The sequence below is a fragment of the Pelodiscus sinensis genome, chromosome 14 (genome assembly GCF_049634645.1).
Source record: "Pelodiscus sinensis isolate JC-2024 chromosome 14, ASM4963464v1, whole genome shotgun sequence".
NCBI lineage: Eukaryota > Metazoa > Chordata > Testudines > Trionychidae > Pelodiscus > Pelodiscus sinensis.
Genome location: NC_134724.1, coordinates 12,858,572 through 13,320,000, shown reverse-complemented (window position 1 = coordinate 13,320,000; position 461,429 = coordinate 12,858,572). Strand labels below are relative to the sequence as shown.

At 44.8% G+C, this 461,429-nt stretch overlaps 1 protein-coding gene across 3 annotated transcripts; it reads left to right on the top strand.

Moving 5' to 3' along the window:
- The first annotated feature begins 189,247 nt into the window (after positions 1–189,247).
- SLCO3A1 (solute carrier organic anion transporter family member 3A1) lies at positions 189,248–461,176 on the top strand. 3 transcript variants are annotated; one of them, XM_075897022.1, is made up of 10 exons: positions 189,248–189,616; positions 224,933–225,026; positions 391,153–391,251; positions 395,723–395,986; positions 418,448–418,612; positions 428,843–429,041; positions 430,350–430,488; positions 437,295–437,470; positions 442,296–442,360; positions 450,764–461,176. In XM_075897022.1, exons 1-10 carry the CDS (start codon positions 189,443–189,445, stop codon positions 451,141–451,143), a joined length of 1,755 nt encoding a protein of 584 aa, XP_075753137.1. In that variant the 5' UTR covers positions 189,248–189,442; the 3' UTR covers positions 451,144–461,176. The 3 variants fall into 3 exon arrangements, with proteins under 3 accessions (XP_075753137.1, XP_075753134.1, XP_075753135.1); XM_075897019.1 differs by having other exon boundaries at positions 189,254–189,616; positions 224,561–225,026; XM_075897020.1 differs by lacking the exon at positions 450,764–461,176 and adding an exon at positions 447,760–448,053 and having other exon boundaries at positions 189,255–189,616; positions 224,561–225,026.
- The last annotated feature ends 253 nt before the right edge of the window (positions 461,177–461,429 follow it).

Genomic DNA, 461,429 nt, shown 5'->3' with positions numbered 1-461,429 from the left:
GGGCAGCTAATCCATGCCATACTTGCTGCAACCCAGGCTACTAAGATGACTAGCCCAATAAGACTGGTGTATACAAGTGTATAACAGCCGTACCTGCAGGGGCAGACATAGCTTTCTACAGCCTTATCACATGGGAGCAGCCTGGCAAAGAAAATTATATAACATGCCTTTCTCGTTTTTTTTTTATTTATGTGAGCTGCCAATATGTTGTTACATTTTCACAGCCAAAGAACTCTTTGTTACTGGGCATCACATCCTGAGCAGGGAAGCTGTCACCTACATTTGCATGGTTTAATTTCAATGGCTTAATTTAAAAAAAAAAAAACCAAACTCTTATTCTCTGTGAATTTTGAAAATTAACTTTGCCCCTATATTTGGAAGAGGTGGATTTATTTTTTTTATAGCTCCTGAAAATAATATTGACCCTACAAACAACATGGTTCTTCTTCTTTCTTTTTCTTCAAAGTTTATTCGTTGTGTGAGCACCTGGTTTAAAAAAAGGGCTTGTTAGTTAACTTGCTCTCTGATACCTGGCTACCTCTGCTATGCAGCAGGAGTGCAGGTCTAACATGAATACGTTCCTTCCCTCACCATTTTTGGGGCCAAAAGAGGATTTTTTCCAGAGTATGTTCCTCATCAGATTATAATTATTAAATTAAAGAAGGACTTAATTACTTGGGTGTGTTGCCTTTCAAATCAGGTGCAGAATCAGGTGGTTGGACTTTGTCTTCATTAATTGACTGAATGTAATGAAACATCAGCTGCATATGCTAACCATGACATCAATGTTACATTATAGCTAAGTAGCATAACACAGGTTGGACCTCCCTGGTCAAGCACCCTCGGGACCTGAGTGGTCCTTAACGAGGGATTTTGCCAGACCAGGAAAAGTAATTTCTGTCCCCGCTGCCAAATGGCCCCTCAGCCTGGCTTTGCTCCTGGATGGCCTCCTGGATGGCTCCCCAGCTGCCACCAGCTCCACTGCCCTGCCATGGCAGCCCATGGTCACAGGTCCCAGCTCTGCTGTGGTGGACCACTGCCCAGCCACCAGTGCTCCTGGCCCTACCAGCCCTGCTGCAGCAGCAGCGGCCCTGCCAACCCTTGGTCCTGCTGCCAGGGCTCCCGGCCCCACCAAGGCAGACCACTAACCTGCCGGAACCCACTGGCGTTCCAGTTGCCCCGCTGCTGGCTCAGCTGGACTCCTGTAACAGGGCTCCCAGCCATTGGCCCCCTGCAGTCAGCCTGGCTGGGTTCCCAGCCCCTGCAGGGGTCCTGTCTCTAGCACTTCACCAGGACTCTGGTCCAGCAACGTTTGTGGTCCTCCCAGACCACAGATGTTGTCGGATCAGAGAGTCCCAGTTGAGAGAGGTTCAACCTGTAGTGAAATACAGCAGCAAATGATGGATAGCCTCTATTGTGGGTTCTGAAGCTGGGATACTGGCTATCCAGGGTATCCTTTTGGCCTATGCCTTGGATGACATAACAAACAAGAGAGGCATCCTGCATATCCAGCATCCAGAATGCGTGACCCCAACAGTAGAGGGTGCACATAAGACTGGGCTCAGACAAACTGGCTCATTCCCCTTCCAGTGTTCCAGTGCCACCAGACCTGCAAAGGCCTCTTCACTAAAAACCTTGCTCTTATCACTACAGTTATACGCTTTGCTCTTACTGCATGAACCTCTCTGTCCTCACCCCCCTCCAACCCTATTCATACTGCTACTGCAAAGAAGCATTTGGCTAACCACCTCCTTTTGTCGTGTCAAACTAAAAACATTGGTTCTTTCAGCCAATCTGTCCGTTAAAACAACCCCTCCCCTCAACAATCACTGGCTGTTTTTTTTCTTTGTTTTTTTTTGCTCTATGTGTGTCAAATTCATTCTTAAAACAGCAACAAATCCCTCCCTCCCCAGCTCCCAGTGCCTCAAACTGGCAGAACATTGTTAATTAATTCTAATGAACATAAGACAGGCCAGAGCTCCTCTCATGTTACAGGGGGCCAGAGGTTACTTTTATCTCCATTATTTCCCTTCCTTGATCAGATTTTCCCCAAGCTAAATTAAATCTGTTTTATGTCTCAATCGATTTTTTTTCTCCTCTTGTTCTCTTTTCTTTTAACTGAAATAAGTTTACATAAATGCAAAAGGAACAAGACAAGGTCTCTGAACAGCCATGTTCACAATCTAATGTGACCCTGTAGCAGTAAATCAATAACAGTGAGGCTTAATTTACATTTCCATAACTCATTCAATTCTTCCTGGCCCTTGGTGCATACTAGCATTTGTTTTTAATATTGCCTATCACCATCGCTCTGGCTGGCCAGACATGCTGGGGGACCCATAATTCATCTGATGTAAGAGATGAGAAAGCCTGGATTCTCCATGTTAACTGTTGATGCGTTTATGCAGTTTTCCTTTCACAATAATATTAAAATCTATAATGGAACTGAGGGACTGTCAGTGAGATGCGGACTGTCATGGAACACAGGACATAGGCAAAACTAAAATCAAAGAGACGAAATGAATACAGTATTTGTGATGCTTGCAGGCACAATCTCTGTGCTCTGTGTCTCTTGGTTCTTGTTACAAAGTGATTGGGGTCTGTGTATGTATGTGAGTACATATTTTATATGTGTACGCACACATAAATATGGCTGTGACACCAGTGCTTTTTTTGGGGGGGGGGAAGGTGCCAATACTCCAGGGGAAAAGTAGTTGAGCAAAAAAATAATAAAAAAAAACCCCGGTGGTGGGGCCCCAGCATTGCCCTTTTAAGAGATGTGGCCCCCTTTAAGAAATACTGCCCAGCCGACTCTCGACCATTTTCATTACAGAGGTGCCGGTACACTCCGTTCTTTCCAGGTAAGCTCTGACTGGGCAGTACCGTCACAAAAAAATCGCTAGCTGGGACTCATGACATTGGGGCAGGAACATCTATAAGAACAGCTGTGCACCTGACTCCAGTATTAGCAGAGACCTTTGGGATAAAACAGGAACTGGTTTGAAAGGTGGTGACCCTTTTTCCTATGAAAAACATGTCTCTGTGCATCTGAAAACCCAAAAAGAATTTGCTCACTTGGAGATGAGCAAGAAGGAAGCAAATTGCAAAATGATTCGATTATACATAGAGATTTGTGTTTAGTGACGAAGGGCGTGGTGAGGCAGAATAGGTTGTTGGGTTGCTCTGCATTCTGCTACCACAGCGAGTGGGGGACAAGCAACTCCGGCTGCTGCAGCCCTAAGCCAGACCCCTATCATTCCACGGGTTCCTCCTGTCCATAGGACAGTTGAGGTGGCAGCCACAGGGCCCCCAAAGTGCAGGGCCTATAGCAGTCACCCCAAATTGTCCTATGGACGGAACGGCTTTGTATGTAATTCTCCATGCTTCCAGTGGAGACCCCTAACTTCTGATGGTAAACATCATCTGTTTCACCATGAGTGAATGGGACTACTTCTAACAGCCAGTCCTCACTCCATAAGCCTCTGCTGAAGGTCTTATAATCTTGCAAAGCCAAGCCAGGAGGACAGACTAACATACTGTCCTCCGGCCATAACAATTCTGAATCTGCTGTCTATAACCAATAATTCTAACACTTACGGAGCTATTTTATACCGTGCACTAAAATTAGTGCCCACAAAATTCCTGTTTAATAAACCCAAAGGTAATAGAAGAACTCGGGTCACCGTTGGTGAAGGGGAAGTAGACCATTCAGAAGTAGGCAAGATGGCCAGTGATGGAATGATACTGGGCGATTAATACAACATATCTAGTTATACAAAGTTGGCTCTGTGTACTGAAGAGGAAACATTGTAAGATATAACCAGAGATCACTTTGTAAAGACCATTAGAAACTCTTCATATCAAAACAAAACAGAAAAACAAAAAGACCAAGAGGGGAAGTTTGTTACAAAGAGAAGGGTGGAAAAATATTCTTTTTAACATTTGAAGATAGGACAAGAAGCAATAGGTATAAATTGCAGCAAGGGAGGTTTAGGTTGGATTTTAGGAAAAACTTCCTGTCAGGGTGGTTAAGCACTGGAATAAATTGGGGTGGAACGAGGTGTACCAGTAGTTCGGAATAGGAAGCCTAATCCGAACTACCTAGTTCGTGCCGCGTGTAGCCGCGGACACGGAGTCCGAACTAGCGGACATTTAAAAATGGCGACGCCTGGCAATATGCAAATGAAGCCCGGGAAATTCAAATCCTGGGCTTCATTTGCAACTCCGGTTGCCTACATTAACCACCCTAGTTCGAACTAGGGTGGCAGTGTAGACATACCCTTGCTTAGGGAGGTTGTGGAATCTCTGTCATTAGAGACATTTAAGAGCAGGTTGGAAAAAAACCCTATCAGGAATGGTGCTTGTTCTGCCATGAGGGCAGGGGGCTGGACTTGATGTCCTATAGATGTCCCTTCCAGTTCTATCATTCTATGATTCTATGAAATCAAAGTTGTTAATCTCTCCCAAAGTAAGTCCCCTTATGAACACACAAAAAATTTCACTCCCATATTTGTTTGCATTAAATTAGAAAATTCATTCTCAACTCATTTTATTAAACTGAAAATATAAATCCATCACTTATTGCTGCTCCACTTCAAAAAGTACAAAATTACACTTAGGCATAATGAAATGAATGTGAAAATCAAGGGGCCTGGTAAACAACAAAGAGAGGGTGTGAATGCCATGGTACAAATATAGCTGCATCATGCTGTGTTTGATGGGAAATAATCAATGGGATTTTGATGACAACACACACCCCTCATTATTTTCCTAGCCATATACGCATTCATAGTCAGAATGCAGGGGAGTTATCCTAGGGCTAGGAACAAGGTCAGATGAAGCAATAACCTCTCTTCCCTGCCCATACACACCCCAAGGTCAGGATATTTTTGTAAATTTCAAGCAGCTTGATCAATGTTGCCTGGCTCGGCAGTAAAGATTGCTCTGGGAATGGTACTTCACATGGTGCTTGTCCACTAGGAACAAGCTTGAGAACCACAGATTCACTTCACATGGATCACTGAACATTCATCACACAATATAAACCTTTGTTTGCCAGACCATTATTTGTGGAAATCTACCCATTTGCTAGCATTATACCTGAGACCAACATAAAACCTGCCTCTTCCACTGGCAAGTTGCCAGGGTGATGCATAAGGCTGGATTTGAACCAGTTGCTTGTGTTGAAGGGTTTAGTCATCCAAACCCTCTCTAACAAGGCCTATAATTTTAATAAATCTAATCATTAAAAAATTGAGACAATAAGATGAGCAGCTTGACATTTTTACAGAAATGTTTTATTTCCTCTTTTCCACAGACTTTCCCATAGCTGGACCTAATTACTTCTGGATTGCATTTTTTGGATTTAATAAAAAATGGTCTCTCTGCTATAGAACTCTATAGGATGGTTAAAAAAAGAGGAAACAACATTTTCTATTACATTCTGCTAATGTTCTACCCCGTAAAAAAATAAACACTCTCTCATCATATGCAAGATGAAAGCAGATAGGAAAGAATTCATCAAGAACTATGTGGATATGAAATTAATGTGATGGGATAGACCAAGCACACAAACACATTACATCACGGTTGGTCTGTCATTTCCTTACCAGCTCAGGGCAAAACAAATCATTCATGAAAAATCTTTTCAATGGAGGGTGATCAAGAAACAGCAGTCTTGTCTAGCACCCAGATTAATTCTCAAGCTCTCCCAACCTGCGGGTTTTCCCTGTGTGGCACACCCTGGGCATTAAAGAGTCCAGGTGATGACGAGTCCATTTGTACTTGTTTTAAAGGCTTTCCAATAGACTTTATATGGACAATAAAAACTAGGAACTAGTATTTTCAAAGCATCCAAATTCCAGTGACTGGATCAAGAGCAAGAGGAATAGACAGGGGAATATTTCACACTAAATTCCGATTTAACATGCTACAAACCAATATGTAGTGAATGTGTGAGTGATCTGATCTGGCACAGAAAGAAGCCCTAATCACTACTCCATAATGTACAATTTTGTTTGTTAGTTTGTTTAGCCTTCCCAGACTGCCAATCCGGCCCCACCCGCACGCCACCCCGATGCCCTTTCAATGCATCTTCCCAGGTCTCTGGGAGTTTTCTGGGCTTCAGCCCCACCAAGCCTGGGGCCATTGCCACAAGTCTTTCTAGGACTGGGGTGTAAGGACTGCCTGTGGTCTGGGGGCAGGGGAAGGCTGGAGACATAGACCATATCCCTTCCCCAGTCTGTACTCTGTCCAGGGGAGGGGCTGGGGAAGGCTGGGGCTGTGTGCTGCTGCCCTCCCCCCATGCTTCTTCCAGGGCCACCAAAGGTAGGGCCAGGTGCTGCCTGCCTTCCCTCTACTCTGTGCTCCCAGGCTGAGGAAGGAGAGGAAGGCTGGGCCTGCATGCTGCCCACTGGGGAGGCGTAGCCTGCCCCTACAATGCAGGGGAGGACACTTGGCTCCCACAGAGGCCTCAGGCAGCAATAAGAGGGGCTGGAGGCTTGGCTCCTCCAGCCTTAGTTTCACCCACCATCCATGTACTCGAGACTTTTCCCTCTGGTATGGCCCCTTCAGTAGCAATGTGTAGATCTGCTTTGCAGAATGAGCCAACTCAAACCAACCCTGTTCAGGTTCAAATAATTCTGGCTAACTCTGCATATGTATTTTTATGATTGATCTTTCTTTGTTGAAGATCAGGTCAGATCTGAAGTGTTTGGGGACACGTCTTTTACCTGAGCACTTTAGCCACGGGCCAGCCCAGGGATAAGAATCTGAACCTAAGGCAACACGATATTGTAAGTGAGTCACATCCAAGAGAGAGCCATAACCCTGAGACACATTCTATTATCCTGGTATAGTTCACAGAGCAAAACGGTTTGGCTGCCTCTACTCTAAGCTCTTTGTGCAGCAAGCAGTAATAAAGGAGGAGTGCAAGGAAGAAGATGAAGGATCTTAAGCATATGCAATTAGTTATGCAGTTACTTTAGATTTACTTGAATGATAATTGCATCTTAAATAAATAACGATTGATTACCAAGACCATATTTGGGGTCGGGAAGGAATTTTCCTCCCGGGTAGATTGGCAGAGGCCCTGGAGGTTTTTCGCCGTCCTCTGTAGCATGGGGTACAGATCACAGCTGGAGGATTCTCTGCATCTTGGGGTCTTCAAAGTATTTGAAGGCTTCAATATCTGAGATATAGGTGAGAGGATTATTCTAGGAGGGGTGGGTGAGATTCTGTGGCCTGCACTGTGCAGGGGGTCAGACTAGATGATCATAATGGTCCCTTCTGACCTTAAAGTCTATGAGTCTATGAGTCATCAAGTTTGATAGCAATGGGACTGATATTTATTTTACAGCCTGATAGTTCCAGCTCTTCCATTTTGTATCTAGTAATTTGATGGTGTTTAAAGGGAATTGGGACTTTTGGGTCCTAAAATCATAATTACTGTAGTGGCATGGCTGCTGCCAAGTGGGGTAAAGAAGGCAGTTGCCCTCGGGCCTGGCAATTTTTAAATGGCATCAGAGTACAATGTGGTGCAGTCTGAGCACTGTTGATCGCTGGCTGAACGAGACTAGTCCCTAGTCCCGCCCCTTCTGCCCGAGGCCCCACCCCTTCAGGGGGGCCCCAGAGCTAAGCTCCCACTACAGTGCCAAGAGCCCAGAAAAGTCTGTTGCCAGCCATATGCAGTGGTGACTGGCTTAGGAAGACACAAGTGTGACTTTTTCTGTACCCTGTAATAAAACTGGACACACTCATTACAAGAGAGACAGAAAGGACTCCAGGGCATAAGAAGGGAACTCTGAGGGATTGAGCGGTTATGCCCATAGAAATGTAATTTAGTGCTCATGGAAGGAAATGGCTCGACAACTGTGGAAAACAAAGTTCTCTGATTAGTCTTCTGGTGAACAACAGCAGGCCTCTCAGACAGACTGCCCTTGCTTAGATCCTCATCTTGTGCTCAGTCCATGGTATGTTCAGACTTACAGAAGTGAACTCACTCGTGGGAGCTGTAGTGGTTTCTGTCATGCAGACATGTGGCCTAAGAATCACTAAATCATTTCACATTGGTCACTCAGGAGCCAATAGAGTGTGGCAACAATTTCTGGACATTTTTGACCTTGCAGGGGAAAAAAAAATCAAAACCCTCATTCTTGTCCAAGAGCATTGCAATGTTCCCAGTCATTCAGGCCCCTAATGCAGAGATCATCTTTGACTCCTCTCCTTCTCTCTTGCTTGCTCTACTCACTGAAGCAGAGCTGCCCACAGAATTGCCAGGACCCTGGGCATGGTGGGGGAGCCTGGCTCTGGGCTCCCAGAAGGGGCAGGACTGGGGACTAGCATCCCCCAACCAGCCCTGCTGCACTGCCTGCAGGGGGGTCCAGTAGCAATTTAAAAGGCCCATGGCTCCTGTCACTGCCATTGCTGTGGTACTAGCAACCGGGAGCCCCAGGCCCTTTTAAATTGCTGTTCCTTGGGGCAGCTGCTCCTGCTCAAATTCCAGCCCTGCACAAAAGCTGTATCCAAATCCTACCAGTCCCTCCTCCAAGACCTTGGGTGATCCAACATTTTCTCTGTCCTTAAAGCTACACCTCCTCTTCAGACCCTTGTCATATTTGCTCAAACCTCCTCTTCTCAGGCCTCCCTGCCACATACCTCACTCCCTTCCTAGCTCTGTAAAAAAGCAACTGGCCGCTGTGAACTTTTTGCAATTTGCTCTGAGTACATGATGCCCTTTGCTAGTCCATCTCCTCCCCAACTCCTCCTTCGCTTTTGTGAGAGCGGTTTGGAATTTTGGTTTAACTTTTCTATAACTACTGTTCATTGACAGCACAGTTCTGAATCCAGGCTTCTTGCTACTCTCCCGGAGAGGATATTGACTTGGTAGAAGTTTGGTAAATGTATCAGTTCTATTTTTGTCCCCTTCAGAAAGGCCTGGGCATTTTGGACTCAGACTGAAACGAAAAGTAGGCATCTGTTTGATTCTCATTGGCAGGTTCACACGAGGGATTTTCCATACAAAACTGCATGCTCGCTTTTCTAAATCTGAGCCTCAGTAATGAGGGCACATGGCTTTACTGGTAAAGGATCTGAAAAATAGTCCTGATAAAAAATATGGAGGTCCTCTAAAATAGCTCTTTCGCAGAGTGTGCGATAAACTGCATAATTCACTCATATCTTCATTATCCAGGAGTATCTTACCCTCAAGCTGGTAAACTCTTTTACCCCACCTTCAAGAAAGAGAGAAATGGCCTCAACTTCTGGTTCAAGGTGCCTTCGTTTTCATCAGGTGAGTACTCAACACATCATAAAAATTAGGACACAATTTGGACAACTCAGAAGTTGAGGCATCCCAAACCATTATCCACACTTCAGCCACTCGTACTCTGTCCCCAAACCGTTCTTCCAAAGTACATTGATCCTGATTTGCAGCACCATCTGCTGGGCCAGTCCTTGGCCCTATGCTACTTTTCCAGAATGCTTCTCTTTCTTATTGGCAGTCTTCCCTTGTCCATAAGTATGGGAACTAATGGTGCAGGGAGTGCTCCCGGCCTCCTCTCCATGCTCCGTGGGCTTTGCTGCTGGCCCCACACCTGGGAACCCACCTGCTGGCTCTGAATTCGAGGTCCTGGCTGCTGCCCCACTCGCCCAGGGTGTACAACGTAACGGGGGTTTGTCAGCAGCCCTACTCTTAAAAATGTCCCCCTGCCACTACCCTTTTATGGAATGAAAGGGGACATTTGTGACTGTATGATGGGTCCAAACTCATTTCCATCAATGCTTAAATAGCATGGAGGGTTTGATTCCCATGGAGAATGGGAAATCCAACCATAGAAGAAAGAACCAACCCAATGGTGGTGCACATTCACACATGCCTCAATGCATATTAAAACATTTATTCCACATATGGATGGAAAAAATCCGCACATAGACAGAAAAAATTAGAGGGAACATTGGTTAGATTCCCTGCTCAATAATGTCAATGCATTAGTCTTAGAGTTCTCATTGCTTGGTATTACAAGAAATGGAATCAGCCACCAATGGGAACCTTTTCATCTCTGTGTCCAAGTTACAAAATCCCTGACTTCACACAGAGTAATAATTCATCAGCCTATGAAAGGGAAATGTAGACACTGTTAATATTTGTCTACCTGTAAAATGAAATAGTAATCAAATAGTCTGTTTAACTTTCAGATGGCTTAGGATCTTTGCACCAAACATTTTCAAGGCTCTGAACAAATATTAGCTAATTAATTCTTATAACAGCCCTGTGTGCGAGGACTGAGGAAACTGAGGTAGAAAGATTAAGTGACTTACCTGAAGCCACCAAGAAAGGTCAATGGTAGAGCTGAGGTTAGAAATCAGGAAACCTATCTGATTCTCAGTCCACTCTATCTTTCTGTCTCTTAATACTTGTTTTGATGGGTGAACTCTATGGAGAGGGGGGAATGTTGGCCAAAATGGCAAAAGTTAATCATTCATCATTTTGAAAAGTACAATGGGAACATTAACTTTCACTTGCATATTCCCTACAGACGGGGCAGAAGAGACCTCAGCATAACCTCTCATCTAACTCTTGATTTTTCACCTATAACTAGGATGACCAGAGATCCTTTCATTAGGGGCTTTGTCTTATATAGACAACTATACCCATCCTGCCTCCCACAAAAAAAAAGTGTCCCGATTTTTCACACTTGCTATCTGGTCACCCTACCCATAGCAACATAGCACCCCCAGGCATGTACAGAACTGTACTGAAGTGTCAGTGTCATCTATGAGTTTCAGTCCAATGTAGGACATTAATTCATGACCTCCTGAGCCCCCAGGCAACAGTGTATTTAATGCTGTGCATGGCACAAAATGAAAGGAGTCTAATAATTAACATTTATGCTGCAGTCTATCCTGTTACTCTTCATAATGAGGTGGGGATTCAAAGCTCTGGTAATCCATTTAACAAGGAAGTGTTTTTATTGTTTCAAGAAAAAGCTTAAATGTTCAACACTTTGGGGCAAATTTTATCCAGTGGCTCCCACTGAGTTAATAGGAAGTCCCCCAATCCATGCTTGCATGTAGGCCTGGCACAATTCATCTTTTTTTTCTTTTTATCCATTTAAATGTTTGCTATTGTGCAAAAATTATGAGTCTTCAGCATTTTTGTTCAACTTTTATCGATTTAAATTTTCACAGGGAGTGGGAAGTTCTGGGGAAGAGTTCAGACAAAGGGCGATGAGACAATAATTATTTAATGACAGTAGACTTCAAGAAGTTAACACTTCCTAAATATTAAAACAAATTGTCAAAGTTCTGTCAAAATAATCAAAGTATTAAATCAAACTCCCATAAATTCTCAAGTAGCATCTTTCTCACTTTGCCAATCTGTGAATTTCAATCATCAGTGAAAATATTATTTCATTGGCTTGTGCATGTATATCGTAAAATCACTGTTCATCGATATTTACAAATAAAAAAATAATGCTTCCAAGACTATTTGTATCCAAGGGAAAAATTTGGTTCTGTGTAGCTGGAATCAAAGAGTGACAGCTACTAATCATGTTGAGGAAGTCTAATAGATGTCTACTAAGTAACCAGCTATATCAAGCAACAAGCAAGCAGTCAATCAATTAAAGCAAAACAGGTTAAAACATGGAGGAGAAGAAATCCATGGTGTATGCTGCTTCTGAAAGACACAAAACATTTAGCATTACAGGTATTGATGATGGAATTTACTGTCACAAACATTTTCAGATTTGATCTGAGGCAAGATGAAGGTTCACTGTTTCCAAAGATAATATTTTTTTTCACTCCAAATTAATTCCACTTCTTTTTTCTGGCTTTTTCATAATGCAATGCTATTTCTTCCCCAGGAGCATGCCTATATATCTCTGCGTGATGGAGGAGTCTTTTTCATTAGTCCAGGACACTCGTGTTATGTATTGAATATTATGCATTTATTGAATGTGCATCTCATTTTCATTTCAGTTAGATTTGAGGGCCAATTTCATTCATGGCTATTGATTCCTTCCAAGCCATTTGCATTTCATTCCATTCATTATAATGTATGAGTTTCATTCTTTCATTCTTTCAGAATAATTTAAAGCTCCCACTCACATATGATCCTATTTCCATGGAGTTTGGAACAATTTTTCCATCGTGGGATGAGGGCTATTTATGCAGCCACAGTCACGAGCTCCCTTGAGAGTTTTCCAGAGGAGGAATAAGTTTGATACTCAATTCCTATTGCTAATTTTTCATTATTATATCCTTATGCTTATGCATGGGGTCATCATCATGTCTGTGGTCTGCAAACAAACTGGTAGCTGAGTGACAAACATCCTCTCATCCGCTGGAAAATCCAGACAGCATGGAGCATTGTCATTAACTAATAAATAAGGATAGCCATCACTGCCTTTCAATGTAGACCAACCAGAATAAGGCCAGGTCTACACTACAAGAGGAAGTCGACCTAAGATATGCAACTCCAGCTATGAGAATAGGGTAGCTGGAGTCGACGTACCTTATGCTGAATTTCTGTGGCATCCCCACTGCAGGAAATCAATGGGAGAAACTCTCCCATCGATTTTCCTTATTCCTCACAACCTGGTGGAATGCTGGGGTTGATAGGGGTGCCATCAGCAGTGAATTTAGTGGATCCTTAGACCCACTAAATTGAACCCCGGGAGATCAGTCTCAAGTATGTCAATCTTAGGGTAAGAGATGATAAGCTCTTCCCATCTGAGTAACAGCATGGTAATAGCCATATCAGAATAAGCCAATCATTCTTCTCCCCTCTCCCATTACTCTAGGAAGGCATCATCATCTAAAGGGGGAGTAGAGGCCCTTCAACTTTAGAGAGATATTTTAGTTCCAGGATTAAATCATAGAATCTTAGATCTGTAAGGGACATCAAGAGGTCATTAAGTCCAGTCCCTTGCCCAAGGCAGGACCAATCCAACTAAATCAACCTAGCCAGGGCTTTGTCAAGCCAAGACTTAAAAAAAAAATGGATTGATTTATAGCAGATTCTTATATCAAATCTCTAAGGGTATGTCTACACTACAAACTAACTACAGACGTTAGTTTGGATTAACTTTGATAGGCGCTACACATGCAAACCACTAGTTCGAACTTAATTCGAACTAGCGGTGCACTTAATTCGAACTAGGTAAACCTCATTCTACGAGGACTAACGCCTAGTTCGAATTAACTAGTTTGAATTAAGGGCTGTGTAGCCACTTAATTCGAACTAGTGGGAGGCTAGCCCTCCCCAGCTTTCCCTGGTGGCCACTCTGGGCACCACCAGGGAAACTCTTCTGTCCCCCTCCCGGTCCCGGACCTCTTAAAGGGGCACGGTCTGGCTACGGTGCCCGTGCCAGGTGCAAGCCTGCCAGCACCCAGCCAGCAGACCCTGCACGTGGCACGGCTCGAGCCGGCCACCCGTTGCCACCCAGCCCTCCACCTCTTCCCGGGACCAGGCTGGCAGCTACTGGGAGCATGCCCAGGTCCGCAAGAGGCGGGCACCTGCCTGGTCTAGTGCAGACATCGTGGACCTCATCCACGACCTCCGCACTAGGCACAGGAAAGTGGCCATCTAGGGCAGGAGAGCTGCCAGCCTGGCCCCCCAGGAGCAGGTTGGCATGAAAATCAAGGTGGTCCACTGAGACCCCCGACCCTGAGCCCTGAGCTTACAATGGCCGTACTGGGTCAGACCAAAGGTCCATCTAGCCCAGTGGCCTGTCTGCCGACAGCGGCCAACACTAGATACCCTGGAGGGGATGGACCGAAGACAATGACCAAGCCATTTGTCTCGTGCCAGCCCTCTCCAGCCTTCCACAAACAGAGGCCAGGGACACCATTCCTACCCCCTGGCTAATAGCACTCCATGGACCCAACCTCCATGACTTTATCTCACTTCTCTTTAAACTCTGTTCTAGTTCTAGCCTTCACAGCCTCCTGCAGCAAGGAGTTCCACAGGTTGACTATTTGCTTTGTGAAGAAGAACTTTCTGTTGTTAGTTTGAAGCCTGCTACCCATTCATTTCATTTGGTGTCCTCTAGTCCTTCTATTATGGGAACTAATGAAGAACTTTTCTTTATGCACCCTCTCCACACCACTCGTGCTTTTATAGACCTCTATCATATACCTCTGTGGGCTCCTTGGGGTGGAAACTCTCCTGAAGCCCCTTGATTGACCCCCCCTCCGGATGGCAGCCTGCGGCAAGTGTAGCCGGGCTGATGGCCGAGTGCTGTGATGTGCCAAGTGTGGGCACTCAGGGCACTCCAAGCCAGGACTGCTTTGCAAGCGGGGAACCCCTGAGAACTGTCTGTCCGGGGTGGGGGTCGGGTCCCTTTAAGCACAGCCCTCGGCTAGCCTGAGGCAGCAGCTCCACACTCTAAGTCCTAATCTGATGCCCTGCTAGCACTGCTTCCGGCCATCCTTAACCTCAGTTCAGGGTTCACTCAGTGTGGACATGCTAGTTCGAATTAGCAAACTGCTAATTCGAACTAGTTTTTAAGTCTAGATGCACTAATTCGAATTAGCTTAGTTCGAATTAACTAATTAACTAAGTTAGTTTGAATTAGTGCTGTAGTGTAGACATATCCTAACTTAATTGACTTCCATGGAGTTACTCTTGACTTAAAATGAAATGAGACACAAATTGGGACTGTCATTCTTACAGATCTAATAGATAGTCATGTTCCACCAGGTCTTCTGATGATTCAGTAGATGCTACACTGAACACAGAATGTACAACCTTTGTCTTAAAAATCAGTGATTGGTGAGCTTCAAAAATTTAGCATTTGCAACAAGCAGTGTTATGTTTGGTGGCTTCTCTGAAGCTTATCCATATATATATATATTTGGCTCTGCAAAGTATGGCTGAAAACCTCACAAGAAAATGTTTTCCTTGCAGTATTTTGGCATTTCCAGCTATAACTGAAAGACCCAGGGGTTCATAAAAGTTCTGGATAATAAAATAGAAGCCAACTGAATATTTTTTAGAAATGTGGCAAGTTCTCTAAGGATAGAAAATTTAAGTTCTTATTTCTCCTGAACTGGTTCATCCATCTGGCCTCTGTCCTATGAGCTAAGGAAGCAGACACATTGTTCACCTAGCAAGGGACACCCACACATGCAAAGTCTGCATGGAAAGAAAATATTATCCAAAGGTGGCATATGGAAATGAGACACCTGCTGCCATTTCTTCTATTATAACTAGTAGCAGCTTCTTTTTCAAATGACACAGAACTGGAAATTCTGCATTCTAGTCTAGTTTAATAATAAGTGCAAGTTGTTCTTATAACAGATTTAGCTAATGAGAAATTGTTAAATAATTTCTGAAATACATGTGAGCTTATATTTCATAACCTTGCCAGAACTTCCAAGGTCAGACTGAGCAATTGTTGTTTTGGTGAGAGCAGGTTGTGATGTTCAGAGCTCGGGTCTGAAATCAGAAATTTTGCCTCTGTGAACCAGCACCTATTCCATCCTGCGTTTTGTGCAGCCGCTTCTTTTGACTGTCTGAAAAGCAAGCACCTATCAGGAATCTAGATGAGCATTATCCTGTACCAAGTGGATGCTCGGAGGAAGACTTGAACATTCACCTTTAACACAATTCACAGCTGAGACGCAGAGCAGAAAGCCCACTCAGTATAGTAACCATAATATTTTCTTTAATGGTTTTCTCCTTGTGTGTATTGTCTGACTTTATCTAAGCTTCAGTAGATAGTAGTAGTAGTACTCAGAGGTACTTCTACAAGTACCTTAACTGGCAAAACCTAAAAGGGCAGGATGTTCTCCAAAGATTTTCCATTCACCTCTGCGTGCATGTGTGTGTGTGTGTCTCTCTCTCTATATATATAGTGATAGAAATGTAGCCGTGTTAGTCTGGTGTAGCTGAATCAAAAAACAGGACTATGTAGCACTTGAAAGACTAACAAGATGGTTTATTAGGTGATGAGCTTTCGTGGGCCAGACCCACTTCCTCAGATCAAGTAGTGGAAGAAAATTGTCAATTTTCTTCCACTACTTGATCTGAGGAAGTGGGTCTGGCCCACGAAAGCTCATCACCTAATAAACCATCTTGTTAGTCTCTCTCTCTCTCTCTATATATACATATACAAATGCACAGTCATATGTACTCAATGTACTTAATGTATACTCAAAAGACTGAATTGAATGTACTGAAAATCTCAAATATACTTATCATGAATTCAGACACTAACATTTATTTCACCACTACAAGGGGATATATCGGCAACAAAACTTATTTGATATAGTCCAGTGGCCGAGCTGAACTTCTCCAAACTTTACACCTGGGGCTGAGCTCTTTAATGGGATTAAACCTGAAACTGAAGAAGATGGGCATTAAACTCTGGGAAAGTTCATGATCAGCATTAAAACCCCACTGCTGCAATGAATTCCTGGCAGGCCCCTAAAGTTAATGGGACTCGGTCCACACAGTGCTCACTTCAGAAAGAGGGTATGTCTACACTACCACCCTAGTTCGAACTAGGGTGGTTAATGTAGGCAATCAGAGTTGCAAATGAAGCCCGGGATTTGAATTTCCCGGGCTTCATTTGCATATTGCCGGGTGCCGCCATTTTTAAATGTCCGCTAATTCGGACTCCGGGCCCGTGGCTACACGCGGCATGAACTAGGTAGTTCGGATTAGGCTTCCTTTTCCGAACTACCGTTACTCCTCGTGGAACGAGGTGTACCGGTAGTTCGGAATAGGAAGCCTAATCCGAACTACCTAGTTGGTGCCACGTGTAGTCGCGGGCACGGAGTCTGAACGAGCGGACATTTAAAAATGGCGGCACCCGGCAATATGCAAATGAAGCCCGGGAAATTCAAATCCTGGGCTTCATTTGCAACTCCGGTTGCCTACATTAACCACCCTAGTTCGAACTAGGGTGGTAGTGTAGACATACCCAGAGAGTCCAGTCTAGATGTGGACTCCCCAGCCCAGGTTCATCTCTTAAATATTTGGTCAGGGTGCTTTATGTTAACTTTAAAGGCTATTGTTTGTATTGCTTTCTTTGCATTTGCACCTAGACGTGATCTAAGCATCTTTCATACTGTAGGTTGAAATGACTGGAGTTGAAGTATATAAACTCTTGGCTCTAGCTACCTGCTTCTTGCCTAGGCAAAAGTGAGACACTTGTATATTGATGCTCTCAGGTATCCAAAAAACCTCTCAAACAGGGCAGTACATTGGGGGGAATTTGGCAGAAAAAGGAGCTACTGCAGTTCACTGAAAATTAGGTTTGTTCTCAGAGTATCAAGTCAAGGAGAGTTAATCTCAAGAATGATCAGAAACAATTGTCAGACATGACCTACTCTGAAATCCAGGCCAAATTTCAGGTCCTATCTGTGAACAAATCCATCACCTTACCTGGGACTTCAGATCCCTTCTGACCTAGGGTACTCAGCCTTAATTATAAGCCTCTGCTATAACAGCTATTACAGAAACCTTAACAGACAGCAATATTTACCTGACCGCTATCCAAACAAACTATATTCATCATCTTCATACACATAAACTTGTTATTGTGGAGAAGGTCATTTTTATTTCACCTTCTGTTGGGATGAGCCCACTAGGAGCTCCTAAAAAAAAATCACTGATATATTTCCCTACTTCTTTGGGAGAAAGTAAAACCCCTTCTAGTTCCATTTAGAAAATTCCCTGTAAGACAGAAATCATACAGTTCTACATGCACCCTAAAAGAACCAAAATAGGGTCAAATCACTGTACAATGTAAACATTAATTTACTGTGGCACAATGCTAGAAAATGGCCAGTAAATGCCACACAGTTTATCAAAGGATGCTGTCCAGGCCACTGAAGATGAGTGGCAAGTGCATTCTTTCTTAAAAATAGATTGTTCTACTATTTCTCTCCCCACCCTGAGCCTCTGTCCTAGCCTCAGTCTACAAAGGCAAAGCTGTGGGCTGCATGGTAGAGATAAGAGACAGTGTTGAAGCACTTGCAGATGGCAGTTGCTATAAACCAGCACAAAGGACTCTTTAATTAAGTCTTTCTTTCCCCCTCATTAAAATTCAGGAAAGATTACCATGGAATTTGTACTGTATCTGCAAAACAAATCATAACAATTACACTAGACTGCCCCAGGCTGGCTGGATCGTAGCTTATTATCTCACAAAGACTTGATAAATGTGTACATTTATATGTAAGGCTTCTGCACACCGCTATAGCCAGCTAAACAAAGATGTCCTGCTTTCCAAACTGCATTTTAGCTGGTTAGACTCCCTTCAATAGCTGGATGTTGATGCTGAAGTGTTAAAAAAACATAAATTCTCTTTCCCATCTACAGTTTACCTCGTCTGTTGAACTGGGATAAATTCATGTTCTTTTGGTGATTCCTGAAACCCCATCAAAAAGCCCACTTAACCCTCTAGGGCAATATGCATAAAAGATTAAGAAGCAGCTATGGAATGCAAAGTTCGAATGTTCAGAGCTAAATGCCAGAGGCTTTTCCGCTGAATAAAGAAGTCCCATAGGCAGCATACAGGCCTGTCTAGTAGACATATGCATTTCTAATGCTGACCTGGACTTTCTACAGTAAAATGGATATAACGGTGACCCAAGAAAGCAACTCACACAAAGCAACTGCTAAGATAAATCCCATTTAAAAGGTGTCTTCAAATGAAGATGACAGTCCACCATTGGGATGTATATGACCCTTCATTTTCGGCATAGTTCCTATGTTATGCTGCGATGAATGCCTTAGAAATTTAGTTGATGGAGTAAGTATTAGATATTTCAATAGAGGATAGTGGTGAGTAAACACACAAATCTCCACAGCAGCGCACAAGTGCATGTCACATTGCATTATTAATACCCATGTGTTGATGGGATTTTGTTTTCTTGCTCACTGAACAAGCAAAGGACTGATTCAGATGTCACTTGCCCACTGCCACTCAAGAGTAATTCATACAATTCTATGTAGTTTCACCAGTGTAAAATTGGTGTGAGATGAGTGCAGACGTCTAGACCCCAAGAGTTCTGGCTGTCATGTTTCCAGGGAGGATGGCAGATTTATGCAGGAAGAGGAAATGTCAGAAACATATAAATAGTTTAAAAAGCCACCGTTGTCAGCTATTTTTAGGCCCAACATTTAGACGTTGAGTAAAAGAAGCGTTTATGAAAAAATCCTAACAAGAATAGAAAAGTTTGCATCAGATTTATTAACACATTTCAGTGACATCTGTGTTTAACTCAACAATTGCTATTGCAATGGTCTTAGTTGGATTCAGGTACATTGAATTCCCCTCATTTTACGAGGTTTCATACATTTAAATTAAGTTCAAAAATACCCTCCCCACCATTCCCTGAAGAGTCCAAGCGCCATAGAGACACTTAATTCCTAGAGTCTGAGGTTTTTATCCCCCTCTTGCCACGTGCTCTGCCCTGCAAATTAAGTTGATGGGGGAAGTTCACTTGCATGACTCTTCTTCAGGGGAGGACATCAATAAGAGTTTTTAGCAGATGGTTTCTCGATCCAGATGTAGGGAGTCTCCAGTTGTAATATGCAACCAGCACCCACCTGGTATTCATGGGTCTCCTTCTTCAGGTAGAGTGATCCAAAGGCTCACAATGCAGTCATTCAAATATTACATTACAATACGGAATGCACAGCTATTGCAAGTATGGTTAATACAAGCAACATCTCCCAAGCAGTTAATGAACGGCCAAGACTACACACATTCGTATCAGTCTCATGTCCACTCTATGGAAATGAACCAGTCAGATTCCAATCGTGCATTTATCAGTGTTCAGATGAGACAGGGGAATCTTAGCGTCAGCTAGCACCATCATCACACTAACTAAAGCCTTGTTTTCCGTGTAAAAAAAAGGGTGTTCAAAGGGGTGTTCTTAACTCGAATTAATTTAAAGTAAAACCCCAGTGAAGACAAGGCAGTTTGCCTAACAGATGGGTTCCCACTAGACTTTAGCTCAACCTGCTAACCTGTGTGAAAACAAATGCGACAGCTGCTCTCCAGCAGGTCTCTCCTCCACACATCATCATGTGCAGCAAGACAACAGCCTCCTGGATAAGCAGAGGGGGAGATTTCCTCTTTCTGGGTCCTGTTGTTACCCTCTTCCTCTCACTGAAAGTGAAGTGTAAATTAATCTTTCATTTACAATTACCACCAACAGCTGTAAAATGTGATGAGATGTTGGGCAGAAGGCCAAATCTGCTTTTTATGGAGCTTTGATTCCCCTCTGTCTGCTTAAGGCTAGTGAAAGGGCAGGGCAAGCAGAGAAACACGTGCAGGGTGAAACCCAGAGCAGGAAACACTCTGTTTTGGGAAATACCATTTATCAGCTGAAAATTGCATTTGTAAAAGACCATTGTGGTGAAAGGCCAACGTCTTTACTGCTAATTTATCTTGACAGCACAAGGCAACCACCTCTAGAGCCCCATCATCTCTCTCACCACCATCGCATGGGCATTTCTAGGAGGAAAAATCAGCGTACACGAGGTCAATCGCCAACTGACCCTTCTTAAAATGTTGATGTGCAATTGGCAGAATGAACATTTTAAAACACAGCTTCAATCACCCCGCTGGAGGTTAATAAGTTCCAATCAACAATATTCCATGACCCTACGCAATATGGGAATGAGGCAGGTACTGTCAATGTCCGTCTCATATTTAAAGTCTAAGGACCAGCTCCTCAGTACATGTGAATCAGGGTAGGAATTATCAGAATGGATCAGAGCAGCAGTCCATTTTGTTTAGCATCCTATTACTGACAGTGGCCAGTAGCAGTTCATTCAGAAAAAGGTGCCAGAAACCCTGCAATATATAATTCCTTCTGGGATATAAAACCTTCCTATTCCCAACAGTTAATGGCTCATTTGTGCCCAGAAGTATGGGGTTTATAGCCCACTAGCAGATTTACCAGGCATTTTTCGGATGCTTAACTCAATTATATTTTTTGGGTTTGGAAAATAAAAGGAAAATGTACATCCTTATTTAAGAACATAAGAACGGCTGTACTGGGTCAGACCAAAAGATCATCTATCCCAGTATCCGGTCTTCCGGCAGTGCAAAGCCAAATGCCCCAGAGGGAGTGAACAGAACTGGTAATCATCTAGTGACCCCTCTCCTGTCATCCATTTCCAGCCTCTGACAAACAGAGGCTAGGGACACCAGTCCTACCCATCCTGGCTAAAAAGTATTTAAATGACTATTTTTGAAAAATACACTGTTATTTTATGAAGTTAATTTTTATTTTAGATGTATTTAAAAAGGGACCGTTAAAATTTTTCCATTTAATAATTTGTAGCACGTTTTTTTAAATGGGAATTCCATCAAGTGTAGTTTTTTCTTCAGCCCTATAAACTCGTGTTTTTCAAAGTGGTCCATGATCCACTCTGAGAAACCTGCTAACTGGCTGCTCCTACTTGTTTATCTCCAGCTTTTTTGAATTGCTGGGCCCTGGAGCAATTGCTTCTCCCCTCAGCAGACCTGACTACAGTATTCATCACCAGTGTTCCCTCTAATCTTTCCCATCCATGTGCGGATTTTTTCCATCCATGTGTGGAATAATTTTATGTGGACCGAGGCATGTGCAAATATGCACCACCAAGAGAAACACAAAACCTAGCTGCAGGCACCTTGCAAATCACCTGGGTGGCATTTTGAATCTCTCCTGAGTGGCTGTACAAGTGCACAGCTTACAGGGAACACTTCTCAACAGTAGATATGGCAGATCACAAGTGCAAGGTGTATTATTAGCAAGGATCCACAGGTTGTGCTGTGCCTCTGTTATACTGTCTTTCAGGAAGAGCATCTCTTCTCTGGATCTGGGGCCTCTTCTTACCCAGCGCTGCAACTCTGAGAATGGGTCCTGATTTAAATACCTGTTTCTCACTGTGAGATTCCAGAGGAACTTGGTCCCCTGTTGGAGACTTATCCTCTAGGGAGCCATACAACTAGCAGATATTTGCAGCAAAACAGCACAACCTTTCCCAAACAAAGCATTCTTTGCTTGCGAACTGGAATGCAGTATTTAGGGCCATAGGGTAAAAATGATAAAGCAAAGTCTGCCTTGAATGGTGCCTTATAATATGTGCTGATAACTAATGTATTTTGCTGCAATGCTGGGAGAATCTTCCCCAGACCTAAAGAGGAGCTGGGTGTGGCAGGAAAGCTTGTCTCTTGCAGAATTTGGTCCAATGAAAGATATCACCGGACCCATCTTGTCTCTCTAAGCAAAGGCTCCACACATATCTCTCATCTCTCTTGCCAACTTCTCCTTGTTTAGTAGGCAAGCAGGCCCTGCTTTGCCTGGGTCTGGTAGGACAACTGCATGCTGCCAGCAAAACCTCCCTTACTTTCCTCAGCTACCCCGGATTGAATTCCATGCTGTGTAACAGGATTCTGCTGTCTGTCGTCTAACCTGTCAGCCCTTTGTCTCAAGTACTGGCCAGGTGGTTTCATGTATGATGCCCCTCTTTCCTCCGGATTTCAGGTGGAGAAGAGTTGTGGTGAGACAACCCCCTGGAGGGTCTTCCATTGTATCCCCAAGCTAGCTGCATTCACCTCTTGACTGTTCTGGAAAACACCTCCATTCCGGGGGTAGCCCTTGTCTCTGAAAAGAGATGAACACCATCATACCAAATGGGGGGCATAATACAGCAGTGAATAGGGAAAGTGAATTGCACACACTTTCCATAAAAATAATAACGAATTTTATCACATTCTCTGCATCTGCTTTGGATCATTATGGTTGGTTGCTGTAGTATATGTGTGTGTGTATATATATATATATTATATGATACCCTAGGTAGTCATAATTTGACTTAGATCACCTTCTGCCCAACCAAAGAAGAAACACAGTTTCAGTCAAGGATTCTCAGTGGAACTCTTTAAAATTGTCTACCCTCTACTAAGAAATGCTTGGTCTGGTGTTAATTGTCCTCATGGTTTGATGGTAGGGGCAGCAGCAGCAACACAGCAGTTGGAAGGAGAAGAGTATCAATTGTGGATTTAGCTAAGAAAAATGCTTTCCATTCCCCACTCCCCACACTGAAGTTATTTTCTTTGGCTTGTGCTGCAATTTCTGTGGTGCTGGGTTTTTAAAGCTGATATACATACACATTTTTTGACAGTAGTTTTGTTTCTGGATTCATTTTAATGGGTCAGAGAGAGAGAAACTGATGTACACTGAAGATTTAATTAGCAAGAGTTTGAATTGTGGTTTATAAAAAATCCTCTGGCTGGCTCATTTGCTCTCTTTTCATCTCATTTCTTAGGGACTAAACATTGCTTGAAATCGAGGTTTAACAATTTGACAGTGCTGTGCTCTCAGTATAGAAACATACGAAGACCCAGAATATTTCCTTATGACTTCCACAGATTCCTATCTGATTGGGGTTTAGTCCTAGAGTATGTACCACCAATTCAGCAGGATATATTTTCTGGGAGCTGGAAACACAATAAATCTCTTACCGCGAGCAGGACAGCATGATGCACTGTTGTGAAACCTGAAAGACTCTTCCTCTAAGACTTCAAAACCTTCTGTCAATCTAAAGCATGGTAGAAGCCGATTTTCTGCAACATGATTGACTAATGGGCTTCAGATGGGCTGATGTGTTTAATCAATAATTAATGGTAAACACAATGGCTCTGTATAATTGGCATCAAATTGAGAAGCTGATTCATGGGGAAGAATGAAGAGCTAAGTCTAGAGAAGATGGAGAGGAATGGCACTGACTTCTAGCCAATGCCCAGAGATCTGAGTTAGAGGCCTAGCAGTGGGGATGATGGAGAGATTCAGGAGGGTGGGAGAGAATTTCAAGGGCACCATGGAGCGGGGAGTGGAGTAGAAGCCCGTGATGTGGGTCAGGAGCAGGGAGGGGAAAACAGAAGCAGATTTGGGGCTCAGCTTCTGATTTGGAACACAAACTGGAGACATGGGGACAGTTATTTTCTAGACATAATTTGCTTATTTACCTAACGTGCCCAAGGCCTGTTTCCTTCAACAACCATGGTAGCAAACCGCATGCAAGAGCCTTCTAATAGCACACAAGCAGTGAGCCAAGATAGCTCAGGCTGCAAAACCATGCTCTGAAGTGTTCCTAGCTTCTTTTTGCCAGAAGCTGAGAGTGGACATCAAATAATGGATCACTCATGTTCCTTTCACTGCTTTGTCCTAAGCAGCAGCCTCCTTGCGTCTCTCTCACAGACTCACAACACAATCAGATCAAACTGTTTAAACGTGCTCTGGGCTCATTCTTCACCCTCAGTCCCTGCCTGCACTTTACTCCTGGGAATGTCCTACTTCAGAGGTGGGGAATGTATTTTGGATCAGGGGCTGCTGACCCACAGAAAAATCGGCCATACATGAGTGAAAAAAAACCACACTGATGTGGCTCTCACTGAGAAGGAGAAACGTTTCAGAGGGGTAGCCGTGTTAGTCTGTAACTGGACAAACTTAAAAAACAACAAATAGTTTTGCAGCACCTTAGAGACTAACTATAGATGCTATCAATTCACTTTGATTCTTATCTGCTACATTTTAACTACCCAATCTTCAGATACTCACTGATTCCCTTAACCCCCCTATTTTCTATGCCCTCTGCTCCCTGTCTCCCAAACCCCTTCCTTTTTTCCTCCCCGCCCCCCTTTCTCTCCTATTTATTTTGAGTCTGCACATCCTAAACTCAGAACTCCAGTCATCTGAAGAAGTGGGTTGTGCCCACGAAAGCTCCTGATACCATCTACATGTTTTGTTAGTCTATAAAGTGCTACCAGACCATTTTTTCTGTTGTTTTTTTCTGTACAGACTAACTTGGCTACCCCCTGAAGCTAAGTCTTTAAGGTTAGTCTCTAAGGTGCTGCAAGACTATCTGTTGCTTTTTGCAAAGGAGAAAGACACTCCTCACATTCTCCTCATGCAGCAGAGCCTTGGGGGCAAGGGGCAGGCTAATAGAATTTGTGAGCTCCAGCCCATGGGAGGGGGAGGGGGGAGGGTGTGGGGAACAGCTGGAGCACCAGGATAGGTTCTCCACTACTGGAGGGGAGCCCTGAGCCTCAGGGGCTGGATCCAGGCAAGCCAGGGGCCACATCCAGCCCCTGGGCCTGAAGTTCTCCACCCCTGTCCTACTTCAAAGCCCCCCTAAGACCAAAAGGTCTGAAAATTAGCCCTCCTTTTGCACAATTCAGTAAGGTCTCAGAGGCCAGACAAATAAATAAATAAGAGGCCACACAATAACCTGAACTATGAGGCCAGGTGCCTTATAGCAACTGTAATGCTTTCTCTGGAGAGCTGCATCCTGGTTACTGGAACATCCATGTGTGTATACAAGTCATTAGCACTTTTCTCCATACAAATATGAGGAGGAAACTGAATTAAAGAGGAAAGATGAGAAATAGGTAAGGATTAAAAACCGGACTGGAAAGAGCAGTGAGCAGAGGAGGAGTGATATTGAGGTGGGGGAACAGAAGAAGGGGTTACAGAAGAGATAAATCAGTGTATGGCCTGGTTTAAGATTAAAATGGTGCTGTAGCTATGCTACTGTAGTGCCCTAGTGTAGGCATGGCCTGATCGTGTGTGTGAAAGGTTTAGAGAGGAAGATAAAGCAGAAAAATGAGAACACCACAAAAGGAAGAGGAATGGGGCCTTGTCTACACTGGCACATTTTGTCACCAAAACCCCCTTTTTGGCACCAAAACCCACAGAATGTTCACATTGTAATGTGAATGTTCTCTGGGTGTGGTCACCAAAAAGGATTTTTTTGGCATCAAAACTTGCCAGTGTAGACAAGGCTGAAGGCATGCCAAAGAGCAATGGAATAAATGAATACTTCTGTTTCCTTTCCTGGAAGGGCTATCCTACCACTGCACTGGCCTGGGATTGCTGTGTGCACCCTAAAAGGCTGCACAAACCTTTGGATCTCTCTGCTTTTCATGATGGGCCTCAGCATGCTACCTTTATGTTTGTGTTATGGATCTTCAGACTGCATGTGCATGTTAGAAGGTGAGGGAGGGGGTAAGATCCTTCGACTTCATTTTCCTTTCTGTCCATTCACATAGTGCAGGGATGATACAAGGATTTTTTGCATAAACTTATAGAACTTGAAAAAATCCCGTAACCCTGGTCTACATCTTATTTCGAAATAACAAATGGAGCATCCACACTACCAAGCCCATTATTTCGAAATAATGGGCTAGTTATTTCGAAATAATAACTCCTGCTTTCCACAAGGAATAACACTTATTTTGAAATAATTATTTCGAAATAGTGGTAGTGTAGGCTCTCCTCTGCTGCTATTTCGAAATAACTACTCCCCAGAGTCATTCAAAGTAATTACTCCTCAGTGCATCCTGGGGCTCAGAGGGTATGTCTAGGCCACAGAGAAGATTGAAGCTTCTGCTGTCGATTGTGCAGGGTTCGAATTAGTGGGTCTAGTGAAGACATGCTAATTCAAACTGAGAGGGACACTCCGGTCAATGCCGGTGGTCCTGCTTCCATGAGGAATAAGAGAAGTTGAAGGGAGAGTGTTCTCCCTTTCGTTTCCTACAGTGTGGACAGCAGCAAAAGTTGAGTTTAAGGTACTTCGACTTCAGCTACATAATTAATGCAGCTGAGGTTGCGTATCTGAATTCGACCTTATCCCATAGTGTAGACGTACCCTAAGTCGAGATAGCGCATCCACATTAAAGGAGCCTGCCCTGGACTAATTTCAAGACTTTCCTGTAGCGTGTACATGCTATTTCAAAGTAGTGATTTGGGGAGTTGTTATTAGAAATAAGTTATTTTGAAATAATTTCCTGGTGTAGGTATGCACATAGAGTAACAGCTCCTGTAAATACATTTGTGTCTGCAAATATTTCTCAAGGAAGGATGCTCAGGGGGTTATGTGAAATTAGTTATTTGTCACACTCTTGTTCCTAGTGGAACTCTGTCCCCATCACAGAACTACCATCAAAAAGCATTGTGAGGCATAACATAATGGAAAGGGGATAAGATTGCACTGCAGTGCCCCGTAAATTTCAGTAGTGCCCCATCAGCTTCAACCAAGATCAGGGTATCATGGAACCAGAGAGTCTGCTTGCTCTCTGATCTTTAATTCAACTCTCTAGGAGTATGTCCCCTTAAGGTTATAGCCCAGGGCCAATGTTTTCTCCATGGGGAACCCCGAGACTCTGTTCCCCAGAGACTGGGTTCTTGGCTTCAGCACCTTTGGTTCTCCCTGTTGCTCCTTCAACAGACCATAGGATCCTGGACCCCTGCTGGAGACACACTTTTGGAGACAATGCAACCATCAGAAACTTGCAGCAACACAGCACAGCCATTTCAAAACATGAGATTATTTACTCATTCCTCAAAGATGGGCAGCATGCAGGACAATAGGCAAGAACAATAAAAAGCCTTCATGCTTCAGTATTATGTGCAGCTTTGTGAGTTTCCCCTCAGCCAGCCTTGCTATGCTAAGTTTCTTCACCTCTGGCAGGGAACAAACAGACTGCCCAGGATCATAGCATCTGCCTGTCGTGCAGGAGCGGCCCTAGACGAGCTGCTGGCAACTGGTGCCCTAGGCAAAACATGTGATTGGTGCCCCCGCCTCTAAACCCCTCAACGGCCATTTAATTTGGCGCCCTAGGCGACTGCCTAGTCTGTGCCTATGGATGGGCCTCCACTGCTCTTGTGCATTCTTCAACCCCTCAGCTTCTCATTGACTCAGTCTGGGCTGCCTCTTTAGCTCATTCAACGCTTCTCCCTTGTCCCAGGTCTTCAAGGTTTTTTTTAGATCTCCTTTGATCCCAAGTTTGGCCCTGAAGGGAGCCAGGTCAGTTGTTTATTTCCTACTGATGGCCTAGCCATTTTTCTCTTACCTGTTTTGAAAATGTGTATCTGTCACTGCCATCTCTTTCATTTCTTGTGGGCTTTCCCACATACCGCTTCCTTTAACACCATAATGCAGGGGTGGGAACCATTTTTAGGTCAAGAGGTCATTGACCCACAGAAAAATCAGTCAGGGAGCCACACAAAATGAGACGTTTAAAAAAAAGTCACTGATGTGACCCCTGACTGAGAAGTAGAAAAACACACTCCACATTCCCCTCGCACACAAGAACCTAGCGGGGCCCAGCCTAGTAGATTCCATACACACCCCCTCAGGCTCTGGCATGAGGTAAAAAATGAGAGGTTCAGTGTGTGGGAGGGGCTGCAGGAAACTTGGGGTGTGGGGTCTGGGCAAGAGGGAAGGTGCAGGAGCTTCAGGGTCTGGATCCAGGCAAGCCAGGGGCCTAATCCAGCCCCTGGGCCATATGTTCTCCACCCCTGCCATAATGAATAACTCACCACTACTAAACACACCTGGTATGTTTATATTTGAGCTGGGAGATGTAATTCCTATCTTGGGCTAGCCAACCTTAGTACAATCCTGCTTGACTCCCTGGGTATATGCCCAGGTGGCTGGCTAGCCTGAGTTGAGATACACTGCTATTTTTAGGCTCCTGTTTGAGCACAGTTAGAGCCAGGAAACACCCCTCCCAGCACCAATGTAGATGTGGCCCCAGAGGCCTGCATCACATTCATACAAATAATACAAATGTTTCCCAGGTCCTTACAGAGGGCTCCATTGTGCTAGGTACATTCACATAGCAAGAGACACACCCTGAGCTTACAATCTAAATTGATAAAACGAACAATGGGGAGGCAGTGTGAGTGTGAGGCATCATTACTGGAAATAGTAATATGAGAGCGCATTACTGTGAGAGATATGTATATTTTACTTGTTTGTGAGGCAGTTTGTTACACGAAAGGCCCAGGAAGAATTCAAAGCCATTTTGACTGAATTCTGTCTTCTAAAAATGTCTCTCTGTGTTTCTTCCAGCTGATGAATGTGCCATGCTCTCTTCCCTTCCTGAATGGGGGAGCTGGCAGACACAAATTAATCATGTCTATGGGGTGTTTAGCTCTTGGCTACCAAATATTTCCTGTCATTTGTTCAGGAAGAAACTTTCCACTAGGCTGCAAAGCCTAATCCAATAATACAAGACACTGCAATGAATTCCATCTTGTTCACTCAACAAGATATTAGCCAGAAACAGGATTTCAATCAGAATCCTCATTCACTTACCCAAACAGCAACGCTGCTTTCCTCATCAGGACAAGAGAGCCAATATGTTGTGGGTAATGATGTTTTCCTATGGTCTGTCTAGTCTCTGAATTCTGATTTTCAGTGCCTAACTTCCAGATGTGTCCAATGGTACATGAAAGATAGAGATCCGTCTGAAATTCCTTGAGACAATCCTGATTCTTGGCAAGTTTTGTGTGTTTCCTGTCTGCTGGGGGGAAAAAAAAGTCCCAATTTATTTTTGCTTCATGATGCAGCAGCTTCACTTCCTAACATAATTTTCTTATCCCACAGGGGATAAACAGCAAAGTGATGACCCCAATTTTTGCGAAGTTTCCACTCAGCCTGCTTTAAAAAAAAGTGTCCTGATTCTCAAAGCTAGATCCCAATTCCTGCAAATGACATTTGCAAACCTATGAAGGGCAACATTCCCATATTTAAAATCTCCCATATTTAAAAGAGGGGAAGCTGAGTGGTGAAACTTCATGCAATTTGATGCACTTACTCCTGCTTTATGCTCCAGCCTGCAAGAGAAGAATCAAACTCAAAGACTTAGAGAATACTCAGATACTACATTTAGACACATTTTCTCCAGAATCCACAGACCTGTCATGAAAAAGAAAGCTTCAGAGAGGAAGCTGAGTTAATCTGTAACTAGAAAAACTTAAATAACAATGAATAGTCTAGTAGCACCTTAAAGACTAACAAAACATGTAGATGGTATTATGAGCTTTTGTGGGCTTTTGTTAGTCTTTAAGGTGCTACTAGACTATTCATTGTTATTTAAGTTTTTAAAGTTACAGACTAACTCAGCTTTCCCTCTGAAGCTTTCTTTTTCATGATAGGTCTGTGGATTCTGGAGAAAATGTGACCAAATGCAGTGTCTGAGGATTCTCTAAGTCTTTGAGTTTGATTCTTCTCTTGCAGGCTGGAGCATAAAGCAGGAATAAGTGCATCAAATTGCATGAAGTTTCACCACTCTAAATCTGGTGCCAAATTTGAAATCTGGCATGATGCTGAGTGTGCTCAAGATGTCTTATCAATTCCTTGAAGTTAAAAAACAGCAAAGAGTCCTGCAACACCTTAAAGACTAACAAAAAATGTACATGGTTTCATGAGCTTTCTTGGGCACAACCCACTTCTTCAGATGAATGGAATTAAGGGGTCCGGGTACAAATAAATAGCAGAGAAAGAGAGAGGTTGGAGAAAGAAAGAGAAGGGAAAAAATGGAGAAAAAAATATTGTCAATTAGAGTGTCCATGCTAGATGAGGCTAATAGAGTGGGCTCTAAGTATTCTAGCTTTTCATGTTGTTAGACTGTGGAATATAGCGGCTCATCCAGGTCAGGTCTTTGTTTAAACCTCTATTCAAGGTATCAGACTTGTAAATGAAACCAAGTTCCGCAGCTTCTCTCTCAAGCTGGCTTTTGAAATTGCTTTGTAATAATATAGACACTTTTAGATCCATTAGTGAGTGCCCGCGCAAGTTGAAATGTTCCCCAACAGGTTTCTGTGTTTTACCATTTTGAATATCTAATTTGTGTCCATTAATCCTTTGTCGTAGAGACTGTACAGTTTGGCCAATATACATGGCATTGCTGGCACTTGATGACATAGATCACATTACTGGATGTTCAGTTAAATGAGCCTCTGATGTGTGTGGCATATGCTTTTATGTCCTGTGATGATGTCGCTTGTATAGATGTGTCAACAGAGTTGGCACTGGAGTATATTGCAGGTGTGGATGAGTTTGAGGAAGGGTTGTTGTGTGATTGCTGGAAAGATTTTGTTTGAGGTTAGGGGCTTGTGGAAGCAAGGATTGGCCTGTACCCCAAAGCCTGTGGGAGTGAGGGGTCATTTTCCAGGATAGGTTGTAGGTTGTTAATAATGTGCTGGAGGAGTTTAAGTTGGGAGTAGTAGGGGTGTATCTAGACTACAGGGTTTTGTCAACAAAAGTGGACTTTTGTCAACAAAACTATACCTGCGTCTACACTACCGCCGAGTTCTGTTGACAGTAAGTAGACAGAACGCGGCAGTTTTGTTGATGGCGATAAACCTCATTCTATGAGGAATAACACCTTTTTTCGACGGAGTTATGTCGAAAAAGGCGCTATTGCATCCACACTGTGCTTTTTCAAAAGAGAGCATCTAGACTCTCTGTTGAAAAAGCAGCTTGCTTTGTCAACAGAACTGGCTGAAAAGATGCTCTTTTTCGACAGAGGCTTTGTCGACAGTATCTATCCAAAAAGCCTCTGTCGAAAAAAGCCTGTAGTCTAGACATACCCTCGGTGATGACCAGTGGTGTTCTGTTGTTTTCTTTATTGGGCTTATCTTGAAGAATCTGATATCTAGATGCTTGTCTGGTTTTGTCAATGTGTTTTTTCACTTCTCCGGGTGGTAATTACATTTTAGGAATGCTTCATATAGATCCTGTAGGTGTTTGTCACTGTCCGTAGAATTGGAACAAACCCAGTTGTATTTTAGGGCCTGACTGTAAACTATTAATTGGGAAATGTGTCCTGGATAGAAGCTAGAGGCATGTAGGTAAGTGTAATGGTTGGTAGGTTTCCAGTATAAGGTGGTAGAAATGTGGCCATCATGTAATTGTACGGTAGTGTCAAGGAAATGGATCTCTTGTGTGGACTGGGCCAGGCTGAGGTTGATGGTAGGGTGGAAGTTATTGAAATCCCTGTGGAATTCTTCAATGGTCTTCTTCCTGTGGGTCCACATGATAAAAATGTCATCAATGTAGCATAAATAGAGTAAGGATGCTAGGGGACGAGAGCTGAGGAAACGTTGTTCAAGGTCAGCCATAAAGATGTTGGCATATTGTGGGGCCATGCGGGTGCCCATAGCTATGCCACTGACTTGAAGATATAAATTGCCCCCAAACTGGAAATAGCTGTGGGTGAGAACAAAGTAACACAGCTCTGTAACCAGATGTGCAGTGGCATCATCGGGGATAGTGTTCCTGATGGCCAGTCCATATGGAATGTTGGTGTAAAGATCTTCTACATCTATCAGGACGGTGTTTTCAGGAAGATTCCTTGAACACAGAGACAATCAAGAATCTTGCCCATCTTCAATCTGGCACTGAGCAGCTATAAAACTGGCCCCCTCCCTCTTCCTTTGTGGCTCAAGGACTGAAACTTTGGCATAGGGAAACAGAAATTTGCATCCACATAAAAATTCTGTTGGGAAAAGGAAAGACCAGAAACCCCCAAAATGTTCTTTACAGAATATCAAGAGAACAGAAATGCCTTTAATGAACTAAAACCAAACTGAATTCCATACTATGCCATGCGCTTACAAATATACTGCTCCAAGTAACGGGGTCATTGTCATTATAGTGGATCAAAACTCCACCACACTTCGTAGCATTCCAAATCCCTGGACATATGATGAAGCTTGGTTGTTGGAGAAAATGAATTCCTGGGCACACCAATGTTCCTTTCATCTCCATCTCTTCCCTCCCAGCTCTTCTTTACTGACTATGGGCTTGTTTGCAGGGTTCTATAACTGCTTCAGCTACCAGGTCTTCTTTGCCAAAAGTCTGATCTGTCAACCTGGCAGCTAAAGTTCCAGTCGGTTGGAGGGTAACCACCATCTTCTGGGTGGTGGCAAAGGGTCTTTGCTTACTAGGCCAGAGGAACTTCCTTAAGCCACACTGGACTCTTTTCCTCAGCTGTCCGTTGTATTTCCTTTCACCAATAAATGAGGCAGCCAAGAATTCCAAACTCACTTCTGGGAGTGATCTGTGAGCTGAGAAATGTTGAACAAGACATTTCTCTCCTGGAAGGGACAGCAGTCAGTTTCAATCTATTCTGGAACATCCTCTCACGTTAAATGTAGTTTATAGGCTCTAATCTGTGAGGCTCTTTGACGTCATTAAAATTCAAGTGAAAGGAAGCTGAAGAAACCAAAGGTGAGGATGGAGCCCTGTCCTTCTGCAAGGTTCCATTCAGTTCTCAGAAATGGAATCAAGCAAGAAATGTTTCAACAGTGGCCTCACGTCATACAAGCCATTCCTTTGGAATCCTGAAAGAAGGGTGGTCATGACCTTTTGCTCCATTACCTGGTGCATGCCCCTGGCTTTCACATGGACCCATGCCGTAAGTGAACAAATAAAAGGCAAAATTAGTCCGTGTCAAAGCACAATAGCAGGCCTGCAATAATCCATTTCCACATGAACAGGCTAAATGGTGCAGAGGCATCTCTAACGAGAAGGAGGTGAGTTATTCTGAAACATTAATAGTCAGTGCCAGCACAGCTGTTTTGGTAAGAGTTGTGACGCCACTGCTTCTGCTGTCAGCTTGGTACCTGTCAGGTGGAGACAAAAGTCGGGGGTTTGTTTGTAATATAGCAGCTGTGCAGTGAATACCTCAAGCAATGCCAGGTCAGGATTAAGAGCGTTCCACTCCACTATGCTGATCTGATCTTGTGCAGGAGAAGAAATGGCTGCAGGAATTTAATTCTACCAACAGCTGTGATTAGGTCAGCTCGCTGGTACAGCTCTCAGTTCCACATCAGTGAATCAATGCACCAGATCAGTAGAGTCATCTTATATTTGGGGGGAGGGAGTTGAGAATTTGTTTTGTGCAAACTGATCATTCAGATTTTAATTTCTTTTTGCATTGTGTTCCAGAGGGGAGGAAAGAGGTTAGTTTTCAGTGGGAGATGTATGGCTACTGATAATAATAGGATACTTTGTTTTCAGTGGGAGACACACTACTGCTATTCGTAAGGAGTTGGTTTTGAATGTGAAATGCACACTTGCTCTTATTACTGGGAGTTTTGGGACCAGTGTACCTAATTTTTGAAGAGTATTTTTTGTGATACTGGACACCTATGCAAATATGAAGTACACAAAGACCAACAATTCATTTCCCACAAGCTGCCACGCAGCAATGGCTTTGAGCCACTGTAAGTACAGTTTGTTTTTAGGGTTGCCAGGTGTCTGGTATTGAACCGGACTGTTCAATAAAAAAATTCAGAAAATACCAGACTCCTAAAATGTCCGGTACTTTTTGATTTTTTCCCGGCCAGGAGATGAAAATCCCGGGCTGTTCGGCTCAATACGGAGGCAGCCTGACAACTCTAGTGCTTATCGGGGAACTGTCTGGCCCAGCACAGGGAGGCAAGATGGCCGGTGGCTGCTGGCAGCTTGTTCGGGCCAAAAAGCCTCACCACACATTTCTTGAAGGGGCCACGCTGGTTTTTTTTTTCCACTTAACAACGCTTGGGGTCCTTTTTTTTATTCAGTATTTTTTATGAAACCATCTGGCAACCCTAGCTGTTTTTGAGGCTTATGTTTGTTTCCCATTACCAATCTTTTGTGCTACCTAGTCCCCTATCTCATGTGGCAGTTTGAAATTGTAGTTGATGGATGGTACCCAATAATTACTTATTTTCCAGTCTTCAAATGAGAGTGACAGACAGACCATGATTGTTAGTCATGAAATGTTCTCTGCTTAGTGCCTAGTGACAGCAATTTTTCATGATCTGCAATAATGATTGAAAAGAAAAGAAAAAAATGTGATTTACTTCTATGGGAATGTTTCTTTCCCCATCAAATTAGCACTATGGTCTTTTAATAACAATCTCAATGAATCATCTTCATTTAATGGCAATGTTACAGGCCTAGAAAGATGGAGTGGTCACACATGCAGTCCCCAATGCTCTTGATATATTTCCTTGACTGCTCTGGAATTCAAGAGTTCCAAATGGACTTTCAGACATGCGTGCGCGTGCGCGCGCACACACACACACACACACACACACACACACACACATTTTTAATTTTCATAATGTGTTTCATCTGAGCATGGAAAAGTACTTTGTAAACATTTCCTTAAGCCTCACCACACTTATGTGAAGCTGATATTTTAGACCCATTCTGAAGAAGGGAAAAAATTAGATTCAGAAAATCTGAGTGCAGAACTGTTAAAAAAAAATGTTGGAAGCTTGCAATTTTAGCTATATTTTCATGGAAATCTTAATAAAAAACTGTCACGTCTTTTTCAAGTGGTTCTTGTTAGGAGATTTACTCAGTATATTGTTTGCAGTGTCTCATAACTTTAGACACTAAAAAATAGTCTTTATAAAGATTTATACTTTCAAGTTTCATTTTGGGAATGATTGATACCTTCAAGTCAGCAGCACTGCTGTACGTACCTGGACAGCCCCACAATATACCAACTTTTTTATGAGTGACTTATAACAACACGACCTCCTCCTCAACTTGCATTACATTGGTGACATTCTCAAGTGGGCTCATGGGAAGGAGGCTCTTGAAACATTCCACTGGGATTTCAACTATTTCCATCCTACCATCAATCTTAGCTTGGACCAGTCTACACAAGGGATCCATTTCCTGGACACTACACTATACATAAGTGATGGTCACATAAAATGCCACCCTACTGGGTCTATTTTTCACTATATTTTCCTACATCCTCCAGCTTTCATCCAGAACTAACCAGCAACTACACACGACACAACAGAAACAGTAACCCAGAAATCAACCCCTGCAACAAATCCCATTGCCAAAACTGTCTGCATATCTGTTCAGGTGACATCATCATGGGACCTAACTACATCAGCAACACTACCAAGGACTCACTCATCTGCACATCTACTAATGTGACATATGCCATCATGTGCCAGCAATGCCCCTCCGCCGTGTACATTGGCCAAACTGGACTGTCTCTATGCAAAAGAATAAATGGATACAAATCAGACATCAAGTACGGTAACATTGAAAACCCAGTAGGAGAGCACTTCAGTCTTCCTGGACATCCAGTAACAGATTTGAAAGTTGCCATGCTTGAGCAAAAAAACTTCAAAACCAGACTTCAGGGTAAAACTGCAGAACTGGAATTCATACGGAAACTTGACACGGTCAGACTGAGACTGAATAGAGACTGGGAGTGACTAGCTCACTACAAAAAATAATTTCCCTCTTTTGGTATTCACATCTTCTCATCAACTCTTGGGAGTGGGCCACTTCCACCCTGATTGAATTGACCTGGTTAGCACTCATCTTACGCACTGTAGTATCACATTCCTGTCCTTGCATGTATATGTATACCTGCCAAACTGACCTTTCTACTTCATGCATCTGACAAAGTGGGCTCCGGACCATGAAAGCTTATGCCCAAATACATGTTTTAGTCTTTAAGGGGCTACAGGGCTCCTCATTGTTTTTGCTGTAACAGACTGACACTGCTACCCCTCTGAAACTTTGGAGTGGATTCTCAGAGCCTCCAGCAGAGACATAATCAGGGGATATGTTCAGAGTTGAATGTAAGAAAGTCAACACTGGTGTAATCTGCACCTTGTTTGGCCCTTCAGCAATTAAGCTATTATTCTTATTTATAACAAGTGGAGTAATAACATAATTCATCAGATTTCAAGAACATAGGCCTGGATCCTGCAGTGAATCAATGAGACTTTTCCCATGCTTGAGGTTAAGCACATGCTTACTCACTTTGCTGGATAGGTATTTTAGTTTATCTTGCATCCACTGAGATCTACCGCATGGCATATAAATGATACCCCCCAGGACACTAGCTGACCCACAGTCCTCCTAGATGCCTAATGTTAACTGTCCTGATGTTGCTTCCACATTCCCAGTAAATGGCATCAGGCACTTTGACTGCTAAGGTGCTATGAGAACGCCTAACACATTCTTGATAGTTAATGGAAAACTAATGAAAGAACAGCTGCTGATCCTTCGCCCACCCACTTCACATGCACAAAACTCCTCTCACTGCCTTCTTCTCCTTTAGGTTTTAATAGAGGCCCTTGAATGTCAAAGTCAGTGATTATACTAGTAAGTTTTTTGGAGTCTTAAGTGGGCACCTGTCACATGAAAGATAAAAGACCTTCAGCCAATTTTGTCTCTGCCTTCTAATCATATTATTTAACACAAATGGATTTTTCAAGCTGCCTTGTACAGTTTGTGTGGCAATTACCTAGAAGAATATGAAAGAGAGAGAGAAACAAGCTGAGAGCTGTCAGCTTGTTTTAAACAAGCCTGTGGATCAGAAGGAGATTTATAGGTGGAATAAGCAAACAGTGATTAATGTGAGATTTAAAAATGAATGTTGGTTTACTGCTTGCTCTACATCCTTTTCTTTTTCTTGCATCCCAACTTCAAAACTATAAGCTGCAGTTCCATAATATGTTCAAAGACCAAGAGAAGAACAGTTGTATAGTTGTGAATTAGTGGCCAGAGTGCTCACATTTTACTCTGAAGGAACAGAATTCAAGTCATGTTGGATAAAATGGGATTTAAAGGGGATGAGTCTGTTCCTCCTCCCTCCACCTCTTATACACACACACACTCAGTTCTCAGGGAACATATTAGCCAGCATTATTATGATGATTTTTTTCTGCTCAGGAAATGTCCAGAGCTGAGCTGGTACTTTGTCTACATCACAGTTGTCCTACTGTACCTAACTAATGACATGGTTTCTAAGCATGCATGTCACAGAGTTTGTCTACATGGGGAAGTTATATTAGTGGAAGCTAGTGCGAGAATTTAAATTATTGTAGTTGTACAAATGTCACTTCCTCTGTGAACACACTTATTCTGATAGGAGTGCCTTTCTCTTCTTTAGTTGAGGTGGCTTGGAAACAGTTTAGAAGTTTAACTCTATGGCTGCATCTAGACTGGCATGATTTTGCGGAAATGCTTTTAATGGAAAAGTTTTTCCGTTAAAAGTATTTCTGCAAAAGCGCGTCTAGATTGGCACGGATGCTTTTGCGCCAAAGCATCCGTGGCCAGTCTAGACGTGATTTGGCGCAAGAAAGCCCCGATCGCCATTTTAGCCATCGGGGCTTTTTTTGCGCAAAACAGTTCTTCCCTGTATTCTTGCGCAAGAGGGCTTTTTCCTGAGTGGGAGCATGAAAGCATTTGCGCAAGAAGCACTGATTTTGTACATTACAAAGTCAGTGCTCTTGCACAAATTCAAGCGGCCAGTGTAGACAGCTGGCAAGTTTTTGCGCAAAAGCAGCCGGTTTTGTGCAAAATCTTGCCAGTCTAGAAGCACCCTACTAGTATAAATCTCCCCTTATAGATGGAACAATCTCCTATGTAGACAAGCCCTTACACTTTCCTGTACGTAAGTATCCTCTTCTGAAAATAAATGTTTAGAATTCTTTTTTAAATAAGACGACTGACCTGAAAGTAAATCTTTGCTGTTCGGTGGTGATTGGTGTCCACAGTAATATCAGGGACGATTGGCCTCACATCTCATCACTCCAACACTGTATTCCAGCACTGGCCAGAGAACCATAATATAGATGTATCCTAGGCCAAAAGCACGACTTTCTCTGGTCACACAAGGTATCTGAAATGAAATTGACTATTCCCCTATGACAGGGAACGTCTACTAATCAGTTCCATCCCACCAGGTAAAGGTGAAGCAGTGCGCACTTTGATCTCCAATACTTTTGTTGGATACATACTTACCTATATGATGTACTAGTGTCTGTATCCCTTCAATCGGAATCGCTCTGAGTACTTGAACTGCCCTGGCTCTTTGAGACATAAAAGATCCAGTTTAATAATCTACCATCTTGCTTAGCTGAGGACAGAAATATTTCCCTGGGAAAATCTTACATTATCCAGAGAAGGTGGGAGGAGAACTGCAGTGGCAGTGGATACATTGCAGCTGGCTTGTGGTTAAAAGAAATAATTTATTTTTTATTCAGTCTTAACGTTTGCCACAGAATCTAGACCAGGGGTCTCAGACTCCTGGCTCATGAGCAATTGAGCAATCCAGCCTATGACTTTCTGTCTGTCACTTGCCCCCAAGGCTTATCCCTTAAAGGCTCATCATGGTCCCCATGATGCTATGGCATCATGTCCCCGACGATGCAGCTTTGGAGGATCAGTGGGAGAGGCTGTCAGCCTGGGCCGCACGGCAGCAGCAGGCACAACCTCCCATGGCTCCTGCACTCCTGTGCCTCCTGCCCAGTGCACTCCACTTCCCTGTGACTCCTGCTGCCATGGGGAGTGCCTGGGGGCTCCACCACGACTGCTGCCACCATATGGTGCAAGGGCCCCCCATGATTCCCAAAGTGCTGGGGAATGAGGTGCCATGGAGAGAGAGAGCAGGGTAATTGCAGGAAGGAAGGGGGTTTGGAGGCGGGTAACCAACTGCCCCCTCTTGCCTGCCAGGAGTCCCAGGTCAGATTGTGCAATGGCTCTAGATGGGGATGGACCATGCAGGCCAGGAATTTGAGACCTCTGATCTAGACCTTCACATTAGTAGTGCTACTTTTATCACTAGTGCCACAGAGTCATCACTAGTGTCACACTCACTTCTACCCAGAACTTTTGTGCACAAACAGATGATATGGGCTTTGTGGAAGGCATCTGGTTTGCATTATAATTCGTGGGTGCATCTTTCAAAGAGAGGGTCATGCCTCTGAATTCCATGCCCTATAGATTGACTCTGCCTCTGAAAATGGTGAGCAGGACTGGGAGAAGTAAATTTTGCCTAATTTAGAACCCAGCAGAACATGATGTATTCCAGATTCCTGAAACAACTCAAAGCATTTGAGCTTGATGTCTCATTTAGCTCTGCCAAAATGTGATTTCTAAGGCTGTGTCTACACTGCATCCCTCTGTTGACAGAGGGATGCAAATGAAGCACATCGAAATTGCTAATGAAGCTGGGATTTAAATATCCTGTGCTTCATTACCATAAAATGGCCACTGCTTTTTTTCGACATGGAGTTTTGTTAACAAAAAACATCAGTCTAGACGTGGATCTGTTAACAATAAACCCTTTTTCGACAGTTCCTATATTCCTTAAAAAATGAGGTTTACAGGATCTGTCGAAAAAGGGTTTATTGTTGACAGATCCGCTTGTAGACTGCTGTTTTTTGTCGACAAAACTCCATGTTGAAAAAAGCAGTGGCCATGTTTATGCTAATGAAGTATGAGATATTTAAATCCCAGCTTCATTAGCAATTTCGATGTGCTTCATTTGCATCCCTCTGTTGACAGAGGGATGCAGCCTAGACGTAGCCTATCTGTTATTTCCCTTCTGGGCATAGAAGCAGGGAAATAATTACTCTGAAACAAGAATATGTGTTCTTTGCGTAACACAACTTTCCATTTTATTTGGACTTAGGATGTTTTTCAGGTGTAGGTTAATTAAGGTCTTGTGCATATTTTAAACATTGCTGTGTTGCAACAGCTCTAATTGGTGTAGGTATTATACCTCTCTAAAGCCTAGCCTACACTAATGCAGACCGTCGATCTAAGTTACACATCTTTAGCTATGTGAATAGTCTAGCTCAAGGGTAGGCAAATCTGACCCACAAGATTAGTCCCTAGCAGGCTCCCACTGCAATGTTTACTTGTGCTTTTGCAGGTATCAGATGATCACAGCTCTTGTGGACTGCAAATCGCTGTTCACAGCCAATGCAAGTGGCAGAAAGTGACGTCCCAGCCTATGCTTCTTCCCATCACTTGCATTGGCTGCGAACAGCAATCTGCAGTCAATGAGAGCTGTGATCGTCTGATACCTGCAAAAGCGCAGGTAAACATACCAGTGGGGGCCAACCAGGGACTAACCCTGTGGACTGCCACTTTTTTATTGACCACTCTGATGTAGCTGAAGTTCTTAGATCTACCGACCACGGTATGGTTATGGTAAGTACACGGGAGAGCATCAGCTGTTGACTTACCATCAACTCCACCTACGCTTTTCATTCTGGTGGAGTACCAGATTTGATAGAAGAGAACTCAGCAATCGATTTATCGTGTCTATGCTAGTCACAATAAATTGACCCCTGCTGGATCAATCACTGCCCGTCGATCCAGCGGGCATTAAAGACATGCCCTAAGAGGCAGCAACTAGGTCAACTGGAGAATTCTCCCATTGTCTTAGCACTGTCTATGCTGGGGTTTAGGTTAATTTAACTGCGTTGCTAGCAGTGTGGATTTTTCACTCCCCGAGTGACACAGTTATACTACCCTAATTTCCTACGGTTGTCCAGGCCTAAGTCAGCCTTTAGGGTATTCCCTCTTCATGCATGGATCCCTCTTGCCCTTTCAATTAGATTCTTAGTAAACCTTGATTAAGGAAGGATAGATCGTAACTGTATCAATTATTGTAGCTATGCTTCCGGCATTATACTCTGTAAGCTTTGTAAAGGATTAGCCATGCTATTGCTTACTCTCCTAAGAACATAACCTAAGAGTGGTTACACTGGAACTGACAAGCCCAGTCTAGCCCAGTATCCTGCCTTCTGACAGTGGCCAATGCCTAGTGCTTCAGAGGGTGTAAACGGTAATGGACAACCTTCATCCATTTATCGGTTAGTTTCTCTGGGATAAGTCATAAGTAGCATGTTAATTCCTTCATAGTGAAATTCTCAATTAAAAAGTTTCTTTCTTTTGTTGGTGACCCTGCCTAATGTCCACAAATGCTCTGAAGAGAAACTGTAACAACTTACTTCATGCGGTCTCAATCCATTCTTCGGATGCCACACAAAAGGCTTTTTTCAGAGTATTTATTGCTGGTAAAAGGCTCCAGGATAAGCCAGCCAACTGATGGTACTTATCCAAATTGAACAAAACCTCAAAAACTTTCAGCTCCTTTCTTATAGCTAAATCTGTCCCCATTGAAATACCTGGCAAAATTCACACTGACTTCAATGGGTTTTGGTAATTTAGTTGCCATGTCTCCAGTAATTGCTTTACAGCCTGAAAACTTTCTGTTGTTCATAATGAATCGGCTCTTGTTCAGGGTAGAGACGATTCTAACACCAAGCATGTCAGAGGATAAAGGACAAGATGCAAGGTCAATTGTAGTGAGCAGCTCTGCTGAGCTAACCCTTTTTTTTTTTTTTTTTTTTTTTTGTTCCCTTCCTAAATACTCAGCTCTCTTGGATCTGTAAATTAGGTGAAATGATAGAAGAGCAATCTTGCTCATGAGATTTTCCATTGTTCCCTTTTTCCAGTCAGTTAGGCAGCAGTGTTCCCTGTAAGGTGAGCACTTGGGCAGCCACCCAGAAGAGATTCAAATGCCACCCAGCTGATTAACAGAGTATACACAGCTGGCAGAATAAGCTGTAATTGATGGTGCACATTTGCACATTCCTCAGTGCACGTAACAAAATTTATTCCTCACATGAATGGAAAAATGAGAGGGCACTGGTAGACAGTACCTTTTCCTAAAAATGTCCAGTCCTGCCTTTATCCTAGAAATGCACAGAAATATGGAACAAAGGCAATTATCAAAACTTAAGAAAAACATTACAGGCAGTCCCCGGGTTACGTACAAGATAGGGACCGTAGGTTTGTTCTTAAGTTGAATTTGTATGTAAGTCGGAACTGGTACATATTGTAGGGGAAACTCTAGCCAAACATTTCTCCAGAGCTCAGTTTTATTCTCCCACACCTCACTTCCCTCAGTCCTTTATTCTCAAGCTGAGGTGTCTGCTGAGAAAAGCCGCTCTGCGTCTCCCTGGTCTGCTGGGGGGAAGCAGCTAGTGCGGGGTTGCCTCACCCCGTTTGTAAGTAGGGATCTGATGTAAGTCAGATCCATGTAACCCGGGGACTGCCTGTAATTTGATTTTCCTATGAAGTTTTAGCTAACTCTTTCATCATTTTTGTTATTTATTAAAATATTATTATTTCTATTGGAGGAGTAGTGGCTAGAAACCAAAAAAAGCTCCTATTATTACTGTACAGAGGATGCCTTCCCCAGAGTGCTTACAGTCTAGGATTTAGACAACGTGCAGCTGGTGAATAAATACTTAGGAGGGCACACTACCATGAGAAAAAGACATAATTGCACGAGGCAGTGGGTATTGGGATCTCACAGTCACCTGCTACATCAATGCCAGACTATCCTATTCTTTATCAGAACTTACTCATCCACCATTTAGTCCATCGTGACACTCTCAGGATCTTCCCATGCAAGTCAATGGGCCTGACTCAATGCCGCTCTGTTGTTTCTTTATGCTGGCTATGCAGGTGTATGACCCCTTTGAGGAGTGCCTCCTCCAGCTTAATTGACCACTCTGGCAGAACTAGTTCTGCTAGTACCCTCCCATGCAGGAGCCTCACCCACAGGCAATGTGCCAGAGGATCTGCCCTGGGTATTTCCTAGGCTTACAAAGCCACAAGTTAGAACTGATAGCACTGCCTTAGACTGCACCATGGATCAAACCAGCTTCTGGCATCTCCCACATAGGAGACACACAAGCCAGCTCCTTCTTAGGGATGAACTGGATCCAGTGAATTTTCTCTAATCTGTAAAGCCTGGTCTACGCTACATGGGAAGGTCAGAACGAGACACACAACTCCAGCTACATAAATTACGTAGCTAGAGTTGATGTAATTTAGATCCCCATCCGTACAGTGGGAGGTCAACGGGAGCAAACGCTCCTGTCAGCTTCCCTTACACCTTGCAAGGAGTAATATACACGCTTTGAGTTCAATCTAGTGGGTCTATACACACCTGCTAAATTGAACCCCGAAAGATCAACACTGTATAGACGTGCCCTTAGTGTTCTCTTTGCAGCTGCCTGGACCAAGCATCCATTCACTGTAACAACTGTATAGGTGCTAGTGAAAAGGGGAAAGTGAAATATCAAAAGAAGAAAAAGATCCCAGACAAACAGGGGAGAGAATTTGGGGGGGGGGGAGCATCTGTTTCTAAACATTGAGGAGAAGAGATTTAAGCAATGAGAGCACAAGCCTGCCTGCAGCAAAAAGGTCACTAGAAGGATCATCCGTGACAAGAAAATCTAGGGCATCCTACGCTGAAAACTCTTCATTTGATCTCCTCCTTCCATAGTGTGCAGTGTTCCAGGCATATTGTGTGCCAGTAGAAAAACAGTCCTTTATTAGAGACACAAATCCCACACTTCCAAGAAGTGCTGCCACAGGACTTTATCTAGAGACAGCAGCTTGGAACTTTGCTGTTTTCAAAATTCTTACAAAGTTAGTCAAAAAATAAATACTCTTCTATAATATGAAGGCGCACAGAAATGTACCATGTGGCAAGAGCTTGCAAATGGATTTACAGGTCCGTACAGTATATAAGATTAGCACAACTGAAATTGCTTTTACATTTTGACTTTTTATTAACCCTTATATTACATCCCAATAGTCAGAGCTTCAGTCTTTGCACTGAGTGCGCAGGGGCTGTAATGATCTTTAATGATTCAGTTGAGACCTTAAATCCTGATATGTTGTCTGCTCTGAGTATACAGTATAGATCCCCTGTTTCTTTTCCAAAGGTTAAGGGTTTACTCTATTGTCTTAGAACAAAAACCTCTTCTGAATACTGTTGTGTAGTGTATTGCTTCTCAACCTGTGGAACTCCTTGCCAGAGGATGTTGAGAAGACCAGGACTTTAGCAGGTTCAAAAAAATTAGATAAATTCATGGAGGACAGGTCTATCAATGGTTATTAACCAGGAAGGGTAGGAATGGTGTCCCTAACCTCTGTTTGTTAGAGGCTGGGAATGGGTGACGGGGTGGGATCACTTGATGTTCTGTTCATTGCCTGTGGGGTACCTGGCATTGGCCACTGTCAGAAGACAGGATACTGGGCTAGATGGACCTTTGGTCTGACCCAGTATAGACGTTCTTACATTCTTATGACCTCCACCACTGATATGGCTGCATTTCTGTGGTACTGTATAAAGATCTAGACAAGAAGTCCTTTGCAAATATTATTGTAGAATACACCAACATGATATTCAATGGATATTCTTTGGCTAGTTTAGCATATCCTTTGGCTCAGCATTGAATTCTCGACATGAAAGACATCACTGGAGCCCTAATCATTGGCCAGGACTCCCTATGTCAGTCACTAAAAAAATGCAGAACAAAAAGATTGTCACTGCCCAGAGGACTTATATTTGTATTAGCTATGTTGGATTCTATGAGTGGCATTGTGGTAGTGCACATAATTCCAATTACGATCCATGTTGTGGTAATATGTTCACTGCCCAGAGGACTTATATTTGTATTAGCTGTGTTGGATTCTATGAGTGGCATTGTGGTAGTGCACATAATTCCAATTAAGATCCGTGTTGTGGTAATATGTTCAATGATAGACAATGACTTCACTAAAAAGCTTACATTCTGAATTGACAGGACAGGCAAAGAAGAACAGCAAGGCTATGTCTACACTCGTGGCTTCTTGCACAAAAAATATGCAAATGATGCTAAGCATGGACTATCGCTGAGCCTCATTTGCATACCTAATGAGCCACCATTTTTGCAGAAGAAGCTCTTGCACCAGAAGGAACTGTCTACACTACCCCTTCTTGCGCAAGAAAAGCCCTCTTGCACAATGCTGCTACGCAGATTATTTTCAGGAATAACGGCATTGCGCAAGAGGGTTTTTCTTGCACAAGAAGGGGCAGCGTAGATAGTTCCTTCTGGTGCAAGAGACTCTTCTGCAAAAATGGCAGCTCATTGGGTATGCAAATGAGGCTCAGCAATATTCCACACTTAGCCTCATTTGCATATTTCTCACACAAGAAGCCACGAGTGTAGACATAGTTCAAGAGAGTTCTGGTAACCCCATTTTATAAATGGGAGATGGAGGCACAAAGCAATTAGGTGATTTGCCCAAGATAACATAGGAAATCAAGGGCAAAGAGTGAAAAGGAACCCAGACTGGAGCTTCACTACAAAACCATCCTTCCTTTTTGGGAGAATTATTTGGTTACTAATTGTTTTTGAAGGGAGCATTGGACTCACAGCAGGAGAAGTCTTGACTTATTTACTATTAGTCTATACATTCCACTCTCGTCTTATTGCTCGTAAGGACCCTGGTTTGCTGGATAGAACCCTTAATTTTCATACCTGCAGGCAGCCACAGTGCACTCAGGGCCTAACTCAGAAACCTGTTCTCCTGCTAATTTTGTTTCATGTGTTTTATCACTTCAGCTCACAGAAAGAGTTTAAAAATAAAACAATATTCAGTACAACTCAGTGGCTGTCATCATATGTACAGGGTTCAACTGATAGCAGAAGCAAATGAAATGAAAAACACCCATCACAGATGCAAGAGCCTTTTTTTTTTTTAACTGCAAAAAAAGTTTCAGGGCCTGTTTCCATGTTGGCTGGAGGCAGCTGGATTATGTTGTTGCCTTACCCTTTACAGACAGCCACTGACTAAAAAGGTACAAAAAGGTTTGAGAGTCATTCACGCTCTTTGGAGCTACATGCTCTTAGCCACTTTTCAAGTGGGAGGATAGATTGGGGATATGGACTTGGGGACCTCTCCAAGTCCCTTCTAATCCTATGGCTCTGATTCTGCTGTTACTTAGGATGCAAAAAGGAGATGTTCAGAGAGATAAAAGAGGCTACAAGGTGGGAAAGAAACATTCAGGAAAGAGTAAGAGTTACAAAAATGAAGACCTCCCTTTCATATTCTATTACATAGCAGAGGGCTAAGTGTTAAAGTCCTCATCAACTAAAGTACAAATCTATTACCCAGCTCTTTTCCATCACCCCAGCTATGATTTCAGCTTCTCAGAACTAAGTAGTACTAGTGCAAGTATTCCTTAAGAGATTAAGCTACCATATTATAGAACCCTTTTCTTGAATCCCTGAAGAACAGAACATCCCACCCCAGAACAGCTCCACTACTGAACTACCTGTTACCTTATAAAATTGCTAGTAGCTTGAGTGGCTTATTTAAGGTTAACAAGATCACCTGAGAGCAGCCCCACTGGACTCAGGTGTTTTCCCTGATCTCCCACAGCTGAAGGAGGAGAAAAGCTGTCTCCACATTACACTCCCCAACAGTGTGCTTTGAGGCACTCACAAACTCCAGCTAAGATCCATTTCAGAATCAGGATTCAATAAAAATTCTCCCAGCTCTCTGTAAACAGGTGCTAATTTCCTACATTACTGTTTGTGGTCTTCAAAAATCCTGATTTACCTTACAAGGAGGAATGACTGTTTCTTGAGACAGAAATAAAAGAAAGGGTGTATTTCACTCCAGATGAGTTTCTTCTATTGATTCTCAGAGCACCTTTACAATACAGTGAATATGATGGTTTTTTCTTATTTGAGCAGTTAGCCCCATTGTGGTTAAGAGCTTACTACTTCCATAAAGCTGTGAAGGAGCTACTCCCTTAGCTCAAGCAGTAAGGATTTTTGGTGCTGACAGAACTATATTTAATTTACACCAATGACCTTGGTATCTGCGAATATGGTAGAACTTAGTGTTAACTTGAAAGGTGCTAATGGCCACCATCTTCTAGGTCTCAGATCCAAAACCATCACAGACCTCATTAAAACCAATAGATGTGCTAAACACTCTCTTTCAGGTTTAACATTACATTTCTTGTTTGGTACATTTGTTCTTTCTTCCAGGGATCTTCAAAATAGAGCACAATGTTGTAATAGTTACCAGGATCAACTCAATGTTAGAAGCATTGTATTTCTGTACATCTTACTCTCCAACACTGCTGTGACACACTTTTCTTCAAATAATAAGGGAATGAGCAAACATGGTTCTAGCAGTTTTCCTATGAGGAGAGACTAAAAAGATTAGGGCTTTTCAGTTTAGAAAAGAGAGAACTCTGAGAGGGTATGTTCTGAGTAGGGTTGCCAGGCATCCGGTTTTGAACCAGACAGTCCAACATTTGAGATTTCTGTTAGGGAAACAAATTGAGGAAAATATAAATGTCTGGTATTTTCTAAATAAGATGTTATGTAGATTGTGATGTAATGTCAAGTGTGTCCGGTATTTTTGTTGAAACCATCTGGCAACCCTAGTTCTAAGATCTAGACAATCATTAATGGTGTAGAGAAATTGAACAGAGAAATGTTCTTTATCCTTTTTACATAATACAAAATCCAGAGGTCACCTGATGAAATTAATAGACAGCAGGTGTAATACAAATAAGAGGAAAAATGTTTTCACACAACACACAGCTAATCAGAAGAACTCATTACTGAAGGATGTTGTGATGGCCAAAAGTATAGTTGGGTCTGAAATAACTAGATAAATTCCTGGAGAAGAGAGCCTCAATTGTTATTAGCTGAGATTTTCAGGGAAGCAATCCTGTGCATGGGGCAACACTAAATCTGTGCCTATCAAAAGCTGGGAGTGAAAGATAGGGATAGATCAATCTAAAATTGACCTGTTCTGTATACTAACTCAGAAGCTCTAAAACAGGCCATAGGATACTGTGCAAGATAGGCCCTGGTTTGACCCACTGTGGCCACTCTTATGTTCGAGCACAAATGCTCCCTTTAGAATACAAAGTATGCCAGGAAAGTTATGATAGTAACTGACATTCCAGGATGCTAGCCCCCAAAACTGCATGAAGCTATTGCAAGTTCTGGTGTTTCAGGGGATGTAATTGTGAAATGTTTTTAATATGAAAAGGGTAGTTTAACAGAAAAGTTTTCTGTTAAAAGCATTTTCGGAAAAGCACGTCTACATTGGCAGGACACTTTTCCGGAAAAGCACTTTTTACGGAAAAGCATCCGTGGCCAATCTAGACGCGCTTTTCCGCAAAAAAGCTTAATCGTTATTTTCGCGATCGGGGCTTTTTTTGCGGAAAACACTACTGTGCTGTCTACACTGGCCCTTTTCTGGAACAGTTTTCCGGAAAAAGACTTTTGCCCGAACAGGAGCAGCATAGTTTTTCCGGAAAAGCACTGACGATCTTACATGAGATCGTCAGTGCTTTTCCAGAAATTCAAGCGGCCAGTGTAGACAGCTAGCAAGTTTTTCCGGAAAAGCGCTCGTGTCTTATATGTAAAAGGATTCTTAATGTGATATTCAATGAGATACTTAGCTGTTCATACTCTGAACACCTGAGTGGGAATGGAAATGGGCTAGTCAGAGAATGACCACTCGGATGGTGCTGGTTTGGCAGATGGGGTCTGTACTTTTGATGACATTTTAGTTCTCAAATCCAGAATTTGCATATTCTGACATTTTCCTTGAGAAAATATGGAGATGAAACTGTAGCCTAGTGTGTGGTCTAATTGTTTATCCTGGACAGCCTGTTATCATAATCAATTGGTCACAGTGAGGACAAATGACATATCCCTTCCCTCCTTTTTTGTTGTTGCCTGTAATAAACCATAAAGTCACATCAAATATGATGTATGTCACATCAGGCTGTTGTAAAAAGCTGAGATGCTGTCAAAACGAATACTGCTGCCATTAAACAGAAGGTGCTGTCGATTTATTATATTGCTGTTCAACACAGCCATCTTCAAGAACAAAATCAGCTGATGTTCTCCTTCTTCTATGATGGTTTGTATGTTTTGCCCTGTTTATGACATTACAAATCTCATTGAACAGTACGGTCAGAAATTGACTGGGAGACCTTCAAGGAGAACCCACTGAATCTGTAATGAATCAGTTTCCCAAGACGTAGTTAAGGGATAGTTTGACACTGAAGACACCACCATTCAGATGAGATCTAAATCCATGTCCTGACTATTTCATTAGCAACAGGCTATGCAGCAGACAGACACGGTTATAAGGAATAGAACTTTATTAACCATGCGGAAAGGCCAATGGTTCTGAGGTTTTTTAGTGAGCTGTAATTAGAGTGTAATCCTTCAGAGTGCAGAGTACCCTGTACAAAATGTCAAGTGTCATCACTTCTTTTCCACTTCAGGGGAATTGTGGATGCCCAGAGGTCCTGATTCAGGAAAGCCCTTAACCACATGCTTAACATTAGCCATTGGTTTCCACCCAATTTAGGCACATTTTTAAGTGCTTTCCTGAAATATGGTCAGAATCAGCATCTTCTGATTGGCTGTGTCTAGACTGGCAAATTTTTCCGGAAAATCATCTGCTTTTCCGGAAAAACTTGCCAGCTGTCTACACTGGCCGCTTGAATTTCTGGAAAAGCACTGATGATCTCATGTAAAATCATCAGTGCTTTTCCGGAAAAACTATGCTGCTCCCGTTTGGGCAAAAGTCTTTTTCTGAAAGACTTTTGCGCAAAAGGGCCAGTGTAGACAGCATAGTATTGTTTTCCGCAAAAAAGCCCGGATCGTGAAAAAGGCGATCGGGGCTATTTTGCGGAAAACCGCGTCTAGATTAGCCACGGATGATTTTCCGCAAAAAGTGCTTTTGAGGAAAAGCATCCTGCCAATCTAGATGCGCTTTTCCGAAAATGCTTTTAATGGAAAACTTTTCAGTTAAAAGCATTTTCGGAATTCATGCCAGTGTAGACGTAGCCGTGGTGTATTGTTAAACAGCTGTCATGCTCCTTATTAGAGGTGGCAGCCTTTGTGTGGTAGGTGCCTATAGCAAAGGAAAGTCTGAGCCATAGCACTAAAGTTGAACATCTCACACAAACTTTGAAGAAGTTGGGATTAATATCTCCATTCAGATGCCAATCCAGAACGCTGATGGACACACCTCTGATCTTCGGGCGGTTCAGCTTTGGATCAAAATCCACATGTGATGTTTGAAGCGTGGGCTAGACCAACGTGCACATATATAGAAAGCAGAATTTTCTGGACTGGCCGAGGAGTACTTGACATGGGACAGGACAGTTTTGCATTCCTTTGATATTAGGGCCATGCGGCATGGGTTTGTTCCTGGGTGCATATTTGAATGCCCTGAAGGCTATTCTGTCTTTCATAAGCTTCCAGTCATTCCAAAAAGGTAGGGAGGAGCAAAAATCGGGAGTATCTTGGCCACTTCCCATTTTCCACAGCCACATCTCCGACACCAGTAGCTCTGCGCCACTCCAAGATCATCCTAGGTAAGGGAAATTGTCAAGTGACCAAACTTAGAGGTGCTTTGTGCTGCCAGACCAGTATTTGGTGGTCATAGTGTTCCAGAGAACTGGAGCCAGTGCATGGAATGTATTTTGGGTTGCAAGATGCTATGGAAATGTAATTTTTCTCTGTATCATTCTGAGGTCTTGCTTGGTAACATTAGCAGCAGCCCTTCCAATCCTGCTGACCCTAGTTTTTGAAGAAGAAGTGGGTGCTTTTCTTTTGCTTCTGAGAGTCTGATGGCTGGGCTAATCTATCAGGAATAATTAAGAAAAATGATAATATATGTCCCAGCTGAAGGAATAAATCAGTGCAATGGAAAAATCCTAATTAAAAAAAAAAACCTTTGCCAATGATGCACCTTGTATACTGTAGCTCATTAAGCATAAATATTTCCTTTTGGGAGGTCAACATTTCCTGAGGATAAAGACAAGAAGAGAAAATCCCTGAAGGGCTCTTTGGTAAATAATGTGCCTGGCTGTCTGTTTTCCCAGTATTCATGAGGTTTCTTCCTAATGAAAGGAAATGAAAATCCCTGTCTTATGTCAGCTCCAGGATTTAACCAGCCTTTGTATAGCACAATATGCTATCCTAGAGTTTGTATATTCTCCAACACATGGATTTAGTAACTTTCATTGCACTCGTGGAATGAGGAGTAATGGTAGTTCGAACTAGGAAGCCTAGTTCGAACTACCTAGTTCGTGCTGCGTGTAGCCGCGCGGCACGGGGTTCGAACCAGCCGGGATTTAAAAATGGCGGTGCCCGGCTTATGCAAATGAAGCCCGGGAAATTCAAATCCCGGGCTTCATTTGCAAGTGCGGTATGCCTACATTACCCCGCTAGTTCGAACTAGCGGGGTAGTGTAGACATACCCTGAGGGAATCCTTCCATTTTATTCTGTCTATCCAGGTTCTTTTACCCCCCTCATCACTATGGTAGTTGAGCACCGTCCAAACAGTGCATTAAACACTGTGGCTGTGTCTACACTGGACCCCTTTTCTGGAAAAGGGATGCAGATGAGACAAGTCGGAATTGCAAATGGAGCGGGGATTTAAATTTTCCCCGCTTCATTTGTATAAACATGGCTGCCGCTTTTTTCCGGCTCGGGGCTTTGCCGGAGAAAAGCGCCAGTCTAGACGGGGATCTTTCGGAAAATAAAGCCTTTTCTGAAAGGTCCCTTATTCCTGATTTTAAGAGGAATAAGGGATCTTTCAGAAAAGGCTTTATTTTCCAAAAGATCCCCGTCTAGACTGGCGCTTTTTTCCGGCAAAGCCCCGAGCCAGAAAAAAGCGGCAGCCATGTTTATACAAATGAAGCGGGGGAGATTTAAATCCCCACTTCATTTGCAATAATGATGTGTCTAATCTGCATCCCTTTTCCGGAAAAGGGGTGCAGTGGAGACACAGCCAGTGACTAAAAGCAGGTGATTTGTTTGGTCACTCGTCCTCTCCCCAAGAGGAGAAGTGTTTGAATCATGTACTCTGTTATTTTGATAGGGTTGTTGTTTCATTTTTTTTAAAGATTGTTTTAAATGTCCACATTGCTCTGTATTTAGTGTAGAGAAAGCAGGTTGAGGGGAAAAACCTGGCATTTGGAGCTGAGGTGATGAGGTTTGTGATGCTCCTTAATTCCTGTAGAAGTAATTTTATATTCAGGTTGCAGCAGTAGGCTCTTCTCTGATCTATGGATAAGACAGTGGAGAGAGACAAGTCTCACTTAGCCAGTGGCATACACTTGGAAGGTGTCTACCTTGGCTATATTTGGTGACCAGCATGTTTTGTGATACACTGCCATTACCTCTGGCAAATCTCCAATCGATGTACTGTGTATGCCTGAGCAGACCCATAGTAGAACCACCTTTTTCAGATTTTCCATTTAAAACACAAGAAAAATGATAGCCCTTTTCCCTTCTCTTCCAGGTGGTAGATAGGCCTCCACAGCTGGATCTAAATACAGAAGGCACATAAACACCAGTTGTTTATTATAGATAAATAAAGATTTGCCAGCTATTTAGCACTTGCTCAGGCAAAATGACCCTGTTGTCAGTGCGTCCCCAAGATTTGAGGAAGCCATGTCCCTGTAACTCAAAAATTCCTAGGGAACTGCCCGAGATGACAGCCTGCAAAAGGAGGAATGAGCTGTAGGTATCAAGAGGAGGGAAGTTCTAGTAATGAAGGCATTGTCCTGCTACTCCAAAGATCAGTACTGTGTCTCTGGCATTGCTGCTGCTGCACTCTGTGTCCTCAGTCAAGGCAGGTGAATCTCTCAGTGCTTCGGTCCCTTGTCTGGAAAATGAAAATACTGTCATGTCTCTACTTCTCAGGGAAGAAGTGAGGCTAAGTCTATTTATGTCAATGAGGAGCATGGATATGTCCTTGGTGAGTGCCACAAGCCAGTCTGGAACCAGAGGTGGAGACATTTAAATTTGGCCCTTACTTTCCAATATTTTCCAATATTTTCCAATATTTAGTTGGGAGATGCTTTATAAATTGAAAGCTCACTTCTTATTATTCCCAGGACCAGCCTAGCCTGGGATAATGGGAAGAGAAAAAGACAGTGTCGCAAGAATGCACAGTCAATCTGTGGAACTCCTTGCCAGAGGATGTTGTGAAGACCAGCACTTTAACAGAATTTAAAAAGAACTAGATACATTCATGTAGGATAGGTTACCATCAATGTTTATTAGCCAGGATGGGCAGGCATAGTGTCCCTAGCCTCTGTTTTTCAGAGGCTTGGAATGAGTGACAGGGGAGGGATCACTTGATGATTGCCTGTTCTGTTCAGTCCCTCTGGGGGACCTGGCATTGGCCACTGTCAGAAGACAGGATACTGGGCTAGACTGATCTTTGGTCTGAGCCAATATGGCCGTTCTTACGTTCTTAAGGAACTGTCCCATGTGTAGAAAATTGATCTGTTTGCTTAGGAGTATTGACAAGAGTTTTATCTAAATATCTGTGCTTTGGGCTAATTGATCTATCTATCTGCCACCAGGGTTCCCATACCAGGCCCCCCTTACATCTTGGACCAGGACCAACCACTCACTTGGTCCTCTGCTATGCCTTGTCTCAGTGGTTTAGCATTCCCGTCCAGTCTTAGGGCATGTCTACACTAGGGATGTAATAGCGTCGACGATTAACTGATTAACCAATAAACAAAAACTTATAGGTTAATGCTATAGACTACATGCATTTCCCTCCTCCACCCTTGCCAGTACATTTTTGAGCGGGCTGGCCAGCAGCCCGCCTCAGTCCTGGCTTGTGATGTGTCCAGGAACTCAGACTCCATCTTAGACAGGGGCTGCTGCCACCCCCGCGCTGTTGCCTCTTTATCAGAGGCAGCAGCACAGGGCAATAGGAAGCCGGTCTCGAAGGGGAGCTGGTTTTTAAACTCCAGCATGGAGTGGTAGGGTGCTCCTCGGGAGTGAAGCCAGAGCACACGGGCTGCCAGCCCCACTCTTGGGAACTATAGAATAGTCGACTAACAGATAAGACTTCATGAGGTTACTTGACTATTCAGTGAACTGATATTTAACCTCCCTAGTCTACACTGGGGAGTCATTTGTAAAGAACTCCCCTTATTTTGAAATAACAAGGTGAGTGTCCGCACTACCAAGCCCGTTATTTCAAAATAAGGGGCTTGGTATTTCCTCCTGCTTGTAAAGAGGAATAAGCTTATTTTGAAATAGTTATTCTGGGAGTTGTTATTTCGACATAACCTGGTAGTGTAGACATAGCCTTAAAAGGCTCAGCTCATTGACTCTCCCTGCTAGTTTGGTCCTTGTGCGGTTTGTCAGTAAATACAAATTGTCCCAGAGACGTGTTAAGGCTTTCTTCCCTCAGAGGGCTTCTGCAAACCTAACAGGCCACACTGGCTAGTGTAAAAGACCCATCTGATCACAAGTGGATCTGCAAGAGGACCTCCCTTCCTTGAGGAAGGACTTGCTGAGCAGATATCCCCTGAGGAGTTCTCGCCTCTAACCAGCCCGTGGTCCAGGAGCTGAGAACTAGAGACTGACTCTCCGTACTGGTCTTCCACTGATGGAGCTGGGATTCTGTCTTGTAAGCTCCTCTCTCTACATCTGACATCTCTTACAGGGGCAGCAGGGCAAGATGACTCAAGGCCACGTTAGCATAGTAAATCCTGAAGATTCATACAGTAGAGGCAGGGCAGCTGACCCAGCATGTTGCCTAGGAACAGCCAAAAGATAGTATAAGCACAAAAACAAACAAAAAGATGCTCAGAGACAGTTCTTTAACTCTGCCCTGTTCTTCAGTCCTGACAAAGGCTCCTCAGCTACAGCTACAGGGCCGGGTAGTATCCTTTAGCAAGCTGATCTCTTTAGTGAATGTCAGCTTGTTATTTGTCAGGCATAGATGCGAGGCAAGAAAGGGAAGCTGGAATAATGGTGTGTGCATTATTAAAAGGGATTGATTTGGACACATTTGGAATGATGCAACCCAACCCAACAACTGAAGACACCCCAAAAGATGCTGCTTTCTGAAAATAAAACAATTGCATTAAGGCATTCGGGGAGAACATGTGTCCCTGATGTATAACTGCAAAACTAGCAAGCTGCAGCCGGCCATAGGCAACTGTGCCTGTGAAGGGAAAGGGAGTAGGGAGAGCCACCCATAGGGACAGGGAAGGGGCATGAAAAGGCACCCCATTTAGCAATTAAAATGGTGGTGGAGATGCAGGGGTGTGGTGCACCTCCCGAGTGCTACCATGAGTCACCTATCCTGCTGGCAGTGACCTTCTGAAAGTCTTCCTCAAAAGCATCAGGAATAGGCCACTGCCTGAGGCTACCAGGCTGCATGGAGCAATGGTGTAACATACTGTCCCGTACTGTCCCGGGCTGCTCTTAACATAACAAAGTCTGGTGGCCATGGCCAACATTTTCAACCCTAAGGTGAGGCGTTCAATCCATCGCTTTGCACCAAGGGTTGTGCTTCATTTGTGCTCAACTTCTGCTTGTCACTGCAATGGTGGTGGGTGCCATGGAGGTTCTGAAGTATCTTTCTGGTCTGGATATTGACCTGGCAGTGCACTGGTCTTTGGTACGGGTTTAGAGCAGCCACAGTGGTGCTCTATCTTACCCACCTGGAAAGGTCTCCTATGGTGCCCCTGTTTAGCTGCTGGGGACCATTAGATCTCAGGGCACTCCGGCCCCACCTTCCAGATCTCATCCTATTTCCTGCAGCATCCTGGGAGATGGATGGTGTTGAGCTGCCCACACTAGCTTTGTTCAGTGAGGGATTCCTGTATGCCAGGAGCTCTTCAGTTGCCCTCTTATGTTTGCTTTAGATAACGTAGCTTGGACACAGATCTAACCCCTAAATCTGATTCAGGTGGCTAGCTAGGCACAGACTTATGTTAGTTTGCAGTCAAACACAGCTGCATCTCTATCACTAAAACAAAAAACAAGACTGTGTAGACCTTTAAAGACTAACAAGATGGTTCAATAGGTGATGAGCTTTCGTGGGCCAGACCCACTTCCTTATGACCTATTAAACCATCTTGTTAGTCTTTAAAGTGCTACACAGTCCTGTTTTTTGTTTCAGCTGCACCAGACTAACACGGCTACATTTCTACCTCTATCTCTATCACTAGTCTGTGTTGTTTTCCCTTAGTTTGGTCTAATTGGTTTTCCTTTCTCCTTTAGCAGGTGATTACCAACCCCTGCTGTAAATTTTTATATTTCCTGAAAGGCGCAGAGATCAAACAAAAGCACTCTCATGAGGAATGGAGAATTCAGGCTGTGTGTAAAATTTTGTTGTGGGATTGTGCTGTGGGGGTTTTTTTTTCTGTATCTATATCAAATACTTCTGGCACACAAAGAAAATCAGCCTTTGCTCCGGGTAAGTCTGAATGATACAAAAGGCGGATTAGGCTTGGAGTCACAAATAATGAAAGGCCTAGGTTGTTATTGCTCCCCGCTTTGTCTATTCCCTTTCTTTAGTATGTAAATATGCAAATAACCCAAGGACAGAAGAGGATTTTTCTGGATGTGCTGCAAAAACAATAAATAAAGAAAGAAAAGTTACAGTCTGGCGTAAAAACAGCTGCCTCGGGGTCAGGAAAAAGGTGCATTGCTACAGCCGTATGTGTTGAAGACTAAAGAGACTAATGTAGTTTATGGTATTGCAGGACTGAGGGACAGTGATAGAACTGTGTGAGAGGAGCACTGGACTATGAGCATGGAGGAGCATTGGCAGAACTTTGGAACACCAGGACAGTACAGAAAACTCCCCCATCTTCTCCAGTATATTGCACAGACTCTAGGCTGGAGGGTGCATTGAAAAAGCTAGTGACAATCAGGGATGATTATAGCTGGGAGGGGAACTAAGGCTGTATCCAACAAGTCTTGGCAGTAATAGAAAAACATCAATGGGAATATTTAAAAAAAGGGAGTTAGATAAGGCCCTAGAAAAACTCCCATCCCACTCATCTTCCCCAGCCTGAAAAATTCAACACAAAATTATTTTTTAGCCGCTCTGTTGTTTTCCCCACTGATACAGCTATGCATTATGTTGTCACATAATATCATTCATGATGGTAAATCTGGAGGAATCTCTCCCTGCCCTCCATAAAACCAAATATGGTTAATAAGAGAAGAATTAAGGTTGCTACGGTTAGTGGTGGATGAACCTGGTTGGATGAAATAAATTACCCTCCCTCTCCCACAGTCCCTGAACAAATCAAGTTGAATCTGAACTGAGCCTTTCATTCTTAGACAGGAAATGTGGGCTTAACATTTTTATTTATTTGTTCAGCTCTGCACTGCCTACTTCTAGTCAGAAGCAGGAGCACAAGCCCTGAAATAATGTAAGAGAAGCTGATCCAGCTGTATTTTTCTGCTCTGATTTGCAGATCAAAGGGGTCTGGTTAGTGTATTTGGACAAGTTTTGTATAAGCCTCCAAACTTTCTGGGTGCTTATCTACTGGCTGCTAACTTCCAGTGAGAGCAGAGGCTGCTCAGAATTCCAGGCAATGAATTGCTCATAATCTCCAGCTGAGCAAGTGTGCCTCACAACTTCCATTTCTGATCTGAAGAGCTGCGCAGAGGGGCACGCAGCTTTCCTTTGAAATCTGGAAATGGAAATGAACATAGAAACATAAGAGATTCATTCCAATTCAAGGAATGGAAGGGGTGGGGGGAGGAAACAAGTTGTTTTCTTCTCTTTCCTTTATTCAGCTATTAGTGCTATTCCTTCAGCTGTCGGGTCCTATCCAATAGGCTCATCCGGAAGTTCCAAAGAGGATTTTCATGCTTTTGATGTTATAGCACATGAAAAAGCTGGAATTATAGATTCCATTTTTTTTATTTGTGAGTCAACAGTTAAAAAGAATCCTTGCTAGGGCTTCTTTTAAAGATCATTGATATCAGTCTGATCAAACGATTATACATTATTTCCACATCAAACGGCAAAAACTATACCATTGTCTCAGTATTTTTTGTAGCTGACTGGGTGAGGGTTGGCTGGGGGTGGGGAGGGAAGGTTTTATTTTAAATATAATCAATACCCTTTACTGAATTGTTATACTTTCCATTTTTAAAAAATAAACTAAATACTTGATTTAGGAGGATGAGGCTGCTGTAGATTCTGCTGAAGAGCATCCACCCATGCAGCCTGTCAGAAATCAGTCCTTCATCAACTTGTGTACTATTTGGTAATGAGACTGGGTGTTTTGTAGGACAAGTCTCTGCAAATCCCTTTGTGTTGCCTCTAAAGGGAAGTCAGAATGCAACTGTTTGGATCTGACCATGCTTTCACTCTGAGATGGGGGAGTCTGTTGGATCTGGACCCACACTTCCTGGCTCAGGCCCATCTGTGAGCTGGCTTTATTGTGACTGACACATTGCAAGAAAATGCTTCCTGAAGTAACCATCAATGAAAGAGAAGAAGGAAGGTGCAGAGTGGGGGCCAATCCGACAATGGTGGGCTAGGGGAGGGACGGTGTAGTGGACAATCATTCCATAGAGCTGAGGTGACCGAATGGAGCAGAGAAAGCACCCAGGGCAAAATTCATCCTAGTCGAACTTGGCCCTTGGGAAGGGGGACAAATCTATACTGCCTGGACCCTAACAACATTCCAGTGACCTGTGGGGGGCAATGCAGAGCTGCGAATGGCTGGGGTACTGGCACACCATGACCGTGCCTCCTCCTTCTTCTCTGGCAATCCTGTAGGGGGAGGAAGAACCAGCTATACCAGTCTTAGGCCTATGACGGTCTCCTTCACTCATGGCATACCTCAGTAGCCCTTGCAGGATCCTGATTGCTTCTTTTTGCTGGCTGAGGAGACATTCATCAACCAAAGGGCACCCAAGAATTGGGGTCCAAAGCTGCAGGAGGAGAGTGACGGGGAACATAGGCTGAGATGAAAAAGGTGGAGTGGGAGGTGCTACCCCAGTCCCATCTGTTGTCCGAGGCAATAAGGAGCAAAAGCCCCATCTTCCATCTTGTCAACCAAGCCCATGGCTCTTTATAATCCATTCACGTCTGCATTTCTCCAAGAAGCCAAGGCAGTTCATATCCAGCAACATTGGAATATTCGTCAGGGTTTTTTTTTTCTTTATTTCTTTAAATAAAAAGCAATTTTGACAGGCAAAGCAGAGAAATTAACACCACTGGGCTAGCCAGGATCCAGGGTGCAGCTTCAATGAGCCAGCTCCCCACACAACCTGACGCCTTACCTCTGCCAACAGCTACGCTCCTTTCCGTTGCTATTCTGTAGGATTGCACACCTGTCTGGGGATCAGTGAAGCACCGATGGAAGTGAGAGGAAGACAACTCACATTGCTGTTACTCCATTGGACGAAGGATAAAGCAGGGTACATCTTGATTATAATTTCTTCTTTTAATACTTAATGAGGATTACTAATGGAGCGGCATTTTCCCAGAGCCCAGGCACTGAACATCTTTCCTGCAGCCTGTTGTGCCTCTCTTATTGTAGATGTGCTATCTATTAGTTCCGCTGTAGCGCGAGCTGAGCTTTGAATGCTAAATATTCTCATTAGGGCTAATAATGATGATGGAGGAAGGTGTCTCCAGCATTCCGTGCTGATGGTCTTCTCTGAGTAGGAGAGAGAGAGAGATTACGCCATCTCCTTCCACGCTGATATATTACCTTTCCATAAGCTGGACTTTCTGCCTTTGAGTCCATGTCAGCAAGTCCAAGAGAGAATCTCTGACTGTACATGGCAGGCTCAGCACGGGGGAAAGTTTAGTGGAGTCTGACCAGCATGGCGAACACGTCAGACCCTTGTTCACCTATTCAGGCCAAGCAGAGATAATGAGGCATTTTCCTGCTTTGGGGACTTTTCTCCCGCTTCCCTGCCAACTTATCCACTCTCCAGCTGGCTTTCTCCCTGCACCTTGATGAGATCAGTTCTCCATCACTCTGTTCCTCTCCCTCCCTGTCAAACACAAGGGAGGTGAGTGCTAATTAGAGCATCTTTTTGGCTCTGTTTAAAGGATCAAATCCCAGTTCCTGCACTGGCAGGGGTAGCCTGTCCATATAGGTGAACTAGGCGGTTGCCTAAGGCGCCAAGTTAAACGGAGCACTGAATGGTGGCGCAATATCATTGAGGGATTTGGAGGTGGGGGAGCTGATTGCATGGTTCACCTAGGGTACCAGTTGCTGGCAGCTAGTCTAGGGCCACCCCTGTGCACTGGCCATGAGTGTCAGGCAGAGCTGGGAGTGGTAATGCTTGCACAGACTCATGGGGACCAAATCTACTCTTTGCAGGTTTGCAGCATCTTCCCATGATTGGCAGACTCAGGGGAGTTGAGGAACAAGGGGAGATGAGTTGGTCCTTTGGGACCAAAGAAAAATGGGAGGTAAGAACAGAAGAGGAACAGTTTTGTAACTTCCTTCTGGGAAATTTCCTTCAAGCCAGGTGTCAGAATTAGCACCTTTGGCACAAGGGCAAAATTCCAGTCAAGACTTGTCATTCCAACAGGCAGGAACAGTGGTGAAAGAGAAGACCTTTGCTCTGGCCTGGCCTGGGACTGATTGATACAAGTATTCAATATGCTTACTAAGGAAGACATCGCCATGTACTATCTGGTTTAGGGGCCGTGGCTAGTTAATGAATGCACCTTTACCTGACTGCTGGCTAGTGGTCTGCATTTCCTGTCTCACTCCCTTCCCTGCAGAAATCATTGAAAGCAGAGTTCAGCTTGTCTGCACTGACTTCATGCCTCTGAACAAACTAGTCAGTGTTCTATGGGCATTTGCTGTTTTCCAGCAGAATGGTGGGTTGCCTTCAAAGTTCCCTGTAAGATTTCTGAACTAGATTCTTGTTTCACCAGGTTCCCCTTCAATGAGGCAAATGACAGGTTCAGGACAAAGAGAGATAATAAAAGTTCTAAAAGTTCCTGAAATGAACACCTTGTTCATTCCCTTTTTTGTCATGGTTCATTGCTATTTTTTTTCTTGCAGCGGATACTTATATGAACGTTGATGCCTGATGTATGTTTTGGGGGGGCCTAATTCAGAGCCAGAGTATGTGGGTAGCAGCCACACCAAAGTGCATTGAATGGTATCTGGTCCCCTTATCGACATACTCAAAAGGAACAAGCCTGATCATTAAAAAATCAGTGAAGTGTTTCTGCACCTTATCTGCCATTTCACAGCCAATTATTTTGCAAACTGGTATTGCAGTTAAGAGCACTGGAATCTCATTCAAATTCCACATCACTAAAATATTCACTAAATTCCTTATCATAATAGGGCAAAGAAGAAAAACTCTCAGCAGGAGAAGTTACCATGCAGAAGGATCGGACATCCTGAGACACCTAACTTCCTTGACTCTGGCGTGTTCCACGTATAAACCCCTCGGTGTTAAATAAAAGTGACTTTGAATCTGTAGTGAATGTGACAACAGTGTCCTCTTACTGTATTACAGTAACTGGCACTTTCAAGAGAAGGCAAAAAATATGGCAACAACTGATCCACATGGGCCTGCATGGATGCAGAATAATGCCCGTTATTTAACAAAATTGGCTTGATTTGCTAATGCTGGAGCAATGAGGTGTAAATTACATCTTCTTCAACCAGAAAGGAATGCATAGGAAAAATTCATCCCAAAGAAGGGCACATTTCTCTTTAGGTTTCTCCCGGGAGATGGGACTGCAGCTTTAGTGTACAGCTAGGACTGCATGCAAATCATGTTGGCTAGGTGAAGGTTGTGGAGGGAAGGATGGACTGACAGTGTCTTCTAAACTTACTTGTTTCCTCATTAGCAGGTGTGCACTGTTTCTTGTCACAGCTCCATTAGTAGCTGACTCTGTAACACTGCTGCCTTACTCCTGTCAATCTGTGGGATTTTAGGATGAAAAATTCATGGGCCCTGTGCCCACCATCACAGAATGGTGCCATTTTAGAAAACAATTCCTTTATGCTCACAAATGTCTGGACAGTCCTATTTTCCAGCATGACATTCTAGGCTTTTTAAAGGGAACTAGGATTGATACAAGGTGGCAGATTTAGGCCCTGACCTGGGCCATACCTGCTTCTACAATGGCCACTCTCTTGAATGACAGTCTGGAGACCTCCGAAGCTAAATATATGAGCTGCTACAGGTTGACCTAAAACTCCCTGCTGGGGTTGTTAGAGACCCCTAACCCCAGTGGATCAGCTGAGAAGGGACCCATAGCACCCATTCATCAATGGATTACCACTTGCCAAGCTGTCTGAAAGGGCTAATGTTCAGCCTTCCACAAGTGGCATCACTTAATACTGACCTCCTGCCCACTAATCCCTGAATTTCAGGTCGTCTTCTAAGGGAGAATCTTCTTTAACCATGAAGGTGATGGCTGAATAGCAACATGGGACAGAATGGGAATTGTTTTAGTATCTTCAAGGACCTGACATAGCACAGAGATAGTGTTAGATGCTATGATGGGTGAGCATCCTTAGTTCTAATCCTGGGATTCACCGTTTAGCTGCTCTGGATGCTGTTAACTCAGAGTTGATGCAGAGCCCCTACCATGTTGCTGCTTCTTCCTAGAGCCAAGGGAAAGGAGGTAGAGTAATTCCACTCTGCAAGGACCAGCTGAAAGGAAACTTCAGGTTCTATGGTTTATTCACCTCTTAACCACTCTCTTGACACTACTAGCCAAGGTGCCAGTTAATAGCAAGTGTGAGAGAGCTTTTAAAACTGGTTGGAACAAGTCAGTGAAAATAAAATTTGAACCCACAAAAAATGGAAATGAAATGTGTGGTTTTGTAATGCTGCTGTATGGGACATTGACCTCTCAGTGTCAAGGCGGCAGCATCTTTCTGAAGTTTGACTTGGGTGGGTGAGGTGTCTCAACTGCAGTACTGCCCGTTGTTTTCAGCTCTCTAACATTAAGTATCTCTAGTCTCTCTAATTCCCCAGTGGGAGAGAGTCCAGCGTTGGCATTAGGAACTGGGCTGAGACCACCACAAACTTCATATAACTCCAATCAGCTGTTATCTGATAATAACAGTCGAGCTTTGGGCTTGACGTGGTCAGGCCTGGTGGTTGGGGCAGTGGTTGAGAATAGGGACCAAGAGTCGAAGCCAGACATAGAGTTGGGACCAGGTCAAGGACTGTGCCGAAACTTGTGTCTGGAGACAGGCCATGGGTAGCTCTGGGATCTGAGTCCACAAGCCAAATAAGGATCCTAGTAGGAGTCTGGAAGCAGGCCAAAAGTTGAAGCTGGGTTCAGGCCAAGGATCTGGGGCAATGTTCTAATTTTTTCCATCCATGTGTGGAATAAATGTTTGTTATGTGCACCAAGGCATGTGTGACTATGCTCTCCCAGTTGAAACACATGCTGCTGGTTGTGGTCTCTGTGGCCACTCTGCTTATCAGCCAGGCAGCATTTGAATCTCTCCTGAGTGGCTGCCCAAGTGCTCATCTTACAGGGAGCACCGGAACTCTGGGAGTCAGGAAGTGGGTGCAGGTCTGGAGTGGGTCAGGATGACGGCTGGAGCAGAATGGAACATAGGCTTGGCCACAGGGTGCTGGGACAAGGCTTGGGCAGGACCAGAGAAAAGATTGTGGGCAGGCTGGAAGCCTAGGGAGTCTGTAACACAGTGAGGCAGCAAGAGGATGAGCGGGACTCTGCATCGACTAACTTGTGGCTTGCAGCTGTGGTGCTGAGAGGGAAATGTCTGTGCCTCAGGGTATATCTAGATTACATGCCTGTGCCGATAGAGGCATGTAAAATAGGCTACCCGACATAGTCAATGAAGCCGGGATTTAAATATCCCCGGCTTCATTAAAATAAAAATGGCCGCCACACTGTGCCAGCTCAGCTGATCATTGGCACAGTGCGCGAGTCAAGACGTGGATCAGTCAACAAGGGAAGCCTTTGTAGATTGCTCCTGTAAATCTCATTCTGTCGGCAGAGGCATGTAGTCTAGACATACCCTCAGTGTCATCTGGAATGGGCTCTGCCCAGCGATAGGGTGGTGCAGCATGTTTGAGAGATGAGGCACTGCTGGCTCTGCTGAAGGGGTGAGTTGTACCTATTGAGGGTATGTGCAAGCACCCACTTCTAAAGGCCTCTCCTCTCATGCCCAAAGGGAAGAGCTCCTGGACCCAGAGCTGAGTTCGGGGAACAACGAATGAAAAACAGGGATGGGAGGGAGGGTCACAGGGCCAAAAGTGGGGATCCAGAGGGAAACACCAAGCAAAGGACCCTGGGGTGACTCATTCTAGCTGAGAGAGCAGCCCTGGCCTGGCAGTGAGTTTGCCTCCCAGCTCTGAACCAAACCCTCCATCTGACCGCCCCTCTCCTCCACCTACCCAACTTCAGGTCTAAATTGAAACTTTGCAGCTGGCCTGTATTTGTATCATGGGCCAGAAAAAAAATGGTCCACAAAATCCTGGATCCAAACTGCAGGCAGATCCAGACTTTGTGGCCATTGACCACTGCTGAGAACTGCATTCAGACCCATGTCATGGAGATAAAAGGCTCTAACCCATAACAACCCCTGACGCTGACTATACCCACATTTTGAAACCGATGAACACCTAAGTGAAGACACAATTTGTTTGTGCCTCACCCAAGAGTGCAAATTGCCAGTGATAAATCTTTCTACCTCTAATTTCTTGAGGATAAGAATTGTTGGAAGAGGGTCAGTGTGTGATCTTAAGAGGCCAATGGGTTAATAATACATTTATTAAAACGTTCCATCACTGCTAAAAGCTATATTCTTATCTTTGAAAGCAACACATTCCATTATCTTGGAAATTACTGATTGGCCCTAATGAAGCTTCATGGGGAGAATATACAGTATCAAGATGGCTGGCACTGGTTACCTTAGCAACCCTCTCCCTGGGAATTCAGAGGCTAAATTTATTTAAAGTTAGAGATCTAAAAACATCTGACACTATTCCAACTGAGACACTCTTTACCCATCTAAATTAACTCTGATTAAGAAGGATGATGTTGCTTTAATTGTCTGTGTGGGACTCCAAGGGAAAGGCTTTGTATGCATGTTGTTATTGTAATGAACATATGCTTTGAGGCTGGATTTTCAAAGGGGCCTAAAGGAGCGTACGATGAAAGTGAATGGGAGCTGGGCACCCTAAACCCCTTAAGTCCAGCCTGTGCCTATCGGCTATACTCAGAGATGAGTCGATGGGAGTCTGTGTTAATTTAACTTACGATTTTTCAGATGCCTCAGCATGTGGACTCACACTCTCTTACTGAAGTGTAACTTATGTCCCCTTGCAAAGAAAAGTCTACGGCAGCAAGACTCAGAGCCTGAGTCAATTAATTTGGGCTTGCAGGGCTAACAACAGCAATGGGGTATGTCTACACTACCCTCCTAGTTCGAACTAGGAGGGTAATGTAGGCATACTGCACTTGCAAATGAAGCCCGGGATTTGAATTTCCCGGGCTTCATTTGCATAAACTGGGCGCCGCCATTTTAAAATCCCTGCTCGTTCGAACCCCGTGCCGCGCGGCTACACGCGGCACGAACTAGGTAGTTCGGACTAGGCTTCCTAGTCCGAACTACCGTTACTCCTCGTGGAATGAGGAGATGTGCTTCCCTAATGTAGATGTGCTATATCAATTTAGAGCCCCAGGAGGCACTGGGGAAGAATAACTTAGAATGGCCTTGGTGAGGGGCTATTTAAGAAAAACAGAAGTGGAGCATCTACACATACCTTATTTCAAATTAGCTATTTCGGAATAGGCCTTGTTCCTTGTAGAATGAGGTTTACAGATTTTGGAATAAGCTATCCATTATTTCAAAATTATTTTGACTGTGTAGACGCTTACATTGTTATTTCAAAATAATGCTAATTATCTCGAAATAACGGTGCAGCGTAGATGCACTCATACTTTAGCAGACTGTCTGAATCTGAGAAGGACTAAGTTGGTATAACTTGCATGCCAGAATCCCCTTCTAACTGCCTCATCCTAGACATGCTGAACTTTCTATCTTCTGCAGAGAAGAGGAAAGAGCCAAGATGAAGAGGAGTCTGACAACCACAGCTGCAGAAGGAACTTATAATGCTTTGCTGTTGGAAAAATGGTGGATCAACTTCACCCCTGATGTAATTCCAATGCAGCAACTGTACTATATGTGTTTGTCCAATCTGGATAACTTTCAGAGTTATTGATCTTCACTGCCCAGTTTGCTGGTCAGTGCTGAACTGGCAGAACTGTCTTTGGGCATACGCAACATACAAAGATATGTAGGCCACTTGAACATTTGGGGCACCACTAGGACAGCAGGTAAGAGCGGGTCAGCTCCCACACACCCAGTGTGTGCTACAGTATTCTTAAGCAGGGACCGTATTCATGGAGCAGAATGTGCCAGCGTGGTGCATTCTGCATGAGGGAGAGAGTACAGGGGTGTCTGTGGAGAATTGTGACTCTCCACCACCGTGAGGCAGGCCGGGCGCCTCTGTATCCTTTGCTGCCTTGTCCCTCCTCCTCCAGGCTCCTAATCTTGCTTGCTGCAACATTTCCTGTGTGAAGTTTGGTGTGTATCAACAATGGGTAGGGGGTCTTCTGGGGGGCATCAATTTATTAATACTGCATAAGGTCCTGAAAATCCTAAGGATGGACCTGTGTGCTGGATTTCAGGTGTCAGAAAGAGCTGGAACTGCTTTAACTTCATGAGAGATTTCATGGCTCCTTCTTGAACTGCTAGGTCATTGTTCTAATATAATTTCAGAGCGCAATTCTATGAGTAGCCAGCCTTGCCTGTCTGGCTGTGAGAAGACACCTGTGAGAAGACAGAGAAAGGCCAGGATCTTGGTCATCTACATTCATGTGCCCAGCTCTGAGTCTTATGTATCTAGAACCTCTCTATGTCTTTATATTATAAGTGAATGATGTGGTCACATTCATTCTGCAGACTCTATTCATTCTGCAAACTTAGAACCCAATGTCCTGGTTTAAGGCAGAATTTGAAAAGTAAGAAAGTAAGCATTAAAAATGCATGAGCAAAAAAAGTTTGGCTCTCCCTTGCCACCCAATCAGGAATTAAAATAAATGTATAAAGTAGAACCAGAGTGAAGATTTTATCTAAAGTAGTACAATCTAGGTCTTCTTCCTAGGGATGCTAATTTCCTCCTGCGTGACTCCGAGGCTCAGTAATTTGAACCACGTGAATATATTAAGTACAGTAAGCACAATATTTGGATACTTTCCTTTGGATATGGGCCAAACCTTTTCTGCCCAGCAGCTCATGTGTGAAATGAGTTCAGTGGACTCCGTCAGAGCACCCAGTATACAAGTGTCTCCCTCACAGTGACCACCCTCACAACTGGCACTAATAAGTGTCCCTTTGGCTGTCCCTCTGGCTGAAAGGATGATGGGGAGGGGGTTATCAGACCCACACATTTCTGGAGGTGAACCTGTCAAGCTATGCATGAGGCATGCAAGGTGAGGACCATGCAGTGTGGAGAAGATGGTACTGGAATTCTCCAGTCTCCTTCACCCGCATGAAAAACCACATGTTCAGCTAAGAAAAGGATGAGCTAAAGCAGCGAGATTAGACAATGCACAGGCTCAGCCGAGCCTCCCTGGTTCCATTTTTCTCTCACTTGAAGCAGGGCAGCTCCATTGTTATTTATGAGGTTACCACAGTGTGAGCCGGAGCAACACAGTGAGGAATCAGGTCAGATGTATAGTAGCCATCATGCCACTGGAGACTCTTCCATCTGCAAGTGCTTCCAGCCTTTCTCTCTTCCTTTGAGGAACTTAATACAGCTGTAAGAAAGAAGGTAAATTCAGTCCTATGCCACCTGATATGTGCAGGGTGCACCCCTAGGTAGCAGAGAATCTGGGAGTGCAGACACCCAGTGGGAAGGAAGACTCGTCATCTAAGGGAGCTGTGAGGGTAATTTAGATTAACATTCTAAAAAGGGCCCACTAGTGGTAGGCAGAAGATGACTTTCTGTGGGGGTTAACACCAGCAGGCTGTGTCCATTGTTAATCTGTGCAGCTCCATGAGCTTATTCCTTTTTCCATCCATCTTCCTCCCGTTGTTTCATTTTAACTTTAGATTTCTCAGCAAATGAGAGGTGGAGGGTCAGGTACAGTGGTTGGAGGAGCGGCAGGCAGGCCTAGTGATCTGTATGGTAGCAGCCAGGGCAAGAACCAGAGTCAGCGACAGTAGCTAGACTCAGGAGTCAAGGGTAGGTTTGCAAGAGTAGGGCTGGGAGCTAAGCTGGTGCAAGGGCAGGGCAGGAGTGGGGTGTGGCATTTGTCACCATTACCAGGCAGAGGGGAGGCTTGTGCCTTGAAGTGACATTGAGCAGAGTGAGTTGGAGTGTCTCCTGTGAGGTTTATATACCTGCTCTGGGGGCCACCAGACCAGCTCCTCGCTTGTGGATTGGCTGGTGCGTAGCACAGGAATGACTCATCACCTCGTAAGATGGTAAACTCATCAGAGTAGGACCATGTCTTCTGTGTCTATGTAAACACCCAGTACAACTGGGCCTTAACTCTGACTGGGACCTTTGGGCACCGGCAACACTGCATACAAATCACTGGGCAGATCCTCAGCAGTGCACATTGTCGTAGCTCCATTAATGTCAACGCAGCAAGGACAAGTCACGCCACCAGCCGAGGGTCTGCCTCAATATCTTTTCTTATTCCCTGGACAGGCCAATGTTAATGTTGCTCTGACTGCTTTGTTCCCAGATTGCTTGGGGCCTGGAGTTTATACATGATGTGCCAGGTGAGTATCTTGGCATAATGTACAAACAGTAGCTCTTCAGAAAGGAAGGTAGGTGTTTTTAGCCTAGATGGAGTTCAGTCTTGAACACATAATGGGGGCCTGTGTTTGAGTCCAGGGGTGTAAGGTACAGTGGTTAACATGGTCTGGGGAAAATTCATGGCCACTCTAGGTGAAATACAAACATTAACTGGTCCTTTGGAGACTGGGAGTACTAAGTTAGAAACAGAAGTTAATTATGCTCATGGAATTCACTGCTACAGGAGGTCACTCAGTCGGATGGGCTAGCCAGATTTGTAATAGGGCTAGGTAATTTCATGGCCCTTAACAACATTTGTCAGCTTGGCTTCCAAAGTGGCAAGAGTAATCACATCTCATGCTTCAGGAAGCCACTTTGCCATTCCTATTTGCAGATGTTGGCTTCTGCCAGGCTATGTCTACACTACAAGGTTTTTGCGCAAAAACAATGGGTTTTGCGCAAAAATCGGTGGAGCATCCACACCTCAAGCGCATTTTTGTGCAAAAAAAAAAATACAGTAAATCAACAGGATAAAGGGCTTTTGCCGGTAGTTATTCCTCTCCCCACAAGGAATAACTCCTTTTTGTGCTACAGCTATTGATCAAAAAGCCATGTGTGGATGCTCCACAGGAGTTTCTTGCACAAAAAGAGCCTATCCGAAAAAGCACAGGTACTCTGATGGCCATTCTGTGAACCGCAATTAGAGCTTTCTTGAGCAAGAGCATCCATACAGTGTGAACACTCTCTTATGCAACAGCACATCACTTTTGTGATGTGCTTTTGAAGTGTGGACACACTTTTGCGCAAGAAGTTTTTGCGGAAGATCTCTTCCTCAAAAAGCTTCTTGCACAAAAACCCTGCAGTGTAGACAAAGCGTCAGTTAGTCTAGAATAATCAAAGAGATGATCTGCTATGCACAGTCCTGGGTTCTAGTCACTTCCGCAATATTGCAACACTACCCTCTCGTACAAGAAGCCAGAACATATGTGTGTAACCACAAATCAGCTGAAGTTAGGAGTTCCACTTGCTTGCTCTGTGGTCAATAAGGGCTCTTAGCAGCAAAGGTCTCCCACTAGATGTAATTTAAACATCCCCTTCTTCCTGCATGCAGCACTTGCCCCTTTTGGTGTTAGCTTGTGTTTCTGAGGTTTACAGGATCTTTTGAAAAAGCATGCCATTTTCAAAAGAACCACGTCTAGACTGTGGTTTCAATTTCGAAATAGCACTTTTTCGAAAGAGTGCCATTATGTGATTATGCAAATAAAGCACGGGATATTTAAATCCCTGATTCATTTGCACTTTCAAAGTGCTTCATTTACATCCCTCTGCCGACAGAGGGATGTAGTCTAGACTTAGCCTGAGAGTTTAATCGTGAAATGGGATTTGCACTACAGAAGAAGGTAGAGCAGGAGATTTTGTCCTCTTCCTCATTACTCATTTCAACACTGACAGAGTCATTTCAATAAAATGCTCGCCCCTCTAGCAGCTGGCAAGTATACTTGCAGAGCTATGGTCCTGATTAACAGAATTCTACATAGATCATTCAGACTATGGGGTTGCTTTTGGGGTGAAACAAGTTGGCTCCCTCATGTTGAAAGAGTTGGAATTAAGCTCTTCAGCAGTACTGGGTACCACAGTTCAGGACAGATGTGGAGAAATTGGAGAAGGTCCAGAGAAGAGCAACAAAATGATTAAAGGTTTAGAAACATGAGCTATAAGAAATGACTGAACAAATTGGGTTTGTTTAGTTTGGAAAAGGGAAGAGTGAGAGGGGACATGATAGCACCTATCAAGTATCTAAAAGGGTGTTACAAGGAAGAGAGAGAAAAATTATTCTCCTAAACATCTGATGATAGGACAAGAATGGGCTTAAATACTGACAGCACTTCTCTGCCCTGTCCTGATTGGCTGTTTTCTCCAGCCCTTCTCCTCCTAGTCTCTTCATCTCAGCGTCACTTCACACCTGCATCGTGGCCCCTAGTGCCAAAGTCAGACAGAGCCATAGAGAGAGAGTTGGGTATTGGAATTGGGTGCGTGGTATGGAACCTCTAGCAGTTCATGGTCCTAGGTGACTCTGTAGGCCTTTGATTGCTGTTGCAACAGAACTTTAAAGTGACTCCGCAGATCACTTAACTTTTCTGTGCCTCAGTCTCCTTTTCTATAAAACGGGGATAATACTCCCTTACCTTACTAGGCAGAGAGATGGTAGAGAGATAGTGTGAGACTTCATTCATTAATGTTTGCAAAGTGCTTTGTGATCCCTCAAAAGAAAGACCCAACAAAATGTGGTCTTATTACTGTAAACAAGAAGAATTAGTCTAGCTGAAAAGTAAAGACCCTGAAATTCTATGGCTATATTTCACAATGAGGAATAGTTGCAAAAATTCCCTAGAGATGCCGCAGGTTCAGAATAATTTCGGTGGCATGTTAGTAAAGGAATGAAGATACCACTTCCACCTGTCATGCCCCCCCTGTGCCATGTTCTCTAGGATATTCCATCTGTCTCTGTTTAAACAATAAAGCCCTTGGACTTGCGCTATCTCCATGGAGGTATTATCTGAAGCATATCAGATACAGCACAACACTGTCGGCAAACATAAATCAAGAGGCAGCAGGGAAAGGGAGAATTCCTTTCAGCAGAGCTCGGGGAGAGGAACAAAGAACTTTGTTCTCAGCTGTGCAATGAAAGGACTCTTGAGAGGGATAAACCAAATAAATAAAACCCAGCAACCCTTTGATATGCAGTCGGCCAAATTATATCCACAGCATGGCAAAATGCCCTTCCTGTGCCAAATTTGTGAGTGCCATGCACACAGGCTTTAGAAGCTGTTTGTTCAGTGATGTTTAAAATTCACCGATGAAGAAGGAAATGTACATTGTGTCCAAGGTTTCAAGCAGCTGTAAACACCTGCAATTTGAAAGTGACTCACATGGTGATCTGATTTTAACAAGGCCTTTGTTCTGTGCCCTCCATCTCTGTAAAATGGCAGGAAAGGGTCAGTTTCTGCTTCTTTTTTTTCACAGATATAAATCTGGAGTAATAGCTCTCCTGAGATGAGTTTGAATCTTTTGCATTGGTATAATGATTTCTTCTGGTTAAACCAAAAGTAGAATTTGACTTAATATATTTTGTTTCCCTCTCTGCCTGCCCCAAGTCCCAGGTAGGGGACTTGTCAAAGAGTGGCCAAACATTAGAGTTGAAAAGCCAATTAGGAGAGTTTGGACAGATGACAACTTTTTTGGGGTATGTCTACACTGCAGGGCAAAACTTGAATTCAGCTACTGTACTTCAGCTACGACAATTGTGTAGCTGAAGTTGAAATAGCTTAATTCATCTTTTGGCGCTGTGTACACAGCAGGAAGTCAGAGGAAGAACACTCTTCCTTCAATTTCCCTTTCTCCTTGTAAAGTGAGGGTTACAAGAGTCGGAGTAAGAAGTCCTCCAGCTCGACATTATTTCGAAATGATGGCTTGCTGTGTAGACGCGCACCTTGTTATTTCAAAATAACATCAGCTATTCCGAAATAACGCTGCTGTGTAGATGAACCCTTTGTGGCATCTGTTTGCACAGTCAAGACTCAAACTGGGATCTTTGTAAGGCACTAGATGGGAACTCTCGGTGGCTGAGACGGTTGGGTCCATACTAAGCTTGTTCCTGCAAGTTGTTCTTTGCAAATGACCATGAGCTGCAGGAAGAATGGAGCTGTGAAGCAGGACCCATTCCTGTATAGTTGGATGATGATGCCTTGCACCTTGTATCTTCTAATGTAATCAGCAAGTCTATGGCTAGTGGCTGAGAGCTGGACTGAAGTCGTAGGTAGAGGAGATTGGGGAAAAGGTCAACAAATCATAAATATTTTTTTAATGAAAAGTTTATTTCGGATTTTTCTTGGCTTGCTTTTTTTTTGGTCACAAATTTTAATTTGATTTTTTTTAGTCAAGGAACCACATCTTAAAACCCTGAAATCTTCATTGACACCAATACACCATATCCAGAAAGGGCCTAAGCACCAATGGACAGTGTTAACAGTAAAGGAAACTGTTTATAAACGCTTTTGTGAGTCTTTTAAAAAGTTAGTGGCTTTCTCAGAGTTAACAGAATGGAGCTGGCTGATACTGTTCCAAGTGAAGCACCCACCTCAGATCAGTAGGGTTGTATTATTCATTAGATGCAAGTATTTGGACAACAGCCAAGTATACAGGAAAAATATCATCAGCTTTTAGCTCCCGTGTCCATTCATTAAAAGGTTCCAACTGAAAAATGCATTACTTGGTGTTTGTACTTGTGTCCGCCATCCAGTCAGGATGTAGAAACACTTCCATGTGACATGAATGACTAACTGCATATGATTAATAAAGGGCAATGAATCAAAACAAACCATGTGCTACTGTAGTCTGGAAGTAATTCATTTAATCTGCAAATGTTTACAAAAGCCAAAATACCTTCAAAGAAAATCAGGATCTATTCACACATGAAGCATGTCTACCCTGGGGAGTTATTTCAGAATAACCCCCTTATTTCAAAATAACTAAGGGTATGTCTACACTACCCTCCTAGTTCGAACTAGCGGGGTAATGTAGGCATACCACACTTGCAAATGAAGCCCGGGATTTGAATTTCCCGGGCTTCATTTGCATAAGCGGGGAGCCGCCATTTTTAAAACCCCGCTGGTTCGAACCCCGTGCAGCGCGGCTACACGGGGCTCGAACTAGGTAGTTCGAACTAGGATTCCTATTCCGAACTACCGGTACACCTCGTTATATGAGGTGTACCGTTATACGAGGTGTACCGGTAATTCGGAATAGGAATCCTAGTTCGAACTACCTAGTTCGAGCCCCGTGTAGCCGTGCTGCACGGGGTTCGAACCAGCGGGGTTTTAAAAATGGCGGCTCCCCGCTTATGCAAATGAAGCCCGGGAAATTCAAATCCCGGGCTTCATTTGCAAGTGCGGTATGCCTACATTACCCCACTAGTTCGAACTAGCGGGGTAGTGTAGACATACCCTAAGCAAGCATCCACACTACCAAGCCTGTAATTTTGAAATAATAGTCTTGTTATTTCAAAATAATAACTCATTCGTGTGAAGAGGAATAAGATTACTTTGAAATTGTTATTTTGGGAGTTATTATTTCAAAATAACTTATTTTGAAATAACCTGGTGGTGTTGACATAGCCATAATGTATTGCCCTAAAATGGGTCTAAATTTCTGACTAGAATGTGTTGGGTCAGCCTGCTGTTCTGGAACCTGATCCTGCAGTAGTAAAGCTTCCATGGTGTAATATAGGCCCCTAATGAAACTACCAATCTCTGTTTCAGTTTATCACCAATATATATTTTCTCCAGAAACTATAAGATACTGGAGCAACCAAACATAAACCCTGAAAATGAGTAAAAGTACAAACCTTAAACCAAGGTCCCTATTTCTCATCAATAAATTACTTCACACTGTGAAATTCATGAGGAACAAATATATGTTCAAAGTGAAAACAAATAAATTAATGAGAACAACCATGTGGGTAAGGGAAATCTGAGTTTGCATGAATTGAGATGAATGAAAAAGGCAGTGTAAGTTTTGGGCGGCAGATGCTCCCAATATATTATGCACATTAGTGCCTTACAAATTTAATTATTGTTGAAATGTAAATTAATAGGTATAATGCATTTTGTGTTAATAGAAAATGTAATGTGATTATAAATTCCTTTAGCATATATGTACTTACATATAACCCATACAAAATACTTTTCGGGAATTTAATTAGTAAGAAGAGGGGGTAAACAATTCCTTTTCAAGTCATTATTTCACCATTGGAGGTAGTAGAAATAGTTCATGAAGTTGAACTCTGGCTGACTTTAACCAAGTGAAAAATGCAATAATCACTCTGAAATGCAGAACAAGGAATGACCTACTCCTAGTATGCAAAGAGATTTTTATATAAAGCCTAATAATTGCCAGGCAAAATTAGACCATCTGGTGCATCCAATTCATTATTCTCTCTCCAGCAGTAGCCAGTACCAGATGCATCAGAGAAAGGTGAAAGAACAGACTGTTGCAGACTAATTTGACTAGGGACATTTCTTCCTAGCCCTGGGTAGTTATTGGTTAGCTTGTGAAGTGTGAGGGTTTATACCCCTTCTAAAATATATGTATGTTATCTAACATAACCATGGCTATTCCACTAGAGCAGAGGTAAGGAACTTTTTTCTATCAAGGACCATTGACCCACAGAAAAAAACCACTCGTGGACCACACTCATGGACCACACTCGTAGACCACCTTTGTGGAGGGTTGGGGCAGATGCTCAGGGCTTCCCTTAGGTTTTGGGGTAGAGCCAGAAAAGAGGGGTTCAGGGTATGGGAGGGGGCTCTGGACTGAGGCTGAGAAGTATGGATGGTGGGAGAGGGCTTAGGATGTGGCACTGGGTTAGAGTGTGGGAGGGGGTTCCAGATCTGGGGCAGCACGTAAGGGTGCAGATGGAGGGCCTAGGAAGGATTTAAGGTGCAGGAGGAGTCCCATCCTGGGGCATGGGGTGTGGGGTGCGGGAGTGGTCTCTTGGAGGGAGTTTGGGTGCAGAGATGGGCTCATAGCTGGGGCAGAGGTTTCAGAGTGGGAAGGCAGGCTTTGGGGAGGGGTTTGAGGTGCAGGTGCGGGCTGTGGGAAGAGAATGGGGTGCAGTAAAGAGTTTAGGGCTGGGGTTTGGAGTTTGGGAGAGGATGAGAGGTGCAGGTTTTGGCCAGGAGCCACTTACCTCAGACAGCTCCCAGTTGATGGGGGTGGTACAGCAGTGCTAAGACAGTCTTCCCCTATATGGGTCCCATGCTGCTCCCAGAACATGCAATAATCTGACCAGCTGACCGTGGCACCACCCCCACAACTCCCATTGGCCACAGTTCCCAGCCAATGGGAGCTGTCAAGGCAGGCAGATGTGGATGGAACTTCCCTGATCATGTCCATGCGGCATGATGCCTAGGTGCTCTGCAGACAACTGACCAACTTTGTACCCTCACTTCCCCCGACAGAAGGACGAACTAGTGCTCATGGTTCCAGCCCCATGAAAGCAGTTGCCAATGCTCAGACCTGCTAGCATGCAGTGCAAGGACTTGCTGTGGGCCAAATGAAATTAAGCAGGGGGCCAGATCTGGCCTGTGGACCAGAGGTTCCTCACGCCACTTAAGAAATATGTTTGTAGAAGATTATAATTTAGAAATGCTCCCTCATAAGAGATAGTATTATGAAAAGGGGGTGGGTTAGGTACACAACATGGCTGTGAGCAGCAGCTCACTACAGAACACCCAGTTTGTTTTATTCCTTCATTCACTAGTTTGTTATTTAATGAACCCCAAGATTTAAGAGTAGGTTAGACAAACACCTGTCAGAAATGGTCTAGATGGTTCTTGATCCTGCCATGAGTGCAGGGAAATGGACTTGATGACCTCTCAAGGTTACTTCCAGTTCTATTCTATTCTATTCTATTCTATTCTATTCTGAAAGAAAATCAGACGTGGAAGCAGAAATACTGTTTTGACATAAGGGCCTGTGATCTATTAACTCAGGTGGACCGAGTGTGCTTGAGGAATCAAAACTCTAATAGCTGAGTACCAAAGAGGAACAATTATAGAACAGCTGCATCCAACATCTTCTGTAGTCCAGACAGAGCTGGAGGACAGATTTCAACATAACTGAGTAGAAGGACAGATTTGAACACTAATCCCTGAGAGTTCCAATGCATTGGTAGTACATGTGGACTCTGGCATTTCCCATATGACCGATCCTTTATCATCAATGCACAAAGGAGAAACAGTCAAGGAATAAAAGAACAACTCAGATTCTTAACAAAAGCCTGATGCTGAGAAGATCAAAGCAGGAGATTAAATGTCCTGAAAGACTAAGAGAGACTTGCTAACCTGCCTAGAGAAGGGCTATTTGAGGAAACTGAATGGTAAAGGCTCACTTGAGAGCGATGTACTGATAACCTCTCCTCTCCAGGTAGCTGACACATAGGATTTATGGAAATGTACTATGTGGATTGAGAATGTAATGCATGTTTTATTAGATATAGGTTGTACCTTCCTAAACTGGGACTCTCTGGTCTGGTAGCATCTATGGTCTGGCAGGACCACAGATATTCCTGGACCAGAGAGTCCAGGGGCAGAGAGGACCAGTGGTGTGGCCGGAGAACCCAGCAGGAGGTGTTGGTGATATCACTGGAACCTTCAGCTGGGAATCCCACCGGGCCAGCAACAGCAGGACTGGTGGCAGCTGGAGAGTTCCAGCAGTGGGGCCGCCAGCAGACAGAAAACTCCAGCCACAGGGAGCCCAGCCCAAGGCCAAGCCTGTAGGTAGCAGCTGGGGCCTGTTGGCAGCAGAGCCGGGGTATAGGCCAGAAGGAGCCAACAGCAGGGAGGGATGGTGGGCAGGGACCTCTCATGGTCCAGCAAATTCCCTTGTTCGGGACCAGTCAGATCCCAAGGGTGCCAGACTAGGAGGTCTAAGCTGTACTTATTAGCTGTTTATATATGAGTTAATTTGTTTCTCTTCAAAAGGGAGAAGATGTGACATTATGTTCCTATGTATGTTATGAAATGCTCCTTCAAAAGGGCCATAGGAATTTGGAGATGTTCCCTGCTCCAGGGTTTGTGTGTGGGGGGAGGGGAGGACAGGTAGCACAGCCGGGATTTCTGGGCCCAGTGGCAGCTGTGAAGCTCCAGCCCAAGGAGCGTCCAGGGATCTCTGGCTGTGCAGCTCCAACTCCAGCCACAGTGCCTGGCAACTGTGGAGCTCTGTTCCAGCTGCGGAGCTACAACCATGGTGCTCCGGCCCCGGCTTCAGTGGGGCTAGTAGCATTGAGAGCGCCCCGGGGGGCTGAGGCAGCAGTGGGGACAAGCTGGCACCCTAATGTGGCGGCAGCCTGGGTCAGGAGAGGAGGGACCTCCCCTGGTCTGGAAAATCCCCTCGTTCAGGACCAGTCAGGTCTTGAGGGTGCCGGACCAGCGAGGTCCAACCTGTACTGATCCCAGGTCCAGTTGTAAGGGTTTATTGCACTGTAATCATGTGAACTTTTCAATTTTTGCCAAAGAAACAGAAGAAATCAGTTGACTTCATTTCATTTCAGTATAGAACAGAATCTTAGAACTGGAAGGAATCTCGAGAGGCAGGACCAAGCACTGTCTAGATCATCCCTGATAGATGTTTATCTAACCTGCTCTTAAATATCTCCAGTGCTGGAGATTCAACAACCACCCTGGGCAATTTATTCCAGTTTTTAACCACCCTGACAGTTAGGAAGCTTTTCCTAATGTCCAACCTAAACCTCCCTTGCTGCAGTTGAAGCCCATTGCTTCTTGTCCTATCCTCAGAGGCCTATCCTCTCCTTCTTGAGAGGAATTTCCTGATTTTGATCAACAGTTTTTCATTACTTCTGGTGGTACTGGGTCCTGCTTCACAGGGTCATACCTGAGACATGCCCATTCAGAACATCCAGTACACGTGCCTTCAGACTATAACATCCCTCTTCTAAACCTGCATAGAGGCTGACAGCAGCATCTCCCTTGATGTGTTAGTCTCTTAGGGTATGTCTACACTAGCTCATTAGTTCGAGCTAGGTAGGATAATTAGGGCAACTGGAGTTGCAAATGAAGCCCGGGATTTAAATATTCTGGGCTTCATTTGCATGTTCCCAGGTGCCGCCATTTTTAAATCCCCCTTAGTCCGAATTCCATGCCCGCGGCTACACGCGGCACAGAGTAGGTAGTTCGAATTAGAGATCCTAATTTGAACTACTGCTACCCTTTGTGGAATGAGGAGTAATGGTACTTCGAATTAGGATCTCTAATTCGAACTACCTACTCTGTGCCACATGTAGCCACGGGCACGGAGTTCGGACTAAGGGAAATTTAAAAATGGTGGCGCCTGGGAACATGCAAATGAAGCCCGGGATATTTAAATCCCAGGCTTCATTTGCAACTCCAGTTGCCCTAATTACCCTACTTAGCTCGAACTAACGAGCTAGTGTAGACATACCCTTAGTTAAAAGACTGGGACTTTTCAGCTTAGAAAAGAGGAGGCTAAGGGGGATATTGTCACCTTGTTTCATTGGAGACCAATCCAGGGTTACACTTTTATTGATTTATTCAGTGCCGCTATTGGATCAAGTGAAAGAGGAATGGAACTCCTTCACACACATTCAGACACACTGACACTCATACACTTAGGCATATGAGAAGTTGCAGAGAGAGCTGAAGAAGCCAAGCATGGTGGGTCTGGTGGGTCTGCCTGCAGTCACCAATTTGGGCTAGTGAGCTGAACGTACAACCCATGGTCTGTGTGCTCTCTTCTCCTTATTGAGCTGGGTGGCCCCTGTCATGTACACTGAATTCTTTCTCTGTGTCCGTCACCGTTAGGTCCGCCCAGTCCTCATGCATATTCATTTCTTCTTCTCATTTTCACTAAACCTCCTTTTCTTGCCTTCCTCATATGCAAGCAAAGATTATATCAGACCCCACCTAGCCCCTGGCTCTTCTCTGTAGCCTCATGGCTCCTTTCCATAAAGGCACAGACATTACCTTATTCACACCATTTATATACACCCTATTCACACCATTTACACAGGATAGAACGTTACATGGCTTAAAGATTGTACAAGGAAGAGCTGGAAGTTACAAAGCTTGCAAAAATTGAACTCTTACACGAAAGTTACATGGCTTACAGTAACAGAAAGTTATGTGGCTCACAATGACTGAAACTTACATGACTTAGAACACAAGAAGTTACATGTCTTACATCCATATACTGGACTGGGTGGATGTTGTACAAAACAGATGTGATAGAGGTCTATAAAATCATGACAACTATGGAGCAAGTGAATAATGAAAAGTTATTTACTTATTCCCATAACATAAGAACTAGGGGTCACCAAATGAAATTAATAGGTAGCAGGTTTAAAACAACCAAAAGGAAGTTTTTCTTCATATAGCAGAGTCAACCTGTTGAACTCCTTACCATAGGATGTTGTGAAGACCAGGACTTTAACAGGGTTCAAAAAAGAGCTAGATAAATTCACAGAGGATAGTTCCATCAATACTTATTAGCCAGGATGGGTAGGAATGGTGTTCCTAATCTCTATTTGTCAGAGGCTGGAAACGGGTGACAGGAGAGGGATTACTTCATGATTACCTGTTCTGTTCATTCCCTCTGGGGCATCTGACATTGACCACTGTCAGAAAACAGGATACTGGGCTAGTTGAACCTTTGGTCTGACTCATTATGGCTGTTCTTATGTTCTTAATACCGATGGTGTGCATGTTGTTCATCTGACCCCTCACAAGGTGCTCAGCCAAACTTATTGCTTTATTCCAGAAGGGGTGGAGCAGCGTGAGCAGATGGAACCTTGGATAACAGAAAGCAAATTGAAAATGAAATTCACTGCCATTTGGAATTAAGAAATTAAGCAGGAGTTAGTTGCCTCATTTCCTCCAGGGAAAATGACCTGCTTCTTAGAGCCCTCACTGTAAAGAAGCTTACAATAGAATATGCATTCCATTATACTCTGTTGAGAGGAAGCAAGGCAAATGAAATAGCCAGAGATGAGAGTGGATGGAGAGTGGAGCAAACACTGTACTTTCCATTATGTATCATTCGTCAAGCCGGTTTAGTCCTGCTGCAGAAATAATCACAGATTCTGTTGCTTTTTTCCTTCAGACACCTGCTGCCCTTAAACTGTGGGGTTTTTTTTCCCTTTTGTCCTCTCAGTGAGATAAAAACAGAATGAACAGGCACAGGAACTGCACTCCCTCCCCCACACTGACCCCTTTGGGGAGTCCTCTCACAGGTCTAATGTGAGGAGGGTGTGAAGGTTTGGGCAGGTGAGCCAATAAACTCACAGGCCAAGAAGGGGGCGAGGGGCTGGCTCCATGCTCCCAGATTGAGCGGGGCCTCAAGCAAAGCCAGGGCAGCCCTCTCGGTGCTACCCAGACTGCGTCCCCTTCCCCCACTCTCAGCACAAAGAGTGCCACCCAGGCTTTGGCAGCGATTTAAAGGGCCAAGAGCTCCAGCCACTGCCGCTGCCACAAGAAATGGCCAGGAGCCCCAGGCCCCTTTCAATCATCAGGTCCTGGGGGAGTTGTCCCCTTTGTCCCTCCCTCCCCCCACAGGTTTGGGGGCAGCGTGAGTCCTAAACCCTGTCTGTTCCTGTGGCGTATGTCTACACTAGCCCCCTGATTCGAACTAGGGAGGCTAATGTAGGTATTCGAAGTTGCAAATCAAGCCTGGGATTTAAATATCCTGGGCTTTATTTGCATCTTCCCGTCCAGGCGCCATTTTTAAATCCCCTTAGTCCGAACTAACTGCTCGCAGCTACACACAGCAGTCAAACGTTAACTCGAATTAAGTCCTGAGGACAATAATCCCCTGGATTGTTGAGTCAGAACCTCTTAGCTGCACTGCAGTTACTTTGAGACCGTATGTTCCATCCATCCAGGCATACTTCAAATGCACCGAGGATGGGTCAGAGGATGCTCAGAGCAGTGGCAGGGAAATCTCCAAAGTTTGGGGATAACTTCCAAAAGCTCACACATATTTGACATGTCTGAACCTTCTGCTTTATGAACATGGAAAATATGCCGCTTTTCTTTATGCGATCTTATGAAACCATTGGCCTGAAACTGTTCTAACTTCTTTTCTGATGGCGCTGTTCAGTTCTCTGTTCTCAAGTACTATTTATGGTAGGTTCACTGCAGTTGTGATCAGTTACTGGTGAATAACCTTTAGTCACTGCCGGGTGCACTGTTATACATTACCCAGAATAAAAATCAAAGCAGCTCCCATTACTCAACAATGTATGTTAATGAACTAGCTGCACTGTTGAGAAATGCTGCAATGCTGTTTTATAGGCAATAGCTACAAAGATGGATGATTCTGTATAGCCCTGAAGCATACACAATAGTTGTGCTAGATTCTCTGCAGGGCCCACTTTGCAGGCCAATGAAAGCATTACAAATCCTTAGCATGAATCTCGCAAGGATCCTCTTGGCCCTCTAAATTGGTATCTGTGTAGTTCGCCAGCTGAAACGTGTGAAGATAAAACAATCAGATTGTCACAGAACATGCGTTTCCCTTCAACTCTCTGAAAAGTTAATGGGCTCCCATTTCGTTCCTCTGCGTGTGAATGCTCAGCGTGACGGAACAGGCTTGTGTCTTATATAACTCAGATGACATTTTTACCCTCTTGTTATTTTGCAGAGAAAATTTAAACTACTCAGTAAGAGCAATGTTATGTTGGGGAAAATATTAATGGGCCATAAAGTGTCATCACCCTGCAGTACGGCCGTTAAGGGAAAGTGAGATCATAATTTACCGAAAGAGGCAGCATCTCATAATTGCCCACTCTAGAGCTGATGACCAAGTGAGGGGGTGGCGCTGAGTGAGCTTTCCTAGTGCTTCCAGTTCTAAAGGAGGACAACAGGAGCTCCTGTCTCCTTGCTATTCGGTTGGCTCCAGGCCACTTGTGAAAGACACCCTGTGATTCTCACAGTCACAGCATCAATCAACATGGAAATTTTGCTGGAGCTGGGTGATTTGTTGCAGGAGAAGGAGAGCTTTTAGGGGATCTGAGCCTGCTTTGTGATGGTCCTTTGCCCCAAATGAAGAAAGGAGGAGACTTCACTTGATTTCCAGACCTTAGCTTGAGTTTCTTTCTAAGATTTTTCTCTGAACATTTCAAATTCACAGAAGAAATATCACTGACCAAGTAGTGCTTTTTCCTATTGATTCATGTGGAAAGCCAGGATTAAATCAAACTCTGGCCTTGCAAGCAGCAGTGAAAGTAACTTAAAATTTCTTACAAGTCCTATTGCATCCTGGGTCCCTGCCAGCTCTTTAAATAGCTCCCTCTGCCTTTTGCCGCAGCTCAGCCAGCTCTTGGCGGAACTGTGCACCAGGGAGCAGCTGTTTACTGTCATCTGGCTTCATCCGGGACTACTGAGCACTCATCACTTCTGAAAATCAGAATCTTCTTTAGGTGCCTTAGGCCTTGATTTTGTAGTCAAACCTCATTCTGCAAAGCACTTAACATGTTCTTAACAGAATATGCTTTAGTGCTTGGCTGAATAGGGATGGACATGTGCAGGCACTTACATGTTTTGCTGAACTAGAACCTATGTCAGGATTTAGGAACCAAACAATTGGCACCATCTTTGAAATTGTGGTGTTGTGCATCAGTTTTCCCATCTCTACAATGGGAATAATACAGGCCTATCTATAGGATTCATTGACTAGTATTTATGAAGATTTGTGAGATACATGGGCTTAGATATTCAAAGGTTGCCTAAAGATGCAGATAGGTGCTTCATGGGGTTTTCTAAAGCACGCTGATACCAAACTCACATGTATTTCAATGGGAGTTGGAAGTTAGGGGTCTAGGCAATTTTTGTCACTGGGTGCCTATCTGCATATTTAAAAATCTGGCCCCAGATACTATAAAATAAATGTAAAGCAGCATTAGAACTGGCTATACAACCAAAAGATTAAATACCTTTTACCCTACCACTATCACTTTTCAGAAAGTATGAACTTGATGCTAAAACAAAACAGAAAGTGCATGAGTGTTACCTGTGGTTACAAACAGTCAACATGAACTGGAAATAAGAAACAAACGATTTTTTTCAAATACTTATTTTCCCACGTTGCAGGTGTGTACTCACATCAGATCTGTAAAAATCCAAATCAGTTCTAAAGTATAGGGGTTAAAGGCCACAGCTGCAACTAAAAGAGAATAGATCATTTGCTAATCTCATTTATCACATGCTTCTTTTTAAGAAAAATTAGCCACCATTCTATGAATTGTTTGCAGGGTGGTCTCCTGAAGAGCCTTACCAGCCTTAGTCACTCACCACAAAAACTCAAGGTATTCTTAACCCCCTCTGTGCCTCATTCCAATCTTCTGTGGGTTCACTGATTTTACTGTACAATACATATTTGAAATTACAAGCAGGCTTGGGAGTGAATTGCAGCCCTTCATCCTATAGTGAACTGTATATGCCCATTTGGTACGTACCACCTCATCAGAACAGAAGAATGGCCATAATGGATCAGACCAAAGGTCCATCAATCCAGTCTTCAAATATCCTGTATCCTGTCTTCTGACAGCAGAAAATGCCAGATGCTTCAGAGGGAATGAACAGAACAGGTAATCATCACGTGAGCCATCTCATGTTGCCCATTCCCAGCTTCTGATGAACAGAAGCTATGGACACCATTCCTGCCCATCCTGGCTAATAGCCATTGATGCATCTGTCCTCCATGAATTTATCTAGCTCTTTTTTTAGTCCTGTTACATCCTTGGCCTTCACAATATCCTCTGGCAAGGAGTTCCACAGGTTGACCGAGCACCGTGTAAAGAAATATTTCTTTTTGTTTTACAACTGCTGCCTATCAATTTCATTTGGTAACCCCTAGTTCTTGTGTTATGAGAAGGAGTAAATACCATTTCCTTATTTATTGTCCCTACACCAGTCATGTTTTTATAGTTCTCCATCATATCCCTTACCTGGAGGGAAAGACGACAAGCAACATACTAGTTCTGCAAAGATAGAGCAGAGAACATTGCTGAAGTAGGACCATGATGAAGCTCACCTTCTTGTATTTGGCACTAAGACCTCAAGAGGTAGGTTGGATTGGATTAGATCAGTACTCTCTAACCTTTTTATGCATGAGATCACTTTTTGAATTTAAGTGCAAACCAAGATCTACCTGAAACCCAAATACCCTGCCCCGCCTCCTTTTCATCCCTTCTCCGAGGCCCTGCCCCTGCTCACTCCATCCTCCCTCCCTCCCTTTCACTAGGCTGGGCCAGAGGGTTGGGGTGCAAGCTCTGGCCTCGAATTAAGGGATTTGGAGAGAGAGAGGCTCTGAGCTGCAGGCAGTTGGAGTGTCAGGGGGGTTCTAGGTGCAGGCTCTGGGAGGCCGTTTGGATGCAGGGGTGCTCAGGGCTAGGAGTGCAGGAGAAGGTTTGACTGGGGTAGGGTTTTGGGATGTGGGCTCCAGCTGGGCACTGTTTACCTCAGATGGTGTCTGGGTGGTGGTGCAGTGGGGCTAAGGCAGGCTCACCCCTGTCGTGGCCCTGCATCACTCCCAAAAGCAGCCAGCAAACTTCCTCCCAAGTCCTGTTGTCCCCTCTCTACTCTGTGGAGATAGGAGATGAAGTGGGAGAGGAGGCACCCTGACCTCAGCACCCCTTCTCTGCCTCCCCTGCCCTGCACAGCAAGCAGGATGCTCCTGATGGGACATCTCCAAGACAAAGGGCAAGAGATGCACAGCAATGCAGGGGAGGGGCAGCTGAAATGCCGGCCCTTGATAATAGTCACTTGGCCAAACCAGTCAGGATCACCTGTCAGAGGCTCCAAGATCTACCAGTAGATCCTGATCTGTTGGTTGGTGACCACTGGACTAGATAGTGTGAGTGATGGGAATATGATGGGGAGGAGATAAGGCGATATATGAAGGGTAAAGTGGCATGAGTAGTAAGGAAAGGATTTACTAGTAGAGTTAGAGGCAACTTTCATTATCTCCAATACTTCACCAACAGAGATATAAGAAGAGAGAATAGGATGTTATTTCACAGGAGCATGACAGTAGAGTTTCAATGAATTAGGAATTGCATAGCATCTATTCCAATTCGTCCCAGAAACTGTCGTGTGTGTGTGTGTGTATTCCATTACCAGGGATAACCCAATGAGTTGATCATTCAGTTGGCTGGCTTCCGTTCAGCATCCCCGTCCTGCTGGACAAATACTACCTCTGAGAGGTGTGATCACCAGAACTCCGTGACAGTCTGCAGTCCTGAAATCACCCGTATTTCTCCACCGCCTCAGCTGACAAATTGCTGCAATTAGAATCGCATTAAGAATCCAAAGTGATCTAGCAATGTCACGGCTTATGAGCTACCCTATCCATCATAAGGCACAGATGTTACAAGACTTAGGCCCGGAATGTCAAGGGATGAAGAGACTCCGGGGTTTTTCTGTCTACACTTCTTATGGCAAAGACACCACTTATACACGGAGAGTGACTTTCAAGCTTTGGGAAACACTCACACTGTATGCAAATTTTGTGCTTCTGCCTTTTTGGTGTGCTTCATGAGAAGTACACTCTGCACCATCCTCTGAGGAAAAATTTGCCCTGGCTGCTGGTCATGATCATGCCTTTTATGGCAGTGGGGGATTGCTGGAGTATAGCAGTAATTACGACTGCCTCATCACGATCTGCCCCTTCCCCACACAATATGAACTAACACTGGAGGCTGCAGGTAGCGGTGATAGAGGTGTAGGAAAGAACCTGTGGTTTTGTCGACATGAATGTGATGGAGCTGGCCTGCCCCGCACTGAACAGAGGGGAGGAGAGCCCGACTATTGGGTAGAATATGCCCCTCCCCCGCTGCCCTGCTGGGCATTCTCGCAGTGCTGCCTCAGTATAAAAGGCTGCCGGGCTGCTCAGTTGGGGCTGACCTCCGGGGAGGAAGGCGCTCTGGCCCAAACCCCAGAGCCACAGCCGGACCTGCTGCTGGAACCAGAGCCGTTGGGACTGCCACCGTTGCTGCTACCGTCCCCGGGTTGAGCACGCCTGCAACGCCGACTCCGGGGGGCCTCCTGCCCCACTGCAGTGGACAACCCCTTTGCTGCTGCCCCAGACATGGGACCTGCTGAAATTGCCACCGCCGGCGGCCCAGCTTTGCCAGGTGGGGTCTCTGTCGGCCACAGGGCGGGGGTAGGAAGCAACCCAGGGCAAGGGGCAGGGAACCCCTCAGTGGGCTCGGTGCGTTTCAGGGAGAACTCCCCACCGAGCCGGTGGTGGGAATCACCCACCACTAATAGGGCCCTGGGTTGGGGTCCGGTGGAGAGGGAGGGCCCGGACCCTCATACCCCATCCCCTCAGGGCATGGACTAGGCCTCAGGGCCTGCGAATTGGGCTGTACTAGGCCTCAGGGCCTGCTTTAACCTTGTGGAGAAGAGGGCAGGGCTGGGGACCCCACCACAATGAAGTATGAATGGTCCCCTTCTAGGTCTAGACTACACCAAAGTTCAGCGGGAATTTGCATATCTTCTTCCGATCTCACTTTTGAAAGCGGAGCTTTCGAAAGTGAAAGTAGTCAGGACACTTTTTTTCGGCAACTCCCTCCCCCCCATTTTTTTGAAAAGGCATGTAAACCTCAATTTTGAGGAGGAGCGGCTTTTCGAAAAAGGAGTTGATTGAAAAAAAGCATCCCAACTACTTTCACTTTCGAAAGCTCTGCTTTCAAAAGTTAGATCAGAAGAAGATATGCACATTGCCGCAGAATGTGCATATCCTCTTTCAGAACTTCGGCGTAGTTTAGACATAGAGTGTGCAAGCAGACCCAGGCAAACCATTTTGGGTATATTTCTTCTATTTTATTATTTTGCAAGGATAAATTCAATCTGTTGGACACATGCATTTGAAAGTGTTATTTATCTGTGGAACACATACCTGCTCCTCTAAATTACCCTGCAGTACAAAACTAACACATTTAGCCATAAAAACTTAATATTCCTCAGCCAAGCTATTCCAGGTAGGTTACAGCCCTTTAAATAGTATCCCCTCCTCCTCCAACCCCCATGTTTCAGCTTGTTTATCTCAGGCAAGGAATTTAACATTCATACAAGTAAGGTAAGGTAGATCAAAGCATGTAAGGCCTAGGGATTCCCAATACTGAGCTCCAAATAGGTATTATTAAAGCTGAGAAAGAAATTGTTTTCTCATCCTGTGAAAAATGTCTAGGTATCAGAAAAAAAAATCCAATCCCAATCTGGGATGAAAAACCAAAGTCTCAAAATCTGACAAATAAAATCTTTCTCTTGATCTCTCGATTTCTCATGCGCGCGCGCGCGCGCACACACACACACACACACACACACACACACACACGTTCACTAACCTCAATTGAAATCAAAGAGAGTTCAGTGTCTAGGTAGTTTTGAAAATCCATTGAGGTGTCTCTCTGCCTAAACATTAAACATCTGGCTGTAACTGATTTGCCCAGGTCTCACAGGACCTATCTGGCAGTCTTAAATCCACATTTGTCAAGTCCTCGCCAACCATTGTTAAAGAATGTACCAATATTGAGCCTAATCTAACCAATGGAACTGGTTGAAATGTTTTGCAAGAGGAACCTTTCATAAAAAATTGTCCCTTTCTTAAACAATAACAAAAGCTGCTACCATTGGTGATATTTTTTAAGATTTCAGTGATTTATTTATCAACATCTTGATTAAAATCATTTTCAAAGCTTCCGTAGAAAAGTTTCACTAGTCAAAAACTGGCTTATCAGTAAGAAAACACCATTTTCAGAAAATGAAAAAAAAAAATCAAGTTAATTATCTTGATAAAAATGCTGATAAGATTTTCACCAATGAATGAATGAAAACCTGGGAAAAGAACATTTCAGTTTTGACATTTCAATTTATTTTTCCATTATTATTATTGTTTTATTTTGTTTGTTTTTGTATTTGCATTACCTTAGCACCTAGCATCCCCAGTCAGGTTAAGCACTGGTATAAACACAGAGTGAAATGACAGTCAATGCCCCAACGAATTTAAAATGAAAATGTAAAACAAGAAACAACAGATGGATACAGACCAATGGGGCAGCACAACAAAACATAGAGACCTTGGTCAGCACAATAGGCTGTAGCCTCAGTGACCCAAACATTTTCAGTATTTTGTAGGCATCATGGCAAAGGAGTTTTAAGGTGGGGTTTGAAGGAGGATAATGAGGTAATTGTGTGGGCATTTAGAGGGAGTTTTTCCCAAGCCTATGGGGCAGCAAGGCAGAAAGCACAAATGTGCTTGTTCGGAAATTTAACAAGTGGGTGATGGAGGCTGATCGCATGGGCCACCTGGAGGCACGAGTTGGCCTCTTGAAACTGAATAAGAAATGATCCTGTTCCTGTTTTTTTTGCCTACCTGTTCTATTTGCGAATGTTTTTTTAAGCCTTGCCAAAGGTCTCAAACTCAAACTGACAGAATAAGCATGAAAATTACCTTCTTGTATTTCATTCTGTAGCTCTGATCTCCAATTTGTGTTTCTAACTGCCTCTCTCCCCTCCCCCGCCTGACAGCAATGCTCAGTTCCACCTGGGAAGGGCAGGACACCTGCTCCAGAGCCTGAAAGGTCTCTACAAACCCTCCACAGCTCTCATTCACTCTCTGGGGCACAGCAGGGATGTTCTAGCTTGCAAGGTAATTATTAATCTTCTCCCCTATTTAATTGGTACACAAAGCAATTCTGCCAGTGATCTTCCAGACAGTTAGTGCCAAAATAATCTGGGGAGAGGAGAGGGAATTGTTGTGGCTTGGGGAAGATAAATTGTGGTGCCAACTTCCTGGCAGCAGCTGTCACTATTCAGCCGAAAAATGCAAATAGAGATATACTGAAGTACATTCCCATTTATAGACTCACTCTCTCTGTGCTTGGCAAAGTTTCATCCATCAGCTGAGGGCTGAATCTGCTTCAGGAAGATGATATTTCAGATTGGAAGGAAGCCTTGTAGCCCATAGACTGGGTACCATATGTATCTGTGATCTGTCCCGTCAATGGACAAACCTCCACTAAGACCCAGACTCACACATTTTTGTCACCAAAGCAGTCAGGGCAGAGAACAACACTGGTTATGTCATGAGGAAAAATCTTCCAGAGCAAGGTTTTCTCGATTTCCTATGGCTATGCTGGAAGTACCAATATCCCCACCCTTTCATATCTCCATCCTGCTTCACTGACTTCAATGGGAGCTTTTCCATTCATTTCATTGGCAGTCCTTACTTCAGTGCTACTGCTGTCCTCGAAAGCATAGCAGCATCACTATCATAAGCTGCAGGGCTTCGTACCACTCCTGTAGAAAACTGTAGTATATTTTGTAAAGCTCTAAGTTCCTGTCTCTTTTCTTTTCAAAACATATTTGCATTTATGGTTTCCATTGCTGCCTCTGTCAGATCTTGCCCTGTGTTAATCACCTGGGCATTTTACTAGTGCTGCCCAGAAGCCTGTACTCTGTGTAGCCATTTATACTTGTGCAAAATGGGGGGTAGCATGTCAGTGTTTTGCATGAGTGTTAATGATAATTCGCACGGGTGTCAATGAGAAGGTATGCACCACTGGAGAATCAGATCCCATGGAATTGTAAATGCTTTGTACTGGTAATTCTAAGTCCTTATGGTAGTGATTGGTGCAGCAAATACTGTTTGGACTATACCACCCAGGAGCCTTAACAGAAAATAGGTTGTGCCTGTGGAAGGGAAAATAAAGCATGGTGAATTGTTCTTAGCAAACCTTCACCAGGCCTCTGTCTTTTCTTACCACTTCCATCCACCTCCCTGCCCCCAAATAGATGGGTGCTGCATGACAAGATTTCTGCAGTCCTTGACCAGGGGACGCATCATGGGAGTGGGCAATAAGGGTGCCAGTGTTGCCTGCTCTCAGAGTTTTATCACAACTCTTGTGATAGTTGATGTTTTTCTTCCTGTTCCAGCTCCTGGACTCACAGGCTTAGTGGAGAATCACAGCGTTCATGTAACAAGTAATTATCTAGCCCTCATAACTTCAGTGAACACTTGACAACGTGACCCTAAGGAGACCAAAAGAGACACGAACCATAAAGGTCAAAGGAAAGGAACCGCATGGTTTTTGAAATCGCATGATTTTGGCCAACTGATTTTAACGCATGGGTTTGGCAATGCTAAGTGCACAGGCAGCAGTTTCAGTGACTATCCTAAAAAGGTACATTAAGTCATCCCTCCCTATCACAAATTCCCTGCTTCTGACAGACAGAGGTTATGGACATCATTCCTGCTCATCCTGGCTAAACCCATTCTCCATGAATTTATCTAGCTCTTTTTGGAACCCTGTTATAGACTTGGACTTCACAACATTCTCTGGCAAGGAGTTCCACAGATTGGCTGTGCTTTGCATGAAGAAAAACTTCCTTTTGTTTGTTTTAAATCTGCTATCTTGTAATTTCATTTGGTGACCCCCAGTTTTTGTATTATGAAAAGAAGTAAATAATTCTATATTATTCACTTTCTTCACACCAGTCATGATTTTACAGACCTCTAACATATCCTCCCCTAGTCATCTCTTGTCTAAGCTGAAAAGTCCCAGTCTTATTAATTTTTCCTCATATGGCAGCTGTTCCATACCCCTAATCACTTTTGTTGCCCTTTTCTGAACTTTTTCCAATGCCAAGATATCTCTTTTGAGATGAGGCAACCATACCTACATGCAGTATTCAAGATGTGAGTGAACCATGACTTTATATAGAGACAATAAAATATTCTGTCCTATACTCTATCCCATTCTTAATTATGTCCAGTATTCTGTTTGCTATTTTGACTGCTTCTGTACATTGAGTGGATGTTTCCAGAGACTCCTCGATGTCTCCACAATGTATTTCTTGAGTTGTAACAGCTAATTTAATCCCCAGTATGTTATAAATATAGTTGGGATTATGTTTAACTATTCATTACTTTGCCTTTATCAACATTAAACTAATACAGGGGATGCTTCTAGGAGGTGAATGGAGGACATGAGGCCCTGGTCTACACTAGGAGGTTATTTTGAAATAACTCCCCTTATTTCAAAATAACAAACAGAGCGTCCACACTTCCAAGCCCGTTATTTCAAAATAAGGGGCTGGTTATTTTTAAAATAACTCCTTCTTCCTGTGAGGAATCACACTTATTTCGAAATAATTATTTCCAAATAGCAGTAGTGTGGTGGCTCCAGTGCTATTTTGAAATAACTACTCCCCAGAGTCATTCAAAGTAATTGCTCCCCATTATTTCCTGGGGCTCTAAGTTGAGAGTGCATCCACATTAAGGGAGCCTGCCTCGGACCAATTTTGAGGCTTCCTTGTAGTGTGGATACGCTATTTCAAAATAATTATTGTTGATTTATTATTTCTGAATAAGTTATTTTGAAATAATTTCCTAGTATAGACATGCCCGAGGAGTCTGACTGCAAAATCTGTACATCTGTACATCTGACTGGACATCTGTCTTGCTAGGGAGGGGCCTTAGGAATATACAATGATAAGGAAGCCTGGCCTCAAATTCACTGGCTTGGCTCCTTTTGGTGGCCAGTGTGCAGATGTTTGCAAAACCCAGGAGAAAACCATGGGATAACATGGACATGAAGATTGGGACATGCCCTGAAAGCAGGGGCATTCCTTTCCAGGCACTCATGACTACCCTCATTGAACACTATAACCACAACCCTCTGTGTGAGAAGAGTTTTTCCCAGACTCCAAAGTGTCTGATGCATCAATTCCAGGATTGAGAGCAGATTTCCAAGTAACGTAGCCCGATTAGCATACATCTTCCAGAACTCGCCAGCTCATCGGAAATGCCTAGCAAGGAGTCTTTACTGTTTCTAAAACTGTTCATAAATGCAAGAAGGCAGATGACACTGCAGTGGCCCTCAAGTAAAACTGCATTTCCAATCAATTTAAGTGTGGAGGATCTGTTTTTTTCCTTGTTTAATCAATGCTGGGTGACTGGTCTTCACCCCTGTATTTTGCTGACAGCTAAGACCAGGTTAAAAAAGCCCAAAAAACAAAAATGCAAGATCCAAATCGGACCAGTGAATTATCCACTGCTATTTTTATTCTGTACTATTTCTCTCCTTGTTCCATGTAGTGGGCAGGCGTGTTGTACAGAGACCAACTCTGCAATACTAAATATCTTGTCAGGCACTGTGGGAAATAGTGTTGCAACAAAAGAAACGCCTAAAGCACATATAATTGCTCTGATAATAATTTAGGCATGGTGATAACAAATATGGATATTTGTCCCCCCAAAATGACATCTTGGGGGAGGGTAGATTTAATAGGCTGGATCCTGCAAAGGATGAATTTAGAAAGGTTTTTTTTTTCAAGTCTCTCATTTTTAAGCTTGTTAATAACAGGTTACTGAGTAGTTCAGCTTCATTTGTAATAGCACATAGTAAGAGACAATCTTATTAACAAATTACCACCTAAACAGACAAGAGAGGCATTGGGTGGGAGTCAGATAGTAATTATCCTCTCTTTATGGGTGAGGAAATGAGGCCCAGGTGAGAGAGTTTGTGGCAGAGTTGGGAACTCAGTTCAGGTTGCCCAAGTCTTAATTTACAAGATCATCTTTCCTCTTGACGGTTGGTCTTGCATGAATTTCTTTCCATTGATTTCAAAGCCAATTTCCCAAGGTGTTTGCTAATTAAAACCTATGAGATTCCTCATGCACATAAAGCTGCAAATGCTTAAATCTTTGCAGCATTGGACCATAGAGCTTTACAGCTATCTCTTAGCTTTTCAAATCAGAGGGAAAATATTCTAGGAGTGCACCAGTAGGATAACAGTCCCTGATGTTACTTTTCTAATGTCCAGCAATATTTAAACTTAAGCAGATAAGCATCTTAATGCACTGAATGTAAGATCATACTAACCAATGCTAATAAGTCGTCAGAATCTTGTTTGGTCTCTAACCAGTTCCTAGTTACTTACAGCAGGAACAGGTCTCAGAACAGTGCAAATAAGTCATCATTGAGAGGAGTCAAACATTGAATGCTAGCCTCCATTTCCAAACATGCAGTCAATTCCACTTGCAATAGAAGGGTGTGTGGACAGACTGGGCAATGGAACAAACTCTGACCAATTCGCATTTGCAAAATGCAACTAAAAAAAGGCAATATGAGTCTTTTGCGTCCACTGCAGGGACCTCCTTCCCTACCCAGCCTTTGAAAATACTACAGGGCAGCAAAATGCTGTCCAGATGTGAAACCTATCTGCAGGCAAGGCTGTCCTTACTAATATGCAGAATGTACATCTATGAAGGACACCCAAAAATTTGGTGCACTACTGGGTCTCAGTGTCCACCCACTCACCTCTTCCTATCCCTGTTCCCTGGCTCTGCTTACTCTGGAGAGCATCCAGTTAACTTAGAAGTGACAAAGCCTGCGAGACTTATTAGCAGAACATTGAACCTGTGAAAGAGCCATGCAAGTGGTAATGAAGCCATTTAACAGGCACTTGCCAACCCCAGGGATATCCTGTCAGTTTGGGAATTTACTGTGTTAGTTGACAGAACCTTAGTTTAAAATTTGCTTTAAAATATTTCATTGGTGTGTTGCTGCAGATTACGAAATCACATCTCCAAAAAAATCACACACACCACAGTTGCCATTAGGCATATGAGCACTAATTTAATAGTACTGCATAGGGTCCCATAAATTCTAAGGCTGGCCCTGCCAGCATTGGAGCAATTGCCTACAATTGCAGCACAGTGAATATAATATAACACTTGGATATTTACCTACCAGCTAGAGTGCCCACCCTATGCATAAGGGAAGGCACATTCACTTAATCAGGGCTTATGTTCTTCTACTCCCCCACTAAGCATACACAAGTGGAATTTAAGCAAGCCGCAGGCATCCTTCCTTTGAAAATTTTAGCCCCCAAGGTCACTGGCAGGAGCACAGGAGACTCCCATCCTTTCTGTGCTATTTTCTTCCTTCGTCTCACAATGTGCCGTGAGAATAAGTTGCTGCTGTTGTGTTGAATGGTAGCATTGCTTGCGCAGGAAGGGAGGAGATTTTCCAAACAATTGATTCACTTCTGATATTATTGCCTTTAGTAAAATTCCACTTCTCAACGGCCGCCATGAAAAGCAGCTCTGATTATTGTATAAACACTCAGGCATTTCCTAATTGGCTGTGAGAGCTTCTGAAGGCAGCAGAACAGCGAGAGAGGAGAGTTGCATTTATAGGCACAATGCTGCTGTGCCACCAGTTTCTCCCAGCAAGAGTCAGGCCGCTAGCTATCTCCCTCCTATAAAAAGGGTAAGGTAGCAAAGCAATGGAGGGGGCTAAGGAAAGCAAAATTGCCATGAGAAGATCAGCAGGAAGAGGAGGAAAAGAGCTGTGCAATTGATAGGCTTTTCATTGAATGAAATTCAATCTGATTAATTATCTATTAATTAATTAGCAATCTACCCCTCCCCCAGGGGAAATGGGAGGAGAGGATGGGATTGTAGTCACTGGCCCTGATCCTGCAATAAGCTCTATTCCAGCAGATCTCTGCCCCGTGTGGCACACCATTCTCATCAATGGGGATCTGTGTGAGTACAGGGGTCTCTCTGAACACAGCTCCTTGCAGGATCAGGGCCTTCTTGAGCATGCTCAGTGTACTTCTATATTGGTGCATGGTGCTAGAAGGCATTCCTACAGGTGGCTCAAAAATCCATATATATGGGTGGTTAGGCCCCTCAGTGAATGATTCCACAGCTAGCACAAAATCCTGACTTTCACTTTAGTTTTTGCCCCTGACAGATTTTAGATTTTTTTTCCCTTCAGCATTTTTGAACCTAGACAATCAGCTCAGCTGTTTGCAGAACAGGCAACGAAACAGAGCGTGACTTTTCCAAACTGATTCCCCACCGACAAGGCACCAGTTCAATGAACCTGCTGTTAGTGCACTGCAGGCCCACAGCTGTCCTCTCGCCATGGCCCAGAGTGGGAAAAATGCCCCAAATGAAGGGGCCATTCACCAGACACTGATGTGTTTCTTGCTCAGCAAAGTTGATGCACTGACAATGTTGGACCCAAAACCCTCTCTCTTCAGACCAAGTTCAAGATAAAGGGGCAGCAGCGGTGCCAAATCCCCTACTGCACCCCCAATTCATGGACAAATTTGCCCCTTGGAAGTCAATCTGTGTTTTACCACTTTATGTGAATGCTACCTAGTGCTGACCCCCACGGACTTTCTCTAGAGGTAGGAGAGAGAGATTGTCAGGGCTCCACCGTGGCAACCAGCTCGCGCAAGTCATGCTGGTGGGTTTCCTGACACCGAGGGAAAAACCCAACCAAGAGAGCAACTCATTTCACAGGAGGCCACAGAACTGCTGTGATGGCAACATCATCTGGCTTGGTCTCAGCTGCTCTGCTGATACTGATGTGGCTAGCTTTGCATCCCATCCCCAGTGACCTATCAGCCCTACCCATTTTAACAAGGTCATGACCATCCATTAATAGTCATCAGAAATTAATAGTCATCAGAAAACAAAATGTTTTTTAAGTACATTAGAAGCAGGAAGCCTGCTAAAAAACCTGTGGGTCCCCTAGATGATCAAGCTATAAAAGGAGCAATTAAGGACGATAAAGCCATTGCGGAGAAACTAAATGATTTCTTTGCTTCAGTCTTCACGGCTGAGGACGTTGGGGAGAATCCCGAATCTGCACCATCTTTGTGGGTGATGAATCTGAGGAACTGTCCCAGATTGAAGTGTCATTAGAGCAGGTTTTGGAACAAATAGAAAAACTTAATGTTAACAAATCTCCAGGACCGGATGGCATTCATCCAAGGGTTCTAAAAGAACTCAAATGGGAAATTGCTGAGCTATTATCTGTGGTTTGTAACCTATCCTTAAAATCGGCTTCCGTACCTAATGACTGGAAGGTAGCCAACGTGACACCAATATTTTAAAAGGGCTCTAGAGGCGATCCTGGCAATTACAGACCGGTAAGTCTAACTTTAGTACCGGGCAAATTAATCAAAACAATAGTAAAGAATAAAAATGTGAAGCATGTAGAAGAACATAATTTGTTGGACAAAAGTCAACATGGTTTCTGTAAAGGGAAATCCTGTCTTACCAATCTATTAGAGTTCTTTGAAGGGGTTAACAAGCATGTGGATAAGGGGGATCCAGTAGATATAGTATACTTGGATTTTCAGAAAGCCTTTGACAAGGTCCCTCACCAAAGGCTCTTGTGTAAATTACATGGCCATGGGATAAGAGGGAAGGTCCTTTCTTGGATTGCGAACTGGTTAAAAGACAGGAAACAAAGGGTAGGAATAAATGGTAAATTTTCAGATTGGAGAGGGGTAACTAGTGGTGTACCCGAAGGGTGAGTCCTGGGACCAATCCTTTTCAACTTATTCATAAATGATCTGGAGAAAGGGGTAAGCAGTGAGGTAGTAAAGTTTGCGGATGATACCTGTTTAGGATAGTCAAGACAGAAGCAGACTGTGAGGGACTCCAAGAAGATCTCACCAAACTCAGTGACTGGGCAGCAAAATGGTAAATGAAATTTAATGTGGATAAGTGTAAAGTAATGCACATTGGTAAAAATAACCCCAACTATATGTACAGTATGATGGGGGCTAATTTGGCTACGACAAATCAGGAAAGGGATCTTGGAGTTATCGTGGACAGTTCTCTAAAAACTTCCACGCAGTGTGCAGCGGCGGTCAAAAAGGCAAATAGGTTGCTAGGAATTATTAGGAAAGGGATAGAAAATAAGACACAGACTATCTTACTGCCCCTGTATAAAACTATGGTACGCCCACATCTTGAATACTGTGTACAGATGTGGTCTCCTCACCTCAGAAAAGATACTTTGGCCTTGGAAAGGGTTCAGAAAAGGGCAACTAAAATGATTAGGGGTTTGGAACAGGTCCCATATGAGAAGAGGTTAAAGCGACTGGGACTTTTCAGTTTAGAAAAGAGGAGACTGAGGGGGGATATGATAGAGATCTATAAAATCATGAGTGGTGTGGAGAGGGCAGATAAAGAAAAGTTATTTATTAGTTCCCTAAATAGAAGAACTAGAGGACACCAAATGAAATTAATGGGTAGCAGGTTTAAAACGAATAAAAGAAAGTTCTTCTTCACACAGCGTGTAGTCAACCTGTGGAACTCCTTGCCAGAGGAGGCTGTGAAGGCTAGGACTATAATAGAGTTTAAAGAGAAGCTAGATAATTTCATGGAGGTTAGGTCCATAAAAGGCTATTAGCCCGGGAATAAAATGGTGTCCTTGGCCTCTGTTTTTCAGAGGCTGGAGAGAGATGGCAGGAGACAAATCACTTGATCATTGTCTTCGGTCCACCCTCTCTGGGGCACCTGGTGTTGGCCACTGTCGGTAGACAGGATACTGGGCTAGAAGGACCTTTGGTCTGACCCAGTACGGCCATTCTTATGTTCTTATCAGGAAGGGGTCGGAGTGAGGCATGCAGGTAAAAGTCATATTTTGGGTTGGTTCCACCTGGAAGAGCCTTTACTGGTCCAGGTAACTCACTGTGGGGTAGGAGAAGGTGCCCCTTACTGTTTCAGAATGGCTGTTCAAACCTTTCTGTGCTTCGCATCCATAGTGCTTCTGAGATGACCCCCATGGACTTTCTGAGATGACACCCTACTGTCTCTAGTGAGAGCTTTTACCACATTTATCACTAGGTCTTCCACTCCCCTCAGTCTGTCAAGACTTGTAAACCAGAAGGTATCAAAGAATGTTGCCCACTGCTCTAAGAGTGACACCAGAAGTTAGGAGATCTAGTGCTGACTCCAATTTCTGCCACTAATTCAGTGTGACCTCGAACGGTCATCCTGCCTCTCCAGGCCTCCATCTCCCCATATATAAAATTACGTTAACAATACCTACTTAATCTCCAGGAGTGCTGGGGACTGTACATTTTGATTGAAAAGTGCTTTGAGTTCCTTGCTTGAAAGGTGCAATGTGTTTATTATTATTTTACTTTATTTTATACTACCCTGTTATTTGCCCAGAGAAGGGTCTTATTAAAGAATGGGTTCCTGAAGTCAAACATTCAGAATGAATTTTCTCAAGATGGCCTTTAGAAATGCTTTAATTACTCACAAATGCAGTGGCTGTCCCTTTTTCTTCTCCTATTTGGAGATGGGAGCTGCCTAATTTTCATGGGTTTTCCCAAAAGCTAGTAACCCAAATGCAGCCTTTCATCTTTGGCCTTGAATTAAATGAGTTATCTCTCTCCAAAATATTAGGTGGATACTTTATAAAGGAATGACTCGCACACCCTCTAGTGAACCAAATTGCTCTTATAAGAACTGATTCCCATTTATCCAAAAGCCCTCTTACCTCACTGAGGCAATGTAAAGAGGCCTCAAAAGATGTCAGAGACCTTTACACTGCCTGACCTGTGTGGATTTTCACGGTGTCAATGAAAATAAGGCCTAAGATATGATCTACTTTCTCACACATCCCCAGCCATAGCTACTATTGCTATAAATTATTGATCACTTGCTAAGGTGCAGCTCTGAGAAGTACCTCAACTTCAAGGGATTTTGGAGGAGCACTGTCTTAAATAGACATTAATAATGGTGGACCTTAAATCTGTGCAATTTGTTAAAATTTACATTGCCATGGTAACATTGGCAGGTAACAAACTAATCCTCAATTCATCATGGAATTCCAGCTACTATTCCTAAACCATCATCCCTTTCTAATCCCACAGCCGTTGCCATAGAAATAATTAGATAAGATGCAGGCCTTTAGGCAGATGGGTTCACATAGGATACTTAATCTTGGTCAGTATAAATCTATGGAAATATGAAGGCTTTCTTTTTTGTTTAAATAACAAAAATTGCTGCCACCGTCTTTGAAAAGATTCAGTAGGCATGCAGTAGAAAAGGGGTTATTTGTGAGTTACTTCCCAGAAAAGCAGAACAAAAATGGCTCAAGTGAATGCAGAGTTCTGGAAGCTCAAAATTTGGGGATCTGAGGTAATATGGTTACCTATTTGGACTCAAGCAGTTAGCCCATATCAGGGGTCTTGTGGTTTGTTTCCTTTACATTGTTGATGTAGTCAGGAATTTCTTTGACATAAATGGAGTTACAAATAGGAGTTTAGTAGGAGTCAAACAGCAGGAGAGAGTTTCCTTGCTCACAGCTCTAAGCCTCTTTCAATCAGCACTCTGCCTAAAATGCTCTCTAGGCCTTTTTGCAAGGACCTGCTCCAAGAGCTTGCTCTGGCTGCCTCCATGGCTTTCTGCTGCTTCTCTGGTTTCTCTCCACACACGTTAAACTCCCCCAAAACAAATAACCAGCCCTGCTGCATTTGCTTTCAGCCCAGGGCTTAGTTAGTAACAAAAAAGGTGCCAGGGCTCAAATTAGGTGCTGGGTCTAAAGCAATTTCTTTACTTCCATAACTGATGGGGCAAGCCCAGCGGTGCTGAACAATGAACTGCTCACCCCAGGGGCCCTGGCACAAATGAAGTACTGATTTAGCACATGGAGAAACTTTTCTGCCCACATAGCCCAGATTCCTGACTAGCATTACATGTTGCCTGTGTTTTGGGCAGACGCCCCTGGAAGTCAATTGACTGCTGAGAACAAAGGAAAAAGAGGCAAATCCAGCAGCAGAGGTACAGGAAGGAAAGGGAAGGGAGGAGGAGGCAGCAGCAGGAACCAGAAGATCTGAGGGATAATCTGAGGGAAAGGAAGGAGTGACTGGGAAGCTGGTAGGAACTTGGGATTGTAAGAGGAAGAGAGATGGCCTGGAGGACTTCTGCTTACATACCTGGATGGTAATTAGCACAGCATTAGATGGGAAAACCCCACAATTATCAGCGGATAAACCCCTTGCAGCTAACATATAAATCCATCCAATAGGGTAGTGAATAGTACATGCATATGCACGCCACAATACACACCCAGATTTCACTTCCAGGGACAAGGGGCACCATCACAGCCTTTCCTGTGATCATAGCCACATTGCTCTGCCCACAGCAAAAAGGACTCTAGAGAGTCTAGATCAGGGCTACTCAGCATGCAGCCTGTTTGTTTGCGGTCCGCAGTGCGGTTTGGGTTTATGTGGGTTTATGCGGCCCACAGGTGGGATCCTTTGAACATGGCTTCCACTGGGAACACACTCAACAGCGAGGCGTTTCCCAAGTGGGGTGAGCATTGAAAGACAAAAGCAAATGAGCTGGCTGGAACAGACGGATACAGGGTGCCAGGAGCACTGGGGCCCTGTGGGAAGTGCTTTGCGTTCATGTCCATCGGTGTGAAAGAAGCTATTTGCATATATTTGCATGTATATGCAACCACACTTAAGTTGCAGCCCTCGGTATGTGCTGTGAGTATCATTGTGGCCCCCGGGGCTTCCAAAGTTGAGTATCCCTGGTCTATGGATGGTTTGATTAAAGCATCCCATGAAACCCACAGACAGCGTCTCACTCTCTGTCATTTTGCTCAAGCCAGCTGTGATGTCAGTAAGACTTAATAGCTCCCAAAAATATCCCATCATCTGGCCGATAGCATAATCGCCGTGATTTTCAGATGTGCAAAAACAGATGAAAAGACAAGCACAAGCCAGGCCTCCTGTTCAAGTTAAAGGACAGTGAAACCATGGAGTGTTTCTCTGGCTTCATCCCCACTCCTTCCTTTTAAAGAGGCTTATCTGTTCATTGCATACCAGCTTAAATGCCATGACCTACTAGTGTGTGCAAAAGGGTGGCACCAAGAGGGTAGTAGATAGATATTTGCAGTCACTCATGTGGTGAAGGAACCAGACACTTTTCTTCCCAGTGCTCCAGAGAAAAGAATGAATTTCTGATTTTCACCTTTTCATAATCTGTCAATGCAAAAATGTATCTGTGACTTTCAGGAAGGTTTATAGCTTCATCTCTATCTGGTTGCCGGTGTCAGTGTCTTTGTATTTCAGGGGGACTAAAAAGAGCTATTCGTTCCCTTTAAAGTCCTTACCACAAAGAGAGGGAGGTGTCACATCACACTGAGTCATTCACCTAAAGGTGAAAAGCCTGTTTGCACTGACCTGTTGCAGTTCTCGTCTCCCAAGACTGAAAGATATTTCTTGTCTTCTGCCAACTGACGGGTAGGGATTCCTGTCAGCTGTACACTTGTATAGCAGCTCAGAAGGGATTCCAATGCTGTTCAGCTGATTAGCAAAGCACCCACAGCAAGGTTTATTGTTTTTATTGGTGGTGCACATTCACACATACTTTGGTGCACATAAAATTATTCTGCACATGGATGGAAAAGATTAGAAGGAACGCTGTCCACGGGACATTTGGTGTTCTGAGTGCACACGGGGCGTCAAATCATCTTTAGCTCAGAAGTATTGATTTTTCAGCCTGGTAAATAGTCATGACCAAACCTAATCGTTCCTAATCAAATATCAGAGGTCCCATTGAACCAGGAGAGTCTTATTTATTAATTGTGTTACTATGGTGCCTAGAAGCCCTCGTCAAAGAACAAGATCCCATTGGGCTGAGTGAAATACAAACACAGAACAAAATGATAACTTTGTTCTTCCTAAGTTATGGAATGAAAGGAGCATTGTGGGCACAGCCCCTGGATCCCTACAGGAATGTGGGCTGGTGATTAGAGTATGGGGTGAGGGGAAAACCCTCTTCCCCTGCCCAATGTGCCCTCTAATCTTTTCCACCCATGTGTGGATTTTTTCCATCCATGTGTGGAATAAATGTTATGTGCACCAAGGCAAATGGTTCTGTAAAAGGTACTCAGGACAAACAACTGCAAAGAGGATCCTGCTCCTGAGTTTTCTCATTGGCTTTAGAGACTGCAGGATCAAACCCTGAGAGGCTTAAAACAGCTCTAAGGCTTGTCTATACTTCCAGTTAAATTGGCACTGCTGCAATCAATGCAGCAAGGTCAATTTAGTGGGTCTGGAGAAGACAAGCTAAGTTGATGGCAGAGCACTCTCCCCTCAATGTCTGTACTTCATCTCCCTGAAAGGCGCAACCTAAATCAGTGGGAGAGTGTTTACCATGGACACAGCATGGTGTAGACACCTCTATAAATTGACCTAAGTTATGTTGCCTTCAATTATGTAACTTTTGTAACTGAAGTAGCATAACTTAGGTCAATTTACAGCTTTAGTGTAGTCTGATCCTGAGGCTTTAGAATGGTTTAAATAACTCTAAAAGGTTATTAGGAGTAGGGAAGGAGCCAATAGGGAATGGAAAAAGGGTTGAACAGAAAAGAAAGATACATCATGGAGGTTAGAAAATGTAGATATAAAGTGAAAATTGCTTTAAAAAAAAACAAGCAAAAATTGCTCTTGCCAAGAAAATGAAAATAAGAGACTTTTTAGTCGTATAATTAGAAAGAGAAAAGGCATAGATGAAGTTGAGTCACTATGCAGTATGGATTAGAAGATTAAAGTAATCCAGGTACGGCCCATAAAATAAAGAATTCTTTGCTTGGGTTTTCAGTAAGGATGATAACATGGAACATGTGTATGAAGGCAGGATGGCTGAGGGAAATTAGTGACCAGAAATGGAAATGACCACATCTGAGGTGAAACCAAAAAACTTGAAGAGTCTGATATGATCAAATCAGGGACCAGATAATTTCCATCTTGGAATACTGGCATATGAGATTGTTAGTCCAGCAGTAAGGGTGTTTAATAAATACCTCTGTATGGAAGAAATACTGTCTGATTGGAGAATAGCTAATGGTGTGCTTATGTTAAGAGACATAAGAAAAGTGATCCAGGCAATTACAGAGCTGTTAGTTTGACCTTAGTGTTATGCAAGGTTTTAGAAGAAATTGTGAAGGATAGAATAATTAAATTCATGGAGGTAAATGGAGTATGATACAATGTGAGTGCAGGTCTACACTATGGATAAAAATCAGTCTAAGCCTCACAATTTGAATTACATTAGTAGCATACCTCAAATTGACATAGCTTAGACCTACCTACTCCTGGATCCACACCACACTGGGTCAACGGAGAAACTCTTCCAGCAACTCTCCTTACTCATCATGTTCTAGTGGCATACCGGAGTCAATAGAGCCACTGACGGTCAACTTAGTGGGTCTTCACTAGACTCACTAAATTGGCCCCTAGTGGACTGATCACTGCAGCATCAATACCACTGGTAATAGAGACAACCCGTGAGTTCACTAGGTGATTCCAGACTAACTTGACTTCCTTTTTTGAGAAAATAACTGATTTTTTTTTAGGTAAGAGAAATGCAGTAGATTTATCATAGCTGAACTCTAATCCTATGGTACCACATGGGAAATTCTTAGTTATATTAGGGGAAATGAGAAATCAGTTCAAAACCACTAAGGTGGATAAGGAACTGGCTAACCAAGAGAAGACAACTGGTTGTGCTGAAAAAATCAGTTATTGAGGAGGTGTCATCAATACAGAAGAGGACTGGACAACTTACAGGAAGTTTTGGATGGCTTTAAAGACTGGAATGACAGAAATGGGATGAAATTCAATAGTGCAAAGTGAAAGGTCATGCATTTAAAGTCTAATAAGAGTTTCTGCTACAAGCTGAGGGCTCATCGGTTGGAAGCAACAGAAGAGGAGAGAGAAGCCTGGGAACATCAGTTGATCACAAGACAAATATGAGCGACCAATGTGATGCCACTGTGAAACAGATAAATGTGATCCTTGGCTATATCAGGTAAGGCATTTCCAGTACAGATACAGAAGCACTAATGCCATTGTAGAAGACACTAGCAAGACCAGAACCATTCATGCCAGTATCACACCCTATTTCATTTCACTCTGACAGCAAGAACATAAGAACATAAAAATGGCCCTACTGGGTCAGACCAAAGGTCCATCTAGCCTAGTATCCTGTTGGCCAACAGTGGCCAATACCAGATGCCCCAGAGGGAGGGAACACAAAAGGAAATCATCACATGATCCCTGTCCTATCATCCATTTCCAGACAAACAAAGGCTAGGGACACCATTCCTACCCATCCTGCATCATAGCCATTGATGGACCTAACCTCCATGAACCTAGCTCTATTTTGAACCCTGTTAAAGTCCTAGTCTTCACCACATCCTTTGGCAAGGAGTTCAGGAGGCTGACTGTGCGTGGAGTGAAGAAAAACTTCCTTCTGTTTGTTTTAAACCTGCTGCCTATTAATTTCATTTGGTGACCCCTAGTTCTTATATTGTGGGAATAAGTAAATAACTTTTCCTTATTCACTTTTTCCACACCACTCATGATTTTATAGACCTCTATCATATTCCCCCTTAGTCTCCTCTTTTCTAAGTTGAAAAGTCCAAGTCTTTTTAATCTCTCTTCATAGGAGTCCCGTTCCAAAACCCTAATAATTTTTGTTGTCCTTTTCTAAATCCTTTTCAATGCCAGTATATATCTTTTTTTAGATGAGGTGACCACATCTGTACATAGTATTCAAGATGTGGGTGTACTATGGTTTAATATAGAAGCAATAAGATATTCTGTCTTATTCTCTATCCCTGTTTAAATGATTCTGAACATTCTATTTGATTGCTACTGCAAACGGAGTGGATGTTTTCAGAGAATTATCTACAATAATGCCAACCTCTCTCTCTTGAGTAGTTGTAGCTAAATTAGTCCCCATCATATTGTATGTATAGTTGGGATTGTTTTTTCCAGTGTGCGTTACTTTACATTTATCAACATTAAATTTCATTTGCCATATTGTTGCCCAATCATTTGGTTTAGTGAAATATTTGGAAGCTCTCAAGGGCTCAGGCTCACTCCCACTGCTATCAAGACCAGGTTATTAATATTCATTATTTGTACATGTAGCAGCCCCAGTCATGGCCAAGGACCCCAGTGAGCCAGGTGGTGTACAAAGACAGAACCGAAAAGGCTGTCTCTGCCCCAGTGGTTCACAGTAGGACTCTGAAACCATAGATTTCAAGGGATGCTGAGTTGTTCCTCATTTAGTATTTGCTGAATCAGAACCTCAGTTTTGCTATTGATGTAAAAAGGTGCAGAATCAGGCTCCAGTTTGCAGTTTAATCCCTTGCTGCTTTTGGCTTTCTCCTCATAAGTCTCTACTAGTTGTACGTGAAATAATAATCCCTTTGTAGATTCTCAGCTTCCTCCCCACATCTTCATTCAGACGTATCACTGTCATTTAGGAACAGGTTCAATATTGATTCTTTCCTTGGTGGCTGAAGTGCATATTGATGTGCACATATTTTTTTATATGAAGAAGTCGGCTGTGCCCATGAAAGCTCATGATACCATCTACTACATGTTTTGTTAGTCTTTAAAGTGCTACCAGACTATGCGTTGCTTTTTTAAGTTTATCCTGTACAGACTAACTCGGCTACCCCCTGAAGCATATTATTTTATGATATTAATTAAGCACTGGACATTATTCTATAAGATGCAGCTGCTTAAAATAACACACTGAATTTTAATAGGAATAAGGACAGAGAGAAGGAAAATGTAAATGTAAACTCCTCCTTTAATATTATGGGTCAGATTCTTGAATTGAATCCTATCTATTTTCTGTTTTTCTCAGTCCTCTTTCTTAATGACTGTCTTATTCCTGAGGAAGGAGGCAGTCTCAGCTGCTATGTCTGAGAGGTTTACAGGAGGCTCTATGAATTGTCACAGAGCCATCTGATTATCTGCTGTTCCACAGCCCCAGTAGACATACGCAGGAAAACACAATTCCTCTTGTTCAGCAGGAAGTCTATAGGCTGGTCTGGGACAGCCCCATTTTCAGCTGAGTAAGAAGTGCTGCCTTTTTATCAGGATCCAATTAAGCCCTAGCAGCCCACTGCACAGAACAGACTTTGAATGGACACTGGGTTTTGTGCTGGCAAGTACATATCCAGGGCTTGACACCAAAGCCCTCTGCATAGAGCTGAGCAAGTAAAAGAACGGCAATGAAATGGCAGCCTCCCTGGCAACAGGTCTCAGTCTCACTGAGAAACTCCACCTCTGGAAATGCTGCTTGATCTCCATGTGCCTTCCACTAACGCTTCTGCTGAAATTCCTTCCTACAATAAGGAGCAGTGCAAGGTCTAGGGGTCACTGGCACTGGAGGAGCTCCCCTCCAATGTAAAGCCTTCATCTGGCAATGAGATTTGTATGGAAGGAGAGTCATCCTATACAAATGTATGGAGTTCTTGGCAGGATACCTTCAATGGTAATTTCTCCAGGATAGGGAAGGCAGAGTTTAATTTTTGCCAGGGCTGAGTCCCGACACCTCTAGACATGGCAATTCATAGCCCTGGCACCTCCAAGCTTGCCACATCAGTGACAAATGTAAAAAATTACTTGAGCCCCAGCCACTCTTTCATTGCAAATTAATCATGGAAGGAAGATCTTTCTACCTGTATCATGCAGCACCGAGCACACAGTGGGCCCTTAACTAATAATAAAATCATTGAGATTGTTTCTCTTTTGTAACTGTAAAGCAATTCAGATAAGACTACTTCAGTCTGCATTGAGCCATAGAGTCCATTGGCTTTTTGTTTACTGCACGCCTGTTCTTAGTAAATATTGGCCAATCTGCTGCTAACTAATATTAATTAATTTAATTAGCAACATAAGTCTGCAAATGTGAAAAAGCTACAGGCATGCCCAGGGCTCATTAAGCTTCTCAGCAGCTTTACAAAAAATGGACTTAACAGTATGTTCCATTTCTTGGGGGTGGGAGAGCAGGCAAAGGAGGAAGGTTTTCCATATGAATGAAATATGTCAGCTATTCTGTTTGGATTTTATCAAAACAACATTGAAGGAATATTTGCATACTCTATGCTGGAAAAACCCTTTAAAGGGGAACTGAAAAGAAAGAAAGAAAGAAAGAAAGAAAGAAAGAAAGAAAGAAAGAAAGAAAGAAAGAAAGAAAGAAAGAAAGAAAGAAAGAAAGAAAGAAAGAAAGAAAGAAAGAAAGAAAACTCATGAGATGGGCAAGGGGTTTGGCTTCCAGAAATCCAAAGATCCTTGAAGTCCACACAGATCTACAGAAGCCAGGGACATCCAAAGGGAAGCCCTATAGTTCAGTAGCTGTGTCTGTAAGTATAAGTCTGCTAGGGCTTAATCCAGACTGGGTCTTAGGACAAGTTAAGGAAAACAGTTGCCTTGGGCCCTATGCCTTCAGGGCCCTATGCTGTAATTGACACAACTATTTGGCCAGACCTGGAGCTGTAGGTTTGTGTTTTGTTGCAGTCTCTATGAGGACTAGCCAAGGGCTTGGGAGCCTCCTCTGCCTCGAGCCAGCACATCACAGAGAGGAGGAGCCAGGGTCCTGTGGGCAGGCTCCCCACTGGTAGATGGGGACAGCTGAGCTGGTGCCTTGACTTCCGGACGGGATCGGGCTGCCTGACCAGTAATAGCAATGTCTTAAATGGCAGCTTGGGGGAGGCTACTCCCAGGAACACACCAGACCGGGCCTGGCACCCACCTGGCTGGGCAGAGGCTGTGGGCCAGTGTGGGGTCAGGGTGCCCCAGCTGTGTGGACCGAGGAACACCCTGGACAAAGCTGGTGCGGTGCTTATGTCAGTGCTAAGCACGTGCAGGCTGGTAGGCACATCACACAACTCGGTGGGCCAGGGTGCGCTGAGACCCTGGAAGCAGGGGGTGAATGGGAGTCTCCACACAGAGCTGCCCCAGTGAATTGCCGCAGGAGGATAAATCCCTGCCCTGCATCCACCAGCTAGGCCCCAAGGTCAGCGTGCCGCCTTGGGCCCCACAAACTCTTTGGGCAGGCCTGGCTTGATCCAAAGCATGTTGAAATTTGTGGGAGTTTGGATCAGGCTGCCTCATAAGCATCCCCACCAGGGAGGTTTCCTCAGACATAGGAATTGGTATCAAGTAGTGCAGACAGGGACAACTTTAATTTGCATCCCAAATCTCCATGGGGCCAAAGGGGACCAAGGCTGCAGCGAGTGCCTTTACCCTACCCGCTTCCCACCTGCCAGGCAAAATCTGACACTGATTAGGTCCCAGGGAGGATTTTCCACATGGTCAGAGAGAAGAGGAAGTGTTTGTGTTACCCACTTGCCCATCACTTATCCCCAGCCCACTGATTATTGTCCATCCACTTGTGGGAGCAGAAAATAACATATGGCCCTGAGCCAGGGGCAGAATCGCCAATAGACACAGTTTAAACCAAAGGTTTGGCAATCAGAAGGGTTCCTTTCTCTCTCTCTCTCTCTGCCCTCTCTTCCTCCCAGTTTTGGGTTCTTGCTCCTATTTCCTAGGTCCAATCTCTACTCTTGCAGTAGTGAAGAGAGATTTTACACGGCTTCCTTGGAACAGCAGAAATTGCCAGCAGAGGGCCACCACAAGGCAACAGCGTTTGGTAGATTTCTCAGTGTGAATCATCCAGCTCCCTGCAGAACACAGGACATGGGGTGTCTACAGCTGACCTTATAAAAAATGTAAAATAAGAAAACAGTGGAGCTTGTTGTGGGTGAGGAATAGTCCTAAATTCTGTAACGCCCATGGGTGTGCTAAGGATGTGCCAAGGGTCACCACAACTTCCCCTTTGCAGCCAGGAATAGAGCTGTCTCTGCAGGATATCCTAAGGGAAAACCCTCCTGCAATTAACCTAGTTGATGTCCTCCTGCTCTGCACAAATGGAGCTGACAGAGCGTTTTGGTTGCAGGAAGAAAAGCATGACCTTTTTCATAAGCAGCTTGGCTATGACCGTGCTGGGCCGCCCCGCCTATCCCTAGCGCAGCATCAATCAAGGCCAAACGTTAGATTGGTGATTGTCCTGTGTATTAGCATTATGGCATGCCAAGATTTGAGTCAGTGCTATAATGTCCATGTTCCACTGCACTGTAGATTTAAGGTAGCACTTCCATTGTCATTTTTCCAAAGCAATGCCTAGGATGTAATGCCAACTCGAGGCCCACCCTTAAATCCCCTGCACTGCTTTGAAATGTCCCCCTTCCACCAATTCCCTTACCTGAGGCCTAACACTCCTGCTCCATGGGACACCTCTCCTGTACCTGGTCCATCCTTAGCAACTGGAGTTGCAGCTTTCAAGTAAAGGCACAAAGTCACAGGCAGTGCCAGACGCAACGGAGTTAAGTGCTGAAGATTTGCCAGGCCTGAAAAGCTTGCAGTGGAAGAAGCTATTGCCAAAGCGCAGAGATGTTCATAAATGCTTTGGTATCTTCCTGATGCTGTATTAGCTGGAGCAGTCATAGGGAGTTGTATGAGGAGGCCCTGTTTCCAGGTCTGATGAGGACAGTGCGAATTAGGTCTGACATGATTCTTCCCCACAACACCCAGTGTCCCACTCATGCAAATTCCACTCCTTATTTATTACCAGCTGGGGATGCTCCCCAGAAATCTCTGAAGTCACAGAAGGGCCCCTATCTATGGGCCTGATCCAAAACCTGCTGCAGTCAATGCAATTCTGGACCTCAATGGACCAAAATCTGGCTCGAGTCCTGGTGATATGTGAAACTCTTGGAAGGATAGGCAGGAACTGCTCACAAACCGAGATTGCCCTCTCTTGTACCTTACACTGCCACACGTTCTCTTTTATGAACTGGTGTCATTATCATGCGGCTGAAACACAACAATTCTGTGAGCTGGAAAAAAAAAAAGATGCCCCTCCCCCGTTTCCAAGCAAAAATGCCTTGTGTCAAAACCATGCAGGAATTCCATGAATGTTGAGGTTACTAAACCGGGTAAATAGCACCTTCACCTCACATCAAGGTGAGAGCAGAACCACAAGAAACCAAGTGGCACATGCACTGGTGAGCAATTCCAGGAGTTGGAAAATGATGCATTCTCCACAGTACTGCCCGCCACTCCAGGGAACCTGCGCCAGCAGCAGGGATACACAGGAATAACCAAGAGGATTATCTGCCTTCTCTAAACTACCTGATCTGATTATTTTCATGTTTATATTTTTCACTGAGGCTTTTTTAGGGACAGCCCGTGCTAAGGGGTACTGCAGCAGAATTGTGCATGTGCTCTACTGCTCCCTGGTGGAGAAGGCCTGTGTGTAAAGGGGAAGCCCCAAGGCCCTTCCTCTTTCCACTCAGTGGAGGGCAATGTGACCCTGGAGGAATACGCAGAAGTGACCCTGTAACTCTTGAGCTCACTGGCACTGCCATTTTACCTGATCCTTCTCTGGTCACCGCTAGGTTCCTGGAGAGGCTCCTTAGGGACCAGGCCATTCCTCCTGCACCACACACACACCATGAATGCATAAAGGTCACTTCTATGATAGTAAAACATCAGCTTGCTGAAGGAAAAAAAAAATCTTATTCTCCCTCTGTCAAATCATAGGAAGCTTTGGGTAGTTTTTAAACCTTGGGAAAGCTAGATACAAAATCAGGGAATGTTGTTTAATGCAGTGTTTCTCAACCTTTTTTTTTATAAAGTACCCCTTTTCCCCCCAAAAAATTATAAGTACCCTCTTTCTCAAAAAAAAATTTTAAGTACCCCCACTACCTACCGTTTTCAGACACACAATTTTTTTTTCTACTATTGCAACACATTTGTTTAAACAATTTAATCATAGCCGGGTGGGCAATGCAATTTTTGTGTGTAAAAAGGACAAAAATAATAAAGCGCAATAACTCTTAAAACAAAAATTCAGTTTTCTCCAAGTTTCAGGTGTGTTGATGTACCCCCCCAGACTTCTCTCGAGTACCCCTAAGGGTACTCATACCACTGGTTGAGAAACACTGGTTTAATGGTTAGAGTAGGAAACTGAACTCAGGTCTCAGGCTATGTCTACACTGCCATTTTTTATCGGCAGAAGATATGCATATCGTGCCCTCATTTGCATATCTTCTGCTGATCCTTTTTGTGCAAGAGATTTTGCCGCTAAAAAGCCCAGTGTAGATGGGACCATTTGTCAGAAGAAAACCCTGTTTCTCAAGATTCTGTAAACCTCATTTTTTTGAGGAATAAGGAATCTTGTGAAAAAAGTTTTTTTTTCCAACAAATGGTCCTGTCTACACGGGGCTTTTTAGCAGCAAAACCTCTTGCTCAAAAAGGATCGGCAGAAGATATGCAAATGGAGCATGATTTGCATATCTTTTGCCGATAAAAACGGCAGTGTAGACATAGCCTTAGTTTACCTTGCTGGGAAAATGGTTCTAATAATATGAACATTTTTCCCTATTCTCCCATAGCAGGGGTATATTCTGGTCTGGGGAAAGCTGCGAATTAAAGAAGAACAGGCAGGTGACAGAGACTTCTCAAGGTTTCATTTTCATTTTAGATGAACTGCTTTCATTCTGAATGGCAAGGGAGGGGTGGCGCAGTTTGAAACAGGTCACAGTAAGCTTGACAGATGGAGTAACAGCAACTTGCCTTCTTTGGTTCCTGCCCATTAAAATCCCAGAGAAAGGAAAGTTACCATTAAATTAGGACTGCTGGTGCTTTCTCATGAGTGTCTTAAAGTCCCTCTCAAATTCAGGGTGTGAGATCTTACCGATGGCTGTAAACTGTGTATCTTTCTCCTTTGCAGCTTGCAATTTAAAAAGCAGTGAGATTTACTTGCAGCTGCCCTGCAGTTTGGCTTTCCCTCAACTGCAGCCTGAGTTGGATGTTTCAATAAATTCCTTCAAAATCAGGGGTCAGGGTGCTGCTAATAGCTGTGTTATCTAACCCCCAGCTTTTACTCCAGGTGCTGCACTAATATAATAGCCAGTAAAGAGGAGTGAGACTTGATTTCCCAGAGAGCATGCCTCTTTAAATAGAAACCTAATCAAATGTATTCAGCATTATCACTGGATGCCAGAGCCTATTTTCCAGTGCTTGGTCTTTCTGTGCTAGAGCATTAAGTCCAGTAAACTGGAAAAATAGAAATTCTGTTGAAAATTGAAGGCAGTTTATTGTGGCAGCAATCACTCAACAGTCCCCCCATGCAAAACTTAGTAATGCCACATAGGGTGACAGCGAACCCCAAGATTTCTCTGGCAATTAAATGGAACACCAGAGGGTGCTAAGCTCCCAACATGACTCTGGTGGCAGATTCTGAGAAGATGGCTTTGTATTTCATATGCGTCTTGTTGATATACAATGATGTAAAGTGCACATGGGCAAGTCATCTCTTCCCCTGGAGAATTTGGGGCTCAACCCTGCAAACAAACATGCCACATTGGGAAACCAATTTTGAATGTGAATGAATCTGCCCTAGACACTTGAATCTAGGGTTCTCCACCAACCAGGGGATGGATACAGTACCATGTGATCTAGTTACTTAACTCCATGACTCAGTTTCCAGACAGTTGTAGTGAATTTTCTCAGAAATTATCTACAGATCAAGAATTCCTCAAAGAATTATTTAGGTGATCAGCCATTTAGGAGGTTCATAAGGGGCTTACAAAATAGAGAAAGTGGGTATATAAGAACAGCAATTTGTGCACTATGAACTTGTCACCCAGTTCAATGTACTAGAGGCCAAATCCTTGTCCCACATGATTGTTGCCGTGGGATATTGTGAAGGCCAGAAGTATAACTGAATTCAGAAAGGAATTAGGTAAGTTCATGGGGGGAGCAGATAAGTCCAACAGCTGCTGTTAGACAAAATGGTCACAGTCACAGCTCTGTGAAGAAGCTGACATTGAAGAGGTTGTGATGATAGAATTTTATCTACAAATATGCAGCACAGATGCATATTTCATCAAACGTCAAACTATCAAACACTAGAAGATTTACCTGGCATTTCTTGGGTCCTTAATTCAATTAAGATTTTTTTTTGTTAAAAAATTAAAGAAAACTGTACATGCTTTATTGTATTTGTCAAAAACACTTTTATTTTTATTAAGTTAATTTTTACTTCAGATTTCTTAAAAAGGAGATTAACTTTTTTCCATTTTATTTTTAGTATTTTTTTAAATGGGAATTCTATGAAGTATATATTTTTTCTTCATCTCTTATCATATGTTATGTTTTAACAAAAAAGGGCTATAGTCAATTTGGTTTCCAATAACATTTTCTTCTAGTTTTCTAACATTGAACATTGATTTAGCTGTGCCAAAACAGAGCACTGCTCCAACTTTCTCCATTTTATCTTTTTTCTGTAAGGTTTATTGAGAAGCAGTCCTATTCTGGCTCATCTTGGTTCAGTTTCTTTCAAAATTTGCTCAGTTATGTCAATCGTGAGGACTGTGCCAAAATTTGGTGATGCTGTCTCTTTTTGCTTTTATGAGAGAAGCAATCCCATTCCAGGCACATCCCATTTTCCTGGAACAACCAAACCCTTACGTTGCTTTGAGTTATGATAAGAAGAAGCTTTGTACTGAATTTGGTAGTCCTAGCTTTTACCATTTCGGAGGATTTCTTGATCAAACACACAAACAGATAAACTTTCTAAAATATATAGTAGATTATGGTAAATGTCACATCATCAAATGAGCCATGTGGCAACATAACAATGCCTAATATTTCATTCCCCATATTTCAGCATACTTCATTCCCATTTGGCAAGCAGTGATTTCTCAACACACTCAGTCCAACTTCTTCCCTGGTGTAACTCCACTTAAGTCAATGTCAAGGGCATTGAAGATGCACCAGGATGAATTTGGTCATGCATGTTGCTTTTGCGACATAAATCAACTTGGCTCCACTTGCTTCATTCCCCGATCATGCACCAGATAATCAGTGATGGCTCTGAATTACTTTTGGAGTATATATTGCTGCTGACTTTGTTATTCTTAATATCCTCTTATCTGTGTTTGCAGTTACAGCGCTGGCGGTAGTTGGATTTAACGATGGTGTAATCAGAAAGTTGTAGGGTCTTTGCTGAATCCCTTGTGACAATACAGTCCAGTTGATAGAACGTTCTTGATATTTTTCTGCTTATATTCTTAGTCTGCATGGCACATAGATGAAAGGAACACTGTCAAGCCTGTTTGACCACCTCTAAAATTTCTATTTGCAATCAGAAGAGATTATATTAAAGGAGCTGTGCTTGGGCTAAAGGTCCTTTTAAGATGTACTGCCATGACAAAAAGCATTACCAACATGGAGATACAATCACTTTACATGGCAGATTAGCTTCCAGGTATGACTGATTGCTTTAGTGCAACAGTATTGAGAGGATTTGTGGCTTTTATCAGCCATTTGGAAAGTTCCTTTATTTAGTTTTCAGGCCCATATGCAGAGGTGTTGTTCGAGGGATGTCAAAGCACCCTCCATGGTCCCCCAAGTAAGCATGCTGTGGCTGGCCAAGGAATGGCACAAGTGATGGGCTGCCCAAGTCTCCTTCTCCCATGCTCTGGCCAGCGGGGGGAAGGATGAGGCTGATTTCCTTGCTTACTTGGGGGACCACAGGAGCGTGATCCACGTGATCAAGCCTCTGATCAACGAGTCAATGACTTATACAAACCGCAAGAAGGTTGCATTTGAAGGGCCTAGATCAGCAGTTCTCCAACTGTGGGTTGGCACCCCAGAGAGGGTCATGACCCCATTTTAATGGGGTCACCAATGTTGGCATGAGACTGACTGGGGCCCGGGGACAAAGCTGGAGTACCACTGCCTGAGGCCCAAGCCCTACTTTCCAGTCTCAGAGTTCAGCCTCAGCCCTGCATAGTGGGGGTCAGGTTATTGGCCTCCATACCAAGGATGAACTCTTGGACTTTGCCTTTGGCCCCCATGCCTGGGATGTGGGCCCTTTGCCCTAGGATGGGGGCTCCGGCTTTGGGCAGGCTCAGCTTCAGTCCCTCCTCCTGAGTTTGTGTAGTAATTTTTGTTGTCAGAAGAGGTTGTAGTGCAATGAAGTTTGAGAGCCCCTGACCTATATGCAGCTCTCATTGTTGGGAAGTGAGCATGTTGGAAGGGTGAGCACTTTAAACTGAACAAACTTCTGGTGCCTGCTGCAGGAGACTGACAACACGACTCTTCTGAATCTAGTACAGGTCAACAATGGGCAAAAGTCACTTCAGAACAGTGCCCTGTAGGAAATTACTTTCTGATCTCGAACCAGAGTGGAGCTGGTAAGTACACACCAACATACACACACAAACAGCTTCACATTTTGATAGGTTTGTTGATGGTCTCAGAAGAGAGGCCCATTGCTGAATGGACATGAAGGTTGAACTAGCCTATTGTACCTATCGTGGCTCTTCCAGATTAGGATGAGGACTAGTGATGGAAAGTTTGCACTGTTGCTGTCTAGCCTCCTTTGACTAGGAAGATAATTAGAGGACTTTATTCTGAAGCTTCAGAGGGATAGCTGAGTTAGTCTGTAACTGGAAAAACTTAAAAAACAACAAATAGTCTTGCAGCACCTGAGGGGATGTCTACACTCGCACCCTCTTTCGAGAGAGGGATGCAAATGAAGACATTGGAAATTGCAAATGAAGCTGGGATTTAAATATCCTGCACTTCATTTGCATACTCGCGTTATGGCACTATTTCGAAATAACAGATGCTGTTAAGATGCGGCATCTGGAATAACCCTTCTCTTGAAATAACGCTTATTTCTCATACAATGAGGTTTACCAGTTATTTCGAGAGAAGGGTTTTCTCATCTCAAAAGCATCTGTTATTTCGAAATAGCGCCATAACACAATTATGCAAATGAAGCACGGCTTCATTTGCAATTTCAAATGTCTTCATTTGCATCCCTCTCTCGAAAGAGGGTGCAAGTGTAGACATACCATTAGAGACTAACAAAACATGTAGATGGTATCATGAGATTTCATGGGCACAACCTGCTTCTTCAGATGAATGCAGTTATTAAAGATCCAGTTTATAAATAAATAGGGGATGGCAGGGAAGAAAGAAGGAAAAAGAAGGGGAAATAGTCTAATTGACTATTTCTTTCTCCTTGTGGCGGGGTGTCTAGCCCCGCACAGCTCGGACCTGGGGTCGAGCCCTTTAAACACAGGCCCTAAAGCATAGTCCTTTACACATAGGCCCAGCAGCCTAGTCCTTTATAGTATCCGCGCTTAATCCGGGGTCTGGGAAGAAGGGGTAGGGGGGCCCGGGGCCCTGTCAGTGGTGGGTGATTCCCAACACTGGCTCGGCAGGGAATTCTCCCTGAAACACGCCGAGCCCACTGGGGCTTTTCCTGCTCCCCTCCCTGGGTTGCTTCCTACCTCCACCCCCTGACTGGTGGAGGTCCCACCTGGAGGTGGGGTCTACCTGCGACAGTGGCATTGGTAGGTACGGTGCCTGGTGCATCCATGGCTGCTGCGGTGACAGCGGATAGGTGGGCTGTACGGCGTGGCTGGTGTTGCAGATGCGCCTGGCCCAGGGATGGTAGTGGTGGGGGCCGCTGGCCCGCGGCTCTTGCTCCAGCAGCGGCGGTGGCGGCTGTGGCTCCGGTGGCAGCAGTGGCTCTGGCTCCGGTGCTCGTGCAGCAGCTCCTTCCACTCCAGAGGTCAGCCCACACTGAGCTGCTTTGTGGGCTTTTATACCTAGGCTTCCCTGGGAGCATGCCCAGTAGCTCCACCCAATAGGCAAACTTGCCCCCTCCCCCGGGCAGTGCGGGGTGGGCCGACCCCATCACACCCTTTTTTTCCCCTTCTTTTTTCTTCTCTCCCCCCCCCCATCCCCTATTTATTTAGAAACTGGACCTTTAATAACTGCATTCATTTGAAGAAGTGGGCCGTGCCCACAAAAGCTCATGATACCATCTACATGTTCTGCTAGTCTTTAAAGCACTGCAAGACTATTCAGTGTTTCTAAGGTTTTCATTCTGAAGGGCGATGATTTTGGCAACATTCACAACAACTCATTTCCATAGCATCATAGAATACTAGACTTGGAAGGGACCTGGAGAGGTCATCAAGTCCTGTCCCCTGCCCTCACGGCAGGACCAAGCAGCATCTCAATCATCCCTGACAGATGTCTATCTAACCTGTTCTTAAAAATTTCCAGTGATGGAGATTCTACAACCTCCCTAGGCAAAGATTTTGTTTCTGGCTACACTTTCCCTTGCACCTCTTTATTTATTCACATCTGATCCGTGAGCCCACAAGTTCAGAGACCTCCTCCTCAACAACCTCCTTTTGGCATGGGCCATATTAGCGCCCGTCAAACCAGGAGGTGGGGCTGTTTGTTTGTTTGGGGGGAGGACTCTCTGTGATGTGGGTCCTTTTTCCTTGCATGTTTATATTCATGTATTCAGGCAGCATTCCTCCAGGGGATATCCACTGGCTCTACTGATTCTTTCTCAGAGCTGTAGGTAATGTCTGCTATTCTCTGCTTACTGTCTACTTTTGGTTACTTTGTTTAATCCTATGACCTGGACCTCTGCTTGGTTTGCATCCTTTGTCCTCTGCATTTAATTGAGCTTGTTGTTTTTGTTGTTGTTAAGGGGTGGTTATTTATGTCTCTTTTGGATGGTGCCCCTTTGTGGGTTCTTGCCATCCCTACAGGGATCAACCCAGCTGTCAGCATTCACCAGCACTAACATTCACACTACATAGGGGAAAAACAATACATAATGACTGAATAACATGGCCCAGGATGAGTTCCGAGACCTACAAATCACATGAGGCCAGGATAAAAGGCTGGGTGAAGATGAGAGTAATTTGATTCATGCATTTAATTGTGTGTGTGAACTGAAGTAAATTGGTGACCCCAGAAGACAACTGGGATCTAGCATCAAAAAAACCTTCAAAGTTTCAAAAACAAACATCTGTCCTCATACAATTAGATACACTCTGTTGGCATGTTGCCTCTCTCCATTTCAAAGGGGTACAGGCCTCCTTGGAGATCAAATAAAATATTGGACAGAGGGCATTAGGTGATGGAATGTGGGTTCAGTTACTGAACTAGTAATAGTATCTTATGTATATATCCTGAAGATAAAAATACTTCTTACAGAGCCATTTTCATCTAGCTCTCATAGCATTTTATGTGGGAGGCAAGGATTAGTGTCATACTGAGCTGGTGGTGATGCTTATAGTAAAGTTTACCTAACACTTTCCATTATAAGACTCTGACTGTGGAAGGGATCCTGTGGAAAAAAATAGCATATGATCAGGTGACTATATTATAAGGTGTATGACCAAGCAGCTTGCTTGTGCAGCCTTAATTCCATCTGACATATTCTAAGTTTTGAATTATTGTCTCTGCAACCTTAACGTTCCTTTCATGTCATTTTTGTGGATTCCATTTCACAGATGGGGAAACAGGAACACAGAGAAGTGACTCACTCAGGTTCACAAAGGAGAGAGAGATAGAAGCCTAGATCTCCCGCAGACCAGTTCCAAACCTGTTTAGTTTGTGAGCTCTGATAAAGTCAGAGCCTGAGATATACAGCCGGCTGACGTGTTACACTGTTTTTAAATCTGGCTACAGAGAACATAGCGTTTTTATTTTTAAAAAACCAACCCACTTTCTGGTATTTATTAAGGCTTGGGAGGATTCGATTTTTATCAGTAAATGTAGATTTCGCCTTTCACACACTAATGAATGAAAAATATTTCCATTGTTAATCATCACAATTTTAATGGGCAAAGCAAGAAAAATGCTATTTGATAATGTATTTGTTTGATATAAGGATATTTGTATATACAAATATCCTTTGTATATTTTGACATGTGATGTCGACAATTTGTGTTTTAATCTCATTATCTACTGTCATTAAATAACTGGCTGGCATCCCCCTTTACACAACTGTGAAAATTTAAATAGATGAAAATAAAAAAAAAAAAAAGATTGAAAATAAACATTGATACTAGCCATTGAAATGATATAAAAATTAAATTCTTCCAGGCTTATCTATATTTCACTTTGCCTACTGGCAATGTTGCACAAATTTCCATAGACTCATTATTTTTTGTTTTTTTCAGAATCTTGCATTTTGGAGACTGCTTATTTGGGGAAAAAAGAGACCTGCCACTTTCACATTCATGTGAAATTTTAAGGGAAGAGAAGGGGGAATTTGCTTTCTTTTGTTCCACAGATACTGTTTATTTAGAAGTGCCTCCTTTCCCTATCGTGGCTAACAATCAAGAAAGTAAAAACCAAAAAAAACACAATAGTTTTAAAATAATAGGAATAGTCCTGCAGCACCTTGGAGACCAACAAAACATGTAGAAGGTATCATGAGCTTTCGTGGGCACAACCCACTTCTTCAGATGAATGGAGTTTAAGGGGTCCAGGTTCCAAATAAATAGCAGAGAAAGAGAGAAGGGATGGGGAGGGAAAGGAAAGAAGAAAACAATGAGAAAAGAATAGTCAGAGTTTCCATGATAAATGAAGCTGATAGAGTGGGTTCTATGTACTGGTGTTTGTTTTTTTATGTCATTAGGATGTGGAATGCAGCAGGTAATTCAGTTAAGGTCTTTGTTTAAACCTCTATTATAGGAATCAAAGTTGTAAATGAAATTAAGCTCTGCAGCTTCCCTTTCAAGCTGGTTTTTGAAATATGGAAACTTTGAGATCCATTAATGAGTGCCTGGGCAAGTTAAATGTAACCCAACAGGTTTCTGTGTGTTACTATTTCGAATATCTGATTTGTGTCCATTATTCCTTTATCATAGAGACCAACCAGTTTGGCCAATATACATGGCAGAGGGGCATTGCTGGCACTTGATGTCATAGATCATATTGGTGGATGTGCAGTTATGTGACCCTCTGGTGTGGTGGCTTATGTGGTTTGATGCTGTCGCTTATATAGATGTGTGGACAGAGTTGGCACCAGAGTTGATTGCAGGGGTGGCTTCCTGGATGAGTATGACGGAGGTGTGCTGTGTGGTTGCTGGAAATAATTTGTTTGAGGTTAGGGGGTAAGTAGATGCTTAAAATGTGGTTTATAGCTCTAACAGACACTCCAAACAGGGAAAGATTGACTTTGCTCCAGGATTGTTGTTCTGAAGCTTGATTACATAATAGTGAATTATAGATGTTATTCTAAATGAAATGGTCCATTCCATGCTTAATATCATGCACTGTAAAATTCCCAAATAAAATTAATTAAAGAATAAATCATCTAATGAATTTGAGTTACGGACTGGAATAGTAATAGCCATGCAGTCCTCCCCTCCCTCATTGTTCTATTTCATAAGTTACATGACTCCCTCCCTCCCCCCATCGTGAAAGTGAATTTTAATGCTGATGTGAACGGTTCTAGATCAACAAATAACGGAAACAACCTGTTTATCCCTGGAATAGATACAACACTAGACACAACAGTGAGCATGTGAGCTCACTGCTAAAAACAAAAGGCCCACTAGCTTCCAGTAAGCTTCTGAGCGGAATTCAGTGCAATGGTTTTGATGTAGAAAGAGTAAGTTGAGAGGAAGGCTTGTCTAAGAGGAAGAATGATCCAGTGGCTAGAGTATTAACTTGGCAGATTTAGCTTCAGTTCCCTACTCTGCCATTCTTTCTGTGTGACATTGACCCAGCTGCCTGGACCTGGTCTACATTAAAAATATAGATCAACCTAGCTACATCATTCGGGACTTAGATTTTTGTGCACTGAGCACCTTAGTAAGGTTGACTTAATCCCCTGAAGACAGAGAGGTAGTTGACAGATTTCTTCTGCTGAGCTAGCTACCTGCTGATGGAGAGGTGGATTAGCTACACTGAGGCTACATCAGACTGTAGAGTTAAATTGGAAAAAGATATGCAATTTGGATATTGCAAATTGAGTATCTTTTTCCGATTTACTTTTGAAAGAGGCTTTTCTGAAATTTGGCATGTCTACACGGCACCAAATTTCAGAAAAAAGAGCTCTTTCGACACATCCCTTATGCCTCGTAGAACAAGGTTTACAGGGATGGCAAAAAAGCATATCTGCTTTTTCGAAAAAAAGTTTGGAAAAGAGGACGCATTCCTTTGACGTGACATTGCTTTTCCGGGATACCTCTGGTGTCAAGGAAAAGCAATGAAGTCTAACCGTAGCATAACAAAAAATCTTCTTCCATTTGCTACAGTGGCAGAGCTATGCTGAGTAGCAGCTGTAATGGAGACATACTTTCATAGTCACTCTGTGCTTCAGTTCCCATTTGGCAAGTAGGACTACTACCCCCTACCTTGCAAGAGTTGTGTGAGGATAAATACATTGTGAAGTTTTCACATACTTGGGTATTAGGCTGCAGACAAGAATTGCAGATATATAAAGTCATGAATAGTTTGGGACCTAAGAGTCTGTCTGGCTCTCTGTGAGCTAGTCCAACATTTGAGATCTGCCGAGGGCTGGAGTTCCCTCCATATAAATAAGAGGCTGCTGCTCAGAGGGTATTCTCACTGAGGGGCCTTGATTTTAGAACTTCCTTCCTTCTCTTGGTCTGTCAAAACCTAATTTGTTAACCTTTCAAGTGTGTGACAAAGTCCATCTTTTTTCTCTTTTTAATAAGGCTCTTGAGGAGAGACTGTGTTGAAGTGTGTATAGCTTTGAATAATCCTTAGATATTTAATATGTGGTGTGGGGATTCTGAATGCTCAAAGGGTACTTTTAGCTGTTAGAACAGATCCACAAAGTGTGCTTTTCTCTGAGTTTTACCCTATACCTCTGGAAGCGTCCCCTTTTGTAACAGTAGGCCCTGGGCCTCCAGTTTGTGAGATCTCTGCAGCTCCATTTCTCCCTGACTTCAACTCTGTTTCTCACCATGGATCCTTCAGCAGGCCCAAATGAGCTTGGACCCTCATGGAATCTTTGCTGCTTGGGAGCTATTTAACCAGCAGATGTTTGCAGAGACACGGGACAGCCTTTGTACAACATTTATTAGTCAATTGGAATGCAGCGTTTAGAGTCTTCAGAATGGAACAGCCAAGCTTCTACACATATGCATGTGTCAGCACAGTCTACCTGCCTTGCCCAAAATCCAGGGTTCAAAAAACACACATACTCTTCCCTCCACCCCCAACACACATGCACCGGACAGGGACATTCCTATTCCAGCCTATTAACTCCTCAGTTCTTTGTTTCAAGTTCCAGTCATGCTTTTTGTACATGTTCTACCCCTCCATGCCCCCATCTGTGATAGTCATTAAAAGCTAATGGCCCTTTCTTGGACTTCCCTTGTCTCTCCAAGGAAACCCCATTCACAGACCAGCCTTTGCATGCTTACCCACACCCAGTCCTTGCAGAATTTATCCTCTATTCCAGGAAAGCCTTCACACCCCATGGAAACAATAGAAAAGGCAGTAGGGACAATGAATCATGTTTATGTTGCATAAAAATAGCACAGAAATCTCCCACGTTCTTCACAGATGTTTTTTAAAAGTTTGAAAACATAAATACACACAAGTAGCCACAAAACCAGGTTCTCATACCCATCAGTGGGATTCTATTCTGTTCTTCATGGGAGGGTGCTGAATTATTAGGGAAAGTTCATTCCTCTTTCCTATTCAGTCATTGCCTTTCCTACTGAGGTACATTCAGAGGAAGATTTTAACTAACCTTACAACCACTGTAGAGCAGAGAAGATGAATGCTGGAAAGGTGTCTGCTAGTGACAAAGGAGAAAATGGACATGCTGGTTAAATCTAAAGCAAGTGGTAAATATGTAAGCAGCACTTCAAATTATCTTCTCCATTACGCTTGAGAAAGGCCATTGATTTCAGGGGAGTTGCATGAACATAACTTACCTATGCCACTTTCTACTCTGGATGGAAGATGGAAAAAGCTCTGGAAACAAGCACAATTGCTTTAAAGTGGTATGATGCAGTGGTTTGGCTTTTGCCCATGTGAGTGAATTCCCAGGGAACTACACTGGAGTTACTTAATTGGGGTGAACTGCAAATGCTAGAGGATATTCCAATATTTAGATTTACCGAGCCAGCACAAAACAGCTTCTGTATTACTTTGCTGGTTTCCCAGAAGCCAACTGTTACCTTTTAAAGCAACCCTGCTTTAGGCCTCCACCCAGATACCCAAATCAAATACAATGATAATTACTGAAAATCTTATAATAAAGTTCTACCAGTCCCAAAGGACTGGATGCATTACATCCCAGGCAGTGTTCCCTGTAAGCTGGGTACCTATTCAGCTGCTTTGGAGAGATTCAAATGCTGCCCAGCTTATTAGCAGCACAGCCACAGCTAGGTCTGTGTCTCTATGTATTGGTGCACATAAAAATTATTCCACACATGAATAGAAAAGATTAGAGGGAACATCGCTCCCTCTAATTAATGAATATTTCAGCTCTTACCCAGATACACACAGCCAGCAGTGAAAGTAACTTAATATTTCTTACCGGTACAGTCCTATTTCAACCCTGGTCCCTGCCAACTTTTTAAATAGCTCCCTGCTGGCTTTTACTGCAACTCAGCCAATTCTTGCTGGAGCTGTGCACCAGGGTGCACCCACTTACTTTCACCTCTGCTTACAGCCAATTCTTATTAACTAACCTAAAATTTATTTTAAAGGGAGAGAGAGTTTGTTGGTGAAAAGATCAGCACACATGCAGACATGAGTAAAATACTAAGATCAAATTCACAGTAGCGATGCTGAGCTTTGTAGTTGAAGAGTTCTTTCAGAAATGGTCCATAGGTTGTAGTTCAATGTTTGGTTCATGGTAAATGGAGGCTGATGAACCTTAAGCAGATTTGAGATAAAGGATCAGGACCCAGTTCCAGAGCCTCTTGTGATAAGTCAGATTCCTCAGGTTAACAATAGACAATCCTGGAGGCTTCCAAAAAGACCTGTGTCCCAAGTGTAACTGGTAATTAGCTATACAGATTCATATAAGATAATTGCCCATTTTCCACCGTTCACAAGTAATTTGCTACACATTTCAAAGAGAGATGAACACAGTGATATTACTATGTTTACATTCATTTAAATGCTAATATTTCCTTTGGATCTTTGAATATAGTGACAGACAGGAACTTTCTATTTACATGGCTAACATCTAACAAAGTATATGTGCACACATACAATTAGTAGTACATCCAATTCTCCAACAATACAGGTTTTATTTAAAAGTTCTAGCCTATCTATTATGAATGGCTTACCATTTACATACTTTTCTCTAACATGTCTACCATTTCAGAGGGGTAGCTGTGTTAGTATGTACCTGGAAAAACTTAAAAAACAACTAATAGTCTTGCAGCACCTTAGAGACTAACATAAAATGTTAACTCTGGGTCAGTTAGCTGGCAGAATGCTTAACCCAGTGGTCACCAACCAGTAGATCGGGATCTACTGGTAGATCTTGGAGCCTCTGACAGGTGATCCTGACAGGTTTGGCCAGGAGGCGATCTAAGGCCAGCACTGCAGCTGCCTGTCCCTGCACTGCTGCGCAGCTCCCGCCCTCTTGGAGCGATCCCCTCAGGAGCTTCCTGCTTGCTGGGCAGGGGAGAGACAGGAGAGTGCTGATGTCAGGGTGCCCCCCCCCTCCACTATGTATCCCATCTCCACAGAGTAGAGAGGGGACACAATAGGGCTTGGGATGGAGGGAGTTTGCTGGCTGCTTTTGGGAGTGATGCAGGGCCAGGGCAGGAGTGAGCCTGCCTTAGCCCCACTGCACCACCACCTGGGAGCCACCTGAGGTAAGCAGGGCCCAGCCGGAGCCCACATCCCAAAACCCTACCCTAGTCATGAACCCTCTCCAGCACTCCAAGCCCCTGCCCTAGCTCTGAGCACCCCTGCATCCTAACACCTTCCCAGAGCCTGCACCTAGAATACCCTCCAACACCCCAACTGCCTGCCCCAAGCTCAGCTCAGAGCCTCTCTCACACTCCAGATCTCTTAATCCAAGACCAGAGTCTGCACCCCAACCCACAGCCCCAGCCTGGTGAAAGTGGGGGAGGGAGGGAGGATGGAGTGAGCAGGGGCGGGGCCTCAGAGAAGGGGCACACTGGAGGTGGGGCAAAGGTATTTGGCTGTGAGGTAGATCTTTGACTGCACTTAAATTCAAAAAGTGATCTCATGCTTAAAAAGGTTGGAGACCACTGGCTTAACCCTTTCTGGCAACGTGTCATAATTTGTATAAGATTTGTTGCAATTGTATTGCCGTGGTTGCAACAATGGTTTTTATTATCATATTTAAATCAGATAACATCCCGATCTCCTTGTTTTCCTTTCTGAGTAGGAGTTGGGGATACTTGTAGCATTTCATTATAGCAAACATGAATTGCCCCAGTTCTATTCCTTTAAAAAAAACCCAAAACTTCTGCTCCACAAACACATCATCCTAAGAAAAAACATAAAGGGCTCTGACCTAACAAGGTGCTCTGGTGCTCTGCAGCTTTTAAAATCTTTATTATACATTTAATAAATAATATATAACATCAACAGCATGAACTCTATCACGTCTCCATTACTGAATAAAACAAAGGTGCAAAATTTAAATTATGTAGGCAGAGATGAGATTTGGCACATGAAATTTCAAAGGGGGATTGACATATTTTGGAGGAAGGAGGCTTGCAAATCAGACTCATAAAGGAAAGCTAGCTTCAATGTTAACTATGAGTACCTCCCTGTAATGGCCCATAGCCTGCCTGAGGTATCAATCATAGAATCATAGAATCATAGAATAATAGGACTGGAAGGGACCTCGAGAGGTCATCGAGTCCAGCCCCCCGCCCTCAAGGCAGGATCAAGCTCCGTCTACACCATCCCTGACAGATGTCTATCTAACCTGTTCTTAAATATCTCCAGAGAGGGAGATTCCACCGCCTCCCTTGGCAATTTATTCCAATATTTGACCACCCTGACAGTTAGGAATTTTTTCCTAATGTCCAATCTAAACCTCCCCTGCTGCACTTTAAGCCCATTACTCCTTGTCCTGTCCTCAGAAACCAAGAGGAACAAATTTTCGCCTTCCTCCTTGTGACACCCTTTTAGATATTTGAAAACCGCTATCATGTCCCCCCTTAATCTTCTTTTTTCCAAACTAAACAAGCCCAGTTCATGAAGCCTGGCTTCATAGGTCATGTTCTCTAGACCTTTAATCATTCTTGTCGCTCTTCTCTGTACCCTTTCCAATTTCTCCACATCTTTCTTGAAATGTGGCGCCCAGAACTGGACACAGTACTCCAGCTGAGGCCTAACTAGTGCAGAGTAGAGCGGCAGAATGACTTCACGAGTTTTGCTTACAACACACCTGTTGATACAACCTAGAATCATATTTGCTTTTTTTGCAACAGCATCACACTGTTGACTCATATTCAACTTGTGGTCCACTATGACCCCTAGATCCCTTTCCGCCATGCTCCTTCCTAGACAGTCGCTTCCCATCTTGTATGTATGGAACTGATTGTTCCTTCCTAAGTGGAGCACTTTGCATTTTTCTTTATTAAACCTCATCCTGTTTACCTCTGACCATTTCTCTAACTTGCTAAGGTCATTTTGAATTATGTCCCTATCCTCCAAAGAAGTCGCAACCCCACCCAGTTTGGTATCATCTGCAAACTTAATAAGAGTACTCTCTATCCCAATATCTACATCATTGATGAAGATATTGAATAGTACGGGTCCCAAAACAGACCCTTGAGGAACTCCACTTGTTATCCCTTTCCAGCAGGATTTAGAACCGTTAACAACAACTCTCTGACTACGGTTATCCAGCCAATTATGCACCCACCTTATCGTGGCCCTATCTAAGTTATATTTGCCTAGTTTATCAATAAGAATATCATGCGAGACCGTATCAAATGCCTTACTAAAGTCTAGGTATATGACATCCACCGCTTCTCCCTTATCCACAAGGCTCGTTATCTTATCAAAGAATAAGAATGATTGAACCAGTGTGCTCCAGAATTGAGAACTCTATAATACACTGTCATCCACCATGACTCCATAACTTGTAGGTCTATCACTGCCTACCTACCTATGTGGCGAAGTTCTGAAGACTTTACTCAGTAGCGTTTCCATTGAAATGCATGGGAAAAATCTGCTGAACTCAGGGCTTCAGGGTATGTATGTGTGGGCGAGAGAATGGATATAAAAATCAAAGAGGTACAGATAAGCCGGAGAGGACTGCAATTTATACCAGATCTGTGGGAAGATTTATGATGGTTTGGAGATTGCATCTGTTAGCGAGTATACACATTTTAATAGTCTAGTGACTACAATTAATGTACAATTTCTACAGTCTGTGCTTTTGCTGATGTTCTTAGTTTTTAGGATTATGTCTAGAATACTTAATCATCACTGTTCTTAATGCTTCCATCCTGCCCTAACACCTGACACCAGACTTAGATGAACAGTTATCAGTATAAATCATTGCAGGGAACCAGTTGCTGCTTTATACATTTGCCTGAAAAATTGCTGTCTGTGTGGAACCTTTTAATGGATTTCTCGAGCCTTTCCCTGGCATGACACACAAAGCCTGTAAATCAATGGAGACAACAAATGGAAGTGACAAAAACAGATATGGAAGCATAATTACTGTGTATCAAAATAGTGTTCTGGTAACCGAAACTCACAGGTTAGGAAGCAACAGTGTAACATTTCCAGTCTTCTGGTTTTAAACAGACTTCCTCCATCTACCCACTGCCACCCTGCAGTTCCTACCGCAAACCTAATTACCTTGCAATTAACAGATGGGGGGAAAGAAACCTGTGGTCACTAGAGTTGAATTGCATCTCTTCCAAATGCCTGTCTCTGAAGCTGACAGGAAGAATGAGCTCAGGGCACCTCTGCTGGAGAACTGCGCTGGTGAAGGAGTACTACTGGGGGAAGTAATGAATAGGACATTGGCCTAGGGGTTGACTTACACTGCCCCTTCACAGTTCCTGGTACAGGGGAAATGCTAGGGACGGAAGTGGGATGGGACAGACTGGGGATATGAGAGCAGGTGCTTTTAGTGCTGAGTACTATGGGGTTTCTAGTCTACAGAGTGGAGAATAAGCAATTCAGGAAAGGCTATTAAATTAGTCTCTGGGGGTACTTTAGCTTACATCAGGGGCTGTAACTGGCTCCAACACAAAGGTGGTAGGAACAGGGCATAAGTCATCCACCCTACTGCATTGCCAACAGGTGTCAATATAGTCTGTTTCTGTTGTTCAGCTTGTAGAGCTCAAAAGGCATGTCTACATTGCAGAGCAAAAGTTGAATTATGATACGTAGCTTCAGCTACATCAATTGCGTAGCTGAAGTCAAAATAGCTTAATTTGGCTTTTGGCGCTGTCTACACAGCAGGAAGTCGAAGGAAGAACAGTCTTCCTTCAGCTTGTCTTACTTCTTGTGAAATGAGGGTTAGAGGAGTTGGAGTAAGAAGGCCTTCATTGCAACATTATTCCAAAATAACACTGCTGTGTAGACATACCCATAGAGACTTTGGAGGAAAATATAAACTAATTGGAATGGTAACGCATAAACCTTCAGGGGAACATTTTTACCTTCCTGGACACTTAATAAGGGATTTAAAAGTAGCCATTCTTCTACAAAGGAATTTTACCAACCAATTACAGAGCGAGACTGCTGAACTGGAATTCATTTACAAATTTGATGATGTCAGTCTGGGATTAAACAAAGATATTAACTGGTTAACACACTAGAAAGCTAATTTCCTCTGCCTTTGGCATTTGCATATCCATATCAAGTGCTACAAATGGGGCACATCCAGCCTACTTAATTAGCTTCATTAACACAAGACCCTACAACTGACTTTTGGTATTACATATATCTTGGATTCTGTTATTTCTACTCCAACTCATCTGATGAAGTGGGTTTTACCCGTGATTGCTCATGAGCCTATATATTTGTTAGTCTCTAAGGTGCCACAGAACTGCTCATAGTTTTAAAATTTACGGACTAACACAACGACTCCCCTGAGACTTTATACACAGAGGCTGTGTCTAGACTGGCCAGTTTTTCCGGAAAATCAGCCGCTTTTCCGGAAAAATTTGCCAGCTGTCTACACTGGCCGCTTGAATTTCCACAAAAGCACTGACTTCCTACTGTAAGAAATCAGTGCTTTTTGCGGAAATACTATGCTGCTCCCGTTTGGGCAAAAGTCCTTTTTGCGCAAAACTTTTGCGCAAAAGGGCCAGTGTAGACAGCTGAGATTTGTTTTGCGCAAAAAAGCCCCGATCGCGAAAATGGCAATCAGGGCTTTTTTGCTCAAAAGCACGTCTAGATTGGCCACGGATGCTTTTCTGCAAAAAGTGCTTTTGTGGAAAAGCATCTGTGCCAATCTAGACGCGCTTTTCCGAAAATGCTTTTAACGGAAAACTTTTCCGTTAAAAGCATTTCCGGAAAATCATGCCAGTCTAGATGTAGCCAGAGGCATTATCTCATGCACTGCAGAAATGCAGCCACTTCTGGGATGCAATGTTGCAGTTATTTAGTGGCTACCTGGCAGTATGAGTAGAACATGAACAACATATTCCCCATGTGAAAATGGTGCAAGAGCCATAAGGAGCCAGAATGCAATTACCCAGCTGGAGTTTGAGAGGAATGCTATTTTATTATATGTGTGGTTCAGCAATTACCACAAATGGTCAGGACCTTGCAAATTGCAAACCTCTCAGCAGCACAGAGTTTTCTAACATGGTGGAAGACTGGCTCAAAGAGAAGTGCACTGCCTTCTGAGTCACTGGCACCACTTTCTGTGGGTGTCATCCTAATACAAACCTGTTGCTATTACTATGTATTCTCTGTAGTGCCACGCAGCCCCAGCCATAGTGGCTCATCCCCATTGTGCTGGGTGCTGTACAAACACTGAACAAAAAGATTGTTCATGCCCCAGACAGCTGACACTTTAAATATTTTACCATCCAGGCTTTAAGGACTGTAAACAATCCAGGCTTAATGCACAGTAATCATGTCATAAATTAATCCATTCTTTTGCTCTGCCTTGAAATTTATATACTCCCACTCCAAAGATGCCGCTGCCAAAAGGGTTATTAAGCCAAGTCTGTAGCTACGGCTGGGATAGCACATCTTTCCTATACACCTGCTGCTTTATCAGTGTGATATCTGTCTGGGAATGTAATCCTCTAGAGCAACAGCAGGCAAATACCTACCCATGGGCCAAATCCAATTTGCCAGGGTTGCCGCTTAGCAGGCTGCTGCCACTGTATTTACTTGCACCTCTACAGGTTTGGCAGACTGCAGCTTCCATTGGCTGCAGATTGCCATTCCTGGCCAATGGGATCTGTGGGAAACAGTTCTCCAGTCTGCATCACTTCCTGCAGCTTCCATTGGCTGGGAACAGCACTCTGCAGCCAATTGGAGCTGCAAGCACCCATACCTGCCGAGGTGTAGATAAATATAGTCCCTGGCCACTGCCACTAAACCTGGTGAACTGGATCCGGCCTACAGCCCCCAGGGAGTGGCAAGTGCATTGGAGATGGCAGCTAGCCAACAGGTCTGGAAAGCCTGTGAATTCCCTAAGAGAGGAGTTTAGTGACTTGGCCAGAGGGCCCCACCACAAAAAGGAGACTGTAGAGTCAGGAGTGAGCTGGGGCCAGACAGCAAGACAAGATGGGAGAACACAATACCGGAGGGAGCATGTAAGCTGGCAGAGCTAATCCCCAGACTCACGCTGAGTGGCACTGGCTCCCATGACAGAGGTACTGGATCGGGTTGCTTTGGGACGTGAGAGTTGAGGCTAGCTGGTATGTTCAAGCTGAGAGGCTTCTACTCTCACGTTCTCAAGGTTTCTTCCAACCCATAAAAATTCTGCATGACCTTCTGCCTTAATGTTTCATGCATGTGGCCACCTCCAATGCACCTGCCACTCCCCAGGGCTGGTAGGGGAACCCAAACCTGCCCTCTCCACTGTGTCCACAGACTCTATAAAAAGCAGCCATTGTGCTAGTACAGTCCTACTGCTAGCTGCTGTTTCCCTGGCCTTATTACATATCTGGCTTCCTTCCTCTTTGCATTTGCCAGCCTCCAACTCACTCCACTCAGGGAGTGACTGCATCCAGCTTTCCTGTAGCCATTCCCAGTAATAGACCCTATGCTGCAGCCAACTATCTGGCTTTATATAGGCCCCACCTGTTCCTGCACAGGCAACCCTAATCTCTACTTAAACCTTTCCCTTTAGTGTTTGATTGACTAGGTTAATTGACTCCTCTGGCCCTATTAACCCTTTCCATTCCTGTGTGAGGCCCCATCAGACACACAATGCCTGGACAAGCCCAGAATGTATGCGCATAGCTCCCCAAATGCTATTACAGCTCCATTATTCAAAATTTATTGATTTTTTTCCTTTTGGTTTCCTGCAAGGGGAAAAACAACTTCCGTTGATTCTGAGTTAGTTCACATTATGAGGTGGCTTTCGGCAGAGTGCTATTAATCTTCCACCTAAACTGTAGTCCTGTATGATGTTACTGGAATGTCTTGCCTGCTTTGTTTCAAATACTGTCTCTTTTCTAGGAATGGTATTGATTCCTGGAAAATTAATAAATCAGATCAAATACAATCAACCCACAATCCCACAGGCCAGATGGGGGAAGGAGAGGGGGGAAAGGGAAGCTTCATTAATGCCTCATAAAAGCATTCAGAACGTGATTCCAAGAGCATGGTTGGTAAATGAACACTGTAGAACATGTACATCGTGGATACATGGAGCTTAGTAGGAAATGGCTTCGGAATGTCTTAGGCCTTTCCTGTATACAAATCTTGCACTGGTTTCATTAAACTGGTGCATTTACACTGAGAAGAAAACCCCTCGGGGCACTTTAACTTAAACTGAAAAGTGATTTATTTCATTGTAGTTTTGAATAGTGGCAGAGGCAGGTTTTGCAGCCTGGAGGGGGTGGGGAGGATTGGCAATGGGCATGGACGTTGGGTATAAGAGACAAGGGAAGGCAATGCCTTCCCAAACTGCCAGCCCAGCCCCACTCACACTCTGCTCCCAGTCCCTCACCTCCTTCAGTGTGTCTGGGATTCAGCCCGGCTGGGGCTGTGCCACCAGCTTTCTGGAGGGCGGGGAGTACTGGGTGCCACTCTCCCTCCCTCTCCCCCAGACTCCATCTGGGACCAAGGAAGGCTGGAGCTGTGCGCAGCCTGCTCTGCCCCTGAATATGCACCGTCTGGGGCTGGAGCTGTGCACCACCTGCTCTCCCCCTGCTCCTGAGCTCAGGCTAGGACCACATGGCACCCCCCCCCCTCCCCGCATGCTCTCAAGTGCGAGAGGTTGGGAAAGGTTGGGGCTGTGCACTGCCCACTGGGGGTTAGTGGCCTGCCCCTACAGTATGGGGGTATTTGGCTCCCATGGGGCCCTGGTCTGCAGTGGCGGGGCCTTAGGCTGAAGGGGTGGGGCTGGGGGCTGGAGGCTGGTCTCCCCTAGCCCTAGGTTCACCTGCCACCCATGGCTATGGGGCAGTTGTTGGTGGGATGGAAAGCACACACCCACCCAGCAATGGCAACTGTGAGGTGGACCCGGCTTTTTACTCAGGGCATTGCAGTAACCTGGTGCATTGGGTCACTGCACCATTGAGGTTTGGCCTGGCCACCATCTGTAAGGACAGAGGGACTGCTGAGCCACATTTGAGTGAATGCCATTGCAACATGATGCACAGGATGACAGTCCCTTGCCTCCCTGTGCACTACATTGCAGTGCTTAGCGTGGAGCCAGCAGGAATAACCACTGGTGGGTGACTGAGGGGCTATCTTGCTCTGTAGCCATGTGTGAGAATGTATGTACTACATCTCCATGGTCAGCTGCATCATAGGTTTGAAAAAGCATCATATTAAAGGGAGTATGTGTGGGGTGATCACCCTTGTACCCCTCCCTTAGCTCTGCCAATGGCTGAAACCCATAATCCTGGCTGAAACCAAAATTAGTATCCATACAGCTTTTTTGCATCAGTTTCACTAGATCAGTTTTAGATGACACCTTAAGTTAAACAGGCAAAACTCCTCAGACTAAACCATTATACTGCAGATTGTGGCAAAGACCACAACATGGCACAGCAGAGCCTGATGCTCATGAAGGCCTTTAGATGTGACCTTAACATAAATATTCAATAGGAGTACTCTGGATACAACAACAATGCCCAGTGAGTACCCAGGGCTGGATGCTTCTCTTGTGTATACTTAGGGTATGTCTACACAGCAACATTATTTTGAAATAACTAGCATTATTTCGAATAACTTAGCCCACATCTACACAGCCAGCAGTTATTTTGAAATGTCAAAATACTTTCAAGCTGGAGGACTTCTTATTATGACTCCTATAGCCCTCATTGTATGAGGAGGAAGAGTGCTCTATTTTGAAATAAGTGCTGTGTAGACGTTCCCAATTTCAATTTCAAAATAAGCTACACATGGCTCAGTTTGTGTAGCTTATTTCGAGTTAAGCCCTGCAGTGTAGATACACTCTTGGTAATTAGCTGTGTTGACAAAGGGCTTAGGGTGCATCTACACAGCATCCTAAACTCAAAATAATATGTGCAATTTGACCTAGACAAATTGCATATCTTATCTTGAATCTATTTTGAAATAGCTTATTTTGACATTTGGCACATCTACACAGTGCCAAATTTTGAAATAATGTGCTATTTTGAGCCATCCTTTAACCCTCATGCAACGAGGTTAACTGGGATGGTGAAATAGCCTGCCTGTCATTTCAAAAAATATTTCAAAATAACAGGTGGCTTGCGTAGACTCAATCTATGTAACTGGAGGTATGTTGTTCAGAGCTTCTAGAAAAGAAAAGAAAAGAAAAGAAAAGAAAAGAAAAGAAAAGAAAAGAAAAGAAAAGAAAAGATCATTTTGGGTTTTGAGCTGGAACACAGAAAGGATTGACAAGCAAATTAATTGTTTTTCCACTGAAAAATGCCCTGTTTTGTACATCTTCTCCTGGTATTTGAGATTCTGAAGAGTTAAGCTGCTTGAAATGACAGATAATATAGTGGTTTTGGCTGGTATCTGGGTCTCCGAGTCCTGCCAACTTATGAATAAAGATAGACTGATTTACATATTTATTAGATACATTTTTACAAGGATGCAGCCATCATGGGTCTTTCACAGACTGTGGTCCAAGTGCTAGGTAAAGTCATTGAAAGAAAAGCGCCATTACACATTCACACTTAATGCTGTTCCCAGGCATCGAAATGCATCAATTCAGAAGAAGGCAAAGCTTGGGAGCCTGTTATGAATATAAGTGGAGGGGATTTGAAGGACCTGTGTGGCTGTGTTACCTTGTTAACAGGCAGAGCAGTGATTGATACCCCTTTGTTCTCATCACTGGAACAATGTGACCTATATTAGCTCATGGGGAGGAAGTCTGAATGATAGTGTTCCACAGAGACTTAGATGACCCTGCAGAAAATGCCACTTGCCTCCAAGGAAATGGAGCATGTTGTGGGAGGGATGTCTGCCTTTGTGGAACAGGCACAGTACTGACAGCAATGTGGCACTTGTTTTTAATGGTCACCTCTCAGCCCTGACAGGTGCCAAGTTCCTCCTGCAAACAGCTAAGCACCTTGAATAGAATCTAAGGGCATTCCTTTTCCTACAGCAGGCACTCAGGGCTAGAATTTTAAAGGTATTTGGCCCACTAAAAGAGCAGATGGGAACCCAGTCAGATTTGCTAAGGTGCTTAGGTGGCTAACTTTCTTTGATTTCAGTGGTGTCCAGGAACCTTAGACACACCCATTAGGTGCCTAAGTGCCTTTGAAATCTGGCCATCAGCCCTTTGCAATACTGGGTCTAATGAAGCTTAGGTGCCATGGTGAACGACTGATGAGCAATTTTTTTTTCTGATACTTCGCTCATATGTTCAGTTTTATTACAGCATTGCAACACAGAATTGAAGTGAGAAACATGCCACTCACTAAGGGGATAAATGACCCCCTCTCCACTCCTCCCCACCCCCGAGCAAGAATGAATAAATAAGCAAGACACAGAACCAACAAGCAGATCATTATGGTGTTTATAGAATGTCATCATGTTCTGATTCTAGTGCTTGACATCTTTAATGTCATAGCATTCATGTCATTAGCAACACGAAACTGTCTCTGAATTAAACTCTTGTGTTATGGAATTAAAACACTGATACATGACAGCTGGTTTGATAAAAATTGGCATGTGTAAGTTTTCTCGTCCAGATCCTAGAGGTTTCAGAATGTACAGAAGTCTTGGAGGATTGTGCAAAATGTGCCTGATGGTACATTTATTCATTCTAAAAAGAGGGTGGCTGCATGAACTGCACACTGCCATCCTGAATCAGCTGGAAGCAGAATTTGGAAAATGAAGTGCTGAAGATTTACTACCATCAGTGATAGTCTCTGAAACCTGCTCACCTCCTTCACATAAGTAGCTCCTCTGAAATCAATGGGACAGCCCACATTAGGAAATGAACAGGACATGTGGAAGATCAAGGCAAACTGCCCAGTGATCAGACAAGCAACTCCTTTGGTAACTGCAATGCCCACCTAAACTGGCCTTTCATTAAGTAGCATCTCCTTTACCCAATTCTATCAAACTAGATATGTTAGCTAGTCTATTTGATGAGATAAATGATTGGCAGCATTGGGTGGCTGGCACTTTAACAGTGACACTCCAATGAGTACATAGGGTGCCTTCCACTGTATCATATTTACAATAGCCCTCATACATGGAACCCAATAGGGACCCAACAGGGGACCCAATCGGTGCATAACACTATTACTCTCACACCATCTCATTCTGATGAGACAGGCACCAGGAAGAAAAATAAATTGAATCCAAATCGAAATGAGTAAGACTTACATAACTTGAGAGCGTGAGCGAGAAACTAGAATTGGAAGCTCTTCTCAAGGTTTCCAAGGTAGCGAGTAGCAGCTCCTTATAAAGCATGTCCTATCGCTGCATTTCAATTTGTATTAGTTTCCTTTCTGCTCCTGATGAAATAAAAAATCTTTCTGGTAAATAGATTAAAATAACAGGGAGAGGATCAGTGACATGGCTTGGGACCTTTGGCCTCGGATGACTGGTTGTTCTGACATCTTGACATCTATTTCATCTCATCTTATACTATGCCATTTCATTTTACAGAGTTCAATTACAGGCAGGTCATCTGTAATTTTGTGTGTAAAGGAAGGGGTGAAAGTCACGATTTTTAAGTCCTGGCGCCTGGTCTAAAGCTGCAGATCCCCTGCCTATCACAAGACTGGCTGAAGGAAATTTCTCTCCAACACCACAATGTGAAGGACATGGGGCTACACGGTAATGCTTCTGGAATGCTTGTCTGATTGTGGCAAGGGACATTTACTGTTTGAATATGTTGGTTTAGTTTAATAGCAGGCTGTTGGAAAAACCAGCAGGGAGGCAAACAATAACTGGCGATAAGGCATGTCTCAGCAAACACTTGTGGAGCTGTTGCAATGGAACGGCAGTTGGCTCAAAGAGATTAGCCGGACTGGTTTTGTCAGCAGAGTCCGCACCTGGAACACTGAAAGGCAAAGAATGTCTGCCAGGTTCAGAAAGATTCTTCGGCCAAATATCACAAACTTTTGACGGACGAACAACATTTTATTTGCATACTTGCATATTCATTATGCAAATAATGAATATGCAAATATACAACTAAAATGTCGCTGGTCCGCCAAAATATATGCCCCGGGCCCCTCATACTCCAACCCTGACCCCTGCACTCCCCCCTCATCTTATGTTATTCAGCCACGGCCACTAGAGCAGTCACCCGCTGGGTGGCCTTGGCCTCAGCCTTGGCTACTGGAGCAGGCTCAGGCCCCCCACCATGCAGCCACAGCAGTTCCTAGCCCCCTGGCTGGAGCAGGCCCCGGACACCCACCACACGGCCTCAGTTGCCCCGCCCCAGTGCCATAGCTGCTCTCCACGTGGCCCCGCCAGCTGGGCCACCTTGTGGCTGCCGGAGCTGGAACCAGGACCACAGCGAGGCTGCCCCAGTAGAAACAGCCTCACTGTGGCCCCGACTCCAGCCGCAACACACCCAGCCGCCAGTCACCTCACTCACCCTGCTGCTGGGTGCGGAAGCAGGCAGCAAGAGAATTCTCTTATGGGAAACCCCAGCGGGTGGGGCTAATTAAAAGCTGAGAGTGCGACCTGGCAATGTGCCACGGCCCAGCAGGCAGGGCTTTGTGGCCCACTGCCTGTCCATGGACTGGCAGTTTGGAATCACTGGCATAGACAATATACAGACCACTGAAGCCCAGGGCCAGGTCTGACGGGGAGGAATTGTGGGATTCCACCCCAATGAAAGTAAAGGTATGAGGCTCAACCCTAGTGGAGGAGCCCTCAAAGAGAACAGAGAAGGGTCAGAGATGCAGCTAGCCTTTACCCGGGACAGACAGAATAGAAAGATACCCTTTAAGATGGAAAATTCCTTTCGTAGGGTAGGCTTCCTGCCAATCTCTTCCCTATCTAACCAACATGAGATTGGTCCCCCTAGTACACTTGCAATGCTTTCTCTGGTTTTAAATAGGTCCAAAAATGGCCTCCCTCACTTCCTTTAGCACCATTTTAGGGGCTAACAAATATGTTGCATTTAACAGTTATCTATTTGTGGTCTAGGTGAGAAAATGGGCTGTCACGTTAACTCATGGGCAGCAAATGGTGCACACATTTCCCCTCCATAAAATGGCAATGCGTGCAATGTACATGAGTCCCGATGCCATCTTCCGTACTCTGCTTGTGCCCTTTCGTTGCTAGGAGTGATGTCATAAACAGAGAATGATCTTTTCCTTCAGGGAACATGCGACCTAGGAGCGGTCTGTGATGGCCCAAAGAGCAGTGCTCCTGACCTGAGAGCATGTGACACCTCCTCCTGCTACAATATGGAGATTCCTGTTAAGGGATCATAGGCCTTTGTATTAGGGCCTATCCTAGGAACACAGAATAGACTGTGATAGGGAACTCTGTAAGTTTGTACTGAATCGAGAGCCAGTGTAGCCTACTGCTGAGCTGACTGGAGGGACTGGAACACTGTTAGATCTATGTCCCCATGAGACAGTTTTCTCACCCATTAAGCTTGCTGGCTTTCTAGGGAGCCCCTCTGCCTGGGGCTATGTCTAGACTATGGGGTTTTTCCAGAATACCTCGGATATCCCGGAACAACTCCGCCGCATCCAGGGAACGCGTCCGCTCTTCTACTTTTTTGTGTGGAAGAGCAGACATGTTCTTTCAGAAGCCTTGTCTTTCTCCTCCCATGAGGAAGAAGGGATCTTCTGAAAGAGGAGGATTTTCTGAAATTTGGCCCAGTGTAGACGGGCCAAATTTCAGAAAAGCCTCTTCCGAAAAAACTGTCGGAAAAAGGTACACAAATTGTGGAGCGCAATTTGCGGACCTTTTTCTGATAAAGCCTTGTAGTGTAGACGTAGCCTGAAGCGGGCTCTTTTTCTCCTGTTAGCAGAACCCAGAGAGGATGAATGCTGATGAAAACCCCTTCCCATTGACTTCCATGGGCCATGGATCAGGCTGCAAGTTACTCACGGTCCCACTTCTATAAAAATGAATCACAATCAATGCACTGATGCTTTGTGGTAGCAAAATGCATCATTTTACACAGGTCCAACAAACCCATAAACCATTTGGTTTGCTAAACTTAATTTCCCAGCCCTCTGGAGGCATACCAATGAATTCCTCAATGGATTTTTGTTAGCGAGCTTAACTTGATCTTGTCAGCCATTCTAAAGATTTTTTTTTCAGTTATTTTATTGTTTTGTGAATAAATCCCATTTCCCCCCGCCATCCAGTCTCCCAGATAATACACTCTAGACATGTCTACACTAGGAAATTATTTCAAAATAACTCAGTTCTAAATAATAACTCCTGACATAACTATTTCAAAATAAGCTTATTCCCCGAGAAAAGCAGGAGTACAGACTTTGAAATAATCAGCTTGCTATTTTGAAATAATGGGTTTGGAAGTGTGGACGTTCCACTTATTATTTTGAAATAGGGGGGTTATTTTGAAATAACTCCCTAGTATAGACCAGGGCTCTGTAGGCTGGCTTCCCCTCAAGGAGCTCCCCTCTAGAAGCTATTTTCTGTACCTAGATGAGCTGGTTGGAGCAGGAAAGGATTTTGCACATAGGCAGAATTCAGGCATCTTTGTGGTTGATTTTATGGCAAAGGAAACCCTAGCTCTTAAATGACCAAATGCAACCACGACAGGGCTTTCCTCAGTGCCCAAAATAAGCTGATGGTGAATACCTGGCTTCAGCCATGGTCAAAGCAAATGGCTAACTCATGACTTCGGTCAGCCAAGAATCCGAGAATTCTACCATTACCGTCCCATTGGTTCCGCCAAGCACACCACCTCAAGGCTCCTCTCAGATCCAGCCCTACAAATCCTTTTTTCCTGACTGAGGACCTAACTCACCCTTCTTATTGCTACTGTGAGAAGGAAGATGAGATTAATTTTTTCCAGCTAGCCCAACCCTTTTACACTGCAAAACCTGGCACTCAGAACATGCTGTTATGATCTTTTCATGAAACATTGGGAAAGGTTAACCTCTTCCCTGCCATCCTCTATGAGACTAGACAAATGGGCTTCTCACAGACATATGAGGGAGGAATCTGGCCCCTGGCTTCTGACTTCATATGTTAGCTAAAGTTTCCACACCATACTGCAAGTGCTGAGCAGTGTTGATAGGGCTGGTGGCTGGTCACAGTGGCTTGTCACAATGTGAGAGCTGGAAAATGCAAAAGCTCAGAGGCTCTTCCTCGTACTTATGAAAACCATTTGAGCTGAGAGATCACATTTACCTCGCAGTCTAAAGCCATTTCCAACTGCTTTCTTGGTTCTCAACAGGTTGTAGAGAGACATTTTATCACTCTGGTGACTTATTATTTCTCTATGTTGCACTAGTATGTAGGAGCCCTTGTCATGTACTAGGGCCTCCTTGAGCTCAGTATTGCACAGATGTAGAAACATGCCTCAAGGAGCTGACAATCTAAGAATAAGACAAGAGATACAGACAGACAGATGGGGGAACACAAGGAGATGGAATGACAGTACCGTCCAACTCATGGGCACCAGTATCAGTGCACTAGCAAATATTTTGTAGGCATCACCAGGGCTGGTGACAGACTTCGTTGGGCCCAGGGCAATATGGCGGGAAGGTTCAGCCCTGGACCTTGGGTGAGAGAGGCAGGGCTAGGGGCTAGCTTTCCCCAGCCAGCCTTTAGTGGTATCCAGACCACAACATGTGGGACTCTGGCAGCAATTTAAATGTCCTGGGGCTCCAACTGCTGGGCCTTTTTAAACCACCAAGCAATGGAGCTACTGCTGCTTTTTTCCTTTTGACTCCCCCACCCCCAGGAGCAGCATCACAACAGAGGAGAGTTTTAAGGACAACAGTGAGGTAAGTTGGCAGCCATTTGTGGAGAGCTCCTCCCAAGCGTTGACACTTTGCTGCCAGGACAGTGTATTGATTGACATCATGACTGTGCTCACTCCTTATGAAACTCCTGCTATGGTTATGCTTCCAGCTCCTAGCAGGGACTGGCATGTGGGAGCTGAGCAGACACAGCCATGCTTCCCAATCTGAAATGTGTCGAGCGGCAAAATAAAAATCAAAGGAAGATGGGGAAAGGCCCATCCTGAAAAATGCCGAGTGGCCCTGGCAATGTACCATGTGTCCTCCTCTTCCATTCAAGCTAAGAGCAGGCGAGGGGCCTGGCACCTCACAAGAAGGGCATGAAACCCAGCAAGATCAGGCCTAAAAAGTCTATTGATACTGGTGAGTTCTCCGACTGAGATTTTCAGAACAGCTCACCCCTTCCCTCTCCCCCCAATATTTGTGACTTTGGAATTAGGCTGATGCTGAGAGAGAACAGATAGAGCCTTCATTTGCACTCAGACCATCTCTGCCAGGAACTTCCTCCCTCAGATATTTTATTTTAAAATAGGCTGCTTTTTTTTTCTGTCCGCTCTTTCATTTTTGGAGCCTGATCCCTACAGTCCTTCATTAATAATGAATTAGTCCCACTCCTAAAGGAACCGTTTCTGTTCCATCCTTCCTCAGGCAAAATGTTCTTGAGCTATAACAGTCCTGACTCATTTTTTCCCTCAAACTGCACTCCGATTAAAGTGCAGGAGTGTTTTGCCTGAGGAAGGAATGAGACCCTCAGGACTGCTGGGCAGGATGGAGGTCTGAGTTAGCCCTTCAAGATTAGGCCCATTAACTCTTCTGATAATTAAGCATGAAATAATGGCAGATTTCCAGCACCTTCTGTGGAGAGGAGACTGCTTGATCCAATGGTTTTAATGCAAGAAGCCTTTAATATCTGATCTAGCCTGGCTAACAAACCAGTGGCTTTTTCATTGGTTTATAAATATCTGCTTTAAGTGCAACAGTCTAGCCCTTTAGTCTTGGCCTTAAATGTGCTATTTCTGGACTGCGCTGGTGACTGACATATTCCTGCTCTATGAGTTATCTCACATCCTCATAAGACGGGGGCTCTGATTTATAGGCTCCTAGCCTGGGAAATATACACATTTCTTTTTTGAAGCCAGACTGCATGGGATGTTACATGGGAACGGTAACCTGGCAATGGGGGAGAGGAGTGAGAATGAGAGCTGGGTACTGCGCAGCTTTAATGCATGTTAAACAAAAGGCTGATATGAAAGAATTATTTGATCAGCTGGCATCTCAAATATTGGTCTAGAAGAGATGAGTATTTATAGACCCAGGCTGCACCAGCCCTGCTTAAAAATACTGTCAGAAGACAGTGGGAGAGCTTGGATTACAACATACAATATGAAATAGGTAATCAACTTTGTAACCTTCTAGACTGCAAGCTGTTCAGGGCAGGAAACACAATATTCCCCTCTAATTAGGGAGCATATGCTCATTTTTCCTCACAGTGATCCAACCAAAGGCAGAATTACCAATCAGGAGACTATCTGCCAGGATACTGATAGTATGTGTGTATGTTTAGACAAAGCAATATTGAGAAAACTTAAGGACCTCAACTTGTTTTCCTTGCTGTAAGTAGTGCAATACTGGCGCTTTCCATTTTATTCATCCAAAACCAGGATTTCAGAATACTTTTGGGAATAATTTTTTAACCTTTGTGAAAGCTACTTCATCCCACGAATTTTACTGGTACATAATATACCTGTCAACACTTAGAAATATCTGTTGTATCTATTTCAGGCACAGGGGTGCTGGAACAATTTTTTATAGTGGAGGGGAAATTTGTTGAACCCTACTGGAAACCCTGTAGCTAATGGAAATCGCTTTCAAATCAGGGGGTTCTGGAGCACTCCCACCCCCACAAGCTCAGTATTAGCACTTACGTTCAGAGATGGGTGTAGATTAATCTAATGCACACTGTATGCTTCATGCATCAATGTGATATAGGTGCTGCATCAATATTTATCACTTAATAAATAGTTCATGTTTTTCAAAGTGCCTCACAGCAATATACAGCATAGAGCAGGGGTGGGGAAACTAAGGCCCGGGGGCCGGATGTGGCCCCCGGCTTGCCTGGATCTGGCCTCCAAGGCTCAGGACCCCTCCCCAGCATTGGGGAGCCTGCGCTGGAACTCCAGCCCCCCTGCCTCCACCATGGGGCTGGAGCACACACAATCTATGAGGCTGGGTCTCCGTAGGTTCTGGTGTGTGAGGGAAATGTGGGGAGTGTCCTTCTCCTTCTTGGTCAGCAGTCATGTCAGTGAGGGTTTGTTTATTCATTTGGCTTCTCATTTGTGAGGGACCCAACTGATTTTTCTGCGGGTCAGCAGCCCCCAACCCAAAAAAGGTTCCCCACCCGTGGCATAGAGTATTGGAAAGACATGTGAATTTGATAAATATTTCACTGATTCACTGACACAGGATTCACTGGATAATGATCCTTCCTTCTGCAACATGAACAGACATGGCAATGCCAAGAAGTCCTCTGTGATCGCTAGGGCAGTAACTGCAGATGTGGTGCAGGACAAAATTCAGCATCTGGGAAAGGGAGTTCACTGGTGGCTGTTTGAGAAACAACAAAGATGGATTTTGTTTTGAGAAAATGTTAAAACAATAGCACCAATTTTTGGCTCAAATTTCAAAAATTTTATCCTAAAAAAATGCCATGAGAAGTATTTGCATTGATTTCACAGACTGTAGCATTTAGCACTTTTTTCTGTCATTTCATATGCATGTTTTTGTTGTTGTTTACAGACTATGAACAATAATTCCCCTTAGCCAGCCAGAGAAGCTGGGTTACTTTACATAATTGGAATGGTGCATAGCAGCCAGAACATACCAGTTCATCTGGCTCACCCACCGTGAAATGTCATGCAGCAATTCTGCAGAAAACTTTCAAACAAAACCTAGTAAATACAAATCAATTAACACTCGGTTTCAGCCCTCCGCTCATAGTGTGGAAGAAGTTGAGCATATTTCTGGTAACTCATGGGAAAACCTCATTGAAGACCTTTCGTGTTTGCTGCAAATAATGTCATCCAAAACTATTAGCCAAGCTAATACAGGTACTGGTTGTATATTACCCATTTGTATATTACCCATAGTCTGTGCTTATGTGCAGCTTATTGTATTAAGTGTGTCTGTTTATCAACAAATAGATTTTACCCTTAATACTTAACTGTCTGATGTTGGAAAAAATAGCTCAGACAGTACAGTATTAATTTAAACTCAGATTGCAAAGCATTACTCTTAACCAGGAGAAAGATACTTTAATCACTTCTTTTTTTAAATAGACAGCAATTTAACAAGGTATTATTGTCTGTACCTTAGAATAAACAATATTGTTTGGAATTGTGCATTGTCTCTTTAAATACTGACCACATTTCTTACAGTGAGAAAAAAGAGAGGATGATATATATTTCTAATTATAACCAGCTTGGATCTTCCATATTTGACTTGGCTTCCTGCTGGCTAGAGGGTTGTGCCAACAGTTTTTGCATTAAAAGCAAAGGAAATAAATGTATGTCAAATGGAACTAACTCTCATAGGACAACTCGTATGGTTACTGTTTGTAAAACACTGTGAAGATGTGAAACATTTTATAAATTATAAGTGTTATTATTAATGATGATCAGCTCAGGTAGGTAACATTTGTATAGCTATGATATGAGTTGCGGGGAGCTGTTGCCTGGATTATGTAAAATAACCATCAACCCAGCTTCTCTGGATGGCTAAGGGCGATTATTGCTCATGACTTGTAAAACAAAACAAAAAATGCAAGTGAATTTACATCAAAAAAGCAAAGTGATTAGAGTATCAACTTATATAAAGGGAAATGAGAATTAAGAACAGTCCTAGTACTCCAGATTTCTGGGTGTGACACACTGGCTACATCTGGACAGGCATGATTTTCCGCAAATGCTTTTAACGGAAAAGTTTCTCTGTTCAAAGCATTTGTGGAAAAGAGAGTCTAGATTGGCACGGACGCTTTTGCGCAAAAGCACTTTTTGTGGAAAAGCGTCCGTGCCAATCTAGACGCGGTTTTGCGCAAGAAAGCCCCGATTGCCATTTTCGCTATCGGGGCGTTTTTGCACAAAACGGTTCTCAGCTGTCTACACTGGCCCTCTTGCGCAAAAGCATTTGCGCAAGAGGACTTTTTCCCGAACGGGAGAGTCATTGTATTTGCAGAAGAACATTGACAATCTTACATTAGATCGTCAGTGTTCTTGTGCAAATTCAAAGCAGCCAGTGTAGACAGCTGGCAAGTTTTTCTGCAAAAGCAGCCACGGAAAAACTTGCCAGTCTAGACGCAGCCACTGTGCTTATATGTATTTTATTACACAAGTTGAACATAAGAACATAACAATGGCCGTACTGGGTCAGACTAAAGGTCCATCTAGCCCAGTGGCCTGTCTGCCGACAGTGGCCAGCACCAGGTGCTCCAGAGGGGGTGGACCGAAGACAATGATCAAGCGATTTGTCTCCTGCCATCCATCTCCAGCCTCTGACAAACTGAGGCCAGGGACACCATTTCTATCCCCTGGCTAATAGCCTTTTATGGATCTAACCTCCATGAAATTATCTAGCTTCTCTTTAAACTCTGTTATAGTTCTAGCCTTCACAGCCTCCTCTGGCAAGGAGTTCCACAGGTTGATTATGTGCTGTGTGAAGAACTTTCTTTTATTAGTTTTAAACCTGCTACCCATTAATTTCATTTGGTGCCCTCTAGTTCTTATATTATGGGAACTAGTAAATAACTTTTCTTTATTCACCCTCTACGCACCACTCATGATTTTTTATACTTCTGTCATATCCCCCCTCAGTCTCCTAAGTTGCATCCATTAAGCAAGTGAGCAGTTGAGACTTCCCTTTATTTTAAGTTAAATCTATTCATATTGTTATACCTTCCACTTTCAACTAAGAATTTTACAAAAAGGAATGAACTGTGCCAATAGCACTATGAAGTAGGTTAATATTATCATTTTCCTAGTACAGACTGGTAAACTGAGTTACAGACTTATCACATGACTTTTCCAAGGTCATGTAGGGAATGAATGGCCAAGTCAGAATTACTGCTCAAGTTTCTTGACACATCCTAGGCCCCTATTCTAACTAGACCCTGTTTCCGCTGGGCTCCAGGAAACATTCTGATACTGCGTCACTTGCATTTAATGAGTTAGAAAAAACAGCAGGATTTCATGGTTCAGTGGGACTCTTGATAGTTGATCAGGGCACGTCAAGTTTAATTGTTATATTGGACATGACAAAAATTAGGCTGCGTCTAGACTGGCAAGTTTTTCCGCAAAAGCACCTGCTTTTGCGGAAATACTTGCCAGCTGTCTACACTGGCCACTTTGAATTTGCACAAGAACACCGACGATCTAATGTAAGGTTGTCAGTGTTCTTCCACAAATACTCTGATGCTCCAGCTCAGGTACAAGCCCTCTTGCGCAAATGCTTTTGCGCAAGAGGGCCAGTGTAGACAGGTAAAAAACTGTTTGCGCAAAAAAGCCCCGATGGCGAAAATGGCGATCGGGGCTTTCTTGCGCAAAACCGCGTCTAGATTGGCATGGACGCTTTTCCGCACAAAGTGCTTTTGTGCAAAAGCATCCATACCAATGTAGGCGCATATGCTTTTAATGGATTTTGTGGAAAATCATGCCAGTCTAGACGCAGCTTTAGTGTTTTCATACTAAATATGCTCAAGCTCAGGTACGATATGATCTGTCCTTGATTTTTTCCCCCCTCTTTCATTTTGTCTTTATAGTGTTTGCATCTAATGGGTGTGATCCCCCTCTGTGTTACCCTAGTTTTACGCTGTTGTAAATCCATGTAGACAAGAATTACACTGGCTTTAAACTAGGTGCAAAGGTGAGTCAGGGCCCCTTAAATGTGTGCTCTAAGCCCTGGGATCCTAATGAGACCATATCACCATCAAGACAGCACAATAACATCAGATATAATGACCTTCACAAACAAGCAAAGACCATCCATGCTTGATATGTTCTATTTTATTTTAGTTTATCCCATATTCCAGCCCCCCCCCCCCCCCGAGGCTAATCTAGTTCAAATAAACAGCTGTTAATTTTTCATTAAAATGATTGTATTTTATTGCCCTTCAGATGAAATAGTTTAGCCAATGTTTCTCACCAAGTTCCACTGACTTTTCAGTATTGTCCCCTTGTTTTAGATGTGTGCCAGGGTAATGAATCTAATCTCTCGTTGCAGCTTTTCTATAACTGTGAAAATGTCTCTAAAATCCCACATGCCTCTTTGTTTTCCAATGAGAATCAACCCAGTTCCACGGCTTTTTCCTGCTCAAGAGTATAGATTCCTCCATGCACCTCCCCCAGGGTAATCATCTCCTGCTTGGATGCTAGTACCACTCACAGGGAGCCAAAATATGCCTTACACGCTATCAGTTTCACCTCTTCAACTTTGTTTCTCGCCCTCTGCTGATACCAACTATTTTTCCCTTCTTTTGCAGCATCTGTGCACCAGGCTCCAGTGACTTTTCACAATAACATTAAATGTTTTTCCTGATCCTCATTCAACTTGACATACACCCCACTTCAGTTTCTTGTGCCCAGGCTAATTATTTTATATTTTTTCTACACTGAATCACATTTGCCATCTGTTGGCCCGATTGCCTTAAATGATCCAAACTCTTTAGAGTCTAATTGCCCTATTGCTCATTATTTGCTTGCTTGCTTTCTCTTGCCTGTTTTCATCAGATCAGCAAATAATAATACTTCAGGTTTTTACATTGCACCCGTCGCCTTGGTTTCTGGTGCCTCAAACACTGAAGCTATCGACTTCAGAAGATGGCTATCATCCCTGAGCCTGTGGCTACATATTCATGCTTAACACAGTGTCACTGATTCAGGGATTTCCCTTCACCTCCCATGGGGGTGTATATCCCCCCAAATTTCCCCAACACCCCCCCCAGTTTTGTGAACTATGGTGCCATACAGCCCACCTTCACCCTCACAGTCTCACCCCTAATTGGCCCTGACACCCTCCCCTGTAAATTCGACCCCCCCTCCAATTTCAATTCCTGGGGAGGCTACTGCGCTGATTGCTGGTTTGGGACCATAGTATACAAAATAAGCCCTAAACTCAAAGTGATGCTGATGCTCTAGTGCACTGTTAAAACGATGCCTCAGAGAAGAATTTCAAGGCAGAGACTCTGGCTTTGATTTTATACAGCTGCTTTCATGAAAAATATCCCAAGCCCCAGCTCATGATGGTTTCGTCTCTGGATAGCTAATTCACTTTTGTGAAGAGCAGGGCGGGATTAAAAGGGAACTGGAAAAATTAAAAGGTGGCTGAATATTCTGACTGATTAATGTTTCTTTTCTCTCTCTCCAGGATCAGAGACTGCATAAAATCAGCTTCAACTTGGAAAGCTAGGGACCTAGGTGCTTGAGTCCCTAGTGGGATGAAAAATGATGTCCATATTTCTGAACTAAAGGTGGTCAAATAGAGGCCAGTCTGGTCAAGACTCAGTGTAGTTAGAGCTCACCAGTATTCTAAGTGATGGTAGTGACGCTCAGTTGAAGTGAGTCTACACAGCACAGTTATTTTGAAATAACGGCCATTGTTTCGAAATAACGAGAGCATCTACACAACAATTCCGTTATTTTGAAATAATTTCAAAATAACATACAGGTTATTTCAAAATCGGTAAATGTTATTTCACAAGGAATAACGCTTATTCCAAAACAGCTATTTCAGAATAGCAGTAGTGTGGACACTCCACTGCTGCTATTTCGAAATAGCTCCTCCCTAGAGCCATTCAAAGTAATTACTCCCTAGCGCTTCCTGGGGCTCTAAATTGAGGTAGTGCGTCTGCATTAGGGAATCCTGCCTCAGACTAATTTTGAGGCTTCTCAGTAGTGTAGACATGATATTTTGAAATAAGCTATTTTGGAAAAAAAATCCAAAATAGCTTATTTCTCAATAAGCGTGCTGTGTAGGCATACCCTTATACGCCAAGCTAGTGGGCTCATTTTCAAAGGCGTGGAGGCACTTAGGCCCCTTTGAGTTCGATGGGATTGTGAGCATGCAGTTCTTCTGAAAATCTGGTCTGAAATGTAGCCTTTGGACTCCTCGCAAATTTTTTGTGTGGCTTTGAAGTTAGCAAAGTTGCCTTAAAGTTTTGGATCTATGGGACCTGTCAGCTTTAGCCACTGCTGTTCAAAAGACGAGAAGGATTTTCATAAACCATCATAATGCGAAAGGAATTCACAGTTGGTTTCTTTCTTTCATTTGAACTTGAAGAAGTCGAAAAAGATCAATTGTAGGCAATCTGAAACATAATTATCCTCCTGGGAAAGCCTTCTGTCTTTCTGATATCTGGCACTGTGAAATCAGCTGAGAGAGGCAGCAATGTGGTGTCTAAGGTTAGTTAAAGTTTGTAAAAGACACAGACTAGTATTGACAGTACAATCACCAGACTAGAGAAATTCATGTTGTTCACTTCCAGAGGCAGAGCCTATTAATAAGCGAGGAGAAGGATGAGCGTAGCAGGTCGGATTTCACATTTGTGCTGGTGTAACGCTATTGCAGTGGTTCCTAACCTTATTGAGCATACGGACCCCTTTTCAATCTATTAAAATTTCACAGACTTCCCCCGCTTCTTGGGGTAGGAAAAAATAAGGAAAAGAAAAGTAAGTGATGGGCCCGACCCTTATTTTTAAACTTTCCACCAACCCTCTGCAGTACCGTCATGGACCATCAGGGGTCCCTGAACCACAGGTTGGGTACCACAACTCTACTGGATTCACTTGACTTATTCTTTATTTACAATGGGCTATCTAAGGGCAGAATCTGTCTCAGTGCATGAGATGGGACATAGCTATCATACCGCCGCCTCCTTCATGAACACAGAGCACTCTGAGTTGTAAACACCAGGGTGTACTTTATTGAATGTGTCTCGATCTCTCCACCAAATCCATCCTTTGCACCGTTTTCCAGCTTTCTAGCCTCTTTTCCCAGGAAAGGGAGTTGAGTTGTCTCTCCTCAACATATTCCTCACCTCCACTCCTACCCCTGTTCCTTTTCTGCCACTCTCTCTTCTTGACCACTTCCTTTCTGTACTCTTTTAAAATCACTTGCCTGTTAATGGGCTAACTGACCCCATAACATCTTAACGACAGTCTGGGCTAATTATCAAACACACCCGGATCAATCAGGCCTTCGGCAGAAAGGGAAGCACCTAACTGGCTCAAGCACCATCTCTAAGCACGCTGCCACTATGGGAATAACAGATGGGTTGGCTATCTGCAGGTTCGTGGGAAGACTCTTCAAGACCCCCTCCCCATTCACTTGCACAATCTATCCATTCCTCACTAACATGCAAATGAATCCATTGTGACTAAGGCTTTCCTTGCAATGAAAACTGGAGTGGGGAAAACCAACAGCCATCTGCAGTGAAATGTAGGCCTGATTTTCCCATACAGTCCCTGTTCATTAATCTGGTCTTTCTTGGTGAGGTCAGGTCCAATGCCCAGGGTCCCAGTGTCATTTGCCCTCGGTCTAGTGGTAATACTTTCCTCCAGAGCTGATAAAAATGGGAATTTCTGTTCTGTGGAAAATTGAAACATTTCAACATTTTCGTTCTGAAGCTGAACTATCCAAAAAAAATTTCAGCATGAAAAGTTCTGGAAATTTTGTATTCAGAAATCTCAAAATATGTTAGATGTTTTCTATCAAAACATAATCTTTTAACATTCACAAATCAAAACGCTTTGTTTTGGGTCTATTCAGCATTGAGTTGCCACAGTGTCTGATGGGAGGTGTAGTTCAGATGCCCTTTGTTCCCATTCCCCACAATGGACTAGACTCCCCAGCTGGCCTTATGCACTGTGGAAGTGGGAAGAGACCAGATTACATCATGGGAGGTGTGGTCCAGCTAAAGAATTTGGTCCACTGGGGAGAACAGGAGCATGAGGCACCAGAAATTGAGGTCCCATGAGGCACTATGGCAGCTCACGTGAACACTGGGACCCTGGGCATTGGACTGACCTCACCGAGAAAGACTTTCACTTTCTTTTCCCACAAGATTTTCTTTTCTACCTCACTTCACAAATGCAATAAGTAGAAGCCTGAGAAAAATTAAAATCCTGTTCAAATGGTACCCACCAGTTTAAATGTGATGCTACTGGCACTTACAAAGCAGATAGTCTATGGTCTTCCTCATCTTGATAGCACTGCGCTGTAATCTCTTTGTGGAAGTTAACAGTTCTCAAATAATTTCTCCAAAGTATGAAGCACAAGGAGGCTTTCCTTCCACCTGAGCCAATGTATGTCCCTTTTCCTCTTCACTTAGTAAGAACATTAATTAGGGTCAGTGGGACAACCCCCCCCCCCCATCTTTCCTCCCTTTGTTTGGGGTCCCCAGAGATCCTATTACACTTTCCTAGGATACTGCTGCAGTACTGGGGGTTCTATTGTTATTCCCATCCTTCTCTGTTCCTAGGACTTCAACACATCAGCTATACAGGGAATCTTTAATGTCCTCCTGCCTCCATTCTTTATATCTTTTAAATACAGGAATCTATTCTTCTCCCATGGATTGGCAACATGTGTGTCTCCAAGGGCAGAATTTAGTCTTTGGGGTGTAATATGCAGGGTACCTTGTGTTAAATATTTGTGTGTGTGTGTGTGTGTGTGTGTGTGCAAGAGAGAGAGAGAGAGAGAGAAAGAGAGAGAGAGAGATGGCACAAACAGAAGATGCAGTGATGAGGACAGCAGCAATTTTCAAATGGTGATAAGTTCATCTCAAAGAGATTCAGAGGTTCTGATAGGATGTTTAACTTAAGGAACTGAATGGACATCTTAACAAGATCAGGCAGGCATCCTGGTTCTGAATGAATTGGAAACACATGCATAAAATCCCTTTTACAACACATTTCAATAATTCCTAAAACTCAGCTGCCTCTGACATGACTCTTTGCACTTCTTCCCCAGTCTTCATCTTGTGTCCCAGAGCCTTGAATAACTAAATCCTTCATCCATCACACAGCCTCTAACCTGAAGTTTGGTGATGATTCCATATTGTTCCTGCATGAGCAAAAACACTGGGGCATTCTTGCTTCCAGTCAGATCTTTCCCCAAGAACCATTGTATGTTGTACCCATCCATGCACAAAGCCAATTTCTCCCCATCTTCAGAGGACCAGGCCTGACTTTTTTCTCCCCTATAGTAACAATGAGTAGTCTTGCCCTTAGAGACCTTAGAAACTAACACATACACATACACACATATGCTTTCGTGGGCAAAACCTACCTCCTCAGATGAGCAAAGTAGAAAGAAAAGGGGGGACTCTGATAAATTGTGAGGGTCCCCCCTTTTCTCTAAGGGTACATCTACACAGCAGGGCAAAAGTCGAATTAAGCTGTGCAACTTCAGATACATCAGTTGCGCAGCTGAAGGTGAAATAGCTTAATTCGGCTTTTGGCGCTGTCTACACAGCAGGAAGTCGAAGGAAGAACACTCTTCCTTTGACTTCCCTTACTCCTTGTGAAATGAGGGTTACAGGAGTTGGAGTAAGAAGTCCTCCAGCTCACCATTATTTTGAAATAATGGCTTGCTGTGTAAATGCGCTCCTTGTTATTTCGGAATAATGTCAGTTATTCTGAAATAATACTGCTGTGAAGGCATATTCTAAGGTGCTACAGGACTAGGCAGCAAATGAAGTCAATAATACCTGGGCTGCATACACAAGTGTCTCATATAATAGATGGTGGTGTGATGGCCCTTTGTTCTATAGCTCTGGTAGGACTCCATAGCTACGTCTACACTGGCATGATTTTCCGGAAATGCTTTTACCGGAAAAGTTTTCCGTTAAAAGCATTTTCAGAAAAGAGCTTCTAGATTGGCAGGATGCTTTTCTGCAAAAGCACTTTTTGCGGAAAAGCGTCCGTGCCAATCTAGACGTGCTTTTGCACAAAAAAGCCCCGATCGCCATTTTAGCCATCGGGGCTTTTTTGCGCAAAACAGTACTGTGCTGTCTACACTGGCCCTCTTGCGCAAATGATTTGCGCAAGAGGGCTTTTGCCTGAACGGGAGCAGCATGAGATCTTACATGAGATCATCAGTGTTCTTGAGGAAATTCAAGCGGACGGTGTAGACAGCTGGCAAGTTTTTCCGCAAAAGCAGATGATTTTGCAGAAAAACTTGCCAGTCTAGACATAGCCCATCTAAGTACTGTGTTGGGTACCCCAATATCAGGAAATGCCAGAGAATGGGAAGTCAATCTGAGGTAAGAGACAAATGTGTGGAAAACTGACTTATGAGGCCAGAGCATATGATTAAACATGTCTAGTCTGCCTAAACGAGAATGACAGGGAAAGATGAGAACCATGTGCCTATGTCTGAAGGGTGTAAATATCAAGGAGGGGAGAAGCACTGAGTAGAGTGGTTGCAGGGGGAAAAACAGGCCTCCAGCATATCCAGAATGGGAAGCGACTGTTTAGGAAGGAGTACGGCAGAAAGGGATCTAGGGGTTATAGTGGACCACAAGCTGAATATGAGTCAGCAGTGTGATGCTGTTGCAAAAAAAGCAAACGTGACTCTGGGATGCATTAACAGGTGTGTTGTGAGCAAGACACGAGAAGTCATTCTTCCACTCTATTCTGCGCTGGTTAGGTCTCAGTTGGAGTATTGTGTCCAGTTCTGGGCACCGCATTTCAAGAAAGATGTGGAGAAATTGGAGAGGGTCCAGAGAAGAGCAACAAGAATGATTAAAGGTCTAGAGAACACGATCTATGAAGGAAGGCTGAAAGAATTGGGTTTGTTTAGTTTAGAAAAGAGAAGACTGAGGGGGGACATGATAGCCGTTTTCAGATATCTAAAAGGGTGTCACAAGGAGGAAGGAGAAAACTTGTTCATCTTGGCCTCTGAGGATAGAACAAGCAGCAATGGGCTTAAACTGCAGCAAGGGAGGTTTAGGTTGGACATTAGGAAAAAGTTCCTAACTATCAGGGTAGTCAAACACTGGAATAAATTGCCCAGAGAGGTTGTGGAATCCCCATCTCTGGAGATATTTAAGAGTAGGTTAGATAAATGTCTATCAGGGATGGTCTAGACAGTATTTGGTCCTGCCATGGGGGCAGGGGACTGGACTCGATGACCTCTCGAGGTCCCTTCCAGTCCTAGTATTCTATGATTCTATGATACCCTATGTCAATTGATAACAGAACTATAAAATATATGGGAATGGAAATTGAAAGCATGCTCAGAAGATTTAACACCAGCTAAGTCAACTCTGCTGGGATCCCTTCGCCCCAATCCTGCACTGAGAACCAAGCAAGGGCACTCCAACACTATTCCCAATCCATAGGCAGGGTCTGGGCTTGCATTTGTATCTCTGGGATTTGCAACAGAGAGGCATCACAACAGAATGGGGGAGGGAGGGGCAGTATTTCTGAGAAATAACAGAAGCCTATGCTCTGAAGCAATACATTCCACTCTACACACATCTCCTGATGGAGCAGCTTATGCAGAGATAAATAAGACATGTAATTTCTTGTCAAGCTGTTGCATTTCCCACTGCTCACTCTAACAATTACCCTCTCTCTGCCTTGTATTTTTATTAAACAACTGAAAGGAATTGAATCTCGTAACCTAGCTAGGAAAATTGCTGGGAGACATGAAGAATATCCAGATTTAATTTTCTCTCGTGTCCTTTTTAAGGTGTTTGTGATTAATGCATTTTCATTACAGTAATAAGAGTTGTGGGGTCTGGTGGTTCTTTCCCTGCCTCTCTCACCTTTCAGCAAATAATCTCCTTAGAATCTCCTCCAGGTGGAAACAATTTTGGAATAACAGGGTTAGCTGTGTGCTTATGGATATTCACTCCAATAGTTGTTGGCAAAGAGCAGGCCCAACTTGTTTTCATTGAAGCCAATGGGAATATTGCCATTAACTACAATTTATTTTATAGGTGAGTTTTTTAGATTCTTATTTTTAAAGCAATTCTAGAAATGAACAATTGCTCCCCTGGTTCACAGTGTCCCTATGTGAATTAGAACCACTGTTTCTTCAGCATGTTTCTCTTTTCTCCGGAGTCTGAGTCACCTGAGGATTCATTTATAAAGAGGCTACATACCTATGACTCTAGTTAGCATTATTACTCATTTCTCTGGCAAGGCCCCTTTCATGGGTATAACTGGCCTGGAGTGTCAGAGCAAGAATATTCATTGCAAAGAGGTATGTTCCTTCTCTTTAAAAATAAATGGGAAAATGCCTACACAAAGTTAACATTTGCTGAATGCTTCAGTATTTCTCTCCACTTCCAAGGCCATAAATAAAATGGACTTAAAAATTCATGACTAAAACTTCAGTGGATTTGGAAATGGGGCATTTCTGATCTCAGGATCAACCTATTATTAAGTGCAGATAATAAAATCAGCCTTCGGCATCACTGGCCTGTTCTGTCTAGGAGTCAGGATACCTCAGAATTTTAAAAAGCCAGCTGCATTCTCAGGGTAGATAGAGAAAAATGCATCTGAAAAACCTACAGAGACAGATGTCAACCTACCCTTATAAATATCAACATTTATATCAGATTCAAAAAGCTATGACATGGTCTCATTATCAGGGATTATTAAGTCCCCAGTGGTACATTTTTCATATATTTTATTACCATGCACGTATAAAGGAAAGATCTATTAAAGCTTCATCTTGAAGCATGGCTACTGTTAAGGTTGTGTCAACAACATATTTTTAGTAAACCATCTCTTCTGGCAGGTTTATAATTCAGCAGGTTGGAAATAAAAGGAGAAAAAAGACTGTTGTACAGCACCATGAAAATTAATGTAATTCAAAATGTATAAGGCTGTGTCCGCAGATACTTCTCTTGAAAGGAGTGGAAATACAATGCTTTAGGAAAAATCAAAAGGTTCCTTTACAATTAAAAACGACCAGACCTTTTACCAACACAAGTAATTCTAGAGTCATAGGGTGTGTCTACACTGCAAGACTTAACTCGAAATAAGCTATGCAAATTGAGCTACATCAATTGCATATCTTATTTCAAAATAGGGAGCGGCTACACAGCACTTATCTTGAAATAGAGCACTCTTCCTCAGACGTCCCTTATTCCTCATGCAATGAGGGTTACAGGAGTCAGAGTAAGAAGTCCTCCAGCTTGACAGTATTCTGACGCTATTTTGAAATAACTGCCTGCTCTGTGGAGGCAGACTAAATTATTTTGGAATCGTGCTAGTTATTTTAAAATAGTGTTGCAGTATATAGACGTACCCTCAGAGGGGTAGCCAGGTCTTTTAACTTTAAAAACCATGAGCAGTTCTGTGGCACTTAAGGGCATGTCTACACTGGGGCATTATTTCAAAATAACAAGGCAAGCATCCATACTACCAAGCCTCTTATTTCGAAATAATTGGCTTGTTATTTTCAAATAATAGCTCCTGCTTGTCAAGCAGAATAAGCTTATTTCAAAATAGTTATTTCAGGAGTTATTATTTCAAAATAACTTATTTTGAAATAACCTGGTGGTGCAGACGTAGTCTAAGGGTGCATCTACAGAGAACTCTAACTCGAAATAAGATAAGCAATTTGCACTATGCAAAATGGCATATCTTATTTCAAATCTATTTCGAAATAGTTTATTTTGAAGACTGGCACATCTACACATTGCCAAATTTTGAAATAACACACTATTTCAAGACATTCCTTAGCCCTCGTGGAACGAGGGTTACCGGGATGCCGAAATAGCGCGCCAGTTATTTAAAAAAAAATTTCAAAATGATGGGCAACTTGTTAAGACATGGGATAGCTATTTTGGGATACCTGTGGTATCCTGAAATAGCTGTGCAGTGTATATGTACCCTTATGGTGCATCTACACATCAGAGCTTAACTCGAAATAAGCTATGCAAATTGAGCTACGTCAATTATGTAACTTACTTTGAAATAGCTTATTTCGAAATTGAGAGCATCTACACAGCACTTATTTCAAAATAGAGCACTCTTCCTCCAACTTTCCTTACTCCTCGTACAATGAGGGTTACATGAGTTGGAGTAAAAAGTCCTCCAGCTTGACAGTATTTCAACATTATTTTGAAATAACTGCCTGCTGTGTAGACATGGACTAAGTCATTTTGAAATAACACTAGCTATTTCAAAATAATGTTTCTGTGTACACATCCCCTTAGAGTCTAACAAATTTATTAGGTTGAGTTCAATGAGACAACTGCAGTTGCATAACTGTGGATTACTCATGTGAGGGGGGAGTTTACCAAGGGCTGTGGTGGATTCTCCATCACCGGAAATTTTGAGGGGTTTGAAGTGTAGGAGGGGGCTCCAGGCCAGGAGGTTGGGGTGGGAATGTGGAATCTGGGAAGAAGTTAGGGTGTGGTAGGGGGCTCAGGGATGGGGCCTGGGGCTTGGTGCGGGGCATTTACCTGGGGCAGCTCCCCTTTGATGGCAGAGAACCTAGGGAGGGAGGGAGAGGGCAGGTGGCTCTGAATGCTGCCCTGTGTTCATCTTCAGGTACAACCACTACAGTTCCTATTGGCCATGATTCCCAGCCAATGGGAGCTGCGGGAGTACAGAGCCTGCAAGTGAGAAGGTGAGAGATGCGTGCAGATGGATTATCCCAGCGCTTGTAGCTTCAGTTCGATATGTGTGTGTGCGTGTGGGGGGGAGGAGGATGGCAGCTCGTGGAACTATTTTTACCTCTCCTTCCCACTGCCATGCAGGGCCAGAATTCAGGAGCATTAGTATCTGCGCCTAGAAGCCACAAACTAAGAGGGTCCCGCAAAAAAAATCTGCACTTTTGGCAGTCCACAGATTTTTTTTGTGGGGAGTCCCTTAACCCAGGACCCTAGCCTTCAGCCCATTAAAACCTTTTTTTAATCCAGTTCTGTGAACAAGGCTGTATACTGTGATGTTGTTGCTATGTTGGTCCCAGGATATTAGAGAGGAAAGGTAGGGGAGGCCTCACCAACTGAAGCTAATCCAATCAATGCAATTACCTTCCCCACCTTGTCTCTCTGGAAAAGGCAGAGCAGACGAAGGCTACACAATCAGGTTTCTCTCTCACTCATGGGCCATTTCTCTCATTAGGCTAGCTATTGACTGAACTGCAGTCACATTTCTAAAACATTAGTTACACTAGCCATAGCTGCTCATAGTTCGTACATAGTCCATTGTATCATGACCTTTATGTCTGGCCTAGAGACATATTTGAAGAGTAGTAGTATTATTACCATTATTTTTAGCTCCAGCCAGTTGTAGTAGTTGAATAGCAAGGTATACAGCTTCCCAAACTGAGTGACTTATCTTGCCCCATAGCTGAAGGCTGCAGTTTGTTATTTTATGTTATTAAAGAGGACAGTGCTTCCAGGGCAGAAAATGGATACATTTTAGCATTTCATGGATGCTTTTCTTTTATAGTTATCATTATAGTAATGATTTCTGGTAGCAACTGTCCAGTTACAATATAGATCCCAGTGCCCAGAATGACACTTAGGCAAAGCATTCGGAGTCCAAGGGATCCAGCTGTGGAACAAATGGCCAAAAAAGGTTCAAGGTGAAATCCTGCCCTCACCACAGCCAATGGAAATTTTGCCATTTACTACAATGGGGTTAGATTTCTCACTAGATATATCCTGCCTACCAGCCTTTCCCTAATGACCAGAATAACATTCATAACATCATCTTCCTTTCCCAGTGCCCCACACTATAAGAAATTTCCCAAAGCAAAACTCTGGATAACTCAAAATGGGAGAAAAGTTAATGACACCATGAATGCTACTAGAGACATCACAATTGCCAAGCTAATGTGGAAGGCATTCATTGCTACAGTGGGAAGTGCGGTAATACACCCCAAGATGAATCGTCAGCATGCTATCTGACAGGTGATTTCCAAGCATAAAGGAGAACAAGACCTCAGTCCTTGAAGAGCTTGCCATTGACGGTGCTGAACTTACAAATAATTATGCCCTTGAGAGTGAATTGAGGTCCTCCGAGATCTGTACTTGGCCCTGTGCTGTTCAACATGTTCATAAATGATCTGGAGAACGGGATGCACAGTGAGGTGGAAAAATTTGCAGCATATTCAAAATTACAGAAGATACACAAATCCAAAGCTGACTGCTAAGAATTATAAAGGGATCTCACTAAACTGGGTGACTGGGCAACAAAATAGCAAATATCAGACGGGTAGCTGTGTTAGTCTGAATCTGCAAAAGCGGCAAGGAGTCCTGTGGCACCTTATAGACTAACTGAAGTGTAGGGGCATACGCTTTCGTGGGCAAAGACCCACTTCGTCAGATACATGTCATCTGTCAAAGTGGGTCTTTGCCCACGAAAGCGTATGCTCCTACACTTCGGTTAGTCTATAAAATAGCAAATGAAATTAAATGTCGTCAAGTGCAAAGTAATGCACATTAGAAAACATAATCACAGCCGTACATACAAAATGATTAGGTTTAAATGACCTGTTACCATTCAAAAAAAAGGTCTTGGAGTCACTGCGGGTAGTTCTCTGAAAATGCCTGCTCAATGTGAAGCAACAGTCACAAAAGCTAACAATGTTAGGAACCATTAGGAAAGGGATAGATAATAGAAAAAGATAATAATGCCACCATATAAATGCACAGTACACTCACCCCTTGCATATTGCAGGCAATTCAGGTCATTCGATCTCAGAAAAGATGTGTTAGAATTGGAAACGTTACAGAGAAGGGCAACAAAAATGATTGGGGGAATGGAACAGCTTCCACAAGAGGAGAGATTAAAAAGACTGGCACCGTTCAGCTTCTAAAAGAGGTGACGAAGGGAAGATATGATAGAGGTCTATGAAATCATGAATAGTGTGGAGAAAGCTAATAGAGAAATATTATTTACTGCTTCATGTAACACAAGAAATAGGGCTCACGTGATTAAATTAATAGGACTTAAAACAAAGAAAAAAGGAAGTAATTCTGCACACAGTGGATAGTCAATTTGTGGAGCTCATTACCAGTCAGAAGACAGGATATTGGACTAGCTGGACCATTGATCTGACTCAGTATGGGTTCCTGTGTTCTTAAGAGGAAGTCTGCTTCCTCAAGGAACCATTAAGGAAAATCATATTCCTTATGTATGTAAATGTTTTCAGGATCGGAATCAATAGACAAATCCACCTATCAATAAACAGACAAACAAAATATTTGGTGTCGGTTCTTTTTCAGTTTTGTCAGTGGCTTGTCCTTGGTTCCTAACCACATTTTGGTCTCTCTCTCTCCATCGTCCCAATTTTATTGCCTCTCTACTTTCGCAGAATATGTCCAAAACCTTATGCAGAGTTATGTTCTCCGCCTCCCAGAAAGTTCCCACTCGCACACTTCGAAGTGAAATGCTCACTGCACATTATGGCAAGATTCCAAACAGTCCAGATTGGTGGAAATATGCTGCCTCTGTTTCCTTTTTAAAGGCTGTCCTTTTAACAGCGTGAGAAGGGACTAGAGCTTGGGAACAGTAGCTATTTGTGAAATTGAATAGATTGATTTTTCTCCCATACATCAATATTTTACGTATAAAAACGGGGGAAATCTTGACTGAGATTTTACTGCATCCTTTTGTAGGCAAATCTCTTGTTGATGACAATAAGATTTTTCCCATTGGGATAAACACTTCAGGAACTAGCCCACTTCAAGGTGAAATTAAAATATTTCTTCTACTTCAATAATAATTTGTGTTCACCCTAGTACATAGGGTTAGCATGAAGCTTATATACCACTTAAGATCTTATCCTGGTCTTTGTCATGGGGATGAATTTCACTGTCAGTGAAAATTAATAGCTCGTGTCATTTAATATTCTCCTTTGGTGTATTGCCAACCAATGTTCCCGCTAATCGTTTACATTCATGTGCGGAATAAATTTTATATGCACCAAGGCATGTGTGAAAGTACACCATTGGCAGAAACAAAACATTTGGCTGTGGGTGCTCTGTTAATCAGCTGAGTGGCACTTAAACCTCTCCTGAATGGCTGCACAAGATCACAGATTATAGGGAATACTGTTGCCAATTCCATTCCATCTTTATTCAGATAGATCAGTTGTTACCTAAAGCACCATGTTCCTTCCTCTCATTTTGTTTTTTAGGAAACCTATGTTTATAGTTCCTGGTTGTTCTTCCAACCAGAAAAGGGCATTTGCTCACTGACAGTTATTATTTTATGGGTTTATTTTGTTAAAAAGCGCTTCCTTTATTCCTGTGCTTTTTAATAAAGATGCCGTGTTATATCATAGACAGAACTTCAAGGCACACAGAAGGTTCTTCATATTCTGCACATTGACCTTTCTGGGATGATGATTAATGACTATGGGTATGTCTACACTACAACGTTAATTCGAACTAACTTAGTTCGAATTAGTTAATTCGAACTAAGCTAATTCGAACTAACTCGTCCAGACTAAAAAACTAGTTCGAATTAGCGTTTTGCTAATTCGAACTAGCATGTCCACATTAAGTGGACCCTGAACCGGGCTTAAGGATGGCCGGAAGCAGTGCCGGCAGGGCATCACAGGAGGACTTAGAGCGTGGAGATGCTGTCTCAGGCTAGCCGAGGGCTGTGCTTAAAGGGTCCCGACCCCCACCCCGGACAGACAGTTCTCAGGGGTGCCCTGCTTGCAAAGCAGTCCTGGCTTGGAGTGCCCGGACTACCCACACTGGGCACATCACACCACTCGGCCATCAGACCGGCTGCACTTGCCGCAGGCTGCCATCTGGGGAGAGGGGGCAATTGGGGGGCTGCAGGAGAGCTTCCACCCCCAGAAGCCCGCAGAGCCAGCCAAGTCCTCCCCATCGGGGGCTCGTGCCCCATTCCTCCCTCACCTCCTTCCACTTACCCTTCCCTAACCCCTCTTCTTGATGTACAAAATAAAGATAATGTGTCTTCCAAAATGGAATCTGTCTTTATTGAACAAAACTGGGAGAGACTGGGAAAAGGAGGTAGGAGAGGGGAAGAGAGAGGCTGGGAAAGGGGAGGGCAACACTAAAATGATCAGAGGTTGGGAACAGGTCCCATATGAAGATAGGCTAAAGAAACTGGGACTTTTCAGCTTAGAAAAGAGGAGACTGAGGGGGGATAGGATAGAGGTCTGTAAAAGCATGAGTGGGGTGGAGAGGGTGCATACAGAAAAGTTCTTCATTAGTTCCCATAAAGAAGGACTAGAGGACACCAAAGGAAAGGAATGGGTAGCAGGCTTCAAACTAGTAACAGAAAGTTGTTCTTATAGACTCATAGACTTTAAGGTCAGAAGGGACCATTATGATCATCTAGTCTGACCCCCTGCACAGTGCAGGCCACAGAATCTCACCCACCCCTCCTAGAATAATCCTCTCACCTATATCTCAGATATTGAAGCCTTCAAATACTTTGAAGACCCCAAGATGCAGAGAATCCTCCAGCTGTGATCTGTACCCCATGCTACAGAGGAAGGCGAAAAACCTCCAGGGCCTCTGCCAATCTACCCTGGAGGAAAATTCCTTCCCGACCCCAACTATGCGATCAGCTAAACCCTGAGCATGTGGGCAAGACTCACCAGCCAGACACCCAGAAAGTTCTCTATAGTAACTCCTATCATCCCTCCATTGACCTATTTATCACTGAATGAATGGTCAATTAGTTACCAAGATCATGTTATCTCATCAAACCATCCCCTTCATAAACCCATCTAGTTTAATCTTGAAACCAGATAGATCTTTTGCCCCCACTACTTCCCTTGGAAGGCCATTCCAGAACTTCACTCCTCTAATGGTTAGAAACCTTCGTCTAATCTCAAGTCTAAACTTCCTACTAGCCAGCTTATATCCATTTGTTCTTGTGTCCACATTGGTATTAAACTTAAATAATTCCTCTCCCTCCCTGGTATTTATCCCTCTAATATATTTAAAAAGTGCAATCATGTCCCCCCTCAGCCTTCTTTTGGTTAAAGTAAACAAGCCAAGCTCCTTGAGTCTCCTTTCATAAGACAGGTTTTCCATTCCTCGGATCATCCTAGTGGCCCTTCTTTGTACCTGTTCCAGTTTGAATTCATCCTTCTTAAACATGGGAGACCAGAACTGCACACAGTATTCCAAATGGGGTCTCACCAATGCCTTGTATAATGGCACTAACACCTCCTTATCCCTACTGGAAATACCTCGCCTAATACATCCCAAGATCGTATTAGCCTTTTTCACGGCCATGTCACAATGGCGGCTCAGAGTCATTCTATAATCAACCAGAACTCCGAGGTCCTTCTCCTCCTCCGTTACTTCCAACTGATGTGTCCCCAGCTTATAACTAAAATTCTTGTTATTAATCCCTAAATGCATAACCTACACAAAGCAAAGAGTCAACCTGTGGAACTCCTTGCTGCAGGAGGCTGTGAAGGCTAGAACTAGAACAGAGTTTAAAGAGAAGTGAGATAAAGTCATGGAGGTTGGGTCCATGGAGTGCTATTAGCCAGGGGGTAGGAGTGGTGTCCCTGCCCAAAGTTTGTGGAAGGCTGGAGAGGGATGGCACGAGACAAATGGCTTGGTCACTGTCTTCGGTCCATCCCCTCCAGGGTCCCTAGGGTTGGCCGCTGTCGGCAGACAGGCTACTGGGCTAGATGGACCTTTGGTCTGACCCAGGACGGCCATTGTAAGTTCAGGGCTCAGGGTCGGGGGTCTCACTGGACCCCCTTGATTCTCTTGCACACCTGCTCCTGGGTGGCCAGGCTGGCAGCTCTCCTGCCCTAGACGGCCACTTTCCTGTGCCTAGTGCGGAGATCGTGGACGAGGTCCACAATGTCCGCACTAGCCCAGGCGGGCGCCCGCCTCTTGCGGTCCCGGGCAAGCTCCCGGGAGCCGCCAGCCTGGTCCCGGGAAGAGGGGGAGGGCTGGGGGGGCATCGGGTGGGTGGCTCAATCCGTGCCAGGTGCAGGGTCTGCTGGCTGGGTGCTGGCAGGCTTGCACCTGGCACGGGCACCGTAGCCAGCCCGTGCCCCTTTAAGGGGTCCGAGGCCGGGAGGGGGGCAGAAGAGTTTCCCTGGTGTTGGCCAGAGTGGCCACCAGGGAAACCTGGGGAGGGCTAGCCTCCCACTAGTTCGAATTAAGTGGCTACACACCCCTTAATTCGAACTAGCTAGTTTGAACTAGGCTTAATCCTCGTAAAATGAGGTTTTCCTAGTTCGAACTAAGCGCTCTGTTAGTTCGAATTAAATTCAAACTAACGGAGCGCTAGTGTAGCGCCTATGAAAGTTAGTTCGAACTAACGTCCGTTAATTCGAACTAACTTTGTAGAGTAGACATACCCTCTTACAGTAGTGCCTAGGGATTAATTAAGAACCGGGCCCCATTGTCCCAGGCACCATACATACACAACATAGACAGTCCCTGTCCGTGAGAGTTTACCATCTAAATAGACAAGACTAACACATGGCTGAGGAAAAAGATGTAACATACAGGCCCATAAGTACCTCTCCTGTTCACAGCACACAACAACCCATGTTTTTGGACATGGGCTTTCCCATTTTCCCCTTTGTAGAGTATTAGGAAAAATTCATTGCAACCAAAAAGCCCATGACTGGGAACAAGGCATTCACTGAATTTTATGTATGATCATTATTATTTTATTACCATGACACTGAGGAGCCTCAGGCAAGGATCAGGAGCCCAGCATACTAGGTGCTGTACAAACACAGAACAAAAAAAGACAGCTCTTGCCCCCAAAGACTAACCATCTTATGTAGAATATTGTACTAATAAGGCGCAGGAGGCACTGGGCAGTATGTTCTTATGGGAGCTATTGTGTATTCTAGGTCATGGTACAAAGACAGAACTACTTCAGCTGCAGAAATGCGTGCTGGATCTTCTTCTAGTAATGGAAGTTCTGTATCCAAGTGTGACAGGGTGTGCCTGCCCCATGCAGCCCCTCAAGGGTTAACTGCTGTGCAGGCTGTACAAGCCCTGCCTCTCCGACTCTGCTGGACATGCTCAGCCTGGAGGCAGAGTGTCAAAGCAAGCAGCCCAATTCAGTCAGGGCAGGCTGCAAACTGCAGCCTCTTTCAAGGGCCCCAGCTTGAAAGCCTCATCATGCAGAGCTCCTGACAGACTCCAGGCTTCCTGACGAGCCCAGAGAAGAGACCCCTGAGGCCGTTTGAGGACCTCAGAGATTAGTGGGAACAGTAGCCCAGGGCCTTTGGATGTTTCTCCAGTGAGTGAACCATGGAAGCAGTTGGCATGTTTTGGGAAGATCCCAGCTGACTCAGTGGTGAGCATCACTGCAAAGGGTCTGGGGTGAGGGTGAGGAGCAGGGAGTCCCCTAGGTGATGCATCACTTCCGCAACAAGCCAATATTCCACACAATACCCCAGACGTGGACACACTCATTGACTCTGGCCATGGAGTCATGCTGCCCTGAGCAAAAGGGCCACCCTATTGACTCTGGCCATCAGATCACACTGCCACATTTTACAGTCAAAGTTCCAAACACAGAACCTACCAGGCTGCTATAAAGTTATTCCCCTTCTTCTCGCCCTATGTGACCCAGTACAGGTGTGCCTGCCCCACAACACCAAGTGAGAGGGAAAGGTCATGTGCCATTGTGATGGGGTGTCTAAGCCTTGCACCAGCAGATAAGTACTAAGGAGCTGCTCTGGGCTGGAGTGGCTCTGACCCAGCACAATTGCAAGTCATGCCAAGAATGGAGGAGGAATTCAAAGGGAAGAAGCTCAGCTCTGTTGTGGGCAGGTAAGGGAAGAGATCAAAGTGCTGCACTACCCAGCGAGAGGCCTGGTGGATGGCAAAGCCTCCTCCCATGCTTAAAAGAAAACCTAAGGCCCTTCGTACCATTCACCTCTGCTGGTGGATCAGCAGACTTTGAGCCAGAAGGCAGCCTGTTCAAGATCCCTCTGAAGGAAGACAGGCCAGATGCCTGGCTGGGACTGACTGTAGAAGAGCTCTGTTCAAGCTCAAAAGTTTGTCTCTCTCACCTCCAGAAGCTGGTCCACTAAAAGATAACACCTCACCCACCTTGTCTTTATTTTTCTTATTTGGGGGCTCCACCAGAACACTGCAACACTGGAAAGAATAAGCTTCCCCAGCAACTCAGCCGATGGGCAAAGACTCTGCCCCCTTCTGCTTGCCCCTGAGAGCCCATCCTTGACCAACTGGACCTAGAACAAGACATAACCCCGGCAACACTCTAATTTGGTACTTTTGAGAAACCAGAGCCCTGACAGCCATATCCAATAGAGTTTGCTGTTTTACTTCAGGTAAGAAGCTGGTTCCCATCTGGGCATTTCGTGGGTTACATGGTAGTGTCAGCACATGGAGTTAATCAAAATGTGCCAATTATTCACAGAATTCCTAGGCATGTGTACTCACATTCAGTATTATTTGCCATGCATGACATTCATTTAGAACAGATGCATCTGCCATAACCATAGCAGCTTGAGATGAAAAAGAGACATTGGGAGGCTCCCATCCTTCTAGTTAATGCTAAAAGGGACTTGAGCTCTACAAGGGTCTATTATCATTATTATTTAATAGCCCTCCCTCCACATGCCTCCCAGGTGTGCTACACACCTCACTAAATGCGAACACGGACCCTTGCCTCAAAGAACTTCACATCGAAACGATGGACTTGACAGATGAGCCAACATCCATCAGGAAGGGAAGGGACAAGATTACGGTAAACTGTAGGGAGGAGTGGCTCTTCCCCTGCTGTCAGTCTCCAAAGGAGGCCACACCCCTTTGGTATGGTTGCTTCTGAATTGGGCGATGTAAACATAGGGGAATTAGCAGTTTGAGGTACTCAGGCAAGGGGGCGGGTTGAGTAGTCAGCAGGCAGGCCTTTGAGCACCCCTGAAGTGTGTGGTGGAAGGGGGATGCAGGCCTGCCCAACTCTACTGCCTCCCAGCCTAGGGTCCCAACAGAGGTATGTGGAAGCAGGACTAAGGGAAAGGGGATTTGGGTGGCCATTTTAGGGTTTGTCAGTTTATCTTCCACAGGTATGTCACTGCGTCAGCGGGGATCACACTGCAGCACATTGACTGTGTCTCTGGCAACACACCAGCTTCATGGCAGTCTGACTCCCGTAGTTTACTTCCCTTCTTCGCACCTGCATGGATGGACCATTTCCTCCAGATACACGGCGAGTCGCAGTCCCAGCAATTCCTCCATGTCAGGCGCATCTCACTGTCCTGGTACCAAGATGAGCCCCCTTGGAGTGGTCGCAATCCTCTATGGCTTCCAACTCCTGCAACGGGCTGGAAGCTTGTGGCCACTCTTTAGTTCCACAGAGGGCTGCCACAGTCTCCCTCTAGCAGCTGCAGCTCAAATGAGTAGCAAGGCTTGCCTCTTTATACTTCCTGTTCCTGTTTTGGCCTCGTCCTTCCACTTCCGGTGGACTAGCTGAATCCTTCCAGGTGCCTCACACCATGGGGCATCTGGCTTTCCCCCACTGTTAGTTTCCAAGGGAGGCCATGCCCCTTTCTTCACTTAGCCTGCATGATTGCAAGTTTATTTGGTTCAGGCAGACCAATGGGGCGTTTTGTTTGCTATTTGAGAATAAATCCAATAGAGCTGGGCAAGAAATGTGAAAGTTTTTGGCAGTTTGAATTTTGTCCCCATCCTCAATCAGGAAGAAAGGTCAAACTATTAAAAATGTTCACGCGTCAACAATGTTTCCTACCAAAAAATTCTGTTTGGGTCACTTGCAATATATTTTTTGATCATTTAAAAATGTTTCATTTTTGCTTAAAAAAAAAGATTTGAGCATAAATTAAGTGCAATTTCAAAATCAAAATTATTTTGAACCCAAAATGAAAAACTTCTCACTTGAAAAACGTCCAAACCGGACATTTCAGCAATTTTGAAACTTTTTTCAATCAATTTTCAAGTGAAGAGATTTATCGGAATTAATCCTTTCCCCAGGACCAATTTTGGTGTCAGTGACTTGGAGTTCTCTGATTAGAAAAACATTTTGCTGGAAAGTTCCTGGCTAGTTCGAAAACACACTCATTTTTTGCAGGCAACTGAATGTAGGAGTTTTGAGGAATGAGGAAATGATGGGCCCTGGATGGAAGGATTTTTGGAAGGATATTTGAAGCATAAGGGACAGTGTGGTAGAAAGCACAGGGGGAGATGAGAGGCAATAAGATTCTCTTTCCAGACCCAATCATTAATTAGATTAGTATTTCCAAAATCCACCCTCTCATTCAGGAGGAAACACCTCATTTTGAAATAACTGCCGTGTGGGCTCCTTTATGTGCTAGGCTGTTCCACATTCCCACCCTCTTGCTTTGGGAAGTAGAAGACTTCTGAAACTCTTTTGGTGGTAGGAATTCAGCCAGGAATCACTCCAGTATACAGATCTATTCCAATGCCTTAATCCGCACTGACAAATCCAAAGCATCATTGAACTGAGTGGTTAATGAGAGTAATATGCTATAAATCCACAATGCTTAGCACAATGGATTCTAGCTCCATCAAACAGACAGTCCACATGGCTCCTCCATCTCTTTGCTGAAGACAAGGGCACTTCTTTTCCTTTTACACTGTCCAATTCTTGCACACAATGCAAACATATAATGGCCATTCACTCAAGTTTGTTCTTTGGTCTGTTCCAGTTTCAGGGCCTGCTGTGTCCCAGAATAGTAGCATGCACCCCGTACCTGTAGGTCAGGCTCATACAAGAGTGGGATCCCTCACTTCCAAATGAGAGAGGGGCCGGTGGCAGGACATCAGGACTGGGATTCCCTGCCATGCCCGTTCTTTAGTCAGCTGTGAGTTCAGGGGACACAGAGAGGCCAATTTCACTTATGTGCCCACTCCCTCATGAGTCAGGGCTCAGAGACAGAACGGACTCTCTCATATGCTGGCATGTGGCATGGGGACTCCATGGCAGACAGTTCTAAGCTCAGTAAGAATTTTTTTGTTGCTTACAAATGAATTTATGTGGCATGCATCCCTGGGACCAGGAAAGCTAACGTCCCCTGTACTGCATGCACTCTAGCACCTAAAAAGGACAATCACGTTCTTTCTGAAGCTCTGTGAGGCAGCCATTAAAGCAAAGGGGTGAGAAGCCTCAGAATTGGACCCTGACTCACTGACGGGAGGAGGGGAGAACATGGGAACTGCATGGGGGCCTGGCAATTCAAATGGGCGTGGGGCTCTTGGTTGCTGCTGCTTCTACTACTGTGGCTGTGGTGGTGGACGGAGCCCCAGGTCCTTTATATTGCTGCTGGAGCCCTGTGCGGCACGCTTTGGGCAGCGCTTCAGGCTGCCCGGAGGAGGTGCGGGGATGCTCCAGGTGGCATTGAAGGCTGCCTGGGGGAGGCTATTTCCAGCTCTCCCTTTCTTCTAGAGGCTCCACTCATTCTGGGAGCATAGCAAGTCTGCCAGCCCCACTGGCTGGGCCTAAAAAAATCTGAGGAGGCTCAACAAGGACAAGTGAAGAATCGCATGTTCTGGAACAGGCTAGCAACTGACTGGCTTAGAGTGGATGAGAAGCTGGATATGAGTCAATGATGTGCACTGGTTGCCAAGAAGGCTAACAGTGTATCGGACTGCATTAGTAGGAGCATTGCCAGCACACTGGGGGAAGTGATTATTCCCCTCTATTTGGCGCTGATGAGGCCACATCTGTGTCCAGTTTGGGGGCCCCCATTACAGAAAGGACGTGGACAACTAGGAGAAAATCCAGTGGACAGCAGTGAAACTGTTTGGGGGGGGAGGCTTACTTAGTTTGCAGAAGAGAAGAGTGAGGGGGGATTTGATAGCAGCCTTCGACTACCTGAAGGGGGTCTCTAGAGAGGATGGACCAAGGCTGTTCTCAATGGTGGCAGATGACAGAACAAAAAGCAATGCTCTCAAGTTGTAGTGTGGGAGATCTAGGTTGAATATTAGGAAAAACTATCCCACAAGCAGGGTGGTGAAGCACTGGAATGGCTTGCTGAGGAAGCTTTTTAAGGCCTGGTTTGACAAAACCCTGGCTAGAATGGTTAAGTTGGGATTGGTCCTGTTTGGAGCAAGAGACTGGGTCTTGATGACCTTCTGAGCCCCACACTTCTATGATTTTGGCATTCCAAATATGCTGACTCAGTCTGTGACCTTGGGCAAAGTCACCTCACACTCTTATGTCTCCAGGTAAAGCCAGTTGGACAACTAATTAAAACACAGGAGCTCAATGAAAGCTACATCCTTCATTGGAGTTGGGCTTTCCCTGGGGAAATTGCTAGATAAGCAAACAAATATCCAATTTGTAATGCCCCTTCTAGGAAGCAACACAGTCCTGTAGGTTCCTTCCAGGGTGACTGCATGCTATAAATGCGACCTTCAACTGGAGCCTATTGTAAATACGCTTTCAAGCTTAATGACTTGTTGTGCTAAGAAAGTCTCTTGTGTTCGCTAATGAATCACAGTTTCACTTTGCCATAGAGCAGCACAGACACCTGATTTACTGTGACACTACGTTGAAACTAACCAAGAATCATCAAGGAAATCTAAATGGATTCAACTCTCCACAACCTAATCTCTCTGAAAATAAAAAGTATTCATAAATCAGGGGAAGCCTGTGAGTGTATCCCGCTAGAGGCTGTATGTTTGGGGGGAGGATGTGAGAGAAAGGGAAGTTACACAAAACCAAGTTGGCAATGAACATCATTATTGTCTGATGACTGCCTGGAGCTCCATGTTTGGTGAGTAGATGCATTGTTCCAGTTACTAATAGCCAAGAGGAAGGTAGTGGGCCGCATCCCGCCCTCCAAGCCACTGAATCTGGTCCGTGGCCTCCTTGCTGGCACTCTTACTACAGAGCAGTTCAGGCTGTTTTAAACAACTGGCTGCTAATTGCTCTGTAAGCTAGGGAGGGATGGGAGAATTCGGGTGTTGGCCCTGCCACCAGCAAAATCCCTCAGCTCCCATTGGCCAGTTTCTGGCCAATAGGAGATGAGAAATTTTGCCGGAGGCAGGGGTAGACTGAACCTCCTTCCTCCCTCCCTTTCCCATCCCTGTGCTGAAGCAGAACCACATGGAGCAGCCTGCCCAGCACACAAGTATGGAGCCTGTCTCAGGTTCCTGCAGAGCTGCTGGCTGGGAGCTGCCTAGGTAAGTGCCTTCCAGACAGAGCCTGTCTCTGGCACCCCACCCCTTCTCTTCCCCTTCCCCCACTACCTGCCCCAGATCACCAGTCCCTCCTGCCTCAAATCATCACCCAAACCCTCTGTATCCCCTCTCCCCACTTCCTCCAGGTCATAACTCCCTCCCAGACCCTGCACACCCTCCAGCACTCTTGCCTCAAGCTAGAATCCTCTCCTGTACCCATAACCCCTCCTGGACCCTGCCCCCCAAGCCCCTGCCCCAGATCATAGCCCCCTCCTTCACTCAAACTCCCTCTCATACCCCACACTCCCTCCTGCACCCCAGTTCTCTATCCCAAGCTCCCTTCTACACCCCACCCACTGTCCCAGGCCCCACACCCCCTCCAGAGAAAAGCAGCCCTTGACCACTTACCAAAATCTGGGAATGGCCCCCATTAGAAATTATTGCCCTCCCCTGATATACATCCTATGACTGGCTACTTACAGGGGAAAGCGGAACACAATGTCATGGAAATGACCATTTTGAATCAATATTTTTAACATTTTATCAACCTTATTTTCTACAGCATCATTGTCAACGGGGGTTTTCTTTTTTGTTTACTGAAAGATGCGTCTTCTTACTGACAACCAAGTGAATGAAAAATTTCAATAGTGATTTCAAAACCAAGGTAGATACAATTGCAATAAAAATATCATGGAAAATGTAACGAAACAATGGGGGCTGGATGTCCAGTAATCTCAATAATTGTTAAAATGATACATTTTAGCAAAAAGTTTGTACAGGTTCCACCTCTATACACTGTGACACTCTGGTCTGGCAACATCCGTGGTCCTGCTGGAGCACAGATGTTACACAATCAGAATCCTGGCTCACTGGGGGGGAGTAAGGGGGAGGAAGGGAGGCCCAGGAGCCTGGTGCGATGTAGGGGGGTTAGGAGCCCCGGCCCAATACAGGAGCAGCAGGAGCCCAGCACACAGCACAGCTGGGCTACAGAGTGGGATTGGGAAGCCTGATGCATGCAACCCAGCTGGGCTGCAACAGTGGGAGACGAGAAGCCTGGCACACAGTCCAGGTGGGCTGAGGGGGTGCTCAGCGTGGGGGCAGGAAATCCAGCGGGTGACCCAGCTGGGCAGCTGGGCAGCTGGGGAGGCTGGGAAGCCGGTAGGGTGGCAGGGCAGGCCGTGGGATGGCAGCAAGGGGGCCAGAAATGACCTCTCCTGGTCCAGCAAAATCCCTTATCTGGGATCAGTCAGGTCCCAAGGGGCACTGGACCAGGGAGGTCCAACCTGATGAAATATTTTGAACGATGCTGCTGCTTAGCTCCTTTGATGACAAGCCTTGACATTAAATGAGGAAAAGAGATTGTTTCCCCATGTCAAGAGGACACATGTTGGTGGGACAATGGGACTGACTGGAGAAGCATTCCAATATGTTATTATACTACAGACCCTTTGCATAGGTTTAAATGGATACTCAACGTGCAAGACAGTGGAGGGTTAGACCCAGCATGTGAGAAGCCTTTATTTCTTCCAGCCATGCTGTAACTTCACACCATTGTTCAGCACAGGCTGCAATGGAAAGTAGTTGCCATACTTAGAAGAAAGTACTAGTGACCACGGCTGCATGGACATTGGACACTGAACCAGAACTGCTGAGCTCAAGGAAATTTATCAGATGGAAACAGCTTGGGACCTCATACTACCAGTGAGATGAATGACACAAGTTAAGATGCTGAGTATAAGTTTCACTGTGGTTAATTAGTTTTAATGGGAGAAAGGATACTCTAGCTAAAGGGAGGAAGGATATTGTTGTGAGCTACAATACAGGAGATCTGGGTTTAGTTCCTGCCTCTGTCAAATTTCTCTTTGCCTCATTGCACCATATGTAAAATATGAATGATGCTTCCGCTCTTTGTCTCTTTAGACAGCAAACTTGTTTGGCCTAGACTGTCTGCTACTAATTCTATAGATACTGTCCAGCAGAGTGGGCCCCTGATTTCAGGTGGGGCCTCTTAGCACCCCCACAATAATACAAATAAATCATAATAAAAATCACAAGGAGGACAGGATTATCTGAATGTGTCATGAGAAATCAGCTGACAACTATTCTCTCTCTCTCTCTCTCTCTCTCTGTATATATATATATATATATATATATATATATATATATATATATATACACACACACACAAACTCAGTGATCTGATAGATTATCATAATCCAAATCCTTCACATCTATATCCTCCAGGGAGAAAGGGCCATAAAATTGAATTTCCCACTAAGTCCCACAGGGTTAAAATCCCCTCTACCTGCCTGTAACTGTTGTTCAGAAGCAAATTAAAACTATGAAATTCCGAGAGCTTCCCATAGATGAAACTGTGTAACTTTAAATATCCATGGGCCAGACTCCAGGACATTTTAATGAACCCTCTTTTTAATTTTTTAAAAATAGCCATGAACACTGGAGCATGAATGTAATGTTAATAAGTAATGGCCAGTTTAATCTCTCCTTGCTGCTTCTCTTCATTGTTTGCTCCATTTTCTTTGCATTCATTATATGTTCTAGAAGTGGAGCAAGAAGAGGTTACATGTGGGAAGCTCCAGGACCCAGATAACAAGCTTGCAAATCTCCCTTTAAGGCCTGTCATTTTCTGCCGTGGTTTTTACATGAAGGTTTTGCAGTTACCATTGCTGAAAATACTGGCTTTATTAGCTCTCCGGCTTGGGAGATAATAAGAAAATAATGAATTGTTGCATTTGTTTCCCTGAAGGCGCAGCTTGTTTGGGGGTCACCGAGAAAACCATTTGTTGGCTTGCTGAGGAATTAAGTTGCTATTGAACAACCTGTTCTTATCCTTTGGTTGACTCTTCATTTGCCCTTCCCTGTTTGTATGTTTGAAAGTAAATTCAAGAGCAAGTGAATCTTCTTTGTCTTCCCCCAGCTAATCAAAGTTCCAGCCAGGTCAACATCTCCCTCCACTGTTTTCCTCAGGTTCTGCTTTATTTTTGTACTGCAACTGTGGTTAACTGACACTGGGACTTCTCTGGGCTAAGTGCTTTATGCACACATAATAAGAAAGTCCCTGCCCTAAAGAATTTGAAGTCTCAAGAGACAAGACAGACAAAAGAAGACTGACTATCCTTATTTTACAGATGCAAATGTAAGCGGGGGAATGGTCCCGCTCTTGTGGGGAACTTTCCTGGCTTCTATACACCCCGGTGAAATGAACCAGCGAAAGGATCTGAGTCCCCGCTCCCACTTCCTTTACCCCACGGCTCCCTGATCCTGAGGGCTCCCCCTCCACTCTCCTGAGTAGCAGAGCCCTTGAAACCCCAACAAGGCTGGGCCCAGATTTCCTGGGGCTTAATCCCTGACCTTGTAGTCACTAGGGGCAGGAGTTAGGGTGTCCCCACTCCGAGGTGCTCTCTTTACACTGCAGGCCTTCTTGGCCCAGTGATCACTTCATAAGGTTCAAAGCAAATACAATTTATTAAACAACAACTGATTAAAGAGAATAGAATAAGAAACAATGAGAATGAGAACACACAGCCCTGCTCTGTAGCACAGGGACATCAACACAGCAGTCTGCAGAGTGTAAGGACAGTTCACAGTCTCTTCCTTAGAAGCCCTGGATGTGCTGCAAGGGGCTGCAGGCTGGACATGCTTGCACTGGCAGTGACCACACAGCCTCAGTCTCTAAGTGGCCAGACCCCTCTCCCAGTCCAGAGCCTTTCCCCACACTTTGCAGGTCCCAGTAGCTCACCACATCCAGCTGCAGGCTGTGCTGCTTGGCTAGTTCCAGCTTCTTGTGTTGCTTCTCTGTTCCTTTTGGCTTTCTGAGCACTGCCAGTCTGCTGCTCAACAAAGGGTCTGCACTGCTTGGCCTGTCTGTGTCTGGTTCTGTCGCTGCAGGACTTCTTCTTGTACTCCTCTTTCAGATCTCTGTCTTTGCAGGACCTCTCCTGCACACAGCTCGCTCTGCTCTTTCAGCTCCCTGTTTGCTCAGAGAGAGAGCCAGAACAATCCCCACTTACAACCTGCCAGTCAGGCTGAGCTGGAGTGTTGACTGCTTTCCATTGTCTCTGGGGTCTGTCAGTCTCATGAACCCTTCCCCTTCTGAAGCTGGTAAACCAAAAAACTCCCACAGAGTTTTAGTAAGGGGTAACAGTCCCCTTACACAAAACTGAGGTACAGAGAAGGGACCGACAGGAAGTTTGGGGTAGGGGAGGATATGTAGCCAGCTCTGATCCAATGCCTTTACCCCAAGATCACCATTCCACTCAGATTTGAACTTAATGGGACAATGCTGATTTATACCAGCTGTGGATCTGACCTGAATATCACAATGAAATATTATTTATTATACCAGTTGCTGCTATACATATTTCATATACAGAGCCACAGTCATCTCAGTTGCTTTACAAACCCAGAGGAAGGCAAGGTTCCTGCCTGAGAGAGAAAGCTGGATGGATGCAAGAATATTAACTAATACTCTCTGAAATAAAACCAATCCATCTCTCTGATTGCTTTGATAGTATTCTAGCATATACCGTTTACATTTGCAAACATGCTGGAGAACAAATGTGACCTACAAAAATGTTTACAGTTGATTGTATCAGGCTTTCTTAGTGAGAGAGAGATCCTGCACCCAATGAGTTTATAGCTGATTTTAAGACCAAGTAGAAGCGTCATGAATTTTGACACACATAAATATTCACTGGAGTGTTCATTCCAGAAATGCTGTCTCTGCCATTTTGTAGAAGCTATTTTTTTGTTATTCATCCAGGGGATTGCGATCCAATTCAGGACATTATTATGTGACTTCTGTGACGAGTTACACAGAATGAATACTTAGAGGGCACGCCTAGATGTTGAAAAAGATGCTTTTTAAAATGATTAGCTTGATCCAGTTTGCACAACTGGAACACTCCATAACGCTTGGACAGACACATGTTCATACAGGTTATACCTCCCTCATCCGGCACCCTCAGGACCTCACTGGTCCCGAACAAGGGATTTGCCGAATGAGGGGAGGTCCCTCCCAACATGGCCCGCGCTGCCCCTGGCTAGGACTCCAGTCAAGCCCCGCTTCTGCCTGTCTGGCCACGGCTCCCCAAGCTGGAGCTTCGTGGCTGCCATGGCTTCTGGGACTGCCAGGCCTCCGTGGCTGCCGGGACTGAAGCTCCGTGGCTGCTGGGACTCTGCAGCTGCTGCCAGCCCCCCGCTACCACCCAGCAGCAGGGGCCAGAACTCCTTGCTGTGCTCCCCTCCCTCAACACAGGACTCCTGGCTGAGTCACCTCCCTCCTCCCCCATTCCTGCCCTGCGGCTCAACCTCCTTATACCTAGACTCTGTGGTCCAGGAACATCCATGGTGCTGACAGACCATGGATGTTGCTGGACCAGAGTCCCGGTTAAGGGAGGTACAACCTGTACTCAACAATCATATTAACTGATCCTAGAAGGAAGCAATTAATCCCTTTGCTAAATTCCTGTAGTCCACTAATCAATAACTGGTGAGAATTCCAACTGTGGCGAATAAGAATAGTAATACATATTACCTGGCTTTTATATTACTTTGCTTTTAAAAAGCCATCATAACAAAGGATGGAACTTGTAAGTCCCCTCTCTCTTGTTCGCTCTCCTTATTTCAAAACCAAGCTATTTCTATTAGTTATTTCATAACTCTCTTGGTGCTTTTATTGTTGGTTGATGACTCGTTGTGTCTATTGCTGTCCGTGCAGAGGTTACTCTGACACTGTTTCGTGATTATCTCTGAGCTTATTTTACAGAATTAGCATCTTCCAAAAAGGAAAGTGGCAGATCTTCATGCCTAGTGTAATCCATACACCTAGTGGGTGTGGTTCACTGTCCCATATAGTGGCACGAAGACCACTTACTGCAAGAGATAAGAATGAGTGAGCTCTATAGCCTAAGCAACTGGCTTTATAGCTCAAGCTGTAAAGATGTCAACACTAAGTTCCAGAAGTCCCTGGTGCCAATCTGCCTGCAGGTGGTTACACTAGCACTTAATGTACCATGAGTAAAGAGATGGTACACTTTAGAATATGATTTGCCCAATTATTTAGTACAGGTTGAACCTCTGGAGTCTGATACTCTCAGGGCCTGACTAGTACCAAAACAGAGAATTTGCTGAACCACAGGAGATCCAATGTTGTTTAACAATACTACCAACACTTCTACTGGTTACTGGGCCCTTAGAAGACGTTTAGGGGGAAATTAGAGCTAAATAACAGCACAGAACCACTGAGAGCCAGGACTGGTGGCTGTAAATGAACTTTATAGAACAGCAGGAAACTTACCCATGGTAAGTGGACAGCCAGCTAACTAAAATCATGCCAGACCACGGATGTTGCCAGATAAAGAGGTTCAACTTGTAACAATTATAAGAAAATAAAAATAATTATATCTCTCAGTTTTAGGCAAAAGCCAGGACACCTGAACTTAGTATAGGCCAAAACCTGATGCCCTTAACTCTTTTTTCCCTTAGTCACTGCTCAAGCAAAATTCCATGGATTTTGGTTGCATACATGCAACTAAACTCTGATCTGGTTGTAAAACAGAAAAAAAGCTGGCCTATCTCCTGTTGGTTCAGCCAGAGCAACTTCTTGGTAGAATTGCTGGTTTTGTTTCTAATTCACATCTCTGTAGCCGTAATAGGAGACAGATTCTGCCATCAGATGAGAACTTCACCAGCAAGCTCTCTGACTACTGACTGACAAACATAATGGGTCAAATTCTGACCTAAGTAAGTAACAATAGGAATAAATTTGGCCCAATAGGGTTTAAATTACGTTGGTCCCTCACTCTTCAACCAGGAGCAGCCAACCATGGTTGACTTGGTGTTATCTGATTGTAACCTACTGGTTCAGTGTGTTTATATGTGTCCTATTTTTGTTGCTGGCCCATGTATGAGGATAACAGGGAATTCTGCTCTCTTAAAAGAGTCATTCCTTTAGTTCGGAGGGGGGGGGGGGGAATCTAAGGCCTGGGGGATGGATGCAGGCCCGGGCTTGCCTGGATCTGGCCCCTGAAGCTCAGAGCTCCTCCACTCCCCCCTGTAGTAGGGAGCAAGCTCTGGTGCTGCAGTCCTATGTCTCCCCATGGGGCTAGAGCACCAGTGCCGGCTCCAGCTATGGTAGGGGAAGGGAGGCCCGAATCTCATAGGCCCGAGTCAGGCAAGCCCCCAATGGAAGGCCACTACGGACATGCACAGCTCGCACTGGCTGGGGTGGTGGGAGGGCTGAGTGGCTCGGGAATTAAAGGGGCTGCAATGGCATTTTGGCTCTGGTCCCCCTTTTTTTGTTGTTTACTAATGATTCCTGCTGCCTTTTTTTTTCTCTCAACAGAATTTTTTGTTTTGGGTTCGGTATTTTTTGTGAAACCATCTGGCAACCCTAACTTCCCCTGTACACCCCACTCCTACCCTGCTTCTGCATCCCACCCCCACCCCCACCCCTAGTCCTCTCACCCCCAGGCCTCTCCTGCACCGTACTACCTGCCAGGACCCCATACCCAAAGCCCTCTTCCCAGGAGCCCCCTCCCACACACTGAACCCCTCATTTTTGGGCCTCATACCAGAGCCTGGGCAAACTCACAAAATCTACTACCCCCACACCCCACCCTGGTGTGTGAGTAGAATGTGTGGAGTGTCTTTCTGTTTCTCAGTCGGGCCATGTCAGCAAAGTTGTTTTTGTTTTATTTTGTTTTTTGCTTCTCACTTTTGTGTGGCCCCTGTTGCTTTTTCTAGGGGTCAGTGGCCCATAAAAGCTTCCACATACCTGCTTTAGGTCCTATGTTAACCATCTGTGCTATAGTAATATAGATCCTGGATTCTAGCCTTGTAGGAAGTTGTTATAATCGCAAAGGAGTTGCAATTCCCTCTATTTGCCTAATTGGCAAAATTCAAAATCATGTCATGACCAAAGACATCTCACCTGAGAATCAGACCACTTTCTCTCTAAGTTTTCATTGTGAGCAAAAAATAAAAAGGCATATTTTCCTGCTGTTTGTTTTGGCAGTACAATTCCCACATTGTTTTCAATGTCCAGTCCTGCAATTATATAGTGCAGTAATATATTTTGCAATTATGTAATTCTGTAAGAGGTTAACAGACGGTAGGACCCTGCATTAGATTCCTCTAAGTCATGCTGTTATTAGGTAGGAGGGATAGCTCTGTGGTTTGAGAATTGGCCTGTTAAATACAGCATTGTGAGTTCAATTCTTATAGAGGCCATTTGGGGCAAAAATTTGTCAGGGATGGTTCTTGGTCCTGCTATGAAGGCAATCATGGACTTGAGGACCTTTGTCTTCCAGTTCTAGGAGATAGGCAATCTCTATAATTTAATTTAGGTGCTTGAACATGTGGGTTCAGTAATTATTGCTGAGTCATGAATACATGTGCATTCAATTAGTTCCAACTAGATTATAAAAGGGTTGGAGCCAGTCTAAGGCTAGATAGTAAGGGTCAAAGAAGTATGGCAGGTAAGAAGGTACTAGTATTAGCAGCTGCCCATTTTTTAGGAGAAGGCTTAGCCTTAGGATGATCTGCTGTTATTTGTGGCTCATACAATTAACCCTCAAGAAAGGGTAAGCTTGATTGTTTTAGAGTATGTACTTCCTATTCGGAACAGAGTGGGAACTCTACCTGTTTTCAGTTATGTTCCATCCCTGTGGATCTCAAAATACTTTCAACTTATTTATCAAAGCCTTTACTTCCCTTAATTCTGAAATGCACTAAGCTATAGGGGCAAGTGACAGCTATCTGGCACTTAATGGGACTTTAAAAACAATGAGTAGTTCTATGGCACCTTAGAGACTTATATAATCATGAGCTGTTGTGGTCAAAACCCACTTCTTCCAGTGAGCTGGAAAATGGACTGGAAATAATAGGAACCCAGAATTTATACTTTAAGGCTGTGTCTACGCTGGCGTGATCTTGCGCCAAAGCGACCGCTCTTGTGCAAAAACTTGCTGCCTGTATACACTGACCGTGTGTTCTTGGGCAAGTAAACTGACATTCTACTGTATAAAATCAGGGCTTCTTGTGCAAGAACTATGATGCTCCCACTCAGGAATAAGCCCTCTTGCACTGTTCTTGCACGAGAGGCCAGAGTAGACAGGCAACATGAATTTCTTGTGCAAGACAGCCCTATGGTTAAAATGGCCATCAGAGCTTTCTTGTGCAAGAGAGCACCTGCACTGGTATGGATGCTCTTGCGCAAAAGCACATGCCAGTGTAGTCGCTCTCTTCTGGAAGAGTTTTTGCACAAGAACTCTTCCGCAAAAGAGTTCTCGAGCAAGAAGCTGCCGGTGTAGAGGTAACCTAACTGTTCTGTATCTAGTGGAAAACAAACAAAGTAGGAAGCTACAGGACCCAAAGGGCTTTCTAGCTGAGATGTGGAGGCTAGTACTTGACATAAAGTGTCATGTTTAAGACCTTGGTTTGAATTCTTATCTGAAAGGTCACACCACTGCTACCCTGGCACTCCCTGTGATCTGAAAGCCAAATTCTGGGCTGACTTTGAGGGGAAACATACTTTCCCCTCACCCTCTGAACTGCTAGCATGGCTCCAGGCACAACCAGGCTACGTCTGCACTGCAGGTTTCTTGCACAAGAACTGTTTTGCACAAGAGTTCTTGTGCAAAAGGTCTTGCGCAAGAGTGCGTCCACACTGCCATGTGCTTTTGCGCAAAAGCGTCCGTGGCAGTGTGGACGTTCTCTTGCGCAAGAAAGCTCTGATGGGCATTTTAGCCATAGGGGTTTCTTGCACAAGAGCTCTTGCACAAGAGGGCTTATTCCTCGTGGGGAGAGGAATAACTCTTGTGCAAGAAGCCCTCTTTTCTGATGCTTTACTGTAAATCTACTTGCGTAAAAATATGCATACAGTATAGATGCTCCGCAAGTTTTGCGCAAGAACAGCCATTCTTGTGCAAAAAGCCTGCCGTATAGACGTAGCCCCAGTGTTTTCCTTAAAAGATTTCCCATTCAGGTGCTGACTAGGTCTGAGGCAGCACTACTAATGAGCCTGGACAAAAACACAGCCCAAAGTGCTATTACAGCAGTAAGTGGAAGACTGTTTAGAAATCTATATCTCTTGCCAGTATTTTACTGGTTTTGTAAATGCAGGACTTGTATCTGCACTGAGCTAGTTAGAACCATTTCCAAGCATTAGGGCTTCTAGCTCTTTTCCTTGACAAGGAAGCAATTAAGCAAATGTTTTATTTGAATATAGATGTACAGTTTGGATTATAATTTCCTTTATGAAATGTTGATTAATAAGATGGAAAGCTGTCATCTATTGTCTAGTACTTTGCTCTGTCATTTGTGATTCTGCAAATGAATTTTCCCATTAACTGCAATGTTAAGCCAATGTCAATATTTGCAGGGATGCTGCAATTATACTCTATTTGTTTGGTCACATTGCTTCAATTCAAACTTGACTGTGGCCTCCATTTGGGGCCTGATTCTGTGAGGTGCTGAGGGACATCTGCAAAGTGCAACATGCCCTCAGCTTCTATGGGTGTCAATAGAAGCTAAGGACACTCAGCACTTCAAGGTTTGGGCCACATTTTTTGGAAAAACATGGGTGAGGAGCTATGTTTATACAGTGTAAATGTAGACTGTCATCCTGTTCTTGCATTTGTAAATCTCTACTATTTTATGACCACTTGCTAAGTGGGAGATTTCAAGGTGAACTTGTGCCGCTTGTTAAATGGATGTCTTCATTTTCCATACATCTCTTTTTAAGCTTTAGGGAGATGATCTCCAGCCTTTCATCATGCAGGGGAAAGGAACAGGGCACCTAATCAATCTGTCTGAAGGAAATGCCTCTTTAATGAGCCCAAGTTTCTGGCAGAACTCAAAATAGTAATGTGATCAAGTGGGACATCTGTATAAAAAGCAATTGTATTAAGAAAGTTAGCATGTTGTTAGTGTCCTGTAATTGTTGCTGCTAATCCACATGTCCCTGCAATGTAAAGTAGGGATGTGAATGGTTAACGGGTTAACTGGTAAGTATCACCTGGTCACGGTTAATCGATTAAATGCCCCTGCCATTTAACATTCAGTCAGTTAACTAATTAAATGGGATTTTACATCTCTAATGTAAATGTCACCATCTCTGTTGCAATAGTCAATTTGCTGGACTTCCTTGCAACTCTAATGAGATGTGTGCTTTCATCTCACATGCATTCTGCACTGGCAAGTAATTCAAATCATTCTCTGTCACCACCTTACAGGCACAGGCTCCTCTCCAGGATTTTGCATCAGAGAATTGTAGGACATAACTCTAAATCATGGAGAAAAGGCTCTTAGTTAGCATCACTGACATGGGGTTGAGAAGGTGGTTTGTGTGGGAGTGGGAAGGGGGTGTTAGTTCCAGCTTTGAACCATTTCTAAATGTATCCTTTATTTACATGGCATTGCTCTTCCATACAAACAAATACCAAGTTGGACTTTGCAGGGTGGTGAGATATTAAGCAGATACGACTGATGGTAGCTGTGAATGCAGTTTGACAAAGCAAAGCCTCACACAAAGTGAGGCATTTCTCTTCATCCAAATGGCTCATGAAAAGCAATTTGCACAGGGAAAGCAATACACTCTGAGCAGTGCCATTGAGCCTGGCTCTCATCTCACTGTGGAATCTCCGTTGACTTTAAGGGAGCTAGTTTATTCCTATAGAAGTGAGGGCAGCATAAGCCTCAAGACTATTATGCTTGTGTATAACTGTCAAAGCTACGGGGAGCAGTGTGGTGAGAAGCCTTGGAAAGGAGGTAGCCTGTGCTTATAGCAGTGTGCTCTGGCTGGAATTAGGGCTGCTAGGTGTCCAATATTGACCCGGACAGTCTGGTATTTTCACCTCCTATCCAGTAAAAAAATTCAGAAAATACTGGACACCTAAAATGTCTGGTATTTTCTGAAATTTTTCCCCCTGCCAGGAGGTGAAAGTACTGGACACTTGGCAACCCTACACACACTCAGCAACCGGGACCAGCCCCTGGGCCCCTCAGACCTTCCCCAAGTCCCCCGGACCTCCCGATTACCTGGTTCCACAGGGAAGCTGTCTTCTGGCTTGATCAAGAAAACAAGATAGCTGCCGGCAAAAAGCTTCAAAGACTTTTCTTAAAGGGGCCATGCTGTTTCATTTTTTATTTTTTCATTTTTTTTGCTTAACTCTGGTCGCCCCCCCCCCCCAAACACACACACACTTTTTTTTCTCAACAGAATTTTTTCCCCAGTGGGTTTTTTTTTTTGTGCGGGTGTGTTTGTGTGTGTGTGTTCGGTATTTTTTGTTAAACCATCTGGCAACCCCAGCTGGAATTTCTAGCACTCCCCCTCCGCACAGACCTCTCTCCTCTGAGAGCAACTGTATTGCTGGGTTCTCAAACTGAACTCCTCTCTCTGCTCCCCTAGACTGCCTCCTGAGTGGGCATGTTGGAAGCCAGGAGCCCTTCCTCCCTGTCCCCTTCCTAATGGAGGGGGAGGAAGGAGCCTGCCTTGGACTAATTTCAAGGCTTCCCCATAGTGGGGATACACAATTTTGAAATAGTTTTCTAGTGTAGACATGTCACACCCTGGCCAGTGGGCAAGTCACTTGATCTGAGCCTCAGTTTCCCCATCTGTGACTTCGTGGAATACACTCTTCATGAATCACTGCCTCTGGATGGAAGGTACAGGAGAAATGTGAAGTATTTTAATCTGTTCTGTGCTTTGGTAGATTCTGATGGGGAAGCTTTCAGTGTGTGACCTATTGCAGAAACCCTGGCAAGCATGAATGCTTTTTCGAACCCTCGCTGTATCTTTCCATTCCTCTCTTGGCCTCAGCAGTTGAAGATAAATCTCACTCCACCTGTAAAGAAAGAAACTAGTTTTCATCAAGAAACAAATGGGCAAAATGACCAAACAAAGCTTATTCTCCCTTAGGTGCTTTCTCTATTTGGCTTTATTTAGGATTGATGAGCACAGAAAAGAGGGGATGGGGCGACAATTGGAACACAGAATCAGCTCTTTATTAGTTCTGTTTTCTAAAGAATTGGGCTTGTTTAGTTTGGAAAAGAAAAGATTCAGAGGGGACATGATAATGGTTTTCAGGTATCTAAAAGGGTGTCACAAGGAGGAGGGAGAAAAATTGTTCTTCCTGGCCTCTGATGATAGGAGAAGAAGCAATGGGATTAAATTGCAGCAAGGAAGGTTTAGGTTAGACATTAGGAAAAAGTTCCTAACTGTCAGGGTGGTTAAACACTGCAATAAATTGCCTAGGGAGTTTGTGGAATCTCCATCACTGGAGATATTTAAGAGTAGGTTAGATAAATGTCTATCAGGGATGGTCTAGACGGTACTGGGTCCTGCCATGAGGGCAGGGGACTGAACTCGATAACCTCTCAACGTCCCTTCCAGTCCTAGTATTCTATGATTCTATATGAATCTGTTTTCCCCAAGCATAAAAGCTATTTAATTAACTACATTCTATAACCACAGAGGAATCAATGGTGGCTCTCTATTTTCTTAGAGCAAAGCATGATGGGGATGTCAAAGTTTATTGTAGAGTTGGTTTCAAGCTTAACACCAAAGGGAAATCAAAGGCCTCCTTGAAATTCTTAACCAATAGTTTTCTAGAGATGCATATAGTGTACACATCTACACCACTGACTACCAAGAACTGGACAGGATATGCTGTCCCAGTCACATACCATGATCCAAGTGATTCTTACTTAAGGAATAATTTTCTTTTTTTTTCTCCTAAAAAGGAGTCCATATTATAGAAGTCCATATTATTCCTTTCCATCAATAAAATTCAGAGTTTGTCAAATTATTCAGTGGGGTAAAATCACAATTTTACTGCATTTTTGATGGAGGCAGATTCCTGAAACCATTTCATTTAATGGCATAAATGCCTGGTCCCTGGCTACTTTGCTAAAAATATTTTGAACACTCTACTTTATTGCAAAGATCTTATGGTTGCTCTTTGTGGTTGGAACTCCAGAAAAGGTATCTAACCAGAGAGAAAGGTTTGTCCCAGGGTTAGACTCAGTCTAAAAATCAGATTCAATTCCTGCTCAGCTAGAAGCTTTATGTACAACCTTGGACAAGTCACTTAAGTCTCTGCACCTCAGTTTCCTTTCTATAAAATGAGGGTAGTATCACCTTCATGAGTTTTAATATCTACCTTCTCATCTCTTCTATGAGGTTCTCAGATGCTATGGTCATGAGGCTATATAAGTTCCTGAAAGACTAGTAGTCCTGTCTGTTATAAAATCTATATCAGCTAGTAATAATGTGACAAGAACCTAGGAAAATGTTTAATTATGTGAACAATAGCTGCTGATTTTCGAAATGGAAAAAGAAATGTTGTGTGTTTCGGTCTTAAAATAGCCTACAATAAAGGTGTAATTCTTCAATCAGACTACTGATGAATAACTGAAAAGAGCTACAAGCATGAATTGATGTCTGGAAAACATGCCCTATAGTGATACACTTAATCTATTTCATTTGTCCAACAGAAGGTTGAGAGGTGACTTGATCACATTCTTACACATACCTGTCTGGAGAAGAAATTGCTGATGATAGACAATTCTTTATTCTAACAAACAATGAATAATGAGATCCAATGTTGAGAAGCTGAAGCTAGACAAATTAGACTTTAAAAAGTATATATTTATAACAGCGAGGGTGATTAACCATAAGAACTGAACAACTTACCTAGTGCTAGGTGGATCTTCATAAGTTGAAATCTTTAAGATTGGGTATTTTTTCTAAAAGTTGCTATAGCTCAAATAGAAATTATGGGGTTAATGCAGAAATGAGTGGGTGATGTTGGTTTGTAAAAAATCAGGTTAGATCATGATGGTTTCCCTCTGGCCTGGAAGTCTGGGAACATGGGCTGCTTTACTAAAATATCAGTATAGGTAGAAATAATGCATTGCAACAAAACAGATGAATTACAATCTGTTCCCCGCTGAAATATTTAAATCCAGCAGATTTATGTAAATCTGGAAAAGAGAACTCCCAGGCTATTGATGTATCTGACTAAAAATATAATGAACTTAATTCTTTTGCTTAACACTAGAGCAATTCTACAGTAAGTCAGTGAAGTTATATAATGCTTGAAAACCAGTATAAATGAGAAAATAGGGTATGCTGTCTTTGGAGGGCAGCATATTTAACTGCTGTCTGCCATTTGCTGCATAAATATGTCCAGCAACCCAGCCAGAGGTCTCAGACAATCAGTATGAAAGATGGATTCCTTAGGAAACTGTTCTCCTTGTCATAGATGTCAGTGCATCTTGTTCCTCAACCTGAAATGTTAACAAAAATCTTTTAAGACATCCCAAGGAAACCTCAGAATGTGCCTTCCCTATTTCCATGTGTTGAAACTTCTCAATCTCTCTTAGATCCCATTGTCCATCTATTCTGCTATCCTGCCCTGAACATGTGTTGCATGCTTCAGACGGAAGGTATTTGGATTTTTTTTATTTAGTCAATGAAACCCATATTAGGCAACAATATGGAACAAACTGAATGGAAGGGTGGTCAAGGAATGGAAAAACTAGTTTAAAATGAAAACAAGTTCATTGTTTTCATGTATGTTTGGCCTCTTTTCAATGTAAAGGAGAAAATAAAATTAATTACTGAAAATATTATTGAAAATATTTTCAATTATTTGATAAAATAAGTTACTTTTAGCAACCCTTCTCCCTTGCCATGCCAAGATTTTCAAAAAGGCAATTTTTCAAATGCAAATTAAGACCACCTCTACTCACTAGTAAATGATGGGCTGATTTATGGGGTAACATTTTCAAAAGCACCAAGTCCCGTTTTCAAAAGTGACCTTTTGTATCAGTGCCTAAGTTACTCTTGGAAATCAGACTCGGGTTCCTGAGTCATTTAGGCACTTTTAAGGTACTTATCCTCTGTCTTCAAAGAACTGAAGGTTCATTAGACGGTTTTACCAGATCATCCATGCCAACCTTTGTCACAGGCAGCTATTCAGCTACATACATACAAAAAGTCCAACAAGCAGAATTTCAAAATGCTAGTACTACCCAGAAAAAACTAGAATTTCTAGTACCTGAACAGGTATCACTGCTTGGGGAATTTCTAAGGAAGAAGCCATGACAGTATATGAGAATGCACACACTCAGACTTGAAAAGGATGCCCTCCCAGCAACGCAGAAGCTCAGGTTTTGCTGCTGGCCTGAGAAGGAATGTGATCTATAATGGTGAAAATGCTGGAGAGTAGTTTTTAAAAGGAGCTATCTCTTGCTATTAGAACTCTGGAGCTGGTGATAATGTAAAAGCAAATGAGGATTAGAAGGAAGAGTGTCATGCATATGAAGCACTTGCTTTAGAATAAGAGCTTGTCAGGGGCATAGAAAGCAGTATGGGGGTGGATTTGCATTCTCATTAATTGTTTGCATAACTTGTTTTTGGCACGGTGGCTCTTAGCGGTGGAAGGTCCATGTGTTTTCAGACACTAAAAGCAAGTGCTTTCATCAGGGCATGACAAGGAACTACATGGGGGCTGGGCCCTCAGCTGTGGTGGCTCATTGTGCCTCTGCCAACAGAGCTTCACATTCTCCGAGGATCTGGCTTAGTTGTCTGCAGCTCGCTTTTTTGCTGGGGCTCGTGTTCAAACAAACGTCTGCATGTTGCTTTCTCTTTGCCTAGGCCTCCATTCTGTGCCTCTCACCATGGAATCAGAATTCATCCTGCCCTCCCCACCCCCATCTCCTGACTGGAACATCTAATGCTTCTGGTCTTGCTCCTATGAGTCTCTAAGGCAGGTGGCACTAGGAAAAAGTCTCCAGGATCCAGAAACTAGAGTGAATTGTAAAGCTTGTAGCCTGGGATGAGGGGCGGCAGGTTTGTATAATTTTTGGTGGTGCGCAGAATGGGTCTAGTCCCCTCCCCACCCACCCACCCACCTACCTACCTACCTACCTGCCCTGTAAGTCGATACATATTTTATTAAATAATGTAAAAATGGACTGGACACCATAAGTGTTTAACAGTTTCCCTTTATTGCACAATGTCACTATTGTAAGAAAAAATTATTTAGCTTGTTTGGATGTGCCACTGTGGCACCCAAGTTATTAATAAATACCTTATAAACCTCTACCCTTTCCCTCTGCTGCCATGTCTCTGCCCCGTGCTCCATCAGCTCCCCTGGTGCCTGCTGCCCCCCAACCCCTCACCCTCCTCTGCTGTCCTGACTCGGACTCCTGCCCTTCTCACTGCCCTCAGCCCTCCTGAGACCTGCCTCCCTCCACTAGCCCTTCTCTCCCCCATGCCCACTCCTCCAGTAGCCACACTGATCATGTGAGCCAACCCTCCACCAATGTGCAGGTGTTACCCATATACCTACCGGGTGTGGTTCACTATCCTATGTAGTTGCACTTAGATCACTTACAGGCTGGGTAGGGAACCTCAGGGGAGGGGAGGGGGGCAAATCCGGCCCCCAGCTTGCCTGGATCCAGCCTGTGAAGCTCAGGGCTCCCCTCCCCTGCACTGGGGAGCCTGTGCTGGAGTACCAGTCCCCTACTGTCCCACCATTGGGCTGGGGCACACAAAATGTATTAGACTGGGCCCCTCTAGGCTCTGGTGTGCAAGGGGAATGTCTTTTCTGCTTCTCAGTCAGGTGCCACATCAATGAGGGTTTTTTGTGTGCAGTCCCCCCCGGATTTTGCTGTGGGTCAGTGGTCCCAGACACAAAATAGGTTCCCCTGCCTTGACTTACAGAGAGCGAGTTTGCTCTACAGCCTTAGCTGAGAGCCAGCTGGCTTTTAGCTCAAGCTGTAGAGGCTCATGCAGTAAGCTCCAGAGGTCCTGTCTGTGTTACACAGGGAGCAGTCGGTTTGCTCGAATCCTTGCCTGGTGCCTGAGACTTGTGCATGGGGCGGGGGGCTGTCGTGGCAGGGCCAGGCTGCTGTGGGTCTGCCGGGGGATGGCAGGGGTGGAGGAGCTGGGGTCCTGCAGTTGGTGCCCAGGACTGGGTGTGCGGGTGGATGGGGCTGGCAGCCTCAGCCCCACAGCTGGATCCTTCTTGCCGCACCCCGGAAAGGGCTGCGGAGGGCACCCCCCCCCCCCCCCCCCCCCCCCCGTCATGCTAAGAGCAGCTGCTGGGACTCACTCTGCGAAGCCGGAGAGGCTGCGCCAGCGGCATCGCCCGCTGGCTCCTGGATTGGCCAGCGCCGCTCGCCCGGGCTCAAGCCCCCTGCCTGTCCCGCGCGCAGCCACTCCCCGCCCGCCCCCGGGGCGCCGCAGGAGGGGGGAGCGCGCTGGGCTGGAGCCGGGCTGGCGAGAGACAGCGGCGCTGCCAGCCCGTGCGCAGCGGAGGGAGGGAGGCAGGGCGCGCGGCGGCGGAGGGGGGAGGCAGGGGCCGGCCGCTGCCGCTGTGATTGACACACCCCGCGCCGGCAGAGGAGGAGCGGGGCGAGCAGCCGGGCAGGCAGGAGCCCCGCCATCCCCGTTGCAGCCCGGCAGCGGCTGGGCGCTGGACGCGGCGGCGGCAGGATGCAGGGGAAGAAGCCCGGGGGCTCGGCGGGCGGCGGCGGGGAGCTGCAGGGGGACGAGGCGCAGCGGAACAAGAAGCGGAAAAAGAAGGTTTCTTGCTTCTCCAACATCAAGATCTTCCTGGTGTCCGAGTGCGCCCTGATGCTGGCCCAGGGCACCGTGGGCGCCTACCTGGTGAGTGTGCGCCGGCGGGGAGGGGGGTCAGGGCAGGCCCGGGGGCAGCAGGATCCGCGTCCCCCCGCCGTGTGCTCAGCCAGGGCTGCAGAGGGGCTGGAGGGCGCCTAGCCTTGCGGAGGGTGCCTGGAGGCATCAGCCGGCCAGGAGCTCCTCAGTTGGCCCGATTCGGGCTTCTCACCGGAGAGCCGAGCCGGGCGGCGGTGCCCTGCGCCCAGCGTGACCCAGCCCTAGCCCCGGCCGTGCGCCCCTGGCCGCAGATTCAGGGCACTTCGCCGCTGCCTCTTCTCCCCCCCCGCGGTGGGAGCCGCACTCCACAGACCAGCTGGATGCGGTGAAGTGTGTGGCCCAGATCTGTGGGTCCCCCCCGCTTGTTTCCCCTCTCATGGAAAGCCACCTTCCCCTGCCTGGCTAAAGTTACAGCACCTGCGAAGCAGCTGCAAGTTGCTGCACTTTCGCCTGCTCGTGCGGAAAGGCAAATCTCCCATCGGCTGGAGGCTGCAATACGAGGGGACGAGGAAGGCGGTTTCCTTGTACCCACAGCAACGTGGCTTGCACAGCCCCGCGGGAGCAGATTGAGCTGTGTGTTGAGCCGTGCCACGCGGGGCTGTTGTAAGTGACTCAGCACTGCCGAGGGGCTACCCTTCTGCTGCCTGGCTAACGCGAGGGAGAGGGGCGGGGGCTGGCTTCCACACCCGAGCGCATTTCATGGGCATGCAGACGAGGTTGACAGGGCAGCTGGCCGGGACCTGAGATCGAATGTCACGGTGCCCGAGTTGTGTTGAAAAGCTACGAAGCAGATAGGATAAGGGGGTTTATTCCATCTCCTCCGTGCTACTAATATCCCCTGTGCTAGTCAAGTGATACACTGCTAGTGCAACCCCCCCCCCCCATACAACTTCACTGTTAAGTAAAGGTGCTGTAGATGGTGGATCAAAAAAGCTACATAATGAGGCATGTTCTAATGGGAAGATTCAAAACTCACTGTGTCCTGCTGTTACAGGCAGAGGTCATAGTAAAAACAGTGAGAAAATGATGTACATAAAACTTAGTTTGCTTTCTGCCTTAACAACTTATACCTCTATAGAAACATCCACCGCTTGTATAGGGGTAGGGACAGCCTCCAAAAATGAAGGTGTTCTCTTAGGCTGTGTAAATAGGAGTGGGATTTTTAAAAACATCCTATGTGATTTAGGAGCATAGATCCAATTGAAAGCCACAGAGCTTGTGTCTAAATAGGTTCTTGAAAATCTCGCTCATCCCACACAGTATGGTAGACAGTATGTACCTTAAAGTGAAATGTAACTTTAATAAGCACCTTAATACACCTTATCATATTAAATACAAATTGCAGTTGTTTCCATATAATAATACATGTAGCTATAAATATGTATAATTAAATGCAACACGTTGTGAATTTAGCAATACAATTATATTACATGAGCTTCTATGGCTGTTTAATTTTTTAAGTGACAGATTGTGCCATGCTTTACTCACATTGAGTAATATCTTACTCTCTGGGTAGGTACCCTGATATCCGTGAGAGCTACTTGAAAGTGTAAATGAGTGAGGCAGAAGTTGATGCTAAACTAATAAACCAAGGAATAAGATACCACAGAGATGTTCTTGCCTTCAGTGGCACCCTAGTGGCAGCGGTATGGATAAGTTATATGAATTTTTATTATCTTAGGGATTTATGCTGCTACCCATCACTATAGTATGTGACGCTGACATGTAAAATCAGTAGCAACAGTGATGTTTTGGTTGGAATTCAGGAAGCCTGGTGCCTCTGTCTTTTGGGGATATAAATTCTGCATAGGCCTTGCTAAACTTTACTCTTCTCCATCTCTAACAGCACGATAGACTCAGACTTTATCTTGTACAGTGGAACATCCTGCAATAACTCCTATCCAGATCTAGAAACTGCAATGGACAACTGGCCAATGAAAAGTGCCACTTTGTGCATTAATGCCAGTGGTTAGAGTTGCTGTTTTCATTTGTCACTTATTGTTCATCCTCAACAAACACCACACAGTCTTTAATATGGCTAACAGATACAAATATGGAATTATGTTTGAGCAATGTATAAATGGCTGTGTCTACACTAGCATTTCCCCAGATGGGCTCCCCCCTGTGAGGCTGAACTTGTCCCTAAGCAATAGTGGGGAAAGTTTTGTAAAAGACTTATGTCAAGGCCGAAGATTCGTTGACCCAAAACCAGCTCTCAGTAACAGTGGTGGAAAATCTGGTGTAACGACGTTGAAATCAATGGAAATACTACAGAATTGCACAGATGTGACTGGGAACAGAATTTAACTCATTAGAACTACTCATAGGAGTGAGCTATTTGTATGAGCACTGAGTGACATCTCTGGCTGAGAGGGAAGCATGTGAGAACAGAGAAGGAAAAACAAAACAGGGAAATGCTATGTGGTATAATTACAATACGTAAGTACTGCTGGGATGTTGACTAAAGTCCTTATTTTGCCATGTTAGAAATAACCAAAATAATGCATTCATGGTTCCATTTTGCTTGACAACATAACTTTGGAGATTTGTAACTCCTATGGGGTAGGAGGAGATGTGACAGACTGGCTTGCTCAGAGTTCATTTCTGCTGAGCCGTGCACACGATGAGGATGACTGGAAAACTTAACTTCTGAAAAAAGGGGTTGGGGAAGCTTTCCAGTTAGGCCTGACTGTATAACTCATTCTTGGCTGTGTTTTGCTTTGACATTACGGAATTTGCTAGTGGTCACTGGTTTCTTAGGAAAATAAAAAACTTTTTACATGTGTGCAGATTCTGCACGTGTATTATCTAGTCTTATTTACATACCCACACAAGCAGGCACCGTGTGCATACATGCACTGTAGCTGGTGTGCTCTTGGGTTTGGGGTCTCTTGTCTTTTGTGTGTGTGTAAAACACCGAGAATGGCTGATACTATATTAATCATCTATATCGCTCCACCTGCTCTGTTCAGTGACAAAATACCCCGTGCCTCCAATAGTAGATGTGTATGTTTAATCAGCATGTCTCTTTGAGAATATATGTGAAATCTTACGGAAAATTTGATGATCATTACTTTCCAGAGCATTTGTCAATTACACTGCACTTGTCTGCTGAAATTTACATATGTTGAAATGACTCTGTGTATCTATCCTTATTATAAGCCTGTTTTGCATAGCCTATGCAAATGAAAACCTATGCTGCATGCTTAATTTCTGAGGCTGGTGTATGCTCCCTCTGATTTGCAAGTTCTCTGAAAAAATTGTTTATACTCCTCTTTTGTGTAGTCCAATTGTCCTGTGTCCTTTCTGAAAACAGAATTTATTGGTAATTCTAGTGACAGTGGTGAAAGCACAGCTCATCAGCTGCAGGCTTTTCTGCGGCAGAAGGTTTGCCAACAAGTTGCTCAAGATTTTAAGCAGCAAGTTGAAAAGCTGGGATTTTTTTTTCTTTTTCTGCAGTACAGGTGACGAGATTTACTATCTTTACTTGCGGGCATGGCGAATCAAGTGCCAATGGCACGAGCAATGAAAGGCTGAAGCCAAGATCGTTCAAACGAATGCAGCAGGATGATCAGTCATGCTGGCCATGTACTGTGACAGTGATTTAAATTAAGCTGATTCAGATGCCTTGGCAATAGTTATGTCCCTGAACTCTTACTTTCATTTTATTTTGGAATATTTTAAGTGGAGATAATGCAGAAAGTGCATCTGATGGGTGATCACCAAGATGTTTTATTTCCCTGCCACTCAAATCCCTGCTTAAATGGCAGTGGATTCCTTGCTTTAGCATAAGAGTAGAGATCTCTTTGACAGCCACAGTCTGTGAAGCAGGAATACAATTTAATTTTCTCTCCTCTGCCTTTAGCCTCGGATCGCTCCAGTGCAAACTGACCTAGTTGCGAGGACATAACATCTGCTGAAGTCAAGGGCCGTTTAGATAACGGGCATGCATATGGGAAATACGTTAGGAAAATACTGTGATTTTCTGCACCTGTTTTTACAGGGATCTACTGAGATGTCTGTTTGCTACAAACAGCTTTGAATGCAGCTATTCATGTGTTTTTTTGCCAAGTGATGGAGGAGGATTTGGCTTGGATAAAGGATGCAAAGGAAAAAATAATACTACTGGAACTTCTTAGTATGTTGGCACTCACATAGAACTGAATAAAAAAAACATTGTTTCTTGAAAGAAAACTTTATAAGACTATACTCAGCTCCCTCTGCAAAGCTTTACCATACAATAAATATTAGCTGGAGCTGGCAACAGGCCCCCTTAATATAGATGCAAAAATGAGTGTCCTTTAAGGTCTCTATGAGATTGGAATGTGCTTGAATTTGGTTTCTGAGGCAGTATTCAATCTGGTCTTATTTTTATCTAGAAGTATGTTGCAAAGCTTTTTAAATGCCGAATTCAAGAAGAAATAATCGTCCAAATGATTCCAACAGCAGTAAACACAGTAAAAAAGCCCATCAGCCAACTCTGATACACAAATACAGTTCCTAGCATAACGGACTAGCATAACTGAGCTAGCTCCAGCATCTTTTCCTTGCTTTACCCTCCTCCTTCCCAGAAGAGTAGAAAATATGATACTAGTTATGCATTTATTTTACTGTGTGTGACCAACAAAAAAGAGCCCAGTGATGCAGTCATGCTTCAGCAGAACTTAAAGATAAAACTTCTGTGGGAGGAGAATCTGAATGCTGTTCTTCATTAGATATTTCTTAGGCATATGTCGATCACACTAGCACTATCATGGTAACAACTAGAAGCCCCAGTTGAAGTTGAAGCCCCATTATGCTTGGTGCAGTATAGACAAATAGTAAGGGGCATTCCCTGTCCTAAAGGGCTTGCAATAGATCCAGACAAGCTCTTCCCCCCCCCCCCCCAACAAAAAAATCAACCCCTGATCAGGATGCTGTACATTTCCAACTTCCTGGTGGGGATGTTCACATCGGGAGTTGGGTCCATTGAAAAGCTTTGGCATTGGAAACCACCACACAGGACTTGCAATATTCTGATCCAGATCTTGGTTTGGATTTTGAACACCCCTAAAATTTGGGAGAGATCATGTTTGGGACTTTTTTTTTTTGTAGCTTGCTACTAATGAATAAGTATGTATATGGGGTAGCACTATAAAGATAATAATGTGTGTCTGCTCTTTGTCTTCTGCAGAATGCATACTTTGATTATGGTTTTTGATTAAATGTGTAAAGGATTAAATGTCTGATCCTATAGCAGGCATTTGGGCTGATTAGTTTCATGAATTTATTTATTTATTTTAAAGTAGAGAAATGCTTAACAGTAGCTTCTGCTGCTGTTTTTCCTTAGGTCACAAAAAATACTTTTGATCTCTGGAAGAATGATTCGCTGCTTAAAATTACTAAGATCCATCACAAGACCAAAGTCCTCGACCTCTTGCTTTGTCTTTGGCTAGACTGAGCATCCGAAATACCATTGCCTCACATATGCATGGCAGTTGCCAGTCATGTCTGTGTGCATATTATAAACATAAGCTAGTGGTTTGAAGGGGCCTTGACTTGGGCAAGAAAATGAAGTGGATCCAAGAATCTTGTTCTGACCTTGCTCATGCAGTTTAATTAAATTTGAGAAAGAAGAATTGTGTTGTAAGAGTCCTTTGTGTAAAGGCTGTTTATCCATTGTCAGCCCCTCCTGTGCTAACAACAGTGGTGCTGGAACAATTTTTATGCTGGGATGCTGATGATGGAAGCCAGGTGTTTGCTGGTTGTTGTTGCAGCTTCGCGCCAAGGGGTGCAGTAACTCCCCTAGTTCCAGGAACACGGAATGGTGGGTCACTTGGTCTGCAATGCCCCTCTGTTCTGAGGAAAAAGAGAACTAATCCTCCCCTTCCATGCAAATTGGTCACTGGGTGACAAGTGTCCATTTTGTGGGACTTTCTCTTCTCTCAGCCTCATGTTTTAAAGGCTCAAGAGCCAGATTCTGCTCTTATTGCTGGGTAGATTTGAGAGGAACGCCATTAATTTGGTAAAGTTCTGTGGGTAAACTAGTATGAAATAACTGTTCCCTTATTTAGGCTTTTATGCTGCCTCCAAACCATCCTTTCATCCTATCAAATATAAGCATATTTCATACCCAATTCAAGTAATGCTTAATGAGGCAGATTTGCAGCAAGTGTGAACTCATGTAGCACCATTGATTTAAAACAAATTCAGGTTGCCACTAGATGTGGATTGGCCACGTACATCAACAAATAGCCATACAGCAGTTTGAAACTGATACATGTTATGTGGCAGTACTTTGTACTCTACGTCTCTTCCAAACGCACCTTTTGATTGAAGTAGGTAAGAACGACTATTCTGATTGTCTTGGTGGATGAACAAGACCATGAATCACTGAGGTTTCATAGTTCAGTGGCAGAACAAGAAATAGAATGCAAGAGCCCTGATTCTGAGTCATCCTGCTATAACCATTTGCCATGCTTCCTCTTCATACTGATTATTTGTATTGATCTATCAGAGGTTTTATACTGCTGCACATCATCAGAGTGCCTTCTATGTTAAATCAATACCAACAGTAAAGTCCCTAGTGGAATTCATGGAGTCCCCACTGGTAGCAATATTCCCTCTAATTTTTTTCCATCTATGTAGGGAATAAATATTGTTATATGCACTGAGGCATGTGCGGATGTGCACCACCAGCAGAAACATTTGGTACTGGCTGTCGGTGCTGTGGGTGCTCTGCTAATCAGCTGGGCAGCATTGACTCTCTGCTGGGTGGCCACCCAAGCTCTCATCTTCCAGACATTACTACTCAGTGTTGCCTGTAAGTCCCAACTAAAATTCCATAGGACTTTGGTACAGGGACAGATAATCCCTGTAACAAAGACCATAGAATCTATATTAACAAGAGAGACAAAGGCGGGGAGAAGAGTGCAATAATACTTCCTGGGAGACACTGAGCAAGTCATGCTCCTCATCCCTAAAACAGGAAGTGTGTAGCAGCCCTGGGAACTGAATTCAGATTTTCTGAGTCCAGTAGCCAACAATTGTATTTGTTTCCTCGCCCAGCTTGAAACTCTAGTATATGGTGGTGCTATACTTGTATAAATTAAACTGTTCTGAGGATATGGACTGTCTTTTAGCTTGGTTTTTAGAGCATCTGCCATGATAGAGTTGCTAGACTTTCGCACTTCAAATAATCAAAGATTTGAAATGACAGCTTACAGCATAAAAGGAAAACTCCGTAACTAAAGAAAAAGAGTTGTTTGTGTATGGATTGTTTTAATTCTCTGCTGCTTAGGAAACAGAAAAGCAAAATGTGTTTTCCCTGATGATGCCCTTTTCCATTTGGCAATCACCGATCTGATTTCTAATTGACCTTGAAATTAACGTGTCTTTATTTTGTTTTTTACTTTTACCTCATAGATGTCAGCACAATTTTAGGAACAGCATGGGGTGGGCATTTTTTTGTTTGTTTGTTTTCTTTCTGTCATGTCTACATTATTGATGCTATCTCAGCATACTTGCGCCTCTATAACCCCACAGTGCACATGCAGACGACAGCAACGGAACAGATTTTCTGTCACTGTAGGAATTCCACCTCCTTACGCTGCTGTAGCTATACTAATGGAAGCATTTTTCTGTTGACCTAGCTGTGTCTACACAGAAGGTTGGGTTGGCACAGTGATGACATTTGAGGGCATGAGGTTTTTTTAATGAGTACAATAAATCTGTCAACCTATGTTTTAAGGGTAAACCAAACTTGAGCTAAAAACTATGGGAGTATAGAACTTTATTTAGGTCCTACATAATGAGATTTTTTCCCCTCAGTCCTGCCCTTAGCAACTGAGTGGTTGGGATTTTTTTTTTTAAAGAATGATTTAATTGTCATTGGAAAGCCCTTACATCATAAACAATTTAAATTCCACACTTATATTACTTAATAGCACCTGAAAGTGCTACTGGAAGTGAAAAAATTAAAACATCCAGTTTACTGTCACTCCGTACTTGGGTAATTTTTCTTTTGAGGTTCTTCTACTGCAGCAATCACTGTAGTATGTTAAATAGTGATAGAAATGTAGCCGCAGGAGCAGATGACAGTTTTGCGGGGCCCCGGGCAGCGTAATTCCACGGGGGACCCCCCTTTGCCACGGCGCATGCGCAGTGACGCCATGCGCATGCGCAGCGGTGCCACGGCGCATGCGCGGGGCTTTTTGAAGCGCGGGGCCCGGGGCGGCCGCCCCGTTCGCCCTGCCCTATATCCGCCCCTGTGTAGCCGTGTTAGTCTGGTGTAGCTGAAACAAAAAAAAAGGACTATGTAGCACTTTGGTATATATGGTTGTACCAATTTTCTTCCACTATTTGATCTGAGGAAGTGGGTCTGGCCCACGAAAGCTCATCACCTAATAAACCATCTTGTTAGTCTTTAAAGTGCTACATAGTCCTGTTTTTTGTAGTATGTTAAGTAAGTCAGTCAGATTCTTTTTCAAGGACCTAGTGTGTTTGCATTTATTTCTGACACTGTAAATGGGAGGGGCTTTTGTAAAACAAGTCTGGCTGTTTTTATCAAGGGAGAGGGAAGGTAACAGAAATATTTTAGTTAGAATACAAATTAAACTCTGGGCCAAGATACAATTTATGCCCACCCTGGAGCATGTTCCCTTGAAGAGTTTATATATATATATATAATGACTTGTAGTGCCTAGCAGCCCCAGTTATGGGTCCTATTGTACAGAACAAAAGTACATTTCAGAGTAATGTCCAATAGCCTATTTTTTTTTCTAAAGTACCTTGTGTGTTCTCCCTTTTAATTCTAGATTTGGCATATAAAGGTCACATGTGACTAGGCTTGGGAGGATTAGTTTTTTGTCAGTAAATATCAGTAAACATTGATTTCACCATACGTACACAAACTGATAAACATGGATACATTGAAATTTCAAATAGAAAAAAAATGCTGTTTGAAAATTTAGTTTGATTTCAGCCTTTTTCACAATATTTACATTGTATATTTTTGGAGTGTTATTGACACCGTTTTGTTTTGATGGTTATAAAACTTTGAATGTATGACTTAGAGCTTCTGTTACTGAACTGTTAGATTTCCCCCAATGTCTGACCCCCCCCACACACACCATAATTTCCCGTCACTGTGGATTTTATGGAAATATCAATATCAGTTGGAATTAAAAACACCTGCCAGATGTAGATACAAGCATAGGTGGTGATGTGTTATATTTGACTTATGTGTGAGAACACTTGAAATAACAAATGTTGTACTATAACATTTGATCAGAAGATGGATGTTTTGGCTTTCACAGTTTCTGTTTTTCTATATTTCTAGGATTCCCAGGTACCAGGTTTTGGCTCCACCCCCAGAACACCCCCACCTAGCCACAGCTCTCACCGCCCTCCCTCCCCCGCATCCCAAACTCCTCATCCCTGGAGTTCTCACCCCCTTTTTGTACCCCAAACTTCTGCCCCAGAATGGAGCTCCTTCCCACACCTGAACCCCTTATTTCTGACCTCAATTTAGCTGGCACCCTTGCTGGAGCCCTCATACCCTCCCACACCCCAGCACTGTGGTCCAGCCTGTTGAAATGAGCAATTGACTGAGGGTGGGAAAGAGCAAGTGATGGAGGGAGGGGAGATGGAGGGAGTGGGTTTGGGGCCTTGGAATGAGGCAGGGCAGGACCCCAGAGAAGAGGTGGAGCAAGGATGTTTGGTTTTCTGTAACAGCGGCTACGGACACCATTCCTGCCCATCCTGGCTAATAGCCATCGATGGACCAATCCTCCATGAATTTCTCTAGCTCTTTTTTGAACTCTGTTATAGTCTTGTCCTTCACAGCATCCTCTGGCAAGGAGTTCCGCAGGTTGACCATGCATTGTATGAAGAAATACTTCCTTTTATTTGTTTTTAACCTGCTACCCATTAATTTCATTTGGTGACCCCTAGCTGAACACCTCAATAATGGGAAGGCAGAAAAAAGCAGGGACAACTATGCTTGATATGGTGCTTAGATTTATTGTGACAAGTTGCTGGATTCACATTTCTGTATGAAAGGTCAGGCTAGGGCTCTACATTTCATGTAGCTTTCACATTTGCTTTACTACTTCCATTCTGTGAGGGAGCAATGAAATGAGAAAATCCTGTGCGACACAGGTTTACAGCCCATCGTGTTCAACAATGAATGTGTTTTTCATTGAGCTCCAACAGGAACAGTCCTGCAAATGCCTTTTTGAAAGGATGTGAATTAGCTGCTACTTCTACCCACTTCTGGCCTCTCACCCGCAGAATGTAAATTGGCATGGCATGGCCGGAGGACTGGCACATTGCTGAGTGTCATTATTACAGAGGAGTTAGGGCCCACTTTCACAGGCTTGACTCAGGCGTGAAGACTATGGAAGGTTTGGCCTGAGTGCAGCAGCAGGAAGAATCCTCACTGTTGCCTATTTGGATGAAAAGGGCAAAACAGGAATAGAGTGCCATGCTCTGCATTTTTTCCCACTTTTAAAGAGACCCTGTGCTATTAGCAGGCACTGCTATCCGCTTACTTTGTTTGTCTTTTATCTATTTGCAAATATTGTTGTAATCTCATTTTGAGGTTTTTTTTTTTTAATCTGCTCCTTTTACTTATAAGGCCAGCAGTTGTGCATGATCCTACAGCAGGGGATGGGCAAAAGGGCCTCCACAGACTGGCTGTGGCCCGCAGAGGCCCTACTGCTCCCTCGCCCGCAGGCCAGTCAGGGCCTGGGCATGGGGGAGTGCACAAAGTCTCCTGTCCTGCCAGGGGTGCACGGTGCTTAGTCAACCACCAAGCAGGACAGGGGTGGGGAGCGAGAGACTTCCCATACTCCCTGGGCCCTGATTGACCCGGGGGTGGGGGAAGCACACAAAATCTCCTCCCACTGCCAGGGGCACGGGTGCCTAGAGAGAACCATCAGTTGTTCAGAATTGCTGGTGGTTCTCTTTGTGGGGAAACATGACAAAGACTTTATGTGCGCCTTTTAATCTGCCAGTCAGGGTCTCTGGGCAGGGAAGCACGGATGTGTGCTGGCCCTGCCCTTTCCGCCCGTGGCCCCCACATCTAAAATTATTGCCCACCCCTGTCCTATAGCATCAGAGAGTGCTCCGGCCAAAGCTCATGGAGTCCCTACAAGTAACAAACCAGCTCTTACAAGCAGAACAGTGTGAATAACTTATATTTTTAGGTGGCCTTTACGTTTCGAAAAATAAAATTGAAGTATTATTTAAAACACAAATTATTTTGAATCCAAACTGAGAAATGACTTTATTCAGATCTCTTATGTTTTGATCAAAGCAATTTGGCAAACTTGGCAATAACTTTCAAAATGCGTTAGTTGACCTGAAACTGCATTTTTTGGGGTGAAAAGTGTGTCTTCCTCCCACCCTCAATCTTTGCCTAGCACTCTCCATGAGCAATTTTACAATAACAAACGTGCGTGCGCAGCCCAATGATTGAGACCCTACAATAACAAACCCCAGCTCCCCTGTGCTAATCCAATGCACCCACTCTTCCCCCAGAGCTAGGCACCCCCAGCTTCCCTGCTCTAACCCAGCGCCACACCCTTCCCCCAGAGCCAGGCACCCCCAGCATGCCTCCTTCCTGGCTTTAACCCAGTGCCTGGGTCCTGGAGCTGCTGCCGCCACACGCTTCTCCCTCCAGGCGCTGGGGCGTGTGAGCAAAGCAGCCGGCTGTGAGCAGTCCGGGCATGCGGCTTAGAACTAGGAAGAGCCGCATTTCTTTAAGCAAAGAGTCGCATGCAGCTCGAGAGTCGCAGGTTGGCCACGCTTGGTCTGCAGCAGTGTAAGTTCTTCATGTAGCATTTAGAACAGGAGTGGGCAAAAGGCCCTCCGCGGGCCGCATCTGGCCTGCTAAGCAAGTTGATCCGGCCCAAAGAGGCCCTGCCACTCCCTGAGCCCCCAGGCCAATGAGGGCCTGGGGGTGGCGGGAAGTGTGCAGAGTCTCCTTCCACCCTGCAAGGAGTGTGCGGTGCTTAGAAGCACCGTGCACTCCAGGCTGGGCAGGAGGAGACTTTGCTCACTTCCCCCGCCCTTGATCGGCCTAGGAGCGGGAGGGAGCGTGCGAAATTTCCTCCCACCCTGCAAGGGCTGTGGCTTTTCTAAATGCTGCATGCTCCTTGCAGGACGGGCCAGGAGGAGACTTCGTGTACTCCCCCCACCCCCAAGTCAATCAGGGCTTGGGGGTAGGGGGAGCACGTGAAGTCTCCTTCTGCCCCACAAGGGGCTCAGCACTTAGTCAACCGCCAGCTGCTGCTCAGCTAATGGTTAACTGTAAGTATGGTGCTTCCTTGTAGGGCAGGGGCAGGGAGGGAGAGACTTCATGTGCTCCCCCTCCCCAGGGCCTGATTGACCTTGGGGGCAGCAGGGGGGAACACATGACATCTCCTGCCACTGCCAAGATCACGGGAACCCAGAGGGAACTGCCAGCTGTTCAGAACAGCTGGTGGTTCTGTGTGTGTGTTGGGAGGGAGACTTTGTGCACTTCCCCACCCCCAGACCAATCAGGGTCTATTGTGTGGGGCTGCCCAGGGCCAATTAAAAAATTTCCGAAGTGGCTCCCGGTCAAAAATTATTGCCCACCCCTGATTTAGAAGGACAACATTTATTTGGACCTCTAGTACCAGTAGAGAGAAGTCTGTGTTGTTTTTGTGCCTTGGTGGACAAACAGTACTATGGGCAATTTAATTACAATGTGGCCTTTCAGCCTCTTCACAGGAGACGTGCACTGGGTTTCCTGCAGCAGATTGCTGGTTATAATGCGAGCCCTTATGTCTGAAGTTAGTGCAGCTGAGTGCCAGTAGCTTTAGTAGAAGGGAAGCCTTGTCTTAAAGGGGGAATCAAACATATCTTTGGTGGCTGTTCCCTAAGGGCAGTAACATTAGCTGTCGTAAGATGAGCCAGTTCAGGAGATACTGTAGTTCACAGAAGAGATCCTAGGCACTGGATTAATCTGATACGTATGGAGCAGCCTCTTCAGCAATGCTTCCACAGGGAATCTGCTGGTATTTGGGTTCCTCCAGTTCTGGGATGGGAGAGCAATGATCTTGCCCTGTGCTCAGCATCTGTCCTCCTGCTGGGATCGATCTTCCCTCCTCTGCGGAGTAAAGGGAGTGAATGGGAGGGAACATTTGCTCCCATGAGTCTCCAGCTGTGGCGATGGCAGGGAAACTTGAATCAATGTACGTTGATTCCAGCTATGTATCTTGATTTGACCTTCCTCTTTAGTTTAGACCTGGCCTCAGAGGGGTAGCCATATTAGTCATTTTCAACACAAACAAAGAGTCCTATGGCACCTTAAAGACCAACAACAAACGCTTATGGCCTAATAAACGTGTTAAATACTGTATTGCTAGTTTGAGCACTGGAATCTCAGTGCTAGTTTAGTTTTTCTCTTTTCTGATTGAAAGTCTTTAGAGACCTCCCTAGAGTGGAGAACCAGCCATGCTGGACAGTTTTCATCTGACTATTGTAATCCCTTCCTATAAGGAATTGGGAGTCAGTGCCACCATTGTGCTTGAAAGCAAGAGCTGAACCAATTACAGGTGCTGAATACTTGCCTGGATAGCCAGGCAAACTCCTCCACCGCAAAGAAGTTATTTGGCTGGTTGAGTCCCACTCTCTGTTCATGCATCCCTCTACAAATAGACCCGTTCCCATAAACCTGTTTGTTGGGAATTACTACTGGCTGCATTAGGACAGCACTCTTCTGCATCTGGCGCAGGCTTGCACACTCTTTTGGCTGAGCATGTGGCCTTGGCTATTTGATTGCCATTTGAAATTGGAGCTGGTTTGATGGGATAAAACCTTTTGAATTCCGGAGCCCTATGGCAGAACTCGGGTATGTTTTCTTCCATGAGTGGCTCTGTTGTCCAATGGACTGCTGCAAGTGTCATTCTGTACACCTAGAAGCGTTGTGTTAGTGGGAGCTGTGGGTACCTCAGAGCTAATCAGGAGAGCATTTCAAATTTCTAGTCTTTTTGTGCATGTGTGTGGAATTGCTTTAATTTTATGAATTTGGCTCTGATAGTTGAGGCAGTATAGTTTGTTTGGGCGGGGGGGGGGGGTTGTTTTAGGAGCAACCAACTTTGTTCTAACCTGGCTAAGCTTCTGCTGGTATTTTTATGTTGCCATCTAATCGTTTAACTAGATCTCTGATCACTTACTGTAATGGTACCTGATGGCTCATCAGAAACCGTGGATACAATCTGTAGAAAAACTTATATTTCTTATATCATGCTTTTTAAGCTGAGATTGTAAGCTCTCTGGGGGTGTCACCCATCTCTGTGTTTGGATAGTGCTTAGCACAATAGAGCCTAGATCTATGTCTGGGGCGACCACAGTGTATATGTCATGTTCTTTCAGTAGAAATGTATCCCTCACACAGAATACGGGGCAAGATCATGTTCCATAGGCTGATGTATGTATCATGTTCACTCTGATTGGGATAGAGTAGAGGGGCGTCTGTGGATCAGCTGCATCTGGTCTTCTTTTTTTTCCTCCCCTCCCCCAGTCTTCAGACTTTGGACTAGATGTGCTCTTAGATCTGGGGATTTCTGCAAGGGGAAGGTTGGAAGGAAGGCAGGAGAGAAGTGGTTAACTTCCCCATGGGGCCCACTCTGCATTTGCGGAATTGTTATACAATGGTAATGTGGCTCCATTGGATCTGCATTTCCAGGAATCTAGAGGAAGCCACAATGAGTCTGGGGACATGTTGCCTCTCTTCAGTTGGACCTTTGTGTATACCCACAGATCTTAGGGGATTTCAGAGGGCAGGCAGCAAACCTCACTCCTAAGGGAAGGATTTCGGGAATCTACTGGAGGGGAATCTCTTGGAGATTTACTTTCTCTCTGCTATAGGAGGGAGTGTTAGTATCTCTGGTGACTCATCTTGAGTCTCATTTGATGTGTTTAGCTCAAGCTCTTGGTCTCCTGTGACTACATGAAACTCTCAGGTTTTTTTAAAGTCAATTTTTGTCCGCAATGGTGGCAGAGAAAAGCTGGAAAATATGAATTGCGTGGCTCCTAAAGATTCAGACATTGACAAGCAAATTAAAATTCCCATTTTAAAAATATTTTTAAAACCAAAAGGGGGTCAAGCCAGTCTCATGAGTTTGGTGCACGTTGCATTGGCAAGTCAAGATGTGCACTGACCCCCATGCTTTCTTCGTCTCGCTGTCTGTTCCCCATGTACATCACCAAAGCATCATCGTGGGGTTTCCAGGTGTATAATGAGCACTTGGAGACAATGGGAAATACTGGGTTTCATGCTTCTACTTACCAAAATCCCTGGAAATGTACAGATATAGCACCATGGGAGCTGACAGCTACACAAGTCTCATAGGCAAGGTGGGGGGTGGCTCTGTGCTCCCAAAGAGGCGGGGCCTCAGGCAGAAGGGGTGGAGTTGGGATCAGCCAGTCTTCAGTGCCGCCTGGAGTGCGCCATGCCCCCTCCCCCCCCAACTCCTCCAGCCCTTAGAACCAGCTGGAGAGAACCATGCGGTGCTCTGACATCGATTCAAAGGACCCAGGGCTCTGGGTGTTGCTGCTACGGTGGCAGGACCCAGACTTTCTGAGCTCTGGGGTGGTTGCCCCCTTTATCTCCTCTTCTCCCATTGGTGGGATTGTATAGCACACACTGGGAGGTGGAACTTGTGGGTTTGGCACAGGAATGGAGTCAGGGATTGCATTCCTTGCTCTGCTATAGATTTCCTGTGTGCGCTTAGCAAACCATTTCCCACTCTGCCTCAGTTTCCCCCTCTCTAAAAATGACTGTTTCCTGTCCATGTTAGATGAAGAAGAAGTGGGCTGTACCCACGAACGCTCATGATACCATCCACATGTTTTCTTAGTCTTTAAGGTGCTGCTAGACTAGTCCTTGTTTTTTAAGTTTTTTTTAGCATTTGCAGGCGCTTTGGTATCCTGGAACAGGTGGTGATCGAGATGGGCAAAGGATTTCTTCTAGCTGAAGAAAGCGAGCTCTGAACAGAGGGCCAAATTCTCTGCTGTAGTGAATGGACACTGTTGCAGTGACACTGCTGGAGTTTTGCTTCTTTACACCAGGAGAGAATTTGGCCAGGGATGCTATCCGGTTTTTCATGGCGTGTCGTTGTGAGTTACAAAGTGTGCATCTGCATAAGTCTAAACAAACTCCAAGGCACTGGAAATGCAACTTGAAAACTAAATGACTCTCTTGCTTGCTTCTTTTTTTTCAGTGGCTTAGAGTGTATCGATTCAGACATTTTTTCGATTTGGTTCCCAGCATCCTGATTACACATGGAACTCTTTGTATCCAAATGCCATCACAGAAAATTACATCCACATACTATATCCAGGACACAGTGTCATCATGTGTTTCCCTAACTTTCCTTCTGATCCGTACCCCTACTACCCCCACACCAAGTCGAGACAGATTAAACGATGGGGAAACAGTAACTTGTTTGCTTTAAGCCGCTGCTCGTTATGCAGAAAATGTTGATAGTGACATTTTGGCAGTGACTGCTCAACATTCCTGCTGCATTTGGTAATGTTTTAAAATCCGGACTCTTGCTTTGCATTGTGCTCTCTGGAACTGTCCTATCCAAACTGTCTCCCTTTGCAGGGCTGGCCTACAACATTTTGGCACCTGAAGCAGGGAGCTCAAATGACACCCTCATGTCCCCTCGCAAATAGCAGCAAAACTTGTTGAGCAAAAAAAAGGAACTGAACAGGGTAGCAAAACTTGATTGGGGGGGGGGGAGGGAAAGGCTGGGTTGCCTCGCGCCCACCCTGGAATTTCTTCATGCCCCCCAGTTTGGGAACCCATGCCATAGATAGAGAGAGGTGCTAGCTACCTTTGTTAGCCCCATTGTCTGGGCACCAGGGCAAATCTCAGCACAGATCTTGGGTATATAATTAACTGCCATCATTAGCGAGTTAAAGCTTTTACAAAAGACAGGGCTATGTAGCACTTTAAAGACTAACAAGATGGTTTATTAGGTGATGAGCTTTCGTGGGCCAGACCCACTTCCTCAGAAATCTCATCACTTAATAAACCATCTTGTTAGTCTTTAAAGTGCTGCATAGTCCTCTCTTTTGTTTCAGCAAGATCAGACTAACACGGCTACATCTCTATTACTATTCTTAAAGCTTTTAGGCACTCTGGGCTGTCCCATGAGAGTGGGAGGAGGGATGAACATGGGAACCTACCCTAACCTGAAAGAAAGGAATCTGCATGGACTGGCTGTCGAGTTGGTATCATTAGCCCTCTGGGGCATGCTCCTGCCACAGAGCCCCAGTTTAGGAGACCCTGTTGGGAGGAGGGGCATGCCAGGGATGGTTGTGATCTGGTTGTGCTGCTGTTTCAACTAGTGCTGAGCTGTCCCTGTGATTGCAGGAGGGAAACTACCACCGAGACCCTCACTCCAGGAGCACTGTGCAGAAGTCAGGTGCACCCAAGGATCCAGTTCTTTGCTTTTCAAATCTCAGATGAGCTGTGATCATCGGGGACTGCCTTACTCCTTCAGTGGCAGAGTAGTAGATTTTAAGACAAGATCTAAGGCCAGGTTTTCAAAAAGCACGTAGGCTCCTTTTTTCCAAATGTGACTTATTGGAAGTGTTAAGTCACTTTTGAAAATGGGACTTCGGTGCTTAAGCCACTGAAGTGCTTTTGGAAAAATCTACCTGACTTATGGGATTCTAGCAGCTCTAAGGCCTAAACATAAGTTGGTGGCCATGAAGCTATATTGGGGCTACCCCTCTGACAAGGCAGAACCTGTGGAAGTGCCATTGTGCTCTAGGAAGGAAAAGAACCAGCTCCTTTGTTTCAAAGGAAGAGTGAAGAACTGGGGCTGCAGATACAAAGAACGGCATTGAAGAAGTGATGAGAGCTAGGAGGAGGAATGGAGCTTAGAGGAAAGGCTTAAAGGCAAGATGGACTTTGAGAAGATGAGGGAGGTCCAGAACGAGCAATGGGCCGGGGCAAAGCGTCTCCAATCATGCACCAAAACTGTTTGGCTTTTCTGCTTGCGGGAGAGACTGACATCTACCAGATGCCCACCTTCCTGTGTAAGTTGAGGGGATGAGTCATTCGTTCTGTTGTCACGTCAGCTCCACACTAACATCCGGTGCGATCCCTCTCGTCTCCGAGTCGCTTGGTTCCCATGCACATAACGTTACTGCCAGCTTGCAGGCTCCGGGTCTGCATGCCCCTCTTCTCGGAGATATTTGTGGCTCTGCTTTGGCTAGCTTCCTGCACAGCATGCACGTGTGTCCCTTCGCATTCCCTGGCTCAGAGAGTATCTCTGGCTGGAATTTGTGCAGCTCTGTGGAACATAACCTTGGGAATGGCTGGTTCCTGCTAGACAGCCTGAGTATTCCCAGCTGCATGCGCTGTCACTGTTGCCCCCAGATACTGTGTGCTCTGTTCTTTGCCCCCGATAGGAGGAGCAGGAGAAATTGAGAGGCCCGAAGGCAGTACAAGGAGAAAAGAGCAAAGCTCGGGCTTGCATTGGCAGCAGTAGCCAGCTGGGTACCGAGTCAGCCTCTGATCAGGGTTGGTGTTTCATGTAAATGTGTATAGAAAGCTTCCCCCCGCCCTTCTTTATCTGCCAAGACTTGAATTCTGAGCCCTGGGCGGGGAGAAGAGGGGGTGAAAAATGCCTGCCACTGAGATGTCATCAGTGGTTGCAGCAGAAACACAAGAGCCTTTAACTTGGAGCTTGGCAGGTGAGCAGAGGAGAAAAGAATTTAACTCCCTTCAATATGTTTAACTTTCAAGGTCACTAGAGCTGCACAGTGCTGGGTGATCTTAGCTCTCCGCACATGGCAGAAACTGTCCCCTACCTCCCCCACCTGGCACATGCAGCCTGCAGGCATAGGCGACTGGTGACTGCAGGGGTGGTACAGGGAGGGCCATCCAGAGGAACATGAGGAACTCCATTTAGCAATTTTTTGGCATGAGCATAGGGAGGCAGAGCACCTCCTGGGTGTTACCGCGAGTCACTTATGCCTGCAGGGGCAAAATGCAGCCCTTTGTGTAAGCAGCAGCTTTTATGTATTGGCTTTCTGAGAGGAGGCCCTCTGGAAACCGTACTGAGTTGGCTGGAGCTCTTTGGCAAGGGAGGTGGCTATTTAACGAGCCTTTAAAGGCATGGTAAGGCAACATTTAAAGGCATGGTAAGGCTCTGACAAAAATGGGCATTGCTCTCCTGTCACCAGTGTGTTAACCCCAAGGCTACTTTTCTCCTCCATTGTTGAATAATTGTGTATTTTTATGGCCTTTTGCAGATGCATAAAGGGGACTCCCAGTCTTGGTGAGAGGTGGCAGAGAGCAGAAAAGGGAAAAATTAGGTTCATTCATTATGAAGTTACTAGACTCTTTGCTGTGTCATCGTGCCCCCCACTTGGGTCCCCAGTGTTCGAAGTGGCTCAAAAAATCCCAAGAACTTTACTAGAAAGCCGTTCTTTTTATTTCTTGTCAAGGACAGAGTCACTTTTTCCTGCTTTTCCCCACAAACTCCAGTGCTAGAGACCCTCTTTCAGAAGGAGTCTGAGCATCCTGATTTCAGCCGCCGAGACTTTTATGAAAAATGCCTGAGAACATGAAGCTTACGATGGAGTCACAAGGGTCAGCAACACTGCTTGGTTATATTTATTGGCTTAAATCTTTTGTACCCTGGCAGGGGAGATGCCGACATCTATCTCTAAGTTGAGTTTGTTGATTTTGTGTGGCTGTAGCCTGGGGATGGGAGGGACCCATGGCCAATGAACTGGATCTGGCCCCTGGCTTACTTTTTGCTCCCGACTGAGGAGTAAGTCGGTGAAGGTTTTTTTTGTCTTCTCACTTGTGTGTGGCCCCTGATTGATTTTTCTGTAGGCCTGTGACCAAAAAACGGTCTCTCTTCCCCTCACTTGCATGTGACACCCCACCCCCACCCCTGTAGCCAGACAGCAAGGTAGGGGTAAGGATTGAGCATCAATGATCTTCTCAGAAGCAAAGCAGAAAAAGAGATAGATGACACAGGAAACAGGATCTGTTTCCCCTTAATACGTAGCCCTTGTATAGTCACAACTATCCTCCAACCATGAGGCCTGAACTCTGCTTCCTTCAATGCCTTTATTAATGCTGCTTCATGGGTCACTTCTAGGGTTGCCAGATGGTCTCCCAAAAAATACCGGACACGCGGTATTTTTTGGTTGAACAAAAAAAAAGAAAGAATGTGGGATAATAAGCGGGGGCCACGTTCGGCGCTGGGAGCCTGTGATTGCACAGAAGCCTGGTGGGGCCAGGAGGAGTGGCTGAGACTCCCAGCCACTCCCCCCGCTCCCGCCAGGTTTCTGCGCAATCACAGGCTCCTAACGCCGATCACGGCCCCGTCTTCCAGCCGCTCCTGCTGCCTACGTCAGGCTTCCGTCCGATGCGCAGCCGGAAAAATCAGAGAATACCAGACATTGCACGCGTCCGGTATTCTCTGATTTTTTTTTTTTTTTTTTACTAGACAAAGAGCACAAATACTGGACATCTGGCAACCCTAGCACTTCTGTCCTGGTTCCTTGCTCTTGCCTTGGAGCTGTGAAAGCTCCCATGACCAGCTCTGTTGGTCTCCTTCGCCTTTGTCTGCAATGTGGGTGTGACACTGACTCCGCTGTTAGCCTTAGATTTGTCTCTTGGCCATAATTAGTTAATGATGTTAAGGCCTCTGCATGGCATGTTTCCCTGCAAGGCTCACATTGTGACTTCTGCGCTAATCAGATCTTATTGTATCATAACTGCTCCTTTGCAAGCATAAAATCAAGCAGATTGTAGGAGGAAGGACGTCTTGTTGCCGTAGGGAAGACACATCAAGTACAAGGGGATTCTGCCTCTTGAGAGATCAGATACACTGAACGAGGGGGAGGGGCTGGGCTTTGTTTGGTGCCCTGATTTCTCTGCTTCTTGGGTAGGGCCCTACCAAAATTTTGATCAATTTCATGGTCATAGGATTTTAAAAGTAGTAAATTTCATGATTTCAGCTATTTAAATGTGAAATTTCATTGTGTTGTAGACATTGGGATCCTGACCCAAGGAGTCTTGGAAGAGATTTGGAAGGGTATTATGTGTGTGGGGAAAGGGCGGGGAGGGGGGGCCTTGCAAAACATCTACCCATACTTCTGTGCTGCTGCTGGTGATGTTGCTGCCTTCGGAGCTGGGCATCTGGAGAGCTGCGGCTGCTGACTGGGAGCCCAGATCCAAAGGCAGAGCCACTCTCAGCAGCAATGCAGAAGTAAGGATGGCATGGGATGGTATTGTCAGCTTTACTTCTATGCTGCCGCGGGACGGGCACTGCCTTCAAGTTGGGGGTCCAGCCAACAGCTGTTTCCTTTTGGCCTGCCAGCTCTGAAGTCAGCACAGAAATAATGGTAGCAATATTGAGACTCCCCAAAATAATTTTGTGACCCCCTGCAACTCCCTTCTGGGTCAGGACCCTTAATTTGAGAAACATTGGTCTCCTCTGTGAAATCAGTATAATCTAGGTTAAAGCATGCAACAGACGAGATTTCATGGTCCATGATGCATTTTTCATGGCTGTGAATTTGGTGGAGCTTTCCTCTATGGATACGGCTCTTCTGTCATCCTACCAGAGTCCTGAATTTCACCCACTTCTTAACCCCCTTCATTTATAGCCTGAATTGTCTAGGCCTAATGTCCTAGCCATGGCTCTTCCCACGAATGAGAATGGGATAGTAACATTTCAAAGCTTGCCAGCCTCCCAGAAGGAATATTGTTGCTGATGAGTTGTGTGCTGGTCTCTGGTGCTATGAAGCATGAGAGTCCATGATTTGGAATTTAACGAAGTCAACTACATAGTAGTGCAGAGTGCCACCCTACTGTGTGATTCTTATGTCCATTGCATGTGTGGCTAAGACCTTCTTTTCATCCCGTCTCAGTTGACCTGTAATCATTTGTTCAAATGAAAAAAGTCCTCATTCTACTCCACGTAATTGTGCACTGAGGAAACTTCACGTTAGGGCCAATAGGAAACTCATTGGACTGCTTCAAAGGTCAGTCCAGGATGCCCGAGTCACCCAGTAGAAACATTGTGTACAGGACTCCATGCATTTCCATTGGGCATTAAGCACCTCTCTTTATTAGTGTTATAGAAGTCAATGCACCACTTTCATGTTTATAATGTATCATCCGGCTGGCCGTTACGAGGGTTATAATTTTTAACGGCAACCAAGAATTGAAATGGCCTCTGGCTTCACCATATTGGTGGTATTAAAGACTAGTAAGTCTCTCAGACCACTATAATGGGTTTACCATGTAGATATGTTTTCCCAGGCCAGGAAATCAACTGGGTTGACGTCCCAAATAGGGGGGTACTGAAAGAATGATAAGTGTTGTTACCATAGGGTTGATCCCTGCTGCGGGGTGATCCTGGTCAGGATTTATGCCTATTTATTTCTGGAAATTAAAAAACCCCACCTTTTTGTCAGTGCAATTCCGTGCACCCCAGTGATTAGAATGGGAGACTAGGAGTTAGGACTACAGGCTGTGGCCTTCTGTGATCAGTACACTCATGTGGTGAGGGTGCTTCTAGCGACCGCCCATGACAAACTGGTTAATTGTCCTGCCGAGTGAATGGCCAAGAGTCAAAAAAGAGTCTCTGCTGCGGAGTCAAAAATGACCAATGAAAACCTTGGGAAAGGCCCATTCTGGTAATGGTGCACAGTCTGCTAGGAGAGGATGTCTCTTTGGGATTTGCCTTGTTGCTGATTGAGGTTCATTGAATTGCTGTGGGGCAGGGGGTGTTAAGGGAGGCAGGGAGCAAATCACAGTTGTTAATTCCTCTTTACATTCTCATCCCTTTCTATAAAATGGGATGATTCCCCTTCCTCAGAGACAGGCTTCCTCCCTGGCTGCCTCCCGTGCTCTGGGATCCTTGGAGAGTAGATGCTAAACAAAGTGGCATTGAAGTATTGTTACTGACTGCAGCACAAATCTTCTTGTACACGTGTGGCTCCTAGAATTAATGGCTTTGTACAGCACCTGTAATGATCTGTATCAGACAAGCTTAAAGTTGTTTTGGGTCAACTTTGAGATGCAGCCAGGTAACTTTCTTTGGCTGGAACTAAGGATGATAAGAAATGGGTAATTGGCTAATCGTGCAGTCAATACAATTTGTTGATAAGGGGAAGCGCTCTGTCCTGGTTTGTGCCAAGTGCAGGAGCTACTCCCACTGTGGCTCTGTGGTTTAAATATAGTAGGAACCAGGCACACTATAGTAGGAGCCAGTACAGATGGCTTCTACTATATTTGAGCTGCAGAGCCAGAGTGGTAGGTCCCAGTCCTGGTGTGAGTCCTGGACCGCTGCGCCTTTGCATTTAAAATGCAGAGGTGCAGTGATCCTGGATCCAGTGCAAGCCAAAACTGAGCTGGGCTTGTTCAGTCCTGGCTCGTGCCGAGTTCAGCAGCCTCTGTCCATAGTGGCCAGAACTGGGTACAAACAGAGGCTGCTCTGACAGCAGCCCCTGTCCACAGGGGATCCCAGCTTCTTGGGCCCGCCGCAGGCAGAGGCTGCTTCGCATAAACCTCCCCTGCCTCCCTCCCTACACCATAGAGATGGTGCTGGGGGAAACTGACTTTTAAGCTAGCTCCCCTCCTCCCCCCCCCCCCCACTTACTGCCTCTAATACAGAGGCAGCAAGGGGGGCGGGAAGTGAGTAGTTGCTGCTACTGCCTGATAAGCCTAGGCTTATCGGGTAGTCGACTGCTTGACTAGTCGCTTATACCCCTAGCTGGAACTAAGGGATCATTGCTGTGTTCAGTTCCCCTTTTTTCTTTCATATGCCCTTGGTGGATGTGCAGCCACCCTTGTGTCACTGACAAGATCTGTGTGAGGGGAGCTGGTCTGAAGAAGACAAAGGTTTTCGATTCTGAGTGATGACCCCCTGATTGAACAGGATATTGCATCCGTATGTTACCTGTGTTCTGATCTCTTCATGATGCATATATAATCTAGTTCCTGGAACACGTATGTCATGGCTGGGACCAGGCAGAAGGGTGTCTCAGAACTGCTTGCATTCAGTTGTCCTGCACCAGCTGAGGGCAAACAAAACAGACAGACAGCTGGAATGTGGCTTTTCCAAAGCTGAGAGCAGGACCTGTCTTTCAGATACAACCAGTGATTCTGGAAAACCTGTAGAACAGCTCTATACAGACTCCAACCTTGAAAAAACAGTTTCTGGAGAGGGGGTTAGGTGTCTCCATGGTGCTCCACTCTTACAGGTTATATCCTATCACAACAGGCTTAATAGAACTGACAGCAGAAACATTAGATACTGTGTGTACCCTGCTGTAGAGAATTGGGATAGATCAGATTAAACCACATACTATTACTTTTTCCTTACTGGTTGAGATGATGCTCTTGTCTCTTCTCTCAAGTATTCACAGTAACCCCAGCAGACTCATGTCTTCACTGCAGAGCTCTGGGATGGTTGGCCAGGATATCAATGAGCTGGATAAAGGCATGGATTGCACCCTCAGCAAGTTTGCAGATGACCCTAAGCTAGAGGAGAGGTAAATACGTGAGGGTAGGGATAGAGTCCAGAGTGACCTAGACAAATTGGAGGGTTGGGCCAAAAGAAATCTGATGAGGTTCAACAAGGACAGGTGCAGAGTCCTGCTCTTGGGACGGAAGTATGCCAATCCCTGCTACAGGCTGGGGACCTACTGGCTAAGCAGCAGTTCTGCAGAAAAAGACCTGGGGATTACAGTGAATGAGAAGCTGAATATGAATCAAGAGTGTGCCCTTGTAGCCAAGAAGGCTAACTGCATACTGGGCTGCATTAGTAGCAGCATTGCTAGCAGATCTAGGGAAGTGATTATTCCCCTTTATTCGGCACTAGTGAGGCCACATCTGGAGTATTGCATACAGTTCTGGGCCCCGTTATAGAAAGGATGCAGGCGCATTGCAGAGGGCAACAAAAATGATTAGGGAGCTGGAGCACATGACTTATGAGGAGAGGCTGAGGGATTTGGGCTTGTTTAGTCTACAGAAGAGTGAAGGGGGATTTGATAGCAGTCTTCAACTACCTGAAGGGGGGTTCCAAAGAGGATGGAGAGTAGCTGTTCTCGTAGTGACGTGGTCTCAAGTTACAGTGGCGGAGGCCTAGGTTGGATATTAGGAAAAGCTATTTCCCTAGGAGGATGATGAAGTATTGGAATGGGTTACCTAGGAAGAAGGTGGAATCTTCTTCCTTAGAAGTTGTTAAGTCCCAGCTTGACAAAGCCCTAGGGCTGGGATGATTTAGTTGGGATTGGTCTTGCTTTGGGCAGGGCGTTGGACTTAATGATTTCCTGAGGTCTCTTCCAACTCTATGATAGTGATAGGCAAAAAATGTCTTGCAGTGGAAGTCTCAGCTCTGGATAGCCTTCCTGGGTGTGTCTAGACTACAGGGTTTTTTCGAAAAAACTTCACCTGTGTCTAGACTGCAGCCGTGTTCTTTTGAAAGTAAATCGAAAGAACGCGGCAATTTTTTTGATCGTGGTAAACCTTATTTTACGAGGAATAACGCCTTTTTTTAAAGTACTCTTTCGAAAAAAGGCACTATTGAATGCAAACTGTGCATTTTTGAAAGAGAGCATCTAGATTCTCTTTCGAAAAAGCGGCTCACTTTTTCGAAAAATCTGCTTGTAGTCTAGACTCTCTCTTTCAAAAGAGGCTGGTAGTCTAGACATAGCCCCAGAGATATCGCACCCTGAATAGATCACTAGATATTGCCCATCCTACACTTAGATGGGGAAAAAAGGAAACATAGCTCAGGTGGGTCATTATTAAAACCAAAAAGCATATATATATATATATATATATATATATATATATATATATATATATATATATATATATATATAAAAAATAAAATCTCTCTCACACACACACACACACGGGGTTTGGTGGGCTGGTGGCAGATGAAGCCATCAAGGATGCATGAGAATGGCTGTCTCATTTTTTCCAGTTTATCCCATGGATGCTCCAGTTTCACATATGGCATGCATGTGTATATTATGGATACAGTTAGGTGTATTCAATTTTTGGTAAAACCTGCTGACACAGTTTTCCCATCTATGCTCTACAAGTCCCATTATCCCCAGTGGTTGAAAGTCCAATACATTCTGCACTAAACGATGGCAAACTCCTCTCTCCCCCAAAACCTTGTGAAGTGTTGATTTTTATCTGTAGGGTCTATGTGCATGACTGGTTGATATACCTGGTATACCGTGCAGACGAGAGAAAGCATCTTCCAGGCCTTGCTATTGAATTTACCAGAGACCTCCTCAAGCTCCAATGCAATGCATGGGTGGGAATTTTCAGAAAGGCTGAAGGGGTTTAGAGGCCCAGTTCCCACTGACTGACTTCCAGTTGGAGTTGGGCACCTAACACCCCTGGGTCCCTTGGGAAATTTCAGCTTTAAGCACATGCTTAACTTTAAACCCATAATTTTGTCCCTGTTCAACCACACACTGAAGTATGTGACTTCAGTGGGGCTTCTGCATGTGCTTACGCTGTAAGGACTTCAATGTTTGAACTGAACTGGTTCCTGAGTTGGTTGGAATGTCAACCGCATTGCACTAGGCAACTTACGGCCTGTAGTGCAAGTGTGAGTAAACAAGGTTCACTACTTGGGCAGAGAGGAACACAAATGAGCAATGCAGCAAGGGAGAGTGGATGAGCCATGGCTTTATTGGTTGCCTCTCAAGGATTCTACTGGTAGCGGCTTCTCTGCATGTTTGGGTGTTGTGGAGGGTCAATTCCTACGCTTTCTGCTTTGACAGGTGTCTGTGCCAGTGTTAATGCACCTGCTTGTGGCAATGGCTTTTGCTTCCCTTCACCCCTCTGTAAAGGGGGTGGAAGTACTGAGCAACGTGAAATAAGGAATTTATAGGTATGTCTAGACTGCAGTTGGACACCAGCGGCAGGACCAAGGCCGCTGACGTAGGCTTGTGGGGCTGTAAAATGTGGTGTAGGCATTTGGGTTGGGCAGAGCTGGAGCTCTGGGATCCTGTAATGGGAGAGGGTCCCAGAACTCGGACTCCAGCCTGAGATGAAACCCCTATCCCACAGTTTCACAGTCCGAGCCCTGCAAGTTCCGGTCAGCCTCAGGTGTTTAATTGCAGTGTAGACAGATGAAAGTCCTCATGTATTAAATAGGCTCTAACTCGACTGTATGTGATGAGTTTGAGGCAGGATTTACTGGGTGAGATTGTCTGGACTTAGCAGATTGATTTTGCTTGGAGGGGATCAGGAAAGCAAGTTTTCCTGAGGAAAAGAGCTCATTCCCACCCAGTCCTCCATACCCTCCCCCAATACATGCACAGGAGCTATCCAACCAAGGGATTCTTGTTGGCTCAATTCCCATTCTGTGGGCTTTGCTGGAGGAGAGGACAATATGTGGTCCAAAGAAATTGTCTGGGGAGTATAAGATGAAAGCTGTGCACCTTGGTAAGGTTTTGTAATTGCTGGCTCTTTTGAGACTCTATGGATCTGTGTTCTCTTTTTGTTTTTTCTTCGGGGATATAGTTACCAGGCAATTATTTCACACCCTGTAGCACTGCAGACATGTCTCTTCAAGTCCAGTCCCTCACCCCGTAGCTGAGAAAATGTATTTTACATTTAAAAAATAAGCCTTTAAAGAAATGTCCTCCAGGCATAAAGCCGATGTGATTTCTATATATAACCCTCTGTTATTAATACAATGAACTTCTCTTCAGACCTGCAGGGAGGGAAGAGGGAATATGACTTACTCACCAGAGATATGAATGATATGATATTCATTTTCGGTACACAGTAGATCCTGGCTTCATCACAGCGCCCTGAACCTGAGATTTATTTTCCAGTGATAAAGCAGGGCAATACTGTAAAGGAGGCTTGTGACATGCATTCTTGCAGAACATTAGTATAAAATAAAAAGATTATAGAAGCAATTTTACATTGGCTCAAAGATATAAAGATCTGGGCAGAGTTGAATGATAAATAGCATGTATGATTGAGAATGTGCATAAAAAAGCCCCCGGGGTGTTAGATGGGCATAAAAGAAATGCTGTGTTAGCTTTGATTTTTTTAAGGTGATTATTGATTTTTGTCTCTGTCTGATTTTTGGCACTGTTGGTTAAATACTATATTTTCCCCTGGCTATAAACACTGAGGGATCTTTTTTTTTTTTTGGTTTTTGTTTTTGTTTTAACAGCACTGGGACACCAGCCTTGAGCAGCACAGCTCCTTGTGAATGTTAAAGCCTCATGGAATCAAATAAGGAGTAAAACCTTCTATTATAAAAAGTACATAATTGAGCTTTTCTGGCTAGGTAAACAGAGGGAGGAAGCTGCAGTTTATTCTACCATGGGTGTAAACGTGTACATAATAGAACATTGTGAGTTTTTATTATGGGTATAGCATCTAAGGGTGCGTCTACACAGCAGAGCTTAACTCGAAATAAGCTAGGAAAATTGAGCTACGTCACTTATTTCGAAATTGGGAGCGTCTACACAGCACTTATTTCAAAATAGAGCACTCTTCCTCCGACTTCCCTTACTCCGTGTACAATGAGGGTAACAGGAGTCGGAGTAAGAAGTATTTTGACACTGTTTCGAAAAAACTGAAGAACTGCTGCTGTAGACTCGGGCTACGTTATTTTGGAATAATGTTGCTGTGTGGACATAGCCTTAGATGGTTCATTCACAAATAAGTAGGAAGACAAATGAACAAATTCTGATCTTGTTTACACTGGTATAATGGAGAGCAGAGTCTAACCTAGAGATGTGCCTTCAGGGCATCCAGTGCCATGTGACCTCATTGCGGCCCATTTGAACCCCTGGACAATAAGTCTGGTGCAGGAGGAAATCCTTGGAGATCCAGGATCGTATTAAAGGTTGGGCACGAGTGTGAGCAGGTAGAAGTAGAGTGGAGAGGACTGATGTAAAGTGAATGGAATGCGTCAGGTGTGGATCAATTTGGAGACACGAGAAGTTATGAGACACAAGGCTGTTCCGGACACAGCTGTTGCAATGAAATAAGCTACTCAGCCATGAGCAGGAAGAAATGGAGTCCTCTACTCTACAAGAGGCTGACTGCCCTCAACTCCTATAAACTTCAGCGGGAGCTGAGGGTGCTCAGGATCTTGCAGAATTGACTCCAGAAGAACAATTAAGGAGTGGGAAGTGTGTAGGACGTGAGGTGGCAGGGGTGACGCTATCCAGACTAGAGCTATCTAGACTTTTAACACATGCTTGTATCACCCACACCCATGTGCACACACACATGTGGCATGGATGATGTACTGTATAGAGACTACAGCAAGCTGAGACTTGTTTCCAACATTTTTGGGGTGGAAAAACGCAAATTCATTGCAACTTTTTGTAGAAAGGTTTCTCAGGTTCAGGATAGGAACTATTGGGTAGATGTGTAAACATGTAACCGCTTGAAATTTTAGCAGTTACACATTGAGATGCGGGGAGGGGGCAGGTGGGAGCCAGCTTGAAAGCCTCTTCCTGCGTATACTAGCTCCTGCCTGCCCCTGCTGTCTTTCTATTTGAGGCAGCAGCGCGGTGGGAGGGAGGGCAGGTGGCTCCGTGGGAGCTGGTGCTTGCAGGCCAGCTCTTAAGCCAGCTCACCCTGAGGATGAGCTCCCACCAGCCCACCCCCCTACTTACTCTGTGGGAGGTGGGGGGGGGGGCTGGCTCCCCAGAAGTTGGCATATGTGGAAGGATGGCATAAAAGCCAACTCCCTGTGCATGCTGGGTCCTCTGTGGGAGTCAGCAAGTGAGGGCAGGTGGCTCTGTGGAGCTGGCAGGTGTGGAGATACAGTGGCAGCAAGGGAAGAGAATTTTATCCACTACGTGCACTAACTGATAAGCCTAAGCTCATAGGTTAATTGTGTAGTCAACTAAACATTGACATTCCTAGTTCAGGGTGCCCACTTACCCCCACAATAGCTGCTTGTCTGGTAGTTACTGAGAGACCTCAAGTCCCTTTTCTGACTCAGGTCTTTCTTTCATGTGTTTTCATGAAATTTTTTTGAATAATAAGCCTACTATTTCATGTTTTGAGTGTTTAAAGTTTATTTTCCAGCCAACCCTTGTAAGGGATTTAGTAACAGACTGTGGATTTAGTAACAGATAGGATTGCGTGTTTAGGGTTGGTATTTACATGTCTGGTGATTGAAAGAGACATTTCTATAACTTAGTCAGTAAGGATGGTGAGTAGGAGTTGATTCCTAATACACAAGGGAGTAGGCTCATCCATAGGTAATATAAACAGTAACATTCAGGTCTCTTGTTGTATCTGGCAATGCCGGGATCTCAGATACAGCCCAAGCTATTTATCTGAGTCACAAAGGAAGCCTAATGTGTTTTGAGACTGTTGTACTTAGGAAGCTGCATGAAAAGAAATGGGATGGACAGGGGTGGAAGAATGTTTCCAGTATGCAAGAGGCTGGTCTTGTAAGCTCAGATAATGTCACCACTATGCTCACTGCAATATCGCAGAGGGCCTGAATATTTATAGGGCACAACCAATGTCAAAGCAAGAATTTGGGCTGCAGCTGCTTCCACTGCTGCTATCCTGGATGTCGCACTGTCACATGTCTAGATTATCTAGTTAAAAATCAGTGTGTGGACATTCCCCCCCTTCTCCCACCTAACAACATCCCTTTCTTTCATGACTGCTCCTCCATGATTGGTTGGAAGTGGTGGAGGCCACTTTGCTGGCATGCATGTCAGCTACTTTGCTCTCAGATGCCAGTTTCCCCTGGGTGCTTGCAGCTAATGTGATGGAGTTTGGCTGCACTTCTTTGGTAAGAGCAGTTTCCCCGTTCCTTTGCTTCCTAAGCCATTTAGCTAAGGGCAATGTTTGTATAAACCGGGAAAGCATTAGTAGCCAATTGGGCAATACCACCTCACCAGCCTGGAACAGGGAGGGGCTCCTTATGCTAGCCATGGAGAAGAGGGAGATGTATGGAAAATGTGGTTGAGCCAAGCAAGGGAAGAGGAAAGACCACTCTCCCTGAAAACGCTCCCCTTTTGATGTAACTCTTGGCTATAGCCATTCAGGCACCCAAGTTATGAATCCTTGGGTCACAAAGTAAGAACCTGCACTTCTTGTTTGGTTGTAATTTGTGCATGTGACGCGGGAGGGGAGGAACCAGAACTGTATTGGATTGGAGATGATTATTAAGTCGAACAGCAGAATTCTTGAGACATGGGGCCGCATCCACATGGATTTTAATGTTTCAGGAAAGGAAAAGATGAAACCAAACCACCACATCCAGTGGCTGAAAAGGCAGGATAAGAATCAGAGCTCCTAAATAGGGTGACCAGAGAGCAAGTATGAAAAATTGGGACACTTTTTCGGGGGAAGGAGGGGTGCGTGGTGGGTGTAGGATGAGAAGAGTAGGCGGAACTGATGGGAGAGCAGCCCCCGATGACCTTACTGCATGGAAGACACCACAGTAAGTATGTTGACTTCAGCTATGCTAGTCACATATAGCTGAAGTTGTGTAGCTTAGATCGACGGGGCCAGGGGTGTAGTATAGACTAGGCCTTAGTGTCTCAAGGGAGCTGGCTCTTGTGTTCGATCAGGTATGTTATCTCTAGAATTTAAGTCCTAAGCTGCACTCTCGATTTGTGGTGCTTGGTTCTGGCAACCACCGCTATCACTCTGAACCCTCTCCACAATCGTTTGGGCTGACTGCAGTGAGAATCCCAGTAATAGCTGGTTTTCTAGGCACCACATAGCTGAGATTGGTCTCTCCCATGCCACGTGCATTTTGCTAGCCTCATGCAAATGAGTGACAATGGTGTCTTCTACATGTGGTGCACTTGGAGGGCTGCCTATTATAATGCATCTCTTGATGCTTTAGAAAGGGGCTACCAAGTCACTAGCACCAAAAATAAGAGTTTGGTTTTGGGGGAGGAGAGCTGCATCGGCAAAAATGGTTAATATTGTTTTTTCATACTGGACTTGTCTTTAGATGCTCAGGAAATATAGGTCCTTAATTTTCACACAGGTCAGCAATACCCTTCTGCCATGTATACTGGCCAAACCGGGTAGTCTCTGTGACAAAGGACACAAATTAGACATCAGAAATGGTAATACACATAAACCTGGAGGGGAGCATTTTAATCTACCTGGTCACTCAAACATGGATTTAAAAGTAGTGATTCTTCTACAAAGGGTTACAGAGAGATGGCAGAACTGGAATTCATTTACAAATCTGACAGTATTACTCTGGGCTAGTATAAAACATTGACTGGTTAATGCACTACAAAGACAATTTCTTCTGCTTTTACCATACACATTTTCAGATCAAAAGCTATGAATGGGACACATCCAGCATATTTAATTAACTTCATTAACATGGGTCCTACAATTGACAGGTACTACTTTTGCTGTTATATATATCTCAGATTCTGTTGTTTCCACTCCAAATCATCTGAAGCAGTGGGTTTTATCCACGAAAGTTCATGATCCTACACATTTTAGTTAGTCTCTAAGGGTATGTCTAGACTACATGCCTCTGCCGATCGAGGCATGTAAATTAGACATACCAACATAGTCAATGAAGCAGGGATTTAAATGTCCCCCACTTCATTAGAATAAAAATGGCCGCCGTGTTGTGCCGGCTCAGCTGTTTGTCGGCATGAAGCGGCAGTCAAGACGGGGATTGGTGGGAAAGGAAAGCCTTTGCCGACCGATCCCTTATTCCTCGTGCAACAAGGTTTATAGGATCGGTCGGCAAAGACTTTCCTTGCCCACCAATCCTCGTCTTGACTGCCACTTCGTGCCGACAAACAGCTGAGCTGGCACAATGTGGCAGCCATTTTTATTCTAATAAAGTGGGGGATATTTAAATCCCTGCTTCATTGACTATGTCAGTATGTCTAATTTACATGCCTCGGTCGACAGAGGCATGTAGTCTACACGTACCCTAAAATGCCACAGGACTACTTGTTTTTAAAGTTACAGACTAACACTGCTACCCTTCTGAGACTTGTAACAGAAGTAGGCTATTCTGTTCATCCATTTTATTGCCAAGAGACATTTCTTTGTCATAACAGCAGGCTGGTGTATTCTAATAGGGTTTAACAGCCCTGCGAGGAAAGCTGCTGTCAGAATACTTTAAAGTTGGACAGAACATCTCCTGCTTTTTGAGATAGATCAGTAAAGATTCTGATTGCTTCCAGTGGGAGACTATTTTTATGCTGTCCAGGGGCTGTCTTTTATTATGAGTTCTCTATCACTTTCTTTTTTTTTGGTTTAAAATCCTAACTACATGTCTTAGGATGACCTTAAAAATATCATCACCATCTCTTGCAATCTGAAAAACCAGACACTCTATTTTCAAGATGGAATTGTGTTGCCTTTTATTAAGGAGTCATTACCAAATAAAGTAAGTTGGATTTCATCCAGGAGTGGGGCAGAGAGCAGCTGTAGCGCCTAGAGCTGCATCATCTTGGCTCTAACGGATGTCGTCACTGTTGCATAAAACCCACAAGTATATTTCATTGCATTATGTGAATCTTAATCTCTTTGAAATTGCCATGTCAGTAAGTGAAGATCCCAGCCATTAATTTATCTGTAAGATGTCCTTTAAAAATGCATGTTTAACTTAATTGTTATTTATTTTGCAAAGAAACTTTTTATCAGGGCACAGCTTGTTACCTCTGTGTCTGCTTCTCGATTCAGTTGTGACACAAGCAGAGGCGCGAGCCAAGTGTCAGTGTGTCAGCAAGGCCATGGGTTCAGACAGAAAGGGATCAGATGCCTAGCTTGTCTGATGTGTGCCTTCAACTGCTCCATGGGCGTGCTGGGTTTCATTGTTAAAACCACAGTCCCAAAACAGAAGGGGGTGAAAACTTCAACCAGTCCTTGACAATAGGCAATTCAACTTTGCATAACGCACAGTAGTAAGTTTATGAGCTTTGTGCACACATCAACTCCCTCAAAATATATCTACTCGTGATAGGAACTTAAACGAGCACTGAGGAACATGGGATGAGTTTGAGGGGTTCACCACTTGTGCTGCCCAATGTTAGGGATGTGCTTACCTAATATCCAATCAGATTCAAGCTATAGGGTCCACATTTGTAAAGTGCCTAGGGGAATTAGACTCTTTTGTCTTTTAGGACTCCAAGTCCCTTTGAATGTGAATGGGATTTAGGTGCCTAAGTCATGCAGGCATTTTTGAAAATGCTGCCCTTGGTCTTACTCCAAGGTCTAGAAGGCATTTTATTAGCAGTGCTAGACAAGGCAACCACAGCTTCTGGTACTGCCTCTCTTGATCATGTCTCATAGCACCTTGATTCACAAGCAGCTGGTCGTTCCAAGGGACTACTTGCAGCGTAAAGGCCTTATCCAAAGTCCACTGAAATCACTGGAAAGGCTCTTCTTGACTTCCCTGGGCTCTGAATCTGGCACTAATGTACTACCAGCTAGGAGTCATCGTGGGAGGCTCTGCAAAGGGAGTAAACAAAATCTAAGTGTAACCCAGAGGCACTGAGATCATTGCCAGGGAGAGTGAAGTCTGCTCTACAGCATTAGCTGAGAGGCTATTGGCTTTAGCTCATACATTAGAGGCACATGGCTTTAGCTGTTAAGGTTGCAAGTTTAGTTCCACCTGCTGACGACCAGGGTCCGTAGGTTGTACACAAGCTTTTAGGCAGGGTGGGCAAGAATGGTGTTGGTAGCCTCTGTTTGCCGGAAGCTGGGAATGAGCGACAGAGGGTGGATCACTTGGTGATTCCCTTTTCTGTTCATTCTTTCTAGGGCACCTGGCATTGGCTACTCTCAGAGGACAGGATACTGGGCTAGATGGACTTTTATCGTGACCCAGTCTGGGCATTCTCATTTAGGTGATGTGCTTTTTAAGTAATTGTCTCTCGATTTCTCTTTCTTTATAGGTGAGTGTTTTAACTACCTTGGAACGGCGATTCAATCTGCAGAGTGCTGACGTGGGGGTGATAGCCAGCAGCTTTGAGATTGGGAACCTGGCCCTCATTCTCTTTGTGAGCTACTTTGGAGCCCGGGGGCATCGGCCACGTTTGATAGGATGCGGAGGAATAGTCATGGCTCTGGGCGCTCTCCTTTCTGCGTTGCCGGAATTTCTGACTCACCAATACGAATATGAATCTGGGGAAATACGCTGGGGGGCTGAAGGGAGGGATGTATGTGCTGCCAACGGGTCCACTAGCGACGAGGGACCAGACCCAGAACTTATCTGCAGGAATAGGACTACCACCAACATGATGTACTTGCTTCTCATTGGCGCGCAGGTGCTCCTAGGCATTGGTGCTACCCCTGTACAGCCACTAGGAGTTTCCTACATCGATGACCACGTGAGACGAAAAGATTCCTCCCTGTATATAGGTAAGACTTTGGAAGTTTGTCGAATGCTGTTGAGGTGTTCTTGATATTGCAGATGATTTATTCGGCATCAATAGAAAGAACGAATTTGGAGTTCTTCACTGTGCTTCTATGTCTGTGACGGTACCTTGGCTTTGATCTACCAAGAACTAACCATGACAAGAAACATCTCTTTGCCAGTGATAATCCTTGTGCCCTCCCTGTCCTCCTTCCACTTAAAATACCATGGCAGAGAAATGCAGGAGATCTTCATTCATAGTTGAGAGAGCTGCTGATGTCATCCTTTGGGTGGGTAGCCATAATGAGGCAGTGAGTAATTCAGAAGATGTTCCTTTGGTATCTTTTTTCATAGCAATTTCCTGTCTCTCTTAAACTGTAATGATATTGGTCACTTGTGGTTGTGTTATAGCTGCAGAACATCGAAGTTGTTTACCAGAGAGCAATTAACCACCTTCTTATCCAGTGTACCCTAGCTGCCCCCAGAGAGTGTTAGTTAGTATGCCTAATGATTACAGTATCTTGCAAGGTACATTGTTCCTAACAAGTTTTCTAATAATTTTTTTAGCAAAGTATTTCTGAGCACTCTCCTCACATGCAAAGAAAGTTCTCTCTGTAGAGAAGATGCTTTTACTCAGCATCTTGTGGAAAGCCCCCAGAAATGTTACTTATAGGGGAAAACAGGGTTGCAAAGCTGGTAAGACTATTGTCATTGAGGGGGGAATCAAGCATTTAACTCCCAATAGCAGTGGTCATGCTGCAAAATTATTTGCTGTATCTCAGGGATGTTTAGGGTTAGTGGCATAGTGCTGCATGATGGGGTTAGAGTATAATACCAGGTTTTGGTTATCAATTGATATATCCTGGCCTTACGGTAAAGTGCTCATGGGTTTCTGTGAGAAGAACTTATGCTTCAGGGAGCTTTTTGAGTGAAATTGCTGTCTGGAGGCCTCTGGATGCTGCTTCAATCAGTTGTCTATAACTGCTCCATATTTATAGGACTTATCATTAGCTAGCCACCACTTCTGCTGGCCCCAAGACATGTGCTTATCTAATTTGCTGCCTGTATGTATTCAGGCCCGTCCAAAGAATTTTCAGGGGACCAAGGTCGCATACTGAGATTGACTGCACTGTGCGGCCGGGTGGCTCCCAGCCAGGAGCCAGGCAACAATTGTGGGCAGCCAGGGAGTGCAGGGCCCCGAAGGTGTGGGGCCCGAAGCAACTGCCTTGCTCTACTTGCCTTAAGGCCGGTTCTGCATGTATTCCTTTTGTGTCCCTACGCATGGTATCTAATGGCTACATTGACTTCACCCCCTGACCTACTTTGACTGGAAGCTGAAAAACAATCCCATCAACAAACCATTCTTGCTATGTCATCTCTGGTTGAGTTACTAAATATAACAAATATATTCCTGGCTGGAATAGCCACTTCTGTAACCCTGCTCAGCTTCTGTTACCATTTCTGAAATTGTCCCATGATATCACACTTAGTCAAACAGAGGAGAGACCTATTGGATAGGCTGGCTATTGTGTGTAGCTATTGTAGGCCTCTCATAGATTTATGCCTCTTGCCTCTACATGAGATTCTAGCATGTGCACAGCACAGCCCATACATTCCTTAAGTAGTCATAAAATCATTATTTCAGCAGTTAGCTCTGCATGCTGGAATTTTATGCTCTGAATAACTTGCTTTAATTTTCTGAGGGTTCCACTGTATAAAGAAAACTGGAAATATATCATCCTGTGTGTAAAATAAGGATAAAAATGGCCTCAAGGTAAATACAAAACTGAATTATCTGGAACAACTCTGTCAATGCCATAAACCATGAGTTTGAATTTATTCTTACAGTGACTTTGGAGTTATTGATCATAAAAAAATGTATTGAAAAATTAGCTATTTGCTTAAGTCAGTAGAGTAGATATGTTGGCAAGATAGATATGACAGGGCTCTGTGACCAGGACTGGGGAGGAACCCCTCAGTGACCACGCTTCAGAGAATTTTTTGAGCGACGTTGTCATCTGAAAGCCTCTAGATTCTGCATCCATCAGCATTTTCATAGTGGGTAAGGAGGTGGTGCCATCAGGAATTTTGTTTGAGACATTAAACTTTCTGCATTAATATAACTTTTAAATTATTGTTGCTGGGAAAATCCTGCCCCTCAGTCTTCCCAAAATTCTATTCAGCAATTGAACTTCCTCATAAATTTGCTTCTCAACAGTTTTGATTCAATTTTTGCAAACAGTGTGTTTTTGTTAAACTGGCATGAATGCCCATGAAAATTCATTCCCAGCCTTTCAAAACATGTCAGAAGTGTGTGTGTGCACTCATCCAATCAGGAATGAGTGGTATCAATGAGTAATTTCTGACCCACCCCTCCTAGGCATCACAACTTAATTTAAAAAAATACAATTTATTCAATACTTTCTTCAGATTGTGTTCAAATCATAGAGTAAAACAGTGAAAATCATTTTCTGAATAAATATGAATACTAAATAAATTTGTAGCTGCTTAGTATTTGTCATAAGCAGGAAGGAAGGTTAAATTCTTTAGATAAAATACTAATTGTGAATTATTTGGTCAGCTTTGAATTTACTTGACTCTCTTTCAGTGATGTCAAATATTACAATTTTCAGTGACCTTGGCAAAAAGGAGCATCTGTGCTCAGCAAAGCTAGTTTAGTGTCATTTTTCCACTGTTATACATCCTCAGTTATTACCTGTGTCTTGTCAGTTTTGTGTACCAGCCTCTTCTTGTATAATAGTGTTCACTCTGTAGGGGCTGTGCTGTATGGTTCCAGAATAATAGTTTTCTGGGATAACTTCTATAATTTTAAATTGCGGGGGGGGGGAGGAAGCAAACACATATTGCTGCTTGAGGAGAGAAACTAATTAATAATGATAGCAATAGTCCAAACAGGCATCTTGTCACATTAGACAGCGGCAAAGAAATGACCATTTCTTGGCCAAACTATGTAACTTTTGCCATAGGGCTCACTTCAATAGTATGCATATCGTGTCTGGCCTAGGATTGAGTTAGTCAAGGCATTAGTTAATATTTGTTCACTTTTGACTAGACCAGTATGAATAAGAATTCCTTCAAGCATGTTCATGCAGTAAACTAGATGGAATTGTCCAGTGTACTGTGTCTGTTTCTTTTCAGTCCATATTGTACACAGGTAAGACTTTCTAGCAAGTATCTGTAGAAGGTGTCCAATGCCGCTGAGTGGGAAACTGGAATTTAGGAAACATTTGTGATCGGAAACTCCACCATAATATGAGGTGGGATGGCGGGGAGTGGGGCATGGATTTGGAAAGCATTGTGAAACCTAATAGAATTAAAAGAAGATAAACAAATTGGGATTTTAACTGTGTGCGCTTCAGTGCTGAAAATTTGTTATTGCATACTGATATCTATATGGCAGTTGATGGGCCATCCATTCCTGCTGTTACTCCACTGAAAGTGGTAGAGAGAAGAATGATTTTAGACCATTTTGACTAGGCGCCAAACTTGTGAAGAATTAAGCATATGCTGAACTGTACACTGTCCTTAAAGAGTCCCATTGGATTTAAACTGCATGTTGCAAACTTAGTGTACTGGTGCAATGAAATTTAGCACATATGACATGTGAAGTAAGTTTGATTAATTAACCTTACCACAGCTGCATGTACAGTTGTGAAAATTGTTAGATCCCTAATCCAGCAGTTGGGTCCATGTGGCAGATCCTTGTCTATCATCATGGGACTTCAGTGGGTCATGGCCACATGGGTTGAATTAAAGCCTGGAGTGCAATTTTATGCATGCACAATTCGCCCCCCCCCCTTAACTTTTGAAAAATCTGGCACATGTCACTGGGGAGAGCGACCAAGGCCCTGACTTTGCAAGGCACATAAACATATGCCTAACTTTGAGCATGTGTGTGCTTCCATCAAAATATGAATTAATGCACTTAAAGCTGGGCACATGTATATGCACCTTGCTGAGTTAGAGGAGGGAATTCTTTGGATTTCATAGTTGCAAAGAGGAAGGGGCAAACATCTAGCAAGAATATCTTATCAGTATGGGGCTCCTGCCATGTTGTGAAGGTTGAACATCTCTGGTCCAACACCAGCAGTGAAAGTAACTTCACATTTCTTACAGGTACTGTCCTACGGCAACCCTGGGTCCCTGTCAGCTCTTTAAATAGCTCCCTGCTGGCTTTTGCAGCAGCTCAGCCAGCTCTTGCTGGACCTGTGCACAAGGGTGCACCTACTTACTTTTACCTCTGTCTGGCACTCTCAGGACCTGACTGGTGTGTCAACCTGTATTTCAAATATCGAGAGGACAGGAGCAGTGCTTTGGAATTATGATGCATGCAATATGTTGCTACCAGTCACAAACTGACTGTGTTGCTGTAGTAACCAGCCTTACAAAAATGAGGGGGAGAAATTTTGTGGTAACTGGAGGGATATCAAATCAGAGAGAACTCCTCTACACAAAGATTCTTAAAAGACCGTTTTACCTTAATATAGACAAGGCTCTGTAGTCTTTTGATAAGTGTTCCTACCAATGATGGGGAAACTAATTATTCCATTTCATCCGCTAAAAGTGGATTTTGCATAAAGTTGCCATCAAAAGCTGCCCCATTTCACCAAGTAATTGTTGCCTTTTGAAGCAAGTAAATGCCCTTTGTATAGTCCATGTATAATGTGGCATAAATAGAGATGGTGATTCATTTTCTGTATCAACAGATATAGGTTGAACCTTTCTCAACTGGGATTTCCTGGTCTGGCTGCTGGACCACAGATCTGCTGGTCTAGAGAGACCCTGTGGAAGACCAGAGGCAGGAGCTCTGCAGGGGCTGTTAACCCAGCCAGGCTGGCTTCAGGGAGGCCAGTGGCCGGGAGCTCAGCTGAACTGGCAGCAGGGTGGCTGGAATACCAGTGGAGGGGGCTAGGAGCCCCAGCAGCAGGGCCGGAAATGCCCTGGTAGGGCTGGTAGGGCCAGACCCTTTATTTCCATTATCCACTTGAATTCCTGCCGTTATTGCATCTTTTAATTTTCTTTTCCACATAAACGTGTGAAACTTTAAAAAAAAAATCCGAAGAAGAGCTGGTACTCACCTCTTGCAGGCTCTAGTTTGCTTTAAGCACCAGTACAAATCTTCTGAGCTGCAATGCAGGGCAGACCGATATACAGTACGTGAATCCTGAAGGCTTCAGTAATAAATGTCAATTTAAAACACACTCAAATTACGTAGTGTCAGTCAAAATGACAGCAATCATTGTGCCTTGCAGAAGCAGAAGTATTTTCTTTATTGACATGTATTAAACCTGAAGATCAGTAACTATGGGTTAATAACCAGTTTGAAGCATAGGATGCTGAATATAGAAGGACATGAGAGATTTTGTGATCTGGCTACCACTGCTTTGTATTACAACCCAAAACGCTGACATGTTTTTTTTTTTTTTATTATTTTAGAGGTCCATTTAGCAAGCTAAACCATTATTGTGACCTTCAAGACCATGCATCTTGTCTATTCATTATGTTAGGGCTGGTTAAAAAATTTCAGTCACTTTTGGATGGAAAATTAGAACTTAAATGTAAAGAGATTATGAAAGCTGAGCACTCATAGAAGGGCCAGATTTATTAAATGAGTTCATCATTTGAGGTCCTTGAAACTCCAGCCATAAATTTTGAAGTATATGCTACTGGGTGCACAGAGTACATCTGAAAATTCTAGTTCTTATTTATGTGCCGAAATGGGAGCTGAACACTTGAAAATCTGCCCAAGAGCTCTATGGAAAATTGTTTCCCCATGTCTGCTTATGTAATACATTACCCAAAGGCTGGTTTCTTGTCAAAACTGAACATGGGTGGGTCCCCTGAACACATGTGGGAACTGCTGCCAAATTCTGCAGACCTGTTTTTCCAACTTTCTTGTGTGTGTGTGTGTGTGTGTGCGTGTGTGTGTGTGTGTGTGTGTGTGTTTTTACCCTCTGCAAGTAAATTCACTCAGATTTCCATGGGAACTGCAATAATTTGGTGCTGTTCATTAGTTTTAAAGACCAGGTGAGAAATTATGTTTGTTCATGTTTCTGACTTTTTCCCCCTTCATTTTCCTCCATTAAGTTTAGGATCTACACTTAAAAAAAAAAAAAAAAGCCTTTTGAATGATGGCTGACTGTGTCCCTTCCTCTTTGAATCCCTCTGCTAGCAGCCCTTCCTGTCACCTTGAATCAGTGGCACAACTAGAAGAGGAAAACTGGGTGGGCTCTGGCTTTTCGGCGAGCGTACAAAGATGAGAGGCTGCCTCACCCACAGAGGGGAATATGGGTTTGTGGAGGCCTGATCCAGGACAAATGAGGGGTTGGTCCCCACCCCTTCCACCTCCCAGTCAGTGCTCCTGCCAGGGAAAAGGAGTCAGGGCATGGGGGCTTACCCTGTTCCCCTGCCTGGTGCTCCTGCCGGGGATCAGGCCTGAATGCCAATTGGATGGGCCATAGCCCACACGGGTCCACCCATGGCTATGTCCCTGCATTGAATTCAAGTTTCCTGACTCCTTGAAAACTCTACGAACCTCTGCCCCTCCCATGTTGAATCTTCCAGTTGCTTCCAGCCCCTTCCATCCTGCCAGTGTTCTCCCCACCCTCAGTCCAGCCCACACCTGTCAATATCTCCCACAATCACATCACTATCTTCTCTCTTGTGCCCTGTTATGCTTGGTCCCACTTCCCTGGGCATATCCACAAGGCCTCTGCCTTGTCCGTATAAGTGTCTCTGAAAATTAGGGTTGCCAGATGGTTTCAACAAAAATACCAGACACGCTTGACATTACATCACAATCTACATTACATCTTATTTAGAAAATACCGGACATTTATATTTTCTCATTTATATTTTCTCAATTTGTTTCCCGAACAGAAAGCTTAAATACTGGACTGTCTGAGCTTAAATACTGGACTGTCTGGTTTAAAACCGGACACTTGACAACCCTACTGAAAATCCACTTCTGTCATGCCATCTTGCAGTGACTCTAGTTGGTTTGTCTACATGCACTGTGTTTCCTCTCCTTAATCTCTATGGCTACGTCTAGACTGCAAGCCTCTTTTAAAAGAGGCTTTTTCAAAAGTTTCTTTTGAAAAAGCCTCTTTTGAAAAAGAGCATCTAGACTACAACCAGTACTTTCGAAAAAGCAAGCCGCTTTTTGAAAGAGAGCACCCAGGCAGTCTGGATGCTCTTTTTCGAAAAAACACAGTTTGCATTACATAGCACCTTCTTTTGAAAGAGCACTTTTGAAAAAAGGCATTATTCGTCATAAAACGAGGTTTTCTGTGGTCGAAAAAACTGCCGCGTTCTTTCAAAAGAACGCAGCTTCAGTCTAGACGCAGGTAAAGATTTTTCGAAAAAAGGCCACTTTTTTCGAAAAATCTCTGTAGCCTAGACATACCCTATCTGGTTGGGTCTCAGACAGTATAGGGAGAGATTCAGTGACATATCAGTCAAAAAAGGAAGTGGGTAAGCTCACCTTCCTGGTGTACCAGGCCAGTGGCACGGTAGACATTGAGGATGCCATTATTATGAATTGGGTTTTGGGTAGATTGACATCAGGGGCTGGAAGTTCAAATGCACTTTGGGGTGAGTGTTACTAACATGCATGGCAGTTGTGATGTTCATACACCCAGGAGAGTGGGAATGAATAAATGCTTGAAGTGGATCAACCCTAGATTCTTCGAATGAGATGTTTGCTCTCAACTACATTACTGCAGGGGCCATCCCTTTTGAATAGCTGGTAAGCATCCTACATGTTATGAGCCATAAACATATAATTGGTTTGCTTATCCCAACTCTGTCACTCACGTTGACACACACTCTGGGCTCAGGCATTCAATTCCCTGGGAGTGTGTACCGTTTGAAAGGTATGTAATGTTTTTAGCCGTACGGATTCGGCAGCATTCTGTAATCATATTTGCTATCACTACAGTAAACTCCTTTTCTGGCTGGTGATTGGAGAGAACCTTTTATTTCTGTACGCCCTCTTTATGGCGCATATATTGAGAAGGGAAAGGTATTAATGCCAAATGAAAAGAAGCGCCATCCCCAGCTTGAACACAATGACGTCTTTTCATTATTAAAAGGTGGCTTCACATCAGGTTCATTTCTCTTCCCCCACCCCCATAGTGACTAAGATGAGACTAAATTGCAGGGCTCCACAGGGATTTCACTGCACAGGCGTGGGCCACTGATGCACTGAGAACCTGCAGCGTTTCAAAATAAATTATTGTGCTTTGGAGAAATCCATGTTGATCTCATTTGTTGTACTTGAATGGGGCTGGATGGGTTACACGCTCCCATTTACAGCATGATGCAGCTAGTAATATCCTGGAAAATGAAATGGAAACATAAACAAGCATATAGCCCGCTTTAGAGAGCCAGCAATAGCCAATTAACAGAAATAACCTGACACACTGCAGGCAGGAGAATTGAGAATGGAGGTTGTTAAATGGATGTACTTATTCAATTAAAAAACATGTACAAAGTCATAACTGCTGTGGGCTCCATTATTTTACACCAATTGCTCCAGTTCTCGTATCCCTCTAATAGCTTTCTGTGTCATGAACTGAATAAATGAAGTGTGCGTCCGGACAGCCACAAATCATTGTGTGTTTGGTGGGGAAGGAGTGCTGGGAGTTGTTTGCATGTTATTTTTGAGTCCTTGAGCAGTTTTTCAGTTGCTTTGTGTGCTTGTGTATGTCTTGTTTTTTTTAACGGGGCTGTAGTACAGACTCCTTTTGCATTTATGTATGTTGATTTTTATGCTGTATTTAAATTGGTTAACAGTAAGAAAAGTCTCATGAGATGTTCCATCCCCATGGAGGGAGCTGCTCCCTGCTTAATTGGCAGGCACACTAAGGACATAACACCACCACCCAAAACCACAGTGGTAAGGTTCCTAGAGACAATTAAACAGAGGGGCTCAGATTTCAAGTGAACTTGATGCCAAATGCTCTATTAGTCATCAGAGAGACACAGTGGGCGAGGCAGTGTCTTTTATTGGACCACCATTGGTGAGAGATGCAAGCTTTCAAGCACACAGAGCTCTTCCTCCGCTCTGGAAAAGGATCTTCGAGCATCACAGCAAAATGCAATGCAGAACTCATTGTGCATGAGTAGTTAACGCATATTGTAAGGGATCATGTCCTTACTTCTTATGCCAAACCATCTCTTCTACACTACCATTTGCTGTGACAATAGACATTCCTCTCCCCGACCCGAAGAAGAGCTCTGTGTGGCTTGGAAGATGTTACTTCACCCTCCTGGTCTCTGACGTAATTTGGGACTGATCCAGCTACAATTTTAAGGTTTCTGTCTTCCTCTGCAGTATGGGGGTCTGGGTCACTTGCAAGATTAAACTAGAGCAAGTGGTGGGTTCTCTGTAGCATGAAGTCTTTAAATCATTATTTGAGGACTTCAGTAACTCAGCCAGACAGAGGTGGCTGCCGCTGGCCATGTGAGCCGCCCCTCCGTCCCCCCCAGCCCTGGGAAGGGCCAGAATAACCCCCTTCTGCCCTAGGCCATGCCTCTCCCTGCTCCTTTCTCCTCTTCCCTCTCCACTCTTTTCTCCTTTCCCCCAGACAAGGCGGCCCCGGGACTAGCCGGGCCAGCGCTGGTAGTAGGGGTCCACCCACACTCAACACTCAGTGGCAGGGCATGGAGCAAGGCAGCCCCAGCTGGTTTACTCTCTTAGCTTCGTTGCTTTGCTCCTGTCCCCCAGAGCGGCATGGCCAGGAGAGCAAAGCCTTGCTCTGTTTTCCCAGCCACTGCTGGTGAGCACGGAGGGGGGTGGATCCCTCCTGTAGTTGCCAGCCCCTCTCATCTCCTGTGGTCCCGTGATAGTTCCCCTGCCACCTGCTGCCCAGCCCTTTCAACCTATAGTTTTTGGGGGCATGTGCCTCCCCCACCCCCATACATTGCCCCTGCAGCCGGAGATTATGTGTCTGTTACAGGAGTGGGTGGTTGAGGTCCTGTGACTTGTAATGTGCAAAAGGTCAGACTAGATGATCATGATGGTCCCTTCTGGCCTTATAGTCTGAGTCTGCACAGCACGCTATTATTCCTCAACCAGATGCCATAGAGAATACTATATTCTCCCACAATGGTGTCATGCAGGGCTGATCAACATGCACGTTTTTGCTACGTCCTATAATTCGCCCCTTTGCCTTTATCCTGGCACTTGTACTCAGACCCCTGGACTCATTTCACAAAAGCAGGTGGGAGATAAACATCCAGAGCACAGTGCTGCCTCTGCAGTGTTACCAGAGTGGTGTACTGTAGCCAGAAAGGAACTGGAGCATGCTGGCCGAGTTCGCCTCCAGTGAAAAAGTCCAAAGCCCCCGATGAAGGGAATAAGCCAGAACAAGAGTGCTCTTGTCAGCAGGCCCACTGATGAGTGGAAAGCAAAGGGGTCAACTGCCCTGGGGTCTGGCAATTCATAAGGACCCGGGGCTCCTGGCCACCAATGCAGCAGCAGCAGCTGGATTCCGGGGCCTGGTAAATCCCCACCAGAGTTCCGGGCAGCACTGAAGGCCTGGCAGTGGGAGGTTAGCCCTCAACTCTGCCCCTTCCTTCTGAGGCCCCGCCCCTTCTGGGACCACGGAGCCAGCCCGTCCCATCTTGTCCAGAGGCCCAGCTTCGTGGTCTGGAAGGGGCAGGGTATTAGCAATTCTGTCAGCCCCCCTGCTTGTTAGGCAAGCGTTAGGGGCAGGATTGCTGTAACTTATGTTGAGGTCTCCATTGGTCGCTTCCTGGCCCAGGATCTGAGCAAATATAAAGGAAGCTTAAATCATGTTTGGCCCCTCTGAGCTTCACATGCTGTGTTGTCCCTCAGTAAGATCCTCAAAGTGAACTGGTGGTCTAGAGGGGAGAGACTCCCTAGCCTGGCATGGACCTCTGATGTCAGTCCTCCAAGTAGTATCAGCAGAGTCAGAATTTGGTGTGGGCGATAACTTAATACTTGTCAGAAAAGATCATCTCACTTGTCCTCAGCCAATTGAGCAAAAGAGGGGTTTCAGGAATTTCTCCTCCCGCTCCCTGTAACCTTGCAATGAGCAGTGAATGAAGGGTCGGGGAGAGTAGTGTTAAAAGAGAATCACTGCCTTAGCAATGGCAAAATACTTACCACTCTTATTATACGTACAGCCAGGCACACACACACAACCAGAGCTGGCATCCTCGGCCTGCAAGAGCTTGACAGACTGTGTACTGATGCACAGATGCCTGCAGTCCTGCGTACTTGCCCTGCCACGTTTCTCGACTGTATCTCATTGTGAGTGACAGAACTCATGGTGCACAATAATGCATCATCCCAAACATCTCTGCTTCTGCCTCCCGGTTCATTTCTGAACATTATTTATAACACCAGGTATTTCAATTAAGAAAACTTGAAACTCAGTGCAGGGACTTGGAGTGTAAAATCCCATTGAATTGGTTAACCTGGCTGGAATAGCCTCTGCATGCAATGTGCCCGGGCTCGCCATGGACGAGGGCTGCTCCGAGCAGCTGGAGCAGCCCCTATCCACAGTGGGTGGGGAACTAATGGTGGGGGCTGGAGTTAGGAGTGTTAAATATCAGTTAATTGAATAGTCGATTAACCTCAAGAATTCTTATCAGTTAGTCAAATATTCTATAGTCCCCAGGCAGCCCCTGTCCGTGGGGAAGGGTTTGAATTCCCGGACTGGGCACGAGCAGGAGCTGCATGCCCGCCTGGCTCCTAATACACTTTAAATGCAGAGCCGCAGTGGGGGTAGGTCCTAGACCCAGTGCGACCCGTGACTGAGCTGGGCTGCTGGCCAGCCTGCTAAAAAATGTACTGGCAGGGTATGGGGGGGGAGGAGAACACATGTAGTCTGTAGCATTAACCTATAAGCTTTTTCTTATCGGTTAATCGACTATACTACCGTAGCCCTAGCTGGAGTAAGGATGATGATTACCAATTAACTGGTTAATCTTTTGCATCCCTAGAAGGAACCTGGGTTATTTTATGCTTCCTGCTGTGCAGTGCACATTTATGTATATAATACACACACACAGATATTTTTGGTACTTTGTGATGATTGATTGTCACACACAAAGGCCAGGATCACACACTGAGTCTGAGTAGTTTCTAAGTGATGCCTTCTGGGCTTCGTTTCAGGATCCTGTGATGTCCTTCTGAGAATAAACTCTGCTTGCTCTTGTCGTTGGGTGGCATGTGAAACTAATTTTCATCACTTGCCCAGGGAGGCCCGAGGCTCTCTATAATTCCTCTTCTTTGGCCCACTGTACACACACATCCTTCATATGCCAAGCATGTGAAATGTGCCTAACTTTCTCCAAGTTGTTTTTGTAAAGTCCCACCTCGTACAGTGAGATGCACATAAATGTCAGGCAGCGTTCCCTTGACATATGAGGGTAGGAGGCCCTTGCATAGTTGCCTTTAAGCTAAATATTTATCTTGATGACCTTCCTGTAGGTTGGCTTTTCAGTATAGATCATCCACTGGTGTAGCGGAGCTCTTTCAGCAGAGTTTTTAGGAATCCTGTGCATGAAGGCCAGGGAGAGAATGAGGATTGATGACAGATCAAATGGTGGAGGAAATATCCTGATGGCCTTGAGCTCTGCAAGTATAAGTACTATCAGACATCTAACAGACTGGCTAACCAATGCAATGGATTCAAACTGTGCGCCCAGTAAATTCCAGGGAAATGGACATGAGGCCAAAGCACCAAGCACTTACATGACTGTTTAAGACATCAACATGATGCCATTAACAGCAAACGTATGTCAATGCTGGTGGGATGTGGGGAGAGACAAGATAGCTACTGCAGTGAGGTTCTATTATTGGGGAGTGTAGAAGGCTGCGATTGACAAGTAGAGGTGACAATACTGTGTGCCTTGTAAATGGGGAAGACCCATCAGTTTCTAGGAGGTACCCCTTGCTTATGTTATGAAAATTGATGAGATGACTTTCACCTTGCTGGTGCATCACTCCAGCCAGCTGGGTGGATGAAAAGGCTGAGTCAATGGAAAGTGATTCTCCCAAAATAGTGTGTCAGTGAGTGAGAGAGAAGCGCTCTGACAATATGGAGAGGAGGTTGTTCATTGGGACAGGGATGTTGGGGTTGGAGTCTCTGCCAGCTGTGCCGTTGGCTTTCTGAATGGCTTTGCCCCCCTCAGGAACTAGCCTCTGTCCTTCGAGTTTTTTACTTACTATTTGCATGGCACTGGAGGTGCTTTACCTCAGATGCCAATTTCTTATGGTCATGACAGCACAGCTCCTCTAATTGAAGTGCAATTACTTACTTCAGTGCCCCATAGGCCAAATTTGGAGCTTCCTCCTCAGATGAAACCCTCCACAGACTAGAATGCAGGTTTGTTCTAAGTGAAGACATCAAGATTTGGCCCTTTCCTATTGTTCCAAGATTTGAAGATTTAAATAGCCTTGATGGGCGGTTTGCAGCTGGATCTGATTTCTCACTTGTTATAAAGTTTAACTCTGAGTAGTTCATATTAATTAAAACCTACAGGCTGAAACCTACCCTGGGAAAGGCAGGATCTGATCCTAACACAGTCTGATCAAGGCAGCAGGAGAAATTGAACAAGACTGTGTTTTTTTTTCCATATAGGAAAGCATGAGTGGGTGTGTGGCTTTCCTTTCCACTTGCTTAATTTAGTTATGCCAGTTTGTTTTTACGGTTCAGACTCTACTATTTGTGTGCAGTGGGGAGGGGATGGGGCTTATGAGACTTGAAAGGAAATAAAATGAAAAATAGACAGCTTTGCTGTGATGAATGTTGTTTGTAATTGCTGCACCTACCAATTTCCTCTTAATCAAAGACCACCTGCATCTTATTAACAATCAGCTAATCACATAGGGGCCTCTTAATTCAATCAGATGGATCATCAAAAGAATAATATACTAGCTGGAGAGAGCTTGAGAGCAGCGAGTCTTTGGAACTATAATGAGAGACTGATGCCCTGTGGGGATAGAAGTGGAAAGGGACATGTGGGAAGTGAATGACCTCCTATCAAGAGGAAACTAGGAAAAATAAGTGAGCACTAGTCAACTCTTCAGTGACCAAGGCCAAAGTTTGTTGTTGTTTTTTAATCACTTTTTTGAGCCTGGACTCTGATAGTTTATGTTGTATCATAGCAATGCAGAGGCTTTTGCGATATTGAAATGTAGTGTGATTGCTTTTTCTTTCCTTCGTGCACTTTTTTTGACAGATAAATTCCCTCCCCATAAATAAAAGGGTGTTTTATGGCTTACTGCTTTATGGGAATAGATTATCTTGATTTACGTCCCCTGTAAAAACCAGACTACACCAGTATTTCTGATGGCAGGCCAGCATGCTTCTTTCTAGAGCAGTTGCGGGTGAGTGTGGAGGAATTCAGAGAGGCGTGATTGAGTGTGACTAAACCAGCTTAATTTGCAGGAGTTCTACTTTGCCTTGGCAGAGGAGGCTACAGTCCTCAGTTAATACTTTTGCCTGTAGGAGAGGTGCAAAATTATTTTTCTGGTTATAAGAAAGATTATACACATGCTTGTCTATAAAAGCAGTGTCTTGTGGTTGGTGCTAGATGCTGGCAGTCAGGATTCCTGGGTTCTGCATTGACAATCCCATAGACTTGCATCCTACTATTGGACAGTTCTGCAAACCTTTCTTTGCCACACTTGACCTGTCTATAAAACTGAACAAATACAGTTGGAGCTGATTTTCAGAAGCAGAAGCTATTTCCTTTTGTCCCTGAGCCTGCAGGCCTAGCTCCAGCGAAACTCCCACTGAGGTGTAGATTTTTTTTTATTTTTTTTTTGAGAAAGGGTGGTAAATGAGCTTTGCTGGAGTAAGGAGTGTGAGCTTGGGCCAATAGCATTTTATTTCTGCCAATTTACAGAACTCCATGGAATCTGTGTTATCAGTAGATTTTCCTGGTACATATTATAGCTTAGATAGTGAACTATGTTATTTGAGTAACTGCTGGCAAATTGTATATTGATCATAATAGCTTGGAAGGCTGTATAGGATCTTCTTTCTACTGATGGCATCATAACATAGCCCTTAGTGATCATTTGTGTACCAATCTAAGCTGGCCCCCAAAATGGACAACAGAGGGGCACACAACCAGATAAAGATTAGTATGTCTGTATGGGCTTTGGAATAGCATCTTAAACTAGGTGTCATTCCTGCCACTAGCAAAAGAACAGATACTTGTAACTCATAATGGCGACCGGTTAACAGATGTTGGGTCCAGTGTCTCCACTGGTTGAGATATGCATAAACCCATAATCAGGAATCTATTGCACTAAAGAGGATCAACCATTCCTTCCTTTTATGCACCAACATGTTGTAGCTCATGCAAGTGTCCCACTAAAAACAAATACAGCGAGTGTTTTTATATGTAGCCCTTCATAAAATTTGTTGAAAACACTTGGCAGACAGCTAGAAGAGTCAGAGAATGCTTTACACAGCAGGATGTGGTGATTCATCCAGACGGGAAGAGGGAAAGAGAGAGAGGGAGAAAGCGGGCTAAGAGAAATGAAACTTGCAACATAAAGTATTCCTGTAAGCTAGCCCCAGGCAGAGGAAAATGGAGAGGGGCAAGAATGTGGAGCGGGGAGAGAAAAGGGAGTAAGTATCAACTTATTATAAAGTGAGATTGAAGTCAAAAGTATTCAGTGCCTTAGAGGAAAGGAGAGAATTCCACATAATGGGACAGTAGAAATGAAAGAATGCTATAGAGTTAGAAAACTGTGGAGAAGAGGGAACCGAGGGAAGCTACAATGGTAGTTTTAGATTTATACAAATCTCCCATCACTGGGTCTCCGAGACCATCCCCGACATTCAACACTTACCAAAAACCTAATGACATATTGACCAGTATTGCACTGGCACAGATCCCACCATTTCACTGTATTCCAAAGGCTGAGTTAACAGATGTCTGACACCAGGCCCTCTCCTCTGGCCAGGAAGGCTGGCTTTGTCAGCCCTATCCGGGTGGTGAATTCCAGCAGAAGTGGAATGTGTGGGGGAAGGGAGAGAAGGCAAGTTAAGAAGATATATTCTCAGATAGGATAGGGGAAAGTAACTTGATGGAGCATGTTGAAATTCAGGAGGGCAATTCTGAATTAAATCTACAGAGCACCAGGAAGCTACTGACGGTGATGAAGGACAAGGTGGTTCCCTAAAGAATAAAGATTCAGGAAATCTATATGAGTGGAGACTGGATGCGATTAGGACAGGAATAAGATAAGATTCTAATATTGGCACAGATCAGCATGTTTACAACCTGGTGGAAGGCAGCATATTTACAAGCTGATAGAAGGCAGCAGGCAAAAGAAAGGTTGGGGTCAGGGATTTCTGCCCTTATAAACCAAGTTACCATCAGAGCAATAGAATGCATGATATGGACGTAACTCAGATGTCTCCCAATTCAATACATTGAATAGCTAAAGACATTCCAGATTATTAAAAATCATCCGCTAGAAATGACTGAGCACCTCCCAAAGGCACAGCTCCATGAAGCAATCTTATTTTTATTGGAAGAGGGAGCGGAGCCTGTTTCATGAATATACAGTACATTTTGGTGTTGGGGGGGAAATGTCTAGTTTTCTTGTTCTTCTTGTTTTCTAAAGAGCCTTATTATTGCCTCAAGCCCATTATTATTTGTCTTCCGACCGCAGTACACTGACATCCTGCACAAAGATACTGATAACTGCTCATGGAGTAGCAGTTAATAAGTAAAACTATCCCAGTTACTCTTAGGCTGCCATTGACCGCCGGAAATTACTTCTTCGCTGCCATTTTTGGACAGGCAATTTTTGTTTAGAATGACGGTGGAGGAGAAAGAAAATAGATGTGATTTTTATATATATATAAATCACATCTATTTCCTATGACCCAGGTGGACATTGTATTATGGGGAGCCTCCAGCTGTGTAACTGAATGTTGTTATGCAGCTACAAGGCAAAATTAATTCCTCACTGAGAGGCTAACAATAGTTACTCCTTTGCGTGAGCCTGCCTCCTGAGGAGGGAAAGAAAAATCACATTTGCCATATTCTGGTGACACAAAGAAAATGTTGCTTTGTTTGTTCCAGGAGTGACCATTTTTTGTGTCAAATGTGAGAACTTGATTAAAAATCCTGTCAGAAACTTGTCAAAACTCGTCAGACACTTTGGTCTAGGTGAAGGGTTGACAGAGGACAGAACCAGCAGAAATACAGATTTTTTTTTTAAACAAGTCAAGTTGGCTAATATGCTTTTTGGTGGCTCTAGAGATGGCTTTAAAGTTCTCCAAAATGTGGAGGTTATGCTACTGCAGTACAGGCAGTCCCCGGGTTACGTACAAGATAGGGACTGTAGGTTTGTTCTTAAGTTGAATTTGTATGTAAGTCGGAACTGGTACATATTGTAGGGGAAACTCTAGCCAAACATTTCTCCAGAGCTCAGTTTTATTCTCCCACACCTCACTCTCCTCAGTCCTTTATTCTCAAGCTGAGGTGTCTGCTGAGAAAAGCCGCTCCGCGTCTCCCTGGTCTGCTGGGGGGGGGGGGGAGGCGCTAGCTTCGCGTCTCCCTGGTCTTCTGGGGGGAAGCAGCTAGTGTGGGGTTGCCTCACCCCGTTTGTAAGTAGGGATCTGATGCAAGTCGGATCCATGTAACCCGGGGACTGCCTGTATACAAAAGGTGTCTTGCAAATGATGTTCGCATGGAAGAAGGCAACAACATCTACATTCATGTAGTATTATTTACTGGACGCTATCCAGATATTAATGAGTTAATCCTCACAACATTCTTGGATAGGGTACATGAATTAGATAAGAGAATTCTGACTCATTTATTTCTTTACATGCTGGCATTACAATCGAAAGCTGAGACAGAGAAATTAAATGATTTCCTCAACATCACGCAACACATCCATGACAAAGCTGGATTGAAAAGTCAGGACAACCTCCGAGTCACAGGATCAGATTGCTCTGCCATGCTCTCTTCTGTATGATGGAACTCCGCTCTATAGATATACAGATATAACGAGTGCATTATCACTTTAGCTTGGTCACTGGATGTGTTATAGATGGAACCTATTAAAAGTCATTCTTACATGTACTGATCCACCATTTCAAGAGGAGTTTAAGCTGACAATTTGTACTTAAGATGGGTCTAAACCAAAAGCCTGGACCTTTTTCCATCTACTACTGAGCAGATTTGGGTTACTTTATTTCTATAGTGAGTTGAGCTGAAAACACAGAATATAGATCTCTAGGGAACTTCAGATTTAATCTAAATTGTACACCTTTGGCTCCTTTTTAGAATGTACTCTTTATCCCAACTGCGCCATTCTAGGTCCTTCTCCACAGCATATGTAGTAGAGTCTACATAGATTCTTTAGGTACCCTGCACCAGTGGAACTGATGGTTTCTGGAGGATGAGGGAATGGCTACAAGAATGAAGCATTCAGAGGGGCATCTCCTCCCCTTCCCCGAACCTCTTATTCTGTATTTAGTAGTAGTATCCGCAGCTTCATAGAATCCTAGGGTTGGAAGAGACCTCAGGAGATCGAGTCCAACGCCCTGCAAAAAGCAGGACCCAATACCAACTAAATCATCCCAGACAGGGCTTTGTCAAGATAGGACTTAAAAACCTCTAGGGATGGAGATTCCACCACCTTCCACCCTAGGTAACCCATTTCAGTGCTTCACCACCCTCCTGCTGAAATAGTATTTTATAACTAGACCTCCCTCACTTCAACTTGAGACCACTGCTCCTCATTCTGTCATCTGTCACCACTGAAAACAGCCTCTCTCCATCCTCTTTGAACCTTCCCTCCTCCCCTTTTCAGGTAGTTATAGGCTGCTATGAAATCTCCCCTCAATCTTTCCTTTTGTAGATTAAATAAACCCAAATCCCTCATCTTCACAAGGGAGTCATAAGTTGTTCATTCCTTGATGGTACAACCCTAAAGAACTACAGAGCAGTCAAGTCTCAGAGGGGTAGCGTGTTAGTCTGTAACTGAAAAAACTTAAAAAACAACGAATGGTCCTGCAGCATCTTAGAGACTAACAAAAAATGTAGATGGTATCATGAGCTTTTCTGGGCACAACCCACTTCTGAAGAATGGGGTCATGCCCATGAAATCTCATGAGGCCATCTACATTTTTTGTTAGTCTCCAAGGTGCTGCAGGACCATTTGTTCTTTAAGAGCAATCAAGGAAACTCCTTTACTTCCAAAGCTTTCTGACCCTTTTTCTCTTCCTTCAGGCTGGGTTCCATGTGCAGCGAAACTCTTTGCTGCTCCACCCCTGGGATGTTCCAGTGTCAGACTTGTGGTGGGGCCCCTTCACTCAGTGTGAACATAGAATAATGCAAAGCCAATGGAGTGGTACAGCGCTGTTAGCTGTGCAGTGCTACCTTAAAGAGTGCTAGTCTATGGGCTATGCATGGAGCAAAAGAGGGGCAGGGTAAATAATAGAGATGCCTGTAGGATGGGAGTATTTCTAAGCACTCAGAAATGGGCCTTGGTTGTTAGCCCCTTTTGTCTCTGTCTGACCTTGTTCATTACATAGCTTGGTGAAGCAGCCACCAACCGTAGGATGGTGTTCAGCCCAGCAGCATCACTTGTTCGGAGTTCAGCAGCTGACTCACGTCGCGTCTCCTGCCAGCTCTCCTTCTGAGCTGTGCTGTGTAGCACAAAGTCCAGGACAAGCAGGCAACTGTTATATTTATGACCAAATGGAGGGTTGTAAAAGCAGCACAGCAGGTAGCGTGAACACACTATCTCCAACAGTGACCAGATAGCAAGTGTGAAAAATCAGCACAGGATTGGGAGAAGAGGGTTATAGGGCCCATTATTTACAAAGCCCCAAATATTGGGCCTGTCCCTATAAAATCGGGACATCTGGGGGGGGGGGGGGGAAACTCTGCTTGATCCCTCCCCTTTCCCATGAGACTCCATCTGAAGATGGAAAACAGCTGGCCAGAGAGTAAACAAACAACTGAGCTAGAGCTCCTGTTACACCAAGAGTCAACAGACAGAGCTTCCCATTGGAGCTTCCTGATTCAGGGCTGCTTTCCCCCAGCACAGACTAGTACTGCATGAGACAGCCCTGCTCTTCCCGGCTCCTTCCTCTCCCTGCTCCACCCTGACAGGTCCTTTTCTTCCTCTAACTCCTGTCGCGCCTGGTGCAGGAGATAGCTCTAGCTTTCCAGTGTAAAGAGTTCCCTTTTCCAGGTACAATCTGACCTTGAGAATGTTGCAAACAGACTCACAGTAAGTCGGTGTCTGAGACCAAAACCAGAGTCCCCAGTTTCTGATCCTTTATCAAGTCCATAACATACTAGACCTTGCTTCCACCCTGCAAGCCGCATTCTCGTCCTTTTAGGTGCCCGCGTGGCTATTACATAGAAACGCAGCTGAAGAAGAAGAATGGGTGGTCTCTCTTGTCAAGCCTCCTAACTGGATATGCTTACCCGATCTTCAGGGGCAATCTCTGCCCAGTGGTTGAGGCAGGTGAAAACTCCTTCTTGACACAGGTTCCTGCTAATGGCCCCAGAGGGAAATTGCAAATCTATCCCCCGTGCTTTGGAGTGAGAACCAGTGTAGCTGAGCATCAGTCACTCTGTGACTGTGTTGTATTGAGCTGTTTGTTCTATCCTGTACCAGCTGGTGCACTGAGAAAACAGCCCAGTGCAGTGTATTTACTGCTTGTTGAGTGCTGCCATGTGGTATAAAACATGGAGACTGACAGGGTCCCCACCCCATGATTCTTCCATCCTATATCGGACAAACAATACACTTGAAGCACACGCTGCCCTGGATTACCACAAGATAACAGACAACTCTGTGGCAGCTCAGATTGTTTAATCACACTCCTGTCTATAGTGGATTAATGTAATTAATGTAAAGCTCTTTTGGACTGGGGACCTGTTCTTTGCCTGGCACTGCTCTCCATTTCAACAGTCAGACACACATGGAGCTATAAAAATGACACTGCTCTAGTCCCATTCATGTCCCTCAATACCACAGGAGTCCAACTCAGTTTCCATTTAGAGGCAAATTCCCTTCTGGAGGGTTTTTTAGATTACTAAGAACAGACAAGAAGGCCTGAGGTCAGGTCCGAGTGATAAATCACATCATGAGGAGATGCACCACATCAGAGGGCCATATAACTCCACATCCACCAATGTGATCGACGCCATCCAGTGCCAGCATGTCAGCAATGCCCCTCTGCTGTGTATGTCGGCCAAACTGGATGGTCTCTACGACAAAGGATTAGTGGACACAAATCAGATATTTGAAATGATAGCACACAGAAACCTCTTGGGGAATATTTAAACTTGCCTGGGCGCTCACTAATGGATCTAAACCTGTCTGTATTATTTCCAAGTAATTTCAGAAGTCCCCTGGAGAGAGAAACTACACAACTGGGTTTCATTCACAAGTCTGACACCTTGAATAGAGGTTTAAACAAAGACTAGGGATGTAAGCGACAAATCGACTAGTCGCTCCCCTCCCCCACTTGCTGCCTCTATCAGAAAGAGGTGGCGGGGGGGGGGAGGTGGAGTGCATGGGGGAGCCGGCTTAAAGGATGGGTCCCCTGAGCTCCAGCTCCATGGGAGAGGTCAGAGGCAGCGTTCCACCTTTGAAATATACAAGAGTCCCCACTGGGGACTCAAAATGCCCCCTGCTGGCCCTGGGCTCCACGCAAGGTTTCAATCTTTGAAATGCACAAGAGCCCCTACTGGGGCTCTTGTACATTTCGAAGGCGGAACGCCACGCGGCACTTCCGCCTTTGAAAAGTAGCCACAGCCGGGTGAGCTCTTACTACGTTTCAAAGCAGAAGTGTCCTTATTGACTACTTGAATAGTTGATGGAAATTCCATCGACTGTTCAATTAGTTGATTAATCTAATTTTAACATCCCTAACAAAGACCTGACCTGGATGGGCAGCTACTTTCCACATCCTACTGGCATAAAATGCTAAGCACGGGGTACTTAGAATACTTATAGCCCACTCTAATAGCCTCATTTAGCATGGGCACTCTTAACTGACAACATTTTTTTCCTCCATTTTTTCACCTTCTCTTTCCCTCCCCATCCCCTCTCTTTCTCTGCTATTTATTTGCAATCTGGACCCCTTTACTCCATTCATCTGAAGAAGTGGGCTGTGCCCACAAAAGCTCATGATACATACACGTTTTGTTAGTCTCTAAGGTGCTGCAGGGCTCTTTGCTGTTTTATCATAAGGAGAAGTGAAATTGACATGCTTAAAATGGAATGTGATCTCTTTAGTCTTTAGGGAGCAAAATTAAAGTTACTAATAGTAATGGGTTTGATCATGCCTTAGAGGCATTGGCTCACTTAAGGGGCAGAGCAGAGTCTTCTCACCGTAGGGAGCTTCCCAATGTGCAGAAAGGAGCATGCCTGCCACTCTCCTGCCAGGGGTGCCACATGCTGTCTCCTGCACTGCCAACCAACTCTGCTGGCCTGAGCAGACAGTGGGGGGGTGTCATGACTTTATCTCCTTCTTGTGAGGCATCTGGGCATTGGGAGGGAGCGCTGAGCAGCACGAGGACTTGCAGTTGTGCTTGGCTGCTGTGAAAGAGCCCAGGAAGGTGGGCTGAACCCTTTCCCTCCCCTCCACCTGCATCTGTGGAGCAATTGGACTTGATCTGGTCCTAAGTGTGAGACGTTGGCTGCCTCCCCTTTCCACTCTCTGACAGGTTTACCAGATGATGTAGATAAGTAAAGACGGTGAACTGAAGTGCTGAATGGAAAATGTCAATTATTTTTAATGGGAATTCTTTATTTAAGCATATTTAAAATTTCCTATGGCTTTTTATATGGAAAAATACAAACTTTGGCTGAAAAACCACCATTTGGGGTTTTAAAAAATGACTGCATTTCAAACGTTCATACTGAAAACATGCAGTCATTAGCGCTCCAAAAGCAAACTTCTTTCTGCACAAATTGCTTTCAGCCATTTTTGGGGGGGCGGGGCGAGGAGGGTGGGGACAGTTGGCCAGTTCATGAGTGACTTGATTCCTGGTGCTGATGTAAGATCTCTGGCACGTTCTCCAGGTAACGGAGCCTGCCCTCAAACATTACACTGCAAGTTAAAGTTAGGTTGCCAGCAGCTTAAGAATGTATTGTCTGCCTGCGGGGTCAGGCTCAACCATTGAGGGTATGTCTAGACTACATCCCTCTGTCGGCAGAGGGATACAGATTAGGCAGGTTGACATTGCAAACGAGGCAGGGATTTAAATATCCCGTGCCTAATTTGCATAAAAATGGCCACCACGTTTTTCTGACCCTTGCAGGAGGTATAAGGGATCTGTCGAAAAAGGCTTTCTTTCTCGACACATCCCTCTCTAGACTGCCACATTTTGCCAACAAAGTGCTGTCAGCAAAACGTGGTGGCCATTTTTATGCAAATTAGGTGCAAGATATTTAAATCCCTGCCTCATTTGCAATGTCGACCTCCCTAATCTGCATCCCTCTGCCGACAGAGGGATGCAGTCTAGACATACCCTGAGGGACTACACTAGCTATCAGGGCTCCATTCACAGAAACACACAAGTCCTTGTTATATACCTTGACTTTAGCAAGGCTTTTGATACGGTCTCCCACAATATTCTTGCCAGCAAGTTAAGGGATTGTGGATTGGATAAATGGACGGTAAGATGGATAGAAAGATGGCTAGAAGGCTGGGCCCAGCGGATAGTGATCAATGGCTCGATGTCAGGATGGCGGTCGGTTTCTAGCGGAGTGCCCCAAGGTTCGGTTCTAGGACCGGTTTTGTTCAATATCTTTATTAATGATCTGGATGAGGGGATGGATTGCACCCTCAGCAAGTAAGCTGGGGGGAGAGGTAGATACGCTTAAGGGCAGAGATAGGGTACAGAATGACTTAGACAAATTGGAGGATTGGGCCACAAGAAATCTGATGAGGTTCAACAAGGATAAGTGTAGAGTCCTGCACTTGGGACGGAAGAATCCCAAGCATAGTTACAAGCTGGGGACCAACCGGTTAAGTAGTAGTTCTGCAGAAAAGGACCTGGGGGTTACAGTGGATGAGAAGCTAGATATGAGTCAACAGTGTGCCCTTGTAGCCAAGAAGGCTAATGGCATATTAGGTTGCATTAAGAGGAGCATTGCCAGCAGATCCAGAGATGTCATCATTCCCCTTTATTCGGCTTTGGTGAGGCCGCATCTGGAGTATTGTGTCCAGTTCTGGGCACCCCACTACAAAAAGGATGTGGACGCATTGGAGAGGGTCCAGCGGAGGGCAACCAAAATGATTAGGGGGCTGGAGCATATGACTTATGAGGAGAGGCTGTGGGACTTGGGTCTGTTTAGTCTGCAGAAGCGAAGAGTGAGGGGGGATTTGATAGCAGCCTTCAACTTCCTGAAGGGAGGTTCCAAAGAGGATGGAGAGAGGCTGTTCTCAGTAGTGACGGATGGCAGAACAAGGAGCAATGGTCTCAAGTTGTGGTGGGAGAGGTCCAGGTTGGATATTAGGAAAAACTATTTCACTAGGAGGGTAGTGAAGCACTGGAATGGGTTACCTAGGGAAGTAGTGGAGTCTCCATCCCTAGAGGTGTTTAAGTCTCGGCTTGACAAAGCCCTGGCCGGGTTGATTTAGTTGGAATTGGTCCTGCCTAGAGCAGGGGGCTGGACTTGATGACCTTCTGAGGTCTCTTCCAGTTCTATGATTCTATGATTCCTTAAAGCAAAGTCATAGAAGTCAGTGATTATTTTTTTATTTTTGGTTGGTCTGGCCTTGGGAATTGGCAGTGCACCTACACGAGGCCTCTGACAGACTGATTTTCCATCCTGGTTCCTTTACATGCAGTACAGAAAAGCAAAAGAGGCCTTTCTAAAAGGTCAGGCTAGAGTACAAGACTCTAGGACAGTGAGGGGCAACCTAGGCTAGTGAGTGAGCCGCATGAGTGGCCGTTCTTCATCCCAATGGGACGCAAAATTGTTGTCCCCAAGATGGCTTTCCAGGCTAGGATAGTTTTACTAATTGTACTTGCGTCCCTAGAATTTGCTGTGTGTACCGATTGAACCGTAGAAGTGCTTTGGACGTGGACAGAGTGCACAGCTGTCACAATGTTGGTGCATTCTGTGCACACCTCTTTTCACGTGCCCTTTCTTTGTGAGCATGTCACTTTTGTAATAGTAGTAGGAAAAAAACTACGGACGAAACTCAGAAGAACTTGTGCGTGGACAATGGCTGACAAAATGTTTCATGGGCCACACACAGAATCCCGATAAGCTGCATATGGCCCTTGGGCTGCCGGTTACCCACCACTATTCTAGGCTGTTTGTAATAATGGACTATGGACTTGCCTGTCAGAAGCAGCCTCTGCTTTTTGTCTACAGGGGTCTCACTACCTGGTTTGCAGGCATAAACTTCATTGTCTCAAGCAATGGCATTTCCCTCACCGTTTTCTCTCCCACGAGAGCTAAGCCGGCTTGAGGCCTGCCCGTATCATGTGAGCATATGGAGAGGGTGGCAGTGGAACCCAAGGACAGTTGGGACAGATACACTAAGTGGAGGGATGTCTCATTTGGTTAAAAGTCCAGCGTTTAGCTCCGAACATGAGGATCCTTGTTTGCAACAAAATAAGTGCCCTGGCATGTCACATTGTTACACAGCATAGACACTGCTGAATTCCCAACCCTTGAAGCTGTAACTCGAAAAAATTGCTGACGTCTGCCTGAATGCCGACATCTCCTTAGCTGCATGAGCCTTAATATCACAGCTTAAGCTTAATATCTGAGCTTTCGGTGCTGCCAAATGCAAGCTGCTGTCACAGCAATTGGAGGCATCCTAGCTTTTAGCACACTGGCTTTTCAATGTTCTCCTTCTCTTCTCCCTTACATGTGCTAATGGTTCAGTTACTGATTTTTTTTCCTAATTGGCTCATGATTTTCAAGGTGGTCGGATCCCCCGGACTGTAATCCTGTCAGATATTGAAAACTAAGCAGTGTTGTGTGTGACGAGTAATTGGATGGTGCTGCCATCTTCTTTCCTTTTCGTTCCTCCTTCCTTTCTTCTAGAATAAAAGTTAGGATATGTTAAAGCTAAGAGTAGGCTCAGAGACAGCCTTACCGGCTCCTCTGTATCCTCTTTGCTGCTTTCTCCCTGTCTTTAACCCCCTTGCCTTTTTTTTTCTTATTGTGGTCTTAGAGCTGCAGTTAATTTCTTGAGAAAATCTCTTCTGTGCAACACTATCCCTTGTTTTGACTCTCTTTTGTCCCTGTGTTGTATTATCCTCCTCCTCTAGGGTAGATTCTGCCAACTGTCTCTGAGTTCTTTTCTTTCTCTTCCCCTGTTGGTGATTCTTTTTAGTTTGGGACCCTCTAAAGTGCCCTCCATCATAGTACAGCAGCCCATCTCTCTACCATACTCATTCACTTTCTCTCTCATTCATTCGGAATCCTTCTCCGTCCAGAAACAGGATTGCTTTAGTTCCCAAAGAACACCTCTGGTGAATAAATTTGGACTTGGACAAACTGACATTTAATGAGGTAGTCCTATAATTAATTGAACCCTTGGAGCTCTCATCTGATGTAGAGATGGGCCTGAGCTGTAATGTATTATGTATCAACTTTCACCCAAGCGGGTGGCTGGATCTGAGGCTTTGGTCTGGCTTGTTGTAGAATTTGTGTCAGGGTTCACTTGTGAAATTTGGATCCATCACACTTAATGATGGTAATACATTTTGCAAGGAATGTGAAACACTGTGCTTTGGGGTTTAAGTCAGTCATTTTAGATGCCAGGATGAGATCTGGTTGGGAGATTATCACGCATTTACCTTCTGCAGGGCCCTTGGACCATCTTCTGAAACATCTGGGGCTGACCCCTTGCCACAGGTGGGATAAAAGACAGACTGCTAGTCTGATCCATTCTGGCAATTCCTATGTTCCTATCTGAGCCCTCCCGGGTGGAAGGGATTTGGGATCAGCTCCTCCTTTGCTTGGTCAGTGCTTTGTTGGAGATGCAGCAAGAGTTGAGGACTAGAGTCGTGGACCTGGAAAAGGGAGGAGTCTTAGGTTTTGACAGAGTGTGTGAGAGGAAGGAATTAATCCCCATTTCATTTTTATCATTACTTAGCCATTCATTCTGTGCACCTGAGTTAGGGCCTGATTCAGCATCCCCTCAGCCTTTTCTCCCCTAAGTGGGATTAGGCTCTCATATCCTTTCTGATGACTGGACACCTGTGTTTTATTTTTCTTGAAAACTCGCTCTCTTTATAATGCTGCAGCTCCTACAGCCCAGTTCACAGCTCCCTTCTCTACAGCCTAGTTCATACCTCCCTACCTGTGTTAGGCACACCATGCTTTCCCAGGTAGACAACTCCTTGTTCTGCAGAAGTTGCATAGAAATGCACTGTTTTACCCCCGAGATGTGGTGGATCGCACTGTGCTGCCAAACCAGTGATTAAAGATTGATAAACCTTGTGCATCACATGCTGGAGCAGGAGTTTGAAGGGATGACATTGAGGGCTAACTGGTACGGACTGGCTTGCTCGAGTTCTCCGCAGTTGCCAGCAAAAGGGCAGGAGGATATCAAATCTTTCAGTATGTTTCTGGGTAGAGTGTTCAAGGCAGAATTTGCCCAAGGAGAGCAAGGGCAAGCACAGCGCCTGTCTCTCTCCTCCTGCACTTTGAATGACACTCTTTCAGTGTCAAAAGCAAGAGCTTGGAAGAGAAAATTTAATTTCAGCTTGGAACAGCTATTAAAATGTTACCCACTGCAGGAACGCTCTTTGAGGAGGACAACAGTTTTCATTCATGTGGAATAAGTGCTGAATAACGGAGAAGCGCCGTATTTCTGCAAAAGACAGTGGCATTTAAATAAAGTGCGGCTGTTTGAGGTGGAGGGCAGACAAACCCAAGCCTGCAAATGGTGGGAATGAACATGGAAACTGAACAGCAGCTTCCTACTTCTGGTTGGTGAGGAGTTGTAACGACCATCTGTGGGAACGTGAAATCAGGCCTCCCTCATCTGCTACAGTGGATACACCTGGAAATACTTCCCCAAAACATTCTGTCGTGCAAACCCTGCTGTTCAATCTCTCTCCTCTTATCGCCAGCCCAGGAATCCAATTTGCAGCTGTCTCCCCTGCCTCCCACCGCAATTTACCCTCCATCTCCTCTTGAGCTGATTCACATGACGTGCTTCTTCGGAGGCCTCTGGCCGTGTGTGAAGCATTTCAGCTGTTCATTTGTGGAAAGAAATGTGTCCCGCATGGTTTCTACACTCCCCGCCCCCTTCCTCTTAATGCTTTAGTCCTAGGAATTGGTATTGCCTGCTGTTGCTGACTGTTGAACGTCGGGGAAATTCTACATTCCCACCCCTTTGTGCTTGCTAAGAGCTTATGGTATGGTTACAGGCCCACTGATAGGGGGCAAATGGGGTAGTTATCCTGTGGCCCGGGGCTCCCAGCCACTGCCACTACTCCAGCAATGGTGGTAGCCAGAGCCCCAGGCCCTTGAAATAAATGGCCATCGGAGCCCTAGGCAGTGCAGTCTGGGCAGTGCTAAGGCCTGGCTGGGGGAGAGGAGTGTGGTGCAGTCCAGGTGGTACAACTGGCCAATCCCAACCTCAGCCCTTCCTCTCAAGGTCCCACCCCTTCCAGAAGTGCAGAGCTGCCTCCTCCCCTTGCCTTGAGGCTCGGCAAATCTGTTGGCCTCCCTGCCTTATGGTCAGGATCTGCAAAGTGCCTCTCTGAGAATAGCCCCTTCTTACTCAAAGGATTGTTTCCTGTGTTTCTGACTCAGATCTTGTTAACTTACTGACTAATATCTTTTTGTGGGACCAGTACTGCTCTGGGGTTGCCAACTGGGTTCTCTTTTGCTCATTCATCCTCAGCCAAACATCCAGCAAGTTCCACTTAAATGTGTCTCTGACTGGTGGCGATGAAAGGGTCAGGAAGATCAGGTTTTTCAGCTTCCAGGGAGAATTTGCCATTAGGAAAAAAAAAAAGCTTTCTTTGATTCATGAACAGAGCAAATGCTCTCTGAATGCCACTGAGAGAGAATGGATTTGAAGGTACACAAGGTCTCCTTCCCCATGTCAGTCTTCTGACTAGAACTGAATTGGTGTCTCCTTGCTGTAAGTCACAAATTACTGGCACCGATACCATTTTTACCATTCCTGCTGCCACCTCTTCCGTAGCGACGTGTGAACTGCCCTAATCGACTCTCGATGGCTTCACTTTGGTGCTGATAGGATCAGGCATTAGCCAGGAACAAAACCGGGCATGCTGACTTAGCACGGCTTTCTGTGTTGCTTGCATGCTTTGGGCACTGCGAGAAGAGGACAGATCCTGTTGATCTGCGGGTGGTTAAGGCGGTCAGAAGGCAGAGGGTGGGCTTCATGTAGGTCCACAACTGCCTCCCAGTTTCAGAATTCAGGGCAGGCATCTGACTCCTCCAGCAGCCGGGGCCTCACTGGCCTCCGAGGCCTGCCTTTTATACTCCTTGCCTACACTTCTGACTTCCTGTAAGATGGTGGAGTGGGGCGGAGCTTTGCCCACCAGAGCTCAGTGAGGGGCTCCTTCTGTCCGGGTTAGTGGGCGGCCATTCCGCCTCACTAGAGGAAACTTTTGTGCATCATTGACGAGGACTGGTTTGCAAAGGTGCCAAAATAGGGCCCTATTGGAAGGGAGGGGGACAGAAAAATGGGGTTTGGGTCTCAGAGAGAAGGGCCTCTAGACACTTTGCTTGTTGCCAATGGTGGGGTTGTTCAAAAACAGTAAATGCTTCCTTGCCATGCGTGGTGATAAAGTATTCTCTGTTTGTGGTCTCAGGAGAATGCCCATCTGGCACTGTGGACATATGCCTAGTTACACAGCATAGCCTGCTAACGAGGCCTTGAGAAACCTGGTTCACTGGCAGTGGGACAGAGAGCCTCTCCACACAAGGAAATGGAGAGAGCCTGAGACTCGGCATCTGGGGAAGGGAACTCTAGATTCAGCTCTGTTGGCACTGGCTGAAGCCAACGGAGCTGAATCTATACTGGCAGGAAAATTTGACCTGGTGGCTGTCTCTATGCAAGTCACATGAGGTACGTTTATGCTGCCATTAAAACCCCTAGCTAATCCTTTCAGCTGACTTGGGCTTGGGCTAAGGGGCTATTTAACTGTGGTGTAGATGTGTGACCATTCCATATCGCAGGGTGGTAGCGCCCGCCCTCCAGCCTGCACCCAAGTGTCTACACTGCAACTGAACAGCCACTTAGTCCAAAGTCAGCTGGCACAGGTCAGCCCCAGGTGTCTAACTGCAGTGTAGACATTTGCAGAACCTCCTTCTGCTTTTAGCTTTCCCCATCTGCAAACTGAGGATACTGAATATTTATCCTTCCACAGAGTGGCGGAGTGAGATTTAATTCCCTAATCTTTGCAAATATGCTGGCGATTGAAGATGGATCTGGCCCACCACAATATTTTGGGCCACCAATGTCCGGTGGTCCAGAACGATTCTCAGGCAGGCTCCCTGCCCGCTGTGACTCTGCATGTCACTCAAAATGGCCACCATTTGGGGCATGTGTGTGTGCGGCATACACCTGTTGGGGGAATGGAGATCTCTGTGCCTCACCCCTAGCACAATCCTTGTAGCTCCCATTGGCCAGAAATCAGCCAATGGAATCTGCTTGGCTTGTGCTTGGGGGCGCATGTAGCATGCAGAAACCCCCTTCCTGGGGTTTGCTGTGCAGAGATGCAGGTAGCCGCTTTGGGCAGCATCTGGAGGCACAATAGGCAGGGAGCCTGTCTGAGGGTCCCGTGGGGTTGCTGACCAGGAGTTGCCTGTGTTAAATGCCTTCCAGTGAGAGCAGCTGTGGCCAACCCATGGTTCGTGAGCCACATGTGGCTCTTGCCTCCCAAAAGTGGGTCTCGCAAAGCTGCTCCTGCGCTCCCCCCAGTCTCTCTCCCCCTCCCCACCGGCTCCCCTGTGCTTACCAGGTCAGAGTTGTGGGGTTTTAAAAATGGTGCCTAAGATGGCAGCCATCTTAAAGAGGCAGCCAGCCTCCTTTAAAAAATTGTTGTTGTTGTTGTTTTTGCTCAGCACTTCTGTTCTTGGGCCTTTTTTTTGTTTGTTTTGTTTTTTTTGCTTGACAATTCTGGTATGGCTCTTGACATTTTTTCCGCCGCTGTTTTGGCTCTCTTTGTTAAATGGGTTGGTTACCCCTGAGCCAGAGCCTGCACTTGACATCCCATCCCTTCCCAAACACCACCCCCTGCCCCAAGTCACAACCCAAACCCTCTGGTCCCCACCCTGCAGCTCTGATTCTGGTCACAACTCCTTCCCAGACTCTGCACATCCCCTCCTGCCCCAGGCCAGAACCTCCTCCTTCACCCAGAAACTCTCCCAGACCCCACAGCACCTCCTGCACCCCAATTCCCCTACCTAGAGCTCTCTCCTGCACCCCCTCCATTAAGATAATACAAAAGTGCAGCTCTTGACCGCTTACCAAATTCTTGGAGTGGTCCCCCATCAAAAAGCATTGCCCTGTTCTAGCCCTTGATTGTGGGTATGGGATCAGTGTGAAAGAGGGTTAAACAAAGGAATGGCAGCATCTCTACAACGGATCCACCACCGCCCGAGGACTCCCTAGTCAGCAGACCTTTTGGACACCTCTCCCAGAAGCCCTGCCACCTCGTTTCTGCTTTGCTTGTAATTACAACTGACAACAGCAAGAAACTCTCCCCTCCAGCATGTCAAGGATCTATTCTCCCATGTATCACCACACCGCTTCGCAGAGCTCCCCAGAAAGAGTCAGAAAGTGTAAATATTGCACAGAGAGTTGCATGTGGAGCAGCACTGGAACGGACCTCAGAAGAGGTGAGCTCTGCTCTCCACAAGCCAGGTAGCATGTTCTTCTTAAAACCCTCATATAAGAGAAACTTTAAAAAGTGATTACAGAAAATGAGAGTCCTTGGTAGGACACTCCGTCGTCATCGTCATCGTCATCATCATCATCATCGTCTTCAGTAACCATGGGCTCAATGCCTGTTGGTGTCCGACGCCTCCCTCACGATTTCCTTCCATCTTTCCCTGTCCAGTGTGGAGTGGCTTAGTTTCTGTAGACTAGCTCCACACCAATCTATTAAATCAACCACCCATTCTCTGTGGGGTCTGCACTGGGGCACATTAATAGCACAAATGTTCTTGCAAAGGATTGCAGAGAAAAGGCTTTCTTGTAAATTTTAGCTCTCTGCTTGCCTCTTGTTTTCCATGCACTTGGAAACCCAGTTTCTTCACATCAGGCAGTAAATCAGATTCTGAAAGGAAAAGCCTCTGGGTTATTCAGACACTGTAGAAAATAACGTTGCCGTACACCTGTTAGCAATCATTCTGTGAACATTGCTAATGTAAACATGGACCTCTGCTCTGAGGCACAATATGTTTGTTTAGGGGATATTATCCGTTTTGGTTGCCAGGAGTTCATGTGGACTTGTTTTCTTTCTTTCTTCGTCTTTCACACTGCACGGACTCAAGAATTCATCTAGTCTCCTATCCCACTTCCAACACAGGCAATTACCAGGAGGGTGCAAGACATGGTAGACCAGCTTTTCAAAGGTATTTAGACACCTACATGGGAATGCAGTAGGATTTACAAATGCACCTAAGTGCATTAGGCACTTGACTCTTACTGAGATCAATAAGAATTAGACACCTAACCTGCTTGGACTCCTACTGGGAATGTCAAAAGCAATCCACATCTTTAGGTGCCTAAATACCTTTGAAAATGTAACTGACTATATCTTGCCCACAATAGATCACCATGGAAGTCTAGGGTGGATAAAAGATTGTTTTCAACCCCAAAGCTAGTTTTATAACAACTCTTCTTTTAGCATTGATTTCACGTTTTGAACATCCCGAAATGTAAAGCAAAATGGAGTCAAATTCTCAGATGGGCCTGGTATCCACTAGATACTAGACACCGAGCCACTTTTGCCAGAAAGTTGAGGAAATCTGGCCAACTGGTTTTGGACTCCAGGTCTTTTTGGGAACCACAAAGAGCCAAGCACATAATCATGTAGCAAGTATGCAACACTTCTGCTTCTTGTGTTATTTTATATATAATCATTACTTTCATTCAGATGACCCTTCCTCCCCACAATATACTTAAAACCTAATTTTAAACAACTAGTGAAATATTTTTCAGAAAATACATTTTGCCAAAAAACCCCAAAAATTTTCAATCAACTTTCTGAAGCAAAACATTTGAAGTTTTTGAAAATCTTCAACATGTTTTGTTCCAAAATTATGGTGAAATTTCTCTTTCTCTCTCTACTTAAAACTATTTTAGAATCTTTAAAACATATTTTCCTCAATTCAACCTTTCTTCTCTTCTCTTTTCTCTCTTTCAGTGAAAAAAGGACATAACTTGTTAAGAAGAGTTGGACTTGCCCAACTAAAACAAAAGAAACAAAAAATGAAATTTCAACTGAAATGAGAAAAATCTTTCAATTTTTCATTAGACATGCTTAGCTATTGCAAGCACCCCTAGATAACAGATGATGGAATTAGAAGGATCTAACGTAATATTTGTTGAACTTCAGCAAGATTTGTTAAATTCATATCAAGAGAATAACATTTTTTAATAAAATTTGAACTAGACTAGGGAGCAATTATCAGATAATGAATTGCAAAGCTGATGTGTGTGTGTGTGTGTGTGTACTGTGTAGTCATATGGGCTAAAATGTTAAAGTTGTATATACAATAGCGATGACTATTATTTTAAAATCAATATAGAGAAAAGGCAGTGTCACAGATTTAGCCTAACACCTGTATTTCTCATGCAGTAAATATTTGTGTAAAAAAATCAATGCAGGAAGCTTACTCAGCAGTGTAAATCCTGTGTAATTATTGAGTAGAGAATTACAGTTGTCACGTATCGATTTTCTTCTGCTTCACCAAACGTTTCTGCTTTCCGAATATCTGATTCACATTCACAGTGCCAGCATTACAGACGTGAGACAGGACTGTGTATTCAAGTGACTCTGTACGTGTAAAGTGGCGTGCACACATACCTATACATAAGTGCAAAGTATATTCCACCTAAAAGTACTTACCCAGCTGGTTTGATAAGTAGAATCTCTATCCCGTGGGAAACGTGGCTGTGTCAACATTTTGTTTTCATCCTGAATAAGGTCAACGTTGAAATGTAAAATCTTTTGCAGATGGAAAGTTCAAAAGAAAAATTCAGTTTTGGAAATGTTGACGCTTTCTATTTTGGCTCAGATCAACGTTGAACTGCATGCGCTTGAGGTGCTTTGGGGGCTCATGGAAGGCTATTGTCTCCTCTCTTACTGAATCATGGGAATCCCATAACAGTATGTCATGGGAAATATAGTCTGGCTGAGCAGCCTTTCCCACTAATGCAAAAGGGAATATGGGATGCTGAACTACAACTCCCATGAGATGCCACCACATCAGTTCACGCCAGCACAAATTTCCATTGAATTGACTTCAGACTACATATTTCAATTTTGTTTCTACACACCAAAATATTCCAGTTATGTTCAACGTGAACTTTTTTTTGCTACAATTTCCTGGCAGAATTTTTTTTTTTAAAAAAAGCACAATAGAAAGACACTGAATAATCTATCAAAAAATGTTTTTGAAGCAAAACTCCCAGCCAGCTCTATTGCTGGCTTACGGTCACTCCAATTAAAATTAGAGAGGGATTTGAAAGGTGTTTCATATAAATGAGTCTGTATTAGGCTTTAGACAGGATGGAATTTTTACAGTTCTGACTTTTGGCAACCTCTCCTTGAAAATTTGCAATGCTGATGAAATTGACTGACTGACTTCTAAAGATCTCTGCCCTCTTGTGCTTCATTCAATCCAGTTCAGGGATGCAAAGGCCCTTTTCACTGTCAAATCCAACTCTTACCCAAGATGATTGTGATGGGTTCCGATCTGCAGGTTACTAACATTAATCGCTCCTCTGAAAAATGAGGTGTAATCAGCTGCCACGTTCTACCCCACAGGTGGCAGTAATTCAGAAAGAGGGCAAGGTAATGCCTGGCTACTGTCTTTAGGCCATTCTAATGGACTTTTAAGATGGCATTTTTCTCCAGCTGTATTGGTATGCTAACTTATTTTTAAGTATAGTAAAATAAAGAGCAGAATAAGGGATTTGAAAGAGATTAGGGATGGTTGTGGGGGGTTGAGGGGTCGGGGGCAGCGCAGCTGGCCAGAGAAGATGAGGGAGGAGTCAGAGGCAGCGCGGCTGGCTGGAGGAGATGCGGGGAGGGGTCGGGGCAGAGTGCCTGGCTAGAGGAGATGGGGAGAGCTGGGGGGTGGGGCTGTCGGGCAGGGGGTCAGGGCAGCGCAGCTGGCCGGAGGAGATGCGGGTGGAGGGGGAAGGCAGCACGGCTGGCCCGGGGAGATAGATGAGGGATGGGTGGGGGCAGCATGGCTGGCCAGGGGAGATCAGGAAGAGAAGAACCGGCGGGCAGGAAGCAGGGATGGCCGGGAGGGGGTTGGGGGCAGCAGAGCTGTTTGGGAAGGGTTGGGGAAAGCGGGGGGGGGGGGGGAAGGAACAGCACTGACCTGGGCACATGCAGATCCTGGGGCGTTGTCAGTCCCGCGCACGGTCCTGGGAAGCGCGAGTGAGTCCGGCTGCGGCTCCACCACATGATCGTGAGCAGGGACAGGGCTTCTCCTCCTCCCCAAGGCATCAGACGCAGCCAGGGCTCCCAGCGCCAATCGCACCCCACCTCCCAGCCACTGCCCCAGCTCCTGCCAGGCTTCTGTCCGGCACCCAGCCAGAAATCCAGGAAATACCGGACATTGCACATGTCCGGTATTGTCTGGAATTTTTTGGCCAGACAGAGGGCCCCAAAACTGGACTGTCCAGTAGAATACTAGACACCTGGCAACCCAAAAACCCAGATCCGAGCGGAGACTTACACCCAGAGCACTCTGTCCAAGAGCAAGAAGGCTCATCTTCGTTTGTACAGGATCAAAGCTTTGACTCATGAACATGTGATACTGGCCCTCAGCTTGTGAATGGTGCCCATTCTCTTCTAAGACGCCTGCTGATTTAGCCTCTCCCCCCAAACTGCTGTTTCATTACTCAGCAGAGACATTTCTCTCTTCCGGATGGCTTCAGTGCTTCCTGATTCTGCCATCGTAGGCATTCCAAAATCAGTACTATGTAACTCACACGCCTAGTGTGGTTCATTGTCCCAGGTAGTGGAACTCGGACCACTTACAGTGAGAGAGAACAACAAGGGAGCTTACAGCCTAAGCTGAGAGCTTGCTGGCTTTAAAGCTCAAGCAGTAGTGTAGAGGCTCCTACACAAAGCTCTAGTGGGCCCAGGTTCAAATTCTCCTGGTGGCGGTTACAAAGCAAGGGCTTTTCTGGAAGAGACTGGACAGGGGGCTATTTGAGCAATAAATGTGCTGACACAGAACTGATGGAATCCTGCAGCTGCACCCCATAGCATAGGAAGCATTGATGCTGCTCCTGGATGCAGCAAATTCCTCCTTACTGGCTTTCTCAACATCCACATCTTGCCTCCGTACAGACGTAGCCTCGGTCAATCCCCTTCCCTGTCCACAGCTCTGAGGCAAAAGCTGCTCAAAAGCTTAGGAATGGGAAGCAGAGTCCTCTTGATCAGGGGTGGGCAAAAGGGTAAGGTGGCCAGGTGTCTGGTTTTGAACTGGACAGCCCAGTATTTCAGCTTTCAGTCCGGGAAACAAATTGAGAAAATACCGGACATATAAATGTCCGGTATTTTCTAATTACGTAAGCTTTATTATTATCATGAGTATCAGTACGTGGTTGTGTATTGCTTGGTTGGTCGACACACTCACGCAACTACACAGTAGAGAGGAGTGGGGTGGGGCCGGGGTGGGATGGACTCCCCGAGGCCAGATTCTCCCATGTACCCCATCGGGACCAGACTCACCCATGCGCCACATCGGGACTGTGCGTGGGATGTGCAGCACCCCAGGATCTGCGTGCGCCCTGGCCAGCCCCACTTCCCGCTGGCCACACCCCGCACACACACACTCAGCCCCGCTCCCCCCAACCTCCTCATAGCCAGCCCTGCTTCCTGGCGACCAGTTCCCCCACAACCCCCTCACGGCCAGCCCTGCTTCCCGCCAGCTGGTTCCCCCCTTCCCTCTGATCTCCCTCGGTCAGCCCTGCTCCCCTCTCCTAGCCAGCCCCGCTCCCCTCCTGGCTGGTCTTCCCCCTCCCCCCACCGATTTGAGATTAAGTGTGTCCAGTATTTTTTTTTAAACTATCTGGTAACGCTACAAAAGTGCCTCTACAGGTCGGATCTGGCCCACCAGCCGGTTCCCCCCTTCCCCCCCCCATCTCCCTCGGCCAGCCCTGCTCCCCCCTCCCAGCCAGTCCCACTCCCCTCCTGGCCGGTCTACCCCCTGATCTGAGATCAAGTGTGTCCAGTATTTTTTTAAACCATCTGGTAACCCTACAAAAGTGCCTTTGCGGGTTGGATCTGGCCCGCCAGGCGGGTTGATCCATCCCATGGACGTCCTGCTGCTCCCCCATCCCCCAGCCAGTTGGGGCCTAGGGATGGGGGAGCACATGGTGCTTAGAGTCAACCCTGGTGATTGACTCAAAGTGCTGAGCGCCGGAGGTCAGGGAGCGAGAGAATTTGCGCTCCTCCCACCCCCAGGCCAATCAGGGCTTGTGGATGGAGGGAAGTGCACAAAGTCTCAGAGCAGGTTTCGGGATCAGGCTTCTTTGCTATCTCCCTTGCCTGCCCAGCTGACTCCAGCACACCCTGAGCAACTGCTACATCCCTGCTACCACCTGACAGCTTTGGCAAAGCAGCGCCTGGCAGGCTGGTGGCCTGAGCATCCCAAGAGGTGCTGCTCACAGAGGGCCCGACGGGCAGTACTCGTGGGGTCCCTGGTTGGCTCATGTGAGATACTTAAGCCTGGAGGGAACACGAGGAAGTAGAGAGAGAAAAAGTCCTTGAAAAATGCAACTGTGTAACTGCTAAAAATCCTAGCAGTTGCACGGTTACACATGCTGCGGGCTCTACAACAGAAAGCGCAAATAAGCTTTGTACTGCAGAGCCGGGCCACAGGGAGGCTGCACTGCCGGCTCTACAGCTGGCTTTGCAGGAGCAGGGCCGGCAGCCCCTGCCAGCCCTGTTGCCAGGGAGCCAGTGTGTAACCTGCGGTGGGGGAACCGGGTGGACCCACCACAGCCAGGCTGGGATCTGCTTCAGACCCTACTGGTTAACTGGACAACCATTTACATCCCTACCAAGAAGGTGTCTGTGCAACCAGTTGACTCCCCAGCTGGTTTCTATGGCAGGTCTTGCTCCTGTCTTCTTCCCATCCTGCTCCTTCCTTGTTCCTTTCCTGGCCTAATCCACTCCAGCTGTGCTCCCTGGTTTCTGACTCTGGCTCCATCCACTAGGCCTGGCTGCCAATGCCCTGGTGGTTACACAAACCCCATAACAGTTACTTAGCAGAGAGGACTTATAAATATTGGGCCAGAGTGCCAGTCTCCATCGCCCCAATGCAAATCTGGTGGCTCAGTTGATTTTCCTCTGTATTTGAAAGCAGATGTTGGCCTAGAGTCTCTTACATCAGAGCCCAGCAGGCAGCAGTCAATGGGACTGTTATTTTACAGAAGGAGGATGATTTTTTAAAAATGGGGAGGAGTGGAACAAAATTCTAGTCAGCTTTGGGATTTGTTCTAGCATCTCCAAAGGTCACAGGAAGAGAGCACCCCCTTTGTGCTGTTGTGCTTAGCCATATTGACTCATTAATCATTCATTGCAACATTTGTTTTCAAGTGTAAGGCTTTATTTTGATGCCCCATTGACATAAATAAGAAGAGGGTTTTTTTATTACTATTGTTTATTCCTTTTGGGAGAGTGTCAATAATCTCATAAAGAATTCAGCCCTTGTATCAATGCATGGGAACTTCCCACTGGTGAAGGAAACAAGTTTTCTTACAGTAAAATGCAAATTGATCCCAATTTTTTATCCCTCTCCTTCCCTGACAGAGCACCCAAACAAAGCTGCATCATTGCTCTATTGGTTTCTATGTACCAGTATATTTGGGTGTAAGCTGCCTGCAATGGGGAAAGCCAGGTCAAGGATGAAAATCCTTTACTAGTCCACCGTCTATTTAATGTCAGCTAAAGCCTCCCTCCTTTCTGTCAGTTACCCCTGCAGGGTCAGCTGCCTGGGTGCTCTATTAGGCTCAGTCATGCACTCTCACTTTGAGGAGGGAGCTGCTATGTTTGTTCCCATCCTGATAACATTCCCTGTAACTCAGTCACAGTCTAGTTACAGCTGGCACAGGAGCCTTCTCCTTTGTAGCCTTTGTTGTCTGGAACAGTTTCCTGCTGTTTCTCTGTGCCTTGCCCACCTCTCTGTTTAACTAAAGGCTGCAGCAGTGACCAGTCCAAGCAAAGCCAATCCAGATTATGGCTGCAGAGCTCCACATTGGCATCTGCCTCCCAGCTAATACACAGACCTGCAGTGGCTGTGGCCGAGCCTATTGCACTGCAGTCGTTTACGCTTTTCAGATTTCACCTGGAGACCTATCATGCCAGAGCCCCTTTGTTTTTCCTCTGGCTATTATTTAGCACTCCTTTCCAAACAGGGTCATTTAAACCAATGGCTCTCAACCTTTCCAGACTACAGTATTCCTTTCTGGAGTCTGATTTGTTTTGTGTACGCCCAAGTTTTATCTTATTTAAAAACTACTTGCTTACAAAAGGAGACAGAAAAATATGAGTGTCACTGCATACTCTTACTGAAAACGTGCGCCCTGTCTCATTTTACCATATAATTATGAGAGTCATTTGCAATATCAATATTGTCCTGATGTTTCAGTGTGTAGCATGCAGCACAGCATAAACAAGTCATTGTCTGTACGAGAGTTTAGTTTGTACTGACTTTGTAAGCGCTTCTTATGTAGCTTGCTGTAAAACTAGACACATATTTAGATGAGTTTGAGGAGTTTGGGGCTACATGTATCCCTGGTTGAGAACCTCTGACAACCTTTCACATCCCTAGTGGATACAGTTTAACTGGTTACCTAGTTAACTGGTAAGCATTACCCTAAACTGGTAATGGTTAATGGTCACTGGTTCTGGTTAATAGGTATGCGGGGAGTGGAGCAGCTCTCTGCTGCATGCAAAACCCCAAAATACCCTCTTCCAGGATGTCTCTGGAGGGGACTAAAGATCTGGCATAAATGCTCATTTCTATGAAGTGTAAAACCCGCTGTTGCAAGGGTAAGAAGTTGGAGAAGCATCCCTATCACCCAGCATTCAAGTTAGGGGCAGAACTCAGGTCTACCAACCCACAGCCTCTGTAGTAACCACCATGTAGCACACACTCCCTTAACGATATGTGACTTTATCGGTGCAATGCTCTTTTGCACTATCAACTATAAGATGGATAGAAAACTAGCTAGATCACGGGGCTCAATGGGATAGAGTAAATGGCTTGGTAGCTGGTTGGTGATCAGTATCAAGTGGAGTGTACCAAGGGTCGATTCTGAGGCTGATTTTGTCCACATCTTTATAAATGACCCAGATGGGGGGGTGAATTGCACCCTTAGCAAGTTTGTGGAAGACAATAAGCTGGGGAGGAGTGGTAGATAACTTGGAGGGTAGGGATAGGGTCCAGAGTGACCTAGACAAATTGGAAGATTGGGCCAAATCTGATGCGGTTCAACAAGGATAAGTGCAGGTTGGGGACCGACTGGCTAAGCAGCAGTTCTGCGAAAAGGGACCTGAGGATTACAGTGGACAAGAAGTTGGATACGAGTCAACTGTGTGCCCTGGTTGCCAAGAATGCTAATATCATATTGGGCTGCATTAGCAGGAGCATTGTCAGCAGATGGAGGGAAACTGATTATTCCCCTCTATTTGGCACTGGTGAGACCACATCTGGAGTATTGCATCCAGTTTGGGCTCTCTCCCTTCCTCCTCCCCCGACTACAGAAAGGATGTTGAAAAATTGGGGAGAGTCTGGCAATAGAAATGATTAGGGGGCTGGAGCACATGACTTACAAGGAGAGGCTGAGGGATTTGGACTTACTTAGTCTACAAAAGAGAAGAATAAAGGGGGATTTGATAGCAGCCTTCAAATACCTTTGGGTATGTCTACACAGCCACCCTAGTTCGAACTAGGGTGGTTAATGTAGGCATTCGAAGTTGCAAATGAAGCCCGGGATTTAAATATCCCGGGCTTCATTTGCATCTTGCTGGGCGCCGCCATTTTTAAATCCCCCGTAGTGCGGACTCCGTGCCCGCGGCACGGAGTAGGTAGTTCGAATTAGGCCTACCTAATCTCCATCCCTAGTGGTTTTTAAGTCCTGGTTTGACAAAGCCCTGGCTGGGATAATTTAGGTAGGGCTTGTCCTGCTTTGAGCAAAGCGGTTGGACTAGATGACCTCCTGAGGTCTATTCCAACCCTAATATTCTGTGATTTGTATTTAATGCATCTCCTCTCCTGAGATGACACTGAAAGCAAATACATAATGAGAGGCCTCTGAATATCTTAAATATTTTCTACAGTGCCTTGGTATGATGGACCTTGTCTACACACCCAAGTTGTATCACTTTAAGTATGGCAGTGTGGGGAAAGCACTACACCCGTTTAGTGTGGATGTAGTATAGTTGGGTGCAGGAAAGGGAATAAGCTACTGTGGTATAAAGCATCTTTACACAACTACAATTGCATCTAAACTTGTATCTTACAAGTTTTTTGTTTTGTTTTGGAGACCCACAGGCTGCAGCCCATTATTCTCGTTTTGATAGTCATGTGTCCAAAGGCAGAAAAACATAAGGCTGGCCATACCGGGTCAAACCAAAGAAACACCTCACCAAGTATTCTGTCTTCCAACAATAGCCAATGCCAGATACTTTAGAGGGTAAGAACAGAAGAGATAATCAAATAAGGCAGAACAGTGAGGCCAATGAGCCAGAAATACCGTAAGGCCGGTGATGTTTAATGGAATTGAAAGGCCTAAAATCTGCAATAAACATTGCATTCCCTCACAATCAAACAACAAACCAAGACAGGTTCTATTTCTTTTGACTTGTTCTGGGATGCCCAGGGAAGGAGAATATTTATATCCATCTGGCTGAAACAGGGTTAGCAAAATAAATCTTTTTGTATAAAAGCCTAAATATGAAATTACGCTGTTTCTAATATGTGGGCAGAACAGACTGGCAATGGACCCAATGGAGCTGGGCTACCTCCCAAGCAGCTCAGGCTACAGCTACACTATGACTTTTGCTGCAAGAGCCTATGCAAATGAAGTGCGGATGAGCATTTTCTCACGCTTCATTTGCATGCTTTCTTTTGTTCTGTTTTTTCGCTAGGGGTTTTTGCGCGAAAACAAGCAGTATGGACGTTACATTTTTGCGCAAAAAGTAAATGTCCGCACTGCTTGTTTTCGCGCAAAAATCCTTAGCGCAAAAATGGAACGAAAGAGAGTATGCAGATGAAGTGTGAGAAAATGCTAATCCGTGCTTCATTTGCATAGCCTGAGAATCTCTCTGGCCTGTTCAGTGAGAGAGGCAAACCATGTGCATAACACAAAAATAAAATATACGTCTGATGACATATTTTACACTCAGCTGCTAGGCACTCATTCCCACACAGCCTGCCAGAAAGAGCTGAAATAATGGAGTCAAGTGTATAAGAACAGACGCTTGTGGAACGGGAGTGATTCATTTCTTTATGGGCTGCAGTGAAGATAAAGATGGGGTGGAGTGAGGAAGCAATTACTGCGGAGAAAATTCAGTGAATTTTAAAAGCGCACTGTAAGTAAATACATAATACATTTTAAATTTCAAGCCTTGGGTGCCTTTGCAAGGACTCCCCCAGCCATGCAGCTGGTGCCTGGGAGAACTCAGAGCTCGCAGCCTCGCTTTGAAATATCTGGGAGGAAGCTCTGGGTTTTGGATGTCGGCAGGCATGTCTGCATTGCTTCTGGATTTCAAATTCCAAAATCCAGCTTGGTCAGAACAAGGAGCTTTGGCACTGGCTGGGAGACTGAATAAAATCCTGTGGCTAACTTCTGCTTTGCAGATATGCTGCTGTAAATCAGGAGTCACTTTGCTGAGAGTCATCAAGAGCAGAGCTTGGCCTTTGGTTGAGTAGGTATTGGGCAAAACTTTCTGCCACACACACAGGCTCCTCCTAGCTATAGGTCTTGAAGCACTTTACCATTATTTTTAACAACAATTTTCTTCCACTATTTGATCTGAGGAAGTGGGTCTGGCCCATGAAAGCTCATCACCTATTAAACCATCTTGTTAGTCTTTAAAGTGCTACATAGTCCTGTTTTTTGTTTTACCAATATTAGTTAAACTCAGCTGGCTATATCTCTGTGACATAGGTGCCGCCTCATTTGACAAACAGATAAACGGAGCACTGCATGTTGGGCACCTAAATGTAGTTGACTAAATGGCCTTTGACCCCTTTTGAAAATATAAGCCTTAAGTGATTCAGCAAATCTATGACACCTCTACACGAGTAGGATCCTTGCTCTGATCACTAGGTAATACTGCTAAAAAGGCATGTTCATGTGTACAATTGAATATATCCTACATAGTTTACACAGTGACTTGAGATGAGGGGTTACATCTCATCTGGAATAAATCAGTATTATTCCATGAAATTCCATGGCACAATGCTGATTTTTACCACTGAGGATCTGAGTATGTTTAGGTCCTGTTCATATTGAAAATATTTAGGTTTTTACTCCTCCTCACCTGCTGTTGGTCTGTGTTTCCTTCCCATGGATGACATCAGTCTCCTTGTGTGATAATGCATTGTCATACCGCATAATGATGCATCAGTTTAGGACACATGACTTGGCCCAAGATCAAATCCGTTTCACAGTTCAATATAGACGAAACAGAAGATTTCTGGATCATGGGAATTAAACTGTGCAGATTCCGATGCACTTTATCCTCCTGTTTTTAATGGGGTTGAACATGACATTTTTGAAGACTTGTAATTTTTTAAGTTCCTTTCATATTCTCACATTTTAGCAATTAATATATTCACAGGTGCCTGTGCTTTTTATTTTTATTTGGATTTAAGAGCAAGACAAAAACATGGTTCTAGACCAAACTCTAGGTGCTCCTGACAAGTATATTAAAGCACAAAACAGATATGGAAACTACCCCAGCCACAACCTTCACCCCACACAGAAAAAACTGACTAGGCATTACAGCAAAAGGAAACTTAAGAGTGAATAGGTACAGACAGTCCCCGGGTTACGTACAAGATAAGGACTGTAGGTTTGTTCTTAAGTTGAATTTGTATGTAAGTCAGAACTGGTACATATTGTAGAGGAAACTCTAGCCAAACATTTCTCCAGAGCTCAGTTTTATTCTCCCACACCTCACTTCCCTCAGTCCTTTATTCTCAAGCTGAGGTGTCTGCTGAGAAAAGCCGCTCCACGTCTCCCTGGTCTGCTGGGGGGGGGGGGGGCGCGCTAGCTTCGCGTCTCCCTGGTCTGCTGGGGGGAAGCAGCTAGTGCGGGGTTGCCTCACCCCGTTTGTAAGTAGGGATCCAATGTAAGTCGGATCCATGTAACCCGGGGACTGCCTGTACTCTTATAAACCATGTGTCTCAAGCAACAACACCCATCTCCACCAGCTTCTGCACTAAGAACATTGGACGAAGGCATTGCTTGGCTGTTTTCTGCCCAATGGGGGAGCATCTTTCAAAACGGAGGGGTGGAGGATGCTCTGCCCAGACTCCTTCATATTGGAAGGTCTGCTGTTTGAGCTGATCTCAGTTGTGGCCGTATCTGAGGTGGGAGAGGGCATCTCCCAGTACTCAGATCCTAGCTTTTTAGGACTTTATAGATCAGCACCCACATTTTGCAGTTCACCTGGAGAGTCACAGACCATAGATGTAACGTATTGACAAAGAGAGAACCCACTTCACCAATTGGGTTTTTTTAACAGCTCTGTTCCTGCTCTTTATTTTCGACTCACTCGTCAACTGTCTGTTTTGTGTAATCAGTATTCTCTGCTCAAGCAACAATCAATGTCTTCAAATATTAACAGTGAACTATGGTGTTGCTATACGGTCTAGTGGGCTTGAACATAGGACAGGAACTGTGAATTAAGATTCTCTGCTTGGCTCTGCCAGCCCAATTTCTGTGTATCCTTGAGACCGCAGTGAAGCTCAGAACCTAGCCTGGGTTTATGAATGCACTTCATGTGCATCACCTTCTTGCTTTTCTGCCCAAACAAAAGTGCATGCTCGTGTTTTCATGTGCACACCTGAAAATAGGCCTTCAATATATGAACTTGTGTTTTATTTTTAATCATCCATAAAATGGGATGATATTTACTTACCCGTCTCACAGGTATGTTAAGAGGCTTAATTATTGTTTGCACAGGGCTTTGCAACATTATATAAACAGTATCAATGTGATGTTGGGAACAGCAGGATAATTGTTTTAAAAATAAAGCAACGATCCAGTGTCGTCATACAAATTGTCTAAAATAAAGATAAGAAGGAAGAGCAGAGGAATAGAAGAGAGGGGAGCAAAACTGGAGTTTCTGTTAAACGCATCTCTTGGAAAATAACAAAGCAAATTCCACACATTATGTTGCAGGCGCTGAAGCTTTCAGCCTCATCTGGTGACTTATGAAGTGTTTTAAAAGATAATAATTAAATGAGCAGAGAGAGCTTTATTAAAAGAAGTAATTACAGGAAGCCACTTGGAGACAGGCAGCTTGTGTGATATGATATGGAAGACTATTGTTATTTACTGATATTGCTTCAGCACACACAGTGCACTCACTAAGCATGTTGAAAATGCAGAAGACGGTTCCTGCTCTCAAGGGTGTTTAATCTAGAAAGACAAGGATGGGAAAAGGGTGGGGAGAAGGGATGTGACATCTCCCGAGAAGGCATCAGGGTTGTAAATGTGCATGGTCCCACATTTTAATTTTTTAAGCTAGACACAAGGTCAGATCATGGAGCACTGGTTGTAGCATGGGGAGGACGTGGTCTTGGCAGAGCTGCTATTCCTCCATACCCAGTGGAGGGAATGGAGGTTCTACCTCCCAGTAAGCCCAGCAGCATGAGAGTGATCCTGATACAGTTTGTTCCCCCTCTCTCCTAGATAAACAAGGGAATTGGGAGGGTGACTATTAGTTTCAGGTAATGATTGGACTTGGCTGGGAACTTTTCATCAGGACGATTCTCGGATGGAAAACTGATTTTCTGTCCAAATGACATTTTTCATGGAAGATTTTCAATTGTACTGGGAAATATTGATTTTTTTCCACCGGAAAATCATTCCCAGCTTGACAGTTCCTGCACAGGACAGGTTGTGGGAAGTTTAGCCTGCTTGGCTTTGGAACAGCCTTCCAGGGCTTCCCTGCTCTCCACTTGCCCGGTTGCCAGGGCTTTAGGCCAGTGTTTCGCAAAGGGGTCTGCAAAACCACTTTGAGAGAGCTGCTAACTGGCCGTACCATTGTGTTTGTTTACTGGCGCCATGGCCACGGAGCCTTGCGGCTCCCATTGGCTGCAAATGGTGAACCAGAGCCAATGGGAACCGCAATGCTTTGTGGCCATGACATGGGTAAATAAATACACCGGCACAGCCAGTTAGCAGCTTTCTCAAAGTAGTTTTGCAGACCCCTTTGAGAAACGCTGCTCTAGGCAGATTGTGGAGTGTTGGAAACATTTTGAAAAGGTGGAAACAAAAGGCTGCTTTGCTGTTTTTTTTTTCTTTTCAAATACAATTTATGAATTTTCTTTCCACAAGAAATTCCAAAATTTTGATTTTACATTCCATTTGGGAACAAAAACTTCTTTGAAATTTTGGAGTTACCCGGTGGTAACATGAATTCTGGTTCCCAGCCAGCCCTGGCAATAATATAACCTGAAGTGTCCCTCTTTGTCTATCATCCTCCAACCCATCACCCGTTCTTACCTCCACGTGTCCTCCCTGCCAACCCATAACCCCCTCCCCTGTGTATAAAGGAGCAGTTCCCTCATCTTGTAAATAAAGGTTGCTGTAAGTTAGTTGTTAGAACATCTGTGGCGTCACATCTACAATAAAGTAACTAACTCTAATAGGCATTCTAATCCCTGAAATCATCTAGAAGAACATACATGCCTCTCCCACACAGCCATATTGTCACGCAGTAGGGTTTTGGATTGTTTCCAGGATTTCTGTTCTCCTTGCCATACTCGGCTCATTAAAGTAAAAATTACCACAGCCCACCACATTCTAGAAAGCTCTGTTCACAGTTGTCTCTCTGAGGTACTCATTAAAGTCAATGGGAGGCGTGTGACTTAAACCTCTGCAGGAGCCACTTTTAGAAATGGACATTTCTCATTTTAAATGCTTTTGGTGAAAGAATCACTCCCATAAATATAGGGGATGCTCTGTGAAGTTTTGCGTATGGAAAAATAATTTTGGTGAAAGGGAAGAATTTGTTCTCTCAAGGATATTGAATATGTGTGTAGGATGTCTGTGGGATATTTGAGTATATAGGTCTGCTGGCTATATACTTGATGAGATTTTCAAAAGCACTTGGCTTAGCTCTGACCCTCCTGCTAGGAGGAGAGTTAAGCCAACACTGAGTGGTTGTTGAATGCAAATCCCACCTGCTCTTGTGCATAAAAGAGAGTGTTTGGAGATATTCTGCTCCTGATAGCCCGACTTCATTGGTTTTTGTTTCTTGGCAGTACCACCTCTCTTTGTCATATCTTCTTCCCCTGGAGACCAAGTTTCACCTCTTTATGGGGCACCTTGGTCTCTAGCTGCCAGGGAAGAACTTCAGAAGTTCTGAGGTCATCCTTCACGTCTCTGTTTGTAGGATAAACCATGATTATTGTGCTTTTGCTTTCGTCTTTATATGCCTGTAGGTTCTTCCCCTTTCTACCTCTCACCTCCTTATGGGAAAGGGCTTTCCATATAGCTAAGGCAAAGTGCAAATTCCAAACCAAATAATTGCTTTTCCATAATCGACAAGTGTCTCACCATGCAACTGAATTACATTAGTCTAGGATAAACACACAGTTGAATACATAGGTATCCTGAGCACCTAGTGCAGTGATTTTTCCCATGACCCATTTGAAGAAAATTGTTGATGCCCACAAACCAACATAACTAAGTGTGTGCCCCAGAAGCAGCCAGGAGCAGATTCTAGCCAATGAAAGTGCGGAGCTAGTACTCAAGGCAGAAGCAGTGCATGGAGCCCTGTGCGCTCTTCTGTCCCCGCCCGGTCCCCGCCTTTACCTAGGAGCCAGGCCTGTTGATGACGACTTCTAGACGCAGCGCAGTCTGCAGTGCCAGGACAGGCAGGTAGATACCTTAGCACCCCCACTGATCCTCCTGCCGCAATGAGAACTGGGTCACAATCCATAGCTTGAGTACCACAAACCTAGCGTATGCGGAGAGCAGGCAATGGAGCTGATACAAATCATTGTCACTGACAACACGTTTAAGGGTGCCCTGGCAAGAGATCAGAGATCTCAGGATGAAGTCAGTTGGCCTGGATGTAATGTGATGTTATTTTTTAGCAGAATGATTCAATAAAAGGATGGCCAGCAGCCCCAGCGAGGTGGTGAGAGAGGCCAGAGAAACTGTTTCCCCTTCCCCCCCCAAAGCTTGAGCATGAGTTTGTTTTTTCATTAAATGTATCTGATAAACAACGTACATTGACAGCTCTGCTAAGGTTCACTCTTGAAAAGCTCCCTGGGAGATAACTAGTGGAAAGAACTTAGTAAGCGAGCTCTATATTGAGAGTTAGGCCTGGTGACAAGGGGGACAAAGTGGCTAGTTGCCCCAGCACTTGGCAATTCAAAGGAGACTGGGGCTCCCAGCTGCTGCCACTGCTACTGCAGCAGCCGGAGCCTTGCACCCATTAAATTGTTCCTGGAGCACCGCTCTAAGGGCTTGGGAAGACGTGGTGTGCTCGGGGCAACAATAAGGGCTAGGGATGTTACAGGCTAGTCGACTAATCAATAAGCAAATGCTTATCATATAGTCAGTCGACTAGTTGATTTCTCCCCTCCCCCCTTGCTGCCTCTATCAAATAGAGGCAACAAAGTGGGGGGAAGAAGAAGTACTTGAAAGTGGCAGCGCCGTAGAGCTGATCCTGGGATCAGCTGTGCGACGCTGCATGTGTGGAGCTCGGGGTCAGTTGAGGAGTCCCCAGCTGATCCCAGGTTCCGTGGAAATGCCACGCTGGAGCCTGGGATCAGTTGGGGAGTTCCCAGCTGACCCTGGCTCCATGTGGCATTTCAAAGCGGAGTCCCCCATTCAGAGGCCCCTGCTGACCCCAGGCTCCATGCTGCGGTGCCACTTGGAAATTCACAAGAGCCCCTGCTAGGGACTCTTGTGCATTTCAAAGCCGGCATCCATGTTCAGCCTGGAGTCAGCGGGACTTCCTGCTGGCCCCAGGCTACATGTGGAGTTCTGCATTCCTCCTTTGAAATGTACAAGAGCCCCGGCTACTGGACCAGTCAATTAACAGAGAGTTAACATCCTTACTAAGAACCAGCTGCTTTCAACCTCCCTCCTTCCCCCCTGATGCCCCGCCCCCTCCAGGAGCAGGTGCCACTCCTTACCCAATGAGCCATGAAGGCTGTTGACATCCATGATTGAGAGGATAGAATGTTTGCAGAAAGCAAACATGGAACCCATGTTGCTTACCTGCAAAGTGCCAATTCTAATTGTGCATTTGTCTATTTTTTATTCCTGTTCCTTTATTGTCCATGCAGATCCATTATATGTAGGAGTTCCTGCAGCTGTTACAGAGATTGTATACAGCTGGCTTTAGCTTTTTCCCCCCTCTCTGAATTTGGCTGTTGAGTAGCCTTTTATATATTGCTATCCTGCATTGATATCTGGCACTGCTGAGGGAAGAAATAAGCTTGTCTGTGGACATAAAGTGCACTGAGCCGATGCCAACAATCTTTAGAATTTTTAATTACCAAGCCATTCAAAACCTGTCACCTCAGTGAGAAAGATAATTTGACACCAGTTTAAGGTTTTAACATTTGCTCTTTGTACAGAGCTGAGATAGTTGATGGAATCTGTTTAATTTTTCATTGTCAGATGTTTCCTTTGTGCTCCTGTAACCGAGTGGGGATGCTGACCGCCAAGGAATACTGTCCAAAGTGGATTTTTGTGGTGTGAAAATTAGCTTTTTCTCACTCCTCAGGTCTTCCATTGAGAGATGAGCATGATCTACTGTTCTGAGTATAGGACTGGAAGAAAGGATGGCCTGGATTCTAATCCCACACTGACGCTAGCGCCCTCTGACACCATGGTTAAATTATTTCATCTCTCTGAGCTTCAATTTCTCCATTTGTAAGACCTCCCAGGGCACTTGGGGTATTACTCAATAGTATCCCTAAAATGCTATTTACAGTGGTTGCCATTAGCATATCAACATTTGTCACACCATGAGTTTTCATGACTAAAGAGAAGTAATTGTGCTACCACATCTCGTTTTCAGGGTGGTGTTTCTTATGTTGGGGAAGTTTCATTTGTGGGGAAAACAGATATTTCAGGGAGGCCAGTGTTGGTGATAAGTGCCAATATTATAGTTGTTCCTGGATTTTTGCTGAAGTTAGAGCTAAAAATACCAAAATCGTGCAAGAGCCAGTGGTTCTCTACTAATATGAATGCCAGAACCTAGAAAATGAGCTCCATAGACTTCAATTCAGGAAAGTATTAATGTGCACGATAAATGTTAAGTACGTGCTTAAGTGTCAAAATATTAACAGTATGTACCACAGTGGTACTCTGATCTCAGGTGGATTCTTTAGATACTACTATTATACAAGCTGAACCTCTCTAGTCCGGCACCCTTACGACCTCACCAGTGCCAAACCAGGGAATTTGCTGAACCACGGAACGTCCATATTGTCTAGCAGCATGACCAACATTTCCACTGCTTATTGGACTCTTGGAAGACATTTAGGGGTAAATTGGAGCTAAATAACAGCACAGAACACTGAGAGCCAGGCCAGGTGACTGTAAACAAACTATATGGAACCGCAGGAAACTTGGACACTATAACCATGATAAGTGGACATCCGACTAACTAAAATCATGCCGGATCATGGATGTTGCCGGACCAGAGAGTGTCAAATTAGAGAGGTTCAACCTATATAAATATTAGGCTACTTATTATTTCTATTGCAGTAGCAGCTGGGATTCCCAGTCATGGGCTGATACCACCGGATGCTCAGTGCTGAATAAACACAGAGCAAAAAAAACCAGTGTTGCCTCTGAAGAGCTTACACTCAGAGTAATCGTAAGTAACTGATGGAAGAAACTGTAATTCGAAAACTGATATCTGACAGCAGTCACCACCTTTCCTCCTCCCTCTCCTATTATACTTACTTGATTCCCACAGCTTTAATTTTTGGAATAAATATACTACAGCAAAAGATGCCTAAAGCACTGTAAGGAAAAGGGACGAGTATTTGCCTTTTCACTTTATGGTCAGCTGCCTTGAGCTCCAATTTCCTGATGCTATGCCAACTGGGGATTTCTGTAGCGAGAAAGGGCTTGCATTGCTCGTTGGATGAAGCTTGCTTGAATGCAGCAGCCTGCCTACCATCACAGATGAACATCATTCATATTTAATTCCAATTCTAATTTTGAGTTTGTACCACCGGCGTGGAGAGAAATCTCTGAGCAGAAACCATGCCTCTCTCCTTGACTGCATCTCAATTAGACACCTGCCACTGCAGTTTCAAGCTGCTCTCTTCTCCCCAAAGGCAGCATTTTACAAATAAAACACCCGGCCTGCTCCACCACTCTTCCATTCTCTAGCAGCTTAGCTCAACGAGTAGGCGGCGTTCTGGGATGGGCTACTGCTGCTGGCCATTGCTCTCTCTTGCTACCCAAGATAGCCAATAGGAGAGGAATTCAGATCATCTCCCCTCCAAACCATGCTATGCTGCTCATGCCAACAGGTTTGTAATGATTCTATCTTTTCGTGTGTCAATAGCATCACAAAAACAATGATTTTATGTCTAACCCATTTCTGACTCCACCCACGGAGCAATAAGGGCATCAATGAAGGCGCTGCCCAATTGTGTATGTTGTGTTTGCCTGTACGTTTTCCATGTGCATATTGAGAGGCTGGTTTGAGGATGGCTGAAAGTTTGGCCTTCAACCTAATCTCTTAACTACATCTTGACTTGTGGAACAACATCCCTCAGGGACGGGCCCTATGCTTGTAATGGAAGCCCTTGAGTTAGAGAGGGCTCGCAGACTTGACCTTGGCATGGGTTGAACTTGGTGGCATGGGTTGAACTTGGTGTCTCAGCAGTCCTTACACAAACTCAATCCCAGGGATGTCTCGTTTCCTGGTCATCACACAAAGGAAGCAAGCTCACTTTTCCCAGAACTGGAGTGACACATTTGACCAAAAAGCAGGAGAGTTTTCTATTCTTGTCTTTGCAGTGCGTGGGAATCAATATCTCATGCACGCAACCGGGGAAATGCAGGTTCCGCAAAGAGCACAGTGCACTGCAGCTGTTCCTTTTTTGTCAAAGGCGGGTTTGTAGAAGCTATAAATAAGGAGTGTGCCAGGCTGGCACGCATCTAAGAAGTGACATCTCAGCCATGCAAGTAGCCAGGGCTCAGTATGATGTAAGTCAACATTCTATTCCTGTTCCTGCCCAACGTGTTCTCCTGTCAACACCCTGGTGGGAAGGAGTAAACTTTGAAGGCTGCAAACCTCATTCTTGGTTGAATAGCGCACAGCACCTTGGTTGCTCTGCTCCAGCCCTGCCTCAGCTGGCAATAGATCAGTTGTTTTTTGAATGTATAGCTCGGCCTGTCAGTTTCCAGCTGACACACCGACATGCTGTGTGTTCTCGGGCAAATCATTTCTTCCTGTGCCTGGCCTTCTCCAGATGTAGAGTGGGAGTATTTGTTCTTTATCCTCCATGTACGCTACTTGGAGCATGAGCTTTGGATGAAATTAGGGATGTAAGAACCCGACTAATTGGTTAAACAATTGAACAAAATGCTTAACTTACTAAAAGGAGGGGGGGCAGGCAATGGGGCTGCTCCAGTCCAGCTGGGCACGCTGTCTGGACTGGCCCTACTACAAACAGGCTGGCCAAAGTAGCCCCTCCCTGCAGTGGACCCCCCGGGGCTGAAGCAGCCCCCTGCCTGCAGCGGGCAAGGAGTTGCTCCAGTTCCTGTCAACACCCTGGGGGGGGGGGAGGAAGAGTAAACTTTGAAGGCTGCAAACCTCATTCTTGGTTAAATAGCGCACAGCTATTACAGGTTAACTAGAAACCGTAAGCCTCACCCGTTAAAGATGCGGTTAACTGGTTAACCATTCCCATCCCCACTATAAATGCTGTGCATGCTCTCTCGCGCTCACTCGCTCTCTGTTTTGTGTCATTATTAGTGCTCTCATTACCAGGGGCAGATATAGGGCAGGGCGAGCGGGACAGCCACCCCAGGCCCCGCGCTTCAAGCCCCGCGCATGAGCCGTGGAAAAGGGGAGGCCCCGCGAAATTGGGCTACTCTTGGCCCCGCAAAATGGTCATCTGCCCCTGCTCATTACTATGGCTATCCAGACACCATCAATTCCATCTCCTTATTTCTCTTAGCCTTAGTGACCTATTCATTCAGCAGTTGATAGAACAGTTAAGCCTGGTGATGTTGGCCATAATATCTCTGTTTTGTGGAACATGCTGCACTTCTCTGCATGCACTATAACTCTGACATTGAGTACAGCCCATGAGCTGATGATTGAAATTAATATTTAGGTAAGATTTGATTAAGGCCCCAATTTAGGGAATCACTTAAGCACAGGCTCAACTCCTATTGGGGCCATTGCTAAAAGGTAACTTGATTAAAGCTAATGAGAAGTCCTGTGGCACCTTATAGACTAAAATTCATTGGAGCATAAGCTTTTGTGGGCAAAGACCACGAAAGCTTATGCTCCAATACATCTGTTAGTCTATAAGGTGCCACAGGACTTCTTGTTGTTTATGCAGATTCAGACTAACACAGCTACCCCTCTGATACTTGATTAAAGCTAAGCATCTACCTTAGGGATGGAATTATGCACATGCTGCAAGTGCCTTGCTTAATTGGGATTTAACCCTATCTAACATATGTTTTCTTTGTGTGCGAAATCCTTTGAAAGACGTGATACATGTATTTTAGCCATCACCCATCAAAAGAGAGTACAAACATGTCAGCCCAGAGAGTAACAGTGAAATAATGTGCAGAAACATCTGGTCACATGAAACATCTGCTTTTAGAGAAGCTCCAGAATTCTGGAACTCCTTTGACGCTGACCCACAGATGTATTTCTTTAAAAGTGTCTAAGGAGGGTTGGAATGACAAGATCTTTTGGGGGTTATGTGAAAACAGAAGGCACAAGTTAGATGGACCTATTGTCTGACCCAGTATGGCCAGCTCCACCAACTGGATGGGGAGGAGAGAGAAAGGGGGCAACTGGTGATTCAAAAGGACCTGGGACTGCCAGCTGCTGCTACTGCAGTGAATGCGGTGGCTGGAGTCGTGGGCACTTTAAATTGCTGCCAGACGGCTAGGAGGAATTCTCTGGGCAGTGCTGAAGGGCTGATTGGGGGAGGCCACCCCTTGACCCCCTTCTGCCTAAGGTGCCGCTTCCCCACACACATCTTGCCCAGGGGAGAAAAACTTTAAACCACTAAAGAAACTCTGCTGCCCAGAGATTGCCCCAACTCCAGCAAGGATTCTGACAGATGATTAGTCCTTCAAACCCCATGCAGACATTTTTCTGTGATTATAAGTTCGGAAAATGTTAGCTCAGAACAAGCACTCCCATTTATATGAGTCAGTGTTCCCTGTAAGCTGAGCATTTGGGTGGCCGCCCGGGAGAGATTTAGGTGCCAGGCAGCTGATTAGCAGCAGAGCATCCACAGTCGGCAGCATGTGTTTCTACTGATGGTGCACATCTGCACACGCTTCGATTCATATAACAAAATTTATTCCAACCGTGGATGGAAAATATTAGCGGGAACGTTGTTATGAGTCACACTTCTTGGGCCTTTGATCTTGGGACCCTGGGAACAAGTAATCAGCAGACAATTTTCTTCTCAGCACTTGGTTCCAAAGGGCATAACTAGAGGCAGGATTTACATTCACCTCCCCCTGGACACTTAACAGGAAATCCCCTTCACAGTTATTTTCCCAGAAGTTAATTCATGTCTGCCACATTGTTCAATATAGTTCTTTGATCAACCAGGCTCTCAATAATACATCATCTTTGCATTTAATACAATGGACTCCAAAGATACTTTAACTTAATTCAATAAGAAAGTGGCAAGGGGGGTTAGGCTGCATAATCTTTAGTCCCAGAAGTAAAAGTGCTGCTGCCTGAATGAAAACAGTGCTCTATTGCAATCACACCAACCTTTGTTTTGTTCTGGTTCTTTATAGGCCTGAGTCTAATAATCTTTATATGAAGTTTTAAAAGCCACCCTGGTCAGAAACTGATGAAATGAAGCTTAAAATACTTGGCCCGATTTAAAACCAACAATTGCCATTGTGTTTTGGATGCACTAAAAATTCACGTATTTGATTTTTTTTCTTGAAGGAAGTGATTTTTTTCTTCCACTCACAGTGGGTAATTCTGCCATAATATGTGCTGTTGAGAGCAATGGGGACTTTATCCAAGGAGGCGATAGGGTATAATTTCTAAGCACCTATATATAACTTTGATTATATAAATATACTAGAAGATTTTCCTGGGGTTGCTCATGTCTTGTCTTAATTAGATTTTGTTTTTCTTAATTTAAATCATTGTTTTGGGGTGGGGCTGATGATAAGGGGGTTCAGGGTGTAGGCTGCCCTGGGGACAGGGGACTACGCCAGTCCTCTCTCACTGAAGCAGCTTGGGGTCAGGTGAGAAGCGTATCTTCATGGCCACTGCAGCTCCAGTGGGCACAGCTGGGGGAAGAGTGCATGTCCCCTGACTAGGTGACAGGCACACAGAGAAACAGACACACAAATAGACAAACTCTCTGAAATATATAGTAGATAGCTGTCCCTTTCTCCAACCCTGTCATCTGCTGGCCCAATGGGGTTATAGCTGTCTGGGTCCCCTATCTGGCTCCTTGCTGCCCCGCTGTGGTCTTTCTGCAGCATAACTCCCTGCTATCAGACCTCTCCCTTTCCATTTTATGAGACCCAATCAAATTGCAGGCACATCCCATTATCCTGGCACAACTAAACCCTGACCTTACTTGGAAGAAGCTGCATACCAAATTTGGTGGTCCTCACTCTTACCGTTTAGGAGGAGCTCTATAATGAACTCCCAAATGGAACTCACAGGTAGACAGACAATCAGATGCACATTTCTGAAATATATAGTAAAATGTAAAGTGTGCTCAATAGTGTTACATATCTGAGTGCATAGAACAGCCATTATCTGGATCCAGCTGCCATAGGATATTTTCCAACTGAATCAATTTACATACATTCAATACCTTCCATGATGACAGGTTTCAGAGGGGTAGCCGTGTTAGTCTTTAACATTCCACCGGACTCCTTGTTGGTTTTGTTGAAACAGACAAACAATGCATTAGGGTATTGTGCAAGTGCTCTCACTGTTGCTGGATTTAAAGAATGTTCTCTGCAAAGACTCTTGAAAAAAAGTCCTGATATGAGTCCAGCAAAGATCAAACACGCACGACGTGCCAGACACAGGCCGAGCGAATGGATATGTTTCATTCTTTCCATTGCTGCTGTTCAAGTGGACTTCTCTGGGAAAAGTGGCAGACAAAAACAATGAGAGGAAGCCCTGACAGGAGAGACTGATTCTGCCAACCATACCCTGAGTACCACCTCACTTCACTGTGGGTACATGGGTCTCAGTGCCTAAGTGGGACGGTGGCTATTTTAAGACTGTAGACTCAATTCTGAGACTCATGGTGGTGTAGGAGGTTTTTTCCCCCTTGCAGTATAAATGCGCAGACACTGAACTGCAGGGAGGAAGGACAATGGAAGTGAATCTGCATGAGTGAAAACCGAGGGTTGGATTGATTCCCCCTGATGGGTGAGGCGAAGGGAGAAATATTCCCCTCCGCTTTTGTAGCTTAACTGGGGCCAGACAGAACTGCAGCCTCTGCATGCTGGAGAACATAGGTTCTACTTCTTCTCTACTCTTAGGCTTAGTCTACACTGCAAGGTTTTTGCACAAGAAGCCTTTTGCAGAAAAGATATTCTGCAAAAACTTCTTGCACAAAAGTGCATCCAGGCCTCAAAGTGCATCGCAAAAGCGATGTGCTTTTGCACAAGAGAGCATCCACACTGCGTGGACACTCTTGCACAAGAAAGCTCTAATTGCTATTCACAGACTGGTCATCAGAGCACCTGTGCTTTTGCCGATAGGGATTTCTTGCTCAAAAACCCCTCCGGAGCATCCACACCTGCATTTTTGCGCAAGAGCTGTTGGGGAGAGGAATAACTCTACTGGCAAAAGCCCTTTGTTCTGTTGATTTTCTTGCGCAAAAACAAGCTTGCGATATGGACGCTCTGCCAGTTTTTGAGCAAAAACCTTGTAGTGTAGACATAGCCTTAAAGTATTAAGTATGCAAAGGGAAGGAAGGCAGGATGCATGTCACTGCTGCCCTATACACTGTTCAGCAGGCAGGCCTTGTAGCGCGTGAGGAGTATTTAAGTTTTAACCTCACCTTACAAAGAGGCTATAGAGCAGTGTTTCTCCACTTTTTTTATGAAGTACCCTTTAAAAAAAAAAGTACCCCCAGTACCTACAGTTTTCAGACACCATTTTTTTTTTCTACCTTGCAACACATTTGTTTAAACGACGTAATCGTAGCCGGGCGGGCAAAGACATTTTTGGGTGTAAAAAGTACAAAAATAATAAAGCGCTGTAAAACTTGAAACAAAAATTCAGTTTTCTCCAAATTTCAGTTGTGTTGACGTACCCCCCTGACTTCTCTTGAGTACCCCTAAGGCTACTCGTACCACTGGTTGAGAAACACTGCTCTAGAGGAAGTGCAGAGGCTACTTCCTAGTAGATGTGTATGGGCTAGGCTCAGATTTTAGAGACTAACACAGAGTAAAGTCTTCACCACATCTGCCCTCCTGTAAATCACAGGCCACTGACACCATCCCTCATGGCCTGCCCAACCCAACAACAAAGTGATGCCAAAGCATTACAGCACACAGGAGCCTCTGTCACAGGCAGAGAAGAGTAGGGGTGGAGATGCACCGGCGCCTGAGACTTGGCAACTGAGGGGAAACAATTGAGTGAGTTACACCCAAGAATGCCGGCAATTGTCCCCGCCTGCGTGCTGCACAGAAGAGAGAAAACCCCTTAAGTTGCTGTCAATCTGACTTGGGAGGAAATTCCTTTCAGACTGCTGGGTTTATCCCATAGCTTGGGATCAGTAATAGTTGCTCCCCCACAGTCCCCTTGATGCTTCTGTGGAGAATGACAAGGTTTTGGGTTAGTGTGAATCTTCTCCTCAGAGCCTCACCTACCCCCCTGTGTTGCTCTAAAGACTCTGACTGTCACATTCACTGCAATGTCTGATGCTGGCCATGACTTCACAGGCAATGTCTCCTTTTGCTTCTCATCTTGGGCCAAACAAGCTGTCCAGGTTTAACAGCTGTTTTCGGAAAATGCGCGTCTAGATTGGCAAGACGCTTTTCTGGAAAAGCACTTTTTGCAGAAAAGTGTACATGGCCAATCTAGATGCGCTTTTCTGTAAAACACTACTGTGCTGTGTACACTGGCCCTTTTGCACAAAAGTCTTTCGGAAAAAGACTTTTGCCTGAACGGGAGCAGCATAGTTTTTCTGGAAAAGCACTGATGATTTTACAGTAGATCGTCGGTGCTTTTCCGGAAATTCAAGCGGCCAGTGTTGACAGCTGGCAAGTTTTTCTGGAAAAGCGGCTGATTTTCCGGAAAAACTTGCCAGTGTAGACACAGCTGGGGTGAAACAGAGGTAACTTACATATGGCCACAAAGGGAGAAATTTTTGGAGTCAGTGTTAATAAGCAGAAGATCCTGAAGTCTGCAAATTTGATACCATCAGTTTAGGATTAAACAAAGGCTGCAAATGGCTAGCCAAGTACAAAAGAAGTTTCTCCTCTCTTGTTGTTCACACCTCCACATCAGATGCTAGAAGTGGGCCTCACCCTCTCTGATTGAATTAACCTCCTGATCTCTAGCCTTATTCTGGCCTGCATATTTATACCTGCCTCTGGAAATTTCCACTACATGCATCTGACAAAGTGGGTCTTTGCCCACGAAAGCTTATGCTCCAATACATCTGTTAGTCTATAAGGTGCCACAGGACTCCTTGTCCTTTTGCAGATCCAGACTAACACGGCTACCCCTCTGATGTAGATGGTGTTAGTCCTGCTGTGAATGCAGGGGCCTGGACTTGACCTCTTGAGGTCCCTTCCAGTTCTAGTATTCTATGCTTCTATGTAGCATGTGCTCACATAGGGTACATCTACACAGCAGCATTATTTCAGAGTAACTGATGTTATTCCGAAATAACAAGGAGTGCGTCTACACAGCAAGCCTCTATTTCGAAATAATGTCGAGCTGGAGGGCGTCTTACTGCGACTCCTGTAGCCCTCATTTTACAAGGAGTGAGGGAAGTTGAAGGAAAAATGTTCTTCCTTCGATTTCCTGCTGTGTAGTCAGTGCCTAAACCCGAGTTAAGCTATTTCTGCTTACGATACACAGTTGACGTAGCTGAAGTTGCGTAACTTAATTTGACTTTGGCCCTGCTGTGTAGATGTACCCTTTTTGACCAGTTTCAACTACCAGGAAAAGCAACAAAGTCATTCTTGTTACTTTCTGATTTGAAAAGTAATCCTATTACTTCTCGGGATTAAGTCTTGAAAAAGCACCTTGTTATTTAAATAAGCTAAGTGAACAATCCTGTATGAAGGTTTGGGGAGAAAAGGCATCTCTTACACAGTATTTAATAGACACATGCAAACATCCTAGATCTTATTAAATAAGAGGTGTGCTGGTCCTTTAAATTTCTTGCTCGCTGACATAGGTGAGGAAGAGAAGGGAAATTTGTGGTCTGGATTTGAAAAGACAGGCGAGATTATTGTCTTCATCATGGAATGGGTGTCCCAGTGCAAATAGGGCTGCACAATCTGATAAAATGGTTTTCTAAATTGATATGCAACAGTATCGATATTTAGAATCATATTAAAGGTCCTTCCCTGTGGACTGCATTTGAAAATGCTATTTAAGTGTGTTTTGCTCTGGATCAATCTTAGTTTATATGCCTATCCAAGGCCAGGCCCCATTCAGGTTTGTATTGTGTTGGCTCCCATCTCCACGCAGTTAATAAAGTTTATCATCATCTCCTCACTTATGAATTCTTCAGGACAGCTGGCAAAGAGGCTGCTGTCTCGATATCACTGGGGCAGATATCAATAGAGTTTGAAAGAGCAAATAAATAAATAAATAGCTCCCTAGCATTGTCAAGCCAGCTTCATAATAATCCACCAGCAGCACCGGTAGGAAACGAGATGAATTTTCTAGAGCAAAAGAGAATACAAAAGACACAGGCAGTATATAGATAGATACTTCCTGGGGCAGTCATGTCTCTCTGGGTGTTTGTACAAGGTGTATGACAGGACTATCTGAGAAAGGAGTATGATTTATTTAGTAGTTTGCATGTCTATGTTCTGTTGAGCTTCTGACGTCCAGTGTGATCTTGTACAAAGTCATTTAAGCTCTCTTCACCTCTATTTTCCTATCTATAAAATGGGGATAGTACTTATCTGGGGGTATGAGCTGCCGTGCATTGTTTGTAGTGTGATCCAATGGACAGGGCACTGGGGCTCTGCTGAGTGGAAGTCTGTCCCCAGCCCTATCACAGACAGCTGCTGTGTGACTTCGCAGAAATCTCTTTACTCCTGTTTCCTGCATAGATGCCGACTCCCTGGGTGCTCCGGGGCTGGAGCATGGATGGAAAAAAATTAGTGAGCCACCTGTAGCCAGCTCCTACTGTGCCCTCCCAGCACCTCCTGCTCACTGGCAGCCCCGCCAATCAACTCTTCCCCCTCCCTCCTGCTGCATACCTCCCCGCTGCAATCAGCTGTTTCGCTGTGCGCAAGTGGCTCTGGGAGGGAGGAGCAGCAGCAGGGGGTGAGAAGAGGTAGGGCGGGGGTGGAGACTTGGGGTGAGGGCGGGGCCTAAGCAGAGCAGGGGGTGGAAAGGGTTGAGCACTCCCCTGGGGCCAGAGGGAGCCGACACTTATGCCATCCTGTGTGTGTCCTAGATTGTAAGCTCTTCATGGAAGAGGCCATCCAGTGATCTTAGATGAGGCTACTGTAACAAACAATAATAATGTAGAGTGCTTTGAGGGAGCTGGATGAAAGGGAAATATTAGTAGGAATAATGAGCATCTCCTTTCCCTATTCATTGATCGGTGGGGAAAAGAATAGTCCCCTTGGAATGAAAGGGACTGTAGATGGCATTGTGGCCACATTAATTTGTTCTGCAATCTGATTTCTCCTAGAATAATTGGGCTATCACAGCATTTACCAACTAATGAAAACCTATTTGCCGCAACAGCAATATAACAGGGAGGCGCACAATGAATTTTTCATCAAGCATCCATTATTCATGAGTCCCCTTTGTGCACGCATCGCTGTGATGGGTTTGCGGAGGACTCTAGCACTAAATCCTCAAACCTAACAGAGCCACACATACAGTTAAAGAGGCGCTTACTTCTGAAAGACCAACTGCAGGGCCCTATTTGCCACACTGAGTCCTCTTTATTTATTGCTGTTTGTTTGTGTTGTAGGGGAGACTGAAAGTCTGAGTCATTGACCAGAATCTGTGGCTCTAGGCCTTATATAATCAGACAACATGAAGACAGACGGAGCCAGGCAAGGGGCTGGGGCAGTTCTGTGCCCCTGGAAGGGGCAGGACTGAAGCAGCCAGTTCTCAACGCCATCCAGAGCGCACGGGTCCTTGCCCCTTTCTCTGCCCTCACAGGGTAGGCTAAGGAAGCTGCTGCCCCAATACGCAGCTCCCACATGGGCTGACAATGCTACTGGAGCCTCCTTCTGGGGAGAGAACGTTGTGAATGTCACTTTGAAGATGCAGCCCCTACTGACGGCCCTTCCCTTTCTCATCTTACTGGGCCACAGGCTAGATAGTGGAGTGACAAAAAAGACGAGCTCCACCTCCCTGCATCCAAATATCAGTCAGACCTGGCCCTGCGTTCTGAAGGTATCACCAGGTGAAGAAGTACCAGTGCGGGGGAGCATGTGCAGGTACGTCCCAGGGCTGGAGGGAGTGAGACTCTTTACTGCTCCAGGAAAAGCTCTGGGAAGGAGCCAGAGATGGCAGTAATGCCCAGCAGCTGCATCAGGGGCACAAGTGAGGGTGTAGCAAGCCCTTTGGCTCCCCCAGATGCATAGAGCATCTTCATGCACTGTTGGCCCAAGTGGGGCCCTCAGCCATGAACTGAGTCCCTCTCTAGTAAAATACGCTAGCTGTACATCTTCTGACCTCCATTGTTAGGTTGCTGACTAATGACAGTGCTCCACATCCAAGCGCTTAATTACTTCATTTTGTGGAGTGGGCGGCTGGGATCCCAGACCGGTAATTTACAGAGCAGAAAAATTAAAAGGGGGTTAAAGCTCTGATAGGGTTTATTTACATGCTGCCGGGGAGGTTTGTGTGCGTAGAGTGGGGGGTATATTTTGATTCCACTTCAGCTGCACATAAATGTCAGGAGGCGGGACTAAAAGCAGCACAGGATCCCAGTGCACATAAAGTTTAATCTGTGGCTTCCGAAGCAGATATGTCTGAGGTTTTTGCTGAGCGAAGAAACTTCCTGGATCCGTCTGGAGAAGGTGCCCTGTCAGAATTACAGGCTCAGTACCTCCCACGCAGAAACCACATCGGTTACTAAAATACTGGATTCTTCTGCATTAAGAGTGGATTAGCCATTGCCACGGCAGCAGCTACAGCCTGTGTGTTTGGAAAGGGGATTTACAGACTTGATGGTGCTTAAACCTTTTGACCTGCAGTATGGCCATCAAATGCTCAGCCTCCGTGGGGACTTGGGGAGCTACTCCTAGGGCAGCGGCCCATTATATGACAGATGATTACAGAGTGTGAGAGCAACAGGGAGGGTTGGATGCAAGTGTCTATATATGTAAGGTAAGAGGGATTGTCCAATGCTTGGGCCCTGAGCAGGATATTGAATTGGACAGTCCAGAGCTCCAGGGCAAAGGAATCATCACAGAGTCCAATGGGAAGGCCACTTGAGTTGTTCCTGACTCTGCAATTGACTCACACTGTATCCCATTCACTTCATCTCTGTGTGACTGTTTCCCCAATGGGGATAACAATTACAATGGGGTGGGAAATGGTTTTTCTGTCCTTTGAAAATTCTCAAGAGGCCAAAAATAATTCTGATCCTAAACTGAGATTACAAAGTCAAAATCCTGAACATTTTTGTGAATTGAAAATCTGAAATTTTTCAAAAAGTGTCAGTTCAGTTTTGACCATTTAAAAAAAAAAAGAGTCCGGTTCGCTTATATTTTGAAACAAAAAGTCATTAGAAATGGGACCTGAATTTTTGTTGTTTGTTTTTAAGAATTTTGACAATTTTGAAACTTTTCTTTAAATTGTTTTGAGTCAAGACATTTGTTGCAAGTGAGCCTTTCTTACCAAAGGTTTGTTTTGATCAATTGGCATCTTCCAACAAAAAATGTTTAATTGCAAAATCCCAATTTTTCAATTGCTAGGTAAGTCCTCAACATTGTTATTCTTTATCACCATTTATTATTACAGGAAATTATGCTTTCCTGTGGGAGAAGGGGATCATGTCATTGTTTTGCACCGGTGTCTCATCCTGTTAAAGTTAAAAGGTAAAGGGCCATTGGGTAAAGTTAGCGAGCTGGGCATTAAAACGGGTAAGATCCTGTTCACAGGGGGAATGCATATTGCTACAGGGAGAAGTTTTATATTGTTTCAGAAGAGAGATGTTCTATATCGAGCTAAATCACTGGTGGTACAGCACAGAGGGTGTGGAGAAAGTGTAATGAGGCTTCAGTGCCGACCATACAGTATTATCTATTGCAGGGCTACTTAACTTTGGAAGCCCCTGGGTCCACAATGATACTCACAGCACAAGCTGAGGGCCACAACTTATATGTGTTTGCATATATATGCAAATGGATGATTTCACACTGATGGGCATGAATACAAAGCACTTCCCACAATGCCCTAGCGCTCCAGGCACCTCCTCCCTGGGGGCTAGAAACACCAACACCCTGTACCCATTTGTTCCAGCCAGCCAGTCCGTTTGTGTCTTTCAGTGCTCACCTTGCCTGAGAGACACCTCGCCGTTGTTGAATGTGTTCTCAGTGGAGGCCACGTTCAAAGGATCCCACCTGTGGGCCGCATGTTGAGCCCCATCTAAACCTAAACCACACCATGGGCTGTATGTTGAGTAGCCCTGGTCTATAGGAAAACACACTGTAAAGTACCACCAGGGAGAGAAACCAGCGAATTCATGTAAATTGCAGAGACTTCACTCTGTCCAGGCTTTGTCTCCCTCCTCACTGCAGTGTCTGAGGGCTACTAGACAAATAATTCCAGTATAAGGATATTATTAGGGGGTGTAACTTCCCCCCTGATAATAGTTAATATTGTAAAAGCCTTAGAATGGACAAAGTTATACTTGTACAGTTTATTTTGCTTACCAAACCAGAATAAGCTGTCCCACTAAAAACACTCACACTTCTATAGCTGTATCCATATTATGGGGGTTTTGAGGGGCTTGCCTCTTTAATGACATCAATATAGTTAAAGCAGCAAAACTTTCTAGTGTTGACAAGCCCTTAAAAGCAGCCTTCTCCAGAAAATGCCAGCACACTGAATAGCGCTCCCCTCGAAAGCCTGTGGATCCTCTGAGACCTGCATACTACACCCTGTACGTGCTATTTTTTTTTTAAACCATAGTTGTCTCCTTGACCTTCTAATCTAAATAATCGCCCCACTCGGATGCTGTTCTGTCGGTAACTGAATGCTTGGAGATAAACGTTCAAGCTTAATCAGAAAAGGTAACGAGTTTCTGTGCAAATGTCATGTTTTCAGGCACCTATTAAAGCTCTCTTCCTCAGATGAACAGCTCATGGATATGGAGGCATAAGGGTATCCTGTTCGTCTGGCTATTTCTCCTCTAATCAGACTTGTCCTCCTGCTGCCCTTTTAGTGTGATAAGTCCTATTCTCCTGTCCTGTGCTATTTATGGGAAGAGTATCTTGGGCCAGACATTGGCACTGTCGAAAGCGGAGGTGGAAAAATGTTAGAGGCACAGGGTGGATGAGGCAATAACTTTTATTCAACCAATTTCTGTTAGTGAAAGGAGCAGGCTTTTGAGGCACACAGAGCTCGTCTTCAAGTCTGGGAAGGGAACTCACAGCAAAATGCAAGGTGGACACGGTTATTCAACATGAGTAGTTAGCACATGTATCGTAAGGGAAGAGACAAAGTAGCGTGACCTGTTACCATCTCTGCAGTCGTAGGACAGAAGGAGGGGCTAATGGGCTATACCACTACATAGCCTATGCCTATGTCTGAACTGCAGTTTGAGCTGGCATATTTTACATCACTTAGGAGTGTGAATTCCCTCATGTAAGTGAAACAGATTATGCTGGCATAAGCACGCGTGTGTACAGCACGACGTTGGCAAGAGATAGCGTTGCCAGCTTTCTAACTGCTGGTAACTAGACCCCTGAGACCCTGTCCCATGATCCACCTCTTCCCCCAAAGCCCTGTCCCATATCCACCTCTGCCTTTCCCCTCCCAAGGTCCTGTCCTGGTTGCTTGCTCCTCTCCCCTCCTCCTTCCCCTGTTGCTTGCTGGATCATTTCCACCTCCCCCCACCTCCATCAGCTTTGGCCTGGGATGCGAGCTGCTTGAGATAAGTGCCATCCAGATTCTGCAGCCCTGGGCCCCCTTCCCCAAGATCCAAACCCCTGATCCAGACCTGACCCCTCTCTCACCCTCTGAACCACTCAGTGCCCTCCTGAGCACACTCCTGCACCCTCAGAGCCTTCACCCTACCCTGCAGTGCAACCCCCTGTCCTAGTCCAGAGCCCCCTTCCACACCCTGAACCCCTCATTTGGGGCCCAACCCTGGAACCCCCAGCCCAGAGCACATATCTCCTCCCACAGCCCACACCCCTGCCTTAGCCTGGAGCCTCCCCGTACTCTGAGCCCCTTGAGTCCTTCCCCAGCTGGGAGCTCCTTTCTGCATCCCGCACTCTCATCCCTGGCCCCATCGCAGAGCCCACACCCCCAGGAGGGGCCCACAGCCCAGCCCCCTGAGCCAGCCCAGTGAAAATGAGCAAACGAGGGTGAAGAGGGTGGGTGATGGGGGCGGGGATGCAAGCGGGGGATACGATATGGGAGAAGGGGTGGTGCATAGGCAAGGCCATGGAGGAGGGGCAGGATGAGGGTGTTCGGTTATGTTAGAGTAGAAAGTTGGCAACCCTAAGGCAAGGCAGGTTACGGTGACCAAACGATATACATGACTACACCTAAAATTTTGCTCCTGTCAGTGTAACTGCCCCACTAGGCCAATTTAGTAACTGCCATCTTCACAACAGGCATAGAGTCAGTGTCCGTGTGGTTAGATCGATGCAATGTCAGGGTAGATTTCATTGCTTACATCAACTGTTATGGGCTTTCAGACACCGTCATGCAATGCACCACACTGACAGTGCAATTGAGTGTTTCTGGGGAAGGTGCACACTGCAGATACCAGGAGCAAAGTGTAGACATGCCCAAGTGATGAAATCGCTGCGGCGGCTGTATGCCAACATAAAGTCTGGTTGATCTAATTTTATAGTGTAGACATACTGTGAGGTCTTATACTTAGGACATTCTCCCTGATGTGGTCAGGAAAATACACAGGCAACACATTTTCTGTATGTATTCGATGATGTTTATCTCTTACAGAGAAGTGGTCAGTGTATTAGTGTGCAGCTCACATTAAGGGTATCTCTTCCAAAGGGCTTCTTCAGTTAAACCACTAGATCTTTGAGGGCCAGGCCTTTAAGAAAGATGGAGGTTTCCCTCTTGCCATCACAATTATCCACTTCTGAACTGGTGCAAACCTGGCTGTTTACATCTCTTAACTACCTGGCATTGGACCCAGACTAGAAGTTCCACTGATTGAAGGAGTAAGTGGTACTTACCTAAAGGAAAACTGGGCCTCTGCCTTTTGGAAGGAACCCCCTTTATTTGTGATGGGGAAAATGTGACCATGACTTTGAGAGTGGGTAGTCAGGAAAGCAGAGGATGAAGGAAGGGATTATCCTCTGGGCTTTGATTGAAGGCGCTTTTTGGAGAAGGAGAGGGAGGAAGAAAAAATTCGATTTGACTGTAAACAAGTGCAGAGGGTGCAAACTTCTAGCATGCACAAATATCTTTTTAGTGCAGAAAATCAGACAAATATTTAGGATTAGAACCTAAATCCAGCCTCAGATATCTGGTAATCCCCCCAAATCTTCCCATTTTTAGGCCATTCATTTCGCTGTAAATAGCTTCTCTTTGTGGTCATATTGTTTATGATGTAGGTCACTACACAGTGCTAGAGTCCTATACCTGCTACGAGAGAGACTAAGCAGTTTAGAGTGTACCTTCCATGCATGAGATCTCAGCATATCTAGCTGCCCGAAATGGTGTAATTACTCTGGATTGTTTTTTGCCATGGCTGAGGCCCTGTGACACCTTGTGTATCCTAGTGTGGGGTGGAAATGGCACCTGGTTGAAACAGATGATGGAGTTGGGAGAGCTATGATATTCATGTTAGATATAAGAAAAACAGGTGTTCACTGTAGAAATGTTACCAACAATGTAACAAAATTGTCCGAGGAGGCTGTAGAATAGATTTCATTGGCTGTGGGACTGATCGCTGTCCTTGGCCGTCTCTTCTAATGCAGCACCTGCCAAAGAACAACAGACCCCTGACAGCTCATCATCATCTATTTATATCACTATCGTCGTAATAGCAGCAATCTATCAAACTTCCATAGACTCATTTGCACGTGTCGTCTGCAAGAGGAGCTGACCCTGTGGAACTTCTCTCTGGGATTTCCCGCATCTGGGCTCATGTGTTTGTACTATTGTTCTTCTCTCCTTGGAAAGGAAATGAGGCTTTAGGATTGGTAATGAGTTAGGACTGTGAGACGAGTCTGCTCATATACCTCTCCCCGTCTTGACATTTTGTGCAGGGAGACCTATTGTACTGAACTCCCCTCAAATGTTCCTCAGGTCCCTTTGGCTGGTTGAAGCGAAGTGTACTTTAGAGTGTTCATATTCCTTAACGAGACATGGATAGGTAGACCCAGTGGTTCTCATCGAGCGTGTATCCATAGATTCCACCCCGTGGTGAGAGTGTATCGCTTGAGATCTGTGGCAGAATGTCTACTGATCAGTGGAAGCAGGATCTGGCCTGTCTCTGAGGGTGTATCTACACTTGCACCTTCTTTTGAGAGAGGAATGCAAATGTAGAGATTCGAAATTGCAAATGAAGCCAAGATTTAAATATCCCATGCTTCATTTGCATATTCGCGTTATGGCGCTATTTCGAAATAGCGCTATTTTGAAAAAAGAAAATCTGTCTAGACATGGTTATTTCGAAAGAAAACCTTTCTTCTGAAATAACTGGTAAACCTCGTTGTAGGAGGAATAAGGGTTATTTCGGAAGAAGGTGCCTTTGCCACTGGTGTGTGCTCTCTCTCTCTCTCTCTCTAACTCTACTGCAGCAATGACATTTTGGTAGAGGCTAGTCATGAGGGCCAGCACTGGTGGTTCTTTATGCTGTCGTGTTTTGCCTACCACACAAGGCTGCATTGGAACATCACAGACTTGGAAGCTTGTAATTGCACTAGAGAAACAGTGCAATTTGGGTCGCCAATTTAAGTTCAGTAAATTAGCGCAACTTGACAGAACCCTAAAATCATGGCTCACGTTGCCAACGTCTTGTTGGTTTTAAATTTGTAATGGAAAAAAATATTTTAAAAGAAACAAGACCCTCTCCTCCCCCCACCATGTTTGGGCCTTGCGCTTTGGCACATCTGGCTCATGCAGGAGAACCATAGAGTCAACATTAGTCAAAGCAGACTGTCAGCAAGAGTGCAATTGTCATGGGCACAGGAACATTTCATAGAGCAGCCCTGCTAACTGTCAAGGAGGGCTGGGCATTTCTGCTTATCCATCTGCCACTCCTTTAGTTGTCCTCCCATCTCCACTCCCGCTCCTCCTTGCACATGGCTTTTTGCAGTCCTGGATGCTTCTCTTTTTCTTTGCATCATTACTCTTTAAAGTTGCCCCTTCTGTCTCCAGTGCTGGCGTTGGCTGTCAGTTAATGCTGTAAACATGGTGCATCAGTGCTGCTGAACAATTCAGCCGGTGCCTACAGAAGCCATTCTGACCGTGGCCTTTCAGTCTGTGACTGCACGTCAATATCAGCTGAGTGGCGCACACGCCTTTAATGGACAGTGACATCTGCACAAGACAGAGTGATGATGGGACCCCTTCACCTTGCATGACAGGGGAGCTGTGCCTCCTTAATGATGAATTTCGCTATGTGCAGATATCTTGTTAGCTCAACAATGGAGCTCTGGTATTATCAGTGTCATACTGAGAGATGGCAGCATTTGAGAGAGATGTTCCTGCACGTGTGATCCTGCAGGGGAGACTGAATTTCTTCACTGGTAAAATGCACCTCAAGTAATCCTGTCCCACAGACTTTCTATTACTGAAGTTATCAGCTTGCTTTATTTCCAAGAGGTAGATTCCTCTTTCTTCGAGCTTGGATGGATGAGTTGCTTGTTTCTCAGTGACGGGAGTTCTGGCCCACCGGATGTGTCCAGGTGTTTACCTGTAGCTGGGGATGTTAAATGGATGTTACTGGTTAACTGTCTTAACTCAGGGCCTGCCACCTGGCCCTGCCACAGCTGCGACCATGGGATCCTGCTATAGCCATGGGTCCCGCCACCAGTCCTGCTGTGGTCATGAGGTCCTGCTGCCTGGCCCAGCAGCCCCTCTGGCCCAGTGTGGCTGTCCGCCACCAGAATTCACCAGCATGGGCTGGTTAACCAGTAAGCATATAGGTAAACTTCATAAGGTTTAACTGTTGAATTGTTTAACATCCCTACCTGTAGCATAGGATTGTCACTGAAGGGTGCACATCCTCTGTGGATGTATGTGGGTCTGGATTTTTTTATACTTTAAAGAGATGCTGTCACAGTAGTACCTGCAAGTTGAATCATCCCGTCTACATATGCAATCAAAGCCAGTCGCGCTCACTCGGCAGACTTGAAAAGGGACCTAGAGCTGAAGCCGTCTGTAGGTGCTGCTTTGTTGTTCTCTTGGGTAAACCTGTCAAAAAGAGCTGTCAGAAAAGGGAACAAAAGAACGAGTGTGGCCAAAAGTGCACAGCCACACAGAGTATGGTTCATACATGCACACGCAATATGCCGTACGTAGGGGGGAAAAAAGCCTTTTGGGTCCTTTTTCAGGGGTCAATCTTTGGTTTTCTCTGTTGCTGTGGGGCTCCATTGGGGAACTATTGTGACTTGTTTTCTGATTTCACATACTAACTCCCACAGAACACTGTGGGTTCAATGAAAACAATTAGCCTGTATTGGAGATTTATTGCTGCTTAGCTGCCTTGTGCTTCCATGGAACTGCTGTGCACATTGACGTTTCCATTGATATTGCGGAAGTTCCTATGGGCCATGTTTTGCCACCCGTAAGAGTTTAATTGATTTTAGGTGGGTACTGTTCTTTGGCTAAGACAGTGTTTGTCATCAGTAAATGTGGCAATATCTTGTCTTCTGTAAGAAGAGCAGGAAGTTCTCAGAACTTTCTGCTTATTCTAATGCTCAGGGAAGACACATTTTCTTGTCAAAGTCATGGCATATAAACTATCTATCCTGAGTAACATTGAAAACTCTTAGAGGCAAGCAACATCTGAAATCTGCATTGATACTCAGGACTATAGCTGGAGCATTTTTCATTCCAAAGGAACCAAAGAGCTACCATACCGTTGGCCACAGGGGACTGCACACATTAAGCTAGATAGATGAACAATATTGTGTGTGGGGGGAGGGATAGCTCAGTGGTTTGAGCATTGGCCTGCTAAACCTAGAGTTGTGAGCTCAATCCTTGAGGGGGCCATTTAGGGAGCTGGGGCAAATCTGTCATGGATGGTACTTGGTCCTCATGTAAGGGCAAGGAGACTGGACTCAATGACCTTTCAAGGTCCCTTCCAGTTTTATGGTATATCTCCATATATTTATTTATCATTGATATTATTCTTGGGGGTTTCCCACATATTTGTTATACATGTACTCAGCACCATTTTTATGGCACAAGTTTGGCTTAACATTATATTTATGCTGCAGTTAAAAGCATTGAAGCCCTAATACAGTAGCCATTATTGCTCTGAACCCAGCTGTCATGATCCCAAGATCAGTAGCTACAGCTGAATTAGTTTAGATAAGATAACCTGAATTTTTGGAGGTTTGTTTAAAAACATATTTTGTGCCCCCCCTCTCCAACTTCCTTATTTATTTTTTGTGTCTGCCTATGCACATCTGCAGTCCAATTGAGCTTGGAACAACCCAAGTACCATGAGAGAGGTTGTAGCATTATGATCATTATTTATTTTGGGAGTGTTTACTCTAGTGAGATTAGGGCCACATTGTGCTGGGCGCTGTACACATCCATAGCAAGAAACAGTCCTTTTCACATAGACTGTACCATCTAAATAGCCACGGGAAGGGAGGGGTATCACTATCACCATTTCATTAATGGAAAATCAAGAAGCTCTGGGCACATCTATATTTACTGGTGAATCAACGCTCTGCAGATTGATCTTCTGGCTTTCCATTTAGCGGGTCTAGCATAGACCTGTAAATCAAATGCTGAGGGCAGCTCCAGCTGGTGTCTGTACTCCTCACAGTCATGAGGAGTAAGGGAAGCTGATGGGAGTGTTTGCTCCTGTTGGCCTCCCACTTTGTGGATGCCGCCAAGGCTCGGCTTAAGGTAAGCCAACTTCAGCTATGTATTTTACATACCTGGAGTTGCATACCTTAAAGCCAATCTTCCTGGTCCAGTGTAGATCAAGTGAGAGATATGAAGTTCCACAAGGAGTCTGTGTCAGAGCTGAAAATTGAATCCACAGCTCCTGAGTTCCAGTTCAGGGCCTTAATCCTGAGACCATCCTTCCTGTTAAATATCTCCAGCCACAGCAAAAGCAAGCCACATGTATCCACTTTCCACGAAGTTTCTGTTCCAAACAGTTCAGATTGTCTGGAATTGTTGCAGGGGCCAAGTCTCTGGAAGCTTCTGTGTTCTTACCTTTCTCAGCTTCACAAAGCATTCATCCCCGACACTACCTTGTGGCATGGCCTCTGCTGGCCATTTTAGAAAAGAATGGATGGAATGTGTATATGGATGGAATTTTGCTTCATGCTATCAGCTGGTAATTGTGGCTTCAGTCTGTAGCCCGCTCATGGCTTCACTTCCTTGCCTCTTTCCTGGGTAGCAGAAGTTCCCAAACTTACTGTTGCTGCACCCCTCCTCCCTTCTTCCTCCACAAATTCCTGCCCTTCAGGGTAACTGGGGGGAGCAGGCAGCAGCTCACACTTGTAGTGGTGGCAGGACCTGGCTGACTCCATTCCTAGGGGGGCCCATGGAGTGCAGCTGGAACCAGGGCTCCTTGCACTCCCTCCCCTCTGCCCAGAGCTTCTCATTCAGGCGCTAGAGAGTTTAAAATATTTGGGCTGTCAGCCTGGGTGAGAGGTAACTTATATTTTTTACAGGTACTGTTGTATTCCAAGTCCCCCACCCCCGTGCTCCACGCGTGTGATAGGACAGTCCCTGTAAGAAATGTAAGTGTGGGGTGGAGTGCCAGGGCTCAGAGTTGAGGTATAGGACAGGCGGTGCAGGAGTCTCAGGGCGGGGGACTGGAGATGTGGGGGGTGTTCAGGAGTCAGGGTTGGGATGTGGGAGGGGTTCAGGGGCAGAGGGTTGGGGGGTTGGGATGGACAGGGGAGAGAATATGTGGGAAGGCTTGGGACCAGATAATCTTACCTGACTGGTGGATGGATCCCTGCCCCGATGCTCCTGTTTGCAACACCCTTTATGTTCAATTTAAACTTTTTCTTACTTTCAATAGGAAAGCGCCGTGCCCAAGATGGGTCCCAGCATCAGGTGACATGGTCACATGTCTTGGTAGGACCCACCATAGCTCCTCTTCCCACTCTTACAGGGGAAAAACAAGTCCATTTACAGTTCGTTGTTTCCTTCCCATCAAGATCCTGAAGTGCCACTAATGGCCACAACTTAGTGACACAACATTAGTAATGCAGGTTAATACTCCCATATTTCTAACTTCAAAACAGGAAAGATACATGCACACAAACAGGATAATCACATTCAGTAGATTACAAGCTTTCCAATGATACCTTACATGAGGCATTTCACAAAAGCATATGCCAGTTATGTCCTATTCATAAGCATATTTTCATAAAGCCTATAGCATACCCCATGACATACAGTACCACTTTATCATCATCTTCAAAATGTGTCCAGGATAGTGACTCCTGCCCAAGGAATGGAAGATGCTGATGCAAGGTGGATTACTTCAATACTTCACATTAATTTGGTCTCCTGGAGGAAAAAAATCCATCTCACTAATTGGGTGCAGTATGATGCTGCGAGGTTCATTGAGAAAAACGTTTGAGGAGATTTCACAAAGTCTGGTCCTCCTGAAATGGATGGATGCTCATGTTGTTGCTACTCAGTTTCTAGGGCCAGGCTGGTTAGTTTGTACACAGCCTGTGTTTGGAAAGCAGCACTACCATGGTGGGAATTCAGGAAGGGACTGTTCTCTGCAGGCTGGTGGGAACAGATTGTTGGAATCAGTTTTCTGTGGGAAGCTTTTCAATCTCCTGGAAAGGGAAGGCTAAAATATGGTTAGTGTTACCCACTGATAGACATCTTCCATAGGCAGGGAATCCAAGGCCTGGGGGACAGATTGAATCTGTAGTCTTAGATGGATGAGCCCTTGTATCCCTCTTACTTGCTGGTCCATTGGATTTTAGTAGTCTTGTGGCACCTGAGGGTGTGTCTAGACTACAGAGTTTTGTCGACAAAAGTGGACTTTTGTCGACAAAACTATACCTGCGTCTACACTACCGCTGAGTTCTGTCGACATAATGTCGACAGAACTCAGCAGTTTTGTCGATGCTGGTAAACCTCATTTTACGAGGCATAACGCCTTCTGTCGACAGTTCTGTCGACAGAAGGTGTTATTGCATGTAAACTGTCCTTGCGTCTACACTGCCATGTCGACAAAGCAGCTTGCTCTTAGTATAGACGCTCTTTGTCGACAGAAGCTTTGTCGACAGTATCTGTCAACAAAACTCTGTAGTCTAGACGTACCCTTAGAGACTAACAGAAATATCATGTGCTTTTGTGGGTAAAACCTACTTGATCACATAGAATTATAGAACACTAGAACTGGAAGGGACCTTGAGAGGTCATCAAGTCCAGTCAAGTCATAGCAGGACCAAGCACTGTCTAGATCATCCCTGATAGATGTCTATTCAACGTGCTCTTAAATATCTCCAGTGCTAGAGATTCCACAAACTAGCAGTTTATTCCAGTGTTTAACCACCCTGACAGGAAGTTTTTCCTAATGTCCAACCTAAACCTCCCTTGCTGCAATTGAAGCCCATTGCTTCTTGTCCTATCAGAGGCCAAGGAGAACAATTTTTCTCCCTCCTCCTTGTAACAACCTTTTAGATCTTCGAAAACCGCTATCATGTCCCTTCTCAGTCTTCTTTTTTTCTAAACTAAACAAGCCCAGTTCTTTCAGTCTTCCCTCATAGCTCATGTTTTCTAGACTTTTAATCATTTTTGTTGCTCTTCTCTGGACCCACTCCAATTCCTCCACATCTTTCCTGAAATGTGGTGCCCAGAACTGGACACAATCTTCCAGTTGAGGCCTAATCAGTGCAGAGTAGAGCGGAAGAATGACTTTTCGTGGCTTGCCTGTTAATGCATCCCCGGATCATGTTTGCTTTTTTTGCAACAGTGTCTCACTGTTCTGATATATTTTGGTTAGTCTCTAAGGTGCCACAGGACCACTTGTTTTTAAGGTAACAGATCAACATAGCTACCTGTCTGAGATTGATTTTAATATTTCTTTTGGATGGGCTGTGGAGGGTGAGGTGGGGGAGGATTCCTGTACACCACTACAGCACAACACCTGCTCCCTGGGAGAGTCCAGCAAGCAGGGGGTGAAGTGTCTGACTATTGTGAAGGCAGCCAATGGGTTCCGCAGCTTGCTTGGAGTTAGAGCTGCTAGACTGGTGGGGACAGTAGCAAGGTAACCACTTCCCCACCAGGGGTGTTTTAGGAAGTGCAGGGCATGGTCATATTGCCATCATTTGGGGCACTGCCAGGAGAGCAGGTAAGAATAAGACCTGTATTTATCTGCTGTCCCAATGGTGTCCAAAATGTTCAATGCCCTAAGCAGCCACGTTGGCTGCGTATGCATAGGGACGGCTTTAGCGGTTAACCGGTCTGGTCTCCTGCTATGAGTTTTTCAATTCTTAGCTAATGCATGCAGTTTTGGCAAGACCTGGTATTTGGCCTGCCAGCATCACTCATTCAAAGACAATCAGTGGGGATGATGTATTTGAAAACCTAACGGCTCTTTAAAGGTCCCATTAAAATGCTGGGGAACAGCGAAGGCAGCAGTCCCTTTGTGCACAGCACCTGTAGTTCGTGTCGGATGGAAGGCTTCCCATGGAAGCATCTGAATGACGTCGGAGTGATGGACTGGATCTCGGAAGACCTGGGTCAGTGGCAACAAGTGTCAGAGGGGAGCTAAGTTAATCTGTATCTGTAAAAATGAGGAATCTAGTGGCAGCTTAAAGACTAATAGATCTATTTGGGCATCAGCTTTCATGGATAAAAACCACTTTGTCAGATGCGTGCCCATGAAAGCTGACTCCCAAATAAATTGGTTAGTCTTTAAGAATGTATCTACACTGCACCCTTAGCTCAGTAGCTTATTTCAAAATAGCTTTTTATAATTTGATGCTGTCTGTACAGCTCCAAATTTCGAAATAAAACGCTATTCTGAAACGTTGCTTAATCCTCGTGGAACGAGGTTTACAGGGACATCGGAATAGCGAGCCCATTATATTTCGAAATAACAAGCTTGTCTGAAAGATGCAGATTAGCTATTTCGGGATACCAGAAGTATCCCGAAATAATGCTGCAGTGTAGATGTTCCCATAGGTGCCACAGGACTCCTCGTTGTTTTGGCCCTGCAACAGATGTAGGCAGTGCCTAGTTTAAAGAGTGCCACATCTACTTCGAAGAAAACTCCCCTGTGGAAGCAGGCCTGCTTGAAAACAACTAAGCCTATTTCACAACCTTCTCCTTGGATTTAGAGCAGAAGACCTTGACCCAACTTGACCAAGCACAATATGTGCTGCAAGTGGGTGTTTTAATTCTGGCTTTTTCTCTTATCTTTGTCCTCTTTACACCATCGAATCAGAGAAATTAGAGCTAGGAAACATATATAACATTATCAAGTCTGTCCTCCCAGGGCTGAACACAAGAGTATTCCCTATAGAATACTTTCTATTGCTCTGTCCAGTCAAGTTTTAAATGACCCGTTTGATGGGGGGCCCTGTGGGAATCTGTTCCACAGTTTAATAGATTGTGATTGACAAAAGCGTCCTATGGTTAGCATCCCCTGGGAGCTAAAGCAGGGATTACTCACGCTGATAGTTTATATCCAAAGGAGAATGGATGTTAATTTAAAACCATTGTTTAAAAAAATATATTGAAAGTGATTTTAGTACTTATGAGGCCTGCCAGATTGACAACCCTGGAGAGTGATTTTTCTCTGCCCTCAGAGCAGGGACAACAGAGAAATGATCACCCCACACAGTGAGTAGTTAATGCTACAGTGCCTACCACCTGCCAGTCTTCCTGATCCCAGACCTGAGGTGATCACCTCTAGGGGTGAACTCACTGTTCATATCCATGCAGATTCTGGGCTTTGCAGCTGCGAAGTCCATCAAATGAGGCCAATTGATGCTGGTTTCAGGGGGAGGAGGAATTACTCATGTGGATAGCCAATCACTGGGGACAGGACTGAGGCCCGCCAATTCATTTTATTATAGATTACTTAACAGCTGTCAGATGATAATGACTTGCAATTTAATGACCTGATTCCTGATTAGCAACTGTAAACCTCTGTACAGTATTGCATAATCCATGGAGCCATCTCAGTCCTTCAACCTCCGCTGCTTCCCCACAAAAAAGTCTCTTTTCAGAGCAGCTGACGTGTACCCTTCAGTTACTTCTCCCACCTTTTTTTAAGGGCACATCTTTAAAATGTTCACCTGTGCAATCCTATATTCTAAGTGTCTTTCAATGATCAATCACAGACAGATTCATTTTTATGGGAAAAAAGCTTTGCCTGGGACATGCCTGCCGGTTTCATACCAGTCATTATTTCTGTATGTGTTTCAGTAGATGTCATCCCACTTGGTTGCCTCAGGGGAAAAAAAAGTTTTCTTTCTTTGTTTTGTAAACTTAATATATCAAATGAAAAAGCACTTGGGTACTCTTCTTTGGCCACAGACTCGACCCTTAATATATGATGAATGGTGTCATACTCCAGGAGTAAGGTCCCCTCAACTTCATGGACTAGTCTTGGAGAAAGTTACTACTCAGTGAGTAATGGCAAGAAGAATCTGGCCTATCTTAGTACAGCATAGAACACCTTTCCTCTCAGGATCTGAAAACTCGTTGAGTGTGAATGAAGCTGTTTGTTACCCTTCTGAGGTTGATGTAATAACCACTTCACATAAATGGAAACAGAGGCACCGAGCACTTCCATGACTTTTCCAAGGTCGTGCAGTGAGTGGTAGAACTTGGAATAGAACTCATGGCCTTAGCTGTCAGGCCAGATTTTGGGTCTGAAACCAATGGGAGTTAGATGTCTAAATACCTTTTTGTAACTGGGCACTGCTCGTTTATGCTAGTCACTAGATGCCATCTATAGTGTGTGGGACAATGTTTTTCATGGTGTAACTCCACTGAAGCAATGGAATTGCATTTTAAATTAATTTAATCCCTTTGTCAAAGACTTGAATGAAAATATTTATTTGCAAAATGGGCTAATGTGGATCTCTTGAATGTCTTTACAATGCTCTCCAAACGATCTCTCCTATGATGTACTACACATTTTATATTACAAAGTCTATTTACAAAACAAGCCAACATTATACATTTATCCATAACACTTTTGGGTGCCAAATGTAGTAATTGGTGAAAACTCTTTTTGTTTTATATTTCTGGATTGTAAAACAAAAACAAAAAAATGCCTGTAATGTTACAATTGCAGCTTTTTTTGCAATTAATTTCCTAGGTTTGTTTTTGAAAAGCTAAAAAGAAAAAATAATCCTCTAGTCTAATAAGTGCCTTCCATCAGCCTGTCGCCTATGTACTGTATATCTAAAACCGTATATGCTACTGGTAGAATGTCCTGGTCACTCTTGAAACATGAAGTCAAGAGTGACAAAGCTCATCGCTATGGTCCAGAGCAAGATCTCTGCAGCAGCCTCTCTGAGAAGATTTTATAGATCTCTGATTTGTATCCTCACAGACTGAGTCATCTGCAAGAGGAATGAAAGTGTATTGTTTCTGACATTTTTTCTGACATTGTTACCTTGACATTTCTCTATCCCACATTGTTTTCCTACTCACTGACCCACAATATCATAACAGTCTGGATCAAAGGCTGCAACTAGCCTCAAATTTTGTGCTCTGATGAGCCTTCACTTCAGTTTAGGTTAGTGAACTGTCAAGTAAGTACCTGCCTTTAAAAATCAGAATGTATTAGACAGACATCACTCGAATCCTGATGACTGGGAAATCATAACTGAGGCACAAGGCAGGGCTCTGTACTGCTGCTATTGCATTATTCAAGAGACAAATCAATAAAAGGTTCTGAGCTTGGGATCATCCCATGTCCTCTTTCTACCTTTTAAGGAGGTTAGCTGTGTAAGCTTCTGGTCACCAACCTGGTTGCTAGTCAGCTAAGAACTTAATAGAACTAGGTGGGGAGAGGGACGAGTTGTGTTCCAAAACTGCTGAGTTGTCTGATCTTTGCTAATGTCTGGGTGCATTCAGCTGAGTTTTGGGGGTGTTATAAGAACTCAGGCCAACCTAAGTGTGCTGTTCGACAAGATAACAATGCAAAGGACAACAAGATAGCAATGCAACGGACAGAGTGTTGGAGAGATACAACTCCTGAAAGTCGCATCTGATGCTGCAGATCCATGACGTGCCTGCACTTGGAGATACCAGACACTCTGGCGTTCCAGTTGTTCGGCATCAGTTTTGAAAATGCCATTCATTCAAGGTGTGCGGAGTGCTGCAGCACTGCAAGGATTAAGGTCTGATGCCTCCCCATGCTGAGTGTTGTATAAAATAAAGTGCTTCCTGGAGAACGGCCGAACACATTCACCTGCAGTGACAAAAAGCAGATTTGGCAGTGTGAGATGCCTTCGTACTGGAACACTCACTTGCTCGTTGCTTAATTGGTAATGAAAGCGATGCTGGGGCTCAAGCAGTTTTTCTACATTCATAACTGATGTGCCAAGCCAGAGATGCAGGAACTAGAATTGCCAAGCCTAGTGATGCAGTCCTGGCACAAGTTAAGCGATGTCTCCTGGCCATAGCACTGTGAGATCACCTCTCAGACAGCAAAGGATGGGGGGCTGGCATGGGTCGCGCTATCATGCTTTAGGAACAGAAGGAATGGGGGCTAAAGCTGGGGACAGGGAGCTAGCCCTCCTGGGCTCTCTCTCGACTCTGCCACTAACTCTTTGTTTGACCTTGAATAAATCACTACATGCTCTGGGCCCACCGCTTCGGTGTGAGGGAGACGCAAAAGGGGCAATTGCACCAGGGCCTGGAAATTCTAAAGGACTCGGTTCTCCCGGCCACTGCTGCTGTTACAGTGAGAGCGGAGGCAGCTGGAGCCCAAAGCCCTTTAAATCGCCACTGGAGCGACCCACGACATGCTCCAGATGGCTCTAAAGGCTGGAGGGGGCTGACAGGGCGTGCTCTGGGTGGCGCTGAGGGCTGGCTGCCCCCAGCCCCACCCCTTCTGGGAGTACAGAGATGCCATCCTCCCATCTTGCCAGGGCCCTGGCATGGCTGTTGGCTCCTTTGTCCGTGCCTCACCTTCTCCATTTGTAAATGGGGATGCTCTTTATTCTGACCGGCTTCCTGGAGGTGCTCTTTATTCATTCAGATTTATAAAGTGCTCTGGAATCATGCAGTGTAAGGTGTCAAGCAAGTGAAAAAAGCTATCACTGGGCTAGATCCTGCAGCTCTTTCCAGTCAAAGCTCCCTTTGACTGCACCATTATTATACTTCTGTGTGGATGTGAGCTCCTTATGGGCTGAGCAAATTATGCTGCTCCTTCCAACTGACCAGTCTGCTTGGCTCAAACGGAAACATTGCATGCTGGGATGTGTAGTTTCCAAAGCAGTTGCAGAATATGGTGTGGAACTTCCCAGCTTGCGTTTGGCCCATGGGTCACACTTACAAAAGGAGACTAGATAAAGGAATAGAAAATACTCTGTAGGGAATCTTCACCCACTGGAATGAGGAATGAATTAGTTAGGACCGTCTCTGACTTTTGAATATTTCCTCGTGCAAAAGAATCGACTGATGTGAGGGGTTTCTTCATTACCATTGCCCTTTGGACATGATAACCCCCAGAAGAGTCCCCACCCTGCCATTGGGCACAATCTGCCTGGCATTAACAAGGGCTTGGGCAGCCCACCAGGCAGGTAAGAGTTTTTTCACCTCCGCTTCAAAGTTACATGTTGCTGCTAGCACAAAAAAGTAACTTCAAAGCACACGGTATATAAAAAAGCAAGCAAACAGGATACAAATAATAGAAAGAGAAGAAAGCGACCTAAAGAAGAGCTTTCTGGTAGCATATCTGTATTACTCAGTTGCTTCACAGGGCAGGCTCTGTAGCAGTTCATGCAGTGACGTGCCTTTGATTCATCTTGAAGAGTGGGTTATTTCAGCACTCAGTTATTTTAGCAAATGCAGTGAGAGCACATATTTACGTGATGGGATTGTCACTCTCCCAGTGGGTAGCTTGTTGCTGGAAGAAAACAATTACTCATTGCTGCTGAATTTTTCCAGTCTACTGGAATAGCAGAGATTAGCCTACAGTCGCCATTTCCATTTCTAAGACATAGTACTGTGTCATCTTCTCACGATGGCTGTAGCCTGCTAATGTAAGAGATGGACTCCGGGGCTGCATGGCTCATTTCCATCGTGTAACACCAATGGTTCTATGAGAGACCATTAAAAGTGCTGAGGTGCAGCATCAGATGCTTAATAATAAAAATAAAGGAGAGAAAATAAATATCCCCTGTTAAGCTTGGATGAAAGAACAGGCTACCCTAAGAAGAGTAGGACCTGTCCTATGTCATGATGCATGCTTTTGGGGTCCTTTGCATCATCATCATCTCTTTCATCTGCATTCAACAACAACCTTCCTAGCCTGTCACGGTTTTTCTCCTAGAAAGACAAACGTGGAGTCTTAACCCTACCCAAGTCCCAGCAACAAGCAGTCCTCCCTAGCAACTACTTTTTCACCCTCATCCCACTTCCAGGTGCCAAAACCTGTCCAGCACAGTAGTGTCAGGTTCACTGACCCCTTTCCCAATTGCTGAAGGCTTATTATGATTCACAGGGTAAGTTGCAGTTGTCTGCCTCAGGCCATGGCTACACTAGGAAATTATTTTGGAATTAGTAAATTTGACTTAACTCCTGATTTAATAAAATCAAACTAGCATATTCACACTACAGGGAAGCCTCAAAATCAGTCTGATGAAGGCTCTGTTAATGTGGACGCACTACCTTGGATTTAAAGCCCCAAGAAGCATTGGGGAGTAATTAGTTTGAATGACTTTGGGGAGTAGTGACTTCAAAATAGCGGCACCAGGGTTTGCACACTGCCGCTCTTTTGAAATAACTATTTCGGAATTAGCATTACTCGTGATGAAAAGCAGGAATACAGATTTCAAATTAAGTGGTAGTGTGGACGCTCTGCTTACAAATGTGGGGTTATTTTGAAATAAAGTCCTAATGTAGACCAGGGCTCAGTTCTCTACCCATCAGACTTCTCACAGGACCTTGCTAAAGCAATGACGGAGTGCTGGACAAGGTCTGCAACTGGACTGGAAACCAAAAGGCCTTTGAGCAGAAATTGGTTTCTCACTCATAGTGTGTTACCTTTGCTGTTGCTCTGCCTCGCCAAGGAATACCATATTGATATAAACTCTAATTGTGTGTGAGTGTTTATCCCGGAGGGGCAAACAACCAATGGCAGCAGTAGATTCTCTACCTCTTCGTTTCTTCAAATAAAGGCTGAAAGCCTCTCTGGAAGATGAGCTTTAGACAAGCATAAGTTTTGGGGCTCAACAGAGGAGTGAGTCGGAGACATCGGCCTGTGCTGTGGGAGAGGTCAGACTGATGATCTAATGGTCCCTTCTGGCCATGGGCGTCAGGTAACATAGGCAAGGGATGGCATTGCCTTTCCAAACCTGCTAACACTCCCACCATACAGGAAGGCTGAGACAGTGGCGCAGCTGCCCAGCCAACAGGCGCTCCAGCCAGCTGGGAATGCTGGGACTGCAGTTCAGCTGCCCTGCTGACCAGCACTCCAGTCAGCCAGGAAGCGTCGGACTCTACCACCCACTGGGAGAGGGGAAGCAAGCGGATCTGGGATGCTCTGGGCTGGGGACAGTAGCCAGGGGCGAGGGCTGGCCACTGCTTGGCTCCATGGGGAGCGGGCTAGTTGCAGAAGGGACGGGGCCTCAGGTGGATGGGACGGTTCTGGAGCTTGCCTCCCTCAGCTGGGCGTTCACCCATCGCCCATGCTTTTAGCCTTAAACTCTGTGAAGCTATCCATGGCCAATGCTGTGGCATGAGGAGAGTTGTTTTCTCCTAGCCTGTTGCCAGTAGACATTTGGGCTGCATAGAAAGGTGTGAGGTGCACTGTGACTTTTTCACAGGCTGCTTTGTCACTTGTAAGTAAACCTGAAAGAAAAGCCACGAGGCAGGTCACGGAAAGTAAGCATATCTCACGTGAGGAGGGTTTCACAGACAGCTGGTTTGAAAGCACCTGAAGCGCAAACGCTGCATGGTAGGGTTACCGCAGCAACTGTATCATACTGTAGTGCTTTATAGCCAGAGTCCCCTGAGAAATTTCAGACTTTTTCAAGCATGCTGTTACAATTGTTCTGTGACATTTGAACCGACCTGTCAGCAACCAGTGCATCATTAGAAATGCAGCCAGCCCACGATGTAGAAGAAAGAGAGGATGGGGAAGTCTGCCTTGTGCAGCTCCTGTGTGAAGGTAGCAATGCTGGGTCAAGTTACAGGAGCATCAGAGAATGATTTATTTATTTTTTTACGTCTCAACAATTCTACATGTGTGTGCATGGGTGTGCACATACACCCGCCCACGCATGCTCTCCCCCTGCTTGTGCTGCACTTTCTTTAAATGTCACCTTTGCAGTTTTCGGTCTCCTTTATGTAAAAGAAAAAGGGAAAATTATCCATAGTAAGAAATTGAGGCCCAGGTTTTAAAAAATGACCAGTTATTCTGGGTGCCTCAGATTTTGGGTCCCCAACTTCAGGTATTTGAAAGGTGCGTGATTTTCAGAAAGCACTGCATAACCTGCCCTTAGAAAATCTGGCCTCTAAGATATCTTTCCAGTTGGTCTCCCAAGAATTAAGGTTTCTTGACACTTGAAAATTGATAATGCCCAGGGCTGCAGTTAAAGTGGTTTATTCTGTTTAGCTTAAAAATGCCAAATACCTAGAGTGATACAAGGCTCGCCCTTCAGTTTGACCGGATTAAGGGGAAACCAAACTTCTCTAACTTTCACCTGTGCCTATCATGCCTCCCAGCAGTCATGATGAAAATCTCTCTAGTGACACCAGCAGGAATCTGTTGTGACCTGTCTTCTTGCAGGATTGGTGACCGTTATCCACTGATAAAAATGGGCAGGGAAAAATTAAATTCCCTGCTTTCCTGCAGTGGTACCTGCCTGTTGCTCTGTAAGTCAGATACACAGCTACTGCCTCTACCAGATTCTTCCACAGCCCTTTAACCGCTAGCACTCTTTAGAAGTCTAGCTATTCCCAGTTTTGTAAGTGCATAAATTGAGGCAAGGTGAGGTGAATTTACTCACCCAGGTCACACAGTGGATCAGTGGCAGAGCTCGGAATAGAAGCCAGTTCTCTTGACTGCTAGTCCCAGGCTCTGACCATTGGACCAAACTGCCTCTCTATGCACTCTGCCCTGAAATAAGCTTTAGGGTGATCTTTGTACAGGATGAGGGCAACCCAAGTGCCAGCACGATTTAAACGCACACACAGCTGAATAGAAGGGAATGGGTACCCGTGTTCCCTGTAAGCTGAGCACTTGGGCAGCCCCCAGGAGAAATTCAAATGCTACCCACCTGAATAGCAGAGCTCTGGCAGCATGTGTTTCTAGTGGTGGTGCATATACACACATGCCTCAGTGCACATAACTACAGTTAATCCGCACATGGATGAAAAAAATTAGAGGGAACAGTGTAAGTGCTGAGGTTCTAGTCTGGACATTGAAAAGTCTGGCAATTGCAGGATCACTGGATCCGTCTATAAAATAATTGAGCCAGACCAGCCTTTAGAACTCCAAAAATAGACATTTTAAAAGTATGTCATCAAAGGATCACACCCTCCATATGTTATAAATACTTTGGCCCTTCCTTAAATAGGGGCATCGTTTGCTCTGGGACAAGAGGGGCAGTTATCCCCTCCCTGTGACCTGGCTTTGTTCCCCAAAAACTTTTCATAGGTCCATATACTTTACTTTTTGCCCCCTGCAGAGTTTGCAGGATTTAATATAATTGTATATAACATTCTGTGTGCCGACACAACTTCCTCGCAACTCCCCCCTCCCCAGATTTTTCTGAAATGATGCCTGAGTCTTAACATTTCTCTCCCGTAGCTCTGGCCAGCCAGATTTGCACATGCTTCTGAACTGTATATACATGTGCTAGAAAGCAAGCCACATATCATAGCATAACAGCTGCAGACCGTCCTGCTGTGTCAACATTGCTCTTCTCCATTTCTTACAAACTTTAATTTTTCGACCCACGTATATCTCCATATCCGCACAGACCTGCTCTCTAATCTCCCTTTTGTTCCTGGAAAGGGCTGACGTCTGAAACACAAAACAGAAGCTCGCAAAAGATGTGTGTCATGCTGAGGAAATCAAACCCGCGATGTTCGGCATCTGCCTTGCATTTGAGGGTTATTCTTGCCTTGCGTTTGGAGTGTGTGTGTCCCCCCTCACATCCTTGTCTCCTGCCAAGTGGAGAGAGACCACCCTGGTGGATGCAGTTACAGAGATTATTCATTACTGGGAGCACTCACTGTTAGGTTAGAACTGAATGTTTTTTCAGTATGGTGGTGGGGTCGAAATAAATCCTGATATGGCTGCTGGCATCAGCTTAATAGGCCTAGTGCTCACATGCCATCTGAACAGGGTAAAGGGCATCCTTTTTGAGAAGGCTATTTTTGGAGGTTACAGACTCTGCCTCTTCCATGTGCTGTGCAATTTATAAAGAGGAATACTATCTAGTATGGCTCTTAGATGGGATTTACACCATTCCCGAATGGTATTGTTTGGTTGAAAGCATGTTGGGCATTACAGAATAATACTCTCACGCTAATCGCATTGGGTTTCTCCGTGGCAAAATCGTTACCTTTTAGTTGCATTATTTGGTTGTTTTTCTCTTTTTGCTATTCTTTATCCTGCCTGGGCTTTTGCTGGGCAGTGGCTCAGCAAATAAGAGTTCATATTAACAATGACTGAGCAAACCACATGTTGGTTGAGCCATGGCAACATTTGCAGGGCAATAGAGGCATTCGGAAAAAAAATCAGTGGCAGGGTCAAATGGCAAAGTTAATGGGGTAACGTGTAACCCCCATGGGAAGCCTCAGCTACAAAACTGAGCTCAGCACTTCTGCTCCTCAAGACCAGAAAGAGTGAGGGTGCCATCGAGTGAAGCTGCTTGTGTCTCCTGACTGAGGGAGAGGGAAAGGACGGGATTGTATATCCAAACATCTTGCTTCGATCCGCTGTCGAACCAGTAGTCCCTCTCAATGTTAAGCTTCAGCCACATTTCTTTGAAGACATGAGCTGGCAGGTCCACCCTCTCAGGTGAAAGCTGAGCATTGTGGCAGTCAATGGAAAGGACAGAGGCTAAGGGAAGGAAGAAAAATTGAGCGAGCACCTGTTCCCTGTAGGATGGAGACACGTAGTGTTAACAACCGAGTTCTCTGTGCAACTTTGGTAGTTGGTTCCCTCAGTCACCACGCTCCCGCCTCATGTTTGCGTAAGAGGCATCCCAGCTCTAAGAATTTGGGCCAGAATCTTGTTGCAGACTTGAGTTCTTTTGTTTCTGTGCATTCTCTTGTTCCGGTCCCATCCCACGCTCGATCACTAGGTCCTGACATTGACCAGCCTTGGTTGATTGGGCTAAGGCAACACCATGTGCCAGCAAGAACTATGGTGTTCCATTAAGTGGTGAGGAATCACTGCCAATATGGAGCAGCCATGCTCTGGGCCCAGAAACAGAGCAGCTCACATCCACCTCAGGGGTCTGCTCCTCAAGGAAACGATCTTTTCCAAATCCAGAGCATGACCATGTACAACTCTCAGTTCTGCTATCAGTGACAGATCCACCAGGGGGAGGGAGGAGATTGAGTGGAAGGGGGGAGGGTGAAATAATTTAGTTTGTTTCATTTAGGGTTAGTCTACCTACAAACTGGCTGAAAATTCCATTCGGTATGGAATTCACTCTGCTCTTCATGTGCATGTCTCTATGTGTTTGCTCTCATTGCGGAATAAAGGTGTCCTGTTTCATTTCAGGTAGCCAGCTTTATAAACACTCGCAATACTGACAAAACATGAAGGAAAGCTGACATAGCTAGAGGTGGGCGAGGAAACCTGAATATCTGTGTCACAGGAAATGTCAGGATTTTAAAATGTTTTTTTTTCCCCAAAATGGAGCATACACACATCAATTCTAAATTTCCAGCTAAATGAATCAAACCAATATAGATTATATTATACGAGATGATTTACCTGGCGCTGCTTGGGTCCTTAATTCATTTTTGTTTTTTAGAAAATAAAATGAAAATGTCCATGCTTCATTTGAATAATTGCTCTGGGATTGTGATGGGGATGAGAGATTTAGTAGGCAGGCTGCCTCAGGGAGAGCCTACTCCAACCCACTGTCCCTGCAGCAGTGTGGGGCCAGATAAAAAGCACTTCTTCATGGCCACTGCAGCTCCAGCAGGCACAGCTGAGGGAGGGATGCGTCATGGGGAAAAATGAATGGGTGCAAAGCACCCACCACTTGCAGCCTCTCCCCCTGCACCTCTTGTGTGCCAGTGGCCCCATGCTTACCAACTCTTCCCCCTTCCTCCCAGCACTGCTGGAGCATGGCAAACAGCTGATTCCCAGTGTTCAAGCTCCAGGAGGGAGGGAAAGGAGTAGGGTTGCCAAGTGTCCGGTTTTGAACCAGACAGTCCAGTATTTGAGCTTTCTGTTCGGGAAACAAATGGAGAAAATAGAAATGTCCAGTATTTTCTAAACAAGATGTAATGTAGATTGTGATGTCATGTCAAGTGTGTCCGGTATTTTTGTTGAAACCATCTGGCAGCCCTAGAAAGGAGTGGGGTTGGGACATGCTCAGTGGGAGGAGGTGAGGCAAGGGTGGAGTGGAGGTGGAGCAGAGGCAGAGGATTTGTGGAATGGTGGAGCTGGGGAGCAGGGTGGCCCTGGCGGGACCCCATTTTACCTCCCCTAGCCCAGTGCAATAGACCCGTTCAGTCCTAATGTTTCTTTCAGTCCTGTGTGTACGTATGATTGACTGCTGCTTAGCCATGCTTCAAAGAGTCTGCATCACAACACGCAGAGAGCTAATACTGCCTGGGAAATCCCACTGGGAAAAGAACTCTAAAGCCGCAGCACAAAGGTTTCTAAAGTTACTTAACAGACTTTATGAAGTGCTATTAAGCCCCATAAAGGAATTTGTATTGAGCTTGGACTTTGTTTATATTGAAGTTGGTTGCTGGCATACTTCCTTCAGCACTTGTGTGCTTAGCCAGAATGTTTATGGGGGAGAAGTGGTTCTTGTATGGCTGAAGAATGCCGTCTGCCTTTAAGGTGTATATGTGTCTGTCTGACCTAACTTTATAATCTCATATTTTAAGGCACCTATTGCGTTGTTATCTCTGTACCAGACATGGTTAATTACGTAGACCAAAATATGTAATAGTAGGTAGCTCTCTAGTCTAGCAGAAAAAGGCATTTGTTGGATGCTGAAGCTGGAGAAATCCGGAATAGAAATAAGGTGCACATTACTAATGGTAAGGATAATTAACCCCCTGAATAACTTACCCCAGGGATGTGACAGATTCTCCTTTACTTACAGTCTTTCAATAAAGACCAGATATCTTATGCAGCTCAGACTAGATGCTTGCAATTTTCTCTTCTGGCCTTAAAATCAATGAATTCCCTAGGCTGCTCACTTTTCTCTGCCTTCCCATAATTTCATTGTTTTTGCAATGGATAAAAAAATCATAACTGGGGAAAGATGTTAGTAAAAAATAAAAGTGAGTCTTGCATTTCAGCCTGAACAGTCAGGGGTCGGCAAAGAGTCTCACAGAAGAGAACTTCCACTTTGGTGTCTGAATTCCCATTCACTTCCCCTAGATTGCCAAGGGGTTCTGGTTCTTTCCTGTTGTGGTTTTGCTGTGTTGGTCTGCTTGTGATCACTCCTTCTCTTGCAGGTCTCTCTTCATTTTGCATGCATAAATTAGATCCATCAAGAGAGTATGGAAAGTAGAAAGAGGGACAAGTCCTCAGCTCCAAAGCTGGATTAACCCCCCAGTCCTTGCTGTGAAATTATCTGAGGAAAAAAAAGGTTGATTCTGTGATGTTTGAATGAGGCAGGGGAGGATCCATTCAGTTGGCTGAAGGCTTGAGTTGCACAATGTTGTCACACAGACATAACTGAAACCCCTTTCTAAGGTCCATGACACTTCACAGAAGCTTTTATCATCCCATCAGACTATGAATGGATGGTCTGAGTCCTGTCAGGACTGGAAATGGGCTTATTACAGCACTAAAGTGTATGTCTGTCATACCTATGTAATCCACACACCCTGCTGATTGTGGTTTACTGTCCCATGTAATGGCACTTAGCCCACTTACAGACAGAAAGGAAATGAGTTTGCTCTACAGCCTTAACTGAGAGCCAGCTGGTTTTTAGCTCAAGCTGTAGCAGCTCATGCACTAAGCTCCAAAGGTCCTGGACATTACACAGTCTCTATCACCATTGTATCTAAGTGCTTCACAGTGTTTAATGTGTACTCAAAACACCCCTGTGAGAGAGGGCCTTGCTATTATCCCATGTTAGTGATGGGGGAACCAAGGCACAGAGAGGCTAATTGACTTGTCTAAGGTGATTCAAGTCATCTGTGGCAGAGCAGTGACCTGAACCCAAGTTTGAAGCTAGTGTCCCAATCACTGGAGAATCCTACCTTTGTGAGAGGGGCTGTTTTTGTGATGTCTCCATTACAGTGGGAGTCGGAGGCACATAGCATCTCAGAAATGGAATTTTTTTTTTATTCATCTCAGCTTTGCAGCACCAACAGGATCAGAGATGTGTCTGAACTTTGGGGTGTTTAAGGGAACCAAGCAAGCTTTGAAGTTTCCCCATCACAAGCTGTATAATCTGGCAGCTGCTTTCACTGTCTGTTCCAAAGGCATTTCACTGCTGGCAGAAACAAACTGGTTTGGCAGATTAATTAATATGATTCGCCCAGGTAGTTTTTACATCCCCCTGCATTAATTTCCTATTGCTAATGTTAGGGTGAAGGGCTGTCTTGGATTATGGAGACTTTCTAATTTGTTAGGAGAGTCCCTATGTTCTGGCCTCGCTTACTGAGAGAGATTGACATGGACAGTCCGGTATTTTCACCTCCTGTCCGGTAAAAAAAATCATAAAATACCGGACTGCTAAAATGTCTGGTATTTTCTGATTTTTTTTCCCTGCCAGGAGGTGAAGATATCAGACACCTGGCTACCATATGACACACTCGGCAACCAGGCCCAGCCCCCGCCTCTTCCTCCCCCAGGCACCTGGACCCTCGCCCCGCTTACCTGGTTCCACAGGGAAGCTGCCTTCTGGCTCTGAAGAAGAAAACAAGATGGCCACCAGCAAAAACCCTAAAGACATTTCTTAAAGGGGCCATGCTGTTTTAATGCCGTTTTATTTTTTGTATTTTTTTTTTTGCTTAACTCTCGGAGACCCTTTTTTGCTCAACAACTTTGGTCTCCCCTTTATTTTTCCCCAACAGAATTTTTACCTGGGTGTTTGGTTGTTTTGGGGTTTTTTTTGGGGGGGGGGGCGCATGTTCAGTATTTTTGGTTAAACCATTTGGCAACCCTATTTCCAGTAAAATCACAGCCTCTCTCTGAGTCAGAGAACTGTTACCTAAATCGGACAATGGGCTCAACCCCCAGTCACTGTTACAGAGAGAAAGGAAATGAGAGGGTGCAGAGCCCACTGCTCAGCTATATTATGTTGACGTTGAATTTTCACCGTAATAGTCAGTGATCCCTTCGTACGATTGCTATCTCCAGTTGGAAAATGGGCCTGATGTCTTTTGCTGTAGAGGTGGCCATTTTATTGATACCGGCCTGCACATCCCAGCAAGTGCCCCAGACTTACCCAGCTCTCAAGATGCTCTCTCCTTGTTGGATTGTTAATTTGTCATCTTTATTATATTTCAGACACTTAAACCATTATTTTTAGTGATTTATTCTTCTTTGTAATTAGGTGTAATGGCTGGAATAGCTTTTCGATTACAATATGTTTCCCGTCAAGGCTAAGACTGCAGCCAAAGTTAGGGATTTTTATTTTCCCTTGTATCTCTGCATTTTTTAGTCTGACTCAGCTAAACAGAGGAGAAGGATCTGAACGTCTATGAACTTTGGGGATTTTGAGATTCAAACTTGGGTGTGGAAAGGGAGTTACTGAATGAGGTAACCTTTAAAAGCTTTAATAACAAGGAGACTTTTCGGCACATATATAACAAATATATATGGGCATTGCTGGCCCATGATGGTATATGTCACATTTGTAGATGTGTGGATTCCTATAGTATTGCTACTATGCCATCATGGGCCAGCAATGCCTCCCTTCCCCCCCCTTTCCCCCCCCTCCTCCCGCCATGCTCAATGACAAAACCGGACTGTGTCTGTGCAAAAGAATAAATGGTCACAAATCAGCCATCAAGAACAGTAACATTCAAAAAGCAGTAGGAGAGCACTTCCACCTCCCTGGACACTCTGGGTATGTCTACACTACTGGACAAAGTCAAATTAAGGTTACGACCAGACTACATGCCTCCGTCACCAGAGGCATGTAGATTAGGCTACCAGGCATAGGAAAATGAAGTGGTGATTTAAATAATCGCCGCTTCATTTAAATTTACATGGCTGCCGCGCTGAGCCGATCAACTGTTTGTCGGCTCAGCGCGGTAGTCTGGACGCGCGGGTGTCGACATCAAAGGCATTTGTCGACCACCCAGGTATGCCTCCTGGGATGAGGTTTACCTGGGTGGTCGACAAATGCCTTTGATGTTGACACCCGCGTGTCCGGACTACCGCGCTGAGACGACAAACAGCTGATCGGCTCAGCTCGGCAGCCATGTAAATTTAAATGAAGCGGCGATTATTTAAATCGCCACTTCATTTTTCTATGCCTGGTAGCCTAATCTACATGCCTCTGGCGACAGAGGCATGTAGTCTGGACGTACCCTAAGATAGGCAACATCAGCTACGTTAATTGTGTAGCTGAAGTCGAAGTATCTTAACTTGGCTTTTGGTGCTGTCCACAGTGCAGGAAGTCGAAGGGAGAACACTTTTCCTTTGACTTCCCTTATTCCTTGTGAGAGCAGGGTTACCGGCATTGACTGGAGTGCCCCTCTCACTTCGAATTAGCTATCTTAACTAGACCCGCTAATTTGAACCCTGGAAGATCGAAGGTGGCAGCTTCAATCTCCCTCTGCAGTGTAGACGTACCCTCCATAACAAACTTTGCAAATTGCCATAGTTGAGCAAAAACATTTCAAAACCAGACTGCAGCGTGACACTGCAGAGCTGGAATTCATATGCAAAGTTGACACTATCAGACTGGGTCTGAAGAGAAACTGGGAGTGGCTAGCTCACTCCAAAAAGCATTTTTCTGCCTTTTGGTATTCACACCTTCTCATCAACTGTTGGGAGCGGGCCACATCCACCCTCATTGAACTGGCCTCATTAGCACTGGTCCTTCGCACAGTATTGTAACACTCCCATGTGTTTATATCCCTGACAAACTGAAATTTCCATATCGTGCATCTAATGAAGTGAGCTCCAGCCCACGAAAGCTTATGCCCAAAGAAATATGTTAGTTTTTAAGGGGCCACAGGGCTACTCGTTGTTTTTGCTGAAACAGACTAACACTGCTGTCCCTCTAAATCTAAAAGCATTGTGACTCTCAGTGTTGGGTAGGGTTGGATTTCTGGCTGGTAAATCTTACTGTTGAGCAAATGACAAGTTTTTTTATGAAAACACTAGGAATAAGAGACATGCCAGGATGCTGAAGTACAGGATTTATCCACTGCGGCAGCAGCCCTTGGAGCAGATTATTAATACTTTGCGCAGTCTGCCACGGAAATGCTGTGTTTGGCTGGAGGATTCTGATAGAATTGTCACAACCCCATTTGATTGTGTTTTATGCTACAGCAGCCAAAAAAGGGGCTGTTACTTCCGTAGTATCACACGTGATGAGGACTTGAAACAAAGCTAATAAAGTTACTTACCAAAAATTTATATTGATGTACATTTAAGGGGGTAGTTTATGGTGGTATTATGCACCATGTACTGAGTAATAACATGAGAGGATTCAATGATTCAAAAGCTAAACTGGCTCCTTATTTTAAAATACTCTTTACAAAGATGCTGCAGCTAGTATTCCAGCCATGTTCACACAGACTAACTCCCTGGTGCTTTCTTCAAACTCTTCCCTTCTGCAGCCTATGCTTTCCCCTCCAAGTTCCATGTAGGCTGCCACAATGGTGTGGAAACAAAATGAGGGCTCTAAAAAAGTAGAGCAAAATCCTTCCTGCCCTTGTCTTCATGAATCTTGCAAAGGGGGAACAAACTGCTCCCGTCCACATGCGATTATAGAACTATCATTCTGTTCTGAAGCTGTGTCGGGACCTGCTTGGGTTGCCATATGCACTTTCCTGCTGCTTTACAAAAAGAGTGCTATGTTCTCCCACTGAATATTTGCTGCCACAATCAGCATATACAATCCATTAAGTTTTAGTTTGCAGAACCAGACTAGATGGACCATCGGTATGTTAATTCCTATGTTCCTATTCTGCCCTAGTCCAGACGAGGGTATTCCAGATTCCTAAGAGCATAGCCTGTGTTCTGGTGAGATTTGCAGATAACAGAAGTTCAGAAAAGCTTCCAATCATTGGTGTCAGTTCTGCCTGACCCTCTCACCCTTCTATGACTTGGTCATCACTGGTAAGGTTTTGCTTGGCCCCAAGTCAGAGTAACATTGCTAGGCAGTTTGTACTATTCACTCCTTAATACCTCATTTTCACAAGGAGTAACTCTTAACCTGGGTTGGGCAATATTTTTTGATGGGGAGGCCACTCCAAGAATTTGGAAAGTGGTCAGGGGCCATACTCTTCCATGATATTAATGAAGGAGGTGTGGGGTCTGGGATGGAGAAGGGAGCTTGCGGTAAGGAATTGGGATGCAGGAGAAGGTGTGGAGTCTGGGAGGGAGTTTGGGTGAGGAAACCAGTTGTGACCTGAGACAAGGGACTAGGTTGCAGGAGGGGGTGCAGGGGTTTGGGTTGTAACCTTGGGCAGGGGTTTGGGGTACAGGAAGGGGTGCATGCGGTTGTATTGTGACCTGAGGCAGGGGTTTAAGGTGCAGGATCTGGGAGTGGGTATGGGGGCAGAAGGTTTGGGTTATATGGAGTGGGGGAGCAGAGGGTTGGGGTGCCAGAGGCAGGCTCTGGCAGGGAGACTTACTTGCTTAACTTGCATTCAGCAGTCTTCTCAAGCAGACTCCCTTCCCTGCCTGCTCCACCCCTACACTGGCTGCAGGGGCCATGTGGTCTGAATAGCTGTGAGCCTGCGGAGGATGGTACTTTGCAAGCTGCCTGTTGACAATAGGCAGTGCCCATTGGCCAGTTTCCAGCCAATGGGATTGTGCTGCGGGCGGGGGCAGCATGTGAAGCCTTTCTCCCCTCTTCCAGGCTCTTAGCTATTCAAACAGAGCTTGCAGCCACTTTTCTCTGTGGCTTATGGGGGTCAGGTAGGGAGTCTGCCTGAGGCCCCCCAGTGTGTCCAGGAGCCTGATCTGGTGGATTGGCAGGCTGGATGTGGCTTGCGGGCCGTATTTGGCCCAGGACTGCCGTAGCCCATGCAGCCTATCACCCTCTCCACAACTGTGATGAGTGGGGTTTATACTATGGAGCAGAATCTTCCCCCCTTAGGCAACCCACAGTCCCACCAAACCCTCCTTTTCCCAGCCTCTGGGGAATCTGTCTTCTGCAACACCCAAGAGTGAAAACTCGGAGGCTGCAATTAGCAGCACTTTTCTCCACCCCATTTTGACACCAACGTTGCCAACTTCTGCCACTCTGAGATGGGCTGCAGATGGAGGCCTTGGGACTGTACTAAGAGTTAATAAGAGAGCATTAGCCATGCCGAGAGCCGTGGGATTTGATGTGCTTTAAAGATGCTTCAGAGGCACTTCATGTGGGAGTCTGAACGTTTCACATAGAGCTGGTCAGGAATTTGTAGTTTGCACAAAATCAAATTTTTGTGCGTGGGTGTTTGGAGGGGGGAGAGGGAATCTGCTGGCTTTGGAAAAGAGAAGGAATGATTTTTCTTGGAGGAAAATCAAAATAAAATATTTTGGTCTGGGGTCCATTCAGCCTGAATCGGAATTACTAGCTGTGTCAAAATGATCCAAAACATTTTTTTCATATTAGGCCAATAAACTATTAAAGCTGCATTTCCATGTCAGTTCATGACCTTATGGGAATTTTATTTCAGGCACTCATTCTGTGCTGTGGCCGGAGCTCCCTGGAGGACTGCATTTCCTATAATTCAGTGTAGATTTCCTTCTGATCCTGCCTGAGTGATGCATCATGGGAGATTTAATCCAGGGAGCCTAGTGGATAGGGCGGAATGGGAGCATCATGCTGTAACCTCCATAAGGCAGTGCGCCAGGGTGGGAAAATGGAGTAGAATGCTTAAATGACTTGGAATGAAGTGCTCTGGATCATTTCAACAAGTCAAAAGTTAAACATTTTGATTTGGGAAACGTCAAAACGTGTTTATTTTGATCAAGAAAATTGAAATGATTTTCACTGCCCTTTCCAAACTGACTCTTTTTTAGAATTCTCATTCCAGGAAAAATGTCAATATTTCAACTCTTCATCCCGGTTTGGAACGCATACGTACGTCGAACTGTCAGAATTTTCCACATGATGGAAATTCTGAACTGCCCACAACTCTAGTTTCATGCAAAGAAATCAAGGGAAATGACTTGAAGTATGAGTGACTCATCTGCCGGTTAGGGGGAGGGGACTCGTGCTCAGGGTTATTTTGGGGAGAGGGATAGCTCAGTGGTTTGAGCATTGTCCTGCTAAACCCAGCGTTGTGAGTTTAATCCTTGCAGAGGCCATTTAGGGATTTGGGGCAAAAATTCATCAGGGATGGTACTTGGTCCTGCTGAGAAGGCAGGGGATTGGACTTGATGACCTTTCAAGGTCCCTTCCAGTTCTAGGAGATAGGCAATCTCCATTATTAAAAATTCATGGGCAGCATATTTTTGCTTGAACACCTTGATAAATAGGCTAAATGAAGACGAGAAACCAATGGAAATGAAGAGAAGGGAAATAAAAAGATGGCTTAGTTTGTGTACAACTTTGGGTAAAAATCCCCTTATATTTGTGTTCAACTCCTAAATATCTAAATGGATACACTCGCTCAAGGATTAAATTCCTGTGCATCAAGCAGTGAAAGATGATTATTAGCAGACCTACTGGATGAGTGAAGTTCTCACGTGAACACGTCTCTGATGCACTGATTAATGTCAATGGTGGATAGCAGACCTTTTTCATGAATCCATAATAAAGGAACACATCTCTATACACATGTCACAGTCACTGCTTACAAGCTATGCCACTCTGGTACCTATGCTGTTGATGAGGATCTGATCCCAAATCTTGTGGAGTGCAGGTATTAGAAAGGTGTATGTAATATAATTTCGTACACACCTGCCTGTCTGTTAGAGCTCTTTTTAATAACCCCATGAGAAACAAAATACAGGACTATGTAGCACTTTAAAGACTAACAAGATGGTTTATTAGATGATGAGCTTTCGTGGGCCAGACCCACTTCCTCAGATCAAATAGTGGAAGAAAATTGTCACAACTATATATACCAAAGGATACAATTAAAAAAAAAAAAAGAACACATATGAAAAGGACAAATCACATTTCAGAACAGAAGAGGGATGCGGCGGGGGGGGGGGGGGGGGGGGGGGGGGGGGGGAAGAGAAGGAAGGTAAATGCCTGTGAGTTAATGATATTAGAGGTAGGGAAGGGTAGATGTCTGTGAGTTAATTGTATTAGAGGTGATAATTGGGGAAGCTATCTTTGTAATGGGTAAGGTAGTTGGGGTCTTTGTTCAGCCCCCCCGCGGAGAGTGTCGAATTTTAGCATGAATGGTAAAGAGGATTCAGAGGATTCCCTTTCAAGTGCAGATTTGAAAGTCTTCTGAAGTAGGATGCATGTGATTAGGTCATTGAGACAGTGTCCTTTCTGGTTGAAATGGCAAGAAACTGTTTTTTCTTTGTGATCCTGTCTAATGTCTGTTTTGTGGGCATTGATTCTTTGGCAAAGTGTCTGAGACGTTTGTCCAATGTACATAGCAGACGGACACTTTCGGCACATGGTAGCATAGATTATATTTCTGGATGCGCAGGAATATGTGTTCTTGATCTTATAACTCACTTGGTTAGGCCCAATAATGGTGTCAGCAGAGTGAATATGTGGACAAAGCTGGCAACGGGGTTTGTTGCAAGGGAAAGTACCAGGGTTGGTATTAGTGTGGTATGTCCTGTGGTTGTTGGTAAGAATCATCTTGAGGTTAGGTGGTTGTCTATAGGAGACTATGGGTCTGTCTCCCAGAGCTTCTTGGAGTTTAGTGTCCTGTTCCAGTATAGGCTGTAATTTATTGATAATGTGTTGGACAGGTTTAAGTTGGGAGCTGTAGGTGATGACAAGTGGTGTTCTATTGTTGGTTTTCTTGGGTCTGTCTTGTAGTAAATGGTTTCTAGGTATTCATTTGGCTCTTTCAATTTGCTTTTTTATTTCTCCGGGCGGGTAGTTGAGGTTTATAAATGCTTGGTAGAGATCCTGAAGTTTCTGGTCTCTGTCAGTGGGATTAGAGCAGATGCGGTTGTATCGAAGGGCTTGGCTATAGATGATGGATCGTATGGTGTGTGCTGGATGGGAGCTGGAAGCATGTGAAACAGTAGTTCCAGAGGAGGTTTTGTCTGTTGACCTTACTGTGCAGAAGGGGAAGTGAATGGAATGGGACCATACTAGTTATTCTTTGTTAGTTTTAAAGAGCAGCTGATCTCTGTGTCTGACACCTCTGGCATTATCAAATACATGGGCACTGTGCTACCTCTTCAAGAATTGCCATTAGAACAGTGGCTGTGATTTCAAGCTGTTGCTAACTTGGTGCTGAATGGCACTGAACACCTGTGAGCCATCTTCAAGTGTTATAAATTGCTGTTGCTCTAAGTTACTGGAGCTTCACAGATTCGCACTGGCCCCAGCATTGCTAGGAAAGTGTTTCCTTGAAATTGGTCCAAATGCCCAGGGCCCTCTGCTGTCATCACAGTTATCCCAGAATGCATCTTGCCATTTATTTCTGATAGCATGCAGGGTATAAAACCAAAGCAACCTTAAACAAATCAAACAAAAACAGGAGTCAAAGTGTGCTCTTGATGCCACCAGTGAAAATCAGCAACGTTTCTCTGGATTCATACTATTGTGCTCCAGTAGGGTGTATGCTACTTATGAATTGAACAAGTCTGAGCCACCAGTATGCCCAATAAAGGAAGTTAGGGTGCATGGCAGAAGGAAGCAGAGATGAGATCCTGGAAGCCTTACTCTGACATAATTCCTGCTGCTGTCAGCATAAATTCTGCCAAATTAAGGGCTTCCTGGTTTGGTTTCCTGTGCATGTGTAATCCACACACCTACGGTGAGCCTAAACTACATGGCTCCATCAATGGAGCCATGTAGATTAGGCTGATCGGCAAAGGGAAATGAAGCCGCGATTTAAATAATCGCGGCTTCATTTAAATTTACATGGCTGCCGTGCTGAGCCGACAAACAGCTGATCAGCTGTTTGTCAGCTCCGCGCGCTAGTCTGGACACTCCCACGCCGACCTGAAAGCCCTTTATCGACCTCCCCGCTATGCCTCGTAGGATGAGGTTTATCGGGGAGGTCAATAAAAGGCTTTCATGTCGACAGGGGAGCGTCCAGACTAGCACGCTGAGCCGACAAACAGCTGATCAGCTGTTTGTAGGCTCAGCGCAGCAGCCATGTAAATTTAAATGAAGCTGTGATTATTTAAATCGCGGCTTCATTTCCCTTTACCAAACAAACAAATCTATATGGCTCCGTCTACAGAGCCGTGTAGTTTAGACGTACCCCTAGTGTGGTTCACTGTTCCATGTAGTGGCACCTAGACCACAGCAACAGTTAAGACCAAAAGACCTCTACAGGATGGGCTGGGAACCAGCTGGCTTTTAGCTCAGAGGGTAGAGGCTCCTATACTCAGCTCCAGAGGTCCCAGATTCAAATCCACCTGGTGGCGGTTATATGTGGGCTGAATGAGTCAGGAGTTCAGTGTCCTAGACCGTGGTGAGGTTATTATGCCACAGTCCACTTACTTGGTGATAGGTTTGAATGTCCACAGAGATGTTACATCAGAGTCCTAAGCTCTTCTTCGAGTTTTTTTTTCTTCTAACCAATCCGAATGCCCAGGGCTCGCCAGCCATGCGGTTCTGCGAGCTGAACATGCGCAGATCATGCTGCGCATGTGCAAATCGCGCGGTGCCGGCTGTGCCAGCTTGTAATCTACTTGCCATGGGTGAGTAGATTACATGACTTGTCGAGCCCTGCGAATGCCCCTCGTGTGTGTGTGGCTCTAATCCGAACATCCGTGTAAAATCACTGGCGTGATGCATCTATGCACTACCTTCCTGCTCTCCTCAGTGGTTTCTACAGCCTCCTTGGCACATAACATTCTAGTTTGTTCCTCTGCCCACTCAGCTGTATCATGCTTCCCCTGCTCATCATGTGCTCTTCTCTCTCTTACCTATGTTGTTACACTGTCCTTGCAGGATAGAGTAACTCTTCATCTGATGCGAGCTGAGAGAGCCGCCTTGTAAGCTAAGACAGTGATGGTCTGTTATCAGAAGGGCGGTCAGTATTTTGGGAGTAAAGATTAAGACCAGATTTGGCTGTCCCCCCAGGAAAGGGGAACCTGCAATATACAAATGGGCTGTGGCATGTTCCAGTGGAATAGTGATAGAAATGTAGCCGTGTTAGTCTGGGGTAGCTGAAGCAAAATGCAGGACAATGTAGCACTTTAAAAACTAACAAGATGGTTTATTAGATGATGAGCTTTCGTGGGCCAGACCCACTTCCTCAGATCAAATAGTGGAAGAAAATAGTCACAACCATATATACCAAAGGATACAATTTAAAAAAATGGAAGGTAAGTGTCTGTGAATTGATGATATCAATTGCAGATATCATCAATTCACAGACACTTACCTTCCTTCCTTCCTTCCCTCCCCACCCGCATCCCCCTCCTGTTCTGCAATGTGATTTGTCCTTTTCATATGTGTTCATTTTTTTTAATTGTATCCTTTGGTATATATGGTTGTGACTACTTTCTTCCACTATTTGATCTGAGGAAGTGGGTCTGGCCCACGAAAGCTCATCATCTAATAAACCATCTTGTTAGTCTTTAAAGTGCTACATTGTCCTGCATTTTGTTCCAGTGGGTTACTGACTGGCAATCCATGGACGTACCTACAGAAACAAAACAGACACCAGCTCATGTGGGGCCTGCAGCACTTGGCACTCATCATCCTGACTTTTACCTGCTAGGAATAAATCACTCCCCTTTATGGGGTAGAGTGGAAGGAACAAGTTGCCCATTTCACAGCATGGAGCACAATGCGAGCTGGCTTCCCTGTTCCATCCAGTAGAGGGCAGTAATACACAAATACATACGACCACTCAGAGCAGCGATGGGCAACCTAGGCTAGTGAGTGGGCTGCATGAGTGGCCCTCCTTCATTTTGGTCGGTTGCAAGATTGGTGTAACTAAGAGGGTCTCCTGGGATAGGGTAGTTTTGCTAAATGCGCTTGCGTCTCTAGAGTTCGCAAGGTGCGCGGAATGAACCGTAGCAGCACTTTGATTGCTTTCTGAGTGTGTCACTTTAGTAATACTGGTAGGAAAACAAACGATGTGGATAGAAACCAGCGGAACCTGGCAACCCTGCATGATGGCAACAGTAAACAAAATATCTTGCAGGCCACATGGACTGCAGATATGCCCATCCCTGACTCAGAGCAATGCTTTCAAACCAATACGGCAGTGTTTCCCAATTGGTGCTCTCCGCGGAACCCTGCGGTTCTGCAAAGAGAAGGTAAGGGCTTCTCAAGAACTTGGCACTCTCCTACCCCCTCTTATAGAGACAGAGCCTTTTTTCGCTTGACAAATTGGGGTGGGACTCAATGGTTTTTTGTTTTTGTTTTTTTTTTTTGGACAGGTTTAACCCTGGCAATCCTAGGGGTTCCTTGAAATTCTTTCAAGCTGAAAAGGGTTCCGTGGCCAAATAAAACTGGGAAACCCTGCAATATTCATGAGGACCCTATCAGCCAGAAGCACCAGGCTGGGTAGCAAGCACTTTAGTACTGAGAACTTCTCTCCTTTTCCATTCACACTGCAGCCAAATGTGGATTTGCTGACTGGGTTTAAAACAGTGTTACATTGCTTCAGCCAACAATGAAGGTGCCAATGGTTCTTTGTCTATATAGTATCTGGTGTTAGTTCTCTTGCTCTCTAATTGCCTACTAATGGTTCTTATCTGCCTCTTTTGACTATCCAGTCTTTAGGTGCTTATAGACTATTTGCTTTTCCAGCTCCGCTTTCATTTTTATACCTACTGCCTCTTCTTGTCCCCCCCCTTCCCATTTTTTTCCTTCTTCCCCTTCCTCCCCGCCTCCCCTTCTCCTTTATTTATTTTAGTTCTGGACATCCAACACTCTGAATAAGTAATCTAAATAAGTGGGCTGTGATACCATCTACATATTTTATTAGTCTTTAAAGTGCTACCAGACTATTTATTGTTTTTTAAGTTTATCCTGTACAGACTAATTCAGCTACCCCCTGAAACTTTAAAACCAGTTTGGCTGGCCAGCCTGGTGAGGTGTGAACTTTGTTCAGCTCTGGGGCCCTCACAAGCAGAGCAGAGAGTAATGCTAGTGCTAAAGTGGCCTGACACATCTCGTTATAAAATGCTGCTTTTCAGTTGCTTATAACTTGGCCAAACTTACATTATTTTGGCTGAAGTTTCCCATGCCTAGTGTCTGCCCTTGCAACATTGAGGCCTCTTATGCGTATACATTATTAGGCTTTAATTACTATTTTTTCCATCGTACAGCCAATAATCTATCTTTTCCCCAAGCCAGTAGGCACTGTGAGTGAAATTCTGACTCATGAAAGTTTAATCATTGACTTCAATGGGACCAAACGTTCACTCTGAGTGCATAATGGAAGAGATACATTTGTTGGGAACAGGTGGCAAGGGAAAGAGAGTGTGCAACAATATGACCACAGCCCCTGTATTACAGCTCCGTGAAACAGAATGGACAGTGAGAGCAGAAAGTCCAAAGCAAACACCCCTTCCCGAATTTTCAGGGCAACAGAGGCCAGATTTGAACCCTGAGATTGAGACCTTGCCACTACAATGGCTGTAAGGTTGCATCCAAACCCAGAAGGGGTCTGTTTTCTGGATCTGCCCCACACACACCAAACTGACTGAAACCTTGCGAGATCAGCTGCTCCCACGAGTTTGCCACTTTTCTGAGCTATAATCTCATGAGTGGCTCATGAGTGCTGCTGAATCCAAATGTGAACCTAACATTTCATCCGTGTTCACTCGAGTTAGAAGCTCTGATGCCTACGCTGGACCATAGGGGTTAGAAAGGAAAATCTGTGCTCTGATTTCTGAAATCTGCACCCCCTGCCACACCATACAGAAGTTGTGTTAGATTGGGGGTGGGGGGAAACAAAGTATTTTGCTCCCCAGAACTATTAACTTGGGTGGAAGCACTAGTGCAGAGCAGCTTGCACTATTTATAACATTAATGCAACTACTGTGAAGCACAGAATCATTTTGGACATAATCATCAGCTGGTGTAAATCAACACAGAGACACACAGTGGAGCAGTACCAATTCACACCAGCTGGCCCTTGCACTTGTTTTTGTCGTATAAAAGTGGACAGAGTCTGTGGTTTCCGTTATCTCGAGAAACACTGAACCACAAACCAGCGTGTGCGTTGTCTGACTAGCGTCTGAGCAATAATGCTTTCTTCCTCCAGAGCTACCTTGGCTCTTTGCCCATGTAATTAAGTCAAACCGAATAAGCAACACGTGCCTTGACTGTGCCATGTGGCCACCTATTGTATGTCTTACAATAGAGCGTCTCAGGACATGTGGGTTAATTAACATCTTTTAGGGCTCTGAATAATAGATAATGGTGCATGGGGCTTTAATGGGTTAGTCTCTAATCAGTTTATTAGGAGACAGATGAAGACAACACAGCAGGATCATATTACTCCTGACTAAAGCCTTGCAAAGTAAATTGCATGGCATATATTTGAAATTTACCAAAATGCAATTGCTCTAAAAACTCACTAGTATTCATTTCATTGAGGTCTGTTTATAGGGTTTTTTCTTTTTTTTTTTTAATTGACTAAGATGGAGAACTATTGGAAGGAGATTCCAGCCCTATTTAACCCTTTACAGTGTCTTGCCCCGGTCAACCAAATTTCCCTTTAGTCTAATTAACATAACTGTCTATTATAATTAATTACTTGCAAATGGCAATATACAAATTGTTAATGGTGGCCTCTTTTAGCTGTTCAAAATGACCTAAGCCCATGGCAGTATAAGGAAAGCATAAGAGAGCCAAACACAAGCAATTAAGCTGTCTGCTGACCTTTCAACCGTAGAAACATGGACACCTGGGACTGGAAGGACCTCACTAGGTAATACAGTCCATCCCATTGCACTAATTATTATCTAGACCTTCCCTTACCTGAGTTTTCTAACCTGCTCTTAAAAACCTCCAATGACAGAGATCCCACTCTCCTTAGGTAATTTGTCTGCGTATTTAACTATCTTTTACCTTTAGGAAGTATTTCCTAACGTTTAAGTTAAATTTCCCCTGCTGCAATTTAATCCCATTACTTCTTATCCTGTCCTCAGCAGATAATGAGAACAACTTATCACCCTATAACAACCTTTTATGTACTTGATGAGTGTTATCACATTTCCCTCCACTCCCACAATCCTCTAGTCTTCAGACTAAACAAACCTATGTGGGTTTTTTGTTGTTGTTGTTTTTTCAATCTTTTCTTGTAGGTCATGTTTTTGTTGCTCATCTCTCGATTTTCTCCAGTTTGTCCACATCTTCCTTAAGTGTGGTGCCCAGAGCTGGACACAGTATCCAGCTGAAGCTTTCCTAGTGCTTAGGAGAGTGGAAAAATTACTTCTGACATCTTGTTTACAACCCTTTTGCTAATATATCCCAGAATATTTGCTTTTTCGCAATGGTATTACATTGTTGACTCATAGTTTGTGATCCACTATGAGTCTGCAATACTCCTTCCTGTCATTTCCCCTTTTGTATTCATGCAATTGACTGTTCTTTCCTAAATGGAGAATTTGTCCCTATTGCATTTGTCCCTATTGCATTTCATCTGTTTATTTCAGACCATTTTGTCTGGATCATTTTGAATTCTAATCCTCTCCCTCAAGGCACTTGCAAGGCCTCCCAGGTTGGTGTTGCCAACAAACTTTCTGTGTGTGCTCTCTGGCCCATTATCCAAATCATTGATGAAGATACTGTACAGAACTGGACCTAGAACCTATCTATGAACAACCTCACTCGATTTGCTCTTTCAACTCGATTGTGAACTCTAGGACCTATTCTCCTGGTGTGCTTTTCCAACTGGTTGTGCACCCACCTAGTGGTAGATTTGTCCAGCCTATATTTCCCGTCTTTGTTTAAGAGACAGTCATGTGAGACATTAACAAAAACCTAATTAAAAGTTGAGCTTTTGCTGCTTGCCCCCTACCCACAAGGTTTATCGCCATGTTGAAGAAGGATATTAGATTGGTTTGATCTGATTTGTTCTTAACAAATCCATGTCACCTTATTTCTTCTAAGTGTTTACAAATTATTTGATTATTTGGTCCATTATCTTTCCCAGTACTGAAATTAAGCTAACTGGTCTGTAACTCCTAGGTTGTCTTTAGTCCACTTTGGGGATAGAAGTAAAGATATGGATAGAATGGGAGGGGGTGGCTGCTTGAGTCTGTGATGACATTCCACTCTGCTCGTCTGAGGAAGTGGGTTTTGCCCACGAAAGCTCATGATTCTACCTATCTGTCTCTAAGGTGCTACGGGACTACTCTTTGTTTTTTTAAAGTTACAGACTAACACGGCTACCCCTTTGAGACATCTGCATCTGTATTTTTCCACTGAGCAGAAAACAGGTGAGTACTGGAAAGGATTTAATAGTCTGACACTTTTCCATGCCTATGCCATCTCTAAATATCAGAACGGCCGTACTGGGTTAGACCAAAGGTGCATCTAACCCAGTCTTCTGACAGTGCCAATGCCAGATGCCCCAGAGGGAGTGAACAGAAAAGGTAATCCTCAAGTGATCCCTCTCCTGTCATCCATTTCCAGCCTCTGACAAACAGAGGCTAGGGACACCATTCCTACCCATGCTGGCTAATACATATTGATGGACCTAACCACCATGAATGTATGAAGTATGTAGTTAAAGTCCTGGTCTTCACAGCATCCTCTGGCAAGGAGTTCCACAGATTGACTGTGTGCTGCATGAAGAAAAACTTTCTTTGTTTGTTTCAAACCTATTAATTTCATTTAGTGATTCCCGAGTTCTTGGATGTGCTGTATCATCCTTTGTATACATTCTATTGGTATTGCTTTCCCTACTCTTCCTGGTCTATGGAATGTTATAGAAAAGCTATCACACAACCATCTCCTCCCCCTCCCACCCCTGCTTTGCCAGTAAATATTTTAGCAGGCTGGCCAGCAGCCTGGCTCATGCCAGGTCCGGGAACTACCCCAGCTGCGGATCTGCATTTAAAGTATATTAGGAGCCAGGCAGGCAGGTAGCCCAGCTCAGTTCCGGCTCATGCTGGGTCTGGGACCTCAGCTCCCATCCCCTCCACACCCTGACAGGGGCTACTGCCACCCTGTGCTGCTGCCTCTGTATCAGAGGCAGCAGCATGAGGCAATAGGCAGCTGATGCGTGAGGGGAGCTAGCTATTAGACTGGCTCCCTTTGCGGATCAGCTCCCACCTGGCACCCTGTGCTGCTGCGCCTGATAGAGGCAGCAGCACGGAGTGGCAGGCAGCTCCTCAGGAGTGGGGCTGGAACGTCCTGGCTGCCAGCTCCACTCCCAGGACCTAGAGAATAGTCGAGTAACCGATAAGAATTCATGAGGTTAATCGACTATTCAACTAACCAATATTCAACATCCCTAGTATGGACTGGGTCCAACACTGCTTAGCTTGAGAGCTGATTGCATCTAGCCAGGGTTGCAAGAAATGTAATAATGAGGTAGTTGCAAAGGTAGCATCGCTCCATCCCAAAAACTAGGCAAGGATGCAACAGGTGAAGTGTGAGTCTCGTTCCTTGTTCTAGGGCAGTGAGCATAATACAGAGCAGTCCTTGGTGACTCTTGGATTTGCATTTGCATCCTAAATAACTCAAGCTTTTCCATCTGTGAACAAGTTAATTTTATCTTTCTTGTCAGTGGGATTCTCCAACATGAGGAAAAACAAGCCATCCGTGTCTGACCGCAGAGATCACTGGTTCCCAATAGGGATGTTAAATTTAGATTAATTAGCTAATCGAATAGTCGATGGGCTTTCCATTGACTATTCGATTAGTTGATAAGGGCTCCACCACCTTTGAACTGTAGCAAGAGCCCTGTCAGGCTCTTACTATAGTTCAAAAGCGGAAGCCCAGCGGGGAGCAGGGGCCAGAGGGGTACTGGCCCCGCGCTCCCTGCGGTGCCTGAGCCTTTGAAACGTACAAGAGCCTTGTTTGGACTCTTGTACATTTCAAAAGGAAGCCCCACAGAGACAGCAAGGTGTGGGGAAGCAACTAGTTGGATAGTTGACTAGTCGCTTACATCCCTAGTTCGCAATTAAATGTCTACTTGCCACCCCGTCAAGTTTGTACCAGCAGCTTCCAATTTTTCCTCATGCATCTCCCAGCCCTCATCTTACCTGGATGTTCCCCAAGTGGTTCGTTCCGATTCAAAGCTAGGCGGCAATGCTGGCGTGACTAGGATTTCATCACAAGTGCCCTGCTATGGCAACTCTGCCATGCTATCCCTTTATTCGTGGGAGCATGATGGGGTCAACACCAGAGACCGTGGGGAGCCTGGCTGTGCACTTGGAAAAGCAGGCAAATATCCTCAGCGCCTCTTAAACCCCCCTGAGCAACAGATGCCTTCCTGGTGCCCATCTGAGCCTCAGCATCCTCCAGTCTGGTGGAGGTAGGAAACAAACTTTTATTTTTATTTTGGTTGCTTTCCTCTAGTGAAGCACGGAAAAGGTGCAGCTGGTTGAGTCTGTGTCCACCAACGTGCCTGTCTGTCTTGCGGCAGTGTGTCATCAGCCACAGTCCTCCTGCTAGGGAGCAGCGGTTCCGACATCCCTAATCTGAGTGTGTCTACTTTGCCCTCTGGTGGCTGCAGCTTACAAAGCCTGTGTCAGCCCTGCTACTACCGCATGTATATGAGTATTGAGTAGGGACCTGTCAATTAGCAGAGGAAATGTGACTGTTCCTACTGAGGGTCCAAAGAGAAATGCATTCCCCAAGTAAGGAGGGGGGCTAGGGATGCGTTCAAAGGATTTACAGGTTAGAGAGCACAGTTTAATTTTGTTTATTCCCCTTACTCAGAGCATCTTTGGATGCCTCGCTCTCTCCACACGTGCTCCGCAGCCAGGCAGCCCAGCCAGCTGACACATGAGACAGCAGCCTGTAAGCCTGTGCTTGAAATCCTGGTGCTCGCTGGTATTATCAGCATGCACCAGGCTCCGTTCTTGAAGGGTTTTAATGAGATGAGTGAAAGTGAGACACCTCGGTCGTGACAGCGGGAGAAGAGGGAAAGAAAGGGAGAGACACAGAAGAAGGGAAGGCTCCGCTCAGCATTTCCTTCCTTGTGCGTGTCTGAATAAAAAATCTGCAGAGAAGGTCTGGCAGGAACAGAGCTGCCGCAGCTGACAAGAGCAGCAATGTGGCCTCTGGCACCTGTCTCTTGGTGACACAATTGCAGAGGTGAAACTCCAAAGGACTGTCTTGCAGCACGGTCCGCTGTCAGGTTACAGCAGCCGCTGTGCTGTGCAGGGTCAAATGCCCGAAAATGATCATTGACAGACGGTCCCCATCCCCGTACTAGCACTTAATGGGCCTTATCCTGTGAGGTGCTGAACATCTCCTGAGCTAGCGTGCTCCACTCCAAGCGAAGTCTCTGCAAGTCGTGGTGGCCCAGCGCCGTGCAGGATCTGATCCTTAGGAAAGCAAAAATTCAGCCCTCTAGAAATTATTACCAGCAAATTAATGAAGAGTTAGTCAGCTAATGGTCCATGACAAAGCCAAGGGCAGTCAATGCTCTGACAAACGGGACATTAACTGCTGCAGTGACCAATTGCCCTGAGATGACTGAGCCTCTCACACTGACTGGGAAGCTGTGTGTTTTAACACAGAAACAAATGGCCCAAGTGAACCTGCAGCAGTCAGCTTAAGTATTAAAAGTGAATGAGGTAGTTTTATGCCATTACAGGCCCCTCTTCCAGATCGGGCATGTGCCTCGACTGTGGCCAAGCCTGCAAATGGCCAGTGGGGGTCGCCGTGCGTGCACATTAGGCATGGGATTGCGCGTTTTGGTTTTGGAAGTGCGATACACGGTGTCTGCCCTTGAAAATTAGTCCCTTGGTGACTTATCAGTCCCTGATAGAGGACACAGGTGCTTGTGGGGCTCCTGATACCACACTGAAAGCAGCTGTGTGGACAGTGCTTTGAAGTTGCAATTCAGGGTGCAGCTTGGGTTCTGAAGCCCATTCCCTTTCCTTAGGCTTCTAAGTGTGAGCTCCGGCCCAATGACCACACGGCTATTTTTAGTGCGGAGGCCCGCACCCTAAGTCTGCCGACCCAGGCTTGGTGGCTTGCTGGCACGGGCTGTGTAAGGGTACCCACTGAGGTCTGTGATTGTTACACTTCACATTTCTATAAAGAGATGGGCCTGAATCGAAACCCTGTAAATGCCCCGAACGTAAGAATTAGCAGGCTGGATCTGTGCCCAGTGGCCTGTTTCTGAGAGTGATGAGTTCCCGATTCTCCCGAGGAAGGTGTAAAAACCCAGTATGAGCAGATGTGTGGCAATCTGCCCCCATGCTAGGTCTCATCCTGGTCAGCCTTCAGTGTGGAAACATGAGGGTTAATATCCAGAATTTATGTTGTCATTAACAGTGATAACTCTGGATATTCTTGCTTTCCATATAAATGTCCGATCTCTTTTAAAATCTTGTTAAGTTCTTGGGTTCCGACAACTTCATGTGGCAGTGAGTTCCACAGTCCAATCACAAATTGTGCCTTTTCTTTTTATCAGTTCTGATCTGCCCTCCTTTTAATTTCACTGTGTCCCTTTGCTCTTGTGTTATGAAACAGAGAGAACAGATACCCCCATCTAACTTCTTTATAACTTCTGAGGAAAGCTTTTAGATGCTGCCTGTTTTGTTCCCATCTCTGGTGCCCAAACATCTCGCTGAAGGATGTAAAATTGTTTTTCAAACAGAAGGAATGTAATGTAGTCCAATCACTAGACTGCTGAGCTGAGAGTCAGAAGACCTGACTTCTACTGCCACCTGTGCTGCTTGCACATACTTGGGCAAGTAAATCGTGTAGCTAAGTTGCCCTTATCTTAAAATTAAGGATAATGGTAAAAAAAGGGAATTCCTGTGGCACCTTAGAGACAAAAGCCACTTCATCAGATGAGCAGGGATAATGATAGTTACTCTTGGTTGAGACCAGTGGATGAAACATGCTATATAAAAGTTACATCTTACAGTAGCTCCTCTAAAGCAAGCAATGTCACTAGAGGAGGAAATTGAGGGATAGAAAACGTCAGTGAATTGTCCAAGATCAAAGTCATTAAAAGAGCTGAATATGGAATCCCAGAGACCTCATGCCTAGTCCTCTGTTCTAACCATTAAATGGCTCTTTCTTATTCACTATGGAAATTGTAAGTGTCTGACTTTTACAGGTTGAACTGCAGCCTGGTGGTGTACAAAGCAGCACACTTACCCTGGTAGCTTCTACTGTTCTGTGGTGTTGTTTAATTCATGACAACATAACACCCTGCTGTTTCTTAACTAGCAGGGCTAAAGGGAGACAGGAAAGGAATTTGCATTCCTGGCCAGAAAAGATTAAACAGGACCATTTTGCAGGGAAGAGTCTGTGCATGGTAATTTTTCCTGAGCTGCAGCATCTCATTCAGATATGTTACTATCTCCCTTTGTCTTCTCCCTGCAGATTATACACCAGCCATGCAACATGCTGCCTAAAGACCAATAACAAATCATGAGGATCAAGTGTTAACCTTGTTGTATCATGCACGCAAAGTAGTAACAAACTCCAACAGGCCTTTATTTAACAAAGGTGAAACCTCTTAACAAAGCTGCTGCTGCTCCCCTCTGTAGCTCTCATTCAGGCCTGGCCCATCTCCTCCCCCCTCCTTCCTGTTTCCTGTGCTTCCAGATTCCTAACAACCAGTGCTCCCAGTTCTAATAATTACAAGCAGCATCTAAAACACCACAAACCTCTACCTGCATTATGATGAACAGTTTAGATCTTTGTATTCAGGGTTAACTGATGTTTTGATGCAAAAAAGGCACCAAATCCAGCGTGGAGTTGAGCTGGATTTGGCTGTGACATCACAGGATCTGTGATTTGGGGCTGGAGTGACACATCTTCCATAGCTCAGATAGCTCAAGCTTCTTATGTTGACGCATTTGAGAACCTCTCTCAGTGGAGAGAGAAACGCTTGTTAGCAAGGGTGATAGTTTTAATATAGAGCAAATGTGATATGTGACCCTGCTGCATGCAAATAATTTTCCTCAGGCAAATCACATCTTCCCTGAACTACAAAACTCAAGATCTGGATCATAGTCTGGGAGGAGAGGGAGTGTATTTGGCCCTGTAGTTTTGCATTCATCTATTAGAGAAATATGGTCAGTTGCAAAATTTTGAATCTGATGGAGAATTAACCCCAAGAGTGCTTGGATCTGGAGGACTGGTTAAGGCTCATTTCTAACCTCGCCTTCTCTCTTTCATTTTAAGATACTCTTGTATTTCTCTTGTGGGAATGAACGAGCATAAGTTTCATTTTTTCCTCTTGTTGCCTGGACCCATGTATTGAAGGCAGCACTGAGAGTCTGTAGGCACTCATCCCTCAGCATAGCCACCAGATCTCTGGGACGACAGGGGCATGTATGTTTAGATATGTGGTTTTCTCACAGGTCCCTCTGCTCCCTAAGCCTGTGATGGTTATCTATTCGTAATTGCATTTTCAGGGGCGTATGTGATCTTGTATCATTCACTGAGGGTATGTCTTCACTACATCCCATGAGGTGCCCAGAGCTTGGGTTTCAGATGGAGCCCAGAGGCCTACACTGTAATTTTACAGCCTTATGGCCTGAGTCAGCTGGCATGGCCCAGCTGTGGTGCATATAGATAGGGTTGGCAGGTGTCCAGTTTTGAACCAGACAGTCCAGTATTTGAGCTTTCTGTTCGGGAAACAAATGGAGAAAATAGAAATGAAAAAATAGAAATGTCCGGTATTTTCTAAATAAGATGTTATGTAGATTGTGATGTCATGTCAAGTGTGTCCGGTATTTTTGTTGAAACCATCTGGCAATTCTATATACAGAAGGGGCTGTGACTTTGTTGATTGCCATTTTTACCTCATTGCTCGCCTCTGGAACAGAACTGCCAAGAAAAAAGAAGTACCTGATAGGAACTGGGGTTGAGCTGTGGCCTGACAAACAATCTGATTGTCAGGGAAACATTTCCCCCCCCAGGTAATCCATCATTGTGAGCTGGAGGAGCCAGATGCTGTAGTCAGCATGTGGATTGAACTCATAAACACCCCGAAGCAGCGACTGCCGAACCCTGCCCTTCCTGTGGGAGTTAATAAAGGGGCGGTGTGGAGAAGATACACTCATCTATATCTTCCAAATGGCACAGGGTACGCATAGGTAGTGCAGAATCTCTTGTGGTGCGGCCTAGCAATGCAAAGGGTTACCTGGTTACCTGCATGCTTATTGGGGGCACGGTTAACCGATGGCCCAGCCCGATGGAACAGCCCCTCCGTCCTTGGCGCAGTGACCTCGGCCCAGCCCGGCCAGAGCAGCCCCCCACCATGGGATCCCAGCTAACCAGTTAACTTTTTAAACAGAATTTTACATCCCTAGTGCTGCCCTGGCAGCTGGAGGGCTCCACACTTCCCTTCCACGCAGGGAAGTGTGTAAAGTGCACTATGTGGCCCTTACAGTAGCCCCTGAAGGCTGTCAAAGCACTTCATAAACTTGCTTCTAAGAACTCACACGGTCCTAACTGCAAATCGTATTCAGAACATCCGCAACCTGAAATCTCCTCACACGCATGCGGTCTGCATCCTAAAACAGTCACGAATACAGTGCAGAATCAGAAGGTCAAATACTGCCCTGACGTGCCTGGCATAAACGGGAGGCGAGGCAGATGGGAAGTTTGCTTAAAGTTACATTAATAGTTCTGCTGATGGCATTCCCACTGAGGTCAATGGCACTTTCCCGCACAAGAGCAGCTGCAGAATCTAACACTCAGTATGTAACATTTTGCCACGTGCAATCGTCAGCAGATGCAGATGTCTGGTCTCCAATAACTCACAGATTTAAACAGTCTCTTGCCCAAGATTTGGGGGGAAGAACAAAGTGGAAAACCAGGAAATGCCTTGTGAAGGTGGATGTTCTCTGGGGTGGATGTACGAGAGTAGGGACGATCACAAGATGATGTCATCAGAGGGTATGTCTACACTTGCACCCTCTTTCGAGAGAGGGATGCAAATGCAGCTGAGCAAATTTGAATTTCTGGAGCTTCATTTACATAATCACAGACTGCTGCTATTTCGAAGTACGCTATTTTGAAATAACAAATGCTGTGTAGACGCGGTTATTTCGGGGGAAAACCCCTTCTTCCGAAATAGCGGCAGTCCGTGATTATGCAAATGAAGCGTGGGAAATTCAGATCCGCGCTTCATTTGCAATTTTGCACAGGTGCATTTGCATCCCTCTCTCAAAAGAGGGTGCAAGTGTAGACATACCCAAAGTGTTTTCTGCAGCTTTGGCAGTGTTGCCTAGTGACTATAGAGCTGGACTGGGATTTAGGAGATCTGGATTCTATTCTCATCTCTGGCATTAGGCTATTAGATGACCTTAGCTGAGTCTGTGCCTCAGTTTCCCTGTCCATGCAGTGGAGATTGTAAAGCGTACTGACATCTACTGATAAGTAACAAAAAAACAGCTGTAGGAATAAGAAGTTGTGGTACTAACGTGCCATTTAGAGGCCATCACATGTTCTATCCTTTCCTCTTTAATCCGGTGTGCTTCTTGTCTGTTAAGACTGCGTGCTCTTCAGGGCTGGGATTGCGTCTTCCCCTGTCTGCATAGCACCTAGCACAGTGACCTCTCAGTTGGTCTCTTAGGAACACTCTGCTGCAATAAAGGCATCTGGAGGCATATCTGAAGGCTTGGCAAGGTGCCTTAGTTTGAGAACAAAGGAGCAATACTCGAAGGTAGCATGGCTGATTGGAACCTTCCTCCAGCCACTGACTTGAACACAAGGCTCTACAAAAGAAATGTCAAATCATTCACATCATTCTCAAGGGGCAGCCAAGTTCCCTCTCCCGCTGACGCCCCTGAGACTTTTGCCGCTTACTTTGGTGGAGCTCACAACATATGTGTCAAAATGCTGGAATTGTAGCAAAATGCACATTATAGATGCCCTAAAATAATTCTCCAGCAGACCACGAGCCCAGAGTTATTCAGTCTGAAGGGTCTTTCACTTCTCATCACCACCTCTGACTAACATCAAGAGAAAACTATCAAATCCATCAACCACCCACTTTTGATAAGTGTGCTGTCAGCAATTCAGTGGCATCTCAAATGACAGGTGATCAGAGCAACAGAGATTCCAGCAATGCTACATTTGATGTTTTAAGCACAGGGCTTGTTCTTATCAAGGACATTGAACTTTTTGTCTGGCTTGGAAATTTCTACATAGCCCTAGAGTTGTTCAAAGTGCCAGTTGTCATGGCTCCTTCCACACTCTGGCATGATAAATGCAGAAGTGGGGGCCAGCAAGTGTACCCCAAAGCCTTATCTACCAGGCTTTGGTATCAAACTCCCCCCAAAATCTTAAAAACCTAGATCTTAGGAATAAAACTTCCGCTGCCACCACCCAAATGTTGATAAAGAAATCAGGGGAAAGATCATTTGGGAAATCTTACCCCTAAAATGAAAATCAAGGCACACAATTAACCACTGCCAGGTTAATAAAAAGAAAAGAAAGAACTTTTATTATTACAACAATATTCCTGTTGCAAACATAATGACTAGATAGGGAGGTAACAAAATATACTCATGGAGAAACTCCATGGGCCTAGAACTTAGTTACAAAGAAAAGCCAAAACATCTTTTAAGCAGTGCCAGATCTCAGATCCCATACCCAATCCATAAAACAATAAAACCTAACGAAACTACCTAAACTTTACCCTACTTACAGAAAATGAAGAATGGTGTCTTGGAGAGAGAGAGACATGCTTGTCCCTCTCTGTAGCTGCAGAGAACTCTCCCCCTCAGAGACAAAAGGGAGAAAGGAAAAAACGCAAATTCCTTTGTCCCAGTTTGAAAAAATCCCACCTACATTCCTACTGGTCACTCCACCTGGCTAGGTGTAGTTAACCCCTTAATCCCCAGGCTGCTGGCTAACCCTTATAATCATGACACCAGTATTAATGAAAGGGCTATAAAGATTTTGTGGAACCCTGGGCTACTGAACAGTGTAGAGCTGATGTAGGCCGAATAAAAGGCATTCTCTTGCACAGAAACAGAGCTCTGAAGCCTGAGTTCTCAATGTCAGGAGCTGAGAGAGTGTAATGATGTTCTGAGTTGGGAAGAGGTTCAGACATTATCCTCCAGTTTCATACTTTGCTTCTCCCTTTGTGTTTTCACTGCCTACCTGATCCATTCTTGGAGGAGATCAGAATATGCTCTCCAGAGTTTGGGGGCAAACCATACTTCTTTGCAGAATCCTACCCACAGTAATGCCAGCCGAAAGACCGAGGTCGGGCAGAAGATAGACAATAAACTTCTGTATTTAAGGGCCTCGCTCATAAGACGACAAAGCGGAACAAAGTATTGGATGTCACAAAGTGATACTCGTGTATTACGGCAGTTGACTTCCTACCCCAAAATAGGTGGATAGAGGAGACTCATTCTTGGCCTGTACTCCTCGGTTAGGTTAGGTCTTGTAGGACACATCAGGAGGTTTAGCTCTTCTGGTAGCTGCCTGACTATGTGGTTTTCTCTACCACCCAGGACAAAAGAAGGGAGGGGAAAAGTGAAGTGACTTGCCAAAGTCGCACAGCAGATTAGTGCCCAGGGGAGAAATAGAAGATAAATCTCAGGCCACCACTCTGTCCACTGAACCGTGTTCTCTCTCTGAAACTGGATCCAGTCACCTTGCAGATGTGGGGTTCTCAGGCCTGAGTTGTTTTGTGAGCTAACAGAACTTCAGCAGGCCACCAGACTATCCAGTACTCTGAGCTGATGAACCGTTGCATTGTCCTATACATTGCTCAAGTGTGATGCAGTGCACATCACAAACACTGCACTGTGACATCAACACATTTTCTGGTGGTGGTTCTGTGGCACAGAACTTCCTCTGTGTACTCTCCACACCCACAGTCCCTGGAAGGCAGGGTATATTTCTTCCTTCTGGCTACTTAAAATGAAGGTTCAGTCTGTTTTCTCTTGTGTGTCATTGCTCCACTTGCTTTGCAGGAGAAAAACCAAGCCAGATGCTCACCCAAGGCATCCTCTCTGTTAATGTTAACATCGTTAGGGCTCTAGATTTGGGGGTCACTTACCTACCTCCTTAGCATATTGATGTGGCTCATTTGCCAGGACTATCTAGGTGCATTTCCCATAGTTGTTTCCTTGCCATCTTCGGCAATGGTGCACCTTGGTTCCATTGGGGATCTCGGGCAATGGTGCACCTTGGTTCTTCATATTCACTGCCTGTGGTGCATAGCACTCTAGTTTCCTGTGGGTGGTAATATTAGATCACAGTTCAGCTGTTGAGTTAGCCTGTGGATGCTGGCGGGAAGAGGTGGCTTGTGATATATAGGAGGCCAGAGGAGATGGTCTAGTGGTTCCTTCAGGTCATGGACTTTTAATAAAACAAATTACCGTAGTCCTCTCTGCTCCCGCTGAAGTCCGAGCGGGTCTCTAGAGTGAAGAGATTCAAACAGCACTTCCTCTTTTTTCATGCCCCTCTTCCAATAAACCTCTTGTGCTGTGGCAGCCTTTTAGTTGTGCTCTATGTAATTGTCTGTGCACCGAAAGGAGACCTGCTTTCCTCTTCCTTATTCCAACTAGTGCCACAGGGCCTGTGGGCATTTTACTTTCCAGAGTGTGATGGAGGAGACATGAGCCAAGCTGCAGGCATGCTGTTCACTCTCTCCTTTAGTGAAATGTGGCTGTTAGGGTGTGCATTTCTTCACAAGCAGGTTCCACGCTTGTGAGCCGGACAAAGGCTGGATTACGTGGATTAAATGCCCTACTGTGCAATCATTGTGGAATGCTTGAATTGCCCCTTACAAATAGGATCTGCATCTGCCCACAGGGATTTTATTTTGAAAATATCCCAGTCATTGCAAAACCATCCAAATCATTAAAGCATCTGTTCTTGAGAGTAAGCTCAAAGGCTTCTGTCTTTTGCCAACAGAAATTGGTCCAATAAAAGATATTCTCTCATCCACATTGTCTCATTAAGAGCAATAGTGGTTTCTTTACAGACAGGACCAGATCTTCTCCTGCATAACTTGCCCTCATTATGCCTACAATCTACATAAGTTGCTAGTTCCCTATTTTTGCATAATTATCCATGTACATGTCTGAAAATGATTCCCTTGCAAAAAGACTAGAAAGTATGGTATTCTGAAGACGCAATCCTGCATTGTCTGGAGATTCAAGTAGATATGATGTAATAAGTCTTTTCCATGCACATTTTGTATGATCCTGTGTGAATAAGACAGTGATTTCACTATAAACTTTGCTAATGAAGTCAGGTGTCAAACTAGATATTTGATTTGGTTTGATCTGATATTGCACACTGTATCCACTAAGTAATCACATGCCCTCCAATAATGTTCAGAATTGTTACTAGCCCATTATACAGTGGCTAATGGTCAGTCACAGAGAGAGAAACCTGGTTTTCTTTTGCCTAAATGGTAAAATGTAATATTTTTCCTGAGGGCTTTAATTTCTTTACAGCAGATGATAAAATACATCATCCAATACCCAGGCAATATCTTTAGGAAGCATATTTCCAATTATAATCTCATTTAAGATGTCACAGAAGTGTATGTTGCCTTGTTGAGATTCACTGATGTACCATCATAGTTTGTCAGAGAATGTTCATAATATTTGCAGTAAGTTCAAGGAGCTCTGACTTGTCGTTTTTTCTTGCTTGAACCACTGTGTCCCTCTACTGCATGGGTTCCCAAACTGAGAGGCGTGCCCCCCTGGGGGGGGCGTGAAGAAATTCCAGGGGGGGCGTGAGACGACCCAGCCTCCCCTTCATTAAGTTTTGCTGCCCCACTCAGTCCCCTTTTTTTTTCCTCAACAAGTTTTGCTGCTATTTTGGGGGGGTGGGGCGTGATGTTTTTTTCAAAAATCCAAAAGGGGGACGTGATGCCAAAAAGTTTGGGAACCACTTTGTTACCAGATTTGCCCGATACTCTGGCGTATGCTCATTTATCAGGGTTACTCTTATGGGACTGGGGGAAAGGTAACAATTCTATCAGTGTGCTGTTGGTGCTTACTTGTGCCCTCATATGGAGCTGAATTCTCCCTGCTGCTAATTCCCCCTCCCACTGGAGCTCTCCTGCAGAAACTAGGTTCCTCAGGATGGGGTTCTTACCACCTTAGCAACACACACAGACACTCACACCCACTAACAGAGCACGTCTGAGAGGACTGGGTACTCAGCACTCACAAGCTGACCCCCTCATATGTCCCTGGACTCAGCTGGCTGGGTTTCACAGCAATGCCACACTGCACCCTCATGTGCCTTTGGACACGGTGGGCTGGATTAAACAGCACTTTAAGCTGCCATCCTCATAAGCCCCCAGGTTCAGCACCCCCTACCCCCACTCTCACACCACAGTCATTCACCGGTAAACCACACGATGAGCAAACCCCACAGGACTGTGGGCACTACAGGGATCTTCAGCTTGGGTACAAGAAGCGTTGTTGCAGAGCGAATGGGGAAGCCAAAACAACACCCCTTAAGGAAGAGTGAGCGAAAGAGAAAGAAAGAGAGAAGCAACCAGCTTAACAATGAAAGTGATTTATTTCTGAGTAGTGAATAGATATAAAAAAGTTACAATATTAAATCTAAATTGAAACTGATTGCAAATGTTAGGTAACCATATAACAGTTTACATAGGGCAGGGTCAGGAGGCTGTGCTTAGAGGTAGTTGATGGGGGAGAGAGAGAGAGAGAGAGAGACCTCACCACTCCACTCCATTCCATGGAGTTTGCACTGATCAGGGTTGCCAGATGATGATGGTAGCCGGGGGTCCAGAGGGCAGGAGACAAGCAGAGCAGAGCCCCCAGCACGATCAGAGAGGAGATGAAGAAGTCTCAATGGAACTGATGCAGTTTAAATCCAGGTATCAGAACAGCTTTTCTTGGGGCAAGGATAGGAGTTTTTATAGGGATAGGACAAAGAGGAGAGACAATGGAGACTGATCACCCCTGGTTATGGGTGATGTTCCTTGAACGAGCTCACAATGCAACTAGGCAGTTTCAGTATTTTAGATGTCAATAGGATCGTTACTAGAATTGGTCTGATAATGACTAATTTGGTTATGAACATGCCTGGGTTCATTAGCATCTGGAGTTGAGATTTCCCATCAGGCAGTGCTTCTCTGTTTTCGGTATCCCCTCGTTCACTGCGGCTCCTGCCTTGGAAGAGCTGGTCTCCATTCTGTATGCTAATGAGTTGCATCTTCAATGCAGATGAGGCTGGGGTGTTTCCTTAATTAGTTTAGGTGTGTCTTCCCTGGTCTTTTCATTGCTTTGTCTGATTCTAGCAAAGGTTTAGGGGAAGCGGGGGAAGGATGGTTTTCCATGAATGTCACTCCTTGACTCCCAAGAGCACAGGGCTGGTAGGTAACAACTTCTCTACTGGATGGAAAACAGCAGACTCACACAACAGTGTCGCGAGAATCACAGGTCTGATGATGAATACCCAAGGGGGGAAGGACAGAACCAGGTGGACAGTTTTATCAAATAAAAATTATTTATTTATGACAGAGGTGAATTTATAGTATTTATTCTAAGATTTTTAATAGACCGTGTTAATAATGAATTTACAGTATTTATTATATTTATTCTATGGCTTCTAGTAAAACGTGTCAGAGATATAAGGATGGGAATGTCAAGGGGAATAGTCTCTAATCTTAAACTATCCAGCTACAGTAATTAAATAACAGTGATAACTACAAACTCTTATGTACTACCCAAAAACAACTACAACACTAAGCTTATACAACAGGAAAAAATCAAATCATACATACCAACTTACACAGCACACGGAACATTTCACAGATATCGGTTCGGTTGCGAAGGCCTTGGTTACGCCCGAGAGTCGGGGGAGGTGGCTGGTTGGTTGATCAGGCCGGCAGCGCTTTAAAGTATACGAGAAGGCACACGCACGGTGGTACGTGTGTTGCGAAGACCTCCTAGAGCAGACTGTGCCATGGGTATTTATCCCCAAATCTGCACATTGTTTTCCTGCGCTTGCATATTACCATATATGGCCCAATGGTCACCAAGTGGGGGGGGGTCTGTGTCCCAGGGGTTGGGCCGAAACTGTGCAGGTTTCATGCGACCAGCTAAGCCCTGCAGTTCTCACGCCAAGGTGATGGGTGGGAGAGTCAGGCTATTTTCCCCTTTTCACACCTTCCCCTTTTCTAAAGGCAATGGTATGCAGGAAGGGTGCGGCCAGTTTCTCTCAAGGAGTCAAGAGCGGCCTGGCCAAACTGTTTTACTGGGGGGCAGTTTCTTTTCTCTAACAAACAGCAGCATGTTTTCCTCGATAGTTTAGCTCTGTGGTGTCCAACCCCATTCAGAAGCAGTAGCCACTATAGGGCATGTCTACACTAGGAAATTATTTCAAAACAACTAAATTCAAAATAACTCCTGAAATAACAAAATTGAAATAGCCTGTCCCCACTACAGGGAGTCTCAAAATCAGTCCGAGGCAGGCACTGGTATTGTGGACGCATTACCTCAACTTAGAGCCCCAGGAAGCACTGGGGAGTAATTACTGCAAATTACTCTGGGGAGTAGTTATTTTGAAATAGCAGCAGCGGAGCATCCACAGTACTAATATTTCTAAATAATTATTCCTAAATAAGCATTATTTCCTGAGGAAAGCAGGAGGAGTACAGATTTTGAAATAACCAGCCCGTTGTTTCAAAATAACGGGCTTGGTAGTGTGGACGCTCCACTTACTTTGAAATAAGGAGGGTTATTTCGAAATAACTCCTTGGTACAGACCAGAGCATAGTGTCTACTGTTAAAGTGAACTAGCCACATTATTCTGAAAATGTAAATAATTTTGTGAGCCAACTAGCCACCCTCAACCGGCCAAATAGCCACACATGGCAAGTGGCTAGCATGTTGGACACCACCAGTTTAGCAGGTTCTGATTGAACATTGGATCACTTTTCTGTCACAGGATACTAATTTGACCAAATCTAAATGCTTAATCAGAACTTGTTGACTTTGATGAAATTTTCAAAGGAAATAGTTGAGATGTTTTCTTTTGAGAAGGTAAAATGCCAGGTTGCCCCTCGCTTCTCCAAGCAAATATATCATGAAAAAAACTGAGGGGGAAGTCAATTAGGTATGAGCATGCTTTAGAGCTGCAGTTACACGGAGAGAGGAAACACGAGCAAGAAAAGTTAGTGAAAATAAACAAGTCCTCCACTCCTCCCAGCATGGTTCTAGACTTTGTTGCCTTACAAACCTTGTGGAGAGATTAAACTATAAAGGGACCAGAGGAAAGCAATTGCTTCATAGATCTGCAATGAATACTTATTTTGGAAATCTGCATCTGTCCCAAAATAAATACCTACTGGAGAAGATAAAGTAGAATAATTGAAAAATAATAGGTAAGGCTGTAAGAAAACTATGGGCTGGGATTTTGTTGCATGGGCACAACTTTTAACACATTGCAATTTTTTATTGCTACAAATTAGTGTTGTGTTGTGATACCCTGCACCAGCTCACAGCGCCAGAGGTAATTTGGCTGAGGTTGTGTCTCTCTCAGGAATTGACCAGGCTGTGTCTCCATCAGGAATTTTATCAGACAGCTACCAACATTTCTTCAGAGGAGAATCCTGCAGCATAGTAGAAGTTAGAGAAGTAGAAGACCTCTCCTTCTGCCAGGGCAGGAGTATTACCTCTAACCTGCTGCAGGTGAACTGCAAAATCCCGTCCTTTGGTCTTTTTCATGTCTAAATCTGCAGTAAATAAATGTAATTTCTATAAATAAAAAGGTGCCACATTTGTGGTCAGGTTGCAACTTCTCGGCCTTTTGCCCTGAAGCTCTCCTGGCACTGTGAATTGTAGTGAGATCAGAGTGATGCCATTTCAGTCTGAATAGGGGACTTTTTATTTGCAGCCGCTGCAGAAGTGCCTGTTGTGACCTCTGTCAGAGAAGGGAGATGTGCTAATGAGCTAGCAAGCAATCTTAACAATTCTGCCTTCACACAGCCAACACTTGGAACCTAAGTGGAATTCTCAGGCTAATATCAGTATCTGGGGAAAAAGTAAAAGGGGGCAACTCCATCCGCTTGGAGGAAGTGGGAGATGTATCAGTTTGCACTGGTTGTATCATGCGGGGGGAGGTGTTATATCACTGTGAGATTCAAAATAAGACAAATTACTCACACCAAAATCCAGGTGTCACTTGGCATGCTTGCTGAAAGTAGGGAATTATGTAAGCAATGACTTTCTGCCCATCATGACCTCTTATGGCCATGCCAATGGTGCAAGCACAATGTTCTGCTTTTAGCATGTCACAATCATACCTCCTTAGGACGAGATTTCCTACACCCTGCAAAGCAGAGCTGGGCCTTCGATGGGCATTTGAATGAGAAACATCTCAGGAAAGCCCAAAGTTTGTAGGACACGGTTCTGGCGATTGACTAGGGCAAATTGAGCTAGTGAGTAGGTTGCATCAGTGGACCTCCTTCATCTCAGTGGGCTGCAAGATTGTTGTAACCAAGCCTGGTCCCCCAGGATAGGGTAGTTTTGCTAAATGCGCTTTCGTACCAAGGGTGCCGTTTCAGGAGAGCAGGGAGTGCAGCAGCTGTGCGTACCAGAATGTGGCTTGCTTTTCTTCTTGTTCCCCGACTATCAGGGAGCGAAGGGAAAGTACTTGGATTCTGTGCATGCCTTTCACTCCTAGCAGGTGAAAAGAGGGGGTAGAGGAGTAAATCATGGAATCCAAGTACTTTCCCCTCGCTCCCTGATAGACGAATGAGAAGAAAAGCAAGACATGTCCCACTATACACGGCTGCTCCCCCCCCCCACCCACTCTACCAAAATGGCACCATTGTTTCATACCCAGAATTTGTGGGGTGCACTGATTGAATTGTAGCAACCCTTTGATTGGTTGCACAGGGAGTGCACAACTCCCACAGTCAATGTTGTGTGCAATCAGCACATACCTCACTTCATGTGCCCTTGCTTTATGTGGTAATACTGGTAGGAAACGAAACCTATGTGGAAACCAGTGGAATCTGACCACCTTGCACATGGGCAACAGTAAACAAAATGTCTTATGAGCCACACATAGAACCGCAGGCTGCCCACCACTGTTCTTCCCTATGAGCCAGAACTAATCACCGTGATCCAGGCTCTGCTGCAGGGCTTGTTCTGGTGATTCAGAAGAGGCTGTCATTCATGGAGTCAAATGAGCTAATGCCTCAGCCTGGTGTTGGCCCACTGTGCTGTGGGGAGCGGCAGCCTGGCAGATGAGTGATAAAATTGAGTTGAAAAAAACAACAAATGGTCTGGTAGCACTTTATAGACTAACAAAACCTGTAGATGGTATCATGAGCTTTTGTGGGCACAGCCCACTTCTTCAGATGACCGGAGTTTTGAGTTTAGGATGTGCAGACCCAAAATAAATAGGAGAGAATGGGGGGAGGAAGGAAAAAAAGAGGGGAGGGGGGGAGACAGGGAGCAGAGGGTACAGAAAATTCAGGAAGGTAGAGGAAATCAGTAAGTATCTGAAGATTGGGTAGTTAAAACGAAGCAGATAAGAATCAAAGTCAATTGACAGTATTCTTCCTGACAGGAATCTACACAAAGAGCTGTTTGCATCTCCACTGACTGTTAGGCAGATAGTGTCCCAACCATCCTTTATCACGATTGAGTCCATTAGCATGAGAATTGAATTTGTGGATGAACTCTAATTCCAATGCTCCTCTGTGTATCTGGCTAGTAGAATTGGTTTGTGACAAGATACTTGAAGATCTTTTAAACGGTGATTAGAAAGATTAAAGTGTTCCCCAATAGGTTTTTGTATGTTTCCTTTATGTATATCTGATTTGTATCCATTGAGTCTTTCTAGCAGAGACTGTCCAGTTTGTCCAATATATATAGCAGTGGGGCATTGCTGGCATTTGATGGCATAAATGTGCATGTGCAGTCAAATGACCTTTTGATTTGGCAGCTTATGTTGTTGGCTCCAGTGATGAATTCTCTAGTATAGATACGTGGGCAGAGTTGGCATCATGTTTGGTTGCAGGGCTGGGTTTCTGGATGCTTATGATGTGGTTGTGTGGCATGGTTACCGGAAATAATTCGTTTCAGGTTAGGGGGTTGTCTGTAAGCATGAATAAGCTTTTCTACCAAGGCTTCTGAGAGTGAGGGATCATTTTCCAAGGTGGGTTCTAGATTGTGTATAATGCGCTGGAGGGGTCTAAGTTGTGGACTATAGGTAATAACAAGAGGAGTTCTGTTATTTTCTCTTTTGGGTCTGTCTTGAAGTAATTCGTGTCTGGGTACTTTTTTGGCTCTGTCAATTTATTTTTTCATTTCTCCAGGTGCGTATTTCAGTTTTAGGAATGCTCTGTAAAGATCCTGTAGGTGATTGTCTCTGTCTGTGGGATCAGAGCAAATCCGGTTGTATCTTAGGGGTTGGCTATATACAATAGACTGAGAAATGTGTCTGGGATGGAAGCTGGAGTCATGAAGTTAAGTGTAGTGGTCGGTGGGTTTCCGATATAGGGTGGTGGAAATTTGTCCATTATTTAATTGTATTGTAGTATCCAGGAAGTGGATTTCTTGTGTGGACTGGTCCAAGCTGAGGTTGATGGTTGGGTGGAAGTTGTTGAAATCCTTTTGAAATTCTTCAGGAGTCTCTTTTCCATAGATCCAAATGATGAAAATGTCATCGATGTAGCATAAGTAAAGTAGGGATGTTAGGGGGCGAGAGCTGAGGAAACGTTGTTCAAGGTCAGCCATAAAGATGTTGGCATATTGTGGTGCCATGTGAGTGCCCATGGCTGTGCCGCTGACTTGGAGATAGAAATTGTCTCCGAATTGGAAGTAGTTGTGGGTGAGGACAAAGTCACAGAGCTCAGATGTGCAATGTTGTTATCAGGGTTGGTGTTCCTGATGGCCTGTAATCTGTCTTCATGTGGAATGTTGGTGTTAAGGGCTTCTACATCCATGGTGGCCAGGATGGTATTTTCAGGAAGATTACTTATGTTTTGAAGTTTCCTCAGGAAGTCAGTGGTGTTGCAGAGGTAGCTAGGAGTGCTGGTAGCATAGGGTCTGAGGAGGGAGTCGATATAGCCAAATAATCCTGTGGTGAGTGTGCCAATGCTTGAGATGATGGGCCGTCCGGGATTACCAGGTTTGTATATTTTGGGTAGCAGCCTAAAACAAACAAAACAAAATAAAAAACAAAAACAAAAATAAAGGGGAAAAGTGAACCAGAACTTGTTCAGACATCAGGTTGCAGGTTTGCAGTAAATTTGATTCAAATTCTGGTGCAAATGGGGATCGGTTCTTACTATATCCAAATGGGGCTGACCAGGCCTAATTGAAATGAGGCTAAAAGATTAAGCAGTTTCTGCTTTTGTTTTCACTAGTGCAAATGCCGTTCTCAAAATCTGAGCCACTTTATGCCCTACTAGCCTGTGCCATGGGGGTTGCTACTGATGTCCCTCCTCCCCCAACTTTTAAGTATGCACCATGCACTAGAAAGAAGATGGGCATGGTTGCTTTCATAGCTGGAACTGGATGCTCCTCACTATGATTTCAACAGGCTTTTATTAACTAGGCTGGATTCCTAACAGGTGATTAAAATGGGCCTGTTCGTCATCAGATTGAGCTCTGGCAGACAGCCTGTCATGGAAAATGTAATTACTGTCCTAAAGAATACAACAAAGTCTGCCAAAAATTAATATAAGTAGAGCATCCTCCAAAACAATGCCTGCTGATGTGTGTTACAGTGGCTACCTGTCAGTCAACTGGTATCCTGCAGGGGATGGTTTATTGCAAACAGTCTTGCTGGCCAGTGGGGGTGGGGTAAAACAAGCAGCTGCCTCAGGGCACCACAATTTAAAAGGGCCTGGGGTTCCTGGCCACTGCTGCTTCTGCAGTGGTGGCAGTAGCCAGAACCCCAGGCCCTTTAAATTGCCCCCACAATGCTGGACAGTGCTGAAGGGCTGGGAGAGGTAGTTCCTCATCCCTCCCCTTCTGCCTGAGGCCCCGCCCCTTCTGGTGGCGCAGAGCCGCTTCCCCCCGCCATCTTTCCCAGGGGCCCAGCAAGCCCAGCATTGGAACTTACTTATAAAGAAGAGAAGGGGCAACTTCAACCAAGCACTGCCTCATTTCTTATAATAATAACAGAAAGATTTAGAGGGGAAAAAAAGAGGTTAGTTTTTGATTAGCTGAAGCCAAGTATTTAACTGACCTCAAAGATAAGCCAAAGCTGTCACTCCCCAATCATATTGAAATTATTTGGAGTTGAGCTTGGAAAAAGTACTACAGAATTTGGTCCAATATGATGTTGTAGTGAAGCACAACAGAGTGTGACGAACTGTAGTAACTGAGTTTTGTTGCTATCCAAGGGTATGTCTACACTACCACCCTAGTTCGAACTAGGGTGTTTAATGTAGTCATTCGAAGTTGCGAATGAAGCCCGGGATTTAAATATCCCGGGCTTCATTTGCATCTTGCCGGGCGCCGCCATTTTTAAATCCCCGTTCCACGAGGAGTAACGGTAGTTCAAATTAGAGAGTCTAATTCCGAACTACCTACTCCGTGCCGCGTGTAGCCGTGGGCACGGAGTCCGCACTAACGGGGATTTAAAAATGGCGGCACCCAGCAAGATGCAAATGAAGCCCGGGATATTTAAATCCCGGGCTTCATTTGTAACTTCGAATGACTACATTAACCACCCTAGTTCGAACTAGGGTGGTAGTGTAGACATACCCCAAGTGAGTAGCAAAACCCCATTGACTTTAGTGGGGCCACTTTTCAGCCCAGGTTTCTGTGTGTGTGTGTTTCCTTTTACCTGAGTATCATTCGCTACCAACAGAAGAGCAGAAATTACAATGTGCCGTGCGGGACGTGACTCCTAAGCAAAGATAAGTACTGTGTATGCAAGGGCCCACCCCATCCCTGCATCACAGAGGTAAGGGATAGAGAGATAATGTGCCACAGAAGTGGCTGGATTTGGTATTTATTGCAGATCTCTGTGCCAGTAATTAGGAAGGGGCCTGTGTTCTCTCCAGAACACATTTAATCTATTTTAGTTACTGCTGCAGCTTGCAGTGGTGGAAGGGAAAGAGAAATGAAAACACAACCTCATTTGCTCTGCTTTCTCTTGTTGCCACCCGCCAAAAATGTATTGTCAGTTATGATATTTTGCTCTAAATAGAGCGGATCCCAAGCCCACTGAAGGCAATGGCTGTTTTTCTACTGACCTTGGTGAGCTTAGGATCAAGGACAAACTAGAGTGTTTTCCATTTATTAAAAAAGAAGAATGGTTCAGTGGTTGGGGCACTAATTCCAGCCTTCCAAGGGTGAGGGAGAAGCAGTTGCCCCAGGACTGGAACCTCTCACTTCGTCTGTCTATGCCTCAATTCCTCATCTGCAAGATGGGGATACCACTACCTAGCTCACAGAGGTGCTGTAAGGATAAACAGATTAAAGATTGTGTGGCCCTTATATATTATGGCCATGATAGATACTTGTCTGGCTTAGCACTGTAGTAGATTTGTGGCTCTGAATATGCTTTACAAGTAATTATTTACCTTCACGGCTCCGCCCTTTGTTAGGCAGTAGGCACAAGTCTCCACTTGACTAGACTGGTGTTGTCAGTTAGGCGGGGCCATCCCGATAGGTTCTTGCTCTGTCGATGATGATGATCAGAAGGCTGCTTGTGTATATGCTCAGTGATGTGTGCTGTGTTAACTTACACTCTTAGTCACCACAGCAGACCCCTAGAGAGAGCCCCAAAGATCACAAATCAGATAAAGATTGAAGGTGCCCGGCCGCGGTTTATTGTTAAGTGAAGTACAGCAATAGTTGTCAGTAGGCTCTACGGAACCACTAAGCACATATACTCGTAGCAATGGACTGACTCAATCACAGGGAGACCCCCCCCCCCCAGGCCCCCCGGTCAGACAAAGACATTTCCTCCAAGATACCACTTTATATACAGGTACAAACAAGTTACACGTCACTACTGAGGTGTCAGGTTGCCACCCTCTGACGTTGTCAGGTTACCATCCCCTGATGCTACTTAGGGTACGTCTAGACTACATGCCTCTGGCGACAGAGGCATGTAGATTAGGCTACCCGACAGAGTAAAATAAAGCGGCGATTTAAATAATCGCCGCTTCATTTACATTTACATGGCTGCCGCGTTGAGCCGACAAACAGCTGATCAGCTGTTTGTCGGCTCAGCGCGATAGTCTGGACGCTCCCCTGCCGACATCAAAGGGAGTTGTCGACAACCCAGGTATGCCTCATCCCAGGAGGCATACCTGGGTTGTCGACAACTCCCTTTGATGTCGGCAGGGGAGCGTCCAGACTATCGCGCTGAGCCGACAAACAGCTGATCAGCTGTTTGTCGGCTCAACGCAGCAGCCATGTAAATTTAAATGAAGCGGCGATTATTTAAATCGCCGCTTCATTTTACTCTGTCTGGTAGCCTAATCTACATGCCTCTGTCGCCAGAGGCATGTAGTCTAGACGTACCCTTAGATACCACCGATCACCGCATGGTTTGATTAGAACATCTCTATCCATCATGCTGTCAGTTTAGACCCTTTCCTGAACCTGGGTCGGTATCTGTGGGGCGTATGGGTACCAATGTCTTTTTTAATGAGCTGGTGTTGCCATGTGCTTTCAAGTTATGATCAGTACCAATTACTGTTTTACTTTCGGCACCTAGTAGCAATTACTGTTCTACACCTGGGCCTATTACCAATTAGTGTTTTGTACTTTCAGCCCTGTTTATGCCAAGTTTTGTGAGCAGGGGCCTGCCTCTTGCTCACAGCTTAGCTTTGCTTTATGTTAGCCATATCTAGTCCATTGTTAGCTAGGCCTCAGGCCTCAGACCAGGCCTGTGCTACATGGGGTTATCTTTTAGGCCTTCATCTTACTACGTTCCCCCACGTTTTGTTTTTTCTGGTTTTGATGTTTACCCATCGTCCTGGAAAAGCATAATTCATGGACTGAAGGTGACCCAGTGGGCTAAACACTGTTATGTGGACACCTTGCTTTACTGTTCACACATTCATGCTCCATCTGTCCCTTCGTCTGCACATTCTCTCGTACGACTGATGGACAGTTTTCATTTTCCAATTGTGTTTAGTTCCTTATGGTGGGCCTAGGAATGTTAGGCCCGAGATCATGACTCCTTGTCACTTTGACTGAGGAATGTATTTTTATGATTGAGTCTTAGAAGCTCTTCCAAATGCTATCTATGAATGGAAATGGGGTATATATTTGCAATGAATACAGACATATAGTATGCATGTGTACATGTGGAACAACCTTATAATAATTTATTTTCCAATTTGGTATTGTGATTTGGCCCGTGTGGTACTGCACGTAGCACAAACTCCTATTAGGGCAATTATTATTAGGCAATTATTAGGGCAGTTATTACCTGTATTATTATTGGAATTGGGCTGAGTATTTTGAAATACTGGGATAGGAATTATTACAGTGTGTCCCACAAGAGTCTGTACGTAAGAAGGAAAACAAATTTGGAGTAGTGACCTTACAAATGAGGCCTTGATATATAACTGTCTTGTAATTAATTACTGCTCAGTACAGTCTATTTATGTTATTGGTTACCCTTTACTGCTGATTTTTACCCTCTGGGATATGCTGGGCAGGAATCAGGAACGGTTAGCTTCTCTGTTCCATTGGTTGCAGTGCTCTGGGATGTATGCCAGGAGTTGACATAGATCCAGTTGTTTCTTATGGACGCTGTCTTTCAGATAACCTAGTGAGTGGACAGTGATCAATTTATCAAATATTTCTGTGACAGGATTTAGCATTGATATCCAGACACTCAACGAGATTGTTTTGAATGGCATGTACCTCAGTTAGGATGCAGTGTCATTGACCCCAATAATGACTGAGAATTATAGAGAATTTATTTATTCAATTTGTAGTTACAATGTAACTTAAATTTTTGTAACCAATGTTTTTCCCCCATTTTTTTTCTTGTTGCTTTCTTGCCATCTCTTTGATTTTTTTTTTAACCTGTGTATTGGTTAAACAGTTTAGCAAAGTTATGGTATACTATTTGGTATGGTATACAACAATAATACAGTACAGCAATGATACAGTGATACAGCAGTAATACAGTTGGTTTTACACAGTAGCCAAGTTTAAGTTAACTAACAGTAATTTCTAGCTGATTGCCAACTTAATTGTCCATACATGGTAGACTGAGGTGTATTTCACTAGTCTCTTTATATATGAGCATTTCTTTTCTTTTCATGATGCTTGGGTATACTTTTTGCTGCATACTTTTATCTTCCAGTATTCTTGTGATGTGATATTTTCTTGTGTTTTTGGTCTATGGGATATAAACTTTAACGGCTTAAGTTAGTTAACATAATAAACCGTTTTTTGTTTGGTTGTTTTGCATTTCACTTGTTTTTTAGTGACCTAAATTTAATGCACAGATTAATTTAGTTTGTTTATAATGTAATAGGAACCAAGTCTTTTATAACACAAGTTATACTTTTGCTAAGATATATACTTAGAATCTTCCATGTGAAGGTGCGTTGCTTTCCCTTGCTGAACAGTGTCTGAGCAAGAGTTAATAACATAAATTTTTACCAAGTTTTTTAGAATTAATTTGCTTGTGATGCTTATTTCATTTTTGCTAACTCTTTAGAAGCACAAACACTAACTACTACTTCCCTACAAACAAAATTGTGATTAATATGAAAATTCTTTTTGTTTGCAGTTGCATTATTTCTTGAGGTAAAATATATGTACATATATTTGTAACTCGGACCTTTTTGAACTTTAAAAAAAAATTAGTCTTAATAATATAATTATACCTCAAGCATGATAATAAATACAGTAGTGCAATTAAAAAAAAAAGCTATAAAATTGTCTTTTGTTGCAACAAAATAAAAAGAATAAAGTAGTCACATGACACAGAACTTACAACTAAAACCAAGTGGTGCCAGAATTCTATTAATATAACTATACAAAATAAGGCAAACAATGTAAAAAATAGAAGAACAAAAAGGTTAAATATTTAAATGAGCAAATTATTACCTTATTTAAAATTTTTAATAAAAAATTATAAACATCTATACTAATATTTGCCAAATTTGTTGTATTAATTTAGTAACTTAAGGCCCTTTTCCGTACTTTATATTACACTTTATTTTAAAACTCTGCTATATTGAAATAAGAAAAAAAAGTTTCAAATATTAGTCAGTGGTTAGGATTAAAAACAGAGGGTGCATGTCTGTTGCTTAACAACCATATCTTCAAGAAAGTTAGGAGTAGTTCCAGCTGTTGCATTCCTGAGGGGTTAAAATAATTAATTTACTAGATTTATTTCAAGTAAAGTCTTTACCGTTTTTCTCTTTCTTGATCTGTTTTGTTTTCAATTGCTTTAACTTTTGGAGGTTTCTGTAAAAACTATAACTTTAAACCCTTAACACAGAAAGAGAAAAGAGGTGAGGGAAGGGGGGAGTGAAGAGCAATTAAGGAACGTAGTGAGACACAAGCTAAAAGAGATAAACTTTCAAAGTTGTTTTAAGGCGCAGGCAGCCACAGTAAATTTAGCAAATGGAGAAAAGTATTTGAGAAAAAAGATACATTTTAGCTAAACATGGAGTGTAGTTTGGTGAGTCAAAACAGTTGGGAATCCACACACTAGGGCTGTGTCTACACTGGGCCACTTATTCCGGAAAATCAGCCGCGTTTCCGGAATAAGCTGCGAGCTGTCTACACTGGCCCTTGAATTTCTGGAAAAGCAACGATGCTCTACTGTACAAAATCAGCCGCTATTCCGGAAAAACTATTCTGCTCCCGCTCGGGCATAAGTCCTTGTTCCGGAACACTGTTGCGGAAAAGGGCCAGTGTAGACAGCACAGTAGTCTTTTCCGGAAAAAAGCCCCGATCGCGAAAATGGCGATCGGGGCTCTTTTCTGGAAAAGCGTGTCTACATTGGCCACAGACGCTTTTCCGGAAAAAGGGCTTTTCCGGAAAAGCAGCCTGCCAATGTAGATGCTCCTTTTCCGGAAAAACTGAAAATGGAATAGTATTCTGTTTTAAGCATTTCCGGAAATTCATGCCAGTGTAGACACAGCCTAGGTTTTTATCCTTGCTCTGAGAGGAGAGTGGGGTAGTTACCTGCTCTTGTAAAAACTGAATTTGTTATCCTGCAGTCAGTTGCTTTTGTCTGCATGCCAAATGGCTTGCAGGAGTGCCCTTACATGCTGCAGTTAACTGTTTTGGGGCAACTCCATGTGTTAATACATCAATTTTAAATGTTAACCCACTCAGTCTCAGCTTTTCACTTCCAGATGGTTTTTCATTCACTCCCCTGCAGTTGAGTCACAGCTCCTGTCTCCTAATGCTCTGTGAAACATTCCATTTTTCCTTTCATTTGATTTACTAATCCTGGGACAGTACAGTTTGCTACTTCCTACTGGATACACTTGTCCCGTTCTGACAGGCACCTGTCTAGGTCTTAGAACCGGGCTTTTATCATGTGATTGTGGTTGCAATGCAGTGGACCCTGTCTCATCTTTTAATTTTGCCATGGCCGCCTTTTTTTATTTCTGTCCCCATTCTTCAGGCACAGGGTAGCATGCTGTTGACCACCGATATTTATAACCGGGGACAGCACATGTCTATTTTGTAGGTTTCTTACGGGTGTTTCTGCTGTTTTATTCTGTTCTTGTGATTGCTGTCTCTGGATTGCTTGCTGCCCTGAACAGGGAGAGGAAGCATTCCAGGGCTGTGTTAAGTCTCTTGCTGCTTTTAACTCTTTCTTTGTTTCTATTACTTACCCCACCAGTTTTCTGGCATGTTGTCTTAACCATTTAACAGCCATAATTACACTTTGCAGTATTCTGCATTTCAAGGCTACAGTCTCTGCCCTAGCCTTACAAATTATATTACATGTTTCTGCTCCTCTACATATTTTAAATTCACATGGACCTTTTTTCCTAGCAACGCTGCATGTCCAGACCTTGTTACATTCTCTGAGGACTTTTAGGGAGGGGAGAAGGAGGTTCCCTAGTTTGTGGCTTTCTGTCATGTTAGATCACGATTCCTAAAGAGGACAGCTCACTTGCTTACCAGATCAGAGGTCAGGGTCACCAATGTTGTTACAGTAGACTTCTGATAATCCGGAACCTTTGGGACCTAGGCGGTGCTGGATTATCGGATATGCCAGACTATCAGGAGGTCCTATAAATTGTGTATACACACACACACAATGTATATAAAGTGTTTTTAACCCTTTTTATTGTAGCACAAGCACTGTCCAGCGTCACACAATCCCAGCGGCAGACTGGCTCGGTCCCGTCCGGTTTTGCTTGGTTCAGCTGCTGCCTTGTGACTCGTTTTTTGCCAAAGCTCACTCAGTAGGCTCTTGCCATTTTGATGCCGGACTATCGGAAGTGCCGTACAATTGGGTGCCGGACTATTGGAGTTTTACTGTGGTTAGGCGGGGTCATCCCAATGGGTTCCTGTTCCGCCAATGATGATAACCAGAAGGCTGCGTGCGTGTGGGCTAAGTGATGTGTGCCGTGTTGATTTACGCTCTTAGTCACCACAGCAGACCCCGAGAGAGCCCCCAAAGACCACAAATCAGATAAGGATAGAAAATGCCCAGCCAGCTTTATTGTTAAGCAAAAAACAGTAATAGTTGTCAGTAGGCTCTACCAATCCACTACGCATCTGTACCCTGTAACAATGGACTGACTCTTATCAGTGGGAATCCCCACGGCTCCCCCGGTCAGACAAAGACTGTCCCCCTAAGACACCACATTATACAGGTACAAACAAGTCACACATCATTCCTGACATGTCAGGTTACCACCCTCTGATGCTACTTAGATACCACCCATTATCCTGTACCTCATGGTTCGATTAGATCATCTCTATCCATCATGCTGTCGTTTTAGACACTTTCCTGAACCTGGGTTGGTGTTTGTGGGGAGTGTTGGTACCAAGGTCTTTTTTAATCAGCTGGTGTTGCCATGTGCTTTCAAATTATGACCAGTACCGATTACTGTTTTACTGTTGGCACCTAGTAGCAATTACTGTTCTACACCTGGGCCTATTACCAATTAGTGTTTTGTACTTTCAGCCCTGTTTGTGCCAAGTTCAGTGAGCTGGGGCCTGCCTCTTGCTCACAGCTTAGCTTTGCTTTATGTTAGCCATATCTAGTCCATTGTTAGCTAGGCCTTAGGCCTGAGACCAGGCCTGCGCTATATGAGGTTATGTTTAGGCCTTCATCTTATAACTGGGACGCACTTGTTGAGAAAGATCCAGGGTGAGGGACTTTGAAAAACTGTTCATGAAGGAACCTGGAATTGCTGTGAGATTCTTGCCTTTGGCTTTGTGAGTCTTTGTTTCTAATACAGAGTTTTCACAAATGAAAATTGGAGAGCTCCAAATGTGCATGGAATGCAGGTAACATCAGGGTTACAATGAGTGACATCCTTCCAAATGGGTACACACTAGAGAGGTATTGAGAGTAGGTATTATTTCCATTTTACCAATGAACAAACTGAGGTAGAAATGAAACAGCTTGTCCAGTGTCACAAAGCAAAGCAGAATTGGAAACAGAACTCAACTGTCCTGGCTCCCAGACCCCTGCTCTAACCACTGGGCAAGCTACATTATACAGGTTCAAACTCTCTTCACCAGAATTCTCCAGTCCAGCAACATCCATGGTCTGGCATGGATGCTGTAGGACCAAAGAGTCCTGGTGGAGAGCCAGGGGCAAGATCCCTGCGGGGCCAGCAGAGCTGATGGCAGGGCTGTCCAGCGTGTGGCAGCAGGTCTGCAAAGTAGAGTCGGGATCCCCAGCGTGTGGCTGCCTGGCAGGATCCGCAGAGCATGGCTGCCCAGTCGGACCATGCTCAGCGGGTTTTGCAGGGCAGCAGGGCTGGCAAGAGGTGAGAGCCGGCCGAGAGGCCAGCGGGCTGGGCAGGGGGGCTGGTGGCAGGGAGTCCAGAAATTACCTTCCTTGGTCTGGCAAAATCCCTCATCCAGGACGATAACGTCCTGAGGGTGCTGGACCAGGGAGGTCCAACCTGTAATACTCAAGCAAAATTTACGATATAGTACACTTCTGCCCTAACCTACATCCTGAGCAGTCCCACTGGAGTGGACGAGATAATGCAATTTAATCAGGCCTGTTTTGTTTCTGAATTGGCATGAAAGAGCACTACATATTTGATGTTGGAGATCGGTATTGTTTTAAATGGATGGGATGTCATTGGAATTAATTTGGTACAAAAACATGTTATTCAAACCTGGAAGTGTACTTGTCTTCTGAGTGCACTTATCTCTCATGGAGTAAATGGCAGCTGCTTTTCACTGTAATTAGTGAAGGGATGTTTGTTTGCAATGTGGAAATCTTCCATTCAGGTCCCTGGCTATTAGTGATATGTTTGCGTTGTATGTCAAAGGCAGAGAATTCAAGCCATGGATAGGGCAGGCTTCAGGGTATAACACATTTAGCATTTTGGTGCCTGCACCTTCCTCTTGAGTCTGTTGAATTGATTTCAGTCGAAGATATAACAATAGACAAGTTCCAGTGCAAAAGTGTCTGAGCCCCTAGATAAGCAAGACACTGGTCTCTTTAGACACAAAATGGTCTGGTAGAGCTTTATAGACTAACAAAACATGTAGATGGTATCATGAGCTTTCATGAGCGCAGCCCACTTCTTCAGATGACCGGAGTTTTGAGTTTATAATGTCGCACCCAAAATAAATAAGGGGGATGCAGGAAGGAGGGAAAAAGGGGGAGGGGCAGGGAACAAGGAGTAGAAGGTATGAAAATATCAAAGGGAGAAACAAGTAGGCCAGGCATGTCAAACAGGCCTCTGGGGGGCTGCATGTAGCCCGATTAAAACTTTTTGCAGCCTGCCACTGCATTTTTATAAAAGAATAAAGTGCGGTCCACTGGCCACTCGGAGCATGTGGCTGAGTGCAGATCACAGTCGGCCGACCGGCTACTCTGTGCCTGGCACTGCAGTGACTACTCATGGCCAGCCGGGCCGCTCAGCGCACCAGCGACTGCTCACAGCCGGCCGGGCTGCTCTGCGCACTGCACTTAGCATGTGTTCATGGCTGGCCAGGCTGCTCTGCGCTGGGCGCTCCAGCACGTGCTCACAGCTGGCCGGCCGCTCTGCACAGGCATCAAGCACCTGGTCACAGCTGGCTGCTGTGCTCATGCTGCCACAGCGCTTGAGGAAGAAATGTGTGGCAGCAGCGACGGCTCTGCCTCCGGGACCCAGGCATTAGATTGAGGGGGCTGGGAATGCCTGTCTCTGGAGGAGGGATGAAGTATTGGGTTAGAGGGGGGGATCTGGAAGCGCGGAGGAGGATTGGGTTAGAACAGGGCTATAGGAGTGCCTGGCTCTGGGGGAGAGGAGGGAGATTTTGTTAATATTTTGGTTTGTATTTATTTATTCCCAAATAAAATCACAAAATGTATATTAATTTGATATCAATAAATATGCTATTTTTTTTGCAATTTCATGAATATTATATGTTTATGCAAAATCTCAAACTTACAAAGTACAGTAAACTTCCAATAATCCGGCACCTTTAGGACCCAGGAGGTGCCGGATTATCGGATATGCCGGACTATCAGAAGGGGGGGCTATGAGGGGTCTGGAATGGGGTGGGAGGGGATGCCACCCCAGACCCCTCATAGTCCCCCCTTACGATAGTCCGGTTCTGCCCCAGGCGTCCCTGATTCAGCTGCTGCTGGTCAGTTTCAGCAGCAACTGAATCGGGGATGCCTGCAATAGAGCAGCTGGGGTGCTGCCGGGTTGGTCCCACAGCGCCGAGGGGCGGTGCTACGGCACCAACCCAGCAGCACTCCAGCTGCTCTTGGGGATGCCTGGGGCAGAGCAGCTGGGGTACTGCCCGGTTGGTCCCATAGCGCTGCCCCTCGGGGCTGCGGGACCAACCCGGCAGCACCCCAGCTGCTCTTGGGGACACCTGGGGCAGAGCAGCTGGAGTGCTGCCGGGTTGGTCCCGCAGCGCCAAAGGACGGCGCTGTGGGACCAACCCGGCAGGACCCCAGCTGCTCTGCCCCAGGGGTCCCCGATTCAGCTGCTGCTGAAACAGATCAGCGGCTGATTCCAGGAAGCCCGGGGCAGAGGTGCTCTGCCCCGGGCTTCCTGGAATCAGCCGCTGATCTGTTTCATCAGCGGCTGACTTGGGGACCCCTGGGGCAGAGCAGCTGGGGTCCTGCCGGGTTGGTCCCGCAGCGCCAAAGGACGGCGCTGCGGGACCAACCTGGCAGCACTCCAGCTGCTCTGCCCCAGGTGTCCCCAAGAGCAGCTGGGGTGCTGCCGGGTTGGTCCCGCAGCCCTGAGGGGCAGCGCTACGGGACCAACCCGGCAGCATCCCAGCTGCTGTGCTCCCGGCTTCCCCGATTCAGCTGCTGGTCAGTTTCAGCAGCAGCTGAATGGGGGAAGCCTGTCTGGCTGCCCCAGCACTTCCGGGTTCCTGATGGTGCCGGACCATCAGGAGTCCCGGAGCACTGGATGCCGGACTAATGGAGTTTTACTGTATCTGAAATTTTCAAAGAAGCCTGTTCCATTTGATTAATCACAGTCTATACTTGTTTTTATTTCAACAAAGCAAGTTATGTATCATATAAAACATTTAAAAATATCTTCAATTTATATTTACATTAAAAATATTTTATATGGGCAAATACAATAATTTGATGTGTAAAATTGTTATTATATTAAAACAAGACCTGAAAAATTATAAAATATAACTAAAACATAATCTATAATAATAAATAATTATGACTTTCCGATAGCAGTACATTTTCTTTGGTGGCCCTGAAAGCGATTAGTTTTCCTTTGTGCCGCCCTCAACAGGCTTGTAGGCAGAACTTGCAATCTATAAACACCTGAAGATTGGATAGTTAAAAAGAAGCAGATAAGGATCAAAGGATAGCAATAGCGAGACTCTACACAAAGAGTTATTTGCACCTTCATTGAATGTTAGGTTGATAATGTCCCAGCCATCCCTCATCTCGATTGAGGCCATAGCATGAGAATTGAACTTTTGGATGAATAGTAATTCCAACACCTCTCTGTTGCGTACTTGATTTGTGGCTACCCCCTGAAGCTTTTAGATGCACTGTAAAACGAGTTAGGGGACTAACTGGACTATTGGTTTTCAGGTGTGGCAGGGGCTAAAATACCAAACTTTTGTTCTGTTAGTGTACCAGAAAGCAGGACATCAGACAGGACAGACACTGGTTCATTTCTTTTATGGTGGATGATGGACACTAAACTACATTGACATTAGGCTACTTTCCAATAGTTTCAGAGGGGTAGCCATGTTAGTCAGTAAGTGGAAAAACTTCAACAACGAATAGCCTTGCAGCACCTTAGAGACTAACAAAAAATGTAGGTAAAACAAAAGGAAAAACTATGTAGCACTTTAAAGACTAACAATATGGTTTAATAGGTGATGAGCTTTTGTGGGCCAGACCCACTTCCTCAGATCATATTCTGGAAGAGAATTGGCATGACCATATATACCAAAGGAATACAATGAAAAAAGTGAACACATTATTAAACTGACAAATCAGATTTAGTACAGAAGTGGGGTGAGGGAAAGGGAGCGAGGGAATAGCTATTTATGAGTCAATGAATGGCTAATAGCTCATAAATAGCTATTCTCTCACTCCCTCTCCCTCACCCCACCTTCTGTACTAAATCTGATTTGTCAGTTTAATAATGTGTTCACTTTTTTCATTGTATTCCTTTGGTATATATGGTCATGCCAATTCTCTTCCAGAATATGATCTGAGGAAGTGGGTCTTGTCCACAAAAGCTCATCACCTATTAAACCATCTTGTTAGTCTTTAAAGTGCTACACAGTTTTTCCTTTTGTTTTAGCAAGATCAGACTAACATAGCTACCTCTCTATTACTATACAACAAAAAATGTAGGTGGTATCATGAGCTTTCATGGGCCCAACCCACTTCCCATTCTTGTTAGTTTATTACCTCTTGCAGTGTGTCTGTCTAAATTAGACTGTATATTCGTTGGTCTTTTAAGACTGCTAAGGTGTGTGTGCACCTGCCACGCTGATGCTCTATAAATAACAAGAATGAATAATAACCAAGGCAGGACAATAAAATGGAGCCATAGTGTTGTAAAATGCAAATAGATTTACAATAAAGCAGCAGTCAGAGCCCATAGATTTGAAGAGAATGCACACACAGATTGCTAGCAGGGTGAAAGGCAATTTTGTGGTCTTTTGAGACTCTTGTGGGTTGCTTTTACACACAGTGTATGTAAATATTAGGAGACAGAGAAAGAATTGCTGTGATTTAAATAGGAAAATACTGCGACAATGCTGGCTCATTCTTAATCCTCCTTGAGTGTTCACTGCCTTAGTAAAATATATAGAGGCTGGTGGAGATTGCTATAGGATTAGCATCTAGTACTAGTCGCACCGAGGACTGTTTAACATAAACAACTTTGCCCTGAAATGTATAAGAACTGATGACAGAAAAGGAGCAGCATCTCCATTGCTTGCATTCTAATCAGGAAGAATATTTAGGACAAAGGGAGTAACTAGCTCCTGATGCTAACTGCAGCCTGTCAGTTTAATCTGAATATTTTTAACACAGATCTCCAAGGAATTTATTTTTGCAATTTTATTCAGATTGGGGTGTTTTGCTTTTGCTTTAATTCCCACCCTAGAGTGTTTTCTCGCAGTTTTGCTGAGTGATTCTGCTTCAGCTGCTGGCCAATGCTGTGATCCAACTGGCCAATGCAAGCAACAGGCTGCCTTTCTGTCTTCATGACTTCAGATCTTCTCAGGGATCACAGCAGAGATGAGCTGCATCTCTGGATTTTGTGAAGTGTAATTGTAGTCACAGTGAATTCTGGACTGACTGGTCAGCTCAGCTCCCAATCTAAGGTTCCAATCCTTTTGTGAGTCGTCCTCTAACAATGCTGTGTGCTCATCTGAATCTCCAGAGATTGCGAGTTGATGGCATATGTTGCCCTGGGAATGGGGATTTGCTGAAAAAACAAAACATTAAGGCTGTGTAATAATTGAAGGGGCAAGATGGCTCGCCAAGCAAAATAACTGCTTACAGGAATCGCATTTCATCTCTTCGTCAACAGAGATCTCCTTGGAGATATCCTTCTAAATTCTGATAGAAATCAGTATTTAAAAGGACACTGGCAACTTGGGTATATGCTTAAAATGTAGGTACCTTTTGTCGCAATCTCTTTATGGATTGGCAGAATCTAAATATCTTTCCCAATGAAGAAATTGTTATTGTGCTACAAAGACTTTGAAATGGCTAGCCACCTTTTTTTGGTGTGGACTCACTGAAAGCACACTGTGTGAGCGCCCTCTGCTGCTCTGCGGGGCTCATGTTACCAAAAACCTCTAGCCCTAATACGGTGTGTTGCTGCGGCCACCTGCGGAGAAAGCAAATGCTGCACATAATAGTTTATCAAATAGGAGGGGTAAAGTTCATATCTCAACATCAGAGCATAAGCTACAAACCCTGGAGAGTGGAACATTTTAAAACATCATTATATATTGGACGTTTTCCAAGTTAACTCCCTTACCAGAAGATGACTTAGTAAATCCCTGTCTAACTGTAGGGAAGAATGGCTTTCTAAGAGAGTGTAGGGAAAGGGAATGAGGGAAGTTATTCTAAGATAGGCATTCTAGGGTGCACTGCAAGGTCAAGAGAAGAGGCATTATTTTGCGGGTGGCTGGAGAAATACAGTTCAGTATAAGGCTTTTGCAGCATAGTTACAGTTTAATTTTGTGGCTAAAGGGAAAATTTGGGAAAGACTCTGCACACAGTTGGTCCATGTGCAGGGGAGACAACAGACTCTGCAGGCTCCTGGGTAAGGTGTGGGAGAGAGGGGCCAAGTGCCACACTCCCAGAAGGGGCGGTGCCTGAGGTGGAATGGCAGGGCCAAGGCAGCCAGCCCTCAGAGCTCTGGCTGGAGCATGGTGCTCTCCCCTCCCAACTTTTAGTGCTGTACTGCCCAGGGCGTTCCAGCAAGGCTCTGGCTGCCACAATGCCCAAGAGCCCCAGACACCTTTGAATCACCAGGCCCTGGGGGAGTTGTCCTCTTTGCCCCTGCAGTCGGCAAGCCTTTCCATGGGAAATCACGCTGATATTCCAGTGTCCATCTCCTCCCTTCCTCAACCCCTCACCCGCTTATTTGTTTCATTCACTTGGGGTGTGTGTCTGCAGCTACGAGGCTGTAGGCTCTTTGGGGCAGCACCTCATACAAAGGGACCTCGACCAGCCTCTCGAGGCGCCATAGCTGAACAAATGGTTGATAATGATGGTATAGGGGTCTCCACAGGAATGGATTTTAACTGTCACAACTGTAGTCCTCAATCCAATGGGGAGGGCACATCTACATAGCAAAGGAAAAAGCCTCTGCTGGTCTGTGCTAGCCAGCTTGGGCTTGCAGGGCTCAGGCTGCGGTGCTGTTTCACGGCTGTGTCAACTTCTGGGCTCAGGCTGGAGTCCAAGCTCTGAGACCCTCCTACCTCGCAGGGTTCTAGAGCTGGAAAGGGCCAGCAGCCTCATGTGTCTAGTTGCTGTGCAAATACACCCATAAGGGCAGGAGGGGCTTGGATTTGGTGGCACCTACAGTTCATTTTGCAGGCACAAACCATCCGTCCATCTTCCCCATGGGCTGTTCCTACTGTGACACGTGAGACCTCTTTGTGCTGCACTCTCCTGAGAATTTGGCCCCACGTGTGGGTGCTGAGGACCTAAACGTTTAGCTCTTAGAGTCTGTGCACTTTCCCTGAACCTCTGTCCATGAAACCCAGCAGCACTTGGCATCAGATCCAGATAGCCAGGTGCAGTCATTGTTGGTTATTCATTTGTGCAACACCCTTTCTATTAAAAATGTTAAATAATAATAAAACCTCAGTCCTTTTCCCCCTGTTCGTTTGATGCAAGCGCATAGCTGGAGCTGCTTTGATCCCCATCAGAATAGAGGCTAAACATTAAAGTGAACCATCCCAACATTGCTCCTCATTAATTAACAGCTGCAGGCACTTTGAAACATCTGTCAGGATTGCTTTGACATTCCCTTTGCTTCACTGGCTGCACTGTGGAAGCAGAACAAATCAGAATGAGGGTTTTTTTTGCTTGTTTTTTTTCTTTTTTCTATGAGCCTTGGTTTCTATGTTAAATAACAAAAATAAAGTGAGGTGTTACTAATGGTGCCATGGGCACAGGCCTCGTGTGATGTCAGTTAATAAGCATCAGGGAAGATGATGGCTCTTCTTGGGTAACCAGGGAACAAACAAATTTAAAGTGCCCCAATGGGTAGAACTCTGCAAATCTGCAGACATCGGCTTTATATCCGCAAGTATCTGCTAGGGATATTAAAAATCATGTAATAGGGTAACTGTGTAACCACTGAAAATCTCAGCACTTACACGAGCCCACAACAAAGCCTCTCCCGGAGCAGGGCTGCCAGCCCCTACCAGCCCAGCTCCCGGGAAGGTGGCTGCCCTGTCGCAGCGAAGTCGCCTCCCCAAGAGCCGTCAGAGTGTAACCAATAAGCAGCAGCTTATCGCTTAGTTGGTTATACTCTAACTTCCCTACTATCCACAGCTCACTTCTGCAGATGCAGATGTGGATGGGGATACAAAATTTTGTATCCATGCAGGGTTCTACCAATGGGTTTGGAGAAATATCAGGAGCTGCATCCTGTAGGGCCAGAAAGACATGAAACAAGGGGAACTTCATGCATATGCTGAACTGGCATGTTGTGTTTCTAGAGGAATGGGGTGCATTATGACTAGAGAGGGTTTGACTACAAGAAATGATCAAACCAGATTTCTGCCCCGTGCCTTCCAGGAATCCCTGCATAGTGCAAGGACTAGAAGTCAGCTAGTGCAATGTTTCTCAATCAGTGGTATGAGTATCCTAAGGGGTACTTGAGAGGAGTCTGGGGGGTACATCAACACAACTGAAATTTGGAGGAAACTGAATTTTTGTTTTAAGTTTTACAGCACTTTCTTATTTTTGTACTTTTTGCACCCAAAAATGTTATTGCCTGCTCTGCTACGATTAAGTTGTTTAAACAAATGTGTTGCAATAGTAGAAAAAAATTTTGTGTGTCTGAAAACTGTAGGTACTGGGGTTACTTATAATTTTTTTTAAAAGGGGTACTTATAATTATTTCTTTGGGGGGGAAAAGGGATACTTTATTAAAAAAAGGTTGAGAAACACTGAACTAGTGCATCTCAGAGTAGCTCTGCTGAAATCAAAGGCACTGTACTGATTTACACCAGTTGAGGATCTGGGCTCAGGAGCTGGTCTTCTAAACTGCCAGAGGATGATTAAGCCATCTGAAGATAGGAGGAAGCGGGAAGAAAATGGAGAGGTCAGGGAAGTGAGAGAGAGAGCATGAGAAAGAGAGATGGTTAAAGTACTGAGATGCTTGTGGCAGACTCTAGAGTTAGGGAATGCCCCGAAATTACTTGACTTGAGTGCTAGTCCCTACTGGCAAAAAGCATGTATCACGCTGAGGTCAGGCTCAAAAGCTAATGCTGTTGCCGTGCGGTGCAGAAGAAACTCAGATTCCAGCAGTGTACCTGCAAAGTGCATCCCTGCTAGTATGCACTGGCTTTTAGCCCCCACTCTCCTCCAATTTGTCCACAGCTAGTTTGCCTGGCCTTTATTGGGAAAGTTTCACTAAGTTCCTTCCCAGGAGAAGTTTCCTCCCTCGGTAAACTTAGTGCCCGAGGCAGCAAATCGTTTGTTGCTGAGTGACCATGAACAGAACACATTGTCATGTGAGCCAGTCAGCACAAAGTTATCCTGTGGGAGCTCCAAGTGCTGGGCAGTCCTTTATCTGGGCCGCAAGGACAAAGTGAGTCCTTGTTAAGCAATTCAGTTGTGGATGATAAGTCGGTTTAAAACCAGTAACTGGGTAACCCTTAAAAATCCCAGCCATTACATGGGTAAGCAGTTTTGGGGGGTCTGCAGCTGGGTGGGACTAAGGAGGGAAGGATGGTGAGGGGTGCCTCCTCAGCCCCCAGGAAGCCAGCTACTGTGGCGCGCTGTGGGCTCTTCACTATAAAAGCCCACAGTGTGGGGCGGCAGCCAGGTCCCCAGGAGTGAGGCCAGGTGCACCAAACAGCTAGCTGCACCTCATTCAGCTCTCCCTTCAGAAGACACACTTTCATGGAATTATAGACTCCTAGGGCTGGAAGAGACCTCAGGAGGTCATCGAGTCCAGCCCCCTGGCCAAAGCAGGACCAATCCCTTCCTCCAGGCCTTCAATAATAACCCGCTCAAACAGGCAGTTTGTCATCCAGCAAGGAACAAATGGTTTTCTACTCAACTATGAGATCTGCCCCTTATCCCAATGGCCCAGCCCAGCAAATGGCTGAACAGCCCTATCTCCATTTGAGCCTACTGGGAGTTAGAATCATGGGACTAGAAGAGACCTCAAGAGGTCATCTAGTCCAGTCCTCTGCACGCAGGACAAGACTAAGTATTAGCTATTCCATTCCTGACGGGTGTTTGTCTAACCAGCTCTTAAAAATCTCCAATGATGGAGATTTCACAACCTCTCCGGAAATTTAGTCCAGTGCTACCCTGACAGGAAGTTTTTCCTGATGTCCAACCTAAACCTCCCATGCTTCAATTTAAGCCCATTGGTTTTTGTCCTGTCCTCAGGTATTAAAAAGACCAATTTTTCTCCCTCCTCCATGTAGCAACTTTTTATGTACTTGAAAACTGTTGTCATGTCCCCCCTCAGTCTTTTTTCTAGAGTAAACAAACCCATTTGTTTTCAGTCTTATCTCATAGGTCATGTTGTTTTCTAGACCATTAATCTTTTTTGTTGCTCTTCTCTGGACTGGCTCTATTTTATCCACATCTTTCCTGAAATGTGATGCCAGAACTAGCTAGACACAATACTCCAGTTGAGGTCTGCTCTCTGCAGAGTAGAGTGGAAGAATTACTTCTTGAGTCTTGCTTGCGAAATACCTATTAATACATCCCAGAATTATGTCTGCTTTTTTGCAACAGTGTTACATTGCTGATTCACAACTTATAGTCCATTATGACCCCCCTGATCCCTTCCCAACTAGTCACTTTCTATTTTGTATGTGTGCTACTGATTGTTCCTTCCTAAGTGGGGTACTTCACATTTGTCCTTCTTGAATTTCATCCTGTTCTTAATTTCAGACATTTCTCCAGTTTGTCCAGCTCATTTTATATTAAAATTGTATCCTCCAAAGCGCTTGCAACCCCTCCCAGCTTGGTATCATCCACAAACTTTATAAGCATACTCCCTATGCCATTGTCTAAATCATTGAAGATACTGAACAGGACCGGTCGCAGAACTGATCCCTGCAGAACTCCACTCATTATGTCCTTCCAGTGTGACTGTGAACCATTTATAACTGCTCCTGCGTAAGGATTTTCCAAATAGTTTTGCACCAACCTTATAGTAGATCCACATAGGTTGCATTTCCCTAATTTGTTTATGAGAAGGTCATTGGAGACAGTATTAAAAGATTTACTACAGTCAAGATATATCATGTCTACTGCTTACCCCCATCCAAAAGATTTGTTATTCTGTCAAAGAAGACTATTAGGTTGGCTTGACATGATTTGTTCTTGACAAATCCCTACTGACTGTTACTTATCACCTTATCATCTTATAGATGTTTGCAAATTGATTGCTTTATTATTTCCTCCATTATCTTTCCAGGTACAGAAATTAAGCTGACTAATTTGTAATTCCTCAGGTTGTCTTTATTTCCCTTTTTATAGATGGGCACTATATTTGCCCTTTTCCAGTCTTCTGTAATCTCTCCCAGTCTTCCATGACTTTTCAAAGATAATCATCAATGGCTCAGATATCTCCTCAGTCATCTCCTTGAGTATTCTAGAATGTATTTCATCAGGCCCAATGACCTGAAGATGTCTAATTTGTCTAAGCAATTTTTAACTTGTTCTTTCCTTGTTTTAGCCTCTGATTCTAATTCATTTTCACTGGCATTTGCTATGTGAGACATCCAATCACCGCCAACCTTCTTTGTGAAAACCAAAACAAAGAAGACATTAAATATCTCTACCATTTCCACATTTTCAGTGGAATGAGGAGTAATGGTAGTTCAGACTAGGAAGCCTAGTCCGAACTACCTAGTTTGTGCCGCGTGTAGCCGCGCGGCACGGGGTTCGAACGAGCAGGGATTTAAAAATGGCGGTGCCCAGTTTATGCAAATGAAGCCCGGGAAATTCAAATCCCCTTGCATATCATTTGCAAGTGCAATATGTCTACATTACCCCGCTAGTTCGAACTAGCGGGGTAGTGTAGACATACCCTTAGTTGATAATTATTTGGTACGTCTGAGTCTCCAGCCCCTCCTCTGACCATTTGAGCATGCAGTGGCCTTCACCCTTATCTCTCCTAAAACTTTCTCTCTCTCATTCACACAAACTATATATTTACAGAATTGCCACACAGAACAAAGGGGTACTTCTAAATCACTTTAACAAAGTTACAAAGTCTTTCAACATTAAACTTCTTTCTATCTACTGCAAGGCCTTATCTAATAGTAACGTCACAATATATTAATCATAGAATCATAGAATACTAGGACTGGAAGGGACCTCGAGAGGTCATCAAATCCAGTCCTCTGCCCTCATGGCAGGACCCAGTACTGTCTAGACCATCCCTGATAGACATTTATCTAACTTACTCTTAAATATCTCCAGAGATGGAGATTCCACAACCACCCTAGGCAATTTATTCCGGTGTTTAACCACCCTGACAGTTAGGAACTTTTTCCTAATGTCCAACCTAAACCTCCTTTGCTGCAGTTTAAGTCCATTGCTCCTTGTTCTATCCTCAGAGGCGAGGAAGAACAAGATTTCTCCCTCCTCCTTGTGAATCCTTTTTATACACCTGAAATCCGCTATCATGTCCCCTCTTAATCTTCACTTTTCCAAACTAAACAAGCCCAATTCTTTCAGTCTTCCTTCATAGTTCATGTTCTCTAGAACTTTAATCATTCTTGTTGCTCTTCTCTGAACCTTCTCCAATTTCTCCACATCTTTCTTGAAATGTGGCACCCAGACCTGGACACAATACTCCAACTGAGGCCTAATCAGTGCAGAGTAGAGCAGAAGAATGACTTCTCGTGTCTTGCTCACAACACACCTGTTAATGCATCCTAGAATCATGTTGGCTTTTTTTGCAACAGCGTCACACTGTTCCAGTAATACAATATTCCATCCCTTCACTTTAACATGCTAACATCACACAGAGCTGGAGCTAAGTTAGCAAAGCTTCCTGGCCTGTGTGAGGCCTACATCTTGTATTAAGTTTAATCCAAACTTTTGCTATAATATACATTTAATATAACTGACTTCTTAGTTACAAAATTCCAATTCCAGTGCTACACAAGCACACGTGCATGAAGTTCCTCCCCGCACCATACACACGTGCCCACATCCATTTTCTGCCATTGAATGATCTCTTTAGGACCACTCTCAACAACTAAGAATTTAAACATTTTCCAATCAGGATGTTTAGGGGGATTTTTTTTATTTTCCCTTCAAACCAAAGAAATAAAAAACATCTGTTAAGAGTCAGTGATTGGGCCAGGAGTAGGATCTAGTAGACCCAGTGCCTGCCTTCCTCTCTTTAGCCATGGGGCAGCACTCCCATCCAAGCTGAAAAAATTATACATTGGGCCAGACTCTGGACTCAAAACCTGGGGTGAGGAGCTGTGGGGAAAGAAGATGCCTCTAAGCCACCTATTCACTGATCCTGGGGCTGACAGCAACAGTCCCCATTGAGATCTTGCCATCAGGCAGGAATCACAGGAGTGCAGGCCCCTCCCACCACACACCCAGTCTTGCCCCTCACCCACCCACGATGTGTCCCCTATGCCATGGCAGGCAGCTGCAAGGGGGGGGGGAGGAGAGGGTTGAGGATCTGCCCCATTGAACCTATTTTTTTCTGTTTGCGTGCCACAGTGCAGGCTCCGGACCCGAGCCTGCATCCCTGGCAGCCATTAACTCAAGACAGCAAAATCAAGCTTGTGTCTTAGCAAATACCCATGGGGCTGGTTTTCCTGACATCAGTGTTGTTGGCAGATTTAAAATAAAAATGGCCGTAGGGCCTACATGTAAAAAAGCTGTGGGACAAGTGTCCTCTGATCGTTTTAATGTGCTCCTTCAGGAAAGCTCAGCTCCGAGGCAGCAACATCCAGATTTCAGAGAAGCCCCTTCTTTCTATTGGCTTCTCCAGTCGGGCTGACTGAGGCAAAAGGCATTCAAGTGACTGACTGGAGGTCTCCTGGAGGGAGCGGCCTGGCAGTTATGTCAAATGAGCCAACATTTTCTCTCTAGTTTCCTTGATCCATGCGTGGGAATAAAAATGCCTACAAGACACAGGAAGGTCCTGGTTAGCTGTAGAGTGGGGTGGGGAACCTAAGGCCCGGGGGCTGGTTTCAGCCACTGCCTTGCCTGGATCTGGCCCTCATGGCTCAGGGCATTGGGGACCCTGCACGGCATACCAGCCCCCTGCCATTCTCCCACGGAGCTCACAAAATCTACAAGCCTGGCCCCCTCTAGACTCTGGTGTGCAAGGAGAATGTGAGGAGTGTCTTTCTCCTTCTCAGTCAGGGGCCACATCAGTGAGGTGGGTTGTTTTTTTTTGTTTGTTTGCTTGCTTCTCACTGTGTGCGGTCCCTGACTGATTTTGGGGTCAGCCTAAAAAAGTTCCCTACCCCTGCCAGAGAGTATGCTGTGAGCTGCTTTCATTCTGCTGCTTGGTGCAGAAAGGCACAGTAGATATTGCAGCTGGTGTCTGCGAGAGTGCAGCGTGGAGATCTGTCAGCACTCTGCCCACGTGCTTCCTTCCAAGCCAGGCACAGTGTATATACCCTGATTTCCTGGAACCAGGGGCATGCTGGTTCTGGATCTCAGCAGTCCAGATCAGCCATGGCTTCTTCACAGACCAACACTAGCACCTGGAGTGATGCCAGAAACTTGTCTGTTGTTGGGAAGGTGCCCAGGGCAATTCTTACCTGCCTTTTCCACTTTATTCCCCTTTGCCCCCAAGTTCTGTCGCTGTGTTTGAAGCCAGCCAAGATGCTTTTGCCTGTAGCCTGTAGATCTGGAGGCGGATTGCTCTCAGGGGATTCTGAACTCTGGAATTCCACTCCCATGCTGTCGCTTGGTTTCTCCAGAAGGGAAGATGTTTTTGTTGTGGTGGGTAGGGATGGGTGTGCCTGGTTGTCAGTGGAGAGAGTGGGTAATCTTGTCAGAGGCACCTCTGTGACTTAGGTGCCTGAGTCACTGTTGCTAAGTCACAAAGGTGCTCTTGAAAGTGATACTCGGACTTTTTATGAGCTTGCAAGTTGCGTTTGTGTCTTGCTCGGAAGCTGTGTGATGTGAGCTGGTCTAAATCTAAGCTCCCTGCCTCTCCGTGCTGAGTAGATCCCCAACCTGAGCAGTGATTCCTTCTCTCCTCCTCTATGAGTTACAACACTATGGCTTGTTAAACACACCGGCTACGTCTAGACTGGCATGATTTTCCACAAATGGAAAAATTTTCCGTTAAAAGCATTTGTGGAAAAGAGCGTCTAGATTGGCACAGACGCTTTTCCACAAAAGCACTTTTTGCAGAAAAGCGTCCGTGCCAATCTAGATGCGCTTTTCCACAAAAAAGCCCCGATTGCCATTTTCGCGATTGGGGATTTTTTGCGCAAAAAAACTTAAGACAGTAGGAAGTCAGTGTTCTTGCGGAAATTCAAGTGGCCAGTGTAGATAGCTGGCAAGTTTTTCTGCAAAAGCAGCTGCGGAAAAACTTGCCAGTCTAGACTCAGCCACCCTGTTCACCTCACATAGAGCCCTGAGAGATGATATATCCATCTACTCACATCACCCCTTCTCCATGCAGACCCCTCCCTTCAGCTGGGATTACCAGTTTTGGATGGACTTATTCTTGGAGGTTTTATCCCACGACATGATCTTTAAGTCAAGATTAATCTTTAAATCCTGGAGACTCCAGGACAGTGCTAGAGAATTGGCAACCTTATCTTGAACAGTTGCCCAGCAGGCATTAAGGTGACGAGAAAGACTTTGGTGTGGGAATTTAGGACCCGTTTAGATCTGGCTGAACTATTGATTTCAATCAAGTTTGGATATACCATGAGCAAATAGCCCCAAAGCATGTGTTCAGAAAGAACGAGATCATGAGAAAGAAGAATTAAACATGTAGTGACCCTTTGAAATGTTAGTGTTCACTTGTTTAAGGTTGAGCTGAAACAATAGAAAGAAAACACAGTTGATTGGGTACCAGGTAAGAACATATGAACATAAGAACGGCCATACTGGGTGAGGCCATACTGGGTCCATCTAGCCCAGTATCCTGTCTTCTGACTGTGGCCAGTACCAGGTGCCCCAGAAGGAGTGGACCGAAGACAATGATCAAGCAAATTGTCTCCTGCCATCTCTCTCCAGCCTCTGACAAACAGAGGCCAGGGGCACCATTCCTTACCCCCTGGCTAATATCCTTTTATGCACCTAACCTACATGAATGTATCTAGCTCTTTTTTAAACTCTGTTATAGTCCTAGCCTTCACAGCCTCCTCTGGCAAGGAGTTAAACAGGTTGACTGTGCGCTGCGTGAAGAAGAACTTGCTTTTGTTAGTTTTAAACCTGCTACCCATTAATTTCATTTGGTGTCCTCTAGTTCTTATATTATGGGAACTAATAAATAACTTTTCTTTATTCACCTCTCCATAGACACAAGGTATTTTAAGGTCTCTTGTGAATTCTCGCCTTCTGCACTTGAAGTGCCAGAATGGGGAACAGCCTTGACAGATGCTTAGAAGTGGTTTATTACTGTTTGGATGTAGTCAATTTGCTTATTATTTAGGCATACTTAGAGTGTTTGAATAACTGGCATTCAGGTTGGTTTTAATATAGGAGCATACGGTTAAATTAGTGTCAGCTTGCTTAAACAGTAATAATTTCTAGGCTGTGGTGAGGAGCTAGAGATAACAATCAAAATTAGCACTCAATACAGGCAATAACTCAGCAGCATGTATGCCTGGTGAAGCAGGGAAAAGTTAACAACTCTATACGAGGTAAGGTGGTGAATAAGTTAATTTGACCAGGACCACTCAGTGGCAGAGTCTCTGATATGCTAAAGATAATAATTTGCCCTTAAGGTCCTTTCCATCAATAGATCTCAGAGTGCTTTACAAAGGAGGACAGGATAGTTATCCCAATTTTTCAGGTAGGGAACTGAGGCACAGAGAGTAAAGGGACTTGCCTAGGGACACCTGGCAGAACTATGAGTATACGAACTTGCACATTTGACCTCAGTTGCCAAGACTATGTTGTTTCATTTTAAAGGCCTATCTCAACCCCCAAAGATTCATTTTGGAATCCCTAATAATACCACACATTCAGAGCACTGCACAGACATCCACGAATCAATCCTCACACAGCCCCAACGGCTGGGTCAGTACTATAGTATCACTAGCTCCAAGGATTTGAAATTCATGAGTCGGGTCTCTGAGTAATGTGATTTTTTTTTTAAATCTACAAATGTGAGGATCTTTTCTTTTCCTCCTGAGCCTTTAGGTGCCCTTGGGTCAAATTGTGATTCCAGGCTCGTCCCTGCAACCAGAAGGACAAAGAAAAGAAAAGAAAAGAAAAGAAAAGAAAAGAAAAGAAAAGAAAAGAAAAGAAAAGAAAAGAAAAGAAAAGAAAAGAAAAGAAAAGAAAAGAAAAGAAAAGAGATTCTCACCCGTGCACATGCCTCTGAGATTTGGGGCTTTATGTAAAACAACATGTCATGAGAGTTAGCAACACTAGATGTATTGGGCCATTTTTAAAGTGGGGAAACTGAGGCACGGTGAAGCAAAGGGACTTGGCAATACCACAGAGTGCATCAGTGGCAGGGCCAGATTAAGAACTCAGGATTTATAGCCCTTCTACTTTCCTCTAAGCTGGTATGACGTAATGATTGATCCTTGCCATGTCTTTTTTGAGATCCTATAGGCAATCAAGCTGCCCAGTGTTTCCTAAACCTCATAAGGGAAGGGCAGGACATTTCTTTCTCATAAAGAAAAAGGAGATTGATTGTTGTTCTTTGATGATCTTGTGTAGCTAGAATGGCACTCATGGCATTGATGTCTCACCACATACAGTCTTTGATTTTATCAGACACCTTTGTTCCACTCTGGCATCAACCTTAAAAGCAGCTTGTGTCTTTGTATACTTCCAATGCTACAATTATGTTGTATTAATTATACAGTCCTGAAGCATCACACAGTCTCTGTATATGTATAGTCCATATGTACAGTGAAATCATTAATGAGATTTTTGTCAGTTTTAGTCCTCTGCTAGTTCTTGGGATTGCAAAAGCACCTTCTGTTGGCTTACGTGACATCTGAAAATGCTTTGTTTCTTTTTTAACTGAGTTAATTTTACTATTTGCAGCACAGTCATTTTACTAATAGATGGGAGTTTTGTACAGATAGTTGCAGGTTCAAATTCTATGTGGGATTCCCTCTGGTCTTGCATTAGCATTTATTTTGTTTTCTCTTAGTAGGATCTACTTCAATCTGTGAACTCTCCAATCAATTTTTTAAACAAAAAAGAAAGTTATAGTAATACTTGATCCTGAGCATTTAATGTGTTGAAAGTAAGAAAGCCAAGGCAGCAAAATATAATCATTAACCATTCTCCAAGAGAAGATATTAACAGTTCACAGTCTTGCTGGAAGGGCATAACAAGTGCGGTTCTGCAGGAGTCTGTTTTGGGACCAGTTCTGTTCAATATTTTCATCAACAATTTAGATGATGGCATAGAGAGTACACTTATTAAGTTTTCAGATGATACCAAGCTGGGACGGGTTGCAAGTGCTTTGGAAGATAGGGTCATAATTCAATATTATCTAGACAAACTGGAGAAATGGTCTGAGGTAAATAAGATGAAGTTTAGTAAGGACAAATGCAAAGTACTCCACTTAGGAAGGAACAATCTCTTTCACGCATACAGACTGGCAAGTGACTGTCTAGGAGGGAGTACTGCAGAAAGGGATCTACGGGTAATAGTGGACCACAAGCTAAATATGAGTCAATATTATGACTCTGTTGCAAAAAAAGCAAACATGATTCTGGGATGCATGAACAGGAGTGTTGTGAGCAAGACACGAGCAGTCATTCTGCCATAAGGGCAGGGGACTGGACTAGATGACCTCTCGAGGTCCCTTCCAGTTCTAGTGTTCTATGATTCTTCCACTCTACTCGGCACTGATTAGGCCTCATTTGGAGTATTATGTCCAGTTCTGGGCACCACATTTCAAGAAAGATGTGGAGAAATTGAAGATGATCCAGAGAAGAGCAACAAAAATGATGAAAGGTCTAGAAAACATGAGATATGAGGGAAGGCTGAAGGAGTTTGGTTTTTTAGTATGGAAAAGAGAAGACTGAGAGGGGACATGATAGCAGTTTTCAAGTACAGGCAGTCCCCGGGTTACGTACAAGATAGGAACTGTAGGTTTGTTCTTAAGTTGAATTTGTATGTAAGTTGCAACTGGCGTCCAGATTCAGCTGCTGCTGAAACTGACCAGCGGCTGACTACAGGAAGCCCAAGGCAGAGTTGCTCTGCCCTGGGCTTCCTGGAATCAGCCGCTGATCAGTTTCAACAGCGGCTGAATTTGGATGCCTGGGACAGAGCAGCTGGGGTGCTGCTGGGTAGGTCCCCGCAGTGCCGCACCTCAGCGCTGCGGGGACCAACCCGGCAGCACCCCAGCTGCTCTACCCCAGGTGTCCCCAAGTCAGCGTCCCACTGCTCCCGTCCTCCGGGGCGAGAAAAGCCCCGTTCGTAACTGCGGATGCGACGTAAGTCGGATCCGCGTAACTCGGGGACTGCCCGTATCTAAAAGACTGTCAGAGAAAGGGGGGGAGGGTCAGGGGGGAGAAATTGTTTTCCGTGGCCTCTGATGATAGGACAAGAAGCAGTGGGCTTAAACTTTAGCAAGGGAGGTTTAGGTCGGACATCAGGAAAAACTTTGTTTCAGGGTGGTTAAACACTGGAATAAATTGCCTAGAGAGAGATTGTGGAATCTCCATCATGGGAGAACAGGTTGGATAGACATCTATCAGGGATGGTCTAGACGGTGCTTGGTCCTGCTGTGAGGGCAGGGGACTGGACTTGATGATCTCTCGAGGTCCCTTCCAGTTCTAGTATTCTATGATTCTATAGGCATATTGTCTCTCATGGGGAAAGGTTTACTGAATAAATGGCCATGCTTAATGAGAGAAGCTAGTTATTAAGAGCCCCTAAAATAAATTGTTACTCTGTTTGATCTTAGCCACAAGGATGTCACCTTCACAGCTTTTTATACAGCTGCCCTTTTCTACACTGGCTTCTGATAAGCGTGATAAAAGGACGCCGACATCTGAGGGCCACGTGCTAAATAAAAACATCTGTTTATGTATTTATATTTATCCTAGGATGCTTCCACACACCTGCTGTGTCACTTTACCTCTCATCCCCCTTGTTAACCTTTCTTCTTTCATTGTCTCTTGGCTGAGGCTCACGACCTGCATAAGGCCCCAGTATACAGGAACGCTCTTCTTTACGCACATGGAAAGTTTCTTTGAAGTCAGTGGTTAAAGATAAGCACAAACACAAATGCCCTATTTCATCAGGTCCTAAGTCACTATCTCTAAATCTTGCAGGGAGCAGTATTTAAAGCTATATTCACCAGGGAGTCAAGGTGCATAAGTATTGTATGTTGCTCTCTTCAAAAACAGCTCAACCATTCTGTCTCAGTCATTCTCTAAAATAAATTCCACCTTGGGCAGAGACCAAGCCTGGGAAATGTCTGAGCGAGTGAAAATGGGAGGTTAGGAATGAAAATGGTTATGTGACCTTACCTAAAGTTGTGGCTTCTGAATAGCCTTGCATGAATGCACTGTGGATAAGAAAATATTCCCACCTGCTCTCGTACTATGCACCTGTCACTTGTCGGGAATGCTGTGAAATATAGCCATCTCTTGCTTTGGGCACAACCTAGCTTCCCACAGCTCCAATCTCCCCTCAGAGGCTGCTGGCAGAGCAGTAAAATGGCAGATGGTTCTCTGCATGGCTTCCCTATAAAAATTGCAGCCAAGCTTTCTGGCTTTTCTCTGATCTGCTTCATTCGTCTTTGGAAGGTGCACTCTTCTTTTGCTGAAGTCCTTTCAGTAGAACGGGTATTTAGTGTTTAGTACTGGAAGGCTTTGAAGTGAGTTGCTGCTTGTTCCCTAATCTATTGTCTTTTTATCCAGCCCACCTTTGCGACCTGGAGCTATTCTTCTTCTTAGTGATCTCTTCCTGAAAACAAAGGTGAAACAGGTTCCCTAAACTGTAGGCATGTTTGTCCATGTATTTTTCAACTTTGGTGTGTTGTTTCTTCCAGCCAGGATGCATTTCTGCTGTGAATTACTTTTCCACAGGGCCAGATTAAGACCTTTAGAGTCCCTAAGCACTGAAAAGATTATGGTGCCCTCTCCTCCCCCCCATATGTAATTCAAAATAAAAAGAATACTATACCGTAAAATCTCTTCTTTTTTTTTTTTTTTTTTTTTTTTTTTTTGGTGCTCCTGCTTTGCTGGTGCCCCAAGCACGTGCTTAGTCTGCCTATTGGGTAATCCAGCCCTGCTTTTCCATGTTAATGTGCTACAGGTTGGACCTCCCAAAACCAGGACTCCCTCATTCAGCAACATCCATGATTCGGCAGGACGACAGGTGTTCCTGGAGCAGGGAGTCCCGGCTGGGATCCCCAGTGGCAAGAGGGCTGGTGGCTCTGAGCCTGGGTTTGGGACTAGCACCGGAGCCCTGGTAGCACAGCAGGGGCCACTGCAGCTCAAGTAGCAGGGCTGGGGTGTGCAATTGTGGCAGCTTAGGTAGTGGGGGTCGGGCCAGCAATGGCAACAACATGGTGGGGGAGCGGCTGGGGCCAGCAGCTGGGAGGGAAGGTGATCTGCGGATCCAGTAACAGGGGACCTCCTTGTCCGGCAAATTCCCTCGTTAGGGATCGGTCAGGTCCTGAGGGTGTCGGACCAGAGAGGTCCTACCTATACATGGATTTAAGACAGATGCTTCAGCCCTTCTCATTGCAAACACAGGGAATTTGACTTTGCATCAATATCTTTTAGGCAGCAGCATTTCACAGGGTTTGCCTAAAGATTGAGCTCCACTCCAACATCAGCATCCTTGCATTCAAATCTATTCATTTGCCACACTGTGGCTGACCTACTGAGAGACTTTGGGCGGTTCACTTCACCTTCCCTGTGCCTCGGTTTCTCCTTACATGCAATGGGGGTAATGATCCTTCCTCTCGCTCCTCCGTTCCCCTCTGTACAGGGTTTGAAGGGTTCTAATGATACTCACTACTGAGAAAGCCCTAGGTTTTTTTATTACCATTGATTAGAGCTGGTCAGGAATTTTTTGATTAACTTTTTTGGTTGGGAAATGCTGATTTGTTGAAACCAAAACTTGTGGGAAAGGGAAGATTTTTTTCAATAAATTTTTCATTTTGAAAAAAAATTGGAAAAGGTGACATTTTTGTAGCAGGAAAAAAAGGTTTATTTCTGTTTGAAATGACTTTCAATTTGACAAAAGTTAGTTATTAAAGAGCTCCTAAAATAAATTGTTACTGTGTTTGATCTTAGCCACAAGGATGTCACCTTCACAGCTTTTTATACATGTGATCTCATCAGCTATACATGTAAGGGTTTTTTAAAATTAAGATCTTGAAATAAAAGCAAAATACTTGAACCATTTTATTATTTATTTATTTATCGGTGTGTCTGTTAGTGGAAAATTTTCTACCTTGTGACTTTTCATCCTGATTTGGGTTAGGAAATCTCAAACATTTTCTTGGGATGGGAAAACTAGTTCCTGCCTGGCTCTGTCATTGTCAAATGGTGAAAAAGAGAACCTCTCCCAGTTAGTTAAACCTGAGGCACAACAGGTGAATGTTACCTGGGAAACCAGAGGGCAGGCTGGAGTGAGTGCAGCTGGCCCTATAACCAGGAGCACCAGTGACAAACCTGGAAAAGGCCTAACAAATGGGGATAGATAAGCCAGGCCACAGGATTCAGGATTTTAAAACACCCTGCTTTCCATACTGTACCCCCTACCTCCCAAGTTTGGGACAGTGTGTTGATCCAGGCCTGTCTCTACTAAGAAGTAGATAGCATTAGGGGCTCTTTGTTGCTGATGGGAGGAGGGGGGAGGGATTCTTAATGAGCGAGATCATTAAAGATCACAGGGTGTTCGTTGTGAGAGAAAGGGTGTGATTGGCAAACTTTAACCTGAGCTAAATCTGCCTAGATTTACCCCTAAATCTGGATGTAGTATTCTTCAGCTCCTATCCCAAACTGCTGTACATTGTGGCATGGTCTGTGGAACCTCTGTCATACTCCACCTATCTTAGGTACTTAAATGGCCCCCTATCTGAGCACCTCACAGTGTATCTTTCCTCACAGCACCCTGCGAAGTATGGCAGAGCTGTAATGCCTACTGCACACATGGGAAACTGAGGCACAGAGAACCCAAGTGGCCCACCCAAAGTCATGCGTGAAACTGAACGTTTCTCCCTCAAATTTGAAGCTATCAACCTACCCAGTGGACTGTCTTTCCTCTCCACCTCCCTGGTGAGTGCAGAATAGCAGTGCATATGGGCTGTGCTTTGGGACCCTTCATATGAGTTATATTTTGTTATAAACAATAATACTGCAATGTTTTGTTATTACACGAAGCATGTGAGGATGGGAATCTCTGAAGAGGAGCATGGGGGAAGCTTGTTGTAGACTTGATTTTAGAGTAAACTTTAAGGGAAGTCAAAAATACAGTTAACTTTGGGAGGAGGGTTTCAATTAACCTGAAGGTAAAAGATAATTTAATGTCTTAGCTAAATATATCTTAAAAGTTCCTGTTCTTTTAGTAGACACTTTAATCCCACAGCACCCTCTAGCGGTGAAATGTCAGAGTGAAGAGTTTTCCAGCGTTCATTCTTACCAGTCTCTTGTTTTATTAGTTCGCATACCACCTTCTTGTTTGCTCCCTGCTTTAGAAAATGGGCCCTCTTTTTCATATGCTGATGTCTTTCTCTCTCATCTGTCTCTGTCCCTTTCTCAGTCATTGCAGTCCCAAACCAAACTCTGATTCTGAGGGATGTAAATGACTACTCAAGTAGTTGACTACCCGATTAGCCTAGGCAGCAAGGGGAGGAAGCAGGAGCCAGTGCTGGGGATAGCCAGCTTAAAAAGCAGGGCTGCAGCAGTCCGGGAGCTAGTGCTCCTACTATATTTAAACAGCAGAGATGCAGCTTATTGACTAATCATGTACTTGATACAAATTGTATCAAGAACACGATTAACCAGTTTCCGGTTTCTTAGGCCTGCTTGCGTACTCTTGGAGTCTGATACAGCTGAAACTGGGACTTGTGGCTGTACTGAAAAACTCCATGAGACAAAACTCACTCCTCCTTCAGCCCAGTTTCCCACTAACTTCAACCACCACGTTATTGGAGGATTAAGGATTTTAGGATTTGGCCTCTCATGATATGTCACATGTAACTTACCCAGTGAACCTGCGTCAGCAGCAAACTGCAGCCTCTGAAAGTTCACAGGTCTCCAGAGAGAGCCAAACACTTCGTGAAAATCAGCAGCTGTATTCTTGGTCACAAACAAGGAACTAATGTCCTGCTGGCTCTGGAGAACAGGTCAAGCCTAAATCACAGCTGATTTAGCCTGCCTTCCAGGCTCTAGCTCAAGACTGTGTATTTCCTTCTAAGCTGCAGAAAGCTACATATTGCCAGCATTCCCTGTAAGCTGGGTGCTTGTGTGGCTGTGCAGGAGAGATTCAAATGCCGCCCAACTGATAGCAGAGTGCCCACAGCTAGGGTTTTGTTTCTATTGGTGGTGCACATGCAAATGCCTCATTACACATAAAAATTTATTCCACACATAGATAGAAAAAAATCCACACATGGATGGAAAAGATTAGAGGGAACATTCATATAATCTCTTCTTGTGGTGACCATGGAATTTGATGGGATAGCTTGTCTGCTGACCCAGCAGTACCCTCCATCTCCATACCCAATGACCACTGAGGGTAGTGAGAATTTAGTCTTGACTATGGGTACGTCTAGACTACATGCCTCTGTCGCCAGAGGCATGTAGATTAGGCTACCCGACATAGTAAAATGAAGTGGGGATTTAAATAATCGCCGCTTCATTTAAATTTACATGGCTGCCGCGCTGAGCCGACAAACAGCTGATCAGCTGTTTGTTGGCTCAGCGCGATAGTCTGGACGTGCGGGTATTGACATCAAAGGTATTTGTCGACCACCCAGGTATGCCTCCTGGGATGAGGTTTACCTGGGTGGTCGACAAGTACCTTTGATGTCGACACCCGCACGTCCAGACTATTGCGCTGAGCCGACAAACAGCTGATCAGCTGTTTGTCGGCTCAACGCGGCAGCCATGTAAATTTAAATGAAGTGGCGATTATTTAAATCACCGCTTCATTTTACTATGTCGGGTAGCCTAATCTACATGCCTCTGGCGACAGAGGCATGTAGTCTAGACGTACCCTTAGTGTGCCTATTAGGACATTGATGTCTGTGGGATTCCATCACTGCTCTATGCCATTCTATTGCCTTGTGTGACCTCGTCTCGATCTCTGTAGCTATTGTAACAATAAGATGTGGGGAGGGGGAAGGTGTTTGTCTGAAAGGATTGTGCTTCCTAATAGCAGATCATCTGTGTGGGCTTCTTGGGTGAGAGCCCAATGAGTGCAACTTTAGCTAAGGTCTCCTCCTATGCTGAGGATCACACTAAAGCCAATTCTCACGCTGATTTACAGCAGCCGTCTCTGCTGGCTTCGGTGGTGCCAGGCTAATTTGCAGCTGTTGAAATTCTGACCCAGTATTCACTCAGATGTGCCTGTTCTTTTCCCTTCCCTTACAGCCCTGCACACTTTAAAGCAGGAGGAAAGGGTTTTGAGACTCACTTCTGCTTATAGCAGAGGGCTATGCTGAGTGCTTCACTATACCTGCCCTCATAGGTAGCCCCTGCTTATATCTACACTAGTGTGCAGTAGGCTTGTATGTGGTGTGCTAGGCAAGGAATTGCAGAACCCAGCCTAATCATATGACTGCAGGTAGTAATAGCACCATATTTGGGCTAATTCACAAAGGATCCGTAGTCAACAAAACTCTGGCTCTAGGGAGGTTGTGAAATCTCCATTATTGGGGATTTTTAAGAGCAGGTTAGACAAACATCTGTCAGGGATGGTCTAGATTAGGGCCCTCTGCCCTCAGTGGGCTGTGGAAGGGGGCTGCTCCCGGGTAACTATTAACCATTACCCGATATTCTACAAATATATTACAAGCAGGAGGAAGACCAAGGACAGGGTAGGCTCATTGCTCAGTCAAGAGGGAGAAACAATAACAGGATACTTGGAAATAGCAGAGGTACTTAATGACTTCTTTGTTTTGGTTTTCATCAAGAAGATTGATGGGATGCCAAACATAGTGAATGCTAATGGAAATGGGGTAGGTTAGACATTAAAATAGAAAAAGAACATGTTAAAAATTACTTAGAAAAGTTAGATGTCTTCAAGTCACGAGGGCCTGATGAAATGCATCCCAGAATACTCAAGGAGCTGGTAGAGGAGGTATCTGAGCCTTTAGCTATCAACTTTGGAAAGTTATGGAAGTTGGGAGAGATTCCAGAAGACTGGAAAAGGGCAAACATAGTGCCCATCTATAAAAAGGGAAATAAGAACAACCCAGGAAACTACAGACCAGTTAATTTAGCTTCTGTGCCAGGGAAGATAATGGAGCAAGTAATTAAGGAATTCATCTGCAAACATCTGGAAGATAATAAGGTGGTAGGTAACAGCCAGTGTGAATTTGTAAAGGACAAATCATGTCAAACCAATCTGATAGCTTTCTTTGATAGGATAACAAGTCTGGTGAGTAAGGGAGAGGTGGTGGACGTAGTATACCTAGACTTTAGTAAGGCATTTGATATGGTCTCGCATGATCTTCTTTTCAATAAACTAGGCAAATACAACTTAGATGGTGCTACTATAAAGTGGGTGCATAAGTGGCTGGATAACTGTTCTTAGAGAATAGTTATTAACGGTTCACAGTCATGCTAGAAGGACATAACAAAAGTGGGATTCCATAGGGATCTGTTTTGGGACCAGTTCTGTTTAGTATCTTCATCATAAATGTAGATGATGGCATAGAGAGTATGCATATTAAGTTTGCAGATGATATCAACCTGGGAGGAGTTGCAATTGCTTTGGAGGATAGGTCATAATTCAAAATGATCTGGACAAATTGGAGAAGTGGTCTGAGGTAAACAGGATGAAGTTTAATAAAGACAAATGTAAAGTACTCCACTTAGGAAGGAACAATCTCTTTCACACATACAGACTGGGAAGTGACTGTCTAAGGAGGAGTACTGCAGAAAGGGTATATATACACACAGCAGGTCCTTACCCATTCCCATGTGGACTGGCAAAGCACCTGTGAATTACTGACTGAACCTTGTGAACTAGCGAAAACACACTGTTAAAGCCCAAATGCCGCATTGTAAGACGTGCTGCATTCAGTTACCATTTGGTTTGAATGCTGCTGCCATGGAGCAGTTGAGTCAATGCCCTGTGATGTACTTAACTACAGCCCTAAGCGTCTCCATCACATGAGGCTTTGCTGTCATGCACAGAGGTGGGGGGAGATCTTGCCAGCTTTAGCGTAGGTTCTCAGGTTAGTGAGGTTCTCCTGTACCTTTGATGTGCCATATGCCTGAGTCTGAAATGTGGCAGATGGTAGCGTGGGATCCTCTCTCGCTGTCTCCAGCACAACACTCTGAATGTGGGGGATTGAATGTGATTTATCTCAACTTCAGCTTCTGAGTTCAGCCATGCTCTGTAGGCCCTGACTTACTCTTTCTCAGCAGGTCTATTCCACTGTTACCTGTGACTCTCAAAGTGTGTCAAGGCAACGTTACAAGTGAATCCTCTTAGAAGACTAGCGATATAAAGAAGTGTGTCCTGTTTAAAGTTCATCCACCTGGTTAACAGCGGGGTTCTTTGGACAAATCCAGACCTAGCACTGCCTCCGTCTCCTCTCACTGCATCTAGCGACACTCCCTTCCCCTCTGCCCCTGTCCATCCACATCACAGCCACCCATAAACAAACCCGCTAGCCCCTCAGTACTCCGGGGGCCAGCTGAAAGTTGATCTGCTTATTTTTAGACACCTCTGTGGTCTTCCTCCAACCCCTAGCACCAGGTTCCTATATGCATTTTTACACTGGTGGCAAAAGACTCTTTTTTGCAGCTCCCACCCCTTAGAACAGTCTTCCTGGGACCCTGTTTCCCAGAGAGAGAGAGCCCATCTCCCTAGTGTCTGAGCTGTGAAGAGACTCCCAACACCACAGTGTCTGAGCACCTCATGGACATTAGTGAATGTGTCCTTGCCTCACAGATGGGGAAGTGGGACACAAGATGAAGGCTTGGATTTTCAAAGGAGACCAAGCATGGGTGATGAGTGAACCTAGGCTGAGAGAGGCAAGCACCACCTCTATTGATTAGGGCCCCCATGGGAGCCAACCCCCCCTCATCCCCCACTGGTGGGTCAAGCCACCACCTCCAACAGGAGGTGCAGCTTCAGTCTTCCTTAGCCCTGGAAAGGCAGGCAGCACGTGGCCCCAGCTTCAGTATGGCTGAATCCCCAAACAGCCCCAGGACACTGGGAGAGCCGCGCTGAATGGGGGGGCTGGAAGTGGATAGTGAGTGGAGCCAGCCACCCTGTTTAAACTATTAACCAATTAAACTCTGTGTTTAACTGGTTAACAGGCCCATTGTGCTGGGCAGGGGAGGCACTAGGCCTGGTCAGGCTAGGCAGGGCGTGCCGCACTGCACTGTGGGAGCAGGGCAGAGGGCTGATCCAGCTGGACCAGGTGCTGGTTAACCAGTTATCCGTTTACATTCCTAATTACTTTCCCCTGCCTCTTATACCGGTCACCCATGGGCCCAAGTGATTTAGGAGCACATGTCCCATTGACCATCCATAGAATTTAGGTGCATTTTAAAGGACATTTAAAATTCCTACTCTATGGAACTTACCCAAGGTCACACCACAGTTTGCACTGGAGAGGAAAATTAAATCCCAGTCTTCCAGATCCCAGCCTGGCACTTCAACCACAAGGCCACCTCTTTCCCTCTCAGCATTTATCAGAATCTCCTCTGAAACCCTCTTTTCTCTTGGCCTCTTCCTTTCTCTCTCCTGTTATTGCTCTTGATTTGGGTACTGGGATGGGTGAGCTCTGTTTGCATGTGAGACGCTGGGTGGTGATAATGGTTGTGTTGTGCTTCCCGGCTGCCGCGAGTAAAGCTAAGCTGCGCTCTTGGAGAAATCACACATGCTCAGAACTAAGACAAAGTTATTTCAGACCAGGCCAACTCTTCCATTCTAGCCAGCCAGGCTTTTGTCCAGGCATGTGGTTTTGTTTCACGTAGACTTGGTTGTTCACTGGTATTAACAGGCGACCGCTTTCCTCCAGCTCCTCTCTGCTGCCAGCTGTGCGGATCGTTTCACTGATTGCCGAGAATCGCACGATGAGAAAGTGCTCTGTGATGAAATAATGCTTTGGGTTAAAGGGCAGGGAGGCTGTGGTTAACCAGCATGTTACTAAGCCATCAAGATGTGAGCTCCTCTGGATAGCTTCACAGCGGGACAAGGGATGCACCCCACTGCCAAACTGAAGCATGAATTCAATAGACGAGTGCAGGCAAAGGGAGAACTGTCCTAGCTGCACAGGGACTCAGCTTCTTTCAGGCTTCACAGCCCCTTCCCTCCCTTCCTCTCCCCTCCCCCCTCCTGGGGGGGCTGGGGACCGTGACCCAGTCAGTTCCTCTGATATCAAGTGTACACCTCCTTCACCCACCCTCATGAACATTGTCATGCTGGAGCACATCAGAGAAATGGCAGGTTGGGGGACTGCAATTTGGAGGGAGCATTTAAACAGCTGAAAAGGCACATTAAACCAGCTCTGTATGCCAGGAATAGATTGGCTCCAGGCACTGAAAGCATCCAGACCTGTCTGGTCAATGGACGGTATTTAGCCTGGCTGGACACAGGTGAAGATTTCCCTGGTGGAATCTGCCTGTGAGAAGAACCATGTCTGGTGTAGCTTGTGCTCATAGCCAAGCATGCTGGGAAGTGAACGTATCAGTTGAGGTGCATCTGGCTACTAAGCTATTTGATGCACTTACCATAATAATCAGGGTCCAAACACCAAATGGAATAACAGAGGGAGCAAATCCCAAAGAAGCAGCAATTGAATTAACTGCTTGTATACAATGTTATTGTGCATAAAAATACACCGAGGAAGGTCTCTTATGAAAGTCTATGTTCTGAACATGATGCTCATTATGAGGGATATATACAGACTCGTCACGAGTTCACTTATTTGTAGGTATAAAACCATACTCCTAATTTGTGCTGCATCATTCACTCCCAGCTCCCAGAGGGGTGTTGGGCAGTCGGTCAAGGAGGGCTGCCTCCCCAACCGGATGAAACTAGCTCCAACAACTAGGAGAAGATATAGGGTGGGCCATTACACTTAGTGGGAAGACACTGGCTATCAAGAGGGCTTTTTGCCTGCTCTATGACCATGAGTCACCATAGCCTGAGATAGGGATGTAAGTGACTAGTTGATTATCCGATAAGCATAAGCTTATTGGATAGTTGAGTAGTGACTCGACTAGTCACTTTGCCCTTCCCCCGCTTGCTGCCTCTGTCAGAGAGAGGCAGCAAGTGGGGAGCAGGAGCTGGTGCTGTGGAGAGCCGGCTTAAAAGCTGGTTCCCCCCAGCACCATCTCCGCAGGGGAAGCAGAGGCGCAGCAGGGATATGGCACCAATTACAACTGCTGGGCTTCTGCTTTTGAAATGTTGCAAGGGGCTCTTGCTACATTTCAAAAGCAGAAGCAGAGCAGTTAGAAGTTCTCCGCTGCTTTTCTGCCTTTTAAATGTAGTAAGAGCCGTGAGAGGTTCTTACTACATTTCAAAGGCTGAGACGCAGATGGGATAGTGAGCGCCCCACCTCCCCCTTATTGACTAATCGAGTAGTCAGTGGAAATTCTATCGACTACTTGATTAGCTGATTAATCAAAATTTAACATCCCTAGTCTGAGAGAGAGAGAGACTAAGCTGGAAACCCTATTCAAAAGGAAGGAAATCTAGGCAGAAATGTAGGCAGGAAGCTATCTATGAAACACTGATCCCTTTGCAGTGAAGGGATGTGCTGGGACACTGGTCAAAGGAAATAGGTACCTTGAATCATCACAGGAGTTTTATCTGATTTAAAAGTATAAAGCCTGTGGTTCCACTTTGATGTTTGTTTTCCGTGTAATTTGATGTGTTTGCTTCCCCTCTCTATTTCACCTCTGACTCTGGGAGGTTTCTGTTACCTGCACTTTTTGTTCATTTTTACCTCTAGTGCGTCTCTGGTGTGTAAAATGTATAGAGAGTGCATCTCCTACCAGGCTGGGGGCTGGTTTCACACTTTAGAGGGTGACAAATAAGGAAGGAAAAGTCCAAGTCTCTGTTAGTTAAGAACTCGGTGTGGATGGTTTTGGGGAGACTCGGGACTGGAAGAGCCGGGCGTCACCTGCAGAGTGTAACTAGGCTGCGATTTTGTGCTTATAGACAGGCTAGTATCAGAACTCCCAACTAAATCTGCACGGTGTAACGACACCCAAGACTACAGGGCAGAACCCCTTCCCGCTCTGGGTGGTCCCCAAAATGAGTCTAAACCACCCCTTCAGATGGATGGAAATCCTTCTTGACTTCTAGCCCCACCCATCCCTTTCCTCAGAGGAGCTGGGGCAGAGCAGAGGGCATTGTGGGGGATCTCTTGTGTTCAAAGTATGTGTCCAACCAGCATGCTGTCTCCGTGCTCTACAGTCGTCTTTGGAAGCAAATCTTAGCTTATGGACGTTAGCGGGACCTTGATTCAATGGACGATTTGGGCCTTGTGTTTAATTTCCCTGTGTTCTCTTCTGCTTCTTTGCAGGGATCCTGTTTACAATGCTGGTATTTGGACCAGCCTGTGGATTTATCTTGGGCTCCTTCTGTACCAAAATCTATGTGGACGCAGTCTTCATTGACACAAGTAAGGAGACTTGTTTCTGAGTGGCTGTTAGAAGAATTATTGATATGTTGCAGGACTAAGATGTTGCTATTCACCCATATCCCTCTCCCTTCCCCCCCCACCCCCCGGGTATGTCTCTTAAGCTTATGGTCATAACAAGGAGGTCCTTTTCAGTGAGACTCGGCTCTGGGTGGGATTCAGAACCTTTCGCCCTGATTCCAGTGGAGAGGAGGTTGGAAGTGGCTGGAAGTTGCTCCCATCTGGTTGTGGTTTGGAATCTTATGTTAAATGAGTGTTGTGGGGATCACAGCCCAGTTCTTAGTAGACAGCCATCCTCAACAAGATGTCACCATGACAGCTAGTGCTAGAACTAGCACCCATGTCCTCAGCCTCCACCAAGGGTATGTCTAGATTACATGGCTCCGTCAATGGAGCCATGTAGATGAGTTTACTAGACATAGGAAAACGAAGCGGTGATTTAAATAATCACCACTTCATTTACATGAAAATGGCCACCGCGCTGTGCCGATCAGCTGTTTGGCGGCACAGCATGGCAGTCTGGATGTGCCACGGTCGACAAGGGAAGCCTTTGTCAACCGCTCCGGTAAACCTAATTTCACAAGGCATAAGGGAGCGGTCGTCAAAGGCTTCCCTTGTTGACCGTGGCGCATCCAGACTGCCCTGCTGTGCTGCCAAACAGCTGATCGGCACAGCGTGGTGGCCATTTTGATGTAAGTGAAGCAGCGATTATTTAAATCGCTGCTTCATTTTCCTATGTCTAGTAAACTCATCTACATGGCTCCGTCGACGGAGCCATGTAATCTAGACATTCCCCAAGGGAGTGAGGACTGTATGGACTATGGATAGCAAACTCCCCATTTTTCCACTATTGGAAGACTCTGCAGCCTAGGTTAGAGGCATACAAAGAAGGAAGCTTCCTCTGGTGCTGTCTGCACACTACCTCTCTGGTGCTAGTTGTTATGTAATTCTCCCTGAGCCCTATTCTGTTTCTTCAATGCATGAGAAATGTCTTTTTCCAGATCCGTCTTTCTGTCTCCTGTCCTATTGTTAGAGATGATACTCTTTGGCTAGTCGAGTCCTGTTACTCTCTACATTAGCCCAGAATGCCTCTGAAAGGGAAAGAGGGAAGAAACAATAAGGTGATGGATAATAAAAACGCTCATGGTCAAAAACAGGAGAGATCGTGTAATTTATTATTCAGACCCTGATCCTGTAAAGACTTAAGCACATGCTTAAGGTTATGTCTTGGAGTAATTCCATTGAAGCTAATGCAATTACTTCAGTCAGTGGGCCTACTTGTGTGGGGAAAAAAGCAAGTCCATAGATCAGGGGTGGGTAAAAATTCCCATTTTTTGACACAGCCTGGCAGTAATAACACTCTCACTTCATTCCCTTAGCCAAAGACAAAATTTCAGGGGAGGTAGGCCAGGGACTCTGATTTGGTATCCCCCCCTGTGGCCAATCGGGAAATGGAGGCCCAGTAAGATCAGTCATTTGCCCTGGGTTTCCCAGGAAAACAGGACTGAGAAGTAAATCAAAGAGCCCTGATTCCCCTTTCTCACTGGCTCATACTTCCTCTGCATGGGAAAAAGAAGAAAAAGAAAATATATTAAAAGGGGTGAGGAAAATACTTTTGCCTTTCTGACATCCTTCGCCCTGTTCACACTCATGCCTACTGTTAGGAAAGTTGAGGGCTGGTCCTTGACAGAGGCTGGATCCTACTTGGATCACTAGTCCGATGCAGGTGGCAGCTCTCATGTTCATGTGTTAAAACATTTTCTGTATCCTGCTTACGTTATTTTTGTAAGTGAATGAGTATGTTGTTACTTAAAAAGCAGAACTCAGTGTTCATTGCCAATATCATTCCTTTGCCAGCAGAGGGTGCTGTAAAACAACCGATCCAATTCTCTGCTTTTCTGACTGGCTACATTATAAAGCTGGGGCTTCTCCCCTTTTGTAGAAATTTTCTCTGCCTTGTATCTGCTACTTTTGCTTTTGTCTCCAGCGCCACCAAATCCCAGCCTTTCATCTTGCATCAAGGATGTTGTCCCCTTTTGGGAAGATGCTGCACTTCTGTGACACTGCAACATAACAAAACACTTTAATGTGGGATTTTGCGTGTCTGCAAGGCTGCCTTGCCAGGCTCAGAACAGACCAATAAAAATTGGCTCTAAGGCAGGGAGCAGCCACTGTGTCTTCTCTGTCTTCTGAAAATCACTCACACTTTTTGTGTTGCTTGCCTGCCTGTAAATATAACTTACTGAACAGTGTCTCTGACTGTCCAGCTTCTCTGCCCAAGGGCTCCTTTATTCAAACATTGAGTGGGCCATTTAATCTATTGGTTTCAGCAGAGTTAAACTAGTGATGAATCTGTCCCTCTAATAATAATACCTCATTCTTAAATAGTGCTTTTCATCAGCAGATCTCAAAGCACTTTGCAAAGGATGTCAGTAGAATTCCCATTTTACAGATGGGAAAATTGAGGCAACGGGGGAAAGAAGACTTGCTTAAGGATAGCAAGCAGGCCTGGACAAAAACCTGGAATTAGAATCTAGGTCACCTTAGACCCAGTCCAGTGCTCTACCCACTAAGTCACACTACCTCATAGAGTAGCCCTCAGGAATAGAGACCTTTCTAGATGTGTCTTAGGTGCCTGTTATTGTCAGCTGAAGGCTGCTTGGAGCTCTGCTATATGGAAACTCAGCCTCAGTCTGTTGTCAGATGGATGAGGGTACCTACATCCCAGCTGGAACTGTACTCTCAGCACAGTAGCCAGGAAATTGACGTTCTAGAAGGCTGAACTATGCTCTTCTCCCAGGACCAGTGACAGAGCAGTGCAGAGAAGAGATTGTGGCTCTTCTGCCTATAATGTATCTGTCTGGGGAATATACAGAAGGCCTGGCTGTCAATCCAGCACCAATCCCAGGAGCTGCAGAAGTGCGTCTTGGGCAGAGAAAATAAAGGGCACAAATTGAATCCTTCCAAAATGAAAATATTTTCAAGCTCTAAAGAATTTTCCCCTGAGACTGAAGAGTCTCCTTCCCTCTCCGCTTGAGAGAGAACTTGATTCCTTCACTTCAGTCACCGCTTTGCAGATTGACTCTAACCCACGATGCACATTCTGAAGAGAAGAGTTTGTTATTCCAGCCGCGCGCACACACAATCCGCCACCAAGAATGAGCTCCCAAGTGCTGAGACATGCATTGGCCTGGCTTTCCCAGGGGACACGATGTTACGGCTTACATCTGAAAGACAATTTCTCATCGGCCACAAATGACTCCTATGATTTACAGGGAAGCTTTTTCCATGTGCAGATTGATGGCCGGCAGTAGGGAGGGGTTACAGACTGGGAGCCAAGACATCAAGTCCTGGTTTAGTCATCTCACCCAGGAAACAGGTTGTCACTTTATTCAATTTTAACGGGAGCAGCCAGATCGCTGCTGCGCCCATGGGGGGGGGGGGTGTTTGCCCCAAAGTCTGTACAAAGGGGACCATGTGAGGTGTCAAAGGAAAGCTTATGTTCTACTGATTCTATGTATGCTATTCATATACTTGTTTGATATCTGTATGTGGAATTACGAATATGGACTCTGTGCTTATACTGGGAATGTTCTCTGTCTGAGACAGAGCAATGGGCTCTGGACCGCCTGTTGTAAAGCACAATTGTTCACTCACTGGCTATGCTAATTGGTGAGGCTCCAGGAACAATGGTTCTCAAGGTGCCCTGTACACACCTGAGACCTGCAAACCAGCCAATATCATGGCTGCTGACATGGGACACAGGGAAAGGTCACTCAGCCATTTGACCCGCTCCAGCTTGGAAGGTAACAGGGATGGATATAAAGTGCCATGAGGCGGACTCCATCTGGTCTTCAACACTCCTGCACCATCCACACACTGCAAATCTGTGTCCTGAGCCCATCATACTCCCAGCGTCCCTGCCCTGAGCCCCTCATGCACCCCAGCCCAAACTCCTGCACCCTTACAGTCACAAGCCTGCCACTTGCTCAGCACCCCCAGCCCTCCACCGGACCCCAACACGCTCCAGCCCGGAGCCCCCTCCCTGAGCCAGCATCCTCTTCTCTACTTCCTCCCACACCCAAATTGCACCTCTCACCCCTTGCCAGTGCTTTTTTTGTAATGGTATGCCCCGGGACGGGATGTAGAATCGCCCAGGGCCCTTTCTGAGTTTCAAAAGTACACTGAATGTGTGATCTGGATCCCTTCATCCCGCTTCATCATCACCATCTTCATTCATCACTATATGACCTAGAGGCCCCAATCAGGATCATGACCCCATTCTGCTAGGGTGCTGTACAAACCAACACGCCAGGTACCTGGGTCTCTGCAGCCTCTCTCTGGTTTATGGCTTAATTGTTACCCTGTGGTTGACTTAGGCCCTTTCAGTCTTTTAACCTTTTGTGTCTCTCTCTCCAGTGTAAGCAACTGATGTGTGGTTTTGCCATTGCAGGTAAACTGGACATCACCCCTGATGACCCTCGGTGGATCGGCGCATGGTGGGCAGGCTTCCTGCTGTGTGGTGCCTTACTTTTCTTCTCATCCCTCTTGATGTTTGGATTCCCACAGTCCCTGTCGCCCAGGGTGGAGCACGCAATGGAGAGTGAGCAAGCCATGCTCCCTGAACGGGACTACGAGAGGCCCAAGCCAAGCAATGGGATTCTGCAACATGCACTGGAAGGGGAGGACAACTCCTCCTGCTTCCAGCAGCTGAGAGGTGACAAGCTCCTCTGTAACTCATTGTGTTTCTACAGCAGATTCATGGTTGTTTAGATTCCTCATTTGGCTCTGAATTTGTCTGCCTCTCCCCCAAATACCCTGTTGGAATTTCTCTCCCTGATTTCTACTAATCCCTGATGTGCTCATTTTAATGGGAGACTTTGTTCCACTTGAAAGGTTTTAGTTTAAGTGACAAGATGTGGAAATCCAGGGTAAGCAATAAGGGTTAATTCAAAATAGGGCCAAAGAAAGAGAGAGGGGAGAATGGAGGGAGTAAAACAGCAGCTGTCGGACGTTTTCCGAGACACTTTGTGGGTTTCTACTCTTCATAATTTCGCCATCTAGTACAGTGGTTGGCAACCTGTTCGTGGCTGTTCAAGCTCTGAGAGGAAGGGTCAGGATCGGAGACAGAGAGCAGATCAGCGGATTGTGGTGCTCCAAAAGTACTGGGAGGGAAAAGGAGTAGGCAGTGCAGAGCTCTAGTGTCCCAGTGTATGAGAGGCTTGGGGGTACGGGGCAAACAGGGGGTCCATGGGCTGCAGGTGGAATCCCAGTGACCCGCGGTCTGCAGGTTGCCCACCCCAGGCAGCCTACTCACTAATCTCAGTTGCCCATCGCAGGTGTAGTAGCTTGTCTGTGCCTGCAGCTCACACAATGGGAATGGGCAGAAAGCAAGCACAGCTGACTCAAAGAGGTTTGGAGCTGCCTTTTGATGGAGCCGTGGCAGGGCCAGCAGAATCCCATGCTCTTGAGTATGAAGCAGCAAATGCTGGGCACTGACCCAACAAAATACAAGTGTGCAGAAATAGGTTTGAAGGTGGCTTCTAGACAGGACAAGGCCAGAGAACAGTCTAGAATATTAACAGAGCCTTTGTTAGAGCATAAAACAGCCAGCACGTGTCAGAATAGAGTGACCCAGGTCAGATCCTCAGGTGGTGGAAATCAGCATGGCTCCAAGCATGTCAGCTGACACCAGCTGAGAAGTGAGTATGTGTGTATATACCAGGCATATATATAGTATTACAGAACTCTTTAGGTGAGACGGCAGCTCTAGCAGCACATCTAGTCACCTCCCGCTCACAGCAGAGAGTTGGTTTCCTTAGCCCATTAGCTTCCTGAGACACAAGAGCCAACCCACTTAATCCTGTGCAACCCTTACCGAGTTCATGGCATGGTGTGAATGAGGGCAGGGGAGAAAAGAAACTTGGAAGGGGGATTTTGAATAGGAAATTCTGTTGCTGTTGCTGTTGTTGTTCCTTTGGAGAAGGTCATTTGAGGTCAGAAAACTTTTATAAACGATCAAAAACGGGCAGGGAGGACTCAAATGTGCTGTCATCCAATTCTTCAAGCTGCAAGGATTTGGAAATGGAATGTTCCATGGGCAGAGATTGGCAGTTCACACAGCCAGTCCCTGTCGCCACTGGGCATGTTTGTTCTATCCATCCAGATAATTGTATGGCTCATCACTATAGCGTCTGAGTGTCCATATCTGAATCTGAGCATTGTATTTACGTGATGGACAGCAGAGGTTCAGCCCAATTGGGTGGTTACATTACAAAACACTGAAGTCTGAAATTGAGTAATACAATTTACTTGCTGCGCCAAGTGGAAGGAATTCTCTTCAAGTGTGATGTGGGGAAACTGTTGTTGAGTTACTTGCTGAATAATGACCTTGCAGCATAGGTATTGTGTATGATCCAAGGGGCTTTTGTGTCCCACAGTTACAGCATCTAGTCTTTGTATCCCTAAAAATGCACTCCAGAAGAAACTGATGTTCTGATTGGTTAGTACTGGTTGAACCTCTCTAATCCAGAACTCTCTCGTCCAGAAAAATCTGCCACTTGGAATGATTTTAGTTAGCCAGGTGTCCACTTTTCATGAGTGAGGCCAAGTTTCTCTCAGTCCCATAAAGTTTGTTTACAGCCACCAGTCCTGGCTTTCAGTGTTCTATGCCAGCCATGACCAACCCATGCAGGTGGCTCTTGCCCTCCAAATGTGCGGCTCATGAAGCCGCTCCTGCATCCCCTCCCCAGTACCCCTCTCCCCCCCGCTTCCCTCCCAGCCCCTGGCTTCCCTGTGCTACTGGGTCGGAGCTGCAGAGTTTTCAAATTGGCGCCCATGATGGTGGCTGCCTTAAAGGGGCAGCTTCCTTTAAAAAAAAATATTTTTTTGTTGTTGTTTTTGCTCAACAATTCTGTTCTGTGGGCTTTTTTTGTTTTGTTTTTTTGCTCAACAATTCTGGTGCGGCTCTTCACATCTTTTCTGCCGCTGTTTCGGCTCTCTTTGTTAAATGGGTTGGCCACCCCAGTTTTATGCTGTTATTGAGCTCTAATTTACCTGTACGAATCCTCAAACAGCCCACTAAGCACTGGAAGTGTTGGCAATGCTGCTAGACAATATTGAACGCCTGTGGTCTGGAAAATTCTCTGGTTCAGAATTGGACAGGTACTGAGGGTGCCCAACTAGAGAGGTTCAACCTGTACCACAATAGAAAGCAGACAGGGACTAGTGATTGCACTGAAATCGAAAGGCTGAGACCAGGGATAAATCTGGCTCTGGCAGGTTGTATATATGCTTATGTGTGTTCTAGAGGAGACACTTTTGCAAACAACAGCAAGATAAAGTTAGGGACATTTGGAAGGGAATACTGGCATACCTTCTAAGTCCATTGAAACTTTTTGTTTCAGAAGGTGGAAGAAGTGGCTTCAGAAACAGACATTTTAGACTTGATTCTGAGTAACAGGAAGGAATTGGTTGTGAACCTGAAGAATGAAGGCAACTTACCTGACAGATCATGAAATGATAGATGTCATGATTCTAAGACAGGGAAAGAGAGAGCAGCAGACTAAAGACAGCAGACTTCAAAAAAGCAGACATTAACAATCTCAGAGAACTGGTAGGTAAGGTCCCATGGGAAGCAAAGCTAAGGGGGAAAAACAGTTCAAAAGAGCTGTCAGTTTCTTAGAGACAATATTAAAGGCACAACAGCAAACTTTCCTGATGCAAAGGAAAACTCCGAATAGTAAGAGGCCAATATAGCTCCACGAGCAGCTCTTTAATGACCTGAGAAAAAAAGAATTCAGAAAAAAGAATCCTACAAAAAGTGCAAACATAGACAAATTGCTAAGGATGAGTACAAAAGAATAATGCAGGCATGTAGGGACAAAATCAAAAAGGTCAGGTGAAAGAAATGAGTTATATAGAGCAAGGGACATAAAAGGCAACACAAGAAATATAAAGGAAAGTCCTCTAATTAGCAGAGAAAGAGGGCTCGTTATGGACAACATCAAGAAAGCAGCGGTGTTTAATGCCTATTTTGCTTCTGTCTAAAAAGATAAACTGTGATCAGACACCAAACACAATTAATACTAACAACAAAGGGGAGACACTCAAGCCAAAATAGGGAAAGAGCAGCTTATTTAAATGTTAGACATATTTGAGTTGCCAGATGTTGGTGAAAATCACTTTAAGGTCCTTTAGGAGTTAGATATTAGTGATTATCTTTGAGAACTCAGGGAAAGCAGGTAAGGACCCAGAGGATTAGAGAAGGGCAAAGGTAGCACGTATTTTTAAAATGTGGGGAAAAAGAGGATCCAGGGAATTAAAGACCAATCAACCTAACTTTGATATCTGGAAAGATAATGGAACAAATTGCTAAGCAACCAGTTTGTAAGCACCTAGAGGACAATAGGTTTATAAAGAACAGCCAACATGGATTTGTCAAGAATGAATCCTGCCAGACCAACCTAACTTCCTTCTTTGAAATGGTTATTGGCCTGGTGGATGGAGGGAAGATACAGACAAGTGCATGGTGATTGTAATAGGCTTTTGACACAGTCCCCCAACAGAAGCAGGGGCAAAGAAGGCAATTGTCCTGGGCCCCAGCAATTCTAAAGGGCTTAGGGCTCCTACTGTGGCGGCAGTGGCTGCTGGATCCCCAGGCCTTTTAGAATCATCATGGGAGCATTACACTCCCCAGCAGGTTCCAAGGACCAATAGGGATGGATCTAGTGGGTTCCCACAGGCTGGGCTCTGGGGTTAGTCAATATTTTCATTAATGATTGGCTAATGGAGTGGAGAGTATGCTCATAACATTTGCTGATAACACCACGCTAGGAGGGCATGCCCTGTGGAGGACAGGCTGAGAATTCAAAACAACCTAGGCCAATTCGAAAATGGGTCTGAAATCACAAAATGACACACAAGAAAGACAGGTGCAGAGTCCTACCCTTAGGAAGTAAAAATTAAATGTACAACTAGAAGAAGGGGAATAACTGGCTCGCTGGGGGTACAGCTGAAAAGAATGTGGGGGCTAGTAGATCAGAACTTGAATATGAATCAGCGATGTGATGCAGTTGATAAAAAGGCCAATATCCTTCTAAGGTGTATTTACAAAGAGCGTCATATGTAAGATAGGGGAGGCAGTTATCCTGCTCTCCTTGGCACTGGTGAGGCCTGTCTTCAGTTCTGGGTTCCACATATTAAGAGATATATGGACAGCTGGGCTGGTAGGGTTGCCAGATGGTTTCAACAAAAATACCAGGCACACTTGACATGACATCACCATCTACATGACATCTTATTTAGAAAATACCGGACATTTATATTTTCTCTTTTATATTTTCTCAATTTGTTTCCTGAACAGAAAGCTCAAATACGGGACTGTCCGGTTCAAAACCTGGCAACCCTAGTACCACTGCCAAGCCCCCGCCAGGCCCCTGAGCAAGGAGGGGGTTGGGGCAGCCTCCGCACCCTGGAAGAGGCAGCGCTTCGATCAGAAAAGGTGGGGCTGAAACTAGACAATTCTAGACAGCACCATGCCCCCACCCACCCTCAGCACTACCGTGAGCACACGGCAGAGCATTGATTTACATGGCCCAGGGCTCCGGCAGCCATCGCTCACAACAGCAGCTGTGGCTGGGAATTTCAGGCCCTTTTGTATCATTGGGATGCAAGGCAATTACCCTCTTTACCTCCTCTCCCCCGTCAGTGGCTCTAGATAAAGTAAAGTGGAGAAAGACAGCCAAAAGAAGCACAGCTCTAGAAGGTTTAGAAAGCCTGATCTCTGAGGAAAGGTTTGGGGAAAGAAACTGGGCATGTTCAGTCTTGAGAAAGGAAGACTGAGGGGAGATCCTGATAATAGTCTTCCGATTTGTTAAGAGCTGGTATAAAGAGGATTGTGATCAGTTGTTCTCCATGTCTACTAAAAGTAGGTTGAGAAGCCAGGCTTATTTTTGCAGCAAGGGAGATTTAGGTTAGCTATTATGAAAAACTTTCTAACTATAAGCACTGAAATAGGCACCATGGGAGGTTGTGAATTTCCCATCACTAGATATTTTTAAGAACAAGTCGGGCAATTCCTGTCCTAGATGGTCTAGGGTGTACTTGGACCTGCCTCAGGATGACCCCTTGAAGTCCCCCAACCCTTCTTTTCTATGATTCTGTGAAATCCATTGGACTAGGATTGCTTTTTAGGAATGTTAAGCAGTTGGCATTTATTAAAATGAGTGCCATCCCTTCTAAGTAAGGGCTGTTGGTGTTTGTGGGTCAGCATGTGTGTGCATTTGTGTCTTTGGGCGCATGGGGTTGTGGTATTTATATTTGTACAACTGAGTCCAGGAGGACAGGTGTGTGTATCTGCATGGGGTAATGTGTATGTGGATTTGTGTGGACGTGCATCTCTGCACAGAGAGGTTGTGTGTGTGGATTTGTGTAGCACAACATTGGGTAGGTGTGGGGGTTGTTTTTGAATGGTCAGGTGTATAGATATGTCCGGTTGTGTAGCGTTCTGTGTGCATATTTGTGTAGGGAGGTTGTGTGTGTGTGTGTGTGTGTTCATGTACATTTCTGTCAATCCATGGGGCTGGTGTAATTGTTATGTGGACAAATGTCTGTCTGGGGAAGTTGTGTGCATATCTTGTGTACGAAAGCTGCATTTCAGGGTTCAGCAGAAGCATCTTTTGGATGCTTTTCTCCAGTCCATTCCATCCCTTGTGCCCTTAAGAAGTGAGTGGACACTGAAAAGCTGTATTATTTTGAGGTAGAGGTTCCCAGCTGCGTGCTACCTGCCAGACACCACTGTGCATTTGTCAGGGGTATGGAAGGAAGTTCTGAGGCCTGGCAGGCTTTGAAACCGTAAGATGTAGGACTCGGCTGAAACACCTGGTTCTCTACAAATCTCAGCACACAGAAGGGATGTGACTCTCATATAAAAGCAAATCACTCACAGGCTTGGAAATGCCTTTCACATTTCTGCCAAGGTCTAAATGGGAAGGAGGGGCTGACCTGCTGGCAGCCGTGGCACCTCTCCCGAGGGGTATTTTCATGCTGGGATGAGAAACACCCCTCAAAGGCATTGAAACCCTGAAATGAAAGCTGTGCCTTTGAACAACAGAAGGAGAAGTGGCAATCAAAGGCAGCAGAGCTGCTAAGACAGGCGGACTGCCTGCACAGTCGCTCCTAGCATAGCTCTCCCCTGTCTCTGAGGATAGAACACAGAGCGGTCCTTATGACTTCTGGTGGCCTACACAGCCTGAACACCGGCAACCCCCATCCATCGCCAGTGAGCGGGGCCGCAACTCTGCAGTAGGGGAGGGGGCCTGTGCTCAGGGCTGTGGGGGCAGGAACAGGGCAGGGAGACTGGTGGGGCAACAGGTGGAAAGGGGTGCGGTGCAGCCCACCAGAGCTGTATTCCGGGAGGTGGAGTGGGGGATTGGAGCCACAGGTGCTAGTAGGTGGAGCAGGGGGTCAGAGATTGGGGCCATCGAACCAAAGGGCAGTCGGAGCAGGGCGTAGGGTGGCTAGGGGGTTCGACCGCTGGGTCTGGGAGGCAGAGCAGGGAGCTGGGGGGATTCCTCCACCGGGGCCAGGAAGTGGAGTGGGGAGCGGGGAGCCAGAGGGCTGAGGGATTGGGCCACAGAGGCCAGGAAGCTGCCAAAGGGCGGGGCCTGGAGGATCCGGTTGCTGTGGTTGGGAGTGGGGGGCCAGGGGACCGAGGGTTTGGGCTGCCAGGTCCTGGAGGTGAAGCTGGGGCTGGAGGGCTGAGGGATTGGGCTACCAAGGCCGGGAGGTGGAGCAGAGGCTGGAGGGTGCATTGCCCTGGGCCAACACTCGGCATAAACATCATAGGGCACTACTTAATTTGGGGCACAGCGGGGGCCCCAAATTTAGTCATGCCCTGTGCATCTGTGTATTCTTCATATGCCTAAGCACTGCCCTTATGGAATGGCCTCATCATGTGTGAGCCAGCCGCCACCAAGGAGACAATGATGGCTCCTTCCTAACCACTGCTCCCTCTGGGTATGTCTAGACTGCATCCCTCTGTTGGCAGAGGGATGCAGATTAGGCAGGTCAACATTGCAAATGAGGCAGGGATTTAAATACCCCGTGCTTAATTTGCATAAAACTGGCTGCCACGTTTTGCCAACTCAGCACTTTGTCAGCAAAAAGTGGCAGTCTAAAGGGGGATCTGTCAAGAAAGAAACCCTTTTTCGACAGACCCCTTATGCCTCCTGCAAGGAGGTTTACAGGAGGGCAACAGAGTGGATTCCCATCTGTCTAAGGCAGTGGTCCACAACCCCTTTGGGGCTGCCGGGCACCCGGGGGCGGGGCCGTGTACGTGCCCAGGGGCGGAACCACCCATATTCCGTGCACCTGGTGCCGGCACCATCCATGCGCCACACTCCCGGGGTTGGCGCCACTCCTGGGCTGTGCTCCCAGGAGCGGGGCCGGCCATGCTCCACGCGCCCAGGAGCCAGCAGCGCCCATGTGCCGTGTGCCCGGGTCTGGTGCCACCCATACACCATGTGCCCAGGGGCCGGCACTGTCCATGTGCAGTGTGCCCAGGGGCAGAGCCAGCCCCGATAACTCGGTGGGCGCACAGAAATGGCCCGGTGGGCGCCATGGCACCCACGGGCACCACGTTGGGGACCACTGGTCTAAGGTACTTTAGGTTGGACATTAGGAAAAACTTCCTGTCAGGGTAGATAAACACTGGGATAAATTGCCTAGGGAGGGTTGTGGAATCTCCATCACTGAAGATATTAAAGAGCAGGTTAAACAGACATCTACCAGGGATGATCTAGACAGAGCTTGGTCCTGCCATGAGGGCAGGGTTTGGACTCGATGACCTCTTGAGGTCCCTTCCAGTTCTAGGATTCTATGCCTCTGCCCTTACTGTAGTGTCTGAACATCACATAATCTCTATCCTTACAGCACTACTGTGAGGTGAGACAGTGGCATTCTGCCCATTTTGTTGCTAGGGATTTGGGAGATTTCAATGGCTTTGCCCAAGATCAGTCAGGAAGCTTGGGATGGAACAGGGAATTGAGCTCTGGATAGCTAGCACCTAACCACTAGCCATCCTTCCTTCTCTTACTTTGGAGTTTTCTCGCTCAGTCCTGGTGATTGCTTTCCAGTCACACCTGGGAACGGCATACTACGCTATTACTCCTGTTTGGCATGACTCTGTTTTGGCGTATAGGGAGGGGTTAACAGCACATCAGGGAAAGGATAGGCCGATGCTGCCCTGGCTTTCTGCAGCATCTCTGGCAATGCACGTTATTCCTGATCCGGAGTGCCCCTTGCTCTTCCAGTCCTAGGCTCCCCCTACACAGCTCTATGAATGCACCTCACTTCTGACCTGCGGCATCCCCTACTATTCTGCTGCTTGCCACTCCGATCCTCACCCACCCCACCCCTGGCTATTCCAGTTCTGGGACAGCGTACAACTCTGCGCTGTATCTCAGTCCTGGTCTGAACCCCCAGCTGATCCAGTCCTGGGATCGCCCACCAGCTCTGCCATTGCAAAGGAATGACGCCTGGCAGCACCTTCTGCTATTCACCCGCAGCCCCCTACTCATCGCTGAGGTAGCATAGGAGCTATTGTCTGCACAGAACAGCTGTCCTGCTTCCCCACCCAGTGCCATCCTCATGGCTTTCCTTGCTGCACGGGATTCCTGAGTGTGACAGCTGCCAAGTTCCTCCTATTCCACCTCCCAGGAAACTGCCTTGGGAACAGAAAGGTGCTGACTGGCAAGAAGCTCCCAGGTCCCTCCGGTGGGCTGCAGGCAATTAAAGGGCTACACGCTGCAGTGGAACATAATAGTAATAATCATAATTAACAATTAGCATGCATGGTGGCTTTCAGCTTAAAGCACTAACTGATCATTAGTGAAAACCTTTCAATGCCTTGGTGAGCAGGAGCTGGATGAGTGTGCCTGTCGTCAGCAAGCAGCCTGCGTAGCCCACTGACAGCAGTGTCAAGGATGTGCAGTCTCTGCGGAGGTTCCTGGCACTTCACCTTTTGCAATCACTTCTTAGCCTCTGGCCAGGGTGATTGGCTATGGCCCCTTGTCTCCTGTTAGTGCCCTCTCCATCCTTCCCTAGCCAGTGCTAGCTCTCTGCTACATTCTTCTTAATTAGGGGCCATGCCTCTCAGCCCTAATGTTGTTATGAGAAGCTGGTGATTGGTGAGACCTTGCTCTGCAGGCTAAACAGGAGATTGGTTTTCATCCTGCAATTTGTCTTCCCAGTTTTACTCTCACCTAGCACATTTTCTGCCTCTCGTCTGGACTCGGTGTTAATGCAGAGGGAAGGTTCCCCCAAATCAGAGTTGTTCTTGGGTGTAATGGATCACACTCTGGGCCAAACTCTTACGCTGGTGTGAAGCAGTAATAGCAGTGAAGTTGCTCTGAATTTACGTTGGATTACCTGAGAACAGAGTTAGCACCCCTGTGTCTGCATGTCTGGCTTCTGCTGAGCATAGTCAGGTGGATAACATCTTCCATTCCATCCCACTCTTCAGCTTCTCAGCTGGAACTATTCTGCCCTTAGGGCTTGTTGTAGGTACAGCAGCATCAGAGATGAATCAGGTTGGGTCTGATCATGTGGGGTAAGGAATGCTTACAATTTTGCAGGCTGTTATTCTGTTTAAAGAGGAGCATGATACTGGAAGAGAGTTAAAAGCTGCTGGACTAGTCAGATTGAAAGCTTTTTGATGGAAAGAATGTCTCTTCCTATATCTTTATACGGCACCTATCACATGAGGCCCTGATCTCAATTGGGTTCTTCTGTAATACAAGTAATAACAATATGTACTTCCTAAAAATCTTTCCAATTAGTTTATCATTGGCAATGAAACAGGCACTAAGGGCCAAGGCTTGGTCCCGCTGAACTCAGTGGCTACGTCTACACTGGCATGAATTTCTGAAAATGCTTTTAACGGAAAAGTTTTCCGTTAAAAGCATTTTCAGAAAAGCATGTCTAGATTGGTAGGATGCTTTTCCGCAAAAGCACTTTTTACGGAAAAGTGTCCATGGCCAATCTAGACGCGGTTTTCCGCAAAAAAGCCCCGATCGCCTTTTTCACGATTGGGGCTTTTTTGCGGAAAACAGTACTATGCTGTCTACACTGGCCCTTTTGTGCAAAAGTCTTTCAGAAAAAGACTTTTGCCCGAACGGGAGCAGCATAGTTTTTCTGGAAAAGCACTGATGATTTTACATGAGATTGTCAGTGCTTTTCCAGAAATTCAAGCAGCCAGTGTAGACAGCTGGCAAGTTTTTCCGCAAAAGCAGATGATTTTCCGGAAAAACTTGCCAGTCTAGACACAGCCAGTGGGAGTTTTGCTAACTTTAATGGGATTAGATTTGTCCTTAAAACCTCCTTGTCATTTTCTGCATCTCATCAGTGGAATGAGAGATAGGAGAGTTGCAGTGTTTGTGCTAGAACCGGAGCCTTCTCCCTCACAACCCACCAGAACCGTTAATCCTGTAGCCAAGTTATAATCCTGGGTTTCCCACTTTGCATTCTTGTACCATTGAAATGGTGCCATGGATTTGATCATTCTGTCTAGACACAGAAAAGCCTCCAGAGGTTTGGGGATGTAAGCCAGTTTGGTCTGGAAATCACACCACGGCCAAGCTCTCTTGTAAGAGTCCCGGAGCTGCTGGGTTTTAGCTGGGTCAAAGGTGCCATGAGAAGAACATTTTTTATTCCCCTCATAATATTTCTGCTTCCTGCCCTGGTTATCCCAGGATGTCCCAATATTGAGGTATTACAGTTGTACTGTGCATGTGCTGACACCACAGGATCATTCTAAATCTAGTGCTTGGTTCTATTCTGATATTTGATAACTATGAAGCATGGTCTGGTGCCCAAAGCACAAGAGGAGTCAGGAGAGGGCTCTTAGCTCCAGCTCTGAAATTGTCTTTGTGTGGCTCTGGGCAAGTTACATTACTGGGTAGTTCCCATCTATTTAAAAAAAAAAGGCCTGCCTCCCAGGCCTGGGTTATTTGCATGGCAGATTGTAAAGTGTTTTGAGATCCTCAAACGGAAAGCACAAGAACATTACAAAACTCAATTACAAATGAAAGCCTCTTGTTTGAACATAAAAACTGTCCCAAGGATTTTGGTTCATAGGTTCCAAGGCCAGAAGAAACCACTGTGATCATTTAGTTCGTTATCTTGTATGACATCGGCCTAAGAATTTCCCCCCAAAATAATCCTGGAGCAGAACTTTTAGAAAAACATCCAATCTTGATTTAAGACTGGTCAGTGCTGGAGAATCCTGACCTTTGGTAAATAGTTCTTGAGTTAATTATCCTTGCTGTTAAAAATGTGTGCCTTATATCTAGTGTGAATTTATCTAGCGTCACCTTCCAGCCGTTGGACTGTGTTATTTCTTTCTAGGCTAGATTGACGAGCCTATTATTAAATACTTGTTCTTCACGTAGGTACTTACAGACTGTGACCAAGTCATCTCTGAGCCTTCTCTTTGTGAAGGTAAATAGCACAATTCCCTTTCATGCCTAGGTACCTTTGAAACCCCCCCGCCCGCTCCCCCCCTCCCCCCCGCCTAATATCTCTGAACAGCATCAGGGAAGATTTTGGGTGACAAATGGATTCATGATTTAAAATGATCCCCTTCAGTATGTCCCAGCATAGAAGTCACTGTGTAAATGTGACTGGAGAAGCTATAGCCCAAAACTCTTCTAATGAGCATCTGCTCACTATTATCCATCAGTTTATTCTCAGCCCATCGCCAGTGATTGGTGCCCTACACCTGCCCCAGGAAACTTACAGTCCAGATGACAAACACAAAACACAGGTAAAGCCCTTAAAGTACCAGCAGTCTGATCCTAAGAGGGCTTGAACTCCCATTGACGTAGGATCACCTGGGAAGAGCTCAGCACTGTGCAGGATCAGGCTCCACTGTAGAGATACATAATGTCTCAGCAGCCTCTTAGAAGGGACATTGAGAAATCCTGATATTTCAGTTAGGGTGGGGAGACAACGCTGCGGGGTTCTGCGTATTAAGAGAGGGTTAGTGTGACAGAGACTCCCTTGCACCTGTCACCTGATGTTCTGAAATAGCACTGAGCCCATCTTCCTGCCCTCATTGGTACCCCTTGGTCCTGCTGAGTCCTCCAGCAGTGGCACAGAGATGGGGTACAGCCCACAGCTGTGTAGCATACATGCTGAGATCAGGTCAGCTCTGGGGAAGCTCAGTTACAGAAACTTGCCACTGCACCCAAGTGCACAACACCAATGGGACCTGAACCCCAGATAAATCGGTCTTACAGCGCAGGCTCATATTGTCCGCCCTCTTACTTACATAAAGAAAGAGACGCACCGTAGTGTCGCCCCCTTCTCCCTGGTAACAATTATTCATACAGGTTTATTAATAAACAAGAGAGATTTTATTAAGTATAAAAAGTAGGGTTTAAGTGGTTAGAAGGAATAGCACAGGGAGCAAAGTAAGTTGCTAAGCAAAACAAAACAGAACATGGCAGCTAAGCTTAAGAGCTAAGAAACATTCCATTGAGTCTCTCACCCTCAGTTATTCTGATAAGCTTCTTTCACAGACTAAAAACCCTCCCAATCTGTGCTTGATCCTTTCCCAGATCAGTCTTAGATGTTTCCAGCAGTCATCTTCGGTGACAAGCAGGGGTGTCCTGGCATCTAGCAGCAGCCTTTATTGTTTGGCTTCCACCTTTATGTAGATTTTGCTAAAGGTGAGAATCCTTTTGAGTTTGGTTTAAGTTTTTGCTCACTTCCAGTGGAAAAGTACAATGTCCACGATGGGTCCCAACATCAGGTAACCTAAACACACGTCCTTGTGAGGACTCTATCCCTCCTTTGGGATTAATGTGTAGGAAAAAACAAACCCATTTCCTGATCTTTTTCTATATCAATGAGCCATCAAGTTTCTGAAATACCCTTAATGGCCCTCACTTAGCATGTCTATATTAGTAAAATGGGTTTATGCTTCATATTTCTAACTTCAAATACAGGAATGATACCTGCACACAAATGGGAAAATCATATTCAGTAGATTACAACTTTTCAAATGATACTGTACACAAAGTATTTTGCATAAAGCATTTTCCAGTTATGCGTACTCATATTCATAGGCATATCTCCATAAAGCATATGAATAGCCCTGTGACAGATCTTGTGACACCAAAAGAGAGAGGCGGGTAGTTGAGTTAGTCTCTATCTGCAAAAACAATGAGGAGTCCAGTGACACCTTAGAGACTAATAAATCTGTTAGTCTCTAAGCCAGGGATACTCAATATGTGGCCTACGACCTGTTTGTTTGTGGCCCACTGTGCAGTTTGGTTTTACATGGGGCTCAACACGCGGCCCACGGGTGGGAGCCAAAACAAAAAAGTAGTCAATATAATGGTTGAGATGCGTTTTAGTAGTTAAATTCCTGGACTGTCATTGCTCATTAAAAGTGCTGTCATATGGGTGGAAATCAGGAAAATATTGCATTTTATTACTATCAGCAGAACTGACTTAAATGGGGCCTGTGCGTTGTATAGTCTTGCCTTAATTTTTGTATCCGTGCCTGTTAGTGTGAAAGAAGCTATTTGCATATACGTTTGCATATACAACCACACTTAACTTGCGGCCCTCCGCATGTGCCGTGAGTATCATTGTGGCCGCCGGGGCTTCCAAAGTTGAGTAGACCTGCTCTAAGCCCTGGTCTGCATTAGGGAGTTATTTCAAAATAGCCCCTCTTTTTTCTAAAGACTAAGTGCAGCATCCACACTGCCAAGCCTGTTATTTCAAAATAACAAGCTGGTTATTTCAAAATCTGTACTCCTGCTTTCTTTGGGGAATAAGCTTATTACTTAATAGTTATTTTGAATTTATTTTGAATTAATGTCGCAGGCTGTGTCTCGACTGGCAAGTTTTTCCGCAAAAGCAACTGCTTTTGCGGAAAAACTTGCCAGCTGTCTACACTGGCTGCTTGAATTTCTGCAAGAACACTGACGATCTCATGTAAGATTGTCAGTGTTCTTGTGGAAATACTGTGCTGCTCCCGTTCGGGCAAAATCATTTGCGCAAGAGGGCCAGTGTAGACAGCACAGTACTGTTTTGCGCAAAAAAGCCCCGATGGCTAAAATGGCGATTGGGGCTTTTTTGCGCAAAACAGCGTCTAGATTGGCACGGACGCTTTTCCACAAAAAGTGCTTTTGCGGAAAAGCGTCCGTGCCAATCTAGACACGCTTTTCTGAAAATGCTTTTATCGGAAAACTTTTCAGTTAAAAGCATTTCCGGAAAATCATGCCAGTGTAGATGTAGCCCTAGTGTAGACATGCCCTAAGGTGCCACAGGACTTCAGGGATGAGAAGCCATTGTACATATAAGGAAGAAACATGGATGGAGCTGGGGCTGGGAGAAGAGGACAGTGAGACTCTAAAGTAGGCAAAGGAGTAGTGGGAATAGTTTCCAGTACTATTAACTGGACATAGTTCATCAAAACAAATAATGCAAGAGATGCCACGCTGCCCTAAATCACATCCCTAGTTGTTTGCTGTAGCCCTTTGAACTAAGGCTACATTTACACTGCTATGTTTTGTCCACATAAAAAAAGCCGACAAAACAAAAATCACCCGTGGGTGTTCACAGATCGGGTTCACGCTGGGGGCATCATCCTCCATGGTGTGAGCAATGCTCTGTGGAGAGGCAGAGCTGGTTCCTGCGCATCTTAGGATTCCCTCAGCATTCTCCCACAGCCTCCTCTGCTGAGGAATGTCAAAGCAGCACAACAATCTGTCCCCTTCGCCCTACAGCAGCAGTTCTAATGCAGGGCAGAACAGGAGCACTCCAATGATTTGCTCTTTGTTTATTTTCCAAACAGAGCAGTGCACACAGCTGTTGCATGCTTCCCAGAGCTGTGAAAGGGAAGGGCACATGCCAGCAGGGCAGCAGAGATCAAAACACTGAGCAGAGTGAGCAGACATTGTGGGATATTGGTGGAAGCCGGTTTTGGGGATAAAACAAACCACAGGGTTTACACTGTCTCTGTCAACAATAAAGGGAGGAGAAAAGGAGAAAAAGTTTCTCATAGGGGTGGAAGTTTTTTGTTGATGAAACTAGGCATTTTTCCCAGCAAAATTCACAATGTAGTGTGTACACTCACTGTTTTGTGGCCAACAGGCAGATTTTGGTAGTGTAACCATTAAGGAATATGAAAGGTTAACCAATAAGCATCACCCTAAGGGTACGTCTAAACTACATGCCTCTGTCGGCAGAGGCATGTAGATTTGTTTGTTCAGCAAAGGCAAATGAAGCCGCTATTTAAATGATCGCAGCTTCATTTACATTTACATGGCTGCCGCGCTGAGCCGACAAACAGCTGATCAGCTGTTTGTCGGCTCGTGCGCTAGTCTGGACGTTCCCCCTGTCGACATCAAAGCCCTTTGTCGGCAGCCCCGGTAAACCTCATTCCATGAGGAATAACGGGGCTGCCGACAAAGGGCTTTGATGTCGACAGGGGGAATGTCCAGACTAGCGCGCGAGCCGACAAACAGCTGATCAGCTGTTTGTCGGCTCAGCGCAGCAGCCATGTAAATGTAAATGAAGCCGCGATCATTTAAATCGCAACTTCATTTCCCTTTGCCTACAACCCTAATCTACATGCCTCTGCCGACAGAGGCATGTAGTCTAGACACAGCCTTTCTGGGTAATGGTTACCGCTTCCCGTTAACCAGTAACGGGGAGAAGGGGCGGGCTGGAACAGCTCCCTGCTTGTTGGGAGCCTGTTAGGTTTGCCTCAGCATCCAGACCAACCTATGTTTGCGGAACCCAGGCTCGCCGTGAGCAGGGGCTGCTCTGATGAGGACAGGGAACCCGGAGACAGTGGCGGCCTCAGCCCCCACAGGATCCTGCTTTAGTCAGTTAACCAGTTAGATGCTAGGCAAACCTAACATTTCACTGGTTAACTAATTAACCAGGATTTAACATTCCTACTAGACACAGCCTCAGTAGGGGCACCTCCAGGAAAACTTTGAGGCGTCTCATCAAGCAGCACAGCGCTTGCTGATTTGAGCTTTTGCCTACACATCCCCTCTGTCTGCACATTCTTTCCTCACCATTCTGAAGCCCAGCGTCTGCATGTCACTCACTGTGATTAATTCACAAGGGTCCACGCACCTCAAGCTGCAGGGTATTATAAACCGATCAGCAGCTGGGGTCAGGAAGAGAATCTGTGTCTGTGAGGTTGTACTGTACAACTAGGTATGTTTATAAGGGTGAGGGAGGTGAGCATCTTTCTCTGATTAGTCAAATAAAGGCACTGCCAGAGGCAGGATAAATAGACCAGAAGAGCAGATCTTTTTCACTGTACATGGCAACATAAGAATGCTTGTAGTTGCTTCAAGCCTAGCTCTCTTACACAAAACTCATTTGAAATGGTGTCCTCTGATTTCTTCATGCCCTTTGTGAGATTAATTTTACTCAAGGCCTTGTACCGCTTGGTGTGTTAAAGTAAATTGTGTTATCTTTGATATCTTTCTGCTTCTTCCAGCTTCGCTTTTTTATGAGCTGTCTCCTTCCATGAGATGTTTTCTTCATCTTCTTTACCTCCTTTCTTTCTCTTATCCTTCTTCAGCTATGTACATACTTTGCCTGTGTCTCCTATTCAGATACAAAGATGTGTCCCTTCCACTCTGGGGCAAATGGTGTGGGGACACACTGGGGGCCATCAGCCACATGACCCTCTCCCCAGCCTGGAGAACAGCTGGAACAGCCATCTCACCCTGGTCCTACTCTACCCCTTCCCCACCCTTGCTCCATCCTCTCCCCTCCTCCTCTCCGCCTTTGTTCTGCCTCACCTCGCCTCTTCCCCCAACCGATGCGGCTTGGGGGACTAATGGGGCTGGTAGTCTGGTGCTCGGGAGTGACTCGGCCACACACTCAGCAGCAGAAGAAGTGGAGCAACGTGTTCCCAGGCCACACACTCAGCAGCAGGAGAAGTGGAGCAATGTGGCCCCAGCTTGTTCTGTTCCCCTGGCTGTGTCACTCCGCTTCCCACCAGTGGCCGGCTATTAGGCCCCAGCAGAGTGAGCTGGGGCTGTGTTGCTTCGCTTTCCCCACTGCTGCCTCTAAGTGCGGGAGGGCAACACTCCTGTTGAGGGTACCAGCCCCAACCCCTGCTAGCTTCCAGGCCACCCAGAGGCTGTGGCTCTGCTGACTGCTGGCTACCCTCTTGTCCCTCCCACCCATGCCGTTTGGGAGGGGCATGTGGTCCCCAACATCACCCCTGCTTTCGCCACTGCTTGGGAATGGTTCTTCAGCTCCACACTTAATTTTGCTCATTTCTCATTGTGCTGTTGTAGGACTGGGCTATTCGTCCTCCTCTCCCTTCCCCCACCCCCTCAATAGATGACCTTGCATTCTATGTTCCTGTCTGTACTGCAAATTGAAAACACACCTCTAGAAGAGGTGCCCACTACAAAAGCAGCCTCCAAGGATAATTGTGTCCCAAACAATTTATTTCAAGCACTGATGAGATTATTGTAGTTTATTATTTCTGGAGCATAGTTACACCTAGTATGAGGAGGGTGCTGAGTAACCCCTGAACTTTCCATTGGTCAGCTGCAAATCAAAGCTGCTCACTGGATGTAAAGTACTTGCCAATGACATTAGGGCCTGATTCTCAGACAGGCTAATGCCATAATGCAACCGAGGCCAAGGCTGCTCAGCACCCTTGACAATCTGCCCCCTAGTGGTGGACTCTGGAAAAAGTATGTGTTCTAGAAGTGAAATCAACGGGTTGACGATGTTAAGGAAAGAAGGGAGAGGTCTGAGGGAAAGCAGAAAGACCTGTTCTGTTGTGTGTTTGAATTAAATGTTTCTTGGCAAGGAGGAACTTAGGCATTGACGGCTGTGCTGGAAATTAAAGACACAGGTAGTCCAATGACAGCAGAAATTTCTCTTGTGACATTTATTTCTGCAGTATAGTGATAGTGGTAGGGTTGTTAACTGATGAGTTACTCCCTTTGAGTAGCTCAGCATGATTCTTCCTTCATAGCATTTGCTCTGGGCTGATGGATTCTCTAAAGGCTCTTCTGAGACTCTGTGTATTTCACATGAAACAAGCCCCTATCCCCAGGCTGCCAGTAGGAGTTGAAGGGAAGGCCCGTAGCTCCAAAGAACAACCGTCCACTACATGAGCTAAACAACTCGGTCCTTATTCAGCAAAGTGCTTAAGCATGTGCTTACATCCCACTAACTATGTTAAGTTAAACATATAGTTTAGATAAATGCAAAGTAATGCACATTGGAAAACATAACCCCAAGTATACGTATAAAATGATGGGGTTTCAATTAGCTATTACCATTCAAGAAAGAGATTTTGGAGTCATTGTGGATAGTTCTCTGAAAACATCCACTCAGTGTGAAGCGGCAGTCAAAGAATATTGGGAATCGTTAAGAAAGGAATAGATAATAAAACAGAAAATATTTTATTGCCTCTGTATAAATCCATGGTATGCTCACATCTTGCATACTGCATGCAGATGTGGTCACTTCATCTCAAAAATGATATATTGGGACTGGTAAAAATTCAGAAAAGGGCAACAAAAATGATTTGGGACATGGAACGGCTTCTATATTAGTAGAGATTAATAGGATTGGGACTTCCCAGCTTGGGAAATGGGGTATATGATTGAGGTCTATAAAATCATGACTGGTGTGAAGAAAGTAGATAAGGAATACTGTTTGCTCCTTCTCATAACCCCAATACCTGGGGGTTACCAAATGAAATTAATACACAGCAGGTTTAAAACAAACAAAAAGGAAGTATTTTTTCACATAGTGCATAACCAACCTGTGGAACTCTTTGCCAGAGGATGTTGTGGAGGCCAAGACTATAACAGGGTTCATGAAAGAACTAGATAAATTCATGGAGGATGGGCCCATCAATGACTATTAGCAAAGAAGGTGTTCAGAAGCTGGGAATGGGCCATAGAGGATGGATAACTTAGTAACTGCCTATTCTGTTCATTCACTCTGGGTAACCTGGAATTAGCTACTGTCGAAAGATTAGATACTGTCAAAAGATTAGATGGACCTGTGGCCGTTCTTAACTGGGAGCAGAAGCAGGTGGCTTCCACTATGGATCAGCTATGGAGTAGGAAACAAACACATTTAGCCAGCATTATCCATGGATTAGCCCTTCTCCATCAAACTGCGCACTCCCGGACCCCACTCTAGACAGCCACACACACAACACTCATTCCTCCCTCCTGTTAGGGAATTTAAAACTCCATGCCAACTTTTAATTTCATTCCCAAAGGTATTTCACTCCAGGCAGCAATGAATCTTAGCCAGCAGCAGATGGCAAATTGAGCAAGTGGCAGAGCTGAGATGAAAGGAGTCATATTTCTATGGAAGGCTTCGGATTTATTTTTTCTTTCCTGTGCAAAATTAAAGGAAATTATGTAGACCTTATTGATGAGATGACATAGGCTGCAAAATTATGAAATCTGACTTCTCTTTTGAACTGTTTGTATTTTATGTTACACTAGCTCCAGCTGATATTGTGCTAACCACTGTATATACCCACAATAATATACAATAGCTTCCACAAAGACTTCATGGTCAAACTAGACAAAGGGTGGGATGGGCAACAGGCACAGAGAAGTAGAATGACTCATCAAACATCACACAATGTGTCAACGAGGAGCTGGGAATAAACCCAAGTCTCCTGCTTCTCCATCCCGTCCTCTGTCCAGTGATCAGACTGCCTGATATACAAGATAACTGATAATGCAAAATAATCTTTGCTCTCTTTAACCCAATACAGTGCAAAATAAAGTGTTTGTCCTTTGCCTTGCAATGTATCTTTGGAACTGGCTATGTAGAGTGTCTAAATGACTCTGAACTATATTATTCTTTTACTTTAATATATATCCTGCTGCAGTTGTTAAAAAAAAATAACTACCAGATTTTTGTGCGTCTTTGCCTTTGAGTTGGGACAAACCAGCAGCTCACGGAATCCATTTGTATTCTACTAATTGAACTCCAGAGGAACAATAAGTGTTAACATATTAAATATGACACTTAGCTCAGCTTTGCTTTCCTCCTCCATGGTCTGCTACGAAGAAAAATTTAGGAGAGGGCCACCAAAGGACTGAAGGAGGTGGCAGCGTGGGAATTGGTGGGAGGCTGGATTTTCTTTCTGTTTATCTGAAAAATGCTGGATCTATTGCATGTTCATTATTCCCTGTAAATCCCCAGGAAGCAAGGATTTTGTGCAGCTTGGAAAACTGATGTGATGAAAGTGAGTGGAAGCTGAAATAGCCCTTTGCCAAGAGCCAGATAGAGCTAATTACAGCCTCCCCAATGGAGCTCAAACAAAGCATTAACAAAGACCCTGCATTTGCCTGGTCCTATTAAACTTCACAAAAAGCAGGAAAAACCTCCAAGAAAACAGAGGTGTGCACTGGAGAAATCATTTGTCTGCCAGAGTTAGTGCGCAGAGCAGCATGAGGAAAAAATATTTTAAAATGCAAACAAGGCCCATTGAGGCTTCGCTAGCACTTCAGAGAGAGAATTCTTAAACTAAATGATTTTCACATTTAATTCAGTGAGAAATTAGTCACCAGGTATTAAGACAAAGCAAGGCTCTCACTTATATTAGGATTTCATCCTGTTCAAACTGTCTTATCTTTAGAATAATTAAAATGCTCACTGAAGTAGAAAATGTGCTATCTGATTCATTAGCCAGATTTCCCTTTGTAAAGTAATTGCTCCCCATCTCGTGTTTGGCTTATTAGAAATAGAGAAACAGGGCCAAAGGGATCTCATGCTTTTATAGATAAGAGGGAGGGGCAAGGGATCCTGGGGATGGAGTGAGCCTGGTTAACCATTCAGTGTCTGCATTGCAGCTCAATCAAAGGCTCCTAGACAGTGGACTTGGTGGGGCATGTGTGGGAGGGTGGAGCCCCATTTGTATAGCTGTCAAGTCTCTGCTTTGACTTTGTGCACAGATTAATTTACGGAGGCAGCAAGGAGTGGGGGAAAGCAACTAGTCACATCACTAGTTGACTATCTGATAAGCTTCTGCTTATCAGATAGTCGACTAGTTGTATGTCTACACTCGCTCCCTAGTTCAAACTAGGGAGGCTAATGTAGGCATTCGAAGTTGCAAATGAAGCCCGCGATTTAAATATCCCAGGCTTTATTTGCATGTTCCTGTCTGATCGCCATTTTTAAATTCAGCTAGTCCGAAGTAACTGCCTGCGACTACACGTGGCAGTGAAACGGCAATTCAAACTAAGTCCTTAGTTCGAATTAACTGTTACTCCTCATGGAATTAACTGTTACTCCCCTTAGGGTATGTCTACACTAGCCCCCTAGTTCGAACTAGGGAGGCTAATGTAGGCATTCGAAGTTGCAAATCAAGCCTGGGATTTAAATATCCCACGCTTGATATGCATCTTCCCGGACGGTCGCCATTTTTTGAAATTTACAAGTCCGGACTAACTGCCCGCGTCTACACGTGGCAGAAATCCAGTAGTTCGAAATAAAGCCCTAGTTCGAACTACTTGTTAAACCTCATTCCAGGAGGAATAACAGGTAGTTCGAACTAGGGCTTTAATTCGAACTACCGGGTCCCTACTGCCTGTAGACATGGGCAGTTAGTCCGGACTTGTAAATTTCAAAAATGGCAACCGGCCGGCAAGATGCAAATCAAGCGCGGGATATTTAAATCCCAGGCTTGATTTGCAACTTCGAATGCCTACATTAGCCTCCCTAGTTCGAACTAGGGGGCTAGTGTAGACATACCCTTACATCCCTGCCCCAAACCCCACCCTTTTCCACCATCCCCTTGCCCTCTCCCCTCAACGGCACCCCATCCTGAAGGACGTGGCTTTGAGGATCACCAGAGGAGGCCCAGTGGTTGTCCAGGGAGGCCCAGGGAAAGCTGAGCACACTGGGGGCCGGTAATGGATAGGCTCCCCACAGCCCTCTGGGAGTCCCAGGCTGGATTGCACAATCGCTCCAGCCAGAAATGGCCCGTTTGAGACCCCTGATGTTGAACTAGCCCTTAAATCTTGGGGTTTGTCTCACATAAGAGCAGAGAGGCACCTCAGGCCTCTAGGGAAACCTATGGAAAGAACCTTCATGAAACCATGTCTCTCTTTCTCCTCTGTTGCAGTGATACCTAAAGTAACAAAGCACTTACTGGCCAATCCTGTCTTCACCTGCATCGTTCTTGCTGCCTGCATGGAGATTGCTGTGGTGGCTGGCTTTGCAGCCTTCCTTGGGAAATATCTAGAACAGCAGTTCAACCTCACCACCTCGTCAGCCAATCAGCTCCTGGGTACGTAACTACATTAACCAGCCACACTGGCCCTTCTGCTATCTCTAATAATAATATGTTGGTTTTCCTAGCATCTTTCAGCTGAGGATCTTAGTGCTCTTGAGTGGATGTATGAAAAGAGAGAGAGAGTGTGTTGGAATCCCGTTTTACACAATAGAAAACGGGCCCAGCGTGGTTGTATGTTTTTTTAAATCCTTTCATTACAGGTACCTTGGCTTTTAGGAACTAAAATTTAGACACTAAATGCTTACTTTCCGGAGTTCTTAGCTCCCACAATTGTATTCGAAGTCACCGATTATGGGAGATGACCAGCACTTTTGAAAATCAAGCCAGAGCTGTCTAAACTCTGGCCCACCAGATATAGAATAATGGAATCCTAGGGCTGGAAGAGACCTCAGGAGGTTACTGAGTCCAGCCCACTGCCCAAGGCAGGACCAGTCCCAACTAAATCATCTCAGCCAGGGCTTTGTCAAGCCAAGACTTAAAAACCTCTAGGGATGAAAATTCCACCACCTCAGTAGGTAAACCATTCCAGTGCATCATCACCCACCTAGTAAAATAGTTTTTCCTAATATCCAACTTAGACCTCCCCCACTGTAACTTGAGACCATTACTCCTCGTTCTGCCATCTGTCACTACTAAGAACAGCCTCTCTCCATCCTCTTTGGAACCGCCCTTCAGGAAGTTGAAGGCTGCTATCAAATCTCCCTTCACTCTTCTCTTCTGCAGACTAAAGAAGCCCAAATTCCTCAGTCTCTCCTCGTAGGTCATGTGCTCCAGCCCCCTAATCATTTTGGTTACTCTCTGATGGACCCTCTCCAATGCATCCACATCCTTTCTGTAGTGAAAACATGATTTGCCCCAAATTTTGGGCCTGAGTGAATTGACCAAGATCATATTCAGAGATGAGATTTCTGGGAGACTAGGGCCTAACTACAAAGTTAATGGTGCTGTTGGTCAGGACAGTTTCTCGGTTGAAGACTTTCAAAGGAAGGCAGATTGACGAGGAAGACCTGATCAGGAATCTTGTAACATTTCTAGCAAAATGACAGGCCTCATATTCCAGGAACTGGATTTTAGGAATTATTCGTCTCATTTTATTTTTGTTTTCCTCCAAGAAATTAGGTTTACAAAGGAGGAGTACCATTATTTATTGGGCTTGGAAGCCTTCTGAGAATGGTCGTTAAGAATGATTAGACTGCTATGCAGTCTGGCCTTTTTCATTTTTCCCAAATTAAGAGTCATAACTATCTTATTAATGCCTTTTGGTAACCCGTACCTCCAGGCCTGTAATATTAGTTTCTCGGCTAACTCTATTTGTAAGCTCTGAATGTTTATTTGCCTTCTTTGGGCTCTTATTTGTATAAAGAATCTTTATTGACAGAGCTTGATGGACATCAAATGATTTTGGAAAAGGTTCCAACAGCAAATATTCTTTTGGGAGTTTTTAATGCCTTACAGGGTGCAGAGGATAGGGATGTTTTAAATGTTTCCTCTAACTCAGTAAATGGAGTGTTGCCTTAATTTCCCCCTCGGTATTCTAAGACTAGGCAAGAAATTTTTTGGGCCATAAACTTTAATTTTAAATAGATTTGGCTGGAGATTTGGAATGGTAGAGGTGGTGATCATCTGTGGGTCATTTGACAGTCACCTCTTCAGTAGAGCAACTGATTATATCATAGTTCTGATTTTACGCTGATCTTATTTCTCTAACTTTTTAGTAGATTTAAAACTAGACAGCTTTATTCCTTGCCAGTGAATTTCTGCCTGCCAGCCACATTTTCCCAGAGGAATTCTAGCAGATTGTGTATTACTCCTAGTTTTGAAGCTGTAAACTCAAGGCAAATTAAGAGGAATCTTAGTTAAATCTAAAATCAGAAAGAAACTCTCATCTAGGGATTTATTCGTTTCTAAGAGCCAGGTTTTGGATCTTAGCATTTCAGCATAACCCCGTGTAACATTTATCAAGATAGTTTAAAAAATACAAGATGACCTAACTGCCAACAAGGGTCATGTTTATTCTATAAAAGGTAAGTTTGATTCAGAAGAAGCAGCTTCAGATTATGGCAAGGGCTGTGAGAAATAATGGTTCCCCAGGTTCTAATAAGAGATTTCTTATTGTTAGACATGAATCTAAAAAAATGCTGAATAAGACATTAACTGGCCCTTTGCAAACTTAAGTTTGCAGCTACAGAGAAAAACTCCCTATTTGAGAAGCTCGTGGCAAGGCAATGGGCTATGGCAAGATTAACATAAAAATCAAAGCTTGTATTTTTAACATGCTTGGGAGTGGCACTTGTACGAGGATTCTTCATCTGTTAATCCTTTGGCGTGAACTGTCTCAGTGTACTTTACCCTCTCTTTCTGCCCAGTTTAGCTTTTCATAAACTATTAGTGCACTAAGAAAACGTGGGAGATTTTATCCCAGCAGAAGTTTTTAAGGACAATATTGGACAGTAAGTCCTTGTACTAAAAGGGGGGGGGGGAATATTAATATAAATAATACCAATTTGTCCCCTGGGTTTGGCCCACAGGTATTCTTGCTCCACTTCATTTTTTAAATGTATGATAAACTATGAAGATTAGAGGATTGATCAGAGAATTATAATTAGGGTGACCAGACATCCCATTTTGTCCAGGAAGAGTTCCTTTTTCAAGTCCTGTCCTGGTCATCTGATCAATTGGCAAGAGCAAACGGGTCAAACCGGTACATCCTTAGGATGTATGGGACCCTATACAGTACTATTAAACGGGTGCCCTTAGGCCAGATGGAAGCCCGGGAGGGGAAGGGTGGCGAGAATTTTTTTAGAGATGTGATTTTATAATCATCAGCAAGATACAAACGAAGTCTTTTTAATCAGATTTTCAACTGAGGTCCTGTCCGCTGACACAGTAAATTCAGAAACTGACAGTATATCCCTGGGGTTGGCAAATGCCTGTTCAATGGCTTCATTACCACTTGCATGGCTCTTTCACAGGTTCTGTGTTCTGCTAATTGGGCTGGCAGGCTTTGTCATTTCTAAGTTAACTAGATCCTCTCCGGAGGAAGCAGAACCACAGAACAGGGATAGGAAGAGGTGGGTGGGTGGACATTAAGACATGGTGATGCCCCAAATTTCCGGGTGCCTGATGCAATTGTGTATTCTGTGTATGAGTAAGGACAGCCCTGGGGACAATTGCTCACTTTCATCAAGGAGAGGGGTGATGCTAGCCTTGTGCAATGTGGGGAGGCAGGGCTCAGGCAAGCTGTGATGCCAGTCCCAGCCTTTGGAAAATAGGGCCGTTTAGCATGAGCAACTCTGCTTGCCCAAGCCCTACCTTCCCCACACATGGGGAGGGGGGCTCAGGCAAGCCATGGGGCAGGAGGAGGGCTTAGGCCAGCCCACCTGGGTCACCCACGCACTGTATCCTGCTTTCTCTCTTGGGAAATATGGGCACCTTAATCATCATTTATTTGCTGACAGACAAACTAGTTTCTGGAATGACTATTCTACCATAACTGCATTCTCTCTCACTTGATTCACAAACACTGCTCTCCCAAGCAGGGAAAGATTTATGCTGCCTTTGTTAGTCTGAAATGGGGCTTTTGATACTATTGATAGAGGTCATCTCTAGGAGGGCTGGCGTACATGCTAGGTTACTTTATCTCTTGAGAGCCATCCCTAGCTAAACAATGGCCAAGGTTAGGATCAGGCGAGCTGACTGACTGTGTCTCTCATAAAAGGTATCTGTCAGGATTGTATATTGGCATCTTTCCTGTTCTAATTTTTATATTATTGAGGTTGAGACAGCTTTAAGAGGCTGCCCTATGTCCCTCACAAAATTCTAAACTGGTTTGTGTGCTTCCTGCTTTAAGCAGAAGATGAGGTTCTGCTGTCCCTGGTCTTGAGACGTATGCTAGAGGAATTTAAATTTTTTTTCTGCTGAAAGTGGTTGACCATATAACACCAATAATTGTCTTTGGCTGCAGGTGAAGATGCAGTCATCATAAACAGGTGACTAATGGCCTTTGTTGAATAGATCAAGTTTTTCCTTTATTTGGGTATCTGGTTTAAATAGAATGGCCAATGAGATAAAAATACAGAGGAGGTAAAAAAGAAAGCCTTAAATTCTGTGCAAACAGTTTCATGGGGTCCACAGGGACAATCTAATCACTCTTGGAGTTTTCAAGGCTAAAGTCTGTGCCAAAATATTATATGGCATGGAAATTTGTGGCTGGAAAAATCTGAATAAATTAGAGATTGTGCAAAGAAATTATGGACAGTACTCAGGCTCCCACATTACATCTCAGTTGCTTTGCTCTAAGCAGAGCTAGGGGACTGTACTATTTTGATCAAAGCCTTGCTATTAAATATTGGTTCTGTATTCGGCATATTAACCAACACTGGCTTCCAAGTGAGGTCGGGAAGAACAGTTCAGTCAGATACATACTCTGAAGTTCTCTTTTGCAATTTCACTGTTCCCTCCATTCTTTGGGCTTTTCAGAACTCGACTTAGTTAGGACTGTACATGAAAGTGTGAAAACATTTAATTAATGTCAGAAAAGACAATAGCTGCAAAAAACTGGATATAGCAGTTACATCAAATATGTCTCCTTGGCTTTCTCCTGTAAAGAATATTCACAGTTCTGAGAACTGCCTGGATATTCTGAAGAACAGTATATTAAGGAGTGCTTTCATAAGACTCCATTTCCAAACTATGTAGTTACATATTGAAAGATTTAAATCATGTTAGTCCATACTGGTCTGGCCAGGTTGAAGACTGACCACGCTGTTATTGTCTTCTGACTTTTACGACCACCTGAGAACTTAATAGCTATCTCCATTCTTGGCTCTGAGGCCTTTTGCCTTACCAACTCAGAAATTAGGATACGTGCTACACAGTGAAAACATTTCAGTTATACAGGATGTTGCCACAAAAATAAGAAAAATATGGGAAAGGATGGCTACTTGGACCTAATTGACATAATACAATCCCAATACGTATCCTATTTTCATATGTAAATTAAGGGATGTTGATGTGAAATGTGTCAGTGGTTTTAGGGATGGGTTAAGCTTGTGTTTCTAAAATTTGTATCTGTTTTTTGAATTGTCTCTTTAAAATTTGTCTATAGGATATTATGAGCAATGACCTATGGCTCAGGCGCAATAGTAATACAAATAAATAAAACTGGGGTAGCTCATTTTTAGCAACCCAATTTTAGATGCCCAGGGCCTTATTTCCAGAGATACTGAGCTCCCACAACTGCTGCTGAAGCCAACTGGAGGAGCTGCTCAGTACTTTTGAAAATCAGTCCTGCACTATCTAAAATTCAGCAGTCCTAAAATGAGAAATTTTGGCCCCAAGTGAAATGGCCAGGATTACATCATCAGCAGAGCAAAAGCATGACCCAAGAGTCCTTCCTCCCAGACCCGAGTTTGACGCTCTAAACCATGCCCCTTCCTCCAGTGCTCGCAGAAATTGTTTAATCTCGAGCCAGTTCTTTCTGTAAGATATGATAGTCTTCATTCTTACAGAAAGAGCAGAGACTTTACAGCTCCTCACTTAAAGCAGAGGTGCAAGCTTGCTGCCCACAATGCTAGAGGAGATACCTGGGAACATGGGAGTAGAGCTTCTTGTCTGACTGAGTGCTACCCCCGGAACTGCCTGTCTCATGATTCAGGTGGGCTAGACTTGCCCACTGTTCGCAGTTTGAAATGGAGATTCCAGTTCCCCAGCTGAGTTTCCAACTCCCCCTACAAATGGAAACACAGTCAATGAAAGAGCCACAAGCAGTTGTTCTAGCCCATCTGAGGCATTCTGGTCACCTTTTCAAAAACATTTTATTTTGGAGCCATCCTGCTGCTGTCTCCTGTACTCTGTGTGCTTCTTCTCTTCCCTCCTTTATACGAAAGGACACTGATATGAACAGAGGCACTTTATTCATCTGCTCCTGACACTTATTTCCCACCAAGTGCCAGTGCTCTCTTTGTGACAGTCGTCCTCTCCACAGCACTCAGTTAAGGCATCTAGGCAGGCCATCTCAGAGATGACAGAGGCCCAGACCACTTTGAGTTTGGAGACCCCAGTCCAGCACCAGCCCCCCGATGTATCTAACTTCTCATCCACAGGTTCATACTAAAACCAAAAGAATATCTGACAATGAACACGAGACATTTATTTATTAACAATTAAGTCATTATATCAATAGCATGTATATTAAAATTGTAACTTTAATTGTGAGTTTTCACTGCAAGCAAAACTCTTCATTTTAGCAATGCTTTTCTGGCTTTGTTGTGTGCAAACTCATTTATAACTGAAGAAAAATCTATTTTGCGTGCAACATCACTGGTAATGTTAAGCATTGTGAGCCCATTCAAACAGTCCTGTCCCATTGTAGAACAATGATAGTTCTTTACTTGTTTTAACACGTTGACTGTGCATTTACCTATAGCCACTGATGCAAGGAGACTGACAAAAATACGTAATGCAATTTTGATATTAGGAAATACAGTCAACAGGCTGAGATGGAATATTTCTTGAAGCAGTTCTTTTGGTTGGCAGTCTAATTTAAAGTTGGTGGAATGTATGTGTTTCAGGAAGATGATCTCATCACAGAGGTCTCTTGAAATTTCATTGTTGTACCTTTGATGAAATTGTTCAGCTGCTGAATATAGATCTTCATCACTTAGTTTTCTAAACTCCCAAAGGAATCCAAAAAGGGTACAAATTTGTCGCAGTGACTCAAATCAACATGTAAGACCAGATTTGAAGCAGTCAATAATAACAAAAAATAATTTGACTCAATAGTGCCTTTCTGCATCAGATTGGGATGTTAGTCTGCGATTGGTGGAAAACTCAGATAAAATGTCAATACTCTGTGCTACTGATTTGGACTCAGAAAGGATTGTATCCCATTGATCACAAATCTTTTGAATATCTTTAAGAAGTTGTTCAGGGTTATCCCTTTTAACATCTAATGTAGCATTGCATGCTTCAATTACAAGATTAGTTTCGTGGATCATTTTTAGAAGCTTCATTCCACATGGACAACATTAAAATGCATTCAAATTTGAATGTATACTTCTGAATTGACTTAAGCTCAGTGCGAGCCTATGTTGTGAGAGTAAGAGATTCAAGCTCACTTAAAGCCTTTCTCATAGAGTCAAAATGCTGTGCAACTGGTTTAACGCCATCAATTCCTGCTGACCATCTTGTTGTCAACATGCCATGAAGGGAAACAGGCAGATGCTGCTTCTGAATTTTCCACTTTTGAGAACTGCTATTGAAGAGGTTGTACTATTGCTGGATTGTTCCAAAGTATGTGATTGCTTCCTTGTATGATTCAGCACAATCAGTGCTGACAAGATTTAGTGTGTGGTTGCCACAACTGGAGAAAATATAGTTTGCATTTTGCTCAAGAAGGAGTGATTGTACTCTGTTGTACTTCCCAGCCTTATTGGACCCATTGTCATAGGCTTGGCCAATGCAGACTTCAAAATTTAATTTGAAGCCTTCCAGAACGAGCAGCAATTTCTTTTCCATTTTTGTTTCATGAAATTATTGAACAAAATGAATCACTCTTCAACTGAAACCTTTGAACTTCCTGCAAATTTAACATATCAAACAATCAAAGTCATCTGTTCTTTATGAGAACAGTCTGGAGTTGCATCAATAATAATTGAAAAGTACTTTGCATGTTGTATCTCTTCAAGAATGGTTGTTTGCACAAATGTCCCACACAGTTCAATAAACACATTTTGTATTCTGGTAGACAGATAATGGACTTGCATGCATTTTGCGCTCTCTTGTAATTCACAAACACACTTAACGTGGTCTGATAAAAGTGTGTCATAGTTGCTAAGAACCCAAGTATACTAAGAAAGTTTCCATTTGTAGGGTCACCGATACATTGACTGAAACCAAACAAAGCCAAGCCCCGTTCAGAAAGAAAAAAAAAGACATTCAATGTGTTCTCAAGGAGTTTTTTCCAGTTATCAGTTTCTGTATTTGTTTCACTCAGGAGTAAGTTTTCAATAGAACTGTCAGCTAGTGCTGCTCTACTAGCGGATTTCCATGTAACATTGTTATCTTTATGCAGTACTGAAGTTTCATGTGCAAGTATTTGGTTTTTCAACTTCCTCCAACATCTACTGATGCTCCAACCTTCTGGAAAAGTTTTTGTCAGCAGATGAGTGGGAAAAGCATTATTTTCAACATCTTTCAGTATATTGGAATCTGAAAACAACTAACTTTGAGAAACAACTGCATTTGAGCAACATTGTTCTTCTCAGGAAGTCCAGTATCAGGTTCTGATGCCACTGCTCTTACACTGTGTCCTGTGCTAGTTATATGTTCTTGCTCCTGCTGCACAGCAACTCTGGGGTCCTCATTTGCTGTCTGCACAGTCTCTAAATTGAGTGTAGATTCTGCATCTTTCGCTATTGTTGGCATTTCTGTGTCTTGATTAATGACCTCCTCATTTTGAGGCAGTGGCATTGAAATGTCATTTGTGGGTTTAAAGTTTTCATGATCAGAACAGGAAGTGTCACTGTCAGTATGGTCACTGTCTAATGGCTGAGGCGTCTTTTCTACGAGAAATGGTGTTATTGGCTGTAAACTCTTAATGGCTGCTTCACTCTGCTGCTTTTGCTATCTCTTATTGCAGCACTTTCAAATCTTTGCTTCATTTTTATAAAGGAGTTCTTTTAAAACACAGTAACACATAATAAATTAATTCGCTAAAGGCTATTGGTTATACATAATTTAATTGCATATACTTCACAATGAATATTATATAATAATAGTTTGGGGTATTATTTATTATGGCCCTTATAACCATATTGCAAAGTCTTGTAATTTTGTCTGCTAACATGTTCCTGTTTTTAAATTCCTTTAATAACTAGTGTGTTATTATGTATATGAACATGAGGAGGTTGCCAGATTAGATATAATGTTTATTAAACAACTAGAATTAAAATTTTATCATCACAAAAAAGCCTTTAAAGGTGAATCTAAAACTGGACAAAGAGGTAGCTTACAGCTGAGCCTGATACGGTTATTGTATATGAAGATCCATAAGAAAAAGCAGGAATACAAAAATCTCCTATGCAGAGATAAACATCAAATTTAAAGGTTAAACTCACCCTGAGACCAAGCAAAATCATTTACAGTAACAGAATTAATGATGACTTTCAAAACCTCTAAACTATGCAGAGACTGTAAACAGCATTTCATAACGGAGAATCACTAATTACAGAAGTGACTCCTGTCTCCAGTCACGCAGCTGAAAACTCGGATGTGACCAAAAAATTGGCAAAGACCCGAGGTCCCACAATGATTTAAATCAATTCTTTGCAAGTATATATAGCTTTGTTCGTTGTCTCTGTTATAACTGCAGGGTGTATAACAAATGCAGATGACTTGGTAGAAAAATGTCAAAATTTGAGGCATCTTTGTCTCCTTAAGCCTGGGCCAAATGGCCCTCCTTGCCCCTCCAAAAGGCCTGAATTTAGGTGTTGATTCTGAATAACCTGCAATCATCACCATCCTAATGAGCCCCTTGCCTTGACCTACCATACACTGGCAGCATCAAATTAGTCTGGTTTAATATCAAAAGGAATAGCACACAGGCTGCAGAGCCTGCACCCAATTGCTATGCATTTTTCTATTGAACTAATTTTGAAAACCTCCTTTTTTTTGTTAGTTTAAATGAAATTGCTTTGAAATTTTTCCACCTGCTGCTCCAGCAGGCCCCAGAATCCAGAGACCTTATTGTAGGTTTGGGGATGGTCTGCAGTGATGGGCTGAAAGTGAGCAAAAAGAGGCTGAATATTGTGAGAACTTTCCTGAAGTGTAGAGGGGCCTGAGTTTTCAGAAGCAACTAGTGATGTTGAATACCAAGCTTGAGACTTGATTAAAAAGCCAGATGTTCACCTCCCCACTGAAGAAAAAGCCCCTTCAAAGTGTCTCATGTTGGGTATCCACAGCCACTAGTCACTTCTGGAAATCTTGCATGAGATCAGATTAGTCTCCTTCAGGAAAATCAGTGAAAGTCTCTGGACAAAGCATTGTAGGGGGGCAGTTCTGTGCTAGCTGGGGCAGAGTGGTGACCTACTTAGTCCTTAGAGGTTCCCCACCAGGCGCACATGCATATAGTCACTGGAAAATACAATGCTTCAACATGCAGTGTGTTTTTTCAGCTCCCACTTTCTCCTTGTGCCTCTTCCTGACCTTGTCTTCCTCTTGCAGGGATGACAGCGATCCCATGCGCATGTCTGGGCATATTCCTGGGAGGACTCCTGGTGAAGAAGCTCAGCCTGTCTGCTCTAGGAGCCATCAGGATGGCCATGCTGGTTAATCTGGTGTCCACAGCTTGCTATGTTTCTTTCTTGTTCCTGGGCTGCGACACAGGGCCTGTAGCTGGGGTTACTGTTCCCTATGGAAACAAGTGAGTATAAAGAGAATTCTGACTCCATGTCTCACCTCCAGCCCCATGTTACTGCTGTGTAGCACAACGGTGTTAGCTGAACTTATCTGCTCATATTTCACTATTTTACTAAGTTATTGCACCCCGCCCGTCAGTGAATCGTAGAATCATGGAAGCTGAGGGTAGAAAGCGACCTCAGGAGGTCATCTAGTCCAATCCCCTGCTCTAGACAGGACCAACCCTAACTAAACCTCCGGTATTTGAGTCTTTGTAGGACTAAGTTGTATGACGTATCAATGCATCTATGTTGGTCCCAGGATGTTGGAGAGACAAAGTGGGTGAGGTAATATCTTTTATGGGCCCAAATTCTCTTTACTGCCATTACCTCATCCACCTTATCTCACCCAGGAGTAAGTAAGAGTTTGGAGTAAAATTGTTAGAGTAAATTCATTCCCTACACAGGTAGGGAGGGCTCCATTGAAGTCAATAGATGAGGTGCCCACTTCCACTATGGTTGTATTAGGCCCAGTCTATAGAAATGCCTAGAGGTGACTCAGAAAAATAACATGTTGGAGGGAGAGCCAGATTCCACTGAGCTTAACTGGAACTGACTTAAGTGGCTAGAAACACAAGGTCAGATTCTGATATCATGAAGGATGGAAATAAATGGATCCATTCTGGCCTGATCTTTGGAAGTGCTAAGCATCCATAAAAATACAGGAAACTGTGGGCGCTTTTACTGAGGTGGCCTACATGGGCATTTAGGAGTTGAACTCTATACACCAAGGGGTAGCCAGTGTGATAAGCAAGAAGTGTTTTCTCCCGGCAGTACGTAAGATCTATTTTGAGGCAGGGTATTAGGACCCTGAAGGCCCTGCAGAGCTAGGTCCTAACACAGATAGTTTCTGTATTCTTCCAGCGTTACTCAGCATGAGGCAATATCTCTTTGAGGATGAAAATGTCGGCACCTCCACAACTTGTTGTTACTTCATTATGCTGGAGAAGTACAGCCTCTCCTGTCCTGGAGCCCTGATCCCAAGGCTGCTCAGGCTGAAACAACACCCACGGTGCTTCATGTTAAATTTTCCAGCATAGTCCTGAAGAGCCCTCGGGGGATGGTGGGAGCCGGAAATAATTAACCTCAATGTGTTTTTGTCAGAGAGGGAAGTATGGCCTCCGGTCCCTTCTTTTGGTACTCAAACATCCCACGCACCCTTCTCTCCATTTGTTTGCAGTGATTGGCTAAGTCGCCTTCATGTGATGCTTCTCATAAAAGCCAGCTTGTGTTATTTGACTGTGGATCCATTTCTAATTCTGCTTCTTTTGCAGCTCAGTTCTGACCTCGCCTTTGGACCCGTATTCCCCCTGCAATAACAACTGTGAATGCCAAACCGATTCCTTCACTCCAGTTTGTGGGGCAGATGGGATCACCTACTTGTCTGCCTGCTTTGCGGGCTGCAACAGCACGGTAATTGTTGTGATTTACTCAGCATTTCGTATCCGGGTCTGGTTGTGAGGCTGGTGTATATACAGGAAGAGTTATTCATTTTTATCTGAAGGTGGCTGAAGGCCCCAGAAATTGACTTATAGACTCATAGACTTTAAGGACAGAAGGGACCATTATGATCATCTAGTCTGACCCCCTGCACAATGCAGGCCACAGAATCTCACCCACCCCCTCCTGGAATAATCCTCTCATCTATGTCTCAAATACTGAAGTCCTCAAATGGTTTAAGGACCCTAAGATGCAGAGAATCCTCCTTCTTCTTATTCTGTGAATTACCATCGTCCCTTGGGTGTTCCAGCCATGTCAGTCACCCATTATGCTAGGCACTGTCCAAACTAGGGATGTAAATGAGAAGCTTGTTGGATAGTCGACTAGTGATGGGACTAGTCACTTCCCCTCCCCCCCCCCCTTGCTGCCTCTATCAGAGAGAGTCCTCAAGGAGCGAAGCAGGAGTTGGTGCTGGGGGGAGCCAACTTAAAAGCTGATTCCCCCCAGCACCATCTCCATGGGGGGCAGGGTAGGTAGAGGCACAGCAGGAAACGGTGCGTGTGGGGACTGAAGTAGTCTCCGCTCACCCCACTTCTGCTGCGATTCTGCTTTTGAAATGTACAAGAGCTCCAGCCAGGCCCTTGTACATTTCAAAAGGGCCAGGAAGGCTTGAGAAGAGTGCTGGGTTTCTGCCTCTACCTCTGCCTCTCTCTCCTCTCCAGGCTGCCCAGCCAGGAGATGAGACTCCCCAAACTCCACTCCCGTCTGACTCTTCCCAGCCACTCCTTCCCTCCACCTCATCTCCCCAAACTCCCTTACCTAACAGCTTACTCCCTCCTTCCCTCCTCCTTATCTCCTCTCCCTAACTGCTGTTCGAGCTCCTCTGTTAGTAGCAGGCAGCTGCTGCTGCTCAACAAGAGGGCCTCTCCCGCAGCCAGTCAGCAGAGCTCTCTGTGAAGGAACACTGAGCATCTGGGTGGGACTCATTAAACAGCTGGGCATTCATGTAGCCATGCAGCTTACAGGGAACCTCACCTCAGATACGTAACTCCAGTTACAAGACTAGCATAGGTGGAATCAGTGTACTTTAAGTTGAATTTCTGCAACATCTCCACTGAGAGAGGTTGACTAGAAAAACACGCCCATCGGTGTCCTTTACTCTTTGCAACCTGGTGCAGTACCGGGGTCGATGGAGGTGCCATCTGTGGTCGATTCAGTAGGTCTTTAAAAGACCCACTAATCAAACCCCAGCAGATCAATCTCCAGAGCATTGATCTCGGGGTAAGTGAAGACAAGTCCTTAGTGAACTACAGCATAGATCACACAAAGCCTTGGCCAAAAATGCATTTTGAGGAACTCTACATGCCTCGCTTTTCTGTGCACATGGGGCCGTATTAAATGAGCAGCTGTTCATGGCTGCTGACAGAGCAACACTCATTGTATTCAACTATTCCTTATCTGGTTTGCCCATCTGTGTTCTGCAGTCCCATTCCCCCTGCTTGCCCCGCCACTGATATTCTCAAAGCTCAGCCTCTTCGCTCTGGAATGTCTGGAGAGTTTGGAAGCTTCAGAGGGGTAGCCGAAGAAGTGGGCTGTGTCCACGAAAGCTCATGATATCATCTCTATGTTTTGTTAGTCTTTAAGATGCTGCAAGACTATTTGGGTTTTTTTGGAGAGTTTGGGTTTGTTTTACAACACTCAGCAGGAACTGTAAATCCCCACTTCTCCGGGAACATTCCCCTTTTCCATTGTACCATATGCACAGAGGGGAGAGTCCGGAGACATGCCCATGGTGCTGCTGTCAGGTGTGCAGAAGGGTCAGGCCACTTCAAAGAGCAGGCCAATGCTTTAGGAGAAGATAGAGAGGAGATATCACACCCAAATGGGGAGGTGCGTATCAAAACCTTGGTTCCTCCCCGACAAGCCTTGTGGACCTGGAGGTGCTAGCAAGCAGAGATAAAATCTCCTGACTAACAAATGAAAAATCACTGCAGCTGCTGGACAGAAATCTTATCTCCATGAGCTCCCTTCTTTCATGGAGCCGTGGCATTGGCGCTTTGACCTCATGGCCTCAGTAGGCCGGTGCTACGTGAGCAATTTTTACTTGCTAGAGGGAGTGAATTTGGATGATCCTCCATGTAGCACATTGCTAGACATCACTGGGGGGAATGGTCCTGCTATTGAGGGGAACATTCCTGGCTTCTACACTGCCCTAGTGAAATGGGCTAGCAAAAGGCTCTGAGTTCCCGCTCCCACTTCCTTTATCCAGAGGCCTCCCTGATGTCGAGGGCTCCCCTTCCACTCCCCTGTGTGGCAGAGTCCTTGTAACAACAACAAGGCTGGGAAAGGGTTCCTGGGGGCTTGACTGCCAACCTTGCTATGGTCACCTACGGCAGGGGCTAGGGTGCTCCCACTCCAAGGTGCTTTCTGTGCACTGGGAACGGGCCATAAACATTATTTGGCGCCCCCCTTCCTCCCCTGAACTCGCGGGGGCGGGTTCTCCTTTGGATAATTTGGTTACACTCCCTCAAAAATTATTGCCCTGCTTTATATTATTGCTCACTCCATGCGCCTCTGGCCCAAGTATGCAGAATCCTGGGAACTAAAGGTGGCCTTCCTCTTTCTGTGATCATCTCCAGGCACATCCTCAAGTCCTCATTTGGCTTTTCTATCATCTTTTCTCAAGTCAAACCCATCAGTAAGAGTTCACCACTGGATGGGTAAACTGCAGCCTCTACCAGGTCATCGCAAGTCAACTGTACAGGGACAAGTTGGGGGGGGGCAACAAGTGGACACATATGTGGACTTGTTCGTTACGACCCTCACTTCTGGCTTCTCACTCCAGCAGTGTAACACTGTAACTGAGTTGTTTACAGTGTTCTGAGATAAATGAAATGCCCTGCATTCTATAAAAGTGCTTACCAGCAAAGGAGACAGCATGATGCCAGCTCCCCTGGATCTTTGTGTTATAGCTAAGAAAATAATTTTGTCTTGGATCTTTACATGCAAAAACACAGAAGTTGTACATGTTAAACTCATGCATTCCCTCTGGCATTTGCCTTACAACCAGCACTTAGTTCCAGTGTGATTGTTTTGACAGCAAAACTTTTGGCACGGAGCGAAGTGTTAGTAGGATACAAGCGTCCCCCTGATGTGCCAAATCATTCACTAGCAAGAAGAAACAATGCTAGATAGTGGCAGGGTGTAAAAGTGTCATTTACACTGCATTGCTCAAAGCTCTCTCTGTTTCCAGGGATTGTTTGGGGTCTCTTTGCTATGTAACGATCAGAGCTAACATGCTATAAGCATAAACCCATCTAGCAAAAGTCCCTCTTTCTTCCTCTCCTTCCTCTTCCTCACTTGCTCTCTCCTGTTCAGTCTTTTCATTGGCAGAGTCATCCTGGGCTTTTCAAAGGAACATTTTTGGCCATGAATTAATGAGGCAATAGCATCCTCTGGAAAGGGCATTATCAAGAATTATGGACCAGTTTGGCCATGTAATGGCCTTGAAGCAAGGCCAAATTGCCAAACCAGGTTTTAAGATCATAATCCAGATAATGACCTGTCTAGAGGGGTTGGTGGATATTATATACGTGTGATGAGCCAAGAGTTGCTTTTTACTGGGGCATAAAACTCTCCGAATGTTTTATTTAACTTTACTGCACTGTGTGTTTCCAGACCTGTATCTCTGCTTTCTCTCTCCATGAATGGTCTCTAATGGTCTGCTCAGTTAGTTTGCCTTTCTCATATGAATGCTATTGTTCTTTGTGATGAAGTTGCTCTGAAGAAAGGTTTTGGGTTTATTAGTGCTAAAGGGGCACAGAGGGGACACTTTCATTTCAGCAAATTCTTTTTCTAAACAGTCCTCCACTCTCAGTGACCCTTGTGGGTTAAGCCATTGTCTATCTATCTTGTTTCATGGTGTTGTTTTTCAATTTCCCCTTTGGTTGGGAGCACATGAATTCCAAATCTAATGTTGTAGTGCTGAAGTCGTAGGGATTCACATTGAAATGCCAGCTTGTTCCTTGCCAATCAGAACCAGGTTGTTAAAACCACAAAACATGGGTAATTTGCACACATAATTTCCACAAGAAATCAAGGCCCCTGGGTGTGCAAATATTGTATGTGTGCTTTCAAAAATCTGCTTCCCTTTGTATGAGCTGTTGAGCCGTAGAAAGACAAAGATAAATTTACAACAGACTGGTGATGGGATTGCAGAGTAGTCCAGGAAAATCAATAGCAATTTGGCACATGTAGCAAAATATTGCTTCTTCATAGAAGAGGATGAATGTTAGTGTTCGATGTTGCTGTGTGTTGCTAGAGCATGTTATGGTGTCGGTAACAAAAGATCAAAGGTCTCTTAGGTAAGAACTAGGAAGAGCACAAAAAAATTGTTTCATTCAGTTCTAGCTCCACTGCGGTGCTCTAAGATAACATCTTGGTGCTGGATGATTGGAAAGCACAAAGGGGAGAAGGATCGGACTGGCGCTAGACACATATGGACTGGGGGATATGCTGTGAACTCATACGGATGGCATAACTGCTTCACTGAGCTGAATTGCCAGCATCTTGGAGGTTTCCTGGCCGAGTCAGATTCCAGTTTCTTCTCATTCTCAGTCCAGTCCTTTCCTTACCATAAATGGAGGAAGACTAGATTCTGACCAGAGGTGAAAGTAAGTGGGTGCATCCCAGTGTGCAGCTCAGCAAGAGCTGGCTGAGCTGTGGCAAAAGCCAGCAGGGAGCTATTTAAAAAGCTGGCAGGGACCCAGGTGGCAATAGGACAGTACTTGTAAGAAATTTTAAGTTACTTTCTCTGCTGATCTGACCTCATGCTAACTTTATTCTCCTTTAATTACATTGATATCAGTAGAATGACATCTGATTTGGATTCATGTAAATAAGAGTAGAATTGGACCCACTGCATAGAAAAGAAAGTCACTCCTTCCAGCTGTATAGAGGTCACATAGAATGATCCATGCATAGGGTTGTGACCCGCTTGGTTTCCTGAATAGCCAGCCATCCCCATAACACATGAGCTAGTGAAGTTACCTTAGGCCCTGTCTGTGCTGGGGGTGTTGCACCTGAATAATTTTTCCAATATGGACACGTTTGTTTAACCCCCCATGGAGATGCACACTGCAGGGCTTGCATTGGTGAGGCTCACCTGTTAACTTTACCAGGACAAGTCAGTCACACCAGTGCAGCTCATGTGCAAGAGGACTTTGCACAGGTGTAACTACACCACTACAGTTGCACGCATGATATTTGCCCTCATCTAGACGAGCCTTCAGGAGGCCATTTCGCTGATGGAAGAGGGCCTCTTTACAGTCATTATTGCCTGCCAGCTGCACAGGCACCTGCAGTCATATCATTAGCGTTACTAGATTCACAGATCTCTGAGGGATTTTTTTTCTGCTGCACTCCGCACCATTATATTAGCAATGCAGAGAAAGAGATCAATGTCAGAAAGAACAGACTGGGGTTCCCCATGGATCTTAGTGTCTATAGAGGCACTGAACTAAAACATGTGCTATTGTGGATCCCTACAGAGACACCCCAGCATAAAAACAAAAGAATTTCTATTTGAACATTGGAGGGTTTATTTTATTTTATTTTATTTTATTTTATTTTATTTTATTTTATTTGCTCCTTTTTCTTAGACGCATGTGACCTGCAAGCCTCACAGCCTTGCAAAGACAACCAATGAATCATTTATGATCATATTTGCTCTGTATTCATTACAGGATTCCTTGCTATTATTGTGTGCCTTAATTGTGCTGACATCCCTGCCATCAGAAATTCCAGGAGGGGTGAGCACAAAAACATCTGTGCCTGAAAGACAAAGCCTCTTTTGACGTCCTGCGCTTGCAGGAAAGATCAAAGGGAACGCGGTCGCTTTTTCTGCCTTCTGATCGCATATTGATAAACTTTATCTTGTCTGCCGGCAGCTTTCAGTTCTGTGCAAATCCTTCTAAACGAGATGGCATCTGTTAGCCCTGTACTACCCTTGAGGTTGTTTCCATAATCACCAGAGTCTCTGCCGCCTTCCCTTTCATACCTAGCTATGAGAGTCGGCATGCGTCCTCCTACTCACCCTGCCGTTGTTCAAGGTGCCAGAGTGAGACGGTGAACCTGCAGCAGAGAGATGTGTCTCCTTATGGTGCACACCGCGCGACCTACACCAGCCAGGCGAATGGATATATTGGGAAGCAGGGATGTAAAATCCCAGTTAATCAGTTAATCGACTAAACCTTAGGTTTAACTGGTTAACTGATTAAGCGAGAGCCCGCTCCTAGTTTCCGCCCCCCGCATGCAGGTGACCAACTTCTGCTCCCGGCCCCCCACCCACATGGGCTGCTCCCAGGTACCAGTTAACCAGTACCCGGTAAGCATCAGGTAACCAACCTGTTGGGAAGTTGTAACTTTAACATGGCAGCATTTTATCATGATGCCAGTACACAGATCCTTCCTTTCTTCTTTTCACAAGGGTGACCATTGGGGATAATAGTCTTACAGCCACATTTGTTTGAGCAGTGGAAGGACAGGGAAAAAAGAGAGCAAGGAGAAGGAGAAGCTACCCTGCTGATAGAAGGCATTGGAGCCTTTCCTTTGAAAAGCCTTTCCAAACCAGCTCAGCAAGGGACTTATTAGCCGCAAATTAATTGACCGCTGGAGAGTGCCCACTTGCTAGTTAGCAACCTGGCTCCTTGTAAAGTGCCTGTTCTTTGAGAAAGTGGGCCCTGTTCTCCTTTAACCCCCGTGACTTTGCTCCCTTCCAGAATCTCACTGGCTGCGCATGCCTCAGTTTGGTCCCAGCTGAGAACGCTACAGTTATGCCTGGAAAATGCCCCAGTCCTGGCTGCCAAGAGGCCTTCTTGACATTCCTCTGTGTGATGTGTGTTTGCAGCATGATCGGAGCCATGGCGCAGACGCCCTCAGTTATCATACTTATCAGGTAAGAGCCATCCTGAGGGTCTGATGAGCCATAGGTGCCAACTTCCTCAGCTCCTGGGGGATGTTTGACCCTGCTCCACTCCAGGTTCCCACCTGCCCCTCATTTCCTGCCTCCCAGTGCTTCCTGCATGCTGCTGAAAAGCTGATCACAGTGGGCGGGAGGCACTGGAGAGGAGGTGGTGCTGATCCACAGGGCAGCCAGTGGGTGCTGGGCACCCAGTTGATACCTATACAATGAGCCTCTTGGATCCATCACTTTCTCCAATAGTCTGCAGCAAATTAATTGGGAACTGAAAGGCTCCTCCCCTGGGTGTAGATCAGGGGTGGGCAAGATACTTCTCGCAGGCTGGATCCGGCCCACCAATCCATCAGTTCCAGCCTGTGGACACCCTGCCAGAACCCTCAGGTACACTGATTTAAGTGCAGGGCTACTTCGTGTGCTCTCTGCTCTGGAGGGAGAGGCTGTGTGCACTCTCCCTGCCTTCAGCCCAATCCTCAGCTCCTATTGGCCAGAAACAACCAGCCAATAGAAACTGACCTCAGCCAATCTCTCTGCCAATCAGCCAATGGGAGCTGAGAGATCATCCTGGGGGACGGGGCAATGCAAGCCCCTCCCCTCCCAGAGTTGAGAGCCACATGGAACAAGTAGCCTGCAGTTTTAAGCCGTCTGGGGCTGCAGCAGGCATGGAGCCCAGCTTGCCTTCAGGGGTGCTTCAGGGCTATTGGCCAGGAGATGCTTAGGTACGTCCCTCCCAGCCAAAGCCTGCCTCTGGCACCCCAGCCCCTCCCGCACCCCAACTCCCTCGCCCAAGTCACCATCAAAAACCTCTGCACCCCACACCCATGTCATAACTCCCAACCAGACCCTGTACCTCCTCCTACAGCCCCTCCCCCAGGCCAGTATCCTCTCCTGCACCCACACTCCCTGCTTGATCCTGTACCCCAATCCCCTGCCCCAGGTCACAGCCCCCTCCTTCACCCAAACTCCCTCAGACCTCACACTGTCTCCTGCACCCTAGTCCCCTACCCTGGGTGCTTTTCTGCACCATCTTAGACCCCGCACCTCCACCACAGAAAAGTGCAGCCCTTGACCACTGTCCAAAATCTTGGGAATGTACCCCCACTAAAAATTATTGCCCACCCCTGCTGTAGGTCGAGGGAGACTGCATGGAGTGTATGGAGGTCAGACTGCTGACACTTAGTGCTCCTGACTACCATTGGAATTGACAGATGCTACAGATAGGTGCTCAGCAGATCTCAGGATCTGGCCTTGTTCGTGGGGGTGAGCACTACAAAATTCCCCCTCCCCTTGTCCTTTCAGCTGCACCGAATTCAGCCCGATAGTTCCCTTGGGTTTCAGTGGGGACTCAGGGCCTCTGGAAACGAGTGTCCTTCGATGCTCAGCTCCCATTGATCAGTGCTATCCCTAAAAGAGCCTCATGAAGACAGGTATCACGCGGTTGAGATGCTGCCACCAGGCCAATTTTTAGCCTTATTACATTTCTTCCCTGCAACAGAAGTGGGGCCTTTCTCATTTCCTGACCACTTCACGGTAGCTAGACAGATGGGGGGGGGGGAACAAAATCTGACCCCTGCCTTTGCCGCATACTTGCATGCAGCCCTCTGGCTCAGAATCACAGCCTCCCTGCCCCTCGAGCTGCACTGAATCAATTCCCCTGTTGTTTCTGCAGGTCAGTATTAGACGCTGAGGTAAGTAGAGCGGCCCCAGCAATGAACACGGTCACGCTGAGCCTAGCAGAGACAAAGAGGCTGAATGACACGTACACCCATCTTAGAAAAGAAACGAAGGGTGACAGGCAGGCACCTGGGGATGGGTTTTCAAAACTCCCCTGCAAACAGCAGTTGCCAGTGTTGTTGAGACACAGCCAGCAAGGGCACGTGTAGAGTGCTTACCAGGAAGTATGTCTCTTTGCAAATCCTGGAGTCTGGTTTAAATGGCCACCCTGTAATCTAAAACTGACGTTTTTAATATAGCCTGGATTCTGGAACCAATTGACTTTATGTCATGCTGGGAGGGGCTAAAACTGCTGTGATCAGAGAAATAAAAGATGTTTTGAGGTCTCTCTGCCATGATTATTATTATTTACCTGTCAGTATCACCAAAAAGTGTGGCAGGAGTCACACAGACATAAGTTGAGACAGGTCATACCCTGAAGACCTTACACACTTAGAGCACGCCAGAGATCAACGTTCTGGCATTCGATTTAATGGGTTTGATTCAGACCTGTAAATCAAACGGTGAGGGCAGTTCCAGCGCAGTTGCAAGGAGCAAGGGCAGCCGTCGGGAGTGTTTGCTCCCATTAGGCTCCTGCTGTATGGACGCCTCCAAACTCAACTTAAGGTAAGGCAACTCCAGATACATAGAATACATTGCTGGAGTTGCAGACCTTAAGCCAACCTTCCAGGTCTAGTATACACCTGTCCTCAGAGCTCAGTCCAGTACCTATTAAATTCAATGGAAAAATTCACACTAACTTCAGTGGGAGTTAGATAAGATCCTTAATATATAAAAACTGATTGAGGAAAAAGGGAAACATGCTAGTTGATAATTATGTTTCACAAAAAAAATCTTCAAAATTTTCAATGAAAAAATAAAAACGGAAAGTTTTTAATTTTTTTGTTTTTCAATGGAAAAATTGAAAATTTCAAAAATATTAAAAGCCTATTTAAAAAACAGTCATATGAAATGAAAACTTTTAACCTCCTCTTCCCTCCCCTCCCCCAACATCCCCCCCTAAAAAAAGGCAAAACACACCAGGAATCCATGTAGGGAAACTGACTGAGGTAAAGAACAAGAGAAGTCCTATGGCACCTTTTAGACTAACAGATTTATTGGAGCATAAGCTTTCGTGGGCAAAGACCCACTTCGTCAGAGGCATCCAATAAATGTTAGTCTATAAGGTGCCATAGGATTTCTCGTTATTTATGCAGATTCAGACTAATACGGCTACCCCTCTGATACTTGACTGAGGTAAAGTTTGGTTCCCTCTATTCTTTACTTTTTCCCCTCCCTTTCACAGGACCTCTTTTGTGCCATGCCATTAACTCCTGGAACATCTTTGCGAGTGTTGAGATAGAGATTTCATCATTTGAAGTCTTTAATTCAATAGTGGATGTCTTTCTAAAGGTTGTTCCCTTCCACTGTCTAGATATTGGAAGCACCCATCCCTAATAAAACCTAACAGAGACCATGTAAGAGATTAATAGAAGCAGGGATCTGACGCTTTTAAGCTTCCTTTGAACGCAGACCCTTTTGTTGGGGGTTCATTGCCAGGCTCACTTGAACCATTTTGCTCCAAAGTGCTGAATAAGAGAGTGCATGTTCATGCTCGGATTAATCCTGGGTAAAATTCCAATTACTCCAGTAGGTTTATACCAGTGGCATGACTTTACCCTGTAGCATCACATGAATTATGTGAATGGGAAGGAAGTTATTTATTATTCTTAATGGATGCGTCTAGACTGGCAAGATTTTGCACAAAAGCGGCTGCTTCGGCACAAAATCTTGCCAGCTGTCTAAACTGGCCATGAGAATTTGTGCAAGAACACTGACGATCTAATGTAAGATTGTCAGTGTTCTTGCGCAAGAACTCTGACGCTCCCACTTGGGAAGAAGCCCTCTTGAGCAAGTGTTCTTGCACAAGAGGGCCAGTATAGACAGGGACAGGAAATTTTTGCGTAAGAAAGCCCCGATGGTGAAAATGGCCACTGGTGCTTTCTTGCACAAAACCGCGTCTATACTGGGCACAGATGCTTTTGCGCAAAAGCAAATCTTTTGCGCAAAGGCACTTGCCAATATAGATGCTCTTTTGCGGAAATACTTTTAATGAAAAAATTTTCCGTTAAAAGTATTTCCGCAAAATCATGCCAGTCTAGATGCAGCTAAAGTGACTTCAGAGATTAATGGCAGCCAGATAGATTAGGGTTGTATTCAAAGTAAAGGGCTATGACTAGCCTGGCCCATTATCTTCCCACGTCAAAACTGATCAGAAACTAATCTCAGTTTCATAAGCATCACTCTGTGTGGACAGTGGTAGAAATGTAGCCGTGTTAGTCTGGTGCAGCTGAAACAAAAAACAGGACTGTGTAGCACTTTAAAGACTAACAAGATGGTTTAATAGGTGATGCGCTTTCGTGGGCCAGACCCACTTCCTCAGATCAAATAGTGGAAGAAAATTGCCTTCCAATTTTCTTCCACTATTTGATCTGAGGAAGTGGGTCTGGCCCACGAAAGCGCATCACCTATTAAACCATCTTGTTAGTCTTTAAAGTGCTACACAGTCCTGTTTTTTGTTTCTTCTGTGTGGACAGGCCAGCATATGAACCTTTGCTGATCTGGCTGATTTAAGAGTTAGACCTGGGAATGACAAGTTGGTCATTTTCCCTCTTTGCTCTTCCACTCCCATTTTCCCCACCCCATCCTACCCACAATTAAGTTACAATAAAGAGGATTTTGTTGGTTTATATCCTGCTGATTTAAAGCATCCAGGGCCTGAAAAGTGATACCGGGATTCTATAAATGATAATTTACTGGGATAGGATTTGCATTTTTTCCTTCAAATGACAAGATTAGCGCCCATTATTAACAACGCAGCTAAATTCCAGGACTTATCATGCGGCTGCAGTTGCAATTATTTTTCAGGCTGCAGGCAATTGGACCAAGGGGGAAGAAAAAAGAAAAGAAGCCTGTTAATGATTTTCTGAAGAGGTGACAGTGGCGTCCTGATTGACAGCAAAGCACAGTGACCGGGTTTGCTAATGAAAGCTGTACGATAACAATCAATTTCCTTTTCTCCTCTGTACAGAACAGTGAGCCCTGAACTTAAGTCTTATGCTTTGGGGGTGCTTTTCCTGCTGCTCCGTTTGCTAGGTATGTACAATGATTTTTTTTCTCCCCCTCTCCTCCCCGCACCCTAAAAATTAATTGAAGGTTTATATGTGTGTCAAGCTGTGAATGTCCTCTGATTTCAGGCCCCCTTTCTTCTCCCTCCTTCCCCGCTGCCTGCCTTTGGTTGAATGCCTGTCCAGTGCTGGCATTTATCTAAGGGGCGACCCAACCCTTTCTCTGCGTATGGGTGGAAAGGCCTCAAATGGTCATAGCTCATGCCTCTCCTGCCATTTCAGTCATGCTCATGTTGGAAATCATGTGTTGAGTGAGATTCCCTTCCACCCAACTAGTTAATTCTCCGCAGTCATTATTAACATGTCAGCAGCATGTGAAATGATTTCTTTGTTGTGCTCCTGACTTGCAGGGACAAATGGTTTCACACCATTTTGAGGACAGCTTTGTTCTTCCAGTCGGGGTAGCTGAGTCGTCCTGCTTTCTAGGGGGGAAAAAAAAACCAAGCTGAACCTTAATGCTGTTGCCTGGCTTAATCGGCCATTAAAATACATTTGGTCAAACTGTTAGATCAATGTATGTCTCTTCATGCCTGAATAAAAGAGAAAACATTATCTGTAATTGTCCCCCTCCTTCCCCTCCCCCTTACCAGGATGACTGTAAAGGTGCAGACTTAAAGGCACAACCCCTGTTTTTCAGAACTTTGGATAAAATTCTCCCTGATCCATTGCTTCAGGGTCAGTCTCACAGATATGTTCTGCTGGTATTTTACTTATAGGTTTCCTCTGACTCTGTGGGCCAGATTTCACACTCCTCCTGTAGGAGGAGCTGAATAGCCTATTTCATGATTTCACTGAGCCAAGTCCAATCCAACATGAGGAACTATTTGAAGAATCTGGCTCAATGATAGTTCCAGACAGAATAGTAATAGAGATGTAGTCGTGTTATTCTAGTCTTGCTGAAACAAACGACAGGACTATGCAGCACTTTAAAGACTAACAAGATGGTTTATTAGGTGGTGAGCTTTCGTGGGCCAGACCAACTTTTGTTCCACAATTTGATCTGAGGAAGTGGGTCTGGCCCACAAAAGCTCACCACCTAATAAACCATCTTGTTGGTCTTTAAAGTGCTTCATAGTCCTGTCTTTTAGTTCCAGATAGAGTCTTTTGCAGCAGAGATCCATCCACTGTATGGTTGTAGTCAAGGGATTTTGCCTCATACTATAAAAGCGGTGAGGAGTCCTGTGGCACCTTATAGACTAACCGAAGTGTTGGAGCATAAGCTTTTGTGGGCAAAGACCCACTTTGTCAGATGCATGTGTGACAGACCCAGCCGGGTCCGCACTCGCCCCGGGGGTAGGGAACGCCCTCCCAACGGCACCGGATGAGCAGGCAGGCAGCCCGGGAGACAGGGGAAGCCTCGGCCGAGTGGAAACCTGCCTCAGGGCGGAGCGTCCTGCCCTGCACTGGGGAAGGCGGGGCCAGGAGTGACCACGGCAGGCGGGCAGGGAGCCTGAGCGGCGCGCCGGCCAGCTGGGGCTGCGCAGGACCGGAGTCAGTGTGGCACGCCCCGGCCCTGACGTCAGGGAGCATGCAGACGCCCGGGGGGGGGAGGCAACATCCCCGGCGTCCTTGCCCGGGCCGCTTGAAAAGCGGCCGGGCAGAGCAGTTAGAGGCGGCACCTGGAGGAGCAGCCAACGACCCCACTACCAGGCAGAGACCCCTCCCATTGGAGGACAGGAAGGCCAGCCCCAGAACCCGCAGGACGGCAGCTGAACGAGGCCAACGCTTTGGGCGGGTAAGCGCCTCTTGCAGGCACGCCGACAGGGCGAAGGGGAGCGGGGAGTGGAAGGAGTCCGGGGCAGGGCCCTTCTGGCGCCCGTGGACAGGTGAGTTACGGGGATAGTCCCCACCTGTCACATGGGAGAATGCGGCTATTGTTCCCCTAGTCAGGGCCCCGGGCTGGGACCCGGTGGAGAGGGTGGGCCCAGGTCCCCCACGTCCCCCCCCTCCTCGCATAAGCCCAACTTACTCCGTAGGCTGTGGCAACACTCTCCCGCGCCACTGTGATAGACAGACAAACAGGACTATGCAGCAAGCCGTTCTATATTTCCTTCCCCCTCCTGGCAAGGACCTCATCCCAGAACAGGCCTCGGGAGGCCCCTACCCCCCTTTACTGTACATTTGGACCCAGGAACCCTAATTGGGCCGGGCCAGGAGTTCGCCGAGCCCCGGTCCGGACCTTCGGCCGGGTGATCGCACTCCGACTCCGGTACCCGGGGGCCAACCCCGGGGTTATTGCAGTAACTTCAGGCGGCGGGTCCGCTGAGCCCCCCTGCCCTGCCAGGAGGGGGCGTTCGCACCCTCTTAAAGCCGCCACAGCATGTAGTAGAAATTTCCAGAGGCAGGTATAAATATGCAGGCCAGAATCAGGCTGGACATGACGAAGTGGATCCAATCAGGGAGGATGAGGCCCACTTCTAGTCGGTGATCTGGAGGTGTGAATTCCAAGAGAGGAGTATGAGGATTTTGCCTTATACTATGACAGTGTGGGTATAGATGGAAGTGCCGCTATTCCAAACACTTCAGGATTTGGCTACTCATTTCTTCTCTGCTAGGAGATTATGTACATGTGCAGTTCATTGGCCTTCTCCATTGCAGCCTGTTTTCTTTCAGAGAGAGAGAGATTGAACACCCCATAGTCCCTTGTATCCCGCTGACTAGTCTCTGAGTGCAAGGTCCATATTTTGCATCAGAATTCTGACACCAAGTTTGTCACCAGTATCCAGTGACATACATGAGCATAAAGGCCCAATCCAACTTCCACTGAAATCAATGGGAATCTTTCAGCACTGATACCAGGTCTGAAATGCACTCCCTCATCAAAAGCTAAATGCTTTCCTCAGTGCTAATCAGACACCACACGCTTTTGATGGCAGATCCAATGCCCAGAGAAATCACTGGAATCCTCTGGTTGACTTGCATGGGCTCTGGATCAGGCCCTTAAAGCACAATGTTTCCTTTCACTGTGCACGTTGCTTTAGGTTCTTGTCCTGTCCTCAGCTCTTGCAGGTTGAATGCAGAATCTCGGAGGTAGCTTAAGCGAGGGAGGGAAAAAGTTTTTAAGTTTACATTCCAAATATAAAGGTATTTGCAATGGAAGTTACTAATTGTCTATTTTATTGTTGTTGTATTGTAGCGTATTATTAATGTTTGTGAAGTTGGCATATGTAATTCTGTTAGGGCTAGGTTCTGCCACCCATATTTGGGATGAGACACACCCCAGTCCTCTTGTCACTGCAGTAACTTCTTCATAGCAAATTATATGCCACCCAATCTTAGCAGAATCCCTGTGGAATATGTTAATACATCCAGGAGGATATCCACTGAGAGGCTACATGAAGGGTAAGGTACTGCTCAGTGTGAGTGAAGACTCCAAAACTCATCCTTCATAATTTGAGGCTTGAGGCTGGATTGATTTTAAAAGCTTTTTCACTTCAACTTTAAGCTTAGATTTAAAAAGGGGACCAATAAGAACTTCTTCTTGAACCAAAGGAGAGTATTAAACATCTGAGGCATGAGACCCAGAGGTACAATCTGAGTTAATAGATTTTAGTAAGACAGAGGATACGTCTTTAAACAGCCCTGCAGTTTCTGCACTAAAATATAGATAACAGCAATTTGTGCGACACTTTGCAATATGAAGTAAAGCATGATTGAATCTCTTTAATATTCAGCATAATAACATGAAACATGACTGAATTCTCCTGGTATCCTCCTGGATGTATTATCTTATTTCATAGGAATTCTGGTATGATCGTGCAGCATATTAATGTCTCAGGATAAAAGTGTTACAGTAGTTTCTTAGAAAAGAGACTAAAATAGGGCTGGTGGAGCCCCAGTGGTATTGAAAGCAGCAGCTACCATATAAGAGGCTTGGATATGGAGAATGTTTTCAAATACCATCTCACTTCTTCACATATGCTGTCACTGAAAACCCGACAAAAGTGTGTATCTGAATGCCCCCCATAACTGGGGAAAATCAAGATCTGGATTGGAACGTTGAATCTCAGGCTTATCTAAAGGTGAAAAAACTTTTGCAAATGGCACAAGTCAAACATGCATGGTAATTCCATCCTGATTGCATTAGCAAATGTCAGCATTAACTGAGCACATCTGAAATGGCAAATAGATTTATGCATGACAGTAAGATCCTGGACATTTCCCTTCCCAGATGGTGTTTGCAGTTTCTCCCCAGAACAGGCAGCTCAAGTGCAATATCTGGCTACCAAGGGAGTTTCTGATATTTTTGTTTTAAAACCAGCCTCCTAGCATCCCTCAGTGTGATACACTAAAGGTACAAGGCTTGCCCATCGAGCTGGACTTTGGAGGCCACAAAGCCTGCTGTCGCAGACCTCCTTTAATTCCAAAGCACTCTAAGGCCTTGTCTGCACTGACACATTTTGTCTCCAAAAACTGCCTTTTGGTGACAAAATCGTGAGAGCGTTTACACTACAATGTAACTTTGGTCAGGAGAAGCACCCAGTTTTGGCAACCAAAAACTTCCACCCTTGTGAGGGACATTTGTCATTTCCCCTCCCTTTATTGTCCAGTGTAGATTCTGCTGTTTGTTATGTCAAGAGAACTGGCTTCTGCCAGTATCCCACAATGCCTGCCCTGATGGCTCTGCTCAATGTTTTGTAGTCTCTGCTGCCCTGCAGTCATGCGCCCCCTTCCCTTTCGAAGCTCTGGGAAGTATCTGACAGCTGAGTGAGCCACTGTTTGGGGAACAAACAAAAAGAGCAAATCATTGGAATGCTTCTGTTCTGCTCTCCTAGGAACACAGTGGCAGGCAGGCTGCTGCTGCTGTAGGGAAGAGGGCTGGAGAGACTGCTGTGATGCTTTGACCATCCTCAACACAGAGCGCTCATAGAGCTATAAGGGAATCCCAAGAAGCGCAGGGATCATCTCTGCCATCCAATAACGCTGCATTGTGGGATGGTTTCCCACATGGCTTTGCTCTTACCTGTCGACAGGGTGCTAGCAATGTGGCCATAAAATGTTGACAATGGGAGGCAGAAAATGGTTTGAGTGGTTTTCACTGTTGGCGACTTTTGCATGTCAACAGCACTTTTGTCGCCAAACCTTCCCAGTGTAGACAGAGTCTAATTATCAAGTCCAGTCACCTGTTGGAAGTGTCTAGCCCTTGTCCTTGTGGAGGTAGCCAAGAAAAGTTCATCAAAGCAATCTGGCTGCTAGGGTTTGAAAGTCTTTCACAGCTATTTTCCCTAAACACCTGTTTATTCACAGCTCCCATCCAGCTCAGGTTTGGCTCACGGGATCAATGAAATAGCTCCATTAAGGAGCTTAAAGGGGTTCAGATCAAGGCATTTTGTTCTCTCCAACATCTAGTTTTTACTCTTCTTATAGTGCTCTAGATCCAGTCCAGCACTGGGAGCGTATAGTGGATTCCATTCTGCTTTCTGTCACATCAACACCGTCTACGAGCTTAGCCCTGGAGACACCCCAGCAGAATTTGCAGATCTCAGGTTGAGTTTGCAGTTGTTTGCACCTATTTAAAAAGAAACTCACCGTTTCACTTGCAAACAGACTAGCTTGGTCTGGAAATCATTGAGAAAACAAATAGAGAGCTGCGCAGTGTCATTTCTCAGGGCATTACCACGCTTTACATTTGGGCTACGTCTAGACTGGCCCCTTCTCCGGAAGAGGCATGCAAAGCAGGCAAGTCAGAATAGGGAAATCCGCGGGGGATTTAAATATCCCCCGCGGGATTTAAATAAACATGGCCGCCGCTTTTTTCCCGGCTTGGGGAAAAGCCGGAAAAGAGCGTCCAGAGTGGCGCGATCCTCCGGAATAAAGCCCTTTTCCAGAGGATCTCGTATTCCTACTTGCAAGTAGGAATAGGAGATCCTCCGGAAAAGGGCTTTATTCCAGAGGATCACGCCAGTCTGGACACTCTTTTCCGGCTTTTCCCCAAGCCGGGAAAAAAGCGGCGGCCATGTTTATTTAAATCCCATGGGGGATATTTAAATCCCCCGCGGATTTCCCTATTCTGACTTGCCTGCTTTGCATGCCTATTCTGTCTTATGTGGCCAGTCTAGACACAGCCATGATGAATAGAGCCAGTACTTCTAATGACAGCAGTATCTTTTTGTTAGCCAGTTATCTGTTTTTTTGTTTACTGCTTCATATCCCTGATGTCAATAACTGGTAAAGTAAGTACTGAAAACTGGCATAGCCTGATAAGTCCTGCATTTATTAGCCCATGTGAAAGATCAAACAAAAATCTGCAGAGTTCTAGTCATTAACGGAGAGAAATAAAAAGGCTTCCCATCCCAGAGGCAAAAGAGAAGCCAACCAATGTATTTGTATTCCTGACATATATTGTCATACAGCAAAGAAATGGCACTCGTGACAAGCTAAGGAATGGTGTTACATTTAAGCCAAGAAATCAGGGTTAATGGTGAAACTTGATCCTTAATTCATCATCACTCTGCCAGAGTGTGCAGCCCTTACGTCTGTCTGCATATGTATTTCTAGAGCTCCTCATTATCTGGAAATGGGGGTATTATTAGACAGATTCCAATAGGAGACATTATGCCACCCTAAAATTTGCTCTGTGGATTTATTGGAAAAGATATTCTTCTTCACTTCCTGTCCTAAACCGTAGCAGTGATGTTATTTATCAGTTTTCAATAAATGTTGTTATCTACCCTTAAGGAATATCTTAGAGGTAGGTGAAATGATACCTACTGCATAGAGCACCCAGAACTTGCTTTTGATTGTTAAGGGCTTGATATTTAGGTGCCCCGATTTATGTGCTCAACGATGAGATTTAGATCCCCTCTTTCAATGCCCACTGTTAGTAAAGCACGTTTGGATCTTGTCAGAGTGAAAGATATTGATGTATGTGGCTAGAAGACTTACCCAGCATTTCCCGGGTCCTTCAGAGCAGGGGGCTAGCGATGTGGGGGATGCAGGAAGCAGGGTAGGGTCTTGGGAATGTGGGAGCTTAGGGCAAGAGGCTAGAGTCATGGGGGATATAGAAGTCAGAGTTGGGGGCTGAGGATGTGGGGGCATGTGAGAGTAAGGGTTGGGATTAAGGAAAGGCTCAGGGCAGGGAGTGTGGGAGTGGCCACTGGCTTCACTCCAAGGGCAGCCTAAGGAAACAAGGACTGTGCACCCCTCCTACTGGCTTGTCCCCAAGGGCCAGTGGGGGCTTTCTCTTTCCCCCAGCCCCTCCCAGGCAGGGGGACATGGAGGGCTGTCTCCCAGGTAGGGGGCTGCACTTACCCTGTCTCGTGGCAGGCAAGATGTTGAGCCTCAGCCTTGCTGGCCATGCTCTTACTGGTGCAGCTGCCTGCAGTGGTCACTCTGCAGTATTACTCTCCTCTGCAGGCACACTGCCCCCTGTGGTCACTGTGAGTATTGCGTCCCTCCAAACATCCCCTCCCTTGCCATGTTATGGAAAACAGTCCCATTCCCAACATTTCCAGTTTTCCTGGTGCAACCAAACCCTGACCTTGCTTTACGTTATGAGAAGAGGAAGCTGCTACCAAATTTGGTGGTCCTCACTCTTACCGTTTAGGAGGAGTTCTTGAACAGACTCACATACAGACAGGCAGATGCACATTACTAAAATATATAGATGGATTATATAAGACTGGAGACCCCTGCAGTATTCAAGCAGAAAGGGGAAACTCCAAAATTATATTTTTGTGTGGATTTAATGAGAACTTGGGCATTGTTTTAAGGTCCTGACCCTGTTATAAATCACTCGCAGCAGAGTTCAGATGAGACATGCTGATTTGCCTGTAACTGCAGTGATTCAAGGAGAGAGTTCTGCTGTGGTATTTCACATTGTGGGATAATGACAGAATCTCTTTCTTTCCGGTCCATTCTCCTGCACTTATTAGAGATCATTATCCCTCTGCCCTTGATCCTGGATCTAGACGCCCCCAAAATTGGAGAAAGTTCAGTTCTGGATCTGAACTCCACAGCTAATTTCAGGCATTGTAACTGAACCTTGGATGTGAACACCATGAAAGTTTTGATCTGGGTGCAGAGTCAATTTCCATAGCTTAGGGCCTTCTCTGCTTCTTTATGAAACTGGGTGGTGAGCTGTATTAGGCTATGTTCAAACAGCACATTTGAAATGTAAGGACAAACTATTTAAAACTGAGTGTTGTATTTGTGGGATTGTGAGCGATCCCTTCCATAACTCTTGAGCCCAGGGCAGGTCTTCAAGATCCTGGAGGCCGATAGTCCCTACCAGATGTGCCTAGTTTGTCTAGAAATTAGAGATCCTGAGAGAACCCTTAACAAATAATCTCCTTTCCATTCACTATGGCTGAGTCCTGTCCCTTTACCACATAGGTCACTACAGCATGATTTATCTCTTTTATTTTGACAGGTTTTATCCCACCGCCCTTGATCTTTGGGGCTGGAATTGACTCAACATGTCTGTTCTGGAGCACGTTTTGTGGCGAACAAGGAGCCTGTGCATTATATGACAATGTGGTCTATAGATACCTATATGTTAGCATTGCTATAGCCCTGAAGTCTTTCGCATTCATCTTATACACAACTACCTGGCAATGCTTGAGGAAAAACTATAAAAGATACATCAAGAACCATGAAGGCGGTCTCAGCACTAGTGAATTCTTTGCCTCTACTCTCACCCTAGATAATCTGGGGCGGGACTCTGTGCCCCAAAACCAGTCACATAGGACAAAATTTATCTATAACCTTGAAGATCACGAGTGGTGTGAAAATATGGAGTCTGTTTTATAGTGACTAAGGATGGATGAACTCTATATTAATAATATAAGAGTCCTTTTTAAATAAAAGAGAGAGAATAAAATTTAAAAAAAAAACCAGGAAACTTTTGTTTTTTTCTCAAAAGTCAGAGCCAAGGATTCAGAATAACAAAATCTTTAAATGGGATCATTTTTGAAATCCTTTCGGAGTGCTGGAAAGAACTCAAAACCACTCCAGCTGGGTACCAGCCCCCTTGATGATGGTACAATCTTCCAGGATGGAGTCACCTACAAGGGCATTGGGAGATGCAAAGCCAGGGTTTTGTCAGAGACCACAGTGGATGGACATTGGGCACCTGGTGAGAAGAAACAAGCAAATAACAGCAATTCCTGAATAAGCGTTAGTGACACTGCTTGCCATTGGGGATCTGGGCAGCTCTGTCACCTTTGCAATATGGGCTAACAGGTTAGCCAGTCTGGGTGCTGTTCAAGTCCAATGCACTCTTTCAATGATGTCAAAAGAGGGAACAGTGCAGGATTGATTAAACTACTTACACTCTGTCTGCACCAGCCATGATTCCATGTTAGATACTTTGAATGCTGCCGTATACCCTCTGGCCAGCTTACATTGGTGGTCAAAGGCTCCACTGTCCTTCCAGCAGATCTCAGATTTTGGTTCTCTGTAAATGGCTGTGTTCAGATCTCTAATACCCAGTAAAGTTCAAGTCATTTGCTTACACTTGCCAAATGTTGTCATTTTTTTAAAATTCCAAATATTTCTCTCAATAATCCTTTTAAGATTTAAGTACTTTCAAATCTATGTTAACCCTTAAATCGCTGACAGTGTTCTATAGGGGGATTTATAATGCCAGTTGCATTTTTTTCCGGTTTCTTTTCAATATGCCACCATATCATGCAAGGGATTCAGTTAATCCATTGCATTTTTTTATTCTATATGCCTTCATTCTGATGCACTGTCAAACCAATGAGGACATACATTATTAAAAAGAAATTAAAAGAGAGAATGCACTGTGTCTCTATAAAAATAATTACCAGCTGGAGAATTCTAGTACGATATAATAATTTACAGATTATTTTTTCATATAACATGTGACTCAGTGAATACATAGATGGAGAGAACCTTTGTTTATGTACTCTCCAATTTTTAAATATGTATTATTTGCAATCAAAGGTGGAATGGGAGTATTCCTTAAAATTATATGTGTGTGTGTGTGTGTGTGTGTGTGAGAGAGAGAGAGAGAGAGAGAGAGAATACTTGAGTCCTGTCCTGCGACCCTTACTCAGACTATTTCTATTCCCGTGAGTAAGTCCCATTAATTTCAAGGATCCTACTCATGTGAGGAAATGGTGCAGGATCTGACTTGCTATGGGCCAAATTTGCCCTTAGAGTTTCATTCAGGGCTTCTATAAAGGGACAGAATTTTCAAAAGCACCTAATATTGGCCATTAATCGCTAGGACCAGAGTTTGGGCCTTACTGAGCATGTTTGAAAATTGCACCTAAATTCTGTAGGGGATGCTCCCCCCCATGCAACCTGGGGAAGAATTGGCATTATCTTTAAATTGGAGTTTTGTCCAATACCCTTTGAAATGAAGGGGAATCTTTCTATTGATTTCAATGGGCCTTGGATCAAACTTTTCCTATGTTATCTTTTTCCAGAGCATTCCTACTGTTAAGCAATAAAACATGGCTGGGTTTAATTAATTTTCTCCAACGGTAACTGAAACCGACCGTGTTTCCAATGGAGTAAATGTCAGTAGCATTTTAAGGGTTAGCATTGTTAATTAAGAATCTCCGGAGGTTTGTTTGTCTTTTATTGTGAACTTACAAGCTTCAAGTGTCCCGGGAGTAGGTGAGCTTCCCGGAGTTATGTTCATTGCCAGGAACGGACACACCAAACTCCTCACAAAAGGAGCAGTGAAGTTAACTTGCCATTCGTGTCCAGTACCGTTTTAGCAGACCTTGCTTTAATCAAGACAGTTAAAAGCTGGCAGTATAAGACCATTTTCAGACTAACTTACTTTACAGATGTGTTTCATAATTTATGCACTGCATTAAATGTTCAGCATCAGTAAGGGCAAAGAACCCAGTATATCAAATAAACTGCACTGTGCCAAATATTCAACCAATAATGTACCAATATATGTTTTTATTCTTGGCTTGGAACCTTGTACAGAATCATTTGGTAAAGAGTGGAGTGGAAAGGGAAAAAACGAGCAGTGCTGTTTGTAAATGTTGGGTGATAAATGATGCATTTGAACCACAATATTTAGATCAGTTTATTGTATCCTCTGCTAACATAGAGATACTGCATCCATAAGCTAATGAATTAAACAAAGGAACAGGTTGCATAACCGTCTCATAAAATATGTATAATTGTCAAGTATAAACCTTTGAAAGCTTTCTGTACAATTTTCCTTATTTTGAAAATTTAGTGCTTATAGAATGCCGCCTTTTTCAGACACTAGCTCATAGCTTTATGCTACACACACACATTACAACAACATGTCTCCATGTCTGATTTCTTGAAAAATCTATAAACCCTTTTGCAGCTTGGATTTTTTTCCTCTAAAAATCCAGGCTGACTAAGACTATTATGCGGGCTTGATGCAAAACAAACTGAAAAGAGTCCCAGAGCTTTGCTTTGTCATTGTGTGGATATACAGTCAAAAAATCATCTTACCAGTGTTACAGAACACAGGATTGCAAAGCACGAAGTGTCACTTCACTTGTTTGTTTGGGGGATTTTTTATTTTTACTTTTTTTTATCTTAATCGGATTTCTTGCGTGTGTACAGAAAGCTCAGCCTAAGCTGGGTTGTTTTATTACTTTTGTACTTAATTATTTTGTATCTTGTGAAATTGTGTGAATTTATTTCTTTTTTTCCCTATAACATTGCTTTTGAAAAGCTCTTTTTTAGGAAACATCAGATCTCAGTATCATCAAGGGCTTTATTCAGAGTTGTGGTGCTGTCATAGGAGAAAGAGGTTGTCTGTGCATATAAAACAAAACATGAAACCAAATATTCAGAGTGCTCCAACTGTTCCTTTGCTTTGCTGATTTCAAAGTCTCAATCCAGTTTTGCCTGTTCCCGACTTTTAATTGCACAATCAGGAGTGAATAATCTCAACTACTAAACCCCCTAAAATGGGAGCCACATGGCTTTTGTAGACACTTCGCTTCCTTTTTCAAGAATGACTTAACCATGCAGGAGATGGAATTGGAAAGATCTTCTTCCTGAGAGGAGAAAGTGGAGGCAAACCTCCCAGCTCCGAAGCTCAGATCCTAGCTTTCCCCAGATTCAGGAGCCTTTGAATTCAGGGTTTTTGTTGAGGCCTATCTCAGATTCAACATTGTCCCCAGACACTGTGCTTTGCTTCCTGGTGACAGCCTTCTAAGGAGATATTTTGGAAAATGCATTATACAATTTGGAGCCTGATTCTCTTCTCACTCTCGTGAGTGTAAATCAGGAGAGACTCCAATGACATTGGGGTGGGGATCTAAGGGTGAAAGTGGTACAAGTGAGAACAGAATCAATCCATTAGGACTTTTTATGTCCTTTGGGCTTTTTAAACAACATGATGCCTTTTGAGACCATCCCTTTATACTTATGTCCCACCCGCTTGAGAATCTCACCAGAGCAAAGAGCATTCTTGGGACGGAGGAGACAGCTTTCCATTCAAATCCCCAGACGAGGACATGATGGAGATTTGAAGATCACTTGAATTACCAAGCCAAATCCACCCACTTTCCCCTTGTTCAATAGGAAGGGCCCTACACCACTCCCTGGAGAGTCTGTATATTCAAGGCATTAAAACTCAGCTCTCATGCTACCATTATCCTGTCTGAGCAGGGTATGAGCCTTATGGGAGATAGAAGGAATTAACTCCCAGGGAGCGGAACTAGCAATACTTAAAAAGGAAACAATGGGGTGAGCAGATGACATTTGAAGAGGGATTTAAGAATTTCCAAATAGCTTGGGCATGTTAAAAAAATCTTTTAAAAGAAAATCTTTAGACAAGCTTTATATTCCCCCTTCACTATACAGAATGTCATCTGCAATGATTGTTCGTTAACTTACGGGATGCAGAGGGCTGTGCATCTTAGCCACACCTTTCTGCATCAGCGCACCCTGGGAGAGAAAGCCAGCTCAATGTAGCAGTCAGCAGTCTCATTCCACAACAGGCCCAGAGGCAACCTCGGGGCTACCAACATGGTGAGTTGTGAAACGTTTTACCAGGAGACAGAGTTTGTGGCTGCTGCTGTTAGAGCATGTCTAACAGCTGGACATGTTGCGCTCAGCACTTCCCTGTGATTCATATGATCTGGGGGTGTCTCTTTTGTTTTTTTGTCAGAGGAAGAGGGGGGATTTGGTGTTAAAGGCTCTTATGCAAATACTTCATAGATCTGACACTTTTTCTTTTGTTCATTTGTTCAGAGAGGTTTCCAAACAAATTCCCACTCCGCTCTTCTCTAAAGATGGCTCATGCAAAATATATAGAGAGGTAGATATATACGGCTTCCAAATCTCGCCCACACATTCTCTCTAGACATAATTAAAGTGTGCAAAGTTCACACCATATCTTTGTGCCTGGGACCCTGGAAGAGCACCTCCTAAGTATAAGCATGAAAGGTTGCAATTCTGAGCCACGTTGACCTTTCAGAGAGCAAGTGGTAACTGACAGAGGCCTCTGCGCTCTGCTCCGTCTCTAAAGCAAAGTTCACTTGTTCCCATGTTACCGACTCTCTCCATTCCACTGCGCTGGGGTTCAAGTCCGGGAAGGCTGTGGCACTCACAGTTCTCTGTGACTAGGCAGAGTCAGTCCCCTGCAGTGTGTCCTTCCTCGGGGATAGCCAAAACACACTTCTTGGAAGTGAGCATGCAGCCTTAAAGGAAGAGGACACGTGATTGTTACTTGATACATGCCCATATTGGTGTGATCTTATGATGGACCACACCTGACTCCAGAGTGGCACAAATGACCAGGAGAGACAGCATTGTTGTTGGGTTTCCAAAAGTCTCTGTGCACTCGTCTACTCTAGGGAGCTATTTCGAAATAACAAGTGGAACGTCCATACTACCAAACCCGTTATTTTGAAATCATATTTTGAAATAATAATTCCTGCTTTCCACAAGGAATAATGTTTATTTTAAAGTGGTTATTTCGAAATAGAGTGTGGATACTCCACTGCTGCTATTTCAAAATAACTGTTCCCTGGAGTAATTTAAAATAATTACTCCCCAGTGTTTCCTGCAGTTCTAAGTTGAGGTAGCACATCCACATTAAGGGAGCCTGCCTCGGACTAATTTTGAGGCTTCCCTGCAGTGTGGACCCACTATTTTGAAATAATTATTTCAGGAGTTATTATTTCAAAATAATTTCCTAGTGTAAACATGCCCAGAGAGTATTAGGTTTCCAACTTCAGCTGGCCATTAAACACCAAACTGTCTCTGTCCCATTTAAAAACCTCTGCTTTTAGGCATCTCTTCCAGGTGGTTCACTCGGCTCTCTCACAATCCTGACTTTTGCACCAGTAATTTTGCAAAGGACTGTTCAAGTTCCTTCGCCTAGGCGGTGCCTTTCCCCCATTTAATGATGCTGACTGCAAAGAGTGCAGTTCAGTCCTATCCACACAATAATTTGTGTTAAAAGACATGAACAATGTCATTTACACTAGCCCAAGAGACCAGAACATCTCATTTGGTTTTGGCCCATTAGCTACATTAAAAACATGATCCATTTTTTCTTGCTTTTACACACTAAATCTGTCATTCTTTATAAACTGTAAGTGACATGTTTTCATCATTCCACTGACTTTTCCAGCAAATGCAAATCTTTATTCAGTTGCTTCTCTAGAAAGTTTGTAGATGCTGGGTGCTTTTCTTTTAACTAGTGTTGCCTAGTAAAATCTTTGTCTCTGATCTTGTTCCCTGAATTTATTGGGACAGGGGCAAGATCTGTGTAATTATGAGCCAATTAACCATTTTCATTGGAATGAGAAAAAACATATATTACTTTTTAAAGGCTTCAGTCCCTCAATACGTTGTAGGCACCTTGTGCTTGTGTGAAGAGGTGTTGACGTCAACAGGGCTTCCTGTGGCCCTAGAGTCTATTTGGGTGACACTCCTGGCAAGATTAGGGTCTTAGTATGAATGTCCATTATATATTGTTTTGCTTATTGAATCTTTTGTTTATAGTTACTTGGTGGAATGGAATGACTCAAGATCCAATGATTTTATAGCCTTTAGAAAACCAAGTAGCCTTTTTTATCTTTTCCTTTTGATTAAGAAGGAAAGAGAAAATTATGAACAAAAGCTGCCAATGGTCAAGTGCAGACAGTCCCAGTCTGATGTGAGGATTCCCCCAAGAAAGGAAAAACTGGCTATAGTTTAAGTGCAACAATTTTGGGGTGATTCTCCATGAAGCTGCTGCCACTGCTAAATGGTAATAAGCAATAAGAAACATGTCAGGAAGAACTGGACAAATAATTGATTAGCAGAATTTCCCATTCCCTTTCCCCATTTAAGAACTTTGCTAACTTTTTTGCCAAAAAAAAAATCTGCATATAATCTGTGGCCTGTAGATTGATTGTGAACCACTTATTGAGAATATTTGATACTTGCCCTGGTCTAGTTAATTTTGGTTGGACATGTAAATCAGGCTGGAAGTTTCTGTTTCCAGAGCAGATTAATGTAATTTTAGAATCAGGTTTTTAGTGCATCTATTCATGATTAGGAATCCAGGGTCAGATCCTTCACTGATATAAATCAGTGCAGCCCTATTGAAATTAGGTCAATTGTTATCAGCTATGGATTTGACTCTAAAAATTCACTATCCAGTTACATGAATAGCTGTTTACATTTCTCTGCTTCTGTGGACCTTTCTACCAGGTATATTCCCTTCATGAGAATAATCACAGAGAGCAAATACAAAAGGGGCATGAACAAGGGAAAAGCAAACTGGTACCAAAAGTTAGGTATTTGTAGAAATGTATTTGCACTATTTGTACAGCTATAATATTTGGTACAATAGAGTGATAGGAGTCAACATCATGAAAAGCCTCAGCTGCCATAATTCACTTCCCTAACCAACTTGTCCATCATCGGGATAAAAAAAGAAGTATCTTTCCTCTGCCACATACTTTTTTGAAGTTCAGAATGCTTATCCTTCCTACAGTGTAGACTCATACACACAGTGATACATTTACCATTGTCAACTCACATCTCATCATTGTCTTCTTGGGTCTTCATGACTCTTGCTAACACAAAAGCCAATTTCTCCTGCATTTCACATCTGCATTTCCACATCTAAAGCTATGTATGAGACACATCCAGCCAATGCCACAGGAGGCAGGACGACTCGTTTCTAAAGTTACAGACTAACATGGCTACTCCTCCGAGATCTGCCAGACCTAAAAGCTCTAAGACATCTGGGGGCTCTCTGACACTTGCTGAAAAGTTCTAGCCCCATTGTGTCTTATTCCTTAGTGCATGAAAGCAGATCCCATCATCCGCACCTGGCAAGCATCTGTCCTAGATCAGAGTTCAGTGGGGAAGTCCCGTGATCTCTTGTTTCTCTTTGCTGCAATGCTCAACTGCATGGGGAAGAAGAGCTGTGACTTTTATAAACCCATAGTGCCTACCATAGAAACAAAATGCTGTGTTGTACTGCATTGTATCATACGTGGTTACTGTGTAAATAAAGTATCATAATTGTGATCTTCATTAGATTTTTTTGATGCAGCCCACAACAATATTTCTTCCTCTGCTATCCGGGCTTAAAAACGATCCCAGACCTGGGAATGTCTGTGGCTGTGCAAGCTAGAAATGTGTCCTAGGCATTCGGTGGGAAAACAGCTCATATCTATGGCATTGCTTTGCCCCAGGTATGATACACGAGCATCACCTGAACCTCAACCAGGCAGGCAACTTATAAGCGAAAGAGCAGCTCTTTGATGAAAACGAGCAGTGAGCAGAACATTCCACATTTCCCAGCCACAACTGGTCAGTCATGTTCGTGCTGGTGGGAAACGTTATTGGGGATCCGACTCCTCTTTCATTGCTTTGTTTGTGCAGAGTTAATGATGAGGAACCCAGGCTAGTGTGAGCTCATTACTCTTCTTATCTCTTGAGATCCTTCTGTTGTAGCTTCAGCTGAATAGACTGGGTATGTTAAGGTCAGAGCTGGTTGAGAGGGACGAGCTTCCCGGATCCAGCTCAGCTAGTTGTTCCCTCTGGGACTCAAGCATACATTGCAGCTTTTAAGCAAATAGGATCTTCTGAGACTTTTATTCCCTGCCTCCATTCTCTCGTCACTTTTGCTTCATGAAGTCCTTGGGAACCAAGTTCCAGTGTATCAAGAAGCAGAAGACCTGCCCCAGTAAGCATCACATTTGCCCTTGTAGAGAACTTCCAAATCTTGATGGAGCCTTGTTTTAATTTGTTTTCCCCTTCTTAAAAAAGTTCAAGAGTTTGCTGGCCAAAGCGTGATGCTCTTGGTATGAGACCTTCATTGGGTGACATCCCCACACGCATGAGATCTTCAATTAGCTTTAAAAGGCTAAAATCATTTGGGGGGGGAAGGGAGAGGAGTGTCATATGTATGCCAGGGAGCTTGTCCTGTCCTCCTTGGTAGTGGTGAGGTCTTGGTTGGAGTAGTGTGTCCAGTTCTTGATGCCACACATCCGGAAAGATGCTGACAAATTGGAGAGCTCTGGGGAGAGCAATACCAATGATAAAAGGCTTGGAAAACCTGATGTCTGAGGGAAAGTTTAAAACAACTGGGCATGTTTGGTCTTGAGGAAAGACAGAGGAGCAACTTCAGGCCCGCCGATGGAGCGGAGCAAAGGCATCAGCTGCCCTGGGGCCCAGCGAGTAAAAAGGGCCCAGGGCTCCCAGACACTGCTACAGTGGCCAAAGCTCCGTGCCCTTTAAATTGCCACGGAAGACAGGACAGCGCTAAAGGGCAGCGTGGGCAAGGCTAAACCCACCGCCTTGCCCAGGGCCTGCCAAAGTCTGTCGCTGCCCTGGGCAACTTGCTAACAGTTTTGAAATCTGGCAAGGGCTGTTATTAAGAAAATGGTGACCAATTGTTCGCCAGGCTCGCTGATGGCAGAACAAGAGCAATGGTCTTAATCTGCACCAAGGAAGATTTAGGGTACATATTATGAAAAACTTTCTAATACAGATTGTTAAACTCTGGACTAGGCTGCAAAGAGCAGTTGTAGAATTCCCATCCTGGGGGGCAGAGGCGTTAAGAATAAATTGGACAAACACCTGTCGGGGAAGGCCTCAGCACAGGGAGCTGGATGTGATGACCTCTCCAGGTTCCTTCCAGCCCTACATTTCTATGATTCTTTCAGACAGCCCTCTCTATGCCCTTGAGACACTTCCATCGTGTGTAAGTCATCCTGCTGAACATGCAAGACCATCCCACCTAGGTTGCTTTGCCTGTGCCTATAAAACACTTCCACAGAGGCCCACCTGCTGCACATACAAGATGGGTCAAGGGAGATTACTCTGCTTATGAACATGTAAGCCCTCTATGTACTTCACACTGCCCACTTAGAACCCGTGTTTATGCCCACCATGCCTTCACGTGCAAGACCCTCTCTGCATAGGCTGATTCTACATGTGTTTCCAAAAGGTCATATCACAGGTGACCTATAGCATCCTGCCCTGGAACCAGGATGAGCTGACTTGCCCCCACCTTGGGCTGCATGTTAATCTCTTCCTATTGTGCCGGGGTTGGGGGGGCCTTTTAAAAATTCTTTGAAAACATGCTGCTTGTTGCTTTGAGGGCTGTGTAGCAGCACTTCTGAAATAAATCTAAACTTGGTTTGGAAAAGGAAATGTTTCGCTGTACGATTGATTTGAAAAAAAAAGAGGAGAAAGAAAAAGAAACTACATGCTCGGTATATTTTGAGTACTGCATTCTGTATTTTTGCAGCTTATATTTTCCAAATGAGCAGTTTAGAAATATGTGATGTGAAATACATACTGTAACTTTGCTGTAAATTATATTAAAAGCACTATTTTCATTCTTCTTTTGCCTCACTGGGTGTTCTCCTTGGCATTCCTCTTATTTGGTTCTCGGCTGCGTCAATTGTTATGCTACTGCTGCTAGAGAAAGCTCAGCCCCAGCAATAGGGATTGTAAGGTGTTGCATGTTTCCTTAGCCCGCACTGGATCATCCAACTCTCACTCACAAACATGCATACCTGTGCAAACACACACATCTTATGTCCTACCACACACACACTCGCAAAGGTATAAATGGCAGGGGGGGGGGGGGGGGG

Bases quoted from the DNA above. Each gene is read 5' to 3' on its own strand.
- SLCO3A1 (XM_075897019.1), top strand. From the start codon at position 189,443: ATGCAGGGGAAGAAGCCCGGGGGCTCGGCGGGCGGCGGCGGGGAGCTG. The intron at 189,617-224,560 runs GTGAGTGTGCGC...CTTTCTTTATAG, and splicing joins GCACCGTGGGCGCCTACCTG to GTGAGTGTTTTAACTACCTT. The intron at 442,361-450,763 runs GTATGTACAATG...TTATTTTGACAG, and splicing joins CCTGCTGCTCCGTTTGCTAG to GTTTTATCCCACCGCCCTTG.